The sequence below is a fragment of the Cricetulus griseus genome, chromosome 2 (assembly GCF_003668045.3).
Source record: "Cricetulus griseus strain 17A/GY chromosome 2, alternate assembly CriGri-PICRH-1.0, whole genome shotgun sequence".
Taxonomy (NCBI): domain Eukaryota; kingdom Metazoa; phylum Chordata; class Mammalia; order Rodentia; family Cricetidae; genus Cricetulus; species Cricetulus griseus.
The window spans coordinates 391,556,987-392,133,702 of record NC_048595.1 but is presented as its reverse complement, the minus strand read 5'-3'; the positions used below and the strand labels follow the sequence as shown (position 1 = coordinate 392,133,702).

At 40.1% G+C, this 576,716-nt stretch overlaps 3 protein-coding genes and 1 pseudogene across 3 annotated transcripts; 3 read left to right on the top strand and 1 right to left on the bottom strand.

The window, feature by feature from the left end:
• Positions 1-54,752: 54,752 nt before the first annotated feature.
• Dbx2 (developing brain homeobox 2) lies at positions 54,753-84,707 on the top strand. Its single transcript, XM_035439209.1, is given in 5 exon segments — positions 54,753-54,780; positions 54,783-55,265; positions 69,378-69,473; positions 76,446-76,633; positions 84,373-84,707. Coding segments are annotated over 5 exon segments (1,122 nt in total). The 3' UTR covers positions 84,700-84,707.
• A 38,886-nt stretch (positions 84,708-123,593) lies between these two features.
• Positions 123,594-128,515, bottom strand: LOC113833560. Its single transcript, XM_035439208.1, is given in 4 exon segments — positions 123,594-123,691; positions 124,043-126,997; positions 127,000-128,190; positions 128,192-128,515. Coding segments are annotated over 4 exon segments (4,551 nt in total). The 3' UTR covers positions 123,594-123,610.
• A 60,197-nt stretch (positions 128,516-188,712) lies between these two features.
• On the top strand, positions 188,713-473,944 carry Nell2 (neural EGFL like 2). The gene is made up of 20 exons (XM_035439207.1): positions 188,713-188,791; positions 189,197-189,325; positions 250,894-251,044; positions 277,488-277,661; positions 277,752-277,848; positions 280,314-280,386; positions 280,561-280,643; positions 281,576-281,704; positions 283,094-283,196; positions 319,165-319,256; positions 319,980-320,082; positions 329,215-329,343; positions 350,167-350,292; positions 400,721-400,843; positions 402,830-402,925; positions 453,763-453,903; positions 463,329-463,522; positions 464,676-464,852; positions 466,549-466,773; positions 473,894-473,944. The coding sequence occupies exons 1-20, from the start codon at positions 188,728-188,730 to the stop codon at positions 473,942-473,944; spliced, it is 2,460 nt and encodes an 819-aa protein (XP_035295098.1). The 5' UTR covers positions 188,713-188,727.
• Positions 473,945-563,195: 89,251 nt separating this feature from the next.
• On the top strand, positions 563,196-564,179 carry LOC113831029 (annotated as a pseudogene).
• Positions 564,180-576,716: the final 12,537 nt, after the last annotated feature.

Here is a 576,716-nt window from a genome sequence, read left to right as displayed (position 1 = left end):
TGGGGTGTGGTTACCTCACTTCAGATGATTTCGCTTTAGTGCCATCTATTTACCTATGAATTTCACAATTTTAGTTTTTAACAGCTGAAAAATATTCCATTTTGCAAATGAATCACATTTTCTTCATCCATTCATCCACTGATAGGCATCTAGGCTGTTTCCAATCCCTGGCTGTTATGAATAGAGCTGCAATGAATGTGAATGGAAAACTGTCTCTGTAGTAGAATCAAAAGTCCTCTGGGTATATGCCCAAGAGTGGGATAGCTTGTTCTTGAGGTAGATCTATTCCCAGCTTCCTGAGGAACTACCACACTGATTTCCATAGCAGCCATACAATCTTATAGTTCTCTCTGTGTAGGTCCATTACCCTGAAACTTGTGGAAATAATTATTTTATATATTATTTTGTTATATATAACATAGTTATAATTAAGAAGAGGTCATGAAATTGAGAGGGAGTAGGGAACATGGGAGAAATTGAAGAGGAGAGTATAGGGTGAAAATGATGTAAACAGAGTACTCATTTTTGGAATTCTCAAAAATGAATGATGAAATAAATGTTAAAGAAATCTTGGAAAAGCAAATCACCTTGTGATATTCCTTTTATAGGTGATACCATTTAAACTAATAATGGAAGATCATTTTATATAGACATCGCTTTGGGTGATGGTTAGAATGAGAAGGGTACCTACCTATAGGCTTGTTTGAAGAACTGTTGGGGAAGGATTAAGGAGGTGTGGCATTGTTGGAGGAGGTGTGTCTGGAGTGGGCCTTGAGGCTTCAAAAGCCTCCATCTCATCAGGAGTGCACTCTCTGCTTACTGCTTGTGGGTTGTGATGTGAGCTCTTGGCTGCTGCTGCTGTTGCTGGGATATGCCTACATGCTTTAATGCTCCCTGACATGTCGGGTATTCATCTAAAATGGGAAGCCCTAAATAAACCCCTCTTTCTTTAAGTTGCCCTGGTCATCATGTTTTGTAACAGCAGTGCAAAAAGGAACTGAGAAAAGTCTAATTCTGGACACTCACATGCAGATATGTGTTACACTGGGGAGATATCAGATGACAAAGATGTCATCCTAGGAAGACACCAGGACAAATGAGGCCTGAAAGAGGACTAGACCAACTGACTGTTACTTGTCAATTAAACTCCACATGGGAAGTCCACATGGTGTATGCTTTTCCCAGTCTGTTTCCAGCTCACTGTCTGTTCTTTAGCATGTTGTATTTCTTGAGTACCAGTAAAAGTGAGAGGCAAGTTGTTTTATAATATTTGCAAGAGATAAAATGTTTTAAGCAATTATCCTCCCAGGTTCTCATTTGTATAATTAATAGCAAGAGTATCATGTTAGTTATTCACCCTCCATGGGCACTCCATTTGTAATATTAAAAACTCATTTCATGTGAGCAGACAAACCCATGGGCTTTATTTTAGAGAGGTCAGATTTATGCTTCTTCATCCATCATACCTTTACCGGGCACTTTCCATGTATAATAGATTGAAGATTCAAGGATGGGTCAGGCTGAATTCCCTTTTTTTTTTATAGCCAAGGAGACAGTTAATTAGGTGGATAGTCATGCAGACATAAAACATAATATGCTCAAAGATAGAGGTTTCTGTGGGAGAATTTCTGTATTCAACCTTTTTATTTTTAAATTTCCATTTGTCTATATTCATTGTACAAAGGAGGTATTTCCTTATGACCTTTCCATACGTGCATATGGTTTTTTTTTATATATTTTTTTATTTTATTAGTTCAAATTAGGAACAAGCTTGCTTCAGATATCAATCCCTTCTCCCTCTCCCTCCCTTCCCCTCCAACATCCCACCTGCCCCTAGCCATCCACCCTCCACTCCCCAGGCAGGGTAAGGCCCTCAAAAGGGGCTCCCCTGTAGGGGAAGCTGTAGCCACGCCTACTTAGGGGCTGGCTACAGGTATGCCTGACCACGCTTGCGAGGGCGTGGTCAGGGTGAAGTAGAGCGAGACTGGAAGGGGACTGCGTTTCTCTTTCGGTTTCACTTTTGGGCTTGCGTACAGACTGCTGCCACGCCGGCTGGCAGGGTTGCTCAGTAAGTAAGGCTTTTCCCTATTAAATACCCTTATATTTCTACCTGACTCTGTATTGGTAATTTCCCACTATGCTCCCCAAAGTCTACCACATCATCCTGGGCCAGGCCTAGGCCCTTCCCGATGTGTCCAGGTCAAGAGAGCATCCCTTCACATGGGATGGGCTCTCAAAATCCCTTCTTTTTTTTAAAGATCTTATATATTTAATACAGTGCGTTACCCCTGTACAAATGGAAAAAAATTAAGTTCAACATTTCTAGACCAATATAGCTGTTAATTTTTGTACAATGCCCACACAACATGGTAAACTGGGATACTTTTTTTCCAAAGTTGACAGCACAGCTCAAGTTTCCAAAAATTCAAATTATATATGTATATATATATATTTATATTTATATAAAAAGACCAATAATGGCAGTATGTTATGCATCAATAGCAGCTATGTTTTACTCTGACTGCATTCATCCCCACTATTCATCTTTCTCATACTTCCCTTTCCCATCCTCTTCCCTAATACTCCCCTTTTTAGTTTCATCCCCATTTTTCTGCCTAGAGTCTGCAGATAAGAAAGAGCATGCATTATTTGTCTTTGTGGAGTTGACGTTTCGGTTAACATGATGATGCCCAGGTCTGTACACTTTCATGGAAATGGCAGAATTTCATTCCCTTTTATGGTTGAGTAATACTTATCTATCTATCTATCTATCTATCTATCTATCTATCTATCTATCTATCTACCTACCTATCCATCTCCCACCTCTTGTACTTTATTTGTTTATCTGTTGATCGACATTGTGGCTGGTTCTATAATCTGTTACTATGAATAGTATCACAATAAATGAGAATTCAGCTTTGTAGTAATCTCCAACACTGTGATCCAAAATATTTCCTTTATAAATCAATTATCATTATATCTTCACACTATAGATGTTTATACAATGTAGATAAAAATCATGGTCATGACATCTCTTCACAGCAATAGAAACCCTAAGACACTAGTCTTTGACTATAAGAATTCTAAATATACTCAACCATTAATTGCATTTACATAATAAGGCATAATTATAACTTTTGTAAAAACTTAGAGGAAACTTAGTTTAAAAACTATACTATATAATTTTTAGGTGTTAGTATTTCATTTAAAATATTTATTTAAAAAAGTGTGTGTGTGTGTGTGTGTGTGTGTGTGTGTGTGTGTGTGTGTGTGGTTGTGTGAATTAGCACAGGTATCTGTGGATGTCAGAAGAGGGCACTGGGTTCCCTGAAGCTGGTCTACTAGTTGTGAGATGTCCAACATGGGTGCTGGGAACACTTCTCTGGAAGAGTAATATGTGCTCTTAACCATTAAGTGATCTCTCCAATCCCCTATAATATTTCATTTTTCTCTGTCATTTTGAGTGGATGCTTTTGTAATAAAAAATCTTTATTTTTTGCAATAGTTCCAAAACACTGCAACAAACAGGATAGTGAAGAAATTATGTACTTATGGTCTTATAGAGCAGTTTTGGGCATGGAAAGGTGTCATACCAACTGAATTCCTGCTAAGCACATTACTGTGTTCTTTGCCTATTTTTCTTTGTAGTGTAGTATGAGAGTGCTGTGTGTGGAAAAGCCATTTCCATGGAGATGACTAGACATTTAATAGAGACCCGTTACTACAAACAACGGCTTTTCCGAGCTTTGCCCAGTATTTGTCTCTGAACCTAATATCTCACAGGTCCCAGTTCTTTGCTTTTATAGAGGGTGTAATCCTATTTAGTTTTTGTAGGGGACAGTAAGCCACGTCTTTTAGAGGCTGGCTACAGGTGTGCCTAACCACTCCTGTCAAGGCGTGGTCAAGGTGAGGTCAGAATGACACAGCATAGGCTCTTAAGGTACAGCAAGCACATAGAAGCCCTTCTCCTTCCCCTTCTCCTAGCCATGCTGCTCCGCTGCCCCTGGCACGCTCTGGCTTGCGTTTGGCTGGTATTTATCTGAATAAAGGTATCTTGAACCTACAAGCTCTCCCATCAAGTTTTAAATCTAAGTTCCATGCACCAAAGAGCCTCTCTCACTTGTTTCTGTTGCTGGTAGTATGTCTTCATTTATTTAGGTAGAATCATAAGCAAGGAAAGTGTGTGTGGGGGGGTTGGTTTGAATGCAGATACAGGGATTTGTATGTTCCCGCTGGTGGCAGCAATGCCTTTGCTCCATGTCCAGGACAGGAAGGCTTTGAGTAGAAAGAAAATGCTCACCACCAGTTGGCCATTCAGGGGGAGAGCTCTGAGAAAAGAAATGTCTTCGATCAATAGTGCAGACAATAACAAAGCTATCATATATGAAGAGAAGCATGTTAATTTTAAGAAAACTAAATAAAATTACAAATACAAATTGATTTGGGGGATGGTATATTTATATTACAAAAGGCTACAAAATCTTGTAGACCTTTTCTGTCAATTTTATAATTCGCTATCCTTTAAAAGCTCTAATCTAGGCATGCCACGGGACAATACCCCAATTCTGTGCAATAGATTCCTTTGCATCTTTAGTTAAGTGTTTTTTTAGATTTATTCACTTTATTTTATTTGTATCAATATTTAACTGCGTGTTTGTATGTGTACCACACACTTAGAGTTCCCAAGGAGGCCAGAAAAGGACATGGGATCCCCTGGAACTTGAGTTATAGATGGTTCTGAGCTGCCATATAGGTGCTGGGAACTGAACCCAGGTCCTCTGCAAGAGCATCCAGTGCCCTTACCACTCCAGCCCTTGCACTGATAGTTTTTGCACTTCTCCTAAGCTATGACTGTACCTCATTTCATCTTCATTTTTTACCAACTTTGTGTGAGATCCCCAGCAGAAGGTTAAAAGGCACAGTGAATGTCATTGTCACAATCCTGTCAAGAAACTCCCTTTCTCTCCTGGTGATATTTTTACAGAACTTCATCTTACAGCTTTTGCCCATTTGTTTAGTTTAATGGGGACAGGTGTCTATTGTAAGTTGTATTAAAATATTATGGCATTTAGCGCAGAGTCTAGAGGTATATACCTTTTACACTCATGGTTAATGAGCATTTCATGCCACACTCTCAGCATGATATCACCACATTTTCAAATTAACCTTTCTATTTGAAGATGTTTCAAGAAAAGCTATTATACCACATATGGTAAATTTAGGATCAATGCCAATCTTTGTAATAAGGTAATGAATATTTGATATCTCATCCTGCATTCTGGGACAATTTGATGTTGCTCTTCTCAATAGTGAAAGCTATTCACTCTTGCCAGTCTGTGTCAAACCCACTGGTTTCTTCTGAGGAAATAGTACAGGTATGTCTTTGATCAGAAGGTCTGAAGAAATACACGCAACAAGAATGCAGGGTGAATGGAAAATTTATGCTCAATGTCATCACTTTGATTTAATAAGAGCAACAGAAGGTAATTTCATTCTGCCCAGAAAAGAAGGGTAAGGTTGTGGGAGAGCCCTGGGCACTCAGGTAGTGGGCAGCCGACACAATCTGTTACACTGAGCAGCTGGGAACACTCCGGCCAACCTGCACTTTGCACAAAGCTGCTACTCCATGCTTTGCCCAGGTCAGTTGGTGCTGGAGACGTGCTGGTTGAGCATATGCTCTGCAGCTGTTTTCCCATTTACTGCCCACTGTAACCAGATAGTTATAATTACTTTTTTAATTTAAAATTTTTGATGTTTTTGAGAATTTCATACATGAATACTATATTTGCATAAATTTTAGCCCTACTCCCTTCAATATCTCGTGCATATTCTCCTATTCCCTCTCAAACTTATTACTTCTTCTTTAAGTATTGCTGACATACATATATATGTATATATATACACACACACACATATATATACATATATATATATATATATATATGTACACACACATATTCACCTCTCAAACCATTCTCTATCTCCTGTTTCCTAGATAAAGACTTTAATTTCATACTACTTAGAAAGGTTTCAATTTCATGTTAATTGCCCTCATATGATCATTGCACATTGTGGAAGTATATAAAATTACTATGTGGTGGCCCATACATTTGTATTAATAGAAATAAAAACTTAATTTTATTAAGTTTTTAAACATTAGACACAGAGCCGAAATAGCTCAATTGGGAGAGCGTTAGACTGAAGTTTGTAAACTTTAATTTTATTTAGTATCTTAAAGTTGTTAAAAGAAAGCAGCAATTAATAATTCTCACCAGTGTGTGCAGCAATCTTTATACTGCATCATAAGGGTAAGTTGTATCTTATTTTAATGTTTCGATATAGGGTCTGGTGTAACATAAGCTGACTTCTAGCTTGCTATGTGGCTAAGGCTGTCCCTGAACTTCTGATTGTCCTGTCTCCATCTCCACCTTTGCACTCCAATTATAGGTGTGCACAAACATGTCAGGTTGTTTACATTTTAGAATAAGCCCTCCCTCCCTCCCTCCCTCCCTCCCTCCCTCCCTCCCTCCCTCCCTCCTTCCCTCCCTCCCTCCTCTCTCATTCCCTCCCTCCCTCCCTCCTTTCCTTCCCCCTTTTCTTACATTCTTTTTTTAAAGATAGGGTCTTACTAGGTATCCCCAGCTTGTCTACAACCTGCTATGTAGCACAGGCTAGATTTGGAACTCACAGAGACCCATGTGCCTCTCCTTCCTGAAGGCTGAGATTAAATGTGTGCACCATGTCTGGCAAGAATATGTTCTTAAACAAAAAATATTCATCTATCTATAATACAGTCCTTTATGTAGGTAAAGGTAATTGAACCAGGATGTCTTCTAGAAGTGTAATTAGTCAAAGAGTTTTCTCATTCTTATTCCTTCTAATTCAAAAATATTTTTTATAAAGTTAGAGACAAAGTTTTCTGAATTGTTCTTCTGTCACCATTATCCTATACCTGTAACTTTATGTATTTACCAACAATGTTCATTAATCTAGAACCATTTGACTCAGAACTTTATTATTGTTATTACTGTTGTTTCTAGATAGTCAATAGTTATAAGCTTCATATGGTAGAATAAGTTTGCAAACAGGGCCTGGATTGATGGCTAAGCAGATGAGAGCACTGGCTGCTCTTCCATAGTATCTGGTTTCAATTCCCAGCACCCACATGGCAGCTCACAACTGCCTGTAACTCTTGTCCTGGAGGATCTTATGTCCTCTTCTAGCCTCCCATGTACCAGGCATGCATGTAGTTGCACAGACATAACACGTAGGAAAATACTCACCCACATAAAAAAAATAAAGGCATGAGATAATTAAGTATGCAAATGGACTGGAGAGCTGACTTAGTTGGTAGAGGTGAATACAAGACAGAAAAATGCAGAGATAATCAAAAAATTGAGTAGTGTTGACTACATAAAATCCCATCTTCCTGCCAGCAATAACATTATATTTACTTGGTATTAAGGTAAGAGTTAAGAAATAATTAAATATATGTGGCTTAGCCTCATGAGAAATACGGTTACAGGAATGCTTTATCAAAACATCTAGTGGAAGCATATTTCCTTTGCAGTAATGATTGCAAAAAATACTTTAACAGATTACGTGTGTGTGTGTGTGTGTGTGTGTGTGTGTGTGTGTGTGTTCTCGCTCATGCATGCGTGTGAGCACGTGAGTGCTCCCCTGGACCAAGGTAATTGCTTTAGTTTGCTTTTTATTACTATGATAAAACACCATGCCCAAAAGCAACTTGGTGTGAAAAGGGTTTATTTGGTTTACATATCCTGATAACAGTCCATATAGCTGCATTATTTTTCTTGGGTGCTTCCCATCTGGTATTGTTTTAATTTTCACTTTATGAACCCATGGAGACTGGGTTATACCCTCATGATGCTTAGCCTAGTAGAGACATGTGAGCAAAGGACTCATTTCAGATAGTGATCTCCATCAATAAAGTGTTGCAGACTAGTTCCAGTGTAAAAACGAAACAAACAAACAAACAAAAAAACCCAAACCAGTATATCATTAAAGGAGATCAGGGGATGAAGTTAAGGCAGAACCTAGAGGCAGAACCTGATCAGAGGCCATGGAGGAGTGTTGCTTACTGGCTTGCTCCTCATGCTTAGGTTTAGCTACCTTATATCTCTCAGGATCACCTACTTAGGGGATGAACTACCCACAGTGGGCTGGGCTCTCCCACATCAATCATTAATCAAGAAAATGCCCCATAGACTTCCTATATGCCATCTGATGGAAGAAGTTTCTCAACTGAGGTTACCTCTTTGCAGGTGACAATTCCTTGTGTCAAATAGACAAAAAACTAAGCAGCATAACTGACTCCTTGTTTGACACACTGATTTATCACTATTAAACCATAACCTTTCTTTCTTGTTTATCCCTAAGATCTCATGTTAATAGTAATATCTCAATATAAAACACGTCACAACTTTAAAAAGTGTTTTAAAAACAAGATACAATTACATCGAAAATGGCTGAAAGACGCATAAGAAAGTGCTCAACATCCTTAGCCATCAGGGAAATGCAAGTCAAAACAACTCTGAGATACCATCTTACACCTGTCAGAATGGCTAAAATAAAAAACACCAATGACAGTTTATGCTGGAGAGGATGTGGAGAAAGGGGAACACTTCTCCACTGCTGACAGGAGTGCCAGCTTGTGCAGCCACTTTGGAAATCAGTATGGCGAGTCCTCAGGAAAATGGGAGTCAGTCTACCTCAAGATCCAGCAATTCCACTCTTAGGCACATACCCACAGGATGCACATTTATACAACAAGGACATATGTTCAACCATGTTCATAGCAGCATTATTTGTAATAGCCAGAAACTGGAAGCAACCTAGATGCCCCTCAACTGAAAAATGGATGGAGAAAATGTGGTACATTTACACAATGGAATACTACTCAGCGGAAAAAAAACAATGAAATCTTGAAATTCGCAGGCAAATGGATGGAACTACAAGAAACCATCCTGAGTGAGATAACCCAGTCACAAAAAAGACAAAAATGGTATGTACTCACTCATATATAGATTTTAGATATAGAGTAAAGAATTACCAGCCTACAATCCACATCTCCAGAGAAGCTAGGAAACAAGGAGGATCCTAAGAGAGACATACATGGTCCCCCGGAGAAGGGAAAATGGACAAGATCTCCTGAGCAAATTGGGAGCATTGGGGGAGGGGAGAAGGTGTTAGAAGAAAGAGAAGGAGAGAAGAGGAGAGGAGAGGAGGACAAGAGAGAGCAGGAAGATCGAGTTAGGGGAAGAATAGAGGAGAGCAAGAAAAGAGATACCATAAGAGAGTTGGCCATTATAGGTTTAAAAAGAAATCTGGCACTAGGGAAATGTCCAAAGATCTACAAAGTTGATCCCAACTAATAATCTAAGCAATAGTTGAGAGGCTACCTTAAATGCCCTTCTCAGATAATGAGATTGATGACTACCTTATACGCCATCCTAGAGCCTTCATCCAGTAGCTGATGGAAGCAGAAGCAGACACCCACAGCTAAACACTGAGTGGGATCCTGGAACCCAGTTGCAGAGAGGGAAGAGTGATGAACAAAGGGGTCAAGACCAGGCTGGAGAAACCCACAGAAATAGCTAACCTGAACAAGGGGTTGCTCCTGGACCTCAGACTGATAGCTGGGAAACCAGGATGGGACTGTTCCAGACCCCCTGAATGAGGACGTCTGGTTAATCTACGGGACCTCTGGGTAGTGATCAGTATTTATTCCTAGTACAATGAATTGACTTTGGAAGCCCATTCCACATAGAGGGATACTCTCCCAGCCTAGAAACACCGGGGGGGGGGGCTGCAGCAAATGACTTGATGACTTGACAGACTTTGATGATCCCTCATGGAAGCCCTCACTCTCCCTGGGGAGTGGATGGGGAATGGGATAGGGAGTTGATGGAGAGCAGGAGAGGAGGAGGGTGAGGGAACTGGGATTGACATGTAAATGAAGCTTGTTTCTAATTTAAATAAAAAGGAAAAAGATATAATTATATCACCCCCTTCCGTTTCCTCTGTCCAAACCTTGCCATGTTCTCTCCCTCCAATCCCTCTTGTTCCACCCATATTCTCTTTAGAATGGATGTCCTTCTTTTTTCTTTGATTATTATCACACACACACACACACACACACACACACACACACACACACACACAGAGAGAGAGAGAGAGAGAGAGAGAGAGAGAGAGAGAGAGAGAGAGCGAGAGAGAGAGAGAGAGAGAGAGAGAGAGAAAGAGAGAGAGAGACAGAGAGATGCACACATATGTAAACAAAACCATACAATCTACTGTCCTTACATAGTTCTCATTTGTGTGACAAGAGTACTTAGCATAGACTCTTTTAGCCCTTCTTAGGAACACAATACATCATTATGCCTTATGATATACTTCTTGAATTCATTTATTATTACTGAAAAGTTGTATCTTTTGATCAACATATCCCCAACCCTTCATCAACTACCCAAGCCCCTAGTTGCCCCATCTTCTACTCTGTAGTCCTGTGGGGCTAACTTGCAGATTCCACATAGGGATCAATTCATAAAGTATTTATATTTCGGTTCCTAGCTTATTTCATTTAAAATCATGTCCTACAGGTTTATCCAAATGACAGAATGTCTTTCCTTTCATAATGAAAGGGCATTCCATGGTGTGTGTGTGCGTGTGTGTGTGTGTGTGTGTAAGAAAGAGAGGGATAGGGAGGGGAGGGAAGGAGAGAGAAAGAGGAGCAAGGTATATGCTATTCTCTTCAGTAATTCATTCACTCATGAACATTTAAAAATGGGAAAATTCTAAACGACATAAGAGACCAGTACAAAGGGAGGACAGATGGCAGGCTGAAAAAGAGCACCTGCAGCAAGAAAATTATTCATCACCTTTCAATGAAAATGACTTAAAAGTGTGGAAGAGACAAGGAATTCAGCAAAAAAATGTATATATTTGGTAATTCTTGGAAGAGTCAAAAATGAAAAGATGATGCCACTCAGTGCATGCATGCACATGCACGCAATACACTCACGCATGCACAAGCACACACACACACACACACACACACACAAAGGGAGATTATTCATGTATCACAGAGACTAAAGAAGTTTAAAGTTTATCAAATCCACCTTGGTGAAGGTGTGAAGAAAAATGTAAATCGAATGAGCACTATAGGCAATTGAGTGAATTGCTAACATATTTTTTAAAATAGTCTGCAGTGCTAAATTACACATTGACTATCTCAGAAATGCTACTTCTTAAGACAAATCGGAATAAAGTATATATGAAAATGCCACAGTGAAACCCATTACTTTATACACTAACTTTAAAAGCCAATAAAAATCTTAGCTTACATAAGTGAAAGGGCTAGTTTTTAAGGAAAAGTATGAGCAAAACCATGTACTACTGCATTACACAAAGCTTGGGCTGTAATGATGGCTCAGTGGTTAAGATCATTTGTTTATCTTGCAGAGGACCTGGGTTCAATTCTCAGCATCCACATGATGGTAAACAGCCACCCTTGACTCCAGTTCCATGGCAAACAATGCAGTCTGTAACATCTGTGAGCATTAAACATGCACTCAGTGAATAGATCATACATACATGAAGGTAAACACTCCTATACATAAAGTTTAAAAAATATAAAAACAATAATACCCAAATCTGGAAATGCCCTGCATATCTGAATACAAAGACATTTACACATGTCCATAGTCTTGACTTACAGACTTAGAAACTAATATGCTCCAAGCAGCAACTGGCTAATATATGCATAATATGATTTATCACCTATAAAAGGGCTGTATATGCTTAAAAATATAAAATTATGTGCATGTTGTACGTGTGGGCTAGAAAGACATGCCAAACTTTGTAATTGTTGAAATCAGATAGGATTAGACTGGAAAAGGAAATAATTATTTAAATATTTTTATATTGCTTGAATTCTTATGAAAAACTTTCATTACTTACTGTAATGTACTGAAGTGTATTTTCTTTGGGTCCCTGTGTTGAAGTCCTAACTCCCATTGCTTCAGACTCTGGTCTTGTTTGGAAATATGCTCACTTTCATACTTAATTAGTTATGACAAGGTCATTCTGGGGAAAGTGTCCTAATGGGGGAAATAGAGACAGGTTTGTGTAGATGAAAGATGGTGGGAGCTGGCACGGGGTGAAGGTGGAGAGAGGCCTGAAGACATACTCCCCTCAATGGTTTCTGTCTCTGAGTGGTTGTGTGGCCTCGGGAAAATTACAGAACCTTTCTCATCTGTGGCCTTCATGTGATTGATGTGTGTGATTTCCAGATAGGAACCACCATTTACTATCTAGAACAAGTTGACACAGAATTTTATTATGCTTATCACTGTTTGTGATAGCTAATCTTGACTGTAAACTTAACAACACATGGAATAAACTAAAATCCAAGCAGCTGGGAATAGTTGTAAGGGCTTTATGTTGATTGGATAATTTGAAGTGGAAAGACCTACCCTAAATTGGGCTGCACGTTTTGTTGGCATCCCACTTGGAAGGACATGGAATAAGGAAGCTTTAGCTTTTGCCTGCTTACCTTTGCTCTCATTGGCCAGCTTTTCTATCCTGCTGCCAACTTCTTTGGGATTCCAGTTAAAGTTGAAGACCCGAAAAGACATACAACTTCATGGACTGAACAACTACTGGATTCTTGGCCTTTCCTTCAGGAGATAGCCATAGTCTGATTGTTGGAATAACTGGACCATAGCATATACATATACATACACACACACACACACACACACACACACACACACACACACACACACGTTTTGTTTTGTTCCTCTAGAGAATCCTGAATAATACATTGTTGTTTCTAGCTGGTCAATAGTTCTAGAGTTAATATGGTAAAATAAATACACAAACAGAGGCTGGGACAATAACTCATCGGTCAAGAGTACTGGCTGATCTTCTAGAGTACCTGCTCTTCCAGAAGGATCCAGCTTTAACAACACTTGCTTTTGTACTTTTGTCCTTCTGGACTGTTAGTCAATGACTTTCTTTTGCTTAACTTGCCCAGCTGCAGTAACCATAGCAACAAGCACAATTACTTTTGTAAGTTTGTTCTATATAAGACAGTTATTAAGAACACACAATGTGCCAGAGACTGCATTATTTTATTCCGTCTCCCAGAAATGCTAGATGGTGAGAGTAAGTATCTGCATTCTACAGAGAACCTGTAGTTGACAGTTCAGTAAGCCTTCCGTTTGGTAACAGTTTGGGGGTAGAAGTTGGATTCCTCAACTGACTGCTGTGGGGCTTGCACTGGAGATTTCAGCGCCGAGTCTCGTAGCTAAGTGATTGGTCTTGCCTTTATTCCTTTCATCTCTGTAGATTCAGTAAGAAGTGAGCTCCTCCCTCCCTGTGTCAATGATGTTACTACAAAGTATAGAATAAGATTGTGCATAGTGGATAGCAAAGTGGAGTGATTTAGTGGACTCTCCTTTTACTACAGAGTTTTAGAGAGACAGTGAACAACAGTTATAGGCCTTTCTTGGTTGTTCTAAACATTTCATGTCTATTTTTACCTTGACATTGTCTAAAACAGAGAGCTAAAAACCAGAAAGACGTAAGAAAGAGGCATTTTAGGACTCACATTGTGACTTAATCATGGATAGGTAGTTTGAGTCTGTGACATATGTCAGAGTTTACCAATGATAAATGAAGTGTAACATAGCCAAGCCTTGATCAGATGTTATACTTTCCTTTAGTGCAGCCAGTATCTGTTTTATCTACACACCCAAACACACACACACACACACACACACACACACACACACACACACACACACACACACACTAACCCAAGGAAAAAAAATCCATGAATTTGAAAGGGAGTGAGGGGACTGGGAGGTATGGGGGGTTATAAAAGGGAAGGATGTATATGAAGTAACTATATTTTAATTAAAATAAAAAAGAACAAATAAAAACAACAAAAGAGCCATCTTTAGGGAAAAATATGAAACCTCATATTTTTATTTAGCTTTTTATAGACATTTTTGACTATATACTCAGCTTTCATTAATTATCAGACCATGACTGCATTAAAAAGTTCACTTTCCTAAAGTGTAAAGAGATTGTATGAAAACATTAAAAACGGAGAAAAAATAATATTTTGACACCATTGGCAAAGGCACAGCCCAGGCTATTTAGGGAAGAAACATTTCAATATAGCAAAGTAGTGTGTTGGTCACCATTTCAGCCTAATTGTGGATTGAGAAAAGTCTGTTGCTAGGGAAGGGCTAGTAACAACACTTTAATAGGAAAAGCCCCATATTATCTCAGTGCTGTATATAAGGACACTGTTATTTTTGACATAAGTTACAACACTTCAACTTCATTTTTGTAATGAATCTATGTGTTTCATCACTGCTACAATCTGCCACTGCCATTTTGGTAATACAATACGTTGAAACCACAGAATATCAAAAAGCAGAACTGAACTGTAATATGACTATAGACTGATTTATAAAAATGTGCCATTGCAGGTTCTCTGATTAGCCACATGGACTACTGGTGTGGAATGCTAACAGTAGCAGGCTGTGTGTGTGTGTGTGTGTGTGTGTGTATGTATGTATGTATGTAAAGGGGGCATGTAGATAGGGGCATCCTGTTCAGGTTTGCTGTGGAACTAAGGTTATTTTAGTGAATAAGTCTGTTGAAGTCATATCAAGTAGTACTGTTCTTTGCTTCTGTTGTGTTTTTAAGATTGTGGGGTGTGTGTGTGTGTGTGTGTGTGTGTGTGTGTACTGAGAGCAAAATATCCAGTTCTTGTTTCATCTTAGCTAAGATGCATCCCAATACATTTTTACTAACATTTGTGATGATTTTGGTTCCAAAAGGATCTCAGAAGAAGCAAATTACTTTTAGAATACAACCTGGCCTTTGTATGTGTAAGACAGGAAATATCAACCTGAATTCCTTTAAGAAATGCTAATTGTTGGGAAACCTTTATAAACAATTTGCCGACAGGCAGACCCAGACTTTGAGTCCAATTCCAAAATTGCAATTCCAATTCCAGACGCATTCTTGGGTGTCTCTCTACTCACCTGGGTTATATCTTCTTTCTAGGCCTGGTGTCCTTAAGGCCTCCCAACTCTCCAGAATTCCTTCACATCCCCCTTTATTTAAGTTTGTGCTTGTAGTTTTGGCTCACAAGTCTGCTTGGCTGTGTCCTGCTCTTGGCTAATAGATACTGGAGAAAGAATGGCTTTATTGATTAAAAGGGTCACATCTGCATTTTATTGGGCTTCTGTAATGATATCTTAAAGCACAGCAGTGACTGGAGACAGAAATCTATGTGTGGGTAGGAATAATCTCTTTAGGAAGGTTAGAGCTTTGTCATTCTTGAGTTATGTACCTTGAGGAAGCTCCCAGTACTTTTTTCTATAAGGTCACCAGTGTCAATAGTTAATAAGTGAAAAACCAAAACTGTTTAACAAAAATTAGTTTCCATTTCTAAATTCCTATGCATTTCCCCTAATATGGCAACAAATAAGAGTTGTTAGAAAAAAAAAAGACGAATACCTTTAATCCCAGCACTCAGGGAGGCAGAGGCAGGAGGATCTCTGAGAGTTAGAGGCCAGCCTGGTCTTCAGAGTGAGTTACAGAACAAAAAGAGCTACACAGAGAAACCCTGTCTTGAAAAATAACAAAACAAAAAGACACAATGACAGGTAACCACAGTGCTGAAGAGCTCAGGAGCATTTTGCCTTGTAATCATCCCCATTTCTTATTTCAGACATCATGTGAAACTTGTGAGGTTTCTTTGTCAAGTTAACCTGGCCTACTTTCTAAATATAAGAAAGTGATAGTCTATTTATCTCAAGCAATTAGTGGATATGGAGACCTCCTGAAAATCAAATCTATAATGTAAAATGAAGTAGAAACACCAGTTAGAAATCCATTTGATAGTTTGTTACAGCTCAGTAGTTTGGTTATACACTGTCCACATTTCCTGGACAAAACCCAGTTTCTAATTGTTTTTGACAATACAGTCATGGGTGAAAAGGGGAGTTGGTAAGTAATGCACACTACTTATCTATTAGGTCGGAGTGTATTGAGGGTGCTGTTGGTGGTGTCTTTGATGTTGGGAATATAAATAAAAACAGAAGGGGATATATAGTCTTTGATCTCAAATAGTTTGTAGCCTGTTTTTGTTAGCCCAAAGAAAATTGTTTAATATGATCAACAGAAAATAAAAACCATGATGGGCAAACTTGAGTACAAACACTTTTACCTGCCCCTGCCTCTAGGTTTCTCCAGTTTTACCTATGTGGGAAAAGAAGGTTGTCTTTAATGTTAACTTGTGAACAGATCATGGAATACAGGACTTTCTGGACCCAAGTGCATGGCTTACACCACAGCATCTGAAGTGAAGATTCACTGTGTAACAGAGCAGGGTTATTGTGATGGCCAAGAACACATGGAAAAAGATGAAAAGTCCTTTATTTACATAAGTGCTTCTGCCTTGTGACCAAAGACTCACAGTGGTTGTGTGCTATTCATTTCAAAGCAAGGGCCCTCTTTGCTATCCAAAGAGGTCTGAGTACTGCTACAAATCCCTCTGCCTCATTTCTGAGATAGCATGCATTTAAACATTAAAAACTGCATAAATGGCATGAAGGGGACAATGCATTTTCATTATATGGGGACTAGATGCTGATAGTAACTTCATAATTTATACAGGCAAGGGATTTTTCAATATCTAAAAATAATTGTAGATAGTCACAGCAGCTGCAGAACATTCTGTTCTAATTTATTATTTGCTGTTGGAAAGCAAATTCATTTATTGTAACCAAAAGATGCATGACAGGGTTATTTCATACATGGCAGACTTTCAAAGTGTTGCAATGATGACATTGATATAGTGCCACTACTCTGTTATAACCTTTGTATATTATTTAAGTGTAACAAATACTTCATTCATGGCTTGCCCTAAACTTTGCATTTGGTGACATTCTTGCTGCTGTGTTAATATCGGGTCTATTAAGCTGGACCTCATGGTCCATTACCCTTTCTTTGGATTTGACCCCACGAAGCCTGGAGGTCTTGAGCACAGTGTGAAACGGCACAGGGTCTCACTCTCACCAAGGAGCTCATTAGGACTTTATAGAAGCTCGATAAATACCCACACAGTGCCAACATTTGCACCGGGGGATGCTCAGCAGACGCACAGCCTGGTGTCAGGAGGCACCCATTGTTCCCTTTATCCAGGCCCGCACACTGCTTCAGTCTACTCACTAAAAGGGACACTCATTTATAATGAACCTTCTTTTTTTTTTTTTTTTAACCTTTGGAAGCAGGATTCATTTACTGGTATTTTAGCTTTGTGGGCTTTCCTCTAATCTTTCTGCATCTTAATCCATTTCTTAAGGTTTCTACTTAAACTTTAGACTGCATCATTTAAATCAACCTCCACAGTTTGTGAAAGAATTCCAGTGAGAGCCATGAACTGCAGGGTCTGGATAGGAGGGCTTTTATTTTTGTCATAAATGACACTGCAGTTCTTCAATACCTTTCTGCATTAAGACACACAGTTCTAATAATGGAGGTAAAATCTGTGGGGCTGCTTTGTGAGGGAACTACCTGTGGGACTTGTTTAACTTTAATTTTAAAGGCTGATGTGCGTTATCTGCCTGTTTTAATGTGCCTTCTCTTGTATTTGTGTTCCATAGTAAGGAGCTATGCCATTACAGATGTCAAGGGAGTGCTGACTATGTTTCACTGTCAAGCCACCACCAAGTTTCCCTCTTTAAAGATACTCAAGGCTGACGATGGCATCAGGAACTGCTTTTGTCCAGGGTGGTGAAGGTGGGACGAAGTGGGATTTCCATACAGAAGCAGAGGCAGCTTGTTGTCAGGAACCCTTCCACTAGGAAGGACTTTCATGAGGAGAGTCCTGAGACTCCAAGTTTACTATTCAAATTAATCAGATTTTCTTGGGCAGAATGCCTCTGGAGTCCCATACAAAGAGCCCTTTCCTCTCTCTTATGCTGCAAATTACTTAACAAAAACACTGGATTATACAAGACAAAAGAGGGTTTTTCCCTGCTGGTGTCAATCAAGATTTGATAGGTTTGGTCTTTGTTTCTAAAACAAAAAAAGGAAGGGATAACTTTGTTTTTTACAAAGTTTGGATTAATCCTCTCTATCTCCTGCATCACTTTCCAAGAAAAGTCTGCTGCAAGCTTGGGAAAAAAGGACTGGCAGCTCAATACATTCCAACTACTGACCACATGATAAAATAATTGGAGACCTAATAACTCTGTTTTTTATCAACTAGCTAATCTTCAAAAGGAAGAGCGACTTAGAATATGGAATAGCTTTCTCTTTGGTGTATAACAAGAACACTGACTTTGTGTGTGTGTGTGTGTGTGTGTGTGTGTGTGTGTGTGTGTGTGTGTTGGGAACTCTGCTATACAAATCAAAACCAAATGATCAAAAAATATGATGAGGCATAAACTGGAAGGCCTTTACTCTCAACTGCTTAGAAGGCTGTGGCAGGAGGATCCTTAGCTTGAGACCTGCCTGGGCTGTAGAATGAGCTGAGGGCTATCTCAGTCAACTTCATGAGAACTTGTCACAAAGAAATGTTAAAAGGGAATAAAGCTATAACTAATGTTACAATGTCTACACACCATGGGAGAGACACTGAAGTTAGCGCCCAGAACTAAAAATAAGGGAGGAGATCACTCTAGTAATTACTAGCCTGCTGAGATAGACTGTACTAACTGCCATCCAACACAGCAATGCATCTTGAATTCATTGAAAGGGGGGATGAGCTGAAGTGGAGCAGTGGGGAGAATCCAAGGAGGTGGGGAAAGGGGAGGACTGGGCTCTGAAGAACTTCTCCCATAGTTAGTTGAGGAAAAACATTTGGGACAGATGGCACAACACATAGAAAGACATTCATGTCTGAAGGTTCATGGTGTGTATCTGGAATAGATAGATCATGAAGTGTGCCCAAGGCGGAGACAGAGGGTCAGGAGGAGGGCTAGGGAGAGTGATCTGGGATCAGAGTGTGAAGGCTCAAAGCTGCGATGCCAAGAATGGATTTGGTATTTCTCTTGATGGCACTTATAGATTTTCAAGTTCTCTAGAAGAAACTCAAAGAAAACACCAATATAGTCAGACCAATGCTGTATGTGAGATATTGGTGAGAAGATGGAAGATAATTTAGGGTGGAGGAATTCATTCAAGGAGGATGAAAAAAAAAAAAAAAAAGACTGTCTTAGGAATCCACATAGATGATCCACAAGGGCTTAGGAAAGGGAAGTGGCAAACAGTAAAAACCATTGCTGAAGAAAAAAAAAAAAAGAAGCCTGTTTGGAGAATGCAGTATTTGCCCAGTATTCGCTTTAGAAAAGACCATGTAAGATGCAGCGGTGGGCACGAGCAAGTGAGCCAATCCAGGAACTGTGAGCAAAGGTTAAAAGGAAGGGCAGGTTGCAGTGGGACAGAGAAGGGTTGCACCAAGATCTGGGTGGTTTTGAGTCTTCGGCCCTCGGCTACAACACCACTTTCTCTTAACCTCACCCTGCTTTGCTTTCTCTCGAGTCAGGCACTGGCTGCTGAGGGAAGTGCCACAGTGTCACGGTACCGGCTTCTGTGCTCTGAGCTTTGTAAGAAGCGGTGTTTCTGAGGATTCCGGAGCTGGCTTCCTCCAGCCGCACAGGAAGGATTAGCTGATGCAAGTCTGAAGATCCTGATGACCTAAACCAGCAAAAATCACCGCTCTCTAAACATGGGAAGGGCAGGAGCTAGTTATTGTACATGTGCTCTGAGGAGGGCGGTGCTAGAGGAAGGACCCCCCCCACACACACATTCCTGAACTTGTGGCAGGGTTAAGAACTGGAAAATATGATTTATTTGGGGAATTTTTCCAGAAAGAGAATATTTTATTAGTATTTTAATCACACAGATGCAATGTGCCCTACTTATTGTTGTAACAGAAGCCTGAGCTGGTAAGATCAACAGCGGCTCTTGGCTGAGAGGAGTATGTTTGTATGCTAGATTTTGGCTTACATAACCAAGGAAAGTTTAAGCGCTTTGATGGCCACTTTTACATTTACACTTCTTTTGTGTATGTGTGTCACAAATCCATACACTTTATTTCTTGTATCAAACTATTTCTTGGCTGTCTAGTTTACTTGGCATTATTTAAAACTCAAGAGGACAAATATCTGAGAAATATTTTACCTATTCCATGGAGAAAGCAACTTTTGAAAGGTGTAACAATGGGCAGAAGTTACAAATTGGCTGGGGACATGGCTCAGTAGATAAAGTGCTTGCCCCAAAAGTATGAAGTTGAGATTGTTCAAACCCAAGTAAACTCTGGGCAGGGATGGGGGATTCCTATAAGCCCAACATTTGGGTAGTAGAGAACAGGGGTCCTAGAGGCAAGCTGGCTAGCATAGACGAGCTGGAATCAGCGAGAAACCTTGCCTCAATAAAGTGAGAGTAGTCAAGGAAAGTGTCAACATCAACTTTGGATCTTTGTATGCACATGTGCATATGTGCATTTGTACCCATGAACCTATGTGAGCTCGCACATATGTAAACTATATACACATGCCAGAAATTGTTAAGAACAACACAAATAGAATCATTAGATAAATGGATGAACACAGTGTGGTGGCTCTTTGTTGTAGAATGCTATTCACCCATAAGAAGTGGTGCTATGATACATGTCACAATATGATTTGTTAAATACATTACTAGTGAATGAGTTCAGCAAACAAAGAGCACATCTTGTGTAATATCATTTACATAAAACGTAAACTTTGGCAGTAAGGGAAAATCTACAGGGACAGAAATAAAGTTGGGGGTGACCAGGATCAGGGGAGTGGGTATTGGAGAATGAAAGCTTTAAGTGTATGGGAGTTTTGCATTAAGGAAGTGAAGTTCTGAACTAGGCAGTAATGGTGGGCACACAACATCATGGATCTACTTAACGTTCTGAACTGTACACTTTAAAATAGCTCATATAGTTAGCAGCATCTGTATTTTTTAACAGTAAGAATATGTTTAAAAATAAATCAATATTTGTTGCAGAAATCATGCCCACAGAATTCCTTGAGAGTTAATGTTGTTGAATAAAGTACTTTGAAAAATATGTTAAAAATTATGCCTGTCTGTCTGTCTGTCTGTCTGTCTGTCTGTCTCTCTCTCTCTCTCTCTCTCTCTCTCTGTGTGTGTGTGTGTGTGTGATACACTCATGTGTGTATGGAGCCAAAGGAAGGTGTCAGGTGTCCAGCTCTACCCTTTTGTACCTTGCTCCCTTCAGACAGGGTCTCCCACAGAGCCTTGTCTCTGCTCCCACAGTTCTGTACTGAGAACTGATCACTTGGCTAGTGTTTTACATGGTGGTGGGGGAACTACAACTCAAATCTTCATCTTCTCACAGCCATAACTTTCACCTGATGAACCATCTCTGTACATAAAATCTTTTACTTCTAATAAAAATTATGTCTGAACTTCAAATGTAACTGGACAATTCAATGTGCTGTCTTTCTGTCATGTGGCTACTTATGGGAAGTCGAAATGTTGTTTTCATCACAGTTTTATCCAGGTACCTTGGACAGTGAAACAATGTAGCTCTCAAGTAATACTTGTTACATGGGTATACATTTGATAAAAACACATAAAAATATAAACTGTAGAAAGAAGACATAAAACTATTTGTAGATCCACCAACCAAAGGAAATAACACCTGGAATTATCTATTTCTGTCTTGAGCCCCCCGCCCCTTTCTTGGTTGTTTTTATTACTGTAGAATATCTAAATATCTTTTTTTTCCAATGGTGACTTTAATGTGACTATTCATCATGTTATCAGACTCTCCCAATAAACACCAATTTAAAATTGGAATAATGTTGTGTTCTATGTACATATTAATTTGCTTGACTGCCAAACTAGTTGGTTTAAAATTCTCCAATGCTGTATACAGCATGAAAAAATATAGTGGTATCTCAAATACTTTTTAAATACATTGCTGTAGGATAAATTAACAACAAAGATTTACTAACTCAAAGGTAATATATTTCTTATGGTATTGCAAAATTAATTGCCAAAATATCAGGCTAGTAGACACGTTTGCTCATGACAATTTCAAATGTTTATTACACCACACTCTGGATATTAACATTTCACAATTTACAGTCTTTGTTAATGTAACATGAGAAAAATTATATCTTGATGTTTTCACTCATGACACAGAATAACGAACGAGCCTTTTTCTTCTTTCATGACTAACTTCTATTTGCCAATAGAAGCTCTTGCTTTTCTCATTAATCTCTAGACATTTATGTATCAGGTAAGTCTGACATTCTTGATAACTTTTTTTTGTCTTTTCAGTTTTGTCATGTCTTTTGTTAGAGGGTTTTATTAAAGGATAAAAATATTAGGGACTAGAGAGATGATTCAGTGGTTAAGAGTATTGGCTTCTTTTCCAGAAAATCTGGGTCCAATTCTCAGTACTCACTTGGCAGCTAACAACTGTCTGTAAGTCTAGTTCTTGGGGATCTGCTGCCTTCTCTGGCTTCCATGGGCACCAGGCATGAAAGTGGTACACACACACACACACACACACACACACACACACACACACACGGAAAAACACTCATACTCGTAAAATAAAAATTTGAAAAGGATGCAATTACTGGCTTTTGCTGCTATATCTCATGATTTCTTTTAATCTAAAGTTTTGACATAGTCAGCATCACATCAGGACCAGTCTGTGGGAAGACAGAGGGCAGATGTAGAGAAAACTCAAAGGAATGTGACCATGGCAGAGACCTGTATCTAATTTGCTTCCCTTGTTCTCTTGTTGAATTGGTCACTGTCCTAATTGTCAAGAGTCCAGCTGTGTCAGCCTGTTTGAGCTTTAAGAGTAATTTTCTGTCTTTTATGTCTTTGTCATAGTTTTCCTCCTTCCCAGAAAATCTGCAAGAACAAGAGTGGCCCTGTGGGATAATATTCAGAGCAGTCATCCAAAGAACAGCACATCCCTAGGGACAGCTGGGGACTCAGCTGGGGTGGAATTTGGATTAACACAGATTTTACTTTGTAGCCAGAATGCTGAGGCTTATCACACAAGTTACACATCCCAAAACAAGGGATTTCTGTTTACTTTTCAGCAGAAAGATGCTCCCATAATATCTGATTTGAAGGACACTGAAATGTTTCTTTCTCCAAAATAATCCCCTCAAAAGATGTACATCTCTCACTCCTGCAGGAAATTGCATCTTGCTTGCTCAGACGTCTAAGGAAGCTCCAGGAACTACCCCAGAACATCAATGGTAAACTGTCTATGTTATCTGAGAACTAAGGTGAACCCAGGGTTCTATGAGTTGGTCATACCATTGGCAAATGTGGGTTTATGATCAAATTGGCCAAATGTTGCCTGAGAAACTACTAAGGTACTGAGGGTGAGAGGTAAATATGGGTGGGAAATGAGGCCAGAAGGTTTTACCATATAATTTGGGGGTACACATGGATCCTCAGGCACAACCAGAACACACACACACACACAGACACACACACACACACACACACACACACACACACACACACACACACTGATCACATCGTAGTCTGATGTTAGAGATGCTAGAAAGGGCATGGACAATGTGAAGAAGTGTCTGAACAACACCAAAGGCTCATGCTGAATGTCTGGTTCATCAGATATTTGTATTAGTATCTACAATTACAGCATCCAGGTTCCTCAAATATTTGTTTTGTGGCCTTGACACTTTAAGAATTAAGTTGTAAGTAACCCTTTGTACCCTTTTCAGCAAGGTGACTAAGGATGGCTGCACATAGTTTATTACTGCCAACTTTGATGGAAACAGTTTTGGGCTCACACTAATCCTGCTTTTCCAGAAGTTAACAGTGTGCAACTGGTATATCTTTGGATCTCATTTGGGAATCAATAGGGGCATCTTTTTCTTATAGAGGAACTTGTCATTTATATAAAATGATGAACACTGATTACTTCAGATTAGATTCAATTTATGAAACAGGTTTTGAGCATTAGGGGCTATGCTCAAATCCATGTAAAAAGCCAGATGTAGTGTTGCATGTGTGTAATACCAGAGCTGGGGAGGTGGGCACCAAAGGATCCCTGGGTCTCACTGGACAGCCAGCTTAGCCTCCTTGACAATTCTAGGCCAATGGGAGATCCTGCCTCAAAGAAAAAAAATCTAAAAAGGTAGGTGATGCCAAGAAACAACATCTGAAGCTGTCCTCTAGCCTCCACAGATGTGAACACACATGTGCACATGCTCTATCCCCATTTATACCAGCACACACATGAGTGCACATAGGTGTATACATATACGCATACATATTCATATAGTCACACACAAAAGAACATAGAGACCCGTGATTTTTTCTGTGAAGTAGTGTGCTAGGATGTAGGAAAGTCAAGCAATTAAAATATAGTCGTTCTTTCTTATATCTAGTGAGAAAGATATTTGTGGAAATATCTACCAATGATATGAAGCAAAAAGACATGTATGAATTAGATTACAGATTAACACCATAGAAGGAGCATTGATTAGGCTTTATGGGCAGGATTTGGGCAGGTCTCTGAAAAATAAGCTTTGGACAGGGCTTCGAAGAATAAGTAGGGTCTCTGCTAATAGAGAGGGATGAAGGACATTTCTAGGCTCAGAGAGCAGTAAGTACAAGCAGACACTCAGAGGAATGGTGAATGCTTACGATCCATGTTGGAGATAGGGTGAGCAGACAGGAATTTGAAGCCAAGAATGAATAAAAAGACTAAGTGGAGTTGACACTGAAAACAGTAGCTTTGGTAGACAAGGACTGTGAGTGTCTCAGGCTCTTGCCACTACTCTTGGTTGCCCACCAGAACTTATGTTAAGACCTTGTTGCTGAAGACACCACACACTGATCACAGGACATGGGAAAATAAAGCTGATGTTGACCTTGAAGCTTCTTCCCTGTTGGCTAGCTTTCGTGATGTTGGAAGGTGTTTTGCTGGCTGTTTGCAGGGAAAACCCAACAATAGATGAATCCTACAAGCTAAAGTAGTGAGCAACCTGGTAAAGTATGCCCATTGGTGTAATGGTAGCATTTTCAATAGCTTTCTAATTGTACTTAAGGCTTGCATCACAGGAGGAACCTTATGCCTGGTACTGTAAGTCTGGCCAAGAACTCATGGCTGCAGGATCTCATAGTCATTACTATTATTTGTCTAAAGGGACATCGTATCAAGCTGCCTTCTTAAAACTTATCCTTGTACCCACAGATCAGTGCAGCTCTCAGACCTCTCCCAAGAAGCTGTTTTATTCAGTAGGTGGTGGTTAATACAGAGACTTGCAGATGTTAAAGTGTGGAGAATAAGTGATGGTGGGGTGCTCATCCCTAAATAGGACACTTAGGGACACTGTAGAGGGTAGAACAGAGAGATTTTGAGAGAGATAAGTTGGGGAAGATTTCTGTGAAATAATGTCTTTTGGATATGGCAGGGCCATTGGTCTCATGGACTCACAAACACACATGGTTGCCTATATAAGGCATGCACAAGACCAAGCCACTCAATATTCTAGATAGAGGAGGAGGACGCTCATGAGCCTCCAACCCCTGAAGAGTTGTTGGCAGTGGATTGCAGAAGGGTTAGTCAGGTTTCTTCAGTGGTGTGGCTCATGTAAGTTGTCCATTCTCCAGTGGACAGTGCCCTACACCCTTGCACACAAAGAGGAGAAAACAAGAGGGAAAAACCAAGAAGTTGGAGAGGGATTGTGGGGAAAGTCAGGGAGGAGTTAGAGAAGAAATGAGGTGGACTAGACATGTTCTAAACACACTATTCCTGTATGAAATTACTAAAGTATGAGTAAAAACTTTATTGAATAAGTAGAGAAGGCATAAGAAGAACCTAAAATATTCTAACAAGGGAAGCACATGGTGAATCCTGTAGAGATGTGAGGATGGATTAGTGAGGCAGGAGTCAGTTTAGGATGACTTTAGTGATTGCCAAATGAGGGATTTTACTCCGGATTTTAACGAAAAGCTCCATTCTTTCTTCCTCATATTCCCATGTCTCTTTCAATTGTTCCCCCTCTTCCTCCAGCTCCTTTTCCTCCTCCTCATATAACCCAGGGCAGCTTTTAACTCACTATGTAACCTAGCCTGGCCTCAGATTTGTGGCAAGCCTCCAGCCTCAGACTCCTGAGTACTGGACTCACAAGCATGTGCCATCACTCCTGGCAAATCATCTTCTGTTTAAGACACTCAGATCCTATTTTACTAATCTGAAGAGGAATAGGAGGCCCTTTGATGCCACTTGTGTTATTTTTTGAAGTCATACTTGGTCCAGACCTACCTTTCTCACTCTGTGGCTGGCAGTTGTATGGACTGCAGGTGGCAATGTTTCCCAAACATCCAAGAAGCATGCAGGGCTGGCAAGTGTTCATGTTCTTCTGCAGGCTGAAACCCTGGGCTTGTTACTCTACCCAAAGGACAGGGAAGTGGAGCCATGGGTGTTGTGGGTCTACAGGCATTTAGGGAGGCATGAATAAAATTATTTACTAAGAACTTTGTACATCGTAGATTTGTGATTCCATGTTTCCTCTAGAAAGGACAATTTCATCTTACCATTATGGGGGCAAACCCAGATCAGCGAGAATACTGTCTTTAGTTACGCTAAGATTTTGCTTTTGTTTTTGTGTTTTTCTTTTTGAGAAAGTGCCTCACTATATAGCCCAAGCTAGCCCTGAACTCTTAATCCTTCTGCCACAGCCTCTTGAATGCTGGGATTAGAGATGAGAGCCAACACATTTGGTTTAAATTGAGTTTCTTCATAGATGTTTATATGTGTAACACAGAGGAATAGAACAAATCAATATTCATACTCATCACTAATTGCTAATAAATAATGACTCTTCTAGCAACTGTTTCAATTTATATGAGTTTCCTCACTTAACTTTTCCAATGACCCTATGAAAGGATCTGAGATGTGATAAGAAAATTCATACAAATAAAAATCAAAAGATCATAACATTATTGATCATAAAAGATGTGTCAGGGACATACCCATATAGTTAAAAGATATCAGTTAAGTACTTACTAATTTGGTGTGGATCAAATGTTGGCTTCCTTCTGGTAGAATGGACATTGGTAAGACTTTCCTGGTTTTGTTTGGTCAATTTTGACACAGTCTTGGTGTTAAAGGTCAGGTTGGCCTTAAACTCATGATCTTGGTGTTTCAGTTTGCCAAGTGCTTGGATTATAGCTGTGTACCTCCACACTGGGCTCGGAAGACCTTCCTGAGGAACAGTTTTCAATACATGGAATGCTCGTTCTGCAGTGATCTAGAATGAGGGGAGAGAACTTCTCTCAAAGAAAAATCACAAATACACAGAGGTTATGGTGAAAGATTGTCCATTACAGTGTTATTATCAGGAAACACAAGAGACCCAACTATTGTGTGAGAAGAGATTTGTGGTTTTTTTTTTTAACTTGGTTAGGAGGAGGGAGGCAATGATTGTTATGTTCATTCTAATTTTCTTGGAAAAATCACATTAAAACATTTTAAAATGCTCAAAGAATTAGTGTTAGTTTACTTATTACTTTAAAAAGATTTGTGTGTGTGTGTGTGTGTGTGTGTGTGTGTGTGTGTGTGTGTGTGTGTGTAAGTGCAGGCTTACAAGGAAGCCAGATAAAGGAACTGTAGTTAAAAGTGGTTGTGAGTTGCTCAAATTTGGGTTCTGGGAATTGAACTTGGGTTCTTTGGAAGAGCAGCAAGCTTTTTTAACCACTGATCCATCTCTCCAGCCCCAGAATTAATATCTAGTACTTATTCACATTTCCTTTGTTTATTTTTATCAGTGCTCTACTATGTTATCTCCATCTGTGAAAGAATGAATATGACTTAGAAATTTAGTAGCTAATTGTTTTGTTGGCCAAATTAGCGACCAATCATCTCTAGAAACATAAATGTAAAGAGTAATTATTGTATGATGATGCTGATATTTGTATTCATGTAACAGCCCACCAGACAATTTATATTATTAATTAAATTTTATTTTTGAGTATTTTCTCATGCACTTGATTCATGCTGCACAATGCTAATTGTTTGATTTATTGCTCTTTCTTGTATGAAAATTTCTTTAAATTTTATTTGATTTTTGAGTAATAGAGAAGGGCTTAAGGATCTAGCCTACCCACCAAATGTTTCCTCCCTCCTATTCAGATGAAATAAAAAGGGGATAATTATCTTGATCTTTCAAACTGCTTTAATTTACTCCTATTAACCCTGTAGATTTTATTTCTCCTTCAACAGACAAACTTGGTTTCACTTCGTATAGTCTACTATGCACCCAGTTTGAATTTTTCTATCCACCTGGCAGTCAAAATAACTCTTGGTTTCTGCAAGGATCAAGTCAGGAAACAGTTTCTAACTACAACAAATTGAAACGTTTGCACAAGGAAGTGTTGCTTTTATAAGTGATGGGAAACTTCAAATTTGATTACAAGCAACCTTTGGCTTCCTATCTGCTCAACAATGGGCCATGTTGTTAAGGGCAATTTCCATGCACAGCATGTGGGTCCCATTTTTTCATCCTTAGACATGGTTGTTTACTGTTCAGCACTGTTTGTGCATTTCAATCAGTCCTTTTCAGTCTCCCTTAATAAATCACTACAAAGAGAACGCACCAAAACAAGGACTATTCTGCTTTATTGGTTACCCTTACTCATTATTTGCTGCCTGGAGTTTCATCCAGTACACAGATTTAAAAACAATAATGACAAGAACAAAATCTATAGCCAAGAGTATTGTATTTTGAGTTGCAGCATTTCTGGCTAAATATCCTCTTTGAACTCCACCCTCTAACAGTAGGAGCCTGACTTTGAAATTCAGTTCAAGCAAGAATGACTTAACAATTGGAACCTGCCATCAGTCCTTGGGACTGAAAGTCTTTTTGATGGGATGAAGCAGACAGCCTAGTTCCTGCTTGGCAGGCACTCTCATGAAATGAGCCTGTATTAGTGAGAGATAAATGTTTAGACATTCAGGTATCTTGCTGTCTGAGAAGAGTATTACGGTTAAGGCAATAGTTGGGGAAGAAAAGGAGTTTGGGGTTTTTATGCCTGAGTGAGAAAGGACAATGGCATGTTAGCATCGTCTGACATGCAGGCAAAGACTCAGCTTGATCTGTGACTCTTTCTCTCTTTAAAGGCAAACTTTAGTTTTCTCTTAAATGGGCTTTTAAAAAGTTCGGGTTTTTTCTCCAGGAATTTTTTGTTGTTGAATTCATTGGTCTTTGCTAGCTTTGGTTCCTAGCATAAGACACAGAATTTTACTAAGACATACTGTTCTGGATCCCAGGATAGTGGTCAGAAGGCTACAGGGGCATAAGAAAGCCAAGGGTACTGTTTAACATGGATTTCAATTCTAAAACATGACAAGGCACTTAGAATTTGAGCCCAGTGATCAATACTGGCATATGTTAGAAGTATCACTAGAAAATCAACATCTTAAATATATATTATAAAATAAAGCTTAGGGAGATAATTTAGAAAAATGGGAATTATAAGAAAATAATTTAAGTAAATGGTACCCTTTGCTTGTTACCAATATTGATTAAGGATTAAATGTCAACAGTAAGGTTCCTTTCAAAATACACTGTATAATTATTAAATATCAATTTATTAGATTTCCTGGAGTCCCATGGAAATCAGCAAAAGTTTTTGCATAGTTCCTCGAAAACCCAGTGAGCCCAAATTCCATGTGTTGAAGACACATGAGTTTCATGAAGAGGTCAGTGTGCTAGATGGTGATGCATGCCTGTGATCTCAGCTCAAGAAAGCTGGGTCAGGAGAATTGAGGAAAATCTGAGGGCAACCCGGGCTACATATTAAGACTGTGGCATAAAAGACAAAGACCAACAAGCCAAAAGACAAAAACAAACAAACAAACAAAAACCCAAAGCAAATATAAATGACAGCAAAACAAACAAACAAAAATGCAATAAAGAAGTAAACACAAGTGTTTGGTGACCTCTGAAAGAATTCATGTGAAAGTGACAGGCTTGCTTTGGGAGGTGTTCAGATTTTAATACTTAACATCCAATAGTGTAGTACAAAAATACTATGTTTCATAAAAATGAATTGAGTGTTTCATTTAAAAAGTTTTCTAAACCTTTCAAATGCACAGCCGTTCCTCCTTTACCTAATCCTTTCCCTACACTTAGATGTTTTTATTTCTCCAACTCAGGCTTTCAATCTTTGATTGTCTAGCAGATGTAACCTTTGCACAACTGACTGTCTTCTACAATTCCTAATCTGTGACTCATAAGGACAGAGACTAATAACTCCTAATATTTCCTTTGGTGAGTAAAAGCCAATTTTAGGCACATTTTATACAGGTAAAAACAAAACAAACAGTAACAATAAACCCCTCCATTTACCATCCTTGATTATAAATGGGCATGGCAGTGCTTTTATGTTCTGGCTAATAATGTGCAACCAGAAGTATTGTACAAATTTGTACAAATTCTCCAAGAAGTCATATTAAAATAAGACTTCTATCCCCAGACATCATGGATTCCTTCTAGTGAAGCAGTCTTAAACCCAAATGGTTACACTCTTTTTATTTCTATCTTTTTTTTTTATCATTTTTTTAGTTCAAATTAGGAACAAGCTTGTTTCACATGTCAATCCCTCTCTCTCCCTTCCCCCAAGCTCTCCCTCCCCCCACACCTGCCCCCTACCACATCCACCCTCCACTCCCCAGGCAGGATAGGGCCCTCGACAGGGCTCCACCACATCATCCTGGGCCGAGCCTAGGCCCTCCCCCATGTGTCCAGGCCAAGAGTGCATCCCTTCACTTGGGACGGGCTCTCAAAGTCTCTTCTTACATCAGGGAAAAATACTAATCCACTACCAGGGGCCCTCTAGAGTGCAGAGGCCTCCTCATTGACATCCATGTTCAGGGGTCTGATTCAGTCCTGTGCTGGCCTCCCAGACAGCAGTCTGGGGTCCATGTGCTCCCCCGTGTTCACACCAGCTGATTCTGTGGGTTTCACCAGCCCGGTACCAACCCCTTTGATCTTCATTCCTCCCTCTCTGCAACTAGGTTCCAGAGTTAGTTCAGTGTATAGCTGTGATGTTTGCCTCTGATTCCTTCAGCCACTGGATGAGGGCTCTAGGATGGCATAAAAAGTGGTCATCAGTCTCATTATAGGGGAAGGGAATTTAGTTTATCCTCTCCACCATTGTCTAAATTGTCAGTTCCTGTCATCCTTGTAGATCTCTGGAAATTTGCCTAGTGCCAGACCTCTCCTTGGACCTATAATGGCTCCCTCTGATATGGTATCTGTTATCCTGCTCTCCTCTATTCTTCTCCCAACTCAACATTTCTGCTCCTCCATTTCCTCCTCTCCCCTCTTCTTCTCCTCATCTCCTTCTGGCAGCTCCCTCTCCCCTACCCTCATGCTCCCAATTAGCTCATGAGATCCTACCCCTTCCCATTCTCATGGGTCCATGCATTTTTCTCTTAGAGTCCTTCTTGTTTCCTAGTTTCTTTGGTGAAGAGGATTGTAGGCTGGTAATCCTTTGCTCTACATCTAAAATTCATATATGAGTGAGTACATACCATGTTTGTCATTTTGTGACTGGGTTACCTCACTCAGGATGGTTTCTTTTAGTTCCATCCATTTTCCTGCGAATTTCAAGATTCTGTTGTTTTTTCTGCTGAGTAGTACTCCATTGTATAAATGTACCACATTTTCTCTGTCCATTCTTCAGTTTAGGGGCACCTAGGTTGCTTCCAGGTTCTGGCTATTACAAACAATGCTGCTATGAACATGGTTGAACATATGTCCTTGTTGTATGAACGTGCATTATTTGTGTATATGCCCAAGAAAGGAATTGCTGGATCTTGAGGTAGACTGATTTCCATTTTTCGGAGCAACCGCCATACTGATTTCCAAAGTGGTCTTACAAGTTTGCACTCCCACCAGCAATGGAGGAGTGTTTCTTTTTCTCCACATCCTCTCCAGCATAGATTGTCATTGGTGTTTTTGATTTTAGCCATTCTGGCTGGTTTAAGATGGTATCTCAGAGTTGTTTTGAGTTGCATTTCTCTGATGGCCAAGGATTTTGAACACTTACAAGTGTCTTTCAGCCATTTCAGATTCCTCTGTTGAGAATTCTCTATTTAGTTCTGCACCCCACTTTTTAATTTCATTGTTTGGTGTTTTGGTGGCTAGCTTCTTGAGCTCCTTGTATATTTTGGAAATCAGCCCTCTGTCAGATGTGGGGTTGGTGAAGACTTTTTCCCATTCTGTGGGCTGTCGTTTTGTCTTACTGACTGTGTTCTTTGCCTTACAGAAGCTTCTCAGTTTCAGGAGGTCCCATTTATTAATCGAAGATCTCAATGTCTGTGCTACTGGTGTAATGTTCAGGAAACGGTCTCCTGTGCCTATTGTTCAGGGTAATTCCCACTTTCTCTTCTAGAAGATTCAGTGTGGCTGGATTAATATTGAGATCTTTGATCTATTTGCACTTGCTCTTACCACTGTGCCACTATTACACTTTGTGCATCTTCTCTGATGTACATACTATGTTAGCATGTAGGTTCCATAGTTGGACAGAACTATTGGTGACAATTTCAACCCAGCAGGTTGCATGGTCTGTTCTGACACTTCAAACGTTCCCATCACAAAAAGAGGACTTACATTTTAGACCTAGCTTTTTTTTTTTTTTTTTTTTTTTTTTTTTTTTTTTTTTTTGTGCAGCTGGAGCAGACAGTTCTTTCATCAGTAGGGAGCTGCCAATTGTTTTGTATTATAATTCGAAACAGTAGCAATAGCCTGTATGGAGCCTCAGAGCCTTCCCTGGCCAACAATTTGTAGGAAAGTAGCTGTGGTGGTTTGAATGAAAATGGCCTCCATATGCTCTTAGGGAGTGGTACTATTTGAGAAGGATTAGGAGATATTGCCTTGTTGGAGTAGGTGTGGCCTTGTTTGAAGAAGAGTGTCACTGGGATGGGTTTTGAAGTTTCAAAAGCTCAACTGAAGTCCACTGGCTCATTCTCTCTTCTTGCTGTCTGCAGATCCAGATGTACAACTCCCAGCTACCTCTCCAGCACCAGGTCTGCCTGCGTGCAGCCATGCTTCCCACCATGATGATAATAGATTAAATCTCTGAGACATAAATTAAATGGTTTCCTTTTTAGAGTTGCTGTGGTCATGGTGTCTCTTCACAGCAAAAATAACCATAAATAAGACAATACCTGGACATTGGTATTTTCATGTTAATCTGGGTGTGCCTTTTTCTACCCATTCAAAGCACCTTCTGAGTTTAAACTTCCTAATTTGTCTTTACATTTACAGGCATAGGCTATCATACATAGATACATGCATACATACATAATACATACATAATACATACATACATACATATACATACATATATACAATTTTCTGGTATCATCTGTTTCTCACCCAACTGTAAAACTCCCAATAATTTCATAGCTGTGTCTTACCCAGAGCATATAGATGGCTAAGATCTCTGAAGACCCACTGCCATTTTTTTCTGAGCAAGTGTCAAATGGTTGTAGGATTTAGTGCCAGCACCTACCCAAGCCGAAATGTCCTGCACATTAGTAGGGGGATCATTTATTTGTTAAGTCACAAAGTGAGTCCCAAAATGGCAGTGCTGCTGATGACAGCTCAAGCTCAATCCAGGTTGGATTCTCACTGGGTAAACAGGATTCTTATTGGATAAAAAGAAACATAAACTCAGTATTCCTCAGAAACCTTATAATGCCCATTTCTGTTTGTCAGGAAAGCGGATATGTTCCCTCTCCATTCCTGACAGTCAACTGATGGGGGCAAAACACATCTAGTTCCCAATTAACTGTAACAGCCTGAATCGGCTCAAAGACTACACCTGCTGACTGTCTTATAAAGTCTACTTGTTTTCTGGCCAAGCTGCTGCTCTCTATTCTCATAAGACAGATCAGTAGTTTGTCCCCCAATAAACTGTTTTCTACCTATAGAGTAGTCTAGTTCAATGGTCTCACTGCACACATTTGGTGTCAAAACCAGGGAGGAATGCCTGGGCCCCTGAAATCCTCGCCCTTTTTTTAACTGAACCAAACAGCCAATTTGGCCCTCCTGTGGGGAAGGATAATTTGCTTGCTGGCTTCTGCCATCCTTCATATTCAACTTAAAATTTAGAGTCTGTCTCTTAGGGTACTTCTCTACTCACACCCAAGGATAAGACAAGGGTCTGGATCTCTGTTAGGCCCATGCAGAAGGTGTCCACCACAGACAGGGATGGGTCCTATCCAGTGGAAACAGAGGAAGTTCCCTGTGGCGACCCCGACTGGAACTATCAGGTCAATGCTGAGAATCAGTCCCTGGACAGGACTAGTGGAGACAAAATGATTCCTTGTCTCCTGGCTGGGCTCTAAAGGCCTCACATAAGGTGGTACATTTTTACAAATTGAGTGGGTGGGGGTCAACTGGAGGCCAGATGAAAATCCTGCTGCGTTCCTCACCTGATTCACAGAGGCTAATCTACACCGAACTAGATCCTAATTCTCAAGAGGGCTTGCGTATCCTCAATTCTCACTTCCTTTCCCAGTCAGTGCCTGTTACTGGGGTGGGGGGAGATAAATTTAAAAGACTTGGACCCCAAATTCCTTATAGAGATCTGTTGAATATGGCATTTAAAGTCTGAATGACAAGGAGGAGCAGGAAAGGACAAAATGTGCTTCCCATGATAGACAGAAATACCAGCTTCTTGCAGCAGCCCTCGAGTCAACTCCAAAGAGGAATGGGACACTAATGGACACCACCTGGAGTGGTTACAAATGTTGTAATGCCAGTCACTGGGCAAACAACAGTCCTTCTCTCTCACCTGCTGCCAGGACTCAGCCCAGACTGTGGACAGGCATGGCCCTGGAGGGTAGACTGGCCCTCTTTGCCTTGCCAAGGTAGGTCATTCTCCTAGGTTTCTCCTCCAAGGGAAATGTTTCTGATCTGGGCCTGATGATGCCCTGAGACCTTTGTTCCCAACAAAACCATCAGTATTACCATCAAGGAGCCCAGGATCACTGTTCAGGCACTTCTTAAGTTTCTCTCATTTTTAATAAATTCTCAGACGTCAATTGGTCCATAATTCCTGATTCCTCTGGTAGAACTTCCCCTTCTCTGTTCTCTGTGATGGGTGTCAAAAGCTAGCCTTACCACACCAGGGATACAGATCCTTTCTTCTGTTCCCACTTGGGCCACCTGATTGCTCACTCCTTTCTATGCCTAGTTGCCCAACCCTGTTACTGGGCAGGGATACCATGTCCAAATTATGCTTTTCCTTTTGTTTGCATCCAACTTTTTCTGGAATTTTTCCTCTCCTTCTAACTTCTGAAGAGCTTCCTTGTGCACTGGATGACACTAATGCTTCACCATATCCTCTACCAGGCTCCCTTGTTGACCCATACCTACTCTCCTTCAATGGCCACCATTATATGCCCCCCCATCAAGATCCTATCATGGGCCCCTACCTCCTATCCCTGTCGTTTGTGATACCAAATCTCCTTAAAACATTTCAAGACTGTATAGGGGTGGGAAGTGTAGAAGAGTGGGAGACCCCATGCCTAATATGTGAGAGTCTCTGGGTTTACTACCCAGCACCTTAACAACAAAACAAAAAGTGGCCAGAAGAACTGAAATGTACAAGACGGAAAATTGATAGCACTCTCCCCAAATGCATGAAGCCATAATTAAACTATGTACTATTATAAGAAGCACACCAAACATAAAATGAACTAGGATAATGATATACTTGAAGAACAAATATGAGGACATCATGGAGATGAAGTCACACTCTGCTCAACAACGTCAGAAAGCCCATTTGTTTTTCCATGTACAACATATTTGCAAAATTACCCATGCATTATGTATTGGGCCATAAGGAAGAAGTCAAAAACAAGGGAAAAGTCATGATTATTTCAATACATGAAGGAAAACTCAGCTTCTATGATTTAAACTCTATGATTTAAAAAATAAAACCTTTTTTGGGTAAACTGGTAATGAGTTAGGAATAAATAAAACTGGCATCTTCATAACCCTATAGCTAACACTGTGCTCAACAGTGATGTGTGTGTTGGAAATTTTCTGAAATATAAAGTGAGAATGAAATAAATTTTGGTTTTCTGATACACCACAGGGTGACGATAGAGGATGATAATCTACTAGATACCAAAAAAAAAAGCTAGCCATAGGGATTTTAAATGCTTTACCACAAGAAAATTATATGTATTTGAGTCAATGGAACATTTTATTTGAAGAGATACACACACACACACACACACACACACACACACACACACACCTAATTGTCACATAGTACCCTATAAATATGTACCAATTTTATGTGTCAATTTAAACAAATACAAAAATTTACAAAATAAGAGAGGGGTGTCTTGTGTCTTTTGTCGTTGTATCTACCCAATAATGAGCTGGAGTGAATATTAAGATATTTTAATGTGTAAATCAGAATATTTAATTGCATAATGAAAAAAAATATTTATTTCTCATGATAGAAACCTTGATAGAGCATTTAGGACTCCATTGTCTCTTATTCTTGACTTAGCAGGGAGTACTACCTGTTCCCATATATCTGTGGCTGCCTTTCTTAACAATGTGTTGGGCTCCCATGGAAGGCCTCACCCTCCCTGGGGAGCAGAAAGGGGATGGGATTGAGGGTTGGTGGAGGGCAGGGGAGGAGGGAAGGGAGAGGGAACTGGGATTGACATGCAAAACAAGCTTGTTTCTAAATAAAATTAAAACAAAACAAAACAAAACAAAACAACAACAAAAATATGTTTTGGGCTGAGTCACACACCTGGCCAACACCTGGTCCCAAGGGAAGCTAGGAAATCAGTTGTTATTTTTGGCTCTTTTGAAAGCTTTGTAAATATGAAAAAGCCTGAAGATAATAGGTGACGTAGACTGCTTGAGTAACTCAACTTAAGTCACATTTTAGTAAGTTGTAGTCGTAAAATTTGAACTCTTGCAGCCTTCGTCGAAACACTGCATTCTGAACAGATACTCTACCCTCCATCTAACCTTGAAAATAGTTCATTTAAAGTATGACTCAATTTTCTACCAGACCCATTAAATAACATTCTTATCTCCAGAGGATATGTTTTGTGAGTGAATGCTTGCAGCCACGGATCATTATCGACCCCCTAGCGTGTTTCATACCTGTGACAGAATGATAATAGAAGCAACTCTGGGAAAATTAAGTTTGATTCTGGCTTATGTTTAGAGGGGTGCAGTCCCTAAGGTCATGCAAGGCATGTGGAGTCTGTACAGTACGGCTGGATTTTTTACATTTCAACGAAACAAAAAGCAAAAAGGAAGCTCCAGCAGGAGCTGGGCCAGACTACAACCTAAGAAGGCCAAACACAGTAACTTCTAGCTAGACCCCTACCTCTCATAGGCCCTGCAACCCTCAACACCAGGCCACCAGCTGGGACCACTGCGGGGACATTTCCCATTCAAACCCTGACAGTTATATATCCTATGCTTAGCACTATGTCTTCAAGCCTATGATAAAGTTTACTTTAGAAATTCAGCCCAGTTGGGGAACAACAGTTAGTAACAATAAATAGAGCAAGATAGCAACATGCTCCAGGGAGAGCTTTTGCAAACATGTAGATGTTTACCTTTAGAGTTTTCCACTTAATATTTTGCAACTATGTTTGACCACAGGTAACTGGAGCCACAGACATAAAAACCACTGATAAGGGACACAACTGTGTCGTCTCTGGCAGTGCTGACCCCAGAATCTTTGGCACACTCTTGACAACATTCGCCGTAGCAATTACTGACAATAATCAAGAACTATTGAATAAACTAAAATCATTGCCTTACTTTTAGAAGTTTATAACATTCAAGAATTTAAAAAAAATCTGGTCTTATCATGCCTTTGAAAGAATGTGAGAGCAGCTCATTAACTTTGAGATGCAATAACAGGCATTCAAGCCAAATAAAAGGTTTATAATAGGAAGATTAAGTATCAGCAAGCAGAAAAGGGAACACAAAACACCAAGACACATTTAAAAATAAAACAGGCCCAGCTAAAAATAAAACTCATCAGCAAAGCTGAAACCATAAAATATGCTCATGCAGGGAATAAAATTTTAAGCTGTGAAATGAATGCATTTCTCCTCACCATAAACTTACACTCATGTGCACACTATTCAAAGCAAAATAAGAGTGCCTGGCACCCGTTGGAATAAAAGCTGAAATGGGTTAACCAGTTCAAGTCTCTTTAAATATTTTTAAGGTTCTTTTTAAAAAATTTCTCTTTATGTGTATGTGTATGAGTGTGTGCAGGTACTCAAGAAGACCAGGAGAGGGCACTGGATTCCACAGAGCTAGAGTTACAAGTGACAGTGAACCACTGATAGGGGTGCTGGGAACTGAACTTGTATGCTCTGCAGAAGCAGGACATGCTCTTAACCACTGTGCTACCTCTCCAGGCCCCTTAAATACTTTTAATTACTAAAAACAAAAGTTGGTTTTATGAGCATGTGTGCACACATAAAATAATTAAAATCAAGCTACCCCTGTCTTCAGATATTACTATGGAACCAGTCTTTTAGGAGCCATGCTTCATCATTGTATTTTCTATCAAATAAATGACATGTAAATGGTAGATTTTTCATCTCTAGATTAACCTGGGCAGTATTTTTATTTCTACATTTTGCACAGACACCTCCATAGTTTACAAATAAAAGTAACTATACACAGACTTCTGATTTTTTTTTCAAGAAAGGGTTTCTCTTGTAGCTTTACAGCCTGTCCTGAAACTCACTATGTAGACCAGGTTAGCCTTGAGCTCACAGAGATCTGCCTGCCTCTGCTTCCTGAGTGCTGGCATTAAAGTTGTGCACCATCACTGCCCTGCTGCCTTCTGTTTATTGCAAGGCATTGGCCAGGCAAGTTTGGGAGGGGTGAGAATAAGGTAGATGCCATAGAGTCACTTGTTTTTGGGTTGTGTATGTGTGGTCTTTACCACCATTTATGCATTGTGTGACAGGCCTCCAATGAATAGTAGAGAGTCAGATTAACTCCATTTCTATTGACCTTTGAGTAGTTATGAGCACCAGAGAAAATATAGGCCACTTCATATTTGACATTGAGGAGGTCATAATCTATTGAGGGAGCAGGTCACACAGACACAAGTGAATAGCAGATTGGGCTAGGCACTTTTTTTTTTCCTTTTGAGATGTATAGAGGCAAATTCCAATGGCATAAGAGCTTTTTAGAAGATGCAAAAATGGGTAAAGAAACCACAGTAAGGAGCAGAATCAGTTTGGGCAAAGGCAAACTGGAGACTGGGAACCAATGTATTTGGGAGGTGGGAGATTTTAAGCTGGGTAGATTGAGGACTTCAGGAAGTCAGGCTAAGATCAGATCCCTCCCTCCAGCAAATCCCTCCTGTGCCATAAATACTTCCCTATATGAATTACTGTAAGAAAACCAAGGCTTGCATGGCTTGGATTAGTACTGTCACCACACATACAATATTCTAGCCCCATGTTCAACTCCTCATTGACCCTCACCTTAGACCCTCACATTATACTCTAGAATTTAACACTGCCACCAGCAAGGTCACACACACCACCACCACCAAGGATAACAACAGCATCAATAACAATAATTAAATAAAAGGAGGTCATGAATTTGAGAGAGAAAGAGAGAGAGAGAGAGAGAGAGAGAGAGAGAGAGAGAGAGAGAGAGCACCAGCGAGCAAGAGTGCTGATGTGGGAGTGGTTGGAGAGAGTAAAGGGGAGGAAAGAGCCTTGTCTTTGCCTCAGAGTGCTGGGATTAAAGGGATTAAAGGAATGTGCCACAAAACCTGGTACTCTACCAGAAACTTTAACTTCAAATCTGGAACTAAGTCTCTCTTAAGCTTGCCTCCTAAGATCCTGGGTTTTCTATTTTTTAATATAATTTTTCATTTTTTTAGTATTTAATTTTTAAATTAAAATATTGTTATATCATTTCTTCCCCTTTCTTTCCTCTGTCCAACCATTCTCATGCCCCCACCTCTCTCTCTCTCTCTCTCTCTCTCTCTCTAGTTCATGACTTTTTTGTTTTTTGTTTTTTTGAGACAAGATTTCTCTGTGCTTTAGAGCCTGTCCTGGAACTAGCTCTTGTAGACCAGGCTGGTCGAACTCACAGAAATCCACCTGCCTCTGCCTCCCAAGTGTTGGGATTAAAGGCGTGCACCACCACTGCCTATCTGCATTTTTTCTTCAGCTATTGTGATATATATATGTGTACATATATTAAAATTATAAATGCAACCTTTACAGATGGTATAATGTTACTTGTACATGTATGATTTCAGGGGTGCTTGGTATTGGAAAACCAGTTAGGGGAAAGACTTTCTCCTTTTTTTTTTTCCCTTGTGTAGTTGCTTATAGTTTTTTCTCTTCAGTTGAGACCCCATGAGATTTCACCCTTCTATGTTAACTTGTCTACTGGTGTCATCCTTGTTCAGGTCTTGCTTAGGCAGCCATGTTGTTGAGACTTCATGGGTGTAGCTTCTGTGGTATTTCTGGGGGATGAAATATCATAGCCAGCTTTCTATTCTCCAGGCTCTTACCATCTTTCCACCTCCCTCCCCTCTGCAATGCTACTGATTGATCCCTTGGGGCTGGGCACCACATGGTGACTTATTCTCTGCATTTAGATTAGTTGGGGTTTTCTTTAATGTCCATCTGTTGCAAAGAAGTTTTTGTTTGTTTGTTTGCTTGCTTAATTTTTGTTTTTTGAGACAGGGTTTCTTTGTGTAGCCTTTTCTATCCTGGAACTCACTCTGTAGACCAGGCTGGCCTCAGACTTGCATAGATCTGTTTGCTTCTGCCTCCTGAGTGTTGGGATTAAAGGCGTGCATCACCACTCCCTGGTTTCTTTGATGAGGGGTGAGACCTACACTTATCTGTGGGGATAAGAACAAATATTTAGAATGTAGTTACGAATCATGCTGATTTAGTCAAGTGGTGATAGCAGATTCTCCTCTGAATTCCAAGACTTCTCTAGCTCCAGGTGGTTGAAGGCCCTGTTTTGTACCCTAGCTTAGCAACCTATTACTAAAGCACTTGGCATAACCCCTGCCACTCCTTCCCAGTAGCCAGGATCCCCATCTATAGTGCTGTCTCTGTCTTCACTTAGCTTTTCTAACAGTGTTTTGACACACGGAAACTTTCAATTCATTGACCCTGCCAGCTTCTCTAGGTTCTTACTGCCCTACACACTTTCACTCCTTATAATCCACTCTGTATTCCGTGGCTCAGCATGGCATCACCCCCATACTCCCTACACACTTTCACTCCTTATAATCCACTCTGTATCCCATGGCTTAGCATGGCATCACTATAGTCCATTTCACTTGAGCTTCACGGCCCTCTGTCCTGCTGCTTCAGGAGTTGGAAAAACAAACCACATCTTAGTCAAGCCCTGTCTTTACTTCTCTGTTCCATGCACAGCTGACCTCAAGGCCACAGAAAATGGTTTCATGTTAAATTCATTCATTCATTCATTTATGCCAAGTCCCAGCATGGATCCAGGGACATGGACCTGACTTGGGTGGGGTTGAAGAGGGACAGATGGGGACACACATAAAGAAAGCTGGAATTGGGTCCTGTAGGTCCTTAGATGGAGAAAACACAGCATCTCAGAAGCTCAGTTTGCTTTTGATAAGGTTATTGGATACTGCTGACAAGGAGGCAGGATTTGAGGTACAAACTAGATCCAGGAGAGGTTTATCTAATCTCCGTATGGTATGAGCAGTCTCTGTGGGGAGCAGTCATTTTCTGCACACACTGTCAACAACCACACAGGAACCACAAGGGAAGGCTTGACCATTTCCCTCTGAGCTCACCACCCCCTTCGGAGCGGGAGTCCTTCCAGTTTTCCCACAGATCTGAAGCTACTGGGTTCTTGACCTGGCTTTGCCCATGACAATATCCACTTACTCCGGACATCATCCATACAATTTTTCAATTTTTAAAGTTTTGTTTTTAAATTCTCTGGGAGCCTTCAGCAACCATGGCCAAGAAAGCAGGTAGGCTGACTGGGGAATGTCACCTCTGCTTTGCTCCTTCAAATCCAATCCTTCCCCATTTCCCCCACATCTGTAACAGACCATCTGCGGCAGCCCCTCCCACTCTGTTCCCCTCTCTACCCTATCTATCACACAGATCTTCTTCTCCAACCTTTTGCTCATTCTGTTATCCCAGCCACCAACTCCAGCAGGCTGTCCCTGGGAACCCAGAAGCCAGTAGGCCAGCCATCCAAGCAGGCAGGAGAGCTTGAGATCTTCACCCTCCCTCCTCTCCTCCAAATCTAATCCTCCAGTCTCATCCTGGGCTCTGTAGCAGATTACCTGCTGTGGCTTCTCGTTGTTCTCTGTCCCTGTTCTCAGAGGGCAAAGCATATCCTGGTGATTTCCTTCCTCCAGTGGAACCCCCTAGCCCATCCCCATTCCTAAATGTCAGTGCCCAATACGTAGGAACATGTTTTACCTGGAACCCCCATTGGCCCCAACTATCAGGATCCCAGAAGAATTTCCTTCCAGCCAAGCGCATAGCCACCACTCTCTCCTAAGAACCAGAGAGGGCAACAGAAACAAGGAACAAAACACCCACCCAACAAAGACAAGATCAGATATCAGCACAGTGTTCCCAAATCCTGATGTCTAGATGCAAGAGTAAAAACACAGCCAGGACAGTATGTCTCCACTAGAGCCCAGCAACCCTACTACAGCAGGTCCTAAGAATTTGTTAGTATTACTTAAGTCTAGCCTTAAATACTTACATTAGAAAGAAAGAAAAATGACTTAGCTAAACATTTAACATTGTAATATAGTAAAAGTACATTAGAACAATAAAAGAGAAGGAGGAAGTGTTGTTGCAGGTTACCCTATTCAGACACCCCTTGGGGGAAGGGGTGAGAAGACACAGCACCAAGGACCCAGGCACCAGGAGTCAGTGAGCAGCAGAGCATGCTCATTTATTCGGGAAGTTAGGCCTGCCTTTATACCCCCTCCCCAGGTCTCATTGACTCAGGCGCTGACTCTGCTGTATATCCTTTTTCCATTGGTGTCTCCCGGGTCAGGTCTCCCTCCAGCAGAGTTGGAGGCTTGGCTCAGGGAGGAAGTGCCTGCTGAACATGCTCATGGTCATGCTGGCTGACCTGAGCACATTGGACAGGGCAACTGTGGCTTGCGTAGGCTGGCTTCAGTTTCTCCTACAAAGTATAACTAGGAACTATACACAATTAATAATTAAAAATAATAATGAGTTCCAGCAATTAGGGAATACACATGACAAAATCACAAAAGGTAAAATTAAGATCTGGAAAATGGAGCTCAGTGGCAGAAACAAATAAACAACTACAAAACAAAACACCCAGAATTCATGGTAATAAATAAGAAATTAATTCAGTTTAAAGAAATTTAACTAGTAAGTATAGTTTTTTTTTTTAACCTTGCTCTTTTGGGGGCCCACCACCCAGCTCCCAAATATATCACACGGAGGCTTATTCTTAGTTATGAATTCCTGGCCTTAGCTTGGCTTGTTTCTAGACAGCTTTTCTTAATCTATTATACTCTATCTTTTGCCTCTGGGTTTTTACCTTTTGCCATTTCTATGTTTCTTTACTTCTTACTCAGTGGCTGGCTGGGTGGCTGGGTGGCTGGGTGGCTAGCCCCTGAAGTCCCCCTCTCCTCCTTTTCTGCTCCTTGATCTTCCTCTCCTCAGAGTTCTCCTTCTATTTATTCTCTCTGCCTGCCAGCCCCACCTATTCTTCCTCCTGCCTAGCTATTGGCCGTTCAGCTCTTTGCTAGGACCATCATGTGTTTTAGACAGGCAAAGAATCACAGCTTCACAGAGCTAAACAAATGCAACATCAAAGAATGCAACACATCTTCACACCATTAAACAAATGTTTCACAGCATAAACAAATGTAACACATCTTAAACTAATAGTCTACAATAAGTAAGTGCAAATCGCTGCCCAGGAAACAGCTGACCTATTTAGTTATACAGAAAAACGCTTACAAACATTCCTGAGGCAGCCTTTTTAACCTTCTCTAAAGACTAGCACAATTAACCATCAGAAAGACTGTCAAAAGCACAAGAGAGGAACCCAAATTATTGCTAACTTTACTCAGGAATATACATTTAAAAATCCTAGCCCAAAACGTCATAAACTAAATGCAGGACAAAGTTGTTTTTATTTCAGAAACTGGATTTGGTTTTGTCTTAACAGATCTTTTTGCTGGTCTGTTGAAGCCTGTGTACTTCTCAGAACATCATTTCTAAATAAAATAAAATAAAATCTAGATGATTCAAAAGGAAATCAGCTATATTGTAAAACAGCTACCGATACCAAAACATAAAAATGCAGTTGTGGTGCTGGGGAGATGGCTCAGCTGGTAAAGGTGCCTTTTGCAATCCTGATGACTCAGGTTCAATTCCAGAAACTCACATAATGGAAACTGAGCATTACTGATGCAAGTTGTCCTCTGGTCTCCACATGCAGCAATGTGGTATGTGTATCCCCTAACCAACCAACCATCAATAAATCCACCAATCTGTCAATAAAAAATGTAAAAATCTATTTGTGTTATAACAATACATTAAAGAAGGGATTCAATAGTGGATCTGGTAAATACCAACATCCTAAAGCAGTTATGCATGTAAATAATGCATGAGGTATTTACAATTATTTACAATTTATAAGATATTTACAGTTCTTATAAAATTGAATTTTTCCAGCATAAGGCTACACACAATTGAATACCTCAAATACCTCAAATTGCTCATTCAAACTACTGTTGCCTTGGTGTGTGTGTGTGTGTGTGTGTGTGTGTGTGTGTGTGTGTGTCTGTCTGTCTGTCTGTCTGTCTGTCTGTCTGTCTGTCTGTGTGTCTGTCCTCAACCATCACCACTCACCAAGTGGTAGCTGATCACCCTGGCAAGAATCCCATGAGAGCTGTTTAGTCATCATCTTGTGTTTCCTCTTGTTACTCTTCTTTTGTCCATTCACCTCAGCCTATCCCTGGGCTGTACTTTCCCACTTGCCTACAACCTATAGGAATCTTCTCCCTATTTCAAGGTCCAGTTGTCATCCTTATATTTACCTTGTCCATCCCGAATACTGTTTTCCTTCTCATGTTTTAATCAAGTAACCATTGACACATTTTTAACAATACATCATTGTAATTTCAGAAAAAAATGAACAGCATCGGTGTTCTGCTTAGCAAGTTCATGGCTGAAGAGTGACATGTTTAGGTTACAGGAAGAATGTACGGCTGAGGGACACTGGAGTGGGATTGGGGGAGGTTAGTGGGTGCAATTATGAAGAAAGAATGGAATCATCTCCCAGTATGAAACAAATGGGGGTTGCTTCACTGTTAGAAGGATGGGCTCTGCAGTTTAAATGTTTGCTGTAGTTTACATGGCTGTCCAACGATGCTCACTTCAGAAGTTGGTGGTATACTGTGGTTTGCACATAAATGGAATTTCCTAATAAATCAAAGCTGAGAAACTCAACAGAGTATGGGAGGCATAAAAATAAATGTCAGGGGTTCTGTATGTGTCTACAATGCCTATTATATAGTGTGACACATGCTTACCAGCAAAATCATGCCCCAAAGCAACGGTTCTCAATGTGTGGGTCAATAGGACCCTTTCATGATGTCACCTAAGACCATCGGAAAACACAGACATTTCCATTACAATTCATTAACAGTAGCAAAATTACAGTTATGAAGTAGCAATGAAAACAGTTTTATGGTTGGCTGTCACCACAACATGAAGAACTGTATTAAAGGGTTGCAGCATTAGGAAGGTTGAAAACCACTGCTCTAGAGCAACAGGAACTCAATTACATTAGGAGAGCTTCCACTTAGAACTGCTCCACATAGGGTTAACTTTTGCATATTTTATTTTATTTTTCTGCATTAAATATAAAGCAATATTCATCTGAAGGGACTATATTGATAAATCTGATGAAATTCATAATTCAACCTTTATCGCTGCTTTCTTCCAATGTAGTATTTCAGGGAAGATTAGAACATTTGGTGAGATTTCCGTTTGACTGAGAGTTGCCTGTGACTCTGAGGACAGGATGGTGAAAAGCAGTCAAAGCCTTGCAGCATCCAGCCTCACTTCCTCAAAACCCTCCAGGCACCTCCCACACTCCACTTCAGGCCAAGAGGCAGGAGTGGAAAACTGGTTAGAATTGATCAATGAGCAAGTGATGCCAAGATAACTGAATGGCCTGGAAAGAAACTGGAAGACTCCCAGTTACAGAGAAGACTCAGCAAAGAGAGCTTGAAGGACACAGCAAAATGACGCACAGAAAGGCAAACCAGGCCAGCCAGAAAGGACATGTGCAGGAAAAGGAGGACAATTGGAGTAGGAGTCCTGCCAGGTCAAATTGGGAAGCAGTTACAAACGCCTTTCAGGGCTGATACAGCTTGCTAGGATTTATTCCAGACATAAGACTATTTGGGGGTGGGGTGGGGGAATTGGAGAACATTTAGCCTAGAATTGTGTAGTTGAATGAATGACTACCGACACAGTTGAATGTACTCAGTGTGTTATTGCGCTTGTGTTTGAAGTATGTTGTCCCCTCATTGGAGGTAAAAGAACTTGAGAAGTAGGAATATCCTGTCCAAGAGTCTCAGTTGTAGATGATGGGCTGTGAAGAGAATCTACTGTTATTGGGATGTGTATATCTCCATGAGTGGGTTACTATGCATCAGCTAAATTTCCAGTGCGTTACTAGAAAGGCCGCTAAAATGTTTGTCTTAGTCCTCCTTCAGTTGAGAACAGGTTCCTCATGAGTTCATCTATGGTTTTTTTTTTTTTTTTGGTTTTTAGAGACTTTATTACATTTATTTTTTTCTTTCATTTACATTCCAACCAAAGTTCTCCCTCCCACTCCTCCTCCTGCCCCCCTCAGCTCTCCCCAGCCCACTCCCCATCTACTCCTCCCAACAGGTAAAGACACTCATGGGTGCTGGACAAAGTCTGGCACAATAAGTTGGGGGCAGGACCAAGCCCCTCCTCTTTTTGTTAAGGCTGAGCATGGCATCTTGTTGGAATGGGCTCCAACAAGCTATGAACTCATCTTTTTAAAAATCATGTCTGGTTGTTGGAGCAGGAGCTCTGAGACTGTCAGTGACAGGCCAGTAATTCAATGTTAGGGTTGTATAGCCAGATTCCGTGTGATAGAGGCTATGGGAAGGTTTTGCTCTCCTCCAAGCACAGTTTTGGGTAATTTGGGGAACATGGAAGGACTTCTTCAGACTTCGTCACTGTAATTGTCACTTTAATTGTCAACTTGACACAACCTAGAATAACTTAGGGGAAAAAGTGTCTCAAGGAGAAATAGCCTACATTGTGTTGGTTTATGGGTTTGTTGGGGGGATTGGCTTAATTATGTTAATTGATGTGGGAGGACTCATTTTATTATAGGTGGTACCATTCCCTAGGCTGTGGGGATTCTGGGCTCTGTAAGAGGATAAAGCAAACAAGAAGGCATGCTCTGGTTCTGCTCCCGGATGTGAGGTGACTAGCTGCTTTGAGTTCCTGCCTTGACTTACCTGCAATGATGGACCCAAACCTGGAATTGTAAGCTAAAATACACTCCCTCTTTCCCCATAAGTTTATTTTTGTCAGTGTATTTTATCACAATAGAAATGAAACTAGAACAATTATTGACGTCCTGACTTTAGTGAAGCAGTTATAAACAGGCTGCTATAGACAACAGAAAAGACATACCCTCCTTTTGTATTTCCATGGAAGGTCCTCTGAGAACTTGAATGCTATCCCAGGACCCCCGTGATTGTTCCCTGATCTCACAGTGGCATGTGTGAAACCACACACACACACACACACACACACACACACACACACACACACACCACCACCACCACCAACAACAACAACAACAACAATTACTATATAAAAAAGATAGACAAAATGGCCTGAGTGTGTTCAGTATTCTCAGCTATGGAGTTCTCTTCCTTAAGTGTCAGAAGCCTCTAATAAGCAAGGATGCTGCACACAGAGGCAGTCCTCAGACTTAACACCAGCCGTGAAATCAGCCCTGAAGCTGAATTCCATGCTGCATCTTGACAATTTATGTGCAAATTGTCAGAGAGACAGAATATACTGTTTATGAACTCTGTGACACCTTGACTCTCACTGGCCCAAGTCCATTCACTGTAAGAAACATTCTGTTGGGAACATGTGGCCCTGTTGCAGTTCCAGGATGATGTAAATGTCCTGAGTGAGTTTAGGAGAGATGGATCTCCCCACAGGCTGTATTAGCAATTAGGCAGCAGCCAAGGTGAGAGCACTGGTGTGCTCCCAAGGCAGATTAGACATGGGTATTTTAAAGGCAAATGCTCTTTTTTGATGGTAAGGCTGGTTCAGAATTAAGCTATGGAGCTCCATTGGCTTTTGTATAAATGTGGAATACATTTCTCTACTACTTTAACTATTCACACAGAGAAAATCACTTATAATGTCCATTGTGGTTATGGGAATCTTCTGGTGTTAATTGAAGATAATACTTCAAGTTCTGTAGTAACTTCTTGATTCTTACAGATAACCCAGCCCTAAAGTTTGTATAACCTAGAGCTAAACAATATATCCCTGCACACCAGTTCCTTAGGCTGATGGATTTCTAATTATTCAGCATGATGCAGATGCATAGTGTTCTAGAAAGCTAAAGCAAGAATGAAGGACAGCCAAAGCAGCACCACTCAGACAATAAAAATGATTGTTTTCCTTAGATATATTGTCAACTGTGGTTTGTCTTAATTATATTCTTCTCAGAATCTAGACAGACATCACTTCAAATTCTCAATCAGATATTGTCCAATGTATGCTGAAATGCTTTGCTTTGTGCAAAACCATTAGTGGCAATGATGACATTTAACTGTAAAAATCTAGAACTATTTGTACATTTGATTGGACAGAGCTATGTGTAGTGAATTTTTCCCTGGGCAGCCACAAACACTTGAAAAGGTTCCACCAGTGAATAGGTAGCCATGGCCAGAGCAGTGGGCTCAGAAGACAATTTTGGCTAGATATATTTTAAGGGTAAATGATCTTTGTTGGCAAGGTCTTCATTAGACTCTTTTATACAATTTACTGAGCAGCCATTTGTTAAAGGGTGAAAATGTATCTTCAAGACCTATCTATCCATGATTCTAACATATATTTTATTTTATTCATGAAAGGATATGTATTTTTGTAGAAAATTTTACCAACATGAAATATACTTTTAATAACTTAGTGGAATGTTAAATTTGACAGGCTAGATTTTAGGTGCCAAATATCTCTTCCAGTTAATTGCACATTTATTTCTGTAATATGAGAATGTTTGCTCATAGGCAAACAAGCATCTGTAGGATTTACTGTACTTAAGCTTGTCTTATACACAATGGTTATATATTTCTTTATATGGGATTTTACATCATGTGTGATAAGGAGATCTGGGAACACATGCAGGAAACAGCTAGTTACAGCTACTTAGGAGAAATTAGTCAGTAGCTGAAAAAGGACTTTTTCATGTTTATAGTGTAAAATTTTAAAAAATACAAAATCAGAGAGAATAATTTAGTGGATCAACAGCACACTTCAACAATCATAATATTTCCTGTTTCTTTGATCACTTCTCTAGCCCCGTGGCTTTAGTTTGAACATAATTGTGTTGGCTACACACACACACACACACACACACACACACACACACACACACACACACACACACACTGTCACTTGCCACAGACTCTTAAAAGCAATACATTATTACATCTGAAACCAAAGAGGAAGTTTTTAATAGCATCAACTATTTAATCAAGGCTCAAGTGTCCTCAATTGTCTTTTTAAGCACTAATTTGTTCTGGTGAGTATCCAAGCCCACCTGTTTCATGTAATCAAAAGATCTCAGCTCGCTCTTTAATCTATAACAGTCCTCCCTCCCTTTTTCTCAGTATTCATTAAGAAATCAGCTATTTGTTGCCTAGAAAGTCCACATTGTAGCCTCTGGAGACTGTCTCCCCAAGGAATGAATGCCTTTCTATTCTATGCATTACTTGAAGAGGTATGGTCACATACAAATATTATTTAGATTTCTCAGCAAGACTAAAGGAGAGGCTGGGATCTGTCTAGTTTAGGATGATCTCAACTGGAGCAGCTCTGTGCCATGTAGTGTCTGTATTTAAGTGCCCCATGTGTGGGTCCAAGAATGGGAGAAGAAACTCTCCAATGCCTTCTTAAGCCTAAGCTTCCTATCTACTTGGCCAAAACAAGTCATACAACTGGGTTAAAAGTTAGAGTGGAAGGGCCTGTAGATAGAAATGCCAGTTACTGGGCCTTTGTCAGGAGACATACAACTTGGCATTGTCTTACAAGATAAAGTCAACTCAGACATTCAAGTGTCATATGTCTGATTCGTCTTTCTTGCTTGTAACGACGAGACAGTTATTCGGTCATTACTTCTGCATTGTTTTCTTATATACAGGGTCTTCTGTGAAGGAGTTGTTACCCACTATCAATTACTTGATTATGCTGAGGTAAAGAATAATTTTCAAGTGTTTGTGCTACTGAATTAATACCTTAGAACTCAACACTCCAAAGGAAGTAGTAAGTTTTGACATCATTGTTTATTGCATTATTATTATTATTATTATTATTATTATTATTATTATATCATGAACTCACAGATTTTTTTAACTCTTTGGTGTGCTTCAGATCACTGTAGTCAATATTTGTTTTAACACTGAAGTCATGCCATCCTACCAGTAGGAGATCCTTCAGTTTGGTCCCTGAGTCATGTAGAGGAGATCCCAGGAAAGTCTCCTTTTCTCTTCTTTGACTAGGTTTTTCAAGCTCACTGTGTCCCAGAAGTGGACTCAGATTTCTGAGCAAGTGCCTCTATGTGTTATGGAGTCCTGAAGCTACAAGCTGAGGTTTTAAACTACAGGTGTCCTGTAGAGATGACATTATAGACTTGCATATGTGGTGGACAGTGCACACAGTTGCTGCTTATTTTAATGTAGCAACCTCTTGTTATGGAAATAAATATCACTGTATCTTTGGACACTATGGTATTTTCTCACTAATAATTTATATCTAGTCATCACAGCTGCCTCTCTAGGTCCAAGTGCAGACATATCATTGAACTACAAATGGAGAAAATTAACTTGCCAACAATATATTGAGATCGAAGCTTTGGAGCTGTCATCGACCCTGCTTTTCCTACCACATGTAAGAGCTGGCTGGGCATCCATGGTGACTCAGTTTCTCCAGGGATATTTCATCTAATGCTTTGGCCCTGGATGACTCTAACTTCCTGAAATCCTAGCCTGTCACTTACTCTCTTGACTGTATACTGGACAATCTTATTAATTTAAATTGCTTTGTCTCCGGAATCTTAACCGTTTAAAAAATTATTTTTTGAAAATTTCAAAGATGTGTTCAATGTATCTTAATTATATATAACTCACTTTCTCAATATGCATTCTTTATAGTTTCAAGACTTCTTAAGAAAAAAGAAACCCGTTGAGTCTAATCAGTGGTGTACATTTGCCCATGGCTGTGGGGTTATTCAATGGGACATTGGTAGCCTGCTATTGCCTCTCCTTAAGGAAAAGCAACTCTCCCACAGTAGCCAGCAGCTGCAACTTGGGTCAGGTCTTTGGGAACACCTTTCAGCTCCATGCTGGAACCTTTAACTGGCTTGATCATGTGCAGAGAACCACTGCATCTGTGAGTTCCAAATTCACAGGTCTCCTCCCCACCCACTAACTCTTAAGTTCTTTGTACCCCCTCTTCCAAGGTGTTCTTTGAGCCTTGGGGTGGGGGTGAAGAGTGTGTCAATACAGATGTTCCATCTATGGTGAAGCACTCACAGTGGCTTAGTATCACTATTTAGAGCAGTTATGTGTCTCTGCATTAACCTCTGTCCAGCAATACTAAGCCTCTCTGACCAAGGTTAGGAACAGTGCAAATCAATGGATAAAAACAGAAGCATTTAAAAGACAGTCGGACAATGTACCTGTCGTCAAACAACATCAGAAGGTTCCTCTACCTTGGTTGGTTGATGTGTTCGATAGCCACAGGTTTTGACAGCCTTAGCTCTTAGTGATCATAATCATTTATTTAATAATCATTTTATTATGGTGTTCTTGATACACAAAGCCTGTGTTGCAATGAGATCACCGGTCCCTGCCTCCCCAAGATGTGTTCAGTCTCCTTTTTCCCCTCCCCAGTCTACACTGTAAGATACATATCTTCAGGGACAAACTGTGTTATCTAGGTCCCTTTGAAAACACAGCTTGCTAGAAGAACTCACTATGGATAGTTTATCACTCCATCTATAACTTACAAGTCCTTTTGAACAAGATAAGACAATAATGAGTTTTGAAGAAAAAAGACAATAATGGCTCATTGGAAAAAAAAAAAACAACTCCTGCAAACTCATGTTCTCAAGCCTTAGCTAGGCTTCTCCCAGTTCTCCCAGTTCTCCCAGTTCTCCTCATAACTTACACTGACTCTACCCTCCTGCCCCATCCTCAACAAATAACCTCATTTTGAACTTCATGCTAACCATGACTGTAATTTGATCAGACTAATAGTAACATCACTACCTAAGATGTTTTAAAACAAAACACCATGCTACAGCTCTAAGACGGCTAAATGCATCATTGCCAATAAGGAAACCCATCACAAGGAAGGCAAAACCACTATCCTGAGTGTTCAGTACAATCTGAGTAACAATCCACCCCCTTACTCACTGGCTTAAAACCATAATCATTTGCTATTTTTTATGAGTTTGAGTACATTGGCTGGATCTTTTGCTCTGAGCTATGCTGACTCATGTGACTGTCATCAGTTGGAATCTTGAGATAATTCAGCTTTTCTCTCATCTCCTTCTACTAGGTTTTTGCTCACATTACCAATGTGCTAAAACCATCTACAATATTAGAAAGCAGTGTCAACTATATGAATTTGGCTATGAAAGTTGATCTTTGAGGAGGGATCTTTATAAAATATTGTATGTATTTGGTGTCAGCATAAAGTAACCAACTCACCAAAAGGTGAATTGAAACAACAACAACAAACTAGTGCAGCTGCTGCTGCTGCTGCTGCTGCTGCTGCTGCTGCTGCTGTGTGTGTGTGTGTGTGTGTGTGTGTGTGTGTGTGTGTGAGAGAGAGAGAGAGAGAGAGAGAGAGAGAGAGAGAGAGAGAGAGAGTCTGCATTCCATGACACTTGTGTGGAACTCAGAGGACCTTTGAGAGTCAGTTATTTCCTACTGTGTTGGTTCCAGAGATCAAACTTAGGTCATCATTCTTGATGACAAGTGCATTTATCCATCAAACCATCTTGAAAGCCCCCCAAAGATGAAATCTGAAAAGGAAAACTAGCTTCCCAACCTGGCAACTCAAGACAGGCTTTTAAGTAAACTGAAATCAAGCCCAGATTAGTTTTAGGGCAAGAAATGAAACCAGACATGTGACTACAAACTTTGCAGAAACTCTAATAAAGTCTTATCCTAAATAAATACATCTAAATTAGGGAAGGAGGGTAAGTGTTAATTGGAGTCACAGTTTTAACACTCCATTGACAGTTTCCAAAGTCAGAGAGGCTTTTAAAGTCTTGTAGTTAAAAGGGCTCTCTCTCTCTCTCTCTCTCTCTCTCTCTCTCTCTCTCTCTCTCTGGCATGCCTGCTCTCTCTGGCTCTCTCTCTCTCACACACTCTCACACACACATACACACACCACACACACACACACACACACACACACACACACACACACACACACACACAGGCTTTCCATCTGGTCAGTCCCCACAAACAGTTAACTAAAAAATACTGAAGTTTTCAGTCTAAAAAGCACAACATAACTCTAAATAATGTAGTATTTTTGTCTCTACCTCTCTCTTTAGAGATGCACCCCACTAGCAATGGTTATAGAATAAGATCTCTTAAAAATTTTATTTTTAGTTAAATGTCCTTTTGTGGGTATGTGCACTTGTATGTAGGTGCCTGTGGAAGCCCTAAGAAGGCATCCAATCCCCTGAAGCTGGATTTGCAAGGGCTGCTGGGAACTGAACTTGGGTCCTCTGTTACAGCAGCAAGCATTGTAACCCAGTGAGTATTCAGCCTGGAGCTCTGCATTAGATAAAAATGATGACATCATCTCATCTAGACTGAAGGTGTATCACCTCTCTCCAGAATCCTTAAAATGTATCTTAATAAAAGGTAACCTGAGATGAATCATTGGAAACAAATTTTGTAAAATATCTAAGAAAAACCACTCCCTTTCTTCTTAAAACAGAGGCACCCATAAAACCTGCAAAAGAGCTATCATTGGTATCCGTGTCGACTGCGCTTCAGTAGACCCAGTTCATGTCCCCTAGAAGTTCATGATAACCAATACCAGAGAGCCCAGGGCTCCAGCACCAGGGTCAAGGCTTGGCAGGCAGAGTGGCAGCGCCCCTTTCCCGTCCCCTCCACGCCCACCTCCTCAGCAAGAGTCCCCTCCCCTCGCTGGAGCCCGGACTCTCATTGCCCTCATTGTTGGCCTCATCTGTCACTTTGTGGGCAGGATGACATGAATGGATGGGCCGGACACACCTTCCGTCGTGATGTGAAAACCCTGTCCTGATCTGCAGACTGCTCCCGGACTCTGCCAGAGGCGCCGCCAAGGGCTGGGGACGCACCCCTCTGCCCCGATCCTGTCTGGGTCCCGGTCCCGGCGCACTCACTCCCCGCCGCTCACCAGGCAGCGGCGCGCACCATGCTGCCCAGCGCTGTGGCAGCCCAGGCCGGAGCCTACTGGGATGTGGTGGCTTCCTCGGCACTCCTCGGCCTCCCTGCTCCGGGCTTCGGCAGCCTGGGCAAGAGTTTCCTGATCGAGAACTTGCTGCGCGCAGGGGCCGGACCCACACACGCACCCCCGCCCCCGCGCCCAGCGCCGGGTCCCGAGTGTCCGCAGCTGCGGCCACTGCCTGCCAGCCCAGTGCCGCTCAAGCTGTGCCCGACCGGGCCCTATGGTGCGCGCTGGGCCTTCCAGGTGCCCGGCCGGGCTCCAGGGGACCGAGACAGTGCCTTTCAGCCCTCAACCCCAGGTGAGCTTTGGTCAAGGGGGACCTCGGTCCAAGAGAGCCTCGACCCAGGAAGCCTCAGTTCCGGGGAGCCTCAGCCCTGGGGAGCCCCAGCCCTGGGGAGCCTCGACCCAGGAGAGCCTCAGCCTCGGGGAGCTTCAGTTCAGAGGATCCTTAGCCTAGGGGAGCCTCGACCCAGGGGAACTTCAGTCCAAGGGAGCCTCTATCCAGGGGAACCCCAGCCCAAGGGAACCTCGGCCCAGGGAAGCCTTGGTTCCAGGATAGCCTCAGCTCTAAGGGAAACTCAGCCCCAGGTTAGCTCTGCAGCCAGCCCATGCGCCAAAGCAGTCTCCACCGGTGAACCTCGCGGTGAGTGCTCGCCCGGGTGACCCACTGCAGAGAGCTGATCCCGGGTGCAGATGCTACTTGGGCAGTCAGGAGGGGACACCAGTTCTGATATCTTTTCTCTCCATCCCACCCAGCCCTCGTCATTCCTAGCCTACTTCTTCAACAGGTGGCTGGGCTACCTGGACGGATTGGTTTTAGCGGGGATACTGGGAGTTTAGGGATTTCTAGTTGGCTGGCTTCTGTCCCCAAGGTCAGCACTGCATCTCCAGAAAGTTGTTGGCAGGACGGTGCGTGGGACTTAGCGGCTAGAGACCTTGCCAATGCCTTGGTGGGGGTCTGATGGTTTGAAAAGTGTTGCACAAACTTTGGACTTCCGTAAACTTTCACAGTTTGGATCTCCTGAGGTATAAAGATCAAGGCTGAAGCTTGTTTGCTTCGTTCTGAGCTAGCTGATTTTTGGATTGAAAACTAAAGTAGGAAGTTCACCTATAAACAGGAATTTAGTGAAAGAAGGGCACTTCGAGTTTATTGATATTTTTAATACTTGAGTATATTTTATTTATATTAAACATATAAATAAATATCTTTATTTTTACTGAATAAAACCTAACTAGTGGGATTGGGAGGAAAGCTGTAGGCAGTTGAGTTAAAGCTGAGGCCAGATATTAGCAAAGTCTCCAAGCGATTGGGAAAGTGATATCCAGTTGGATTATTATTATTATTATTATTATTATTATTATTATTATTATTACTGTGTCCTTAGACAGTCTTAACCTATTCTTTTAATCCCGGTGAGTTTGCCCAGAAAGACTAACGTGCCTTTCAGCGGTTTCCATTGTCCCAGCAAACTGCCAGGTCAAATTTATTGCTAATGGCTTTATAGAATTTAGTGTGTTTAGAACCTGTCCCGGCCTTTCACTTGAAATGGCTACTAACAGAATGGAACAAATGAAATTATTAACACCGGTCTCATTCACAGAGCATAGAACTTAAATGCTGGGAAAGCCCTTTGCACCCTGGGAGAGGCAAGCTCAAGTGAAGGCAAGGCCTATATGCTTTGGAAATGTTTGTGTGCCTTGGGAGATGTGAGCACAGCTTTTTTTGAAATATTGTAAATATTTGAAATATTGTATAGAAACATGTGAGATAGGTTCAGGTGACCACAAACAAGTAAATAATGTCGCACAAATAGCATTTGTTTTTCTAGACAATTTGGGGATTTGTAGGTTTAGAATTGTGCTCAGAGAAGTTAGCTTTAAAGATTTCTTAAATTGCTGGTGATTGACTTCTGGGTGTACAAAACTGCTTAGCTGTAACCTCTGTTGACTTTTCAGTGGTTAAACTAAGTGCAAATTAGCAAGGATAGCTCAGCAAGCCACAGAGTAATTTCGTAGTCATATTCATTTCACTCCAAATGCTGTAATTCATGGAGAAGGGGTTTCCAACATTATTTATTTTACAAGAACATATTCATCCTGGCATACTTACACAAGTGCCCAAGTGCAAAAAAAGTGAGGTTTTTTTTTAAAGTAATTAAGAGAGCATAATTTACTCTCTACTATTTAAGCTCTACTATAGTTTAGATGTGTGTTTTCCCAAATGACGTGTTCAGTCCCCATTGAGGATTTCATCTTTTCCTAGGTTAGTTTTCATATGAACAAGCAACCATTTGTTTCAAAATGCATTTTTGGGAAGAAAGCATCCACTTTTTCAAACTGGAAAAATATCTAAAGAGAGGAAGGTGGGAAAAACACCCTTGTAAGTCCGTGACCAAAATAATTTAGACGAGAATGCAGTCTTGTGAACACTGCCTCCATTTTAAATGACACTGCCCTGTCTCAGTAAATGCAGGCTCTCCTTCATGTAGCAGTTGTGAAGTTGTAAAGTGACAATATCTTTAAAGGTCATCTGGAGATCAGGTGAGAGGGTGTGGCTGATGTCACTCCCACAACTGGGGGCTGACCTCACAGTCTCTCATACACGCTGTGCAAACAAATGCTACACCAAGGTACATCCCCAGCCTGTGACTGCCATTCTGTAGACTTCTTAGAAGAGCTATTTCCCCCTCCCCCAAAGATAACATAGATCTCTTTGAGAAATAACCAGTGAAGTATGTATCAGTTTGTTTTGGTTTCTGTTTTGGTCAGCAGTGGAGATTGAATTGGGGGCCTTAGGAATGGTAGGCAAGCATCCTACCATTGACTCATGTCTGAAACCCTGAAGCACAAGTTCTGTGTCTTCACTTTATATATTGTCTTAGGAAAGAATTATCAAATGTGATTTAAAATAATTTTAACAAATTGACTACACTTATTTTTGTCGACCTTAATTTGCTGACTACTCTAAATGGACTGGTAAGAAATTGCCCCATGTTGCTTTATATAGATCACACTGTCGTGATCTGTTCCACTGTTTGTATTTTTGCTTCATTATTTTGGTCATATACTATTGATTGCACCATATAATTCATTCGTTCAGCAAAGCTTGAGGTCCATCATGTGTTGGGCTCTGTTCTAGGTGTTTGGCATCATCACTGAATAAGCAGCAACTTATTTCTGCCCTTGTGGAGTTACAGTCCATGCTCTTAGGTTCCAGTCATTTTCACAATGCTTAGTTTCTTTAATCCTCATAGTAGGCCCGAAGGTAGCTGTTGGCATGGCAATTGTTTTCTATAACAAAATTATTTTACTTGCTAATTTTGTTTTTGTCCTAAGTGCAACTCTCAAAAAGAGAAAAAAAAAATGCCCCCAATCTTCAGTCTGCTACCTTGGGTTCATCTTGAGTTGACTCTTAAGGAGACCTCAAAGAGTACAACCAGGGAAATAATCAGGAAAGAAGTTTGCAGCTGAGAAAGAGCTCAGGCTCCTCAGGTCAGGGGTGAGAGTAGAGCTTCTTAGCTCCCCAAAATCAGCAAGTTTGAACACCTTGGGGGAAGAGGCTCTAAGTAATAAGCTGTCAGCACCAAAAGGGCATTTCTGAAGGTTTGAGGAAGACAGCTTTTCTGACAGCAGATAATGAAGAATCACCTATACTTTTTATCTGAAAGAAAGATGTCTCTGATCCATTAGAGTTTATTAGTGGGGATCAGGAAGGTTTACAAGTGAAATTATAAATATTAAAGGCAATATTCCCAAAGTTCATTATCCTCATCATTTGGAAAATACTGTGAATATTAGAATATTCATGTTGTTTTATATTTAAAAAGGGATCTTGAAATTTATAGAAGAAAAAATATGAATTTCTTTTAGTTATGAAAATGTCCTGTGAATTTTCCTCTTGGTGGTTGGGCCATGGATTCTCTTCAAATTGAAAATAGCTTGTCATTTAGTAAACCCACTCATGTACATTTAAAAGGATCAGAAAGCAAATATTTATTCTGGACAAGTGAGTTAAACATTCTTTATGCTGTCTTAACATATATGTTGTGTTGTGTAGCCCAGAAAAATCAAAATTGGTACCATTTTTTTCTGTAACTCATCTGGGGTTTCTTTTTACTGCCAACATTTAACATGTTTTCTGACTGCTTCATCCATCTGTCATCCAGAGGATTGTTGACCTACTAATTCTTCACTCTATCTCACCTACTTGCACTTGTGCCATGCATTAAGAGTGGCATTTTATCCTCCTTTCATTGAGACACACCAGGACTGTGACTCTGTAAAACTATTTTAGGCATTTGGCAAAGGATGACTGGGATAACTTTATTCATAAACTGTATTCTAGCTTTATTTTTGACCAGTTGAAACCTTGGACCCTGGGATGTTAATGATGCTGACAAGAACCAGGGCAACAAGAGTGTGGAATTCAGAATGAGATTGATGGCCCCATTGAAGCAGTTTCTTGCTCTGCCATCTTCTGCTGGGAATAGCAGACCATAGTCTTAATGTATCTTCATATTTTTGTAACCAGATTAGCATGTCCTTGTAGTTAACATGTACAGGACTTATTCAACCCATGAAACATTCTGAGCAAATTTTGTTGCATAGTCTCCAAGTTAATCAACACCTTTAGGTTCAAGGAGCAGTCCTTAACATAAGTAGCACTAACAAACAGGTCCTTTACTTTAATGCTGATGGAGAAAACCACACTCCTTAAAGAACAACATCTGACTTGGAAACTCTCCATGTGCATTTGAGTTGCCCTCAACTTCAGCACCTACATCCCTCCCATTAGTCAACATGTACAACTGCAACTTTACTCAAACAAAATGAATCTTAATGGACACTTGTATGGATAGCCATTCCTATTTGCTAACACAGTAGGAATAAATGGAGCAGACAAGCTTAAGTTCTAATTTCCATGTAGTTCTCACTTCAGTGACTTCAGGGGTAAAGAGGTACAATGGATTGAATGCTTAGAACATAGATTTTAAGACCGTATTCAGAAGGTTTGTGGCTGCACCAGATAAGAATGTCACATGTTCGAGGCAGCTTGTGATGGCCAAGGGTGATTTTTGTCTTTTCCCTGGGGCTGGGCAAGTGCTGCATCTCCCTCCTCTTTATCTATTTGTGTTGGATTCCATTGTCTTCCTCCTCCTGTGCTGCCTCCTTTCTCTTCTTGTGCTTGTCAGAAAGCGTCTCGATTTACTACAAGATACTTGTACTTAGCCACATAGAAATGATGGCAACGTGTCAGTAAATGACAACTGTCTGTGCATAATTTATGGTTAGTAATTGTGTTCTAAATTTCTTTCTGGTTCTTTGATTGCAAAGCCTGTACACATGGGAAATTTTTCTTAAAATGTTTAAACAAATGTGTCTCTGTTTTTCAAAAGAGTATTATTTTATTTATTTGCCATCCACCTTTTAACTTAGTTAGGGTTTCTATTGCTATGAAGAGGCACCATGACCATGGCAACTCTTATAAGCAAAAAATTTAATTAGAGAGGCTTGCTTATAGTTTCAGAGGTTCAGTCCATTACCATCATGGTGGAGAGCACGGCGGCATGGTGTTGGAGAAGTACCTGAGAACCCTACATCTTGCAGGCAACAGGAAGTCAACTGTGACACGGGAGGTATCCTGAGCATGGGAAACCTCAAAGACCACCCGCACAGTGACACACTTTCTTCAACAAGGCCATACCCACTCCAAAAAAGCCACACCTCCTAATAGTGCCACTCCCTATGAGATTATGGGGGCCAATTACATTCAAACTACCACAACTACCAAATTTGCATTGTTGACATTGCCTATCACTTTAGAGTCCATCTTATTTATTTTGGTCTTTGAAACTGGATCTCACAGCATAGCCCATTCTGACTTGGCACCTTTTCTGCTTTATCTAGAACTTTTCTGTTTCATACAGATTTATATCTTTGAACTCTTATTATTTCTGCCTCAGCCTCCTAAGTGCAGAGATTGCAGTCATGAACCACCATGCCTGGAATAGGTTACTCTTCATCTTCCCCACCCCTTTAAAACTTTGATTCACCACTTTTAAAGTTTTCTCTGACTTGCACTTCCCTACACCTATGAATGAATACACACAATGAAGTCTACAGACTTTTAAGTCAGTATAAATAAATTTTCGTTCAAATGCACCTGGAATTCGCCAGGAGTAAAAAGGGAAATGGTAAACTGAAACAATATGATTTGTATCTAAGAATGCTTGTTAGAACCTTCATTTAAGGCTTTGTTAGATCATTCTTCTGTTTTATACACTCTGAGTAAGAAATTGGATTTTTGCCTTAACAAATAACATGCTTACTGGACCCTTGTATATTTTATTCCAATGTACTTTATTTCACTCTCAGTAATGTTTCCACTTTTAATGAAATCTTCACCTTTCATTCTTTTTTAGCCTCCAGTCAGTACTTAACTTGGCAATGCTGAGCGATTCATCACTTTATATAAGGTTACCATACCTCATTTCCTTTTTAATAGCATTATTCATTTTGTCAACCAGCTATTAGTTGTGCATAGATCAGGGGCATATTTTTGTGAGTTATGTGAATGGTAAACTGTAGGCACTAAAATTCTCTCTGATGTCAAAGATCAAAAAGCTGCTGTAAGTTTTTAGACCTTTGATTCAGAACTATAGGATATAGGAGAAGTAAAGGAAAAAAAATAAACCAAGAAGTTTGGCTTTTTGTGTATATTGTTAGATGTTTAATAACTTTATTGCTTATAAATATTCCTGAGCAGGCAGGATTTTTGGTTTTCTGTTTTGCATGCAGGTTTCCTGGCATCCTTAATTTTTTTTAATTCTAAGTGACAATTGTAAGTAGAATGTATGATATATTTCTATAAATCCTATTGAAGTCTCCAAATTCCTTGTTTTTTAAAATTTTAAATCTTGAATACTTTCTAAATTAAAATATGCATGGAGTAAGTTCCGTTTTGACAAAGCTATATGCCTCAGTGAGAGAAGAAAGCCATGACTGCTGGCAGGTTTCTAATAGACTATCCCAAACTGGATCTAGACACATCCAACAACTCTATAGGTACACCGAGTCTGAAGTTTGAAAAGCCCTCCATGTCTTGAAAGGGGACAGGGGTAGGTTTGCACTATGGGTTTACCTATTTTCTATAGGTGCTTTGCATTACAGATAGAAACCCAACAATTGTTATAGATGCCATGTGATTCAGAAAACCCAGAATATTTACTTTCAGGTCCATGAAAGTTTGTCAACCCTTCATCCGAAGCATAAATGGCAAGGTGAGGGATATTTTAATGTATGGAATCATTCATTATCTGAGCCCTACGAACCTGCCCATGATTTTATGGTCTAGATTGAAGGGCTTAGTGGTACTGACTATGTAGCCTAGAGTGGTTCAAGATGCCTCGTTTCAAAATGAGAGCAGAAGTTAGCATCAACATTTAATTTTCAAGCACTTGCCTCAAAAGCTCTTTGGTAACAAACAGCAAAAGAGGTGCAAGCTGTTTCCTCTAGTTTATCATATATAAAATACTATAAGAATCCATGTAGGCAATTTGTAGATTAGAAGCAAACAAACAAACAAAGAAAAAGCAGTTTGTTTTTTTCCCCACCCTTCTGAGGGCTGCCTGAGCTCAGCTGAGGGTTTCTCACTGGGAATATCCTGACGTTGTGACTGGATGTCCAAGATCTGTGGGCTACATGTCCAAGGTGCCACCCACAGGACTGGCAGTAACTGGGTGCTCAGCTGGAGTTTTTCATCAAGATTTGGATTCTTTAAAGTCTTGACCTTTTTATTGCAAGGTTTCTGGGCTCCAAATGGGAGAGTTCTGAAAATAAGCCCACATGGTTTGAGAGCGCTGGACTTTCTGGAGCCTCTAACTAAACACAGCAGGTCTTGGAAAGTTCTGAAAGGCTGCCCTGCCAACAGCATGGTTGAGAAAGTCACCAAGAGCATCTGACATTCCAGAGATGAACTAGTAGACTCCACTTCTCAGTAGTGGGGAGCTTATCACACCACTGCAGCCATTTAAAATCTGCCAAGAGTGATAGTATGATTCCTACTGGACCCAGCTTCTGAGTAGACCTGTGTAGGAGGAATCAATCACAGAGTGATAGATAGCTGGAGCTCAGGGAGACTGCACAGAGGTGATGACCTGGGAGCTATCCATGCCATTGTTTAAAGGTATTCTCCTATGTAACATCTACTTTATACTATATAGAACAATGCTCCCTCAAATTCAGCTCATTTTCTAGGAGTTGTGTAATGGACCATGGTGAGACAGCAGAGTGACCCTGGAGTCCTATGGTGGTCACAAAGATCTAGTGAGCTTGGAGGGAAGCCAGGTGATCCACTTGCTGCTCTTGGATCAAGATGTTGGTGGAGGTATCTAAATATATGCTTACTAGTACCTGTTGTCACAGTGTGGTGTCACCAGACAGGATGTTTAGGACACTTGCAATACCCAGTCACCGCTATCCAATGAGTTTCAAATATAGCTTTCTTCCTATAACCAGGCTAGTCTGGGAAATACAAATTGTCCCTTTGACTGGAGCTAGAATGAAAATGCATGCTTTGGGATTAAGGCCTTTGTCATAGCAGCAATATCTAACCATTCTTAGTTATACTTTGTACTACTGTTCATTCCTTTGACTTTGTCCTAGCAGCTGGACTGGTATCCTTAACCTGCTCTATGCTATTCCTTTGTACATGTGACCTTTCCTAACCAGAATGCCTTTTTATTCTTTTGTTGTTCTGAGTGCTTTTCAAAGGGAGGTTCAAAGATGTTTTTCATACTGAAAGACACCCTTAGCCAAGCTTCCGCCCCCCCCCCTCTCTCTCTCTCTCTATATATATATATATATATATATAAACATATATATATACATATATATGTATATGTATATGTGTGTGTCACATGTAATACAAATTAACACAGTATAAAATATTATTCATTTGCTCATTTGTACATTTCAGAGTGCAGGGATTATGGGTGTCTAGCTACTTGCTTAAATATTTCAGTGAAAGTCTGGGCTATACAGCTTCTTTTCTACATTGTCTTAGTATCACCCTACACTTACCACATGATATAGACAGGGGACAGGCTAACATCAGTTAAACACTGCTGCCTACTAGGCATTGTTTTACATTCTATTCAGTGACGTCATCCTGGCTAACATTATAATCACCTGTGGAGTTTTTTGAACCAATACTTTATGAGGGGCCTCTTACAAACCAAGTCTGATTTAACCAGGTTGGTATGGTGCCCAGGCATCACCATTTTTGTAAAGTAGTACCCCAGATAATTATAATTCATATTCATATTCATAACTGAGAACCATTGGTTAGGGAAACAGTAGGGATTCGTAACCTTTATCTTTGTGAGTGATGCATCTTGTCTGATAGAACAAAAGTAATTTGGAGTACTGGGAAATTTTTACCTCTGACCTGTAAGTTCATAAAAAAGCAAAAACAAATTCTTCAAGTAATGGGAATTATTCCTTTTGGTCATTGTAGTCCTGGCAGACAGGGCAGAATTTGGCACTTGATAGACTATAGCTCATATTTGACATGGACTTAAAGGACTGAATCTAGCAAGTAGCATTTCAGTGGAGTTAGCTTCTCATGAGCCATTCTCACACATGAAGACCTGTTATTTTCTATCTTTAAAATACTTGAGGCAAACCCCAGAATGCCCGCTTCTGTTGTTTCCTGGGTATCAGAAATGTAAGGGATGGCCTTCCTTATTTCCCTGCTGACTGAAGGCAAAGTTTGCAACTGGATCATACAAATGGGTTGCTTCAAGTGGACTGTGTGACAACACCCATGATGAAGCCTCGTTATAGTCCTTAGGCCTGACTGTCCCTTGATAGAGGTTTGCCATCCTTTAAAGCTTTGTCTTTGGGCCCACCCTTAGTCTAGACAGTCTCTTCCACTGTGCGCTATTTTTGAGTTGCAGTTTAGATTTCTTTTCATTCCAAGTGCCTGAGAACCTGGCACTTGAAGGATGTCATAAAAACGTTGGCAATTTAATTCTCCATTATGCTTTTCCTACAACTTTTTGTTTGGTTGATTTTACATGCTGGCTTAGTAAGTGATTTTTTTTTTCCATCTCTTCTCAAATGTACTATGCAGTCCACACAGATTGTGGTGGGCTCCTGGGACTTGCTTGAAAATCTCACTGTTAAACTTTTGGACTCCTTCTCTAAGATGTCCTCTTAAGTAAGTCAGTACCACATTTTGCAGGTTCTCCTTTTGCACCTTTTAGATGGACATTGTAATTATCTGCTAGTAAAGAAGAATGAAAATAGCAAAAAATAAAGCAATTAAAATGGAACATTCTAGACAATAATGCTTTTCTGTAGTGGGGCTTATGGCTGTCCTAGGCTGTGGAATACTTAATGACCAATCCATGTACTTAGTAGTGTTTTCTTTTAAAAGAATGCTTCAAAAATAAAAAGAATGCTTCATCATTAAATCAGCTGTAATTGCTTAACTGAACGTTGTAGTGGATTGATCATTGTGATGACTTTGTAATCCCACTGAGAAGGTATAATCTTGGGGCTGTGCTACCCAACCTCAGGCCATTTGCTTTTTTCTCATGGGAATCCTGGAAATATTTCCATTTTCTAGTCTCCAGCTCTTACCTAGTAACTGGTCATGTCTCTACCCTCCTAGCTAATAATAGGGTCTTATGTGAAAATCAAGATGACTTATCTTGCTCATTTCTAACATTTTTGAAAGAATTCCGTCACATTCCAGATGCCTGCCCCTTTGAAGTCCAGAGTCAGTGAATGGAGAGAGAATGAGCTAAATTCATGACCAGTCCAGGGCCAGCATAGGACAAATACTCTCCAAACACTGTTACTACATTGACCAGCCAGGGAGCCTGCTGAGACAAATGGTGGAATAACAGCATTCAGCCTTCAGGGACTGAATCTGAAATGTTTACCGAGGATTAAATTGCCCTTTTCCTGCCTTTTCCAGAGCATCTTCAAAGCAATTGCTGAGGGCTTACAGGTTCTCGAACATCTGTCAGCCTAACACTTGCTCTAGGCATCCTCAGTTTGCCTTTCACTCACTGCTTCAAAAAAAAAAAAAAAAAAGAGTATGCTATTTACAAATATTAACAGTGTAATGTGTATTTTGAACTATGGTGTTGTTTTAAATGTTGATTGCCTGTGACCGCTCAGCACTCTTGCCGTCACAGATTCAGAGGGATTGGTGCTTGACTTCTGTCAGAGGTGAAAAGAGAGCACTTAATCGGAATTTCACAGCAATTTCCACATAAACCAGCTTAAATAAGGTGTATTTATGTACAGCAATCAAGAGCTGACTAATCTCCTGCTAAGTGTGCGAGTCCAAGAGATGACTGGAGTGCTGAAAACATGCTGCACAGTAAACAAACTGCCAGGCTAGCCACGTCACAATGTGAAAGCCATTTCCTATTGCCCCAGCTAGAATTACTACTGTAGATTTTGATTATATTTCTGTCATTACAGATTTTGGTGTCATTTTGTTTACAAATTTCAAATGGAGCAACATGTGGCAGTATAGCAGACTGTTCAATTACACCGTTCCTGGTTTAACTTCAGATCAGATGCTTTCAAACCACATTTATCACACATAATTTAATTGGTGTCTTGTCTCACGTAAACAAATGGTTTTTAATCTATCATTTTTCCATTGTTAGGGCTATATCTTAAGACTGGGAAACATTTTTTTCTTAGAATAGGAAAATGTACACTTTATTTATACATGGCAGTGTTCTGTTTTATGTTCTACACTTGAAAAAAACCCAAATGGACATACACAGTTTTGATGCTTCCAGATAACATGGAAATTGTTTAACTTTATAGATCTAATTGCAACATTGTTGAATCTTCCTTTTTTTCCTACCTAGTAAAACAAAGAATAGCCTAAAAGCACAATAGCCCTGATTAATTATGTAAAGAATGCTCACTTTGGAGAGGTAGTAAGTTAAAAGAAATGTTTAGAAACTCGAAGATGCAACATTTCTACCTAGAAATACATTACCATTTTCAAAGTTCTTTATTATTCACAATAGTAATGGAAATTTTATCTACCTGCAAATGTCATAATCTTCTTTAACTGTCTTTTGAGAATTCCATTCCTGGCTATTATATTTACATCATTTCTGTCTTCAACCACACCCAAATCCTTCTCCTACCTCCCAACTGTATGACTTTTTCTTTAACTATTATTCACACACACACACACACACACACACACACACACACACACACACACTGAGTCCCTTCAGTGCTGCTCATAAGTGTGTGTCTTTAAGATTAGCCACTTGGGATTAGACAACATGTCAGTCAGCTTGTCCCTAGAGAAGACTGATTCACCCCCCCACCCCCCCCACCCCCCCCCCCGCCCTTGGAAGCTGTAAGTCACCTCATTTAGGGGTGTGGCCTTGTTCGATTTTCCCCATCCATGCTAGAATGTCAACTGATATCATTGTGCAGGCCTTGTTTAGGTAGCAACATTAAGATTTCATGGATTACTCTTCCAATACAAATTGTAAAACCCATATAAAAGTATTATTCCTGTTGTGGTTTATGGTCAACACTAGAACAAATCCATAATAGAAATGAAACTATTTTTTTAACTAACTTTGGAAAACCAAAATAATTTGTCATTTCATGTCTTTGCTTAGTTTCAAATTTTAAGACACTTCATTTTTTTAGAAATGTATTTTAAAAGTAAAAATATTAATATTGACCTCTCAATATTGTGTGATAGGAGGCATAGGTACTAGTTTCCAACTAGTTTACAATTTTAAGGCCTTCAGGATCCTACAAATACTATAAATATTTTTTCTTGGGCAATCTATTTGCTTTATTATACCCTGCTGTTCTGGTTGGTAAGAGTGCAAGACTGAAAATACTGTGTTCTTGAAAAAGCTGTGAAGGCATATCAAATCAAAATAAGAGTCCATGGTGTGATCCAGAAATGGAAAGATGTTGCCACGTAAAGACAAGAGAAAATAGTAAAAAGAAATCTTTATTTTCATGTTGAAATTTGGATTTCAAGTTCATCAATCTCAAAGGATACCATATTTGAGGGAATTCTGGGGAGAAGAATAAAGTTTCCTGTTCTTTGTTTTAAAGACCATTTATTTGATTCTTAAAAGTCTGATTATTCTGGTTGTGAGCTCAGCCTTTAATGGCTAAGCCATCCCTCCAGCCCCTGACTATTTACAATATGTCAGGTAATGCTGCTGTGTACCTCAGAGTAAAAACAGGTGCCTCACTTCAGGAAATGGTGAACCCCCTTCCCCATATTTATACTGTACTGAATACATTTTATTAAAGGATGTGGTATGTAGAAGGTGGCATTTAACCAGACTTGGCACTTAGTTCTCAATAACAATAGCTATTAGAGTCTCCAATAGTCTTCATAGCTGTTTTTCTATGGAGTCAGGAATGGTGTTCAAATTTTTTCTTAAATATTATATTCAACTAAAATGATCATTATGTCTGTGATGTTGTAGTAAAAATGTTAGAACAACATGTGATAATAATAATAATAATAAAACCTTCATGACTGTTTAGACACTCAATTAGGCCTCCTCCCCACATGTCCAGGATCCCATGGGCATCTCTTAACAGCTTTATGAATCATGTGCTTAAATCAATTGAGTAAAACAGAATTAGGGATGACACGCTACAGTGTGAACATGCTTTCAGGTAACTGGATTTATCTTGACAGACAATACAATTGTTCTTTCGTACTTTAAAACAAGTGACAGGGAAGAGAAACAGTACTTTTATTAAGGAACAACTAACTGTTCAATAAATTAGCTTTTACCATCTTGGGAACCCAGTTCTTTCATAGAACGTGGACATGAACACTGATGTGATATAATCTCTTCTAAAGACCAGGCACTTAAATTGTTTCTTGGTAAGTAGAACGTTTAGAACCATGCCATTTAATATTGTCATCCTTAGCCACAAGAACCTCTTTAAGTTTAAATTAATCTGGTCTGAAGATTTAGTACCTACCCATGCTAGCCATATTTGAGCTTAGCAATTATACTTGGCCAGAAGCTGGCATGTTGGCCAGGGCAGGTGCAGACGTGTGTGCATCATTGCAGATGTCCCTTGCCTCCTGTCACTCTAGTGTGCCTTGTAGAAAAGAACAGTCGCTATTCATTATTTGTAATTACAACCATCCTGCCTTGAGTCTTTTCCTCAGCATCTTCCAAATGCCGAGGAAAGGACTTGGCAAGAACTTTGACACTTCAAAATGACTTTAAGTTTAGTACAAGTTAGAACTGAGGTAAAATTCAGCCATGGAGTGCTTTTACTCAGGGCCTTGGGGAAAGCTTGGAGATTTTGTAAAAGAAACGGTTAATCAATGGGATCAATGCTCTCTCTGCAGTGCCTTCCAAACCCTTCCTCCTGAACGCCCAGCCATTCTACTCTGCGTGCTGCGGTGGGTCCTGCAGGCGCCCTGCCTCCCCCACAGCTTTTGCAAGTAAGTTTTAATGCTTCATCAGCAATGCCTCAGTTACTTTGTAAACCAAAGCAGCAGGATTTAATGTGCTCAGGGAAGCTAATTGGCAGTGCAGCGGCAAGGAGCTAATGCCTCACTAAAAATCACAGCGACCCCATTCAGGAGGTTTCCAGAGATTATCAAACCTCTGCACAGTGAGCGATTGTGAGAGGGTTTTCGGCCACACTAAGTCCGGAGCTGACAGGCCAAGGCAAAGGCTTGTTTTCCATTTGGTATAAAAGATCTTAGAGGGACCAGTTTGGCTCTTTCTGAAACCTGTAGCCACACTCCGTTAAAGAAAGGGGGTAGGGGCGGGGAGGAAAGCAGGCATAGAGAGTGCACTCTGTTTTTTTCATTAGGCTTCAAAAAACTCAGAAGTCACAGGTGTAGAAAATAATTAGAAACTGGAGACCATAAAGAAGAAGTAAATTATTATCTCTATCTTCCTGAAGAAAACCGGCCGGGCTTTGTAGGGAATGTTTTCAGGGAACTGGTCTCTAAACGTTCTAAAAGCAAAATTCATTTGTGTCTGGGAAAGAAGAGGAGAAACGGAACAGAGCAGTGGTCTGGGGCCCACTCTCTCTCGTGCATATAGGTATCTTGGGATGTCAGTAAAAATCTATAGGCAGAAGATGGAGGCTTGACAAGGCGCTTACGCAGGCACACAGCCACGCCAGGTGAGAGTGGAGTGAGGGTGAGTCCCAAGCCACAGCTCCATGGCCCTGTATGTGTTCATGTGTTTTATGGATGTTTCAGGAGAGTAGTTGCCCCACCAAATGACTCCCAACAAGCGAGGCAGCAAATGCTGCTGTTTAATGAGCTGCAGGCTTGTGAGCATCTCTTTAGGGGGCCGATACTTTCCCACAGAGCCCTTTACACGGCTGGGACGTGGCTACAATGGGTGACAGACCCGTGACCAATCCTCACTTTTGCTGGACTCATCCACACGCGACCTCACCACGATTTTTCACTCTGCAGATGAACTTTAGGGACCATTTCACAGTGAGAGGGCTTGGGCAAGGGTCATTTGTCCTTTTGTATGGTCATAAAGCCAGTCTCTGTGTGTCAGCCTTTTCTCCCGCTTCGCATTCCAAGTGAATTTCTGGACACCATTTAAAGCCCTTGACTGAAAAATAAAGCAGTGAATTGAACTGACTTTTATAGACTCATTCCAGCTCATCTTCCCATATAGCCCTGTCCACCTGAAAGGGGATTTAGTGCCTGAGCTGACTGTATATAGGGACTTGCTGAATACACAGGGCCCATTATCAACTGTGGGGATTGTTTATTAACCAGGACTGATACACTGCTATTTTGGCAGTGACCTATTAATTGTCGATTTAACTAGAATGTATTGAATTTGAATAGTGAGATAGAAACCATGACTAAACCTTTTACTCGCTCCTTCAAGGTGGTCCTCTATGAGGGCAATTGAAAACTTGTGCAAATTAAGGAACCATTTATCACCAGATATTAGAGTGGCAGGCAAAGATGTCTGGAGGAGATACAAACCCAGATGTAAAAACACAAAAACAAAAACAACAACAACAAAAACAACCCCCCCCAAAAAAACAAAAAGTCATCTCAGAGGCACCTGTGTTTATTAAAGGGATCTCACACTTAATTTCATTTATTTTGCATTCATTTCATCTTTTGCAAAGATGGATAGCAACTCCATCTTGCTATCTTTTACCTCAGAAGGTTACTAGTACTACCACTCAGGTGTGTGGAAATAGGCACAAAAGTTTCATGTGATAGGGATGTTCAGGTGTGTGGGTACGGTGTATTTATTTTATAGGAGTGTTTTAAAAGAGTCTCTAACCCATAAAAGTTTGGGCAAGTTTAATAAACAGGAAAAATCATTGGGTCAGTTTAATGGAGCAAGTCATTTTCTCAAGAGCTCGAATGATTATTTTGAGCAGGTCCCGTTTTCTCTCATTAGTTCTCAGTCCTTCCCACTCTGTGCTCTCGGCATAGCTGTTGGAAGTGATGCTCATGCCTCCAGGAATTAAAGCCCAGTGTTTATGTTGCAAAAAAAAATAAATAAACACATGGCTTGAAAGATAAGTGTGGTTCAGATCAAGGATAGAAAATGCTGCCCTTGACTTGTCTGTCCTCCTAATGTTGGCCTTTTAAGACCATTTAGAGATCTGACATGTGTTTTTAATAAATGGAGCTATGTCATATTATTAGTTATAACTCTGAAATGAATATCTTATTTTCCTGTTTATAATGTTCATTCACATTGGCAGCAACTAATAAGAAGGTGGGATCTTGCTTTCCATAAAGAATTCTACAAAAGCAACTATGACAACCAGGGCACAGCTAATGAGCTTTACATCTGAAGTGCTTTTTCACTAAAGGAATTTACTAGTTTTTCTTTTTTAAAATAATAAGTGTTTATGTCCAAGTTGCTAAATTATTTTCCATTGCAGAAAAAAAAGGAGAGAAAGAAAATGAACTGTTGAAGTAAACTTGTGTTAAGTTTCCGCTTGGACAGCCAAAAGTAAGGTTTACACTAAAAGTTTTAACAAGAGATGAAACTGATGGCTGCCATTGTTGCTTCACAATGTTGGCTTCACTTTTTCCCAAAACCCAGCATCGGGTCAGCACATCTGCAGCTAAGCAAGTGAAATGCCTTTTCCACTCATAATGTGATTCATTTGTTTCATGTCGATTGGGGTTTTCTTGGCTTCTCAGATTTAGACTTGACTCCTTGTTGCAATGTGGAAGCCATCGTTCACCAGTGCCCTTCTCACATGCAGTAAATAGTTTAATGGGCTGTTTCAGCACTATGCTAAAACACTGAGAACAGCAGAGAAAATGGAAAGGCACCAGTCAAAGCTGGCCCCTCCCCTAAAGCACTGCGTGGAAAAATCTTTGATATTACATTCATAAACTTATTTTCAAAAAGAACGCATTTCTCGGGTAACATGAAAAGGAAAGTTGGGGAAATGATGTAGGTAATGACTTTTTTAAAAGCTCCCTTCAAACATTTAAATCTTAATTGGGGAGGCTAGCAAATTGAGTTAATTAGATAATTACTTCATTTTGTCTTTGAGTACCCAACTTGACCTTTCCAGAATTTTGTGTCCTAGAAAACAGAACTTCGATTTGGAGCCAACTTTATGTGAGTTGTCTAAGCAGAGAAAACCTGTCGCCACGACAAACTGCTCAGCCTTTTCCTAGAAGATGCCCTTACGTTTGACAATTCCAGCTCATTATTGCCTTTTTATCCTTGTTAAAACTTAAGGCGCCGGGCAGTGGTTTGTATCCACTCCAAGTTTGAGTGTAGCCTTCTGTGGACTGCAGCAGCAAAGGGACATTTTTTCCTGGGTGAATGTAGATTGGCTCTGTGGGGCTCACTGTCAAAGATGGCTCTGATTAATAATATTGTTGCCACCTTTACTGATCTCAGCTGGAGTGATGGGTAGTCTGAGGAAACTGCCCAGAGCTGTGAAAACCTAAGAGACTGAATGCAATCCCCAACACATATATGGACACAAATGTAAAATATCTAACATACACAGAGATTTAATTTAACTATTCTCTGATCTTCAAAGGGAAACAACTTATTTTTTAAATTTAGAAAGAAGCCTGATTATACCACTTAGAAGATAATGGAGTTTGTAGATAATTTGAATCTAGATATTGGCTTTTGCAAAGTGATGGAGTGGTGTTACACAGAGAAATGACAGTTGGTCAACCAAGAAGAAGTTTGAAGGATAAGAGACTCAAAACTATAGGCTTTCCAAGTTGATGGCTCTATCCAAAGCTCTAGAGAGGCAGAGGCAGAATCAAGAGTTTCACTCCTATGGGTGTTGTTCAGCCTAGATGGTAATGTTGGGGACTTCCCAGGCCTGTGGGGAAAAGGTGTAGTGCCATTGTCTCAGTGTGTGTCTGCAGAATACAGCTGGGATTTTCGGTGTGCTTTAGCCATAGGTTGTGCAGAGGAGAGGACCAAATTCCTACTGGACTCTGAAAGGCTCGGATTGCCCGTGGCTGGTTCTGGAGACCATTTAAAAGGAACACTGAGTAGTAAAAACCAAGCTAAGAGGAAAGGAGACAGGAAAGACCTCTACTGTTACCACACCCAACTTGGTGAGGAAGGTCTAAATTGTGTAGAATCATAAGTCCAAATCCTGGATTGTATGTGGGGACTTGAGGACAGGTTTTAGATTCTACTAGGACTGGACAGACAAATCACAGAAACCATACAAACAGAGGCACACATATGCATATATCCACAGATACACATACATACCCACAGATACACACACACACACACACACACACACACACACACACACACACACACACACACACACTTGAAAATAGCAGTGAGGAATCTTTCCACTGAAGAGAATACTGATAGAAATCCATGGGAGAGGGAGATAATCAGTTAGGGACAGTGCAGCAGGAAGGCATAGGCCCACAGAGAGCACCCCACCCTCCTCAGTAGAGGAACACTAGCATCGGGCGACACAGACTTCAGGTTTAAATATTGAAATTTCAGGAAACAGTAAATGGAAGCTAGTGGTATTTTAACTAGCACATTGGAGAGGCCTGTATTGAACAAAGGGCTGTCTCCCTCATCCATGAGAAGTTACTGTGTTCATTAGAAGCATGCATTCTCTTTCTTGAAGGGCTGTTGGTGGCCTCCAGCTTGAGTCGTCCTGACAGAATCTTACATTCTTACTGTGATTCTGAAGTTGTCTAGATTCAATGCTGTTTCCTATACCGGTGCCTCTGCCTTCCTCACAAGGCTGTAGGGAGTGGGAGGGGCGTTAGCAGTCTACAGATTGGATTTTAATGTGGAAACTTAAACAGGCCTTCTTAGAAGTGGGTAGTATGACCTTGGGTAGCCCACATTGGGAACAGTTTGGAATGAAGCATGGCAGGGTTAGGGACCACAGGAATGATGCAGGAACTCTGCCCCTACACTCCCAAAGGTTGCTACAGTGGTTGCTTGTTTCTAGCTCAAAAAATGGAATACTTGTCCATACTTTTATAATGGCTTACTTAGTGCTTACATTTGCCATTCTATCCTTTCTCCTCTGTGTTTTTACCTACTTGTAAGCTGGATGCATATTGGTGGTCAGGGGGCATGGGGAGCATGTGTCCCCAGTGAAGCCTAGTTAGGGCCTCCTGTAGCAATAGGCACAAGGCAGCTGCTCAGAATGGGGTCAGGAAGACAGAGAGGCTAAACATAACATGGCTTCCTGGTGCATTGTTAATGAAAAAGGGTTGTGTTGGGTTGCCAAGGTAAAATGACATTCGGGTGAGATGGGGTATGGGGAGTGGGGTGGGTAAGGGGGCACCCACGAAGGATATAATATCTTTATGTTTGCCATAGTTTTTGCCCGTTCATTGGTTGTTACTGTTCATTTTAGTGCGCCAAAACCTTAGAAATTGGACCCAGAAGTTATTACCCCAACTTAGCTATGGGTCCAGTAGGTGTGTTCATTAGAGGGTGAGGTCTGGTTTCAGTACATGCCTCCCAAAATGTTAGAACTGCACCTGTAAATACTCTATAGGCATCTTTGTGCTTTTTTTTTCTAAAAATAACTAGTTATGAAAAATCCAGGGGTTTCTCTTGAAAGTTTTAGGGATATGTGAATGAGTCTTATTCCACATTACTAGTTGATCTCTCCTGCTCTGTGGCTGTTTGTATGTTGTCCATGGTCTCTGCTGCTCTGTGGCTGTATGTTGTCCATGGTCTCCCCTGCTCTGTGGCTGTATGTTGTTCATGGTCTCTGCTGCTCTGTGGCTGTATGTTGCCCATGGTTTCCCCTGCTCTGTGGCTGTTGTCTATAGTCTCTCCTGTTCTGTGACTGTATGTTGCCCATGGTCTCTCCTGCTCTGTGGCTGTATGTTGCCCATGGTCTCCCCTGCTCTGTGGCTGTTGTCTATGGTCTCTCCTGCTCTGTGGCTGTATGTTACCCATGGTCTCTCCTGCTCTGTGGCTGTATGTTGTTCATGGTCTCTCCTGCTCTGTGGCTGTATGTTGTCCATGGTGTCTCTCTCCTGCTCTGGCTATTGCTCTGTTGCTCTGTGCTGTCTGTGATGATCATGTGTCATCTCACTGTAAGAGAAAGCTCTTGAGCATGTACTCATCAACTATGAGCATCTTAAGGACAGGTTGGATTCATTTTCAGCCCTCTCTCAGAGCTTATGAAGCACCTCTGCTAAGTTGTTCCCTACTGGGAAACAGATCCAAGCTTAAACTGTAGATGGTGGGTTTGGATTTTATGTCCATATTTCTGCGATGACTCACAGTAGTGTTCACTTTGGTCCTTTCAATGGGTTCTCCTTGATACTTTTACCTGGTTATAAGTGCAGCCCATATCTTGCTGCCATGCTTTAAAACATCACATGTTGTCCTTTCTTTGTTGCTGTCTTTAATGGGTCCTCAAGATGTTATCCATTGGGTAGTTTATCCATCTCTTTGGGGAGTTGCCATTCTCTCCTAATATTGAATACATTTGGTTACAGTGTTAGATTGGATGCAGTCATAAACCAAGGGTGCCAAAACATGGAGGAAATAGCCAGGCTGAACTGAGTATGTCTGGGTGGCATCTGAGCTCTGTGTTCTCAGTATAGAATTGGACCTGTGTCACTCTTTACCTCGAGAGTGATTGGTGTGGCATATATAGGATCCACGTAAGGACCAAGTGAGCAACAAGGGGGAAGCAGATTTATGGGACCCTTGGTAGGGCTGGGCATTGAGCTATTTTTGTGCTATTTTGTTGACTCCTTGGAGCATTCTTGCATAACCAACATTTATCAGATCCTCAAAAAATTCCAGGACCTGGGGAGCTTAAGCAGCATAGCTCTTGCTGTAGAGAGAAAACAGCCAGCCACTGTGCTGTGTATGAGGTGCTACCATGTCGAGAGTCAGAGGGCTTCTCCTCTCTAACCCTGCTGTCCATTTGTATGTCTCCTCTCTGCCAGGAGAAGAACACGGGCTGCCTCTGCTGACTCAGGACTCGAATTCCAAAGCTCGAAGGGGGATTTTAAGGAGAGCTGTGTTCTCAGAGGACCAGAGGAAGGCTCTGGAGAAAATGTTTCAGAAGCAGAAGTACATCAGCAAAACAGACCGAAGGAAACTTGCTGTCAGCTTGGGGCTGAAGGAGTCACAGGTACCAGGGAGGAGGAAGATGTTGCCTCTTCCTAGTTTCAGCAGGGGCATGATGAAGTTTGTTCTTTTGGCAATATTGTCTTGCGCCAGGCGTGGCACTGTGCCCTGAAGTGTTCTGAAGTGTTTGTTCTGAATCTTCAGTAAGTGGAGATACATAGGCTAAGTCCTGTGTGAAGACAGATCCACATACTGAGATGTTGAGGCTGAACTAGAACATTCATTTTTCTGAAATGAAGGGAAATACAAAGGATGCATCATATGATTCTCTTCCCCCGCCCCTCTGTGTGTGTGTGTGTGTGTGTGTGTGTGTGTGTGTGTGTGTATCTGTTATCTTTATACCCAGAGAAGCAGACTAAATAATTGCCTTCAAAGGCAGTAACCAATTTTCCTGTCTTCCTTTTTGCTTTAAATCCAAAATCTGAGTGACTGTGAGGCTCCTGGGCCCCTCTGGATGGGTGTGATTATTCTGCACATTTCATATCTGGCATCTGACCTTCGCTATTCACTAATGTTCCACACAGTTGTGAATGCCAGTTTTGGGAGTAAAGAATTCTCCCAAGATGGCCAGTTAGCTCTCAGAACTCTAGCACTTTTCTATTTCATCTTCCGATAAGCATCTTCATTCACTGCAATCCTGTCCATCTTCTGGATGAGGAAATGCAGAAGACTGAATGCAGGTCCAGTGTCATGTGGCAAAGCTGTTCAGGTTCTAGGTTTCTAACCCAGGCAACGTAATGTGGTTTCCTTAACCGTGAGCCATCATCTGCAGCTGTGCAGGGCGTCTGCCGTACAAGGATGCCTTAGTTAGGGTTACCATTGCTGTGATGAGCCAGCAGCTGGGAAGGAAAGGGTTTATTTGACTTACACTTCCATATTACTCTTCACCATTGAAGGAAGTCAGGGCAGGAACCCAAATAGGGCCAGAACCTGGAAGCAGGTGCTGATGCAGAGGCCATGGAGGGATGCTGCTTACCAGCTTGCTTCACATGGCTTGCTCAGCCTGGAAGGGGTCATCCACAATGAGCTGAGCCCTCCAACATCAATTGCTGATTAAGAAAATACCCTGCAGGCTTGCCAACAGATTGATCTTATGGAGGCATAAGGAACCTCCTTAGCTGAGGTTCCTTCCTTTCAGAGGACTATAGTTTGTGTTAAAGCAACATAAAAACCAGTCAGAATAAAGGCATCTAGCTGAAGGAGATGTGATGGGGAATGTACTGTGTATGTTTATCTTATTGATTGTTGAATAAAATACTGTTTGGCCAATGAGACAGCAAATTAGACGGGACTAGGAGTCAAAGAGGATTCGGGGAAATGTAGTAAAAAAGTGATGATCCAGGCAGGAAGTGACATAGCAAGGAGACTCATTTAAGTGAAAGGAGAAACAGGAAGGGTCCTTTTCCCCCTTGCTCCTCCAGCGGCAGGATGTGATCCACCGGCAAGGAGGGACACCCAGATAAGTCTTATAAAATATATAGGTTTATGATAGTTAAGACTGAGCTAACAGATGAGAATCCTAGTCATTGGCCAAGCAGCATTGTACCTAATACAAGTTTCTGTGTATTCATTTGGGCTCTAACACAGTCGGGTGGCTGGTGTAAAGCTCACACGAGGCGGTGGGGCTCAGGCAGCTTTTGGTGGAAAGATTTATCGTAACAGGGATGGTGGTAGTTGAGGTGCAGCAGGCACTCCACTTTCCAAATAGACTCACATCCACCAGGATATTTTGAATTGGTGTGAAGGAGCTGAACGGTAAAAGACACTGTATCAAACATGTCCTAGTGTGTGAAATTCCCCTTTCCCTTCATTCCTTTCCCTGGGAAATGGTTTGTTCCACAAGCTGCCATGCCACCCCCAGTACTTTCTAGTTGTAGGAAGAAGTATGCTGTGTGGTAGAGGGCAATTAGTCCATAACCCTAACTGATTCTCTGAATTTACTGAGTCTCAGAGAAGTTTTGCATATGAGTGGATCAGCTGGTACATCTGCAGGGTCTACTTTGTTTGTAACCCTGTGCTGTGTGGGATGTCATACCCTTGGCATCCCAGGAAGTTACCCAGCAGAGGTTAGATAGCAATATTAGGGGGCTTGCCTTGACTTGTGAGACTGGAAGGAAAGATGGGCCAGGAATTTGCAAAGCCATTTATAGAGCTGCATCCTTCTAAGCCTCCCATGTCTGGAGATAGCAGCCTTGTCAAAGTTCACAACCCCAGGTGACACTTCAGGTGACAGACTTGCCCGATTTGTGAGTGGCAGGGATGTCACTGGACTCTGCTGGAGTCCCACAAGCAGAGATGAGGAAAGCCATGGTCAGAGGGGAGAAAATATGCAGATTGGGATTGTTGAGAGCCCAGGGTGGTCAGCTTGAAGCAGATGCTGAGAGATGGAGGGGGCTGCATTCCACCTTGCTATGTGCTGAGTAAGTGTGGCCTTCTCTGACTGTGTGCAGCACTCTACAGAGACACTTGATATCCAATCCCAGTTATTTATAAGCTACCGGGAAGGTTACACTCTCTACACCAAAGAAACAGATGGTTTTCTTATTTGACTCTTAAACCTAAGCATACAGTTTCACTTAGTTATATTGCTTTAAAAATTCAGGTATCTCTGAACCATTGCTTTTTATTGTGTTGAATTTGGGGGAGCATTTAATAAATAATTTGGCTTTTTATTAGCTCCCATGCTTATCAGCTATGCAATACAAGAGGGAAAGTGGTGAAGTTACAAATGAAAACCCATCTTACATCTCTCCAATCCACCTTAGTTTTTACTGCTATTTATAAATGCTTCTTCATTCAATTTACTGAAATATGAGACTCTTAAATTCATATGCAGGATGGACAAGCACAAATTGCAATAACTCTCACATTTGTATGATGCCTACCCAACATTTGATGTCTGTTAATGTTTGCAAGGATCCTATGAAGTGTCTGCTGTTCATTGCATTACCCATGCTTTACAAAATAGTTGGCACTTGGAATGTGTGTGCATGCCAGTGCAATGGGCTCCTTGTGTCCTTTTGGCTTTTCACAAATCATCTCCACAATGATGATCAAGTAGTAGAAGTGGGAAGGCCTGATAGCCCCTCCTATTCAGCCCGTGTTCTCCAAAGCCACACACCAGCCACTCCTCAGCAAGACAGAGAAATGTAGTACACTTCCTCCCCTTGTGTAAACAGATCCATTTAGTAGAGCTCTGTGTATGTGGCTTCTGCAGCATTTAATTAGGGGAGATTATTCATACCATGGCAAAGGTTTCTGCACTACTTTAGGGTATCACCGTTGCATGGTGCAACACAAGCCATGCTGCTGATGACAGTCACATGCATTCCTCCCAGCTTTGGATGTCATGAGCAGCACAGTTGGCCACATGCATGTACCATTCTGTTAACGAGATGGGTCCTTTGAGCCTGACCTGTCGACCTTTTTTGCTTTCTCTCACATGAACCTCATCATACATCATCTTATGGATACGTAAGACATTTTATACCCAAACTTTCAGTTACTTTTGACTTTTGGTATTGCATTTCTTTCTTTTTTCTCTTTCTTTCTTTCTTTCTTTCTTTCTTTCTTTCTTTCTTTCTTTCTTTCTTTCTTTTTTTTTCAAGACAGGGTTTCTCGGTGTAACAGCCCTGGCCAATCTGGAACTCATTCTGTAGATCAGGCTAGCCTCAAACTCACAGAGACCTGCCTGCCTCTGCCTCCTAAGTGCTGGGATTAAGGTGTGTGCCACTACTGCCTGGCTCGGCATTGCATTTCTTTGCATACTTAAAAAATAAGTTTTGTATCTGGGTGGTAGTGGCATACACCTTTAATCCCAGCACTCAGGAGGCAGAGGCAGGCAGATCTCTATGAGTTCAAGGCCAGCCTGGTCTACAAAGTGAGTTCCAGGATAGCCAAGGCTACACAGAGAAACCAAGTCTTGAAAAACAAACTAACTAACAAAATGTTTTGTAAGCTAGGGAAGCAGAAACAGGATTTATATGTTAAAATGTCCATGTATATATTATAAAGTGTGAGTGGTTAAAGTCTTCCCAAGAGTCTTAGTTAAATCCAGACACTGACTTATATAAAATTTCTGCTCTCATGAGCCATTTTATTGCAAACCTTTTATCCTTTATTGCTTTGAAAAGCCTTATCAACCTTATAGATAATTGTATTTATTAATTTTTTTAAGTTTGAATTTTCCTAGCTACCAGAATTTAGAGGCTTTTGATAATTTATTGGCAATGTGAAATATATGAATTGGCTGTTTATGGTTGTATATTTTTCACCAGTTATCCTTTTGTTGATGTGAAGCAATTATTTTGGGTATTAATCAAGACATTTAGAAAATTAAGGTTAGTTCTACTTTCCTGTTACAGGTATTTCAACATTTCTTTCTACATTTGTGTGTTTCTTTATTGTGGTAAAATATAGATACAAAATACGTTCTTTTAACCTTTTAAAATTCTAATTTCAGTGGCACTATGTGCATTTACATTGTTGCATGAAGGTTACTACAATAATACATCTCACAAGCTTTTTTCATCTTGTAACACTGAAACTCTGTATCAACTCCCAATACCTCCTTCCCCTACCGCAGTCCCCTGCTAACCACTCCCACACCCAAAACCTCCTCCTTCCCCCTACCCCAAGCACCTGCCAATTACCATTCTATTTTCTGTTGTAGTATAGAGACTATATTTTGTATGAGTAGAGTCATACAGCATTTTATTAATTGAATTATTTTACTTAACATAATGTCTTCAAGGTTCATCTATATTGTTACAAGTTTCAGAATTACCTTTCTTTCTAAAGCTGAATAATATTCCATTACATGGATGCACTGCATCTGCATAAGCATTCATCTATTGATGATATTCACTATTTCTAATATTTAGATATTATAGACAATACTGTTGTGAAAGTATGTGTGCAAATACCTCCCAGATTCCTACTTTTAATTCTTTGAGTAGTTGCTTTTTCATGTTTATAGTGTGTTTATGTGTACAGAAATTTCTCAGTTTTATGTAGCCAGCTCTGTCTTCGCTGCTTTATTGTCTTCAGTGTTTAATGATTTGCTTCAAAAAGAATTTGTGTCCTCAAGACCATAAATACAATATCATATATTTTCTTGTAGAACTTTTGTAGTTTTCTTTAAATATTTAGCCATTTGATCCACTTGCAGTTGTTTTTGTGACTGTTGAGAGAGGTTTGACTTCTGTGCATTTCAGTAAATGTATGTATTGTGAAGAAACTATTTCATGCTTTTGATTAAGAGATTACTGGAATCATTCTCTGTCTCTGTATTCCACTGTCTCTCTCTCTCTCTCTCTCCAGGCACACCACACACACATGCACATACACACAAACAAAGACACACACACACACACACACACACACACACACACAGCCACATGCACACACAGTCACATACACACAGAGAGATACAGACATATACACACAGACACACATTCACAGACACACATACACATACATACACACATATATACAGAAACATACAGGCACACACACAGGCATGGACACACAGACACATATGCATACACACAGACACATATGAATACACACAGACACACACACATACATATACACATACACACATGCACACAGGCATACAGATACATGCACAGACATATGTACACACACATACACACTGACACATACATATACACATACACACATGCACACACACATAGTCACACACACATATGCACACAGACATGCACACACATGTGTGCACTAAGGAAAAAAGAAAGGAAACAAGTGGGTATTGAGCAAAGCAGATACATCCGTAGGAACAGCACTCTTTCAGTGAAAAAGCACAGGAAATGGCTGCTGCTAATTATAAGTGTATTCAGAGTAGAACCGAGTGTTCTGGGTTGCACACTTTAGAGCTATTTTGTTAGCAAAAGACATACTCTCAGAATTGTAACTGACACAGTGGTCCTTGACACTTGGTTGCCTGGAGTCGATTTCCTGAGCAGTCATTTAAAAGGAAAAGTTGAAGATTGTTTTGTCAGTGTGGAAGGACCATCTCCAATTTTGTTCTCTCTCTCTCTCTCTCTCTCTCTCTCTCTCTCTCTCTCTCTCTCTCTCTCGTGCGTGTGTGTGTGTGTGTGTGTGTGTGTGTGTGTGTGTGTGTGTATGATTTGCTTAAAGTAGGGTCTAGTGTAGCTTTAGTTCAAGGATGACCTTGAACTCTAGATCTTTCTGTGTCTACTTCCTGAGTGCTGGGGTTGCAGGCGTGTGCCACTGTGTTTGTTTTGTGTGGTTCTGGGGTTTGAATTCAGACCTCCTGATATTCAGGAATCACTCTGTTAACTGAGATGCATACCCAGCCCTCTTGGTTGGCATATTTTAGTAATTATTCTCTTGAGTAAAAGTTTTTTTCTAATGGAAGTCTTTCTAAATGTTTATTGAATTTGTTTTCTGACAGTTCCATACCTGTATATACTATTTTCTGATACTTGTCACACCCATACTCTTCTAGTCTCTTTCCTTCCATTATCCCCTTTACCATATAATTTGCCTTTCAAGCATTCATTTTTCTAGGCTCACTGAGTCTAACTAGGGTTTTGTTGTTTCAAAATGAAAATGTAAATTGTTAGTGCAAGGATATAGTGTAGCAGCAATGACCGTTCCTGTTTTAAAATGTGGGGAAAGTAGTTGGAAATTCTTCTGCTCAAGGATGGCTGAGTGGCCAGTGGATAGGGTGGTTAATCACAGTCAAGTTGTGGTGTGGTGGGGGAAGTTATGATTCAGATCAAACTACCTTCTGGGTTAATTGCAATCAATTGTTATTTATTGAAACCAATGATCATAGTTTGATAAATCCTGGGAGTAATCAAAACTTGGAAGCTGTATAAAGCCCACATTTATCAAAGCATTGCAAAATGTATTGTTAATTTAATGTTAAAAGCTTGTGGTGAGGTCTGCATGTCAACACAGCCCCGTATGTGGTGAGGTCTGCATGGCTGTAGTTCTTCACTTTGCTGTGTGATCTTGAGTTGGTTTTATCTCACCAAACCTTAGTATCCTTAGATGTGAAATGAATAGCCCATCAAACCAGAAAGTCACCTACAGTTCACACATACATGCAGGCACACACACGTACTACACAGACAAACATCCTGCAATACACATGTGTGTATAATACACATATGCAAACATACCACACACACAACACATACACATATAAACACCTTGAGTATACACATATGTGCATGCATACACATATGCAAATGCATCTCTCTCTCTCTTACACACACACACACACACACACACACACACACACACACCCTCTCCCATGCCAACCAACAACCAACTAAACATAATAGCCCCCAAATCAAAACACACAGGTGCTATACTAGTCAATTTTTCTTGAGTAAATGTATTAGCATATATGAAATAATGTTTTAAAATAATTAAAACTAATTTCAAAATCCACCAAAAATACAAAAACGTGATCATTATGTCACACTTACCCTGTTTAGAAGTGTCCATGGGACGTTACGCTGATTTCTCAGGTGATTTTGAAGGAACCCACAGGAAAAGCCCCAGGGATTTTCCAGTTAGGCTCTCAGAGTAAGGAATTCTGTAGAATGTATAGTAGAAGCCATAGACAGTTGAAAATGTGGTCGCCTAGCATATACGAGGCCCGAGAAAAAGAAATAAGCAAAACATTAAAATGCTGTACCTGGAATAAGTGTTTTTTTTTTTTTCTGATTATTTTATGAATAGGTGAAGATTTGGTTTCAGAACAGAAGAATGAAATGGCGGAATTCCAAAGAAAAGGAAGTGCTCTCCAACAGGTGCCTCCAAGAAGTGAGCCTTGCAGAAGACAGGCTCTCACGGGCAGCTGTGGGCTTCCCTCCTCCGTGCCCTGCAATATGGGACGCCTCCCAGCCGCACTCAAGTCCCAGCTGGAGGGAGAACTCTCCAGAACCTGCAGAAACACTGACCCAGGAGAATTCACGGGTACTAGAAGCAAATTCCCTCCAAGGTGCTTTGTATCTGTGTCCTGAGAAGGAAGCCAGAGACAAGGATCGACTCACTAGCGCCATCTGAAGGGAGCATACTCCACGCGCAGCTAAAAGAATGTTAGCCTGTAACATTTGGAGTAATGCCAGTTAGATTGTGTCACAACACTGCCTTAAACTAACACGTTGGCATGATACCTGAGCTGATGCCTTAGAAGAGCCAGTCTGCTGTTTATTATTTAGCTCTAGACTGTGGCTCAGTGTGTAAATGGAATAGAATCTCCCAGAAGGTACTGTAGGACTGAAAGAATAAGAGCCAGCGTTGGCCAACAGCCTGTTTGGATACGTGTATATATGCGTGTTTTCTGTGTATATGTAAGTAAATGCTCATTAAATGCATTAGCAGGAACCAGTTCTCTCCACATTTTACATGGAGCAAATTCAGTTTTTTATATGAAGAAAATAAATTGAGCGAATATTAATTTTTCAAATAATGTAAAATTTGGGCTTTGGCGCTCCACAATTAATTATGATTATAAAAATTCTCAACTCCTAGCTTCTTTGGTATCCAGGTGTAAGTGAATTTTAGCAAGCTCCACACTCCTAGTCAAATAGGCCATGGTTAGAGACACACACTGAAGCTAGAGTCGTTGAACTCAACAGGAAACCACAAGTTTTGAAGGAAGTTTTCAGCATTTCTCAGTTCCAGGTCTGAGGCAGATGAGGCTATCTCAGTGAGGAAGGTCCACATTTGGGTGTGAATTGGCTTTTTGGTCTCTTCTCCATAGAGGTTATCCTAGACCAGGGTTTTCTAAATAAAAGAAATGCCTGAGTGGAAGTGTTTGTCAGATAGTGGGTCAGAATTCAGTAGCTTTTCAATTATCTGTGACAACTAGTTTGTAACCAGTGGCCAAAAAGTCAGGCCACTGTGTCGCCATTCCAAACTGTCTCTAATGGGAAAAGTCACATTTCGGGTGGGCTCTGTGGTCACTGCTGATTCCACACTACATACAATCTGAATTTTCCACTTAGTTGGGTCACACCGCATATGTTATGTGGTTTTATATATTAACAGACAGCATCCAGATGTTTTATGATTACTCTGAAACATTCTTTGTGTAAAATCATATTTCTGGTAACGATTTTCTTAGTTATTCAAGTATATTAATTCTAAGGCCATGAAAAAAATTGCTTTACTTTGCAGAAAATGGAGTCAAGCGTGGGGGCAGACACAGTGTGGTTTTGAATGAATCTTTGGGCAAGCAATGCAACGAGAAGTCCTTTATGAGTCATTTTGTTAGTGAGAAAGTGAGGAAATGACACTGGCTTACTTCTCAGCTCTAGGCTTCAAGGGTTAAGCATGCAGAAGAGAGAATATTTGGGAAGATAACAGTTGTAACCAAGGAATTGTGTTTTAGTGAATGGAGCTTGGATTGGTAGTTTAGGTGGTGCCTTTGTCACATTTATGTTCCTTAAAGGTCATGCTAAAAGGTTGTCTTGGAGCTCCCTCATGAGAAGGGGAGCCAGGGATCTCATGACTACATTTTACAACCTGTTTTCAAAGTGAAGTGCAGATACTTTCTTTAGTACTGACCTTATTGCATTTGTAGGCTTCTCTGTATTGCCAGAGGCTGTGCATTTAGGGTCTGTTGCTCATTTAGTCCTCAGGCCACCGCCCTGTGATTTAGGCAGTCTTATTGATCAGGTTCCTGTTACTCCCCCAAGGCAGCTGAGGCTCTGCTTGGGGAAGTGATCACCCATAGTCTCAGAGTTAGTAAAGTAAGGGGTCTATGCTCTGACAATCCAGTTCACTCCATAAGGTCTTACCAACCTTGTGGGGCATGCAGCACTGTGTATGCATGAGTTCACACAGCTACAGAATGACATATAAGAGAAGCAGCTGGACAACTACAGTAGGCTTTACTGAAGGATGTCCAGAATACATGGTATTTTGCGGCCCCTGGCTTGGGATCAGTGTTCTCATTGATAGTCTCCTTTCTATTGGATTTTGAAGTTTAGATAAAGAGTTGCCAATCTGTGGATTCTAGTCTCAGAGAAGTTACCTCAGGGCATGATGGGCATGACCGTGTTTTCACCATTCACTTATAAAAACCACAAAGTATTTACTTGTACACAGCCATCAAGTCCTGAGAATAACTTGGAACTTTAATGAGGGAGACTTGTCAAGGCCGTGTGATTATCCAATGGCCTTGGTTGTGGAAATGGGTGAATTACTGCTTGAACGACTTTCCCTCAGAAGCTCTGAGACTCAGTAGAGCTTCTCCACATAAGATTGGCCTGGTGCTCAAATATGCACCAGTGTTTTAATTCACTTCCACCCTGTAATATGTCCAAGCTTAGGAAAGCCACACTTTAGGAAGACAGTTTACTGGTGCACAGTGATGGTACACACACATGTGCCCTCACAAACACATAGCCATGTACACATCGTGTGCCCTTGCATACAAGCAAAGCCATGGCACACACACATGTGCTCTCACACACCATTGTCTTGGTACACACGTGTGTGCCCTCACATATAAGCATAGGCATAGTACACACATGTATGCCCTCACACATATGCATAGCCATAGTATACACATGTGTGCCCTCACATGCAAGCAAAGCCATGGTACACACATGTATGCCCTCACCACATAGTCATGGTATACACATATGTACCATTATATAAGCGTAGGCATATTACATGCATGTGTGCCTTCACACACACAAGCAGAGGCATAGTACTCATATTTGTGTACTCACAAGTATAACCATGGAACACACATGTGTGCTTTCACACAGAGCATCTCTGCAGGGCACACGTGTGCTCTCACAAGCATAGCCATGTACACATGTGTACCCTCACAAGCATGGCCATGCTCCATATATGTGTGCCCGCTCACACACAGCATAGCCACGGTACACTCACGTGTGTCCTCACACACAGCATAGCCAAGCTACATTGGCCTTTCTGCTTTTTTTCTGCATTGTCTTGTCTGGATTGGAATGAATGGCTGGGCCCTTGCTAGAGAGGACTCCCTTCTTATCCTCTGCTGCCCCCACCCCCATGCTGGCCTTGTGTAAACCTTTTCTGTTAGATAGCTGCAGATTCTTTTCTGGAAGTGATAACATATTGGTATATTTCATGTCTGCTTCCCAAAGAAATACTGTTTGTAATTAATACCAGGACCACAGAATCCTGGGGAATGAAATATTGAAAAAATAAAAACACCTCAAAAGGTATTTTCAATTGGTTTGTAAGTAAATGAATGCATTTTTTTAAATATTTAGAGGTTAGAAATATATAAACAAGGTAGAGATGATAATCGGCTTTGGAGACAATGAAGATGATTATCACGAATGTTTAAAAGACAGCTCGGTCTTTTTTTACAATAAACAAGAAAACCAATTATTTTGTCAAGTGATTCTCAGGATTACACATGACCACATTGTAACTCCAGACTCTTCTAGCATTCCCACCCTGCTCCTCTGCATCCATACTCTGACTTGACTCCCCAAAATCAGCACATATTTTTTACTTCAAATATAAAAGTATAAATATACCCTAAGCCACCCTTGTGTAATCTCCACTAGTAAACTACATTCTTCCTAGCATTCAGCAAGACCCAGCCATCCCTATGGCCAGTGATTTTGTGAAGATTTTTGTGGCCTTTGACACAGTGAAGCTTATTCCACATGTTCTAAAGTTTGCTGGGCTGTATCTCCAGCCACTTCAAATCTTCCCCCAGTGTTTCTCTTTGTTTCAGCATCTACTGGACATTATGTCTGAGACATTTTCCTACCCTCAGTGTAGACAAATATGGGGAATAAAAAAGGTTTGTGTCTTCAAAGAGCTTCTAAATTAGCTGCCTTGCCATACAGCGTTTGAAATATTCCATATTACTTCTTGAAGGTTCCAGTCATTTTAAGGAAAAATACTAACATCCTCCAAACCTTACCTGTCTTCGGAATGACAGCCTTTTTAAATGCTCTACTAATCAGAAAACACAGGACACCCACCACTCCTCCCAGACACTGTTGTCACAAGAGTTGGGAGTCAAAAAAGGCTTCCAGGAAGAATCACTAGCTTCCTTTTCCACAGTGACCCCTGTTTCATTTTTTTCCCTTTTAAGCCCATATAGGAAGATGGGGGAATGTAAGTAGGAGAAACCAGGATGATGCTTTCTTGAATAGATAAGGAAATGGCTGCAGTAGTAATTTATATTTTTTTTCAAACCATTTCTGAAATAAGCATTTACAACAATGACATAGTACTCAATCCACAATGGTTGTTAGCATCTAGCTATTACTCTGGTTACATTGTGTTATTTTTTATGTTTTGTTATAAATAAATGAACTTGAAAACAGCTAACAAAGTAAAAGTCATGAAATTCCAGTAGACTGTCCTCTTGGGAAAAAATTCCAGTTACTCTTTAAGTGTGAGTATGTAAATACATATGGCTAAACAGATTTGGATTGTAGTGTCTATTCAGTTCCCATGCTTTCTTATTCTATTTGTTCACAGACCATTGTCCCATATCATTAAAAATTACTCAAAACTATGATGGCTGCATTGTTCTATTGTAGCTCTTTTAGTTCTTGGGGTAAAGCAGGGAATGGGCCAGAAGATGCCAGGGTGTGTGAGGAATGACCACGGGACCCTGTTCTCTAGAAAAACAATCTGTTGTGTTTTTGATAAAAAATATCAGCAGATGAATGAAAGTTGAGCAAGTTTGGTCTTATACTCTCAGGCTGTTCAGTATCAAGGTGTATCAAACATGCTAAAGAGACAGTGTCTTCTAAAAAGCCACTATGAAGCCTATCAGAATGTACCCTATCCATTTTCAGTTTAACTAGACTTATATGCTTGGTCTTCAACGGAACCAGCAGCAAAGAAATAATATGAGGTGATAGTCTCTCTGCTTGTGCTTTGCAGTCAGATTGCTACACTACTCAGCTGTCTGTAATATTGAGTTAGTGTTTTGAGTCCGTATTGCTGTCTTCAAAGTGAATGGAATTCAGACCCAGAGAGCTGTGTCATCTGCCACTACTCTGAATGATATATAAGGCTGGTGTGTCCACATCATCTAGAATTACCACAATTTGTGGTTCTTTTCTCAGGGTTGTTTAAATGATAAAAACTATGGGTGTGTTGAGAAGTGCTGGAGATCAGAACATTCCAAGGTTACCAGAGAGCTAGGAAACCTTGAGTGTCAATCTAAACCAAAATGGAACCATCCAGTGTTTCATGTTTCATTGAAGCTGAAAAATCAGGCATTTCATATTTGAATAAGATATAGTGATATAATTATTTCATAAAGCAGGCACATGTGCATGTGTTCAAGTGTGTGCTCGCGCGTGTGTGCGTGCGTGCGTGCGTGCGTGCGCGTGCGCGTGGGCACACACACACACACACACACACACACACACACACACACACACACACACTGGTATGGTATTACTGTATTACTGGAAGAAGAGGACCCTGCCAGCTGCTGGTGACTAATGATTTAAATTATATGACTCCACCTGACTGTCTTAAGATGGTGTCTCCTAGATGTTCTGTTTTGTGTGTTACAGACTTTTCTCTGCCTTTCCTTTGTAAGGACACTTGCCATTGGATTCAAACCAAATCCGGATGATGTCTCAAAAATCCTTCAACTCCATTGCATCCTCAAAGGCATTCTTCTTAAGTGAAGTCAAATTCACAGGACTCAGGGGTTTAAACATGGCAGATCATTTACAGGATCAGAACATTTTATCCCAATGTATATCACAGTAAAATGTCCAGGATCAATAAAAGCAAGGGACAGCCTTCCTCTGCATTCTTCTAATGCAATTTAACTTACATTGCTTTAATAAGTTTTTATATCAACCAAGCAATTCACTACTTGTGAGAATATTTGGCCAGGATATTTTTTGTAAAACTACCTTCATTTTAGATTTTTTTAATGCACAGGAAAAATTTAAGAAAATGCAACACTAATTTTTTAAAGCCCTCACATGGATTCCAGATGTTGACGATTTAATCCAAGAAGGTGTTTCCTTATTATACAAATGTGGAACACATAAAAAATTGGCATTGTTTAATTTATGACTCACACATGAACCATTGTTTTTGTGATATAGTTATTTTAAGTAATTCATAAACTAAACAATGCCAATATTTTAGACACATACCACATTTGTGTAATGAGGAAACACCTTCTTGTATTAAATGGCCAACATCTGGGATCCATGTGGGAATTTCTTTGAAATTTTAAATAAAGACAAATTAGTATGTCATAAAACCAACATGGCAAGTCAGAGGTGCAAGGATCTGGTAATCACAGATGAAGTAAATGTGGTAACACACTGTGGCTTAGAGAATGTGGATGCGATTGACGGAGAGAGCCAATAGGGCTTTTCCAATATTGCTGTGAGGATGGGACAAAAGAGGGTGTGGAGAGAAATGCAGCACGGGCAATACCTATTCAGCGATCAAAAAATTAACTCAATACAATTCTTAGGAGAAGGAATCTTCTTTCACAAACTGTAGCAAAGAAGTGTAGGAGGGACTTCAAGTAATGCTAAACATTGTCTAAAACAGACAGTGAAAGAAAGTCAGCAGGAGTAGCTGGTGAGGTCCTCCCGGAATTATGTCAAGGGAAAGGAACTGAACCTCCTGAGCAATGCTGCTGGTGTGTGAGAGGAAGGCAGAGGAACATTCTGCGAATCTAGCAATGGGGAGGATGGTGATGACTTGGACATAAACAACCTTACCTAGAATAGCAAGGAGCAAAAACCAAACTACTACTGTGTTGAAGAGAGGATGAAACGTGAGAAAGAGGTTGGGACGAGACACACAAAACCTGTGAAGAAGTTCATCTGTGAAGGCGTGGAGAGAGGGTGGAAGGTGAGCGGGTCTGTGCAGTAAAACCAGATGGGTCCCTTTCTTTGTTTCAAGTTGGTTATCACTAGAAAATGCTGTGAGGATGAGGATGGGGTGGTTTTGTTAGGAAGGGAGACAGCAGTACAATTGGAAAGGGTGAAAAGGAGTCAGGTTTGGGGATAGTAAAAGCCAGTGGATGAAAAACCCCTTGTGCAGACCAGACCTTCCTTAGGAGGGGAGATGTGTAGAGAAGAATAGATCAGACGTAGGACCCTTTGATGTAGAGAGTGAGGGGATGGGGTCATCCAGTCTGTGACATGTGTGAAGTGTGAAGCAGACTTATCAGCTAAGAGTGAGATAAAGGCCGAAGAAGGCCCAGGGGTCTCGGGGAGGAGAGAAAGTAAAAGGGGGGGAAGTGTATTTGAGAACCTAAGTAGGGTTTCTGAGATTTATTTAGTACTCATGTCTGATCCGTGATCTGAACATAAAGTAAAACGCACACATGCATTTTCTTATACTAATAGTTATATATAATTACATACACGAGGAAGCTAGATTGACAACTTGGATTTTACTGGCAGTATAATATAGCTGCATAAGAAGTAAGAGAGACAAAGGACTTGGTTAGGAGACTGTGGGAAGTTTGCTGGACAGGGGAAGCCCTGACACAGTCAGGGGCCAATTGTTATGGAGAAAGTGCTGGGTCTGGAGAGAGTGAAGACTATGAGCTTTGTGAATACATATATTAGGATCTAGCAATTGGGAAAGTATAACACCTGAGATTAAGAGTTCTAGAAATAATTCAAGTCTGGTGTCAATGAGGTCTTTGAATAAGACCGTGGAGAAAACTGGCTAATATAATGGAGAGGAAAGTCACCCATGGCAGAGAGAGAGATGGGAGACTTCCTATCACTTCTTTTCTTTCCTGTTTTTATGTGCATATGTGATGTGCAAATGGAAGCCTACTGTTGACACTAGGAATCCTCTTTGATCACTCCTCCACTTTGTTCTTTTGAGGTAGGGTCTCTCAGTGAAATGCAGATGTCACTGGATGGCAGTTTGCTCTGTCGATCCCCTGCCTATGTCTTCCAAGGCTGAATTAAAGCAAGGCTGCTACATCTGCCTAGATTTTCCATGGTTTCTGGGAATCTGAACTCTGCCACCCTTGTTTTTACAGAAAGATCTTTAATCACAGAGTCATCCCTCTGGCTCCATCACTACTTTGAAATACAACTTTTGTAATTGAGCCTACGCAAAGATTTTTTTTTTTGAAACTGCCAGTAATGAATTCTCATTCTATCCTCACTATCCACCGTATCTCTTTACTAGAAACCATATTAAATGTATGTTCTCTTCATACTCTTCCTTTTGCCTTTAGGGCTTTGCCTGTGTTTTTTTTTTTTTCCTATTCTGCATAATGATTCAACTTCAATAAACCTTATTTCAGAGTTACACACATTTCTGAGGGAAGAACATTTCTGACAGAAGAAATAGTCACTGACAGTATCTTTACTGGTTAGTTTCATTGCCAGCTTGATGAGATCAGGGATCATCTGGGAAGAAAGGCCGAAGGAGGAACTATCTAGATCAGGTTGGTCTGTGAGAATGTCTGTGAGGAACTGTCTTAACTGTTTTTTGTTTGTTTGTTTGTTTGTTTTGTTTTTGCGAGACAGGGTCTCTCTGTGTAGCTTTGGAGCCTATCCTGGCACTCGCTCTGGAGACCAGGCTGGCCTCTGAACTCACAGAGATTGGCCTGCCTCTGCCTCCCGAGTGCTGGGATTAAAGGTGTGCGCCACCAACGTCTGGCCCTGTCTTAACAGTTAATTGATATGGGAAGGTCAACTTTGAATGCCAGCAGTGCCATCTTATGGGCTAGATTCTAAACACTGAGTTCTAATTGAGCAAGGATACAATTATTTCTCTTTGCTCTTAATGGTGAATGTGATGTGACTGGTTGAGTTCTCATCTTGGCTATCCTGAAATGATGGACTATAACTTGGAATTGTAAGCCTAAGTAATCTTTTCTTCCCTTCAGTTATTTTGGTCAGGACATTTTATCACAACTACAGAAATAAAACTAGCATTAGTATCTAAGAGAGAAAATGGAGTACATTAAAGCATGGATCAGTAGTTAGGAGTTTTATAATATGCTTGGTTCAAGAGACAGCAAAGAGGGCAGTGTGACTGAGGTGTGAACAGTATGCAGTGGGGAAAGGGAGGCCAGAGGTTAAGGGATGTATTCTAGACTAGTATGAGGTCTTTGCCTCTTACTGTAAATGGGTGAGAGAAGGAGCAGGCAAATTATGTGTGCTTTTAAGTTTTTTTGTTTGCTTTTTGTTTTTAGAGACAGGATTTCTCTGTGTAGTCGTGGCTATTCTGGAACTCACTCTGTATACAAGGTTGGTCTCCAACTCATAGAGATCTACCTGCCTCTGCCCTCCTGAGGGCTGGGATTAAAGGTGTGCAGCACTTGACAAGCTTTTTAGTTTTTAAATGGTCAATTTGTTTAAAATAGACTAAAACGAGAAGGGAGGTGGGAGGGTCAGTCAGGAGGATCATGGAACAATCTGCAGTGGAAAAATGGTCACTTGGAACCATGGCAAGAACATTGGTGGTACCAAGAAGTAGTTGCATTCTGGATAGATTCTAAAGACAGAGCCAAACATGTTACTTGGCATAATGATGGTGATATGGATCAAGGGCAAAGGATTTTTTTCCTGGGCTCATGGATGGATAGAGTCATCATTGAAGTGAGTTAGATTTCACAGGGGAGAGCATCAGTTACATTTTAGTCATCCTGGGTTTGAATGCCATAAAGCTCTTCAAGGGAGGCAGCAGAATATATAAAGTTAGACTTCAGAAGACAATCCTATGCTGGAGTTAGATGTTTTGAAGTCATTGGTGTACAGGTGGCACTCAAGTTCTGAGACTGGAAGAGGTTGTTAAAGGAATGAGTGGATAGAACAAAATGAGGAATGAAGACTAATGGCTGAGGCCTGAGGCTCTCTCCAATGCTAAGAGGTTCAAGTTGAAACCCAGAAGCAGTGAGAGACTGAGGCTGAGAAAAATGAATCTCTGTGGTGAGAGGAAGGCCAAGGGGCTTGGTGTCCTTGAATGCAACAGGAAAAGTGACTAAAGGAGGACAGATGGCCACCTGGGTCAATGCTGAATAATCACACAGTAAAACAGAAATCCAAGAACAACTCCTGGATCCAGCCATGTGTAGGAGGACTTGACAAGAACATTTTCAGTGGAGCTATGATGTCTATGAGAGTCCAAATACACACTACTTGAGAATAATAAGGAGAGATAATGGGGGGTAGTCTATAGTTTTGCCATAAAGCTTGAAAAGTCGAGGGGAGAAGAGGAGGGGACTATTTACAGGGGAAGTGCAGGTCACAGTTATGGTGATACTAATAATGCTCCCACACAGTGAGATGGGAGAAAAGAAGCCTATTGGAAGAAGAAGACGATGAAAGGATGATGTTGAAATGCTCAAGGCAGGGGCCTGCTTCCTGTAGGAGCATGGGTAGTTAGATCCAGTGCATGTGGTGCAGTGCCGGGGGCTGGCTAGGGAGTCAACATGGTGAGGGAGTCTGGGAAATGCTTTCAAAATTTGCATGATGGCAAAGATGTCATCCATGAATGAGGAGAGAATGGAGACAGTGGGAGTCTGGGTAGAAATGTTGTCATATTTTCTTGGAGAGTCAAGGGTATGGACAGGTTGATATACACACTTGTATTAGGTTGCATTCACTACTATTGCCAAATCTTTACAAACTTTTCATTTGGAGTTGGTTTGGTTCAACTACTGAGAGCTATGATAAAAACTCACAAAACTCACAGCTTACAGGTTTTATAATGTCGTTTGTGTAATTCAGTCAAACTTTACTTCACAATTTTAAGTCAATTTGTTAGGTGTTCTAGATTTCTTTCTGTTGTTGTGATTAAAAAAAGAAAACAACCGTGATGCAAAGCAGCTTAGGGGAGAGAGGGTTTATTTTGGTTTTCAATTTCAGGTTACAGTCCATCATAGCAGCAGAGTCAAGGCAGAGAGAACTTAAAGGAGCTAGTTCCATCACAGTTACAGTCAAGAGTAGAGAGAAGTGGACGAATGCTCTGTGCTCACCTAGCTCTCTTTACCCTTGTGCAGTCCAGAGAACTGTGCTGTCCTTTCCATCCTCAAGGAAGGCAATCAAGCCATCTTTTATAGACATTCTCACAGGCCAACCTGCTTTAGCCAGTCCCTCATTAAGACTATTTTCTTGGTGATTCTAGGTTGTGTCAAGTTGGCAATTAAAACTTATGATCACATTCCTTGTATTTCAGTTTGGATTTGTTGTATATTTGCAGTAAATTGAACTTCTTATCATTGCTCAGAAAAACCTCTTTACATGTGAGATGATACCTTCCTTAGCATCTACTTAATGTATGAGCTAAGTTTGGATGGTACTGTATACTTGCCACCCTTTTAACCTCCATGTTACAAGATATCTCTTGTAAGCAATACATAGCTGAGTTTTGTTTTGTCTAATCCTATATGACAATGATCATCTTATATTCATTGTAATTAATAATTATTTTGAATGATTTCTTAACTGTTTCTTCCTACTTGAACTGCCACTTAAAGCTCTCTCCTCAGTGTAGAATTTTTTTCTAACATTGCAGCATTTCCTTTATACAATAATACTAAGTAGAAATGCTAGGGCAGATGTCTAGCTTTTAGAATTCCATCTCACTAAGGATAAAATTGGAAGATGTCCCTATCTTGTCATTTACTCCTGGGGAAGCAATGTGACCTGGACTTTCCCAATCAGATTCAGCTATAGAAGATATGGGTTGATCTAGTCCCCAGAGGAGCAGGGAGAACTCATTTTACTAGTGGGTATGGGATCAAGAAATTCAGCAAGATGACACTGTAAACATGACATTGTGTAAACATGACCTTACACAATGGCTGTAATGTCTAACTATGGTATGGTGCTCTTTTTTTTTTTTTTTTTCATATGAGACCCATTCTGTTGGCCCTGCCAGGAGAATCTAACCTATTTCAAATATTTTCATAGTGATCACAGCTGCCTACCAAAACCCATGCTTTGGGGATACAACAGGGCAACACATCCTGGGAAGCCTTGGAGTCTGTGTACAGGTGACTTTGTTCTATCCAGTGCATCACTTCACAGCTTGGCCTGCATACACCGCACATGCATGCTCCTCCCTGCTCTTCCCTCCCGTGGAATACATGGAGAGCATGGAAACTCTTGGACAAGATGACAGGATCTCTACCAACTGTGTCCTTGATGACTACAAGGAAAAGGCTCCTCTTTCTCTGTCCCTGTCTTGCAAGTTGAGATATTCATGTTGATTTGTTTGCTTCCTTGGCCCAGGGTGAGGCCTGGAATTTGTTCTTTTGCAATCTTCCAGGTGGTTATGATGCTTTGCTTAAACATCCCAGCATTTAGAAGCTACAACTCTAGACAAGATCAGGAACAACAACAAAAACAACAAGAAAGCAAAACAAAACAACAAAAACAACAAGAAAGCTGAAAGTTTTACAGGCTGCATCAATATAAATAAAGATGAGAGAAACCAGTAAAGCTTCCAGTTAACATCTAAAATACAGGTGGAAAAGTATAGACTAGCAGAAAAGATCATATGACATCTGTATGAATGCAGTTGTGCATTCCCCTAAATTTTTGTTTTGTTTTGTTTTTCAAGACAGGGTTTCTTTGTGTAGCTTTGGAGCCTATCCTGGCACTCATTCTGTAGACCAGGTTGGCCTCACCGAGATCTGCCTGCCTCTTTCTCCTGAGTGCTGGACCCCTAATTTATTTTTGTTTCTCTCTTTGTGTTTCCCATAAAACACTTAGAGTGAGAAACATCTCTAGTTTGAGAAAGAGTGAACAAAAGAGGTCTATTGGACTGGGGTTAGTGTCAGGAGAAGTACCCTGTAGAGATTTTATTCTCCAAAAATTAAACGTGAAAAAAAACCAAATACTGAAGATCTTGACTGGAGAACCCCTCTTTCACCAGGGTTTCAGAGAAGGGGCTAAAGAGACAATGCAGGCTTCATACTCCTAGGATACCCACTCTCTGTACATGGGACCAAACCCAAATGGAGCAAAGAGAGAATCCATTGCAAAGGAGTCCAAGTCCTTGGTGCAACAGGGTGCAGTGGACTCCATTATCTCTGGAGTAGGTCTCTGAGGCAGTATGTTTAAAATAAATTGCCTGGGAGAATCAGGACGTGGGGAGTAGTTCCAGAGCAGAGCTCCTCCCATGAAGTTATGAAGAAGGAACTCCCACCGACAGTGAGGGATTCATACTCCACTTCAGCAGATGCACGGAGGTTAGATGAGTCCAGACATGGGTTAGGGACTTGAGAATCAAATCAAGACAGGAAAAGTGAAGTCCTTGATTTCAACCAACCTAAGAGGTTAACAAGGTTACTTATCTTTAAATGTCATCACTAAGCTTTTTGAAGCCATTTGGCACTTGGGAAATTTGAAACACATTTCCCCAAGAAATGGGCCTTTATGTATCACACATGGGATGGGGAAAACTGATGACTCTGACTGGTGTGTGAGTACCAGCCACGTGTTAGATTTTTTTTGGGGGGGAGGGAAGATGTGGGGAAATTTCAAGGAACAGATGGTCACACAGGTCTGGGTGGCCCACACTGAACCTGATGACTTTCTTGACCTGTTTTGAATTCTGATAAAAGATAATGACCTCTCTGTAAATCATTGGTGCTCTGAGGATGTTATAATCTTTAGAGGCATCTTTAATAGTCACTATTGGAACTGTGCTAGCAATATCAAAAGGCTAGGGGTCACGCTAAATATTCTACAGTACACCCACACACAACAAAGAATTATGTGGTGCAAAATTTTAGTAGTGCCAAAGTTAAGAATTCTGCTTTGAACATATTTTCAGGGATTTTAGGGACTTCCTGAGGCTTAGTTACACATAGGCCCACCTTGAGTCAACTGATCCCAGATCAAAGTGTCCCAATGTTGCTCCCTATCTAGTCTTCCTTCATGAAGCAAGTCAAGTTCCCAGAGTCTTATTTCAAATAACTGGAATTACTTTAGAAGAATAGCAGAAATATGTTTGATGGTTTTGATTTTTTGAAAGAAAGAAACATTTTTACAATTTTTTATGCATTGTCAAATCAGTGTGTGTGTTAATTTAAATATAATAAGCACATTTTTATTCAGAAACTAATAATAAATCAAAGTATTACTTTGAATAGTTCATGTGATGTAAGCAAATCCAAATAAGTCTTTTTTTTTTCTAATAAGTCCACAAAGGGTCACTTGATTTTAAAAGAAGGTTATAATTTTACACTAGGAAGCTTTCTAACACGTATTCACATCCTCTTCACATGCACAGCGTATCAGGGTTCAGTGAAATCCCATAGTCTCTTCCTTATTTTATCATGCTTCTGAATATAAATGTGTGGGAAATTACTCTCAAGCGCTGGTTAGGTGATCTTTGTTCTGTTAAACTGCCAATAAAGCAAAACATGCAACCTTGGCCTCATTATAGCAGTTAAAACAATCCTGGAAAATGGCATGAAGTTCACAGGTGAACAGTTGCATTATTAACTTTCATAAAAATCTCGCTAATTTGGAATTTACCTTTCTGCTGTGGTTTGGGGATTCATTAAAAGGCTGACGATGTCACCCAGCTTTCTATATTAAGGAGCACATTTTATCAGGCCGTAATGTGCTACGACTTCAGAAGTATTCTATTAAATCATCCTGTTTGTTATTTATTATTCCGAGATTGAAACATAATTAGGTTTAAGGAAACTGCACTCTGAGTCACAATGCCATTGAACTACTTAAGTGACATTTCTCATGCTTTTAACTTTGGTTTGTGGGCACTTGTGTGTTCCTGCATGTGTTTACAAGTGTATGTGCATGTGTCTGAGAGTGCATTGCACATATGTTGCATGTGTGTGTGTGTAAGACAGAAGTCAATATCATATATCTTCCTCAATTGATCTCCACTTAATTGGAGGGCTTCACACTGAGCCTCGAGCTTGTGGATTCAGCTAGGCTGGTTGGCCAATGAGCTTTTGGGATCCTCATGTCTTTGTCTTTAGCTTTGGGGTTACAGGCACATAGGACTACATTCAGTTATTTCATATGAATCCTAGGATCCATTGTAGGTCTTTACGCTTGCATTTGATTGACTGAGTCATCACCTCAGCCCCTGTATGTTTTGATTGAATATGGAAACATATCACGTTCACTTTTTCTTGTCTTAACATTAAGCTTGAAGTCCTAGAAATTACTACTACGATTGCTGCTAAATGTTCACTCATCACTACTCATTTAGTCTTGAGAAATAAATGGGGAGTACTGAGGCATTTGGACAGATTTGTCCACTCTGTAATTGATTCAACAAATCTTCCTCTGTTCTAGGCCATGGATTACGACTTAATGGCACAAAGAGTGAATCACATAATGGTTCTGAAAGACCCCCCGAAGAGGTACTTTCGTAGAGGGAGACCCACACCCAGGAATCAGCGAGGCCACGAACTTGGATGCAAAAACAAGAGGCTTTATTGGAGACGCGGGTACCCGGGGCGACTTAGCTTCTGTGTGGCTAAGCGCGCCGAGCCAAGGGAAAGGGGTCCTTATATAGGGAAAAAGGCACAAGCTAGGAGCAGGGATTCTATTGGATAATTCTAATGAGGCATTGTACAGAGCTATTCCCATTGGTCAATGTATATGAGGCGCTATACAGGGTTATTCAAATGAGGCAAAGTACAGAGTTATTCAAATGAGGTGAAACATAGAGTCTTTCAAATGAGGCGAAATACAGAATCATTTCCATTGGATGGTTCAAATGAGACACAGAGCCATTCCAGATCAGCATATTCTCAAGGTCTGGTGTCTGGTGTCTGGTACAGCAGACTCAATTCCCCCCCCCCTTCCTGATGGCTGACCTTGGGGGCGGAGACCTTGGGACGGAGTGTTTCTCTTCGGGCGGGGGCTCAGGGGCAGGGCTCCAGGCCGGCTCACTCGGTGTTTGTTCTCGTGCCGACCCACCTGGTGCTCGCCCTCGTGCCGGCCCACCCGGTGCTCGTTCTCGGGCTGGCCCACCTGGTGCTCATTCTCGGGCCGGCCCACCCGGTGCTCATTCTCGGGCCGGGCGTGCGGCGGGTGGCGGGGAAAGGCCGCCGCCGGGGGTGGGGATCGGGGAAGCCGCCAACAGGAGGAAGAGGAGACAAACTTGAGAAAGAAAGGGCTAAGGGACAGGGGTCTTTCAGTTCTGTCCTCAACTACTCATCTCTTTAGGATGGGAATCAAGAAGACAATACTCTAGACATCTGTTAAGCATTTGTTATGTGGCTAACATAGGCTTAGGTCCTGCATATCTGTCAGGGAAATCTAGTGAGCACGACTCCTGGCTTCTCAGACACAGCAAGTGAAGGTATTAGGAGGAACTGACAATGAAGTATTGGGAAGAAGACCATTCCTGCCAAAGAAACTTGAACCAGAAACTAGTGGCACTCCCTTGGTTTGCCCAAGACCCAGATAGACTTTTTTTCCACAGTGTCCACTGAAGAAAATATGATACTGTAAATCCCAAACAAGTAACCCAGGACTTCGAGAGACAAAAGTAATTATATTTAGGCATAATGTATTTCTACTATTGACTGAATTTGAGTAGAATTCTGTCTGTATTTAGAACAATAATCAGTGGGTAGGCAGAGATTAGTGATTATAAGTTTTCTTTCTTTCTTTCTTTTTTTTTTTCCCCGAGACAGGGTTTCTCTGTGCAGCTTTGGAGCCTATCCTGGCACTTGCTCTGGAGACCGGGCTGGCCTTAAACTCACAGAGATCCCTCTGCCTCTGTCTCCTGAGTGCTGGGATTAAAGGTGTGTGCCACTAACGCCCAGCCATTATGAGTTTTCAAGTAGAGTTTTAAGAGGATTGATGAAACAGTATTTATGGAATATGAAAAGCAAATATGGAGGCAGAAAATATCAATCCCTCAATTCTCTCTGTGTGCTCACTGGTAAGTCTCCTCAAGAGGCTTATCTGCCTATGGTGCTAAATTTGTTTGTCTTCTACATGGTAGACCTGGGTGTATTTCATTTCATACTTTGCTTTATACTATCTGTAGATATGTATTTGAGAAACTTTTCATTTACCTGGAAATCTTTAGAAAGGGTTAATGACATTATCTGTCTGAATTCCATCTCATGACAAATCTTACTGTTATTTGAGCACTGAAGACTCCATCTCTCAGGGGCAGAGAGGGGCATGCCAAGGTCTGGTTGATGATATTGTCCTAGTGCTCTGACTTTCACTGAAGAAGGGTTGTTCATGGTCATTGTCTACCAGAACTACTGAGAACACTGCTTTCTGTCTGAGAAATTGCTAAGCTATTAAAAAAGAAGCAACAGATTTGTTTAAAAAATGGTAAAGAGATATTTCCAGATTGAAACATCATACTTGATGTGATTATTTGTGGAGAAAGGGTGGGAAACTACTAAAACTAAAATTAATATGTGAATTTCACACAAAAGACTGAGTTTATAGTCACTGCACTAGTGCCAGAAGAGCTAGCTCTCCATAGGAGAAACAGTGAGAGCCATAATGAAGACATGGATCCTGTCATGCCTGAAGCTAGAAACCCAGAATTCTTGCATTTATGTAAGTTAATTAAGTCTACTTAAGCTGGCTTGAGTTGGGGTTTTACTAACTAGCAATGAAAAGAGTCCTGGCTTATAATATGACTCTGAACCCTTGTAACACAATTTTTCAAGGGAAATTTAGAATTCAGTATATCAGAATCATGATGGAGATGGGAGAAATTAGGCTTATAAGAAAAGGTTTAATTAAGGCATTTGGATCTTAAACCATAAAACTCATTTCTTTCTTTTTTTTTTTTAAGGAAGCGAAGCAGTCTCCCATGAATTTACTGTCCTGTGGAGAAGTCATAGAGTCAAATTCATGAATGCTATGAAGGCAGGTATGCAGCTGGCTAAGGACTCAGAATGGAGCCATGGATCAATAAACCACCATAACTATGGTGGAGCGACAGATGGAGACATACAGGGAGTTGAGTCCTGTTTGCATAAGATCATTGCCTTCTGCCATGAACAGTAGCACAAGCAATGCAGTTGTCAGTTTTCATCATGAACGACTTGATCTCCGTTATGCATCTGTGCCTAAAAATATGCAGAATTATTTTTCTAGGAACTGGGAGTTGAACAAATATCCCAGAGTCTTTATAGGACCAAATGATCTCTAAAAAGAGACCCAAGAGTGTTTCTATGAAGTCAGAGACCATGTTTTTCTAGTAATCAGTAGAATGTCTTTCCATTTTTTAATAGATAAAGCAGCTATGACTTACCACTTGTGATCAGTAGCTCTGTAGCTGGCAATATTTGCTTCCTATAAATTACATGTACTCCAGCTTGTTTTCATCTCATCTGTTCCATCCTCAAATCTTGTAATATGCAAATGAGGTACTATTTTTATTAACTAGTCAAGAAACTGCTATATTTTGAACCTCAGTTGGCACTAGACACTGTGCTAAAGGCTCATACATTTTCTGTTTTGCATGTCAACCCCAAAAGACTGGTATTGTCACCTTTTAAAGATTGGAGCATTCAAGGGTTAGACCTGAAGGTATCACAACACCTGACTTAAAATTATACTGCAGTGCCATAGTAACAAAGACAGCACAGTAAGGACACAAAAATAGATATATAGATCAGCAGAACAAAACAGAGGTCCAGAAACAAACCCACACAACAATGATTACATAATTTTCAAAGGAGCTATCAAAATAACTATACTGAAGAAAAGACAGCCTATTCAATAAAAGGTGCTGGCAAAATTGGACATCTAACTGAAGAAGAAAGAAAATAGCTTCACAGCTTTCATTTTGCCCCAAATCAATTAAAACTGGATCAAAGACCTTAATTTAAAACCCCAAATGCTTGAATTTCTAGAGGAAAACAGAGGATGCACTTCAAGATATAGGTATAGACAAGAAGTTTCTGAACACAGAAAATGGCCTCAATAATTAACAAGAAAGACTTGAAATTAAAAAAGAATCTTATACAGCAAAGGAAGCCATCAAGTGGAGAGAACAGACTGTCTACAGAATGGGAGAAAAGCTTTGGCAACTATGCTTCAGACAGGGTTAATATCAAGAGCTGCCAAGATTAAATACCCCACCTCCAAATCTGTCAGTCAACACATGAGCTAATAAAATGAATGGACAGATCTCAATAAAAGAAACACAAATAGCCAATAAGTACTCATAAAGTGTTTGAGACTGTTAGCCACCAGAAAAATGCATATTAAAACTACTGAGAGAGTTCTCACTTCAGCAGTGCATATTCTAAAATTGGAACAATATAAAGAAGATTAGGATGGCATGCCAATTCATGAAGTGTTCCATATTTAAAAAAAGAAACTACTCTCAAAACAACTCTGAGATACCATCTTACACCGGCCAGAATGGCTAATATAAAAAACGCCAACGACAGTCTATGCTGGAGAAAGAGGAACACTCCTCCATTGCTGATGGGACTGCAAACTTGTACAGCCACTTTGGAAATCAATATGGTGGTTTCTCAGGAAAATGGGAATCAGTCTACCTCAAGACCCAGCAGTTCCTCTCTTGGGAATATACCCAAAGAATGCACTATGGACATATGTTCAACTAAGTTTATAGCAGCAATGTTTATAATAGCCAGAACCTGGAAGCCACCTAGATGCCCCTCAACTGAAGAATGGATAGAGAAAATGTGGTACATTTCCACAATGGAGTGCTACTCAGAGGAAAAACAAACAAACAATTTAATCTTGAAATTTGCAGGCAAATGGATAGAACTAGAAGAAACCATCCTGAGTGAGGTAGCCCAGTCACAAAAACACAGACATAGTATATACTCACTCATATATGGATTTTAGACATAGAACAAAGGATTACCAGCCTACAATCCACATTGCCAGAGGAGTTAGAAAACAAGGAGGATCTCAAGAGAAGATTGCATGGTCCCTCAAAGTATAGGAGGGGGACAAGAACTCCTGAGAAAATTGGGAGGGGGGAGAGGTGGGAGGTGGGAAGGGGAGAGGGGGAGAAGGAGAGAGGGGAGGAGAACAGGACTGAGACAGGGGAGGAACAGAGGAGGGCAAGAAATGATATGCCTTGATAGTTGGAGATAGTACAGGTTTGGAGACAGGTCTGGCACAGGGCAAGTATTAGGGGATCCACAGAGATGACCCCAACTAAGAATCTAGGCAGTGGTGGAGAGGATGCCTTTGATGCCCTTCCCCTATAATAAGATTGATGACTACCTTGGTTACCATTCCTAGAGCCTTCATCCAGTAGCTGATCGAAGCAGAAACAGGCACCCACAGCTAAACACTGAGCCATATTCCTGGAATCCAGTTGTGGAGAGGGAGGAGGGATGAACAAAGGAGCCAAGATAGTGCTGGAGAAACCTGCAGAAACAGCTGACCTGACCTAGTGAAAGCACAGAAACCCTAGTCATAAAGCTGGGGAACCAGCATTGGACCAAACCAAGCCCTTGGAATGTGGGTGCCAGCTAGGAGGCTAAGACAGTCTATGGGACTACTAACAATGGAACCCCATGTTTATCCCTAGAGCACAAATGGACTTTGGGAGCCCATTCCCTATGAAGGGATACTATTGAAGCCCAGATACAGGAAGGAGGGCCTGGGCCCTCTCCAAAATGATGTGACAGACTTTGATGGTCCTCCATGGAAGGCCTCACTATACCTGGGGGTTGGGTTGGGGGGTTGGTGGGGAGCATGGGAGGATGAGAGGGTGAAGGAATGGGGGTACTGATATGTAAATAAGTCCTTCTAAATAAATAAATAAATAAATAAATAAATAATCTACTATTAGATTACATTTCACCTTATTTAGAATGCCTTACCATGAAGTAAAAAGACAACAACAAATGCTATTTAGGGTAGGGAGAAGGAGGAATGTTTACTCATGGATGATGAAAGTACAAACTTCTGCATCCACAATGGAAATCAGTATAGAGTTTTCTCAAAAAAAATTAGAACTAGAACTTCCATAGACCACCCCTGAGCATACACTCAAAGGAATCTATAATCCACAGCAGAGATAGTACACATCCCCATCATTGCTGCATTTATTGGTAATAGCAAGGACTGAATCAGTCTAGACCTCTACCAGTAGATTGATGGTCAATGAAAATGCAGTATATATACACAGTGGGATTTTATTCAGATGCAAAGAAAACTAGATCATAAAATCTTTAGGAAATGATGTTTCTGGAAAGTATCATATACAAACAAGCTACTAGATTAAGAAAGACGAAAACTGCATGTTTCTTTCACATGCAGACCCTAGCTTGTATTACTTAGATGTATATAAATGGGGTTGAGTGTGCATATAGGTTATGAAACTAGAAAGGAGACTGTGAGAAGGGAGAAAAATCTGTTGAGGAAGGGAAGAAAGTATAGGACACAGAGACAAGAAAACAGAAAGGAAGCCATGGGTATATAGAGGGGTACAAGGGAAGTCCCAAATTAAAAAATTAGAGATGAAAAAGTTGAGGTTCCTATTAGAGTCTAGTGAAATATAGAGGATCATTGGGGAATATGTTGAAAATGTATTGTGAAAAAAAAAACCCTAAAAAATCTAGAAGAAATGAATAAATTCCTAGGTGCATATGCCCTATCAAAATAAAACCAATGAAATTAAAGCAGTAGTAAGAAGCTTACCTGTAAGGGGGAATGTTGGCCATGCCCGCCTGGGGGCTGGCACAAGTGATGCCAACCACGCACACTTGGGCATGGTCAGAGTGACGTAGCAAGGCCTTAAATATGAGGGTCGCATTCACGTGGCTGTCTCTCTGTTCCCTGACCCGCCTGGTTGTACAGGACTGGCTCCGTCGCCTGAGTAGTTTCCCAATAAACCACTTGCTCATCAAACTAGCTCTAACTCCACTGTGATCAGCATTCATTTCTTTTCACCAGTAAAGACAAGTCCAGGACCAGATGAATTCACTGCAGAGCTCTACTAAAGGAACCAGCTCCCCTTTCGGCAGTCATAGCGGCTGAACATGTGCTTGCCATAACCTTGCCTTGGTCACTTAGAGGTCAGACGCCTGCCTTGTGACAAGGAACCAATCAGAAGTTAGCTGGTGGCGCTATGCTTTACGACCCTGGGTGTACTTTACAGACAAGCACACAGCAATGACGCAGAGCATAGCAACCACCCTGGGAGGGTCTATGGGCCATAACAACAAGTTGACCAATCAACACAGGGCAAGCCCTCCAAGCCTGGAGGGTACACCAATAGTGAGCCTGTGCATACCCCTAGACACTCCCCTTACGCTGCCCTATAAGATCTCGGTGTGTTCTTCTGTGGCTTCTCAGAGTCTTTTTCGAGCCATCCGCCATGGCGGGTGGGTGAAAGACCCGAGCTAACATGGGGTTAGCTCATTAAACAACAATAAAGCCTCATGCAGTTTGCAACAAGCTCTCGAATCCGCCTGGTGATTGGGGTGACCGCGGTCGTGGCCTGGGACCCCGGATACCTGAGTTTTCGGGGGTGGGGGGGTCTAACACTACCAAATGTGCAAAGAAGAGCTGTCACTCATGCTTCTCAAGCTGTTCCATAAAACACACCCTGAGCAAGGAACATCACCAAAATAAAAAAGACAGCATCTCTTCTATACAAAAGTTGGATAAGGACACAAGAAAGAAAGAACTTGACCAGTTTCCCTGGTAAACATAGACAAAACAAAACTTACAAAAGACCTTATAAACTGAATTCAATAACACATTCAGAAGATAATGCATGATATCCAAATTAGTTTCATTCTAGAGAATCAAGTTAGGTGTAATGCACAGAAATCAATAACTAATTTTTTACATAACCAGACAAGGATAGAAACCACATGGTCATCTCAAACTGATGCAAGAACAACCCTAGACAATACTGCATCAAGAAAGGGGCAAGGGAGATTGAAACCAATGAACTGAAATTTCTAGCTACACATCCATGATCTTTCACCTGACAGTGAGTTGAGTCTAATGTGGCAGGTTGGCTTACCTATAGGTGTCCATTATGAAGACTGCTTTTTTGTCAACAATGGGAACACTGAGACTTCTAAACATAAAATACTTTGTCCTGTGAGACCCCAAAACTCTGGCTTGAAGTGACAAACCGAAAGGTCGATGTGTGACTTGTAGTCAAACATCTAGCCTGATCATGCTGTATGGAGGACACACGTACTTCCAAGGCTGTTCACACAGATTTTTTTTAAAAAGGAAATTGAATGTGACCATACACATTTCATTGGTAAAACATTGTCACATGTAAACTAAAAAGTGCCCAAAGACCATTCTGTTAAGTACAAATGTGCAGGAGTAAGAGTGGAAATGTTTTATGACAAGCATTAATGATGCCGGAGAAGGAAGAAGATGGCTAAATGAAATGGGCTTTCTACCCATTTGAAGCAGTGGGACACCATTTTCTGGAATATATATTCTAAAGGGGATCTATTGGTGCTATGGTTCAGCAATCTTTTTGCTAGGTTATTTTTCTTAAAGCAGTAGTTGTATGGGGATGGTATTTACAAGATAATTGGTGACCAAGCCTTCTTGGATAATATGGAGTCCAAGCAGTCTTTGCAGAGAAACTAACTACTGTCTATTTTCTTGAAAGATGAGCTATCCATCAAATATTAAGTTCATGTTTGATACTTAGGTTTTGAAAACTCAACGCAGTGGTTACAGATAGTAGATAGTTTAAAAAGTAAATAAGTCAAGGAGTAAGTATGATTAAATAAAATTTCAAACATGTTATAATTAGCTTGACACTTTATTAACCACAACTTAGAGAATGATTAGGTCATTTTAGAGTTAAGGAGATAATAGACGTATCGCATATTTTAGATATCATTCCAAGACCATGCATGGCAATAGAGGAAAACTAGCTTTTGGATACATTTCAAGGTCACACAATAAAATGGAAATTCAGTAATTCATGAGAATTCAGGTGTAGGGAGGAAAAATAGGTGTTTCATTCTTTCCATTGTTTGAAGTTTTTAACAAATAATGATCGGAAATTATATATTCCTGTCTGAAAACCGAGTTCATCATCATGAAAAGAAACTATGATTTCAGTATCAAAGCTCCAGCCTTTCCCTTTCCCATCTGTAGCAGACCTTCCCGCTTTCATTTCTTACTGAGTGCAACAGATGTTGTCTGTATGTGTAAGCCACACTGGCATCATAAGGCTTTGCAGTAAAAAAATTCTTGGCACTGCCTCACTTCTTTCTTGCGCATGTGAGTTCTAGGAAGAAATAACACAAGTGAACTTCAACAGTGGACAATTCTTTAAGATTTTCTGCTTAATGATTTTTATACAAATTTTCCCCTCTCTCCATTCTTACAGAGATTACAACTAAAAAGTTGTTTTTAAAAGCTTCAATCCCTATATAACAGGCCACAAGAACATTATAAATTTGAGGCATTTCAAAGTGCTTCCATTAACCAGGAAGCTATTAGAATGCTTTGAACATTCACTGCTTAGTTTCCTAATTACTTTGGTTTAAAATTTAAGCAAGGTTTGCTTCTGCTTGGAAAGTTCACACAGATGTTAAGGAAGAAGTTTGGCTTGGGACTTAAGAAGGCCAGAGACTGGGATAGTTTCTACCATTCACAAGAATGTCTCAGGTAGATGACAATGTATCAAATAGGTATTTCTGTTGGTGTGTAAGTCTCTTTAGATTTAAGGGGATCCTTGCTTGTCTAAGACTGAAGGGATCAGCTCCCCTTTCGGCAGCCATAACGGCTGAACACGTGCTTGTCTGACCTTGTCCTAGACACTAGAAAGTCAGATGCCTGCCTGGTGACAAGGAACCAATCAGAAGTTAGCTGGTGGCGCTATGCTTTACGACCCTGGGTGTACTTTACAGACAAGCACACAGCAATGACGCAGAGCATAGCAACCACCTTGGGAGGGCCTATGGGGCATAACAACCAGTTGACCACTCAACACAGGGCAAGCCCTCCAAGCCTGGAGGGCACACCAATCCTGAGCCTGTGCATACCCCTAGACTCTCCCCTTAACGTTGCCCTATAAAGATCTGTACGCAGCGGGTTCGAGCTGTCTTTGCTAGCCATCCGGCGGGTGGGTGAAAGACCCGAGCTAACATGGGGTTAGCTCCTTAAATTACAATAAAGCCTCATGCAGTTTGCAGCAAGCTCTTGAATCTGCCTGGTGAATGGGGTGACCGCAGTCGTGGCCTGGGACCCCGGATACCTGAGTTTTCCGGGGGTCTAACAAGACTATATGTTATCTTAACACAATCTACATGTTTCAAAGTTGAGAGAATGAACACCTGTGAAACTTCAGCTTGGTGCATGGATTGCCACTTTACTCTTCTAACTTCAAATGTGCATATCTGCATATTTGTTTATACTGTAGAATATTACTGACCAAGACTTATGGCCCAAGAACTACAACATTTTCTGCTATGCCATTATACCTACAGTTTCAACACTAACAGAACATTAATATCTAATGCAGTCAGTATTGAAATCCTCAATGGTGTCAATAATAATCTTTACAGCTCTTTTGTTTTAAATCTAGGACCCCTATTAGAGGTTGTGTTTTTATTTATTTTCCTTAGCTCTTTAATGTGAAAGACCCCAGAAGAGGTACTTTCATAGAAAGAGACCCGTACCCAGGAATCAGCGAGACCACGAACTTGGATGCAAACAGCAAGAGGCTTTATTGGATACACGGGTACCTGGGGCGACTTAGCTTCTGTGAGGCCAAGCGCGCCGAGCCAAGGGAGAGGGGGTCCTTATCAAAAAGGACAGTACAGAAGCGAAAAGCATAGTTACAGGGATTCTATTGGACAATTTAAATGAGGTACAGAGTTATTTCAAGTCAGCATATTCTCAAGGTCTGGTAATCAGGCGAAGCTGCCTTGGCTCTATCTTATCTTGGGTACACAGTGGCTACAACAGACCCGGCAGTTCCTCCCTCCGCGTCCAGATGGCTGACCATAGATATCCTCCCGGCAGTTCCTCCCTCCGTGTCCAGATGGCTGACCATAGATGTCCTTGGGACGGAGCGTTCCCCATCGGGCGGGGGCGCGGGGGGGGGGGGCACCGGCGGCCGGGCGTATGGGTGCGCGCGCGCAGGGGCGTGTCACCGAGTGTGCGAGAGCGAGAGAGAGAGAGCGAGAGCTAAGGGACAGGGGTCTTTCAAATGTAACTACTTTCTGTAGGTCTTAGGCCATTGTTTATCTTTCATGTTTGATGGGTTAGTTTTGGAGAATGTTCTTCAGTCTGATAGGGGTTGTTGATTTCTTTGCACCAAACAAGACCTGATCATCAGGTATTGTTGTGACCCAGCATGTCTCAGCCTTAACCCATGAGGTTCGGCCTGAGTGGGGGTGTGTGGACCTGGAAACTCCTAGCAACCCATCGGCAATAAAGACCAAACACAAGCATCTTGTCATCTTTAGAGAGTTCTCAGTTCCATGTTGTAAAACTAGAGTCTTTTCTTTATTTGTCATCTTTTCTGCTGTTTCTTAACCATCCTTCCATGACCACGAGGAAACCATTTCAGGCCTTGTTCTCCTCTCTGCTAGACTGTTCCCAACCCTCTGTCCTCCTTGTTCCTTACACACCTTGCACCTCTACCCTTGTGCAGGCCTATTCAGATGCTTAGGCCCATAGAGATGCAAACTAGGTTACTGAGGCTATGACAAACAATAGTAGACTTGCTAGTATTAGCAATACAATAGTGGGCCGGAGCTTTCGGGTGCTCCTGTTTAGTGAAACAGGGTGGGGGGTGGGAGGTGGCTGGACCTCAAAACATTTCATAACGGAACTATTTTGGTCCCCCACAAGGTATATGCCCAGAAGACATGGAGTCTTTGTATTAAACTTTACCACCACTTGTGCATTGCTGACATTTCAGGCGATCTCTAGGAGAATTGGTGTAACTATTCTCTGGGCTAGAGGTAGGAGTCTTGGGATCATGCCCAGCACTCTTTGGAGCTTTCCAGAATCAGTCCAGTAGTTAGCACCATGGCAATTCAGGGAAGAAGCTGGGAGTGAATTGTTGACATGCTATGAGAAGAAGCATTAGGGTGATTAGAGGGACAGTGAGGGAGAGAGCAAGTGTTTATAGGGACCCAGAATTCATGAAGGAGCAAGGTGGAACACTCCATGGGATGGGACAGCAGATTGGAGCCTGCCTTGACTAGCTCCACCTAGTGGCTCTAGCACTGAACTCTCTAGAAAGGAGAGAGGGAGAACCAACTCATCACATTGGACTGAGTAGATAAGATCTTTCCCTTCCAAACCAAATCTGTATTCTAACATATTATTTACACTCATTTGCTATGCCTACCAATAGCTCTTCACTCCTTTATGTGCCTAATGTGAAAAGATATGCAAACCTACAAACCAATGAATTAAATTATTTGCCTGCTCCCCCTTTTTTTTTTTGTGGCTAGTTGTAAACAGAGATACAGTCAATATACATGGCTGTGGCACTTTTAGAAAATACAATTTACTTTCCTGGTATCTGCCATTACCAGCTAGATATGCTTGAGGACAGAGAAGTACCTAATCAAAAGTTTAATAGTGATGGCTTTTAAACAGTTCAATTCTTATATAGAAAATTATAAATTTAGAAAATGCAGGACAGATATGTAGCTTAGTATACATGGATGAAACTGCTGAAGGACTATGCAAACGAGAGGGCACCATGATCCAAGTCTACAGATTACTTCCACATGCTTATTCTCAACCAACTCAAATATTCTTAGTGTCCAGATATGTCCCAGTGGTACAATGAAAATGCAGTAGAATTATTTCATTTTGTTTGTTTGAATTTTGGTTGGGCCTATGTTACCTAGGTTGGCCCAAAACTCAAGTTTGTAAGTGATTATACTAAGTAGCTGTGGCTATAGTTGTGTACTAAAGTCCCCAGTTATCAATTATCAGGTACCTACATCTTGCTAGAAACTATACATATTAATACATGCAATAATATCACAACTTTACAGAGGCTGAAACAAAAGTAGATAGGAATAATTGTCCTGGGATAACATGAGGTAAATAAGAAAGCTTTGCCAGTCTGGTAGGCCTGTCTGTGTTTCTGTACATGGTCCTGCCTGTCTAATAGGCCCATGTGTGTTCTTGTACATGGATGGCCCCATGCATTTGCTATCTTTTATTGTCCATACCTTCCCACCTTGAATTTTCTAGAATTCCAAGCTAGGATGTCCAAAGTACTCTTGGTTGCAAAATTCTCAGCAGAAACTACATCTTGGGTATTCTTATTCTTCGGCTTCTGGGTTCCTTTTTTTGTGGAATTGTCACCTTGAGCTCAGAATGCCATGTTTCCATTTTTTATTTCTGGCTGCAGGTGTTTTACAATCTGCTTTGGGGTCTGATAAGTGAATTTGGGTAGCAGTTTATTTGCATGGAGGCTGAGCACCTTTGGGGACTTCTGCAGAGCTATGTGTCCTTATCCCAAGGTCAAGATGCAAGAGAAAATTCCACTGTTTTCTGAGGAGGCAAGGACTTTTAAAAGAAGAAACAGTAGTGATTTCTTGTACCACACCAAAGATAAAATTTTGGAAAGGGCCCACTACTGTCATCTGTATCCATGATGGTGACTCAGTAAATGCATTGTCATCCATTGATGTGACTCACCAACTCAGCCACTGAGTCTCTGGCTCCTGCTAACAATAATTAAAATGGTGAAGATGTTGATCTATAGTTCTAAGGTTCATGGAAACTCACTGTCATGCTTCATAAATTTGTCTGCTCTTAATAAAGCAGAGAGCTGTGAGTAGCTGTGCACCAAATGACTCATTTCAAAGTCTGTCATGGACAGATGGGAAAGTTTTCATAGAGAATTATTAGGAAATATTATTCAGTATTTTAAGAAACAGCTTAGCTATTTTCTTTAAAAAAACTTGTTTATTACTTTTACCCTCTCTTCAATTAAAAACAGAATTTTTATTTATGAGAAAATAATTTGGCACACATATAAGCAGAAGAGAGAAAATAAAATGACTCAGAATATCACTAGGCAAATGTAGTACAGTGAGTTCTTGCTGTACTATGTAATCCTTCCTGACAGTCCTATTTATATTCAATGGGATATATTTCTCTCTCTCTCTCTCTCTCTCTCTCTCTCTCTCTCTCTCTCTGTGTCTCTCTCTCCCTCCCTATCTACTATCTTTTATCTATCTACTACCCATATATCATCTATCTATTTATTATCTATCTATCTATCTATCTATCTATCTATCTATCTATCTATCTATCTATCAATCATCTATCTACCTATATACCCACCTGTTTATCTATCTAGAGAGAGAGTTTCAGTTTGTGTCACTTGACTCTTGTTTCTGGACTTGTGTTGAAGCAGTTCACCATGGTGGAGAGGGCAGATCATCTACATCATGGTGACTTGGAAAGAGGTGGGGGGAGGAGAAGGAGTGATAGAGAGTTTTACCACTCCCTTCAAGGGCAGAATCCTAATGATCTCACTTCTTTCCACTAGACCCTATTTCTTAAGATTTAGAACACAGTCAATAGCACCACTGGCTTCGGGTCAAGATTATTGAGGTATATTTCAGATATAAACTAATACAAATATATGTATATATATGCATACACATAGACACACATATATATAATATATATATATATATATATATATATGTACATGTTTGTGTGTGTTTGTGTTTGTTTTATATAACCACTTTGCTCTGTTTGTTTGGGTTTTGGTATGATCTGTGCTGCCTAGGCTGGCCCAGAGCCACTTATACTATCTAATTGTACATGACAGTTCCTAATTATTAAGTATCTACATCTTAATAGAAATTACAAATTGAATGCATTTACATTTGCATATATATTAAAAGGACAAATACAAATAAAAAGATAATAGGTTTAATTCTATTGAAAATAAACGGAAGAGTCTTCTACCCTCCTCCCCCTTTTGTTGTGTTTACCTTATCAAACTGTGCTCTTCCTCAGTCTTGGAAATGTATACAAGTCCTTCTGGGACTACATGGAGTCTGGCCAACTTTTTATTTGATTCAGCTCCATCTTTCTCAAAGAGTTGGTAGTCATCTTTTCATAGGCCTTTAGGGAAACAGCATCTCTATTCCCCTTGTGGGAGGAATGAGCCTAATTTGATGGTGCTTTACTCTAATCAGCAAAACTGCCTCCTGCCAGAAAGATATGAGAAGTTTGTTTTTCCTGTGGATGAAGCCAGTTAGTGAACACAGATGGTCAGTGTGGTCACCAGGTAAATTTAGGATGAATAAACGAAATAGAAAATTTGAAGGAAACTATATTCCCCTCAATCCATTAATATAATAAATAATATTAATATAATAAAGAAAGCACTTTTATATTTTTAAAATGTATTTGTTTATTTATTTTGTGAGTATGTGTGTGAGCACATTCACATGCAGTGGTCAGAGGGACCCGGAGGAGTGTGGCAGATACTGTTTGTTGACTTGAGAAGTGTTTTTCTTGAGGTCAAGTAAATGCTTAGTTGTGTCTACTTAGTTGTTTAAAATGGTAAGGTATCTTGTCTTTGTAATCTCTTAGCAGATTGTCTATGGTTTGCATCACATGCGTGTTTAATGATAATTAAATTATAAGGGTGGGGATGATGGCAAGATGACTTAGCTGGTGAAGGCACTTGCTGCCAAGTCTGATGATCTGAGCTCCATCCCTGGGGCTCACAAAGTAGGAGAATGGACTCCTCTAAGATGTCCCCCCAAATAAATAAACAAACACAATTTTAAAATTTATTTATTTAGCTATGTGTATGTTGTGTCTACATGAGTGTACTATGGCACATGTGTGGGGGTCATAGGACAACCTGAGGGAGTTGGTTCTCTCCTCCCACCATGTGGATTCTGGGTGCCAAAGTCAGGATTTCAGATTTAGTGGCAAACAACTTTATCTACTTAGTCATCTTTCTGGCCCCCAAATTTAGTTTTTAAGTCTGTTTCCCAATCATTATATAATGCACATTCAGGTCATGTATATTCATCAAATATAATAACAATATTACCAAATCTTGGAGAAGAGATAATCTAAACAGAAGATCTATAAACTATCACCCCTTTAATATCTCATATTAATATTTTCTAATTAAAAATAGTCAGATTATGTGACTTGTCTTTCAAAGACACATAAATGATTGTTTTCACTCCCTGACATAAAAAATAATATCAGAGGATTGGAGGGTGGCTCAGTGTGTAAAAGTGCTTGCTGGTGAAACACTGGACTGCACTCTGGAACCTAGTTGCAGAGAGGGAGGAGTGAAGAGCAACGAGGTCAGGACTAGGCTGATGAAACCCACAGAAACAGCTGACCTGAACAAGGGGAATCCCATTTACCCCAGACTGATGTCTGGGAGGCCAGCATGGGACTGATCCAGACTCTATGATCGGCACTCTATGTAGCCCCTGGCAGTGGATCAGTATTTATCTCTGGTGTAAGAAGGGACTTTGGGGGCCCATCCCACATGGAGGGATGCTATCTCAGCCTGGACACATGGGGGAGGGCCTAGGTCCTGTCCAGGATGATATGACTGACTTTGGGGAACCCCCATGGAGGGTCTTACCCTCCCTGGGGAGCAGAGGGGGGATGAGCAGGAGGACTGGTGGGGTGTTGGGGGGAGGGGAGGGAGAGGGAGAAGGGATTGCCATGTGAAGCAGCCTTGTTTCTAATTTGAACTAATAAAAAATAATCTCTTGTGGGAATATAATAATGATAAATAAATCTCAGAAAGAAAAAAAAGTGCTTGCTCGTTAATCATGACATCTGAGTTTGATCTAGAACCAATAGAAAAAATAAAGGCGAGAAAAAAAACTCAGATGTGGTAGCAGACATCATAGCTGGGAATATAGGACTATAGCAGTCCTACCAAGGATGAGAGGTAGACAGGAGAAACTTCCAGAAAGAGGTTTCAGGTCCAGTTAGCTTGGTATGCCATATAGAAAGATCCTGACTCAACAAGATGAAAGCTGAGAACCAGCCTTGACTGCTGACCTTGACCTAGACATTCATGCTGTAGTACTTCTCCCCCTTTGTCTGTAATAATATTTCCTGTTGTGTAAAATGAGTCCCTGTCAATTGATCTGACGATGTTTCTGAGAACTGGAAGATAATCTAAACTAGCTTCAATTTCAATTAATTACCCCATATAAAATTAACAAAAGGAAGACATTTGTTTTACTAGATTAAAAAGTTAAAATGTGAATCTTTGTATGTGCATACTGTATTGCATAAATACACCAAGAGTTTAAATTGCTTACGGGAAAGCAAATACATGAACAATTACTGATGAAAGCTGTAGAAAATGTGTAACTGAATGTAAGTGTTCACAGCATTTATAGTAGTAACTTTGTTTCTTCATGCTGCCTTCCAGGTCATTGTCATGTTGGCTATGTTCTTGGCTCAATATTTTTTTTTAATTATAAACTGTTTGACCAATAGCTCAGCCTTCTTATTGGATAGCTCTCTCTCTCTCTCTCTCTTTCTCTCTCTCTCTCTCTCTCTCTCTCTCCCTCTCCCTCCCCCCCTCTCTCTCAATAACCATTTCTATTCATCTATGTATCTCCATGTAGTCTTGGCTTACGTGAGAATACCTGGACCTGTTACTTCTTTGGTGGCTACACGGTGTCTCTAGTGGCTCCTCTCTGCCTTCCTCCTCTGCAGAATTCACCTCTTCTGGTAGCCCCACCTATACATCCTGCCTAGCTACTGGCCAATCAGTGTTTTATTCATCAACCAATAAAAGAAATATACATACAGAAGGACATTCCCCATCAAAAGATATATAAAAAAGTTTACATTAATCATCAGGGACTTACATATTAAAATCACACTAGATATCACTTCACACCTGTTATGATGGTTTGGAAACAAGTAAAATAATGTGATTGAGGATATGGTATAATGGGGGCCCTTGTAAACTGTTGAAAGGATTGCAAATTGTCAATCCAATCAAAACAATTTGTGGTACAATTTCAGATAGCACTGTACAAATCAGTACAGGGTATGGCAAAAAGTTCCCTGCAAACTGAAAATAGAACTGCCCCATGGCCCGGCAATACTGTCTGTCTGTCTGTCTGTCTGTCTGTCTGTCTGTCTGTCTGTCTGTCTCTCCCTCCCTCCTTCCCTCCCTCCCTCCCTTCCCCCCCCTCTCTCTCTCTCTGTATGTGTGTGTGTGTGTGTGTGTGTGTGTGTGTGTGTGTGTGTGTAATCTACAGTCTATAAGCAGCTTGTCTTTTCTGGGAAATTAATTTATGTCATACTGATTGTGATTTACTCCACTAAAACATTTTACTGTATTATCTTGGCTTTTGGGTATAGTGTTAAAACAACACAGGAGAGCAAATGATAACTACTAAGACATGGCTTTACTTAGGCTAGAGAGGTGTTCACTAGTTAATTGTTTTTGAGCAAACATGAAGACTGGAGTTTTGAATCCCCAGAACCCAAACAAATCTAGACAGTGTAGTGCATCTGTAATTTCTTGGCTCAAGATTAACATTACTTACTTTTTAGTGGCATTGTCACATTTACATTTTTTGTAACTAGGATGAAAAGTGACCAATATCAATGACTTCTGTCTGTTTGTTTGCATTAAAACAGGACATATAATTCATATTCTGACCCTAGTGCTAGCACCCATTATGGGTCTTGCCTCTGTAGATCTTGGGGTGGGGTTAACTGACCCCACCTGTGTTTCACTTAGAAACTCATAACCTTCTCAGGAAACTGTGGGGGACCAAAATCTTTCCACTATGGAATATTTTGAGATCCAGCCTTTAGTTTCACTAAACATGGAGCACCGGAAAGTTCTGGCCCACTATTATATTGTTAATGCCAGTAAGGCTACTACTACTGTTTACCATAGCCTCAGGGTAATATTCCTCTTATTTGCATCTGTATGTGCCTAAGCATCTGAATAGGCCTTCACCTGGGCAGAGGAGCTAGAGCTGTGTGAATAAATTGTGAGGACAGAAAGTTAGGAGTTAAGAGGCGAGCGGCCAGAGCAGTGAGGGAACAAAGAGAGAAATGGTTGCCTTGTGGTATTAGTAGGATGGTTAAGAAACACCAGAAAAGATGGCTAATAAAGAAATGACTCTAGTTCCACAACATGGAACTGAGAGCTCTCTGAAGATGACAAGATGCCTGTGTTTGGTCTTTATCGCCGTTGGGTTGCTCGGAGCTTCCAGGTCCATGCACCCCACTCAGGTAGAACCTCATGGACTAAGGCTGAGACATGCTGGGTCACCACAGGAAACAAAGTGTGACTTCAGAGTCCTGACATGGGTCACTGTCAATCTTCATAGAACAATCTTAAAGCTATGGTCTCCCAAGGCCAAGAAATTCATCTCTATGACCAAGTACCCAGTGATTTACTTATTCTCATCTTGGTCTGGTAGATATATGACAGGAGGCTAAAAAGGCGGTACCTGAATCTGGAATTCCATTCACCAGGAAGCAATTGTTACTCAGCTGTGTCTCACTATGTGATATGGCATAATCAATCCCCGCTTGACCTTTCTAGGCTGCAGCAAGACCTAACTTGTCAGGAGTGTCACAGTGCCTGAGTTTTACTGCTCTTCGTGTTACACTTGAGTTGTTTGTTAGTAGAAGAGAGCTGAAAATGGGGTACTTAGTTTTAGTTTTCTATCTCCCCAAATCAATCCCAACCAGTAGGTTGATGTCATGCAAATATCATCATTGAGATGTTTTTATTGCACACAAGAATATTTGCAACACTCTTTACTGGAGTGGGGCCTTAGACAAATAATTCTGACCATTTGAGGCTTAGTTTACGTTTTAAGAAGTTTTGAGGATTGAATACATCTTTGTTCTCTTTCCATCATTTCCCATATGTGTATACATTTACCTTAAGGACTCCAATAATCTAAGTAGTAATCAAGATTTGGGACCAGTGAAAATTTTAGGGCCATCTTTGGGAAACAATGTGTCACAGTGCTTGAGAGTGGCTGACTTTATCTCTAATCCATTTATTTCTTCCCATCCCATGACTCGGACTCTCATTTTTAATCATTGTGATGATCACTGAGCAAATATGCTTTCACCTTTTCCTATGTTGCTCAACATCTATTCCTCATAGGAGACAGATAGTTGTAAATTGTATGTGTGTGTGTGTGTGTGTGTGTGTGTGTGTGTGTGTGTGATAGTGATGACTGAGGGAATGAGATGCATTGAAATGATTTTTTCAGATGGAGATGAGTTGTGTGTTTACAGAAATCAAAGGAGCAAATAGAGTTGGACTTATGAATAAAAAAGTCCCCCTTTCTGTATCCCATTCTGTAATTTACTCACAGCCATTTACTTAACTTTAGCATTTCTCTTTTTTATTCCCATTTGTATAATTTAAAAATATGCTAACTGTGTAGTTTGATGAATGTTGACAAATGTGTGCTCCAGGGGCACCAACACAATGAAAACATAGTACACACCCATCTCTAAAATACTCCCTTGTTCTTCCTAGTTAATACACACTGACACTCCCCAAGTGGTCACCAATCTGCTCTCCTTTAGAGTAGATTGCTGTTGTGTGGTATTTCATGCTGCCTGCCGTCTTCTGTGTCTGACTTCCTTTATTGGACTGTGTGATTTCAAGAGTCCTCCAATTGAGTCATTGCTTTCCATTGCCAAGCAGCACGACCTTGTGTGGACAGACTATGAATATGTGTATTCATTTGTTAATGCACGTTTAGGTATTTTCTACCTGGGGCTATTATTGGTGAAGATGCTATGAAACAAAACTTTTCCTAGGCAAATATTTTAATTATTCTTGGACAAATAATTCCTTGGGCCTGGGATTGCTAGGTGTGTTAGCTTTCTTGTTGCTGTGATTGCTGTGACCAAATATTTAACACAGACAAGGAAGGAAGGATTCATTTGGGTCCCTGGTTTCAGTCCTTCATGCTAAGGGGAGGAGGAGAGGGAGTGAGAGAGGCTGTTTGTGATGTGGCATTTCAATATGACTCCTGTTTGTCCTGGTTGGGTCTCCACACCATAGCATGTGACTGTAACATTTAGGATGGTTCTTCCCTTTCATCTCTGGAAATGCCCTTTCCGCTGACTTGCGGCTTCCTTTATCTGTTATCAAAGCCAGCAAAGAAGCAAACAACAATAGCAGCAACAAAACCCAACAAACCCCCTTTTAAAAAACACAGTCATTCTCTGTTTTTCTAATAACTTCTAGAAAGTTTCTCTTCATTTTAAGACCACACAGTGATTAGAACAAACTGTTGCATAATTAGCTGATCTCCCCACCACAGGGATGTCCTTAACCTTAATCATCTCTGCAAGATTCATTTGCTTTGCAAGTGCATGGTCACAGGATCTAGGGGCTGAGAGCACCATGGTTGTGAAAGACCCCCGAAGGGAGACCCTCGCTCAAATCTCGGGAATAGTGCGCACCCAGTGAGGCACCGAGACCGGACTTGCTGCAATCACACGAGGAAGTTTATTGAAAAAGGAATTGAATGCGATCTCAAGCCAGCATGCTGGGGTCGAGGCTCAGAGGAGTTCGACCCTGACCCAAACTTGTGACAAGCTTATAAAGGCAAAAACCATAAAGGAGGATGGGAGGACCAGGGAGGAAATAGGGGAAGCCCAAAGTTACACATTTACTCATTGGTTAAACTATGTGGACACACCTGGGGCGTTTGAACTTTTCACAGAGGTCGTTGAGACATCCTGTGGTTATTCTAGGAGCTTTTTTTTTTTTATGAGAGTTCCAGGAGCGGCCACCTGCAGGGGAGGGAGCCCCCAAGGTGACAAGCCCATGTTCTTATAGACAGGTAGTAATTTTTACTCTTCATTCCCCACTTCTTCTTGTAAATAGCTCTAATCTTAGAGGGATCCCTCAGTTTCTTGTAGTATCTGGTACTGCTGTCTTAAGACCATTACCTGGACAGCACTTATTCTTTCCTTTATAAAAGTCATCAGCCTATTGAGAATACACAGCCCGAAGGCTAGGATCTGCATCAAAATGATTAAAGGCCCAGCCAAGGCGGAGACCAGAGTAGAGTACCAAGGTGACCGATTAAACCAGTTTTCATACCATCCTTGGTATGCTTCTCTTTCTTTTTTCCTGTTTTCTAGCCTTTCTCTAAGCTTTGCCATGGAGTCCCTGATGACACCCGAATGATCTACATAAAAGCAACATTCTTCTTTTAAGGCAGCACAGAGCCCCCCTTCTTTAAGAAAAAGCAGGTCTAATCCCCTTCTGTTTTGCAGCACTACCTCTGACAGTGAAGTTAACTACTCTTCTAGTTTAGTGATGGACTGCTCCAACGCTCCCAGGTCTGCATCCATAGCCGCTCTAAGTTCATTATAGTAGGACGGTTGTTGGACAAGGGCAGCTACCCCAGTTCCAACCCCTGCCGCTACTCCTAGTCCTAACAAGACAGCTAAGGTCAGGGTAACAGGTTCCCTCTTGTAACGAGTACGGTGATCAAATTCATCTATAAATGAACTATCATCATGATAAATGACCCTAGGCACCAGCTGGACCAAAATACAAAAGTCCCTAGTACTGTTAAAAAGTGAAGTATGCAAGCAGGGGGTCAGGCCGGTGCCACAGACCCACCAAGTATCTGGGAGGGGGTACTAGATATTGATTTTGGCCATCTGTCAGGGTGTCAATAGTTACATTACAGAGGGGCTGGTGTCTGGTAGGCACTTTGCCTATGCATAGTCCAGTGCCTGATACCGCTGAAAGGGTCAGCTTCCGTTGGCTCCCCCAGGGGCAATGTGAATGGTCAGAAGTAACGTTATAGCTCCGCATTTGAGCTATTCCTTCATAATAGGGGGGATTAGAAGCAAAGCACAGCCAGCAAGATTGGGTAGCAGTGGGGTTTGTGCGCTTTAAAACGACGAATGCACTATCGAGCAGATTTAACAGGCGATCGTCGGTTCTCATAGGGGGGAGGAGGGACGTAATTGGATTAGGGCTGGAAGGGGCCTTTGGTGATGGGGTGAGACTAGGAAGTCCCTCAGGCCTGGGTGGGGGGTTACCAAGCGCTGGATTAGGTCCTACGGGTCGTGCAGGCGGACTTTCTATCTTTATCCTGATAGTGAAAACGAACCCAGGGTCTCCCATTCCAGTGTAGACTCTCCACCCCCAGCGGTTGCCTTTTACCCATTGGCGATCTTGTTTTCCCCGTGCTGTGAAACTAATATTCAGAGGGTTACAATAGCTGCCTTTGCATGGCCCCTGAGGGCCACCCAAGGCTCCAGGAGCACACCCAGTCTTATAAGCCGGGTATCTAGATGTGTCTCTCTCTCCTTTTTCTGGCTCTTCCGGCTTACGACCCTTTTTTACTATAATCAGATCCCAGGAGGAGGAGGGATTCCAGTAGGCTTCTCCTGTGGTCTCACATCCCCATTTACCACAGAAATAACCTGATGCCCCCCCCACATTGTCTCTTCATTTCTCTGTTATGTCCCTGCCCGGGGCAGACGTAGAAGTCTGCTGCCTGGAGGTTGGCTCGAAAAAATTGTCCAGAACATCCCAATGTGCTCCCTATACCATGAGGGACACATTGTTCCTCCGGGGGTGGTTTATCTAAATTGTCATAATTAGAAAGATCCCAGGCCAGGGAACCGGCAGCTAACTTACAGATATCAGGTGCAAGATCAGGCCACCAAGTCCAAGGGGGGGGTGCACTGCAGTTTTTGACCACACGATGTTGCCTTCTTCATTAAGCACTTCCCATGTCAATTTTTGGGGAACATGCGGGTTGTTCCCCAAGGCTACGGCGGTGAAGGCGCAACTTAAGAGGATTATCACTGGCAGCCACTGTCCAATTATTTTCGCGGTTGTTTTCATTTTGACTTGGTGCCCTTTTTATGTGGGAAGCGTGGATCCAGGCAGCAATCCCGTCTACCTTTACTGCCGTGGGCGTGGTCAGCAGCACTAGGTAGGGTCCTTTCCACCGAGGCTCGAGTGTGCCAGCGCGATTTCATCTGACCAAGACTGAGTCTCCGACCTGGAATCAGTGGGGCACCTCGGTGGTCCCTGGAGTGTAGGCTTCTTTGATCTGATCCCAGATCTGTGTTTTGACAACTTCTAAGGCCTTCAAGTGCGTAAACAGAGCAGAGGAGGAGGGAGAGTGAGTGCAAGGATCCAATATCCCGCCTGACTCAGTCAAGGGGGGCGGTCCCCCATGTAGGATTTCGTAAGGGGTAAGGCCGAAACGTCCAGGTGTGTTTCGGACCCTAAGGAGCGCAAAGGGGAGGAGGGTCACCCAGTCTTTGCCGCCGGTCTCAATAGCCAATTTAGTAAGGGTCTCTTTTAGGGTTCTATTCATTCTTTCTACCTGTCCTGAGCTCTGGGGTCTGTAAGCGCAATGTAATTTCCAATTAGTCCCCAGTTGGGTGGCCAACTCCTGGGCAACAAAAGCCGGTCCGTTGTCTGAACCAATTACCTTGGGGATCCCAAACCGGGGCAGGATTTCTTCCAGTATCTTCTTGGTTACCATTTGAGCAGTTTCGGACTTCATGGGAAAGGCTTCCACCCATCCTGAAAAAGTGTCTATAAAAACTAGAAGGTACTTATTACCATATTTTCCTGGCTTAATTTCAGTGAAGTCTACCTCCCGGCCGATCTCCCTCATTCTTTTTCTGGGTTCTTTGAACGGTCGGGCAGCATTGGTCAAGGTGCAGGCTTGACATGACTCTGTTACCTCTTTTATTATTGTATTTAATCCTAGAACATAATATTTAGAACCTTTGATTAATTGCTTAAGTTTTTCGTTTCCAAGATGAGTCAGCTGGTGTATTCGTCTCACATAGTCTCGTCCTTCTTTAGAGAGTAGAATGATTCTTCCATCTTTGGTTTTTGCCAGTCCACCGAAACTGAACATCCGAGCTTTTTCTGCACCGGTCATATCTTTGATTAAATCATAATCTTTATAGGGATAGACGAAGCTGGGATGGATGACGCTGGCTTGTGGGGGTTCTGGCGGGGTTCCAGTTTCTTCCGCCAGCACTACCGCTCCCTGGGCAGCTTGCTTTGCTGTTAGATCAGCCATCTGGTTCCCCTTTGTGAGAGGGTCAGCCCCCTTCTGGTGTCCCAGGCAGTGGACGATGGCTAATTTTTGTGGAAGATGTATGGCTTCTAGGAGGGCCAGGATTTCTTCTTTGTTTTTAACGTCTCTTCCTGCTGAGGTGAGTAAGCCCCTCTGTCTGTAAATGGCTCCATGAATGTGAGCCATGGCAAAGGCATAGCGGCTGTCGGTGTAAATGTTGATAGCCTTACCTTCTGGCAGACGCAGAGCTTGAGTCAATGCCAGGAGCTCAGCTTTTTGAGCTGAGGTTCCTTCTGGGAGACTGCTAGCCCAAATTACCTGCTTTCCATCCACCACCGACGCTCCCACCCTTCTTTTACCTTCTACCACAAAGCTGCTGCCGTCTGTATACCAGTTTGTCACACCCGGCCAAGGTTGGTCGGTCAGGTCCTTCCTGGTCCCGGTCTCTTCAGCCAGGACGTCAGTGCACCGGTGCACTGGGGTAGAGTCCTTCGCTTTGGGGAGCAGGGTGGCTGGGTTAAGAATAGCAGGAGGAGCGAAGGTTATCCGATCATTTAACAACAAGCTCTGGTAATGTGTCATCTGGGCGTTTGTCATCCATCGGTCAGGCAGCTGCCGCACAATACTTTCTAAAGCATGTGGTGCGATTACAGTCATATGCTGACCCAGGGTAAGCTTATCAGCGTCTTTTACAAGTAAGGCTACTGCAGCAATGGCTTTCAAGCAAGAGGGCCACCCTCTGGCAACGGGGTCTAGCTTTTTAGATAGGTAGGCCACCGGCCGCTTCCAGGGCCCCAGGGCCTGAGTCAGAACTCCACGGGCTACTCCAGCCCATTCGTCAACATATAGAGTGAAAGGCTTAGTCAGGTCTGGCAGGGTCAACGCGGGAGCTGTGAGCAGGGCAGTCTTTATTTTATCGAAGGCCCTTTGGTGCTCCTCCGTCCAGGTGAATGGGACTTTTTCTTTAGTGAGTGGGTACAGAGGGGCCGCCAGCATGGCGAACCCCAGTATCCAGAGTCTACAGAAACCCGCAGTTCCCAAAAACTCACGTACTTGTCTCGGAGTGGTGGGGGTCGGGATCTGCATCACAGTGTTTTTCCGAGCTTCAGTGAGCCACCGCTTCCCTTCTCGGAGAGTGTATCCTAGGTAGGTCACTCCCGAGCGGCATAACTGGGCTTTCTTGGCGGACAGCCGGTACCCCAACTCACCCAATTCCTTTAGGAGCTTTCTGGTCCCATCGAGGCACAGTTCCTGGGTCGAGGCTGTGAGCAGTAAATCGTCTATGTACTGCAAGAGAGAAATCTGGGGGTTCTGTGCCCTGAAAGGTGCAAGGTCACGGTGGAGCGCTTCATCGAAAAGAGTCGGTGAATTTTTGAACCCCTGTGGCAACCTAGTCCAGGTCAGTTGACCCGTATGTCCTCCTTCGGGATCTCGCCATTCGAAAGCGAATAGGGGTTGGCTATTCGGATGTAACCTGAGACAGAAAAAGGCATCTTTCAAATCCAGAATGGTGTACCAGGATCGTTCAGGTGGTAAGGAACTCAGCAAGTTGTAAGGGTTGGGCACAGTTTGGTGAATGTCCTGTACTCATTTATTGACTTCTCTCAAGTCCTGGACAGGTCGATAATCATTGGTTCCAGGCTTCCGTACCGGCAGGAGGGGGGTATTCCAAGGGGACCGGCAGGGAATCAGTATACCTTGTTGTAACAGTCTCTGGATATGTGGTCGAATGCCTTCTTTAGCCCCTTGAATCATGGGGTACTGTCTGAATGATACGGGGGTGGCAGCTGCTTTTAGCTCCACTATAACCGGTGGTATTTGCTTAGCCAGCCCCATTCCAGTCCGCTCTGCCCAAACCTCTGGAAAAGCTGTCAGCCATTCTTTAGGGGGCAAAACCCCAGTTTTGGGTTCATGGAGGCGATATTCTTCTTCTAGACTTAGAACTAAGCATGTTGTAGGGGCTTCCCCCCAGGTGACTTCTGGTCCCTTCGGGGTGAACTGGACCTGAGCCTTTAATTTGGTCAACAAGTCCCTTCCCAGAAGGGGCACAGGGCACTCAGGAATCACAAGGAAAGAGTGAGTTACATGGCTTTTTCCAATTTCTAAACTTCTTTCGGTTGTCCAAGGGTAAAGTTTGCTCCCAGTCGCCCCCATGACCAGGGTTTTTTTCGATCCTAACGGCCCTAACGGTTTAGTCAAAACTGAGTGTTCCGCCCCCGTATCTACTAAGAAATTAACGGGGTTCCCCCCCACAGAGAGAGTTACCCTAGGCTCGGGGAGGGGGACCGAGCCCCAACTCCCCTAATCTTCCTCGAGGGCCAACATCTTGGGGCCCTTTTGTTTCTTTCGGGGGGGCACTCCCTGGCCCAGGGTCCTTTTTCTTTACAGTATGCACATTGGTCTTTTTCAAGTTGCAGTCTCTGTCCTCCCGGGGGTCTTCTTGCCCTGTTGCCCAGGTAACCTGACTGTCCTCTTTCTGACCATTCTCCGCCTACTACTGCGGCCAAAATCTTAGTTAAATTCCTCTCCTGGCGTGATCCTGCCGATTCTCCCTCTCTTCTGCCTCCTTTTTTTTTTCTTTCTTGTTTTTCTTCCTCGGTCTCTCTCTTGTGGTACACTTTCTCTGCCTCTTTTACTAAATCCTGCAATGTATAATCCTGGAGCCCCTCTAATCTTTGCAACTTTTTCTTGATATCCGAGGCCGACTGTCCTATAAAAGCCATGGCTACAGCCTCCTGCTGTCCCTCCGAGGAGGGATTAAATGGAGTATATCTCCTATATGCCTCTATCAGTCATTCTAAGAAGACAGAGGGTGGCTCTACTGGACCCTGTAAAATTTCTCTTACCTTTGCCAAATTGGTGGGTCGCCTCGAGGCCCCCTTGAGACCTGCCACTAGAGCCGGGCGGTAGACCGTGAGACGCCCCCTACCTTCTGCAGAGTTGTAATCCCAGTCAGGGCGGACCAAGGGAAAAGCGGCATCTATGAGATTAGGGAGATTGGTGGGGGTCCCATCTGGTCCTGGAACATTCTTTCTGGCCTCTAGAAGGATCCTCTCTCTTTCTTCAGTAGTAAAGAGGACCTGCAAGAGCTGTTGACAGTCGTCCCAAGTGGGCTGATGAGAATACATCAGGGACTCGAGGAGTCCCGTCAAGCCTGAGGGGTTCTCTGAAAAGGAGGGGTGGTTAGTTTTCCAGTTGTACATATCTGCTGTCGAAAACGGCCAATACTGCAGGGGGACTAATTCCCCTGGAGCTGGGGCGGGTCCATAAGCTCATAATGGTAGCGCAACGGTGGAATCAGGTCCCGCGCCAGATCCCTCTGGGCTGCAGCCCCGGCGGCTTCGAGTCCCGGCTGCGGGCCCTATTTTGGAGGCCGGCTGGGAGTCCGTTGGGACCTGTGGGGCTGCATGAGAAACGGGTTGAGGATATGGGGGAGGAGGGTGGTCAAGGAGGAAGACATCATCAATTTCAGGATAGATCCGCGGAGGAGCTGTTGGAGCGGGCACCAGCGAATCTGAAGGAGGCACTTTCCGTGCCGCCACAGCAACTGTCGTAGTCCCTATTCCCGATGTCCAAGGCGGGTTTTGGACTAGGTGGGTTTTGGACTAGGTCCTGCCACACGATAATGTATGGAACCTGATCAGGGTGTCCCCCTGTGGCCTGAAAAATAATTCACTTGACAGCGGAAATAACAGATAGATTAAAAGTTCCCCCCGAAGGCCATCCTACACCAAAACTTGGCCATTCGGAAGAACAAAAAGTCCGCCAAGGTCCTTTTCTGACCTTGACAGAAAGATTATGAGCCCGAGTCTTAACGTCTGTCCAATGGTCCAGGGTCAGTGTTAGTGGGGTCGTCACAGTCTGTCCCATGTCTACCTCTATTACATACACGATAAAAACAATCACCACGACAGAAAGACAAGAAAGCAAAGTGAGCTGTCGACCTCGAGTCAACCAGTAATTCTGAAAGGAATCAGGCGGCCGGGAAATGGCCCTATGATACAGATCGTCAAGGAGAAAACTTATCTCCCGACCTTCTCCGTGGAGGTCCACCAGGCGTCCCTGGTCCTCCTCCTGTCCTCCCGGGATGTCTCCCAGGGCGAACAAACAGTGGACACCTGGACACGTCTATCCCCGTCCACTCCGCTCCTCCCCCTGGAGAGCTGCCTCTAAAGAGCATTTGTGAAAACGTAACTGCGATTGCACCAGATTTTTGAACAGGCCACAAACAAAGAGTCACAACAGAACAAAAATTCTTACCTCCAAGTGGGTCTAGGACCCCTGGGTGGTCGCGGAAATCCCGGACGAGCCCCCAAATGAAAGACCCCCGAAGGGAGACCCTCGCTCAAATCTCGGGAATAGTGTGCACCCAGTGAGGCACCAAGACCGGACTTGCTGCAATCACACGAGGAAGTTTATTGAAAAAGGAATTGAATGAGATCTCAAGCCAGCATGCTGGGGTCGAGGCTCAGAGGAGTTCGACCCCGACCCAAACTTGTGACAAGCTTATAAAGGCAAAAACCATAAAGGAGGATGGGAGGACCAGGGAGGAAATAGGGGAAGCCCAAAGTTACACATTTACTCATCGGTTAAACTATGTGGACACACCTGGGGCGTTTGAACTTTTCACAGAGGTCGTTGAGACATCCTGTGGTTATTCCAGGAGCTTTTTTTTTTTTTTTTTTTTTCAATGAGAGTTCCAGGAGCGGCCACCTGCAGGGGAGGGAGCCCCCAAGGTGACAAGCCCATGTTCTTATAGACAGGTAGTAATTTTTACTCTTCAGTTGCTCTGGTCTGAATGTTGATGTCTTCCTAAATTCAGATATTGAAACTCTAAGGTGATAGTATTAGGGTCAGGTGTGGTCAGGTTGGGGATATGAGGCTGGGGAGATTGAGGTCTTTATTAAGGAGGCTTGAAGCGGGGGCTGTTAGTTCTTTCTGCTGTGTTAAAGCACAGAAGTGAGCAGTGAGCTCTCACCAGACACAGAGCCTAATGGAGACCGGACTGAGAACTTTGCAGACTCTGTAACTATAAACATCACATTTATGTTGTTAATAAGTTATGCAGCCTCTTGTAGGGGGATTTTTTCTTTTGGGGCCTGCAGCTCACAAATGACATGGAGACTTCTTATTAATTATGAAAGCCCAGCCTTAGGTTAGGCTTGTCCCACTAGCTCTTTTAATTTAACCTGCTTTTATTAATCTACATTTGACCATGTGGCTTTTTACCTTTCTTTTATTCTGTATGTCTGACTCCCTCGATGTCTCATTGGTGTCTCCTCTGCTCGATTGCCTGGAAGTTCTGCCTATACCTCCTGACTAGCTATTGGCTGTTCAGTTTTTTCTACAACAATCAGAGCAACACATCTTCACACAGTGTACAAATATCCCACAATGGACTCTAGGGATTTTTATTGTAGTAACTCAAGTGGACTAAATGGGCTATCTTTGGAGGCCATTTTTGTCCTTTTTATGACAATGACATCTTTCAAATAAGGTATCTGCTAAAAATAAATTAGAATTTATGAAAATTTTATGACTCTCAGGAGATGATAGGAGAAAATGTAAGACTTAAAGTTATCCAGGAAACAGTAAGAAAGACACATCTAAATTGTAATACTGAGATATTGATAGTAGCCAATATTCACTGAATGCTTGCAGTGTGCTCCCTGTACCCACTGAATTCTTCAACATTTATACTTATTTCTGATGGCTGTACTATGCCACACTTGAGTAAACAGGCTCAGGAATGTAAGTTACTGGCTCAAGGTCACACACTAACAAGAGGTGAGCAGAGACATCACAGTCTTAAGTTCTCTTTAAAGACTCAACACTTAGCCCTTGAAACTTTTACCTACATTTTGGAAGAGGAATTAGAACCATGGACATGGACTTTTGAAAATATTTCTTGTTTTTTAAAATATCCTTTAGAACTGGTTTCTGAAGGAGTGGTGGCTCAAGTTACTTTCTCTTTTTTCATAACATTTGAGAATTTCACATCATGAACCCCAAGCAAACTCACTTCCCAGTCATCCCAGGTCTATTACACACCCTTGTGAACCTTGACCCTCTAAAAAGAAGGAGGAAGGGAAAGAGGAGGAGGAGGAGGAGGAGGAGGAGGAGGAGGAGGAGGAGGAGGAGACCACCACCACCAGCACCACCACCACCACCACCAATAAGTCTAATTTGTGTTGTCCATATACTCACTGGAGTATGGTCAAACTCCCTGTGGCCAATCCTTTAAAGAAAACTGAGTCCTTCCCCATATGCACCCCTGTCAGAAGCTATCAATTGTAGAGAGATATACTTCAGCATCCTTATTGCAAATTTTAAGAGTTCTCTTGATGGTTTTCTGTCTAGGCTGTTACTTTTTTGGGGTGGAGGTGGGATGGAGGTAGGGGTTGCCACAGAAACCTTCTAGGTCTCTTTCTTAACTGTGAGTCTGCAGTCATCAATGTCATGGCAAAAGTAGCTTCCTGGCTATTTACAGTCAACTGGGACATGGATCATGGACTTATACATGGTTTCTGGCCACAGCACAGACCACAGACATCCACATGGTCTCTGGTGGCAGCACAGAAAATGGACATCAGTAGGATCCTCACTGCACAGGTCACTGACACTATCACAGCCCTCAGCAGTAGCACAGGCCAAGGACATCCACATGGCCTTAGGTGGCAGCACAGATCATTCACATCAATATGGCCCCTAGAGGCAGCACTTAAGTTATTCAATACAGCCTTCCCTCAGGGTCATTGTGAGGCCACATTCTCAGCCTAGCTATTTAAAAACAGGGATAGTACTTCAACTGGGATGTAGCAATTCCACTTTCTTAATTTGGAAAACACAAATGTTTAAAGGATTACTCTATTGTCTCTCAGAAAATGTGTGCATTCAGAGAGTGTACAAAATAATTTTTCAAGGACTACAGTGTGGGAAATAAACTAATGGCACAAGTTGGTGTATTCAAAGTCCAAGGGCAATTTTGTTAGTTATGTCCTAAGATAAAAACCCAATGCACATTTATTTTTCTGCAAAGAAATCTTTTAAAATTAAGACCATTAACATAGAAAATTGAGACATTTAATCATTAGATACTTGACCTTTCAGAGAGAAGATATGCAAGTACACAACTCTATTTGGAACAGTCTCTAGTCCCCTACATGTTTATCTGACCCCATCTTTCTACCCTGATGGTGCCATTATGATTTAATGACCTGTATTTCTCCTTGAGTCTTTAAGATAACTCCTGGCTCTCTCCCACAACTTCCATCATCTATTCTGCTCACAGTAGCCAGGATGCCTCTTTAAAGTTAAGTTGATCATGACACTCCTTTTCTCCAGGCCCCGAAGTGGTCTTGAATTCATGTCCTGTGAATGCCTAAAGTCTAGATTTGAGGCTCCCTCTGAGCTCTTACTAGAAACCTCTACTTTAAACTTTCCCAGCTCCAGCCCTTCAGCTTCCTAGATGTGCTAAATCTATTTAATTCTATTTCCTGCTGTTTACTTTATACATAAAATAATATCGGGCACACAGGAGGTACTCAAGCAATATTTAATTAATAAAATATTTTTTATGGAGATGAATTTTTTAAACAAGTAAAAGCCCAGTGCTAGGAATGGGTCACCACTTTTGGAGTTGATGGTCAGGGAGATCCTATTAATTCCCAAATATTACAAGTTATTGCCAACCCCTTTGGTTATCCAGAACTTGACAGTAAGACCCAAATGCTGAAGATATCACATATTTGAGTCAAAGAACATGGAGATATGAAACTGGTACTAACTTTGGGCTTCTTCCCTACTGGTGAGCTTTTATAGTTCTGGAAGGTGCGAGCTATGCACATTGCCAGAAGTGAAAAGTAATCACCAGTCTTCCCTGGATGTGAAACCTGAGAACCACAATAAGGACTGGTCTGACAAGACATGCTCACTGGTGCAACAGTGGCACAAATGACATGGGAGTAACCAACCACTTTCTTCTTGAACAAAAGTCCAACTCTACATCGTGGCATTCTTTACTGGGGCCAAGAACCTATGGCTAAGTAGGGTGTAGGTCCTAAGGGAGACCCTACTATTACTATTATGTTAAATGGGCGTGGTGGTACAATGACTCCTGACTTATCATTTTATATATATAAATGTCCAGAATGTCTTAAAAACAGAATTATGTTAATGTGTATGAAATATATGTGTGTGTGTGTGTGTGTGTGTGTGTGTGTGTGTGTGTGTATGTGTGTGTGTAAATAAAATTTTTGGAAGTTATCAAAATGAAAAAAATATTTCATAGAATGGGGAAAAAGAATAATACAAATAGTATTATCCAAAATATAGCCATTGTTAGTAATTATTTGGATTTCTTCAGATCTCTATAACAGTATATTTTATTTTTAGTAAAATTAGGATTATTCTTAATGTAAAATTTAAAGACAGATTTAAAATAGGATATTATTTTGGGAGCATTTTTACATGATGCATAGTTTTTGTTTTGATACTTCCTTTGTTAAATTATAAAATTTGTGGCTCTGCTTCTTGCTTTCCCATCATTTACCCATATAGAATAAATTATCATTTTGTATGGCTTACTAAATAATAATAGTGTGTTAATTTATATCTAAAGAGCATGGGGTGACTGACACCACTTAAAGAATCTGACATTGCAATAGAAATTTAATTCATTGAGTATTAAATACATTAAGTGCTGTTGATAAAAATGTCTGTAGTTGCTGACATAATTTCCTGAAGGACTGATTTTCTGAGCCAAGCTTACTGTGTTGGCATGTCAATATTTCAGGAGCTGGGCCTATTGAGTTTGTAGTTGGACACTTTAAAATTGTTTCATATTCAGTTCAGGCATTACTGAAATAGCAACATGCTTTTGGTTACCTAGAAAAATGTATGTCATTAAAATACTCTTTATATGCAACCCTGGGAACATATCCCACGCATAATGTATTCATAAAAAGTTCATTTTATTTACAGCTTGTCACATAATGTGTCATAAGGAAGCTCAGTTCTGATACACTTCAGTTGAATTATGTTTTTCTTTTTGACAGAATGGGGAAATGTATTTGCAAAAATGAATAAACACACCTTGAACTGTCTAATTTTTTTGAGAAGGAGGCAGAGAGAAACACATTAACATTATTCTGTTATTAAGACATCTACAGCAGGAGACATTCTGGACATTTAGTGGCTATTTGTTTTCTAAATTGGGTGCCTGAAGTATTTTATGTCAAAACTTGATGACAGTGACTTTAGGAATCAGTAAACTCACAGAAGAATAGTTTTCTTAGTTGCAACTTTATGCCGTGGATCTGGGAAGAACTGTCAGCTTTTCTAGCATCTAGCATTTTGATGTTTAATTCAAAGAAACTGAGCCATTAATTTTCATAATTGATTGCTATGGCAAATTTTCTGTTGTCACAGTTTAGATAGAGACAGTGCTTATTTTGTGGGATAGAACCTGTCAGTACAACATTTGAAAATTTGTTGCAAGCAATATTGGCAAGAATCTAGTCAAATTAATCAATTTTCCTCCTCATCCAGTTTTATTAATTTGCAAATCAACAATGGTAGAATAATAGAAAGATAGGAGAAGAAAGGAACCCTACACTCACTGTGCCTTGAAGATGAGTGCCAGTGTCCAGCTATTACAATACATCTCCGATGAGGTCTGAATTCCAGTTAACATCTGTGTGACCCACTTAGTATTTTCTGCAGTTTGGGGATCTGCACCACGTCTTCCATCTTGCCATCTGGAACTGGGTGCTAGAGTTTCAGAAGAGAAAACAAAAGACCACTTCAAATCCTTTGCAATTACAGGAACAAACAAACAAAATACCAAGCTAAATGCAAAACTCTATGAATTTGTTTTAAGTCAGTATTCCATGACAGTATTGAGTGTGATTAGAATCCTCAAGCAAGGAGTAGATGTGGTTGATGTTGGAATGCTTAGAAGACAAAACATAGATGTGGTTGATGTCGGAAGACCAAACCGATGGACCACAGATCAAGAAGTTACCAGTTCTTGGAAAGCAACTCACAGGCATTAGTTGGGTAGTTTCAGTCCTCCAACTGCATCTGCTGCCTCCTGTGCTGACTAGGGCAACTGCATATGAGGATGAGGCTCTTTGGGGGAACCGAAGTTACCAGACACACACATTGGCATTCCAATTCAACATAATGGCTACACTTGTCAGAAAAGTAGATAGAGAAGAAAGAGTAATGTTCATAATAACAATTTAAAAATCCACATGGGAAGGGCCTGGAGAGATGGCCCAGTGGCTAAGATCACTAGTTGTTCTTACAAAAGACGTGGGTTCAATTCCCAGCACCCACATGACAACTCATAACTGTCTGTAGCTCTAGTCCCAGGGAATCTGACAGCCTCACACAGACATTTGTGTTGGCAAATCACCAATGCACATTAAAAAATCCAAATGGGCTCTTGTCTTTTCCACTTCACTGGGAGACCGTGTATATCTCTCTTACAGTACTCTGTTTCCTTGCTTCTCTGGAGGTTGGATTGTAGGCTGGTAATACTTTACTCTACGTTTAATATCCATATATGAGTGAGTGCATACCAAGTTTCTCTTTCCATGACTGAGTTACCTCACTTAGGACAGTTTCTTCTAGTTCCATTCATTTGCCTGTAAATCTCAAGATTCCATTGTTTTTTCCCACTGAGTAGTAGTCCATTGTGTAAATGTAACACATTTCTGTATCCATTCTTTGTTTGAGGGCCATCTAGGTTGCTTCCAGGTTCTGGCTATTACAAATAATGCTGCTATGAACATAGTTGAACAGATGTCCTTGTTGTATGACTGTACATCCTTTGGGTAAATGCCTAATTGTGGAATTGCTGGATCTTGAGGTAGACTGGTTCCCATTTTCTGGAGAAACTCCCATACTGATTTCCAAAGTACAAGTACAAGTTTGCACTCACACCAGCAGTGGAGAAGTGTTCCTCTTTCTCCACATCCTCTGCAGCATAAACTGTCATTGGTATTTTTGATTTTAGCCATTCTAACAGGTGTAAGATGGTTAGAGATCTCAGATTTGTTTTGATTACATTTCCCAGATGGCTAAGGATGTTGAGCAATTTCTTAGGGGGAGGGTGGAGGGAGGTAGGAGAAAGAGGAGAGAAGTGGAGGGGGGAGGAGAACTTGAAGGATCAGGAAGATTGAGTGGGGAGAGGAATAGAGGAGAACAAGAAAAGGGACACATCAATAGAGGGAGCCACTATAGGTTTAAAGAGAAATCTACCACTAGGGAATTGTACTGAGATCCACAAGGATGACCCCAACTAGGAACCTAAGCAATAGTGGAGAGGCTAAATGCCCTTCCCCTATAATGAGAATGATGACTACCTTAAATGCCATCATAAAGGCTTCATCCAATAGCTGATGGAAGCAGAAGCAGAGATCCACAGCTAAGCACTGAGCCAAACTCCTGTAATCCAGTTTCAGAAAGAGAGGAATGACCAACAAAGGAGTCAAGATCACACTGGGAAAATCCACAGAAACAGCTGACCTCAGAAAATGGGAACTCATGTACCCTAGTCTGATAGCTGGGGAACCAACACAGGACCAAACCAGGCCCTCTGAATGTGGCTATCAGTTGGGAAGTCTATGGGGCCTCTGGCAGGGCAACCAGGATGTATCCCTAGTGCATGAATGGACTTCCAGGGCCCATTTCCCGTGGTGGGATACTCTCTTAGCCTAGATACACAGGGAAGGGCCTAGGCCCTGCCCCAAATGACTTGACAGATTTTGATGATCCCTCATGGAAGGCCTCACCCTTCCTGGGGAGCGGATGGGGGATAGGATGGGTGAGGGAACTGGGATTGATATGTAAAATAAGATTGTTTCTAATTTAAATAAAATTTATAAAAAAAATCCACATAGGAAGAGTGCCAGGGGCTCCAAAACCCTCTTCTGGCCTTGAGAGCACTGCACACACATAATACACAAACACACATGAAGGCAAAACAATCACACATGTAGAATAATAAAACATTTTTTAAAAAATCTATGTAGGAAGTTCAAAACATAGCAGGTCCAGGAGAGCAGACATTGGCGCACATCTGTTTCACCACTCTGGCTCCCATTGGTCTGGAGTTGGGGTAGAACTTGACAGACACCAGATTCTTTTTTTTTTCTTTCAGATTTTTTATTTGAATTAGAAACAAGATTGTTTTACATGACAATCCCATTACCCTTCTCCCTCCCGTCCTCCCCTACCCCTCCCCAACTAAAACCCCACCTATCACATACCCTTTCTGCTCCCCCTGGAAGGTGAGGCCTTCCATAGGGTGTCATCAGAGTCTATCATGTCCTTTGGGATAGGGCCTAGGCCCACCCCCCCACCCCCACCCCCCGTGCAGACACCAGATTCAAATAACAAAAGCTGGAAACAGCAGTGAAGGGCACCACCCCAAGACTCAGAATCCTATAGTAAAAAGTTCAGAAATGAAGTATGACTCCTTTTTATCTATTTCATTCTAATTTTGAGGCACCTTCTGGTATTAAATATTTCACTTCCTAACAAGGAGATGCTTAAGCCTTAAAGGTGTTAAATATGGCTTGTTTTCTGCAATCTGCCAATTCTCTACCAACATTGCAGCATTTCTCTTTTGTTTTCATTATTTTATTCTTCTCTCATAAATTACATTCCCACTTTAGTTTCCCCCTCTATCCATGCCTCAAGTCCTTCCTCCTCTCACCCCAACTCCTTCATTTCCCTTCAGAAAAGAGTAGTCCTCCCAGGGATAGCAACCAAATAGGTCATGACAAAGTTACAATAAGACTAGGCACAAACCCTATCAAGGCTGAACAAGGTGATCCAGTAGGATATAAAGGGTTCTAAGAGCAGGCAAAAGAGTCAGAGACACTGTCCACTCCCATTCTTAGGCATCCCACCAGAACACCAAGCTACATAGTCATACATGTATGCAGAGGACCTAGGTCAAACCCGTACAAGAGGTGTGACAGCCACTTCCCTATGAACCACTAGGAGCCTTGCTTAGTTGATTCTGTGGGCCATGTTCTCATGGTGGTCTCAAACCCTCTGGCTCCTACAATCCTTCCTCTCACTTTTTCTTGGTGTCTTAGGGTTTCTACTGCTGTGAAGAGACGCTATGACCAAGGCAACTCTTAAACAAAGGGAAACATTTAATTGGGTGGCTTACAGTTCATTATCATCAGGGTAGCCCATGGTGATATGCAGGCAGACATGGTACTGGAGAAGGAGATGCGAATTTTACATCTTTGATCCGAAGGCAACAGGAAGTGAATGGAGACACTTGGTGTGGCTTGAGCAGCTTGAGCATATAGGAATCCTCAAAGCCTACCTCCACATTAACACGCTTCCTCCAACAAAGCCACACCTACTCCACAAAGCCACACCTCCTAATAGTGCCACTCCCTATAGACTCAGGGAGCATCAAACTTTCACTCTTGGGTTCCCAACTGTGTCTAAAGTTGGGTTGTGGGTCTCCAGTGCAGCATCTCTTATATGACAGTTCACATTGTATTTTGGAATATGCACACAGACTATGCAAATACCCTTGCCATTTTATTTTATACAAGGACTTGAGCATCTACCACAACTGTCCTGGAATTGATTCCTCGTGGATTCCTAGGTCCCAAGCGTTCTTTTGTTTTCTTGCTCTGAAGTAGTTTTCCTTCTCTCGTGTATCACACCTCTTGTGGATATTCGGAATGCCAGGAACCCAGTCAGAAAGGGCATTCTCCACTGAGTATGCCAGGTATCCATGGGACCAAAGGCATTTCCATCTGCTTCTAATTCGGGATGTCACCCCCTACATAAGGCATCTCTTAGTCACATTTTTTTTTTACAAGAAATATATAGCTATTTATTCATATTAGACTACTTATTTCGAAAAAGAACTCAATAGTCAACTTTCCTTATTAAATCCGGAAAGTTAAAAATTGTCTTAGCCACATTTTTAGTTGGTGGTGAGACTTATACCCAGACCATCTCCTTCCATCGCCTGCAGAGCAGCTTGAGACCCTAGTGGGTCCCTAAGAGGCTCCGCCCTCCGCCGGCGGAACTTCCTCAAAGCCCGATGCATGTTGCCTAGGGAAGCAAGGTGTTGTGACACCACCCAGAGTCACCCTTGTAGCTTCCCTTTAAGTTTCCCGTTGAGCATACCCATTAGTACTGCCCTTGCTCAAGATGACTTCTCAAACCTGTCTAGTGTAGACTCTGGGCTGCTCCAGGGTAGAGTCTGTCACCGAGTTTCAGAAAAACAACAAAATCAAATACACGTATCCAGATGATGTGGCAGCAAATCCAAAATTTATTTTTGTGTGGTCCTCCAAATGCCCAAAGTGGCTTATCAAACTCGACTCCCGGAAAGAGCTCCGGATATTTTATATTTCCTCAAGGTAAATATTTAAATCGCTGGTAATAATCTTGGGTTACACAGGTAGTATACTTCCGATTTTCTAGGATGTTTACCGTTTATAAGGCACATTTAAATAACATTGGCAAAATGTAATCTAACGGAAGTATGCTCAGTTTTTTTTGTTTAATGTAAATATAATAGCTTTCTTGTTATTAATAGAACAATTCTAGACTATCTTTATTATTTTAATATAAATGACTATGCATTTAAATATATTTAGCATATATTTAGTTATTAAGTGTAGTTATGAATTATATAGATATTAACTGCAGCTACCAGGCCTTTCTATTTTATTATTGTGTTTAAAATACACCAATATATTTAGGAAAAAGTAGCTGATACCTTTAAGAACTTGCACCGGCCATTTGGCAAGCTGGCTTAGTGGGTAAGTTAGCTTGCCTTCAAGACTGGCACCTGAGTTTGATTGCCAGTTCTATGTGGAAGAAGGTGAGAGCCACCTCCTGGAAATTATCCTCTGACTTACACATTTCTGCCCCTCCCCCATCCACACAAAGTAAAAAAAAATGTAAAACTTTAAGAATTGTACTGGATAAGATTTTGTCCTTAAATTTTCTTTTAAAAATACCAGTTTTAATAAAATAGTAAATAACATTTTAATTAGACACGTTGTGTTTCAAACCACCCAGTTATCCACTTAGCTCTACTGAACACACGAAGGTAAATTTGTTTTTTGAAAACTATTCCTGAGGTCATTCAGTATGGTGTTAAGTGCTGTGAGGATGCAAGTGGGAATGTGATGGGGCTCCTAAGGTCAAAGTTCAGCAGAGAAGCAAAGGCTTGTAGGGTAGAGGAGCAGTAGATGAGAGCACTTCTTGGAGAGACATCCCTTCTTGGAGGGTGATGTGGAAGGGTCAGTCTGTTCCTGAGTGCTAAAGTTCTTTGGTGGGGTGTGTTTTCAGGCATTCATAAATTGTCTTGATCACAGAGAGTTAGTTTTGCCATCATACTAGACTTAATAAGACAAGAAATAGTTTTCTGCACAGAAGAAATCATTTTCCCCAAATGCCATACAAATCTTGGGAAATAATCACCAACCCAAACCAACCAACCAACCAACCAACCAACCAACCAACCAACCAACCAACATTAGCAAAAAGTTCTTTTGAGATGGGCGATCACAATGACAATAGTTGTGCCTATGACAGAACAGTTTTGAAAAGTTAAAGATCATAGCATCCACATCATCCTAGGTCTGAGATGGAACTGGGATCATCTTTTACCCCTTTATCCAGAAAATATCCCTGGCTCACAGAGACCCAGGGTGTGGGACATCAAGCATGCTCTTGGTAATCTTGGCAGAGTTGGGATTCTTGTTTGGTTTGTGACCATATGACTGTACTTATCCCTCAATGCTGAAGTCATCTACTAATGTCTGTGTCAACTGTCTCCTTTTGCTGAAGATTTTAATGCCTTTCTTTCTGTACATTCCTTGGTTCCTGTGAGTAATCTAGCATCCTATTCTTTTCAGTTCCCTGACCTTTTCTATAGCAATATTTTTGTCCCCCTTCATAGCCACAGCTGCTAATTTTCATGGTTTTTTATGCACCAGTGTGCCACCCTTAAAACGTCAATTTCTAACATGCAGTCAGTAGCAGTATTTTCAGCCCACTGCTTCCAAGACAGTTTTCAACCATTTGGGCAGTTGCATTCTAGTGACCTATATTATTTTTAATATCTGTGCCACCTCCAAGCCCGAGCTCCTGCATTCACCTCTTTTGTCAAGCTCAGGGGACATTGTCCACTTATTTGTAAACACGTCTGGCTTCCTTGTCCTAGTCTCTCCTTGATTATTTTCAGTGATTTGCATTCATGTCCTATGATTGGTGATTAAGGGTGTGTGCTCTGGACCTGCCTTCGTGAAGTCCAATGTCTACCAGGTATTCAGTGTTGGAGAAGCTTCTTAGCTGTTGCGTGCCTCACTTTTCTCATACCTCAGGGGAATATTGTGAGCTTAAAGCACTTACTTATAAAATCAAAAGGTTAAACCAGCGTTTGACACACAATAAACACTCAATAAGTGTTTTCTGAGCTTGCAGCTGGTGATCACAGAATGAACCCAATAGACAGATCGCTTAATTTTCATGACAGTCTTTCTCAGGGGGATCTTTAAGAGTTCTGGGAAATTAAGTTGACAGAGCTCTTGTTTCCTTATTGACTTATGTTTACTTTCTCACAGACATTCTGAAGTGATACCCTGTTTCCTGTCCTCAGGTTTTCAATTCCTTTCTGTCCCTCATTTTCTGTTAATTTCACTTTTCTTCTTACCTAGGAGAGACAGCCCTGTCAGAAGATCCTCCCTTACCAAGGCGCTCCTTTCCTGTGTCTCTTCCCTCAGTGGGGCGTCTTCCTGCAGTGGGGCATCTCTGTCCCCACTTTAGAACTATCTCCTTACTGTGCACTGGATTCTGCTTCTTCATTTCCTCAAGAACTCTGACATACTCTCCTTTTCTGTTTGCATCGTCATTTGATCACACTTCCTCTATACTATAATGGGCTATAATATTGATCAACCCAGGAGAGAAACTTCTGTTGCCTCTCCCGAAATAGCTACCCTGTTGTTTGGCATCCATCCAAGCAAATGCCAGTGTCTTTACAGTCTCAGTTCTCTTCCACTTAGACTTGGATTGGATTCTTCTTTGTACCTGTAACTGATGATTTGGAACTATTAGAACTCAGTTCTTAGCCATTTTGGCCTTGGTGACATGATTGCAGAGGCCGAAACTAGAAGTTATTTTCGAAGGCTCCACAAGGGGTCTTTAGAGATGTGCTGTGAAGGAAAATAAGCAGAGTTTGTTGTAATAAGAAAAGTGGTTTTATGATCATTTTCTACTGAATTCTATTTAATATGAACTCTTTAGTGGAAGCAGTTCTACTTCTGAAAAATTCAGGTCCCTGAATGTTTTCTGGGCACTAGCAATGGAGATGGGGAGAGATTTTAAAGATGACTTGGAGGGCACATGGTGACTTGTTCTCAAAATTAGGCTATTATCCTATTTTAATTAATGACAGACCAAGAACTGCATCAGTGGTAGAAGCAGAACCAGAATTCTTGGTCATTCCAGGTTTTTAATTAAGGTAATTGCCTCTCATATTGAAATACAATAAAGAATGAAGAGTAGCTGGATGCAAGTTTAAAGGGTATTCAAGTGAGAAATTGATAGAAAGCTGATAAAATAAACCACAGAACATAGCTTAATTACCGCAGAGCTACAGAAGAGCCTGCTACTGTCCTGTGTAGTGTGGCTGTCTCAGGCCTTTGTAGATAGCCACACTAGAATCCTTGTATTAGTATAATTAGATTTTCCTTTTGGAAACTGAATTTTGTTGAAGAGTAAACTAGAATGTAAATGGATAATTGTGATTTATTACCAAAACTCCAAAGCTGACAGTTTAAACAAATACCCGATTTAAAAATACCATCATAATAAAATTATTTTTATCCACTTTAGCAGTTTCTGTTATATGACACTAAGATTTATACGTAACTTGTCTATTTAAATTTGGGCTTGAGGAATTCTCTGAAAGTTGGAAGACTAGATATTCAGTTTACAAAAAACACTCCAAAAATGGTGAGCTATTTAGCAATCACTCATAACTGCTAATTATATCTTTTAGATATTTTATCTATTTAAATGACTTGATGAGATGGTTTTATTCTCTTTCACAGGTAGAGACTAAATTTCAGGAATGATTGTTAGTTTTTCTGTGGAAATTAGATGCTTATTCACAATGCTTTTATGTCTAAGGGGACCCAGTAAAGCACTGCTTATCATATGTGACTCTCTTGAGCCACTACCTTCTTTAATCACAGCAGTAGTTAAGATGTAGATTGCAGCATGAACTTCATGCCTTTTGTTGCATGGATACGAGTCTGAGTGGCATTTTCAATTAGAGAGCTTTGCAGTGTGTTGTGAAATGACTTTCTGCTTTCAGCAATGTGTTTTGTGTGTGATGCTTACATCCTTGACCTCCCGAGAGCTGAAAGCATGAAGATGTACACTCTTAGGTCTGTTTATGTCTCCTTCGCAAGTCAATTTATAAAATTGTTGGTTTTCACCTAAGAAAGCTGAGCTTCTGGGGCGTAGATGTTTGATCTGTGTATGTAACTGGCGACCTTCTCATTGCCACCATCTGAGCCTCAGCAGATGTTGCCCATCTTGAGCTTTCAGCTTTCCTTTAGAAATCATTACATTCATTTGTTGGGTAGAAGTTGGTAAATGGTATTTGTTTCTTTGTGTGGTCTAGCATGCTGATGTGGACATGAGCCCCTAAATACAGCCAAAAAATCTCCCACAAAACCCCAAAGTACAGGCCTGGGGCAGAAAACTCAGCCATTAAAGTGCTTGTGGTGCAAGCTAAGATCTGAGTTTGATTCCCAACACCCATGTAAGAAGCCAGGGATGACATAAGCACTTGTAATTCCCATGCAGGGGGGATGGAGACAGGCAAATCCTTGGTGCTTCAAGCCAGTCAAAGACCCTATGTCCAAACAAGCAACAAGCAGCCAACCAAAACTCAAAAACCAAGGTAAATGGCTCCTGAGGACTGACACAAAAGGTTCAACTCTGGGTTCCACATGCACACACGCTTACATATTGCATTGTAGGGTCTTTCTTTGGATCCCCAGCTATTGAATAATGACATGGAGACTTATTACTAATTATGAAAGCTTGGCCTTTAGCACAGGCTTGTTCCCAACTAGTTCTTATAACTTAGATTAACCCATTTATATTTATCTACGTTCTGCCACATGGCTCCTTACCTCTCTTCGGTACCATATGTCCCACTTCCTCTGTGTCTGGCTGGAGAATCCCCTGCCTCTCAGATTCCTCCCCCAAGTTCCTCTCTCTCCCAGGAAGTCCTGCTCAGCTATTGGCCATTCGGTTCTTCATTAAACCAATCAGAAGATGTCTTAGGCAGGTGAGGAAGGGTAGACAACATGTTCACACAATGTGATCAAATATTGTACACCCACTCACACATTGTACACCCACTCACACGTTGCACACACTCTCACACATTGCACACACACTCATACATTGCACACACACTCATACATTGCACACACACTCACACATACCTCACCTCCTTCTTCCTGTGTGTCTCATAGAATTTCCTCCCATGGCTGCTGCTTGAATCTGCTGCAACCAGATATTTATGCTTCAGCAAGGGTATGCAGAGGATCTAGGAGCTGAGAAGACCACATTGAGATTCAGGGCATCTTCCTGGAAATTATTGTTTTCTAGTTTTATTTTAGCAAGAGAGGGGTTGGGGTTCCCATAATAGAAGCAAGCTGTTTCTTTAGTTTTCTTTGCTTAAAAAGGGGGAGGCGCAAGTTTATTTTTTTGGGGGGGGATCACAGACAATCTTTACCCCTACCGAATTGTAGATAGACAAAATATGATAAAATATAAACAACTTTTATATGGTTGGTCAAGGCATGGAATTATAAGGGCAGATTCAGAACCAAAAGCTCCCAGACAGAAGCCTGAAAAAAGGTAGTCATGAAAAAACAAACCAGCAGAGCAATTGCTTGGTGCTGGTGTGGGTAACTTAAAGAGAACTTAATAGTTTTTTTCTCACATGTTTACCAATTACTACAAATGCAAATAGCTATTAATAATGATTCAGAAGGCATTTATTTTAGAAGGCTTAATGTTGATGGTCCAATGGATCAGAGTAAGGAATTTCCAGGGCTTTAGCGAAGATCTAGCCCCAACTAAAAAGGGGATGAGGAGGAACCCCTTTTCTCTGTTTCCTGATCTATGGTGTCTTATAGCACTGCCACCCCACATTTCCTGCCATGGTGGACTGTACCCCTAAACCATGAGCCAGAACAAACCCCCTTTCCCTTATATTAATTTTTCAGGCATTTGCTCACAGCAGTGAGGACAGTAACTAATATGAACCGCACATTAGGATGTGAACGGGTGCCAGGAGAGTGAAGCAGGAGAGGGTGTTTAATTTTACAGATGGGCGGGTGCTGTGTGCACTCTCATTCCCCAGGGTCTTATGGGATACACGGTAGTCAGGAAAGCACATTGAAAGATATGTTGGAGGGTAAGGTTGGCCCAGGATTGCACATTTGTGTCAGTCCACTGACTTGAGGAAATGAATGGGCAATATTCCTTTCTTTCTACTTCCATTGAAAAGTCTGTGAAATAACCTATGAGCTCTCAGTACTGTGAGCTCTCATACGTGCCTGGGGCTCACCTGGCTCTTCTGAGCTTTCTTTTGCCTTGATGTAGTTTCTAACTGTCCCAAGGAACGGATAGATGATGTATTTAGGGTATATATAAAAAAGTCTTTTGGTTTTTCTCCAGGGCTACCAAGTAGCTCACAGTGATGTTTCAGTAATTGGTCAAATCAATTGGGTGAGAGAAATAAATGTAGGCCCCTCCTGATCTTGTGTCTCTTCACACATTGCTGGCTTATTCCTTTCTTTCTGATGGCGGATATCAAAGGATATATTTTCATAGTAAGTTTCTAGAATCTCTGCCTAAGCCATATTCCATATTTCCTTTCTGTTTAGAAAGAGGAATGGAAAAGATGAGACCTCCTCATTTGTTCTTATCCCAGCCTTAATCCTCCTTTCTGATTGGTTTTCTGTTTCCTGGGAAACCTCTAATACAGACACCTTGTATATTTCCTGACTCTGTAATGTAGACAATTCGCCTGGCTTCTAGATTACAGAGGATAATGGAGACCTTTGCTTCTTGACACGTGTTCCATGCTACATCTTTTTGAAATAATCAATCATTAAATGAAACAGGAATTGACCATGAAATTCAATCCAATTTCTTTTCTAATGAGAGCAAAGCATTTTTGCTTGGTACTTTTTTCCACAAGATGGCACTGCAGTCCTTCTGATTATTTGGATTGTACTAGCCCAAGGTGGTATTGTACTTAAAGAGTCCCCCTTCCATCTTTCATACATATAAAAAGTGCCATATAAGAAAAGAACACAAGGCTGCTATTTCATAATATACCACATTCATCACATAATTTTGGAGATACCCAGAATTATAACACTAGACCAGCCAATAACACGAACCAGTACACAACAGATTCTAAGCAGAAATTAGGTAACAGGTTTTAGCTCGGTGTTTTTACTTGAATAATTGTTTATAGAGAAAAATAAAAGTAGCTAAACATAGTATCTGGTTGGAAATAGTTTTAAAGAGAGTCATGAATAGTGCAATGATAGTTATGAAAGTTTTTAGTCTCACTTGTAGTTCTGATAGTGCGAGTCACTGGGAATGTTTAGAAGCCTAAAATAATAATGACAATGGTAGATAATTTCTGCAACAGTTTCTATGGATGTCAGAGTATTTCTTTTTTCTTAAAAAAATTCACCATGTAGATGAGGCTGGCCAGAAACTCACAGATCTCCACTGCCCCTGCCTCCCAGGTGCTGGGATTAAACGTGTGCTGTGTATTGCCCTTCCCTCCATCTCTGTCTGATTGCTCATCAAGGCTAGTATTAGCTAGGTCTTTCTAAACTAACAGCATTGTCTTAAGAATGGTTACACTCCATCCCCCATAGAATCTTTCCTGCAGATTCCAAATGAATTTCCATTTGAATTAGCGTCCTCAGGACTTTCATGATAGTTCTACCCAAGAGAACAAAATTTCCCTATTTCATTATAATTCGCCAAACCTCAAAAGACAAACAAACAAAAAATGGCTTGGAAATGTGTTCAGAAGACACAGAAATAAAGTATTTGTGAGTAAATATTTTTTTAGGTTTTCTTTGACTGTGATGGATCCATTTAGTGTAATTTATAAATTGACCGCAAATACTGAAGATCTGATTAATATTAGAATAGAATCTCCTTATTAGTCATTTATTAAACAAAAGTCCAAGTACCAGCTCAAAATAAATCAAATGACATGTGGCTTCTTAATTATGACTATTAGTATGAGTTTGTAATGCATTTACATTCATAAACTCACCCAAGTTGTCAGTGTCTGAAACAACAGTTTGTGTGTATGGATTGCACATTTGTAAGAGTGATGTACTCAGGGTGCTAATTAGAAAAGTCTTGCAAAAGACAGGATGAGTTGTGGTTCATTTTTCTCCCTTTTACTGTGTGGATCTGAGAGTGGTCAGTGGGCAAGAACACAGTCTGAGTACACAGTAGTTAGTAAGTCCAAACTCTTATTTATACTTGAAATAGTACATTAATTTACACACACATTATGACTATTACTACTTTTGTATATGAAGGCATACTGTGTAACTGGTTCATCAGGTATTTGTTTTATTAACTGACACAATAGCTATGGAGTAGCTAATGTTATTTGACTTCCACAAATGATGATCCTGAGATTTCAAGAAATGCAGATAACTTACTGAAAGTCAGGCAGCTGGTGAGTGGGGGCTGGGATCTTGATACCGATGCCAGTGGCATTACATCAGAGCCCTATACTGCATAGGTAACTACTATGCCAGGTATTGTTTTGTGAACCATAGTGACTTAGGATGGATTATCATATAATGTGAAAGCAAGAGCTTGGCTTCCTTGACTGCTTAGGGCACAGCAAGGATATTTGCAAAGGGGATTTGTCAAGTTACCATGATTTAGGCAGCAAGCCAAAGCATTTCACAGAGGTTCCAGAATTTTTATAGGAAGAGACAAGGGCTCTGGAAGTGGGAGAGCCATTTTGTTTTTTCTTTCTCTTTTTTATCCTTTAATTTTTACTTAAACAATTTTAAAATACTTAAATCCTACCAAATTTATTATCTTATCACAGACTCAGTCAGTGTTGAAGTGTTTCTGTTCTAAAATTCTATTATAGGCAAATTTAAAGAATGAGTATATATATATATATATATATATATATATATATATATATGCCTCAATAGGCTAAAATTTAAATGGAAGAACTTTTTATGTTAGCTGGGAAGATTTTTCCATATACTCTGTTATAAGCGCCTAAAATTATTGAGGCTCCCATAGCTGAGAGTAGCTTTAAAGAGCAGATAGGCTGTTCTATTGAGAAGAGTCTCAGATCAAGTCAATTACTCATGAAGAATAAAAATTTTAAGGTTTATTCCAACAATGAATGTAACCCCAATATTAGAACTCTTTAACTCACAATAAGGTCACAGAGGTCAACCAGGGCTGTGACAGAACTGTGCAAAGCATGACAGACATACAAAGTGGAGTAGTGCACACCTGATGACAGAAGTCTTCATGGACCGAATGGAGAGGCAGAATCATTCTTGCAGTCAGTTGGTTATGAATCTGTCTAAGCTCCATTTGACAGTTACATAGTGGTGGAGGCACACAATTCAGTATTGATTCATGACTCTCTTACAGACAGCATGTAAGGCATTGAAAAACTTAGCCTGTACACAAAATTCAATAACCAATGTGTTTGCTCCAGCATGTAATTATCTATCATGACACCACTGATTCTGCCCTTTTGGGCTGTAGTCTTTTTTTTTTTTTTTTTCATCAGTTTGTTTTGGTGGATGATGATCTGTCAGTTGATTGGGCTACTCGGATGACTGAATTGTTCTACTTGTTTGGTGTAAAGGAGTTGGTGTTTGGTTTTGATGTAATCATATATTCAGGGAAAAAAGTGGTATGGCACACCATACAAATGTCTAGGAAGTGGTAACTTTCATAATTCTAGAGCAGGCAGAATATATTAGGTTCTTGGTGGGAAGCAAACTTCATAAGTCAGTGCTTTAAAAATATTGATTTTCTAGACACAGAGCAAACATAAGAATTATCTTGGGAAAATCACTAATGTCTCTGCTTTTAAGTTTCCTTCTGTGTAAGGCAATTTGTAGATGATGGCTCCTAAAGTCAAGAGTAATAGCAAAGTTCTATAATTTAAGGATTTGGGCATCTACTGGTCATAAATAACAAGAAGACATTAAAATTATTTAAGCAAATAAAAATATGTGGAATATAAATGTCAGATGTATTCCATCTAATGCCTGCTCATTAAGTACAGAAAATTTTCTGGGCACTAATATACAATTACAATGAATGAAGAACATTAGTTCATACTGTTCACAAGCATTGTGGGGAAAATAAAAATTAATCTTATGAGAATCACAATAATAAATGCAGGTAGCAGTGAGTGCCTTGCAGGGTCATAGGACAGTGTGTATAGACAAGATGCTTAGATGGTGAAAATTAAGGGATTGGAAAAAAATGAAAGCAAAGATCTAGATGTTGCACATTGGTCATCATTTCCAAGCGACCCAGTGACCAATGGCTAGAGAGTGAAGAAATAGTTCAAGGTGAAGCAGCAACTGCTAAATGCTGGTGGAAGGATTTTGAGTCTTCTAGTTTGTATTTTAAAAATATTGATTTATTTTATTTTATGTGCACAGGTGTTTTGCACTGTGTGTGCAGTGCCTTCAGCAGCCAAGAGAGGGCATCCAATCCCCTGGAACAAGAGTTACAGATGGTTTTGGGCCACCACGTGGGTGCTGGGACCCAAACCCTGCTCCTCTGAAAGAACAGCTAGTGCTCTTAGCCACTGAGCCCCCATTTTTAGATTCTATTTGCAATAAGAACTGAGAAAATTCTTTAACCATACATGTGATTGTCTTGTTACATAAATATGTATCATCAGATCATGGATCTTGAGGCACAGTTTAGCCAAAAAGTCCCCTTTCTTCTCTTGTGTGCACAGTGGTATTATATTACCTTCTCTCTGAGATTAATTTCTGAAAATCATTCATTAAATTGGATATGCCTGTTATTGTTCACAAATTAAAGACAGCTAGTTCCCCAAAGTGCATTTTGAGAAGCCAGAAGCAAATATGGTAAATATCAAGAGAAAATAAAATATATGTATAACATATTTTTAGAAAACTCTTTTTTTATCCAGTGAGTTTTCTAGAACAGTTGGAGCCAAATCTTTATTTTGTGATAAAGAATTATGAATTTGTGCTTTCCCCTCAAGGAATGTGATATTATTAGCCAAGGAAAGTGCAGATAGACTCATCAGAGAAATAGTTTGCATTTCTATAAGATAAACAGATATCATAAATACAACCTCATATATTAACAAAGGGAAAGAGTTCTAGATTGTGATGCATGGATTGAAGACCTACAAGGAAGACATCAGTAGGGCTGCTCTCCCTCCGGAATCTGCAGGAGGAGACAGCTTCTTTGCCATCTACCTTTTGATGTTTGCTAAGCTCCTTTGAAAGATATTTGAACAGTTTCATGTCTCCTATTAATGTGAACTAACTTATAGTGATACAGTTTGTGTTATACCGATAAACAATTTCTAACATGATACAACATTCGCTCTTGAGCATAAAATGACGAATCATTACATTTCAATGGTGCATAGGGCTTGAACTAAAGAAAATTGCAGCAGTTATATAATTAACTATGTTAGAATGTGTTGGGAAGGAGAATGGTTTTGAATTTCTGTCTCCTCATCTTTGCCAAAAATAAAAAATAAAAATTAAACCTAGTGACATCTTAAAACATCAGAAATCCCCAGATTTCTATACTTTTATGTGATTGACATAATTCTAAGTCTATAAGTGATAATGAAAATACATGAGTAGTTACATTATGATTTATCATCAATGTTGAATCTGGAATGATAGATGATAACACAATTAAAGTATTTTAGGAATCAAGACTCTGAAGATTGGTTATAAATATTTTGTGCATAATAATAAAGGAGCTTAAAATCTGTTATCCTTCCTCTGAATTAAGTAGATTTTTCAATTTCATAAACAGTCTCTAATATCAGATGTTTCAGAAGTAGTTTCTGGAAAGAAAATAGTGCTGTTGCTTCCTGCATGTGCTTTCACACTCTGTGACCTGGCATTAACTCTGTGAATTACTCATGCTATTAAGTCATTGCTGTTTCTTGGCTATCTTTAAGTCTCAACCATCTCAATTACCCAAACACACAGCAGAAAATGAAAGGGAAATTCACAGGTGAAAATGCAATGGGATTTTTATCTTGTGACAGTACCTTTCCTTGTGCTTATTTTTGTATATATGAAGAAATCTTTGATGCTTAAGGCAAATTAATTTCTTCTGTGAGGAGTGTTCGTCCAGAACTTGAAGTTGACACATGTGAAGAAAACTTGCTAAATGATTCAACTATTGTAAGTTTACCATTAACAGACACATGTGAAACCACTTAAAAATATTTAATCCTCATTAGATTTAGATTCTCCAAAGATTCAGAAGGTACATTTTAATATGTATTTGGATAAACAAGCAACAGGGAGGAGAGGAGAAAGTCAAGAAAATAAAACTAGAGATCATGCAGAAAGACAAGTTAAGGATGCATCATGACATACAGTTCAAGTTCTTTTCTTGACCTTATTTCTTGTCTTCCTTGGTCTATGCTGTAGACTTTAGTCACTGCCTATAGAACTGTGGTTTCTTAAATGCAGGTCCTAGCCTCTACCAAGACTGTCATTTTCCTCTGACCTGCCTTCTCAGCACCAGGAAGTAGTGTTTTGTTGGCACCTCAACTCAACATGGTATACATGAACTCTTAACCTTTCTCCCACTTGGTTATCTTCTAATTCCTCAGGGAGAAAAGGGAAACTTAACACCATGTGGTAGTTTGAATATAAATTGCCCCCATAAGCACATAGGGAGTGGCAATATTAGTAGATGTGGCTTTGTTGGAGTAGGTATGGCCTTGATGAAAGAAGTGTGTCATTGTGGAGGCAGGCTTTAAGGTCTCATGTATGCTCAAGCCACACTCATTATTTCAGTTCACTTCCTGTTGTCTGTGGATCAAGATATAGAACTCTCAGCTCCCTCTCCAGCACGATATCCGCCTGCACACCACCATGTTGCACCATGATAATAATGGACTAAACCTCTGAACTGTAAGCTGCCCCAATGAAATGTTTTACATTTATAAGAGTTGCCAAGGTCATGGCATCTCTTCACAGCAATGAAAACCCTAAGAAACACCTTGAACCAGAAGTCTTGTCCCCATTCCTCCATGTCTATCTTTAAGGAAACTTTTATTACTCCCTATGGATCAGTTAACTCTTATTCATTACTCTACTGAGTCATCACTTACCATTTTGATCTTTCAGTAAAGGTCATATCTCTTTAATAAATGCTCTTTATTCTGGATAACTTCCCTTTTAGTCATTCATCCATTCATGCAACAAGTGTGGTCGCAAAGTTTATCTCTCATGCATTCTTCTAAAAGCTGGGCCCAGAGCAAGAAGAGACAAAATGAATGGGATAATTTGAAATAGCAATAATATTATGAAGAAACAAACTGTTGTGCTAGAGGGTGATTTTAGAGGGTTACTTGGGGTAGGGTGTTGGTTGTTGCAGTTGAGTAGATAGTGGATTCTTTGTTTGGCAGCACTTGACTTCTCTATAGAGAATAGTTCCCAAGAACTTCATTGTGCTTGCTCACAAAATTTCTCCCCACTTGGTCAATGCTCAGCAAATGGCAGATTCAATAAGCATTGCTGGGTGAATGACTCCAGCTACTGGATTAGTTTCTAGAAGCTAATGCAAAAAAGTACAATGCATCCCTTGGATTAAAACAATGAAAATGTATTCTATCATAGATTTGGAGACTAGAAACCAGAAAGGAAGGTGTCAGCAGGGCTACAAGTGTAGAATCCAACCTATCTCTTGAGAGAAACAATTAAAATTCAACCTATTAAATCTGCTTTTTTTCATTAAGGGGAAATTTAAAAAGTTATAGTAAAAATGTTTATGTTTGTATAGTTTTTTAAATAAATATTTTAAAGTAATCTTTCTAAAGTACAAAAGATTTTAAAAGGCACCAATTGTCTTTTTTTCCTTGTATAAATATGGCAAATTATTTTGATTAGCTTTAGAATATTTTGATGCCTTAATTATACCATTATTCACGACAATCTATAAAATCAGGACTCTGGCATGAACTAGATTCATGTCATGCTTTCTATTCCCTTGGCAGACAAGGGCTTACTTCTTTATATATTAAAAATAAATGAATGTGGAAGGATATTCATGACATTCACATCATAAAAACTCACCCTGACATTTGTTAAAGGCTCTGTGTGGGATGCTGATGTGTTTTTGTTATAAAATGACAGTTTTAGAGCAAGTTGTTCTTCTGACCAAGGAGAATGAGCAACCAGAAGGAAATGAATAAGTCACGGTACTATCCAGTGGGAAGTGAACCCGTCAAGCAAGAGAAGGACAAAAGTACTCTGAAAAGGTAGAGAGGTCCTTTTGTATCTGGTTTGTGAGGGTGGAAGGCCACTATGTACTGTCTACTTTAGAGACATCATCCTTCATTTTCCATTCAATCTTATTGTGTGCCCTTCCAATTCCATGTGCCTTTTAAAAACTTTTCTCCAACAATCCAAGTTTTTTCTAGGCTTATTGTGTGAGTTCTCGGCGTTTGTCCAGTCCATTTTTTCAGAGCCACCCAATGCTCCTAGGTCTGTGACCAAGTCACAGAGAAGTTGGAAATGTTATAAGTTGGAGTCACAGTTCATGCCAATTGGTCTGAGTTTGTGCTCTTATTCATTGCTGTTGGTTGGATATAAAGTATTTCTCCCAATGGCTCATGTGGCTTTGAGGAATTTAGAGCTTCCAGGCTCATGGGTTGATGGATTGTCAACATTTGATGGCATTATTGGGAAGTGGCGAAAACTAGGAGAAGGGGCTTAGTTTGAGGAAGTAGTCACTGGAGGGGTGTGTCTCAAAGGGTATGTCTTGTTCCTGGCTCCCCCTTTCTCACCCTGCTTCCTGGTCACCATGAAATTGAAAACTTATCCCCCTGCTTTGACAACATCCTACCTTGCCACAGGTCCATATTTACAAGGCAAGTACATTGTGATCTGAATAAAGCCACGGGCCAAAATACACCCTTATTTTTAAAATTTGTTCTTTTAGACAATGTCATAAGGATGATGTGACTAACATACCTACCATACTGAACTACAGGATTAACCAAATGAGGTTTAAACTGCTTTTCTAACTTGGCCTCTGTGTCTTTCTTATGTTTGTATCTCCCATAAAATCCAGCCCACTTTTTATTGCATAATCTGTCAGTAAATATGTCTAAAAAAATGTATTGATTGTGGTTTTCATAGTCAATGTAGTGTTTAGATTTCTGATTTCTCTGTCACGGTTTGAGTGAGAATATACTTATTTATAAAAAGTGAATGCTGAATTGGTACTGATAACAGAAGGGAACTGAGGACAGCTGTTGTTAATGTTCCCAGTCTCCACTATGAACACTCATTTCCTTTCCTGTTCCCCAAGCTCTTACTTGGTAGCTTTACGAAATTTCACTTAGCTGGTGTATGCCTTTATCCCAGCACTTGGGAGTCTGATGCAGGCAGATCTCTCTGAATTTGAGGCCAACCTGGTCTACAAAGTGAGTTCCAGGACAGCCAGGGCCTTTTGACAGAGAAACCCTGTCTTGACTCCTTCTCCCCTTGCCTCCCCCCCAAAAAATCACACTTAGCTAACTTAGGGGTTAAGACATTTGCTGCTTTTCCAGAGAACCCGGGTTCTGTTCTCAGCACCTACATCTTGTGGCTCATAACTGTCTGCTACTCTAGTTCCAGGAGATGTGGTGCCCTCTTTGGACCTCCAGAGACCCTGAATGCACATTTTGTGCACATAAACTCACACAGGTACACACACATACATAAGAAAAAAAACAAATAAATCTTTAAAAGTTGCACTTATGCTAGGCTCTCTGATGCTTCCTCAAGAGCAGAGTGAAGCACAGCTCCCTTTAAGAGCACATTTGTTCTCACAGGGAATCATGATGGTCATTAGTCAACACAGGATGAAAGTATTTGCCTGAGGTGGAGCAGATCCTGAGTGGCAGGAAGTGTGTTGTTTGATAGTCTTATTGGCAACTTTTCACTTGTCTGCCCTTTCTCTGTATACAAATATAAGATCAATTAAAAGCAAATAATCTTAATCCTCAATTTAAAACCCAGTATCTTTTTTTTATTAGTTCAAATTAGAAGCAAACATGTCAATCCCTTCTCCCTCTTCTTCCCCTCACCCCTCCCACCCTACCCCGACCTACCCCCCACCCCATCCACCCATCACTCCCCAGGCAGGGTAGGGCCCTCAACAGGGCCTCCACAAAGTCCACCACATCATTCTGGGCTGGGCCTAGGCCCTTCCTCATGTGTCCAGCGCAAGAGTGCATCCCTTCACGTGGGATGGGCTCTCAAAGTCCCTTCTTACACCAGGGAAAAATACTAATCCACTAATCTAGGCCTCGTAGAGTGCAGAGGCCTCCTCATTGACATCCATGTTCAGCGGTCTGGATCAGTCCTGTACTGGCCTCCCAGATAGCATCTGGGGTCGATGTGTTTCCCTTTGTTCAGGCCAGCTGTTTCTGTGGGTTTCTCCAACCTGGTACTGACCCCTTCGATCTTCATTTCTCCCACTCTGCAACTAAGTTCCAGAGTTCAGTTCAGTGTGTATCTGTGGATGTCTGACTCTGCTTCCATCAGCCACTGGATGAGGGCTCTAGGATGGCATAAAAAGTAGTCATCAATCTCATTTTAGGGGAAGGGAGTTTAGGTTATCCTCTCCACCATTGCCTGGGTTGTTAGTTGGTGTCATCCTTGTAGATCTCTGGAAGTCTCCCTAGTGCCAGATCTCTCCTCGGACCTGTAATGGCTCCCTCTAATATGGTATCTCTCATCCTGCTGTCCTCTATTCTTCCCCCAACTCAATATTTCTGCTCCTCCATTTCCTCCTCTCCTCTCCTATTCTCCTGCTCTCATTCTGGCATCTCCCCCTCCCTTCCCCTCATGCTCCCAATTATCTCAGGAGTTCCTGCCCCTTCCCATTCCTGGGGTCCATGTATTTATCTCTTAGAGTACTTCATGTTTCCTGATTTCTTTGGTGAAGAGGATTGTAGGCAGGTAATCCTTTGCTCTATGTCTAAAATTCATATATGAATGAGTACATACCATGTTTGTCTTCTTGTGACTGGGTTACCTCACTCAGGATGGTTCCTTCTAGGTTCCATTCATTTGCCTGAGAATTTCAAGATTCCATTGCTTTTTTCTGCTGAGTAGTACTCCATTGTATAAATGTACCACATTTTCTCTATCCATTCTTCAGTTGAGGGGCATCTAGGTTGCTTCCAGGTTCTGGCTATTACAAAAAATGGTGCTATGAACATGGTTGAACATATGTCCTTATTGTGTGAACGTGCATTATTTGGGTATATACCCAATAGAGGAATTGCTGGATCTTGTGGTAGACTGATTCCCATTTTTCTGAGCAATCACCATACTGAATTCCAAAGTAGTCTTACAAGTTCACACTCCCACCAGCTATGGAGGAGTGTTTCTTTTTTTCCACATCCTCTCCAACATAGATTGTCATTGGTATTTTTGATTTTAGCCATTCTGACAGGTGTGAGTTGGTATCTCAGAGTTGTTTTGAGTTGCATTTCTCTGATGGCCAAGGATTTTGAGCACTTTCTTAAGTGTCTTTCAGCCATTTCGGATTCCTCTGTTGAGAATTCTCTATTTAGTTCTACACCCCACTTTTTAATTTCATTGTTTGGTGTTTTGGTGGCTAGCTTCTTGAGTTCGTTGTATATTTTGGAAATCAGCCCTCTGTCAGATGTGGGGTTGGTGAAGATCTTTTCCCATTCTGTAAAACCCAGAATCTTGAAGTATAATAGGTATGATGGTGTCCATCTGCTTGTAGAAATTTCTGCTACATAATAACCCAAGTTTAATTTTATCTTTTTATTATGTGATAAGTACTTCAGAAGCCTGTGGGCAATAGATGAGCTTTAATAAAACTGAAAATAAATAAAATGGGAATGTTAATAAGACTTGTAGCTCATTAAACATTTGGAGTCACTCAGAATAGGTTTATTAATTTTAGAAGAAACCTTTGTTACTTGAAAGTTGTAACTAAATGAATAATATGGTCAAACTCAACGCAAAACATCTTTCATATTTTCTAATGACAGCTCATCACTAAGAAATTTCAAGGAATGGAAAGTCTAAAACATAATCGTTAGGTACGCAAATATAATAATTTACAGTAGTCTTAAAGAGATACATCAAAATAATACATCAAATCAATAGGTCAAAATAAATAGATTCCCTTCTCATATATTATTATAGCTGTAATCTAGTAACATTTGCAACTTTACAATTTTATTAAGAAAGTACATTTGTCTCTAAACTCTTATTATCCTGCCTTATTTCTATGTCTGAAAATTCCATTATGTTTTGTCTCTTCCTTCTATTAAAATACACTATATAATTTCCTAGCTGCCCCTCTTCCTTTATTTGACCATTCCTGCTTCCCTTTGAGATGTTCCTAAGTTCCTAACCCTAAGAAGCAATAGGGAAGCCTTTGAGAATCCTGCATCTTGTGCTTCTATTAACTATCTATGAAGTAACAAGGGCAGACAAGAGTAGAGAAGTGTCAGTCTCTGACACTTCTTGATCCCAGACCTGAGACCTATTGTTGGCAGATAGGTTTTTAAGGGCTGTGTCAAAGAGTGTGTTCCATGGGTCTTGTCTCACAGATATGTCATCCTATCCCTGCTTTCATGCTCACATGGCATATTCACTATGCTTGTGTCTCCCCTTTTTATAACATTTTGCCCTATTTTGAACTAGGGTTCACCCTAATGAATTTGTCTTAATTTTATTATCTTCCAAGACTTCATTTCCATTTACATCAGGGATTAACACTTGTGTGTGTTGGGGGGGGGGGCTCTGTTCCATTTACAACAATAAAATTTTATTCAACATAAAAGTACTGGGTGCTGGGTTTTGGTGGTGCACGCCTTTAATTCCAGCACTTGAGAGGCAGAGGCAGGCGGATCTCTGTGAGGTCGAGGCCAGCTTGGTCTCCAGAGCGAGTACCATGATAAGCTCCAAAGCTACACAGAGAAACCCTGTCTCGAAAAACCAAAAAATAAATAAATAAATAAAAAATTACTGGGCACCTCCATGGCTTTTCATGATATAATATTACATTAACAGGAAGACTAACAGTTTCCTGTTGTTACATATTTACTATAAACTGAACATTGTTTGTGTCCTCTATGCCATCAAATTCCAACAGCATCCTTATGTAAAGGGTACCATCAGTTTTTCCTTGTTGTTGTAGAAAATCACCAGATATTTGGCAGTTCGCATAATTAGTAGAGAGAGGCATGTGCATCATTGAAGATGCTTGTGGGAAGTAATTGCCTAGTGGGTTAGTTTTCTAGCCTGAAAGCCAAATTATCACAGATTTAGTGACTTAAAATAACATGGTTAATTATCCACATGATTATCACTAAGTTTCTGACACACAGCTTAGCAGGGCCTTGACTTAGGACCTTTCAGGTTGCATCTGAAGCATCAGCTACAACATATTTCCCGGCAGAGGTCCATCTGAGACAGAATGCAATCAGGTCACTCGCATCATTGGCTTGGTTTCTCATTTTGAAACCACAGGGTAAAGACTGCCTCTGATCCTTGAATCAACCTGTAATTTACAGAGTCTATTCACAGTCCAGCAACTTGTCTGAGGTGACTTATGTAGGCAGTGGTTGTGTCCCTCTCTCTAAATTCAAATCTAGGACTCTTTCTCTGTTACAGTGTTGCTCTGTTCTTTGGTGTGATGAACCAGGAAGGCAACAGACTAATGAATGACAGTTGTAGGGAAATTGGTCCTCACAAAGTATTCTGTAGCAGCAATCTTGCCATGGTGTTAATTGAAGCTAGTCTAATGAGATGGTTCTTAACCCCCAACTGCACATTAGAATCACTCTGGGGACTTTTAAAATATGCTAATCCTCAGGGATTATCTATGAGATAAGCAAAATGACTCTCTGTGGGGTAAGGCTAGTCACTTCAGTGATTTCATTCTCTTATCAATAAATATCCTGGGCCAATGTTTAGTCTGAATGATGCAAGAATAGAATAAGTGCCAAGTCAGAAAAATGCTTGACGGTGGTGAAATGGTCCATTGTGGAAAACTGCAGGCTCTCTACCAGTCAGTATGGGTTGTTAGACACAAACTTCCAAAGTAAATGCTTGGTTGAGCTACAGAGCCTTGAAAACACTCTTGATCTTTACTCTATGATTCTTTAGTGCTAGTGTCCAATAACTGTTAAATTTGGCTCAAGCTTTGTTATTGTTTACTTTTAAAAACCATTATAGCCTAGGTTAGATTCAAACTGGTTATGTAGCCAAGGCTGACCTTGAACTTCCAATACTTCTCCTTCCCTGTGATTGTAAAGCATGTGTTACAAGCAGTCTACCAGTTGAATTACAAACAAATCTTTTCCAGACAATTGTGCTATTGAGGTGAGGACGGTGGGGTCTGTGGTTGTTCATCCTTGATATGGGGACATGATGAAAGCTAGGAGATGCGATGTGGTAAAGAGAGCTGGGGCTGTTTTATCTCAAAAGGAGATCAGGGGAAGATTACTGCGATGGACGGCCTAATTAATATTAGTTTTCCTATATTCCAGGACCTCTCTGGCTTCCTCTCCCCCACCTTAGTTATCCTAGTTTGCAGTTTCTAAAGTATGGTTCTGCCATGCTATTTAATACCAATTTAATTCTAGCTTGGTCCGACACCAAACACTTCCGTGTGCCTGAGTTTCTATTTCACAAACTCTTGAGGCTGCTTTTATGTTGGCAACTTTCCTGTCTTTGTACTTTTTCCTTCTCATTTCATTTCTGCCCATTTCCTTTAAGAATGTTAAATTATTGCTTAGCTTCTTACTCTTCATAGTGCCAAGCCTGCAGTTATTTGCAGTTTTTATACGGTTAAAGTAGGCCCGTTGACTGCCTGTCATCTGCTGAGTCAGCACCCTCTAAAACATGTTGCTTGTTAAATTATGTAGGCTTCCCCATTGCTTTCTGATGTAAACTTACTTGAAACATATAATACAGGTTTTAGGAATTTAAATATGACAGGCCATGAAATAGTACATCTCGGAAAGCGGTAGCTGAAAACTTGCGTTAAAGGTGTTTGAAAAGCTTTTTTCAATTACTCTGAAGCCGGGCATCTCATAGCCTAACCGTATTTTCATCATGGTGAAACAAATTGTAGGGACTGATGAGTGATGGCATTGAAGAAGTATGAATGTGCCCACAACTTCACACACATAATTAACACAGATTCCTGAGCATAGTGCTGCTGATTTTATAATATGCCCCCACTTTTCACATCTATTCCCACAAAAGCAGACACCAGAGACTTTGAGGGGACCTTTATGCATTCTAATGGCTGATTCTCAGTAAAATGTTGTCTGACCTTGGGCTCTGCATTTATTTATTTATTTTTAAGATGCTGCAGAGTAAGTTTCAAATTATTGGGGAGAGAATAGTAATCTCCATTTATTTCCAAGTATATTGCTTTCAATTCCCCAGTGTCCCGCCAGTCACCAGAGTCATTAAATGGTCACAGAAGATGAGGAATGGTGGTGGGAATTCTTTAGAAAGAGCACATGACATGTTCCCATTAGTGTTCTCAGGCTGTTTCAGATAAGAGGGGATGCAAAGGCTGAGAAGGCCTGTGTCCTTCATTTGCTGAGACGATGGGATAACCTTGAACATGAAACAACCCAAAATACAATTAGAAGTAATTCCATTCCCTCAGACTCCTGAAGTTAGTTATGTAGTGTATATTCTCTTTATGCCTCCTTTGTTGTAGGCTTTGCTAATTAAAAGTTTGCTAAAACTGCATGATCTTATCACCATGCCTATCCAAAAATGCACATCTATTTTTGCGATTATAATTTTCTGACAAATATTTAAAGAGCGAGTCCTCCGGAAAACATCCCAGTTAAAGGGCCATGCTCTTTAGTTTTGTTGCTACCTTCACTGATAGCCAATAGAAGTATATCTTTAGCCCAGGCCACTTTCCAAATCCTGCAGTGTATAGCCAACAGTCTACAAATGTCTGTATTCTCATTCAGTATACACAACATATTTATAGAGTGACTACAGTATATTAAGCACTGGCCTATCTATGCTCTGAGACTGAATGAGAATAAAAGGGAAAAATTTTGCTCTCAAGAAAATTTTGTTTGGCTGAGAAGGTATTTGGCTAGAAAAGAACATATATGGATGTAAGTGATAGGTAGAAAAATACTGGGAAGGACACCAAAAATATATCAGTGGGGCAGTGTGGAATTTTAAAAGAAGTATTCAGTGCAAAGCTTATGGATAAGATGATATTTATATGAAAGTGAAGTAATGTGCTGTCTGGATACCTGTGGAGAGAACACTGGAGGCAGAAGGGATGGCGAGTGCCCTGATGCTTGTTTCATAGACATAGTGAGGAGGCCAGGAAAGCCTACATGGCCATGGAGGACCCTGCTTACCCTTGGGTTGGATGGTGACCAACTGAGGGCTGAAAGCACAAAGTTAGGTTTGCAAGGGATCAGGCCGTTGTATTCTGTTTTGAGTTGGTCCAAGGAAAGAAAGTCAAGGCAACCAATTAGCTGTGACTGTCATGGCTCTGATCAAGGTGGTAAGTGCCCAGAGCCCATTGAGAGTAGCAGTAAGAACATAGCAGATGACTGAATGTGGGACATTGGAGAAATGGCTCCTGGTGTTTGGCACGAACCGTCAGAAGGACCAATACTTTCTGAAATGAGGATATGCTTTTATTTGATTTAGAAAGAGAAAATCTTCTTGAACATATTACTACAAAATGTTAGTTAGAAGATTTATTTTTAGTCTTCAAAAGGTGAGCCCTTTGACTTGTTTTGACCATTTTAATTTTAATTAGCATGAACATAATTTGTAACAATTCTGTAAAGAAGTTACAGTTTCTTGAATTTTCAAACAACTATATATTTAAATCAAATCATGTCATTTTTATTTAAAGTTATCAGTACTCATAATTTTTGTGGTATAAGATGTTTGAAATTTCTTTGATAAATTCACGACAGTTGTGAATTTGAGACAACGTTGAAAGCTCCCTTGGACTATGTGGTGGTTTGAGTTTCATATATAGGCTTATATATGAATATTTGGTCCCTTGTTGGTTGGACTTTTAGGGAAGTTTTAGGAGGTGTGGTTCTATTGGAGGAAGTGTGGCCTTATTGGAGAGGGTGTGTCAGTAGGGCTAGGCTTTGAGATTTCAAAAGCCCATGCTATTCCCAGTCTCTGCCTGTCTGTCTGCCTGTCTGTCTCTGCTTTGTGGTTGGGTCTCAAGATGTGAGCTCTCAGCTACTGGTCCAGCACCATGCCTGCCTGCTGCCATGCTCCCCACCGTGGTGGTCATGGACTCTGACTCTCTGAGAACTGTAAGTTGCAATAAACTCTTTCTTCTATAATTTGCCCCAATCATGGGGCCTTATCACAGCAATAGAAAAAGTAACTAAGACAGTCTCCACTCACTCCAGACTACCATTTCTATGTAAAAAGAGAAAAAATAATTTTAAGTAATATTTTCCAAAACATAAAAGTGAGGCTTACTGCCTAATTTGGATGTCTGCACCCTCAAAAACTCATCTTGAGCTTTAGTTGTCATTGCACCACATAGGAGAGATGGCCACATAGGAAAGACACAGACCATCTTGAGAGTGCTGTCAAGGGGGATTCCTGTGAGAACTCAGAATAACACAGAGCAGGAAAAGTATAACTCTTTAGATAGAATGCAAGTGGCTGTGATAAGGGTGTTGGTTAAAATATGCACAGTAAGGAACAATCTACAGAAGTCTTACCAAGTTACTAGGAAATGGAAGAGGGTTGGTAGGATGACTCAGTGGTTAAAGGTGCTTACTGTGCTAGCCTGGCTATGGGAGTTTGATCCCTAGGTAAAAGGATCGAGCTGAGTTCACAAAGTTGTTCATGGACCTCCACATGTACACAGTAGCACCCATGCCCCCACCACAGGTGCACACACATATAATAGTAAATGAATTTAAAGAGAAAATGAAATAATAATGGTGTGAGTTATTTGATGAAATTGTAACTATATCCTAGGGATTTGTGCAAGATGGATTTTAAGAGTGCTGAGCTATAATTTTTGGCAAAAGAAATATTTGGTTGGTTGTTGGTGGCGCACGCCTTTAATCCCAGCACTTGGGAGGCAGAGGCAGGTAGATCTCTGTGAGTTGAGGCCAGCCTGGTCTCCAGAACGAGTGCCAGGATAGGCTCCAAAGCTACAAAGAGAAACCCTGTCTTGAAAAACCAAAAAAAAAAAAAAAAAAAGAAAAAAAAGAAAAAAGAAAAAAAAGAAATATTTGAGTAGCAAAGTATTTCGCTGGGTGGCCACTTTGAACTGTTTTTACTGTCCAAAACTGTTTACTGATGAGAAAGAGGGGGTAGCATATGACTTAATTGTGGGTTTATAGCTAAAATAGAAACAGAGCAGAAAATTAAAAGATAAAACAACTTGGTCTGGCCATGTGGGGTGAAAGTCCTGTTAGGACCGAACACTAAGGATACCCCATGCAAGTGTTCAGTGGAGATAGTATAGATGGGGGGGGCAGCTTCTAGTCAAGACAGTGGGGGAAAGACTCCAGGAGGCATTTCAGAGCTGTTTGGCTCATCCCAGATCCAGAGGGTAGGATGGCAGAATAGTATCAGGGGCTGGGCTGGGTGCCTTCTGTAAGCTCATCCACCCTGCCTCCATATTGTGACTCTGCACAGAGCCCTGACTAGATGCTGTTGCCAGGCAATTGGACTTGCAGACCCCCATAACAGTGAAAAGTGAATTTATTCTCTTCTAAATTACCCAGTCTGCAATATTCTGTTATACCAGCAGAAAATAAATCAAGAAGATACTTTCCGTGTGAAATTTGAAATGGGGAAGTAAAAAGCGGAAACTAGAAGTCAACTCTAGTTCTTCATTCTACTCTACATTATTTTAAATCCTGAATGTTTTCAATCAAGTGATGCAGAAAATAAGGCCAGGATAGTGTAGTTTACTGCTGATGGTGATGTTTGTTTGAGTAATACCAAGTTAAGTGAAAAGCCAATGTGGCCTTGTTTTATTTCGTTTCCTCCAGTGTGTGGACAGATTGCTGACTTATTAATGACACTTCCTAGGTAGGTGTTTATAAACTTTTTTTTTTTTTTGTGGGAGGAAGAAAGAAAACAGCTCAATCACAATGTCTCAAGATTCTGTTGCCTTCTTTCCCTTAAGTCACTTCTCTGTAGCATTTTGTCTTTCAGTATTAGGATTGAACCTAGGGCCTCACACATAATGTGTGATGCTTTCCCACTGAGCTGTATTTCCAGCTCTTTTTATTTTGTGATAGGGTCTCACTAAGCTGCCCAGACTGACCTGGATCTCAACCTGTAACCCAGGATGGCCTTGAACTTGTGATGCCAAGAATATGGAGCAGCTTCCCTGCCTCCCCTTAGTGCACTAAAACCTTGACTACAGCCTAGTGGGTTAGAATATATATGTGTGACTTAGTTGTAAGTATGTGCATGGTCAGGAGAGTTTTTGGTAGTCAGCATGTACTAACTAAAATAACCCACAGCCCTAAATCTCAGCATATGCTTCTACCCATGTTATAATCTAAAAGGTCACAAGGAGGTAAGTGGAAAGCCCATCCCTCACACAAACCTTTCATCATGTGGCTTTTGTTTTATATTGTTTTTTCAAGGTCTTCAGAATACTCAACTGAGTGTTTTGCTATCAATTCTTTAAATTTGCTTTTTTTTTTAAAATTTATTTATTAGTTCTAGTTAGGGAACAAGCTTGTTTCACATGTAAATCCCTTCTCCCTCTCCCTCCCCTCACCCTCATCCCTCCTCCCCACCCCAACATACCCCCCCATCCACCCACCACTCCCCAGGCAGGGTAGGGCCCTCAACAGGGGCTCTGCAAAGTCCACCAAATCTTCCTGTGCTGGTCCTGGGCCCTTCCCCATGTGTCCAGGGCCAGAGTGTAACCCTTCATGTGGGATGGGCTCTCAAAGTCCCTTCTTGCACCAGGGAAAAATACTAATCCACCACCAGAGGCTCCCTGGAGTGCAGAGGCCTCCTTATTGACATCCATGTTCAGTGGTCTGGGTCAGTCTTGTACTGGCCTCCCCGACAGCATCTGGGGTCGATGTGCTCTCCCTTGTTCAGGCCAACTGTTCCTGTGGGTTTCTCCAACCTGGTACAGATTCCTTCGCTCTTCATTCCTCCCTCTCTTCAATTTAAATTCCCGATTTCAGCTCAGTGTGTATCTGTGGATGTCTGTCTCTGCTTCCATCAGCCACTGGATGAGGGCTCTAGGATGGCATAAATAGAAGTCATCAATCTCATTTTAGGGGAAGGGCTTTTAGGTTATCCTCTCCACCATTGCCTGGATTGTCAGATCGTGTCATCTGGAGATCTCCCTGGTTCCAGATCTCTTCTCGGACCTATAGTGGCTCCCTCTGATATGGTATCTCTCATCCTGCTCTCTCTCCTCTATTCTTCCCCCAACTCAATATTTCTGCCCCTCCATTTCCTCTCCTCTACTCCTCTTCTCTTGCTCTTATTAAATTTGCTTTCTTTATAATTATAAGTACACTTCAGGGTATTTATTAGATTTTTCTGAGTGGTCCTGGTCATACACACTCATTTGTTTATACTTTGAAGATGGTAAATTTGAATGCAAGAAAATACCATTCTTCCTGTCTCATTTTTTAAGAGCAAACATGAAAAATCTAAAGGAAAGAATCTGCTCTGTTTACAGTGACCTGGGAATCCTGCTCCATATTCTACAACCTCAGGAGGAGATTGCTGCTCAAGGCCTCTAGTTAAACCTGCAAGGAGTCAGAACTTTAGTCTTCTGGTTTCATGAACATTGCATAATGGGTGCCTCATTTTCTGAGGCAGGGATCACCCTACATAGCCCAGGCTTGCTTGAACTGGAGGATCTTCCTGCCTCTGCCTCCAGAGTGCTGGGATTACAGGTGTGTCACCATGCTCAGCTTAGATGGGCTTTTAAAAATAAAAGCCTTTTCAATAACACTGATATTTTAACTTGCATAAAAGAGCAAAAGACAAAAGTTCCTTTTTTAAATGATTCACTTCTGTTCTTAAAAACCTTCATCATCCTATTCTTTTTAAAAAGAGGGACAAAATTATTTAAAGTAGATGAAAGATGTCAGACAACACACTGCATGGTCTGGTAGGATTTCCAGGGACTATGCCAGGGGAAGTTAGATGGTAGCTGTCAGAAAAACTGGGTACAGCCCCGATCTCTAGTTTCAATAGAAAATTAAAATGGGAAACTTCATAGAGCACAACAGAGGAAAGTCCAAAGTCCAAAGTCCAGAGTATCAACACCATTGAGAGTCTGACATTGTTTGTGGAGTTCCCCCTAGTCCCCGTGAAGAAACTCAAGATATGGGTTAAGAGAGATGGCTTCTGAAGATATACACTGGACTTTTAGTAATCGCCGTCAATCAATTAATTAATCTTATGTGTGTGAGTGGTTTTACCTGCATGTATGTATAGACAACACACTTGGTACCCATGAAGGTCAGAAGAGGAGGCTGGATCTCCTAGAACTGGAGTTATGCGTAGATGTAAACCACCATGTAGCTGCTGGGAATTGAACCTGGGTACTCTGCAAGAGTAGCAAGCATTTTTAACCTCTGAGCCGTCTATTCAAAAGTCAGTAATGGACATTTAAAGGAGTGCAAAGGAGGGAGGAGGAAGACACGACTTGTAGGCAACTGCAGCAGGAGGAGGAGTGGAGCCAGAAAACGTCTGTCTTCTCAGCAGTTAACTGCAGCAGTGTGGTGCTATTTTTATGAAGCCCCCCACTGGAGTGGTAGCTTGATTGACACAGACCCTCTGTGAACCAACTCTTGGAAAACACAGTGTAGCACAGGACTGTATTTTGAAAGCTGGTTAGCAGAATGCCTCTAGACTGTGTGAAAGAAACTTTGCATTAGAACTGCACTCTGCAGCGAGGTAGACATCTGATTGGAGCCAGTCTACAGAGGATGTAGGCACAGGTTCCAAGAAGGCACACTGCACATAAGGAAGGTCTCCCACGGATGAGACTAGCATCTGTTACCTGCTTTGCCACTGGGAGAGAGACTGGCACTCTGGATCCTAGAAAGGAATGCATAGTATCCAGGCTGGAGGCAGCAAACAAGAAAGAGGTTGACAGTTCCCACTCAGTGCTCTCCCCTACTCAATACTCAGTGTCAGCTCTGCACTGATCTTCTCATCCTCTCTTCTGTCCTTCATTTCTTCTCTTCTTTCCTCTCCTCTTTTATTTCTACCTCTTCATTTGATGGATGTTTTCAAACTCCGTGGGCTATGGATTTGGGCACTGTCTGTCCCCGTGCTCTAGGAGCTGCAGTTAGTTATGCAGTTGTACCTCTTACCTCTGTGTTTATGGTCTCATTAACCCAGAATGGCTTCATCTCTCTGACCATTGTCCCTATTGTCCCCTTGTATGTACTTTGCTCTCCACTATCCTTTCCTTTTCAACCAAATATTAGTCACTAGCTTTACTCTGCTTTGTTCTTTTTCTATTAGAATAGAAACTAAAATGTCAATGCACATGGTGCTAACAGTGTTCTTTTATTTCCTAAGTGACTGGTTGTAAAGGAGTGACTATTTCTGCTTTTTATGGTGGGAATACTTCTTTATCTTTAGTCAAAATGAACACTTATTGCCAAATAGGAAAATATAGTTATGAAAGCAGAATTGTATTTTAAATGAAAAAAATGTCGTTATACAAACGTGGTCACATTTTTGTCAATTTTCCATGTTCTTTCTCCTCCTGGAAGTCAGTGGATGCTCATTATGAACTGATAGACAAAGTTTGAAAAGCATCATTTGAAAGTAGAGAACTGAGTTCTTTAGTAAGAGCAGTTGTGTTGTGTCTGAGCAAGGTGACTGGAGTCTTTTCTAATCTCATTAGGTTTCCATCCTGTGAGCTTTGTCCTTTTATTTTAAATACTTCTCATTCATCAAATGGCCATGCACAACATGACTGACCAGGTGCTATTTATGCTAACTTTTCTGTGTATGTTTATAAAGACATAAACACTGCAACCCTAACATGAAGCTAGTACAGGCAGGTAGAACTGCTTTTTGAAAGATATGAATGAGAACCTATCTAAGCATGACCTTCTGATAGACTCTCTCTCTCTCTCTCTCTCTCTCTCTCTCTCTCTCTCTCTCTCTCTCTCCTCTCACTGTAGTACTGGAGACTGAATATGTCCTCCAAAATATGGACTGAGGGCCTAACTCAGAAGTTACCAGAGAAAAATGATACTTTATCATGACCTTGAATATCACAAATAGTTTCACTGAAGTGAAATAGTTTACAAAGATGGGAAAGAAAAAGAAAAAAAAAACTAGCTAGTGTTCTACTTTGAAGTGTACAATATCTAAAGCAGACTCACAAGAGACATAAAAATCATAGCAACAATACTCTTCCGAAAATGCTAATCCCACCATGATCCCTCCAATGAGAGAGAATAAGATTAAATCTTTAAAAATTCCTAAGAAAGAGAAGTTTACTCTAAGAACTAATAAAAGGCATGAATCAACTCTTGAATAAATTCCAACAAAACAAAAGCAGACAGCAGAATGAGGTAAGGATGTCAGTATAGTATAGTATGTGAAAGAAGAGTTCAATAAAGAGAACTACTGAAAAAGTCAATCTGAAATACTAGGAATGAAAAATTATTAAATCAAATAAAAAAGTTCCATGGGAAGCCTCAGCATTAGAATGATTGAAGGATGACAGTATCAGGGCTTGATGGCAAGCTAGAATGAATTGGAAGATTCAAATAATGTTTTATATATTAATAAGAAACTATGAACAGAACGTGGGAGATACATGGGGAACTATAAAAATACCAACTAAACAAATCATGGACAAAGAAAAAGAATTTTATGTTAAATGTATATAAAATATTATCAATAAAATTGCTGAAGAACCTACTCTCTGCATTTCTATTCCAATGTTGTACTTGAAGTCTTAGCTAGATCATTAAGACAGGTGAAGGACATTCCTTAGTGCCTGATTTCTCTTTAAACCTATGTCTCCCTCTATTATGTTATCTCTTATCTTGCTCTCCTTTATTCTTCCCCCAACTCAACTTTCCTGCTCCCTCATGTCCTCCTCACCCCTCCTCTTCTCCCTTTCTCATTCTCCTAGCTTCCTCTCCCCTCTCCCCATGCTCCCCATTTGCTCAGAAGATCTTGTCCCTTTCCCCTTCTCCGGGGGACCATGTATGTCTCTCTTAGAGTCCTCCTTGTTTTATAGCTTCTCTGGTGGTGTGGATTGTAGGCTGGTAATCCTTTGCTCTATGTATAAAATCCATATATGAGTGAGTACATACCATGTTTGTCATTTTGTGACTGGGTTACCTCACTCAGAATGGTTTCTTCTAGTTCCATCCATTTTTCTGTGAATTTCAAGATTCCATTTGTTTTCCCCACTGAGTAGTACTCCATTGTGTAAATGTACCACATTTTCTCTATCCATTCTTCAGTTGAGGGGTATCTATGTTGCTTCCAGGTTCTGGCTATCACAAATAATGCTGCTATGAACATGGTTGAACAGATGTCCTTGTTGTAAGAATGTACATCTTAGGAGGAGTGATGAGCAAAGGGGTCAAGACCAGGTTGGAGAAAACCACCTTTCATAATAGCATCAAAAATTAAAATATCTTGGGGTACCTCTAACCTAGCAAGTGAAAGACTTGTATAGTAAACACGTTGAAATATTGGAGAAAGAAAACTCCCGGTTGATATTGAAGAAGTTATCAGATGACGAAAATGTCTTTCATGCTTATGGATATGTAAGGTTAATATAGTAAAAAAAAAAAAGGAGATCCTATTAAAAGCAATCTACAAATTCAATGGAATTGCCATAAAAATTCCATTAGTTTTTCCTACATCTTGAAAAGACAATTTTCAACTTCATAAGGAAAAAACAAAAACGACCCTGGATAGCTAAAACAATACTGCATAATAAAAGGACTTCTGGAAGTGACACCATCCCCAATCTCAAAATGTACTGCAGAGATATAGTAATAAAAACTACATGGTATTGGCACCAAAACAGATATATTGATCAATGGAATCAAACTGAAGACGCAGACATAAGTCCATAGTTCCATAGACACCTGACTTTTGATAAAGAAGCCAAAAATACACATTAGAAAAAATACAGAATCTTGAAGAAATGATGCTGGTCAAACTGAATGGCTGCATGTAGAAGAATGCCCATAGATCCATATCTATCACTTGGCACAAAACTAAACTCTAAATGGATCGAAAACCTCCATACACGTCCAGCTACAGTGAATCTCATAGAAGACAAAGTGGAGAATATTTTTGAATTTATCGGCACAGGAAAAGACTTTCTGAATAGAACACTGATAGCACAAGCACCAAGAACAATGAGACCTCATGGAAATGACAAGTTTCTGTATAGCAAAGGGCATCATCATTTGGACAAAATAGCAGGCTACAGAATGTGGAGAGATTTTTATCAACTATACATATGATAAAAGTCTGATATCTAAAATATATAAAGAATTAAAAAATGAGGAATATATGCAAAAGAAAATTCTCAAAAGAGGAAACTCAAATGGCTGAGAAATAAAAAGAATGTTCAGCATCCTTAATAATCAGGAAAATGTGATTCAAAATTACTTTGACATTTCACCACACAGTAGTCAGAATGGCTAAAATCAATAGGAGATGTGACAGCTCATGCTGGTGAGGATGTGGAGTAAGAGGAACACTCACCCATTGCTTACTGGGCTACAAATGTGTACAGTCACTATGGAAATCATTGTATCGGTTCTTCAGGAAGCTCATGATATCTCTATCTCAAGCTCCAGCTAAATCATTCTTAAGCATGTAGCTCAAGAACTCTACATCCTTCTACAGAGACATTTGGTCAACTATGTTCATTATTTCTCCATTCATTATAATAGCCAGAAATCGGGAATAGAATAGGGAATCATTCATCAATGGATGAATGCATGACAAAAATGTGATATATTTATACAATGGAATATCACTCAGCTGTTAAATAATGATATAGCGACATTCACAGATAAATGGACAAAAAAATAATCATCATGAGTGAGGTAACCCAGACCCAGAAAGACAAATATGGCATGTAATCACTTATATGTAGATGTTAGCTGTTAAGTCTTCAAAAAGTAGGCTACAATCCATAGAACCTCAGAGATTAGGTATAAAGCCAGGAACCACTGGGGATGCATGGATCTCCCTAGAATGAAAAATAGAATAGGTCGTTGCAGATGGAGTCAGATGGAGGTGTAATGGGAGGATCAAAGTGGGAAAATGTGGGAATACAGAGAAGGACACCTAAAACTAAGGCCACTTGAGGGGCTATATGGAAACATATACAGTAGAAGCTTTCTAAAATATTTACATATTTGAAGGAGATCTAAATGGAATTGCCAAATAATGGGGGAGATAGAGCCCCAAATGTTGTCTCCATATCTGGGAATGAGTTACATTTAATTAAGTTGTTGGCCAAAGGGTCCTCAATGGAAACTCAAATAACCAAAGATTTTGTCAGGGTTACTGTTTGCTCCCCAACTACTGATGATAAGTTCTTTTTTTTTTTTTTTGCAGATTTGTTTATTTGAATTAGAAACAAGATTGTTTTACATGACAATCCCAGTTCCTTTCTGATAAGTTCTTATTGTAGAAGAAAATACCTACACAACTTATTGAACATGGAGAAGTTGAGCTGGTGTCTACCTAGAGTCTTCACCTTGCTGACTAGTGTTCATGGGGTCCCAGTTCTGACAGAGAGTGGATAGAAGCCCCTGTCCCTAAATCCAGAAGCTATCTCCAATTGATAACTATATGCAATGCGAAAAGTAGATTTGTTCACCAAAGTGGAAGAAACAAACCTCTTTCCCTGAGAAAACAAGGCACTTACTTTTAAGTTGAGATTGCATACCCAGCAGTAGACGGCCAACACATAACGAACTCAGTGGCATTTATGGAGGTTCTTTGACTCATGATGCTTTGTCAGGGCATTAAAAGCAAATTAAAAAATTTAACCTTATAGGTCTTATCCATATATATTATGGTTTCTCTTTTTGTGTTTTTATGGGATTTCTATGTGTTTGTCTCTATCTATGTCTACCTGTGTACTTCATACTTGGCTCTTCTGCTTGCTTGTTTTGTCCTATTTCAGTTTGTTTGTTTTTATTTTATCTCATTTTATTATTTCCTTTGGGATGCCTGTTTTTTATTGAAGGGGATCAGGGTGTGGATTCCGATTGGAGGGTAGATGAGAAGGATCTGGGAGAAGTTGGGGGAGGGAACTTACAATCAGAATATATTGTATGAAAAAAATCTATTCTCAATAGAAGAATAAAAGGAAAAAATGTAAAAAAAATCATAGAAGAAAACTTCTGAAGTCTAGGGAAAGTGATACCTACCTAGGTTTGGGAATGATGTTCAGAAGTTCACACACAACCAGAAAAGAGCATTCTATTGTCCTGTTATAGTTACGATACTACGTATGTACAACAAATAAAATATATTGAAACTTCCAGGGAGACGCCCTAAGTCACATGGAAAAGCCAGCTCATCAAAATAGCATATTTCTCAAGAGAAAATTTGAAAACAAAGGCAGCTTGGATTGATGTATTTATAGCACTAAAAACAATAATTGTCAACCTAGACTATTATACCCAACAAAACTGTCTGTCATAAGTGAAGGACAGAGAAAAACTTCTCACAATAAAAAACTGAGAACTCATAACCACTAAATCATCTCTACAGAAACTACTGCTTATAAGGAATTCTTTGGGTTAAAGTGAAAGACACACATGTATGAGTGACTGTAAGAAACAATAAATGATGTTAAAACAACCATTAAGTAAACAAGAAAAAAGAAAATACCAACAACTACCTATACCCCTTTCAACAATAACTTTGATTATTAATGATTTCAATTTCCCAATCAAAAGACAAAAAGTAGCATATTGAAATGATAAAGGAAGGTATTCAGAGCAAATGGAAGTTGAAAACAAACATGTGTCATTGTTCTAATATCTGATAAAACATACTTACTTTACACCAACAATAGAATAAAGAAGACCATTCATTTATACTTTTTAATGGAACAATTCTAAATATATACACACTGAACACAAGTGTGCCCAATTTCATAACTGAGTTCTAACAGATGGAAAGCCATAGGTCAACCTCAACATAGTAAGGGAACTTCAATACCCTACTATCATCAGTAGACAGGATATCATGACTAAAAATACAGAGAGAAACTCGGTTAAATGACATTTTAAATCTAAATATTTAGCACAAATGTACAGAATATTCCATCCAATGCCTGAAGTATACTCTTTATTTTCAGCAGCTCATGGACATCTCTCTAAAGTAGACTATAAAATAGGACACCTAACAGGTTTGAACAAATGTAGGAAATCTTGCCATGATGAAATCAAAATAATAGTCAATATTAAGAGAAAATACAACACATACACGAACTCATGTAAATAAAAGAATACATGGTTGAATGATGAGTGGATCCTTGAGGAAACTGAGAAGGAAACAAAAATATTCCTAGTTCAAATGAAAATGAAATTACAAATTACTAAAACCTATGGAATACAGTGAAGACAGTCTTAACTTGGAAGTTTATAGTTACAAATGCCAACATCAAACCATCTTTAGGATGTCAAATAAAGAACTGGTGATACATCTAAAGGCCTCAGAAAGGAGAGAACAAGTCAAAGCTAACATTAGTAAGCACAGAGAAATAACTTGAAGGTAGAAATGCAGAAAATGGAAATAAAAAGCAATGCAAAGAGTTAATAAAATATAGTGAGATATTTTGGGAGGATAACAATATCTATAAGTTATAGACAAATTAACCAAAAGAAACAGATAAAAGACTCATACTAATTAAGTTCTAGATAAAAGGAGACATCATAGTTAATAATGAAATCCAAAGAATCATTACCACACACCTTAAAAACCATTTCATTAAATTGGAAAGTCTAGAAGAAGTAGATTGATTCCTACATGCAAATAATAACCTACCCACATTAAACTAAGATGGTGTATAATTTTACACTAGTCTGTAACAAGATGGAGGCAGTAAATTTCCAAACTATAATAATTCTAGTATCATATGGATTCACTACTGAATTCAACAAGGTCTTTCTAGGACTGGCACCAATTTCTTCTCAAACTGTCCTGTAAAAGAGGAGGGAAAAACTGTCTATGAAGCAAATTTGACCCAGGTGCTCAACCAAATAAAGAGATGACAAAAATTCTAAGCCAATATCCCTGGTGAAATTAGATGAAACAGTAGTCAGGAAAATATTTGCAACTTTAATTCAATTCAAAAAGATCATTGAGCTTGGCCAAGTTGGCTCTATTCAACTATGCATGGTTTTTTTGAACATATGGAAATTAATGTGTAATTCAGTATACCAATGGATCAAAAGGACAGAAACATGATGGAGTTCTCACCATACATAGATTTCAAATTAGACTAGTGTCATAGCGTGGTACTGTCACATGGATCCAACAGTAATCAACAGAACAGATTAGAGAAACTTATTTATGCAAACCCATATAATCTCAGACAAAGATGCCCATAATACACATTGGAGAAAAACATGATCTCCTCAATGAACAGTGCTGGGAAAACTGGATATCCTCATGGAACATCAATCTAGATCCCATTTTTATTTATTGCCTTAAAAAGTCAATTTCAAGTGATACAAAGGCCTTAAATGCAAGACCTGAAGCTTGGAAACTGTCAAAAGGTAAAGTGAGAAAAACTCTCTAAGATACAGGTATAAGCAAGGACTTCCTGAATAAGATTCCAGTTGCTTGAGAAATAATGCCAACAACTGACAAGTGGGGTGTCACGAAACCAGAAAGCCTTTTCTCAGTGAAGGAAATAGTTGAGTGAAGAGTCAACCTGCATCCTCTAGTGGAGGACTGGTGTCTAAAATCTACAAAGAATTAAGTAACAACAGAAACAAGAAAATCAAACAATCCAGCCAACAAATGGAGCTGGACTACACTTTAATTCTTTAATAGGGAGGGATGTTTGCATCTGGTGTCCGGCAATCTGGGATGGTTTTGTTTTTAACTTTGGAGCCTAGTTCAGTCTATGTTACTTACTCCCTCTTCTGAGAATCTCCCCGTTCCCATCAGTCCTCTGGTCTTTCTTAGCACATCACATTTTAGTCATCTATCGCTTCGTCCAGCTTGTCTCTCATGTAAACAGATGCACTCTGACTTCCCCAAACTTTCCTTCAGGGTGTCAGCCTTTGGGAAGATTAGTAGATTTTGATTAAATTTTTACAAATTACGTTAACTTCTATTATTTATTAACATTTATTAAGGTCACTTAACTACGCATTGGGGGATGTTAGAAATCTCCTATCAATTCAAGGGAGTCCATAAAGCCAACCTTGACTTGAACTATAATATATGCATATATATAAGCTTTTCTGTATATTTAGTTTATGCTTGCATAAGCACATGTATTTTTAACAGCCATTAAGAAGTTTTGTGAACTGGTACAACTTTTAGCCTTTAATAAATGAGATCTATTTGTTTGCTTATCTAGCCAAACAAATACGTGTCCTGTGGCTTCTATTTCCACCTTACTGAGTGGTTGTCATTTTAACTACTTTGAAAGAAAATTAAACCTGGAGCTTTGCATGTTTTCTTCTTTCAGAATGCACTAAATGTCTTACTTTCCTTAGCTCAAGCCACCAGACTAGAGAACCCTATAAGTAATCAAAGAAAAAACTCAAAATATGAGTGTTTATCAACATAGACACATTAGATGCTAATGTGACTCAGTGACCTCCATCCCTATTTGTACTGATAATATAACAACACTAAACAAAGACAATGATTCCTCAAGGTGGTGAATCCCATGCATCTGTCATTACTTTCTTCACTCTTTGGACTTCTTTTTTACTAGTTAGCCTTGTTTCCAGTCATCATCCCACATAGTCCCCCTTTTAAAACCATTTTCTCTCCCCTGTCCACTTTCCTCCTATCCTTTTCATGGTCAGGAAGATAGAGATAAACTCTGCTCATTTAACATTCTAGCAAACATACTGAAATCTATACCCACTGCTGTGCCTGAAAAGTGTGTGTCCTCCTCCTTATGAATGCATTGATATCTAATATCCAACATGATAATTGTAACTTGTTGAATCTCTAAAATGTGATTAAACCCTGAGAGCAGCAAAGCCCTTGTGAATGAGATTAGTTTTATCATAAAAGACACCGAGGGACACAGCACTCCCTTTCATTATGTAACAAAACCTTGGAGGCACCTTTTATAAAGCAGAGAGCAAGTCCCCATCTGATATCCAATCTCTTGGTCTTTGATCTCAGACTTTCAATTTTCCAAAACTGTAAGCAATACATTTTGCTGTTTTTGTAATTACAGTATTACAGTAGTAGTAACAAGGATAATGAATTCATGCTTTGTGGAGGATACAATCTAAGTAGAGGGAAAATAGATGATGAAACAGCTTGGTAGTACTGTTTCACAACGGAGGTGGGTACCCAATACTGTGGGCTTGAAGAATTCCTTCGGTAGAAACAATCAGCACATGATGCTGTTAGAGAGGGGAGGAGGGAGAGGAGAGGGAGAGGAAGAGGAGGCAAAACCCTTGTGAGCTAGGTGCAAGTTCATCAGGTCCGAATGGGTTGAGAGGAAGCCTGCAATGAAAAATGGAAGATCACTGTAGACCGAGCAAATGTCCAGTGTAGCAAGCCTCACTTTTGCACTGTGGGTTTAACTTGATCTCCTTCATGTTTTTCACCCCATCTTTTCCCACTTCCCCTTCCCTTTATTCTTCTTCCCCATAAAATCACAGGATGTAAAGAGTTGCTTAAAATGAGCCAGGCTGTATGATCAAAGGGAGGAGTCATTTTCCACCTTTCCCATTCAACTAGCCTGAAAACATTATTTTATATTTTTTTTAGTAAAGATGCAAGCCTTTTTATGGCTGATTGCAACCAAAGAAAAGTCCAGTGAATAATGATGCCTTTAATGTTTGTTTCATTGGTAATTTGATGATAAACAAAGAGGGACATGGTCTGTACCCTTAGAATATACTCAAGAAGAGAACACAGATATCCAAAACATGCCTGTAAGAAGGACACATGTAAGTATGTGAGGTGGAGGGCATAAGGAGGGAGAGAGCAGGGTTTATATGTGACAGAAGAGAGAAGTGAGGGGAAGTAGTATCAGGTGAGATGAACAAAAGGTGACTTATGTATGTTCTTGTAGACAAGGGCTACCCAACATGACACTAATTTACAAACTGCTTATAATGAATTAAAGAGTAGATACATAGAAATTCCTACTGCTTGTATATGCTGCTATAATTCTAAACATTTAGTCACTTGCTGCTACTAGTTTTCAGCTTGACTTTTGTAGGAATGTCCTCTAATGGTATACCTGCAAGCTCAGGGAAACGCTGTGGAATGACATTTGTCAGAGTGTGATGTAAATGAACTACTTCCATGGGGGAGTTCTTGTTTGGAGAAAGAAGTGAGTTAAGGTTATGCTTAATAGCATAGTAAAAAGTGTAAGTTATTTACAAGTTTATGTGTTGCATTCTACACTGTTGTCTTCATTATGTGAAACTATGAAGAATATGAAAGCTGGGTTATGATTATAGAAAAATGTTCTATTTATAATATTTGAAGCAGAGATGTTGTTAGTCCATTTTCATTAAAACAGAATACCTAAGACTGGATAATGTGCGAAGAAACATGCTCTGTTTAGCTCACAGGCATGAAGGCTGAAAGTCAGAGATTTGGTGGCCTCATTTGCTTGGTCTGGGGTGAAGGCTTGTAGTAGACGTCATCATGGCTGGTGCACATGCAAGAGGGATAGCAAGATAAGACAAGAGTGAGAAGAGATTCTGAGTTCAGGTTTGGGTTTTTTTTCTGATAACTGAGTTCTGTGAGAACTATATGGGAGACCTGGAGAGAATGATCAAGTATTACCCATACTTTCAGCACTGTCACCTCAGGGACAACCTTCCAACACAAGAATCATTGGGAGCACAAACCATTACTAAGCCAAAGTGGAGCCTTGGTCTTTCTGCCAGATAAATCAGTGTTAACTCAGAATTTGAAAAGCTATGAATTGGGCAGTATAGAGTTACACACACACATGCTCACATACACACGTGGGGGAACACACACACACACACACACACATCTCTGATGCATTCAATGATCTAGATACATACATTCAAGGAAGAAAGGTACAGTGTGTTTTGGTAATAGGCAAAATTGAGAGTTGGAAGCTTGGAAATCAATTTCTGTAGATGATTGTATGATAACATAGCAAAATTATTGATGAGATGCTTGATGATCTTGACCTTATGCATCTATGAGACAGTCACTGAGTCCCTGACAGGCTTGAAGGAGTCTGCAATTTTTCTTTTCATTCAAAGATGCACACATAAGAAAACGGAGGATCCCACAACAGATTCAACACTTGAAAGATAATATAAATTTTAGATAGCGTGTTACACTAGACATTATTGTAGTTATTGACTGATAAAGGATTAAAGAATAATTTTGAAAATACAGCATCACTTACCATTATGTTAGATGAAAATTGAATTACTGAGAGAGACTTGTTTCTGTATTATATGTTAATCAAGCAATCGTTGATATATGTTACCCCCCCATTAGTAGCATCATCAATAATACCACCTAGACAGGGTAACAACTAAAGAGCAAGCTTAACAGCTGCCATGTGGGATACTCCTTGAAGTGTGTTTAAGATAATCTTAACTGCAGATAGGTATTTCTTAGTGCTTTGCTTTTGTCATAGTGAATGAGGAAAGTTGTGAGCATACTCAACAAGTCTCCATTTTATTCTCTTAAGTTCACAGTTTTGAGGAGCTAGCTATATATTTTCTGTTTTTTCCCTTTTATTTTGATTACATTTATTGAAATGCAGTTTTAGATATATTGAGATTGCATGTCTTTTTTCATCTGTTTTCCTAGATATTCACTTTATTGTACTTTTAAAATATAAATTTTAAATTCTGTAATCTGTTGCTATACAATGTATATAAGTTTTAAAAAAGTAGTTTGGGGCTGGAGAGATGTGTAGTTACTCTTGCCCAGGAACTTGGTTTGATTCCCAGAATCCACAAGGCAGTTCACAACTAGCCTTGTAGCTCCAGTTTCTGGGGATCTAGTGCCCTCTTCTGGTCTTCACAGATTCTCCCACATATGTGGTAAACATAAAGTCATACAAACACCCATACCTGGAAATCAATAGATAAATTAATAAAATACATTTTAGGATTAGTTGGTTGCCATAGTTGGAGAAACACTTCTACAGACCAGGATTATAAGGTTAGACATTTCCTCCTCAGTGACAGCTGCCATTCTCATTATTAGGCTGCAGTATGGTCACTCATAATTAGCAAGCCCAGAGGACTCAGCCATCATGCTCATTTAGGCTCTTGTAATGAAGACTGCTAATTAACCAGTCCTGCACCCAGCTTTCTTTGGGCCAGGTTGATGTGTGCTCTGCAGTGAGAAAGCCAGACTCTTTCCTTTCCTTCTTGGAGCAGTAAAGAGGCAGTAACCAGCAACAGAAGTACTTGGCTTCACTGTGCTAAAATAATCCTGGCATTCAGGTTAGGGTTGGCTTTTTGTTCTAAGTAATTATTAGCAAACTTGTGACTAGCTTATTGCAGTACTAGATACGGTTATGTGTCATTTGGAATAATAACATTTTGGAACTGAAACAGCCTTAACTTCAGAAGTTGTGAATATGGAAATTATTAATGTTTCCATCCCATAAAGGAGGATGTAAGGCCTAGGATGTGGAAAGTTCCAGAAAGATCTATTCCCACACCTCCATATACCATTTCTGGGGTTAGTCCAGGCCTCTCTGCTTGATGTGAGCCTGTTTGACATTACTACTTTGATATTTGGTAGTCCTTCTAAGGTCAGAAAGCTGTGACCACAATGGCAGGACAGAAGGAAAAAAGGTGTCTTCTGAGGAAGGAACACATCATTAGGGGCAGATGACTAGAGTGGAGGGGGAAATTGAGACACATGATATTCTAGCAGCCTTAAAGGAGACAGCTGCAGCCAGGGTGTTTAGAAGGTGGCTAGAGAAGCTGTTTAGAGACAGAACTTTGTACTCATACTGGTTTTGATCTCAGATCTTCCACCACCTGTTAACAGTATGTTGTTGGTAAAGACTTTCACCTCTATGCACCCCAGTTTCTTCATCTGTCCTGAATATGTACCATATAGAATGATTCTGAGACTTAAAGGGTTAATGCTCTCACAACAATGTCTAACAAATGAAACTCAACAGACAAGCCTTTATCCTTCTATCAGAAAAAAATAGTGCCTTAAGTTGAATATGAGGTATAGAAAATAAAGCTATATTTTTTACACAGCTGAGCTTGTCAATTAAAATAGCATGCCTTCCACAGAAGGAATCAGGATATTTGTAATCAAACCAAAGAAAAAGAACGTTTGATATTTAGACAAAGGAAGAAGAAAGGCAAAAAGTCAACAAATAGATCTGCAATGTTGGCAAAATAGTTGTCAATCACCCTGATAGGTTTATCTGTGGGAGAGGGAGGAAATGAAAGGAAATGAATGTATGTTGAAGATATTTGAGGCACATTTTAGTGTACAATCCATAAGAGCCAGAAATACTGCAATACCTAGTAAGAATAACTTGCTATTTGCTTTTCATTGTTAAATGAAGTTATAGTACAGAAATGGTCAAATTTTACACAGGACATATCCCCCCAAACTTAGATGTCCATCAAAAGTATCAATAACTTGCATGCTTTCAGACTCATGAATTCTAAGTAGTAAAAGGTGCCTTTTGAATGCCTACTGTATGCCAGACATATTAGGTGTATTTGTACACATTATACCGTACGTATAATGCCAGACACTGCTGCAAATACAAAGAATAAAGCAGGGAGCAGGATCTGTGGAGAACAGAGCTCATAGCCTGGAGTAAGGGATGCAGGCAAGAAACAAACTAATGCAAAGCAAAATGTGACTACATACGCGCAGCAAGGAAAGCAGATAGGGACACAGGGTATGTGTAAGGGCTGCAGTTTTATATGGGGTCATTTGGGAAAGCCTCACTAAGAATATGACATTTGGAAATGATGGAGGAACTAGCCAGGGGCTGTGTGGAAGAGCTTCCTAGATAGAGGGACTGAAATGTGCAAATCTCCATGCCAGGAGTGTGTTGATTGGCCAGAGAACAGTCAGGAAGTGCTGGAATGGTGGAGAAGGAAACCCTGTGAGAGGACAGACCTGGGTAGGGCTGTCAGTCTTCATGCTGGTACTGCAGGAGTCCATGGAACAAGGATGGAGGCACTACATGGCTTCCATGACGAGGAAGACACAGAAGTTACAGCTACTGCTCATTGTGTGACCCTTCAGAAGGGTTCTTTGACCAAAGCCTGACTTTGACCTTGGTATGAAATTCTGCGACCTGAGGATGGTGCCTATCACATAACTATACCTCCATGAACACAAATAAATAAATAAATACATTAGGAGGAGGAGACCGAAAAGGTGACTCTGATTTAGGCAGTTGTGTGTTTCCATAGCAAATCGTTAGGCTTATTGGTGACTTGCTTTGAAACCTAAGAACCTTCCACATATTTCTACCATAGGCTTGTAAAAAATGGGTGATGTCTCCTAAGAATCTCTTGAGCCTTTTGCTGTGATCCTGAGCCAGGAAAGATGAGGCTGACCAGAGCACCATGCTCCCTCTGCTTTGCCCTTCTGTTGTCATTCCCACTGGTAGCCTTTGGCCAAGAGTGTAAAGCTCAAGACTGAGAGAGAGACTCCTCTGGCATGGTGACAGTCCTCTTGAGCCATTTCTTCCTTCTGGAGGATTAGATGTCATGTGTGAATAGGCACAGCTTGAGCTAATGCTGAATCTGGGTCCTCTGCGCAGGCCCTTTGCGATGCTAACATACCTTATTCTGTTCCCAAGCCATGCATCTGTGAAGCCTGCCCAAGCTTTTCATCTAGCAATCATGTGTTTATCAAAAGGAAGATTCTAAGGATAGCAGCTAAGCCCTGGCAGCAAGAATTATGTGATGATTCAGGAAGGAATTTGAATCATTGTGGCTTGAGGCCAGCACTTAGTAAATTTTCTTTAAGATAATGGCGATGTATAGTCTCAGAAAAATTAGTCTTGGTGACAACAGAGGGAGGCTCCCATAAAAAATGTTTAAAAATGGCAGTATTAATGATTCTATTCTCAGTATATCTGGAACTAAGTCTATAGGATGAAGGGAGGGAGTGCTGATGAGGCAACGGTGATTTCAGAATATCTCTAAGAATATACTGGCCTTTAGCTCTCCAGGGGAGAGAGATGCTCTTCTATTGCTAAGCTGAGACTTATCCCTTAATAGCAGCCTTAAACAAGGCCAGGAGCCAGCAGAGCAGCTGGCTCTGTGAGGAAGCTTCGTTCTAGTCCGGTGAACATTAAGTACTGAAATGTGCTGGCAAAAGCAGCCAGTGCTCACCATGCCTGACTGTTGGCAGTTAAAAATAAGGCCTGTGTGGTAGGATGAGCATTTGAGCCAATGCCTCACAGTGCTCGGAGATGGATGCAATTGATAAGTCCACAATTCAGACTGTGCTCAGAAGCTATGTGTGTGTTTTAACCTTATCCACATTCCCAGCTCTTGTTTTTTTTCCTGTATATATTCCTGATGTTTGATTCTAATTATCATGGTTTTCTAGTTGTTTCTACTGACAGCTGATTCCAAAATTCAATGACAGGAACAGACAAACCCTGAAGTGGCATAGTTGCTTATGACAGAAACAGGTGGGGATGGCATTCTTATACTATGAGCCAAGGTGACTTTTCCCTCAGCAGCTCTGAGGTGGACAGGCAGGAATTATTATGGGACACTGTTAACAGGTGTGTGGGAGGCTGTGTTTGTCCCTGGAATGAAGGGGCAGCCACTTGGCCCAAGTTCTAAGCCTGCTTCTTTTTGCCATGCTCCTCTACCTTTAGACTTGAAGATCTGCTTTTATTTCTGAATTTTAGTTGAGTTCTGTGGATAATTCAAAGTAAGTGGAGGACACAGAGAATGTGGACTGATATCTGCACCATCCCTCATGTCCTCCAGGCAAGTGTTGGCCTCATGCTCCACTATTCGGATACAAAGAAGCCTGTGCTTCAGGGAAAGGCACTGGGGTTTCTCCCCCGAATGCAATATGCTGTCCCCTTCTTCTGTTTTTTCCTCTCAGTTTTCCTTCTTTTCATCTTACTTTTTATCAGCATCTCTTTTTATCAGCTTATGCTCTTCCTAGTCCAACTCTGCTTCCAGGCTCATTCTGCTATTTTATGTCTTATGTTTTGACAAAACTTCACAGTCTTAAGTATAATTTCCTTTCAAACCTCGTGTGGAGTAAGGGATGCTTCAGACAGTGGGTTGAAGACAAATGAGCCACTCTTGCGTGTGAATTTAAGCAGAAGTAGACACTCTCTTATTGTTAATGTGCAGTGAGAAGAAGAGAACATAGTGAGGGACCAGTGGGATGGATCAATGGATAAAATACACTTTCCCCTGCTGCATAAGCCTGATGATGACTTGAGTTCTATCCCCAGAACCTGCATAAAGGTGGAAGGAGAGAACTAACTCTGTGGGATTGTATTCTGAACTCCACAATAAAGTATTCTTTATTTAAGCAGAAATAAAGAGAAGCAAGAGTCCTCGTAATGTGTTTTTTAATGGGTGTGATGGAAGCATTATGTTTTGTATATCAGTTCTGGACTTGGCATTGCTGGGCAGTATTCCATAGAGTGACTGCACTACAGTTCATACTCGTCTGCTTTGTTACCAGTACTTGGTTAAAATGAATAAAATGGTTATACACATTCTGAAGTGTTGATGATATATATTTTTCTTTCTTAAGGGTAAATGGTAGTGAAGTCTCTACTTTGTGAGAAGCTTCCAGAAGGTGTCTGAGTGGCCCCTACCTTCTGACTACAGGCAGGGAATTTGACGTTGGGTCACATTGCATCACATTAAGTAAGCACTGGGACTTGTCAGGCTCTTAAAATTTATTTTTTTTTGCAATTCTTATACTAACTTATTTACTGGATTTTTGTATTTTTATAATGACTACTGATGTTGGAACATTATCTACATATGTTTTCCCCCTTCTGCATGTCTGTTTTTGCTAAATTGTCTGTTTAAATATCATGTTTTTAAATGAACTTTCTTTGGCTTTATTGAAGCTTTTTACTTTGAAATCAAGTTTTTTTTGTTAGATATGTTTTTGCAAATATTTTCTCTTATTGCATAGCTTCTAAACATCTTAATGGTACATTTCAAAACGCTAGAAGTCTCCAATTTTAATGGAGTACAATGTATCATTCAAAAATACACATTAATTTTATGTCCTGATTAAAAACTGCAGTAACCCAAATCATGGACATTTTCTCCTAAAAGTGTTGCAGTTTATTGTCAACACTCAGGTTTAAGTTTCAGTTCAGGTCACTATTGCAGACAGTACCAGGCTCAAGATTCCTTTTTCCTCCCCGTTCCCACTCCCTACAGAGGATGTCCGGTTGTTCAAAAGATTGTCCCTATTCGTTGTCTGATTCTTATATTTTGGAAGTTAAATAAATTTGCATATCCCCATGTGTGCTGCTATGCCCCTTGCTCTGTTTTCCATGAATGTCTAACCTCAGACCTCATAGCCTGGATGTGTACAGCGTTATTGTGTATTATGGGTCACATGCTTTCCATCCTCCAATTTTATTCTTTTCAAAAATGTTCTTGGCTCTTGTATTTTCTATATTTGGTAATCAGCTCACTGGTTTCTGTAAAGAGCCTCCTGGTTAGGATTGCATAGACTCTTTAGCTCGGCATGCAGTTAATGAGTATCCCATTAACAGAAAATCCCTCCCAGAGGCAATGTTCTACAGTTATCAATAGAAAATCTTCTCTATTTGTTTTAGATTTTAAAATAAGTATTTTAATGCCTTATGAATATTTTAAAGTTAGTTGTACTTTAAATCATTCCCTGGTAGTGTGTGGGCATAAGATCAATTGGTGCATGTTTTATGTTCTGTATGTTTTTCATACATGATTTTTCATAGGTGCATTGAAATTTTCACATGAGCTAACCATGTTACTGAGGGAAAACAGTTTCTTTTCTTATAAGACAAATGACTTTGATTTCCCTTTTTTACTCTTGTTCATTGACTGAGACTCGCCACACCATCTTCCCTTGTTATGTCAGGTGTAGAATCTTTTCCATGTCTCTATTAGGTTGATGGCATCTTTCTAAGTCTACTTCTGAGAATATCACTTGCTATTTTATAACTAGCTGTCTTTGTACCAGTTAAGACGATCACACGATTTTCTTCTATATATGACGAATTCAGCAGCTTGCTTCAACTGATAAGAGTTTATTCAGCCTTATATTATTAGAATGAAACCATCATGTTTGCAGTGTTGTTTTTACATATTGCCAGTTGGATTTTGTTGAAGATTTTGTGTGCATGTTCAAAAGGTATATTTTATTTTTGTGTTCTGGTTTTTGCTTTTCTGTTACTTTTTTGTATAGTTTAGTATAAAACAGTGATTGTTTCATAAAAAAGTGAGGAATGTTTCTTGCTCTTTTATTTTTTTGGAGGAACTATAATTACTTGATGTTATTCCTTCTTTGGATACTTGGTGCAATTGGTGTTGAGTATAGATGGGACCAAAGACATTTACTGATTATGAGAGAATACAGAAATTTCTCAATATAACCGTGGATTTGTATGTTTCTTATATTAGTTCTGTCACAGTTTCTTTGGGGAAAATGTCTCATGTATTTTGATGCTTCACTGCCAGGTGTATACATTTGCATTGGGGTTGCCTGGTGTTCCTTGCAAGCTGACCATTTACAATGTATGTGGTATACCTTTGTTGTCTTGCTAATTTGTTTTGCTGTAATGTTTTTCAATAATTTTATAGCCACTTCAACTTTTTGATGCATTTCTGTATAAGATACCTTAAGAAAACCCTCAACTTTCAACTTACCTTATATTTGAAGTGTTTCATTTTTATTCACATGTTTTTGGTTAGTTTATATTTCCCAATCTATTGAAAACACCTTATTCTTTTATTATGCTTTAGACCACTTACATTCATTGTAATTATTAATGCTTGGATTATACTCCACTATTTTATTATTTATTTTATTTCCTCATATTTTCTGTTCTACTAACCTTTTTTACTTTCTTTCAAGTTAATTTAATATTTTGTACTCCATTTTTCTATTGTGTTTTTAGATTATTGTGTTTTATATCTTTGTGTAGCATTTTAAATGATGGTACAGCATATATAAACATGTTCCACCGTCTATACATATACCCTACATTACAATTTAAGTGAGGGTGAACAAACATTACAATCATATAGGTCCTGTTATCATCTCTGTATTGTGATTATCTTACATATGGAATCTATACATATTTAGACAATTTCAAGTATTTTAACCATTAGAAGAATGTTCACCCAAAGATGTCTGTATCCTAACCTCTAGAATCTGAATGTGCTACTTTATGTGGTCAACAGGTTTTGCACTTGTCATTACGGCGAAGATGGAGCAATTATCCTGGGTTACACAATGGTTCTCATATTATTGTATAAACCCCCTAAGATCAAAGGAGATTTCTAAATTGTATTTGGAGAAATGGAGAGTGTGTAACAGGACTTTCCTTATTGTGGGTGGCTCTGAGGATAGAAGGGGATAGTGAACCAATGACTGCACACATTCTTTCTGTTTAAAAAGGCAATGTATGAGCCTATCATATCAAGCTTGCAGAATAAATATAGTCTTGTCAACACTTTGATTTAGCATGCAGGGTCTTCAGCACCAGCTTGAGTTACAATGAAAGGAATTGTAAGATCATAAATATTGTTGTTTTAGGCAATACATTTGTGATAATTTGTTATAGTAGTGATACAAAACCAGTACAACTATCAAACATTTTTACAGAACTCATGAGAAGTCTCTTGTGATTACCCAAGTATTTACCATTTCTGCTTTTTCTTACCTCTTTCTAATCATGCTAAGGTCCCTCTACTTGTCAGACAGAGCAGGAATATTGAACCCTTTCTGGCTTTGGCTATAGTTCATTTCTTAGTATGTATGATCAAATATACATTGTTCCTATGGAGTCTGAAACCCCGTGTCCCACTTCCTCCCAATGACTGCACTTCCCACTCCTTTAGTCCTAAGTATGGATGGTTATCTACCTAGGTATCTACTTACCTACCCACCAATAAATCATCCATCTATCATCTATCCATCCACTCTCCTTCCTTCCTTCCTTCCTTCCTTCCTTCCTTCCTTCCTTCCTTCCTTCCTTCCTTCCTTCCTTCCTTCCTTCCTTCCTTCCTTCCCTTTGTCCATTCATCCATCCATCCATCCACCCATCCTTCCTTCACGCTATATATCCCCCCCCCTGCCCCCAGGAACCATCATCCATCCTCTATCCTCCATTCATCATCTTATCTGTAACATCTATTTATTCTAACAAGTATCCATACTTCTCTCAGTGGGTAGAATCCCATCTCTACCCTTTGAGGCAGGATACTAGACTTGGAGTTTGTCAGGGGCTCCCAGAGATCCCGGAGCTGTCCAGCAGCCTCTGGCTCCTGGCTAAGTTCTGTGTGTAGTGTGTGCCTGGAGGCTCTCCAGCGCCCCGCCCTGGGCAGAGAGCCTCTCAGGCAGGGCTGGCCAAGCTTCCCCGCTCACCACCCGTCTCCGCCTGTCTCTTTCCTCTGTCCACCTTCACCTAGGAGTCCTGCGTGCTTTGGCGGGGTTCCTTGCCCTGTCCAGGAGGGGATTCCCTGTTCCTGGGGCTGCTGTGCAGCGAGTGTCTGAGTGCGGGCTTCCCTCTTTTGCCCGAGGCGGCAGGTCGCCTTGCCTTTCTTTACAGCCTCGCCTCCTGCGGCTGGGTGGTCCTTTCTCTCCGCCCGGCTTTGGAGACACGCGCCCGATTTCAAAGGGGTGAGAGAAAACGCCGCCCATCAACTCGGCACCTGGCGTTGGGATCCTAGGTTCCTACCAAAGGCTGTGGTTGCGGGCATGCGGGCGAGGGTGGCATAGGGCGACTGAGGGCCAGCCTGGCTGGACCCGGCTCCGCTCTCGGGTAGAGAGAGGCCGCCCCGCCCGCGCCCCGGCTTGCGCCCCGCCCTCCCGGAGCGGTCTCCGCGGCTCCAGGCTCTCGCCATTGTCTCCGCCTTTCCAACAGGTTCTGGCGCGGGAGCGCGGGCGGGTGCGGGGCGGCCCGGCCCGGCTTTCCCGGGGCCGCCTCCCTTCCTCCGCGTGCGCGCTCGGGCCGCGTGGTTCGGCGGGGCGCCGCTCGGTGCAGGTCTCCGCAGATCCCCCTGAGCCCGACCTGGCTGCGGCCCGCCGCGTGCGGGAGCGATGCGTGCAGAGGCGGCTCCAAGTTCGGCGCGCACCCAGGGGGGCCGCCCCGCTCGGGCTCGGTCTTAGGCGTCTGAGCCGGGGTAGCGAGACAGTCACAGGAGGGGCCGGTGCTGCTTTCCCGCTTCACTCCCAGCACCTCTTGCTTTTTATCTTTATTTTTAAAGAGGGAGACCATGGACTGAGCCGATGCACGCCATGGAGTCCCGGGTGTTACTGAGAACGTTCTGCGTGATCCTCGGGCTCGGAGCCGGTGAGTGGCCGCCAAGCTGGGCCGGGATGCTCCCCGCCTAGGGTTGCCGCCCCAAGACCCTCTGGATTGGGGAGCTCTGGAGGGCGCGGGTTTGTATTTGGGTCCCTTCTGTGCTTGTCCTGGGGATTGCGAGGCAGGTCACGCCCTTAGGGTCTGTGGCTGAGGGGGAACTTTGCACAGAGAGGGGCTTAAAGTAGGTCACAGAGATGGGACCAGGCGCTCTGCTATTTTAAGCTTGGCAGCGCGTCCAGGTAAGGCTCTCCGGGTGAAGGAAGGAATCTCCTGTTGTCAGCACTTCCCAATATTGTCTCCAAGATGCGTTCTTTGAGCCATGGAGGCTTGCGTTTTAATGGCCCCCTTTCTTTCTTTCTTTCTTTCTTTCCTACCCCTCCCCACTCCCACCAGTTTGGGGACTTGGTGTGGACCCGTCCCTACAGATTGACGTCTTAACAGAGTTAGAACTTGGGGAGTCCACGGCCGGAGTGCGCCAGGTCCCGGGACTGCATAATGGGACGAAAGCCTTCCTCTTCCAAGGTATGGCCCAGTGCAAAGCCCCCTGTGCGGTGGGAGGAGCTGGCCCAGAGGTTCTTGCTAACTTGCCTGCTGCACCCCGGCGGGATAGAGAGTGCCAGCTGGGGGCTAGAGTTCCCTGTGAGCCTAGGAACCGGATCTTTTAAACTGGGGTGCCTTTTCTCATTTCCCGCGCCCTCCTCCTCACTTGCTACACTTGGCGGTTCTAATGGATAGTGCCTTAATTACAGACTAGAAACTCCAGAGGCAGATGGGTGATTTGGGCATCTGGGGAACAATAAATTGTAACACAAACGCCTCATTTGGGCGGAATGGATTTGGTAAGGAAACAGGACAGCTCAATCTTGGTTAAGACACTGACCTCCCAAAGTTTCGGCGCTGTGGTACCCGCCGAGAGCAATTTCTTTACGCTATTTTTTATTGCTTATCACTGTACTTGAAGCAAGACTACCATGGAAAGCTCCTCATTACGCCTTCCGTACCAGTGGCGAGGGGAAAGGAATGATACTGTTAAGATTATTTTAAAAGCATTTCAATGGTATATTCACCCAGAAGCACATCCCACCCCCCATCACCATAATTGTATGGGTAGGATTTTAAAACTTTTTCTTTTGGAGTCTGTGGACATTGGCTATTTTTAAATGTTCATATTTCAAATCATATTTAAATATACTGTGCAGTCAAAACACAATTTCAGTAAAAAACAACCTGCAAATTGATCGAACGAAGCTTTTGAAGACTGGCTTGTGGGAACGTGTTTAGCTTGAGGAACATGTTAGCTTGAGGGTCTAAAAGGTGGCTCAACTGTTCATGGAGATGGTGAAGCACAGATGAAGGCTAGAGAGACAGGGTTTGGTTTCCTGTATCCGGAGGAACAAGACGTCCTCCCCCACTACACATGGGGTTTTCTTTTGCTATTGGAAGCAATGGCTTTAAAAGAAGTGGTGCAACTTATAATTACCGAAGCGTTGGCTATGCAAAATGCAACCAACCCAGCACAGCTGCCTTCAAGAAACAGACATAGGATGCAAGTTGGATGGTTCTGTGGTGGCGCTGTTGCTGCACATAAGCCAGCGTGTGTCACCATGGACAGCAGCTCCTAAGCTCTGTAGGGAAAGGGAGAAACTGACATGTGTTGCATTTATTTAAGACGATTTGTTTTTTTTTTTTTATAAGAAATCAAGATGTAAGCTCTTTTTTTTAAAAAAAAAGAGGATCAGTTGAAGTTCTTAATTAGTGTTTTATTGTGACAAATGTTTATGATATTTTCTTTACTTTCAGATGCTTTGTGGAGGGTGGGGCTGGGATACTGAAAACAATGACCATATGTGATCATGGAAATAGAGCTCAATTGTCAGCAAAAATTCAGAGTTGAATTGAAATGCAATTAAGTGTAGGCTTTTCGCTTATACTATGTATTATTTCTGTCCTTGATTTTTAGTCTCTGGGGACTAAGCTATTTCAGGAACTGATGGGTTGAGTAACTAGGAAAAAACCAAGTTTCTAATAATCAAAACCTATTGAATTGTTCCGATAATCTCAAAGCTTCTATTATGTCTTCTTAGGGTCACTATCTTCCTATATAGAGTGTCCGTCTGTCACAAGCAACAAACTCCAGGAATGCACATTTTATGTGAGACAATTGGCCAATTAGACAATTTGACAGTTTCTAGGCAAAAGTCTCAGAGTATCAGTTTTTTTTTCTGGTTAGTTTAAAACAATATTTTATATAAGTAGTCAGCTTCTTCAAGGTATACATCATATTAAAAAAAACCTACAAGATTAATGTCCAATGGTATCTTTGAATTGTCCTCAGTTGGGGGAATGCCAGTGTTTACTGGTGGGTTTCTTTTGTTTCCTATCTAATAGCAAGATCAGTGCTAGAAAGAATAAATGCTTCACAAATATAGTTTTCATTCAAAGATGTAAAATTACATTTGCTGCCACAATACAAACATCACTTTGTGTATTAGTCTCTATTTACTGCTTGCTGTGTAAGGTATATGATATGTAATGATATGCTACTTATTGAGCTTTAGTAACTTACCTTACCGTAAGATTTTAATTCTGAAACCCACAACAACTAGACCTGTGACTGAGGGGTGGTTCTGTATGGTTCTGGAAATGTCTTTCCTCAGTTGCTAGGGGAGCAGCAGGTTTGTTAAGAAACCAGCCCTGCGTCATGGTGTTTCACTGGATTCCATGAGGTCTAGAGAGACAAAGGCATTCAGACTGTGAGGCATTTTGAAGTTCCATTTATAGTGAATTGAGAATGCTGCCAGTATTTTATATAGCATATAAAATGTCATAGCAGGAATAGAAACAAATTACAAAGCCTATGAGATGCTCCCAGATTTCATACAAACTTCATGTACAAGTTTTCTGTGCTAACAGATATGTGCCAAATAAGTGATTTCTGAACCATCAATTGCTTATGCAACACATAACAAAACTACTTTCCTGTCTCTTCATTTTAGAATAAGAAATCTCAAACTATGTTTACCACATGGCTTTTACTTAATTAACATTTTCATTTTTTTTGCTACTTCATATTCTCTTTCTGATTTCTGAGATATATGCACTTCAGTATTTTTGCAACCATGGATGGTTTTTGTAAATTACTGTGAAATATGAATCTATTACCCAACATTTTGTTTTACATTCATAGTAAAAGCTATACTTCCAAATCATAACTTTTTATGGTGACATCAACCATAATATCACAACACTGTCTTATTGTTGCTAAAGTTTGATTTATAGTTGCTTTGAAAATTTAGTGAGATTTTAAATCTAACCATTCCTTAATGCATGTGGGTTTTGGGTTATACCTGTTATAATAATTAATGTGTCTAGGTATTAGTTTGGAGTTCTAGTCATTTATGGCTGCAATCTGACACATAGCCAAAATCACACTTACTATGCTTTTAAAAATATAGGGATATATTCAGATAATGAAAAGACTTGCAGCAGGGTATAAGGTGTTCCCATTCTAAGGACTATTGCAACTGTGAAAAGAGTTCTCTCTTCCTTGCTTTGGAGTCTAGCTAGTATTTTGCCAGATAATGATCATAACAATTTTCTTTTTTCTGTGTACATGAAAGATCACAGGGAATGAAGCATACACACAAAGTTAGCATAGGTTTTAGATCTCTGATCATAACAGTTTTTCCAGGCTCCTAAAATAGATAATCTCATCTGTTGTTTTACGCCATGCTTCCTGAAGTGTTTGTAGATTGTATAGTCTCATTAACCCCGAAGGGCAGAAAAAAAAATCAAAACATTTTTTTCCTTAGTGGATAATTTAAAAGTAACCTTGGCAATTCTTCTTAAAGAACTTTTACATTTAGAAAGAAGAAGTGTTCATAGGTATTTGGTGGTAGGCTAATGATGCTGGTAGGCAACTGCATTAACACAGACATGGGGCGATGAGGGCTTGTCTTCAATGTGGTGATATGGAAGCCTGTGACAAGACACTTGAAAAAGCAATTCAAAGGAATGGTTAATTTTGACTCACAGTCTGAGGGGAGAAGACATGGCAATGAGAATGGCTGTATGGAGCATGAGAGGTATGGGATTAGGCATCTTGTTCATAGGAAGCGGAGAGAGAGGGAGAGATGAAAGCTGATGCTCAGTTCACTTTATCCTGTTTTCCTTTTTATTCAGTCCATGGGCCACCCACATCTGGGGTGTGTCCTTCTTAGTTGAACCTCAAAAGAAACATCTTCAGAACACAAATAGAAGTATGTCTCTATGTATAGTAATCCTAAATCCAGTCTGGTTGACAGTGCAGCTTAGCCGTCATAGTGGGCATTGGCTGCAGATGCTCTCTGAGAGAGCAAAACAGCACAGTGATAAGAGGTGGTTTTAGAAACTGGGTAGACCCAAGTAGAACCTCCCAAGTTATGCTACAGGGTTTAGTGTGCTTCTCTAATAAACGGTGGTTCATTTATTTACTTATTTTTAGTTTATTCTTTGGTTTTTTGAGACAGGGTTTCTCTGTGTAGCTTTGGAGCCTATCCTGGCACTCCCTCTGTAGACCAGGCTGGTCTCTAATTCACAGAGATCTGATGAATGCTGTTTCCATGGTAGAGCATACTAACATAGTGTAATTGAAATGGTAACAGTGTACAAAGATGTTTTGTGTAGGTATAATAAGGGTGTCCTAGGTCTTACATCTCAGCGATGTATTGTGAAAAGACACATATATTCAAACTATAGAATATACCACTGTTGCTGGGAAAGATTTAATATGATATGATATTTGATATGACTTCTGGATTTCTGACTCTGTCATACATGCCTGATCTCCCAGGCCCAGCTTGAAATCTCCACTGAAGCTTCGTTATTCTGCAACATTTAACTCTGCATGCTGGAAATGCAAGTGTCACAGGGACACAGAGGTCTGTTGCTAACTGGAGTAGTAGCAAGCCTGACTCAGTCAACAGCTGCAGTGGACCATGATTGCCTTGATGGCTGAAACAGTTTCCTTAGGTGACCTTGTGCAAGGAGGGAACCTTGGACCTCTCTTTTCAAACAAAGTCTTTCAAATACGTTTGCTTTTTTTCATTGAGACTGTGATGGATGGACTTTTGTTTATTCATAAATGCCTGTAAGCCATCTTTCCTAATGTCTTGGTAAAAGGTAGTTGGCTCTCTCTCTCTCTCTCTCTCTCTCTCTCTCTCTCTCTCTGTGTGTGTGTGTGTGTGTGTGTGTGTGTGTGTGCACGCGCGCGCGCGTGTGTCCCTGTCTCAGTCTGTATCTCTCTGTCCCCCCTTCTCTGTGTACATGCATACATATGTGTGAACATGCTTGTGGAGGTCAAAGGTCAAATTTAGTTACAATCCTTGGAAACCACCCACCTTGCTTTTTTGAGATGGTCTGTGAGTGGCTTGAGGCTTTCCCAATGTGATAGTCTTGCTGGCAGTGAGTACAAAGAATCTGCCCAGTTCTGCTTCTTCAGGGCCGATATTGCAAGTATTTGCCACATGCCAACCTTTAGTTATTTATTTGTTATTGTTATTTATTATTATCATTATTATTTATTATTATTTTAAGACAGGGTTTCTCTGTGTAGCACTGGCTGTCCTGGAATTCTCTCTGTAGAACAGGCTGACCTCAAACTCACAGAGATTACCAGCCTCTGCTTCTCAAGTGCTATGGTTAAAGGGGTGTACTACGACGGTTTGTCTCCCAGCTTTTTTTTTCTTTTGTAATATGGAGTTAAAAGGTTGCACTCATGCTTGTAAAGCAGGTACTTTACCGAGTCTTTTGAAGCCCCCAGACTTTTGAGGACAGAACTCCCGTCTTCAGCAAACTCCCCCTCCTTTGCTCTAGCTCTCTCTGTCCTTTTCTGACTAAACGTCACAGTTTGCACATCTTTCTGCTCTGTATTTTTTGCTCCTAATTTTCACTATAAATCTGGCTAAAGCAGCCAATGATATTCCTGAAACTTCTTTAAGATTATGTTGCCTTGAAATGTCTTCCTTCAGATGAATTGGTCCTTCACACTTTCAGCTCAGCCTTCTACAAGGTCTCAGGGTATGGACAAAATGTAAACAACTTCTTGCCAGAGTGTAACCTAAATGCCTTCCCATCCAATTTCCTTCTGAACTCGTGTGGACACAGTCTTCACTCTGCCTCCCATCAGCTTTCTACTATATGAGCTACAGTGTCACTGGTTAAGCTCCACATCCTATAATCTAAATGTTTTCCTATTTGATTTTTCACACTTTTCCAAATTTCTCTCATAAACTATTTTATTTTTTCCTTTTTAAAATTTAAATTAGAAACAAGCTTGTTTTACATGCCAGTCCCAGTTCCATAAACTGTTTTAAAGCCTTCTGAAAAAAATATGGTTAATTATTGTAACAGGAAGGATTCACTTGTCTTCTGTATTAATTTCTTTGTTTTGTGACAAAATACCTGAAATAAAGAGGAAAAAACATGTTTTGCCCCATCTTCCCACCTTTTTTTTTCTGTTAATGAAGGGCTAGTTCAGTTGTTTTGGGCCTGGAGTTAGTCAAAACATCCTAGCAGTGGAAGCCTGTGGTAGAGGAAGCTGGTCACCTCACAGTACCCTGGAAGCTGGGACAAGATGTAACTTTCAAAAGCACACCCACACTGACCTATTCCTCTGCATATTATCTCTGAAGAATCCATTCAGTTTTAACTTCACCATTGGTTTAATCCATCTATGAAATTAGCACCCCTGTGATCCAGTCATGTGTCAGACCACCCACCAACCAGACTTCAGGCCAAACTTCAACATGTGGGTATCTGGGTGGACACTTCATTGGCAAATCCCAACATTGTCTTGATTTTTGATTGCTTGTATTTTTTTTATAAGACTTTTGGGGATCACATCTGGTTGGAGAATTTGAGCTTCCACCTGTATTTTTGCATACTTTCCCTTTCTCCCGATAAGCTGTCTTCTTTTTTCTCTTTCCTTAAGCCCTTGCAACCCTAACATTTATTTTCATGATCTCTTATGTATTTCTCCCAAGACTACATACTGTTACAGAATACATCTTTGAGTGACTGTATTTGATATTTTGTTCCACTGTGTTGCTTATTTTCCACTATAATTTTCAGTGTGTGTGTATGTGTGTGTGTGTGTGTGTGTGTGCATTTCAAAGCATGCTTGTAGAAGATAGGGAGTTGATACCCTCCTATTACATGGGTTCCAGAGCTTGGACTTAGGTTGTAGGGTAGGCCTTTGGACCCTTTTATCTGCTGGCCCATCTTTCCAGCTCTGTCTTTTGGCATTTCTTGAAGTGTGATGAGTTTCTTCAGGACAATTGTACTGGATAGCTTTTTTTCAATTTAACCCAACCCAGAAGATTAACCTGGGAAGGAAAGAGCTCAGGTGAGGACTTGCCTCTGCCTCTGTCAGATTGGCCTATAGGCATAACTGTAGGACACTTTCTTGATTAATGAATGATGTGAGATGGACCATACCACTGTGGGAGGTGACACCCCTGGGCAAGTGGTCCTCCACTGCGTAAGAAAGTTAGATGAGCAAGCTTTAGAGAGCAAGCCAGTAAGCAGGATTTCTCTCTTATGGCCTCTGATTCAGTTCCTGCCTTGATGTTCATGTCTTGAGTCGCTGCTTTGGCTTCCCTTGATGATAGGTACAACCTGGAAGCCAAACGTAACCTTTCCTCCCCACAACTCATTTTTTTGGTCAGTGCTTATCAGAGTAACAGAAACAAACTAGGACAACATTTGTTTTTGAAAGTTTTCACAAGGCAATTCATAGTTTTCAATTTCTTTTAGTTCCAGAACTGGGAGTGTATTCTTATTGTGAAAATAAGAATACTATTACTCTTTCCTTGGTTTTCCATCTTTCTTGTTTCTGTCTGTGCATTTGAAGAAGTGTGGACTTATTCTCATCTTTGTAGAGTTGCTTTATATGAGGGAACTCTACATCAGTCAGAAAGTTCAGAGATTCTGGGCAGGCCATTTGGTATTCTGTGTGTGGTGTTCATGCTAGAGTCCTTGGTAATTCTGTCCTACAATGTAGGTAGTCAGAACTGTTTCCTAGACCCACTAGTAAGAATCCAAATTGATTGTTTATATAGGCTGTGTCAGTATTCTGTCCTGACAGAAGTGGCCTTGAACTTCAGTCCACAGAGAATATTGGGTGTTGATTTGGGCTTGTTGTGTCCTTATGGGGAGACTAGGCCTGAGAGTACCACTCATAAACTAAGGTTGTATGTTGGGTTATTGCTTCATATTGGGGCAGATCTGATGTTCAAGGCAATGATGTTCAGTACTTTTAGGGGCCTGGGACCTATAGCACCCATGGATGCCTGGGCCTACAGTCTGAGTTTGTGAGTGCCTACTTAGATTACTTTGGAATCTGGGTTTATTATGAAGATAGGTAGGCTTAAAGACCAAGGTTGTCTGACCAGTCTGAGCCTGGAGTTGTGTGCTCTGGTCTGATAAGAGGATAGTCTTAGATGATTTGTAAATATTAAACTAAGTTCTGGGGCTATGGAAGCCAGCCCAGTGATTTCACCAGGATAGGCCTGTTTGGGGTGTGTGTTGCAGGGATGGTTCTCATTTTCCTTTCTTCTAAGTGAAGACAGACTCTCCAGGTTATGGTGGCCAAGGTTGGGGTATGTGATGGGGACATAAAACCATCCCCTTCCCTCTTCAGTATGTCTTTTAAGATTTTTATACTGTATCTGGTAAACTATCAATGATCATGTATGATCATTGTCAAAATTGGCATTCTTTCTCAATACCAGGAATGGCACTTTTGAGTCTTGGCTCACCACTGGGCTGGTGTGTTGTTTCTAGGACTTTTGAACTGATTGAATTTATAGGGTAGGCTGGTTAAGAACATTGACTACTCTGCCAGATGACCTGTGTTCTATTTCCAGCCTCCATAAAGCCCATAAACATCTATAACTCCAGTTTCAGATGATATGATGCTATCTTCTGGCTTCACGCTATACTGCAAGCACATAGTGCACAGACATACATGCAGGCAAAACACTCAATACACATAAAACACAAATAAATATCAAACAAAATAATTAAAGTTAGATGATATTTTTATGATTTATTTGGTGCCCTAGTGGAATAAGATTTTCGGTATTTGGTATGGGTGTGAATATGTCTTCTTTTCATTTTGATGAAAATGGGAGTTGGGAGACTGGTAGGTTGAATGATAATTCCCCCAACTGTCCATACACTAACTCTCAGCACCTGTGGATATTATGTTATATAGTAAAGGGGATTTAAGTTTGAAGATGGAATTAAGGTTATTTAGGTAACCAACCAGCTTTAAAATAAGGGGGTTATTCTTACATTAACATTGTATGGCCACTCTGGGTAATCAAAAATTTTATCCTGGTAGAGGGAGATATTTGAGTCTCTGTCATTGTGATACACCATGGGACTTGCTGGTCCTTGCTGACGTTGAGTGTGGGAGCAGACATGAACCAAGGAATTATATAATCTGTAACAAGTAAGGAAAGTAATGGTTTCCTGACTGCCAGAGGAGCACATGCCACTGAGACCCTTGGCTTCGCTTCCTCAAATCCAGTTTCAACTACTGATGCCAGGATTGTGAGAAGTACGTTTGTCTGCTCTATCCTCTATGCTTGTGGTGATTTGTCACAGCAGGAATAGAGAAGTAGCATCAATTTGGGAACTGAGAATTCATGTAAAATTGAATTAAACTTTCTTTTGCGCCTTCAACCAACTCCCACAAGTAGGTCTGTATGGTGGCAAGAAACCTGGTCTTGAACTTGACAGTTAAAATTATGTTAATCATTCTTCAGCATAAACACTGTTATGGATTCGCTCCAGGATTTAACCATGTGCTAATTCTGAGAACAAACATTAAAACTGAGTGTCACTTAGAGAACTATACCATTCTTTCTCCTAAAGTTAATTCAGGAGGCACAGTCAGAAGGGGAAAAGAAAGCATGGATATTTTGGTGACAGGCTGGGCTGTTAGCATGTTCCCAGGCACTCAGTGAGGATGATAGTCTTGATAAGAACAACTACAAGGTCATGGAGTTCTTACAGTTACTGCATTGGTTTGACTCAGAGCAGCTGTAGCCATTTGGGAGGGCAGTGGATAGAACATGTCATGATCAAAGTGTCACTTGCCTAATCGCTGAGATGATGAGTTACTCTCTTTCTTTGGCTTCATTTTACTCACCCATTTCTCTCCATGCTGGCTAAAGACCACATTCTTGTAGGCAGTTGTCCTTTCTTACAGTCTTGCTATTATCTGTCTGGGATTCAGTACTGGCTAAGGTGCTAAATGATGGCTCAGGTAGCAGACATTAAACCCATATGGGTGTGACACACCTCCTGTTGATTTACTTCCACTTAGCAGATATTTCTTGTTGATTCTAATTTAAGGGACTGTAGAGGAAGAAGGGAGCAGAACACAGCTGATATCTATCTCTTCTGGCCCACTGAAGGGAGCTGGAATCTTGGGCATGCATACTCTAAGCTGTTTTTTACGGTACCTCTGCTAACAGTTCATGGAAGAGAAGTGCCTTTTTCTACAAAGGCAAGATTTGGGATGATGGCTGAAAGTCTTGACAAAGGAAAGAAATGATAAGAGTTAATTTCAAGGCAGTGTTCATATGCAGCAGCATCCAGGACCAAGGCTCTAGAACTGGGTGTTTTGGGATCCAGTCTTAGTTCTTTATCAACTAGTTATATGAACTTGATCATATTAGGAGACCTAGGCAGGAGGTTCACAAGTTTGAGGCTAGTCGAGGCAGCCAAATGAGACCCTGTGTCAAGATAAAGCCTTGCAAGAGCATGATGGTTGTGTGTGTGCAGATGCATGGGGGGTGCATCTATCTCTCTTTTTAAAAAATATTTATTTTTATTTTATGAGTATTGGTGCTTTGCCTGCATGTATGTCTATGTGAGGGTGTCAGATCTTTGAGTTACAGACAGTTGTTAGCTGCCATGTGCATGCTGGGAATTGAACCCTGGTCTTCTGGAATAGTAGCCAGTCCTCTTAATCACTGAGCCATCTCTCCAGCTCTCCATCTATCTCTTTAGTGAAGCATTTCATTAGCACACAGGGGAACCAAGGTCTGATGCTCAACACCACACGAAGGACTATGTAAATTAGAGCCAGAAGGAATGACAAATCCCAAAGAACAAAGGATGGAAACAATTCACGTGAGAGTTATTGCAGGATAAACTAGACATACTCACATGTTAGTAATGACCAATTATTAGGACAGAAAACAGAAGAAGGTTCCAGTGATTTCCCCCAAAGAAGCTTCTTTCAACCCAGAATAATGAATGAAAGCTTATAATGGGCAAGGGAGGCTGTATTATATAGGTTTCTCTATTTCTGTGATAAGGAGCCTGGCCAAAAGCAACCTGGGGAAGAAAGGGTTTGTTTGCCTTACACATCCCCATCACAGTCCATCATTGAGGGAAGTCAGGGAAGGAACTCCACCAGGAACCCGGAGGGTGGAATTGAAGCAGAGGCCACAGAAGGAAGCTACTTATTGGCTTGTTTCCATTGCCTTCTCAGCTTGCTGTCTTATACAAACCAGGACCCCATCCATCCACAGTGGATTTGACCCTTCCCACATCAATAATTAATGAAGAGTTCCCCTGATCCCGGACCTGCCTATAAGCCAATCTGATGGAGACATTTTCTCAGTTGAGGTTCCTGTTCCACAGACATGTGGATATGGGTAGAAGGGATCATGGCAGGTTGGGATAGAGAGGAGTGTATTATGTCCTGACACATGCCTGTTCTAGAAGTAAGGCAGCACAGAGAAAGGCTCTGTAGCTCTTCTCTGTAGTCACCTTAACTTCTCAAGCATAGTCACATTGATCTTAGGCTTTCCAGTCCTGTATTGTTAAGAGAGGATTGTGAAGCATTCAGAAAACAAGTGAAAACCCCCTTCTCCTGGTTGGGCAGGGCTGTCCTCTGGAGTTGCTGTGGATTTGCTGTGTTTGGTTTGCTATGGATTTGGGTATATCAGAGAGTGTCCACTAAAGAAGCACAACTGACAATGAAATGGAGTTATTAATTGGCTTCCATGACATTATCAGGGTAGTTCAACAATGGCTGTCTGACACTGGAGATGCTGAGAATCTGGTGGTTGTTCATCTACTCCAGTCTACCCTCGTGTACTCTATCAGTCCCAGTCTGGTGCTAGAGGCCTTCAGGATTCCTGGAGAGCTTCTGGAGAGCTTCAATCTACATTGGAATCCCAAAGAAGATTGGTTCTTTTGTCAGCAAAGAAATGAAGTAGCAACCAGACAGTTGAACTTGATATTTAGCGTGAGCAGGCAAAAAGCAGGTTCCTTCTTCCTTGTCCTTCTATCTGGGCTGCCACCAGAAGGTGCTGCCCATGTTTAGGGTGGGTCTTCCTGCTTCAGATAATCCTATCATGAAAAGTTCTTCACAGTAGTACACAGTGGCATGACTTGCATTTTAGTTGATTTCAGATGCAGTCAAGTTGACAGCCAAGATTAGCTGTCACATGACATGGTCTTGGGCAGGTAAGATTTTAGGGAACCTTTAGTGGTAGTTTAAAAGCTAGTACAATTTTTACACAGCAATTGAGGTGGTGGTCTTGACCCTTTGCTATGTTTTGTTTTGGTCATCCCCTCTTGAACACACCCTTCCCTCCTAACCCACCCCCATCTCTCCTTCTGTGTGAGTTCTGTAGGAGTATGTGTACACAGGTGCACTTGCTGCTGTGGTGGCCAGAGGTGGACTCTGGGTATCTTTCTCTCCAGCTCTCCCCCACAACTTTTGAGACATGGTCTCCCATGAAACTTAGAGCTGGCCATTTCAGCTGGATGGTAGGCTAACAATCTTTCAGTGTCTTCCTGTCTCAGCCTCTACCACTACGACCACAGGCATGTACCTCCTTGACCAGCTTTGATATGGGTGATACGGGAACGAACAGAGAACCTCATGCTTATGCAGCAATCTCTACATACTGAGCTGCCCTTTCCTCTTTGCTACCTTTTGATCCTATCCCACTGCCATCTCTCCTTTAGTTGGTGGCTGCCACCTCCTAACTGCTTTTCTTGCTTACTCCTTTGTTTCCCTGAGGCCTGTTCTCAACGTGGTTGGTGAACTGATTCTTTTGAGTGCTCAAAAGGCTCTACTGTCCTTAATTTTGCATTCTAGCAGGGAGAAAGGCAATGCATATACATACCACACACCTTGCCACAGTTTGTTCCTCTATCCCTTGTTCAGTTTGTGTCAGATTTCCTTGCTGTTTCACAAATAGTTCCTGCTCAAGAGACTACATTGGCTATTTATTTTCCTGTTATTTATTGCCTTTTCCTTTTGCCCATTTTACATGCTTCCTCTAGGAAAGACTGGTTAAGAGACATAATCTGACCATCCAGTGAAAAATATAAGTCTTCTGTTTTACAAGTATTCTTGACTCTGATGTCTAACACATATCATCTGACATACATTGCTATAACTCACTTCTCATTTTAATTGTTTGTTGTCGGTCAGCTCTACCAGATAGCTCCAAAATGATGAGATTTTTGAGTGTTTTAATCATGATTATGTATTTAAGAGCCTAGCATTTAGTGAGAACCATATACATACCTACTAAAGGAATATGCTGACTCAAATTTTGATATCTTGGGGTTTGGGTGTATGTCCTGCTTCTTCTTCTAACCTCCTAGCCTATAGAATATACACAATGTACTCATTCAGTGTAAACATTTAGTGACCAAACACTGTGACACTGAGTCCATTGTAAACCTGGCATTTGAGTACGTCCTAATGTTTGTATTTGTGTAACATCAAAAGATGCTGAAGAACCCTTCTGTCACATCAGGGTTCCATTCATTCTATACTTACAAGGGAAGCTGAGAGTTGAGAGGCCTGGAGGAAAGGCTGTCTCACTTCACACAGTGCTCTACATTACTCTGCGAGGCCTCTTTAGGCCATGTTGTAGTGGGCAACATGCTGAGGATCTGAGGCTTACCAAATGCTTCTTGAAAATAGGAGTTTAAAATTTCAGTCTGAAGAACTATGACCTAAAGAGTTAGCAGAGACGGTCTTATAATATAAATGTACCAAGAAACGTAAGTAATCATTGGGATTGTTTATATGGTGATTGTTTTCCATTGCTGTAGATAAGCCAAATATACCGTACTGTGTCTAGAGAACAGTTGCCAGGCTTGGGAACATCTCCAGGTGGTGCATGTTTGAAAATGGTTGGATATATTTGTTCAGAGAATAAACACAGCACTGCAGGAATTCCTTTTGGATACTGGGAACTCTTGCATAGGAGGATTTAGATTGCCATTGGGTTGCTTTAGAGCACTGACTGCCACATGTTAGTTTGTAATCTGTCTTTTCCCTATTGTCTTGTAAAAAGACTCTTTGTGTCTCTGAGAGTGAATCCCGGAAATCTGCATTTTGAAATAGTTTCTTGTGTTGTGGATGTTCAGTCATATTAATGAATTGTTGTCTCAGATTGAGGTGTCTAATATGGTCACTAACATGAGTGAACATGGAGTACTGGAATGCACATTCTGCAAATGGCAATGGACTCCAAGTATAAAGGCAGATTCTCACAGTAGTATAAACATTCAAAACTTCATTACAATTTTATGGTCATTTTATGTTGAATAATATTTTGGATATAGTGGCTCAGATAAAAGCATTATTAAAATTAAAACAGTTTCGTTTTACATTTTTAATGTGATGGCTACTAGAAATTTAATTACTTAAGTGACTTACAATTCTCATACTTCTGCTGGTGTAGAGGGCAAATCTAAGACTCACAAAGAAGTCACGATGAGTCAAACTTTGTGTCAACTTCAGAAAAATACTTCCAACAGTTTTCTCAATAAGTAATTAGCTTATTTTAAGGACTATTCATTCATTTACCCATTCACCAAACATGTTTCTAATGTATCCATGGGGTGGTGGACCTTAAAGCTGGATTCTGCCTACCAGTTTGGGGGGAGAGGTGACATTCATGAATGTGTTCTTCCCACATTACAAACAACTGCTAAGTATATTATAAATCCAGATTTATTTAAAGTGTGATTATTCCAGAGAGGCAGCCTATTTGTGATGCTTCATTTATAAGTTGTTCCTCCTTCTGAGACAGATTTCCAAAAGTTCTGTTAGACAGTAAGTATTAGCATTTTTGCTTTTGTTACTACTCTCTATTCCCTGATGTTCAGAGTAAATTATGATACAGTGTAAATCAAAAAACTTAAAAAAAAAACAAGTCTCTTTAGTCTGTTTTTGGAGTTCAAGTAAAAGTGAAGGAATCCTTCACTGTGGGAGAAGAAATATCATACTCCAAATGTTAAATGTATTAAAATGTCTCAAAGAGGATTGATTCATTGTTAGTTCAAATTTGAATCCAGAGACTTTGGACTTAGGCATTCCTGGGAGTTTAAAATATTTGATATTTGGTTATTATTCTGAAACTAACTTCGTACAAACGATTGTATCACACAGGGGAGGGCCTAGGTTCTGCTCCAAAAGATGTCACAGACTTTGATGATCCCCCATGGGAAGCCTCACCCTCCACGAGGAGTGGATGGGGCGTGGGATGGGGAGACGGTAGGGGAATGGGAGAATGGGAGCAATCGAGAACTGGGATTGGTATGTAAAATAAGATGGTTTATAATTTAAATAAAATTATTTAAAAAACCAAATGATTGTATCAAACTCCTTCACCTTGAAATTCAATGACATAAATTTTAACTAATTTTAATGTGACTTTTAACATTTGTAATTCAGGTTGGGGTTGTCCTCAATAAAGTCTTCCTGCAATTCATCTTTAACCCCTACAGTAAAAAAGGAACCCCTAACCTATAGGACAGTGCTATAAGTTGTACACCATGTAAGAGTCAAGATGCAGCCTTATTGGAAGTGGCTGTGAGAACTTGGAGTTTGAAGTGGGAGTCTGGGAACTGACAGGAGGCCAGGCCTATGAGGGAAGAAGAACATGCATATTGACTGTCACTCACCTTGAAGACACTGAGATTCAGACATACATCTATCTTTTTATAAAGTGGGAAGAAATTAGAAATATTTTTGTTTGGGTTAAAATAAAGAAGAAGTTATAGGTCAGATAAAACTAAAAATGTCCATAAATATTTCACTACCCATCTTGTAGATGCCTCTTTAGAGCGTGGTATCTCATTGCATTTCCATCCCTTTACTACTGTGGTGGTCCATTTTTAATATTTGGGTTACATTTGCAGTGAAAAGAAAAGAATTTGTCTTGTTCCTTGGTAACATGTTTTCAAATCATGACATTTTCAGGGACTAGTAGAAAAATGAATATTCACTCTGAGTCACTGACTGGGCAGGGAGCCTCTGAATAGAAAGAACTCACTATTTAATGGATGATTACTCTTCATTTTGCTCAGCAAATTAGGAAATCTGGGGAGCACAGTTAGGAAAGGGCCAGTTAGGATGTGAAAACTCGTATTGCTGGCTAGCTGATCTCTACCCCTTTCTGGAACATTAATTACATAGGCATCAGGCAAGCAGAAGAAGGGTTGTACATAAGCACTCTCATAGCTACTCATGAAAGAGCTAGGAGGAGAAGTTACCTCCCCACAGCACACACACTCAAGCTGTTCTCATATGGGAAAGACTGGCATGAAGATGCAGGGTTCTCTTGCTCTACAGTTCTGAAGGCATATCATCCGAACCATGCTACCAGAAAATTCCTTTTTCTTTTCTACCCTGTCGTAACAGAAGGTGTAAATAAGCTATACTTGTTTTTAAACAAATTAAGTTAAATTTAGTTTTTTTAAAATGTGTGTTGAAATGTGAACCCTTGGGAAGAAATTCTTCCAGTTATTAAACAGGTGTAAAATTCAGACCCAAATCTCTCCATGTAAAGAAAGAATAAATAAAATTCTCTGTCCATATTCACAGTGACATTTTAGTGGATTAAATATACAAGATACAGCCAAAATAAATGAGTGAGATCATGGGGAGTGTGGAATAAATGCTCTTTCTGCAGCAAGACTTGTCTTTAATTAGAGAAGACAGAACAGAATTTGCTGCAAAACAAAGGATCAGATGTTTCTGAAGGACAGAATCTGTCCCTGTGGCATTCATTGTAGGTATTGAGGAAGGGCAGGCTGTGGCAAAGGACGCCACACACCAGATTCAGTGTTCTCTATGCAGGGTGCAGAGAGCTGCAGCCGACTCTCGTAGGGGGAAGGTCTTTGCCAACAGGCCTTTGCATGTGGTATAATGAGCAATGGTAAGAATGAGCCAGCCCTTCTGCCTTAGTCCCCTCTAGAGCAACATTTTTCTTGTTAGGTATTTCAGAATTCTCCTGTGTTTGGAGCTATTATTTAGCTCCACCCAATAGCTCCACCCACAGCTCCACCCACCTTATATCAACAGATGATTGATAAGTGAAAACTATAGCTGTATGTGAGCCCATCTTCCCGCATACACGTTGTACACACACACAGGAAGAGAAAGGAAAGTGGTAGCTATGGGAAAAAAACAGCATGCTGAGATGATCCTGTAACTGTCCATCATCTATCACCTACCCTATCTATCTGTCTGTCTGTCTGTCTGTCTGTCTGTCTGTCTGTCTGTCTGTCTGTCTATCTATCTATCTATCTATCAATCATCTGTCTGACTATATCTTCTGTTAATCTGTTTTTGCCATGCAGTGGGACAAGGCCTGGAACTCAACACATTAAGCAAGCTAGTCCTTAATTGTATTCCCAGAACTCCAGTTATGCATTTACATTTGCATATCTTGCTGTTTACATGTAGTCATAAAGCTTAGCTTCCCCCAGGTTTTAGTATGTTGCTGTCTAATCATTATTCTGAAAGAAAACGCCTTCACCAAAATTCTTACTAAGATTCATCTGATGTTTAACTGTCAATCTTTCCTTACGGTCTGAATTTATTTCTCTTTGTGACTTATGATATAAAAGATGGGTGAGCCTGGAAGACTGAGCCAATCAGCTATTTCAGACTATCCACAGAAGGCTAGTGATGAGCTCATCAGGAGAATTTGGGTATTTATACTACAAACAATAGCTGTGTGGGTGATTTTGTTGATTCCTTGAATAAAATAGAAATTTTGTATTACTTGGGAGATAGTATGTATAGCTTTCTAATTTAACTTTATTCATTATTATGCAAATAGATTCATAGAAATGGAAATATTTTAAGCATAGTATATATAATGTCAGTTTTGACTTCTACATCCTTGTGATTGGCCCTGAGAGCTAAATCATATTCAGCCATCTTTTCTAATTCCTTCATCAGGATTCTGTTTTCCCTGTGCCTTGTATGCAATGCTAGGTTAAGAAGACTTTGTTTGTTTTATTTAATACTGATATCTACATTTTTGTCTACAGTAGTTCTAGACTCCTTGTGGGAATAAGTGCATTTAATGGCACTGCAGGGCTTTAAGGGCATTGTTGCCATTTTAAATTATTTGTTCATTTTATTGCTGTTTGCCTTGTTTTCAATTTGGCAGACTTTGTAGTGACTCAGGGGAGTTGTTTATAACTCTCCTCAACTAGACCTATTTAGTTGATTTAGTATGATACTGATATTAATTATTTGTGGAATAAACTATTACTATTTGGAGCAATCTCTTCTTTTATATGTATGGATGTATGAGTGTTTGTGTTTATATGCAAGTGTGTGTTTGGGGGTGTGTGCACATGTTTGTGGAGGTCTGAGGTTAATGTTAGGTGTTTTCCTCAACTGCTCTTCACCTTACTTTCTTGAGACAGATATTTCTCTCTGAACCTGGAGCTTGCAGATTGGCTAGTCTGCCTGGCTAGCAACCCCAAGCATCCTCCTGTCAAAGCCTCCTGAGCACAGAGATAACAGCTGCCCCACCAACCCTGTGTTTTACATTGGTGCTGGGGATCCAAACTGAGGTCCTTATGCTGACACAGCAACTTTACCTACTGAGCCACATCTCAAACCCAAATATCTCTTTCTTGATACACTATGGTTCAAGCTTAATTGAATCTTATCTTCAAAAATTAAATTATAGAAATAATTATAAATAACAAGTCATTAAGCAAGCCATTGTTATATTATGGCTTTAGAGAAAAACAAAACATTTTTTGAAATGGCCCTTTTTATTCATTTTTTAAGTACCAATAAACCCGAAAAAGACATCCTCAGTCTCCTCTCTAACTTTACTCCATTTGCAGATTTCCATTTCTGCTTGACTCATTTTATGTTTTTGTAATTATTTGTAAATGTGTATTATTTTATCATTAATAATAATTATAGCTCTGCTAAATTAGTAGTTTGGGCTCTTAAAATTATCACTGTCCTTATAAAGCTATTTTAATTTTTTATCTATTTTCATCATAGTGTAATTAACATGCAATTAAATGCATAAACCTTTCAAACTTAGTTTGATGCATTTTGATGATAATACACCTAATATCCTCTTATTTGGGTCATTAGTTTCTAAATTCCTAGGTGAATGTTTATTTAATGTTTAAAGGAACCTTCATGCAGTTAGTCACAGAGATTGCCTATTTTGTACCAGTCTGTGCCACACTCGCATATGTGAACATTGCACACACTCAACACCTCCTGAAGGTTTGTGTTCTAGTCCTTGATTGTATGCACTTTTGTAGGTGTGAAAGGCATCTCATTATGGGTTTTATTTACATGTTTTGATGTCTTTATACTGTACCCAACCTATTGTTACACGTTTTCATTTTTTTTTTGTGAAATAATCATTCAGTGGTTATGAAAAGGGATTTTTTCATCACTTTATTGTTGGTATTTAGTATTTCTTCACATATTGGAGATAAAAGTCATTTGACAGGTTTTGAGGGCATTGTCTCCTAGTCTATAGCTTGTCTATTCATTTTCTTAATAGAGCCCTTTGATGAGCAGATCTGTTTGATGGAGTTCACTTTGTCATTTCTCACCCCCAAAATTTATATCTACTTAATCTTTTTAAAAAGCCTCCAATTCCTTGACTTGTGAATTCCTTTTTTCCTTTATGTGGAAATGAAATAGGAAGAAACAGACTCAAATAGTAATAAGTTTGTGGAATGTCATGGCTTACATAGTGCAGGCAAATGACTGACATGATTTCTTGGCATTGGACTGAATTAAAAGGAACAGAGAGGTAGGAAGCTATGGGGAGATAGGTTTGCCTAAGGGCTGTTTAGATTCACATTGACCTGTGTGGAAACAGATGAGTCAGTGGGGTGCTAGCATCTTGTCATGTTGTCTTACAGAGTTATTGAAGTCTGTTCACACAAATCAATTTTTGTCCAATGCCCGCTGTTTAAAGTATTAGTTCTGATTTGGAAAGCAGTAATCAGTACACTGAAGAAAATAAAACAATTTCTCAGATAGTCTCCACTTCCTATGTATTTTTCCCCTAAGATTATGAGTCATGAAGACAGGGTTATAGCTTTGGCGACCATATACTTGAGGAATAACTTGAGACTTTTGGAGGGCTGTACTGTTTCTGTGGGTCCAGGAGAGGAGGAAGTGCCAATGTCCTTCGTCTGCCTCTGCTGCTCTCTGGGGGTTGTTGCTATGTGTTCTGTTTACACATTTAGATCAAGTCTGTGATGTCCCATGTACACTGGCCTTCTGCTATACTGACCAGAGTCTGGCAGTGTCTCTTGTCCATCTGTCTTATCCTAACTCCCGCCAATATTCCAAAGCTTTCTGTTGCTGGTTGCAATTTGTGTTGGAGCCTAGCTGGAGTAGCTGGCTCTGCTTCACCATTCTTCCTGAATCTCCCTCTCAGGAAAGGCTCCCAACCAGACCTTAGGGCATTTCTTCTCCGCAGCATGCTGGATTTGGCTCTCCTCATTTTATTCTGTGCTGCCGTCAAAGTCATTGTCTCCTTAAGTTCAAGCTGGGAATGGACATTAGTCTTCCTCTGCCTCTTTGCCCTCATTTATCTGTGCAACTTTGTTGCTATAGTCTCCAGATCAAGACCCCCAGAAAAGCAAAAGGAAAATATCCATGTAAAGGGCACCTATCTATCTATCTATCTATCTATCTATCTATCTATCTATCTATCTATCTATCTATCTACTGAGAAACTTATAACAGTGTCCTGGAGCACCTGTGCATATAAGAGGACAAAATCTGTTGTCTTTTTCTTCCATGTGGACTCTGCATATAAAATTCAGGTTGTCAGCCTTGGTGGCGAACATATTTACCCTCTGAGCCATCATTGCAGCCCCAAACCTCTACCTCCCTTCTTTGCTACTCTTTTTTTCTTCTCTTCTTTTTTTAAACCACAACACTCCAATAAATGAGATTTTAAAAACTAGTAGCATTTTATGTTCTTATTTCTGTCCCACTCTCTCATCATAGAAAAGGTATTTCATACACTGCTAAGGGACTTGCTGAGCCACATGTAACAAGCCTAGCCATGCCTCCTGTAAGAGAAAAGACTGAGCAATTTATGAATCCTCTCTAGAAGTAGCAGCAGTTTCAAAAGGCTATGATATCTCAGCAAAAAACCTATTTTTTGAATTCTAGAAATTGAATATAATTATCTTGGCTTATTTATTCATATCCCTCTGCACCAAGGAAGTCTTCCACTCAGGTAGGAGGATGCTTAGGCAAGCCAAGTTGGATGCAATAAGGAAGGAACATTTATAATTTATATAATATTATCTCTATTGTTACAATAAATGAGTAGAAATAATCCACCATGTTAAATTGACCATATTAGTCTCAGTGGAGATAAACTGTAAATTATAATAGGATATATGATCCTAATACTTCTTATACCTTAGTTTGGAAGGTAGGATTTAATAGGTGTAAAACACATGTAAGAAAATACTGCAATAATCTTATTTCATTATGAGTTTCAATTACTCTACTTTTAACCCTCTTTGCACCCCATCTGTATTGGTGACCTTGGCACAGAACAGGTCACGACAATGCCTCTGGCAACACGGATGGCAGTGACTTGCAGTCTGAGTCCTCAGTTCTTTACTGTGATCCTTTAAGAAAATACGACTTATCTCCATTTGAGTTCTGTGAAATTGTTACCACTTTTCTCTTTTACATCAAAGATGTAATATTCTGAATATTAAAAATACTGGATAATTATATTTGAACGTGTATCATCATGCATATACTTTAAAATATATTAAGGACAACCTGTAATCCCTACAGTTGAGAAATTAGGGAAGGAGAAGCTGGAATTCTAGGCTAGTCTGAGTTATGTAGCAAGATTGCCTCCAAAAAATTATTAATAAAGATGTACCAATGTAGTTCAGTGCCCTGTACTTGCCAACATGCAAGGCCCTGGGGTTCATTTTCTGTCCTGACCCATTTAACCCTGAAGCTGTTGGACGCATAGAATATTGTATGATATCCTGAGTTCTCGTGTCAGGGTGAAAAACCATCTCAGGCAATCAATGATCACTTGCTCTCAACAAGAACCCAACAGCCCAACAGCATATTCACGGATTTAAAAGGCATTAAAAATAACCTCACCACTCTCAAAAGACCCATGCCTGATGGTGGGTTCATAACATTATTCATAAGGTGTGGTATGTGGATTGATGGTTTTGCATCTAAAAGGTGATATAACTTTTAAAAAATCATGGAAAACATATGTGTATTATATAGAAAAGGCCCAGATATAAATTGAAAGACCATTTGGAAAATTAAAAATGTTCAAGTACAAATAAACATTTGCATGATGAATCACAGATGCTACTGGCCTGTGAGAAAAGTTTAAAAAGAGAATTTAGTTTGCATTGATCATCTCAAATGGATTCCATTGCTTAGAATAAATTAGTGCAATACTTTAGCCGATCGGATTGATGCAGAAATGTGTAATAAAAATTAGAATCTGTTCATTTGGTACCCAGACTGCTCCATCACTGCAGCAACTTAAAATGCAAAGGGTTGCAACAGCAGTAATATACCAACATGACAGATGACCACAGTTCCAGAGGAGCCATGCTGATCAGTATTTGTAGTGAGCTGTAAACTGAAGATTATCTTAGCACATTTCAGTACGATTAGACTAAAGATGTTTCCATCAGCAGAGTCAAGAATCTCAGATGAGTGAGTGAATGAATAAACAAACAATTGGAGAATGTCCATTTTGATGCTGATGCTATGCTCCCCTGGCAACGCTGAGATTTTTCTTTAATGTAAAAGCATTGCTAACTAGAGTGGCTCAAATGACTCTTGTTGTCTTTGGAGGTAAGTAACCTGTAACTACATACTGGCGTAATGGTCCACAGATGATGTATGAGTACTGTTTACAGACCTTTGGCCTGTAAATTGACCCTTGAACATGAGCATACATCAAGGGATCTACTCCAAACATTAGCCCATATGGTGACTGGTGTTCCTCCACAAATGTCCCACAAACTTCTCAATCTTAAATTGTCCTTATTTGCTATGCTTCAGACTATAGGCTTATGCTCATTTAAACAACATGTTTTAGCTTTCTCATAGGAAAACCTTCTGTCACCAGTGCTTTTTCTACACTAGAGTTGGCCAATAGAATGATATGGTGGACATGTTCAGTCAGGCCTATTAGCTACTAGCCCCATGTAGCTGCTTTTGAAATGTGGCTAAGCAGATGAGGAGCTGAAGTTTAATTTTATATTTAATATTTAATAATTATGTTACTAACGGCACCAACCTAGATACCAACTACCACAATATCTATTATATTGTCCTGTCTGCCATTATGTCCCCTGCCATGTACTTGGTGATCTTTAAGTTGGGATTCATGTGACTAGAAAAGGTTATGCTCAATTAGTGGTCCCTTCCATATTACATACACTCATTTGTGGTAGGGAAAAGGCACAGACAAAGATATATTAGGGAAGCTGATACTTTAACATACTATCTGGAGTCTGTATTATTTAATCACGATTATTTATTTATTAGTTTGTTTATTACTTTATATACCATAAAATATTTTTATTAGCTTTTTGAGGATTTCATACAATGTATTTTGGAATATATTTATGGCCCTGACAGCTCCCAGATCCACTCCCCTGTCCTAACCACTCAACTTCATGTCCTCTTGACTGAACACCCGCCAAGTCCAGTTTGTGCTGCCCATATATTCCTGGATTCTGTTAATAGCATTCTTTGAAAGTTGTGAAGTAGTCAAAGTCTGAATTCTAGTTTGTAGGGAATGTGGTTTAGTCTAGATTTAGGAAACTTTACTGAGACAGAAAATGAGGACGGCACATATTCAATAAGGGATGATCTAGAAATGTGTGGCAATTTGTGGCTCACCAGACTGAGAAAACAGAATAATTGGCAATTATAATGCTAAAATTTCTCCCTTTCTGGACTTGAGATATGGCTCAGAGTGAAGACCACTGGCTACTATTGCAGAGGACCTGGTTTAGTGCTCAGCACCCATATAGTAGCTCACAGATGTCAGTAATTCCATTTCTAAAGGATCCAATACTCTTTTCTGGCCTCCGCAGGCAATGGGCACGCAGATGTGCACAGAAACACATTAGGGAAAACACCTACACACATAAAATAAATTGTTTTTTAAAAATTAAAAAATAAATTCCTCTTCTCTCAGATGTACACAATGATAAGCACTTTTGTGGCACTATTGGTCACAAACAGAAACAAAAACAAAGGAGGCTTGCTGTTATCCAAACTTTACAAGTGATTTTTCCTACTAATTCAGTGATTTAAGATGTAATTGTCTTTCAATTAAAAACATTATGATGTAAATTAAAAGGTTTTGAAACAGTAGAATAGACTTGTATTTGTACTTGGAAAATATTCTACACATTGTGGCATGTGTGCAGTGCAATGTGGGTAGCAAGAATACCTGTGAGTACTTTGTGGCATCTCTCCAGGGACTCATTAAAACATCCTCCATCCTCTCCCAGGCCTCTTCTACCCCATCCCCCATCTTTGAGGAAGGTCGTTTTTGTAGCAATTGCTTAGATTTGCTCATTGTACATTTTTACAAATGGAGTCATGTGTCCAGATCCCCTTGTTCCATTTAATGTTATTATGATTGAGTTTTTCTGACACAGGTTGCTATGAACATTATAAAACAACTCTTTCTAGGGCATTTACTTTCATTTCCATTTTTAATTCTTATTACAAATATACTTCTTAATTTTTGAGAATTTCATGCATGCATACAATGAAATTTCACATCTATCCATCCATTTTCTCCCTCCAATTCTACCCATGCCCCTTCCAACACCCCACCAACTTTATCTTCTTAATGATGTTCAGGTCTCTTGGGGAGGAAGAATCATTCCTAATTGAGAATTTGGCCACTGGTAGGTTTCCCATGGAAGGGCATGTGGCCCCAGAGTCATGTACATATGGACAGCACAAATTTGGCTTAGTGGGTTATCAAAACAGTTTTTATATTATTTGAAATTTCATACATGTATACATGTATCTTGGTAATATCTATTCTTGATCCCCTCCTTCCAACCTGTATGACACCCACTAACACATTTCCCTCTCAACTTCAAACTTTCTCTATTTTTTAAAATAACCCACTCAGTTCAAATATTGCTGCCCATAGGCACATGGGTTTGAGGTCATTCAATGGGGCAAGGGCAAGCTACAGCTTGATGTCTCTCAAAAGAAGTTAATCATTTTTCCTAGGCAGCTATCAGTTGCCAACAGCTCCTGAGCTATGAGTGGGGCATCAGGAGCCTCTTCCCACCTAATGAGAGAAATTTTAACTAGATTGATTTTGTGCAGATACATATAGCTGCCTCGAGTTCATGTGTGCTTCAGCCATGTCATGTCCAACAGAGAGCATTACACAACCCTTGTCTCCATTCTTCAACTCTTACATTCTTGCCATTCCCTTGTCCACAGTATTTCCAGGGCTGCACGACTAGGTATGGTGGGTGGGGTGATGAGGGTGCTTGGTCTCTCACCAAGGTTGAGAATAACACAGATCTATGGATATAAACATAAATATTTAGAAAGCAGTATAACAACATGACCATTTAGCAAAAACAATATCAGTACGTTTTCCTTTAGGGCTATGATTTCCCTAGTCATGGTTTCTGATCATATTAGCAGTTACAGGTATGAATTTGAGACCTGTCAAGTGAGTGGTTGGTTACTCTCACAAGCAGTCTTGCCACTATTACATAGGAACTATTGTACCAAGTGGCAATCTTAGTATATAGGGTCCAGCACAGGATAAGACCACTGATAAAATTTATTCTTCAGATGCCTGTATACCATGTTAGAGCACAATAGAAGCAAGTCAGCATGGATAGAGCTTCTTGGTCAGTTCAGGACTATTCCTGTGTCCTGTAACCAAAGAGTGTGCTGTCCTCAGGATCAAAACTATCTAGGTAAGGTGAACAACCAAGAACCATGGCATTAGCTTGTATTGATCTGGGTATTTCAGGGGCCTGATCAATAATACACAGAAGCATACATGTGACTAGAGCTGAGATTTTCATGTAAAAGCTCATGTTTCTGGGAGCATATTGCACATGCATGTGGGATGCTGCAGTTCAAACTCCACTTTTAAATTTAATATATTTTAGCTAACTTACAAACCAGAGAGGTTTCATAAGACTTCTTCACACATAGTTCTGGTTACCCTACCTGCTATTCCCCTTTTCCCTCAAATGTGGGATGTATCTATTTTATTTATTTAAAAAAATTTAAATGTTCATCTGTGTGTGTGGATGTTTTGACTGCAAGTATGTCATGTATGTCTGTGCACTGATTGTGTTCCTTGTGCCAACAGAGGGCAGAGGACAGAATCAGATCATCTAGAATTGGAGTTAAAGATGGTTGTAAGCTGGAGTGTGGATGCTACAAACTGAATCCAGATTCTCTGGAAGAGCAGCCATTCCTCTTAACCACTGAACCATTTCTCCAATCCCTATTTTATGTATACTTTGAGGCCACTCTACATGGGATTATTTCCCTGATTTCTTATGTTGTTTGTCATTGCTACACAGGAAGGTTACTAATTTTCATGTGTTAATTTTGCATCCTAATACTTTGCTGAATGTGTTTATTAGCTTTAGGAGAATTCTAGTTGAGCTGTGTGTGTGTGTGTGTGTGTGTGTGTGTGTACCATCTACAAAGAAGGGTATTTTGACTTAATCCTTTGCTACATGAATCCTCTTTATCCATCGCCTCTTGTTTTATTGCTCTAAGACTTTAGTCACCATGTTGACAAGAGTGGATAGATGGGCATCCTTTCTTGTTCCTGAACTTAGTGGAAATGCTTTGACAGTATTTTTCTGTTTAGCAAGATTCTGGCTGTGAGTTTGTTGTATATTCCTTTAATAGGTGATTTATATTATCCGAAGAGTAAACAAAGTGTGTGTGTGTGTGTGTGTGTGTGTGTGTGTGTGTGTGTGTGTGTGTGTGTGTGTGTGTGTGGTCTTTATTATGTTGAGAAATGTCTCCTCATGCATGGATGTTGGGTTCTGTACAAGGCCTCATCTTCATCTAATGAGATGATCATGCTATTTCAGTCCTTGAATCCATTTATGTGGTAGGTTGCATGTATTGACTAACATTAAACCATTTCCTTCATCCCTGGAATTAAGTTGCTTTGATCATGGTGGATGATCAGTTTTCAATGTACTTTTAAATTCAGTTTACAGGTATTTTATTGAGAAAATTTACAGTTGTGTCCGTTAGTGAGATTAACCTACTATTCTCTTTTTGATGTTGGGTCTTTGTCTGGGGTTTGGTATTGGGATAATACAGGCTTCAAAATAGTATGCAGAAAGATCCTTTCTCTTTCTATGTTATGGAATAGTTTGAGGCACATTGGGGCTAGTCCTTCTCTGAAGGTAGATTTCTCTATGATTCCATCTGGCTCTGGGCTTCATTTATTTGGGAGATTTTTTAAATCACTGCTCCTATCTCACTGGATGTTATAGGTTTATTTTAATTGCTTTCTCCATTTTGATTTAACTTTGGTATGCCACATATATCTTGAAATGCCTCCATTTTTTCTTAAATTTCAGAGTGGTTCTTTTTTATTTTATTGTTTTTTTGAGACAGGGTTTCTCTGTGTGGCTTTGGAGCCTATCCTAGCACTTGCTCTGGAGACCAGGCTGGCCTCGAACTCACAAAGATCCACCTGTCTCTGCCTCCTGAGCGCTGGGATTAAAGGAGTGCACCACCAATGCCCGGCTTTAATTTTTTATTTAAATTAGAAACAAGATTGTTTTACATGTCAATCCCTGTTTCCTCTCCCTCACCTCCTCCCCTCCCCCCCCACCAACACCCTACCTATTCAGTACCATTTCTGCTCCTCAGGGAGAGTGAGGACTTCTATGGGGGGCTTCAGAGTCTGTCATATCTTGTGGGATAGGGCCTAGGCTCTCCTTCATGTGTAGGCTGAGAGAGTATCCCTCTATTGTGAAATGGGCTCCCAAAGTCTATTCCTACACTAGGGATAAGTTCTGATCTACTACAAGAGGCCCCATATATTTCTGAGGCCTCCTTACTGACACCCACATTCATGGGGTCTGGATCAGTCCCATACTGGTTTCCCAGTGATCAGTCTGGGGGCTAAGAGCTCTCCCTTTTTCAGGTCAGCTGTTTCTGTGGGTTTCACCAGTGTGGTCTTGACCCCTTTGCTCATCACTCCTCCTTCACTGCAACTGGATTCTAGTTCAGTTCAGTTTTTAGCTGTGGGTATCTGCTTCTACTTCCATCAGTTGCTGGATGAAGGTTCTGGGATGGTATATAAGTTAGTCGTCAATCTTGTTATCAGGGAAGGGCATTTAAGGTAGCCTCTCCACTATTATATGGTTAGTTGGTGTTATCCATGTGAATCTCTGGACATTTCCCAAGTGCCTGATTTCACTTTAAACCTATAATGGCTCCCTCTTTGATGGTATCTCTTATTTTGCTCTCCTCTATTCTTCCCCCTACACAACTTTCCTGCTCCTTATGTCCTCCCCACCCCTCCTCTTCTCCCCTTTTCATTCTCCTAGCTCCCTCTCCCCTCCCCCATGCTCCCAATTTGCTCAGGAGATCTTGTCCCTTTCCCCTTCTCCAGGGGAACATATATGTCTCTTTTAGAGTCCTCCTTTTTGGCTAGCTTCTCCAGAGTGGTTCTTATGATTCTCTGAAGTTCCTCAGTGCCTGTTTCATTTTCTGTCTCTAATTTTATTAATTTGGATCTTCTCTCTCTTTTTCTTTTGGTTAATTTGGCTAAGGGTCTATCAATCTTTTCAAAGAACAAGGTCTTTCATTTTGATTCTTTGTGTTGATTTATTTTCATTTCTATTTCATTAGTTTCAGCCCTGATTTTTATTATTTATTCTCATCTACTGTCTTGATATGTTGGCTTTTCTTGTTTAGCCAAGGAATTTGGGTACATTATTGCTTTGTTAATGTAAGGTCTCTAAATTTTTTTTTTGATCTAGGCACTTAATGCTTTAAAATTTCCAATTAATGTTCCATAGGTTTTGGTATGTTGTGATTCTATTTTTATTGAATTCTAGAAATTTTTAATTTCCCCGTTTATTTTCTTTTCTTGACTCTATTATTATCATTCAGTACTGATTGTTTAGTTTTGACAGTTTGTGTATTTTGTATAGTTTCTACTGTTGTTGATATACAACTTTATTCTACTGTGGTCAGATAGAATGCAGGATATTATTTTAGTTTTCCTATATTTGAAAGATTTGCTTTGTGTTTTAATCTGTAGTCCATTTTGGAGACAGTTCCATGAGCTCCTGAGAATTTTGTCTTCTTTAGTGTTTGCATAGACTGTCCTATAAACACCTGTAAGGTCCATTTAATCTATGATTTAATTTAACTCTAGTGTTTATTTGTTAAGTTTTTGTCCAGATGATATGTTTAATGGTGAGGGTGAGGTATTTAAGACATTTGTTACCAATGTGTTGGTTTTGACCTGTGGTTTTAGATCTAGTGGTATTTCTTTTATGAATCGTGTATCCCTATGTTTGGTTTGTATGTTTAGGATTGTAATACCCTCTTGCAGGATTTTTTTTCTCTAATGAATATAAAGTGAACCTCAATCTCTTATGAATGATTTTGTTTTAAGTCTGTTTTGTCAGACATTGAAATAGTGATGACTGCTTGTTTCTTGGCTCAATTTGCTTAGAATACCTTTTCCCATTCTTTTTCTCTAAGATGCTGTCTATATTTGCCAGTGAAATGTGTTATGTGGAGGCAGGAAAAAGATTGATCTTGTTTTCTAATCCAGTCTGATACTATGTTTCTTTATCAGGGGATTGTGACCATTAATGTAGAGTTCTTATTGAATGTGTCTTAATTCCTGTTTTTGCTTATTGGTGTCCTTATATCACTTTTAATGTTTCTGGAGTTTATTCCCTGTGACCTCTTGAGTGTGTTTATCCCTATTGTTAGATCTAAATATTCCCCCTACTATCCTTTATAGAACTGACTTAGTGGTCATAAGTTCCTTTACTCTGCTTTTATTTAGGAATGTTTCTATTCCTCTTTGAATGCTAACCAATAGTTTTGCTGCATATAATATTCTGGGTTGATAATTGTTTTTCAGAAATTGAAATATATTTTTTCAGCCTCCTTTGGCTTTAAGTTTCTTTGAATAATCAAACATTATTCAAATGGGCCTGCCTTTGTAAGCAACTCAACCTTTCTCTGTTGTAACATTTAATATTTATTTATTATGTTTTATTTATTCCCTGCTTTAATGTTTTAAATATTAATATGCCACAGGGAGTGTCTTTTTCTGGAGCAGTCTATCTGGAGTCCTGTAGGTGTCTTTTCCTGAATGTACATCTCTTTTTCCAGGTTTTCTTTTTTGATTTTCTTGAAAATATTCTTCATGCCCTCACACAGTGTTCTCCTTTTAGCTCTACACCCAAAGGTTAGGTACTTCTATGGTGTTGCAGCCCTCTCTCACTTCTATTAATAAATATTTTTAAATTTGTCACTGAAATTTACCAAGTGATCAATTTCTATGCCTTGTCTTCCATCCAGGGTCTGTTTCTCACATGATCCAATTTGTTGATTAGGCCTTCTATTGAGATTTTTGTATGGCTTATTTGATGTTGTCATTTCCAACATCATTTCAGTTTGGCTCTCCTTAAGCAACTCTGTCTCTATTTCCACTTATTGTATTGGGTTCCTCATTTCACTCCTCCATTTGTTTCTCTTGGACTATATTCATATCTTCTTTGAGTTGTTTAAACCTACTTACAAACATTCTTTTACATTTTCTGCTTGATACTTTCTCCAAGTCATTCTCATTAGGCACCATCATTATGGATTAGTAATTTGTGAAGGAGACACTCTTTTTACACTCTTTTTAGGATTTTCATGTTTCTCTTTCTGTGCTGGGTCTTTTGCAACTGCAGGTAATTTGTTGCTTGAGTTTTTTTTCACTTTTTGTGTTTTTACTTTAAAATTTTGTTTATTTTCCCCTTTCTTTTGTTGGTGTATTTTGCAGTGTTTTAGTTCCAGAAGATTCCCCTTGTAAGTTGGTCTTATTTCCCATGCTACCAGAGTCCTATACAGAAAGTCCTTACCTGTGCCTATCATTGAAGTGTGCTCCCCAATTTTCCTCCATTATGTTTGTGTGTATATGGGCATGCATGTGTGTATAGAGTCATAGGACAACTTGTGGGAATCCATTCTCTCCTTCCATCCTTTGGGTCCTGGAGATTGAACTCATAGCCTCAAGTTGGTCTAGCAAGGATATGCATCCTTGGAGGCATCTTTCATGCCCTGTTAAATTTTTTTAACTTGCTTTTTGTTTATTTTTTGTTGTTGTATTTTAGGAGCCCTTTACATATTGCCCCTATAATTTCCCTAAAATTTCCTCTCATATTTAACTTTCTCATTTATCTTCTTTTTAAAAATAATTGTATGTGTGATGCATGCATGCATGTATGTATGTATGTATGTATGTATGTATGTATGTATGTATGTTAGCATAAGCCTGTAGGGGTCAGAAGTCAACCTCATGTATGGATCCTCACCTACCACCTTGCCTGAGAAAAGGGCCTTTCTTATGTTGTTTGCTGATGCTTATGCCAGACTTCCAGACTCAAGAGATTATGGGGATTTTCTTATTTCTGCATCCCATCTCCCTGTGGGAATGCTGGGGTCACCGATGCATGTTCTGACTGTGACATTTGCATGGGTGCTGCAGAGTCAGACTTGGGGCCTCACACTTACATAGCATGACCTTTTATCCACTGAGCCATTTCTCTAGCCTCCATTCATCTTCTTAATGAAATTTTTTTGACAAACAGGAGTTAATTAAGTTAGCTTTTTTGGCCACTATGGCAAATTATCTTATGCTTAGTCACTGAAAGCAACAGAATGACTCTTGCTGTTCCAAGAGACAGATGTCTGAAGTCAAGGTATTTACAAAGATCACTCCGAACAAGTCTTTCAGACCTTTTCCTAGCTTCTGGTGGCTCCTGGCAATATTTGACATTCTTTGGTTTTTGCTGCATTATCCAATTCTGCCTCTATTTTCTCTTGATGAATAGGTGGTTTTCATTTTAATGAAATCCAATTTGTCTGTTTTTATATTACAGCTGGTACTTTCTGTGCTCTACCAAATAAATAGTTGCTTATCCCAAGTTCTCAAATGTATTCTCTAGAAAATTCAAGGTTCTTATCTTTTATAGTGAAGCTTGTAATGCAATTTTACTTATTTTCTTTCGAAATGAAATCTAAGGTAATTTTTGTTCAGTACAGTTATCTGATTTTTGAGCATGAATTATTTTTAAACATTTTTGCATAATGACTTTGTCAGGTGCTTCCATCAAAATCTTTTGAATGTCTAAAAAAGATGATTTTGTTTCTAGCTCACTGAGCTATCCCAATACTGCCCTGGTGAATAAATAAACCTTAAAACCAGGTCTCATACATCCTTTGATTAACCAACTCCCTTCCTCCTCCTTCCCTCCCACTCCCCACCTCAAGGTTGCTCTAGGTATTGTAGGCCCTTTGCATTCTATTAGGTTTTGCTACCTTGGCTTAAAGAGCTCTGAGCATTTTTTTCCCCCTAGGCAGTAACTTCCCTGAGAGATTGTCATTTTTCTGCTCAGTCTTGGTTTTAGAGTTACTGAGGGTGTCTGATGACAAGGTCTTCCTGGGATTTTGTGATGTGGATTATGGTTATATTATCAATGGTTATAATCTTAAATCTCTCAGAACTGTGTGTCTTCTGGAATCTTCCTGTTCAACTAACAACCCCTAGAGCAGTGGTTCTCAACCTGCACGTCACATCCCCTTTGTGGGGTCACATGACCCTTTCACAGGAGTCAACCAAAACCATTAGAAAACACAGATATTTACATTACAATTTATAGATATTGTGAGCCACCATTTGGTTGCTGTGGGAATTGAACTCTGGGCCTCCAAAGGAACAACTAGTGCTCTTAACCTCTTAGCCATATCCCCAGCATTACATTACAACTTCTAACAGAGGCAAAATTACAATTATGAAGTAGTAATGAAATAATTTTATGGTTGGGGTCACCACAACATGAGGTATTAAAGGGTTGCATATCAGGAAGTTTGAGAGCCATTGTCCTAGAGTCTGCTCAGTGCCAGTTAAATAGCTTTGCCCTGTCCACACACACAGTTTGGTAATTAACTGAGCTCAGGAAATTCGTGAAGTTCCTGTGGAACTCTGCACAGATTTCTGAATTTCTGCTTCTCACATCTATCTCCTGTATGAGTTCAGCAAAGACTTCTCTGTCTGCAACTAACTCAGTGCACTTCCTTGTACTGAGGCAGAAAGCCTGAGTTCTTTTAAAATTCACAAGCATGTGCTATCTAAAAAAAAGGCTTTCTATGTTTTGCATAGCAGTATATTTTTACAGAGTGGAGAAGTCTGATGGACATCGCTGCATTACATCTGAGACAGGAAGTCTGGACTGTCCTGCTGGAAAGGAAAATGTATAGAATGTGGCATTTACTATTTGATCATAGAAGCTGGAGCGGGAATATATGATACAGAAGTCAGGAGTGTGACAAAGACCACAGGGGGCACTCAGACAAGTTCAGTTATGTCCGGTAATTAAGGAAGTGCAGCGATTTTGAAATGACATACTACGAAGCCTGCCAATTTCTGTCCATTCCCTGATATTGTGCTTACAGCACATAGATTTCTGAGGCATTGCCCAGTGCCCAAGTGTGCATTGGTTTATTGAGCCTTTAAACTGTTGAATTTTAATAAAATTTTCAAGATGTTCCCCCTGTTGGCCATTATGCTACATTATTTTCAGAACTTAAAAAAATTATCCAGACTAGGGGTCTGCTTGGTGTACTGATTTGTGAGACTACATTTTAGTTCTTTAAATTTGGGCAATGTAAATCCACAACTTCAGGATCTTAAAACAGAATCTTTTCTGTGCACTTGACCTGTTCCTATGTTGGAAAAGCAGCAAAGAAAACAAGTTGCTACATACCTCGTGTTATTTTGACTTAATCATATTGTATTTTGCTTTAGTTAGATTTTTGTTAAAAAATACTTGAAATTCTGTAGAAAATTTCTCTGATTCATTGTTTATTTAGATTTATTCGGTATTTTATTATGCCATTTACAAAAGAAAAAACAAAAGCCTTGGACAAGAAAGTATAAGACAGCTTAAGAGCAATAGGTATTCATGTTGTAGGTACTCTGGGCCTCTTTGGAGTTTTGCTTCCCAATTATGGACAAATGTTCACTACATTTTTTTTTTTTTTTGGTTTTTCAAGTCAAATGTTCACTACTTTTAAAAGGGCCAATACAAAAAATGTTTGTTTGCATATATATATGCATATACATACATACATACATACATACATACATACATACATACATTGTACAGACTCTAACATTTTTTTTTTGAGATGGTATCTCCCTAGGTGGCCCAGGCTGACCTCAAACTCACAAGCCTCTTTTTTTAACTTCCTGCATATGGGAATTATAAATACGTCTGAGAAAAATTTTTGCTGACTTGACTATATGCCTAAATTATTCATATTATATTGTTTGTTAAATTTACTTAAACACATTGTAATTTTTCTGGAATAATAATACACTACACTGCATTTATTTATTTATTTTTTATTTAGGTTTTTCGAGACAGGGTTTCTCTGTGTGGCTTTGGAGCCTATCCTAGCACTCGCTCTCGGGACCAGGCTGGCCTCGAACACACAGAGATCTGCTTGCCTCTGCCTCCCAAATGCTGGGATTAAAGGCATGTGCCAGCAACGCCGGGCTCTTACATCGCTTTTAAGTGGAAGTAGGTTTATAGTTGAAATTCAAATCTGTCAATAAAAATTAAAAACATTAGTTTTGCATGATAGCTACTATTTGTTGAAAACTCCTCTTCTGCTTTATTATTTAATTGTAGTATCTATCATGTATCCTCTTCCAAACCCAATTCTTTTGCTGTCAGACAACTTGGTTCTAACTCCACTTTGATGTAAATACAGTAAAGTGTTCTCACTGTATTCATGCTATAATGTGCTGTCTCTGGATCAAGCTGTTGTTATGTGTTGTTTACAAGGATGCTTTTGCATGGTCTGTGACAGTTACATAGTGGGCGAAGTTACTGACAGGAATGTAAAGGCAGATGGGAAATTCTATGACAGTCCTCTGTAAGAAGGCAGTTTCTGAATGTTCTAGAGTTCTTTAATACTAATGGTTTTTAAATTGCTATCACAGCAAATCATAGGACAATACTGCTCCTGTAGGTAGGCTGCAAGCTTCAGACTCTTGTGAATACATTAATGCGTGAGGTGTGAATGAATTCAAAGCCAGGGATTCCAGGAGACCATTGCAGCAGCCAGAGGCAGGATAGCTAGGATTGAAACCACAGTAGAAATGAGAGAGAGAGAGAGAGAGAGAGAGAGAGAGAAAGAGAGACAAGAGAGATTGATTGATTGATTGTGGGTGATGACTAATCATATATTTTGTTCATCAGCTCTTTCTTAATTTTGTATATTTATCATTGGGAGGTGGCCTATGGTGACTAAAAATGTAGTTTTGGATATTTGTCAATGCGTTGTGGAATTGTTGGAGATAAAACATCATCATCATCAACAATAACAAATAACGTTGCTACCAAATTAGTAAAAGAGGCTATTCTGCTATTCCTAAACAACCACATTTATTGACTCTCACGATATGTCAGTTAGAGGATAAATTAGGTAAATAGGACCTGAGTACTCTTTTAGGAACTTGCATTGCAGTGAAGGAAGCCACGAACATGATAGGTCACCGGCAATGCAATGAGGTCTCGAAGGATATTGAGTTCCACACCTATCAGTGTATTCTCAAGCACAGAGGTTCATGATGGTGGAGAAGCAATCTCAACTCAGCCAACTCTTCAAAAGTCTTTGGTGCAGCTGGAACTTGGGAAGATTTTAGGTGCTGGTTTGTTAAGCCAATGACATAAGGAAGAACATTCAAGGCAAATGAGTAGTATTACAAAGAGATATAGAGTTCCAAAGTTTGGCGTATTTGGAAGCTTACATGTGACTTGGTGATGGTCAGGGAGAGTGATCTGGAATGAAGCATATGCCCTTTAAATGTGTGCCACTAGTCATGAAAATGCCTGGAAAATTCTAGATTAAACAGTGTCCCAAAGACCATCTGACACGAGAGCTGTGTTCCCAGATGGAGCCAAATACTTATTAGTGTGTATGTTAATGAGAGTTTCTATCATTGTACTAAAACACCATGACCAAAGCAACTTGGGAAGGAAAGGGATAATTTGGCTTACACTTTTAATAGCACTGTTCATCATCAAAGGAAGTCAGAACAGGAACTCTAACAGGGCAGGAACCTGGAGGCAGGAGCTTTTGCAGAAGCCAGGAAGGGGTGCTGCTTACTGGCTTATTCTCCAAGGCTTGCTCAGTCCTCTTTCTTATAGAACCTAGGACTGCCATTCCAGAGATGGCACCACCACAATGGGATGGGTTCTCACCAACCAATCACTAAGAAAATGCACTATAGGCATGGCAATAGCGCGATCCCATTGAGGCATTTTCTCAGTAGAGGCTCCCTTTTCTCTGATGACTCTAATTAGTGTCAAGCTGACATAAAACAAGTCAGGACAGTGTGACAAGAAAATTTAATTTCCTTTTCAGTAGTGCCATCGTGTAACCCTTTTAGAGCCATGTGGATAAGCTAGTGGGAATGCTGGTAGTCTCTGATAAACTATCCTGACAAAAGCAGCTTAAGTGATAAAGGGCTTATTCTGGCTCACAGTTCTAGGCTCAGTCCATCATGACAGGTAAGTTGAGGCAGCAGGGGCTGAAGGCAGCTGATCACATCACATCACTGGGAACAAGCAGAGGGCGATGAATGCATACCCGTGCTCAGCTTGCTTGCCTTGTTTTATGCCATCCAGGATACCATGCTCTGGGAAATAGTCCCACCCACACAGTTAGCACAGTCAGGATAACCCCTCATAGGTGTGCCCAGGGACCCACCTTGACAGATTTTGTCAAGTGGAAGATTGACATTAAACTTCATCTTTGTATAAGAATTATTTTTGTTGGTCCTTCTGTCATTGATATGTAAAAGCATACAGAGAGGCTAATTTCTCCTATAGAGAACCCAATGCTTTAATTTTCCTTAAAATATTCATTTGGGGTTACTAAGGTTACTAAAGACAAATATAAACAGTCTGCAAAAGCATAATTAAACAATGGTGGAGAATAGTCCTTCACAGATGGTTTAATGAATGAAACATTTTTACAAAGACCATAATGAGAACAGGAAGTGGTGTAATACAGATTCACTCATGCGGTGTATGGGGAGGTGTGGGAGAGCACAGAATTAAACCCTCATCACACTAGGACTTGCTATCTTGCAGCTTTCAGGTCCTCCTCCATCTCAGATGGTGAAGCTCTGCCCTAAACTGGCAAAAGAAAACTCCACAGTGTGACAGGTTCCCACTCAGTTGATGAACTGGATACAGTGGTGGCTGTTTCACTCTGATAATGGCAGGCTGAAGTGACTTTCCCTACACTCTCTGTCATTTTTCTGTCGGTTACTAAATGCTGTAAAAACTAAGTCAGGTCTGCTGAAAGTGCCATACACATATCTTATTACCTGATTCCAGGACTTGGCTATTTATTCGCATCCTCACTGCGTTGGTATACCAACTTGAATACAGATCATCAGAGTGTGCATATGATGTTCTGGCATGTAGATATGTATAATGTATCAGCTGAGTACTCCCAGTGCTCCAAACATTGCTTGAAGGGTTTTTATGTACATAGAGCCATGGCAGAGGGCCTATGTTCTATCATTATTTCCGGTTTACAACTGGGAATGAAAGCAACCAAGTTTCAGAGATATTCAGTTATGAAAGTGACAAAACTGACATGGAAATTCAGGTTGCACCAACCCTCATGCTTACACATGCCATTCACAGTAGGGTATCTATAGGAAGTTATAACGCATTGTATATCCATTTTACAGAACCACAAGAGAGGGTTCTGAATGCTTTCCCAAAAAGAAATGCTCATTTTTAGTAGGCAGATACGTTTTTCCCAATTTGAACACTATAAAAAATTAAACATTTAAATGTTACTCCAAAATATAGGCTATTTTCAAGTATCAGCTAAAATAAAATGATAAGTAATCACTCACAGCACAGTTGAATTTAGATTATAAAGGGTTGATTCTTACATATGTAACCCAAGAAATTCATATTTATGTTACTTACAAAAATCACTTAGAATTTTAAATTACACCAATCTGTGTGTACAGGTATGGGTGCCAGAGAACAGCTTGTAAGAGTTGGTTCTCTCCTTCCACCATGTGGGTTTGGTGATCAAAGTCATGTCAGACATGGTGGCAGTTGCCTTCATCTCTGAGCCATCTCTCAGTTTCATAAAAAACCCCATTTTTGTACAGTTTTTAATACATGAGAAGTAACTAGTTTTTCTTAATACAGTCAACAATGTAAACAACCTCACTGACCTGTCAAGCATGTTGCCTCTGATATAATTTCAGGCATCCTTGTGATACTTCGGGGAACACCATCATAAAAATTCTGTACCATGTTTCCTAGGGTGTTATCACCCTTGAAGTGATGGTTCAGTGCTTCATCATCTAAATACTGAAAGGTACCAGAATTTGAAATGAAACCTGGTGGTTAAGAGAGGCTGTGCTAGTGGCAGAGGCCTGTAATCCCGTTTATTCAGGAGGCTAAAGCAGGAGACTCCCACATTCAGGGCTAGCCTGGGCAACCTAATGATATACCCTGTCTCAAAATAAAAGAGTAAACAAGGCTGGGATTATAGCTCAGTGGCACGGTTGCTACACATGCACCAGGCTCAGGCTCTCACTGCAATACCACACAAGACAGAGTGACTGGGGTGGATTCTGTGGATTGTCGTTTGACTTAATCACATTGTCAGCACAGAGGACAGGCTCCCCAGCAAGGCATGGAGAAGTGCCCCGTGCAGGTTTTGCGGAGGACATCTTGCTCTTTCTTTCTTTCTTTCTTTCTTTCTTTCTTTCTTTCTTTCTTTTTTTCAGACGAAAAAAATAGTTTACTGGCAGTGATAGTGCACATCTTTGTCCCAGCCCTAGGGAGATAGAGGCAAGTGGATCTCTGAGTTCGAGGCCAGCCTGCTCTACAGAGCACATTCCAGGACAGCCAGGGCTATGTAGAGAAACCTTGCCTCAAAAAAAAAATAAAATATTGGGGCAGTGGTAGCACACACATTTAATCTCAGCACTAGAAAGGCAAAGGCAGGCAGATCTCTGTGAGTTCAAGGCCAGCCTGGTCTGTAGAGCAAGTTCCAGGACTACACAGAGAGAAACCTTATCTCAAAAAACAAAAAATCTAGATTTATTCCTTTTATGTAAATGAGTGTTTGGACATCTTGCTCTTTAACATCCTATTTCTAGGATATTCTTCTTCAATGACTTCTGTCTCTACTTTAAGAAAATGTGGGGATATTATCGTACTTGTACACAAAAACCAGAACTGACTTGGTACACTTTTTTCTTGTTGTCTGTAAGTAACATTAATTACTAATACCAAAAATGGAACAGAGATATAGGACCTTAGCAAGCAGTAAGCTAAGGTATCGTTCTGAGCACTGTAAAACTATTTGGAAATATAGTTGATAGACTTCAACCAACTTTTTTTTTTTTTAAAGTTCCTCCTACAGATTTTGATCTCAGAGTAGGCCATCCCCATGCTCAGCTGTACTGACACTAGATAAGATGAAGCCACAAGTTCTCCACATGCTACCTGGCTCACAGTCAGCCTATGTGGAATCTTGGCTGTCACATGCACATTTGGCAGCTGTAAGGTCAAGACTTAAGTACAGAGTCTGGAGTGGACCATCAAGGTTGGTACCATGGCAAGCTCAGGCAGAACCTCTCAGCAGGCTGCAGTTGTGTCTCCAAGGAACACTGGACAATTTCTGGAGAGATTTGCAATTGTCACCATTAGAGATTTGGTCCTATCCATGGCCAAGTTTACCAATAACATCCACAATAGGAACTTAGCCTCCCACACCAAAGGACTACCTGGTCCAAAATGTCAGTAGACCTGAAGTTTTGGACTTTTGACATAGAGCCAAAATTGTACAGCTCTCCATAAAACAAAGATGTTAGCAATACTTACTCATCTGCCACAAAGAGAACTAGAAAACCATTCCCATTCCCAGGGCAGTGGTGACCCTTGCTATTCACACAGCGATGGCATGCAGAACCCTTGATCTTTTTAAAAATGCTCATTCCATACCTGGCAGAACACTGTCAGATCAAGAGATGAGGAAGCAAGACCACTTTGAGGGATGCTGATGGTGATGTGTGCTGTTGTCCCTGCGGGGCAGAGGTCACCATTGCCACAAATCCTGTCACGTTTTTGTCCTCACTGGACCCATGACATCTAGGAAGTTGGACATACAGTAAGGGTTCTTCTTGTGCTCCACTGCAATGAATACACTAGTTTTTCCTCATCAGTTCCAGGACTTCTGGAGTCTTCTGTACTCCTTCCTGTACTGCCTAGTTTTGTGTGTCAATGTGACACAAGCTGGAGTCATCAGAGAGGAAGGAGCCTCAGCTGAGGAAATGCCTCTATAAGATCCAGCTGTAAGGCTTTTTCTCAATGAGTAATCAGTGAGGAATGGCCCAGTCCATGGTGGATAGTATCATCCCTGGGATGGTGGTCCTAGGTTCTGTAAGAAAGCAGGATGAGTAAGCCAGGGGAAACAAGCCAGTAAACAGCACTCCTCCATGGCCTCTGCATCAGCTCCTGTCTCCAGGTTCCTGCCCTGTTTGAGTTCCTGTCTTGTCTTCCTTAGGCAATGGACAACACTGTGGAGGTGTAAGCCAAAGAAACCTTTCTGTCCCAACTTGCTTTTTAGTCATGGTGTTTCACTGAAGCAATTGAGACCCTAAGTAACACACCCTTTATTCCTACAAATGCATCAGAGAATGTTAGGCTGTGGCTCTTGCTCTTAAAAGCAAATGAGACTTGGGGCAGAAGTGTCTCCTTTGCCAAGGGTGCTTTTAAAGAGAAGGCATTCTGTGGTCTTAAGTTGTCAGTCTGATAGTGTTTCACCTGCAGGCTGCGTTGCATCTGGACGGACTATGTCAGCAGTTACTTTGGTACTGCCTCCTATGCCAACCATTCCCAGTCCTTGAGTCACTTCTGACCAGGACAGGGAACACAGAGGATCAGGTCCCTAGTAACAGAACTGATTGTAATTCACTGTGTTACTGATGTCTGGTTTCCTAAGAAAAGCCCTGTGGTGCCACATGCCGGCTGAGTCATAGCTACTCCTTATGTTCTGTTCCATTTGCCCAGTTCATATGACTGACTTTCTGTTTTAATTTCCTTTTAGCCCTGCAGCTCCCTATGTAACACGGCGTCTCTGCAAAGGCTGCTCTCAGAACTGTGATCTATTCCTAACCACCTGTCTAGACTCCTTCCACTCCCCCACTCCATCCTTCCCACATAGCGTATGCTCATGCAATCTGAAGAGCTGTAGGTCCGTGAACATGCTGTGTGTCTTTGTATTTCCGTGCTTTGCACACACTGCTTCTTCTGCCCCGGCTTCTCAACTGCAATCAGCCTCAATTCGCCTTCACTTTCCTGGTTATTAGATACTGAACTGCTCCTTTAATACCTATCTGACAGCTCACTCAGGAACCCACCTTTCTAAATGTCTCTCCTACCCACCAAGGTGCCAAGCACTTCAGAGTTCAGACTAGGAGACTCATTAAACCAGAACAGACAGGATTCAGATCAGCTGCAGCATGCTATCGTGGGTTGAATCTTCCGAGGGCTGCAACTAATGTTGTAGTAACAATGCAGGCCAAGGTTCTAAAACCCCATCTTCTAATGGTGTCTTCAAATACAGTCACATTTATAAATTGCAGTTTGAGCACAGCCTAAGTTTTGTTCATAAGAACATGAATGAATAGTCCCCTGGGTTACACATTCAGTCAGAATGAAAGCAAGGTTAAAGTCTGTGTCTAGCCAAAGAGTGAAGGTGACATCATATAGATAACAGAGGGATGCCATAGAAGTAAGGTAAGGGCACATGTGACTAAATCATTGGGTATTAATGAGAGTATTGATATTTGGGGCCCAAGTTCCTGAATTAAGAAATGGAGATTAAATTGTTCATAATATCTGTGCAATGCAGAACTATATCTGTAATTAGCAGTGAAGCAGTACTGTCCATTTAATCTTCCAAATACTGGAAGGGAAGTGACTCTGAATAAGTAGAACATGGACCAAAGAGGAAGAAGTTTATGACTTGGTATAGGGTTCAGATCCAAAACACTAGGGTGGCAGAAAGCAGTATGCTTTAAACTCAACTCAGATACTAATGTTTCAAAAGAATTTTAAATCCTAACAACTTTCCTGGCCTGAACTAATGAGATTGTCGAGCTTAGTAATTAGTGTGGGTTATGCCTCCCAGGACTGCTCCATAAACCTTTGTGCAGGATAAATTATGCTTGCCTTAGAGATTATGGGTATTGCCTGGAGATGTGCAATGCATCCATAGCTGTTAACCTTGCTTCAGTCAGAATTAGGAGAGAGGGTAGTGACTTATTCTCACGTATTGAAGGTAGGTATAATGTCTTGTCAACTAAACCTTGGAAAGAAAAACCTGAATCTATTCATCAAGTATGTTGGGTCTTATCTTCTGTCCTGGGTTGTAAGCACTGGTATTTATCCTAGTAGGAGAGATGTGGAGTATATAGTTCTCACCTCAAGAAGATTAAAGTCAGTTTTCCTGAGGATATAAAATTGGCATATTTTGGACATGAAATAGAAAGAATGTCAGAGCACAGAACTGCACTGAGAAATGGTGACAGTGCACAGTAAACTGTCATTCCTGTGGCCCATACAGAAAGAAGAAAGCTGTCGAGAATATGGGATATCAGCAGTTAAATACCAATTGCAGTATAACATCAGGATTATTGTAATGCCCAGTCCTTTTCTATTTTTTAGTGCATAAAGTGTAGTAAAGATATTTTTTTACAGATTATCCTGTAGAACCTTGAGCAATTTGCTTAAGTTTTCAAACTCAAATCTTTTAAAATAATTTTTATTTTAGAAACAATCTTATTTTACATATCAATCCTCCCATTGCCTCTCCCTCCTATCCTCCCATGCTTCCCACTGACCTCCCCAAGACCTCCTCAACCCACCCCCACCCACTCCCCAAGGATAGAGAGGCCCTCTACAGGGGGCCATTGAAGTTCCTCACATCATTTTGGGGAGGGCCTAGACCCTCCTTGCTGTATCTGGGATGCAATAGTATCCTTCCATAGGGAATGGGCTCCCAAAGTCCATTTGTGTACCAGGGATAAAGACTGGTTCCACTGTTAGAGGTCCCATAGACTGCCCAGGCCTCCCAGCTGGCACCCACATTCAGAAGGCTTGGTTTGGTCCAATGCTGGTTCCCCAGCTTTACGACTAGGGTCTCCGTGGTCTCACTAGGTCAGGTCAGCTGTTTCTTCGGGTTTCTCCAGCACCATCTTAGCTCCTTTGCTCATCCCTCCTCCCTCTCCACAACTGGATTCCAGGAGTATGGCTCAGTGTTTAGCTGTGGGTGCCTGTTTCTACTTCGATCAGCCACTGGATGCATGGTAACCAAGGTAGTCATCAATCTCATTATAGGGGAAGGGCATCAAAGGCAGCCTCTCCACCACTGCCTAAATTCTTAGTTGGGGTCATCCCTCTGGATCCCTGAACATATCTCCAGTACCACACCTCTCTCCAAACCTATACTGTCTCCATCTATCAAGGCATCTCCTTTCTTGCTCTCCTCTAGTCCTCCCCTGTCTCAGTCCTCCTGATCCCTCCTGTTCTCTACCCTCTCCCTTTCTCATCTCTTCCCCCTTCCCACCTCCTTCCTTTCCCCCATATGCTCCCTATTTGCTCAGGGGTTCTTGTCCCCTTCCCCTTTATGGGGCTGCTGTTTTGTCTTGCTGACTGTGTCCTTTGTCTTACAGAAGCTTCTCAGTTTCAGGAGGTCCCATTTATTAATTGTGGATCTCAGTGTCTGTGTTACTAGTGTTATGTTCAGGAAGTGGTCTCCTGTACCAATTCTTTCGAGGGTACCTTCCACTTTCTCTTCTAAGAGGTTCAGTGTGGCTGGATTTATGTTGAGGTTTTTGATCCAGCATCAGTAGCAGCAACAGGGTAAATAAACTCACTGGGGATAGTTGAGGACCAAGGTAAAAGAAAGGGAAGATTTCCTTCTTCCAAGTCCCTTTATCTGGGCCACCATCAGAAAGTGCTGCCCACGGTGAGGATCTGTTTCCCACATCAATGAAGGCAGTCCTCTATTGGGATGATTAGCTTTGGCATCTTGACACAAGTTAGGGACACCAGAGAAGAGAATTGCCTCCATCAGATTGGCTCTTGAGTATGTCTCTGGGAGAATTTTCTTGATGAATGTCTCATTATGGGTAGTGAGCTCCCTGGACTGGCGGTCCTGAGTTGTGTGAGAAAGCAGGCTGAGTAAGTCATGGAAAGCAGGTCAGTAAGCAGCATCCTCTGTGGTTCTTGCCACAGCTTCTGCTTGAGACCCCCAGGGATAGATTGTGAGCTGGATGTGTAAGTCAAATAAGCCCTTTCCTTCCCAATTTGGGTTTTGTCAGTATTTTATCACAGTGAAGATAAGCAAACCAGGCACCACAGATGTGCCCACCAACCCCATGTAGACAGTCACTCGCTGTAGCCCTCTTCCCAGGTGATTCAGAGTTGTGTCAAATTGAAAGCTAACCATAACACTCCACCCTTTGCCAACCTGGTACATGAAAACATCAACTGAAAATCATAACCTTCCAATCTTTGTTCCTAGAGTATCATGTTTGTTTAATAATGCAAAGACTTTGAAAGTTCAAACTATCTTAATTTTGAGCTATTATGGTGAGCCCCAATGCCTTATAGCAGAGATAGCAGTCTTCTTCCAAAAGGGAAGGACTGTTTCCAGACAAAAAGTCTTTCAAACCAAAAGCAAACTTGAGCAGGGAAAATAACAGATCTCACCACTCCAATGGTCAGCATTTGCAGCTTGGAATGTAACCTTCCAGACTCAGTGGGTTTTGGGTGTCAAAGTCCCTTGTTACATTGTAACAATGTAATAATTCTTATGGAAGCTGATATTAATAAGAATAAAATTATGGTCATTACCTGGGAAAATTAGCCATTCCCTTGAGGAAAAAAGTCTTTTTTGTTTGTTGGTTTTTGGTTTTTGAGACAGGGTTTCTCTGTGGCTTTGGAGGCTTTCCTGGAAGTAGCTCTTGTAGACCAGGCTGGTCTGGAACTCACAGAGATCTGCCTGCCTCTGCCTCCTGAGTGATGGGATTAAGGCGTGCGCCACCACCGCCTGGCTTAGTAACAAAGTCTTTTAATGTTTTATAACTTAAATATGATAATGTATCTTTCCAACACTTACCCATTGATATTGTTCCAATTGATGTTACATCATATAATAAAGAAATATAAGAAAGGAAACATAAGTAACTGCAAACTGTGTGCACAAATACATTCCTAAGAAAATAGTACACAAGCATTAATGTCAATTACAATTCTTGTTGCTGTACATGACATAAACTGATATTTGTAATTATATTTCTCTAGTCCCTATTCTGTATTTCCTCCACCCTCAGCAAGCACTTCAGTGGGTCTTGGCCCTTTACCTGAAGGGGTGATCCATACCTTCATTTTTGAAGGGCTGGCCATTTATCCTGACTGTTTTGGGTTGTTGTAGTTTCCCTCTGACCATAATGACGGGACATAGTAATACCAAGTGTAGCAAGTCTTCCTGTGTTCTGCCAGCTCTCAAATAACAACACAGAGACTTATTATTAATTATGAAAGCTTGGCCTTAGCTTAGGCTTGTCTCACTAGCTCTTAACTTAACCCATTTATTTTAATCTGTGTTCTGTCACATGGCTTGTTTATCTCATCTCTCCATACTGTTCATGCTGCTTCTCCATTGTCTGACTGGGGACCCCACCTTTCTTCTTTCCAGAATCCCCTCTGTCTCCAGAAATCCCACCTAACCTTTTCATGCCTAGCTATTAGCCATTTAACTCTTTATTAAACCAATGTCAGTGACGCATCTTCAAACAGTGTAAAGGAATATTCCACAACAGCCAAAAGACACTGTAAAGGATCTCCTGCCCCTGACCGGAAAAGCAGTTTTTTCCTCTGGATTAATCACATATCCTAGCACTGTCACTTCTTAGCCTGTTGACTGAAAGGCACCAGGAGCCCAAAATCGCCAGAAGGAAGTCTTAGATCCCTATTGGATGGGGTGTTTGTTGTGCCTTCTGGAAGGAGTGTTCCTCCCTATGAAACCAAAAGTTGTAGGTCATCAGAGTACAAGGTCATGGGAACAGGAAGGAACAAATTTCCTTGTGGATCACTAGGGTTAATGGTGAACAGTATTAGTCCCATCTTCAGCTTTTCACTCCTGGATCCATGAATCCTGGATATAGAAGAAACAATGTCATACCCTGGGTGCTGGTTAAAAGTGTACACAGCCTTGTGGAAAATACTTTTCCTCTACTGAAGTAACTTTTGATGAGCATTTACAGGGGGTACAAGTATCATTATATCTTTTTTGTATATTTAAGTGTATTATATATTAATTTGCCTTTTAGGAGAGGTCTATCCACATGCCTTTCCCCAAATATATTTATTGCTGATTTTCTAATCATGCTCCCTTTTAGGGTCCAACAATCCAGCAAAACCAATAGATACATGGTGATGCGAAGTGTCTTGAAGGCACTGCTTGACAAAGATCACAGTGCTCAGACTTGGACTGACCTTTCACTGCTTTTGCTGGAAGCAGCTGCACAGCTCTTGCCTATGTCTTTGACATGTGTAATGTTTGAACTCCATGCTGTTAAGGGCCTCTCACAGAAGACTAGAACTGGGACAATGTAACAATTCTTATGGAAGCTGATGTAAATAAGAAAAAAATTATGGTGATTCCCTGGGAGAATTAGCTGTAGAAGAAATGGAATCTTCTATGGAACTTACTCCTTAAGTGGTATTAGTAAGTATAAAACATAGTATCTGGAATAAAAATCATTAAAGAAGAAAATCTTATGGAAATTTTAGAAGCTGACAAATTATAACGGAATCACCAGGTCTTTGTGTTCTGCCCCAGAAACATGGAACTAGTATGCACAAGAAAAGATACTTGATTGTAAAATTAATGACAAGTCTTGGTACCCTTCTGAAGGCAATGTAAGCAGTTTTAAGAATCTTGGTGTTCTTTTACCCTTTGCAGGATTGCAATAAGGATAGAGACTGTATTGAAAGAGGAGTTTATGACAGAGACAGAAAGAAAAACATGTTGGCTCAGAGAACTGCCTGGCTTCCTGAGCAGACTTGTTAGATCAGGCCTTCTCTGATTGTAGAAAAATAAATAGAAGAGCATGACATTTCAGAAGTAAAGAGAAATAATGATAGTCTTATGTTAGATATAAAAAAGAATTTGAACAGTGAGCTGAGGAATTAGATTTCATAGAAAGATCAGATATTCATTATAGTAGATCAATAGAACGACACAGGAGAAGCTTGATATCACAAGTAGTAGGAAATAATTTGTGATCTATTAACTTATTCAAACTTAAATAGATACATCCTGTCTAGTTACGCTGTAACTGCAAGGCTTTATGACACCAATTTGAATAACTCACCAATAGTGAGTTAAAAGAATTGATTATATCCTAATGTTCTCGTGAAATTTTCTGTTTGCTCATATTGTTTCTTTTACTTTGAATATGCTTACCTAATCACAGGCGAGTCCAGAAACTTTAGAAAAAGTATGCATCATGAAAATCAATGATTTTTTGTAATCAATGATTAAAATCTATGGGGAAATGATTTTTGTGTAAATAAAGCCTGTGAGAGAGGTTGTCAGAGTAGGAAAAGCCATACTGAGATGCGCTTCCTCTCTGTCCATCTCTAGTAAAGCAAAATTCAGAAGTGTCCTGTGTCTGATTTCTCTGTCACTGCTATTGCATCCACCCGTTCTCAAACCCTGTTCTCATCCAGAGCTGAACTCTGGCAGACATAGCTTGTGTATCACATAAAATCACGTATTAGTTCGTTTCTCCTTTCAAGAAAACTGTGCAACTGTGTATTCCCCAAAGATCTAGCCACTGTAAAGGTTTCTCTCTACCAGTGTCCTTCATGGTTGTCCTATAAAAGGTCCTGATGCTGCAGATGTCCCCTTCTGGTGCCTGTGTGATGAGCAGCACCATCAACACACCACAGTTTGACTCCTAGAGGCCCAGTAAACCAAATACCAAACTGTGCCTCCCTTTTAGCCCCTGCTCCTTTTCTTTCTGACTCCACTCCATGCTTCTACCTTCATGCATCTGTTCCATGGTCCTGGAATCTCCAACTTTCTGAGGTCTCTATTGCAACTTAAGCTTCACCTTTACAGCTTCCAGAAGTGGCCTCTCAGGACCTCCTCGAAGAATTCAACACATTGCTGTCCTAATTGGTCTTCTTCAGCCTTGGCTCAAGATTCCACAATCCCCTCAGCCTTGCAAATTCATACCTGGAAAACGAGTACCATGTGAATGATGATGTCAAGTTCTGCTACCAGCTTGCCGTGTAGCCTCCCCCCCTCCCATCACAGCCCCTTGTGTGTTTCTTCAAGGCTGACTCTGGGAAAATACTTCCCAGGGCAGCCATTTTGAAGCAAGGAGAGCCTTAGCTGGAATTCTCAGTTTATGCTTCCTCTTATCAAATAAATTAGCATTTTCATAAGTTATAGCCCGATAGGTATGGTCTTGCCCTCAAATTGTCTTTTGTATCATCTCCTGCAGAGAGGAAAGCTTCTCTTTAGTGGCTTCTCTTTAATTCTCCATAATTTCTTCAATAATCACACCTGCTTTTGAACTGTCATGTCAGTTCCAAATAATTAAATAATCTCTTTCATAATCACAGCTGCTTTTGAACTGCCTTGTCAGTAACTTTAAACTTACACTCTTTTCCTCACTAAATTGTACATTTTTCATATCTGTCTGTTCCTTTTTTTGCTTTCTCTCACTGTAGATACGGATGAGGTCAGGAGCAGTAACTGTTACAGTACTGAAATGAGATCCTGTCTTGAGATTTCTTTCACTGAACAAATTAGTCTTTTGTTGTGGAATTCAGCCATACTAAAATACTCAGGGCCACAGACAGATCTTTTACTGAATATTTCATGAATAGTCTCCCATCAATTTCTTGATAGACTCTTCTTTTTTGTTCCCCTCTAAAACCTTATGAGCCAGGTCTTTATTGTCCACATTTCCCTTGGCATTCTGGTCTTCTGAAACTTCATCAGGCTAACACACTGATCTCAGCTTACAGCAGTCTGGAGATTTTCTAGGCCAAAGTTCTAAACTCCTTCAAACTGGTTTCGTAGGAGTAAGAACCACGTGCTGTGTTCAGATTCGTCAATCAGTAGACTCTTCTTCGTATCAATTTTCTGTCTTGGTAATTTCTCTCTCTCTTCTGGGATCATAAAGGCAACTTAAGGGAGAGAGAGTTCACTTTGGCTCCAGTCAAGAGGACACAGTCCACAGGAAGTAGAGGAGTAAATTGCCAAAGTTCTGCTTACTTACCCTTTTTGTAGTGCCACACCCATGGGGATGACTCCTCCCATCTCAGGTAATCCAGTTTATCAGCTCCTCACAGACATGCTTAGGGAATCTGTCTCCTGGATGATTCTGTTCTTGTCAAGCTGAAAATTAGTTTTAACTGTCACACATGCCTATCAAGATCAATGATAGAAACCCATCACTGGGCAGGATCACTCCATATCTTTCCTGTTTCTTCATCTAGCAATCCTCGAATGAAGCCTCCTTCCAATCCAGTATTTCTTCCTAAACAAACATAAGCAACTAAAAATATAAAATATTTAATCTTATAAATGGGAAATTACACTTACTGTTGCCAAGGGTCAATCAATGATGGGATCTAACATTACTTTTGGGGGCCTATTTTTGTAAACAATAATTTGAACGGTTATGCAGCAAATATCTTTATGGTCTGCAATATCTAAAAATATTTACTATTTGGCCTTATAGAGAAAATTTTATTAAAGAATGATACTCCAGTGGAATGCCTGAGTGAATCAGACATTTGAGAAGATATATTATGTAGGGAATAGTCCAAACTCTTCTACAAAATTCATTGTTTATACAAGGACAAAATTTAGTTATCTCTCATGTAGCAATCCAGATCATCAGGTAGCCCAGGAATGATGGCAATTCTTCAACCCAAAATTGTCCTAAGTCCAAGGTTTTGGTCAATATTCTACTTACAAATGCCCATCTTTATTGAAGTTGACACATTTTCACCATATCATGAATGGAAAGCAAGAAGAGTGTGGTCGGTCTCCTTTTAGATCATGAAAGAGGATTGTAGCTTCCATTCCTGTTACACACAATCCATTGGCCAGAATTACACCTGGACACTTAGGCTGCAAAGGATTATAGGGAATAATGCAGTTTTTAAGTAGTAGACACATGTCTACATTTGTTTTACTCCTGGAGAGAAGAGAACTATTTTTATTGGAGGGTAATTAGAAGTCAGCCACAGTGACACAGGCAGCCATGGTGGTGAAATACTACTGATCTTCATTTGCAGAATTCTCAACAAGGAACTATGTAGCATGTATTTTGCACATGCTAATTGTTGATTAAAGTGAAGTCTAGGAATGATTTCTTGGGGGGGAAAATCAGGCCCAAATGGGACTAGTCCAGGCTTGGTGGGTGTTACTTTCGAAATATAAAACATTATCCCACAGGCTCATCTATTTAGACACTTGAATCAATACTATTCAGGGTGCTTGTAAAGCCTTTCAAAAGTTGGAAGGGTATGGCTAGCAGTAGTTCTCAATCTGTTGGTCGTAACCCCTTTGGGAGTCAAATGACCCTTTCAAAGGGGTCACATATCAGATATCCTGCAAAACAGATGTTTACAAGTCATAACAGTAACAAAATTAGAGTTATGAAGTTGCAACCAAAATAATTTTAGTGTTGGGGGTCAACACAACATGAAGAACTGTATTAAAGGGTCACAGCATCACAAAGGTTGAGATTGACAGAGAGGAAGAGTATCATTTGTTCTTCCTGTCCTGTCCCTGCTTCCTGTTCTGGGTAGTTGTAGGTGGTGAAGAGTCTCAACCACATTCTCACTGTCATGCACTGCCTGCTGCTATCATGGAGTATAGCACATAGAGTCATGCATCAAAACAAACCCTCCCATCCATTGTGTCCATTACTCTCAGACATGAGAAGTAGAGATTTCTCGGAGTAGATCAGCCAGCAGTAAAGATTAGAGAGCTTCTAACAAGGTGCATGAAGCATTAAGTTTAGATAGTAGGTATATTTTGTACTTTATACAGGGACAGTTCCAACACTTAAATAATGATTTAATTTAGAAAAAGCCTTACTGGTCAAATGCTTTAAGAAGCTAATATGGCCTTTCCACCGACCCAGGAATGAGGTGAGTGAGCCTCTGCCCTTACCCAACCTCATCCCAAACCATCATTCACCCTGACACCACCCCCCTCCCCCCGCCCTGTGCCTGACTGCTTGGGGTAGACACGGCCAAGCAAGGAGGAGCTCCCTGCTCCCTGAATCTGGTAGCACTCCACTCTTCCATCCCTGTCTGTCGACTGACCCAGGAACGAGGTAAGTGAGCCTCTGCCCTTACCCAACCCCCATCCAAACCATCATTCACCCTGACCTCCCCCAGCCTGTGCCTGCCTGCTTGGGGTAGACACGCACAGACAAGGAGGAGCTCCCTGAATCTGGAAACACCCCACTCTTCCATCTCTTTCCCCAACCCGATCCACAAAGAGTGAGGAGTCTACCAGGAGAGGCAAGACCATCCAGAGTTGCGGACATTGAATTCCTGGCCCCCACACACCACTGGTTCACAAGAGGAGATAGAGAGACCCCACCTGCACCCACTAGAAAAAGATATGGGAAGAAGACAGAATAAGATTTTACTCAACAACAGAAAGACCAATATGACACCACCAGAATCTAGGGACTCCACTCCAGCAAGATCTGAAAAGCCCAACACAGAGCATGAAGATGAGATGGACCTCAAAAATTATCTCGGCAAGATGATAGAGACCTTTAAAGAGGAAACAAGAAAATCCCTTAAAGAAATAGAAGAAAAAGCAAACAAAAAATTACATGAAATGGAGGAAAAGACAAACCAAAAAATTCAAGAAATAAACAAATCTCTTAAAGAATCTAAAGAAACCCGAGAAAAAACATCCAAACAAGTGAAGGAAGTTCTTGAAACAGTTAAAAGCTGAAATAGACACAATAAAGAAAACACAGAATGAGGCGATGCTGGAAATGGAAAGGCTGGATAAACGATCAGGAATTAAAGGTGTGAGTATAACCAATAGAATTCAAGAGATGGAAGAGAGAATCTCAGCTATTGAAGACTTGCTAGAGGATATACATTCATCAACCAAAGAAAACCTCAAGTCCAACAAATCCCTAACACAAAATATCCAGGAAATATGGGACACCGTAAAAAGACCAAACCTAAGAATAATAGGTGTAGAAGAAGGTGAAGAAACACTGCTCAAAGGTACAGAAAACATATTCAACAAAATCATAGAAGAAAACTTCCCCAACCTACGGAAGGATATGCCTATGAAAGTACAAGAAGCTTACAGGACACCAAACAGACTGGACCACAAAAAGAAGTCCCCCGACACATAATAATCAAAACACCAAATCTACAGAATAAAGAGAAAATATTAAGAGCAGCAAAGGAAAAAGGCCAAGTAACATATAAAGGCAAACCAATCAGAATCACACCCGACTTCTCAATGGAAACTCTGAAAGCCAGAAGGTCTTTGTATAGATACAAAGTGCTTGTATAGATACCCTACAAGCACTAAGGGAGCATGGATGTCAACCCAGACTACTGTACCCAGCAAAACTTTCAACCACTATAGATGGAGAAAACAAGATATTCCATGACAAAAACAGATTTAAACAATACATATCCACAAATCCAGCACTACAGAAGGTTCTGGAAGGAAAACTCCAATCCAACGAACATAACTACACTCACAAAAACACAGGCAATAGATATTCTAATTTACCAAACACAAAAAGAAACAAGAGGGCGAAATCAACACACAATGACACCACCAACAATAAATCCAAAACAAACAAGAACCAATGAACAATGGACATTAATATCCCTAAATGTCAATGGTCTTAACTTACCCATAAAAAGATATAGGCTAACAGAATGGATACGAAGACAGAATCCATCCTTCTGCTGTTTACAAGAAACACACCTCAACTTCAAAGACAGGCAATACCTCAGAGTAAAAGGATGGGAAAAGATTTTCCAATCAAATGGGCTCAAGAAACAAGCTGGTGTAGCAATCCTAATATCTAACAAATTAGACTTTAAACTAAAATCAATCAAAAGAGATGAAGAAGGGCATTTCATACTCATCACAGGAAAAGTCCATCAAGATGAAGTCTCAATCCTGAACATCTATGCTCCAAATACGAAGGCACCCACATTTGTAAAAGAAACATTACCAAAGCTCAAACCACACACACTTATAGTAGGAGACTTCAACACCCCCCTTACACCACTAGACAGGACCACCAGACAGAAACTTAACAAAGAAACAAAGGATCTGACAGAAGTTATGACCCAACTGGGTTTAACAGATATCTATAGAACATTCCATCCAAACACAAAAGAATATACCTTCTTCTCAGTGCCACATGGAACCTTCTCAAAAATTGACCACATAGTTGGCAGCAAAGCAAACCTCCACAGTTACAAAAGAATTGAAATAACCCCCTGTATCTTATCAGATCACCATGCATTAAAGCTAGAATTCAACAGCAATACGAATTGCAGAAAACCTACATATGCATGGAAAATGAATAACACCCAATTGCACCATTCCTGGGTTGAGGAAGAAATAAAAAAAGAAATTAAAGACTTCCTAGAATTTAATGAGAATGTAGACACAACATACCCAAACTTATGGGACACTCTGAAAGCAGTGCTAAGAGGAAAGTTCATAGCACTAAGTGCCCACATGAAGAAACTGGAGGAAAGTCACATTAGAGAATTGACAGAACAACTGAAAGCTTTAGAGCAAAAAGAAGCAAACACACCAAGGAGGAGTAGATGCCAGGAAATAATCAACCTGAGAGCCAAAATCAACAAAGTAGAAACTAGGAAAACAGTACAAAGAATCAATGAAACAAAGAGTTGGTTCTTTGAGAAGATCAATAAGATAGACAAACCTCTAGCCAAACTAACCAAAAGGCAGAGAGAGAGCATGCTAATTAACAAAATCAGAAATGAAAAGGGGGATATAACAACGGACACTGAGGAAATCCAGAGAATCTTCAGGTCATACTTTGAAAACCTGTACTCCACAAAATTGGAAAATCTAAAGGAAATGGACAGCTTTCTGGATAAATATCACTTACCAAAATTAAATCAAGATCAGATAAACAGTTTAATTAGACCTATAACCCATAATGAAATAGAAGCAGTCATCAAAAGCCTCCCAACCAAAAAAGCCCAGGGCCAGATGGCTTCACTGCAGGATTCTACCAGAAATTCAAATAAGAGCTAATTCCAGTACTCCTCAAACTGTTCCGCACAATAGAAGCAGATGGGATATTGCCAAACTCTTTCTACGAGGCTACAATCACTTTGATACCCAAGCCACACAAAGATAAGACTAAGAAAGAGAACTACAGACTGATATCCCTCATGAACATCGATGTTAAAATACTCAATAAAATATTGGCGAACCGAATCCAAGAACATATCAGAAAAATCATCCACCATGATCAAGTAGGCTTCATCCCAGGGATGCAAGGATGGTTCAACATATGAAAATCCATCAATGTAATCTACTTATAAACAAACTGAAAAAGAAAAACCACATGATCATCTCACTAGACGCTGAAAAAGCCTTTGACAAAATCCAACACCCCTTCATGATAAAGATCTTGGAGAGAACAGGAATTAACAGGAACATATCTAAACATGATAAATGCAATATACACCAAACCAATAGCCAACATCAAACTAAATGGAGAGAAACTCAAAGCGTTTCCTCTAAAATCAGGAACAAGACAAGGCTGTCTACTCTCTCTATATCTCTTCAATATTGTACTTGAAGTTCTGGCTAGAGCAATAAGACAAGAAAAGGGGATCAAAGGGATACAAATTGGAAAGAATGAAGTCAAACTTTCACTATTTGCAGACGACATGATAGTCTACATTAGTGACACAAAATACTCTACCAGGGAACTCCTACGGCTGATAAACACCTTCAGCAAGGTAGCAGGATACAAAATTAACTCAAAAAAATCAGTAGCCCTACTATATACAGATGATAAATCCAATGAGAAAGAAATCAGGGAAACATCACCTTTCACAATATCCACAAGCAACATAAAATATCTTGGGGGAACAGTAACCAAAAAAGTGAAAGACCTGTACAATAAGAACTTTGAGAGTTAAAGAAATTAAAGAAGATACCAGAAAATGGAAAGATCTCCCATGCTCTTGGATAGGTAGAATTAACATAGTGAAAATGGCAATCCTGCCAGAAGCAATCTGCAGATTCAATGCAATCCCCATCAAAATCCTAACACAGTTTTTCACAGACATTGAAAGAACAATACTCAACTTTATATGGAAAAATAAAAAACCCAGGATAGCCAAAACAACTCTTTACAATAAAGCATCTTCTGGAGGCATCACCATCCCTGACTTCAAGCTCTACTATAGATCCATAGTTCTGAAAACAGCTTGGTATTGGCACAAAAATAGACAGATAGACCATTGGATTTGAATTGAAAACCCTGATATTAACCCATGCACCTACAAATACCTTATTTTTGACAAAGGTGCTAAATCTGTACAATGGAAAAAAGATAGCATCTTCAACAAATGGTGCTGGTACAAATGGATTTGGACATGCAGAAAATTGCAGATAGAACCATACCTGTCACCATGCACAAAACTTATGTGCAAATGGATCAAAGATCTCAGCATAAATCCAGCCACACTGAATCTTCTAGAAGAGAAAGTGGGAATTACCCTTGAACAAATTGGCACAGGAGACCACTTCCTGAACATTACACCAGTAGCACAGACACTGAGGTCTGCAATTAATAAATGGGACCTCCTGAAACTGAGAAGCTTCTGCAAGGCAAAGGAAACAGTCAGTAGGACAAAATGACCACCCACAGAATGGGAAAAGATCTTCACCGATCCCACATCTGACAGAGGGCTGATTTCCAAAATATATAAGGAGCTCAAGAAGCTAGCCACCGAAACACCAAACAATGAAAGAGAGGGAGAGGGAAAGTACATGTGAAAATATTAATAATTTAATAAAAAAAGTGGGGTGCAGAACTAAATAGAGAATTCTCAACAGAGGTATCTGAAATGCTGAAAGACACTTAAGAAAGTGCTCAAAATCATTGGCCATCAGAGAAATGCAACTCAAAACAACTCTGAGATACCACCTCATCATACCTGTCAGAATGGTTAAAATCAAAAATACCAATGACAATCTATGCTGGAGAGGGTGTGGAGAAAAAGGAACACTCCTCCATTGCTGGTGGGAGTGCGAACTTGTAAGACCACTCTGGAAATCAGTATGGCGGTTGCTCAGAAAAATGGGAATCAGTCTACCTCAAGATCCAGCCATTCCTCTCTTGGGTATATACCCAAATAGTGCATGTTCATACAACAAGGACATATGTTCAACCATGTTCATAGCAGCATTGTTTGTAATAGCCAGAATCTGGAAGCAACCTAGATGCCCCTCAACTGAAGAATGGATCGAGAAAATGTGGTACATTTATACAATGGAGTACTACTCAGCAGAAAAAAGCAATGGAATCTTGAAATTAACAGGCAAATGGATGGAACTAGAAGAAACCATCCTGAGTGAGAGCCCTCATCCAGTGGCTGATGGAAGCAGAGACAGATATCCACAGACATACACTGATCTGAAATCAGGAATTTAGTTGAAGAGAGGGAGGAATGAAGAGCGAAGGGGTTTGTACCAGGTTGGAGAAACCCACAGGAACAGTTGACCTGAACAAGGGAGAGCACATCAACCCCAGATGCTGTCGGGGAGGCCAGTACAAGACTGATTCAGACCCCTGAACATGGATGTCAATAAGGAGGCCTCTGCACTCCAGGGAGCCTCTGGTGGTGGATTAGTACTTTTCCCTGATTCAAGAAGGGACTTTGAGAGCCCATCCCATGTGAAGAGTTACACTCTGGCCCTGGACACATGGGGAAGGGCCCAGACCAGCACAGGAAGATTTGGTGGACTTTGCAGAGCCCCTGTTGAGGGCCCTACCCTGCCTGGGGAGTGGTGGGTGGATGGGGTGGGGGTAGGTTGGGGGTGGGGGAGGAGGGATGGGGGTGAGGGGAGGGAGAGGGAAAAGGGACTTACATGTGAAACAAGCTTGTTCCCTAACTGGAACTAATAAATAAATTAAAAAAAGAAGTTAATATGATGGGTTGGAGCTAAGATGAGAGTAACAGTGGGAGTTGGGGTGATGGCGGTGTTGAACAGTTCATTAGTCCCCATGTCTCAGAGTCCAGCCATCCTCCTTTTACAGATCTAGCATTCTGAGACCTTAGCAGGATCCACCCATGCCAAATGGACAATGAGGCAAAATATCTGGCATGAACCTGACAGAGCATTAACGTCTCCACCAAGTGGTTGGTGTGTAGGGCAGAGGGCTTGGCTTGAGACTGAAACCAGAGCTCAGCTCCAGAGGCTGTGCCAACACAGTGGGTTTAGGGTGATTTATTTCAGAGGATGGACAAATGTTCAGAGTTCTTACTGAATTTCTGAGAGGACACAGTTCATTCCAAATCTATTCCTGTTTTATTTTTAGCACTATGATTCCTCTGACTGAGAAGCCCAGAGGAGACAGAAAGGGGGGAGGGGAATCGAGGGCAGAAATTGACCGATTTTCTGTTTCTGCAAGTCTGGACTGTGAAGCTGATTATAACAAGTTTCTAGTCATTTGGTAATGCCATTTGGTACTTTATAATGCTGTTTGCTTTCGTAAAGTGAAAATAATCATGACAGAAGAATGAAGTTTAATTTGGATTGGGTGGCTAATAATGATAAGTGAGACTTTGGTGTCTTGTTACTCTGAAATAATTTGATTATTATAATTAAGGAAGAAATATAGAAGAATAAACTCTCCAAATTGATGTCTTAGGTCAAATTGGCCTATTAAGAGGAAGATGAAACTAAGCCTTTCAGCATTTCACCTCTGCATAATTGGCAGGGCACTCTGTACTCTCTCTTTGGCTACTCAGCAAAGATTTGCTAGAATCTGCTTGTGTAATCCACTTTCACAATTCATAACCTTCACATTGTATGTGTGTGAGACTATGTTGTAGCTCCCTTTCCATTATTCCTATTTATTAAGAAATATTAGTAAGATCTAAATGATCTAATATAGAAATCCTACTTTGATCTTGTAAATATTGTATATATGTTATTAAAACAATCTTTCTACTAGTGCCAATAAAATTGTATGTGTATAGATAGAGATAGATGACATAATTCAAAGCAACACAATTTGAGAATTTATTAAATTTAATGGTAAATCAAATCATGGTTGTTAGCATCCATTCAAATCAAAAGAGATACAATAAAATGGGCCTGTGAGATGGCACAGAAGATAAAGGTGCTTGCCATAACAGTCTGGGGTCCTGGGTTCAATTCTTGGAACTCTCACAAAGGTAGAAAGAGAGAACCTATTCTATAAAGTCGCCCTGTGACTGCCACATGCATGCTGTGTCATGCACATAATTGTACACGCATGCACACCACACACACACACACACACACACACACACACACACACACACACACGCACGCACGCACGCACGTGCGCGCACATAAGTCACTCCATAAAGGCACACAATCTAATAATAATTAAAAGCAAAAAGTAAAACAATGGGTTGAAATGATATTTATAGCATATGAAATTCTAATACTTTAGGTCTGAATTCTAGAGGCATTTTACTGTGGGCCCCTCATATTCTGACTACATTCTGTTTTACTCTATGAATGAAAATCTCAGTTTGTGAGTCAAGTCACTTCATCGTGAAATTGGGTCTATCTATCACTTAATTGATCTATCACCCAAATTAGGTGTGTTGGTCCCCATACGTGGCCAGGATTGTTTCTGATAGTTCCAAATACAGTAAATTCACAGCCATGAATGGATTTGATAACTATGATATAATCCCCGGTCATTTTGGGTTTTCTTTTCTAATCTGCAGTTTATAATGAAACAGAGCTGAGACTCCCACACACTGCAGAGTGCTCTGAGGGTTAAATAGGATTATTTGTGTTTAAAGGCTTTGCAAACCACATACAGTGTTGATCAGCTTGTTAAATTTGACTTTTAAAATCATCACCGCTATTTTGCCTTTACAGTTTACATGATGAGAATGTTGAAAGGAGAGTATAAGGGATTGGCACTGTGATTACAGTCCCAACCTAGTGTTCTTCTAATATGAATTTAAGCGACAATTGGGTACAGCTAAACTCTGAAAAACAGTAAACTGGTGAGTTTTGAAGCATCAGTCAGCTGTTCTGTATCTGGGAGTAGATGGTATTTATAATTGAATTCACACATGGTATTTTTGTTGTCAGGTTATGGGGGAAATTGATTTAAGTCTTTACACATTGCAGTAAGTGGAGACTCATTAGATTCACGGTGGCAATAGCTGTGATACATTTTTAATTGGAAAAAATAATGCTTACCCATTCTTTGCTATTGTAAAGCAGACAGATCCCTTCCTTGACTTTATTGTTGACATGCTGAAAATACTGAGTGTCCATATTCTGGCAATAAGCTATCTGAAAAAGAAATTGAGACAACACTATGACCCAATAGCTGCAAGAAAGTATTGAGAATAAATCTAACTGGAGAAATGAAAGGTCTGCACGCTGAAAACTAAAGAATAGTGTGAGGATTGAGAACAACACAAATAAATGGAAAGATGTATTTGATCATTTGAATAATGAGTGTTTTTAAAATGCCCCATCACTCCAAAAAACCAAAGGATTTGGTGCAATCCTAACAAATTTCCAATGACTTTTCAAAGAAATACTAAAACTTCCTAAAAATATGTGTATATGCTAACACTTTTTATGGATTCAATTAATGTGCTATCTATTTCCCATATATGTTTAACAGAGTGAGATTTCTAAAGTAAACTATAATTGTTCTCTGTTACGTAGTGACAAGGACATGTGGTTACCAAAAGCTGGGGGGGGTAATATTGTGATGATATAGTTGTCATTTTTTGACATAGTGAGGATTAAGATCCACTCTCAATAAGTGTGAAATTGGGTGTTAATAACCATACTCTTCACTATAGTGCACATCAGAGCTTCTGGATGCTTTAATCTTATAAAGATGAGATATTTGAAGCTTTAGCCAGTATCTCCTCATTTTCTGTATTCTCTCGGCAATGACAGCCAGCAGTCCACTGTCAACTTCTCTGAACTCAGTGTTGAGCAGATCCCACATGAGTCAGTGGTGAGATTACTTCAATAGGCCTCACGTCTTCCAGGTTTGTCACTGATGTTTCAAAATGACTGTGGGTTGGTGACACAGGACATATACTCCTCTCCAAATACCATTCGAGAACTGCTTTCCTTAGTTTATTTTCACACGGAAAAGATGGGAATTGTTTGAACACAACACAGACTGCATTTCTGACGTCCATCAGCCCTATGTACACAATATAAAGATACCTTCATGCCTATAGTGAAAGAGAGGGTTTTTCTGGCCACCCAGCCCACTGCTTCCTCTCTCCTGCTTCTCCCACATCTCATCAATTCTGAGTTTGGAGTTCATGACTAAACCCTATGAAAGTTCAGAATAAAATTTCTCTTTTCCTAGGCAAACTTGCTGGGCTGGGCTTTCTCTAAGCCCATAGAGGAGGGGGTGGAATTAAGTCTTATGTATTTCTTTCAACAAATATGGTGAGAAAAAATTGATCTTCCTGTTTCCACCATTGCACAGAAGGCTGAGAGTGACTAATTTCACTGATCTTTTCAAGAATCTATTTATATCGAGCCTTCTGGCTCAAGATTCCACTCCAGAGAGAGGCACACAGATTTAAATCCAGTTTTCTCCCAGGAGGTGTCAGAAAGGCAACCTGGCTCTAGAGTGGTTGGTTGTTTGGGTCTCACAGGACACACATCTGTTTGCCATTGTTCCTGATAGAGCTATGGTAATAGGCCAGAGAAACTGTAAAGAGTCAGGAATGTTCATTTTCTCGGAGTGTTCTTTGATTTTTTCCCCCTCAAAGATGACATGTTTTGAAAACAGATTCCTGAAACATATGAATTAATTCATGTGATTTTTGTGGTGCCCTGTGTTGTATATAGGAAGATTTGGTACTTAGCAGTTATTCTTTGATGAAGGTTTTAGAAAGGTGTTGTTTGTAAGTCATCTTTATGAAACAAACTCTAGTGTATTCTTAATGTGAATTTATTATTTATTTGTTTTTAGATTCCCCCAGAAGCATAAAAGCATCCACTACTACAGCTGAGAGGTTTCTCCAGAAGCTGAGAAATAAGCACGAGTTCACAATTTTAGTGACCCTGAAGCAGATCCACTTGAATTCGGGAGTTATTCTCTCCATCCACCACCTGGATCACAGGTAGGTGGGACTTGTGAAGTTTCTGACATTTTCTTTGTGTGATTGTATTACTCTGCAGAAGAGCTATAAGCACAAGCCTACTATGAGAGATGGTCTTTAGAGCACAGAGTTGTGTATTTCATTCAGAACTACAGGCAGAGTTCTGTCCAAAAGCAGAGGAAACCACTGCATTGAAGCATGCTGGGAGCACCACACAAAGATCCACATCTAAGACACATTTGTCAATTCCTAAATTCCACAGGGGCTATTTTCCTCAGTGCCAAACATACTTCTTAATTTCTTCTCATTACCCACAAACGTACTGCATTATCCATCCCACCTTTGGGAAAGTGGCTGTGCTTAGAATTTAGTCGTCTTCTAATTTTAATCATAAACAGGGAACTTGCCCTATAATCCACAGCACTCACAGCTGTGTTTGGGAGTGTGGATTGGCCATGCCTGGAATTTTTACATAGGTGCTGGGGAATCCATACTCAGATTCTCACGTTGCACGTCAAGCATTTTTACCTACCAAGCCATCTCCCAGCCCCCATTTTTTAAATTCTCATCTGTATGTTTAGCCTCATCATTTCATGGACATGTAAGGGGGTTTGTGGGTGTGTCCATGGGAACACACAAAACAATGTGAACATAAAGCAAAGGAAGAAACTCAGCTAAATGGTCAAGAGGATAACACCATTCTTACTGTTCAGACATTTTTCTGATGACTTTTAATAGGTATCTATAGTGACAGTTCCAGAAAATAAAGTTGGGAGTTCATGCCATGTGGTGGCATCTTGCCACAGTAGAATCCAGAAAATCAAATCACACATTGCCATCAACATATGTCAGAGGGTCTTTGAAACAGTTTGGAACCCCAGGGTGCTTGTAATGTGTGGGACAGTTATGTGCAACTGAGATTTTGTATTGAATAAGCTAGGGGATTCTGTTTTGTGACATGTTGGGTTTCCATATTAATTACTTTTCTTCCTGTAACTATGTCACTTCTAAATGGCAATGACTGGTGTAAGTCCAACTCTCCCTTTCTGGTTTATTATAGTAAGGGGTCTTCTGTCATCTGTAAGAGGTCCATAGTGCTGATTGTGGGCTGTGTGAGTTCGGGGACACTTCTTCTGAGCACATCTTTTGCATACCAGTTAGAAACTAAAGGACAAGAATTTGTGGGTTTAGGTGATGTGACTTAGAGGATAGTGTCTGTAAGGAAGCTAGATCAACAGTATTATCAGTAGAGATGCTTTGAGGATGCCTTTGTCCTGACACTGGTCCCCATCCTCTGGGCTAATTGTATTGAGGCGTGGCTATCAGTCATGGGGAAGTAAGGAGAAGGCAGGAAGTGATGGAAACTATGGAGACACTGGCTCAGCTCTGGGACATGCAGGCTGAAGCAGAGCTATTCAGTAGCAGAGTATCTGTCAGCACAGATGCTGGATCGCTCTTCAGATGCATAGCCTCCTTCCTCTCTACCTGCTCAAGTCTACTCAAGCCTCCACAAGCTATATCTGTCCTTTCTAGTGCCCACCTATTTTTGCTGGGTTGCAACTGCTCCCTTGGGTGAGGGGGTGAGAAGGCCTGACACCAGTGGCATAGACACCAGGAGTCAGGTAAAATCAAACAGCAGACTTATTTATTCAGCAATGGGGAGAGCCTTATATATCCTCATTCCAGCCCCCCAGGTTGCATTCCAATCTGGTGACATTGTGTAGTCGTCCCTTGTTGGCTAGGCACAATCAGGACCTCTGACAGTACCTGTTGCTAGGCCCTCAGGCAGACTCCAGGTTGGCTCATCTCTGGTGTCTTAGGCCTTATCTTCCTACATCTCATCTCTTCTCACATTGGCTTCCGGGGCAGAGTTAGTCTCCCTATTTTTGGTTTTCTCATGTAAAACACTTCTGCTGATTGTTTGCATAGTTCATGTGTATACACTTGTGTTCATTCTACACAAGACATTGAATGGCCTTCCTAAGACTTCAACATTTTTAATACAGTTCCTCATGTTGTGGTGACCCCCAACCATAAAATACTGCATTGTTGTTTTGTAACTGTAATTTTGCTATTGTAATGAATAGTAATGTAAATATTTGGTATGCAGGGAATCTGATATGTGACTCTCTAAAGGGTTACAACCTGCAGATTGAGAACCACTGATGTAAAAGAAACAAGTTATCACCACTCCTGTTCCCAGTCAGCCAGGGAAACCAGGTTTTTTTAATTGAAGACTTTACATTTTGTATTTATTTATTTATTCATTTATTTATTTATTTATTTAATACCATAATGTGTGGGTGTTCACATGTCACAGTACCAGTGGAGGTCAGAGGACAACTTACAGGAATTATTTTCTACTCCCACCATGTAGGTAGGTTCTGAGGACCAAGCTTGGGTTGTCAAGCTTGGTAGCAAACACCTTTGACCATCTCACTGGCCCCATGGAAGGCATTTTACAAACAAGAGTGCAATACAAGTAGACCTCATCTCAGCAGTGTGTTGGTGCTGGCACACACAATGCCCAGTAACCATTGGAATGTCATGAGCTGGTAGGTTATGGTGTGGAAATTAGTGAAATATAGAAATCAGCAAGTGTGACAAAGCACAGCTTTTAAAATATGTATTTTTGATAAAATTTTGATAGCTTTTGATATTTCTTATGTGATGACATCTGTGCAAAAATAGACACTAGAAAGATGACTGTGAAATGAGAAGAGCGTGGGGGAGTGGTTGACAGTGTTGTGGAGGGTCACAGAAGACATGTGACATGACAGTGGAAAGGTGACTAATGGGGAGAGAAGGAGGAAGGTAGGATGGGGTGAGATGGGATGGCGGAGGTGGGAAAAGAGCAACAAGATCTAAACTTGCATGGGACTCCCATAATGAAACCTGTCACTGGATATGCTATATACAAACTAACACAGCAGCCACCAAAACAACAATCTCTACACAGATAATTGAAACAATACCTTTGAGTTATTCTCTGGAGTGCAGAGAATCAGTGCCAAACATTCTGTAGCACAGTGCTTCCTGCCACCCTGGCACCTGGTGAAAACTGCCACGTGACTGCCTAATCCTTTTCTTCAATTTGTTTGTGTGAAATTTTACATGACTGGCAACGAATTTCTGCTAAATAGTTAGGTCATTACTGTCAAGGGTTATATGTTTTTATATATTCAACTTGAAAACCCCATTCTGCATATCATGTTGTCACATGGTTAGATGCTTAAAATTTAATAAATACTTGACAAATGCAGGGACAAGTAAAAGAAAGTAGGAATATGTCTGTGACCTGGGATCAGAAAATTCATCACTGCTTCCATCCCCACGGACAGTGGAACTGGGAAAATGCTCAGGTGTCTATGGATACATCAGTGCCCGGTCAATTCTGAAATATCATTTGCTCTAGCATGAGTGATCCAATCCACTGACAGGCAACCGCTGTACCAAAACAGCTGTAAGACAAGTTCTCCAAGAACAACAGTTCCTGTAATGAGCCATTCCACAACTGGAAATCTAATCATTCCACAACTTAATTGGTTTGGACATGGATTGATGGGCCTTGCCCTGAATTCTGGAGGACCCAAAGGCAGCTAAGAGCAAGAAAGAAGAGAAGACCATCATGAACATCTCAGAACTGGAAGCAGATGCTAGTCAACCACGTTGTGCAAACAGCACCTTACAACAGTTTAACTCTGAAACTACGAGTTCCTCACTGGCAGTGCACCAGGGAGCTACAAGGAAAGCTCATTTGCCTGCCCATCTGAGATACTGGCTTCAGATGGTGTTGTCCAAAGAAGGCTGCTATTAAAAATTAAAGCACAAGTTTACGTGAGCATCATGTAAGAAGACTTATAGGCTCATGTTTTCCTGAGTATGCATAACTATCTCCATCTCCTACAAACATCTGACAGATGTGTGCGCCTCTCTGAAAGAATGAAGAAACTCGGGATGGTCAATGCAGTCTGCTCTGTACTTCACATTTCTGAGGATTGCTTTTCAAAGAGAAAGAAGAGAAAAATGGGTCAATAATTTTAGGATACTGCTAACAATTTCCTCAGTAACTGGAGAAGAAAAATATATACAAAAGTAAAAGCTTGCTAAGAAAGCAAAAATAGATTTGTCAGTAAAAAAATGAGAACTTTCTCTGTAATTTCCAAAGGCCTGTTTCCTTCCTTTGTGTTTTTCAAAACTGTAGTTTCTTTCAGATAAACACAGTCTGCATTACAGTTGTGGTATGATTACCTGGCCCATCTTCTCTATAGTTGATGAGATTTCTCTCCTTTTATGAAGTGGTCTTTGGATTTACCTAAACTGGTTCTCATTAAGTTGCTATTAGAATTTTCCTTCAATCCAAGTGTTATTTATGCTTCTAGTTTTGAATGCTCTACAAATAGGATTCACGGAGATAATTTCTGCCAATAGCGTTGCAGATAAATATAAAAATGTCTTGTAGCTTGCCATCATTTTCTGTATTAATCAACGTGAGATAAAAAAATGGCTTTTGCCACTCCTTTAATATTAATTACTATACATTCTGGGAGACGGAGAATACATTCACACTTCAGGTTGATAGGATATACTTGTGAGTGCTTGTCATGCAGTAAGCTATTTTCTTTTGTGACATAAGTATGTAAAAATTAGACTTGATGACAATATTTGCTTGACTTAAGGTTTTGAAGTAAAAGATAGCCTTGTTTATTGTGGGTAAAATTAAAAGGCTGACATCAAAGCAGCTGCACCCTTCATTCTTTGGCTATGTGCTAATAACATTAAAGGTAATAGGATTTATAAATTAAAACTTCAAACTCCAAGTTCTACATGATTTAAAACCCCTTACTCAAGTCTTGTTCTCCCTATAATAGTGTTTCTATATAATTATTTATCTTCAACAAAATTGTATTTCTAATGTGCATTTTATACCTCCTATATTTCGAGGTTCAGTGATGTTTGTCTTCATGCCTGTTACTAAGAGGCATGGGGGTGGTCATCAGAGAAAGAAAACTAATTGTGAGACTCTGTAGACAACTAGCATTTGTCTACTTTCCATCAGTACCATGTTTTCTCTGAGGTCAACTGATGGAGCAAAATTCATGTTTTAGTGTGTTGAGATAATCTCCTGGGGCACAAATTTTTCCCCTGTGCTGAGGAAGTGAGAGAAAGGATGACATGGTTACTACTATTGTGACTATTTACTATGTAATCCCAGCTGCTCCATCACACATCATGCTATGCCTCCCTATTTAGGGATGGTTCCAGGCCTCTATCCTGCTCTGACCATGAACAGTCATGAGACTCCCAATACCCCAGACTGTGATGAGCTCCTCCTCCTCTTCTCTGTTGCTGCAACAAACTGCAGATCATGGGGCACCTTTGCTGTGACTGTTGACTTGGCAATTTGCCTAGGAACAAGGCTTCTAGGCAGTCTTGATTTGAGGTTATTTAGTCTACCTGGCTCAGGGCTACTACAATACCCTGTATATTACTCATTTATGTTTGTCTATTTTAAGTAATCTTTCTTACCGTGAATCAGTTTCCCTATTACATCACACAAATATTGGTAAGAAATGAAGATATAGATTTTTCCCCCAGAGTGATAACTAATTTTCCCAGTGTCAGTCATTCAAATTCCTCTTTTTTTTATCAGAAATGAACCCTTAGGTTAATGTTACAAGTTAATCCTATTTTCTCTTCTGTGTTATTAATTAGGCAAATATACCAGCAATATACCATATGCAGCCTTTTTCCTATTATAAATGTAGATTTTAGTGTGCACATTTTAAAAGTGCATTCTACACTTCATGTCTTCGTATTCCTCTTAAGGATCTGCCTTTGTTGTCTGGAATATCTTCTTGGTATGAAGCCTAGGATCAGTTATTAATTTATTTTAGAAACATGAATAGGCCTTGTGTTGGAACCATATTGCATTTATAGATTAAAATGTGTTATTCTTTATTTCATTCTCTTAATACTAGCTTTCTTATCCAGGGGTATGCCTTATCTTTCTATTTTTCACAATTTATGTTCTTTTCTTATAAAGGCATACTTTATTAGATGTATTTCCAGGATTATTTATAGGATGATGTTAGTGAATTAGGATCTTATTTTTGTGTGATATTTTCTAATTTGAAAGAGTTATCAATTGCCATATTACTAGAAAGTCTTGTTTGTATCAAAGGTGACTTCATTCATGTTATTTAAGGCAAAATACTGTTGGAGTTTTTGATATGCTTTAGAGTATGCCAACACTTTGAATGGATTCTCAAAAGCATTTGTACTTTCCTTAATCTGAGATGTGTGCATGGGCATTTCAAGACTCTTCCAAGATGACCCTTTAGAGTCATTGTGATGTACTTTAATTTTTTGTTGAAGTCTTACAACACCAAGACTAAACTACTGACATAATCTTTATATCCCTGATCAGATTTTTAAAATGATTTTACAAACCACCATTAACATTTGTAGAGATCTTTCTACCACTTATTCATCAAGGAAATATAATTCAGTTCATTTACAACAGTGGTTCTCAAACTGTGGATTGTGACCCCTCTGGAGTTTGTACAGCTCTTTCACAGGGGTTGCTTAAGACCATCAAGAAACACAGATATTTATATTACAATTCATAGCAGTAACAAAATTACAGTTTTGAAGTAGCAAATAAAATAATTACATGTTTGGAGGCCACTACAACATGAGGAACTGTATTAAATGGTCACAGCATTAACAAGATTGAGAACTGCTGATTTAGAATGTTTTATTTATCCCTGTCATTTATTGTGTTCATTTTTTAAATAGCCAGGTGTAATGTTATTTTTCTGTTTCTATTGACAATGAGGTTAATGATTTCTGCTTGTTTAAGAAATAGTATCTTCCTTGATGTTGTGGGCACTTGAATTCTATTGATTTTTTTTATTGAAAGTCTTATATTTTCTATTGTGGTTGAAGCCATGTATTGATTTGTTTTATCACAGCTGAAGTGGAATTAAAGTCATTCATAGTTTGCTCTTTTTTGCCATTGACTTTTATCCATTGATCAGTTTGAAAGATGATGAATCATTTGACACCATATTTCCTTTATTCTGTACCCTTTAGTTGTTTAAACTGTATGCATTGTAAAATTACCAGTGGTGGGGGTGGTCCATGCTGAGGATGGTGAGTGGTCCACAGGACACATGAATTGCTGAGTGTTTCACTGGCAGTTCATTCTATCTAGCTAGTAAAAAGCCCTGGTCAGCACCAGAACAGAGGTGAGAAGCATATTTTGAGCAAATTATAATGATTCTTTTGCAATTGTTTTAAGCTTAAGTGACACATTACACACTAAGACTTCAAGCTGTGCATTTACAAGGTATACAGTTTTATGCAATTAGTATTATATCTAAAATATATTTCCAATATGGCATCTTGAAAATGACTATAATTTGTAAAATTACAGCTCCACGAGTACTTATGAATTTGAAGTTTTATATGTTTGTTTATATCTTGTTGCTCTTTCATATGTGATCATGTAAATATTCTTTTCATTGTTTTCCTTTTTTGTAAGAATTTGTATGTTAATGATACAAACTTATTGTCAGTCATCTATGTATATATACACATATATTTGTACACACACATAAATATATACTCACATACACACATGTATTCAAACAGTGATAAATTCCTCAGGTTAATGTTTGCTTTTATTTAAAATATTGAAATAGTTGCACACCTACCTACAATATAAAACAAGATAAAATGTCCTCACATCTTACCAGATTTCTTGGTAACATTTTTACCTCATTTGTTCCCCTACCCTTAATCTTTTATTCCAATAGCATCAGAGACATTTTCTTATATACATACAGCATACAACCTCAATCATGTCACCAACATTATTGAGCTTGCAACATGGCTAAGCAGGTAAACCCACTTGCTGTGCAAGCCTGATGACTTTAATCCCTGGAGTCCACAGAAAGGTAGAAGGAGAGAATTTTTCCTCTACATGGAAGCCACATCATGAATGCCTACACACGCATTCTTGTCAGGATGCTCCTGGCATAGAGGCTGACTCTTCTCAGTTGAGCATCCCTCTACTGGGACACAGCATGTGGTTCTATCTTCCTGTGGGTGGTGTTGACCTTCCTCCCCTGAGTATGCTCATGAACCCACAGGATTTGCTGTGTTTTTTCCTCTTTTATTAGTATTCTCTCTCTCTCTCTCTCTCTCTCTCTCTCTCTCTCTCTCTCTCTCTCTCTCTCTCTCTCTCTCTCTGGTTTTGTAGTTTTGTTGCATAAATTTGTTCCTCATCAAACCACTTACTTTCCTTAAACGTCCTTTGACTCTTACAACTGTAACAAATACTATTGTTTCTTACAGACATGAATAACATTCAAGTATTAAAGTTAATACTTGTAGTCAAACTTGAAAATATATTTACACAAAATTCTAAAACACATACCTCAAGCTGTTTTTACATTTCATTTTAAAATGGATATTTATATACCTTGAATAAAACATTTTAAAGTAACTATTATATCTTTTCTTATTGAAATTTATTCATGAATGAAGTTTGTTCTTGGTTTTTTATTTCTAATACTTCAAGTGCATGTTTTTTCTCATTTTAAAAATAAAGCTGGTTGTTCATTTTCCATTAGCCAGTAATTTAAAAAGAAATACTACAAAATCTTCTAAACCTCCAGATTGGTGGATTTCAGTCTGTACTGAAGGAGCCTGATTAAGGAAAATGTGCTTATTTTCAGCACTTCATTTCTAAGAGGTTCCAGTATGTAGAGTAACATGAACACCTACCTAAGTATGGAAACACCATAGACATGCCTGATGATGAAATAAAGATGTGGCAGAAGCCAGGTTTAGAACAGAATGGACACTTCTTTGAGGGCCTGCCCGCAGCCTTCCGTCTTCTTTCTTTTGGCCTGATACAGTGATTGTCATTTTGGTGGACAATCCGAATTTGGTAGATGAATGGCTGAGAAGTACAGAGCATCTGCAGATATCAGGCCTCTGGTGGCTCCTCGTTTCTTAAGTGCATCAGAGATATCTCTGCATGGTAAGGTTTAACTCTTATTAAGCTTCTCCTGTGTTGGACAATTCTGTAAATACTTTAACATGAATCAATCTCATTTGATGTTCATCATGATTTAGCAGTGAGTATAATTTCTATCCTTGTTTCATAAATAAGGAAGTGGGTTCTTGAGAGGTGGTGTTTTAGTTGTGAAGTTACCATAAGTTCTAGAATCAGCGTCAGACCTGTGGCTGCTCTTGGCTACCACTAAGTCCCAGTATTGGGTGAAAGCCTGGAGATTTGGATGAACCACAAGACTCCTGGTCCTTTTGTGAGAGAATGTCTCTCACCTTTATTGTGGAGCAGCCTTATATACAAACTTACAAAAACCCCAGGTGAAAGGGGTTCACAATAGGATATTGATGCTAGTGGGGGTGAAGTCAGGAAAACAGGAGGAACCTGTGATTATGCTGGAGAACAAGTCTTAGAGACCCCTTGGGGGATGGGTCCCAACACAGACCCAGGTTGCTCCAGCCTCTCCTAGTTACTGTCTGAACAGCTGTCCTTATTGCCTGTTTTAGAAGAGGACACTGACCTCTCCACTACCTTCAAAAGTCAGGCTGAGCATACTATATGCTTTATTGCTTCTGAAGACGTTAGGAATGTGTTTTTTTCTCCCATAGCATCACATGACCTATTGAATCAGATGCAGTATTAATATGCTCTACATGATAGGGAAGATTTTTTATTTAATATTTCTTATTGCTTATCCACACAGATGTAAATGATCAAACCTTGAAAATGATGTTCTCCTTTTGGTATTTCTGTGCCATACAGAATTTAGGGCCAGGTTGCTTTTCTTTTCTATAGCTAAGGATGCCCTGTGCCTATTTCATTTGCTAGGAACTCTGGGTAATATCATGGCTAGCTTCAAGAAACGACTCAGTGAGCAGTCCAGGAAATCTTCTCTGACTCTTTCAGTCTAAGCAGTAGGGGATGATGGTCACATCAGAAGGTAGTGTTGTATTGTTGACAGTGTCTTCTCCCCAGTGTGATTCCTTTCCATGGTCCCATGAGAGGTTCAGAATGTGTTTCCTGCAAAGCTGGCAAGGACTCCATACAACCTGCATTCAATTATCTAACAGATTTCTGTCAACTCTTAGGACCTTAAGAAACTTAAGAGGGAGGTTTGAAACCAGAGAGTATGGCACATGGATTCTTAATGCCTCCAGCATCCCTGTCACTTGAGACAGATCTCTTCTAAGCATTCGAGACTCAGTTGTTTAGGTGAAGGTAAATATGGAAAGTTCTCACCGGGGGAAACCTCATTTTTCTCTTTACCATATTTTGTGAGAGTGGAATTGTAAATATACATTTATGTTTGTAAAACCACTTAAGCATCTGAAAATTAAGAATATTAGTGCATTCTCTTCAACATCACACTCTCTCTCTCTCTCTCTCTCTCTCTCTCTCTCTCTCTCTCTCTCTCTCTCTCTCAATTCATCCCAAACTATGTATTTCATGTATTTGTAGAATTGCTTTTAAGGGATTACCAGGTTCTTTAATTTAACTCAAGACCAACTTAAACTCCTTAATAAGTAAATGTACACCTAGAAAAATATTTCATTCTATTGTTTCCTCAGGATTAAAAACTTGACTTGAGTATCTAAGTTCAGAACAAAAGAACATAAAACAAACAAACACACAAACAAACAACCCAAAGTAGCCTCTTAGTGGACTGGGAAGATCGCTTAGTGAGTAAGTGATTGTGACAAAGCATATGAACCTAAATCAATTCACAATACTTGTGAAAAAGCTGGGTATGTTGGCACACACCTATAATTGCATTTGTAGTAGCAGATACTAGTTAATTCTGGGAGCTTGCTGATCAAGGATTGATTGAATTTCAGTGGGAGATCCTGTCTCCAAATGTATGGTGGAGAGCTGCAGAGAAATGTACCCAGAGTTGATATCTGGCCTCAATATAGACATGCCCAGATATTACATACCTTCTCCATACATAGAGCATTCTTACACACACACACACACACACACACACACACACACACACACACACACATACACACACCATTTTAGAGTAACAAGTACAAAATATATTATACACAACTAAAGAATTAGTTTAGTGATTAATCAATGAGCAAGTCAGTTCCTTTTAGGCCTTGAATCTGCCTATAAATCTGTTTTAGATCCTTTCATAGTGAAGTGGGTAGGTTCCTAGGATTTGGCATATTAATAAATTACTTTTTAATCTAATTGGAGCAGATGTACATATTATAGTACTCCACTTCTCTGCAGAATCGTATTCATTAGAAAAAGAGATGTCCAATTTCATGTCAGTATTCAAAAAATGAATGTTTGAATAGGATTTTTGTTTCTCAAGTAAAATAAAATGATATTTATCAATCCATTTATTGCAATCCTAAGTATTTCATGACTATATCACAATATATAAATATATAGATGCATCCTTGAAATTTCAGAAAATTGTGACAGCAGTGTTTATACGTGGATAATTAAACTAGTCACCAGTTTCTTCGTGTAATATGTCAATCTAAAGTTCATGAAAAAATTATGACTATTTCTGAACTAAGAATGATATTGATTGCAAATGGATAGTAAGATATAAGAATTTGGGAAGAAGATAGAAATGGTGTCTTCTCAATCTGGCACACCTCAGGAGATGCTTGTTGTCTTAGCCACCATTACTGTTGATGCTGTGATAAAACACCTCAAGTAACCAGCTTCTTGAAGGAATTCCTTACTTTGGCTCATAGGTCAAGGCTGTCATAGTGGGGAAGTCACAGCAGCAAGAACTCCTGGGTGCTGATCCTGGTAAATACTTCCCTAGGCAGGTGCCTTCCAGAAGTTGAAAGGCTTCAAATTCAACTTCACTTAGATTCTCAGGAACAGAAGCTGCATGGAAGCAGATTTTCTCCAAGAAAACAGCACAAACGGTCCTTATCCCAAGTGTTGATAGAGTCCTTATTCCCCTCTGAAGTTCATGAATGGGCTTCCACTGTCTACACTTCTCTCAGCACTTTTTATCTTCCCAGGTCCCATCCCAGTAAGCTTTGCTGGCAGCCTTCAACTGCCTTTAAAAGCCCAGTTTCCAAATTCTCCCACATTTCCCCCACAAACTATTTATGAAAGCAAAATAACTTCAAGATCAAGTTTATCACAGAAAAGATTGTTTCTAAAAGCAACATTGTTTCTTTCTTCTAATTAGGTTATTTATATTCACATATTTCTAAAATCATTATACAGTTTAATTACTATGTTTTTAAAAGTCATGCATTATGAGTCATTGTCACATAATTTTAATTGTTATAGTTTTATAATTTATAATTTTGATGTGACAATCCTATAGTTTGTTTTTTTTCAGATTTTTATTATTTCAATTTTTTCACATTTACTGAGATTTTAGAATCAGCTTGGATTTTTATTGAGATCTTATTAAATATATACATAGATTGGGGTGAACATTGTTTATCTGTAGAGAGATTTCTTTCAGCAGCATTTTTTTACCTTTTTAAAATAGAGTTATTATACATTTAGGTTACATTTATTCTTGGAAATTATGCTTTGATGTTATCTTAATTTGCATCATTTAGGATTTCATTTTGTTTTTACCTATTACAACTGAGTTTTGCGCATTGATACTTAGTCCAACAAACTTGTTAACTAATTCTAGCAGTTTATTTGTAGAATTTTATTTTCCTAGTTAATAGTCATATTTACTACCAATAAGTTATGATATTTCTTCATTTACAATTATTTTATCTTTTTAAAAATATTCTTTTCATATAATTCATCCCTACCACAGCTTCCCCTCCCTCTCTCCAGTCCTCCCCAAACTCCTTACCTTCCCTCTTCCCAAGATCCATTCCCCCTGTCTCCCAGCAAGAAAAGAGCAAGACCTTCCAGAGACATAAAAGACATAGTACAACAAGCTATAATAAAATCAGGCATTAAACCCTCACATGGAGGCTGGGAGAGACACCTCAGTAGGAAGAAAAGGGTTCCAAGAGCAGACAAAAGAGTCAGAGACACCTAGTACTTTTACTAAGACCTCTAATTTAGCATGTACTGGAAATAATCTGACTAACATCATTTTTCCAAATCTCATGGGAATAGCTTTTGACATTCCAACACTGAGTTTATATTCCAGTTATTGACATATTTTTGTTTTTATGTATTTCATCTCATATAAAAGAACTTTAAGCTTACTCCTCAACATTAAAAGATATTAATGGCTTTAAAATTTTAATGTATTTCTGCTAATTAAAATGATTTTTTTTCTCATTTTGTCAGTGTTTGACGAATTACACTGAATGGCTTTGAAATGTAAAAGTACCCTCAATTTTCTAAGCCCATTTGGCTGTTTTCTTTTGCAGGAATACATTGTATCTACTAATATTGCTTAGGCTTAGTACATCTTTTTATGAAAATAATTAGTTTTTATTTTTCTCTCTTTTAATGCCTTTGCCAAGTTTTTGACTTATAACATGTGACAATGGTTTTCCTAAAATAAGGTATTCATGGGAAGAATATTAATATAAATGTGTATAGACAATAATGATTTGTTTAAAGGAAACAAAAGAGAACCAAGAGTTGGTTCCTTGGAAAATCCAATTCAATAACTAAGTTGATTAAGACAAGAAAGTATGAGATATTACAATCTAAACACAGAGATACAAGAAATATGAAAAAGCATACTGTAACTATATCTCAATATCATGATTTCTAGTAGCAGATTTCAAAGATACCAGAGTGTATGAAATCCTGAGGAAGAACTCCAAAGAGTTTTTGTTTTTGTGTTTTCTAAGACTATTGATCCCTGGCAGATCCAGAGCAAGCTATGTAAACCAGACTGGCCTAGAACTCACAGCCATCTGCCTGCCTCTGCCTCACTGAATGCTGGATTAAAGGTGTACATCACTTCACCCAACTAAAAGAATGATTTTTAAAAATTCTCAGGGAGTTCCAAAGAAATTCAGCCAGTTAAATGAAATTAACAAGACAATGGATGTTATGAATGAGAATTCTGTAAAGAGAAAACTTCATGGTTTTGCTATTGTTTGCCAGTACTAGGGATGGATCCTAAGGCCTCATGAGTGCTGATCAAGGACTCTACCTCCAAGCTATATCCCCACCATAGGAGATAGAAATTGTAGAAATGATGAGCTCAGAAAGATGTGTTAAAAATTTATTTGAGAGCTTCAAGGAAAGTTTATATTAAAGAAGAGAAAGAATATAAGGGCCCAGAGACAGATTTTTAGAGATACACTTTCATAAAGACATAAAGAAAAGGCAGTGATAAGAACATTGAAGACCTTCAGGCTGCCACGGAAAATGTCTTCATCATCAGCATATCCAAAGGGAATAAATAAACTATGAGGTGGCAGAAAACTTGTTAAATGAAATCATAGCAGAAAACATCCTCCATCTTGGGAAAGGTTTGGGCATTCCGGTGCAGGAGCCTACAGAAGTTCAAATGGACAGGGTAGGAAGGAATCCTCACCTTCTTACACTATAGTCAAACTGTTGACAGCATGAGGCAAAGACACATTTTAAAATCTTCAAGAGAAAACCGCTGTCACACTTAAGTCCAGTCCTCCTAAACTAAAAACAGATTTCTCTAGCAGGTACCCCTCAAGGCCAGGAATGATGGATCTCACATCTTGAAAGAAAATCACCACCAGCTCAGGTTTCTATTTTCAGCAAGGCTAGCCTTCAAAATTAAAGAAGTAATGACTTTCCAAGGAAAGAAAAAACTAAGGGAATTTATGATCAGCATTCCAGCCATACAAAGGATGCTTGAGGGAGTCCTACGGCAGGAAGTAGAAGAAACTAAAGTAACATTATGATAACATATGAATATATAAATTTCACTAGAGGAGAGAAACAATCCAATATCATCAATATAGTAAGCCATCACACACAAAGATGATAGGAGCAAAAGAAACAAAAATGTAGGTGAGAATCAAAATGACATATGTAAGGGTATACTTTTTGAATTATAACTAAACTGAGGTGGTTTACCTCTCCAATTAAAAAGTACAAATTGTATATATGAATCAAAAGGGAATAATACACTGCCTACAAGAAAGCTACATCACCAAAATAGATAAAACACCAGTTGAAGGGTGAAGTGATATTCTAATCCAATAGAATTTAAAAGGAGCAAATGCAGATGCATTAGTATCAGATAAAATAGATTTTTTTCAGTAATTTAATCAGTTTATTTACAACCATATTCCTAGTGCCTAGAGTAACTTGTGGTACATAAGAAATATTTTCAAATGAAGTAATTGTTTCTTGAGTTGAATTTTCAAAGAAGATACATTCCCAATGTGCCAGTAAACATCACATTATTAACATTCAAGTTATTTTTCTATTTTCTGCTGGTATTTTATTTATTTTAATTTCATTTTACATTCCAGTCACAGTTCTAACCCCATCCTTGCCTTCTACCCAGCCTCGCCTCCGCCTCCACCCTAGCCCACCACCCATCCATTCTTCCCAAAGGATAAGACCTCCCATGGGGAGTCAACAGAGCCTGAAACAGTGAGGCAGGACCAAGCCTCTCCTCACTACATTAAGGCTGAGCATGACATCCCACCATAGGTAATGGACTCTCACAAGCTAGCTCATGCACCAGAGACCCGAGTTAACACTCTGTCGAACTCTAGATAGAGTTCCAATTCCTAAATATTGTACATTTGTCTCTCTAAGAGGCCATTTCTGAGGCCAAGACTTTTGAGTAATAATAGTTACATCTGCCCCAGTGTCCACTAAGCCAGAAATAACTTTATTATTAATTTTCACTTTCAACTGAGGCCTTTTATCATTAATAGAAGCTTGTCAAAATATGTGTTTCTCATTTTGTCCATTCACACTTGATTCTTCATCATTATTCAAACTACCATCTAGAGCAGAATCATTTTTCACAATAGGCAAAGAACTATCTATTGTTCCTGTGAGAGATTGTCTCCCACTGCTACTGGGAATGACCCGACCTTTCTCGATGTGGGGGACTTCTTGAGTCCCCCCTCAGGGTTTCCTGACCTTAATGGGTTTCCTTGTATGTCCCTGGTCGATCTACATTCATTGGTCCAGTGTCTGCCCTTACCACATCTTCTACACAATCCAGAAGGCAGTGGCCTTCCGAATGAGGCATTGTTAGAATTTGTTTGTCTACAATTTCTCTTAGTATGTCCCATTTTACCACAGTTGAAACATCTAGGTTCCTGGAGCCTTCGTGGTCTCCAGGGGAAGGCTCTTCCTACCCAAGGTTCTGGTTTATAGTAGTAGTAACCTCTAGCCTCTTGTTACCTATGTTGACCTCTGTAAGGTGCTTCTCCTTGCCAAGCCCTTACATCCTCACCTCTAGAACTTTTAATTTCCTGTTGCCTTTTTAAACCTTTGGAGATGGCTTCTCCTACCCAAGCTCCAGTATCTTGCACATTATAGTCAATGTTGGCTGCATACAAAACCCATTCTTCTAGTGGAGCTGATCTGATCTTTAAAGGCAAAAGTATTCTTTTGCATATTGGGTTTGTATTCTCATAAGCTATTGTATATATAATTGATTGTCTTGTTTCTGGATCTGTTACCTGTAATTCTACTGCCCTAGTTAACCTTTGTAAGAAGTCCTGGAACTGTTCTGTAGGTCCCTGTTCTATTCTGGTATAAGCTTCTAGGCATTCTCCTGGCTCATTAACCTTATCCCAGGCATTTAATGTTGCTTTCCTGTATAGAGACAGTATATCGTCATCATATTCAGCCTGAACCTGTGGGTCAGCATAAATACCCTGACCAAGAAGCTTATCTAGAGGGGCTTCAAAACCTTTCTTTATGCCCTGACGCTCAAGGAGCTTTGCCTCTTCCCTTACTAATGCCTTCCACTGGATTTGGCATGAATTCTCAAGTACAGCTGCTACCAATCGTTCCCAATCTGTGGGTGTCACCCTGTTAAAGGTTGCCCATGAATGTAATAGCTATGGAGACCATATGAGACAACTGATTCTTTAATATTCTTAAGATCGTTCAGCTGTATAGGTTGCAATTCATAAGCCATCAGTCCATGAGGGTGTTTCTTAGAAGCTGGCTTTTCTACCATGGTAGCTGGGTACATTAATGGTGTATGAGTAACAACCTTAGAAGAATAGTCACGATACCTGGGTGGAGTAGGTGCCTGGGATTGGAGTGATTCTGCTTCTGAGGCATCCCAATGATCTTTAAGCCTAGCAATGATATCCTTTTGAAAAGTTTCAATCTCCTTAATCATAAAAGATTCCAAGCATGTTAGTGAATCTGTAAATTGCTCTAACTGCTCATCTACATGTTTTTCTAGGTCTTTAATACGATCATCCTTAGGCAGCATCTGGATGGCATGGAAACTGCCTTCTAGGTATTGGAGTCTAGATTCGAGGTCATGATTTGCTGATTTTGAGTCCTCAGCAATCGATCGTATGGACCTATGTAATCTGTCAGCCCTGTACTGTAAACTATCTTCCAAACATTCAAATCTAGACTCAAATTTCTGATCTGTTACCTTGGATGCTTCAATAACTGATTGAATGGCATTGTCCAATTCTTCAACCCTATGCTGGGTATTTTGCACCGTTGTATCTAGTTGATGAGTAACATTGCCTATCTGAGTTTCTAGCTGGGTACAGATATTCTTTAGCTGGTCATGGTCTTCTGACAGCCTAGCCTCTAAGGCCTCAGACATGGAGGATCTCTCTGTGTTTATCTTATCATAAACATGCTGCATCTCATCAGACAGCTCTGTCTTTAGTGTATTGGACACAGAGCCAAGCTTATCATCCAATTTCTGTTCCACTTGCTGCACAATTGTGGTCTGACCTAATCTGTTCTCCAAAACCTCATTGCGTAAAGCTGTTATTTCCTGTAAGTAGGTGGTGAGGTTATCCTTATCCCTATTCCTGAGTCCTCTGGCTAGTAATACTATTTGTACCAGCAAATGGCAGTCCATTATGGCATATAGGCCAGTAATTGGCACATTAACATCCTCCTCAAACAGTGAATTCATGTAATAAGCAAAAATATTACCAATTTTAGCAAATGATAAATATTCCACCATAATTTTACCTGATTTCTACTCTAGATGCAGTAAATATCTTTGACCAGTGGGTGGCACAGGTGTTCAGTTAGTCCGCGGCATTTGGCAGCAGTTGGTCAGCAGTGGAGAGAGGTCACAAAAGCGGCTGCACTTATCTTAGAGAGTGTACGGCTTTGTGGCCGCAACCATTGAAACAGATGCAGCTTTCCCGCAGCAGAGGCCAGGGGAAGCCTCTGCTGAAAGCCGAGGCCTACCTCCTCTCTAGGCAGCTAGAAACTGTCTCCGAGCTGGGTGGTTCTGAGCATCTCAGCTGCAGTGGGTCGGCTGCTAGCCAGGAACTCCTTAGAGAGGGCGCTTTCTGGGCCGCAGGCCCTGTGGAACCCACAGCCTGTCCCAAATGGGGTGTAGGTTTCCAATATCCCGCTTCTGACACCAGATATAGTGGGAAATTACCAATACGGAGTCAGGTAGAAATATAAGGGTATTTAATAGGGAAAAGCCTTACTTACAGAGCGACCTAGCCAGCTGGTGTGGCAGCAGTCTGTACAGCAAGTCCCCAAAAAAGAGAAACCGAAAGCGAAAACGCAGTCACCCTACATCCCCTGACCATGCCCTTGCAAGCTTTTGAGAGAGAGCGTGGTCAGGCACACCTGTAGCCAGCCCCTAAGTAGGTGTGGCTACAGCTTCCCCTACACCCCTCAGATAGACCAAACTATACAACTGTCTCCCATGTGCAGAGGGCCTAGTTCAGTCTCATGGAGGCTTCACAACTGTAGGTCTAGAGTTCAGGAGTTCCCAGGAGCTTGGTTCAGCTGTCTGTGTGGATTTCCCCTTCATGATCTTGATGTCCCTTACTCATATATCCCCTCCTTCCTCTCTTCTACTGGATTCCTAGAGCTCACCCTGGTGCCTGGTTGTGGATCTCTTCATCTGGTTCCATCAGTTACTGGATGAAGGCTCTATGGTGACAGTTGGGGTATTCACCAATCTGATAACAGTGGAAGGCCAGTTCAGTCAGCCTCTCCTCTACTGCTAGGAGTCTTATCTGTGGTCATCCTTGTGGATTCCTTGGAATTTCTCTAACACAGGTTTCTCCTAACCCCATATTGGCTCTCCCTATCAAGATAGCTCTTTTGATTGCTGTCCCATTCCATCCCTCCCCCAACTCCACCATCCCATTCCATCATGTTCTCATCCCCATCCCCTTTATTGCTCTCCTCTCCCCCAGTTTATCCAGGAGATCTCATCTAATTCCTCTTCCCAGGGTGATCCATACATCGCTCTTAGGACCTTCCTTGTTCCCTAGCTTCTCTGGAGCTGTGGATTGTAGTCTGGTTATCTTTTGCTTTACATCTAGTATCCACATATGAGTGAATACACACCATGTTTGTCTTTCTAAGTCTGGGTTACCTCACTCCAAATGATTTTTTTCTAGTTCCATCCATTTGCCTGCAAATTTCATGATGACATTTTTTTCCTTTTTTACAGCTGAATAATACTCCATTGTATAAATAAACCATTTTTTTTTGTTCATTCTTTGGGTGAAGGACATCTAGGTTGCTTTCAGCATTATGAATAATGTTGGCATGAACATTGTTGATGAGCAAGTGTCCTTGTGGAATGATTGAGCATCCTTTGGGTATATTCCCAAGAGTGGTATCACTTGGTCTTGAGGTAGATTGATTCCCAATTTTCTGGTAAACCACCATTGTGATTTCCAAAGTAGCTGTACAAGTTTATACCACCACCTGCAGTGGAGGAGTGTTCTCCTTACTCCACATGCTTTCCAACATAAACTGTCCTCAATAATTTTGATCTTAGCCATTTTGATCGGTGTAAGATGGTATCTGAGTTGTTTTGGTTTATATTTCCTTGATGATTAAGGATGTTGATGACTTCCTTAAATGTCTTTTGGCCATTTGAGATTATTTTGTTGAGAATTCTATGTTTATCTCTGTATCTCATTTTTTTTTTTTTGAGACAGGGTGGCTTTTGAGAATGTCCTGGAACTAGACCAGGGTAGTCTCGAACTCACAGAGATTCGCATGCATCTGTCTCCCAAGTGCTGGGATTAAAGGCATGTGCCACCAATGCCCGGCTTTGTATCTCATTTTTAAAATTGGATTATTTAGTATTTTGAAGGCTAGTTTACTGAGTTCTTTATATATTTTGGACATCAGCCCTCTGTCATATGTGGTGCTGGTGAAGATCTCTTCCCATTCTGTAGGCTGTCATTTTGTCTTATTGACAGTGTCCTTTGTCTTACAGAAGTTTTTCAGTTTCAGTAGGTCCCATTTATTGATTATTGTTTTCAGTGTCTATGCTACTGTTGTTATATTTAGGAAGTGGTCTCCTGTGCCAATGCATTTAAGTATACTTCCCACTTTCTCTTCTATAAAGTTCAGTGTAACTGGGTTTATGTTAAGGTCTTGAGTTTTGTGCATAGTGATAGATATGGATCTATTTGCAATCTTCTCATCCAGCTATGCCAGCACCATTTGTTAAAGATGCTTTCCTTTTTTATTGTACCATTTTAGCTTCTTCGTCATAAATAGGAATTCAGAGAAAGGTCCAGGGACCTATTACTTCTTTGGTGTTCCACATCTCGACTGTCCAGCATCTCTGCAGAGAAGAGAGAGAAGAGAAGAGAAGTTAAAATAATAAAATGAGACACAGAAAGTAACTGTATGATGTCAAGGGATCAATTCATCAAGAAATCATAGCATTATAAATTTTTTACCTAATGTAGGAGCTACCAATTGTACAGGACACCATTAGACATAAAGGGAAAAATAGGTTCCAATCCAATAATAGTGGGGATTTTGATTTTGCATGCTCACTATTGGACAGACCATCCAGACAAAAACATCAACAGACATGATGGTTAATCTACCATTTATAGACCAAACAACTTCAGTTATCTGTAGAACATTCCATCCAAAGGCTGCAAAACACACATTCTTTTAACCAGTGCGTGGAATTTTCTCTAGAAAGGAGTGTACTATGACACAAAACAATCCTTAATGAACTGAAAAAAGATGGAAGTTATATCCCCACTTTTTTATTACAATGGAATGAAACAGCAAGGTTTAAACAGTTTATAAATATATGGAAACTGAACTTTTAAATAAGCAGTGAGTCTCTTTCAAATTTGAAAGGAAATTTTTAAATATTCCTAAAAATGAAAATGGAAGAATAGAATACCAGAACATTTGGGATAACAGGAAAAAATACTAAGAGATATTTGAGCAATGAATGCCCACATAAAAACATAGACAGCTTTCAAATACATAACCTATTAATACAAGAACATACCATAACTAAAATCAAAGAGGGAAATAAATAACAAAGATCAAAGCAAAATTAATGAAGTCATGTCTAAAATCACAACACAAAGGAGTAGTGAAGGAGATGGCTCTTTGGACAAACACATGGAAGAAACTGACATGACAGGAACTTGAAGAAATTTGAAGAGATCGTGGATAAACATAATGGAAAATCTCAAAGAGGACCTACCAAAATTGAGTTAAGGAGACAGAAAAACAAAATAAAGCCATTAATAACAAGTGCATCATGAGAGACTCTCTGGAGAAACAGAACAGACAGAGTGTATATATTATAAAAGTATTCATTAGGCTGGCTCATTCTGCAGTAGCGGCCACCTGCCTGATACAGTTGCTGGGACCTCCCAGCTGCTTATTTTTCAAAGTTGGACTCCACCAATAAAACCAAGTAGCAGCAAATCTAAACAATGCTGAGTAAAACATGTAAATAATACTGATGCATAACTATGCTATTACTTTAGAAAATGTGGATGTAATAAATGATTTTCTATGATGACATAATTAGAATGCCAACTAGCAGATAATGCAGAAGATTAGGAGAAATGATGGGAATAGGAAAACTGTCACCAAACTTCATATTTTACACCTGAAGTCATCAGACTCTGACTTTACTGTCTTTTCAGTGTGAGGTTTTTAAGATCTTTAAGGCATAAACATTTGTGAAATTTGTTTCATGGTGTGGAAAAATGACAGCATCTCATTGTTCTTTTGAAGGCAGTCTCTATCCCAATTCCCAAATGTGAGCACATGTACATGCATGTGTGCACATCACATACATACATGTACACATTCAGTCATAAGACAGTGCCCAGTATGAATAGTGATACTAACATATTTACTAAAATGCTCTAAGGTGAATTCCAGAGGTGTATTAGAAAATAGAATATTGAAGCATGGTTTCTTATGAACAAGAATATGAATGTTCATATTCCAATATTTGTGATTTTTTAACACTGCCCATCAATGCACCTATAATAATCATCAGTAAAACTGTGTTGTGAGTAAGCCAAATGAATTAGTGAAATGATTGGATCTAGTAATTTGTGTGAAAAGCAGTGAGAGCCGTTGAGAATTACATGTGTGGGCAGCTTTAGTAGACGAGTCAGTAATCAAGTTAGTAGTGGAACTCCCTGCATTTGCTTGGGACCTCAAATCCACTTAACCCATCCACACATACTCAAAAACTTAGCCGTGAATTTAGAACTTGCTCTGCGATCTCCAAGCTATAGACCCATCTTTCTGCCTCAGTTGTACTCTTGTGGCTTTCCCCTACTGAGTGATTGCAATGCAGCATTTGACCGTTTGCAAACACATCCTTACCATTTCACACTTTAGTCCCTTTGCTCTCTCAGCCCAGACAAATGCTTCACATCTTCACCTCCATGCTACTAACCCATATGTCCGTACTTAGAGGATGAATTGAGTCCTAAAAGAAATCAAAAGAGAGTTTCCAAAGCCACTCACATTGCTGACTGTTGCCATGTGTATCTCCCCTTCTCCCCAGAGCTTTTATTTGCGTTCACTATCAATGACCCTAACAAAGGCTGGTATTGTAGCCATGTTGTAGATCCTGTCCTGTTTTAAGGACATTGCTGCAGGACTATATATCGTTCCTAGTGCTTTAATTTTGTCTCTTCTCTGTTGTAGTTTTTCAGTGTATAAATATTTTCAAAGCAATAAACTCAACCTCCCTGCCGATGTCACATTTGTCTCTTTCAGCTGCCCCAGTGTGCCTTCTCTTGCTTTATACTGGGTTCACTCCACTACTTCACTAAAAGTCATCATGATGTCCCTGTTCTCAATTTTGAGTCTCCATCCTATTGATCATTGAGCAGCACTTCATTAGGCTGAAGATTTCCTCTACCCCGGCTTCACTGCTCACACTTCTGGCTGTGTCCTTTCCTTAGGGGAACTCATCCTGCCAATTGGATGATGTTTTTGTAATGAATGCCCACATAAGAACGTAGAATGCTTTCAAATATATAACTTAATAAAAATAATGACATATCATAACCAAAATTAACAGAAGGAAATAACAAAATCAGAGAAAAATTAATGAAATCAAGTCTAAAATCACAACCTGAAGGGACAGTGAAAGAGATGACTCTTTGGACAAACAGATTGAAGAAACTGACATGACAGGAACTTGAAGAAACTTGAAGAGTTGGGTTTAGAAGAATGTGGATAATCCAGATGTAGATCTACCAGAATTGAGATGATTGAGATGATGATGAAATAATGTTGCACTTACATACATATCCTGTGAGGTCTTCGTCTTCCCTTGGATCTTTGAGTTACCTGCACAGCTAACTCAAAGATAGCTGTGCAGGTCAGGACCCAGGATCATCACTTTGGACAAACTCACTCAAAACTTTTCCATTTCTGAAAGGCAGCCATTTGCTTTTCAGTGCTCAGATTAAAAATCATGATAGTTCTCCTCACTTACCTTTCTTTCTCTTACATATTAATTCTGAAAAAATCTTAATTGTACCTTTCTAAAATTTGCAGAGATTGCTCATTCTTCCTGTCTTTCCTGGCATAAGAAACCCCTAGAATTAACTTCAGGCTCCATTCCTTGTAGCCTCTTACCATCTCTATGATGTACCAACAATACAGCCAGCTGCTCCCAAAGACTTGAGACTTTGTACTGTCATCAGTATTAGACTGTTCACTAAATGGCCTGCCTCCCCACTGTCCTGTACTTTTTTGCCTGATCTCTTACTGTTCTGTCCCCTGACTCCTGTAGCAACACAGAATTATTTATTATTCCTTGAGCACATGAAGCTTCTTACTCCCCCAAGGTCAATGCCCTCCAGGATTTTCCCAGATGTGACTTTCTTTGCATGACTTCGCCTGGGTTTCTTGTGTTAAGAATTTCTGCTTGCTTCTACCTGTTTTCCTCCTGTATCACGCTTTCTTGAGATTTTGAAAAAAACAAACACCATGTAACCTATTTACTTCATAAATTGTCCTTATTTATTTTAATATACTGTGATAGGTCCAGACAGCTGCGGAACCTGCATGGGACTGAAATAGGCTCTTTGAATGTGGGTGACAGTTACGTGACTTCATCTGTTGGGAGGTGGCCCTGGTAGTGGGACCAGGGCTTATCCAGAGTTCATGAACTGGATTTTTGTATCTTATTCCCTAAGGTGAGATACCTTGATACAAGAGGGAGAGGCTTGGTCCTGTTTCAACTTGATATGCCAAACTTTGTTGACTCCCCAAGGAAGGCCTTACCTACTTTGAGGAGTGGATAGAGGATAGGAAGGGGAGGGGTAGGGGGACTGGAGAAGTGGGGGCGGGGGAATTTGAGTTGGTATGTAATATGAAAAAAACTTATATAAAAGCAATTTAAAAAGAATAACTTTTAATACTCTACAGTGCAGTATGATTGTTAATACTTTATTTTGTGTTTAAAAACCACTAGAAGACGTGACCACAAAAGAAGTTATCACCACAAAGAAATGATAAATGTTTTATGTAGTGGGTATGCTCATTATTCAAATTACCTTTTTATAGTCATTAAAATAGACATTATACCACAAATTCATACATTTATTATAATAGCAATTAAAACTAAATGTAAAAAGTAGCCTTCGGTTTGTGGTTTGTGGATGGCCAGTCTGATATTTTCTCTTCTTCTTCCTTCTTCTCATGTTTTTGTGATCATATTCACACACCTCTCACTCTGAATCATCCTGTTTGACTTTCCATTATATCTCCTTCCTCCTTTTCTATTCATTTCTTTATTTTTAATCCACTGAGTCCAGTGAGTGCTGACATTGGTCCATAGGTGTGAGGTCATTGACTGGAGCATGAGAAACCTACAGTGGCCACAATTCTAAAGAAAAGAGACTCTATCTTTCATAGAAGCCATCAATTCCCAGTAATGCCTCAGTCAGGCATAAGCCCTTGGAGCATCCCTTTCATGCTAGAATTTTTAGATTTTAAGATGTAATTTTAATAACTTTTCCCTTTTCCTTTCCTCTCTCTAGCTAGCCTTTCCTTTACTCCCCTCCTCCCTATCAAATTGATGTCTTCCTTTCCTTTGATTATTGTTGCTATATGTATGTATGTGTATGTATGTAGATCTATGCATAGACATATGTGTATAACCTGTGTCTATTTTTGTTGCATGTGTTTATATGATTTCAGGGCATACTAACCACTTTGTATTGGATAACCAATTAGGGGCTCATGCTTGGAAGAGGCTCTCGGCAGTCATTAGTGCCTATAGTTCTTTGTCTAGACGAGCATGCCATGAGATTTCATCCTCCTAAGTTATAATATGAAATTTTTACCAGCTTGATCTTGCACAGATCTTGTGTAAGGTCATAACAAGTACTGTGAGCAACAGTCATGTCACAGCCAGAAAACAGAATTTCACACAATCCTTCCCATTCAGAATTTCTTACATTCTTGCTGTCTCTCTTCTCTGGTTCTCTCTGAGCCTTAGGGATGGTGGTGATAGTGGTGTGGTATAGTTGTCTTCCTAGGGCTGAGCACTCATAGTCACTATTTTCAGTACTTTGCACAGTCCATGTCTCTACATTAGCCACTACCTACTGCCACTTAGAAGCTTCTCTGGCCAAGACTGAGAACAACATGAGTCTGTGGATGCAAACATAAATATTTAGAAGGCATGATCATTTAGTAAAACTACATCATTTTCCTCTATGGTCTATGAATTTTACAGCCATGACTTTTGACCATGTTAATATCATCAGACATGAATTACATTTTCTTTCCTCCTTCCCCCAGCCCCATTTTCCCATTCCCACTTCAATCTTTAGCTCCCAGTGTTCAACCTGCCCTCTCGTATCACATATGTTCTACTATCTCCTGATGTTTGTTACATGTCTTACTTGGAATGTCTGGTTGTATTTTCTAGGAAGAGTAGAACCTGTGTGTCTACTCAATCTCTCTGAAGACAGCAGCTAAGGTAGACATTGTTGAACTTTACCTTTGATGTGTCCCTTGTGGCTCTTTTCTATGAAGGTATCTGGAACTGGAAAGCAGTGGCCATCGGAATGAGATCAGACTGCATTACCGCTCCGGCACTCACCGTCCTCACACAGAAGTCTTTCCTTATATTTTGGCTGATGCCAAGTGGCACAAGCTCTCCTTAGCCATCAGTGCCTCCCATTTAATTTTACACATCGACTGCAATAAGTAAGTGAGTCACTGTCATTTTAAGAATTGGAAGACTCTAAAAGAGATTCCTGTGTGCTCATGGCCTTTCTCTGATACTCTGTCTTCCAGAATCTATGAACGAGTGGTGGAAATGCCTTCTACAGACTTGCCTCTGGGCACTACGTTTTGGTTGGGACAGCGAAATAATGCACATGGATATTTTAAGGTATTTTTGGCTCAAGTCTAAGCATGAGTTAGAAATGGAAATACTCTCTAATGAGATGGCAAAAGTACCTCTCACTTTTTATGGCATGAAACAAAAATTCTGTTTGTGTGCTTATATTTGTATGTATTTCTATTTCTGTTTCTTAGAGCATTTTTTTTTTAAATTTTGGTTTGGTTTCAAGACAGGGTTTCTCTGTGTAGCTCTGGCTGTCTTTGAACTCACTCTGTAGACCAAGCTGGACTTGAATTCACAGAAATCTGCCTGCCTCTGCCTCACAAGTCCTGGGATTATAGACATGAGCCACCACTGTCTGGCTTTCTTAGGGCAATTTAGTGATTATTTTTATTTATGTCTGCAAGAGAGTGTTTGATCGCTTGCAGTTATAGATGGTTACGAGATGCCATGTGGGTGCTAGGAATTGAACCTGGGTCCCCTGAAAGAGCATACAGTGCTCTTAACCACTGGACCATCTCTCTCGGCCCATCTTAGAACATTTTTAAGCTGGCAAAAATCACTCCCCATTTGCATTTAATCATTATATATTACAGAGATGACAATCAGGCCACAATTAACAGTATGTCATTCTTGAAATTAAGAATTCAAAATAGTAAAAAAAGAAAAATTTGACACAGAAATAAACATTCTACCATGGATATGTCACCCCTGATCATGCTTTTAAACGGACATCAGTAACCTGGGGTTGGAAACATTAGTCACAGTTCCCTCATGCACCAATCCCTTAAAACTGAAAGCGGTTAAATTTTATCTCTAGTGAAAGCATAGAAGCAGTCAGAATTTCCTCACTGGAGAGGATCAAATTGTGTCCCAACCAAATTCCTGGAAGTCTTGAGGCTGAATAAATAAAGGCCTGAGAAATGCTTACCTGCTGCTTCTTGTGTGAACATTTTCCCATTGCTGTGACCACGGTTACATCAGAGAATGAGAGGGATGTCCAGCCTGTGTACTTAGTGAGCAAGGAGGCACCTGTCAATTTAAAATTCTAAGCCCAGTATATAATGTTAGAGTTTGAAAGCTTAAAATCACCTGTTCTCTGGAAACTGGACGGTTTGACTATACTATTTCCTTTAATCCCTCACTTTGAAAATGTTGATGAGGGTCTTTCCCCCCTTCTTATAAATATACATCAACCTACCCAGAGAGCTGAAGTAACCTGGCCAAAGCCAGGCAGCTAATAGATGGCAGATGTGGGTTATTGATTCCTCTCTTTAAAACTCTAAAAATCAATGTCGCTTCTCATGCCATGGATAGTAGCTGCATGCTGTGAGGTCCACATCTCTCTCTATTTAATTATGGCCGTCTTGGAACCCAGATGTGGCCTCACAGTCTCCACACATCAATCATTCGTATGTGACTTGCCGTCTTTACTGTGGTCTGATAACAGTGCCCTAAGAAGTGTGCATCGCCGTAGCTGCACACTGTTCACACCAGCCTGACTTTCCTCCTGCTCCCGTCACAGCATGGCTTCACCCAAGCTTCTTCTGTGTAATCCCAAATCAAGAACAGATCTAGTACTTGTCACACTGTACTCCAAAAAATGTCGCTCACATTGACACACGTTGCTAATCACAGTAAATATGTAGAAGAAACACAGATTACTATTTGGGTCGTAAATCTCAGGCTGTTATGCTCCTCATAGCATATTGTCACAGTCACCCATCATGAGACTTTCCGCTTTACAGTTTTCAAGAGGATAAAGTTAAATGCAATGAAAGTACACAAAGTTGTTAAGAGACGGGACGGTGGGGAAGAGGGAAGGCTGGAGTATATTAGATGAGGTTGTTTCTATGACCACTGGCCTTGCTTTGAGTCCATCAAGCTAGCAGCCTAATGGCTAAGGGGGCATGTAAATGTGAAGCCATCTGTGTAAAGTGGGTCATTTGCAGCTGGCATTTAAATAGCTTCATGCTAAACTCTATGCATTCCTAAGTTAAAACAAGCCTTGCTTTACCCACTTACTAAATCCATCATCCTTTCGGAATCAGGAGATCAACTTAAAAATACAAAAAGCTCAGTGAAAAAACTGAGGAATGTTCAAGTGGGTGCAGCTTTTCCTGACTTGGTTTGTCCACCCCTTTCTTTTTCATCATTGTTAATATGAAACTGGTCTCAGGTCTGTAGTGATAAAGCCGAAAGTGATTTATATGTTGATTCTTAAAGGTCACTTTAAAGCCCTGCTTCTGTGGTGAACTAAAAATAACTTCTCAAAACAATAAGACTATGGCCACATCCTGGATCTTGACATTTAATCTTTAAAAACATCGTCAAGGAGAAACTACCTAGGTAATTCTGTTTTGCCTGATGAATCTTCTTTCCTGGCATGGGCTGGTTAGGAATATACCTAGGAAGGTACTAGAACCAGGGGTTTGGATAAATCTGTTCTTTACTATTTTCCCTCATAATTTAGATAAATCAAAATTATGCTTCTTTCTTTTTTTCATATGTAGGGAATAATGCAAGATGTGCAATTACTTGTTATGCCCCAGGGGTTCATCGCTCAGTGCCCGGATCTTAACCGAAGTAAGTCCATTAGTCCCGCACTGTATGTTGTGATGGAAAGTGTGCCTCCTGCTTTGTTTTATCCAGAATGCCAGTTTGAGATTGGAGTGCACACATACTGGATGTCAGTGCAGACTTAATCAGATCGAACCCCCTATAAATAAAACTTGGTCAATGTCCTGTTTATAATTGCAGCCTGTCCAACATGCAATGACTTCCATGGACTTGTACAGAAAATCATGGAGCTGCAGGATATTTTATCCAAGACATCTGCCAAGGTAAAAAAATGACTCAGAAATATACTGAGAATGCTCCACAATCATGTGATTCCCAATAGCTCCTTTTATCACCATAGATTTTCATCTTTGAGACATTACTTATACAATTTACCGGAACTAAATTGTAATTTTTGCTCAAGGAAAAGGGTTATAATGTTTATTAAGGTTTATAAATATTTAAATTCTAGCCATCTGTATAACAAATGACTCAGTAAATCAGGAATGGAACAGAATACCTGTTTTATACTCTGCTTTACTGCTGCAAGATCTAGCATTGCCTAGTTTTTATTTATTTCTTATTATATAATAATATTATTTTTAATTCTTTTGCATTACTCATTTATTATTATTATTATTCATTATAAGTAAGGATGTGGAAAGACAGTGTAAAGAATATGAATATCATACTTGAGCCAAGAACAGTATTTAGCTGTTATGCTGGATTTACAGGCTCATTCAGTAAAGGCATAAGCACATACATACCAAGTCAAATGACATGCTCACCAGATTTTTAAACTTTGCATAGTACAGAAGGATTTTCTGAAGGCTTTGTGTGTGTTGTTATTTATATGATGAAAATTCTATTTTTTAACTTGAGTAAACATTAATGGAGTTAAACAATTTTAAAAAAATGAAAACCTCTTCCTTGCATTATGGATGGTGTTATTCTGAATTAGCCTCAATTTACGTCTTGCAAATTGCAACTTTTGTTTAAAAGTAAACTTTTTGTATGTAAAGAGTTGGGAAATGCTCCTATAAAATTTTACAGACTTTCCTTACTTGTAATATTTGTGATGGCTTAATCTATTTATATTAATCAGTGATGGGCACAGCCCATTGTTACTGCTGTTCACCTAACACTATTAAATGCCTGCTAGAGTACTCCATGTTTCCAAGTAGCTGTAACAGCCAGCCCTGTCTTTGTGCTGTAGTTGTCTAGAGCTGAGCAACGAATGAACAGGCTGGACCAGTGCTATTGTGAGCGGACATGCACCATGAAGGGAAACACCTACCGAGAGTTTGAGTCCTGGACAGATGGCTGTAAGAACTGCACATGCCTGGTATGTCTTCCATTCACAGTCACAGGGGACTCAGATGACCCCACTGTTGAAATATTTATTAAGACAATGTAGTCATGAAAATTTCAAGACCTATTTTCTCTAAATGCAACACTAAAATGCCAGCAAACCTGGTCACTTCTGAAGAACTGTGTGTTACATTATTAAAGACTCTCTAGCTGTAACAGTGGTTTGATTATGGTCTGAGGATGCTATGAAGCTTATCTGGCATACACAAAGTTAGCAATTCAAATTAGGTTAGCAAGGCTATTCTCAAGGGAGCCTATCCTATAACCCTTAGCATTTCTGGGGAATTCTCCCCTGTGTTTTTATTAATGAATTATAAAGAAACCAAATTATATAGAGTATTAAATACTGTGTCTAGACTGAATAATATAAATAATGGATTTTAAATCATCTTTAATACTTGGCTAATGTAGAATACACACTACACAGTTTAAATAAATGTGACTTTATTTAATTCTCACTAATAAATTATTTTTAGGGTATTATTATTTCAAAACCATATTCATGTTTCAAAGAAAGCTTCTCAGCAAGTTTGGTTTTAAACTTTCAAACTCCACATGAACTCATCTGGTACAAAGCTAGATTTCTGGGAAGGAGCAATAGGTCTATTTGAGTCAGCTTTTTGAAATGTGTCCTCATAATCACCAATTGATTAAAAAAAAAGAATACCATGTACATAGAGAAGATGCAAAGTGATCTGTATGTGAATTCATCTGTGTGTTTGGGGGGGGGGAGAATGTCATTGGTGTGGATGTGTGTATATGTGTGTACCATTGTGTATATGCACATGTGTGTTTGCATCTGTCTGTGTATGCGTGCAAGCACACGTGTGAGCATCTTTGTGTGTGTGAACATACATGAGTGCATCTGGGTGGGAGTTTGTCTGTGTTCAGTGGGCATGCATATAAAAATAATGTGATTTTTATTCAAGATTACAATATAATAATTCTATAACACTGTTCAATTATAGTGAAACATTACAAAACAGGAGCAGAAATCTAAGTCAAATTATAGGGTTGAGTCAGAGCAGCTAGATGGGAGGTTGGTGTGTGAGTAATCCAGCGGTAGTAATGTGTTTCAGGCTAACCCCCAACTTGCTGGTTCTTTGTGGGCTTGTGTCCTTCTCCGCTACCCTATGGAAGGTGTAGATTTGCTTAGTAAAGATCAGTTCCTGAGAAAAAGCGGGAACCAACTCAAAGGTTAAAATGCAGCCAACATTACTGCAGGTCACCACATTATGGGTATTGATAAAGAAAAGGGTGACATTTTCTATGAAGAGCTTGAACTCTAGGAAGTGCATTTAAAAGCCTCTGAGGAGTATTAAATTCCTACATGGAATTTCTTTAAACATTGCTTGCTTTTCAGAATGGGACCATCCAGTGTGAGACCCTGGTCTGCCCTGCTCCTGACTGCCCTCCTAAATCGGCTCCAGCATACGTGGATGGCAAGTGCTGCAAGGAATGCAAATGTAAGTATAACTTTGCTGATCGATACTTTCTTTGGAAAAATACAGCTCTGTATGAAAAATGTTGTATTGATCTCTTTAATCTGGACAAGTTAAATTCATTCAGAAATGATATATTTTCTATTTTGGTGATCATTTTACCTGCTTCTACTCTAGAAGGACATTTTAATTTTTCTTGGAAGACTTGCACATAGCAATAGAAGTAGGAGAGATACACGAGACACTCTGTGGTGGGCATCTGCCGTTACATTGCTTAAAACAAATTCTTACCAAGTAGATAAAGAGGTGTGTATGCTCACTTTTCCTTGTATCAAGGAAGTCTGTGACTCAAGTTACTTTGGGCAGCAGGTGACATATGGCTGCTCTATTATTCAAGTCAGTGGAACCCACTTACATAGTATCACTCAGTGTGTGTGTATGTGGGGTGCTGTTGGGGTTATCTTGACCTTAATCAAAAATAAAAGTACAACAACAATGAGAGTACTTGCACAGCTATGTGAGGAGGTTTTGCTGCCTTTTATCACACTGTATATGAAGTTCATTTCTGAAGTTTAAAAACATTTTTAGAATCCTTTGTATCCTTAGATGTGCTCTAGATCACTCACTCAGTCACAGAAATCCATCCATGTGACTTATTTCTGAAAAGACTTCTTAAAAAGAGCACTTTGTTGTTGTTGTTTTATTTGCTTGCTTGTTTTTTGTTTTTGTACAAAGAGTCACATATGAACACTGACTTGTTAACTGATGTGTGTAGCACACATAAGGGGAGAATGGGGGTAGGAGACAGAGAGACAGAAGGAATGTAGGGGACAAGGCATGCGGGAAGATGCAACCACTGTTTTAGTGTGGGATTTGTGGGTGCAGATCTTCCTTGCCCTTGTACAACTGACACGAGTCTACACCATGTGCATATACTCCATACATCATCATGGAGACATCAGTAAGTTGCCCATATACCACTGCTTTAATTTTCTCTTGAGCTCATTTCACATGCTCACACTGGCCCAGCTAAGTAGTTTGAGAGGAGCCAGGAAGATACGGGCACAACATTTTAAGCATCTTAATAAAAACAGTGCATGTATAATATTCAACATAGACAATAAAACAGGAAAAGTACATCTTAATCACCCTCACTCCCTTAGAGTTTAGTTCTTGTGTGCTTTGCCAAGTGACTTTTCTCATGCCTGCTCACGTATGACTGTGTGGGCTTTCTCTATGCTGAGAATGGTGTCATTCATTTCCTTGACTCTCTGTATTAATGAGGGATGCTGAGCACATTCCCATATCGGTTAGACATTGCTGCATATTATTACACCATAAAGCTTGCTGTTACTCTGTTTCTTCCTCTCAAAGGCTATGTAGTACTTTCTTTTTCCCCCTTATGAGCAGCAATATGATGTCATCCATACAGAAACTTGATGCACTTTTTATGGCTTTGGCATAGTGCACACTGTTAAGGGTGATGTTGTTGCATCAAAGCTGGTATAGTACTTTATAATTTATATGGCCAGCTCTTTCCAGTTCACTCCACAAAATATGGACCTGCTTGTTTCTTCCTTTAGTGAGGGAGCATTACTACCAGGCAGTCCTGGAGAAGCCTGGGCACAACACTTTTCTGTTCCACTGGGTTGTTAAAGGGCACTGTTAGGGGTGTTGCACCCCCATGACTCCTAGGAACTTTACAAGATAATGCTGATTCACGGGACATCTTTTAATAAGAGGGGACCCACGAAGCCCAAGCATGTTTTCTTTATCTGGTAGGATTATTGTTTTAATGAATTGCAGTTCCTCATATTCAGTACATTCTGTTGATGGCGTGTGAATATCCTCGATTCATGCTTTTTGAAATAAGAGTAGTTTTGCAGAAGACAGCACAGGGTGCTGCCCTTTGATCCAGGGCACTATGCTGCACCTGCTCAATCATGGTCTATTCTAAAATAATGGAGAGCACTGAGCTCCCGGCTCTTCAGTCTGAATTGCAATTTCTCTTCATTATTAAAATCCTTGAATAAATGTATTTTGTGGGTTTTATTATTTTTCACACCCCATTACATTTTCTCAAAAGACTTTCTCTGTCCATGTAATGACATTGCTTAAATGGGCTAGAACTCTTCAGAAGAGAGCTTTATGTAAATGTCTATAATAATAATTAAATCAAACTGTCTAGTGTAGTACTAAAGGAAAAATGGGATTATTTTTTTTAGGTGATCAGAAAGCTAGTCTTCTCAGTAGTATGATACTTTGAAACAAGTGAGAGGATTTCCCATTTGTCCCAAGCCAGAGAGCAATAATCTAGACATCATTCATACCAGATGCAATTTAAGATGGAAGAAAAACACTTAAGCAGAAAATGCAGTTTCTTATCTTGAGAGTTGTTAGGTAATTGTTTTAAAAATGAGCTTATTTTATTCTCAATAGAGATTTACAAAATTCCATTTTGAAACAGAATAGGGAAAATACAACATATGCAATTTTAAGCATCTTGGATAATCATGTGCAAAGTAGTGAGTTAGGATGGCATAAGTTCGGATGGCATAATAAAGGTAAATGGACACCAGAGGGCCCGCTGGAGACTGAACCTGCACACCTCCATCCTTGGAACAAGTGCCAGGCAATCAGGTGTACAGGACTCTCCATGGATGTCTGATACACATTCGATGCTCTGGTTTTCTGTACATATTTACAAAGTGTAAAGTATTTACAGATCAAGAATTAAAGGAGTCTGGCCTAAGGGAAGGGCAGAAAGGAATTCTCTTTTTCCATTTAGAAATGGTTCCTAAGCAGTGAAGTTTAAGAGCATCTTTGTTTATGCAAAAGCTGGCTTCAAGTTTAAAAAAAATCACAGTAAAATACAAACAAAAAATTTTTAAAAAGTGTTGCTGGACATGACGTTGGTAAGAATGGAGCAGCATCCAAATTGGGAGCCTATAGTTAAGGCTACCTTATGGACCAGAATGGCAGATGCAGCAGCATCCCAAGCCCTGTTGGGTCCCCACCCATACAAGTGTACACATTATATAAGGCTTTGTTTCTGAAAGGCAACACCATTCCCTATTACTGGTCTACTGTGTTTATTAGAAACCAGGAAATAGGGTCTCTGGACAAAGGCATAGAGCAAATACAGGGTTTTAAGGTCTGAGGTTCAGACCTTGGGAGGTGAGGTTGTTTTGTAGATTAATCCTATAGATTAAGTAACTTTTACAATTCACACTAGCCCTGATTTATAAGTATCCTTTAAGTGTGGAAACTGGTGTCTTTCAGAAACTGCAATAAGCTCAGTAATTCAGGAAAGATAATTTTAAGCTCATGGATGATGACAGATCCTATACAGCTAAATACTTAAAACTGTTTTTTTCTTTTTATTCATTCCATGCATCTTTGTCTTTTATATCATGTATCTTTATCCCATTCATTTCCCCATCCCTTTGCATCTGCCCTCTGCCCTTGCACCCCTCCCAATAAAATAAAATGTTAAAAAAAATGAAAAACAGAAAAAAGGGAAAAATTTAAAATCTTGTCATGGAAGCTGCAGTGTGACACAGTGAGTCACGAAGTAAACCTCTTTGTCCACGTAGCTTTACATGCAAGTGTTCCCCATTGGTCTGGTTTGAGGCCTCTGGTTTCTACTACACTATCAATGCTGGGCCCCCACTAGGACTCTTCTTGGATATCTTACTGTTGTCCTGTGTTGTGGAGATCATGCAGCTTTGGGTCTTTGGGTGAGGTCCCTAACTGTGCTCCAGCAGATCATAGATGGGTGGGTATTGGGGTGGGCCAAGTTGAAAAGCTGCTTTTGGGCCTAGGCAGCTGCAGGGTTGGCCTGCCAGCCAGTTCTTTCCTGTCCTCACCACCAGGGTGAGCTCTCCAGCATTCCCTGGCTAATTCACCTCTTTCAGCAACTGTAGGCGGGTAACATCAATGGTTCACAACATGGGTAATTTTGCAGAGACCTAAGTTTTTGCCAGAGAACTTGTAAGGTCTGGACACAGGACCCACCAATGACCTCAAATTTTAATCAGACTGTGAACAAGTTTGGGATCTCATTAATAAAATTAAAATTCTGATTCAGTGTGGGATGAGACCTGGGCATGCCCATGGCCAACAAACTCTCAGCTGATTCCAACATTGCTTTGATTAGCAAAGAGTTAGCTAGTGGGTGTTTCATATTCCACACTTAGCATATCTCATGTGCTGAAACAATGTCCTAGATTTTCTGATTGTCTGTTATCCCACTGCATGCCCCCCACTTTAAGTCTCAAATGTGTATTAAGCTATCCAAATATATGTTTTAGCGTTTATGTTTTAAGCTGACATATGAAAAACGGTTCTGAGTATGAGAACTTACTATGAATCATCCATTGCCGTTCATAATGGTGCCCCGTTGCTAGAGATCAGAATGCAAGCTCACTTGCTCACCCAAGTGAAACAGCATCTTCATCAATTGTCCATATATTTATTTGTTTGTTTTCTTATAATCACTGCTCTGAGGCATGAAATCTTTCACTAGTGAAATACAAAGTCAGTGTAGATGGAGAGCTGAGTTTGTGGTTCTTTGGGTATGGAAAGGGTCCTATGATAATCTTTATATCTTCCATGCTCAAAACACATGTAGGAGTTTAATCTCCAGTGTCAAGTAGTAAGAGCACTGACTATGGTGTTTACAGGTAGGGCCTTGGGGAAGTGATGAGGATTACACAAGTTCATTAGGTAAACCTCCATGACCAAACACTTATGGTTTTTTTTAGATGCAGGGCTTGAAGCCGCACACATGTGGTTCTCAACTCTTGTCATGGATGGTGCCCTATAGCACCTCAAGACTTCTCCACAAAGAGGACTTTTCTGTTCAGCTCTTGATCTTGGTTCTGTGTACTATGAGCTACAAAAGAATCTCTTTTCTTTACAATGTACCCAGTACCCAGTCTGTGTCACTGTTCTATTAGCCACATTAACTGGAAAAGTGGAGGGCAGGGGCACAGCATCAGAACTGACATACTTGAAAGGTTGATAATGCTTGGAGGAGTCCAGAAGATCCCAGAATGGTCTGATGAGGACACAGAAGACAGGAAGACAAGGGCACAAGTCACATATGGGAGTGAGGACACATATCACATTGGCACTTTCTTTCCAGAAATTGACCTGAATAGCTTCAGGGCCTTTGCTAGCAAGAAGGTCATCACCAATTTGACTCCTTGACTATGTAGGTCTGAGTCAAAGTCAACCCTTTTTTTTTTCATTAAAACTTAACTAGTTTGTGGTATTGTGTGACAATGGATAATATAAATGATTATTCATGAAATATAACCTTTCTAAGAGTTACATCCATAAAATATACATATATGTAGTAAAATACTAATATCCATATGAAGTAAAAAAGGACAGAATTATTCATCCACTGTTTATTATTAAGAAAAAGGATATATTTATTACAGAAAGTATAAATTTGACTGCTTTGTAGTTCCTTGTTTTATATAGAACAATTTCAGTTTATGATAGCTCAGAAAAGTACATTTTAGAATCTAATATTTGGTTAGATTTTCATTTGTTTTGATAAAGAATAAGGAAAACTGCTTAGTTTTTTAACTTAAAAGTTTTTCTTAACTTTTAAGAGTGGAAACCCTTTATTTGGCTGATTCTGGACACAGGTTGAGAGGCATGCTCACATATAGCTCTTACTCTGCTTCAAGTTTCCCGTGTGTGTGTGTGTGTGTGTGTGTGTGTGTGTGTGTGTGTGTGTGTGTGTGTGTGTTTAAAAATGTGTTTATTCACATTCTATGTGTGTGGATTTTTTGCCTGCCTGTATATGTGTACCACATGCATGCTTGGTGCTCCAGGAGGTCAAAAGGGGGTGTCAGTTTCCCTAGAACTGGACTCATAGGCAGTTGTGAGACAGCACGTAGGTGCTGGGAACTGTCCCTCAGGAGCACTCGATACTCTTAACTGCTGACCCCTGGCTGTAGCCCCATTCCTAGGTCTTGAACGATAATTTCTTACATTTTTATTACACAGGATTTCTTTCTAAACTCTTATGGAATGACCTCCATCTCTTCTATTTCTCAGATCTTTTGTGCTTTGTTACTCTTGTGCAGAATATATAATAATAGTTTACTCTAGGTGGGTCTGCTGAGATGAAGTGTACAGGTTTGTGGTTAAATCAAACTGTTCTCATACTGATTCTAACAGCCAGTGCCCACAGACACTGACATCTGTTTTCTTTATTGCATGCTTTATAATAACTAAAGTAAAAAGTACAAGAAAACTTAAGGATAAGCTTAAATTCCTTTTCTCCTCTCCAAAAATTCACTAATCCATACTTATAAAATTGTGTTCCTTGTTTTTTATGTTTTTATTTCAAAGATTTTTGATTGTGGAGAAATTGGGTTACACAGAGAAATATATTGTACCCAGTGTGACAGAAGGCCTCGAATAGTTTTTCTTTTTTCTTAGTCTATTCAAGCCTACTGAGCTGGCTTCTGGGCTTTCATAGTTATTGTATAATCGTTTGTGAGAAAACATAAGCCATGAGCCTTTTGGGGGTCTGAATTGTCATTGTTAGATTTGGAGGCTAATTACTATGCTTGGGAGAAGAGAAATGCAATGGATAACACATTCTTTTCACACGACCTCGTGGATAAACATGCTTTTGAACTGATAAAAGAGTGAACGTTCCTGATAAAAAATTAGAACATTTCACAGCCACAGCAGCATTACGAATTTCCCATTTATGCCTGTGCCTGCAGTCCACCTTCAGCCTTTCTCAGGCCCTGGATCTCAACAAAGGTCACTTTGATTTGTTAGTTGGAAAGGAGAGAGGTTGCCGACTCTCACAGAACAAGATGGACTTTGTGCTTGTGCACTGATTTATTTAGTGTGTCGACGCCTTCGGACCACAGCTCCTAAACACTGAAGGGGATGGTGTGGGGAAACCATTCACAGGATGTGAAGTATGGTGGAGGAATTACTTTAATTGTCTTGAGTAAGTTTACAGTTTGGGGGCTTCCAAATTTAGAATCATCCTAGAAATAGCAATATGGGATAAAAAAGAAACACTGAGAATCTTATCATTTAGTCGCATATAAATTTCCATTCTTTTTAGAAATATTTTAAATTAGGTACTTCTTATGAATTTGACTTTTGTAGGCACTGGGACTGCCGTGGTGAGCAAGGTCAGATTTCTTTGTCCTCCCAGACCTGATAACCATAGGAGGTTTGGGGGAAAAAGGTGCAACGCAATACTGCAAGATTATGGTATTGCTAAAGCACCCAGAGCAGATGAAATTCCACTATACAAAGATTAAATTATCCCCCAAGAAAATGATGTTCAAGTTGAGATCAGATGGACAAGTGGCATTTAACTAATGAAAGGAGAAAGGTAACAATTTTCAGACCAACAAAGTTAAAAAACCTAGACTTTGTTAAGAAATGTGGCTTCACTTGAGGCTGGGGTGTTTGGGTCAGGGTCTTGGGAGAAGGTACCACTGGAATGAAAAGGCCAAATTCTGAGGTTTGTTTGTTGTTATCCAGGAGGCGCTGATGATAGCATAATTCGGTAGAAGTATTGGGAAGTGCCTATGGAGACCAGAAAGGAGTATGGTTGTGAGCCACTATGTGGGTACGGGGAACTGAATTTGTATCCTCTGGAAGAGCAGTCAATGCTCTCACCTGCTGAGCCATCTCTCCTTTTGTGTATACATGCACATATATGTTTATAGGTGTGTGATAACGATGTAGTTTTTGTGAAGAGTAGAATTTTCTTGGCCAAGATGGGTATGACCCAGGGTCTTTATGTGCTAAAGACTCAAAGATCACCCAAACTCAACCTGAGATGGTTGCTCTTGAATTTCTTGTCTCATCAAAGTGAAAATTAAGGACACATAAATGGGTTCAGGGAAAGTGGAATCAGTACTTTATTAAGATAAATGCAGGAAAGTAAGACAAACTTTTGAGAGTGAGAGGGCTTTCAAAGAGATGAAAACCATTGATCTGATTATCTGGTGTCTTTTAATAGGATTGACAGCAGAAAACAGACAAAGACTGAGGTAATTTTATGAGATTGGTTGGTTCTCTGCTGTTATGGGCTGAGCCAATAGAGGGTCCACACATTTCATACATGTTCCCCCTGGCCCAACAATAGAGCTGGTCATGAGCTGCTTACATACCACTCACTCTGGTATGGGTGGTTCCAGCTTTGTCTGATAGCTAACCTCAGCCAATATTGCTGCAGTCATCATTTCAGGCTGCCCGAGATATTAAACTGTGGTTTCTTCATTCTCACAGCTACATGTGTTGTAATTTAAGAATAGCAGTGCATGAGAGAAAGATGCCATGTGACAGGGTTCAAGCAGAAGGGATTTTTTTTGGCGAGGAAGGGATCATAAAAAGGAGATAGGGGAGGGAGGAAACCAGTCTCTGGGGACAGGAGCAGTGGGAGAGAAGAAAGAGAGGCAGAGAGAAATAGAGATAGAGATAGAGACAGAGAGCAAAAGAAAGAAAGAGAGAATGGAAGGGAGATGGGCAGGGCCTTTTGAAAAGGGAACATAGTGAATGTGCACAGGTGTGCTCTTAGTGGCTGCAGCTGAGGACGTATCCTGTCAGAACTCCAAGGACAGGCCAGTACAGATGTTTAGATACCAGCAATATGACCAGCTTGCAGTTTTAGCATAGTGGGGAGAGTCAACTTTACAACTTCTAGGGCAGAGATGCATTTTGTCTGGAATACCTCATGCTTATCTCCTGTATGGAACTGTCTGGAGTGTTCTCCCTGGGGGAGAGGGTGGGGCAGAAGCATCTTGCTAGGAGCCATCCTTGCTTGCCTTCTAGTCTGTTACAGTGAGCTACATCAGAGGTAAAAGGACGTAAGGTGTCATTAAAGTGCAGACTCCAGGAACAGCTTTCTTGAGGCAAGCTCCAATATAGGTTGGAGCAGAAGCTTGCAGATACCAAGTTTCCCAGACTACCAGGGATACATGAACTAATAACCACAGATAGTCATGGATGTAAGAGCTGGCTGTCACCAATTTTAGATAGGCCATGTTTTGATTTTCTCTCTGAGAACAAAGACTAGGATTTTTCCTTTCTCAAATAAGCATGGGATGTGGGAAATACATAATCTAAATGAGATGGCTTTGGAAAAAGGCCCATCATCTTCATAAAAAAATCCAAGTTGATTCTTTTTTTCTTTCTATAATTGTTGTACCAGGGACTGAACCAGGAGCCCGTTAATGTGAGGCTAGTGCTCTGCCACTGAGTTCCATACAAAGCATCTCTTCACTAGTTTTGAGACAAGGTCTTACTAATTTGTTTCTTTTGGCCATGAACTCACTCTGTGGCTCAGGCGAGAGTTGAATTTGTGATCCTCCTGCTTCAGCCTTCTGTGTATCATCAGGCATGTCAAAAGTCCAAGTTTCAATCCATAAGTAGAGGGTACACTTTCTGAATCACTAAATCCTGGATTTGTTCTGGGAGAGTGCATGAGACAGAGGTTGTGAACTCTGTTTTCTTCTTGGCTTCCATGCTCAGCATCCAATGGATAACCTCAACAACACTTCTGCAGGATGGAGCACCAACTCCATTCCTCTTTGATTTTTATCTTTTTTTGCCCATGTCTGGTTTGTTCAATGCAATTTGCTTGAGTATATGTAGTTAGTGGGTAGCCAGTTTAACTGGTTAGATAATCATGAATTGATTTTTTTCAGGCAAAGGGAGAAGATACAAATTAATAAAATTAGATATTAAGAAGGGGAAGGTTATAAACTCCAGTGAAATATGATGACTCACTAGGGAGGATTTGGACACTTGCATTCTAAAAACTTACTCATTTATAACTATCCAGCCATTCCTCTCATGTTTGTTCCTTCTTGTGCTTTGAGTAGCGGGATTCCTTCTTGTTTACTGTGTAGTACTCCTTTAAATCTTTTCTACAATGCTGGCTTGGTTCTCGTGTCTCTGGAAATGTCATTTCTTAATTTTAAAAGTGAACTTTGCTGGAAATAGCATTTTTGGATTACAGTTATTCACTTTCAGAGTTTAACTGTATCAGTCCATGCTTTTCTGGCTTTGACAATACTAATGAGACATCTCATGTCTTCTAGATTTTAGTGTCATTTCTTTGACCAGAGTCTTCTCTGGTTAAGACTATTTGGCGCCTTCTTATTGCCACTGTGTTTGAATATCTATTTGTGTGTGTAGACTTGGGAACTCCTCTGCCCTAATTTCACTAAATACACATTATCCATGTCTCTAGTGTTCATATCATCTCCTTCTCTCCCATGGCTTATAAATTTTGTTTTCTAATCATATGCTATTGTTCTTGTACATAATGGCTATGCTTTCTTACTGTTTCTCTTATTGGTATTCAAATAGAGTATTTCCTCTATCTTGCTTTCCATCACTCATATTCCTTTTTTCTACTTTGTCAAGTCTTTGGGGGATGCTTTCCATTGTTTTGTTGTTGTTGTTTACATTGAGTTTTTCATTTTCTATATTTCTAGATTTTTTCAGAGTCTCGATTTTCTTACTGAATTTATCTTCTGCGTTGTTGACTTTTAATCCATATTTCTGATTTCTCATTCTTTTTGCTGACAGTTTCCTTTATGATTCCTGCTTTCCTCTCTAGAGTCATGATGGAATTCTTCTGTTTGTATCCCTTTTTCAGCTTATTCATCATTTTTACTGGAAAGCTTTTCAAAGCTTCACCTAACATTTTCCGTTTGAATGTCTTTGAGCTAGCTAGTTGGAGAATTAGGATCTTTTGACACTCTTCCCGTTTCAGTATCTTTGAGCTCATTAGCTAGGGAATTGGGATCTTTTGACATTTTTCCTGTTTCTATAGCTTTGAGCTTATTAGCTGGGGAATAGAAATCTTCTGGAAAATTCCATGTGAATTCACTGTTTCCTGTTTCAATATTTTTGAGCTCATTATTTGGGGAATTGGGGTCTTCTTGGACAGCCATGAATATTTACTTATTCTGTTTTCGATATTGCCCTCTATACATCTGTTGGTTTGAATATCACTTCTGCAATTGACAAGGGTATCTTATTGAGAAGCCAAGTTTTGAATGTCAATCTCACAGTAACACTTACAGAAAGGAAAACCAGCTGTTATGGAAGCAACGACATCAAACCATACAAGATATACATATATACTTAAAACCAATTACAGCCACTACTGACTATGTAAACTGTGGATTGTGCTATGAAGCCAAATGTTATTTAGGGTAAACATGGAAGTAGTAAGTGAGGGAGAGAAAGGAAGCAGACAAGAAAGGATGAGAATCAAGGGAAATGAAAGGAGAAAGAGTGGAGAAGAATATGCTGGAGATATGTCTTAGTCAAGATTACTGTTGCTGCAATTAAACACCATGACCAAAAGCAAGTTGGGGAGGAAAGGGCTTATTCTGCTTACTCTTGCATATCATTGCTCATCATTGATGAAGTCAGGACAGGAACTCAAACACAACAGGATCCTGGAGGCAGGAGCTGATGCCGAGGCCATGGAGGGGTGCTTCTTACTGTCTGCTCAGACTGCTTTTTTATAGATGTCAGGACCACCAGCCCAGGGATGACACCATCCACCATAGGCTGGGCCCTCGTCCATCAGTCACTAGTTAAGAAAATGCCCTATAAGCTTGCCTACAGCCCTATCTTATAGAGGCAGTTTCTTAATTGGAATTCCCTTATCACTCTAGCCTGTGTCACATTGACATAAAACTATCTAGCACCAGGTGAAAAAATGTTTAGAAAAATGAAAACAAATTTTCTCTACAGTGGAAAAGTTTGAAGACAAAGCTGAATAAATGCAGTAAAGAGAATAAAAAAAATTAAAATGTATTCCTTAGATGCTAAATGTTCTTTATAGCATTGAGGCTTCCTGAGCTTCTCCCCTTTGACATTAACATTTCTATTGATATCATCCCTGTTCAGGTTTAGGCAGCCATATTGGTGAGACGATATGGGTGTAAGCTTCTCTGATACTTCATAGAGAAACAGTCTCACAGCAAACTTCTTGTTCCTCTGGGTCTTACAATCTTTCTGTTCCTTCCTCTGCAATGATGTCAGAGGTGCAGGAGCTTTAGGTGCAGGAGTTGTGTTGTAGATGCATCATTTGGGATTAGGTGCCACAACTCCACATTTTAATCAGTGTGGTTTCTCCAGTGGTCTCCATTTGCAGCAAGGATAACTTTTCTTTAGTTACTTTTCTACTCTTGTAACAAAACCCTGTGATCAAGGAAATTTATAAAAAGCAAGCATTTAATTGGGGGGTGGCTTACAGTTTCAGAGGGTGAGTCCATGATCAACATGTCAGGAGCATGTCAGTAGGCAGGCAAGAATGGTGATGGAGAAGTAGCTGAGAATTTATCTGTTGAGACAACAGTCCACCCCAGTGACACATGTCCTCCAACAAGGCCACACCTCCTAATCCTTCTCAAACAGTTACACCAACTGGGGGCCAAATAGTCAAATAGATGAGCCTATGGGGGCTGTTCTCATTCAAACAACCACAAGACTGAATTCTGAGAACAGGATGAATAGTCTTCCCAAGGGAAGAGCACACCAATTTGTTATCCAATACCAGATGGTCGGTCAGCCCTAAAAACATTCATACAAGTAATGTTATACAAACTGAGCATGTTGTTTTTATGTATTTAGACACACACACACACACACACACACACACACACACACACACACACACACACGTAACAATAGTTAATGAAAAAAGGGGTCATGGATTTGAAATAGAACAAGAAGAAATATATGGGAAGATTTAGAAGGTAGAAAAGGAAGGGAGAAAAGATGTAATTATAATTTCAAAAATGGTTTAAATGGTTCTCAAAGCAGAATATATTTTAAAAAGCCATTAAGTTAAAGTCAAAATACAGCTAAATTAAAGAGAGGAGGGGAGAAAATGGAAACAGAGAACTCTGGGGTGAGGTGGGTGGAAGGGAAGAAAAAAGAAGCATGGAAAACTGTAAAAATACTGACACAAATGGGAAAAATGCATAAACAAAATTAGATGAATATACAGAGGGGAATAACAAGTACAAACATAAAATTAAAAAATACAATGCTGTGAACATCTTGCTAGATATGGGAAAATTTGCAGTTACATAGGAGACAAAGGAGCTGTTGAGCAAGATCTTCACCAGCTGGTGACTGCTAGCTAGCACAGGGAATGTGGGGGATTGAACTGTGGACTCCCATCTTTCCTCAGTTGCTGAGTCCACCAGTGCTATCTTGACAGGGACTGTCTTCCTTCTTTGTGTATCTGGGGTCTCAGCAGCTACAGAGGTTTGGATTCTCCAGGTGGGGCAAATTCACTCATGCTCTGTTTTAGCCAAGATGGTTTGAGCATCATGAACAACCACCTCACTGTGATCTGCACAGGCTTGGGACTGTCCTTCCTACTCTCAAGGCTTCTGGAGTTTTAATAACCCTGCTGGAGAGTTGATACTATGAGTACATTATCGACTTCATTAGAACTTCAGAGTTCCCAGGCTCTGTAGCAGTGAAGGACAGAGTGATGGCTCCAGAACTTGATTTTCTCACTGGCCTCAGCCTCAGAGCTATTGAACTCTAGGATGGATCATCCTCCGTTGATGAAATAGCTTCTTGGCCAATGTGTGCTGGTCTGTCTTTTCTTTATATTCTTCTCAGCCTGGACTAGCTTGCTACCACCTGCATTCTTCAGCCTGTCAGAGTCTCGACCTTCTGCTTGTCACACTTGCCTTTCTCGGTATTTCCTTACTCAGGGCATGCAACAAGCCAACCTTGAGCTCTTGGACCTGGGGATGTACTGTAATCTTAGGCCACTAGGTTGCTTAGGTTTTAGCAATAAAGTCACTCTCCAGTGGCACCCACCACTGCCCTGTTGTCACATAGATGTCAGAATGAAATTCCTGCTGCAGGAATCACCATCTCACCAAATGCAGGGTATGTATGAAGCAATCAGGGCTGTGGGCACCATAGAGGTAGGGTGGCCTGACTTTCATCTGACTGATCTTTTAGAAGCCACTTTTGTGTCTCTTCCTCCTACATGGAGCTACATGGATGACACAGGCTGTGTGTAGAGATGGGGCATATTCAGAGTTGCTGGGGTGTAAGATTTAGCTTGCCCCAGTGTCTTTGTTTCTGCTTTTATTTTCAAGTTTTTTCATCTTTTGTGGATTCCTGAAGCTTTCCAATTTTTTCTTTCTTTGGGATAAAATGTGCTTTATCCTATTCTATTTCTAGTTTACTGTCTTTCCTGAAAGTGGGGAATTTTGATGCATGGAATGGAAATCGGTAATATTGAAATCGTAACACACGTATCTAGCAGTATTGAAGTGTGTGAAAGAGGCGGAGAGGAAGGGAAGCATTAACTGATGGGTAGAAATGGTGCACAGAGAATGGGGTTCCTAGCATAATTGAGAGTTTTACCTTTGACCGGAGAGGCACCTCCTAGTCAAGCACATTGAAGGGAGCAGTGGGCAGACATGTGTGAAAGCTAAGTGTGTAGATCTGATGGAAAGGATGTTGAAGTGTTTAAACCTATGCGACAGCATGTGTTTTCTGGGAAGTCTGAGGAATTTCAGCATATGGGAAGCACAGGCAGAGGTTAGTAGAGACTGGCTGAAGGCAACTTAGGAAATAAACTGTCAGAATCTTGAAGACACATGGAGGATTGCTAGTCCCGAGCTGCATTGTCCAGGCAGAAGTCCAAATTCAGGATTGGAAGTAGGTCATGAAAGGGAGAGAAATCTTGAAGTATCTGATTTGAGTTTTCTGTCTGCAAGGAGGAGAAAAAATGAACACTAAATAAATCATATTGATTCAAAGTTTCAGGTACAATGAAGAGAACAATAAGGATAAGGTTATGGAGGTGGGATTTGAACTGAAATGTGAACTAATTGGAGGAGCCTCTTTGGGGGGACAGTAAGTGCAAAGACATAAGCGTTTGACTTGAGGTCAGAACGTTGGCAGTCTGAAGGGCTCAATGAGAGGTGGTACGGCAAAGTTCCGATGAGGGCCAGGGGCCTGACTGTCAGACGTTTAAAGCAGTTTGGGAGACAATCATGGAGACACAAGCCCAGGTAGTGGCATTGTGTTGGGTGTTACTGTGACCATATACAACTGTATAGACCTTGGAGGAGGAGGGGTATTGTTGGCATTTTCAATGCAGTCAGTGTGAGAAGCTGCTTCTGTGAAGAGTGGGAGAGATGGTTTTTCAGAAAAAGTAGGTGTGTTGGTTTGAAAGAAAATGGCCCTCAAATGGAGTAGCACTATGAGGAGGTATGGCCTTGTTGCAGGAAGTGTGTCTCTGTGGGGGCGGGATTTGAGGTTTCTTTTGCTCAAGTTTCCCTCAGTGTGACAGTCAGTCAACTTAATGTTGACTGCAAAATGTAGCACTCCCAGCTTCAGCACTACATCTGCCTGCATGCTGCCATGCTCCCCGTCATGATGATAATGGAGTGAACTTCTGAAACTGTAAATGAGCCATCCCAGCTAAATGTTTTCTTTATAAGAGTTGGCATGGTCATAGTATCCTTCACAGCAATAGAAAACTCTAAGACAGTGGGAAAATGGAGAATTCATTTAAGGAACAGAGTACAAGAGGGATGAAAAGAGAGGACTTTCACAATTGCAGTCACTGTTTTTTTTTTAATTACTTTTTATTTAAATTAAAAACAATCAAATTTTACATACCAATCCCAGTTCTCTCTCCCTCTCATCCTCCCATTCCACCCACCAATCACCCATCCCACCCCCCATCCACTCCTCAGGTAGGGTGAGGCCTCCCATGGAGGATCATCAAAGTCTGCCACATCATTTGGGGCAGGGCCTAGGCCCTTCCCTGTGTATCTAGGCTGAGAGAGTATCCCTCCATGGGGAATGGCCTCACTAAGCCCATTTGTGCGCTAGGGAAAAATACTGGTTCCACTGCCAGAGGCCCCATGGACTGCCCAGGCCCCTCAACTGACACCCGTGTTCAGGGGGCTGGTCCAGTTTTATACTGGTTCCCTAGCTATCAGACTGGGGTCCATGAGCTCCCACTTGCTCAGGTCAGCTGTTTCTGTGGGTTTCTCTAGCATTGTCTTAACCCCTTTGCTTATCATTCCTTCCTCTCTACAGCTAGATTCCAGGAGTGTGGCTCGGTGGTTAGCTCTAAATCTCTGCTTCTGCTTCTATCAGTTACTGGATGAAGGCTCTAGGATGGTATTTAAGGTAGTTATCAATCTCATAGGGTAAGGACATTTAAGGTAGCTTCTATATTGTTGCTTAGATTCTTAGTTGGGGTCATCCTTGTGGATTCCTGGAAATTTCCCTTGTGCCAGATTTCTCATTAAGCCCATATTGGCTCCCTCTATTGAGGTTTCTCTTTCCTTGCTCTCCTCTGTTCTTTCCTCAACTCGACATTCCTGATCTCTCATGTTCTCCTTCCCCCTCCGTATCTCCTCTCCTCTCCTCTCCTCTCCTCTCCTCTCCTCTCCTCTCCTCTCCTCTCCTCTCCTCTCCTCTCCTCTCTCCTCTCTTCTCCTCTTTCTCCTACTTCCCACCACCCTCCCTGTGCTCCCAATTTACTCAGGAAATCTTGTCCCTTTCCCCTTCTCTGGGGGTCCCTGTATGTCTCTGTTAGTGTCTTCCTTGTTTCCTAGCTTCTCTGGGGTTGTGTATCATAGGCTGATAATCCTTTGCTCTGTGTCTAATATCCATTTATGAGTGAGTACATACCATGTATTTCTTTCTGTGTCTGTGTTAGCTCACTCAGGATGGTTTCTTCTAGTTCCATCCATTTGCCTATGAACTTTAAGATGTCATTGCTTTTTATCACTGAGTAGCACTCCATTGTGTAAATGTATTACATTTTCTTTATCCATTCTTTGGTTAAGGGGCATCTAGGTTGCTTCCAGGTTCTGGCTATTATAAAAATGTTGCTATGAACATAGTTGAACAGATGTTCTTGTGGTTTGAATGTGCATCTTTTGGGTATATGCCTAAGAGTAGAACTGTTGGATGTTGAGGTAGACTAATTTCCATTTTCTTGAGGAACTGCCATACTGATTTCCAAAGTGGCTGTACAGTTTGCACTCCTACCATCAATGGAGGAGTGTTCCTCTTTCTCCACATCCTCTCCAGCATAAACTGTCATTGTTTTTTTTTTTTTGCCATTCTGACAGGTCTGAAATAGTATCTGAGAGTTGTTTTGATTTGATTTGCCTGATGGCTAAGGATGTTGAGCAACTTCTTAAGTGCTTTAGACCATTTGAAATTCCTCTGTTGAGAATTCTCTATTTAGATCTATACCCCATTTTTTTTATTGGATTATTTGGTGTTTTGGTGACTAAATTCTTGAGTTCTTTGTATATTTTGGAGGTCCACCCTCTGTCAGATATGTGGTTGGTCAAATGGGTTGCTGTTTTATCTTGTTGACTGTGTCAGCATCTCTGGTTTCTTAAGGATATCATTGCATCTATCTATTATGTAAAGTGGAAGCTGTGATCAGGTCTATGTTTGGAGGCAATCTGATACCTCTGAGCACTGTGATCCTGGGTCAATCATTTCTGCTTCTCTTATTCTCATTATGTATTTGCTTGTTGGTAACTTAAATTAGATGTTGTAGGTCCAAAGTGCTAGTATAAAACAGCCCTTATTAAATGACATTGATATGGTGATTATTAAATATTAATTTGCTTACTATGAATAGCATATGCAAGAATTTTATGTAGATGAAAAGAACAAGATGTTGGCCTGTAGCTCTGTCTACCATCATCCTATTTTCTATTTCTAGTGACCCCATGGCTGCTGTACAGTTTAAGACAATTGTAAGTGGTCCCTGTCTCCCAGAAATGCCTGCAAATCAGGATGGTCATAAAATCTCTCTGCAGAGGGCCTGGAGACATGGCTCAGAGGCTAAGAACACTGACTGTTCTTCGAGAGGTCCTGAGTTCAATTCCCAGCAGCCAGATGGTGGCTCACAACCATCTATAGTGAGATCTGGTACCGTCTTCTGGTGCAGGCATACATGCAGGTAGAACAGTGTACATAGTAAATAAATAAAAATCTAAAAAAAATTCTCTCTGCAGAAAAGGTCAAGTTGAAGTCTTAGGCAGATTATCAAAGCTCAGAAAAAATTATTTTTGCAATTATGACAATTAAAAGTGCACTTCAAATTTTGGTGAACTTTATTTCCGACTTTGAATTATGGAAGATTTGCTTAAATGGTGAAGTAATAATGCTTTTTTAGTACACCGAGTTTTCAAATTGCATATTGAAAAGCAAGCAGACAACATGAAATGAACTCATGCCCTTCCACACATGTATATATTGAATCTTATTACCAATTCTGCTTTTGTGTTTTATGGATGTGGCTCTGAAAATGGAGTTGAAATGAAATATATCCACAATTTGTTAAGCTAAAGACCTGACTTTGGTGATTATTTTAAGGAAGGAGATGAAGTATGCCTCATATTTCCAATGAAATATGGAGAAAATGTAGTTAGTCTAGAGGCTCAGAGACTTGCAGCACCTGCGCCTCTCCCTTGAGGCCACCAGGATCTTAATCTAAAATATGGAGAATAAAATATAATTGAGTAGAAGAAATTTAAATTGGTCTATAGATGCCTTTAAAGAAGAAATGATTTGTCCAAAACCCTAAACAATGTCTCTTAATGTCTACCACTTCTTCCTTCACTCTTTCATTGACTCCGTAATTGTATTTTAGCTCCTATTACCCGATCCTACCCCTATATGACCCCAATCTTCTGACAGGCCCCATCTGACCCACCCAGAAGCCTGCTTAAGCACTCACTGAATTCTTTATGAAATTCTGTTGTAATTTAATCTTCTCTGTGAGGCTCGTCTGCGAGCTTTGTTCTGCTCCCTGGCGTTCTGACTAGAAGGCTGTTGGCAAATGTGGAGTCTCATTTTTCACCTCTGTCAGTAGGATCTCATGGAGAACTCTAATATTCTTCCAAATATTGGCTACCCATTGTGATTGTCATACTAACCCTGTGATATTAGATCTCTTTTAGAAATGTGTGCTTCCAATTAGTGATTTGACAACTGTGTTTCTTACCACTCCACTGCATCCTTGCATTTAAAATGCTGTCATGCCTCCTCTCAAGGCTTCTCCCGTGGATTGTGTGTGCTGTGCTCAAGACTTGAAGTTGGCTTGCCAATGGCATTGGTCAACTCTGCTGTCTTTAGCTATTATGTTACTCAGGAGGGAGCCATCTGAGAAATGAATATACATTCTTTATCAGGAAGCAGTGCTCACCCTAATCTTGTTAGTTTTCTAGTAGTGCAAGTTTCTGATTGCTCTATCTTCTGTTAGTAGTTCATTCTACTACTGCTATTACTATTATTGTTTTCTGTTAGTAGTGAAGCCTGGTAACCCATTCTGTTTCATAGAATCAACTGGTTTTCCTTTCTGCTCTGTCTTGCCTGCGTTATGGCAGTACATTCACATGAAAGCACGCACAATTATGACATCCACGGCATCTCTTGTCTCCTATTTGCAAACCTTCAGTATTAATGTATCAGGACCCACTAAAATAGCTCCTGTCTTACAACCATTCATCCTAACATGTAATTTTTAAAAATTACCCTTCCTACCTATCAATTCTGCTAGATAATTGCGGGCTTCCCTGAACATCACCTGCTGTGGAGTATGTAAATAAATATCAGTCCCTTCTTACTTTATCTTTAGTTTGAACATGTTAACTGTATTTTATTTTTGGAGGATTGTAAAGAGGAAATGCCGCCCACTGGCTATCTTCTTTTTATTAAAAGAATGACACCAGTCTCTTGTGCAGGACAGGATTTTCCTTGTGCTGCCCACTGCAGAGTGTGTGGATATGTGTTGACATATATCACTTGACTCCCCTTCCAGCTGCCTAACATTCATGGCCAGTCAGAACTTTTCATCTTTGTTGTGATAATCATATTGCTTCAAAATAGTTCCCAATGGATTTTGCATCATTTATGTGCACTGGTTTTATGGTGTGGTAAGCAGGTAAGCACTGGCTATTATCACTCTGGGCCTTTGCCCTTCTGCATGACTCATTGGGAATAATGGTATCACCTCTCCTCTCATGGCTTCATTGGCCTCAGTAGTCCCCTTCCATTTACTGTTCTGATGGTGACTTTGTCTCATTATTTTCACTGTTTAAGTACAGTGTTGTTATCTTGGCAATACTGCCCAGATCACTTACAGTCTTTCTTACTCTCCCTTCCAAAGATGCCATAAAATAGTTCCTTCCAGAAGAGATGGAATCTTAAATGACACATTTGAGTGACACCTCCTCAGCATTGCAGTGATTTCTGGTACGTGCTACTTATGTCCAGGCTAAGAGAGGCCAGAGGAAATAAAAATGGCAAAAATATTTGAAAATTGACTCAGGAAAAAAATAAGAGGGTGATGACAACATTTACATTCACTCTTCTGTGTGCAAGCACACTTCTGAAAAGGAGTAGCGGTGGAGGGAGCTGGAAGGAACACTGAAGAACTTGGAATGTGTCTAATGAAGAACTTTTGAAGGCGCTGACAATGCATTATTTATCTTCAAACCTGTGTGGAAGTTCCTGGAGTACAGAATTCCCCAGGGAAATTTCTTTTGCAGCTTGCTTTTAGCCAAACCTGTTGAAAGACTGAACTGGAGGGACAGGCAGCTTCAGGAGGGTCATTACCTGCCAGTCCTTGATTCAAATCCTTGTCCCTGGTCATGAAATGTGGGGCAATCCTTTTGGAGTCATCTTTTTGTTGAAGGGACTGATTTAATCATGCAAGGGCAATGTGGATGAGCAATATTAACTTAATGCTAGGATCTCTGTCTCTAGGGACCAATCTGCCTTTTATCGTCTCTGAATTATTGATGACTGTGTGCACACTTTCCATAATACAGTTCCCATGACAATGGAGCAATCCTAATTTTACTAGTTTGGTCTCTTCCTCTCTCTTTGCTTGTCTTTAATATTCTCTCTTTGGCATTTGTCTTTATAGTTTGAATACTTAATTTGGAAAGCTGACCTTATTTCTTAGTGTGTTCTTTTGGCAAACAGATAGATATTTTTGGGGCTTTACTATTATCTACCTTTGAAGAATTTGGGTATTTGTGAACCAAAGCTGCCTGACTGTTTCCAGTCCCATTCAGCAAGCAAATTGTGTGCTTTTTAATGATGGTCCCACAGAAGCTAAGCATTGCTCAGCACCCAGCCCTTTATGTGATCCTCTTTAAGACACACTATAGGCCTATTAGTGATAAAAACAGAAACAAACAGCTCTAACACTGATTTACTTATGTTTAATCCCTTTGCATATACAGTATTTACTACTTTAAAGAAATGATAATAAATTTTTCAAATGCAGTGAACAGTGTCTTGACCTTTTTATAATCTTATCCCAACAAATTCTAAGCCATAACTAATCATTACCTATAGCCACTTCTCTACCATAGATCTCCAAGGCTTACTCATGTGTACTTGCAAGTTTGGAGACTTGACAACATTCCCTTACTTCTCACCTGTCTCCCAACAAGAGCCCCAGGCAACCAGGGATCTCCTTTCTGTTTCTGAATTTGACTTTTGAATATCTTGTGTGTTGGTTTGAATGGAAATGGCTCCATAGTCTCATATGTTTGAATACTTGGTCCCTAATCAGCATGGAACTGTTTGGGAAGGATTAGCAGGCCTGGCCTTGTTGGAGGAGTGGTGTCACAAGGAGTGGTCTTTGAGGTCTCAAAAGCCAAGAGCTGTGCCCATTGGTTTCTTGGCTTTCTGCTTGTGTTTAAGATGTGAGCTCTCAGCTATTTCTGCTATCATGCCTCTGCTCTGCTGACATGGGCTGTAACCATTTGGAACTATGCACCCAATTAAATGCTTTCTTTTATAAGTTGCCTTGGTCATGGTGTTTCACCATCACAAAAAAAGTAACATTTAACATGACTTTGTGACAGTGAGCTCTGTTTGAATTGACTTGCCTGCACATGTCTATAGTCAGAAAGGTTTAGTTTCTTTCCTAATTCGGTGTATATATGTAACTGTGCCTGTGTGAGAGTAGGATTGTACAGTAGTGCTCCTTCTAGATATAGCTTATTTCATGCTGACTAATGTTCTGTAGATTTATCCGTAGTGACTCAAATGGGGTTTCCATCCTTTTGAAAGTTGGATAACTCCCACTGTGTACCTATGTATTTATGTGCTTCAGGGAATGATCACATTTCCTCTATCCATTTATCTGTTGATGGACTGGTCATTTCCATATACTGGCCATTAGGAATAGTACTGCAGTAAACATGGAAACACAAATTCTCCTTGAGATAATATGATGAAATCTCTGTGGTATATGGCTATAGGGTCACTGATCACATGTTGTGACCCTTGAAGTTTCACACTTGATTGTATCTCTTGTAGTAGTATATGGCCGCAGTGTCACTGAGCCACAAGAAACTCCTTGTGTTTATTGAGCAAATCTTTATGTTCCAGATGCTTGTACAGATGTTTGGGATGGCAGCACTAATGTAGTTTCTATTTTCAATAAATTTACAGTTAGTGAGAGACAAAGTTACAATACAAGGTCCTGGGTACCACTTTCCAGAGATGTCTTGATACAGAGATCATTATAGGGTCAGGTAGAAACCTGGTGCAAGGGAAACTCCCACTAATCTATAAGGATGACCCATGCTAAGACTCCTATCAATAATGGATAGGTAGACCTAACTGTCTATCCCCTGTAATCAGATTGGTAACTGCCATAATTGTCATCGGAGAGTATTTGTCCAGTAACTGATAGAAACAGATGCAGAGATCCATAGCCGAGCTCTGGGCTGAGGCTGGGAAATCCTGTTGAGGAAGGAAGGATTGTAGGAGTCAAGGATTCAGGGTCATCACAAAGGAACCCACAGAGGTAACTGGCATGCCCATGGGAGCTCACAGACTATAGCCCAGTAGCTAGTTAGCCTGTATGGGACATGGCTAGCCCCTCTGCATGTGCGTGATGGTTGTGTGTCTTGATCTACCTATGGGATTCCTGGAAGTAGAAGCAGGGCCTGTCCCTAACACTTTGACTAGCTTTTGGGAACCTGTTTCTGTTTCTGGGTTGTCTTGTCTAGTCTTAATACAAAGAGAGAAACTTAGTTCTACCTCAATTTGATAGGCCATGTTTTGTTGGTACCCATGGGAGGCCTGCCACTTTCTGAACAGAGATGGAAGAGGAGTAGTGTGGGGGAAGAGGGTCAAAGGGGAGGTGGGGGAGAGAATGAGAGGAGGGGGGACAGCTGAAGTCAGGATATAAAATAAATGAAAAAGTTAAATTAATAAAAAGAATGAATCAGCACAGGTGTCCACTGACAAGTGGGTAGATAAAGAAAATGTGGTATATATACACAGTGGAGTATTTGATTGCCACAAAATACAATGAAATACTGTCATTTTGACAAAATGGATCTAGAAGATAAAATATTAGATAAAATAAGCTAGACAAGGCAAATCCCACATGCTTTCTCTCCTATGTGGATGCTAAAAAGCTTATTTCAAAGTACAGGGGAGGGTATGATGGTAATTACTAGATGCAAAGTAGAAAATAGGAGGGATGTGCAGGGAATTTGGGAAACGTTCTCCAAACACAGCAAGAGCAGAACTGTCCCACCGCACACAGTGGTATATACTGTTCACAGCAGCCTGTATATTGTGTGAATAATGAGATAACTATGCTAATTACCCTGATGGGTTCAGCACACTGGATCCATATATTGAAATATCATGATATGTACTATTCTGTAAGAAGAATAAAAATTTAAAACACAAAAAATATTCTGTACCAAAACATTATAGATATAATTGTGTTTAAAATTAAAACTGTGATGCCTGTATAGCTGTCTGTTATTTCTCAGTTTAACTGTTTTTTAAGCAATAGACACAAACTCCTATCAGCTCATGTAGGGTACTATGGTCCCACTGAGTATCTATGTGGCTAGCACTGTTTAACTGTTAATATCTTTCTCTCTTCTCAATCTTGTTTCCTCTGGTTAATAAAGAACAGTTTTCCAGCATAGCTGTGCAGCTTGAAAATCCCAAGTCCCACCCTCTGCCATCCTTTTTCATCTGTCAAGCATGTTTCATGTAAATGGAGATTTTTAAATGCTCTTCATACTTAAATATGCATTTGTGGTGGGCTCTTTTGTAGTATGCACCTTCCATCTGGCATGGGTTTCCTGGTTGGATGTTTTTTAAGATACAGATATACAGCATGCTATGATCCTCTGTCTTCTCATCTTTGTATCAGGAATGCTCCCTCCCTGGTGTACCCGGCACTAATATTTTCCTCTGCTTGTGCTCTTTTCAAATGCTCATCCTCTGTGAAGCACCCGAAGGACTCTGTCCAGGCTCTGAGTTGTATGTAGTTACTCCCAGATGTGCGTGCCCAATCTTTCCTAACTTTTCTGAGGCTGCTGGACAACAGGGAAGGTGACTTCATACTTGGCAGGAGGTTCTCTATGATTGTTCCTCTTCCCAGGCTTGGCCACCATTGCTCATATCTTTAGGAACTTCTTTGCTTTTCCTGTGTCTTCTTTTGTTGCTTTCTGATTTTCTTTGAACTTGGACATCACAAGTTTGCTTTATAATTCTTTGTGCTCAGTTCCCTTCTCTGCATGGCCCTCCCGCTGAGCCCAATTCTTGTTGCCCACATCCAGGTAAGTGTGGTGCTGTCCACTGGAGCAAAAGTAAACTGGAGAAAATTGATATCCTCTACTTCCAGGTAGCTTTCAGCTGCCTGTAAGCTTTCAGCCAGGAGTGGAGCCTTGTGAGCTCCCTCCTGCTCCTCCATGCTGGAATTTTGAATGTGTTGATCTTGTGAAGGTAATCATGGCTGTTGTGAGTTCACGAGTACAACCGCCTGTCATGTCCAGAAGACACTTCAATAGCAGTTCTTCAAATCCCTTGGTTCTTACAATCTTCTGCCTCTCCATCCTGTAATGTCCCCTAAGCCATGAGGGGAGGAAGTGCCCCATGCATTTTGATCATTTGTGTTTGTCTTTTAAAACCTCTGTCCACTGCAAAAAGAATCTTCTCTGGTGATGGGTGAGAGCTGGCTTAAACTATAGGTATAAGGATTAGTATTTAGAAGGCAGCTGGAAACTATTAGCATAGCAAAATGATAGTACTAAGTTCTTGTCTAGGGTCTAAGAACTCCGTATCTACAGGTTCTTGGCCAGGTTTATGTACCAGTTATGAGTTCCCTCCTGTTGACTGGACCTTAAATCTAGTCCAACAGCTGTCCGTTACCCCTCAACATATTCATGCTGCTATTGTACCATTATGCACCTCTCAGTAAACCACACCTTAAAACTATCTTTCTTATAGAGATGTCTTGTAGCACTGCCCCCATTCATGTTTTTGCCTGCTCGGGGTCTTTACATGTTGCTTCCTGAAGTACTGATGTGTGCAGCTTATACTAAAGAGGATCATGCTTTACAATTTACAAAGTGTTTGTGTCCAGTTTCCTCACTGTAATATCAGAACAACACATAGCTAAAAGCTGTCACTGGTGGTGGGAAAACGTTTCACAAAATTAACCCAAAGAGTGAATGTTGACATTTGACTGAATCTGCAGGATGCTCAGTACTAATGACACATACACAGAAGTCAAATGGCTTCCAATCCTGACTTTGAAATATTTAACTATGTGCAAACTTTCCATTTTTATATTATGTGTTCTACTTTCCTTGCCAATGGAATGTGTCTCCTCATGGTTATTTATGCTTGGTTACTCTAATGGAAGTAAGTGTTGATACAAATACTCTAATGGAAGTAGGTATTGATACAAATACTCCAATGGAAGTAAGTATTGACACAGAAGTAGATTTTGACACAAATACTCTAATGGAAGTAGATATTGAAAGATACCATATTTCCTTCAATTCCTCACCACCATTCATTATAATCTATTTTCTTATTCTCTGGGTACTCAAGAAATTCTTACATTATTGTTTATTTCAAAATTCTGTTCTATAGAATGTGAACCAGGGTCAAGAATCAGAACAGGGGGATGAAGGGATGGCTCGGTGGTTCATAGCATGGACTGTTCTTGCAGAGGACCAGGGTTTGGTTCCCAGGATCCACATGGCAGCTCATGACTGTCTGTACCTCCAGTTCCAGAAGATTCAACACCCTCTTTGTCTCAGTGGGCACTAGGCACTGAAGTAGCACACAGATGTACACATAGGCAAAATACTCACACACATTTTTTAAAAAGGAGTATATTTTAGGTTGAAACTCAGGGAATTTTGACATTAATTGATTAACGAAAACTCAATTAATGAATGCTTTGGTATGCATGTGTATACGATGTATACATGCTTACCAAAGGTGACAGCATATATGTGCTGTCAGAGGACAACTGTGGGTGTCAGTTTTTCCTTTTGTTTTAGGTTCTGGAGATTTAACTTAAGTCATTAGCCTTGGTGGCCAGCACTTTTTCTACCTCCACCATCTACCCAGCCCATTAGTTGTCTTCTTGTTGGAAAAAATTAAGTTAGAATCACAAATGTAGAGTCCCTCTTGCCTGCAGCAGACTTTACCCTTTTGCTGGTGTCCTTTAAATATTCAGTCTTTGTTTTCCAGGTGTATAGATTTCATAACCCAAAGACTGATCTGGATACAGAATTTTGAACTTTTCCCCTTGTTCTATTCTGAAAGTTATTTTTAATTCTCCTCTCCCTCCTAGATTCCCACTGGTGCTGGATTTATGGTATTTCAGGATCTGTTCTCTTTTTGGAAGAATAGGCTGCTGACTTGGCTTGAACACCCCCAGGAGAGCATCCCATAGTCCTTTAGAAACTCAGGGATGTGATGTGCCTGGATGGGAAAGAGAGTTGAACATCTCCACTCAGGATCTCTTTCCCTAAACTCTGCTATTAGTTTTGCAAGCAACTAAATTTCCAAACAATTAATGAGATTTAGTTAAAGGAAGCAATTGTGCATAATTGATGAGTGTGTGAATTATTTAAATGCCCTGGAACTCTGTACCTTTCAAATAGCATTGGCTCATAAAGTTGTGTTATGGAGGGAGAAGGGAGGAAACATTTTCTCATAAAATTGTCTAAGTAGAGACATAATTTGAGCATGTTTCTTTTTATCACCCATGTCAATAACTTACTACCATTATAAGGATAAACAAACATTCCCTGTCACATATTCTTTGATCATTTTATAGGAATGGTCTGTGAGACCCAATCTGTAGAACTTTCATAATTAAGATTCAAAATTCAAAAATGAGACTGAAGGTAAAATTTGAGAAGGTTCAGGAAGACTTAGTTTATTTATTTTCATCAAACAGGAAGCTGGGACAGCATTTGCTTAAAGAAAGAACTAACCTTGAGATTTTTTATTATGCAGGGTAGTGCTGGGCACTCAAGCAATTTAATGATAAATGCAACACTGTCCCTCTTCTCAGGTAGAAATGCATTTTTAAAAGTGTGCAACCAAATAGAGAGAAGGGCTGTGTGTTTGGTGCTAGAGTCGAGATTTAAGCATTATAAAGGGCCCAGAGAGATTAGTTCTTGTCAGCTAGTGGATCAGTCTTTGACTACAACTATGTCATGAACTGACTGCAAATAAGTTCTGATTACAAAATAGTTGGGACTGTGCAGAGCATGCACTGCTGAGCTGTTTTTCCAGATGACTGAAGCATTTGCGGATGTGTCTGTTGAATCTGCCTGCCCCCTACAAGAATTTATCATACACTCCTTTCTTTTTAAAATTGTAATAAAGCTCAAATATGTATAATAGTGGTTAGTGGGATATTTTGTCCTCCAATCCACTCCATTTGTGTATCACTAACAAATAACTGCCATTGTCTCACCATGAGAAGGCTCCTCAGAGAAACATAGATTTCAAAACCTTTGTATGAAATGATGCCACTGATAGACAATTCAATCAATCTTTTGACTCTTGGTACTTTCCAAAGGAATTTTAAGAAACAGTAAGTATCACATCCCCCCCTAAGTCAATTTTACCAGTTTGCTTCTTTGTGCCCCTTAGCTTTTCTTTTTGGTGTCGCTGTTTTTCTTTTTAATTATGATTTCTTTTATTTTTATTTTATATATTTACATTTATATTTACTTTATATAAGCACACCATTTCCTCCTTCTCTTTCTTCCAACATACTCCTCCCTGGTTTCTTTTAAATTCATGGCCTCTCCTTTCATGTTGCACAAATGAATGGATATATAGATATATGTTTATATACACACATATACACATATATACATATATTTCTAAATATAACCAGCTCAGTCTATATAATGATACTCTTAGTATATTTTCTGGGCTGACCATTTGGTATTGATAACTAACTGGTGCGCCATTCCCTGGGGAAGACTAGTTCTCCAACTCTCAGCATTCCTTTGTTGCCTGTAATTCTTTGTGTAGGCTTGAGACCGTGTGAGCTTTCCCCCCATCCACTTTGGCATGTCTCTTGTTGTTGTCCTTGTTCAGCTCATGTTTAGGCAGTCATACTGTTGAGACTCTATAGGTGCTGCTTCTGATATTAGTAGGCAACAGAGACACAATCTCACAGCCACCTTCCTGGTGCTCTCACTCTCACCATCATTCCTCCTCCTCTTCTGCAATGCCCTCTAGGCCTTAGGTGTAGGAGGGCATTGTAGATGTCTCCACAACTCTGCGTGTTGGTTGGTTGGGATTTTCTTTAATGGTCTTGGTCTGTTAGAAAGAGAAGATTCCTTGATGAGATGTGAGGACTATTCTGACCTGTGGGTATAAGTCCAAATGTTTAGAATGTGTTAGAGATTATGCTCTTTTAGTAGAGGGGTGGTTTTAGGTTCTTCTCTAAAACCCATGACCTAACAAGCCTTGGTAGTTGACTAGGCTTCTAGTACCGGCAAGACTTCTTTCTTGTTGAGTAAGTCTAGTGTCCAATTATAGAGCTGTTGGCTAACTTTTAATTGTACTGGGCCACTCCAAAGGTCTTGAGAAATTGAACAGGATATGTATATATTTTAATCCACTGGTTGAAAAAGAGAAACTAAATACATAGTCAGTGAGCAGACTTTAGAAGTGAAATATGGCTTACCCTTTTGATTATATATTCTAAAATATTTCAGTTGGATTTGAGTTTTTTCTATGCCAGATTGTAGAAGTTAATTTAAAATTCATTGGAGGAAATTATAGTTCGCAGCTCTGCTTTAAAGACCAGTAAATCAAGATTTTATTGTGCAATTTAGAATTTTCACAGTTTTACTGGCTTCTTTCACTTATCTGTTTCTCAGTCTGTGGCTATAAATCATTTTCCACTTTTTAACAACTGATGACTGTCAGTTTTGCATCATTTCTGTCTCCAGTCTTCCTTGTTGCTGTTTGCATTGTGATAATGGGTGGGTATAACAGTAATTAACATGAATTACTTTTGTAGATTCCTTCATAATTATGGTACTGGTAACTATGTAATGTATGATGTTTATCATAGCTTTGGTAAAATGTATATGCCTATTGTTATATCATCTATTAAATTGCTCCAAGTTGCTGTGGATGTTGCTAGTTAATTCTGAACAGGCTGTGCATGTGAAATGCTGGGTGACATAACCACATAATTCATGATTCTAATGGTACTCCTCAAGATCACACAAACAACCTGTCAATAAAAACATGCAATTGACATAGCCATTGTACTGTGGCCTCTTCTGACTTCAGAAAGGACTAATTGCTTCATGCACAGAGTGAAATGCCTGAATGAATAAATATATCGTCTTAGATGATTTGTATATTAAAATATGTGGAGTTTCACTTTTTCATATAATAGGCTATGTGAAATACAATGGTTCAACATGGATTCTTGAAAACATGTCCTAATTGCTACTCACAAGGAATTTAATGTTGTATATGCACACAGGCACATTGACAGATATACACTGAAATTAGAAAAGAAATGAAGCCTTTCTGATTATAGACACATGCATGCAATTCAGTTAAAACAGGGCTCACCACCACAAAGCCATAGTTATTTGCTGCTTTGTTGGAGAAGTGAACATGCATACAGGTAGTCCACTGAGAAATGGCGGATGCTCTCTGTTACTGGAAATCCGGAGCTGGTCTTCCACTGCAGTGTCCACAGGGATCACTTCCATCCCTGAGACTGAGATTTCCAGGGCCTAGTTAAAAACAGGACATAAACTAATCCACTTGCCCTGCCCTACTAGGTATTTGATTTTCCGAGGTCTCAGTTTCCACATTTTACCCTCTGGCTAACCATCAAATTTGTCACTTATGGTAGCTCTACATTTAAAAAAGTAAAAGTCAGTGTTCTCTCTTCATAACTTGTTTGTCAAGCATTTCCCTCTCTCCTGGTCTTCCACAGGCCTCTGCTTGTGAGACCTCTTAAAAGTCCACAGTAAGCAATCTTCTTAAGATCCTTACCTCCAGTTCCATGGTCACCCCTACTCTGAATTCTGGGGGCCTGCTTGGCTTTTGCAGCTGGCTTTGTGTGGCTATTCACACAAATGAATAGCCACACAAAAAATGGCAAAAAAGGGGAGGCCAGAGAGAAAGAACTGGCCATATTTTCTTACTGCCTCTTCTCTGCAGTGGCTGATCCTAGGTCACAATTAGCTCCTAGACAGCCTTTGAGTCTAACTCAGATCCACTCCAGTGATACCTTCTCATCCTCCCCTCAATTAGAACAGTCTGAAGATGACCTGTGGTGATCTAGAGTCTAGGTCCTTGGCCAGCCCTTCATTGTTTTCCTCTTCAACCTCTCTCTGTCTGTCACTTAGCCCATTGGTTTAGTATGAATTAATTCTTCAATTAGAAAATACCAGTTCCACTGCTATTGAAATGAGTTGTGTGTGAGCCTATCTGCCTACTAAATAGTGATGGCAGGGATGGTGTCTCATTCACATTAGGGTTAGGGTTAGGGTCCTGCTACCTAGGGAGCACCAGGCTTGTGGAAGGCACTCAGGACACATTTCTCAAGTGTGCTGTGGATGGTTGTTTCCACTTCCTAATTTCTCTTTGAGGAATCCCAGTCCCTCTAACATGCTTGGATTAGTCCTCCCAGTGTTTTCAGGAATCCTTACAGCTTTTCAGAGTTTCTTCATGTTTTTCTTTCTTTTTTTGTAAAATTTCTTTATTATGTATAGTGTTCTGTCTTGCATGTATCCCTGCAGGCCAGAAGAGGGCATCAGATCTCATTACAGATGGTTGTGAGCCACCCAGTGGTTGCTGGGAATTGAACTCAGGACCTCTGGAAGACCAGCTAACGTTCTTAACCAGGGAGCCATCTCTCCAGCCCCACATTTTTCTTGTATAAAACACAAGAAACACATATCATATATATCCTACATAAACCATAGCATATTGGAGATCACAATAACTGAACAAAATCCAAATGAGAAAAACAAAACAAAACAAAAATTACTTTTGGGTTCTCCCTAAGTCAAGTTCAACATCCCTGCTCTTTCCTGAGAGGGAGTGGAGAGAGCATGGTCAGTTGCTTTGTGCTGCCATCTCTGCACAGCCCCATTGGGTGCCCTATCATCCCATCCCATAAGTTGCCTGGTTCATGTCTTTTGAATTGAGTTTTGGACAGAAGGCCCATCTGCTCTGCACCACGACTGTTATCATAAGAATTTGCATGAGGAGAATTTACCCTTGCATTTTCACCCTGTTTCCTTGCCCTTCTGTGCAAGAAAGGCCCACAGCACCACTTTTTTTCTTTTGCCCACCCCTGAACTTGAAGAGGCTGCAGTTACCGAGTAATGTAGTCAGCTTTGAAACCTTTGAATTCAGGTGCTGAGTACAAGTTAGAAAGGTTCATTTTTCATTCTCTTATAAAGTCCAGGACATGTCATTCTCTTATAAAGTCCAGGACATGTGAGTAAATATACAGTTGATCAGATTCTGCTGTGTTAGATTTATAGGATTTACTAAGATAAAAGCACACTGTATATTACACACTGAAGACTCATTTAGCAATCAATGGGGTTTATTATGTAAACACATAATGTTGTTTCAGTTCATATTGTGGCAGGTAGTATATAGTTGACAGATCAGTAGTTTCGTTTTAAATATCCATGACTGATCAACTTTCAGACAGTCTCTAAGTAATATAATTTATATAATTAAGTTGCATGATTTTCCATTCTAGCTCCCCAAAATTTGTAACCAATTCTCTAGTAGTTGTGTTTACATTGTTAGGTTTCTTAATACAAGCTGAGTAAAGGGGTTAGCTGAAGAATGGCTTTTAATAATGTGCATGGATGTCATTGTTTCTTACCACTGAGTAGTACTCCATTGTGTAAATGTACCACATTTTCTTTATCCATTCTTCAGTTGAGGGACATCTAGGCTGTTTCCAATATCTGGCTATTATGAATAGTGTTGCTATGAACATAGTTGAGCAAATGTCCTTGTGGTGTGAATGTGCCTCCTTTGGGTATATGCCCCAAAGTGGTATTTCAGGGTTTTGAGGTAGGCTGATCCCTAATTTTCCGAGAAATCACTATACTGATTTCTACAGAGGCTGTACAAGTTTGCACTCCCACCAGCAATGGAGGAGTGTTATCCTTTCTCGACATCCTCTCCAGCATAGCTGTCACTGGTGTTTTTGATCTTAGCCATTCTGATCAGTGTAAAATGGAATCTCAGAGTGGTTTTGATTTGCATTTCCCTGATGACTAAGGATGTTGAGCATTTCCTTAAGTGTCTTTCTACCATCTGAGATTGTTCTGTTGAGAATTCTGTTTAGATCTGTACCCCATTTTTAAATTAGATTCTTTGGTAGTTTCTTGAGTTCTTTGTATATTTTGGATATCAGCCCTCTGTCAGAAATTTTCCCATTCCATAGGGAGCTGTTTTATCTTGTTGACCATGTTCTTTGCTTTACAGAAGCTTCTCTAGACTCCCTTTTATAAGTAACAATGGTGTGACTGGGACAGTATATGAGGCCACTGGCAGTGGGTTCAAGATCTAACTCAAATGCACAAACTGACTTAGTGGAGCTCCTTCTATGGGGAAAGATATCTTGCTCAGACTAGACATGGGAGTGTGGGGGGTGAAGAAGTGCTTTGGTCCTGCCTCAAGGAGATGATGGGACTGACTTAGTAGACTTCCTAGGGGAGGCCTTATCCTCAGAGAGGATAAGGGGCAGAGTGTGTCGGGGGGGGGGGAAGGAGGAGAGGAGAGAGGGGGACTGGAATTGGAATTTAAAGGTAAATTAATAAAAAGTGCCAAAACCAAAAGAAAACAAACAATACAATTTAAAAAAATTAAAAATGTGCATGGATTCTAGTATTTTAATGTGCAGCTATTTTTTTTAAAAGCTAGGTTACAAGCTTTGGCACTTAATATCTGTACAATAATATTATTGTTAATGTCTGATTTCAACATTACAAATGCTACTTACAAGTTATGTTTTTAAATATGAGAGGAAATATAAATTCCAAAGAGTAAAAGAATTTTTTGATTCATATAGACAGAACCAAAATGATATGTCGACAATACAAGTTGTATGTGGTTAAAATAAAAGGTGGGACTTATTAAATATGAGGATGTCTGTTTGCATCAGACTGTTGTCTTCCGTTAGTCCCCAAACCAGTTTTCTTGGGGTATTTGTATGTTATGTGGAATTTAAAAATCTATAGGAGGTCCTTTCAAAGAAAACAATGTAAAAATGAAAAGCAAAAGTCAGTTTAGGCAGTGGTTCTCAACCTATCAGTCATGACCCTTTTGAGGGGAGTCATATATATATATATATATATATATATATATATATATATATATCCTGCACTCATATATTTGTATTATAATTCATAAAAGTAGCAAAATTACAGTTAAGAAGTAGCATTGGAAATATTTTTATGGTTGGGGGTCACCACAACATGAAGAACTGTGTTAGAGGGCCAAGGGAGGCTGAGAACCACTGGTTTAGAGTTTAAAACCTGAAGCCAGATAATGACCCTAACATTAGGCTTCTGTAGTGTGAGGGGAACCTAGTTAAGAGTCAACCTCAGCAGTGTGAAATGATCATTTCAAATTAAGAGTTACTTCTGTTAGTTCAGTTGCAAATATTTTCATGTTTCATAGAGAACTGATTGGAGATCTATGTACCTTATCTGATTACAACTTGCTTCCATGTCCCTGAGTTATGTTTAAAAATGTTCTGTCATTGCGATGGAAGCAAGGTAGGTCCATATTAATTCATCTGATGTTTCAAATGAGGTGTCCCAACTCATGAATATTCATGTAAGGTAATATAAACTAAAAAGCATAAAGCTTACATGTGCATGTTGTAATTAAAAGAGTTTCCTAATTTGTCTTAAAATTCTAAAGCATATTAAAATGCATCAGGCCTTTGTTGCCACCCAAGTGCCCACTGAGGGGGTCTTAAGGAGAATATCATCCATCAGGCAGTTAAACAGCTACAACCTTATTGCTTTCTCTGCCCCCCGCCCTTTTTCTCATCTAATACATTCTCCAGCTCCCTCTCCCTCCACTCCTCCCAGTTCCTATCCACCTCCCCTCACCTCCAGATCTATCCCCTTTCTGTCTCTTGTTAGAAAACTAACAAGGAGTTAATTCTAAGGCTTCTAAGGAGTAATAATAAAAATAATATAATAAGATTTAACAAAAAGTAACACATTCAAATAGAACAAAACAAACAGAAGGAAAAGAGTCCAAGAAAAGTTACAAGAAACAGATATATATGCAGAAACTCACTCTTTCACATGCTCAGGAATCCTGTGTAAACACAAACTGGAAGCTATAGTATATGCACGAAGCACCTGTAGGGTAAAGAGAGAGGAAAAATATATAAATATTAAAAATAAGATAAAATTTTTAAAGAGGTCTGACACTTTATGAGACAAGGAACATCCAAATATGCTGTTGAATTAATTTTCTGTTGGCCATCTACTAGTGGACAGGATGTCTACCCTTAAGAATAGTTTGTTTCCCTAGGGACATCCCTTGGAAAAAAGAAAGTGTTTATTTGAAAGTGGTTATCAATGGAGACAGCTTCCTGGTTAGGGGTATGGGGGTGTATTCTCTTCTTTCCGTTCTAGGATCCCATCTGCTTTAGACCCTCTGTAGGCCCTCTGCCTGCTGCTCAGTCTCTGTGAGGTCATAGGGGTGTAGATCCTGTTGATTTAGAGAACCTTGCTTCCTTGGCTCTTACAACCTTTGTGCCCCCTCTTCCTCAAGGTTCCCAGTGCCATGAGGGGAGGAATTTGATGGAGACACCTGTTTTATGACTGAGTGTTCTAGCCAGGCAGTGGTGGTGTATACCTTTAATCCCAGAACTGGGAAAGCAGAGGCAGGTAGATCTCTGTGAGTTCGAGACCATTCTGGTCTACAAGAGCTAGTTCCAGGACAGCCTCCAAAGCCAGAGAGAAACCCTGTCTCGAAAAACCAAAAAAAAAAAAAAAGAAAAAGAAAAAAAATGACTGAGTGTTCTGAGGTCTCTCACTCTCTGCACATTGTCTGGCTGTGGGTCTCTGTTCCCATCTGCTGCAGGAAGACACTTCTCTGATCATGGCTGAGCAAAGCACTGATCAGCTTCCCTGGCCAGCATCTGTTTCCTTTCTTTTTTCATCCCTCCCTCCCTTCCTCCTCCCCTCTCTCTTTCATTTGTATATATTCATTGTCCATGTACTGGCTTGCATGAAGACTTTTTCATATAAATACATAATGTGTTTTAAGCATGTGAGACTTAAAGTCCAAAAGTCCTTTCCAGAGTCTTATTTTAGCAACTCAGAATACCTCATTATCCTTTTGTGCCCATTTCACTCTCTCAGCTTAATTTGCATGCTGCTAATTAAGGTTTATATGTACCTTACAATAGACTGAATATACATACAGTTTTAGTCATTCAAATTACTTTTAATAAAAGAATAGGAATAGGTAAAATAGTAAGAAAAATGGTCTGCACGTTTCTTGTGAACTGTTTCCTAACAAAGCTTCAGTGTATGTCTCTTTTATTCTAAAGCAACTTGCCAGTTCCAAGGACGGAGCTACTTTGAGGGAGAACGGAACACAGTCTACTCATCCTCTGGAATGTGTGTCCTGTATGAATGCAAGGTAAGCTGGCTCTCAGGGGCCTTCCAGAATCACAGTATATAAAAACTGAAAATCTTGAAAATCTAACCCCCAACAACACTCTTTTCGAATCCTAACTCAAAGAGAAGGTTTGAATAGCACTCTCCATTCAAATAGGAAAGAATTTCCATTATCCTTTTAAGTAGGCTAGCTAGTTGTTATAAAACAATATTGCAACACATGAAAAAGTTACTTGTCAAATCAGTTTTATGACTGAAAACTTTCTAATTCACATCAACTCCTTGTTTGCTGTTGTGGGGAAACATAAGAGACAATAGATACAGCTGTTTATAACAGAACTTTGAAACAACCTCATACAAAATCCAGCTGAATTTACTGGTTTGTTGTGTGTTCAATGAATTCAGTGTGTGCTGTGATTCTAATCCAAGCTCTATCTTTGCTGTGCTTGTCAATGTATTTACAAATCTGGTGGAAAACTAACACACATTTCCAGGATCATCTAGGTGTTTGGATGTTGCAGGCATGGCTCATGGTGTGTTGGGCTCTGACTCTCTGGGCTGCTGGCTGCTGTGTGGGCTCTCCAGATGGGGCTGAGTGCCATGCAGGGATAATCCATGGCCTGGGGAGAGGTTATCAAGAAAACCAATTCACTGGTGTCTTAGAACCTTGTCAGATTCTGACTATCACTACCCAATCAAGTCTTCATTGTGGAATTGCAGGCATCTCTTTTCTGTTGTCTCACAGGATCAGACCATGAAGCTTGTAGAGAATATGGGCTGCCCAGCTTTGGATTGCCCTGAATCTCATCAGATAGTCTTGTCTCACAGCTGCTGCAAAGTGTGTAAAGGTAAGACTTTAGTAAAGTAATATCACTCCATGCAAGAACATAGACCGGAGTGGGGGAAGTGACACAGATCAGAGACAGAAAGACACATACCACATACTTAAGCTTCCCCGTGGAAGTTAAAAAGTAAATATCATCAAAGAAGTAGAAAATAGCACAGTGGTTACCGGAGCCTAGAGATGCATAGAGGAAATGATGGAGAGAGACAGCTGCCAGCCTCAGGGGTGCACTTGGATGTGAGGAATGACTTCTAATGTTCTATAGTGCAGGAAGATATGTGTGGTTGACAATTAATTGGGTATTTCAGAATTGCTAATGGAAAGGGTTTTAAGTATTCCTAACACAAAGAAATGGAATGTGTCCGAGGTGATAGATATGCCAATTACCCGACTCAAATCATTACATATTGCATGCATCTATTGAAATGTCACAAGGCATCCCATAATATGCACAATTACTAGATGCCAATTAAAAACAAAAACATATTAAAAGATTTATGTGCAAGAGCTATTGTAGGAGGCTAGTATAACTGATACACATGAGCAAATTTGATAAATTATTTCCAAAGATTAATAACATTTAACTGAGTTTGCTACACAGTGAGACGCCCCGAGCCATTTGCTGAATTATAGCTGAGACACTCACAGGCATTTTTCCATATGTCTGTACCTGTCTCCAGTTATGACCTTTAAACTGAGTCCTGGTTCTGAGTCAGTTCACCCATTGCTGGAGAAAGTTGCATGGCTGTGTTGAGTTAGCTAGCCTTCTGATAGGTTTGCTCTTATTTCTCCTCGGTTTGTTTCTTCAACTGACCTAAATGCAGAAACAGACTGTATTAGGTCTGCTCTTCATCTTGCATTGGTGTCTAGTCTACCAAGAAGACAGAATTTGGAGACGGTCATCATTTCTTTTGTGTTGTCTCTGAGATGATAAGCCTAGAACCAGTAAGCACCTGGGTCCTAACATGTTAGTTCTTTGTGAGGAAACAGCAACACTATTCACAATGTGATGGGCTACCTGGGAAGGCAGTGAGTTCAGTTCATTAAAGGTTCTTAACTTCATTGGTTAAAGCATAAAAATGAAGTAATAATTACATAGACTCTTTAAGATCCTGGTTGCTTATGAGAGTATCAGCCCTGTCCCTTGTTAACCTGAAGCTATAGATGAGTGTGTCCACTTACTGCAGTAGATTGTGCACTGCAGGGAAGGCCAGAGTCATTGTATTCATCGCTGCACCTAAACCCTGGCATGATGTCTGGAGTGTAGCTAATAGTCACAGTGATGTACTTAGAATTGAGTAACCAGTCCAGTTAAAATGTGAGTACTTGTTGAGACAGCATTCTTCATGCCGATATTCAGGATAGCTTACAAAGGAAAAAGTAAATATGCATTTTGAAAACCTGACACCATTTTGCTTCTTTTTAGTTACTTCATTAAAACATAGATGTAAAATTACCTCCACTCCTGTTTGGAGCAGTGTTAGGCATTTTGTTTTCATTTTGATTTCATTTCATTTTGTTTACACTCATTCCCATTTGTTCAATGAAGGGCTTGAACTTTTTGGTTTATTGTGTACGTGTGCACATGTACACATGTGTATACTTGTACATGCACATGCCACAGTGCAGTAGGAGTGAAGGTCAAAGAACACTTGCAGGAATTGGTCGGCTCCTTCCACCATAGGTGTTGCAGGGATTGAATTCATGTCAACAGGCTTGGCAGTAATCTCCTTTACCCTATAAACAATCTTGGAAGCCCAAAATAAACTTCAAAATTCTCTGTTCTGAATGAGGCTATTTCAAAACTACATGATGGTTAAAGACCTGGTCTTCCCTGAAAAGAACCTCCAAGATGTCTTTTTGAAACTGGAAAGCACTTCTAAAAGGAACTGCCCTCAACCAGACAAACAATGTGGACCATTGGAACTTTCATTCTCACGATCTGTAGTCAGTGCCTGGGTAGAGTAGGTCTACAATTCAATAAGGCTCAAGATGCTCATTTCAGCCATTGCATTTGGGACTTTCAGTTTGCAGCTTATCAGAGCAGTTTTGGCAGCCAGTTGTATTTAATATGTACTAATGTTTCTTATACTTACACGTGGACACAGTTAGCTAATGCTCTTACAAAATGTGTTTTGGGTGACTTAGAAGCTATTGTAAGCCAGTCCACACTTTATGGAGTGGTAAACCATTTCTGCAGAACAAACTTTCCCCAAACTCAGTACTTTAAGATAATATCATCATTGTAGATTTCAATGTTTGGGTCAGACAGTTGGGTAAGCTTGCTAGGTGGTTCTACTTCTTCAAATGTCTGCTGAGGTTGCTATGTGCTGTTAGTTGGAAGTTCAGTGTGTCTGACTGTTTCAGGATGGCCTTACTCTTGGTTTAAGATCTTGGTAGAGATGGCCAAAAAAACAATCATAGTCACAGTGACTCCTCTCCACAAAGTCTCAGAACATTTCTTCATGTTCTGTCATTCAAGATACTAGTCCTAATTGTTAAATGATAGCTTGAGAGTTTTATGGAAGTCTGGTATTGCCACAGCATCACTTCTATATTCCATTACTCAAATCAGTCAAAAGTCATCCAAAATCCAAGGGACTAGACTCCACCACAGACAAGAAGAAAGCACAGAAAACTGTGACGTCACTGACTTTAACTGTCTGTTAACTTGACACAGCTTAGAGTCACCTGAGAAAAGAGTCTTAATTGAGAAATTGCTGAGGCTGATTTGGCCTGTTGGGGAAGTGTCTTGATTTTTAAATGATGCAAGAGGTCTCAGTCCACTGTGAGTGCTGCCATCCCCTAGGTAGGGAGTCTTGGTGTATTAGGAAGCTAGCTAAACACGAGCCGGAGTGATCAAGCAACATTCCTCCATAATCCCTTGGCTGTGAGTTAAAGGTCCTGCTGCATGGAATAGCAAGGGCTGCCTCTGAGTTCCTGCCTTTAGTTCCTCTTATGACTTCCTTCAGAGATGGACTGTGGCCTGGGACTGGAATTAATTCTTCCCTCTCTTGAGTTGGTTTTGGTCAGAGAGTTTTTGTCATTGGAGCAGAAACCATGATGACTATCTTCAATAGAAGGCCCAAGGGCTGTGCAGAGATTAAGTGACTACACAGTAGTTAATCAGAGTGGAATGGGGCGGGATTGAATAAGAAGCTAAGCTGAGGCCTCCGGGTGTTGAGAGTCATTCTGGTCACATCCATTTCTGAACATTAATATGTTTTAAAAAGAAAGTGAAGAAATGGAAAATGAACCACAAGACATTGTTCCATTTTTAAATTGTTCACATTAAAATGTTTACACAGAATTACAGAACATCCCATGATTCCTCACCTCAGATATTGACATAGTTGATATAAAGTGGGGCCCATGACCCCATGACACATCTCTCTCTTTTTCTCTCTCTCTCTCTCCCTCTCTCTCTCTCTCTCTCTCTCTCTCTCTCTCACTCACTCACTTTCTCTGTCTCAACATTCATGGTAAGTTAAGTGGCCTAGAGTGTGAAGGTCTGGATTAGATAATACTTGAATTTAAACTAAAATTACCAAGTTGCCCCTGACTCTCCTTGTTAGCAATGGGGCTTTTAAATTGCTCAATCTGGCCTTCACTTAGTAATCCTCCTGCTTCAGCCTCCCAAGCAGCTGGGATTGCAGGAATGCATCCACACTCCAGCCTCTATGGCTAACTAGTGTGGCTGCTGGGATTAAAGGTGTGTACCATTGCCTTGACTCTATGGCTGTGGCTAGCTTTGTGCTCTGGCTTCAGGCAAGCTTTATTTATTAGATCATAAACACAATGTCACCATAGGCCCTTAAGGATTTCAGGCTTTTCTGACTTTATATATGCAAGCAATTAAAGGAATTCTCATGGCTACAGTCTTAAATTTGAATCAATTCTTTCAGTTCATTTGTGAGAGAATTGACCTCCTGTTTTCAGCCCCCTGCCTAGGGTAAAGAGGAAGTGTTCACATCTAAATGAAAATTCAGATCAGCAGTGGTTAATTAGGTGAGCACCAGTATGAGACTCAAGTGTTGACCTTTCCCCCTGGAAATTTGGGTAGGGGTTGCTTAGCCTTTCTGTTTTGGCCAACTCTGACCGAAACAGGCAGGGGGACCTGAGCAGGGAGCACCTCTCTACAGTTTGGACCTTTGAAGGAAGTGGGTAACGCATGGAAGCCAGAGCTTCCATGATGGAGGAGTGATCCCTAGACACACACAGTGTATGTGGATTTATGTCTAGTTTCCTTTCTGTTGCCCTCTTCTCCCTTGGCACTCCCACCCTCTGTCTGCAAGACAATTTCTTGCTCACACCTCTTTATTATAAGTGGGAGAGCATCGTGGAAGAAGTGTGGCTCATTCTCTTTCACTTGCACATAATTCCCACTGTTCACGAGATTCAATAGTTACTCTTGTGGCTTTTTTATCTGTGTATTAGTAATAATGTTGTTATAGTGATTGTCAACTTCAGTTTCATTGCTAGGCAATGGTATTTACACATTGTCCCTATTTGCCTCAGAAGAAGGCCATTGGCATTAGAATTCTTTTTGCTTGTTGTAGACTGATGTTTCTGTCCAGACTGCTCCTGCCTCCCTTCAGTCCCAAATAAACAAACAGAGGCTTACATTAATTATAAACTATTTGGCTGATGGCTCAGGCTTCTTATTGGTTAGCTCTCTCTTAATTATTAACCCACTTCTATTAATCTATGTATCTCCATGTGGACTTGGCTTACCAGTGATGCCCAAGACTCTTGCTTTCTCAGTAGCTACATGGTGTCTTTTTCTGGTGACTGCTCCCTCCTTTCCTCTTCCCTGAATTCTCCTAGTCGGGTATCCCCACCTATACTTCCTGCCTGGCTACTAGCCAATCAGCATTTATTCATCAACCAATAAGAGAAATGTATTCACAGCATATAGAAGGACACCCCCCCCATCAGCTTATTCTGCACTTTGATCTACACTTTAGGAGACACTAGGAAAGTCTTATCAGCTTTCAGACTACACCTAACCACATTAGCATTTGTTAACAGGCATGTGATAGACACCGAATTATATTGGCTCAGCTAGAAAGTGGACCCTGTGGGCCCCCAAAGCAGGTGGGAAACCAACTTCAGTGCTGCTTGACCCATTTCAGACCCAGCTCACTGACTGGAGTACCTCTGTCTCCTCTGAGGTGACTGTTTTAGGGCTGGAAGTATTCTCAGGTGACTGGCATGCCAATGTTCATATTCAAATTGTGATGAAACATAGATATGTAGAAGAAATGGCTTAATAGCCTCATAAGTAAAAATCCCAGACCTGAGCTTTGATGACCTTCATGAGATAGCATTGAAGAAATTTTGTTTAGACCAGTACTGTGCATTGTTTGATATGGCTCTGTCCTATACAGGATAAAGTTCATTTTCCTGAATGCACCTGGGTCAAAAGTCAGGGTGAGTGGTTCCTCCAGAGTGTAACTAGGCCTCTTACCACCACAAATATGAGAAGCCCGCTTCTAATGTCAAACCAGTTAATATTCACCATGAAGTTATTGCTGCTTTCTCCCCTGACACACCACCAGCACATAAACCTCATTCTTGTGACCTCTCGTGTCTTCTTTTTATTTCCCTCTCAGTTATTGGACAAATGCATTTCTATGTTCCATAGCAAAGTCTATTCTTAGTAGGAATGCACAGAGCCCCGTGTACATTTGCAAAGATGGAGTTGGAGTTACATAGGCGATGAAGCTCAAATATGGTGGAAGGAAACAAAAGGGCTGGATTGTGTTAGATGTGATCTCTTCACCAAGCTGTAGCAAATGCTGAAATGGATTCGATGACACAGATGTTAGCTTGTCTGGTGTTAGAGCCATACTACCAGTCTAGTGGCGTTTGTCATCTATGCACAGGCCATAGTGTCATTGCATGGGCAATCTCATTTGAATCCTACATTTTATAAGATGGGAAATATCCTAACTTTACAAGTGACAGTATCCAGTGTCTGAGAAAGCTGGGTTAACTTCCACAGCCTGTGTTTATGCAGCCCATTGTAACCGAGATTGGGTTGTCTGTAAAGCTGGGTCTGCAGTTTCAAAAGCCATGCACACACAGTGGATAGGGAGCAGTGAGGACATAGACAGTGCTGGCATCATGCAGACTGCGTGTCTGCAGGTTAGAAATAACCTACTTAAATTGAATCCAAATCCCCTACACATTAGTGGATGACATTTTGACCCTGAGATTTTATTATATAGGTCAGTGGTTCTCAACCTGTGGGTTGCATCCTCTTTGGCAAACATCTGTCTCCAAAAGTGTTTACATTATAGTCATGGAATAGCAACGAAAATAATTTTATGGTTGTGGAGGTCACCACAACATAAGGAACTATTAAAGGGTCACAGCATTAGGAAGGCTGAGAGCCACTGATCTAGGCAGTCAAACACTCAGAGGAGCCAATGAGCATTTTTGTGTATGGAAAGGACACTTTTAAATACCTATTGGATTTATATTTATTATATATACATTACATATATATGTATATAATAAATGGAGTTTGACTCACTGGAAATTTTAGTTTTTTCATCATTGGGTTAATACATTACCCAAATAAGTTGTAATCAAGTCTTAACTTTTATCTAAAAATGGCGAAAATAGGAGGAGCACACTCCTTTCTTCCACTTGGAAGATTCTTGAGAGGATTCAGCACTTCTTGTGTGTGTTCATGGTGTTTGATGGTTCAACGAAGGGTCTCACTGTTACTGGGGAGGGAATGGAAATGGAATGGAGCGTACTAACAGTAGGTACATAAAAGGTTTGCTGAACATCCTAGATAATACGGAGGATTATTAAAACTGGGAGAAAAGTTAACAACATGAAAGGTGATGATTTTTAAATCTGTAAACTCAAGAAAGCAAAACACCAGAAACAACTCCCACAGTCATAGCCTCTAAAACATATGTGAGACACGGTGGGGAAAATCAGAGATTTGGCGCTCTTGCTAGTGCTCAATTGCTTATGCCCCTCTAAGACTGAACCATTTTAATATTACCTTTCCTTTCATTCAGGTTAAAGGTAAAAGATTTTTTCCCTTGTCTTCCTCTTCCTTTTTTTCCCCCTTGCTTTTAAATTTTAGTTTGATGATGTGCTGGGCTATTGGGATGGATAGTAATGATTTTATATGAAATTGTTTCCCCCCTTGGGCATTGTAAAAAGACAGTGAAAGGCATTTTAAGAAATCTGATCTTAGTTTACTTACTTAAAAAAGAAAGAAAGAAAATGACCCTCAGAGAAAAGTTTAAATTTTTAAATTTAAATTTTGTAAATTTTTCTCTTGAGAATTTTGCTTTCAAATATTTGGTCTTAATCCTGAGCAGTTATATTGTCAAGAGAAGTTAAATTTCCAAGTAAGTTAATGGGTATTATTAACTGTATTTCTTTTGTCTTTATATACTTAATGATTTTTAAAATTATTTTAGAGCATTCACTTATCCATTTGATGTTTTCTAGCCTGTTTTAAGATTTACTATTTCAGATGCATTGGACTTCTTAAGACTAAGTTGCAGTAATGTTTCTTTATATGTTGTAATTCAATGTAATCATGTAGTGGTATTGAAAATAGTCCAGGCAAACGAGTGATCAGAGTGGGCACCACTTGGTGAAGGTGGAGACCAGCTTCATTACAAATAAGAAGGGCCCATTTAGATTTTCTCAAATGCAAGTCTTTCCTGGCTATATAGAGACAATTTCTTCTAAGTCCTTCTTGTCCTTTTATATGTGGGATAAATTGCAAATCACCAGCCAGTGTGAAGCCCTTTCGATAAAGTATGCATTAGGCAATTTAAAAATTTGTTGAATGACACCCAATCATGTAATCTCCATTTAAGGTGGATCTTGCCACTCAGGCTTTTCATTTCAGCATTTAGATATTGTTGAACAAGGGGTTCCAACACAAGAAAAAATCCTTAGAAACTGTACGATTGGTGTCACTGTTTATAAAAGTTCCATTTTTCTTTTGCATTCAAAAGGCTCTGTGATCTGTGGAAATCCTCTTAATCCTAAAAGTTTCTTCTTTGGAGTGGTTATAGTTTTCCACACACATCTTCAGAGAAAACTAGATTAAAATGATGGAATTTTCATTTTGAGCACCCTTTAAACCAATCTAAATTGCTAAGCTATTGTTTCGTCCCTTAAATATTTTTGGGCACATCTCCCTCTGGCTTCCTGAGTGTTAAAGGTACTGATAATGTCTGTTGCCATCTTACTGTGTTAACACCTTTACTGTAACACTCATTTTAAACTCAAAGAATATTTGTTGCAAATATGTAGAGAGCTATAATAAGACAATTTAAAGACTTGTAGCATTTATAAAATCAAAACAAAAAACCAAAAAAGAAAGGAACTCATTTGAAGTAGAAACTAACTGGGTCAAGCAAACATAAAGAACCTGTTTTGCAATCAGAGTATTACAGCATTTGTGGATGCCTGCACTGGGTCTGTACAGTACCATCATGCCCATGCGTGTCAACAGTCAGGCATGGATGGAAGAGGATCTCAGGGGCAATAGTCAGGCATGGACAGAAGAGGGTCTGACGGGCCTTTCCCTCATGGTTGCACTGTTTGCTCCTAATTGATTCAGGGAAAGGGGGAGGCATTGTCTTCAGTTGTGTGGCTATGGTGACCACTCACACAGATGATCCTGGTCGAATTAAATGCTCACAAAACCAAACCAAAAGTCATGAATCTGAGAAAGGGACTGGCGGTGGGGATGGTAGAGATAAAAGAGGGTAGACGATAAATAGGTAGGGCAATAAGAATATGTAATACATATGTACGTATGAAACTGTCAAATCATAAACCTAGTAATTTAGAGAACATAGCTTCAAAATGACTTTCTTTCTGTCTTTCTTCCTTTTTAAAGTTCTGGGTTGTTTGCTTTTTTTTTTTTTGCCTGTTGTTTAATTTCTAAAGGGGGAGAGAAGGAAGGCATGGAGCTGGATGGATGGAAAGGTGGGAATATCTGGGAGGATGGGGGAACCATGATCAGAATACTTTGTATGAAAAAACACTATTTTCAATAAAAAAGAAAAAATATTAAAGGAAACTCCAGAGCAGTTTGTCTTGTCCTAGTTTCATTTATGGGAACGTGTTTCTCTTCTAGGTTATGACTTTTGTTCAGAGAAGCATACCTGTATGGAGAACTCTGTCTGCAGGAACCTGAATGACAGGGCTGTGTGCAGCTGCAGGGATGGGTTCAGGGCTCTTCGGGAGGACAATGCCTACTGTGAAGGTAATCCTTATAATGATGTGTGGCTTGGCTGGATAAATTTACTGGGATTACTGCATGTAAAATTTATTAATTTCCCAGGTTGTCAAGTTGATGGGCCCATTAAAAGCAGTGAGTTTAATTTGAAGCATATTAATCAGCTAAAAATAATTATCTTTCAAATTAAAAATTTTCAGCTATCTGCTAATAAGCTAATATGGCTGTTTCTTGAATTAGAACAATGTCTCCACTGTGAAATTGCCTTCTCCTTTTCATAATTAGATATTCAGGTAGCTCACATATTGACATGATTACTGTGGCTTGCAGTTAGAATTATAGTTAGACTTTTCCAGACTCTGTTGTGTAACAAAGGCAGTCAATTAACAGGAAGATAAAGTGTCTACTGCTATTCTTGTTTGCTGCTCTATGTAACCTCAGTGGTTATCTGCATGCACTATGTATGGTACTTAGTAAATAGATCCAATAGAGAAAATTATGTCTTGCTTATTTGAAAAAAAAATTGACTAACATCCAAGGTAGTTTGTTATCTCATAGACACAATACAAATACAGAGAGTGGGGCATATAGTTTATTTGGCTCCAGCTGTGTTCCTGTAAACTCCAAAGTCCCCGAGACACTGGAATTTACACTTCCCTGGGGCACACATTTAAATTGTTCTCATTAACTATATGATGGAATGAGAGCACTGATTCAGTGGCACTGGGTAATTGGAGGACTTAGAGGGTTCCAGTCTTATCTCTGCAGCTATCAGTCTCACACCACAGGTCACTGAAGGCAGAAAGTGTGTGATATTAACTACCTCTGTTTATTCCTATGAGAACTGGTTAGCCCTGGGGAAACCACCTTGTACTGGTTCCCTTAGAATTGGGCAGGTTTTCGCTGTGTGAGCATTAGCGTTCATTTTAAAGCTGCCTTAGGATAAAGGTTTTTCTTTCAGTGCTTCTTATTCAGCCCTAAAGGGATTCTTCCATTTCTGCAGAATGGAGAATTCATGGCTCTCCTCCCACATTTATAATGCAAATTTATTTGAAGTTCCTCATTTTGTCAGGTCTTAGATAAGAGATGGATTTTTTACTTAGTGGTTCTTATTCTTACTCAATATAGAGTTGAATTTTCTTAGCAAAAGTGTGTATTTTCATCACAATAGCTAAGTACCCTCATGTGTAATGAGCTCTCCTTGTATTACTTACTAATGTGCTTATGAACCCATGATGCAAATGCATGTCTTCTCGAATCTTGATCATCTGGACTTTTTTTTTTTAAAGCTGATTCTTTTGTTAACTGTGTTGATTTATATGACACCTATTGGATGAGCATTCAGTATGTAGCAAGCACTTTTCCATGTTCTGGGCCTATAAATGGGCCAGTGAGCAAAATGAGCAAATTTTCATGCTCAGGAACTGTGCATGCTAGTAGGAGAACAGAGTAAGTTGGTAACCATGGAGAAGATAATTGCAAGTGGTAGAAAATAATGGGAAGGAGATGAAACAGATGATGGGCTGAAAAATGACAGGAGATTCATGTCAGTGGGATGCTCGGCTTTTGAGGGGGCTTCAGGTCTCACACTGATAAGACCTGGGATAGTGCTTTCCAACTAGGAGGAAGAGCATGTGGGAAGGTCCTAAGTAGAAACAAACTTGAGATGCTCCAGAAACAAAATGGATGATGTAATGGTAAAAGCAACGTGGGAGATTCTGTTGGAGAATTAGCTAGGGCCAGCACATGTGGGGTATTTCAAGAACTTTAGGCTATGGTTTCAAGTAGATATGCTTGTATACATATGGGACAGGTGACAAACTGGGGGCAGTGTGAAGGATCAACTGTTTGTTAACAGAGAAAACAGCAAAGGGTATGGTAGCAATCTGGGTAAAGATGGGGGTGGCCTAATTAAGAAAAGGGACAGAGATGGCGATGGGGGGAGCACACGGTGTGTTTGTTCACCTGCCAGTTTGTATACACATATATAGATGTTTCCATCTTAAATATATCATGGTGAAAATGCTTTCTAACCTTGTGTTCTTGATCATTTGAAGATTATATCTTCAAAACTTAAAATGATGGAAAGGTGTGGTAGAGATGTAGAAATTTTTATACATGAGGGCTCCTAATCCTTTTATACTTCTGGCTAGTCATACAATGTTGGTCTAGTTAGTGAAATATTTTTTTTGTTGTTGTTGTTATTCTGAGACATGGTCTCATATATTCCCAGTCTGGCCTTGAACTCCCTATATAGCTGAGGATGACTTTGAACTCCAGGTACTCAATGCTGCTACCAAACAAAACTCAGTTTACAGGTATAGTCTTGTGGTAAAACATTTGGTTTATGGAGTACTGGGAATCAAAGCCAGGATCTCCTTCACTGTAAGCAAACATGGTGCCGATGGAGATAATATTTGTGTGTGTGTGTGTGTGTGTGTGTGTGTGTGTGTGTGTGTGTGTGTGTTGCTTATATGCACATACATTCCAGTGCACGTATGGAGGTTAAAGGGCAACTTGCAGGAGTTGGCTCTCTCCTTCTACTGTGTGGGCCATACAAATAAGGGCCTTTACTGCCTAAGCCATCTTGCCAGCCCTCATTGGCAATATTCTTATCAAATCTGTTTTCTCTTTTTATTCTGGCAGTGTTGCTTATTTTGACTTTTGAGAGCCAATACATATTTTAAATTTTGATGCAGTGTTACATAATACTTATCTGCTCCTGTTTTTCTAGAGTTTTGACCCTGTAAAGAAGATAGATTTTACATTAAAAGTAAGTGAAGGATAGTTTGTAAGTGACATGCATTTTACTTCCTAAATCTGTGTGGCTGTTTTAATGCTACAGCTGTAAGTGCGGTTATTGATTTTGATTACAGTGTGCCTTTTCAGCACTCCTGAAGCATCAGTAAATGTTGGCACTAATTTATGCACCTCACACACATTTATCGAATGCCTCTGTTGTCCAAGGTTAGTGCTGAGTGTGAGGCCGTATGTGGAGGCACACATGGCTAATACTCTCTCAGGCAAGGAAGATAATACATCTATTACTAAATAACATTTTACCAAAATGTGGCAAGCACCTTGAAAGAGAAATATATCACCAAGAGCCTGGTCTACATACATGTTGAAATTAGGAAAATTTTGTTTTCAGAGTTTAATTCTGAAGTTTGAAGGGTGAGTGAGGCCAGCTAGCCTTAAAAGGAATGAAGGGAAATAAGGGGTCTCTTTGGTGGAAGAGCCAGGCTTCTTGGTGGAAAGAAGCGCTTTAGGAGATGAAGGGCAGCCCCAGGGAGAGGTAGAGAGGAGGTAGAGTATTGGGGGTCAAAGGTTGCCATATTCATCTACTTAGGACAGTGATGCCTGACAATAGCAATTTAAAGCTCTGGTGGGGGTTCACAGCCCTCTAGCCCACCATGGAGAGCAGGAAGGATGAGTGACAGGAAAAGTTCAGTGTTGGCCAGCATGAGTGTGGGACAGCAGCCACATGGTGTAGGCAGCCAAGTAGCAGAGACAGGACAAGAATCAGGCCACGATAGGACCTTCAGCTTCTCTCCTATAGGTGACCTGCTTCCTGCATCTAGATTCCCCATCCCAAAGGTTCTACAACCTCCCCAGTGACAGTTGCCAAAGACAGTGTCCCAACATTTGGACATATGAGAGACAGTTAATATTCAAACATTAACAGTGTTTCATTGAGGCACAAAGGTCATGACCACCTGTGTTTTTTTTAGGTAACTCACTTCAGCTGTGAGGCATATCTGGGTAAGAAAGCATGCTGGGAAACAAACACCAATAAAATGGTGGTGAACAGGTAGATACTGTAAGAACATCCATGAAGTAAAACTACCTGGTTCTGATGATTACCTGGTGATAGAAGATGATGAAGGGTGGCATGGAAGTTGATTGTCCAGTTTCTAGCCAAGAAATAGATGAATTTCCATGTAGCTCACTTAAGAGACAGGTTGGGAAAATTATATTGGGTTTGTTCTGTTTATGGTTGTTTAAATGTGTGTGTATGTGGCATTCAGTTAAGGCTGGATATAAAATTAGATTCTCAAGTACATAAATGACTCGATCCCATAGAAGGAATCACTTAGAAAATTTTGGGGAATATTGGAACACTTTCTTGAAAAATAAAATGAAAGGATCGTCATGGATAAAATGAAGGAGGAAAAAGAAGAGCAGACCTTGCAATAGAACCCAAAGGAAAAGTGGACTCCAAACAAATGCTGGGTGCTTCTTGGTATATTTTCTGTGGCTACAGCAGAATTTACTTTACAAACAACAAAGGTGTATTTGCATTGTACTTCTGAGACCTGTGAAGTACCTAGAGCAATGATACCTGCTCACATCCAGTGAAGGTCTTCCTCCTGCATCATGATATGGCCAAGGGTGTACTTGGTGAGACAGAGCAAACATGCTCACTCCATTCCAATCTTTATACAGTCACTACTAAAAGTCCTGGTGACACCTCTAGGTCCCACCACCTAGCACCATTAACATGTGAGTTTAGAGCATGGATTTTCAACATGTGAAATTCTGGCAGATACTATCAAGGTGCATCAGCTCCCAAGATATCAAGACAAGTCCAGAAAGACTGAAAGGCATTGAAACTGACAGGTGAGCCTGGAGACACGAGCATCCCTGATTTTGTGACATAGTTGATGGTAGAGCCAGTTTGTAGCTCTTAGGAGCATGCTACAGAAGACATGGGTATCAAGAAGAAAGACGGGAAAGGAAGAGACCTAAAGGAGGTTGCATCCAATCCTTTGCTCTTGTTCTTTTAAATTACTTCCCTCCTTGTTTTTCTTTGAGTTTTACAGTAAATTAGTTGGGGTTCTACTGCTATAATAAAACACTATGACAAAAACCAACTTGAAAAGACAAGGATTTATTTGGCTTTCATGTCCCAGGTTGCAGTCCATTGACAGAGGCCAAGGCAGCAACTGAAACAGAAACAGAATTGAAACAGGAACAGAACTGAAACAGGAACTGAAACAGAAAACAGAGACCAGGGAGGAACTCTACTTACATCTTGCCCTCCATGGCTTGCTCAGCTTTCCTTACTCAACTCAGAGCTACCAGCCCAGGGGTGGTATCACCTTGGTGGGCTGATCCTGCCCACATTAATCACTTGCCTATAGATCAATACGATGGAGGTATTTTCTCAACTGAGATTCCTTTACCCAGAAACTTGTATTGGCTGTCAAGTTGAAAAACAACCAAACCACATCAGGACGTAACACTAATGGGATAAAATTAGGATTTTTATGACCTCACAGCTTGTCCAGCTTTTATATATAAAAGAACTAAAATACTTGAAAATATGTTGGTATTTTAGTCTCTTTTGAACTCTTTCTTCACGTTTTCCCCATTTTGAAATTATATGTTTATCTTTACCCAGTCGCTATTGCTTGTTCCCTGTGAGTTCTTACTATGCTTTTAAGTCCTCTTCCTTTCATTTCATCTCTTATCAGTTCATACATGATCTCTAAAAGTTACCCAAAATTCAGCTGAGGGTTGTACTTTTAGAATGGTTCTCTGCTACGTCAGTTTTCATTCTCAATTGGAAATTGTTGAACCTCCTGATGCTTTGACCAGCTCTTCATTTTCACCTGTGATAGCTATGTTGGAGTTCTGGCTCAGTGTCTCAAGAACTCATCCAGTAAGTTTCTTTTCAGTGTTGTAGGTCCTGGAAATTGCAGCCATATCTGTCCATCTGGGTTATAATTAAGAAGCTGTTTTTTGGATGTGTTGAGTTCAGTCTTTAACATCCTAATGTCTGTTTTGTTTGTTTTTGTTTATGTGTATGTGTGAAGGGGGCATCTGTTATTGTAAATAATAATTGTAATTAATAATAATGACAATAACAAAATACTTATTTTAAACAATCAAGTCCAATTTGTGCTGCCCATGTCTTCTCAGATGTGTGTCCTCCCACTGGATCATTGTGGTCTACTAATAAAGGGCCAGACTCTTAAAGATAATTGGCTTTCTCCCTCTCCCAGCAGCTATCAACTGCCAATAAATAACTCCTCAGCTGGGATGGAATTTTGTGCTCACTTCCCCTGTCCATGCTTGGATTTTCTAGCTTGATCTTTTACAGATCTTGTGCATGTAGTCACAACCACCATGAGATCATGTAAGCAGCTGCCCTTTTATGTCCAGAGACACTGTTTCTTTGTTACCACTTCTGGCTTTTGGTCTTCCCACCCCATCTTCTGAAGTGATCTCTACACCTTATTGTTACAGTCTGTTCTATAGTCGAGAAAACTGAAGAGCCTGGGACTTGCCCCAAATGACTTGCTCCGAATCCTTTACCCAGATAGCAATCAGTTAATTCAAGGTCCAGATTCATGCCCCCTGCACTGTCCTCGATCTCTCCTGGTTTTTCTCTTTTACCACTTTTAATTTACTTATTAGGTACCTTACCTAATTCAGTTTTTCAGAAAGAAGAATCATGTATTTTTCTTTGTAAAGATACTATAATGTAGTTAGGTTAATTTTTTAAATTTAAAAGTAGTAATAAGTTTGCAGTTTTGCAGTAAAACAGCTCCTTGGAATTAGAGCTATAAGTTTGGTCCATGTGACGTCCCTTTCTTCTCTTCTATCTTTTCTTTCTCTCAATTCATTCCTTCCCTCCTTTCTCTGTTCCTTCTTCCTCCTTTCCTCTCTCTTTCTTCCTCCCTCTCCCTTGCTTCCTCCCCTTCCCTTGTCTCTTCCTCTCCTGTTCTTCTTCCCCCTCTCTTTCTTCCTCCCCTTCCTTCCTCCCTCCTCTCTTCCTTCCCCATCCCTTCCTTCCTCCTTCCTTTATCTCCTGTTTCTCAGCTCCTTGTCATCTCACAGCTAACTCTCTTAGGTATGAATTCCTGACTCAGGCAATACCAGCATATAATTAACTATAGAATGTAGGGGCAACTGAGTTGATTCCTTTAAGAATACACAGAGTGAGGGCCCTGAGGAGTTTCCTATAGGAAGGAAAAATACAGAATGAGCAGAATTCTTTGATGGCAAAGGAAGCCCAAGAGTCCTTGCTGGAACTAATGAGAGGCCTGCTAATACAGCTGGGATGAATGACCCAGAGAACTTAAGCCCTATGGGATTAATTAGGGACTCCTAACAGATATGGCAGCTTTCAAAGCTATAGCTAGTGATGCACTCTCTATGGTTTGTTAGAATAATGTTTCTTTTAAAAACAAAAGTTCAAGGATGCTGTGCAGTCTAGATTTTACATATACACGGAAGCAGCGTGATTTCTTCTGAGGGATTAACTGGTGAAGCTGTGGAAGTGGACAAGTCCCAAGGTCTACAGCTGGTAAACTACCAGCCTAGGGGAGCTACCAATACTGCAGATGTAATCTGAGTTCAAAGCCAGAGATTCCAAAGAGCTTGTCTTAGAACTATCTCCCCAAGGACAGGAGACAGACAGGGGAAGCATCCCTTTGCTCAGCCTTCATCGGCTTGGAAGAGGTCTGCGCATATCAGGGAGGGAAAGGAGAGGGCTTCTAAGTTAATACATTTCAAGAGTCTTTATCTTATGGTCAAAAGGATGTTAGGTCAAACATAGAAGTGGGCAACGAGTAGCTGTTAAAGGGAATACACTAGCCCATGTGGTCCTTGATCTGCAGTATTCCAACTATGTGAGAGTCCCATAATCAACCTTGTAGAACCTTTAACATAGGCTTATCTTTTCCCTGGGAACTTGAGTTCATTGTGGAAGTTATGAAAATAACTAAACTTGAACTTCTCAGCACCTTTTCTTGACTTGTTCCTCATCTACTTCCCGTCACATGCAGTTTTCTCTGCCTCAAAAGCCATCTCCATTCATTCATAAACTCAACCTGTATTAACAAATTAATATCTGAAGAAAATGAGGTTTTTTTTTGTTTGTAACTTTAAAGCACATTTCTCTCCTCTAAAAGAAATGAAAACATATTTTAAACTCAAACTTGTTAAAGATAAAGATTTTTCTGAATTTCTCCTTATGCGTGGTTTCTTTAAGCCAGTAGAAGAAACATGAAGCAAATATACCCTTTGAACCAGTGTGTCATAGCATGTGACTCTCCAGCTAGGCAATATCTACCCCTAGGCATGCACTGCTCACTAAATATGCAGATTTGATCTCACTGGAGCTCATGATTGCTCCAGATGCTACATAGAGAAAATTGAGGACTTTGGTTATCAATAGTGATTAGCTGTTACACAGAGCACTTTGTTCTCACTGTGGCAGGTCTACAAGCTTGTAGAATTTGTTTTATGGTTGGCTTATCTCATTGGGCTTAAGATGGAGAAGCTTTGTTTAGCATCCATTTATTCTAAGTAATTCTTAAGAGCATATTATATGCTAGGCATTAGATTATTAAATGGCAGGGCTAGAGTGATGGGAGGGAGAATGAAGAAAAGGCCTGGTGTGACCTTAGGCTGGACCACATTTTTTCATGGCCAGGGAGCTTCTTTCTCACCCATATGTGAGGACTGCCAAAATGCCTACAGAGGCAAATGGGATGCAGCTGCTAATAAGGGTGGAAATGACTTCTGTAGTCCACAAGGGAAGCTAGGAAATGTAGTCTTTCATTGGGAAACTATCACTAGGCATAGAGTACCTATTAGTCATACAGTCATGAGCTTCTGTTTCATGGAGGCAATTTTCTAGGAGAGGTAACGTTTATGACATATACCCATTTTACATCTGCTGTTGAAAATGAGAATTGTAAGAGTTGATTCAGTGCCACATTAAAAAGTACTCCTGTTTTTATGTTCCTGGCAGTTTTGTTTAAAAAACAAACTTTGGTACTAGGTAGTCAATACAGGGTCCAAGGACTAGGGATGTAAGGCATCGTCTGGGGTGCTCATTAGAAACCTGGGATGCTGTACTTTCTCTCTGACTCCTGGATAAAAATCTGCATAGTAACAAGATCTCCAGGTGATTTCCCTTAAGCACACAAAAATTGAAAAACATGTCTTTAAAGCATTGGATACATTGATTTATCACCTTAACAAATAGGTAGCTCTCCAGCTCTTTCCATCCATCTGCTAAACCAAAGAGGACTGTTAGCATCCACACTGTTTATTCTCATCAGCATCACTATACAGTTTGGTTTCTAACCTTGTTTGCTAAGAGTGGGGCTCAACCTGTGTGGGAATCACTGATTACCCTGTCAACAGAGGCACATACATTCCTGAACACAGCCTTTATTCTCCTTAAAGGGGTTAGCCCTGAGGCTTAGCATTTTCTCAGGTTTCCCAAATGATCCTAATGCATATGAAAGATTGAAACCAGCTATTCTGGGTGAGTTATATATCTATATCCTTCTAAGGATGGATGTTGAAAACAAAATCATCATTTCTGAGTCTTCAGTTGATTTGCTCTGCCTAGGAAGATGAATTACTCAACTTTTATAGCAGAATGGTTTCACTTCAAACCAGGTGTTTCACTTGAACTATTGACATTTTGGTCTGGAAAATTCTTTGTGGTAGGTAGGTTTGCTCTGTGACTGTTGGGTGTTTAGCAGCCAATCTGGTCTCTAGCCCTGGAAATCAGTAGCACCTCTGGTGGCATGCAATCCCCTCTGTGATATGCAGAAATGTGTCCAGACTTCACACATTTTCCCTGAGGGGCTAAATTTCCATCAGTCGAGAGTCATTGGTTTAAGTTGTACACAGAAAATGAATGTGGCTTTATTTTATTCTGATTCCTACTCCCAGTGTCTGTTTCCATCATTTGATTTTCTTGGGGGACTTCAGTTCTATGCAAAGGTGAAGGAAGGCTTCTGTATTAGCACATGAGGGCTGCAGGGGCTCCTGGGGCTACATTGAATGCTCTGTGATGGGAATCACAATATAATGATGAGGAAAATGAAAAACACACAGAAGAGAAGATCCAGACTAGAATACAAATGTGAGAGAGAACATGTGGTATTTGTCTTTCTGGTTCTGAGTTACCTCCCTCTCCATGATTTTTTTTTCCAACTCAAACCATTTATCTTTGAATTTCATGATTTCAATTTTCCTTATAGCTGAGGAATATATCAGAAGAAATTTGAGTATTTAGTAGCTAAATGCACACCACAAGTTTATGCAGAAAATTAACATCTTGCCATCTTTGACAAATGGATTCTGTTCTAATGCTGCTGTTCAAGACTTGTTCTTACTCCTGCTAGTTAGGAGCTTGTGTGGGGCACTTGGTATGTCTCATCCTGTTTGTGGATTAGACAAAGGAGAATTTGCTCATGAGGTTGTTAGAGAAGAAAGTTAACCATAACTAATTTTAGAAAAATGTCTTCCAGGAAAATAAGTTCTTGGTTAAAGCTTGTCATTGAACTTATGTATTCATGTGTTCTTATTAATTCTAATGCCACTGAAATAGTGCAACATCTTATTTTTGGAACTGAGATGCTATATCACTAATGGGAAGTTGAGAAGATATTCTTCTTAGAGTTTAGATAATATTATCTCATATTTGAAGCCAATATTACTAAGATCATTACCTTTTCAGTAACTTACTACAGATTGTTTCTATAGCCACGTTACTGTGTCAAACTTCCTTTTGGTCTAAATAATATTCTAATTATTAGTTAGGGAGAATATATAATTTGTTCGTTTTTGTGAATTCTATGACAAATCTTTAACTGTAACCTCAGGGATTCATTTTTGCATATGTGTGTGCATGTGTAAATTAGTAGAAGTTAAAATACTTGGTAATTACCTATGCATATTTTTGTTTACTAAAATCAGAGAGAACAAGTCTGGCTAGAATTTTACAATTCATTTTTAAGAAATCAGTTGCAGGTGTATTATATAAAGAGTCATTCATTGTTTCTTTTCATTATAGAAATGCAAATTACTAGAGAGAAAAAAACCTTTTCCCAGAATAGAATCCATTTGAAGTGACATGTAAGGCACATATGACTAATAATTTTAAAAATTAACTTATAGGAAAAGACTTTTTGCAGTGCTATTAAGTTGAAGATTCGGTCTGCAGAGATATTAAATTATAAATGCCAGTTTTATCTTCCTTTCAAAGAATCCCAAGTCACATGTGCTACAAACGGTTTTTTTTTTTTCAACGTGCTTAAGGGTAATTAACAGTTGGTTGCTGGAAATGTAATATCCCCTTTACAATTCTATTCCTCACTTTATTCGTCTGTTTTCAAAAAAGAAATTTAACATATAGTATGGTCATTACATTCCTCAGGACATCTGTTAATAAAAAGGGGTTAAGGATGAGGGTCGGTTGGCTGGGGCATGGCCAATGACAGGAAAATAATGAAGCTCAAAGTGACTACAGGTTGCACAAATAAACTGATCCTGAGGCTATAGTGGGATTTGTTGTGAGGTGACAAAAGACAAGATGGTTGATGTGTCATATTAGAGTCAGTGTCAAGTTTCAGTGTTTATGTCACAAATAGAACTAGGAACAAGTTTTGAGTGACACGAACTGGATCCAGGGTAGCAGATATAAATGAAATGAATGCTGCAGAGAAGAGCAAGAGATTTGAGTTGTGTGACAGAGAGGGCACAAGCTTGATTAGGCCAATAACTACTCCACAGCAAAGGAGTTCTCTGTGTTTTGGTAGAGGGACAGTTGGGAGACTGGAGTGGCCTTTAATGAGGCAGACAAGGGCATGATGAGTCTAAATTCTATCTCTTATTCATTGGTGCGATATAAAAATAGACCACTAGCATTTTAATAATACATAAGAATATATTCATTCTTCCACTAAACGCAAAACCACCTTAATTCTATATTACTGCACTCCAAATAATTGCCCTTTCTTATGGAGGATGAAAGTACATGTTCATACCTCAGACAGAAATGTGGTAAAATGGGAACACAGCTCAATTGCTATCTATGCATACTGATTTGGTGGGCAGCCTTAACTCCCAAATGTTATACAAATTTGATTAAAATTGCCAAATTTAGCAATGCTGTTGAGTCAATGATTTATATCTAAATGAGCCAGTGGGAATTAGAATGTTTCCATATTGTTAAAGAAAAGTACTAATCTAATGTTTTCATTAATTTAATAACTCCAAATATATAGTAATTTTGATGTTGTTAGGGCTGAAATCCTTGTTTTATGACAAACAAATATATGTTTGTTAAACCAGTTTTTAGTATTTAAAAAATAAATACATGTCTTCTTGGAAAGAGTGTTCCTACACTTGATGAATTTTCAAATTCAACATAATAAGGCAATGATTCAAACGAACCCTTCTGTCTCTTAATTTCAAGCAAGTTGGATTCAGTCAAGGCAGTGATTAAGCGCTCACAAATAAACACATACAAAAAGTGCAGGAGTCGAGACAGATGGAATCCCCATGGCAAAAAGGTCAGGGACATGACTATGGGGGAACATGGACTTCCTGTCAGCCTGACAATGAGAATCAAATTTAAACTGACGGAGAATAGCTAAAGGAACAAAGGGGTGTGATTTTGGAGTTCTCTGCAACAGGGGGCTCTGTCCAGGAGTTAGTGGACTGAACTTAAAGAGAGGACCAGACTATGGAGTAACCATGGATAGTCATGGGAGATTCCAGTCCAGATTTACTGTCACTAACTTGTAAATGACATTTGAGTACCTTCTTCCCCCCCCCATCCCCCACCCCACCCTGAGACAGAGTTTCCCTGTGTAGCTTTGGAGTCTATTCTGGTGCTTGCTCTGTAGATCAGACTGGCCTCGAACTCACAGAGATCCACCTGCCTCTGCCTCCCGAGTGCTGGGATTAAAGGCGTGTGCCACCACCACCCAGCCATTTGAGGAAATTCTTAACATAACCTGGATTCCTTGGCAGGGAAAGCAGACCTTTCTGTTGCCTCTAGGTTGCAAGGATGCTATGAGGGTTAGCATTTAATGAATACAGCATTCACTAGCAGCAGCAACAACAACAACAACAACAACACAAATCTCAGTTGTGGTTCACACACTTTGATATTCACCCTGGCTAGTTCTGCCCTAAGGTTGGTAATGGTATTGTATATCCTGTCTCAGTTTACTTCCTTTCCCACAAAGATTATTTCAAAGCTTCACCATCCCCCAGGGACAGACCATTCTCTCACTCTCAGTGGATAGCTTCTCTATCAATGAGACAGAAATAGATAATAACTCTCTCAGGCTCCTGCTTCTATCCCAATCATCCACATACTTGATCCCCACCCTTTCTTCCTTCTTCCTAGTATAAGCTGAATGGATACCCCTTTGGACCCATCTAAGAACAACACCTCATCCCCTTCTGTCTTCAGAGGAGACTTGATACAATCACTGCCCCCTCAATCTCAGCATCCAGCTTCTCGGTGTCCTTCTCACCAGCATTTCAGTGTGTTTGGTTCTCTCTTTACCGCACAGCCATTCCAGCTTTTACATCATCATTTTTCTTTGCACTTCCTGGCTACATGTTCTTAAATCTGTGAATTATTCCTACTGTCTTTATTTCTTTATGCTAGACATTTTTCTTTATCTACTTCAGTCTAGACTTTTTTTTATCCTATAACCCCCACAAACTAGTCTTACTAGGGCCCCCACTAGCTTCTGTATTGTTAGACCAGATACCTGTTATTCCATATCTTGCTTGGACTCTAGGTAGTATTTAATTTTCTTGGCCATTCCTTCCATCACACATTTATTGATTTTTGCCTTGATGATACCACTATCTATGGATCTGGGTTCTTTGCTGCAAAAATATAATCCATAATTTAAGTAGGAAAGGAATATGTTTTAGAATATTAGGTAGCTTCTAATATGTGAGATGGTGGTCTTAAATGATGTTCAGGCAAGATATCATGCATCTTGTTTGGGTACCAGCCCCGGTGCCTTTCCTTTATGTACCACATAGATATTATCCCATGTTCCACAGGGACATACACTGAGGCTGATGCTACCCACTGATATGTTGACTGCCTTCTCCATCATCCTTGCTGGATGAGTTTACAGTCTTCCTTAGTATAGTGGGAAATTACCAATACAGAGTCAGGTAGAAATATAAGGGTATTTAATAGGGAAAAGCCTTACTTACAGAGCGACCTAGCCAGCCAGCGTGGCAGCAGTCTGTACAGCAAGAAGCAAAGTGAAACCGAAAGCGCAAACACAGTCACACTATGTCACTCTGACCACACCCTCACAGCGTGGTCAGGCACACCTGTAGCCAGCCCCTAAGTAGGCATGGCTACAGCTTCCCCTACACCTTAGATGTGCAGTTATCTTTTGAATTAAAATTTTATACATGTAACTCTGGCTAGTAGCTCAAGGTCATAGGCCTTGTGCTTTTTAGGTTTGTGTAAACATGACAAAAGCTAGTGAGCATTGTCTAGGAAGAGAGAACCCGGGTTGAGAAAATACCTCCATCAAAGTGGTCTCTAGGTAAGTCTGGGGGGTTTTCTTGATTAGTGATTGATGTGGGAGGGCCCAACCCACTATGGGAACCACACTCCTGAGAAGGTGGTCCTGGCAGGTATAAGAATAGTAGCTGAATGTGATCCTAGAACAAGTATAGAAACACTCCATGGCCTTTGCTTCAGTTTCTGCCTCCTGGTTCCTGCCTTGACTTCTTGCCTTGCATTCCCTTCATAATGGACTATGAGCTATAAGCTGCAATAAGCCCATTCTATCTCGAGTTGCTTTTGGTCATGTGTTTATCACAGCAATAAAAAGCCTGGCTGAGACAGGCCTATTCACTGTTACCTAAGGACACTGAAAATTTGTGTTGTGACTTTCACTTTGGGAGAAAGGTCTTTATAGATATAGAAAGTGTGTTTAGAAGGAGATGGTGCTAGACACCGCTGGGGCTCAACTTGCTTCAGCAATTTTTCTGTTGACTCTGCCTGATCCTCATCTGTCTCTACTTTGTCTTTAATAGGTTGGGTTCCTCAGCGTTCCCTCAGAGCTTTTCCTCCTCATTCATGCCTTCAAATACCGCTGAGTAGCTTGTGACTCCCAAAGTTTGAGCTCCAGCCCAGTTCTCCTTCCTGGGTGAGATGTGCACCCACCTTCTCATTGGACATTTCTGCATGGATGTGTTATAAGCAGCTCAAATACAGCAGTCTAAAGCTGTGTTCTCAGTAATGTATTTCTCCACTTCTTTCCCATTCTAGATGCCCTTAGTTATGAGCTGAGGAAGGAAGGGTTCATCCCAGAGAGTTTCTCTGCCTCATTTCCAGGCAGCCAGTCAGTTCCTGAGTGCAGTCAATTTTACATCCAATGTTTTTTTTTTTTTTTTTTTGTCTGCCAAGTTCCCTCCACATTATGGGCAGTGAAGCCAGAAACTGAACCCACTAAGTGGACTTCCTCTTAACTTCAAGTTTTAGCATGCATGAACACATGCATGCACACAGCAGGGGCTTAAATAGGCACTGGCAATACCTAAAAGGCTGTACAAGAAATTGATAACAGGAGTTGTGTTATGGCTTAGAAATGGGAAAAGTGAGTGTCTGAGAGTCATATTAACCTTCATCTGCCTTGCATTAGACCTTTTATATTTCATAGCATGTGTACATGATATGTTCTTGTCATTAGTGAATTTCCTAGATAATCCCCAATAAAGGATAGCACTGGACTTTCATAGGCCTTACAGGATCTTCATGCAACAGCACTTGCCTACTGCATGGGCCACAGTGAATACCCATCAGCTTCGCCCAGTGCCCAGTGATGCACAGAGTTCCCCTACTGCAAAGGCTCCCTTCTTTCCCCTTTCTCCTGGGTAATTGCACTTCTCTGTTAGTCCTATTCTTATGTGTTACACTCTTCTTGTCTGCAAGACTATCATTATCTACCAGCATTGTGATTTATTGTTCTATGTGTCTTTTATCAGAAAAACCCAGTCAGAACCTTCAAGTACTGATCCTTCATCTGTCTTACTCAAAGCTTTTTGCTGATGGTACCCAAGTTAGTACTTTGTATGTAGAGGGAAGTCGTGAAATCTCAATGGGTGAAATACTCCTGACAGTGAGCCCCAACTTTTGAATATTCTCTCTCTTAACTTCCTCCATAAGTATTCTTTTATAATTCTTCCTTATTCTTCCCTTAAATCTTTCTGCTCTCTCTCATCTCAAGCCCAAGAATAATATGTTCAATTAAAAGTAACATGAAAGCTAACACAATGCCAGAATTCTCATTCTTGTGGAATGTACCATGAAATTTGTACTTAGTAGATGGTTGTAAAAAATGAATAAAGCCAATTTGTGAGCACAGTTTTGAGATGACAAATGAAATCTTGTATGGTGCAGAAAAACGTTTTAATCTGCACTCAGGTGGATATAGTTGTTAATATATAAGAATTACCTTGGTAAATAGCCTCATTGATGCTACTGACTTTGCCATATAGGATGCTGGCAGATCCCTTCAAGCCAGCCTATTTGTGAATGACACTTTGTTCTGTGCTGATTTCCTACTGAAAAACCTACTTAGACTTGCAAATTTTATATTTGTAAAAACACTCTTATCTCTCCAAATGTTGCTCTCAAGTCTCATCCAGACCCTGGTTTCTCAGAACTTCGTCTGTTTCCAGTTTGTGAATTATGTTGATGATCTTGCTCCAGATCTGTCAAGTTAGTATTTCATAGCAGCCAAGCTCTGACCTAGCAATAACCTGTGCTAGTCAGTGGAGTCTCAGAACTCAGCTGCAGGACCCTGAGATTGTACTGGTTGAGTGAGAAGCCCTTGGTGCTCCCCAAAATGTCCATATGATGCTTTTGTAAGACGAAGTTGAGATAAATGTGTTCCCTTTAGGAATGCAACCTAGTTTAGAGAAAGAACAGAGTTCCAAACATTCAAGGGACAAGGCAGGGTGGCAGGGAACACAGACATGGTTCTATGACCCTGTCCTCTCAACCCTTTCTATTTAACATAAAATAGAGGTGAATTCTTCCATGTGGCCCACAGCCCTTGAGATCTGAGCGTTGGCTCCTCTTTGTCTCTGGCTTCCCTTGCCTGTCTCTTTGATCATTAATTACTCCAGTTAAGTTATATAATTTATGAAGTTCATTTCAGCTAGACAAGTCCATGTTTCTGAATAATTACAGATTTAATATCAGCTTTAAGATGGAAAGGGGGAATTTATAAATTTCTCATTTCTAAAATAGACCAGCTTAAGGTTCCCAGGTCCAAGAGAAAGTCTCCAAATAATAAGAAACAGGATTTACCTCTGCATTTTAGTTTGGTGGAATATGCTTCTATCTTACAAAACTGCAGAGAAGCAGAAACCACTTCAACCATACTGGTCACCTTCTCTGTGTTAGATCTGAAAGCCCGAAAAAGGGGCACCAACTGAAAATCATCCTGTGTTGGTGGAATTAAGGCCCTGAGAGATGAGCTGGCTGTTGTGTTGGCAATGAATGCCATTCCACACTCCCCACTCAACTGAGAGTCAATACTCATGTAAGACTGACATGAGGGTGTTTTATGCTCAGTGAATAAAAATCAATATTAAAAATAAACAGCTATCATAGAGGTTGGAATTTGCTCATGTGTACTGTGAAGGGGAAGTAGAATGTCGGTAAAATAGACCTGAGAACTACTGGAACATGGCATTCTCTGTTGCCAAGGAACCATGGACTTTGTTCAGAGACAATACTCTCTAGAATTCTGCTTGTGAAGTGCTAGTGTCAAGAGATAACTAATGGAATGAGATGGCATGATACTGTTTTCTTGGTTTGTAAACCCATATATGGTAGAGTTTGTGTGTGTGTGTGTGTGTGTGTGTGTGTGTGTGTGTGTGTGTGTGTGTGTGTGCTTATTGGGTGCATATCATGCGTATGCACATACATGTGGAGGTCCCAAATTAACCCAGAATGTCACTCCTCAGAAGCTATCTTCTTTATTTGCTCAATTGTTTGACACTGGCTCTCTCACTGATCTGGGACTCAGCTGTTTATGCTAGGTTGGCTGGCCAGTGAACTCCAGGGATCCACCTGTCTCTACCTCACTGGTTCCGGGATTACAGGCTTTTTTTCCATCATACCTGGGTTGTTTGTTTGAGTTTTGCTGGGCCTCTGGGAACTGATACCTCATGCTTACAGGGTAAATACTTTAGCTGCTGGACTGTCTTCCCAGCCCCCAGAATTTGTGTTTTAACTTTCTTGGTATTGACTTTTCGAAAGGCAGTAAGATCTAAATTGTTGAGCAATGAATGTACTCTTTTTTTTAGGCTCACACACATCTAGCTACTGCTTGAATATTTCTAATTGGCATCCTATTCTGACTATGATTCTTTCTGCTTAGCAGAAGTCATGGTAGTAGTTCTACACATAAGATCATCAAAACATAACCAAAAATCCAATAAAGATTTTTAACACAAAATTTTAATAATAAAAGTGCATCTGAGAATTTAGATCATTTAAATTTTGGGTTGGTTCTTAAAGCTAAAATACACTGTGGACCAAGTTGGCACTTGATTTCTGACAGATTACATTTCAGATGCTATTGTGTGTCTGCAAGAATCTGTACACATCATTGAGAATGACTTTCTGGCCATTTCCAATATTAGTACATAAACCCAGCTTTGTGTGGCTTCCTCTAAAGGCAGGATGTAAGGGATGAAGCAAGATACATCCTGTTCACAGGGTTTCTGGGAGGTTGGTATTTTGCCCCTTCTCCCAGGACTCTAGCTCAAGCTCTAAGCCTGCCTCTTGATAGCTTTTGAACACAGACCCAACATTTCTGTGAGCTCTAAATTGAGGTTCCTAAATAGCTGGGATTAAAAAACTGCCCAGTTTTGCTTTATGATCCTGCTTTAACACACTGGGTTTTATTTAGCTCTATAATAGCTTCAAAGGGATGAATCCACAAAGGGAAATGGGGCAGGTCAGTGTCTTGCATTTCTCAGGGCTGTAGATCCCAGAAGCAACAGCAGTGATGGAAAATAGGTCAGTTAACCCTTGCACAAATTACTCCAATTTATGCTGATAACTGACATTCTTCACTATGTGAGACTTTACTAGGATCATCTTAACAAAAGTAATCTTTTTTTGGGGGGGGGTGGTTGAGGCAGTGTTTCTCTGTAGCTTGGAGCCTGTCCTAAAACTCACTCTGTGGATCAGGCTGGCCTCCAACTCACAGAGATCTGCCTGCCTCTGCCTCCCTAGTGCTGGGATTAAAGGCTTGTTGCCACCAAAACTCATCTTAATTCACAGTCTGTTTTGCACACTTAGGGTTTTGGTTCAGAGTTCATGATGAGTGTTTTTCTGATGCCTCACAGGTGCTTCTAAGTGTGATTTGTCAGGGTTTGTAGCAAGTTCTTTGGGAATGGACTTTTTCTGTAGGAGGCTATCTTCGGAGAGAGCTGTAGAACCATATTCAAGTCAAGACCTGTACAGTCTTGATCTGGTCACTGCAGATGCTGCTCTGTCTCTTCCAAGAGCTACACTTGTTTGTGGAGATGCCAGATATTCGCCATGTAGTTCATCCACAAACTTAAGCTTGAGGACTCTAGCAATGTTTGCATATTTTTGTTTAGTTTTGGTTTTATTAGTAACTTTTACTTTTTAGTGCCTCTCACAGAAGCTGAGTTAGTCATCCACTGATTAAGCTAAGTACTCTAATAATTCCATATGATTCTCTTAATGATCTCAAGACCCTCACAAATGGGTTCACATCACATTTTCTCAGACTATTTAGTAGGTAATTTAGACTATAATACTTACAGTTCCAACCAGTGAAAAGATTCAGAAGTAGCATAGAATAAGGAATAGTACTCTAGAATACATATTCATATATATGACTTTATATATAGCACATATATTATTCTTTCTCTCTCTCTCTCTCTCTCTCTCTCTCTCTATATATATATATATATATATATATATATATATATATATATATATGCTAGTACTCTGGCTTTTACACAGTGCTGGGACTAGAACTTTGCTCCTCTTGTTTGTGCATCAGGTATTTTCTTGAGTAACGCATCTCCTCAGTTCAAAATAAAGGTTCTCAATAACAAGTATTCAGCAAGTGCTTTAGGTTCCAGGTAGAGAGGTACAATTAAATAAAGAGGCTTTATTGTTAAAATTCACATTCTAATTACCACCCTGCTTTCTTTTTTGTTTTGTTTTGTGTTTTTGTTTTTGAGACAGGATTTCTCTGTGTAGCTTTGGAGCCTCTCCTATCCTGGCACTAGCTCTGTAGACCAGGCTGGCCTTGAACTCACAGAGAACTGCCTGCCTCTGCCTCCCGAATGCTGGGATCAAAGATGTGTGCTACCACCACCTGGCACCCCTGCTTAATATGTCTTAACAACTGTAAGCATTTATATTAGAGGTTAGAATTAACGTGTATGATCTTCCATATTATATTTTACTACTTCATAATTTCTCATCTGATTTTGGTGTCCATATTATAATTCTGTCTGTATTCAGAAACTTCTCAGGGTAGTTATTGCTCTACTTGATCTCTAATAAACTGCTATTCTTGGATTCTGGCTTTCAAGTGAAGTCCTTCAAGTTCCGTGTACAGTGAATACTTTACTTACCTCTTTCAAGGCCTCCCTGAGGTGTACAGAATAGCCAGTGAAATCAAAGATAATGGTTGGTTTCAAGATGCTCAGGCAGCCTGATTTGTTCTTTCTGCCTCATTTTATCAAACACAAGTAGACGAATGCACTGAGGATTTCAAAAGCTATTCAAAACGATGCAGGTCAAAATTGAGAGACCTACTTGAAACTGTAGCAAGAGCTTCTGATAAAAACTCACATGCTTTCTGCCTTGTGAGCATCAAACATTCTTATTAAAGGAGATATTTTTGAATGCTCTTTTAAAATGCAGTTCAATTAGTAGCTATTCCTCTTTTCCTGACGAAGAAAATCATAGGAAAATTCTACAGTATTAGCCACTGTTGACCTCTGCTTATTTTTCCTTTGCAGACATTGATGAGTGTGCGGAAGGGCGCCACTACTGCCGCGAGAACACCATGTGTGTGAACACACCTGGTTCTTTCATGTGCATCTGCAAAACTGGCTACATCCGGATCGATGACTACTCATGTACAGGTAAATGGTGCCTATTTGAAATAGAATATTTCCTGTCTTTGTTTTACTTTTCTTTTGCTTAGATTTCTAAGAAGTGTGTCATAAATGTTTCTTCACAACAAAAAAATAAAGTGGAGATCATTGCATCTTGATTTAGCATTCAATTGTGAATCTTCCCTCAAGAAAAGAGTTCTTGGTATTGCATGAACTTTACTTGGGGAGACATGGAGAAATGTTTACTCAGCTTCATAGGGATTAATGACAGACTGAGGTTACTGTGATACCCTAGTCTTGCTTAGGGAACCTGTGATTTTATTTGGCCTATAGAGCATAATTGAGAGATTATTCACCTGAGTGTGAGTGATCCTAAAGCATCTATATATCGCTGATGAATTTCACTGCAGCATCATGTTCCTCATGGCTGTATACATAGAACCCTCTCAGGTATAATTTCACACTCATACACTCTGGCACCCCCTAAAGGCAGCTGTATGTAATTCTGCATCTGGAACAGAAGTATATACCACTAGAATGGAGGTACAGGAAAGAGTGGTTTGTGTCCCTCCTTTGGAAGTTTGAATTGTACCTTCTAGTACCATGTAAGGTATTACTTAGAAAGGAGACACTCATCTTAGTTTTATCTCAGGATCCTATAGGCTCTGTGTCTGAAACACATGGTATTTTCACCAATAGGGACTTACCTTCCACCTCTGGTGTCTGCCAAGGGCAGTAGCAATAACCTGTATGTTATGGGAGCCTCTTGGACAAGCCTCACCAACAACTCAAAAGACACTCTTCTCCTGTCTGGTGTTGGGGTTTTTGTTAGGTGGTCTTCGGCACTTGGAGGGGGCATTGGTAATGACTTTTTTCAGAGTGCCATCATCTCTGAAGTTCCAGTGCCATCCATTCCAAGAAAGAAATAGTTGGCCTCAGGAATCACCAAACATATCATTTTAGCCTCCCACAATATGCTGTCTCTATGTGCTGACTTAGAGGCCATTGCAAATGATGGCATAATACAAAAAAATAAATGACCCAGAGACAGATATTAGTGTTCAAGTTGAAGATCAGGGAAGCAAAGCAGTCAGCCACTAGCTCTCACCTCTAGCTCAGGATGAAAGGACTAATCCATGCACAGCTCTTCACGAAATCTCAAACTGCTGCCTCTCAGTTTGGCTGGAGAATGAATGCCTCATACTGACTACTGAAGATCCTGTTTCAATCTTTTATACCCATCTAGTGCTGGGATTAAATATGTGTGATCTGTTACTCCTTTAGACTGATTCAATCTCATGTATTCCTGGGTGGCCTTGAACTCAGAGAGATCTATCTCTCTTAATCCTGAGTCCTAGGATTAAATGTGTGTACTACCACCTGTTAGATTCTGGCTGCTAGGATTAAAGGTATCACCACTGCCTGATCTCTATAGTTTGAGACTGACTTTGCTTTTCTGAATCCTCAGTCAACCTTTAATAAATCATAAATAATATATCACTACAAGATAGCATTTTTGTATACTTTTTATCAAAATTCCTTATTTTGGAAAATTCTTTCTGGACGGATAGCCCACACTCAATTGCATAACTTAACATCCCAAGTAGGGGCATCCTAAGAATGATTTCTGCCACTCCCTTACAGTCCTGATTCTTTGGTTCATCTTGGATTCTCAGGATGTCCTCTCATGCCTTTGGCAGGTTACATTCATTAAGGATGCACATTGCCTGGATAAGATAAAGAAAAAAGATGGCCCCATAGAGATTCTTTCCACAGAATGTTTATGCTAGATAGACAACTCATCCTTAGTAACATGTCTTATCAGAGACACATTCTATACTATATGGAGAAGGACATCATGGGTATTGTCCCACAGACATTCTAGCCTCAGATAGCTGAGCTTCATCCCCCACAGCTGGGACAACACAACTCTTCCTTCCAATTTCATCTTAGGCTCTGCTGCATTCCTGTGTCACACTAGACTTTTACTGTTCCATGCACACAAATGTCTACTTACCCAGGGGAACATAAGCAATAGAACAAAGCAACAGTTACATCTGAATCTAGCTTCAGTTCCCCAGGCTTACTGCACACAGATGAGGCATTACTTATATAAGTACGGGTGGTCTCCCCACAGCTGTGTCAGTGAAAATTCTCACCCCAGCATGAATGATGACCTCTCCTTGTCTACATAGATAGAGTCTCTCTTTAGTTGATTATTCATACTTTTCATACTTTTTTTTTTGAAGCAGGGTTTCTCTATGGCTTTGGAACTAGCTCTTGTAGACCAGGCTGGTCTCGAACTCACAGAGATCCACCTGCCTCTGCCTTTCGAGTGCTGGGATTAAAGGTGTGAGCTACCACCGCCCAGCAACCATTCATACTTTATACACTCTTGATGGGGGATGTCTTTCTGTATGCTGTGAATATATGTTTCTCTTACTGGTTGATGAATAAAGCTAGTTCTGCCAATGGACAGGCAGTATTTGGCCAGGCCATAAATCCAAATATGGATAAAGAAAGTTAATAGGTGGAGTCAGGGAAGCACCATGTAGCTTCTGAGAAAGAAGAGGCCAGGATATCACCTATAAGCTAAACCCATGTGGAGATACACATGGTATTTAATACCATGACCACCCGTACTTATATAAGTAATGCCTCATCTGTGTGCAGTAAGCCTGGGGAACTGAAGCTAGATTCAAATGTAACTGTTTAATTTAATAGATTAAATTTAATAGATTAATAGAAATGGGTTAATAATTAAGAGAGAGCTAGCCAACAAGAAGCCTGAGCTATCCACCAGGTTATAATTAATATAAGCCTCTGTGTGTTTATTTGGGACTAAAGGGCTGTGGGACTGGGTGTGACAGAAACTTTGATCTACACACTCTGGTACTTCCTGAGAGCTATTAGGGGCAGATGGAAGGAAGTGGCTTAAGCTCGGGTGAGAGTCTAATGACCCTCCATATCCCTTCTGATGGGGGAGCCTCAGTAGACCCAACCTTGAAGATATTCTTTGGATATCACAGCTGCTCTAATTAAGATAGTCATGACTGTAATGCTCAGGAGATATAGTCTACAGCACATGGTTGCTCAGGTAGACTTTCATGCTCCTTGCTATCAAGGGAAAAGCTGAAGAATCAAGTCAAGATGATGCTAAGTATACACTTGAGTGTTTTTCTTTCTCAAATCTTGTGTGAATTACTAAGGCCACTTGAAGAAACAGCCTCTAAATGAAGCTTTATGTAGTAGAAGAACAATTACATAAACATTTTGATATTTTTCAGAAAAGGTTCTTCAGTCTCTAAGAGGCAGGAGAGCTAAAGTCACCGACAGTCTCCATATCTTAGTGAGACTGAGACACAGTTGAACATACATTGAACTGTCCCTTATGTTCATTTTCTGAAATCAGTACTATGCCAAGTCCTGCTCAGGGATGTCATGAGTGTGTTCAGAACATCTGGAGTTAGTCCATGGATTACTGTACATCCATAGGAAAACAAATGGTGCAAGAAGATTAGCTTTACCATCATAGGACTGGAAAAAAGGTGAAAATGAAAGAAGAGATTCCTTTGGAGTCTACCTTGTAATCGGATGATTCATAAAAATAACAAAAATAGCTAAAATCATAAAGTTGGACAGCACCTAAAACCCTTTTTGGTCATTTTCTGTTCTCTAACCCAATTTTATATTATTCATTCAGATAAAATGATCTTATACATAATCCATAGATTTTCCAGGGAAGGTGAGTCTACCATACTCCCTGGCAAACATGTGAACCTAATACTTCTGGCTAAGGTGCCATTCCACTTGTTTATGTATGTAATTGTCCACACAGAGTTGTTACTATGATGACCCTACAGTGTGTAAAATGCTGTGTTACACACCAGAGCAGAGGGAGCTCATCCTTGAAATCAGAGCGTTTACCTAAAATGACATGGATGAAAAGTGACTTCTCTTTCTTTGGGACATAACTAAATGCACCTGGCAGGCACAAAGGTATTTAAGAGATGACAAGGGGTTTACAAATTCATACTCTATGGTCACTCCAAACTAAACACTTATAAATTATGGAGACAATTCCCTTTTTCCTTAGTCAAACTTTTAAGCAGAGTGAGTGGTTGAATGCCTTGAAAGAAAGCAATAGAGAAGATGGTTCTTTTAACATAAAAATATATAACAGATGTCCTTGTGGTATGGATGTGTATCCTTTGGATATATGTCCAAGAGTGGAATTGCTAGATCTTGAGGTAGACTGATTCCCATTTTCCTGAGGAACCACCATACTGATTAACAAAGGGGCTGTATGAGTTTGCACTCCCACCAGCAATGGAGGAGTGTTCCCCTCTCCCTATATCCTCTCCATCATAAACTGTCATTGGGGTTTTTGATTTTAGCCATTCTGACAGGAGTAAAATGGTATCTCAGAGTTGTTTTTATTTGCATTTCCCTGATGGGAAAGGATGTTGAGCAATTTCTTAAGTGCCTTTAGGCCATTTGAGATTCCTCTATTGAGAATTCTCTATTTAGATATGTACCTGTTTTGGGATTTCTGCCTGGGTCTCATTGCTGCTTTAGCCCCCAAAATAACACACAGAGACTCTATTAGTTACAATACTGTTGGCCAATGTCCATAACTACTAATATATATATTTTTCAAGGTCTTATCTTACCAAGAATGCTAGACTCATACATCCTCTCCTCCCAGGATTACATCTCGATTCTACTACTACATTTCCAGAATCTCTCCTAGTCCTGCCTATCTTGCTTCCCTATTGGCCAACAGGTTATCATTAACCAATAAGAGAGACACATACACAGAAGCACTTCCCCCATCATGTATCCCATTTTTAAATTGGATTATTTGGTGTTTAGGTGACTAGCCTCTTGAGTTCTTTGCATATTTTGGAGATCAGCCCTCTGTCAGATGTGGGGTTGGTAAAAATCTTTTCCCATTCTGTAGGCTTCCTTTTGTCATGTAGACTGTGTCCTTTGCCTTACAGAAGCTTCTCAGTTTCAGGAGGTCACATTTATTAATTGTTGATTTCAATGTCTTTGCTACTGATGTTATTTCAGGATTTGTTCTCCTGTGCCAATGCATTCAAGGGTACTTCCCACTTTCTCTTTTAAGAGGTTCAGTGTGGCTGAACTTATGTTGATGTCTTTGAGCCATTTGGACTTAAGTTTTGTGCATGACAAAAGATGCAGATTGATCTGCAATCTTCTACATATCAGCATCCAGTTATGCCAGCTCCATTTGTTAAAGATGCTTTCTTTTTTCCATTGTACAATTTTAGCTTTTTAGCAAAAAATCAGGTGTTCATAGGTATGTGTTCATAGCAGAATTATTTATAATAGCCAGAACCTGGAAGTAACCTAGATTCCCCTCAACTGAAGAATGGATAAAGATAACGTGATACATTTACACAATGGAGTACTACTCGGGGGCAAAAAATAATGACATCTTGAAATGCACAGGTAAATGGATGAAACTAGAAGAAACCATCCTGAGTGAGGAACCCAGACACAGAAAGACAAACATTGTATGTACTTTCTCACTCACTCACTCAAAGTGGATGGATATTAGACATAGAGCAAAGGATAACCAGCATAAAATCCATAACCCCAGAGAAGCTAGGAAACAAGGAAAACCCTAAGAGTGATTTACATGGACCCCCAGAGAAGGGGAAAGGGACAAGATCTCCTGAGTAAATTGGGAGCATGAGGGAGGGACGAAGAGAGGAGAAAAAGGAGGGGTGAAGGGGGGAGAACATGAAGGATCAGGAAGGTCAATTGTGGGGGTGGGGGAAGAACAGAGTAGGAGAGCAAGGAAAGAGATACCTTTCTAGAGGGAGCCTTTATGGGCTTAATGAGAAACCTAGCACTAGGGAAATTTCCAGGAATCCACAAGGATGACCCCAACTAAGAATCTAAGCACTAGTGGAGAAGCTACCTTAAATGCCCTTCCCCTTATAATGAGATTTATGACTACCTTAAATGTCAACATAGAGTCTTCATCCAGTAGCTGATAGAAGCAGAAACAGATATCCATAGGTAAGCACTGAGCCAAACTCCTGGAATCCAGTTGTAGAGAGAGAGGAGTGATGAGCAAAGGTGTCAAGACTATGCTGGGGAAACCCACAGAAACAGCTGACCTGAGCAAGTGGGAGCTCCCAGACCCCAAGTCTGACATCTGGGGAACCAGCATAGACCCAAACCAGGCCCCATGAAAGTGGGTGTCATTTAGAGGGCTCTTGGGCAGTCTATGGAGCCTCTGACAGTGGAACCAATATGTATCCCTAGTGCATAAATGGGCTTTGTGAGCCCATTCCCTGTGGAGCCGTACTCTATCAGCCTAGATACATGGGGGAAGGCCTAGGTCCTGCCCCAAATGATGCGACAGACTTTGATGATCCTCAATGGGAGGCCTCACCTTCCCTGAGGAGTGGATGGGTGTTGGATGGGGTGATGATGGGGGGAATGAGAGGACAGGAGAGAGAGGGAACTGGGATTGGTATGTAAAATAATATTGTTTTTAAAAAACATATATGTAACGTAAGTCCCTGTAAATAATGGAGAATGGAGCCCACAACTTACTATATTAATGGTAATATCAGTAAATATGAGTTCGTGTTAATGGTTACCAGAAAACTAAGATCAACCTGATGAATCTAAGAAAGTGACAGCTGAAGATGCACTTCTTAAAATCAAGAGTTCTAGTGGTTTCTGGCACGTCTGATGATGTGCCCTCAGACACTTAGGAGAGCTTTATGGCTGTTTATCCTTCGTAGTGAGTCTCTGCTTTTCTTGGAGTCATATAAGCATGTTCCAGGGTTTGAGTAGGAGGCCTGCGGTGATGTTTCCCTAGGGCAGCTGCTTCCAGAGCTTCATCTCTGCTCTGAGCCTGTGTGTCAGTTGCAAGTCCAGCTGCAATGAATCCACTGTCAGCCTTTTACCCCATTTATGGCACATTTCCTGAGTTGCCTTTCCATCTCTCATGGCATGCTCCTTCCAAATGATACCTCACCAAGTGCTGTGTGTTTCTGATCACTTAGGGAAATTTCCCCTTACAGTTCCAGAGCATCTCAGGATATGGACCAAGCGCCTCTTCAGTGGGATGCAGAGGAGAGCTGAGATCATTTTCGGGAAAAAGCTGCTTCAGCTAAGACTTTTGTACTAATTAGAGAAGAGCCAAGGCTTTAAAAGTCTGGCAGAGGACAGGAACATATTTCCTTAATGAGGCACTGGCTTTTCCAACTAACCCATTTCCTCTGCTTCCTTTACAGAGGAGAAACTGTTCTGGCCCTTCAATTCCCATCCACTGTAACTGGATCTAAGAGCTTGTAGCTGTACCTTAAAAATGGGTTTCTGGGGGGGGATTGCATAAGTGGCTTATATGTTTATTTAGAGTCAGGTGAGTACCTTGAAAGCATTTTTAGGCCAGCCCCTTACAGCATTCCTCTGTGCCAAAGGGTCAATGATGAACCTCCTCTGTGGGATTGCCTTGTGTCTAAATTCATCTAGCATATTCCTCTGTAAGAGACACTATAAGATCTGAATAGGACTCAGATCAATATTGAATTTTAATGTCTCTGAGTCAGGTGATTAGCACTGCAGAGCCATCTCCCCTCCCCCCTTTGTTGCTGTATCCCCAAGTTTTCTCTCCTTAACTTTTCATGACCATTTTTGTAAATATGTTTTATACTTGTGGCCTCCTCTTTCTTCCTGTTGAAGAGTCCTCGGTCTAACATTGTTGGTACTTTTAACTATGCCCCCAAAGACTCTTAGAGCTGCCTGTCTCAACTTAAAATCCATTACAGATATTTCAAGAAAACTTCAAGAGCAATACATACGACTTTAACCATCCAGGTCTAATCAATACAGGAAGCTTTTCTGCTTTTAAAACCTTACTCTGCTTGTGTGGAAGTTTGTGTGCTAGAATTGTGCATTTTTAAAATTCAAGCACTATGAGCTAGGTTTTCTCTAGGCTGCTAAGGTTGAAGGAACAGAAGAATTCTTGAAGATGATCTGTGCCAAGCTCCCAACTTTCTCAAATGAGGAAGCAGAAGGTTGCTGACTTCTGCTACCTACCTGTTGCTTCATAATGAGATGCAATGTGAAGCAAGAGAAAAGCGTAGGCATCCTTAGGTTTGATGGGTTATCATTTGTCTAATTTTCTATTGTTTGAAAAAAGTAAAGGGATAAGATTCATACTTTATGTAGACATACAATATTCAATGTGTACTGTCCAATAATTAAACTTTTTTTCTTTTTTGGTTTTTTGAGACAGGGTTTCTCTGTGGCTTTGAAGGCTGTCCTGGAACTGGCTGGTCCTGAACTCACAGAGATCTGCTTGCCTCTGCCTCCTAAGTGTTGGGATTAAAGGCTTGCACTGCCACCACCCGGCCATAATTAAACTTTCTTGTAGATTCTTTTGGTTCATTAACTTCAAGTGCAAGAGAAATCCTCTATCACACACACACAATCATAACCCTAAGTCATTAGTGGAACTGTTCTCTTGGCCTCCACCATGGTCACACAGCTACTATGATAACTCAGTTGACCATTTTTACAAATTCTGCAGCAGCTAAAACTTCTATGAGCTCACTAATTTATTTCCAAGAAGACCCTATCATATTCCTAATAATGATTTGTAATTTCTTTACTTTCCACATCATTTTTAGAAGAAAAAACAGTTATACCTACAAGGAGAAGGGGTGAAGAGGAGGGCAGGGAGACACAAGGGATATGTAGGAGGAAGAGATAAAAGGAAGAAGAAGAGAAAAAGAAAAAGAAAGGAGAGAACTGTGCAGGGGGAGGGGGAGGAAAAAAGAGACAGGCTTTGCATTATGTGACTCAAAACATTTAAAGCCTGTTCTTTAGGGTCTTTGCAAGAATGACTATTTTATGCATTGATTTTTTTAATCTTGGTTACCCTTCTGGACAAATATCTTTCTTTGTCACTTACAAGGGCATGAACCAAATTAGGTAAATCTGGAATCCTGCTGGGAGTGTCTGCTTAGTGCAGGTTGTATGTAATAGACCAAAAGCAAACCATCTAAAGAATAAAGATAAAATCAAGAACTTTGTATTATCAAGGTTGACACCTGAGTGGAGAGGCCTGTGCCTCCAAGGTTCTTTATGTATCTGTTATTGATTGTTACAATGAGAAAGGGTTTATTTTGTAGTTGTTGGCCTGGAACCTTCTAACTCCATGCATTTTCCTGGAGTGGGTGGGAATAGCGGTGGAAGGAAGAGGACAACAGGCTGAGAAGAGGTATGGGAGAGTCTTACCTAGCTCAGGGAGTAAGTTGCTACCATAGGACAGTGACTGCCATACAGGGAAAGATGCCTACCCACTTGCCAGACTTACCTGACAATGTGAAGGGATGCTATGGGTACCATGAGATAGGGATATGGGACACTACTTAATTTACAGCCTAGTTGTCCTCATGAGGAAATGATTTATTCCCCATGGACTCCTTTGACTGAATGCTTTCTATGTTTACTTTTCAAATGGACCATTAATTCCCTTGTTGAGTCCCTAGAACTCAGAGTTATATGGCACCGAAGGTTAGGATAGTGGCCAAGTTGAGAAATTCTGCATTAATATCCATGATCAGAGTTATAAGGTACACTTATTTTTAACTTTCCCAACTCACGTCATGTTCTCTTTAGGTTCTGGGCAATGAGTAATGCTCCCTAACTCCTTTAGTTACCCAGTGCCCTTCTGTTACCCTTTGCTGACAGAAGGGGACCCTTCTACTCACTAATCCCATCTCACACTAGTTTCTTTTCTTTTCTTTCAGCAATTAAATACCCTTTTTTGTTTACATGCATACCTATGTACCATATGTGTCCTTGATGCCTTCAGAGCTCAGAAGAGGTATTGTATCCCCTGGGACTATAGTTATAGAGAGGCCACAGGAATTCCTTGGTGAGAACAATTATGGGATGTGGAAATAGGTGTATCAACTTTCACCAAATATCCTAAATAATACTATTTTCGATATAAAAAACCCAGCTCAGCAGAAATATTTAAAAGGAATTAGCTGCCTTATTGTTGGAGCTGTTGTTGTTAGACAAGCTCTCTTCTTGAAGAAATGTTTTATTTCTCTGGGACGCTTCTATCTCAGTGCTTTTCAGTGGTTACTTTTAAATTGAGTCATTAATTTTGTAAAGTAGACAGCTTCCTTGGAAAGTTGGCCTCGGCTGTTGTTATTTATTCAGCTGTGCTTTCTTGGTCTCTGTGAATAGGGACCTAAAAAGACAATGAAATTCTGGTGTAAATGAAGAGCATTTTCTCAGGGAGTGACGAATCCATTGCACTTCCTAAGCTAGGGAGGTCCCATTGTTGTGGAGACTGATTGCTGGGCCAAGGCTAGATGGAGGCATCTGAGACCATTCTGGAATACACACCTGCCTAGAGTGGAAAAGACCACCAAAGAGTCAGTGGACTTGATTGGGTCTCCAGAGAGAGCTTTGATGAGTCTAAGTTCTTTCTTTTTTTAAAATAAATTTTTTATTTAAATTAAAAACAATCTTATTTTACATACCAATCCCAGTTTTCTCTCCCTCCTATCCTCCTGTGCCCCCCACCAACCTCCCATCCCACCCCTCATCCACTCCCAAAGAGGGTGAGGCCTCCCATGGGGGATCATCAACGTCTGTCACATCATTTGGGGCAGGGCCTAGGCCCTCCTTCATGTAGAGTCTGCGTTCTTTCATGTGAGTTTATTTCCTAAAGAATCCCAATAAACCTACTGTCAGACAGTCTTATCACATGGCTTTGATTTGCCATGACCATTGGAAAACATTTTGTGACTAATTACTCCATGGCTTGTTTTCTTGGAATTGAAAACTAAAATAAAATTACAGTGTATATCAACGTTTACATAAGACATGAAGTTGAAGTTTGGAAATTTAAATCAGACAAATCTAAGTTTGAAAATGCACAAATATATCGCCTGAAGCAAAAAGACGTCTCACTTGCTTCCTGTAGCTCACCATATACTATTATACTTTGTAGCTACGATTGAATAACTTAAAATGCAAACACAAAGGTTATGAAAGCAAATTAAATGACTGTGCCCCAGGATTATAAGAATTAATGATGACAAGTTATTTCTAAAAACCATCACCCAAGGCTAGAGATCTGGATCAGTGGGTCTAAAAACCATCACCCAAGGCTAGAGATCTGGATCAGTGGGCAGGAATGAATACTGTGCAAGCATGAGCACCTTAGTTTGAGCACCTTAGTGCCCACATTAAAATCTTGGCATGGATGTGATATCTGTAATCCATCTTGGGGTATAGACACAAGTGGACTCTGGAGCCCACTGGCTTGACAGGCTAGGTGAAAAGTTGGGTTTCTGGTTCAGTGAGAGGAACTTTCTCAAGGCAGTAGGTAAGACAGCAAGTGATAGATGAAGATACCATATGTCTTCCTCTGGCTTCTACATACCTGACCACTTACGTGCACATACAACATGTATATGTATCACACAACATATCTCATACATACACATGCACACATACCTACATACACACAAGCACATGTACACATATATGCATACAACACATCACACACACATGCATGCATGTGCACACAAACATATATAACATCTCATATGCACAAATGTACCCACACAACACACACATGTGCACTCACACACACAAACAAAATGTGTGCATGCACACACACATATATACAACACATCACACACAGAGATGCACAACACATCATGCACATGCAAATGAGCACACATATACTTAATACATCAACACACACACACTATAAAGTAAAAACGATTATCCATGAAGCATTTCAAAGGAGTGTGTACCATAGTTAGCAGCAAGGCTTGATGCTTAGGGAACTGCAGACAGTGGTAAGAAAACTTACAGAAATGAAATGCGTCTGCACGCAAGAGGCCAACTACATGCTTATCTTCTCTCTGAAACACATATGTGCATGCATACAATTAGCCCTCTGCTCAGAAGGGAATAGGCTCAAAGGCTCAGGCAGTAGAATTGCCTTTTAGAAGATGAAAAGCTTGGAAGGAATCTGTTCTGAATCTGTCAATGAGTGGAGGAAGCTACACCACTCAGACAGCGGTTTCTAGGCTTGTTAGACAGAGCCTCTCTGCTCATCACTGGCCTACACAGCTCTCACCTCCAGCTTAGCTGGCTACAGCTTGATCTTCAGAGTTCCAGAGCTATGCAGCCAAGCTAGCCTGCCTTTCTGAGAGCCCACCTGTGTGTGCACTGATCACATAGATGACAAGAGTGGCCTATTAGCAAGCCTCAACCACTTTGACTTGGTTACTCAGGAAACCCTAATTTGCTCCTCTTCCAGATGGATGTATTGTTTGAATTATCTTTCAAGGTGTGTGTGTGTGTGTGTGTGTGTGTGTGTGTGTGTGTGTGTGTGTGTGTGTGGTGTGTGAAGCATGGAGTTGAAAATTCACATAGGGGTATGCAAAGATAACCCATGCCAGCAGTGCAACAATAGCGGTGCCTTGGCAACACATGCCTGTGGGTGACAGGATTGCTAAAGCTCTGTAGATGCCTTCCTTCCCTTTTTGATTGCTGACAGATGGCACTCGGTCCTTCTTTCTCCCTCATACCTTTGATCACTCCATTGAAGAGTGCTGGTCTAATCTGGTGGAGGGTGACAGTGCCTGAGCTTTCTGTCTTCTCTCTTTCCCCAGCCCAGGGCACCTCAATAGTGTCACAGCTATGACTCACCATAGATTGGGGGTGTGGAGACAAGTTTTTCCTCATGTCAAAATCTTGTTTTGTCTGTTTCTGCTGGACTGAGGCACATCCCCACAGTCTGGATGAAGAACAGGGAGATGAAGAACAGGTTCTATGAGCTTGCTTTTGTCTCTTACTTTAGTGATTAATTCCTGCCTTAGATAATTTCTGCTCCTCTTTAAGAGGTTTCCTTTCTTCTTGTAGAAGATGCAAAAGTGTGTTTTGCAGTTTCTCGAGCACTGGGCGATCTCTGCAGTCCCAACGAAGGCATGTCTTGAACTGCTGATGCTTTGTTTTGTCCTGTGCTATTGTTTGTCTTTCTGGATGAAAACTTGCTTATTTAATTGACTATACTTCCCCCAACCAGTGTTGGCATCTTTTAAAGGCCAGAGGGCTTTCACTTTCGAAAAGACAGAATACTTATTCTCAGAGCTCCATGAAAACTTATTTTCAGTGTGGATTCATAAAAGCTCATTTTCCAAATTTTCAAAAGAGATGTATTCATTTAACTAATTGAGGCATGTTTTAAAAGCATATTTGTATATGTATCTCCATCCATCCATCCATCCACCCACCCATTCATCCATCCAAATATGAAGACAACACAGCAGCAGAGTGTAGGCAGAGCATGACTACAAGGTCCATAGCCTCTTGCTAATTTAGCCTAATCAGATGACATGCTCTCCCTGGCCCACTTTTCCCCATGAGCATTTTGTGACATTTTAGTGATGGCTGACATCTTAGTTAAACCACTTAGATTTGAGTTCTTGTTTGACTATCAACTGGATATGATCTTGGGAAATTTATCTCCATCTCTCCACCATTAAAATGGAATATTACACTTATTGTATGTTGTTGTTAAGTACATGAGCGGAATCACACTAAGTGATTAGTATGAAAGACCAACACAAAGACAGTAGCAAGTGGTGACACCTGGCTCTGCCCACACCCTCGTCTGCTGTCCCTTTGAATCTGTGACCTTCCATGGCAGAGAGAACCTTTCAGATATGAGTAAGGAAAGGAGTTTGAAACAGAGAATCTTCCTGGATTGACTAGGTGGGTCCACCATCATCGTGAGTCAGTAAGGGAAAAGGATTTTTCCCAGCTGTTGTCAGGGTGAGCTGCAAATTCAGAGACTCCCAGGGAGATGTAGCACAACCAAATGTGAAGGTGAAGAGGGCTGTGAGAAGGAGGAGAGGTGGCCTCAGATGCAGGAGAAAGTCAGAAATGGCCTTTGCTGCCATTTCTGCCTCAGAACCACAGTCCTGCAGTGCAGTGACTTCAGTCAAGCCAACCTGTGTGGACTCCTAACCTACAGAACTGTTATTTTAAGCTGTTGATATTTAAAATTTCTGTAATGGGAATAAGATGAAAATGGGAATAGAGACTGGCACATTGTTCTTAGAGCTAACACTGTTGAATTGTCTGCAACTGTGTTTGATAGGTTTGCCCCATTCCCCTTTCTTTCTGATTCTTGAGGAGAACTGGTGATTCTGGACAAGTGTGGTTCCTGCAGGGAGAGTTGGAGGCACAATCTATCAAGGGGAGGGGCTTATGCTCAGACTCCTTACATTCATGATTAGGTGGCTTTTGTCTTATTTGCTTTTCTGTAAAAGTTAAGGAGCTCGTCATTCCAAAGACAGTTCTATTTAGCATCTAGAGATACAAATATACAACAATCAACTAGGAATAGATCAGTAGATTACCTCGACCACAGGAAATTAAAGGAGAGTGAGAGACATTTCTTATCAGCCCCTCTTTAAAAGGATTCTCAATAATGGGAAGGACCTAGACAGATAGCAGAGTAGCACTATGTCTGTAGATACATGGTGTTACAGGGATTGCATGCAGTCTTCAGAACACAGGGATTGAGGGTAAACTTTTAATTCAGGAAGGATCCATGCCAGCAAGCATCTGAACCACAAACTAGGGACCTGTGGGCCACATTTGGCTCTTAGTGGAGATTTATTTGGCTTTGGGGGCATTTTAATGATTCAACACTCAGATAGTCAGAAGGTTTCATTTGAAACATGAAATTCCAGCCAGATTTTCAGATTGTTCTCCATGAGCTTTGCAGCAGAGCAGACACAGTGACAGCATGCCCAGAGTCCTTCCCCTCACAGCTAGTTCCTGAGACTGCATACTTCCACAGGAAAAGCTGATGCTCATAGAATTCCAGAGGTCCTATAATCAGGGACTTAACCTGTCTAACACATGTCACAGGAGTAGGAGAGGTTCTACTTCATGACTTGTGATTCGTGGATGATTAGGGACATGCCCACCTAAATGCATGGAGCTCTAACTATAGAGGCAGTGTCAAAGGCATGGCTTTTAACTAAGTTGTGTTTCTGCCAAATCCAAAAGTAACACTGAAATAAACATAAGAACTAATAGAAATTAATGACTTTTGAGTCCATCTAGTTTCATTTTCTCTTAAAATTTGCATTATGGGATTGGAGAGACAGATCAGTCAGTAAAATGTTTAGTATGGAAAACTGAGGATGAGTTCAACCCCCAGCACTCCGTAAAAAGCAGTGTACAGTGGGAGTGCATGTCTGGAATTCCAGTACCAAAGAAGCAGAGATGGAAAGATGCATGTGTGACGAGGTCTTGCAGACTAACCAGACTAGCTGCTTGGTCAGATCCAGGCTAACCCAAGAGCCTGTCTCAAAAGAAAGGGCTTGACTCCTAAGGACCAATATCCGTAGTTGACTTCTGGCCTCATATATACCTTCACACATGTGCATACCCTCAAACATGTGCACATATACCTGTGCACACAAATGTCCCTCCTTTGGGACATGCACATAAACCTGGACATAAACCTATGAACATACAAACACCCACAGATGAAAAATTATAATAACTTTAAATGATAAATTTTCAAATAGGTTGCATAAGCTATTGCATATCAATGGACCAGTTTTAAAAGCTCCTGGATAATTAATTAATTATGTTGCCAAGCTTGTAGCAACATAAATTGTTTAGACCAAGAAAGACAGCAGAAGCAATCATTGACTAGTGAATGTCTAGGTTTTAAATGAAATTGTCTGTTTGGGCTGCCGTAACAAGATACCAATGGCTGACATTTATTTTTAATTTCCTGGAGGTTAGAAGCCCAGGATCAGTTTTTTACCTGATTTATTTTCTTATTCATTTACTCAGTTATAAATATACCTTTACTGTTTTTATGTCTTCATACATTGAAGCCTGTATGTGAATGTGTGTGCAACTGTGTGTTTCTGATGTGTGTGTATGAATATGTGAGTGTGTGTACATATGTGAGCATGCTTCTTTGGTGTGTGTGTGTGTGTGTGTGTGATTTTGTGTGAGTGCATGCATGCAGGTGAGTGGGGAGAGTTGGCCTAGTGTCTGTAAAGGATATTAAAGCCCAACCTAAAATCCTCACTTTGCCATTACCTCAAATGTCCTATTTCCAGAGACAGTCATATTGGGGCTAGGGTGTCAACATACACATTTTGGGTAGACACACACTCACTCTACAAAGGGAAATATGTCCTTTGACAGATATAATACCTTTAAAATGTTAGTAACAACAGATTATAAAAACCGGACAAGACAAGCAATGAATGTAACTATCCTAGGGATGCTTCAGCTTTCAAAATTCCCCTGTGAGTTAACTTGTGAGAAAGGGTGTGTTGTGTTTAATTTTGTAGGCAGCTTTGACCTTGGGGGTCACAAGCTTTAATTTGGCTAGCATTCATGATGCTTTAATTTTATTCAGCTTCTCGTTGCACACATTAAAATGGGTGATATGTGTCACCCATTAGGGGTAAATATTTCCACATGTCTATGCAGCATTTAATGAGTCCCAAGGCTGAAGGATCAAAGATCAAAGTGGATGAGGTGTCTCTCTAGCTTTTACAGTGTCCAGAACACATAGACGCCCCTTGGACATTTCTGCTCTTAGTCAGAAGCCTACAGTACCTTCAATTCCAGAGACAGCAGGCCTCACAGACAGATTTCCCATGATGAGCTCACCCTGGAGTGCAAGTCATCATCTCCTGGGAGCCAGGTGCTAGAGAGGGGATTTGTCCTTCAGAGCTTTCTCACAGAAGTCAAACTGAGATAATGGTTAACCATCCAGTCTGGCCAGAACTGCTCATGCCTGCATACTGCATCATAGTCCCTTTTCCCGCCTCGTCAACTGAAAAGTTTACATGTTTATATAAATACCTTCAAGATGGACTGATACCGAATTTCTGCCATTCCCCAAATGGCCACCTTACAAAAAACCTTTTTAACATTTTTTTTGGGGGGGAGGAAGTTGTGTGACTTGATGTGTTAGCATCCCCGGGATTGACCTCTTATATAAATGTAAGCTTTGCTCTTCTCATGGACATGTTGCAGTCAAGCTTTTATTGTTATTATCCTGTGGTGTCCTAGTCACTGTTCTATTACAGAGACAACACATAATGAAGGTAACTCTTATAAAAGAAAACATTTATAAAGGCTGGTTTACAATCTCAGAGGTTAGTCCATTATCATTCTGGCAGTGAGTATGGGGCCATGCAGCAAGCAGATGCTGGAGTTATAGATGAAAGCTACATCCTGATCTACATGTGGAGAGAGAGAGAGAGAGAGAGAGAGAGAGAGAGAGAGAGAGAGAGAGAGAGAGAGAGAGAGAGAGAGAGAGAGAGAGAGAGAGCAGGCAGGCAGGCAGACAGACAGAGGAGAGATTCTAGGCTTGCATGGGCTTTTGAAACCTGAAAACCCATCCCCAGTGACACAAATCCTCCAATAAGTCTACACCTCCTAATCCTTTTAATCCTTTCAAATAGTACCACTCCCTGGTGACTAAGCAGGAAAATAAATGAGCCCATAGGGGCCACTCTCATTCAAACCATCATACACAGACAAGTTCTGCTATCTCATTGCCTGTAACTTTTTGCCTCTTCTATTTTATTTTGTCAACAATGTTGTGTTCCTATGCTGTGGATTCAGTACCTTCTGTAGGAACTTCAGTGACTCTCCATTGCCCATCCAGTGATAGGCAACTTCACATAGCAGCCAAGATTTCAGCTTCTTGTCTGTAGCTTCTGGGTTCTACAAATCACAGCCTTCTATCTTGCTGTTTGCATCTCTGCTTTTTCCTTATTACATTGTAACTCTGCTTCATAGATGGGAAATCTGCCCCAGATAATGAATAATTGCTTACATTCTTGGATTATCTATAGCGAGGACCTTTATCAAAGGAAGATAGTGAACATTGGCTCTTCTTTTAGCCTCCCCCTGGAAGGGAAACCATGGCTATAGTGGATGTGACTTGAACCCTGACAGACTGGGTGTCTCACCATCCTCAGGTTCATATGTGTTAGGTTATAAATTATGGTCCCTCCCAGCTGAATTTTCATCTCGGGCCCCTCTCAACAGTGCTTCACATTTCCCCCAGCCCTCTGTCTTTCTGTTGGCTTCTGATTCCTTCTAGATGATTTAGGCAGACCATAAGCTATTATATTTTCATGTACTAGGCATGGTGTGCTTTTACCTGAAGCACCATGCTAACTAATAGGAAGGGCTAACAGTGTTAAACCCTGTATTTGTTCTTTCACACATAATCCTGTGTGAAAGAACATAATCCATCTTCTACATCAGCACTGGTGATATTCCCGGTTTACACTTGAAAGAAGGAAAGTCACAGAAGTGTCTCTAACATCTCAAATTAGGAACTTATCACCTGGTTTGGAATTCTGTCCTGTGCTAGAATTACTAACAGCATGATCCTCAGATACTTGCTGAACTCAGTTTCCTCTTCCAGAGAACAGAAATTAAAATAATAACTATCCTTCCATACTCGGTTCATAGTCTAGATAAGTCAATGTATATGTAAGAACTTTATGGTAGTGGGGCATACTCCTTTTAAAGCATTTATTAAATGCTTTTCAAAGACATGCTCAATACAAATATATCTATTGACTCTTGGAGACTTAAATTCCACAAAGGGAGCTAGGAATGTGTTCATTTATCAGCCACCTAATGTGGTGTCCTTCTGTTTATACAGCCAATCTGTCCCTATCACAGCAGCAAAAGCAATAATTTCAAAAGAAGACCTGGCCCATGATATGCCCCTGCTTATTATTATAAAAGAGATAGTGAAATAATTGTCAAACAGAATTGTAAGCAACATGCTTCAGTCATTTGTTTGTGTAAAATTATAAAGGGGTAATGTAGAGAGCATGAGGGAGAAAGACTGATGTATTAACAAACCTGGTTGGAGTTGGGAAATGCATGGATAGCCCTAGCATTTGCCAGCTAGGGAGCTTAGCCATGGAAAGCCCTATCATGTGCTAGCTAGTGACCTCAGCCATGGATAGCCCTATCACTTGCCAGCTGGGAAGCTTAGCCATGGAAACCCCTATCATTTGCCAGCTAGTAACCTTAGCTATGGATAGCCCTATTGCTTTCCAGCTAGGGAACTTAGTCATTGATAGTCCTATCACTTGCCACCTGGGAAGCTTAGTCAACTGCTCCTTTGATAAAATGGAGAAATCACACCTATCTTCACAGGATCAAAAGCATTAGGTGTTTAAAATGCCTCTACAGTAGCTCTAAGATAATGGTGGTTATCTGGGTAACCATGTAGTTCCACTGGACTACAGAGTGGATTGATGTATCCATGGAGCAGGCTAGAATTAAGAATAAGAACCATTTCTCTCCAAGTCTTATCCATGTTTGCTTCATCTTCCACACATGTACTGTAGCTGTGGACTTAGAGACCAACTGTTAGCCCCCACTCATTCCTCACACACAGGTCATATAGCTTCCCTGAAAATCCTATCTCTGTCTCCCTCTGATTGTACAAGGCTAAGTCATCATTGTGTTCTTCCTGCTCTACTGGCTGTCATGTTTCTTCTCACCATGGCCAACCTGTTCTACACAGAAGTTACAGCAAAATGTCAAAAGTCATCCTGATTCATAGTATGCTCTGTTTATCACCATTTGGTGGCTCTCCACCATACTCCTGCAAGTCTCTCCCCTGCATTTCCTATACTCTCCTGCCACTTGGTATTTCATAGATATATTCCCTAGCTCCATCTTCTGTGGTCTCAGGAATTCTCTATATTCTGCTGCTTTTTCCTATAACACATTTCTCTCCTGCATACTTGACTCCCATCCTTTGGGTTTTAACTTCAGTGTTGCCCTCTCTGTATACTCTATCCATTCACTGTGGTTCTGAGTTGTGACCTGGCTGTTTCTTTTGAAAGAAAGTACACATCCAGCCTTCCTCCTGGTTCTCCTACTTCTTGACCATCTTTCTCTAGCTGCTATATGTGCTACAAGGGCAGGGACCATGGTTGTGCACTATTTCTGCTGTAATAATTACCAATTGCTAGAATGCCAGGGTTGTTGCTGAGAGCTATTAAATAAATGTGTATTATCAGGCATTCAGGTCCATTAATCAAGAAATACCATGCCACTGAAAGCCTGTGATTTTAGAATTTAACAGAAAGAAAGAAAGGAATGTATGAAGGATGATGCATTTTTTCTCTTTCTCTACTACTCTCTTTCTCTTTATGACTCTCTCTGTCTCTATATTGCTCTACACACACACACATGCACACTTGCACATCTGCTTTAGTATATGGCTAATATACTAGTGTTAGTTAATATGTCTTTCTCACATGGTTGGGACTATATTAAATGTTTCCTCTCTTATTGCACCCAGTTCCAGTACTTGCCTTATTCTATGTGAGGAGATGGGATTTCCCAACACCGATACATTGACTTTTTCATTTTAGTGATGTTGCCTAGATTTTTTTTGTGTGTGTGTGTGTGTGTGTGTGTGTGTGTGTGTGTGTGTGTGTGTGTTGTTATTTTGTTGTTGTTGTTTTGTTTTTGAGGTTCTTTTTTTATTAATCCTTTGCTTGGGCATTTTTACTTTCAGTTTTTTAAATTACTTTTTATTTCCATTAAAGACAATCTTCGTTTGCATACCAATCACAGTTCCCTCTCCCTGCCTTCCTCCTATTCCCCCATTAGCTCCCCATCTCAACTCCTATCCTCTCTTCAGGGAAAGTGACACCTCCCATAGAGGATCATCAAAGTCTGTCACATCATTTGTGGCAGGACCTAGGCTCTCCCTCCATGTATCTAGGCTGAAATAGTATCCTTCCAAAGGGAATGGGCTCCCAAAACCCATAAATACTGATTCCACTGCCAGTGTCTCCATAGACCGCCCAAGGCCCCCAAATGAAACCCATGTTCAGGGGGCCTGGTTTGGTCTTATATGCTGGTTCCCCAGCTTTCAATCTGGAGTCAGTGAGCTCCCACTTGCTTAGGTCAGTTGTTTCTGTGGGTTTCCCTAGCATGGTCTTGACCCCTTTGCTCATCACTCCTCCCTCTCTACAACTGGATTCCAGGAGTTTGGTTCAATGCTTAGCTGTGAATCTCTGCTTCTGCTTCCACCAGCTACCGGATGAAGATTCTATGATGACATTTAAGGTAGTCATCAATCTCATTATAGGGGAAAGGCATTTAAGATACCCTCTTCACTATTGCTTAGATTCTTTGTTGGTGTCATCCTTGTACATTCCTGGAAATTTCCCTAGTGCCAGCTTTCTTGTTAAGCCCATAATGGCACCCTCAATTAAGGTATCTCTTTCCTTGCTCTCCTTCTCTGTTCTTCCCCCAACTTGACCTTCCTAATCCCTCATGTTTTCCTCCTCCCTTCCCTTCTCCCCTCCCTTTTCTCCTCCCCCTCCATCCCCCATGCTCCCAATTTACTCAGGAGATCCTGTCCCTTTCCCCTTCTCGGGGGTTCATGTATGTCTCTCTTAGGGTCCTCCTTGTTTCCTAGTTTCTCTGGGATTGTGGATTGTAGGCTGGTTATCCTTTGCTCTATGTGTAATATCCATTTATGAGTGAGTACATACCATGTTTTTTTCTTTCTGTGTCTGAGTTACCTCACTCAGGATTATTTCTTCCAGTTCCATCCATTTAACTGGGAATTTTAAGATTACATTGTTTTTTTTTTGTTTGTTTTGTTTTATTGTTGAGTAGTACTCCAGTGTGTAAATATGCCACATTTTCTTTATCCATTATTCAGTTGAGGGGCATCTAGGTTGCTTTCAGGTTCTGGCTATTACAAATAATGCTGCTATGATCATAGCTGAACAGATGTCCTTGTGGTTGCATAGATTTTATCTCAAACATATTATGCAAAATTAAACCCAGCTGCATGTCACAGTGAGCTCCTCTCTGTCAGTCTTTACAGTCTGCTCACTCAAGTTTTTTGTACTTTGTAAAACCTAGCCAATTTTATCTGCATCTTTTTCCTTTTACTGCAACATAGTGACATGAATACATTCTAGCAAGTCATCTCAGCACAAGACTGGGATGAGGCTGCCTCTCTCTCCCTGGGTTCTGCCTTCAGAGTCACTGATGGTCGGCTCTCCTTTTTTAGCAGCAGCAAATGTGAGTGCTTGACCCTTCCCACATGTATGCCTTCCTGTGCCATTCCATTCTAGCTCCTTTCAGACATCACCTGGTTAGATTAGAATTTCCCTAGTGAATTCATTTCTACTGCTTCTATTAGAAACCCTCACCTATCTTTCTAATTGTAATGTACATTAAGTTGTTTTATAAAGTACAGGAGGTTCATTTTTATTTCATAGAATCTGTATATTGTGAATATAATAGAGTTGTGTAAGAAGAAAGGATTGGGATGATATTTACCAACGTAAACCCCACTGAAACATGAGAAATAGCAAACGCATAAAACTTAAAAGCCCACCTGTGGTAATTTAGAAATACTACTTTAATATGAAGCTTTATATTTGGTTTTTCATATTTTCTTAATACACACACTTCTTTCTGATATAGATGTAATAGATTCATGTAGTATAATAAATACAGAAAATCCCAAAGAGAGAAACTGAAGCCTCCACATCTGTTCTACTAGAGATAGCTCTACTAATTTTTGAAAAGGAAAGCTTTAATTGTTACCTGTGCAGCCAGGGATGCCTGTGGATTTCCATGTTAGATTGGAAATTTACTGTTGTACCATGTTTAGTCTTATCAGGTAAACAATTTTTCATGAAATCTCATTATTTCAATGCTATTTCATAAGATGCATTTCCATGTAACCCAGTCATATATATTGCAAATTAGAGTCCTTTTGAAAATTTCACTCTTATATGTCACATAGGATACTGTAGTTGTTGTAATCTTAAGAATTCTCCGTCATACATCACTTCTGCAAGAATCATGAGGCCTATATTCCACATAACTTAATTCATCTCGTACAAAAATTTATAATAGCCAGGCGTTCGTGGCACACGCCTTTAATCCCAGCACTTGGGAGGCAGAGGCAGGCGGATCTCTGTGAGTTCGAGGCCAGCCTGGTCTCCAGAGCGAGTGCCAGTGTATGCTCCAAAGCTACACAGAGAAACCCTGTCTTGAAAAACCAAAAAAAATTCATAACAATTTGTATTCCCATCAGAAGTGTATAAGAGGGCTAGTCCCCTGGATTCTTGTATGCATTAAAAGTATTTTTACTTTCCACCTGTCAGTTTAAGAGAGGTAGATGGTAGATAGACAGACAAATAGATTAGTAGTAGATCCCCTTTAGTTCTATCAATGTCTTCTATTAATTATGGAAAGAATACAATTTGAGGTTTACCCTAAGATTTTAAGTGTACAGTGAAACACATCCTATTAATTTGTTGACACTGAGTAGTGCAGTAGACTTTAGAACTTATTTTTGTATCAGTGAGACTTCTATTCATTGAATAGTAATTCCTCTCTTCTAACCCCTGCAAGCTCTGTTGGTTTCCACCATTTTAACTGTTTCATGGAATTGTTTAAGTGGATGGTGTGGGCATTTCTTGTCATATATTCTTCGGTCTTTTATCCTTTGGGCAATTGGTTATTAAATCTTTCACGCTTTTGTTTGTTTGGGCTCTTGGTAGTTTTTATATTGCAAACTAGTCAATCAAATGTGTTTTTAAAACCTTCACCATGTAGGATAAAATAATTGTCAAGGTAAGAATCATGTTGGAGGACTTTTTCCAGAGAATAGGACCCACCGGAGGCCTCCATAGAGACTCATGCTGTATATGGTGGGGAAGTACAATGATTTCCTTTTGTGAGATGTTGACTAGCTCACAAAATTCTGGGAATTAGGGAAGGGAGGTATCATATCCATTTTACAGGGGAAAATAGAGTGACTGCCAAATGAAGAGACTGGTTCATGGCCTGACAATTTAAATGGTCAAGATCATGAAGAGGTTTGCAGACACCAATCCTTGGTGCCTTTGTCCTGTCAACATATCACGACTTACACCACATCACTCCCCCTTTTCTCCATTACACCTTATATTGCTTCATGGTTTTTGTTTTTAAGAAAGCATCTGAACTCATGGGGGGGTGCGTTTTGACCCTATATTTATGCTTCCACTATCATCAAGTAAGATTGACTTGGGTCAAATGCCAGGCAGCACCATAGAAAAGATGATTCATCCAGTCATTTTGATAATTTTGTTATGAGCCAAATGGAATTGAGTTTCCCTGTTAATTTTATTATTTACTCCTTGAAATAAAATCATTTCTGCCGTAAAATTTTGGTGTGCAGGACAGGCTAGCCTGGGACTCACAAAGCTCTGCCTAGGTTTCTAAGTATGGAAATTGCAGGTATGTGTCTACACCTGGCAAACTATGACAATTTAATGAATAAGCTTCAGAAAGATATGTATGACTCAGTGAATTATTATGTGAGTTCTGCCTTGTGTGTTATGGTTTATACTTTGAGCATCTCCTGTAATAGGATGCCACTGATTCATTTTCATATCGAATGATACTAAAAGCTACTATTTTTAGTTATGTACTATTATTTAAATTGCATTTACTTAGAGAGAGAGAGAGAGAGAGAGAGAGAGAGAGAGAGAGAGAGAGAGAGGCCAAACTTGCAGAGATTGGTATTCCATGTCTATCATGTGAGCAACACAGATAAACGTCAGATCTTTAGGCTTGGTGCCAAGCTCCTTTACCCACTGAGCCATCTCACTGGCCCTTATCTTATTTTTAAAGTAGTGGTGATGCCTCTTGATACTGTGCTTTTCCTCTGCCACATATGGTTCCCAGAGGGGCAGTCTGAGCATCTGGATACACTCTGGTATCTGTGGAAGATTTTCCTATCACAAGAATAAGAATGGCTCTTCTTAGACCCACTGCTTTTAACTAGGTTTTTACTTTAAAGTTTCAACATCCTGAGTTTCATGTTGATGATCCCAACCATGTTAGATTCCAAGAACTCCTGATAACTTTAGAGATATTTGGAGTCGTCAGTTGCCTGTGATTCCTGTCTAGTGAAAATGTTCCCCTTCCATGCTAGTATGTCCATTGATATTGCCATTGGTCTGGCCTTGCTTACGCAGCTCTTTCTAGGAAAGACTGTCTAACAGCAGTCTCCTTGGTGTTCTGACTTTAAGAATCTCCCCACCCCTGCTTCTGTGATGTTCCCTGAGCTGTAAATGCAGGAGCTGGGCTGTAGATGTGGTTGTTGTTGCTAGATACCCATGACCGGTTGATCTCTGCATTGTACTCAGTTGTGGTTTGCTGGGATGGTCTCCATTTGCTGTGAAGAGGGGCTTTTTTGATGAAGGGAGGTAGCTACAAGTATCTTTGGGTATAAGGATAGATTTAGATAGCCGTGAGGGGTTATGCTATCAAAATGGTGACAGTGGATTCTTTTGGAAGATCTATGACCTCACTAGCCCCGAGAAGCCAGCAAGGTTTTTAGTTCCAGTTTCCTTCCAGTTGAGTGGCTCTTAAGTCCCATTTGATAGCTGTTGGTTGCCCACAACATATAAGTGATGCTTATTATGCCTTGCAAGATAGTATGCCATGATGGTCGCTGTTGTGGTTCATAGGGGTTGCAGCTAGTAGGACTATTAATTACTTCCCTCTTTTGGAAGACTACATAGTATTTTCTGGTCCATGGAAGCTACACCAAAGAAAGGAGACTTTCAGATCAGACTGTGCTCAAATACTCAGACTCCTGTGTACTAAGTGTGTGATGTGTGGCATCTTCGGCAATAGGGCTTACCTTTGATCTCCGGGAGACAACCAATGGCTATAGCAATATATAGTTTTGGGGAGTCACTTTGACTACTGGACACTCTATTTGAAAGAACATTTCTTGTATCTGGCAGTGTTTTTTGTTTTGTTTGTTGTTGTTGTTAGTTTGTGGTTCTTATGAGGAACATTGTCAGCTCAAGTGATACAACTCCTTTAATTTTATATCTATCTATAACTACCTATCATCTATCTATCTGTCATCTATCTATCATGTATCTAATTCTTAGTAAACATAAAATAATATTTTTCCTTAAGGCTTTATAAGACAACCTTGACTTTATTTGTCCCTTGTCTCTCCTTTTTCTTCTAATAACTTCTGAGAGAAGGAGAATTAGCCCCTCCCAGGGATGAACTTCCTGATTGGCTATACAATATAAAGTGGTCACCCTGAAACCATATACAAACAATCAACAAAAAACAGACTCAGCAGTTTGTACCTAAATCTGTTGTAATTTCAAATGCATTTTTAAAAAGAAGTATTTAGAAATGACAGTGTCCCTGAGGAGAAAATGTCCATGTCAATGTTCCATGCTGGGGAAGAATTGCTGCCTTATGATGTAATATAACGAAATTTGCCACCTCAGCTTTTTCTAGTTGAACAATATATGACACGTTTTTTTTAAAAGAACAATGTAGAAGACCCTTTCTTTTAATGATGCATGTTGCTATGTTACCATATTCCCAAAATAGAAACTGAAGCGAGACAATGTCAGCATGGCTGAACAGTGTGGAACATAGAAGCTAATCACCTGTGTACTGATTTTTACCATTTGCAGTTGTTTGGGAGGTTGGTTATCAAAGCTAGGGAAAAAATTAAGCACTTAAACCTTTGGGTGTTTCAGAGTGACTATAACTCTGTTATTTAATTGTGGAACAACAAAAGACCAGGTATTTACTTCTTGGCTTTAGTTTCATCTTCATTACCAGAGGTGGGAAAAGACAACTACCTTGTTGGGTAGTAAGCAATCAGAGACCTAGTGAAGGACTTCACACAATTCCAGATGAATAATGTCTCATATATTTACTTGTTCAGGTAAAAACAAGTTGCCATTTGAAAAGTCTTAAAACCCATTTGGTAAACCTTTAAGGCACTGGGTCATGACAGGATGTGTCCTCAACCACCAGTGACTATAGTTGGTAACAGAAGTGAATTCCATGAGCAGGAGAATTCTAATCCTTAACTCAATGTGGGTGACGTCTTATGGCATTGCCACCCTCTTTTTCCTATTTTTTGATCCAGTCTTTTCTTCTTGAGTTTTGTCTGATAAATATCTGGCTATGTATTTTCTGTAATTATTCCTGCATACAATGATATGTTTTTCATATAATTAGCCAGGTTGTGTCAAAGAGCTAATTGCCAAAGAAAATGTTTAGACATTAAATCTTTCTACATAGACTTTTATTCCTCTTTAAATTCCCAAAGGGTCATTTAGCCTTGAGTGACACCTGTAATGTGATAACATTTGTGAGTGGGTAATGTTTGTGATGGCATTACAGAAAGATTTAAGTGAATAAACATTGAGCACATCTGGCAAAAAGGGAATGACCTGAGCAATTATCCCAGTTTTATTGGTTTGGTTAGGGAAGAATTTCATATGGTGTGTGTGTGTGTGTGTGTGTGTGTGTGTGTGTGTAGTGATCTCAGGAGGTTTTACATGATAGAGTATATGAATTAAGTGTATATGAGGGGAAACATGTCTCATAAATTTATAGAGGAAAATTGTTTGGGAGAGGATGAAGGAGTCACCATAGAGGGAACAAGATGGGTGGAGTGAGTATAGAGGATTAGAGAATTTATCAAAGGCCTTTTGAGTAAGTAAAGGTCTTTGCAATCCCAATTCACACTGTAACCAGAAGTTCACTGTGAGAGCTGCTGGAGTGAGGGTGGAGAGGTACTGTTGGGGGAGTTTTGAAAATGAACTAGACAGGACTTATATAGACAAGGGTGGGTCTCATGAAAGTATGTCTAATGTTTCCATGTTTTTCTCTTGAAGTTATATTTCCTTTATATTTGTTTGTTTGTTTTTCGAGACAGGGTTTCTCTGTGTAGCTTTGGTGCCTGTCCTGGAGCTTACTCTGTAGATCAGGCTGGCCTCGAATTCACCAAGATTTGCCTGCCTCTGCTTCCCAAGTGCTGGGATTAAATATGTTCATCACCAACTCCCAGCTGGTTACATTTCATTGTTATAATAATTGTTTATGAACTCTAAGGCTTATCAAAACTTAAGTTTTATGCATTTAGTACCTCTTTGTATCACTGAGACATTTTGCTTTCTTCATTTCTCAGATACTTGTAGCTTTCTTGCAACCAGATTTTGTCAGCTACTTTTCTCTTGGCCATGACCAAATATCTTGATAGGAAGTAACTTAAGGGAATAGGTGGACTGCTTCTACAACTTCAAGTTTGGAGAAAAATGAGGATGTGAATAACATACACAGCTAAAGAAAAATCTTTAAAATAGATGGAAGTCCACTGTTCTCCTTTTTAGAAAAAGTAAATCCCAGAATCACTTGTCAAACATTGTCTTATTTGAAATAGTTCAGACTGTTACATAACAGAAGCAATTAGATCTGTGTCAGTTATGTATAGGAGATGTGCTCAATTAAAGGCCTATTTTAGGATATTTTTGGCTGGCAATCTTTGCAATTTTGGAATATCTTCTCCTCAGGGTAACAATTTGTAAATGAGTGGTTATGAGTGTAGGAAAAATGCAAATTTTCCAGGGCAGTAAAAACTAAACCAATGCAACACTCCCAGCAGATATGCTGATACTGTGCAAATAATTGTTTACATAGAACATTACACACACTGCCTGTAAAAACTGGATTTGGTCAAGTCACTCAAATGTGTTATTACATTAGATATAAGGAAACTATAACATGGGGGGAAATCTACTGTTGTTTGTCTGGATTTCTCTGCAAACCTTTGACTTCTTATTCTATTTTAAATAAATTAGAACAGAAACCTCTGCCTATTGGGCTGCTGATGTAAATGCTAAATGCGTGACTTTTAACTCAGAGCCATGACCTGCCATCTGGGCCCAGGGAGTAGTGCCCACCCATACATGTTAGATGAGTAACATCTTCTTTTATTGCATTAGCCTGCACCCCCCAAATTTGCAGCCCATCCCAAGTGACCTGTTATTCAAGCAGCACCCAGTACATTTCCAAACAACTTTCCACTGACATTTTGGAGGCACTGTTACTGCTGATTTATTACTATGGAGACAGTGCAACTTTGTCCCCTGTTCCTAAAGATAGTCTTTATTTAATTTTAAACCTCCCAAATCAATCTGTTTTGTAATAATTCTGTAGAGCAGATAATCACATCAATAAAAAGCATGTTCACAATAAATTTAAGATTTTAAAATTCTCCCGAGACAATTTTCTAATGCCCTTTTAAATCATTAAACTCTGCTAACCTGATATTTTTTCCCTTTATAGTGGACTCTGTTAAAATGCTGAAGCCAAAATTACACCCTTTATGCTTCAGTTTGAAAGTGACTACTTAGGCCATTTATATTGAAAGAGTTCTCACTCATGGTTAAAATTAATATAGTAGAATGAAATTATATTATTGGATTCCTTTGTATCCAAATTTAGGCACACTTTATATAATATCATGTCTCTTGAAATGTAATTACATTTAAATAAAAGCCTGATATTATAATTCCTCTATGCTGAACAGAAAAGCTATTATTCTTTTCCCTCAAGTGCACCTTCACTAGTCTCCAGACCTATAGAATTTCAAACTCAGAGTGATGAAGCATGTAAAAGAGACATGCATGGAGGGAAGCCTTCTAGTCGGCAGGATGCATTCATCTAATTCATATTTATTGGGAATGAGACACAGGGCTACTCAGGCACTCAGGATGTTGACCTCATCCACGGGAGTAGAGGGAAGGCAGGTGGCAGATTAGGAAACACACAGGTGTGTGAACACTGCCCTGTGCCAAATGGGTGCTATGAATAAAGCAAGAGCCTCGCTCTGTGTTTAGGGAAGGGAGTTTTGGAACCCTAAGATGTGAGCCATGGCAGTGTGGAGATAAGCATACACAGCACTACTGCAGTGCTAACCTCTAACAGATAGCAGATCTCAAGGCCAGGATAGGTCTGCAGAAGCCGGTGGGGTTGGGATTCTCCGACTAGATTTAATGACCTCAGTGAGAACTCCAGAGGACACATCTTGATGTAGTGTTGCAGGTGGGTGGTTTGGCTAAGTGTTGTACTGTCCTCTACCGCAGACTGGGAATGCTGTGGCTCTGCAGTAACCAGGGAATAACAACCAGGTCTAAGAGTCTGCAGAGGCTGTGTGGACTTATGTTTGCTTGTGCTTTTCAAAGTGATACAAAACTTGGTTGTAAAATAGTATCAATTATAATTTGTGCTTCAAGACTCCTTGCTATTTGTGGCATACTTCCATCTTGGTATTTGAGATGTCCTGATTCTCTTTAATTTTGTTAACACGAACATTACATTTGAAATTAAAAGTCAAGGTGGGTTCAGTTCTTCCACATGAGGACCTCAGCATCCAGTCACGGCATGCTTGGTTAAGCATTAGCCCTCTTTCCCCTTCTGCAGTGATTGCAACAACATGTCCTTGACTGCTGACCTCTCCACCCACTCATTCATTGTTTTTTGCTGCTAGTGCCAAACTGTGTAAGAGCATGTGTGCTCAATAAAGACCCGATTAGTTCCATTTAATAATAATCAGCCTTCTGGTATGGTTTCCAGGAATTTATTGCACCGTGAAAGCAAGAGTCTTACCTGCAAAGGCTAAATCAACCAGTTACTAATACATTTCTGTTTCTATGGTGGTTGTACACAGATGAGAAAGGTGTGTGGTGGAGTGTGCATCTGAAGATCTCATTCTACTCCTTCACCAATGAGCTGTTTCTTCATACTGTGTTTAAGCTGTTTAGTCTGCTAACCCTGGTCTGGAATGGCAATTGCCAATTGTACTCTTTTTTGAAGACTAGGGAAAGAAATTATAGCTGCAAGGAAGTGTCTCTGTACTTAAAATTTTTTTTTATTAAGACAATCTACTTATGACTCTTGGGGATTTTGGCTGGTAGCCAACCTCAGAGCAATCAGATATTACCGTTGTTTATATCTAGGTTCTCAAGTATTGTAGTTTAAATCAAATAAGTAGCAAGTCTGATGTGTAGTGGCTCCCTGTAGACCTCAGACCTTAGTGAAGGTTTTGTTTACTCAGGTCTCTTGGCTTTGTGTGTGCACTTGCCTTGCTCTGAGTTTTCCTCAGAATCTTCAGTAGAGAGAACTGACTCTGGATTGAAAGCAAAGCTTTGCTTGAAAAGGTTTCCACTCCTATGCAGGAAATCAGTTTCAAGCAGCCCGCGTGCATAGGGCGTGAGTTTGACTAAGTCACGGACACTCATTTTGATTTGGGTTCTGGTTTTAAACATTTATTCAGCAAAGTACTGCCCAAAATATGTGCACAGTGATTTTGATTGGATTGACAAGAAAAGCAGTTTTGAATTTCATAAAGCATTCTCCAGGGAGACTACATTGTCAACAGCAGTAATTACACCAGGTAATTGTGTCATTTACCCTGTTATAGACCACTGAATGTGATGGGCATGGGACAGACAAGCTGTCACGTCCTGTTAGCTTTCACATTTGGGGATTTGCAAAATCACACTGGGGCTTGCTCTCCATGAGTGGAAGGAAAACAAAAATATACCAAGATTAAAATCCATTATAGAATTAAAACAAGATTTGTCTAGAAAACAAAAAGGTCAATTTCTGTAAAGTTGATTCCAGTGTGGCTATCCCTTGGCTTCACTGTTTTCTTTATAATCAAAAGCTGTTATGGAATCTGCAAGACTTTAAGTTCCGGTTTTACTACTTACTAACTGTGACCTTGAATTCTTGGATACATCACTTGACACTGGTGTCAATCTCTTCATGTAGTCAAAAAATGGTAAAAGATGCAACTTTTAGGGTCCAGCTTGTTTTCTTGAATTCCCACTCTTTTTGCTCTGGATACCTTCTTCCAGGTACTACAAAAATCCCAAAGAATAAATCAGAGTTTCTACCTTAGTGGAGTTTTTATTCTAATGTGGGAGACAGATGAAAATATACAACCAAATATATTTATGTGGTATGAATTGATATAAAAAGTGCTCTGACAACAAAATCCAGGTGAGGAGGAACCAAGAATCCCTTCTTCATGGACATACCCTGTGAGCAGAGCCCTAAACCCAGTGCACAACTGAGCTCTGAAAACATGTGGATTAAATCATCCAAAAGGACCAGATGGCAAAATGCCCATTTCAAAGAACACAGAAAAGCAGTGTAAGTGGAGGAAGAAGGTGGGTGATGGAGGCATAGGGAGCTTACTTAGTCAAGGTAAAGACTTTGGAAGGAAGACAGCAGGAAGGTGTCATGAGGTGCCTTTTGTTTTGATCATTCTGCCAGTTCTATGAGATAAGGACATGTGTGGGTACATTTGCATATTCATAAAATATATTCAAATATATTGGTATACATAATCACACTTCTGGGGATGTTAGAGAACACTCATGATTACAGCTGAGATTCTTCTAATGCCTTTTGGGTTTTTCTAGTTAAGTTATGGATTTATTTAATCTTAGGTAAGATAAAATTTGTATTGTAGAATGGGCAAGAATCAACATGAAGGAAATAAGAGTACCAAATTTATTTGGTTAACAAGTAAGATTGTTCTTATCCAATTCGGGGAGGTTTTTGAGAACATGTTATATGATTCTTCTGCTTGACTAACCACACACACACACACAATAATGAATACTGTAATATTCTTTTCTAAGGTGGATGTGAATGGAGGCAGAGATAAGAGAGTCTAGGTGTAAATAAAACTAGACACAAGGAAAAACCTTCTTCTACAGGTGTTTAGTGCTCAGACCAGAGGATTTTCCACCCTAGGTTTATGCTAACATCAGAGTATCATACCAAACTGATTCATTGTTTTACATCAGTGAAGGTACTCACTTAATAAACATGGATGGAGCACTGAACCTCAGGTAGACACTATACAAAGCACTCAGGATTCCCCAAGGCACCTCTGGAATAGCATTTTTAATACATGGATCTAGGTATCCACCTTGAAACTGCATTTACTTAGATGTATTGGTGTCACTGCAGAATCAGCTGACACTCACTTGGCATGGCTATCTTTACCTTAACCATTCCTTATCATCTGCATTGTAATCAGAGAGCTCATAACTGCTAAACAAACATGGTAGGTAAGTAACAACTATAACCCAGGGTGTTCTATGCTGGGATAGAGAGAAAGCATTCTGACTAAGGATACAGTTAGGCAGAGAGTCCCAGTTATGAATGGTGAGGTGTGATGGCAAAGAGCACGGGAAGTTAAAGGAGGACTTTCTGATCTGAACAGAAATCTTGGATGACAACGATTCATTTCCTAGCATCAGTTATTCTAAATGACTTGTAGCTGAGTGAGTTTATCTTTTGCAGGGAATCCTGTTTGGTATCTTGATTTCATTGGATTTGGAGATTTTAGAATAGATGTGTTTTTAGTTTCAGAATAATCTTTTTTATTTAACTCATGGTTTTGTCTTGGGATTGAGAATGGGGCCTGAAAATCTAGAGACAGATAAGTCAAGGATGCAGGACATGAACGTGTCATGGTGAAACTGGTCTAGATGAGCCCAGATATCTACTCAAATGGCAGGTCTTTGGCAAGAACACTTTTTTGTTGTTGTTGTTTTGGTTTTGTTTTTTGCTTTCCTGCCTCCCCTTTCACCCCTCTTTTCCATAAGAAGATACTGAATAAATGATTGGAGTTTATCATTTTGGGAAAGAAATGTGAACCATGTTTAAACAGCATCAAAAGTGAACAGAATCAAAAGAGAGCTACAAAGAACAAAACTTTGCTGATTGTGGTGAAAATATTCACTTCTGCTTCGGGAACAGACCTCGTTTACAACTTTTCCAATTTTTATTCATGATATGGTTGAGTAATGAAAGAATGACTAGAAGAAGGTGTAAGGTAACCTTGCAGTTGTGAAATCATCGGGAGAAGCAGAAGTGTAAACTTGAGGAAACATTGTCTTCTTCTTCTGTGGTTACCTCAGGCTACACCTCTTCTGAGGTTTCTATTAATATCTAAGCAACCATCTGACTGTGTTTCCTGAGGCTAGGGGCTCAAGGAAGAAGGATGGGCATAAGGAGAAATGGAAACTGAGCTCATTGCAGTGTGGCACATGCTACTTGGGGTAAATGAATGAGGTGTTGATGACTTAAAGCACTCCTCAGGCTCCTCTGAAAACTTCCAGTGGTTCTTGAGGACAGGGATCCCCTCTGTGAAGAAAAGTGAGGAGAGAATCACTGCATTGGAAGGAACCTCATTAACTAACTGTGAGTGGTTCTGAAAGAGGTTTAGAATAAAAGGCATTTCAAATTGCAAAAAGAGAAACAAAGAGGCACTTCGTCCATGTTATATTATCAAAAAAGAAAATACTTCCTGAATCTTAAAGAGGTGACTTTCAAGACAACAGAAACAGTATCATATTCCTAGGTTCATTCTTAAAACTCAACAACAGAACAAAGCACTGGAGTAAATCAGCTACCAGCATCACTTTCTCTGTCTATCGTTAGTACTGGTAAATTACACATACTTACAAATAATACATGTATATGCACATATGTACATATATATTTTATGTGTGTATAACACACATGTATATATACATATATACATAACACATAATATAAACACAAATAATTTATGCATGTGTATGTAATATGTACCTATATATACAAGTATATCATGTGTATATGTACACATATAAAAGTTTATACTTGTGTGTGTACTTGTGTGGTTATACGTGTGTATACTTGTATCTGAAGCAGTAAGATCTACAAATATCATGAACACAGGGATTTTCCTTATTCTTCTTGTAACCACTATACTTGTTACCAAAGCATGAGAAACCCTACCATGAAACACTAACACCAATGATATCACAGCACCAACACAAATCCAATTAGAAATCGTGGTGGATATTAAGATATTAGTATAAAAAATCAGAAAAAATTAAACCCTATAACTCACAGTGTGCACAGAAGTGTGAAATGAAAGTCCACGAACAATACTTTTCTCTCCGAGTTTGTACAAGTGTATCAAAAAACAATATCCACAATCTTTTGGAATGGAAAGTGGTATTATGTTTTGAATTGCTTTGGCGGAGGCTCAGGCAAACTGCTAGAGGAGACAGGAGTGGTGCAGTGGCGCTCACATTAAAACTAAATCCCCAGTGAAGAAAATGGTAGGTGTTTGTTGGTTTGTTTGGCTCACAGTAAGGTCCCTTTAAAAATGTGAAAAATTATTCTATTTTCATTGGGAGATTAACAGTCAGAATATGGTTTTTGATATAAATATGGCAATATTCTGAGAGTTCAGGTCAAAGTGTTGCACTTTTTATATCTCAGAAGTTCCCTCTTACACTGAATTTTGTTCTGACATACTTTTTGGCATCGTTTGTTGATCATATCCTCTAATCCTGCTTATAGATGTTACAACAGAAAGGGTATCTATCATATTCCTAAAGCAGGGCAGCAGGCTACTCTCGTTCTTGTGAGGTCAGATGCCAGTGATCTTCCTCTTTGTAGATAGACATCTTGCTAGCTTATCAGAGGCTCTTCTCTTTCAAATGGCAGCAAGTAGGATCAATTGGACCAAGAAGTTTGGTCAAGGCTTCTGAAGAAGGCATTGCTGATCTGAGCAGAGATCAGCCATAGAGCATGGATGGAGGCTTCTAAGAGACCACTGTATGTGTATGAACATCAAAGTACCTGTAAACACAGACAGTTCAACTTTCATGCCTTTAGCAGAACCTCAGCTAGGGATTTACTAGTAGGATAATGCTGTGTGTGTGTGTGTGTGTGTGTGTGTGTGTGTGTGTGTGTGTGTGTGTGTGAACTACTTAGAAGAAAGGCCACAGTGAAAGTCTTAGTAGGTTGGCAGTGCCCTGGTGATTTTAACAAAGAACAGTGTGTTGCTAAAGACTGAATTGAAAGAGAATAGGAGAATGAAATGAAAGGTAGTGAGGATAGGAGGGAGAGCAGGTGTTATGAAACGTCATCTGGCAATGTGTGAAAGTATACCTGCTTGGAGACAGTGTAGATTGTTCACAAGACTGTTGCACTCACCCAGGCGAGAGCCGCTTAATGCCAACATTTGATAGATGCTAAGTAGTGCAAATGGAGATGAGGAGCAGCGACTATAACTGTCAAAGTTGATGTTGAACTGAAGTGCCATAGTCGCATCATGGATGTGGCTGTTGAGAAGGGAGAGAGCAGTTCATTGCGACTCCTAGAATGCTGAGGATATTTTCATCTGATGGCTTGGAGGTTTCCCTGTGAAGTTCATTGTAATAACTCTTTCCACCAGCCGCCTGAGTTCCACCACCACGTTAGGGCCCCAAAATAACACACAGAGTCCTATATTAGTTACAATTCTGCTGGGCAATGATTAGGATTTCTTATTTGCTAGCTCTGTCCTAAGTATCAACTATAACCATTAATCTTCATATTTTATAAAGACTTACTTATTGAAGACACCAGCAGCATTAATCCTCTCTTCCCCGGGATCACCTGGTGATCCCCCTCTTTACTACATTTCCCAGAATCCTCCTGCATTCCTAGCCCCACCTATCTTGCTTCCCTATTGGCCAACAGTGCTTTATTTATCAACCAATAAAATAAACATATACACAGAAGGACCTCCCCCATGAGTTCATGGTGCTGAATGTGAAGGGAGGGAAGTGAAGCAAGAGGGTGAAGAGAAAGCAGGAGGGAGTTCAGGATTGCCACTGTTGAATACCTAGATGGTTTGCATCAACAGCACTGAATGACTGATGCATTCTTGGCAGGCATTCGTTGGGGGTCAATCTTGTGCCAGTCATTGTGTTACATGTGCAGGCATTTGATAAATTAAGCTCAGGGTTTTACTACTATCTAGAACAGTGGTTCTCAACATTCCTAATGCCACCACCCTTTAATATAGTTCTTCATGTTGTGGTGACACCCCACACCATAAATTGATTTTGTTGTTACTTCATAACTGTAATTTTGCTACTGTTATGAATTGTAATGTAAATATCTTATATGCAGAATATTTAATATGTGACCCCTGTGAAAAGGTCATTCTACTCCAAAGGAGTCTAGATCCACAGGTTGAGAACCACTGGTCTAGAGTGTTTTTTGTGAGATTTTGTCTTTGTTCTTGAGGTTAGGGTATTTATTCTACTTACTATCTCTGTTGCTAGGACTGGGCACTTGGTCTTTTATTTTTCTGGACTTGAATTTATAATCTTCCTGTCTCACTCTGCCGAGTGATGGAATTATAAGCATGGGCCACCACTCCAGACTAAAATTTTGAGGCTAATTAGTGAAATATTTTCATTTTTTTAAAAAAAAACAGAGCTCAATACCCCACTATGGCTTTAAATTTCCTATCCTCCTGGCCCAGTCTCTGGAGTGTTGAGAGTATAGGTGGGTGCCGCCACACCCATTAAAACACTTAATTTTATGCTTCTCTTTTTTAAGTAACCATCAAAAGAACACACACACACACACACACACACACACACACACACACACACACACACACACACACAGTGCCTTAAAAAGAAGACACAGAGAGAGCATTGTGTCTTCATTAGGGTTTCTATTACTGTGAAGAGACACCATGACCATTGCAATTCTTATAAAGGAAGAGAATTTAATTGGGGTGGTTTATATTTTCACAGGTTTAGTCCTTTATCATCACGGTTTGACATGGTGGTGTGCAGGTAGATATCGTGCTGGAGAAGTAGCCGAGAGTCGAGAGTCGTACATATTCACTAAAAGGCAACCGGAATCAGTCAGAGACACTGGGCAGTATCTTCAACATACATATGACCTCAAAGCCCTCCTCCGCAGTGACACACTTCCTCCAACAATGCCATACCTACTCCAACAAAGCCTTTCCTCCTAATAGTTCTGCTCCCTTTGGGGGCCATTTTCTTTCAAATCACCACACATGGCTCTGTTTTGTGGTTTTTTTTTGTGGGATTCCTGTGTGTATGAATGTATACATCTCTGGATCTGTATATGTTTCTTGTGCTTTTTCTTTGGCCCTTTTTCTTCTGTTTGTTTATATTGTCCTATTTGGGCTTGTGTTTGTTTTGTTTTTATCTTAGTTATTATTATTATTATTATTATTATTATTATTATTATTATTATTATCATTATTTAGATGCCTGTTTTCTCATGAGAGATGGAAAGGTTGTGGATTCAGGTGGGGATCTTGGAGGTATTGGGGAAGACAAAACTATATCCAGAATATAACTTAAGGGGAAAATATATTTCCAGTAAATGAAAAATAGAATAAAAATGGAAAAAGGAGAAAGAAAGGATTAAAAAGATATCAATAGAAAGTATCCCTAAAGGTAAGAAGCTCCCTTGTTTCAGTTCACAATAGAAACTGAAAATGTGTTCAGATTACAGCCGCAAATTATTTGGCTGACAGTTATAAGAGATCTGTTGCCCTATACTGGGTCAGACTGATTTCATGGACTAGAATGAAACAAAATATTGTCATCAAACTAGTTGAATTTCTTTGTGGAATCAGTCCAGGGTGAGAAGGACAACAGAGGTGCTTTCCTTGGAACTCTTGGTCAAATAAGGATTAGTTTAGAAGGTAGGCATACCTGTAAAAATCCCGAATGCAGCAGACTAAGTGTTCCAGAGGAGGTATTTTGAATGATCTCCTGGTTGCCAGTTACACTGAAGAATAGCCAGAAGTCACTATTGGTCAGTGAGCAGGAAATTCAATCCTGAACAAAAATGTGAGTGGGTACCAAGAAAGCTTCAGAGGACAATTTCTTGCTATGCTAACTGCATTAAAAATAGACTTCTGTTAAAATGATGTGATTCCTATTTTTCCATAATATAGAGCAAATGAAACAAACAAACTTAAGAAACAAAATGAGCAATTTTTTCATCACTCTGACATTCAGTATTTTTCCCTTGCCACCACTGAAAGTAGAAACATTCTGGAAAATACACAAAATGTATTTGAGTTCTGAGAAGTCTATAAAGAGATCAAATTTTACAATGTATTTAGGTTTTCTCCCAATGAGACTGAAATAGAAAAGACAGGATACAATCTAATGAAGGCAAAATAGATAGATAGATAAATATATATATATATAGATAGATGGATGGATGGATGGATGGAAGGATAGATCCCACTGAAGCAGGTAGCAAACAGAAAATAAGTATTTACTGAGTATCATGTGCTAGAGTCTACACATTTCTTGTGTTTGTTTTATAACAGGTTGTAACTCCTCCATTTTCATCTAGAAAAGTTGTCTGCAGCCAAGCCTGTTTGAGAATTAGAACATGCACTACTGCACACATTGTTTCCCTGCTATTGCTCATTAAAATAGCTTGTAATTTTTTCATTTTCCTTTCTGCCCTTCATCTTTTGTTAGGGTCACAATGCAGCACAGTTTATTGCCAGTGTTTGAGATCACCTAACGTATTATAGTGATGTTTCACAAGTGTCAGAGGTATTGGGACACTGATGTTTCAGTCCTGGGGAGTCTATGCTTTGCTGGTGGCAGGCAGCACAATCATTGTGCAGAAACAAGAAGGAAGGCAGACAAGAGAATGAATGAATCCTAGTTTTTTTGTCTTTATCCGGAGATACCCTGAGTCATATAGAGATCATTATGTTATAACACAGAATGTTATTCAAACTCAGATTCTTCTTGGAAAGATCAATAGTGGGAAGATAACCTCACACCGATACAAAGAAGCTGTGTGCAAGTTCAAAGATCTGAGTTGATAGAACAGATTTGGTACATTTCCTCGGGCTCCTTGATAGTGGTCAGTCATTTTCAACAAAACATGGTCTTGGTACTAGAGTTTTATGGTTCTGTTGTTTTCGAGGCTTGTCATCAGTTATCAAAAACCAAAACAAAACAAAAAACACAAATGTGCTTGTTTTGGTGGGGGTGTGTGGAACAGTACTGGGGGGCAGCATGGGGGCAGGGAAGCTTCTGCAAAATCTATTGTTTTTGTAACACATGCAACATGGTATGAAGAAGCAAAAGAGGAAATCCACTAGGCAGACATCGATAGTTGAGGTAAACCAACTATCTTGAAGCTATTATCATAAACTTCTCAAGACTACTGTACACTTTTCCATGGACTTCCATGAGCTGACTATATTGCATTGAAGGCAGTTGAGCTTGGCCATTTTATGTGTCTTACTTTTCTTTTAAAAATACCTTTCAGTCTGATAAAAGCAAAGACGTCACTATGCAAGGAATGTTACTCAGGTCTTAGGAAGCTCTGTAATTCTCATAAGGCTTTACAACACAGGGTTAAAATTATGTTGGAAAATGAATAATAAAATGATAGCTTCTCATTGTAAAGCAGTACAAGACTACACACACACACACACACACACACACACACACACACACACACACACACACACACACACGCCTAGAAAGACATTAAACTTTATGTGTAATGTAATCTTTATGTATAAGCATGTAAAACCCATGAATGTAGGTAATGGACAGGAGTCATAAAAGAGAATATAAAGTAGTTGTTTTTCTAATTCTAAATCTGCCATGGATTTTTCAGGGTTTTTTGGTGGTAGATAGATGCATAGAACATCATTTGATAATGAAAATATAAAATCTAATGTAAAACTTCATATCCTGAAAATGGCTAGTCTAACTGTATAGAAGTTTGATGACATATGTGGGCTTTGAGTCTAGTTAATTGCATTGTGTGACATTTTTAATTTTCATGTTCTTTATAATGTTTTAATAAAATTACATAAAATAAAAAATCACAGAAAACTATAAAGGACACTATAAGAAAGATTTGAACACATATGCTCACAGAGTTCATGAGATAATTCTATTGCTTTGCAAGCATTTTTTTGGATTTATGACTCATTTATTTTGTTTCACAATTCTTTTTTAATTTTTTATTAGTTCAAATTAGGAACAAACTTGCTTCACATGTCACTCCCTTCTCCCTTTCCCTCTCCCTCTCCCTCTCCCTCTCCCTCCCCTCCCCCCAAACCCCCACACCAATCCCCACCTGCTCTCCACCTCATTCCCCCTCTACTCCCCAGGCAGAGTAGGGGCCTCGATGGGGCTCCCCAAAGTCCACCACCTCATCCTGGACCCAGCCTAGATGCTCCCCCAAGGCTGAGAGAGTATGCATTCCCATGGGATGGGCTCTCAAAGTCCCTTCTTACACCAGGGAAAAGTACTGATCCACTACCAGCGGCCCCATAGAGTGCAGAGGCCTCCTCATTGACATTCATAATCAGGGGTCTGGATCAGTCACATGCTGGTCTCCCAGACAGCAGTCTGGGGTCAATGTGCTCCCCCTTGTTCAGGCCAGCTGTTTCTGTGGGTTTCACCAGCCTGGTCCCAACCCCTTTGATCTTCATTTCTCCCTCTCTACAACTGGGTTCCTGAGTTAAGTTCAGTGTATATCTGTGGGTGTCTGCCTCTGCTTCCATCAGCCTCTGGATGAGGGCTCTAGGATGGTATATAAAGTAGTCATCAGCCTCATTATAGGGGAAGGGCATTTAGGGTATCCCCTCCACCATTGCCTAGATTGTCAGCTCGTGTTATCCTTGTAGATCTCTGGAAATCTCCGTGGAACCAGATCTCTCCTCGGACCTATAATAGCTCCCTCTGTTATGGTATCTCTCATTCTGCTTTCCTCTATTCTTCCCCCAACTCAACATTTCTGCTCCTTCATTTTCCCCTCTCCCCTCCTCTTCACCTCCTCTAATTCTGGCAGCTCCATCTCCCCTAACCTCATGCTCCCAGTTAGGTCAGGAAATCCTGGCCCTTCCCATTCTCTGGGGTCCATGCATTTTTCTCTTAGTCCTTCTTGTTTCCTAGTTTCTTTGGTAATTGTAGACTGGTAATCCATTGCTCTACATCTAAAATTCATATATGAGTGAGTACATACCATGTTTGTCTTTTTTGTGACTGGGTTACCTCATTCAGGATTCCATTTACCTCATTCTAGTTCCATTTGTTTGCCTGCGAATTTCAAGATTCCATTGCTTTTTTCTGATGAGTAGAACATCATTGTATACATGTACCACATTTTCTCCATCCATTCTTCAGTTGAGGGGCATCTAGGTTGCTTCCAGGTTCTGGCTATTACAAACAATGCTGCTATGGACATAGTTGAAAATATGTCCTTGTTGTATGAATGTGCATTATTTCCTGCCCAAGAGAGGAATTGCTGGATCTTGAGGTAGACTGACTCCCATTTTTCTCAGCAACCATCATACTGATTTCCAAAGTGGTCCTACAAGTTTGCACTCCCACCAGCAATGGAGGAGTGTTCCTTTTTCTCCACATCCTCTCCAGCATAGATTATCATTGGTGTTTTTGATTTTAGCCATTCTGGCTGGTGTAAGATTGTATCTCAGAGTTGTTTTGAGTTGCATTTCTCTGATGGCCAAGGATTTTGAGCACTTTCTTAAGTGTCTTTCAGCCATTTCAGCTGAGAATTCTTTATTTAGTTAGGCACCCCACTTTTTAATTTCACTGTTTGGTGTTTTGGTGGCTGGTTTCTTGAGTTCATTGTATATTTTGGAAATCAGCTGTCTGTCAATTGTGGGATTGGTGAAGATCTTTTCCCATTCTGTGGGATGCTGTTTTGTCTTACTGACTGTGTCCTTTGCCTTACAGAGCTTCTCAGTTTCAGGAGGTCCCATTTATTATTAATTGTAGATCTCACTGTCTGTACTACTGGAGTACTGTTCAGGAAGCGGTCCCCTGTACCAATTCGTTCAAGGGTATCTCCAACTTTCTCTTTGAGGAGATTCAGTGTGGCTGGATTTATGTTGAGATCTTTGATCCATTTGGACTTAAGTTTTGTGCAGGGTGACAGATATGGATCTATCTGCAATCGTGTGCATGTCCGAATCCAATTGTACCAGCACCATTTGTTGAAGATGCTTTCTTTTTCCCCTTGTTATAGATTTAGCTTCTGTGTCAAAAATCATGTGTTCATACATGTGTGGGTTAATATCAGGGTTTTCAATTCAATTCCATTGGTCTATCTGTCAGTTTTTGTGTGAATACCAAGATGTTTTCAGAACTATGGCTCTATAATAGAGCTTGAAGTCAGGGGTGGTGATGCCTCCAGAAGTTCCTCTATTGTACAGGGTTGTTTTGGCTATCCTGGGTCTTTTGTTTCTCCATATAAAGTTGAGTATTATTCTTTCAAGGTCTGTGAAGAACTGTGTTGGGATTTTGATGGGGATTGTGTTGAATCTGTAGATTGCTTTTGGCAAGATTGCCCTTTTTACTATGTTGATTCTACCTATCCAAGAGCATGGGAGATCTTTCCATTTTCTGGTATCTTCTTTAACTTCTTCCTTTAAAGACTCAAAGTATTTACTGTACAGGTCTTTCCCTTTTTTGGTTAGCATTACCCCAAGATATTTAATGTTGCTTGTGGAGATTGTGAAGGGTGATGTTTCTCTGATTTCTTTCTCATTGGATTTATCATCTGTATATTGTAGGGCTACTGATTTTTTTGAGTTAATTTTGTATCCTGCTACTTTGTTGAAGGTGTTTATCAGCTGTAGGAGTTCCCTGGTGGAGTTTTTCCATTCATTCATGTAGACTAACATATCATTTGCAAATAATGAAAGTTTGAGTTCTTCCTTTCCAATTTGTATCCCTTTGATCTCCTTTTCTTGTCTTATAGTTCTAGCTAGAACTTCAAGTACAATATTGAAGAGATATGGAGAAAGTGGACAGCCTCGTCTTGTTCCTGAATCACTTTGAGTTTCTCTCCATTTAGTTTGATATTGGCTGATGGTTTGGTATATATTGCTTTTATCATGTTTAGATATGTTCCTGTTATTCCTGTTCTCTCAAAGATCTTTATCATGAAGGGATGCTGGATTTTGTCAGGCTTTTTCAGCATCTAGTGAGATGATCATGTGGTTTGTCTTTTTTCAGTTTGTTTATATGGTGGATTACATTGATGGATTTTCATATGTTGAACCATCCTTGCATCCCTGGGAAGAAGCCTACTTGATCATAGTGGATGATTTTTTCTGATGGGTTCTTGGATTCGATTCGCCAATATTTTGTTGAGTACTTTTGCATCGATGTTCATGAGGGATATTGGACTGTAGTTCTTTCTAGTTGTATCTCTGTATGGCTTGAGTATCAAAGTGACTATAGACTCATAAAAGAGTTTGGCAATGTCCCTTCTGCTTCTATTGTGCAGAACAATTTGAGGAGTACTGGTATTAGCTCTTGTTTGAATTTCTGGTAGAATTCTCAATGAAGCCACCTGGCCCTGGGCTTTTTTTGGTTGAGAGGCTTTTGATAATTGCTTCTATTTCATCAGGGGTTATAGGTAGATTTAAACTGCTTACCTGTTCTTGGTTTAATTTTGGTAAGTGATAGCTATCCAGAAAATAGTCCATTTCCTTTAGATTTTTGAATTTTGTGGAGTGCAAGTTTTCAGAGTATGACCTGATTATTCTCTGGATTTCTTCAGTGGCTGTTGTTATATCCCCCTTTTCGTTTCTGATTTTGTTAATTAGTGTGCTCTCTCTCTCTCTCTGCCTTTTGTTTAGTTTGGATAGAAGTTTGTCTATCTTGTTTATCTTCTTAAAGAACCAACTCTTTGTTTCATTGATTCTTAGTAATGTTTTCCTAGTTTCTACTTTGTTGATTTCAGCCCTCAGTTTGATTATTTCCCGGCGTCTACCCCTCCATGGTAAGTTTGCTTCTTTTTGCTCTAAAATTTTCAGTTGTTCTGTCAGTTCTCTAGTGTGACTGTTCTCCAGTTTCTTCATGTGGGCACTTAGTGCTATGAACTTTCCTCTTATAACTGCTTTCAGAGTGTCCCATAAGTTTGGGTATGTTGTGTCTACATTCTCATTAAATTCTAGGAAGTCTTTAATTTTTTTATTTTTTCCTCAACACAGGAATGGTGCAATTGCGTGTTATTCATTTTCCATGAGTTTGTAGGTTTCTGCAATTTGTATTGCTGTTGAATTTTAACTTTAAAGCATGGTGATCTTATAAGATACAGGGGGTTATTTCAATTTTTTGTATCTGTGGAGGTTTGCTTTGTTGCCAACTATGTGGTCAGATTTAGAGAAGGTTCCATGTGGCGCTGAGAAGAAGGTATATTCTTTTGTGTTTGGATGGAATGTACTATAGATATCTGTTAAACACAGTTGGGTCATAACTTCTGTCAGATCCTTTGTTTCTTTGTTAAGATTTTGTCTGGTGGTCCTGCCTAGTGGTGAAAGAGGGGTGTTGAAGTCTCTTAGTATAAGTGTGCGGGGTCTCATGTGTGGTTTGAGCTTTAGTAATGTTTCTTTTACAAATGTGTGTGCCTTCATATTTGGAGCATAGACGTTCAGGATTGAGACTTCATCTTGATGGACTTTTCCTGTGATAAGTATGAAATGCCCTTCTTCATCTCTTTTGATTGATTTTAGTTTGAACTCTAATTTCTTAGATATTAGGATTGCTACACCAGCTTGTTTCTTGGGCCCATTTGATTGGAAAATCTTTTCCCATCCTTTTACTCTGAGGTAACGGCTGTCTTTGAAGTTGAGGTGTGTTTCTTGTATACAGCAGAAGGATTAATTCTGTTTCTGTATCCATTCTGTTAACCTGTATCTTTTTATAGGCAGATTAAGACCATTGACATTGAGGGATATTAATGTCCATTGATTGTTGGTTCTTATTTGTTCTGGATTTATTGTTGGTGGTGTCATTGTGTATGGATTTCGCCCTCCTGTTTCTTTTTCTGTTTGGTAAAATTGGATTATCTATTGCCTATGTTTTTGTCAGTGTAGTTATCTTTGTTGGGTTGGAGTTTTCTTTCCAGAACTTTCTGTAGTGCTTGATTTTTGGATATGTATTGTTTAAGTCTGGTTTTGTCATGGAATATCTTGTTTTCTCCATCTATAGTGATTGATAGTTTTGTTGGGTACAGTACTCTGGGTTGGCATCTATGCTCCCTTAGTGTTTGTAGGATATATATCCAGGACCTACTGGCTTTCAAAGTTTCCATTGAGAAGTCTGGTGTGATTCTGATAGGTCTGCCTTTATATGTTACTTGGCCTTTTTCCTTTGCTGCTCTTAATAGTTTCTCTTTATTCTGTAGGTTTGGTGTTTTGATTATTATGTGTTGAGGGGACTTCTTTTTTGTAGTACAATCTGTTTGGTGTTCTGTAAGCTTCTTGTACTTTCATGGGCATATCCTTCTGTAGGTTGGGGAAGTTTTCTTCTATGATTTTGGTGAATATGTTTTCTGTACCTTTGAGCTCTATTTCTTTACCTTCTATACCTATTATTCTTAGCTTTAGCCTTTTCACGGAAATATCCATATTTCCTGGATATTTTGTGTTAGGGATTTGTTGGACTTGAGATTTTCTTTGGTCGATGACTTTATATCCTCTAGCGAGTCTTCACCAACTGAGATTCTCTCTTCCATCTCTTGTATTCTATTGGTTATACTCACATCGTTAGTTCCTGATTTTTTAATCCAGCCTTTCTATTTCCAGAATCCCCTCATTCTGTGTTTTCTTTGTTTCTATTTCAGCTTTCATGCCTTGAACTGTTTCAAGTGCTTCCTTTACTTGTTTGGTTGTTTTCCTTGACTTTCTTATATTCTTTAAGAGATTTGTTTATTTCTTGAATTTTTTGGTTTGTCTTTTCCTCCATTTCATGTAATTTTTTGCTTGTTTTTTCTTCTGTTTCATTAAGGGATTTCCTTGTTTCCTCTTTAAAGGTCTTTATCATCTTCCTAAGATAATTTTTGAGGTCCATCTCTTCTTCAGATCTTGCTGGTGGTGTCATATTGGCCTTTCTGTTGTTTCTTATTCTGTCTTCTTCTCATCTCTTCTTCCAGTGGGTGCAGGTGGGGTCTCTCTATCTCCTCTTGTCACCTGGTGGTGTGTGTGGGCCAAGACTTCAATGTCTGTAGCTCTGGATGGTCTTGCCTCTCCTGGTAGTCTCCTCACTCAGTGGAGGTCGGGCCGGCAGAGAGGGAAGGAAGAGTGAGGTGTTTCCAGACTCAGAGTGCTCCTCCCTGTCTGGACAGGCCCACTCTGTGCAGGCGCAGTCCCAGAGAGTTCCGGGGGTGATGGGGACTTTGGGCAGGAGTAGGACAGGAGCAGAGGGTACACTCAACTCAGTAGGGGTTCTGGCCGGCGGCCTTGTTTCAGAATTCTAACAGCTGCTAAACCTGTAATCTTGGGTACATTTCTTAACCTCTACAGAGCAAATTTAACCTTTTATAAAATAATTGTACATAATTTCCAACTAATGTGAGAACTAAATTACTTACAAACTATGTGGTTTTTCATAAGCATTGACTCACACTGTAGTTATCAAAATCATTGTGTTTCATTCAAATCTGTAAGGGAATCAGTGTTCCAAAAACAAGAGAATCAATGTATGTAGATGCCACTGTAATTTAGAATCTGTGATTCCACACCCAGATATATGTAAAGAAATGTTCATGACAAATATCCTGTTCTCCATGAATTGGACCTCTGCCTGGCCAAGGAGAGTGGCTCCCCCTTCCTTGATCTCATGACCAATCTATAAGTGTCTTTACATTTTTGCTCTGGTGCATATCATGATGGCAGCCATGGGCATGTTTTCTGCCTTACCAACCAACTAAGCTGTAAGCTGTTTGAAAGTGGCTTCAATTTATAATAATCCATTTATCCTGAGAAAGATCCTAACATGTAATATGTCAACCTGCCAAAGTTAAGAGTTAATTAAGAATAAAAATATATTATTGTTTTATGTAACATCTGTATTTGAAGGAATTCCACTCTCTCTCCTCTCTCTCTCTCTCTCTCTCTCTCTCTCTCTCTCCATATATATATATATATATATATATCATATATATGTATGTGTGTATATGTGTGTGTATGTGTGTGTACATGTATAATCTACTTGTATATCTCAACAAACAGTCTATCTACTGTATAGCTCAAGAAACATTCTCTATTGTGAAATGAAATCCAAAGGAAAAGCATCATTGTCTAAATACTTACAATGCAAGAGTAAGGTTGAAATTAGAAGAGTGGAGAGAAAGGACTGTGTATGGTACTACAGAGCAGCAGAAACTGGTATGTGGTTCTCAGACCAACAGGAACCCAGACTTTGCAGGCAGAAGACATGAAAGTCTTTTCACAAAAGGCCTGGAACTTGAGTGTGATCTCTAAGGATGGGTAGTGTTTTCCAGGAGAACCTGGGGAAAAGGGTACTTCAGGTACTACCAGCCATGATTATAAAGGCATGTTAAGAAACCAGAAACACTGGCTCTGCCTTTGAATTGCCCAGGAGCACACACCCTGCTCTCAGGAACCACAAGAAAGTGAGAAGAGGGCAATCCAGGTCATTTCATTTGGTGACTATTTAATATTTGTAGAACATTACATTCTGGGTTCTAAACAAACCCAGTTATGCCCATTCTCTACACAGTGAGCTTCAGATAACAAAGAAGACAAGATGGGCAGGAGTGACAATAGTGTTTAACCTATCAGTGGCTTCTTTAAAGGGTATGTGATTATCACCATATGGATTTGTAGATTAATTACTGAGAAGAAAAATGACAGCAGGCACAAACTTCAGAGCACAGATTTCTGTTGTTGTTTCAGCTAGAAGAATCCAAATGAAGGCATCCTGCTCCTTCTGGCCCCTTGGACATTTTTTCAATGCCTAATACAAGTCATCTGTGGAAGGAACCATGCACTTTTCCTACACTACTACTGATGAGCACAGAGTCATACAGCTATAAGATGTTCTGATATTAGAGAAGAATGGGGAATTAGAACTTAGTATTTGAGTAATTTTGCTAGGAACTTAAAAATAATGCATCCATTGCTGCAGTTCTTAAGCATTAATATTGATGATCTTGTGTTCCTCTAATGGATTTATTGGGAATAGTTTCCAAAAGTTTTATTGCATGGTTAGAGTTAAAATGATCATAACTGGGCTCCTTTGTAAGACCAGACATGGGACCACAGTGGAATGTTAATGCATATTTTTTTTTAAAAAAATAAAACATGGGGCAGTCCATTCAGAGTTGCCTTAAATCACACAGTATACTCTCAACCATATATATCAAATGCAGAATTATTGAAGTTACAGCTATCTTAATGTTGAAATGCCCTGGGTACAGAGCTCTAAAATGAAAAGCAAACAGTGATGTGAAAGAAACCCAAAGAATAAAATAGTTTAGGGACCTAAACTAATCTGTGTACATGTCCTTACATATTTTGTTTCCTGCACACATTGTTTTTCATATTAGATCTCTTCTCCCATACAAATTTTATTATATTTATTATTAACTTCTATATTTTTGCTGAAATCACCTAATACTCCTAGAACTCAGGCAAGATGTGTTATTATTTAAGTCACAATTGCCTTATCCTTGGTATTGTGATCTGGTCTGCCTCTCTCACAGGAGTGCTAAAAGGCATCAAATGATTGAGGGCTTTGAAAAGTAACAAGCTATTCCCAGCTGAAGGGGACATCAGATTGTCTATGTATCTCATGTGGGCTTGCACACGTGAGATACATGTATTATTAGGAAAACAAATCTCTCTTATCAAGTAGACAGAGGATGCTTCCTTTGTGGAGAGAGGACATTGAAGGCAACATCTCCCTACAACATGTTATGAAGGTTCATAAAAACCTTCAGGATGGCAAGAACATCTGCAAATGTGAACTGGTGGCATCCAGCTCCTAGAATTTCAGCCCTGTGATCCTGCAGGACAAGAATTTTAGAGTGTTTTTGTTAGGATTTCCACTGCTGTGAAGAGACACCATGATCATGGCTTAATTGAAGTGGCTTGCTTACAGTTTCAGAGGTTTGGTCCATTATCATCATGGCAGGGAGCATGGTGGTGTGCAGACAGATATGGTGCTGGCTACATCTTGGCTTGCAGGGAACAGAAAGTCAGCTGAGACACTAAGCAGTAACCTGAGCATAGGAAACCTCAAAGCCTACCCCCACAGTGACACACTTCCTCCAAAAGACCAACCCACTCCAACAAAGCCACACCTCCTTCATAGTGCCACTCCCTGTGAGATTATGGGGGCCATTTGTATTCAAACTACCATAAGAGTAAAACAATTATTCATCCTTCCCTGTTAGAATCACATGTTACAAGGAACAGTTAGTCAGACTTACTTTTACAAGGATAACTCCCTAAGTCCAATCACAGAGGTTATATACCCGACTTAGGCATTTGCCTCTGAGAACATCCATTCTATCCTGTCACTGGTCATCCTGTTTTTCAGATACTTTTGGACTGACTAGTTAAAAATATGAATGATATGTGTAGTTCTATAATAGCACATAATACTTCAAAACTTGAAATGATTTGAGGTTGTTTTTAGTTTATAATTTGCCTATATCTATGGTGGGAAGAACTGCTATCTAATGAACACATTTAAAGTGTGGTAGCTTTGAAAATTATCTTTGGGTAACAAAACTGTATTCTTCATTTCAGAACATGATGAGTGTGTCACAAATCAACACAACTGTGACGAAAATGCTTTATGCTTTAACACTGTTGGAGGACACAACTGCGTCTGCAAGCCGGGCTACACTGGGAACGGAACAATATGCAAAGGTGGAACACTTTTGTGGCTACTCCACTGCACCAGACACAGAGCCTCCCATCTCCTGTCTTTTCTCCCTTTGCGTCCCTCTTCTGTACCTTATGGATATGAAGCTTGAGTATTCCTGAGTGTTGTTACCATTGCCTTCCTCTCAGCTCCTGTCACCCTCCTTGGATACTCCCACAGTTATGTAGCCAAGCAGCTTGGCTTTTTTTCTCTAATCTTTTGTGACTTCAGCTACAGCAATTTACATAACTGTTTTTCTCTAAAAACAACACCCACAGCCACATCCTGGGGTTTTTAAACCATATAACAAATGGTTCCATCTTTGAAACTCTGTCTCATCATTTATTTTTCCTCATTCCAATTTTCCTCCTCTTCTAATGTGCTCGCTCTGCTTCCTTAAACCTTTTTCTTTGTCTTTGAATGTTTGCTGCCCTTTGGTTTACCAGTCTTCCAGCCTCAGGTGTTTTGTTGTCGGGCTCAAACATGAATGTATCATGATAGCGACTTTCCTGGAAGCATGACCTACTCACATCTAACACTGTTAATCTGCCTTGAAATACCACCCCATTTCTTACACTTTCTTTCTTGAGTTTCTGTCATGGTGGGATTAATGTTAACTATGCATACCAGGTCTCTGTATGTTGTAGTTTCTTGTTTTAGCAATTTTTTTAGTGCCAGTTGACAGTCCCTAAATGTCCACCTCAGATTTTAGTTTACATCAGTGGACATTGCAGCTGTAGTTCATTGCCATTCACTAACTCACATTCCTCCAATCCTTCTTCCCCAGATGAGCTTATACCCTTCACATGGGAAATGAAGAGCTATTTTTAAAACAACCAAATCCTATAAGATAGACTTCATATTCCTTAGTGTCCATTGATTTATAAAATTGATTCATAAAAGCCTCCATAGCTGCCCACCTCTACCTTGACATTCAGGGGAGTAGATTTACTGTGGTAGAAGGTCTGTAAGAAGAAAAGACCAAGTCAGTGCAGTGGTTCAGGAATGGGCCAGAAGGCCTGGTGTGCAGTTCACTGTGAATTTCATTGGAAGGAGCTGGTCAGAAGGCCTGGTGTGTAGTGCACCATGGGATGCATTGGTAGGAATAGGTCGGGAGGCATTGTCTGCAATGCACTGTGGGATGCATTGGTATTTAAAACTTCATACCTCCTCATGTAGATCATCATAAAGAAGTTCTGCTCATTTTGTAGTCAAAATTGCAAGCAAAGCATTTGCTTGGAAAACAGACAAATAATATTGCTAAACCCTTACAATTTCCTTTAAAACACCTGGTTTGGAGTTGTTGGGCCCCAGTGCTTCCTTCTCTATTTCTGCTTGATTCTGATTCCTATCTGATGTGAAGTTGGTCAAAAAAGTATAAGTAACCCAGGAAGTAGGTGTAGATGCTAACAGATAGCATTCTCCTTAGCATGTGAATACCATTCTCCCAGAAGGCCACCGGGGCTAGTGGTTCTTACAGTTGAGTGTGTCTATGTCAGCAGACCCAGCTTAGAATTTAGGACAGGCCAAGACCCTTCCCTGATGTTTTAGCACTCTAGCCCTCATGTAGGTAGCCCAAAGCCTCCAGAATCCATCATTTCTCATTTCTTCCTCCCATTCTCCAATTATCCACCTCATCTACAATGGCTACTACTTTTTAGTGTTTGTTTTCAACTGTGGTTTTTACAACTGAATACAACACAAACTGTGATGCGCTTCACACTGTGTAAGGTGACTGTTTTGTTATGTTTCAGGCAAACTATTTCCTCACTGTTAGAAATTGCTTCCAAACTCATACTGAGTTTCTCTCAGGTGTAGAAAATAGTATATCATGATGAAATTATGGTATCTTTTATCAGTTGATGTCACATCTGCAAGGGAATAAAGAAAAGCAGGGTGTAGAGATTATGGAGTGGCTTACTTACACCACAGTGACAGCCATCTATCTGATACTGTTTGTCTGATTTATTCATGTGTCTGGATTCTTGTAGCTTTCTGTAAAGATGGCTGTAGAAATGGAGGTGCCTGCATCGCTGCCAACGTGTGTGCATGCCCACAAGGCTTCACTGGACCCAGCTGTGAGACAGGTAGGACTATCATTTCATCTACAAAATACATTTTTACCCTGATGCATGAAGTAACTCATGAGGAAAATAATGCTTCTGGTTTCAAGTAGGTTTTCAATATATGGCTCTATGAATAATGAGGTTCTGGCAGGGGGAGTGGAGAAGCATCAGTGATGCAAAGTGAATGGGTGATTCCCCAAAGTCACTCTACAGATTTGCAGCTATTATAATGAGGTACATATTGGGCTTTTTCAGAAAGATGAATGGGATAGCCCAGGATTCCACAACTCGGTAATTCTTATTACTCATTCTTAGCACATTTTTACTGGAAACTATGACTAAAGCATAGAGTTCAAAGTTATGGCTTCCCTGATCCTAGAATCCACTACTGTCTGCATTTACATTGGAGACATTAAAAAATGGCTCAGCTTCATTCATTATTATTTATTAGAAAATGTTTGAAACATTTATTCCTAAATTATTCCATTAAATGTGGCCCGGATTTATTGTCGCTAATAGAAACTAATTCTGGAAACCTCAAAAATTGTTTTAAAGATTTTGTGGTGTGAGCACAGCTGATGACAATAAAATAACAGGCCTGTCAGATGTAAAAGCACACAGTGTCAGTAAAACAGAAGTGTCCCCAGGCGAAATCATGAATGGTTATTTGGTTGCTATTAGTTAAGTAGTCTAATAACAGATGACCTCAGAAAATGCCTTTTCTCTCAAGAGAAATATGTCATTGGTGATTGCAGTTGCATGTCACATTGTTTCTCATAAGTCTTCATGCAGGAGTGGTCCTGTGTGCTGTGCCTCTCTTGCACTTACAGACTCATACAGTTTAGTAAAGATACTGCCCAATCAGCGTGTGAGACAGAAAAGGACCTGCTTTACTTGGGAAGTGCACACTTTATACGGAATATTCTTGCTGGGGTATCCAGGCTATTCTCACCAAGGTCTTGCCTGCTTAGTTCACCTGCTTCAGACAAACCTATAAGGAATTCTTTTCAATGTTCAGTAGATAATTAATTCAGATCCTTGATATGTAATACCGACATTTTTACATGGGAAAGTCTTAAAAGAGGTCATTTTCTATAACAGAATCCCCCAAATGTATTTTGTATATGACTAAAACTGGTTAACTTGCTAAATAGACAGATGTTAAGCAGTACATTATCATGGAATTTACTGGATCAAAATCAGATACCATTGATGCAGCAGCTCTCCAAAATTTCTATATTTCTCCACCACTATTTCCAGACCTACAAATGTTCCTTATGAAACTTTGTTCTTCAACATTTTGGTGACTAGGTTTCCAGGGAATAACACTTTTTGCTGGTTCAGGTTAGAAGTCCGTTTACTGGCTTTTTAGACCTCTTCCATGATGTGAATACAATGGTCTATAACTTTGGTGAATAGTGGCCACACCCAGTCCTACATACCATCCATCTATTTATAAGTCACATAAGGAGATTGTAAAAATCTGTAATGGCATTGTATTAATTCAGCAATGATATATTAATTGCTGAAGTAAAAATATCCACCAGAATATCTAGCTCTCTTCAATTATCCCTGATCTTTGAGTCTATATGCAGACAGTCCCTGAGTGACTCTTAAGTAGGTTTGTGTAGCAGCCAAGGACTTTGAGAACAGAGTCTGGAAGCTAGTCCAGTTTAGCTCTGGCTTTAACTTCTTAATATTTGTGCCCTTTATGCCTAACTTCAATCTTCAAAGGTTCTTCTCAAGTAGCTATTATCTACATTAGAGTTTTTAAAAGTAGTTGTCTTAGGGTTTTTATTGCTGTGAAGAGATACCATGACCACAGAAACTCTTATAAAGGAAAAACATTTAACTGGGTTGGCTCACACTTTCAGAAATTTAGTCTATTATCATGGTGCAACAGGGTGGCACGCAGGCAGACATGGTGCTGGAGAAATAGCTGAGAACCCTACATCTTGACTCACAGGCAACAGGAAGTGGTCTGAGACACTGGGCATGGCTTGAGCATATATGAGACCTCAAACCCTGCCTCCACAGTGACATATTTCCTCCAACCTGGCCACACCTTCTAACAGTACCACTCCATTTGGGGGCCATTTTCTATCAAACCAATACAGTAGGCATCAAAGTGATTTAATTCTGTATCCCTAAAATCATAGTTGTTGGCTGGAACAAAAGATGCATCTAGTCCCAAATTTTTGCTTTCTATACAGTGCCTCACAGTATCTTGGGAAACCTTAACTTCAAGGACCCCAAACTAAACATATTACTCCTCAGGAAACCAGGGTTTATTCCTTCCCCTCTTGGCTGGTGCTGTAGTAGGTGAGGGTTCTCCTCCAACTGTTCCCACTGAACATCAGAACACAAACATGATCGTATCACACGTATATTATATTTTCTACTCTTGCTGTGGTATTTTATTATACCTTTATGACAAAGGGTATAGTTTCTTATTTTATACTAAATAAAGATCCTTCAAGGTATTGATTCACTGTCTTTTTCCTCACCTTATTTTAATTTGTAGATATCAATCCCCCACAGGTATATCTTGTTCACTTTCATATCCTTAAGTTTATGGTCTGCATCTTGGTATACATTCCACAAATAAAGTTGTAAGTGAATTATTAGTTAAGTGATGTAGGAAAATGGTATACTAAATTCCTTGATGGACTATTTTGTATATTAGTTTAAAGGGGCCTTCAGGATCACCTGTTAAGTCCTGTACTAATGTATGACAGGCGAGAAGTTAAGATACAGAATTGTGTCTCACTGTAGAACCCTGTTACAATCTAGAACTCATTCCTAGGCTGTTGTTCACCTCATCCCTCCTTCTTTTTGCTCTTGCACCATGTTGCCTGTTTCAGAATTTAGCCTCCCACAATCTTTCATCAGATCTCTGCTTTTGCTATGCTCATACCTCCAACTGCATGCTAATCATATTAGCTTTAACAATGAGGATTGTGGGGATTTCCTCTCCCAGGGAGGAAAAGCATCCAGAAGGTGGTGCTTTCCCAGTGCAGAAGTGGTTGAGCTTTAATCTGATGGAACTGGATACATTTAAACCCTAGGACTGTGATTGACTTTGGGTCTAGTGGCTATGTACTGAGTCTCACAATGGATGGAGTAAAGAATTTCCAACTTTGCTGAAAAGCAATCTTAGTAAGCAGAACATTTACCAATTCTTGTTATTTTAGTTGAGGTTTCCATAACTTTCTTCCCCCATTTATTTAGTTTGTCTCTGCATTGTGGCTTAGTAGAAATAGCAGAAGCCATTTTCTAACTCCAAAAAGAAGTCACATGTGTGCTCTTTACTGAGCTAAATTAATTTTTCAGGGACTTTTTAATCACTGAACAAAATCACCCACATGAAAAGCATAACTTTGTTTTTAATTAAGCATCCAAATATTCTGAGATGTTTGACTTGGATTTAGTAGGGTGATTATTTCTTGCATAACTCAATACAAAATGTTAGAAATGTATGCACCAAGATTTAACAGCTCCATCGATGCCATTCTGTATTTATTGCCCATGGCTAAACCTCAGCAAACATGTGTCTAGTGATATGATTAATATGAAAAGCTGTCTTACATGAAAAGTAAATCTTTCATAATGATTTAGCATGTAACACTAAAAAATCTGACAGTCTCCTATAAGCAATTGCTTTCTTAGATGAAATTAAAATGTTTACAACTAGAAAAGAGTTGAAATCAAATGGCAAATTTGAAAAAAAATGCATGCTGAAATATCGAAGAGGAGATCATATGTTTTAGTGATGACTGGGTTCCTTATTCCTATGTGTAACATGGTAAATTTCTTAGCTGCATATCAAAACATGAAATGAAATTTTAGTTATTTTTAGTGAATTGTTTAGTAAACATAAATTTAAGTTGCATTAGCTTTAATATACATAGCTTAAAAATGAAGAAATGAAGCAAGAGGCATATGAGTGCCAATTTACTTCAAAACTAACTTCAAATTGATTACAGTAGATTGACTTTAAATTATATATTTTTATATTAACATGTGCTAGCAAGTATAGACTAGTACTAGGTAGATTGTAAAAATCTTTTTTAGTAAATAATATTACTCTGGTAGTATGTATAGCAAGCTTTGTTAATGCAAGCCAATCAGTGAAAAGGTTGAATTTCCACATTTTCAGCACAAATACCATACATTTAACTTTATAATCTCATACCTTTATAAGGCATATTTTGCAGAAGCTTTCATCAATTTGTATTATTTTACATAGTCATTTTACATAAGAAGACTAAACAATGTTTTAAAGCAAAATATTTCTAATATAGCACCCTTTTCCTCACCAAAATGATACATGGTGTCATAACTTCCATAAGAATATTAAAATACAGCGCAGTGTGGTGCACTGGTCAACTGATTGCCTTACCCATATGAAGCCCTGGGTTTTGTCTTCCCTTCCCCAGAGCAGGAATAGCAAAAAACAAAAATCAAATTATCAAAAGCCCCCAAACTACAACATTTACATGAGCTGACTATTTTTATGTAGGGATCCTTGAATTCTTTTAAGTTAGGCTCTAAGTGCTTGCTGTGTAGAACTGTGGCTCCTTGCAGTGTTTAACCCAGGGTTTAAGAACTTGATAGTTGGAGGCAAACAGACACCAGCCAAAAAGTCTCAGCTCTGTTGTTCACAAGCTATGTGACTTTTTTTCATGCTACTTCATTTTCCATGCCTTGGATGGTGCTCAATATCTTCCACCTTATTCTACAGATTAAATGAGCAAGGCAGCATAAGATTCAGGATTTGACAAGTACTAGTTGGATGATATCTTATATAATTATATCAGAAATTTTAGTGTAAAAACCATATATAAGCCCATTCCTTAGGATGGGATGCCATACTCAGTGACAGTAGGACCATGATATAATCCTGGTGCATGAGCTAGCTTGATGGAGCCCATTCCACATGGTGGGATGCCATGTTCAGTCTTAATGCATGGGAGAGGAGCCTGGCCCTGCCCCTACCTATTGTGCCAGACTATGTGGACTCCTCATGGAAGCCTTCACCTGTGAGGAAGAGTGGACTGGGGGTGGGCTAAGGGGGAGATGAGGAAGAATGGGAGAAGGTGAGGTGGAGCAGGAGGAGGGGTGGGAAGGAGAATGTGGTTGGAATGTAAAATGAAATAAAAAAGGAAAAACAAACAAACAAACAAAAACCTTGAATTACCTGGATGCCCTGGAATGTTGTCAAAGAAAGGTAACAATGAATCTTGAGTCTTTTTTTCTTTATTCCTTCATAAATGCACTTTGATATAGTTTTACCACTACTTAATAGTTTAAAATAGCTAATTCAGGAATTCACAGCCTTTAAAAACTTTAAATACTGATCTAATTTAGTTCGAATAGAAACCTTTAAAACTTAATCTTTATGAAAATGTAAGTACTACTCTGTTTCTTTAAAGCAGTTAGATTAACATAGTGTTGCATGTCTATAATCACAGTACTTCAGAGGCTGATGCAGAGGGTTGGCATGAGTGAGGCCACCCTGAGCTACTTAACAGGTACCAATCGACCCAGGGCTACATAACAAAATTGTCCCAAAATAACCCCCAAAAGTAGTTATCAGTGTCCAAGGTCAAAGTTGTTCTTCCAAGTCCTTCAGGTTAATTGGAAGAATCCTGCTCACTCTCCCCCATTATCAGTCATGTATAATAGATAACGAGTATGATGGGGACATTTTTCATACTCTTACTGTAAGGCCTGCCTAATTAGCATTAGAAATGAGAATACACCATGAAGTTAATGCAAGGAAAAAAAAACATTTTCTAGCTCTTTGAGAGAAGGTTTCCAAGAAAATAGGCCAAGTGGAGCTCTTTGAGAACTTCAAAAAGATTTTCACTTTTACTTATAAAATGTTGATTTTAAAAAGGTTTTTATTTATTCCTTGAGAATTTCACACAATATATTTGATCATGTTTTTCCTACCCCCAACTCTTTTCAGATCCTCCCCTACCTCCAGATCCACACCATTCCCTGTTCTTTCTCTTAACAACACCCCCCCCCCAAAAGGAATCTGATTTGCATTGGTCAACCACTCTTGGAAATGGGGCCTGCCCTGGAGCATGGTTGATTAGTCCAGTAAGGCTCTTTACTACCCTGCCTGGTCCCCAGCTATGATTGCAAATAGATTCTTGGCTAGAGGTGGTGCTTTGTGCCTACCTCCCCTTCTCATTGTTGGGCTTCAGTTTGGACAGCAGGCCCTGTGCATGCTCTCACTGTCCCTGTGAATTAATAGGTGCATCTGCCCTGGTTTGTCTAGAAAATACTGTATCCTTAGAGTTGGCCTCCAGCTGGGGGCAAGAGTTTCTACATGGCTATTGGCAGGTGAGAAACGGTATGGGGATGAAAGTTCTAGAAAAAACAAAGGCGCAGTTGCATAGACCCTTGATGTTTGCTTATTGGGTGAAAAAAATAAGAAAATGAAAATGTGATGTGTGGAAGGTATCCTTAAATATGTGAAGAGCTAAAATAGTTTGTGGCTCTCAGAGTCCACTGTCCTATGTATCTCCTGCGATCAAAATGAATTTGTAACAGGAAGGAAAGATCCGGTTCCAAATGAAAAATGGCCTAATTATAAAAACCTTATATGAAAATGCCTGGACCAGCTAGATTGGTCCAGCAGAGCCTAAATGACTAGATGCTGTGGACACTTAGGATCTCCACGTGGAGATCTAATGGAACTCATACTGGGAGTTCCTAGGATTCTTAATGTTACATTCTTTCACAGTAGTTACTATCTCAAAGTTTACTTCTGAGCACACCACCCAGAAGCCTCAGAGGGTGGGTGGCTGTCATGTTTATGTTCAGTCCCTTCCACAACGAACTGTAGATTGTGACAAGTCACTTAACTATGTGTGTCTTGGTTTCCTTTTTTAAAAAAGAACAGTAATAATAATCTTTTTAATTGAGAAGTTAAGGACTTAATGCATGTAACAGTTATAGTAATGGTTCAGTAAGTATTTGCTGTGATTATGATCTTACTCTAACCCCTACAGTGACTAACTCTCTAAAGCAGTTATTATTCACAGATGGGGAAGCAGAGTTTCAAACAGACTAGTACTTTGCTTTGGTCTCGGTACCAGAAAGTAGGGAAATAGGAATTGTGTCCAAGGTGCTCCTGCTGTACCATAAGATGGCAAAATACCTTCACAATAGCAACTGACGGTGTGGAGTATATGCTCTGATTTCTCTATAGTTAACAGTCATTAAGCTGCTGAACATACACAGCATGACTGGAAGTTTGTAAAGACACAGGAAGTAAATACAGTTTCTTTCTTTGAAGCTTTGTACTCCGACTGTCTGACTGCACAGGGGAGCGTTTTACCCAAACGACAGGGAGAGAATAGGTGGCTCCAAAATAATACTAATACTTTTAAAGTGACTGCTAACTGCAAATTTTGTCCAGCATGGTAACTCCAGAGGAAATGGCTCTTGAAGAATTCAGGAGCTGTAATCTCAGCAGACACCATTCCCAGGGAACTTCAGGATGCCCTCCTGCTGCTGGGGCCTGGGAGGCAAGCCTGTAGCTGATTAAGTAGAGAGTAAGCTCCCAAGTGGTTTTCCATGGCCAGTTTTCTCAGTATCTATGTCTGAACATAAGGCTGAGTAAGAATGAAGTTTGGCTTGTAGTTCAATCAAAATGGGAACAAAGTGAAGGACCCCTGGGTCCTGGTCTTCTCAGACTCTTGTGTGTCCCTGGGTAAGAAAGCTCTCTTTGCTTGGTAGCCTTCATGTGAAATACTCTCACTCAAGGAAGTTTTTTTTCTTCAGATTTTATAAGGTTCAACTCCAGCCTTTAAAATAATTAGATATCCTCCTTTTCATGATCAGCCACTTACATTTTTACAGCTTGTTACTTTTAAAAATATTTAAGTCAATGAAAGTAAAATGATTGTTTATAAGTGGGATTTTTGGCTTGAAGATCAATTAATGGACCTTGTAAAAATAACTATGTTTACTTATTTATTATATTATTATTATTTATAGTTGTGACCATTAGTAGTAAAACTAGGTAAGTTAAAAGCCAGGTGCCTATGACCAATCCTTAGTGGGCAAAAATCAAGAGTACTAAGAGTGCCATGTGTATTATAAAATGCTAAAGCCTTCACCCAGTGAATGAAGAGAGGGACTCTTTCCATAAAGCCTGAAACATAATTATAACTAATTGGAAGCAGAACTGTTACACACAAAGCTGTTCACACTACACAGAGAGAGCTAACACAACATCCTAACTAACAGAATAAATCAGCTAATGTATCAGCCAATGTTAGCTTCTATAGGATTATAATGAGGAAGATTGTTAGATTTTGTATGTAATGAATATTCATGGAATATAATCAGATCTTCAGGAGGGAGAGATGGCCCTCCGTGTCCTGCACTTGCTTTAGTCATTTGTTTTAGACTACCCATTCCTTCGAATGACTCTCTTATGAATCGTGTATGACTTCTTAATAAATGTTACTGAAGGGTTCATATTTCTTGGTCATTTTTACAGCATTTTCTGTTATTAAGCAACTATCTTATGTAGTAGGACTTTCTATGCATTCTTGCTTTTAGAAAAAAAAAGCTAAAAGTCAGTGAATTGCTCAATAGCCCTTAAACTGAAGAGCCAGAAATTCAGTGCAGGTCTGCATAAACCAAAGTCTGTGTTTCCTTACCATGAAGGAGCAGGCACAGGAGCGTTCATGTTTTGCATATTCATAGTGTACAGTGGGATAATTTGACACAAGCACACAATCTGCAATGCTCACATCAGGGCTGTAATCACCTATCAGTGATTTAGAACACTAGAATTAAGTCATCCCATCTAGCCACATTTTTGGCACATGTTATCTGACTCCTCTATCTTTTCCAGCCTCTGGCATCCACTCTACCTCCATGAAATCAACCTGTTGAGCATTCACATGTGACAGGAACATGTGGCATTTGTCTTCTCTGCCTGGCTTATTTGTACAAGTGTCCTCTTCCTGCTGTGGTCTGTCTGATTGCCTTTTGTCTTCCTCTCATATCATAAATCACTTTATTATCCCATTTATTTCCAAACTCTATTGGCTTTATGGAACAGAACTACTGTCAAGTCTTGAAAATGGCACCACCGTGTGACATGGTTTCTCTGAAGCTCATCTTCTATGCCCCAGGGCTTTCATGTCCTGGCTACTTCCTCAGCTGGCTCTGCACCATGCTCTCTGACTGTCTCTTTTCTTTCTGTTTTTGTTCATGGTGATGGAACTTTTGTTTTGGGGGGAGGCTCCTTTTTGTTGTTGTTGTTTTTATACAGATATAACTGTGTAGCCCAGGCTAGAAGGGTAAATAAGTCATTCTCTGTCTCCATCTCCCAGAAGCTTAGGCATGTGCTACCAAACCAGGCTTAGAATGCTTTCATCTCTTTACATGACATTGTCTAATCCCGAAAGATCACCCATCTCCCTTTATTCCCCTTCACTTGCCTTAAAGCAACACTAATGCACAGAGTTGCAGTAGAATTTTTATCCAGAATGTTGAGGATAATGGGAGAAGTTTAAAGAAGACCAAAGTGGAGGGGGGGAGGGATGATAGAAAAGCCAGGCTTTCTAAACATATTTTTGTGGTTTCTTGTCACAGAGTGAGAAGCACATTTTCCATCAAGCTCTAATACTGAAGCCAACCTTTCATTTGTTGCCTGACCTGGCATCTTGCCCTGGCAGCTTGCTCATCAGGTCATACAGTGTCCTAAAATTTGCATCACAGTATGTTTTCTTATTAACTTTTTCCTGAGCTTCAAAATATATTTGCTTCTGCCCCAAAGACCTGTCCTTGAACAGTATCAATTCCTTGTAGGCGGCACATCTACCATCTTGCAACCATTCTTTCTTTCTAGATTGTTCCTTTTATTTCTGAAATCTTAGGCTTTTTGTGTCTCTTACTTTAAACACTTCGATTTTCTATCCCTTTTTATCTATCTTTGTGTCATCTGTCTGTCATTTATTGTCTATCAGTCAGTCAGCCACCTTACTAAAAGCTACTCGCCCAATTGTCTCTTTACTTTCCACTATCTGTAGTGCAGAAGGATGATCACCTTCCAAACTCCACTTGCCTAAACCAAGATCTTCCCTATGTCATGACACCCATCAGTCTCCCTTTTGTGTGGTTTTTATTTTGAAGAATACTTAAAAGTTTCCTGATACATCACTTTGTCATTAATGAAAACTTGGCATATTCCAAAGATGGTTTAATTAGTTTACATTCATTAACTAATTTTAATCACATCAACTACCTTCTTAAATATGTCTGATTATTTTCAGAATCATTAATAATAATAGTAAAAAACAGTGCTTAGTACTGGTATTAAGTAGCAAGCCAAGGTCACACAGCAGGCATGTGATAGACCTTTATATTTGTAATTGGCCTTGGGTATGACCTTTCATCTCTACTCTTGTGTGCAGATCTCACATCGTCTTCTGTGAACCTCTTCTTGATCTGTGCATGCAGTATTCTTACTGCCTTCTCAGTACACGCATCCCACCAATTCTGCCCCAGTTATGTTATATTGTATATTTCTTAATCATAGAGTAGAATGACATTGTCTTAAACCTATGGAATCTGATACAGTGCTTCAAGAGAATCAGTCTATCATTTATACAATAATTTCATGGCTAAAAATAAAAAAATAGGCATCTATTTTGGCAGTAAGTGTCATGAATATCGCAAGTAGGCTGTTTTAAGACTTTCCTTTGGAAAGGGTGACTGACTACTTATTACCTTCAGCAGGACACAGCCTGTGTGCCTTCCATCTTAGGAGACAAACCTGCACCACATTAGAAAACATAAGTGTGGCACCCAGGAGGACCTCAAAGTTCAGCCTGACTTCCCTTCCAGTGATGCTGGCTCTAACAAGAAGAAACACTGAGGGGAAGAAGTGGGTTTTCCAAGATGGCAGGAGAGGGGGAAGCCACTATACATGAAATTAATGACTCACAAAAATAGCTATCATTGTGATCTGAGTTATTTGCCTCCATGTATGTGCAAAAAAAAAGAAAGAGAGAGAGAGAGAAACCCATACTTATGACTTGTATTGCAGAGAGTAGATTATAGTCTCTCATCTAGGAGCCAGGCAGACATTGATTTGACTTAAAGAAGGGAGTGTAAATATGGGAGTGAGGGGTGTTTTCTTAGATAGGAGGAGTGTACTGGTAAAGTGAGACTAAAACCAGAATTGATCATTTCAGTAACAGGCGTAAGTAAAACGATGGTAGGAAGAGGTGTGCTGCTCAGTAGGTGAAAGCAACTGGGTCTTTTCCAGGATTGAACAGTTATTGCAGATTCTCTATTAGGGAAATTTAAATGAGGTATTCTAGAAAGGAAACTTTGCTTTCCTTTGTTGGTCCAACTAAAATCAAGCATACTCTGTAAAAGTAACCTCCAAGGATACACTTCTAGCATACATCGTTTCATGCCCTTTTCTGTTTAAAGAGATTGAAAGGACAAACCTACCTCCTTCTGTATGGATTTAGATGTCATAAGGATTTTTTTGTACCCAGAAGTTTTATCTGTTTTAAAACTCAGTTCACTAAGAGGCTTGAAAATAAACTTGAATATCAGGTTGGTGCTCACAGTTTCAGAAATATAGTCAGAAAAACTCTTACCAAGTGGGAGCCAGGATGGTCCTGTTGTCTCTCAGCTCCTCTAACCCTAGGTCACGTGATCCTGGGCGAGTGGCTCCACATCCTTTATCTCTGCTTCCTCCTCTGTGCAAAGGTGAATTCAGAAAAATTATTTTAAGTATCTTAACAGAAATTGGAAAATTTAAAAATTAGGTGTGTGGTTAAATATTGTTATTCTGAACACAGTCTAGGAATGTAGCAATTCACTTCAAACCCAGCACTTTAGAAACCCTCGCTTTAAAAATGCTTCTGTAAGTATGACATATTTGATAAGTACATGTGACATATGTGACGTGTGTGGCAGTCATATGTACACTCACTCTTCAAAGGTCACTGCTTCTGCCTACACTTAGTAGCAATGCCTGCAAAGGTTCCCATTGGTCACATGACTAACGTGTGTCAGAACGGCTGCATATAAAGTATGTTGCTAATTATACTACAGTACCTCAACCACAGCAGGGATTCTTGGACTTCATTTTTCAGAAAACAGAAATGTGTGCTGCTGAGCATTTGATATGTAAACCTACAGGCTTTTTTTCAGTGAACTTAGGCCCATGCAATATGCACACTCATAGACTGTACAGATGGGACATTGCACTCATCATTTTGTAAATTGCAGACTTAATATAAGCAAGCATTCATACAGTCTATAGACTAAACATTCATTTGGGGTTTTGTTTGTTTGTTTGTTTTTGGGTTTTCAAGACAGAGTTTCTCTGTGGCTTTGGAGGCTGTCCTTGAACTAGCTCTTGTAGACCAGGCTGGTCTTGAACTCACAGAGATCCGCTTGCCTCTGCCTCCCAAGTGCTGGGATTAAAGGTGTGTGTCACCACCACCTGGCCATGAATTTGGTTTTATCTTGGTCCTGAAAGCTGTGTCATATTCTCTCCATGTATGTATGGATAATATTTTATGGTGCTCTTCTTGTATGACTACAAATTTACATTGTGCTCAGACTTTTACTATTTCAAACTGGTGTGATGAATTCCATAATACATATGAAGTCACAAATGTGAAAACATCCCTGTGGGCCTCTTTTCTCAAAATGAACTGTACAGTCAATGTGTGTAAACCTGGGCACTGCCATGTCCCCCAAAAAGGATTCACCAAAATATATTTTTACCAACTGGAAGTAAGAATGGCAGAAATGTTCTCAACTTTGTAAATGTTTTTTAATGAGGAGAATTTAATGAAAACAACTAAAACTATACTTGATCTCAGGACTATGGACAGACAAAGCCAGTAAGCCCTCCAATGGGATCAAATATTACAGTTGTGGCTAGTAGAAGGCCCAGTGTGCTCCCATTACCAAGAGTACTGATTGGTGGACAGGCTTAGAGACTGCACACACTGATGGGACACTTACCAGAGAACTACTTTATTCTAGCTGCCTCATTAATATGAACCCACTGTATCATATTCCCTGGCCCAGAAGCCTGGTAACTAAAGCAACAGCAATTGTCCATGAGATTTATAGTCCTTTGCTCTCAGAAAAGCAAAATAAAATAGAAAGTTGCCCCTGGAGAGCATTAGAGGAGGACTCACAAATAGATTAATTCTAAGAAGGAAATCTACTTGCTTTAAAGGGAACTAGAAAACATGAATCAAATGTATTATTCCTCCTTTTTTTTTCCCAGAGAAACAACTGTATAAGCAGGGGGCAGCTATGTCAGTCCACTTCACCTATGAAGCCAAAAGAGCTGGCACTAAGTCACAGTGGAGGTGGTGGTGGTGGTGGTAAAAGTGCTCGTAGTAAAATGGATCAGAGTCATGGTTGTTTTGTGAACAGTTCTTAGGAAACCATCACCTTTTTCTTATGACACTTTTCTTTTCACATCTTTCTGTCATGGAGCATTTGTCCTGCAGAAGGTTAAGTATGACAAGCTATATGCGTAGGTGCTAGATTTACAGTGTTGGGAAAGGCAGAGTTTTTTCTTCTCTCACGGAGCACAAGATGTCAGAAGAGAGATGAGAGACACGTTTTCAAGTCTAATTGTTTAGCTGCCTCTGCAATCAGAGCTGAAAGTGCTACTGAAGTGTATCACAGGGAACATGACCTCTATAGTCTGTTGGGAAAGGCATCCTAAAAGAGGTGGCATTTGAGCCAAGGTGGCTGAAATGAGTCCCTTTTATCTCTGAACACATGAAGCACTTTCAATCACACTTTAGAGCTTACCATTCAGGAAACAGCATTCTGAATCTTGGGTATCTTCATTACATTTGGTAAATGCCTAGTAAGTAGTTCAGTTTACTTACATATTTAAATACCAATTCATTAGTGGCTAAAATGAGTCTGTCAGTTATTCTAAATCCCCAGGCCTTGTAACGATCCATATGAGAAACTTTCCTAATCTCATGTCTTGTGGGCTTGTCTAAGCAATGTGCACAAAAATAATACAAAACATTAAGTATTATTATAAATACTAAAAAGCCTAATGTGCTATAGTCAAACATTGTTAATTAGGAAATTTTTTCTGAATTAAAAAGGTTTATATTTTGCATTTTATCCCAACATGCTATAACCACCTCCCCCCATATTCTTTTATACTCCATTCTGTCATTGTGAATTTCTTCATCTGGCCAACTCTATTCTTCCACCATTTTTTCCTTGACACGTTCAGTGTGTCTGTGGACAACCAAACTCACATGCTGATGGTTCAGTTCTTTGGCCTCACCTCCTTCATTCCACCTCAGAACACAGTTTTATGATTATAAACCTTACCTTGTCTTCAGTTATGAATATGTCATTCTCATGAACTCACCTTTACTTTCTACTCTTTCCTTACCACTTCCATCTTGTCTACTCTGGTGTCTTCACTGCATTAGTTGTTTGCCTTTATTGAGAATATTAATTCTTTTACTTAAAGAATAGGGAATCATTTAATCTTTTGGAATTCCATAACTCGACTCCATGGTTCATAATAATCCCACCTTGGTGGGTTCATCAATATAATCATCCCTTTGTGACTATGCTGTACTTTCTCTCTCTCTCTCTCTCTCTCTCTCTCTCTCTCTCCATCCATTGTATTCTCCCCAAAAGCCATAGCCATTGTCAGATGTAGTTCTTGGTCTTCTCCTTTCTACTCCTAAACAGCTGACTATGAACACACATTTCTGCCTGGCTACATGGGCCTCAAAAAGCAATGGAGAACTGTCATTCCCAATGTTCCCTATAACCACTTCACACACATTTCCATCTCCTCAAACTTCAAACAGTTGCCTGTATCTCTATCTAATCCAGTTACTATCTTTATCTTGTGCCTTTTTGGGACCTAGTTAAAGATGGGAGGTTAGCCTGGAAAACAATTGAGGAGGAAAAATAAGAATCTGGTTGCTTTCTAATTTTTTCTGCAACCTACTGAAAACAGCCTGCTGGGCTATTGTGTTTGACACAAGTTCAAACTGTTGTTAAATTAAATACAAAAACTTCTGATTGTCATGAGGTGTGCTTTCCAGGCCCTGATCTCCTTCCCTCACATCCCCCTTGTCCCTACATAAGACTGCCCAGTTTGTCTCCAGGATCACCACATTCAGATTAAGCTCACACTTCCTTTTTTGGTAAATTTATATTATTTGTTAGTGGTTAGAGCATAATAAAACCACTCCAAATTAAAATTATAAAGTAAGAAATTAGGAAGAGGAAATATTTGGAAAGAGACTACTGACCAAATATCAAAATGAATAGTCTTACTCAGAGTAAAACAGAGTTTCGATAGCAGCTAAAAACCAACAAAGATGTCATTGTAGGATTCAGGACACAAGCAAAGATGATGACATACTTCATATAAACTGGAGTAACAAACAAGTCATATATCCTATAATATATGAAAAAAGGATTGCAATAAAGATCAGTACATGGAGTTTGAGAGTAATGTGAATATATAATACCATAGAGTCATTGGGTAACTTTTTAACATTTGTTTTAGATATGAGCTCAAGTTCATACTCTCAATCACTTTATTGTCTACTAAGTGAAAAATGGGTTTAAAGCATTTGAATGTCCTAACTCTTACTTGAAAAAGAACCCGAATCTTTATGGGTACATATTCCAACCAGTGTTTGCAAGAGAAGTAGTTAAAATGAACATAGTGGCTCCTGCACATGAAAGTTAAAGTGCTGAGTTGTGCTGCAGTGAGTCACTTCCTCATTTGTGGGTGCTGATTATCTGTGTGCAAACATCAGTAGAGGCACAGTGTCCACATTTTCATTCATGTTTTTATTTATTTTGTCTCTTGAGAGTTAGAACAAATTTCTGATCATGCTGCCACAGCGCCTTAGTGCTTGGACCACAGGCCTGCACTACCACTTCTAGCTTAGATAACTGTAAGAATGTATTGCAATAAGATCCTTAGCAGATGTGATACCTCTGAATACAGCTTATTATAAACCTTCATCCATCTAATCTGCCTCCAGTTACAAAATAGGCAGTGCAGAATGGAAACCCAAATTGCCTTTTTGTTTTAAATTCAGTTTCTAACAGATGAAGAGTACTGATTTTTTCTCTGTAATTATGCACATGCAAGTAGCTGCCCATTAGTGAAGCAGTGGTAAGTATAAACTGATGGCTTAAATATAGATTTCAGTCTACAACTATAAAAAAATTGTATTTGTTTACAGAGAAATCTGTAGTTAACTACATGCAGAAATTACCTGAAATAGAAATATGAGTTGCTTACATAATTGTCTAAAGCATTAGGAAGTTGAAATGTAATTGCTCTCTGCAAATATTTATACTTTAAAAATATTTGCTTCAAAATAATGTTACAATGTAATTGTCTTGCTACAGTAATCATTTTGCAGTCATATCCTCTTCTATACTGACCTTAAAATTACCACAATAATTTAAAGTTCAAACTGAAGCTCTGTCTACTTTTCATGGCATTTGAGAAATACACATTTTTTTACACAAAGGGAAACACATCACATAACACATTAGCAGGAAGGCACACAGGCTCTTCCTTATAGTGATTTCTAGGATTTAAAGCCCATTTCCCAAACAGAGTAAGCCAAAGCCTTCTGGATTTGTTTCCTAAATTAATGTATGAATAGGTCCAGGTAAGAATTTATATTTTATAAATGTGTAACAATTTTTGAACAATAAAGCCAGCTTATGGAGATAAAGTGCTCTTGTTTCAAAATAAATTGTTTTGAAAGAACATGAAGTTGGATATGGGTAGGGAGGATCTGGGAGGAGTGTGTTGAGGGGAAAATATGATCAAAATATATTATATGAGAAATTATTACAAATATAAATGACTTTTCATATGGTCTATGGACAAATGAGAAGAATTTGTCCATGCATTGGGATTACTATGACACGAGTAACTTGACACTAGATTTTAAAACTCATTCACAGATTTTAATAATATAGTACTCATATCTTATTGCCACATATCTAAATCCCAGTGTGGGTGATTTTGTGAATGTTGGCAATCTGTGGGTTGTTGGCTGTACCAATGGGGACCTAAGTTTCATCAATGGCATCTGTCCCAATTCTCTACCTTTATAATGCTTTGATTCTTCTTCATGGTGTTTGTGCTAGACTTTGCAGATCTACAAGGCAAGGTAATAAGGCTCACTGGCTGTCCCTTTCACCCAATGTCATCTAAACAGGCATCTCTTCCCTATTAAATCACTGTGCAATTCCACAAAAGTATGACCTGCCCTGATGAACCCAAAATATCAAGATGGTATTATGTAGTTCACAAGCTATATCAGAGCAAGGCTTTGAACTAAGACTGACTTAATATAAAGAGAGGACCAACCATTCAATCTGAATTGTGGGCAAGCTTCCCCTCACAACACAGACCATCATAGCACATTTTTACCATCAGTTCTTCCATTGTAAGGACCTCCCTGAGAACTTAGTTTTGGGTCCCAAATGCCTTCTGACAGTCTTAAATATGTCAATAACCCCATAAATTGGCATTGCTATCAACATTGAATATAGGTTAAAAATTCATAGAGCAACTGGGCACTTTGATAACATTTGACTCTCTTAGGAAGTCCCTAAGGTATGTTCAACAGATTTGCCCACTTTGGATCAAGGCAAGTGAGACTGAAGGAGCTAAAGGTTTATTTATTGTTTTGTGGTCTTACACAACCAGAAACTCACAGCATCAGGAAGTAAATCCCACCTTCTATAACAAATACTTCTCGAAAACAACTGACCCTGATGATCTAATAGAGGGAGAAAGAGCAGTTTGATTGTGTTATACTAGATGGTGCTCAAACTAAACTTGAATTTGGCAGGTATACTTCACCTTTAAAGGGACAGCAGTGAATATTTCTACTGTGCTGTAAAACAGGAAAAAGAAAGAAAGACAAGGAAAAGAAATGAGAATACACATGAAAATTTCAGGAGCAATTTAAACTTCTTGGGTTTTTTTAGTTTAGTTCTGTTTGTTTTGTTTTTCTTTCTGAAACTTGGTGACTAGGCTGCCCATGTGCTTGAATCTAAGATGATGTATTCTTAATAAAAAAATTGGGACTAAACACAAAATTCAAAGTTAAAATGACTCTCTGATCTAGCAGTTGTCAAAAGATGGTTCGAATGTCCTGATGTTTTGGAGAGTAACAATCAAAAATATTTATCAAAATTTGTCATTGTCACCATAGGCTCCGCTGGGTTCCACACTTGTGTGGATATGATGATAACAAACAAAAGAACAGCTCAAAGAAATGCCTCTGAGAAAAACCAAGTTGTGACTAGTCAAGGAGGCTTTTGAAGACTGCATGTCTCTGCAAAACCATGAGAAGAGATTGACCACTGCCATGAGACTTTCCTCTTATAAAATGTTCAAGAATACAAACCAGGAGAAAGGTGTTCGCTTTAGGAAAACCTACAGACACCATTTTGTTGGGTGTTAAACCTTTCCACATTTCCTTTTGACTTTGCTGCTAGGAAGCAATGTATTTTCCCAACCCCTAGCACAAATTGCTCTTTGCTATGGTTTATTCATCTTAGAAACTTAGGATGGAGCTCATGGCAAACTCATAGCATAGAGTTTGCCAACTATGAATGAGGCTCTGCGTTTACCCCAGCACTGCTAAAAATAATTCTTTTCAAATATGTGTTGCTGAGCTAAGGCTGTAGCTCAGAGGTAGAACACACACCTGACATGCAGGAGGCCTTAACTTCAATCCGTGTGTGTGTGTGTGTGTGTGTGTGTGTGTGTGTGTGTGTGTGTGTGTGTGTGAAGAAAGGGGGAATGGCTGTGGCATGGTCTTTCAATAGAATTCTCATTTCACTGAGGCTCTACTGTCATTACTAATTTATTATTTTGAATCATTTGTTCATTAAGCAAGTAGTTTCCTCTATTGTGTGCACAATATTGTACTATGCACCAAGAATGCATTAGTGAGAAAAAAAGAGGGTGACTCCATACAAGAGTTGATGTTTGGGAAAAAGAGGCAGACCATGAGCCAGATATATAAGTAAAATATATGTAGTGTGTTAGGTAGAACATATGGAAGCAAGCAAGATCTATCTTTTAATTTTTACTGAATTTATTCTACATGATCTTCCAGATAATGTAGTAAAGTTGTCAAGAAGCCAGCAAGCAAAGATCTGCATGTGGTGTCAATTCTGTAACAAACTTCTTAGGAAATTATTTATAGTATTTTCCTTAATGAGGAAAACACACATGAAAAAATGTACAGATGAAACATTTTACACATTTGGTAACCACACTTTTAAATATCCAAGGATTCAGAGTCCAGAGTGCTAAATGGGAGGACTGCTTTTTCCTGAAGAGAACGAAGGAGGAGTAGGTGGGGGTGGGGAAAAGGGGGAGGTTGGGGGGAGGTTCTGGGAGGAGAGGAGGGAGGGGAAACTGTGATCAGACTGTGTAAAATTAATTAATTAATTAATTAATTAATTAAAGAATCCAAGGATTCAGTGACACCATCTGCATATGTAAAGGTGATATAGATGGATATAGATATAGATACAGATGTATATTCAGAGCAAGTGTGTTCTCACCAAAAGGAACAAAAAAGAAATATCCTTAAAGCACTGCCACCTCTAGATTCAAATGCATTTTCCTTCATGCCAACTTGTAAATGCAGATAATAAAATTTGTAATACATTTATATGAAATATCATCTTACATTGACACAAGGTAAGACTGAATGACTTCTTTGCTGTATTACCTCAAATTCTACTAAAAGTAGCATGCACATGTTTAGTGGTTGGGGCTGGGGAGGTGGCTCAGTAACTAAGAGAACTTCTTGCTTTTTCAGAGGAGCAGGGTTCAATGACCACCACCCACGTGGCAGCTCACAACTCTGTGGAACTCTGGTTCTAGGGGATCTAAAGCCCCCGTCTCACCTCCACGGGCACTGCACACACTCGGTGCATTGATGTGTGCACAGAGAAAAACACCCATGCACATAAAATAAATCATAACCATAATAAATTATAGAGCTATTTAGTGATACTCTCATCCGATAAACAACATTTTAAAAGCTTCCTCTGTGCTGGAAAATGTTATAAAAACATGTAATTTCAAAATAAGGCAAACCTTATAAAGTCCCTGATGAGGTAGATGAGCATTCATTCATTCACCCACTTATGGAGTTCCTTTTTGTTTTACACATTCATAAAGTTTATGAAATTTAAATTCTTTTTTTGTGCCCAGAATGTTTTTCATATTCAAAGGAACAAAAGAACTTGCTGTGAAAGCAAACACCTGGGAAGACTTGTGGATTGTGTAGTCCAGTAAAATACTCTGGTGGGGGAGACCTGGACTTCAGGAACCACTTGTGCAGAGGTCTGTTGTAGGTCTCTGTGAGCAGAGGTCTGTTGTGAAAGGAATTCGTAGGCAGGGCTAGGGTCTTCCTGGGGACGATTAAAGTGTTTTGTCCTGGCATATGAGTACTTTTATGCATGCTTCCTCTTGGGTTTATTAAGGTCTGATTCAGGGACCCCAACTGTCTGTAGTGGAATTATGTTTCAGTCTTCCATGTGGGTTACCTGAACCTTAATGACGTAAGTTTCTTTTCCTGGCAACTATGTGTTCTGTGACTCCCACAAGCCTGGCCTTTTAAGTTGGGAGCTTTATTTGGCGGCCGTACCCTCTTCTTCTCTGTCTCACCTTTGCCTTACTGAAGTTGTTTTGTTCTCAATATCACTTCCACGGACCTACAATTGCTCTTTCTATTTCTGTTACTCTCTGTTATCTTCAATCAACTCTTGTTCCCTCAGAATATTCTGAGTCCCTCCTGAGATGTCTACTCTGGTGTGGCACTGCCCTTTCCTGTGGGAGATGTGGTCCATCCTTCTGTGTTATGGTTGTGATTATCGTTCGTGAATTCACACCTGAACTCCATTCCTTACATGTATTACACCCAGGAAGTTTGAGTCAGATTTTCATTTTAAGTTTACTTTTGTTTTTCCGTTTCAGACTGTTTCTTGGTTCTTATGCAGTTTTGTTTTGAACATGTTCCAGTTCATAATTTTCCCTTGCTTGAGTACTTGCTGGCTTAGCTGAGAGGCCAGCTGAGGGAGTGGCTTGTGGTTGTGTCTCTGTACACTCAGTTCTGGTATTTCTCCAAATGCCCCCTGTGAGAGAGCAAACCAGGCATGAGAACAGACCCCTGCCACTCACGCTCTGAACCTTGGGTGCGACCATGTCTGTGTGCATATCACTGGAGGACCAGCCTCAGATGCGTCTTCCTCTGTCTGCTTTTGCCTCTCCTAGTCAGCAAGGGCTAACTGTCCATTTTCTCTTGGCAGATTTTGGACTATGACAGGGAAATATGCCCTATTCTCTGCATGGTGCATTAGAAATGGAGTAGAGAGAGGAAACAGCAATGTCACATGCACCGCCAACTGCAAAAGCTTTAAGTCTTGCCTGTTAGTGGTTGGTGGTGATGTCTGTTGCTCTTACTAGGATCTACACTGTTATCATTTCTGTCTTTCTTTATTGCTTTTTTTTTTTTTTTGGTTTTTCAAGACAGGGTTTCTCTGTGTAGCTTTGGAGCCTATCCTGGCACTCGCTCTGGAGACCAGGGTGGCCTCAAACTCACAGAGATTCACCTGCCTCTGCCACTGTTATCATTTCTAATATCTAAACTTTAAGGCTCTTATTGTCTCTGTTTAATCTATCTTCTTCAATTACATGTATACAATTGGACTAAAGAGTAAAGTTGAAGTACTGTTCTCCAGAATATATCTTATATTTCCTGATATGAACCCCAGTGACTTTCTACCAAGCTTTGTGTTCTCTCCCCCCTCCCTGTGGTGTGTGTGTGTGTATTGTATGTGTGTGTTGTGTATTGTGTATTGTGACAGTAGCCCCGGCTGGCTTGAATTTGTTATGTAGACCAGCCTGGCCTTGAACTCACAGAGGTCTACCTGCCTCAGTCTTTAAATGCTAAGTTTAAAGGCAGACACCACCATGCCTATACCCGTCATATTTCCTAAATTGAAAATGTAGATTGTAAATATAACTCAGTGATGGAGATTGCCTACCTAGCATGTACAAGGCCCTGGTGGGTTCAGTTCTCACAATTGCAAAATGATCTTTAGAAATTCAAAATTATTTTGATCGTAAATGAACATTTGAATCATTGGCTCATAATATATTGTACTGAAATGAAATAAAATCATAGTTTATGAAATAACAGAATTTCTTTGTATAAAAGAAGAAAATAAGAAATGTCTTTCATAACCCATTGGAGAACTATTTCCTTCCTGAGTTTGTGCTGTTTTACCGATAATGGAAAGAGTAGTGTCACCTTATGTTCTCACCGTCATCTGCATTTGCTTTATTTGTACACTGAACTCACTGGAACCTATGCAATTCCCCTATATGACATTCTTGTCATATATGACTAATATTGAGCAATCTGTTCTAATGAATATGCAGTTGAAAATCTAGAAGCTGCAATAGATAGGTGTTGAAAGAAGCATCTTTTGTTGTAGTTTGCCATACAACTGTGGTCTCTATCAATGACCTTCCTGACATTGAGGGTGCATATTTCTCATCGTGAATATATGATGTTGAAACACTTCGGATCTCCCTTTGGTGTTTCAATAAAACAGGAGTAGATGTAATAACATTGTACACAGTTAGACTATTTCCTCATCTAGCGAATACTTACTGTTGTCTCCCAAAGACATCAGTGACAAAATGACTGATGTCTCCCTATGACAAAATCACTTCCATTACTGATTTTTTTTTATTTAGATTGAAGGAAATTGACAGTAAATGTGTGACAAAATAAGTAGTTACCTGACTGGATTCAACAATATTCTCTATTGTAACCATGTACCACTCAGTATGTTCATTGCTGATGTGAGGTTGACAATCCCAATTAATTGCTCTCTTGCACCTACATTGCATGCCCTGAGTGGCAGACCCATGCACACTCTGCTAAACCCTGAAGGCTATGCAGAAAAATATATAAAAGGGAAAAACAAATATATAAAACTCTCAAGACTACCCCATTGACTACTCCCATGCAAGCAGGATGAGCCAGGGCTATTTAAAGGCAGACCTCTCCTGTGGATTCCCCTCTTGCTTTTCAAACGGCTTTTGTTCACACACAGCTGCCTCAGAGCTCCTCTTTACAAGATTGTACCTGGATTCTTTTCCTTCATATAAAAGTGCTGCTGTACTCTGAGCCTCATAATATAGCATAATAGGATTGCTCTGGCCCTGATTCCTTATAGAAGAGCCCCAGCAGGACCATCAGCACAGCTTCCACGGGTCACTTGCAGAATTAACTATCTTTCCAAGACAAGGAAGCATTACCCCTCACTTTGCTAAATTTGGTTTCAACATAAGACATTTCAGTCCATTTATTCAGACCACATGTCTTATCATTCCCTAATTGACACAATATTAATGTTAATAATTTGCTCAAGTCTGAGATATGGAAAATGAAGCAATTTAAATTTCAAGGACTTACTGGCTGAGAGATGAAATTGGCCATTTTATTTTTTAAAAAGACAATCCTCATGGAAAGCAGGAAATTAGAACATAACTTCTTGAGCTAACATTGAAGATTATAATTGTATTTAACAATTAGTGAAATTTTTTAGTTTAAATTTTAATGGGTATTGACATATTTCAAGGCAATAATACCAATGAGAAAATGTATTGCATACAGGCTAAAAAAATAAAAAAATGGAAGCATACATCCAATTCATCATGCCTAATTAAGTGTACTGAATTGTCAGCTTCTATTGTTACAAGTGTCATCTCCCTTGATGGTCTTGACCACATAATAGAACACTGTCAAGATCTCAGTCATCTGTAGGTCTTCGAGAGATCAGTTTTTGAAAACAAAAAGATGTTAACATGCTTCATGGGGAAGCAGGCACAGGGAAACATCCCTTTCACAACATCTCACCCCATTGTGGCACACTGCTGTCACCACACACAATACAGCAACAGGATTAAATTTCCCTTTGTTCATATTTAGTGGGACCTCTGGGGGTGTGCAGAAATCAGTGGGGGACCAGTAGCCTGGAAAATTACGTACTTGAAGAATTAATGAACTATAATTCCATAATACATTCTCACCCACATCTCACATCCTTTTCATTAATGGAACTAAATTGGTTTTCCATAGACAGGGTACTTTTTAAAAATGCAATCATGCTTTTTCTCAGTTAAAAAAAAGTTACTTGCTTTTTAGACTATGCTTGTTCTGTCATGAAACATGTCAGAAGGGAATTTATAAAGAAGCCCTGTGCCGTGTTACCTCAGCCTTCTAAGGAGCCTTTAGATCAGCAGTTACATCTCAGGCAAGAGAACTGTGACTACTTCCACAGTCCTTGTTTATAAGAAGAAAAACATTCGTGAATCAGATAGTGCTCTACAATACGGTGATAATCAGATCTTCTCTGAGTAGGATGAATATCTTCACCTAAAAATTTTCACAGATGACAACTCGGTTAAGATTCAGAATACTTTAAATATAATATCTCCATAGTCTTTTCAGTTGCCTCACACTATTTTTTTTTCAGCGGGGAGGGGGGCAAACCCTAAAAACGCCCTAGGTAGTGCTCATGTTTTAATAACTTGAAAGATGAACATTAAAATCTCCCAAGAGATCTAAAACAATTATTCACAAATTCAAATTCGGGTGATTTTTCATTGATTTGGCAGTGATTAGATTAACCAAAGAAACTAGTTCACCATCCTAGGCATCCTGCAGTTACCATCCTCTAGTCACTGGGTTAGCTGTTGCAGGAGGCTGAGTAAGTGTGTAAAAAACATGCATGGATATATGTACAAGTGGCTATCGTGCATTGTATTTCAGAAACATGAGCCCATGCAGCTTTATAAAAATGAAATCTGTCAGAAATTTTTCATTAACTTCCGGTGGTGTTATCATGCACACCTCCCACAAATTCTTGACCTGAACATTCAGTTTACTTACCTTTCTCAGTTATTGTCTTTGAAACATTGTAGTAAGGAGAGGCTAAGTTGCAGAAGTAGAGAATGTAACACCTTACTGTAGATTAATCAGACCCAAAGGCATTTACACATCTGTGCTTTATTTCTGTGATAGTAAATCTTAAATCAGGGTTCAGTCTGAATAGAACTAAAGTGTCTCAAATATGAAAATAACACTATTACATATAAACCAACACACAGGCTTTGTTAGTAAGTAAACCAGGTAGCATTTGTTTTCTTTCTTGAAATCATAATCACCTGCCCACTTCACACATACTGAGCTACAATTCCTTCCACCAGCCTCCAGCATGGTATTTTGCAATCTTATATCAAATTAAGTTATTTCCTTTTCCATCAGACTTCCATCACTAAAGATTTTTTGTGATTCATTCCAGGTTTGCCTGTCTAAGCAACCACACCCAATATATTTTCCTTTTTATTTCTGTAATCATTTATTCTTCAGATTTCCACTTAATTAACCTGATACATCCATGAATAAATAACTAATATGATCTGCGGGTTATATCTATGAATGTTATTTGTATACATGCATGTTGTGCTTTAAAACTTTAAAATGCCTGAATGTTGATGTTTTGCTAATAATCCCAACTATGTGCTATGGCAAAGTTCTCATCTGCACTGTACCTCAAGTGAAGGTACCTCATAGACGTTGCAGGCTCACTCTGAACCCAAGAATGCATGGCTTTGCCACGCCTATTTACCTGGACATAGAGACCTTCAAATATCTGTATCCAAGATGATGAGGTACAGGAGGACAGTAAACTTTTTCATTTTGTTTTAGAGCAGAAATCAAGAAAAGAAAAACCTAACAATAAATTCAGTTTGCATACTGTCATATAATAATGGAGCTGCAGGCCCCACTCTCCTGTGTTCAAGTTCACACCTGTCATCTTCTTGTTTGCTTTGCTCTTTTTTCCTCACTGTGTCCTGTCTTACTTTCTCATAACCTCAAGTCTCCTAAACGAATTCTGAGTTGATGATAGTTCCCATTCTTATTTTAAGAACAGTTGTTTTATTTTGCATTTTAAGCATCAAAATTCCGCCCAAGGGGCTATTGAGTTCTGCAGTGGTTAAGGGCAGTTGCTGCTTTGGTCCTGGTATTTCATCAAAGCAATAGTAACCCTGATTAGGACTGTCATATTCTTCACCCTAAGTAGATTTTTAGAACTACTGACAATCAGATTTAGAGAGTTTCACACAGCAATAATCCAACAGCATTGCAAGATTGCACAGTGAGAAAGTGTGGCAACCTGAATTCAGTCACGAGGGTGTACATGGTGGATGGAGAGCACCATATATCACACATACATGCACACACACACACACACACACACACACACACACACACATATTCACAAGCAAACAAATGTTAGATAGACAGACAGACAGACAGACAGACAGATAGATGATACAATGCCAATAATCCTAGCATTTTAGAGACTAGCAAATTGGCATTTCTCTTCATTTTATAATATTTGTGACACTAACTTTCCTTAATTTTACCTTGTCAACTTATTTATCAAGTCAAAAGTGGCAAAGACCTTCTCTGCTAAAGGGTCTCAGTAAGGGGGAAATTCTGCATTCTCAATGAGAATTCATATTTATAATGTTGGCCTCAGTACACTATAAAATTCTTCCAAAACAGTAAGGAAGATTGAGTTATGTTCAACACAGTTTTAATAGCTAATAGATTTTCTTATCTTATAGTTACTTGGCCTCATGTCTTTGAATGGTATTTATAATGGTTTACTTAATTAGGCTCCCCTTTCAGCTTATGGGGGCCATCCTTTCCCAGAACAGTATAGATGAATGATAACCTATAGGGATTAGTATTAGTAATTTATATGCGTTTTTAAAAAATAAATCACAGTTAAAGCAGTGAAATCTATTTTGAATATAGGACTTAGAATTCTGCTGAGAGTAGAGGCAGGATAAGAAAAAATTTCTACCCATGATTTTCTTCTCCTTTCCAAGGCCTCATTTTTTACCTTCTCTCTTGAACTTGAAAGAACAAAAAAAATTGTTTTAGCCTATTTTTCATGCAGCCAGAAATAGTGAAATGGTATTAAAGTTTAATCAATTATCCATCTTGTGTTTTACACCATCCATCTTTCTCTTTTTACCAGTCCCATTTCTTTAGCATATAAATAACCTAAAGTTTTCTTACTTAAAATTCCTGGAATTCTTGCTTTGCTTTTAAAAAAAATACCAATGTGCCCTTCTACTTTTGTTATGATAAAATTTATTTTTATAGCATAGACTAATTAGTAACAACAATGGGTTTTATTATGATGTATTATTCATGTATATAGTGTATTTTGCTCATCCTCCCCCCATGGTAATCTCTTGTCCCACTATCAATCCTACTGATCCCTTTCTTCATCCCAACACAACTTCCTATATTCATGGGACTGTTACAATCTTTGCAAAACTTATTTTTACTGGTTTGTTGATGTATATACCATCTAAATTAGCTTCTGGCACGTTGGATCTCAGTTGAGTTAATGCCTTTAACAGAGCCTATAGAGGAAGACCTAGGTTGTGTTAAAAGTGCTGATATCTGTGTCTTTAGGTAGAAAGAGTCCCCCAGGTTGAATATAACTTCTTCAGTTTTGTACCTTACATCCTGTAGGGAGCAACCTCTATGAACCTGTTGCCATGCCCAAATGGGTGGGTTGTCAATGACACAGGGGCATAGAGGTCTTTCCCTACAATATCCGGTTTCATGCTCTGTCCCTACCCACTTTGGGCGGATGACTTTCTAAGATTCTCTTCTGTGCATATCATTCAGGATTTGTCTCATCCATATGTTGCTCTCAGATCTTGATTTCACCTGCCAATGGCAAACTCTGCCTGTCCCACTTCAGTGTCAAGATTTCTTGCCAGCTCCTCTGGGTAAGCCCCTCCCTTCCTGAGATGAAATGTCTTCCACACCCATGATGGTTCCAGTTTGTTGCTTGTAATTTATCAGACTCTACTAATATTTCAACTGAATGGACAATTCCTGAAGGAAGCGAGTCTTTCAACAATGCAGATTGGTATTTGGTGACTGCTGTGCTCCACTGAGTGTATCTCTGGCAGCAGGTACCCTAAAGATGTTGACCTGAACCCTGAACCCTGAACCCTTAACAACTTATCCCCCAAACCTTCAGTGTCTGGTGCTTAGACACACTTTCTTTAATCAGTTCCACACTGATAAAATGAGGGAATCAGGTGCTGAGTTTCCAGGCAGATCAGCTGGTGGATTTATCTCCAACTCAGATACTGTGTCAAACTCAGTCCTACTGAACAGTGCTTCTCAGCCTTCCTAATGCTGTGACCCTTTAATGCAGTTCCTCATGTTGTGGTAACCCCCCAACCATAAAATCATCTCATTGTTACTTCATAACTGTAATTTTGCTATTGTTATGAATCATAATGTGAATACCTCACAGGCAGGATCTCTAATATGCAACCCCTGAGAGGTTGGGACCCATGGGTTGAGAACCATTAATGTAGAATCACACCACACAGCAGGCAAGGCCAGTGAGCCTTCAGAATGGGGATTAGGTTGCCATTCCTGGGCCTCCTGTCACACTGGCCCATTCAACATTTAATAAAGTGAATCTGAGATATAGTGTCACTTCACAGTTACTGCTATTTAATCTTGGTTTCTGATGTCCACTCTTCACTGGGAGGGGACTGGATGATGATTCTGTCTGTAGTACAGTCTTTGAAACATATGACCCTGACAGCTGCAGGACACAGGTAATGAACATTAAGAAAGTCCACTGACACTAAGATTGTTTATTCCCTCAATTTTTGTTACCAACAATATGAAAGATCAGTTTCATAAGAAATTTCCTCCATTTGAGAAACCTGATCTAGAAGAAAGAGTTGGTAGACACATACCAAATTGTCTCTAAAGCAAGTTAGTAACCAGTAAAGGAGATAATGAAAACAGACCCACCTTGTACCAGTCCTCATTAGACTCTGCACTAATCCATCCACAACTAAGGTTTGTTGATTTCCAGAGTTTAAAAAGTCTGCGTCCCACCATCCTCAGCCACTGGCTGTCACAGACCCGCATGAGATTATCTTTACTTTTAGCAGCTTCTGGTAGGTTCTATTCTAAGACTGTCTTGTGAATTCAGTCCTCATAAGGGGCTATAGCTCCCTCCCTCCAGCATGGAGGTTCCTCATCCATGACCTGTGCTTCTGAGCTTGTGGTCTTCCAAAATGTATTTTTGATTTTTTATTGTTTTCTTTTTCAAAAAAAAAAGGTTTCTCTGTGTAACTTTGGAGCCTGTTTTGGAACTTGCTCTGTAGACCAGGCTGGCCACAAACTCACAGAGATCTGCCTGCTTCTGCCTCCCGAGTGCTGGGATTAAAGGCATGTGTCACCACTGCCAAGCTCCAAAATGTATCTTTCTTAATGTGTGGCTACTATTTTGTGCCCCTAGAAAATAACTCCACACTGTAATACTCAAGTTCCTAAATTCACAGGGTCTGGCCTCATGGATTTTTCCCTTTGTTTCCCTGTTTTTATAACCGAGGGCTAATTTTGTCTTGTATTTGAAGGGTTTTTTGTTAGCTATAGTACCTGCATATTGTTTGGTTACTAGCATCATGTACCAGTAGAATAATTAGGAAACAACAACTGACTGAAATACATGCCTCAAACTGAGACTACATACTGCTTTTTATTGACTATGTTTAAAAGCTCCCCTGATTTAAGATTGACATTCAGTAAACTAGAAATAAAGTATAAAATTAGAAAGTTTTCATATGTTGTATGTGTAAAACCATCATTAAATTAAAGTTCTTTACTCTTCCTCCAGCATTCTTCGTCACTCCCCTAGTGGGCTACTCATTTGTTTTCTAATGAAGTGTGTTAGTTAATTTTCTCAGTGCTGTGGCAACATGACTCACAAGAAACATGTAAGAGAGGAAGGTTTTATCAAGGGGACATGATCCATCATGGCTCACAAAACATGGCAGCATGAACAACAGGTGACTGGTCACATGGCATCCACATTAGAGAAGCAGAAAGTGACGAATGCTGGTACCCAGCTTGCTCTCCCATTCTTATTCAGTCTTGGATGCCAGCACACAGAATGGTGACAGTCACATTTAGGGTGGGTCTTCTCACTTCCTGTAGCCCAACCTAGAAAATCCCTCACAGACATGCCCAGAGATTTGTCTTACTGGGGCTCTTCTCTCTCTCTCTTCAACTGCCTAGTTGACAGTTGATATTAATTATCAACTGTAATGTATGTAATGCATGTAATGTATGTTACATGCATTCCTTAGAATTTTATCTAAAGATATATGCGTGTATTCATGCATACATATACATATACACAATATGTACTTTATTGTTTCTTATTTTATTTTATCTATTCTGACTAGGGTCTTTATTACTAGGATGTTTAGAAAAGGTGAGCAGAAAGGTGTCTGAACACAATGGCATTTGCTGTCTAAAGTTTGCCATCTGTTAGTTCTTCTTCGTGTGTGTGTGTGTGTGTGTGTGTGTGTGTGTGTGTGTGTGTGTGTGTGTGTATGCTATATGTTTTCATAATTGCAGGTGCACATATAGATGCGTGCCTGTGCATGGGTATTTGGGAGTCTGACATCAGATGATTTTCCTCAACCACTCCCCATCTCCTTTGAGACAATGTCTCTCACTGAGCCTAGTGCTTATTGATTTGGCTAGATTGGCTAGCCCATGGAGAGTCACTTGCTGCCACTGTCCCAACCACAGTGCTAGGGTTACAGGAGTGCATCACCATGGCCAGCTTTTTCTGTGGGCACTGGAGACCCAAACTCAGGTCTTGGTGTTTGTCCTTGTTCTTCACATACTGAGCTATCTGACTCCTTTGTTCATATTCTTTCTGTGTGGCTAGTTAAGCCAGGCTGGCATCACATGTGGATGGGACTTACATGTATAATTATAATTAGTGAAAATGCCAGCTAATGGATTTCAGAAGGAAATGTGTGTGTGCATGTACATACAAGCATATATGCATGAACTTATAGAATAGTATACTTAAGAAGTCAGCCCTCTCTTCTGTTTGAAGCTCGAAGGTCTCCAGTTTCACACTGTCCCCCTTCATTCCCTCCATGGTCTTACTTCATCATTTATTTTACAAAATGTGTGGCTTATTATAAGCATTCATTTTCTGTAGAGATTTTAATCATTACATTTTACTTATTTGAAGAAACTGTTGTCAAAGCAGTTCTTTGTGAGCTTTTTATTTTAAGGAAGAGATGAATTTTAAATAATTGATGAGGTAGGAGTTTGGGGTTTATATTTAACAGGGGTTCTTGGCTGTGGTTATGAAGTCAGACAGAAGCAAAAAAACTAGTAGTTATTCTCTAGGAAACTTGACTGCTTGGGGTCAAAGGTTATATTAGGTCATGAATCAACCTGGGAGATTGAGGTGAAGAAACTCATTTATAGGAAATGTTCACCTTTAAGCAATTCTCCCTGGCCCAATTGAAGCAGGGAGATAAATAGAGTAGATAATAGAAGCTGATCAAATAAAATCTCAGAAATGAGAATCCCAAATTATAGGTCACATTTTATGACCCAGTAGGGATTTTTGACCTATGGCAAAATAAAACTTGAAAGTCACAGCAATAACTTTAAGTCTTGAGAGAAAGAGATCAAGGGCACTATTACCCATGTGGGGGTTGGAGGAGGTTCCTTCAGAATGTAAGCACATGCTCTTGTTCATTTCCATATATTCAGATAGTCTTATAGCATGTGAAAAATCACCTGTCAATCGCTTTCTTTGTGGGTAACTATATATAATAAAAGGAGGTCTGGCATCACAGCAATAACTACTAGTATAATTTGTTCTCCCTAAAACCAGAAAATGTAACATTCACTTGTAACACTTTGGAATAATAATCTTCATTGCAAAGGGACTTGCTATTGAAATATTCTATGAAATTCTGAAAATGTTGTTAATTTGAGTACAGAGAATGCTCAGGGCAACCATTCAGGAAAAAAGTAAGAGGTGGAAAGAAGTACATGGAAGCTTTGAGTCTCTTTGAAGGCTTGGGAACCTATCTAGAAGATGATTACGTGATATAAAAATTAGGACTCTCTATAAATGGTTTGTAAGTGAGATGAATGGTGTATCACACATCTGCTTAAAGAATTAAAACACATGGAAAATCTGAAGTAAACGACTTAAGTTTTTCTGGATTTTTTTTTTTGTGTGTGTGTGTGATGCTCTGGTTTTCTGTAGCTCAGAACAGTTTTGGTCTTGCTCCGTAACCCAGGCAGACCTCATACACACAACTTTCATTCTTGCAGGTGTTGAGTTTACACATGTGTGTCAGCATACCCAATTAGCTTCTTGATAATATCAACCTTTGGGGAGATTCATATTTTATAACTGCAAATGTCAAGTTATATGGAATAAGAAAACTGCCTGAATTGAGTAGTAACAAAATGATGTAAAGATAATCTGTAAGAGCATTACCACGCTGCTCAACCCAGATGCTGGAAGCAGCACGTTACAGCAGCTGCACAATGAGTCCCAGTTCCCAGCAAGCAGAGCAGTGTTTCCTAGAGAAGTCTCTTGCAGTACACTTAAGGATGCTTACCTGTGCACTTGACCTTTCTCTGGGCCCTTCCATTCTGTACATTGGGATAAAGCCTTTCTCCCTGAGGGCCGCCTGTCCGAACTGCTCTAATAGGGTGTGTAATCTAATGAGCATCGAGAGCTTTTGTTTTATTTCCTTCTCAGTTTTTACCTTGTGACTAAAAAGCAGCTTCTGTGGGTTTTTCCAGTCCTATTGGGCACAGGTCCATCAGCCATTGCTACCTTTCGACAATCTTCTGGATGTTCTGCAGACTCATCCTCCTCTCGTCAAACTACTTCACACACATATTAGTTCCTATATCTACTTAGGATTATTTCTTCACATTTTCCAGCCTCTGATGCTGTTTTGATAGAGGGTAACTCTGTTTTCTTTGTGTGAGCTGGAAGTCATACTAACAAAAAGAGGGGAAACACTTGGGAGAGGAGAAAGGCACAGAGAAAAAGAATAAAAACTAAACAGGAACATTTATGTTGAAGCATCTGATTACATCCCTAATATTAAGGTCTGTCCCCTTACTAAGCTCCAAGCCTCTCAGAGTCAGGATCCACAGTCTCTTTACTCACGTCCCCAAGGTATAATAAATAGCAACGTCTTGGTGAAGTTTTTTGCATGAATTTGTTGATTAATGTGGATATGAACATATAGGAATTGTATATGTTGATTAGTCTTCTAAGCATAGCATCCATGTTGGGGGGATCTGAAAGCAGAGCACACAACAAACAGGATCTGGGTTTTCAATTCACTGTACACAGGAAAAAGTAAAGTAATTTTATGTAGGGATATAGTACTGAATGAGTCAGGGGAATATCTTAACCACTTTGGTGAGGTAAGACTGACATGTAGAAAGCTGCGTGTGTTTAGCCTATATACCTTGATGGGTTTGTGGGAAAGTCTAAAGAAAGTCTCTACTTGTGAAACAATGACCATCGTCAAGGTCCAAGTCATAAAATGAGCTTTTCCAAATTTTCTTTATTAGTTAATTTCACTTATTTGGGAGGAGGTGACTGGAGCACATAAGTTACTGTGTTAAAACACACGAGATAAATCAAGTTTTAAAAGGGGGGAATTAAGGATGTTGAGCACTTTCTTAAGTGTCTTTCAGCCATTTTAGATTCCTCTGTTGAGAATTCTCTATTTAGTTCTGTACCCCATTTTTAATTGGATTATTTGATGTTTTGGAAACTAGCTTCTTGAGTTCTTTGTAAATTTTGGAGATCAGCCCTTGGTCAAATGTAGGGTTGGTGAATATCTTTTCCCATTCTGTGGGCTGGCATTTTGTCTTGATGACTGTGTCCTTTGCCTTACAGAAGCTTTTCTGTTTCAGGAGGTCCCATTTATTAGTTGATCTCAGTGTCTGTGCTACTGGTGTAATGTTCAGGAATTGGTCTCCTGTACCAATTAATTCAAGGACATTTCACACTTTCCCTTCTAATAGGTTCAGTGTGGTTGGATTTATGTTGAGGTCTTTGATACATTTGGACTTAAGTTTTGTGCATGTTGATAGACATGGATCTATCTGTAGTCTTCTACATACCAGCATCCAGTTACGTCAGCACCATATGTTGAAGATGCTTTCTTTATTCCATTGTATAACTTTAGCTTCTTTGTCAAAAATCAGATGATCTAAGGTGTGTGGGTTAATATCAGGGTTTTCAACTGGATTCCATTGGTCTACCTGTCTATTTTTGTGCCAATACCAAGCTGTTTTCAGGACTATAGCCCTATAACAGAGCTTGAAGTCAGGGATGGTGATGCCTCCGGAAGTTCCTTTATTGTACAGGGTTGTTTTGGCTATCCTGGGTCTTTTGTTTTTCCATATGAAGTTGAGAATTGTTCTTTCAAGGTCTGTGAAGAATTGTGCTGGGATTTTGATGGGGATTGCATTGAATCTGTAGACTGCTTTTGGCAAGATTGCCATTTTTACTAGGTTGATCCTATCTATCCAAGAACATGGGAGATCTTTCCATTTTCTGGTACTGATCTGAACAAGGGGGAGCTCTTGGTCCCCAGACTGATAGCTGGGAAACCAGCATGGGACTGATCCAGACCCCATGAACATGGGTGTCAGTGAGGAGGCCTCAGAAATCTATGGGGCCTCTTGTGGTAGATTAGTAGTTATCCCTAGTTTAGGAATGGACTTTGGGAGCCCATTCCACATAGAGGGATACTCCCTCAGCCTAGACACACGGGGGAGGAACTTGGTCCTATCCCAAATAATATGACAGACTCTGAAGAACCGCTATGGAAGGCCTCAACCTCCCTGGGGAGCAGAAAGGGTATGGTATAGGTAGGGTGTTATTGGGGGGTAGGGGAGGAAGGGAGGGAGAGGGAACTAAGATTGACATGTAAAACAATCTTGTTTCTAATTTAAATTTAAAAATGGAGAGAAAAGGAAGACAAATAAATGAAAAGGGGGAGTTAATACAGGCCTCAGTGCATGGTTAGCCCAGACACATGAGGACTTACGTGCAACAGAACATCATGAAGTTGTTTCTGAATGGTAGAGGATGCTCACCTCATGGTGGCCATAAAGCAAAGAAATAGAGAGGAAAGGCCTTGGATCCCACTATACTCTTCTGTGGTATCTTTCCTTCAATAACTCCATTGGTCTGATGACCACACATTTAGCCTCTAGGGAACATTTTAGATCTAACTTGCAGCACTGTAATCTATCCTTATAACAGGAGCCCTGGATGTACACCATAAAGCATCACTGGGCAAGCCACTGTGTAGTGGAGTTCCAGAATGAACCTATCTTACAGAATTGAGGCTTCTCTCTTGTCACCATCACCTTTCCCCTCAACTCTTGCCAAACTTTACTCTGCTCCTATGAATTTGACTTCTGTAGATTCCATAGGTGAAATTATACAGTATTCTCTCCCTGGATTTGATGAATTCACTTTCCACATCGCCCTCCTACTCTGCCAATGTTATTACAGATAGCAGGATTTCCTTTTCTCTCTTTTTTAAAAAAGCTTTATTTGTATATTTATTTTATATAGATCTTTGTATGCCTGAGTGTATGTATATGCACCATGTGTGCACAGTGTCCACAGAGGCCACCAAGTGTCAGATCCCCTAGCACTGCAGTTACAGGTGGTGGTGAGACAACCAATATGTGTGAACAGGAACTGGATCTTTTGCAAGTGCTCTCGACTGCACAGCCACCTCTCCAGTGCTCATCTCCCTCCCTTTTGAAATTAATGTAAAATGAAGCAGAGTCCAGACCTCTCTTAAATATACTAACCTCAGTTCCATTGAAGATATATCCAGAAATGACACAGCTTGATCATAAATATTTCTACTTTAAAAAATTTAAGACTTTATGTATATTTTTATGTGTCTTTGTGTGTTATATGCATGTGAATATTGATTCCCATGGGAGGCAGAAGAGGCATATATTCCCTGAGTTTGGGCTTAGGATTGCTTGTGAAACTGAACTCAGAGACTCTGCAGGAAGAGCAATCCATCTTAACTTCTGAGCAATCTCTCCAGCCCCTAATTGTGTACACACACACACACACACACACACACACACACACACACACACACACACACACGAGCGTGCATGTACACACTCTCCATACTATATCCTGTGATAGTTATACCAATCTACTTTGTTATCTACAAAACCAAAGGCCTATATTCTAATTTTGCCAACATTTGCCATTTTTGAAATTTTATGTTATACTTATATATGGATTTGAACATGTGTGCATGCATGTGGAGGTCAGAGGACAACATGGGAAAGCAAGTTATCTCTTCCCACCATATCCTGGGATGAACTGAAGCTTGGCCATGAGCACCCTTAACCACTGAGCTACATCTAAAGCCCTGGTTTGGTTTTTCTTTAAATAAAAGCCATCCTGACAAATAACCTTGATATTTTGAAGTTTTATTTGCATTGCCCAGATCATTACTGATGTCTTCTATCTCTCTCCTTCCCCCCATTTCTGGTTTTTTACTTTGTTGTTTTTTTTGGAGGGGGGATTATGGCCTTGCTCTTTAGCCCAAGCTGGCCTCCAACTTGTTATCCTACTCCCCCAGCTTCCCTGGTGCTGGGATTACAGGTGTGCAGTGCTGCACTTGGCCTTTAGCTCCATTTTCTAACTGGCTGATAATCGTGACATTAGCACATTCATGGAAACAGACCCCTCCTGATCTAACCACCTCATGGTGGCCCCACCTCCTGGGCTGCTGCTTTGAGGAACAGGTTTCTAACACGTGGGCTTTGGAAAACACACTAAATCATAATGATAGTATTTGCAACAACCACAGAGTTGAAATACATTGTAACTTAGGTATTATGGATGCTTCCTTATCACACAGCTGTCCGAAGTAAGTGTTAGTATCTAGGCATCTGCACTGGCCTGCTGTTGGGATTCTGATAGGATACACCCTCAGCTGCAGCAACTAAGAGCACCACCTGTGCACATTTACTACATTCCCTTTAAAAGAGCCCTGCACACTTTCCATGTTTCTCTCCCCCCCTTGTCTGTTCTCTCCCTCTCCTTCTCTGTCTGCCGTTTTCTCTCCCCCATCTCTCTGCCTGTCTAATCTCTTCTGCTGCTCCTGTCCCCAGAGCCTAGTCTCTCTTCTCCCCCTCCTTTCCCATTCACATTCCCCCAATAAAAAACCCTCCACCCAAGCTCTGTCACATGGCATTTTTCTCTCTCAAGACGCTTTTTAGATTCCAACAGTAAGTACTTCTCTTTGGAACAAAGCTTAGCTATTTATACCTGCAATGTTCTCTGATGCCTCACACCCAGGCTCCTTATGATTTATGTATCCAGCTAGCAGAATGGGAAAAGAAGGGGTTTAGACAGCAAACCTGCTTCATAAAACCCTGGGTCACTCATATCCACTGACTGAGGGACTTTAGGTGTATCCCAGTGGGGAAAGATTTCTGGGAACTATTAGCAATCAATGTCTGCCATAGTTGGTTGTGGTATAATTTCATCACAGAATATAGGACTGCCAATGGGCACTAGGACTCTGCTTTCTCCAGGGTACAAGAGATTAACTATGAGAGTAAAAACTTGGTAGGCACCATTGATTCTCCACCTGCAGTAGAGTTCACTGTTATACTAGTGAGATCCTTTCATTCCCAGAGACAGGGATGGAAGGACTGACAGAGGCCACCACCACAGAGTAAAGAGAGCATAGCATTGGTCATAAGCAGTGGTGATTTAACCAAATGCTTTTCGGTTTGTGTTCATCTTCCATGGGAAATTAGAAGCACAGAGGTTTGCCTTACAGCCCAACATGTCCTTTATGCTTTGTGTCTGAAACCATTTCAGTCACACCAGAGGGCAAATCTAACAATTTCAAGTACTATAATTAAATTTAAAATCAGTTATTGTTAACACAGTTCTGAAACAGGGTGCTGGTTAAGTAAAAATAACTTGATAGGGATCAATGTACATTGTATTCAGCAGCTTAATTTTTCAAGCATGCCTCTCTGGAATTTTCTCTTGTATGTTTAAAATCCAAAAGTCCTTCTTATTTTATGCTTGTCACTGCCTGCCCACGTTTAAAAGTTGAACACTGCTATAATATTTTTAAATCCATGCAGAGTCACTTAAGAAGAAGAAGAAAGACAGTTGCTTAAATTAATGCCTTTTGTTAAGGCCTCTCATTTGCAATGGAGTTTCCATACAGGCCTCTTGCTGGTGGCGACCCATCTCTGAGTGTTGAGGGAGAGTTCATCAGAGTGCAAACTACATAGAAGCTGCTTGGCACAAGTTTATATTCCTAAAGCAGAGAAACTCAGAGCCAAGTGGCACAGGATTTAAACCTTCTACAGCTTCACGTGCAGCTGCTGTGGGACCAGCAGACAGCAGCACACTGGTATCTCCATGGAGCACAGCAGAGATGGAGCCCAGAGAGCCTGAGATGGCATACTGGATGGGGATACCTGAGAAGAGCCTTGAGATGCATTGGGGAGAAGGAATTGCATGGTCCCTAAAGAGGGAGCGTCATGTGCAGGGAGGGCCTTCAGCTCTCAGCTCAAGCTCTATGGTGCCTGCAAGGAGGCAGCCATGCTGTCTGTTTGAAAATTGTGCAAGGCTACACAGAATCTGTTCTTTCAATCACTCCAACTTTATTCATGAATTCTAACACTCTTTGCAATTTTTTTTCAATTATAAAAGCAGTATGTATTTAATTTTAGAAAAGTATAAGACGAAGAAAGTTACAAAATAAGATATAATTAAATGTAATGGAAATGATTGGACAAATTGTTTATTCATGAGTAAAATACTTATTTGCATACTAGAATAATATTCTAGTCATCATTTTGATCCTACTCTTTTCTATTTTTTTTTTTTGGTTTTTCAAGACAAGGTTTCTCTGTGTAGCTTTGGAGCCTATCCTGGCACTCACTCTGGAGACCAGGCTGGCCTCGAACTCACAGAGATCCGCCTGCCTCTGCCTCCCGAGTGCTGGGATTAAAGGTGTTCACCATCAACACCTGGCTTTTGATCCTACTCTTTTGCAAGATAATTTTAAGAATGTTTTCGTGTCATTTTGAATTTTCAAAATGGCCAGTTTAAGGACATATATAGCATTCTTCCTTATACGTGTGTCATAGTTTTACATTTTGGTCATTTCCTATGGGTTAGTAGCCTAATACAGAGCCAGGAAGATAGTCTGAATAAAATCAAACTTCCAAATGCTTCATCCTACTTACCAATGCCAGAAGTAGGGCAGTTTCTCCCTTGCCTCTTTGCAGTGTTAGCACCTACCTCTGAGCCAGACAGAGTCCACAGAAACAACTTCTGCCATGTAAAACTGTGACAATGTGTTTATATGGAGGCTGTATGATTTTGGGTCCTTCTATATATTATCTCCTCCTACCAGAGTATAAAATTGAAAATAAATAGGATGTATGTATAAATGTAAATATTTAATATGTATTATATTATAATTATATAATATAAAATATATAAATAAAATATGTATAAATGATATCTGTAAATTAGATGCAAAAGGCAGATAAAAATCCCCAGAAGTTTTCAGCTACCTTCCCTCTTCTTTTTATTGTATCAAATAACCACAAAAATGTAAACTAAAGTATTTCATATTTTTTAAAGCTTCATTAGCCAAATACAGAATTAAGCTGGGTCTGTGAGTTCAAACACTAAGGGCTAGAAGCCCTTTGATCTAGCATTTGGTTTATCTTAGCAATGAAACTGGGTTACACCACTATCCAATAGATCTGAAGACATAGGATGTTAAAGTGAACACAGAATGTAATTAGTCATTTGATTAAGTGACCCTACACAGAGGTGTTCAGATAGTCCCAGTCACTCTGTCTGGTTAAGAGCTCTGAGAGTAGTATTAGAGAGTAACATTGCCTTTAAGAAACCTAGACACTTGCCCGTAATTGTAACTGTTAAGGAGTTAGGGTTTTACACAGTAGCTTTCTCTTCAATGTTTTCCCTTCTGTTGTCTGTGTGGAAGAGATGAAATGTTTTGTTTGCTGTTGAAAACCCTGTATCAAGTTAATGGTGTTTCAGCATAGCTAGAAGTGGTTATTATAATAAAGTGGTCTAGAAATAGACAGTCTGTCAGGTAGATGACATTTCTCAAAGCCAACAGAAGCCATTTATCAGTGCGTTTCATGACTAGGACCTACTCTGAAACTCTGCCGGACATCTTATTCAGATGTATGGAGACTGCAGCATTGCATTTTCTTGCTATGAGCATGTAACACTCAGGCAGCATTTCTTATGATATAGATTTGTCAGTTATAAATAAATACAGAATAGTGATTTGGGCTGTCATCATGCCATTCCTAGCAGTCAATGCTCATTTCCCTGAGTGAATACATTAAATGCATAATGCCTTTTGCACTGCTATATTAATAATTAGAAATCTTGTGGGGTATTATTGCACATAATACACTGGCCCTCTTGTTACTGTTGATGGTTAGAGAAAATGAGCTTACTTCCTTTCCTGGAAGGAATTTTGAAGTAGATCAACGACTTCACTGAATCTTTGATATTAGAATGTGATTCTGGAAAGCACAGGAATGACGGCTTTCTGTTCCTCCTCTGGGTTAAGAGGAGTCTTCTTACCATTGTAGACTAGCAAATGTTGTGTATACATCTTCTTTTGAGAGCCTTGATTGTCTCATATACCCTGCACACATAGCCTATAAATAATTTTATAAAATTATTTAGCATGCCTGAACTTTGACTATGACCATCTGAGCTGTAGGGAAAAAAATGACAATGATATCCATGCCCAACACAAGGCTACTCCAGTGTTCAGTTAGTAAAAGCAAATGAAATATGCCTGGCAGCACAGTGAAACAAGCAAGGAACCTTTTCAATAATGAGATTGCTAACAGGTCACAGTTCGTGAGATACTCTTTAAACAGCCATGGGTATTGGTCAGTCAAGGGTGTTTGGTATCTATGCTTACTGTAGAATTTTCCTGCAAGGCATACAACCCTGTGGGTGACAAACTTGGTAAGACCAATTCTTACCATTTTTTTTTACATGTAGTCTATTCTTTTTTTTCTTGCAGATAATAGATTTAGATTTTATTCTGATTGTTGTGAAATGTACCATCTGTGAGCTTAGATCAGTGTCAGGTTCTTTTGTGAGGAAGCATCCTGTTGTGGCAGATGTGTATCCAAATAGATCAGTTCAAATTTTGGCTTTGCCTCCCAATAGCCTTGGAAGAATTACTTACACTCCCCTGTCTAAATTCCTTCTTCAGAATAGCGGAGTGAGAGCACTTCCTCCTTCCTAGAACACAGTCTACACTGAGTAGCCATGGACAAATTGTAGAAAATGGTGTCTGTCATACAGTTAGCTCTCAGGCGACCATCAGATACAGATTACAGCTTTTCGTGTGAATCTGTGTGTAATCAGATGCTGGCCCTGTATGATCTTTGCTTTTTCTCTCTTGTATTTTTTCATCTTTTTCCTATATACGTCTAGTGTATCTCTCAGGCCTTGGATTGCATTTAAAAATTTTGTTACTATTATTTAATTTCTAAGAAATAATCTGTATTCTCAGAAATATGCCTATATTCCTAGCACTTTATCCTTACCCTGGAGACGATAATGTAGAGATAATGATGGTGGCTGGTGCCTTGTGATCCATTTCTTTCTTTCCCTACCAGATTTCTGACAGTTTTGACTGCTCCTTTATACTTTACAGGATTTCTCAAATGTTGGTTGCTCCTTGATCTCATACAGATGTGTAAGAGTAGATAGACAGAATTGCTAATTTACGGTACGGACAGGAGAGTCAGCTTTATAAAGATGAAGGGGAATAACTCTCTACATTATACCCCCCTTGAACACTGCAGTGCAACCATGATCTTTGTCCCAAATGACAATGATCTCTATGCAAGCCGCTATAGTGTTGCTTTCCGGGATATATTTATTTTCTTTACAAGAAACTATCCATTCTGTCTTTGAGAGTAATTGCTTTCTTTTAGCACTTTGCCCAAGGCAGCATGAGGTGAGTAGGTTGATTATTCAATAGTAGATGTCCTTTTTTATTTCTCTTTAAGACCAGGACTCCCTTTGTATCCCAGGCTGACCTCAAACTTATGTTAGCCTCTAAAGTGCTATAGGCAGGTGCCACCACCCTCAGCTAATCAGTTTTCTTTGATTTTACCAAGATGCACTTAGCTGCATGTCCTATCTCGGGTCTCCGTGCTAACCCAGCCTCCTGGGAGCTCCTCAGAGCAGGTTGTTAGAGCCATCATTTGTAACACCCTGCTATTACACATCATTCCAGCCTCTTGCATCTTCTGTTCTGCTCTACCATTTCATCTGTGTTTTGTTTTCAACAACAACAAAGCGTTTCTTTCTCTATTGTGTTCCCTTTTATCTTTGGGTTTGCATTTTTTATATTTCCCCCTTTAACACAGCTTTTATAAGGATAAGAAGAAAGAACAAGAGATTTAAAATTTTTTCAACTTTTCATTTTTATTATTTTAAGTTCTGATGAACTTTTAAAATGTATTCCCCAACTATCTTGAGTGAGAACTTGGTTAACCTGACACTCACACTGATAGTGTTGGCAGAGTTTATACACTCACTGGAGATACTCATTTGAGAAGTGGGCTTCTGTCACCCTGTTGCCACTGTTTCCCCTAATTAAAATGCTCATGTTCTTAGATAATGGAAACAATCAAAGGAGGTGATATTGCATCTGATCTTAGGGGAGGGGTATTATATCAAATACCTACAATGAACATCTAGAACTTGTGTGAGGTCCTACATGGTAACAGCTAGCTGTGATGGGAAGAAAGTATTATCCAGAACCCAGTGACTCAGAGTTCATAGTTACAGAGCTCATAAGTTAAAGAACCAGAATACAGTCACAGCACATGTTCTTCAGACTCAGGGCCCAGAGTCCCTTGAGCTTCAGCCTCTTCCCTGAGAACTAATTTTCATGGTACCAGAAGGTGCTGTGCAAGTTTCCAAAGGGGGGAAGTATACAAACATCCTACCCATCCTATGACACCTGTGAACCACAACAATGACCAGAATGGCATGATAAAGCAAGAGTGCAATAGTGGCATGCATGCCTTGGTAGTAACCAGCCACTCTCTAATTGTACTAAAGACCTGCTCAACAAGAGGGAACTGCTAGTGAAGTCATGGATCTTAGAGGAGACCTTCAACTACCATTTTGCTAAACCAGCATAATCTTTAATACATTCTAGGTATTTATCTTCATATCCACAGGTGAGTATAGTCCTCAGGCCTCATTAAGGAAACTTCTCTTTGAAACAGATGGAGTCCATTATAGAAAACCATAAACAGTCAATATACAGAGTTGTGGAGCCCAGTCCCAGTGGATATATCTATATAAAACACTACCTCTCCTGAGGCTCAGGGAACATTACAGAAGAGGATGAGGAAAAAGTGTTAAGATCTGAACAAGGACAACAATAGACATGCTATGGTGGCATGTGACAGGGGCAGGGCAGGAGGCATCAACCTTACACTAAGAACACAAGAAATAGTCTTCCCTGGGGTGGAACATGCCAACTAGTTCTCCAATACCAAATGGTCAGCCCTGGAGACATACGTATAAGTAACATTATACAGATTGAATAGGGTTTTTAAAAATATATATTTAAAAATATATATTTGATATATATATATCAAAAATTAATGAAAAATAGGCCATGAATATGAATTTGAAAAAAGAGAAAGGAGGGGTATTATGAGGGAGGGTTTGGAGGGAAGAAAGGGAAGTGGGAATGATGTATTTCTATTATAATTTTTAAAAAAGAAAGAAATTAAAAGAAAAGATATTCCAGTTTGTAGGCTTTTCTTCTTGACCAGTATCTTAAGGATTAGAATTCTGTGAGGGCCCAAGGGGCTGTGGTCTATGGAATACTTGCTTCCGTTACTCTTTTGTTTGCGACACAAGTACAAAGAATACTTCACTTGAGTGTGGTTATGAGGAATAAATAATGTGATGAAGAAATTATATCTGGCATTTTAATACCACTCATTAATAATTATGAACCACAACATAATGAAAACAATTGTCTATAAATCTGCAATGCTCGCCAACTTATACAGAGTGTTGTATGGTGTCTAAAATCTATTTTTGTATTTTCATTAAAAAGATATAATAAACAGTCTTCAAATTTTAGACACTATTTTATGCACTCTCACCTAAATGTTGAAAACAGACTCCCAGAAACTCAGCAAAAGACAGAGAGAAATGACCTTGGGGTTTTAAAAACAGCAGATCATCAAGAAAGAAAACCGCCCCATGTGAGTAATCAGGACTTGATTAATTGTTTTTGAGGATCCTTAATTGCCTGCTGTTTATCAATATAATTTAATTGCCCAGGCACAAGATTGTGATATAAATAGAACAAGTACTATTTTATGAGGAATGATGTCATATTTTTCTTCCAAAGAAGTGACATGAAAGACAATGCTATTGTTATTTGGCTTTGACACTGACACTAAAATAGTAGCAAATACAGCTGAATTTCATTTCTTGTTCTTGTGTGTAAAATACAAGAGTATCAGCTCATCATTCTTCTCTTAGTTTAAAAGGAGGAGTGTTGGCGATTTGTGGGCAGCCCATATACTAAGATAAGAAAATACAGAATGTGTGGCCCTGCATATGGATGATGTGTTGATTTGTGAGGCATACATATTTTAGGAGTTGGAGTGGGGAGAGGATGGAGTGGAAATTATGTAAGTACAGTACTCATGTATGCAATTCTCAAAAAAATGCTTTACAAGAGGAGGGAAAGAGGAGTAAAATCTATACTGGGGTCCATTTAGGTACAGACACATCTAAATATTTCCACAATTTTACTCAGTTTGGTGTTATAGCAGCTTATCTGCTGTTATATATAACAAAAAGAATATATATCACCCAAAGGCCTAATTTTATAATAACCTTGAATTTTGTAGTGAACACATTTGTCACTTTCTGAAAGACCTCCATGAGTGGCAGTAATATAACTCATTTTCAGTTGGAAGCCACTGGAGCCACTGGTTAGAGGCATTGAAGAAAGTTAATTCTTGACTGGAAACCTGAAGGAGAAAGAACAAGTTGTGGACATAGGATGCTTGTAAATGTTTCTCTTGTTTCCTTCTTAATGACTATTTTAATGTGTCTGTACTTTTCTGAGAATATATATTCAGCAGCACCTTCCATTTTTATTATCTAAGCTGATTTCAACTCTTGGGGTGTGAATGTTACTCATGACTCTTGTCAGATGGCTAAATATTTTTGGATTTTTAGATTCTGTATGTTTGAGGGTAGCCTGCTAATACCATCACTAGCCAATGTTCTAATTTAACTGCCCCCAATGAATCAGAAGCTAGTTCCTTAGACAGAATACAAGTTATCAATTTTTATAAGATTCATGCTTAATGTTTTATATACTCAATTAAAATTGCTAATACTAAATCATGTGAGTTTATACAACTTACTAACATTCTGAATAATTCAGTTTTTAGTTTGTTTGAAATTGTTATCTATTTAAATGAGATATGGTCTCTTACCCAGGCTGGCCTTAAACTCACTGTGTAGATGAGGATGACCCTGAACTTTTTGATGCCCCTGCTACTAAACTCTTGAGTGCTCCAGTCACAAATGTACGCCACCATTCCTGGTTTTTGCAGGTCTAGACTTCAAGGGCTTCGTGTATTCAGGCAAACACTCTTCCAACTCAGCTACCACCCCAGAAAAATTGGTAGTTGTTAAAATAACATTTTTTGTCTTCTAAGATTTGCTGTTTGCTATATATTTCAGTCAACTGGATAATATGATGTAAAGTTAAGTTTTAAGTTACTTAAAGATAGCAACCACAAAGTGAATTATTTAAAATTTTTAACATTTCCTTTCAGTAGGCAATATATAAAACACAGTATATTATATATATTCTAAGTGCACAATGGATGACTTTGTGTTGTAACGTACACAAATGACTTCCTTTGTTTGTAAACAACATACTAAATTCAGAAATTGTGAATCAAATTTCAGGTTCTTTTACTAAAATATTATTGAGCACCCTGTGAAGTGCATGCTTTGTAAATGCAAGCACACTTTCATTTCCCACTGATTGTAGTCCACAAATAAAAATTAGAGAAGTCACATGAGGTAGCAGAATAGGACAGTCTCATGATTATCTTCTGCTGTGCAGAAACACATCAATCTAAACAGTTATTGATGTGCAAAATACCTTCAGAAGATCTACAAAAAAAAAAAAAAAAACACAATGACAGCCACTGTACGTGGTACTTGCATGAGAAATACCACACTAAAGAAAGGACTATTGTACATTACCCACAGTACAAATAGAAGGCACCCTGTCTATTTGGGGAAAATGGGGACGTGATCATAGAACTTGGCTTTGGTGGCTCACACCAAGTCCACTACAGCAAAAAACAGGACTAGGGATATTCCCATGATCCCCAAATCCAGGTGAAAACCAACAGGCTGCTCTGTTACCAGGCAGGAGCCCATAGCCCATAGTTGTGTCTCTGGCCTTCATTGCCAGCAACTGATTGCAGTAGTTCTGAGTTCTGCAACAGTCTCGGTAGCAGCCAGGCATCATCAGCTTAGGGCTTCATGTGTAATTAGCATTGCATAAGCTTTAGTGACTTCAGACTCCTCCTGGCACTGAACCAACCATGGTGCCCAAGATGGGAAGTGGATATCAAGATGACACTAAGATAGTCTCTCACTCCTGCTTGGATGGCTGGAGTCAGAGACAAAAGAAGTAGTATGCTCATGAGCGTATGGAAGAAAGAGCTCTTCTATGTCATTGATAGGATCATACTATTGCCACTGTGCAAAATAGGATGTCGGGTCCTCAGAAAGTTCAAAAAGGGTCCACATGACCCATCAATTGAACTTGTTGGTATAGTTGTAGAAAATGAAACCCATATATAGAAAAGGCTCCTAGAATCCCCCTGTTTGCTGCATATAGTATCAAAAGTAATAATGTAAAAATTCATCTAACAATGGATAAAATGCATGTACACATATTTGCACAATGGAAAACCATTCATTCATAAAAAGGGTGAATGTTTATCATTGTGCCTTGACATTGCAGTGGGGTACTCAAATTACTGATATTTTGTAATCCTGAAAATACTGAGCAAGTAACAAAATGACAAGTATGGAAGCATTTGGCATATATGGCATTTGATAACTATATACATTTCACTATTTCCTAATGAGTAACTATTTCAATATACTGTATATAACAAGTCCCTATTATTTTGTAGGCAGTGTAGTGAAAATATAAAATGAAGTTATATGCACTGTATAGCTAGTTTTCATTCCTTATTTTGAATGGAGGCAAGCATGTAATAGTGAGCCACGGCATATAAAGTTATAAATTGAGTCACATTTTAGTTGAAGCAGGTACTTCATTACATAAGAAATTATTGTGCAAATCCTCCTTGAAATGTGAGAGAGTGCTTTTTGCTCAGTATTGATGATTTCAACCTTCCTAATTTTTCATGTTCCTATAACATATATATCAGCATTTACCTGAGGCTGCTTCTTTAATTTCTCTTATTTTTTACTTAAATTCTATTTCACCTCTGTTATTTTATGATTACCCTTTGCTGTAAATGCAAATAATTGAGAAAATAAGTGCACAGCCATTAAAATGAAGTATTTGTGTACAGCTACCTATAAACCACATCGATAGTGACAGATATATCACATTCTGGGAAACTGCTCTATGTGGCTATAAATTCAGATTTTCATAATTTGATTTTCTAAAATGTAATTTTCATAGATGATAGCTCAGTGAGGGCAGAAGTCACACACATCTTGTATATCCAATTTTTTTTCCTCCAGCACATAGTTGTTGGCATATGACAGGTGTTAATTAAGTAATTAATATTAAATTAAATTAATGAAAGGGTTATATGTTTACATATAATTCTCTAAAGAGCTACATAATAATGGTTTAACAAGAAAATGCTCAAACTGTATGTGACAATATGCCATAGCAGCCTAAGTTTGTACCTCCAGTCTTGAGAGTGGGAAGAAATGTAATCAATAGCATTTCTATTAAATGTCAAAGACCCAAGGGGTGTGTTTGGAGATGAAGGGGATGTGCCATGGGTGCTGAGATGTAAATAAAGGGGAGTGGGAGGCTGCATGTAGGAGTGCACTTGGCGACTAGAAAAGGAATGATGAGAGGAGAGACATCTGTAAATAAATACCCACCTCATGGGGCAAGCAGTCCTTACAGCCATGGTAAGTCAGGACTGAAGGAGGAATGAAGGACGGCATAGGCAGTTGGGAGCATGCTGTGGTCACAGATGCTCCATTGTATCCATAGTTTTGGACAATGACTCTTTCTAAGAGCTCAGTTTTCCCTGAGTGACTCTCAACCTCTCCCCCCACCCCCACCCCCACCTTCTTCAAATGAACAACACTTCTGAAACTTAATTATCAACCTGTTTTCTTCCTCTGTACTCTTAAGAACTGGCATAATTTTCCACGCCAGTTCTATTACAAGAAAAGGCCAGTTAATGCTGAAGTAAATGCAACACATGGTCTCCTTTGTAACTGAAAGTTCCTCTTGGCTGGGGAAGCCCTGAATCGCAAAGATGTTTTTTTCTAAAACCTGCAGGCGTAGGTGGATGCATGGCAGGAAGGTAATAGTTAGCTGATTTGGCCATCAACCCTTATTTTGCTGGTAGAAATTACTGGCGGCAAACTGATTCCTGGGTAAAGGAACTGCTGAGGTAAACATGCTCTATTCCCAAAACAATGGTAAAATATTACAATGGTATGAAACGTCTACTGCTGGCCTATTAACTCATCAATCTGAGAGGATGTCTTACATTTAGTTTCACTGAAGGATTCTTATGCAGTAGCAAATGAGTCAGGGCTTAATTCTCTGGTTGTATTCCCAACTTTATCCCTTTCAAACTTGAGCAGCAGAACTAGGCCTGGTGCTGTCCTGTTGGCTCCCGGCACTCAGCAGGCAGAGACAGGAAGATCACAAGTTTAAGGCTAGCCTGGACTATGTCACTTAGCTCTAGCCAGTCTGGGCTATCAGGCCAAAGCCAAACAAATAAATAAACTTTAAATGAGCACAAGAAAAGGGGAATACGTGAAAAGATGAGAGTGCTGCCTGGGGATAGAGCAGGATGCCTAGGATGCTAAAGGCCCTGGGTTTGAGTCTCACCATCAAAACCCAAAGTAACAAAACTAGCATGTGCATCTGTGAGTTTGGCATTACTGAGACTGAGTGAGATAGATGTACATTTTGCCAACCAGAGTAGACGGGGAGGAAGGACTCAGAAGGTCACTTAGCCTTCCTTCCACAGGATGCACCCTCCTGCACCATCACACGATGCAACAACCCTGTGCCAGGAGCCTAGGAAACACATGGGGAGCCTGCCTGCCTCAGCAGGTGGAGTATTCCAGTATGGCATGAGGCTATCAAGCTGCAAGTAGTAGTTCTGTGTGGACATTTTCAGCAGCCACAGTGACATAGTGCTATTAGATCTCAGTCAGGCCAATGGAAAGTCAGGAGGGAGGAAGGAAATAAAAGTATGTTTTAAAGAAATCCCAAGGATCACTTTTCACCCCCTATAAACAAAAGAGGAGACCAGAGTATTGTGGGATTTTATCATTCATCAGCCTTAACAGAAAAGGGCTCACAACATTGGGAAAGACAATATACTTCTAATAGAAATCTGAGACTCAAGCTACATTTTCTGCCTAAGTCCCCTGGTCTGAAGGAACACACATATGAATGCCAGGCAATTGTGAACTGCCTGACCTTTGTTAAATCCTGTAACTTACATTGCCTTCAGTATTTTTGTGTGTTCAACATACTATTCACACAGCATGATTGTGTGTGTGTGTGTATGTGTGTGTGTGTGTGTAGTTTGAACTGCACAAGTGCCACAAATTCTTGAAAACATGCGAGACTGCTGTGGTCATATCTATTGAAGATGAGTTGTGTGTTTAGTCAGGATAGCGTATACTGATAATGATGATGATGATGATGATGATGATGGTGATGATGATGATGATGGTGATGATACCCTGAAGTCCCAATGGCTTAAAGCAACAAAAACATCATTTTCTTGCTCATATTATCTGCTCATCCCAGCCATTATGGAATGCACCCCAGCCTCTTCCTTCACAGACTCAGGTTGGTCTTGGAAGCCACTGGAAATTGCTAGTTGTTGTGATGTGGATTACATGTGAGTCACACACAGCACCCTAAAGCCTATGCCTGGAACTGCTACATATCAACACCCTACCCTGGGTGACCAAAGGAAATCACATGCCCATGCTTAACCTAAAGGAACTGGAAATCTGCCATCCTAGAGTGTGTCAATCTGAGCTGGGAAAATTTGGTGAAAAAAAAAATCATGGACTACCACCACTATAATTGGTTTTCACTTCACAGTGGAATAATTTGTAATCAAGAAGTCTTCTAGATGTTTCTCTGGTAACTAATAAATACGACTGCATTCTTTATTCACAGGTTTTGACTACCAAATGACAAAATTGATTTTATATTTTCTCAGTTTTGAGGTCTTCTGGCACTAAGAGTTATAGTAGCCTTATAGCTGAATGTTCTAGATTCTTTAAAAGGATAAACTGTATAAAATTCTACTTTTCTTTCATTGGTCAAACAGACATCGATGAGTGCTCTGATGGCTTTGTTCAGTGTGACAGCCGTGCCAACTGCATTAACCTGCCTGGATGGTACCACTGTGAGTGCAGAGATGGTTACCATGACAATGGGATGTTTGCACCAGGTGGAGAATCTTGTGAAGGTCAGTAAAAGAAGACATAGATGCTAAAACTTCTTCAAGTTGGAGAACCCAAAGTAAGATGTAAACAGTAGTGTAGGGGGAAATGCTGACCATGCCCTCTTGGGAGCTGACACAGGTGCTGATGTAGCAAGGCTTTAAATATTAGGGAAGCACGCATGCGGCCCTCTTTTCCCTCTCCTCCTGGCTGAACGGACTATTGTGTGAGTACTTTCATAATAAACTATCTGTGATCAATCTAGTTCTGACTCCATTGTGATCCACTTTAACTACTGTCAGGTGTAGGACTGATTCAGAACCCACAGGTGGGTCATGACCTTTGGTGGGATTTATTCCCTTGCGGTTTTGGCGCCCTGGAAACCTTTCACCTTTCCCTTCCAACCCCCTTGCTGAGTGGCACTAATCGCCACAGAGCCTCTCCAGCACCTTTTGTGCTGGGATGAGCCTGCCGCAGCTGCAGCCACCTGGGGGTTTCATTCCTCCCAGGTCAGTCCCCCTGCCCAAGAGCAGTTTCTGCCCCACACCTCCAAGCCCATTCCAGCCGGGCAGTGGTGCCGCATGCCGCCGTGATCTTTGGAGACCATACTGGTCTACAAGAACTAGTTCCAGGACAGCCTCCAAAGCCACAGAGATACCCTGCCTCTGCCTCCTGAGTGCTGGGACTAAAGGCGTGTGCCACCACCAAGTGGGCATGGTCAGCATTTCCCCCTACACAGTAGACTTAGTGTTAATCCCCAAATCTCTGACATTTTTGCTATTTGTCAAAGGTGATTAGAAGTGTGTTAATAACCAATTTTGCCTCATAATTATGTTAATGTATTATTTATCAGATGTGTGACCCCAAATATCCTTTTAAAATACTACCCAGGGTTGAAAGATGTTTTAAAATGAAAAACCCATTTTACTGCATAAACTTTTAAAAATGGAAGCATTTAAAATCCTGACTTCCAAACAGGTGGAAAAATTAGATGAGGCAAACAAGAAAGTGGCGAACTAGGGCTTGATAAAACATGAGAACGAGGCAGCCATCGGGGCTATGCCATGTGTGCTGGGCTGGGCTGTTTCAGCAGCAGGATTGCCTGGCAGAGAAAGGCTGAATGTTGAGTGATGGATACCAGAGATATGGGTCTTGTTCTAAGAACTATGTGAGCTTATAGGACTGGAAAATTCAATCTGATTACATTCAGCAATTAGCCTTGAGTTTTGTTTTTGTTTTTGTTTTTGTTTTTCTGATGGACTGACAAAGAGCTCTACTATATTCCCTCTACTGACATGTGACTTTATGAACCAGGCAGAGCAAGTAGAGTGCCAGGGAAATGAGGACACTGAGTTTGCCCCCAGAATTCATGACACAGGAAGAAAACCCAAAGCTGTTTCTTCACTTGTTAAAATCTTCATAGGGCAATCACATGCAAGACAAAGGGTCTAGGATTCCCAGGGTAATCCTTCAAGAACCTAGCAGAGGTACTAGATGCCTAGGTATTAAAATATCTGCCATCCTTTGTACCCAGAAGGTTCTTGCAAGAAAAGTAAGACAGACTCATGTGGTGGGCTCAGGCTTCCAGAACACTGCAAGCAGCAACAGAAGGATCTCTAGACTGAAGCAGAAAACACATCCAGATTTCACATGGGAGCAGAGAACACATCCAGTGTCTTATCTTACTGGAGTAAGGGTCTGGACTTCTTACTCCTTTGAGGCCTACATCTCGACTGATCAGTGTCTGCACAAAAGAGAAAAGAGAGTGATTTCCTGCTTGTCCATGCTTATATTCTGATTCTGCCCAGCTATGTCACTTCCTGCCTGTCTGTACAGACCTCCAGACCTCTATGGTTAACTAGTGGCAGTTTCTGCTCAGTTATGTCACTTCCTGGAATCACATGACAACCCTTCTCTGCCTATACTTCCCAGTATCCTCCTTGTCTCTTAGTCCTACCTATCATCCTACCTGCCAAATCAGCATTTTATTCATCAACCAATAAGACAAGCATATACACCGAAGAACATTCCCCATCAAGGGACGGAAACCTAGTGTTAGCTAATAATCACTTAACATAGTACCAGTGCTTGACTTTGCAGCTGGGATTGCCCTACCATTGGGATTTCTAGCCTGTGCCAAATAAAGATGGGCTACTGTCTGTAGACAGATTAAGCTGAGATTTTCTTCACCTCCCCCAAAATACTTTGTTTATTCCGTGATTCTGTGTTAAAATTGGCTTTTTTAAAGGTTATGCAAAAAAAGGAGAAAGATGGCACTTTCTGCATTTGCAAAACACCCATGTCTGGCAGCTCATAACCGCCTATAACTTCACTGCTGGAGGACTGAATGCCTGTCCTCCATTGGCACATGCACTCACCCACTCACTACCCCAAAACACATAGCTGTAGTTAAAAAAATCAGACTAGGTCTTTAAAATATGCATAAAAACATGATTATAAACTGACTAAAAATAATGCAAGCATACAGCAACATAAGAGAGAGCACAGTAAAACCACCGACTAGACAATTTTATGCATAGAAAGAAAGGTTTAGTGGGGATCAAACAGCCAAGCCTGTCTCTGGAGGTGGAAAGGGCAGAGAGGACAGGAAAAAGGTGGGGAAAGCCTTGTCAGTTTTATGGGGTGGACGTTGAAGTGGGAGGGAGTGTATAAGTCAGAATAGCCAGGGGTACAAGGTGGGGGTGTGGGAGCTGGGACAGCCTGGGAACTAGCCATGGGGACCTTGATCTGTTGTAGGTTTGAGTTTGTAGAGATCAAGATGCACACTGTTGCGAGCAGCTGACTCTATGGGGTGGATAAGGGAAGTAATAGCTTTTCCTGACAAACAGAAAATCATGAGGTTTCTGAGGAATGCTGAGTTTAGTTAGCAATCTTTCTGTTTACCCCGTGAGGGTCCAGCCTGCAGTGAGCCCAGACTGTCATTTACAATGTTGTGAAAAGCACTGGCATTTTCGTGGCCCATTTTGGACTTAACAAGCAGGATGAAGATTCACACTAAATATACACCTCACTGTAATTCCTCTTCCCATTGTTTCTACTGATTCTTACGGATAATCTGTGTTTCACTTTAGCTGCTATCATTGCATACTTTTGTTCATTTGAACAGGAAGAAACAATGTCCCTCTACTATCTCACAAATATGTGACCACAAGTTTAATGTGGGATGTTGACTTAGTTACTTTTCTATTGCTTTGAAGACACCATAACCACATGCATGTTCCTTGTTCCTTACTGGGACCTCTTCCCTAGTCTCAGATACATAGATCCCATGGCCTTTGAAGCACCTCAGTTGGGATTTCTCATGGCATCTCAGATCCAGTGGACACCATCTGGACTCTTTGTTTTCTCCAAGCTTTATAGATCCCTTAGCAAGGTATCCAAACCATTATCTTAATGTCATCTTTTCTTTCTTTCCTTCACATCTGAAATACAGCAGATGAACTCATTTCTAAGTTCACTGTATCAGATTTCTAAATGCATTCATTCAAAATAAATCAAATCTGATGCCCCATCAGCTCTGCAGTTACCAAAATGGTCTAAGGGCTTTCTTATCTGGGCTGTTACTGCAGTTTTCAGACTAGCCTCCCTACTTCTACTACTGTCACCCTGAGATTTATTCCCTTCTGTTTATACTTCTGGAATCTCTCATCTCTCAGAGTAAAATGCAGACCCTGCCCATAGTTGATAAGGGCCTGGTTGGCATATGTGCTTGTTATCTTGCCATTTTTAAAAACATACCAGATGGATTCCTTTGCATGAGCTCTTCTCTTTGCATGGAATGCCCCCTCCCTACTTCACCACACAGGCTTTTACTTCATCCAGATACCTTTCAGCACTTTTTACTTGCCCTGCTCCACTTTCCTTCAGAGAAATAATAAATTCTCCCAGAGCCCTATTACATGCTCTTTTGTTTGTTTGCTGACTATATGCATTAGAATGTGAGCTTATAAGTTTGTTTGCTTGTCAGCTGCTAGATCTCTAGACATGTAACAATGCTGGGGACATGATAGGTGATATAATGATTTGTCTAGTGAAAATAATTGAGATGGAAAGTAGGTACGTAGGTAGAGTGATTGTAGTGTTATCAACTTGATATAATTTAGAATACCATGGGCCTCTGAATGTGTGTGGAGGGCTATCTTGATTATATTAACTGAGGTGGAAAGAGGTATGTGCTGTGGGTAGTGCCAGTTCCAGGGTTGGGATCCTGGAGTTCATGAAAAAGAGAAAGTGAGCTACACACAACATTCATTGCTCTCTGCTTCCTGACTGTGGATGCAGTGCGTCCAACTCCTTCAAGCTCCTGTGACTGCCACCATGGACCATCATACACCCAAATAAAGCCTTTCACCCTCGAGTCACTTTTGTCAGGGTATTTTTATCACTGAAGCAAAAAAGAAACAGCTATCCAAGTGAGAGACCTTTAAATTTTAAGTTATCAGGCATCATCCACATTAGAATTAAATGTATGAGCTATAGTATAGGTAAATATTTGATATATTAAAGAGACATAGTGTTCAAACAAAAATAACTAGTGCCCTCTTGATTTCAGAAAGTAAAAAGATGATTACACATTAAAAATAGAGCATGAAAAACCTAAGACACATACACAGACATGCTTTTCAAGGCAATCCCACTAACACAAAGTTTTCTTTTAAAAATGGGAAGCTTGTTCTACTATTATCTACCAATAAAATTTGAGACATTTATTAGAAAACCATACTATTCTCTCAGAAGGCAGCCCTCTCTGGGGGACTGCTTTAAAAGAACTGCTGTGGTTTAAGAAATAAACCAGAAGTGTATACAGATGCCCATTTCCTGCAATTGGAGTGATTTGCCAAATTGTAATATTAGTATTTAGAAAGACTCTGTTGTAAGAGTATGGTAATATTAGTGAAGAAACCATTTTTCTGTTGCTTAAAAATAAAGGCATTTCAAATTGGGGAAGCCAAAGCAGTGTGTTTGCAGTTACTCTGAAGTGCAGGATTCACACTTGAAGACATGGATAATAGCTGTCCTATTTCACTACTGTTTAGGCTATGCTTATGTCCATCATGTGTGCTTTTGTATACTGCATCCATACAAATCTTTTGCAATTCTTCCCCTTCCTCTTTCTCAGCAGTTTAGACTTCCTTCCCAATGATGTGCTGGAGTGCCACTTTCCTGCTCTATGCCGTGATTTCTCCTATGCCCAGGATTTGGAAAATTGGTGCACAACCCAGACTTTTCCCTATAATTGTCTATTTATAGTCATGTTCCCATATTTTTTCTTTCTTTAATTTTGAATGATCTTCAAATTTGGTGAAGTTTGAAATATTATGTTCAAGCCAAATATTGCTCATCTTTTATTTAAGTCAAGAAGGAGGTGCAATTAAATTCATCTAGTTCAACCCAACAAGCAAATATTAAACATATGGACAATCCCATTGGGCACAGCAATAGGTGTCTCAGGAGAGAGGGTACTGTGAGTTCTTAGCAGATGAATAGGTCATGAGACAAGGTGGGAAACACTGAGAAAACTCTTAAATCTAAGAGCACAAGTAAGAGGTATGCTATGTGGGGTTGGAGGTGTTTCTTCCCATTCTGCATTAAAGAAACCTTCTTGGAGTGTTTTTTTTTTTTTTTTTTTTTTTTTTACTTTGTTCCAGGACTTTGTTAAGCACGAGGAAATTATTGATGTGAAGTGGATGTGTGGTGATACATTATTTATGATTTATTAAAGCTTGCCTGAGGGTCCAGGAAACTATACTAGCCACAAGCCATAGAGGTCAGGCAATGAAAACATACACCTTTAATCCCCAAAACCATACTAGTTGGCCTCAGGTGATGGTGGCACACACCTTTAATCCCAGGACTCAAGAGACAAGCAGATGTATCTCTGTTAGTTCAAGGCCACACTGAGCTACATGAAATTGATCCAGTACTAAAGAGAAACAGCTCACATAAAGGTGATCACAGCACCTGGGATCACAAGCCTTTAATCCCAGCACTAAGGAGGTGGAGACAGAAGTGATATGGCTGGGCAGAGAGAACTATAAGGAAGAAGCAAAGCCTTAAAGATTTAGTCTACAGCCATATCAAGGAGAGGCAGCAGTCTAGAATTGCAGTCTGAGGATTCTTGGAGCTGGCCAGATCACTCTTTCGGTCTGAAGTAGAGGTAAGAGTTAGTGGCTGGCTTCTTTGCTTTTCTGATCTTCAGCTCGAGCTTGAACCCCATTATCAGTCTCTGGGTTTTTATTTTTCTTGTTACAAGGGTGTGATCAAGGAAGTAACTTTCAGTGTCTGATATGAAATTGGAACGTGAGTCTGATGGACTGTTTTTGAAAGGGTAAATAGTTGGAGCATGTCTGAACCAAGTCCACATCTTGGTCCAGACCTGTTTGATGAATGCCAGACCTATGTATCCAACACTAAACAGCTGCACACTGAAGCCCAGAGGAAATCTAACAACATGCCCTGAGCAGAGCTCATGCCTGCTGTCCTCCCTGGTCCTTCTTCCATTCCTTATGAGGCTGTACTCCCCTTTCTGTATAGCAGCAACCAAATTTTCTAAGACCGAAACAGTCTTGATTTGCTTTCCCCATGTTTAAGCCAGAAAGTTCATGGTGCTGGTCCTTTGGTACCTCCTGCTGTATGTTCCCAGGTGCAGCCTTGTGCTGAAGGACTCAAACCTGGATCCTGAGTGCCTGGTTTCCATCTGGGCATTTGCACCTTCTTGACCAGCACCTCAGGGAGATTTTGCAACATTTCAGGCCAGTCTCCTGATTTGTAAACTTAGGTCTTCCTCATAGCTTTAGCCAGTGGTGTAAGGACCAAATGTGCTGCCCATGGGTTGTACTCAAGAGCTCACACAGAGGGACTGCCCCACAAAGCAGCTTAGACTATGTTCACTCCTTGCCTGGATTCCTGAACCAGCCAATTCACTGACCTCTTAGCTTTAAACTCTAATCCACTCAAAGCCATTTTCCAAAATGAAGCCAAAGAAACCTTTCTAAAATGAAAATCTGTATTTATTCAAAATAACATGTTTGCCTTAGTAATGAAGTTTAGATTTCTTACCTTCTCTTTTCCCAGGGCTGAGTGTGGCTCTTCACCTGTATGGCTGCCTCTTCTGCACTCACACTGGACACTCCATCTGCACCAACACACCTGTTCATCCATAGCTCTATACTGCACACCTTCAAACATATTATTGCTTTAAAGCACCTTAGCTCCTTTTAGCATGGCTGAATATTATTTACAATGTACTTGTTAAGCATAAAGAACATACAAGATAGGGATTGAGATCACTCATACAAGAGTGAGCTGCGCCAAATACTGATGCTGCTAGTGTCCGGTGAGGAACATATGGGACCAATGGACTCAGAACATCATTTCTTTAATAGCCACTTACTAAGAGTTGCTAATATTTGTAGTACTTCAATTCCTATGAGCACCAGTTCTCTCACATGTAAGAGTTTCAAGTTCATTTCCTCAAACAAATTGGTAATTAGGAAATCTAGTTTAGATAACATGTAGAAAAGGCAACCAGTTCAAACTTATTTGAGTCCACTTGAAGAGGGAAGTTATAAGTAATCTATCAAGTGCACTGCCCCCCTTCTTATATGGATGAAGAAACTACATGTAGACCGTGGTGGTGGGGGAGTTTGAACTCTGTGTCTTTATGAGAAATGTGTTTTTCATAGAATACATACTCTTCACATTCCTAGACATCTCACAGTCTTTCTGGAAATGGACAGACTCGTTCCATCCTGAGGGGAATGTGGTACCTAGCAGCCAGGCTTTCACCTAAACATCCAGTGGGATGGGAGAGAAAGAGCACCACAAATGTCCAGCCTTTTGTGGATAACGGCTTTACAGTGCATGTCAACATGGTGCATATAGTTAGAGATGTCTGTAGGGTTCCTCGTCAAAGGAATGAAATTGCTATGGTTAATGATTTGCTGCATACTGTAATTCACAATTCTAAGAATATTAGACACAGAGAGCAACACAACAAATATGCCCTAATATTATTAGGAAAAGACCAAATATAGAGCTAATTTATAAAATTTCATTTTCTTCTCAAAGACAAAATTTTACCTAATCTAAAATATGTGTGAGCACATTATTAATTAATGATTGAAGTATATCTCAATGCTGATTTCTCTCCTAATTGTAGCACATACCACAAAGCTCTGCCCTTTATAAATTGAGCTGGAGTAAAACTCACTAGGGTCATAACACTTGCAGCCACTATCCCAATCTAGTACTTTTGTAGAGATGCAATTAATACAAAATAAAGGAAAACAGAGAAAAAAGACACCATGTGGATTATTTTCAGAATTTTAAAATTTAAATGTAGCCAAGACAGAATCTTGAGCAACCCATGTTCAATTAGAATTGAAATAAAGACACAGAAAAAAAAAAGATATTCACTCAATTTTCTCTTGAGAATTTTCGAGAAAAATCAGAACACAGTTTCCCTACTTGCAAACTGCTAGTTTCTAACCCTCTCCTCTCTAACCCACTCCTCCCTAACCCGCTCCTCCCTAACCAACTCCTCTTTCTTGACCTTTACTTAGAGGAAGCAGATGAAAAGGGAAATAACCGCTTACTGCCACTCATGTAATCTCTCTGAAATGTATTTTGGCTTGTGACCTTTAAATTATGGGATAAATAGAATGAATCACATCTCTTGTTATAGACCTGATCTCTGGGTCATGATATGTTTGCTTTTCATCTGTATGAAAATGCTTTAGACTGCTAGTGGTCACCGAATAGGTGAAGTTGGGTGAAGAACGGGCAGTTGCCAATGAGTCAGACCAGGCCTGAAAGGATCATATGAAAGGGAAGTTGAGAAGCAATGGTATCCTTGAGAGAGATGGTAATTGCAGGTTGTCTTGTTCCTCTGTGCTATGTAGAAGGGTTCAAGGACACTGCCAGCAAACCTAGACCTTGAGGGAAGAGCCCCTGCACCCAGGCAATATGCTGGAATTGCATTGTGTAGAGGTGGCTGGGAAAATAGGGTTTGAAATGGAACAAAATGTCTCAGGTCCCCCTGACATTTCTCCCACTAGAAAGGGATGTTCTGCAAATACCAGTGTGACACTAGGGATGATATCCCAGGAAAACACCAGAACACTTTTAGAATTTTCATTACCAAGCTGTTTTATTTAATAACTTGAGCCATGTTCTAACTTCCAGAGATATCAGTGTTTCTCAAATTCTAATGTTATTTACACAGATATAAAAGTTAATAATCTTGACAAGCTTATTTTTTCTTAAAATCAAAATTTTACAATGTTTTCCTGCGAACTCCCCAGATTACTCAGTGCCTTAGTCAGCATGCGAAGGGAAACATGTCTAGGTAAATGCAGGAACTCCCTGATCGCAACTGTTCAAAACAATAAAATGCTGGGTCATACTGTGCCACTTCTGTTGCCTGTAGATATTGACGAATGTGGAACTGGAAGACACAGCTGTGCCAATGACACCATTTGCTTCAACTTGGATGGTGGCTATGACTGCCGTTGTCCCCACGGGAAGAACTGCACAGGGGATTGTGTGCATGATGGAAAGGTCAAACACAACGGCCAGATCTGGGTGCTGGAAAATGACCGGTGCTCTGTGTGCTCCTGCCAGGTTGGTATGAATGAAAGGATTTGCTTGGGTTGTAATTTTCACACATTTGAAGTGTTTGGATTGACAAGTGTTGACAAATGTGTGCAACCATTTAACCAAAATGACAGTTACTATAACAGAGCATTTCCATTAATGCAAATGTTGACCAGGTCTTTTCTAGCTAACCTTTTCCCTCCCACTCTGCCTGGAATCAGGCCAACACAGCTTCCAATTAAATAATGATTATAATTAAATTCATATTTTCCAGAGCCTCACATATTGGAATCAGACAGAATATGTTCTTTGTGCCTGGCTTCTTTCAGTCTCAATGTTATATTTTCCATCTTTATTATATATATATATATTATATATATATTTACATGTATCTTTTTCTTTTTGTTGCTGAACAATATCCCATTGCACAATTTATCACAATGTATTTATCTACATTAATAACACTTTATGACTATGTTAATTTTTCCTGAATCATAAAATTATATTTGAATGAAAGAATAAATTATGTCAGAGTAGATAAGCTTTCACCCAGGAGTGGAAATGTCTGTCTTGATAAATGTTATATTTAGACGTGTTCTCTAGTGTTTACTCAGTTAATGGTAGGGACTTAAATTATAGCTAAATGAATAGTCTTATGTGTAAGATAATCAACTATTATGAAAGAAATTGATATTTGTACAAAAAATAATGCCTAACTATTCCAGAAATTTGGCAAATTGTGAGGCTGATTAACAACTACAAAGCTCTGTAATAACACATCTTACTTTCATACAAAAATAATAACCAAATTGCTGTATAAGATTCAAATATATGATTATTCATACACACATTACAAACACATGCACACACCACACACACACACACACACACACACACACACACACACACACACACATACACATATATATATATATGAACTATGAACTACATGGTGACCATAACTTTTACACTAGTAAGTTTCTGAACATTTTCTTCCTAGCCAAGTCATTAAGGAGTAGTATGAGGAGGAAATTAGAAGTCTTCCAGCTTTGGGCTCATTTCTGGAATTTAAAGGCAAGTTTTAGTTTAGTAGATGTTGTAGGTCATCCTGTGCTCTGTAAACCATGATATTCTGAGAAATGTAGAGACGTGATAACACTCTGTTCATCTTCTAACACAGACTGGATTTGTTATGTGTCGACGAATGGTCTGTGACTGTGAGAACCCCACAGTTGACCTTTCCTGTTGTCCTGAGTGTGACCCAAGGTTGAGCAGTCAGTGCCTGCATCAAAACGGGGAAACCATGTACAACAGTGGTGACACCTGGGTCCAGGATTGCCGGCAGTGCCGCTGCTTGGTAAGTTAAACAGGAGAACATCCCTTCTAGAGTGTTGACAGTCACAAACACAAAACCTGGACAAAAAGATGGAAAGATGAAGCCAAAAACGTCATCTGGAGTGATGGAGTGGCCTGCACTGCGTACACTTTCTCTGAGATATCTACTTCTTGGGGTACTCCTAGCTTAAACTAAGAAATGCCTCTTATGGCTCCCTCCCATGCATCTTAGACTTGAAGATAATTATGAACAATGAATTCATGAAAAAGAAATCATTCTTTTCAAGTAAAATCATTAACCACTCTCTGTCAGTTCCTCACATGTAAAAAGCAAAACAAAGGTAACATTTTAGAGCTGGGAAGATGGTTCAGTGGTTAAAACACTTGCCTTAAATGGTGAGGAACAGAGTTCAAATCCCCAAAACCCAAGGAAATGCCACATGGGTATGGTGGCTTCCAGTAATCCAGCCACAGCAGGCAGGAGCAGATGGTCCCAAGCAAGCTTGCCAGCAAGATTAGTCATATTGATGAGCTGTGGGTCAGACTGAGGGACCCTGACTCAGTGAATATGGTGGAAGATCAAATAAGAATTCTTCATGCCATTAGTCTTAGGCATCTCTATCTGAATGGTCATCCCCATGCAATAAATTCACACACATGCAAAGTGCATGCATTTATACATGCATGTGCACATGCATTTCCTGGAAAATGGGAAAAAAGACAAGGAAATGTTTTGTTTTTTTTTCCTAAAGATTGTTCCTGTCATAGTGTGTGGTTACTTTGTTCCACACACTATGACTGTGTGATAGTGACATATTAGGAAAGCTGTATGTATTTGTGAAACTTTTCTTTTAAATAACGGGCAAAGAGAAAAAGATTATATAGAGAGAAAACACCAACTCTTTCCAACTGACTCCATTTCTTGTGTGTCCCTGAAAGTGTAAATTAAAGGGAAAGCTACTGCATGTGTCTTTGCAGTAGAAGTGTCACAGGAAAGACGCCTTTGAAGTCATGACCAGTTTCCTTCCTGTTTGTGTGGAGATATTTTTAGGGTCACGCTTCTGTGTTGTCTGTCTTTTTGTCCTTTCAACCCAAATATCAATTGCAAGAACAAGGTCGGTTTTTGCACCCAAAAGCTGCTTTCATCTCTGAAACACTGAGGTTTAAAACCAAGAGGAAAATAGCAAATAGGTGGGACCTGCTTAAGGTCCAATTCACAGTTTCCTACGTGAAATAAGAGAGGGAAATCAAATTTTGTTTTGTCTCATTTTGTGCTGCTTTGTTGGGGGTGGCACATTCAAATTCCTTACACTGAAAAATGTGTAATTTAGCAAAGACATTGTCAAATTCTGTTTATATCTCATTTTTTGGTCAATGGATAAAGTTTTTCAAAGATTAATAAATAAGTTAGAAGGAAAAATTAAGACTATCTGAGGATCAGAGACTATAGAAATTTCTTCCACTATCCCTTGTCCTAAAGCCGTTCACATCTGTTTTGGAGAAATGGATGTTGCTTTTGTTTTAATGTCGTTCTTGTTTAGTCCTCAAATACTGTTTAAACATCCATTACAAAAGAGATGCCAGCATCCAGTGGGGCTTCTATAGGTTCTCTGAAGATATGTGGGCTTTGAAGACCTAAGTATAAAAATCACTCTCCTGTCTTTCCTTTTTTGCCTCTCTTCTCTCTGGTACATTCCCTTTGCCTCTCTCCCTCACAGCAAGGAGAAGTTGACTGCTGGCCCCTGCCTTGCCCAGAGGTAGAGTGTGAATTTAGTATCCTTCCAGAGAACGAGTGCTGCCCACGTTGTGTCACGGATCCTTGCCAGGCCGACACCATCCGCAACGACATCACCAAAACTTGCCTGGATGAGATGAATGTGGTTCGCTTCACTGGGTCTTCCTGGATCAAGCATGGCACAGAGTGTACTCTCTGCCAGTGCAAGGTAAGGCCACTGGGTGCAGGAGTGGGTGTTCTGCCAGCTGTACCCAGGGCTTGCAGATGACGGTGTGCTTCTCCTGGGTGATGGAGAGCTGGTCTCAACCTGTGCGTTGTTCAAGCAGAAGTCGAAGCTCAGTTTCATTAGTGCCACACCGACTGCCTTGTGCATTGAGATAGGTTTTCAGGGTAAAGGAGCTTGTGTATGTTGCCGCCAGCATTAGCAGTAGCAACAACTCAGTGTCCTAATGTAGCCAACCACATAGATTTCATTGCTCCTTTTATAGGGGAAGACAATATTATTTCATTGATTTTTATCTGGTTCTTTTATGAGTTCCATAAAATATATTGACAAAGTAGATACATTACATTTTCTAAAGTGAAAATCAATCTGGCAAGAATGGGTGTGTCTCTTGGCTATTGTGGTCAGCTATACTCAATTGAAGAAGTTAGAGTCTGATGCTTATTATATTTTATTCCTACAGTTGGTAAAAATCATTATAAAGATTTTTTTCACTTTATTCTCATAGGAAAACAACATTATGCCACTTACTTCAGCAACCACATGTAATAATACAATGTAGGCAGCACTGTGACTAGGTTCAAGAAAGCAACTTGATTAATATCCATATAAAAATTAAACTTAGTGAGGTCACTTTGTACCTCATAGTCATAATTTGGAGATTAACACTAAAACATAACCAATAATATTAAGGGCTTAACAACAATAACAGATAAAGATGTCAAACTACTTAGCACTGCTTATCTGTGTCTGCTCTAACTTTTAGTGAGCCTTTCCTTTTTATAATCAATAGAACTCCTTCATTCATATTCACTTAGTGCGATTTCTCACTAGAAGGGCTCAATGCAACAGGACAAAGAAACCTAAAACACTTGAAACTTTGAGACGTCTGTTATATCTTCTTCAAAGCCTCACTTCTTGTTCTTTCAATAAATGCAATTTGTCAATCTAGATTTTGAGTGCACATTTGCTACCGTTTTCTGAAAGTGCACCAGCAAATTTGAAGGAAGACTCTTAATATGTTACTCCCGATGTATATGCAGAATGGTTTTGTGTTTGATATGAGTATATTTAACCACGTACATATCTAAATTACAGCACTGGTGTCCAGCAGGTGTTTTTCTTTTGACATCTAACTACCAAGTCAACATGAGTCTTCTTACTCCTTTGAATTGTTACATCGGCTGTTCTTGCACATTGACAACAAACATATATAACAGGTGGTAGGATAAAGGTTACATCAAGTAAAGCCCAGACAGGATTCTGCAGGAAACAACCATGCTTTTAAGGGTTATTGCCTGTCACTCATTGCCTTCTAAATGATAATGCACTCTTTTGATGCTTGGTAAGAACGTCTTCCAGAAATTATATTCTGTTGCTGAATCCCTGTTTTTGTTGGTAAGTACTGATTATGTGGCTTATAAGATTATGTTCACTTTTTGCCAAATTTATTCAAAATATCCATTTGTACTATTTAATTCTGTGTTATTTTTAAAATGAAGGTCAAGAAAATAAGCTTTAGACAGAGCATCAGAAGCAAGCACTCTCTACAGTTGGTTGTTTTTGAGCACCAGTTCTGTCCATTCTCCTCTTGTTCCCCCTGTTTAAAGTTGTTTATTCTAGTCAATAAATACCAACGAAATTGAAAGTATGCCATTTAGTTTAGTTTCTGTAACATTATTTGTACTTACTGTATACCACTGGAATTAACATAAAAATCCACTCAATAATCTAAATGCTTAAAAATGGCATGGGCCTTGTGCTTATTCCAGAGGTGATGACATGTAGACACAGTCAGTCATTCCTGAAAGTATGTGTGTAGTAGCTTATTGTCTGTATTGAGCTGTGTTTTGAGGCCTTTAATGTGAACTAAATAGTTTACAATTCAGATTCTCATCACACTACCCAAATTTTCATTTTCCAATAGCCTGCTCTGACTGCTGACTGTCATATTAAATGACATATGTGGACAACAATATTTTTCCTTGGATATAGGATCTCTCACATCTCAAGCTGTTATCAATCTTGTTTTGTAGCAGAGACAATGACCTTGAACTTCTGGTTCTTTTGTCTCTCCCTCACACTGACTGCATGACTATCACACATTACCACTCCTGGTCTATGTATTGTTGGGCACAGATACCAGCTTTATGCATGCTAGACAAGCACTCTGCTAACTCAGTTACATGCTCAGCACAGGCAGAAAACATTTTTATCACTACACAATATTATCTGGAACAAAGCTGCCAGAGATAAAAAACTCAGCCTGAGAAATCAGACTCCCGAGAAGGAAAGACTCCATCAACTGTGTTGATTGTGTGACAGCAGGGGACCTGACTTAGTTTCTTTGTGGCTCAGCTCACCTAAAAATGAACATAATAACTACTTGAACCATACCATAGAGAGGGTTGCTGTAAGGATTAAGCGAGATAATTCACACAGAAAAATTCATGGATTGCTCAGGATTTTAAGAGTAAGTAACCAATAAATGTTGGCTGTTACGGTGTAAAGTAGATAAGCCTTAATACTATCATGCCAGAAATAAAGACATTACTGTAACTATGATGGAGACAGGAAAACCATGTGAAGGCAAGAGGCTGCGCAACTTGCAAAGTGTTATATACTGAGGAATCAGTATTTCCTTTGTAAGATAGATCTAGACAATAGAAATTACTTGAATGAAGCAGTACTATATTCCCTTTTCCCTTTTTAAAAATATTGTGTATGTGTTACAGGCATGTGTGTGTGCAAGTGTACATGCCCATGTATTCACAGAAGCTAAAGGAGGACACTGAGTGTTCTGGTGTACCACTCACTACCGTATTCTCTGGATACAGGGTCTTGCACTGAATCTCGAGCTAGGCTGGTGGACAGCAAGCCCCCACGATCCTCCTGCCACACTCAGCAATCCTGAGTTATAAGTGTGTATGGCCAAGCCCACCATCTTATGCGGTGATGGGGACTTGAACTTAGGTCCTTGTGTTTGTAAAGCAATTACTCTTACCCACCGAGCTGTCTCCCCTCTCCTCACCTTTTATCTTTCTGGATTTATGGTCAAATATAATTTTTTAAAGAACCAAGTTGTATCCACCATTTAGAAGTTAAACTCTGGAATTAGGAGTGAATTACCTTTTCCTAAATAGACAAACAGCTTTATGATTGGTCAGAGAGTCTAGAGCTTTAAGCAATGGAATGAACTGACTCACTGAAGGCTCTTTGCTTGAGCAAATCTTCACTGGGCAGAGACCTTTGGGATTGGGAATTAGGGGTCTTTAACTAGCTACTTACGAAGGCCAAATGACTGGGGTCTGGTTTCAGAGTGAAGCTGCTGAACTTCTAAATATCACCATCATCAAAAAGAAACTTAAAAGATGAAGGAGTGACAGTGACCTCTATGCTAGCTAGTATCTCATAGACAGAAAGAAAATCCCACAGACAAGTAGCATTGTAACAAACTGCATCAAGAGACCTTGGGAAATAGGTGTGGAGGAAAAACAGATTACATAAAAAAACTATCCTCATTTGCTCTCTATTGCCATGATAAACACCATTGTTAAAAGCAGATTGGGTTGGAAAGGGTTTATTTGAGCTTATACTTCCAAGTCAAGGTCTATCTTTGACTGAAGTCAGGCAGGAACTGGGGTAGAGACCGTGGAGGAATACTGCTTTTTAGCTGGCTCTGGCTAATGTTCAGTCAGCTCTCTTATAAAACTGAGGACAACCTGCCCAGGAGTGGTACTGACCACAGTGGCCTGCCTCTCTCAAATCAACCAGTATTCCAATTTCTCACACACATAACGGTAGGCCAGTCTGTTCTGGGCAACCCCAGTTAAGACTTCCTCAGATAAGGCTGCACTGTGTTAACAACTGAAGCTAACTAGAACACCAGAATTTCTAGATGACAATTTGAGGGAAATAACTTCAAATATAACAGTATATTCCACTGAAAAAGAATTATAAAAGTAATTCAAAACAATGACAATATAATTAAATATTTATCAATTTTCTAGACAAGAGATTCATTTTTAACCTACAAGTAATAAAATATAACTCAAAGGAGAAAAATTGAGTTTATACAGAAAAACAAAATAACAAAATGAAAGGTCACAACTGGGAAAATACTTTAAGCATTTTTGAACTTTTTGTTAGATTTGAAATATACAAAAACTAATGAGAAAACTCTCATTGCCCCACAAATAAATCAGAATAAACAAATAGTTCTCTAAAAATCACATAAGAGAAATCATTCAATGTTTAAATAGCATAAATGTAAACCCTCATAAGTCATTACTTTTATAATAATTTCCAAGGCTGACAGAAATGCCAAGCTTTTAGTCTCATGAGCTGTTGATGTCTGTGAACAAACCATGTCAGCTACCCATAACCCCATCCACTCCATCCCAGTCTGAGGATCTAACCTAAAGACACAGTCTAAAGTATGAACCAGCTCTGTGCATAGTAGAGTTGATCTCAACATTGAGTTTAGCATGAAAGGGACAGTGGTAACTACTCAGCAGTAACCACAGCTGAGAAGTAGCAGTGTCTCAAGTCACTTTACTGGTGTAGCGATTCCTCAAGTTATATACAGTTACTATTCCTGGGAGACTGTCCTCTGACTTCTCCAAACCTTCTGTTTGAGGTATAGTCATGTGTAGCTGCCAGACTAGGGAATACCTTAGCATCAGTCCCAAGTAAAAGGGAATCACACAGTAGATTCCCATTCCTTTAAGGCTGAACCCCCACTAGTGCCTGCCTGCCACTCTTCATGGCTCCCAGTTATCTTTATGTTTTGTCCAGACTAGTAATCATGGATGTTAATTCATAGAATAAATTCTGCCATTGCTGAATCTGGAATACCAGGGGATGTTTCCTTGGGCATTAAAGCATGAACTAATAATACTTTCCCAGTTGAGAAGCTCCGATGATACAGATTGTAGTGCATTTTTCCCTACAGCAGGGAACTTGCAGACAGGGACTAAGAAAACATGTCAAAAGGGTGTTGGAAATATGTCTTTTCCAGAAGCATGCATGGGAACAATGGTGATGACTTCCCCTCACAGCATCCTGATGCCAGTTGCACACAGTGAGAGATGCTGCCACAAATTCTCCACCATTCTGTTTCAAAACCACACAGTTTGAGAAGCTGATGGGTAACCTAGCAACAAGGTCATGGATAGAAAACCTCCACCTCTGAGCATGATGTCACAGTTGTCAGTGCTACCACGAGGCTGAAAGAGGGTCCAGAACAAGAACTCTGACAAATATCTGAGCAAAGATAAGGATTGGCTTTAACACGTGCCACTCTGCTTCGTTATAGACTAGATTGCTTCCGCATTTGAATGTTTTGCAAAGGCTGGAATAGTAAAATACATTTCTGTAAAATTATCTATAACACTTGATTTTATCACATAAATGTATAATAACCTTTTCACTGCCTAAAGTCATTGTCTGAGAGAAAAATCCAGTAGAGAGATGAGAATTAGACACAGATTTAACCTGCTTTACCCCAGCTCTCTCATTTACTAAGCTGTGTAATTTTGGACAGGACTTTAGCCTTTCTGTTCTGTTTCTGAACTGAAAAGTGTGGTTGTCAATGGTGATTCCACTGCAGCAGTGAAATTAGGAAATGTATTTAGGACACATGGCAAAATGTCTGGCAAAGTGCGCCATCCTGATGTGTAAGGATTTTTCCTCCCTGTATTACCATGGCAATCACACCAATTGTCATTAGTTAGCTAGAAAGAGAGACAGTTGGAAGAAACAAAAGAGGGAGGGGTTTTGCTTCTTTGCAGCTATACTATTCTAATACCCTAGTGTAATAAGTAGTTTTTCACATCTGTCTCTGTCCTGCTTCTCCCACAAACACACACACACACACACACACACACACACACACACACACACACATTTCAACTTCACACTGTTTCATAAGTTTCACCAATTTAAATGTCCCATTTGGACCACTTTTTAGTTCTTTCTTACTTAATGCAGATGTTCAAGATTTGGTGAGTGTATATATCACTGCAAAGTCCTTGTGCCTCGTGCCCGGCGTCTACTTTTCCTGCCACTGTCTGCTGCTCTTGGCTTAACTGTCACATCTTCAGGAGGTCTGCCCTGGGCACCAGCCTCAGGAGAGAGAGGACTTTCATTGTCTCATCATTGTCTAACATATTTTCTTTTATCTCTTGAAGCTGAAAGGGAACACCTTCAGCTGGACACCATAGATAACAGAAATGTATTCCTTGTAGCTCTGAGGACTGAAAAAAAAGGTCATTTTCAAAATCCCAGATCAAGGTGTTAGCAGAACTAGAGTCTGACAATCCATTCTTCCAGCTCTTCTGTGTGCTCTTCTTATTGTAGCCTCACATGATAGCAAGTGAGGAAGGAGGGAGGGAGGGAGGGAAGGAGGGGAGGGAGGGAAGAGAGAGAGAGAGGGAGAGAGAGAGAGAGAGAGAGAGAGAGAGAGAGAGAGAGAGAGAGAGAGAGATGTTTCCATTTTCTTCCAGTATCTCATATAGCCTAGGCTGGCCTTCATCTTGCTATGTACCATGTACCTGGGGTTGACCATGAACTCATGATCCTCCTGTGTCTAGCTCCTGAGTACTCGGATTGTGGCAGAGAAGGCATCACCCTTATACCCTAATTAACTTCACAATGCTTCATCTCCTCATATTATTGCACCAAAGATTAAAATGAGAATGTTGGTTTTGAGGAGACACACACTTTTTCTCCAAACACTTTTCTGGCACTTTCCATTATTGTTTATTACATGTTTTTGATATTTACAGTTTTCCTTCCAATAAACTGCAAGTCCTATCCTGTAGTCAATGAATAAGTCTGCATTACTTATCTAAGTTTACTCAGCACATGTTGTGAATAAACGGACAAATGTAAAACAAGAGAATGCCCATGGGTTATAAAAGAGAATGTTGGTCGATCAGCACAAGGATGGGGTCTGTAGGAATGCTCTTAGGAACAATTTAATTATTCGGTTTTCAGAACTTCAGAAATAACACCAACCTGTATACACTTGTTGGTATGTGCTAATCAAAAGTGTGAGAGTTCATGAATGTGTTGAAAACTCACTGTCTGTTTCCCTTTCTAGAATGGCCATGTCTGCTGCTCAGTGGATCCGCAGTGCCTTCAGGAGCTGTGAAGTGAACTGCCTCTGGGGAGATATCTGTTTAAAGAATGTTCTTTCATTTAAAAAGACCAAAAAAAAAAGTGATTTGTGGCCAGCCCAATACAGCTTTGTTAATGGCTGGGTAGATGGATGTCAATGACGAGATTTGTGGAGCTTGAGGAACATCTCTGAGGAAACTAGATGACAATTCTGCCTTTACTGTACCTGGTATCATCTTGTAGAAGAATGGGTGTGGAACACAACCCCTGGATAAGATGCCTGAGCCTGTCAGGTCTGTGAAAGCTGCCAGCTAGATCCACAGGTGCAGGACATGGTCTTCTAGCTCAGAATCATCCTGAATTGGCAAGGTTCCTCACTGAAAGAGGCAGAGGTGAGGCAAGTGAGCTATAATCCAGAAGCTAAGAAGCTGATGCATCTGTACAGTGCACTCTGAAATCTGAAACAAGCTATTGTAATGATAAAAATAACGCGCAGGCATGGTTGCGTAACATTTTCTAACAGGAAGTCACCCCCAGTTCCTTGTTTGACTGCACTCAATATTATTTGGTTGAATTTGTTCAGTATAAGCTTGTTCCTGTGCAAAATAAAATAACTATTTCTCTTACCTTACTCCAGGTGAGTCAGTGTCTCCTTGAGTGTGCCCTGCATTCTATAGCCAGTTTTAAATGTGAATCGCTTTCTAGTTCTGCTGGTGACAAACACTCACTGTGTTATTTCCATGGTGAATGGTGATTTTCATTCAACTCTATGCCTAAGTTGGTGATGAGGAAGATGGATGCCTCAGTCTATCTTGGACCTTCAGATTCACTTCTGTGGTCCTACTCTCTAGCCTAGAGATTATTGTGGAGGGTACAGAAGGTACTAATGGCTTCTCTTTGCTCTGCATTCTCCTTTAGATTCAATCACATTACAGTTGGGGACACTAAGAGCATTTGAGGAGAGGGCAAAAGATGGGCATTTATTCTACTGGGGCCCTTCCTCCCAGATGGTCATTATGATGGACTCTGTCATTTTACTAAAGGTTACCTACATCTTTAAATAGGTGGTCCTCTCTCTCCTCAGCCACACTCTTTAGGTTCTGAAAACCTGCCTGCCCCTTCCATCTGAGAGCTGGTAACACCAGCTGCTCCATCCTTAAGAGATAACTGCTTCATTTCTTATTGCTGTCCCCATTTTGACTCACATTTTTGTGAATGGTCCCTTTGAACTCTTTAAGTAGCCACATTACATGCCATCTGTTTCCTACGAGAATGCTGACATGAAGAGAGGAGTGTGTGAAGGTTGTGAATGCCTTCAAGAAGTGGTCCTTCAATTTTTGATATATAACTGCCTCTCAGGATCAGAAGGGATCGTCATATCCCACACTAATCTAATTCACCCGAATCTCAAGAAGATGAGAATCATAGGCAAGCTGATATCCACTAGCAAGTCAATGTCATATGGCTTTCTTCTTGTGAGTTCAACTGGTGTGAAAAGGAAGCACAGGTGTTGTCAAATTCATTCTTCATTGCACAGAGTTATTTTTCATTAATGAAAGATACAGAGGTGGACAGGCAATGAGCACTTCAAGCCACAGAGCAGGGATGGTGGAGGAACTATCGGCTACTGCCTCACCATTGCTGTGGAGCAACCAACATGAACTGAGCAGGGGAAATGTACAAATATCTAAGTACGGTGTCATGGGAAATATTTATTGCATGTGTACATTTAAACATTTAAGTATCTTTGCATTTTCTGGACTCATCACAATGCGCCTCTGCCCCTCATTAAGCTTATATTTAATTTAAAATATTTGCACATAAGGTTTCTCTCTTTTGGTCAGCCATGCTACTCTGATAGACAGCAGTTTAGTTCCCAAGAGAATAGATGTTAAGCAGAAGGTTTTACATAATTTTCATTACATATAATCTGCATTCTGTTTTGAAATCTCCTGAAACTATTTTTCTTGCTTTTATGAGAATAATATTAAGAGAGTGTGTGTGTGTGTGTGTGTGTGTGTGTGTGTGTGTGTGTGTGTGCATGAGTGTGTGAATGCTCATGCATACACTATGGCTATATCCAGTTATTTATTTATGCATGTCTTTCTAGGAGGAGCAAGGCTGGAATCCCATATCCTAAGTCATTTTTAAGTCTCCTTCTGGCTATAAGAATATTGGTGGTTGGCAATAGCCCAGCCTTCCATAGGTCACCAAATGAGAGAAAACTCAAAATTTAGAGAAGGACGAGAGGACACGAGGGTCCTGTTAGTTCTCTTAATTCAATGAGTCCATTCATAGGGATTAACCTTTTTTTGAGACTTATAAATAGCAGGCCCCAGGGAGATTATTATTTCATCTGCAGAACCCTAAAGCAATAATTAACTATTCCCTAAGAACATATTCCCTTTTAAAAGAGATTGTTAATGCTTTGTTTCTCACTCTGTGATAATTGGAGACAATGTCATGGTTGAGCTATGCTAGCATTATGGGAATGTGAGAGCCACATGGCATGCATTGAAGCTGAAGGCACCTGGCTCTTTTAGTAGGAAGCCGTGGGAGTGGTAGACCTTACTATCAATACCGTTCCTTTAGTTCACTTTCCCTGAGATTAAAAATAGCACAAATCATTCAAATATGGTTACCTAGTGAGTAACATATATTGAATTGTATCATTTCCTTCTTCCCATTTTTTTAAATTTTTATTTTATTTTATTAGTTCAAATTAGGAACAAGCTTGCTTCAGATGTCAATCCCTTCTCCCTCTCCCTCCCCTACCCCCAACATCCCACCTGCCCCTAGCCATCCCCCCTCTACTCACCAGGCAGGGTAAGACCCTCAAAAGGGGCTACCACATCATCCTGGGCCAGGCCTAGGCCCTTCCCCATGTGTCCAGGTCAAGAGAGCATCCCCCTTCCTCCCATTTTTAATGACTGCCATATTTCCCTTTTGCTTTGCTTTTCACATTGGCAAAGAGTCATCAGTTTGTTGGATTTTACCCTAGCAGCACCCCTTTTTGTGTTTTCAGTAACTTGGCTGTCTGTCCCCAAGTTGAGAAACTGTAATTGCCTTTCAAAATGAACAGGGCCTCAACACTCTAAAACAGTGGTCGATACTCTAGATTGTTGGAGAACCGAAATTATTCAGTTGAACAAAGTTTAAGTTACACATGCTGAATAAAAGATGAGCTTCAACTCACTAAGCATTATCTCCTCTATCCAAGCTCCCTGCTACTGATCAGTTGAGAGGGTCTCCAAAGGGCGGCAAATCCCAGATGTGTGTGTGGTCCCAGCTCTGTTGATCTAGTGCATAAGCATTTTCTTTCCAGAGCAAGACTTTTGTTTTGTTTTTTACAAGCGAAGAGCATTCATTGCACAACAGTAAACTCCTGTCCAAGAGGATAGAGCTCAGAAAAACCTTGAAAGTGTTAGGAGACTGAATTGGCTCTGTGCACATTCTGCCCCTTGTGTGAGGACTCCCCTCTCCAGGGAAGCAGGTACCTTGTTCCATATCGACCTTTCAGTACTGGTGTGCTGGGTTCCACCTTGGAATTCAGTGTCTTCCAAAAAGGAATTAACACCTCTTTGCAGAGTAATCACACATCAGCAACAGGCCTGCCAGCAAGGGACTAGGCTGTGATGACTCTGAAGCCTTTGGTAGAGAAGAATCTAAATGGGCATCGCTTGTTTTTCTTCAGCTTGCCAGGGGGCCTTGCCAACTCTTCCAAACCTCTGTCTTTGTGCTGAGTTGAGTCATTTTTCATAGATTGTTTGCATGACAGATCGTGAAATTCATCTTTGTTCTGAATGACAAATGGCAAAATATGTGAGTCTCATCTGTAAAATTTTTAATTTAAAACATAATTCTTACCTAAATAGAGTACTTACATGATTAGGTGCTTTGAAAAAACAGTATGAAATAAGAGTATAACCTTGTACAGATTAGAAATGATAGTTTATTTTTAAATAATTTTCTATATCTTTAACAAAATCCCAGAAATACATATACAGAAATATGAAAAATAACAAAAATTTTATTTATTTTCAAAATAAGGACTCATGGCATACATGTAACATGTGATGATATATATGACCCTATGGAGAAAAATATAAACCCAGATTCATTGTCTCTTTTTTTGTAATTTTTTTATTAGTTCAAATTAGGAACGAGCTTGTTTCACATGTCAATCCCTTCTCCCTCCCCTCCCCCCACCTCTCCCCCTTACCCCAACCTACCCCCACTCCACCCAACCTCCACTCCCCAGGCAAGGTGGGGCCCTTGACGGGGGCTCCCCAAAGTACACCACATCATCCTGGGCCGAACTAGGCTCTCCCCCATGTGTCCAGGCTGAGAGAGCATCCCTTCACCTGGGATGGGCTCTCAAAGTCCCTTCTTACACCAGGGAAAAATACTAATGCACTACCAGGGGCCCCCTAGAGTGTGGAGGCCTCCTAATTGACATCCATGTTCAGGGGTCTGGATCAGTCCTGCACTGGCCTCCCAGACAGCAGTCTGGGGTCCATGTGCTCCCCCTTGTTCAGGCCAGCTGTTTGTGTGGGTTTCACTAGCCTGGTATCTACCCCTTTGATCTTCATTCCTCCCTCTCTGCTACTAAGTTCCAGAGTTAGGTACAGTGTATAGATGTGGGTGTCTGCTTCTGCTTCCATCAGCCACTGGATGAGGGCTCTAGAATGGCATATAAAGTAGTCATCAGTCTCATTATAGGGGAAGGGCATTTAGGTTATCCTCTCTACCATTGCCTAGATTGTCAGTTTGTGTCATCCTTGTAGGTCTCTGGAAATCTCCCTAGTGCCAGATCTCTCCTCGGACCTATAATGGCTCCCTCTGATATATCTCTCATCCTGCTCTCCTCAATTCTTCTCCCAACCGAATATTTCTGCTCCCTCATTTCCTTCTCTCCCCTCCTCTTCTCCTCTTCTCATTCTGGCAGCTCCCTCTCTCCTACCCTCATACTCCCAATTAGCTCAGGAGTTCCTGCCCCTTCCCATTCCTGGGGTCCATGCATTTTTCCCTTAGAGTCCTTCTTGTTTCCTAGTTTCTTTGGTGAAGAGAATTGTAGGCTGGTAGTCCTTTGCTCTATGTCTAAAATTCATATATGAGTGAGTACATACCATGTTTGTCTTTTTGTGACTGGGTTACCTCACTCAGGATGGTTTCTTCTAGTTCCATCCATTTGCCTGTGAATTTCAAGATTCCATTGCTTTTTTTCTGCTGAGTAGTACTCCACTGTATAAATGTACCACATTTTCTCTATCCATTCTTCAGTTGAGGGGCATCTAGGTTGCTTCCAGGTTCTGGCTATGACTAACAATGCTGCTATGAACATGGTTGAACATATGTCTTTATTGTATGGATGTGCATTATTTGGTATATGCCCGAGAGAGGAATTGCTGGATCTTAAGGTAGACTGATTCCCATTTTCATGAGCAACCGCCATACTGATTTCCAAAGTGGTCTTAAAAGTTTGCACTCCCACCAGCAATGGAGGAGTGTTCCTTTTTCTCCATATCCTCTCCAGAATAGGATGTAATTGGTGTTTTTGATTTTAGCCATTCTGACAGGTGTGATGTGGTATCTCAGAGTTGTTTTGAGTTGCATTTCTCTGATGGCCAAGGATTTTGAGCACTTTCTTAAGTGTCTTTCAGCCATTTTCAGATTCCTCTGTTGAGAATTCTCTACTTAGTTCTGCACCCCAGTTTTTAATTTCATTGTTTGGTGTTTTGGTGGCTAGCTTCTTGAGTTCATTGTATATTTTAGAAATCATCTCTCTGTCAGATGTGGCCTTGGTGAAGATCTTTTCCCATTCTGTGGGTTGTCATTTTGTCTTATTGACTGTGTCCTTTGCCTTACAGAAGCTTCTCAGTTTCAGGAGGTCCCATTTATTAATTGCAGATCTCAGTGTCTGTGCTACTGATGTAATGTTCAGGAAGCAGTCTCCTGTGCCAATTCGTTCAAGGGTATCTCCCACTTTCTCTTCTAGAAGATTCAGTGTGGCTGGATTTATGTTGAGATCTTTGATCCATTTGGACTTAAGTTTTGTGCATGGTGACAGATATGGATCTATCTGCAATCTTCTGCATGTCCGAATCCAATTGTACCAGCACCATTTGTTGAAGATGCTATCTTTCTCCCATTGTATAGATTTAGCATCTTTGTCAAAAATCAGGTGTTCATAGGTATGTGGGTTAATATCAGGGTTTTCAACTCTATTCCTTTGGTCTATCTGTCAATTTTTGTGCCAATACCATGCTGTTTTCAGAACTATGGCTCAATAATAGAGCTTGAAGTCAGGGATGGTGATGCCTCCAGAAGTTCCTTTATTGTACCTGGTTGTTTTGGCTATCCTGGGTCTTTTGTTTCTCCATATAAAGTTGAGTATTGTTCTTTCAATGTCTGTGAAGAACTGTGTTGGGATTTTGATGGGGATTGTGTTGAATCTGTAGATTACTTTTGGCAAGATTGCCATTTTTACTATGTTGATTCTACCTATCCAATAGCATAGGATATCTTTCCATTTTCTGGTATCATCTTTAATTTCTTTCTTTAAAGACTCAAAGTTCTTACTGTACAGGTCTTTCACTTTTTTGGTTAGTGTTACCCCAAGATATTTTATGTTGCTTGTAGATATTGTGAAGTGTGATGTTTCTCTGATTTCTTTCTCATTGGATTTATCATCTGTATATCGTAGGGATACTGATTTTTTTGAGTTAATTTTGTATCCTGCTACTTTGCTGAAGGTGTTTATCAGCTGTAGGAGTACCCTGGTAGAGTTTTTTGGGGTCACTTATGTAGACTATCATATTATCTGCAAAAAGTGGAAGTTTGACTTCTTCCTTTCCAATTTGTATCCCTTTGATCTCTTTTTCTTGCCTTATTGCTCTAGCTAGAACTTCAAGTACAATATTGAAGAGATATGGAGAGAGTGTTCCTGATTTTAGAGGAATCACTTTGAGTTTCTCTCTATTTAGTTTGATGTTGGCTGTTGGTTTGGTGTATATTGCTTTTATCATGTTTAGATATGTTCCTGTTATTCCTGTTCTTTCCAAGATCTTTATCATGAAAGCTCAGCCTCTGGTGGCAGCTGGATGGCAGAGGATGGTGGCTGGACAAGGGTGGGGTTTGTCCGGACTCAGGGTGGGCCTTCCCTGTCTGGGCAGGTCCACTCTTGTTGGGGGCGGGGTTTCAGGGAGAATCCAGCAGGGGTTGATGTGGGAGGTGGTGGGGGCAGAGCATCACCCAGACTCACCTGAGACTAGGGCGCCCACCGTAGGATTGAGGGCGGAGTGTGGACGGGGGTGAAGTGTGTCCAGACTCCTTCATTGTCTCTTTTAGTGACTTTCTGCATGTGTGCCAGATACTGGTCTAGGCACTGTGTAAAGGATGACTAGTGTGTCCTCTACACTGGGGCAGCATGAAAAAGAAAGAGCATCCAGGCACACAGTGAGCATGTGACCCTGGACCACAGCAATCACTTACTGTCTGCTCATCCAACACATGCCCTTAAGGGAAGAAGAAAAAAAAATAGGCATGATATCACATGGTAAATAACACTATGAAGAAGAATTTAAGTGAATTGAGACAGATTATAAACCAGAGTGACAGTATAAAAGATCAGAGACTTCTCCAGAAGTAAAGTGACAGTGGAGGAGAGATACGGGAATGAGGTCAGCGGTTGAGGTAGCTGCATACTTTGAGGTGAGAAATGACATGCATAGAGATGTGTGTACCGGACTGATGCTGGACCGCAGCTTGTACATGCCACATGGAACAAGCAAGCTGATTGCATATAGAGAATGTTGTCAGAGCAGTGACCATGGTTATTCCAGGTTCCCCCAGTCTATTTTAGGGGTGTGTAAGTTTTTCTTGTTGATATGGGAGACATTGGAGAGCTTTGACCATAATGGTGCCACATTCTGACAGGCCATCATAGCTGCTGTGTGGAGAACAGACAGGGGAAGGAGGAGTGTGGGAAGCAGGATGCAGGAGCACATTCATGCAACTGGATTTCTGACAAGATGTTAGTGGTTTGGACTATAATGATAAGAGAAAGAGAAACAAAAGGACTTAGCATTCCAGTAGATCCAATTAAATGAAGAAAAAGGAAAGAAGACCAAATATCACAAAATGCCACTTCTCATAGCAGTTACAAGGACAATAAAAAGACAGTTCCTTCAAAGGTTACTATTAAAGAAAAATAAATGACCAGGAGTCACCAAGACTGATTTGAAAAAGAATTATATTTAGGAACAGTGAAGAATTACTCTATTTTAACCCACATTGTTGAAATTAAATGTCACAGGATTTACATGTGTTACATAGAAACTCACATATGTATATAAAATAAACAAATGGCCTATCAGGCACCAGGCACGTAACCAAAGAACATACAAAATGACAGATACATAGAAAATGTTCATTTGTGTGCATGTACAAATGTATGTAGTTATTCACAGCCGGAGGCCATGGATACATCAATATCTCACCTGTGTTGCACAAGGCAGGCTGTGATGAATGGTTACAGAAAAACCAAACTATAAAATGTATCCTCATTTCACACAAACCAAGTCCATGGATGTGAAAATCTTTGTTAGTTTGTCTGAAATGTGCCCCTTGACTTCATATGTTAGAACACCTGGTTCCAAATGGTGGTGCTGTTTTTGGAGTTATGAAGCCTTTAGGAGGTGGCTAGCAGATGTAGCTTCGAGAGGCAGACCTTTCAGGGTTGTAGCCATCCCTGTTTCTGGTCCTGTGCTCTGCATCTGGTCCAGCAGCAGTATGATCTGGATGTTTCACGTCACACTGCCAGCATCTTGGTAGTTGCTGCTCCAGCAGTCATGCCTCCCTGCCATGATGACCTGCACCCCTGATGCAAAGAGCAGAAACAAACTCCACCCTTAAGTTTTATCTATCAGGCATTTTATCCCACTCACAAGTAAGGCAGGTAATACAAAACTTGATGGACAACAAATCATTGAATGTAGTCACATAAGTTGGTGCTAGGATCAGTCTACATTTTTATTTATTTTTTAATTTCTACTAAAATAAGAGCTATAAATCATCCCATAGAGAGATGAGCAAAAGACATGTATAGATACTGAAAAAATGTCCAAATTTCCTATCGAACAAAAGAAAGCTTGTTTGGTCTAGTCAGCAACACAAATGCACTGAAATGCAATTTATCTCCTCCAAACATCTTTCCCTGTTAGAGATGCAACTACAACTCATGTCTACTCATTTCCTTAGACAATGTTATCAAAAGTAGACAATGATGGACACTATGAACAGCTTGCTCCCAATGATATGACTTAACTTGCTTTATCCCTTGCTCAAAGAGTTTGAGTGTGAACAATGCCTCTAGATACAGATGGGGTCAGTTCTAAACTGAATATTGTCAACTTCATTTCAGTCCTTTGTGGTGTTTCTTTTACAGCCACAAAATGATGTGTTTCCATTTTAATGTGAACTTACAAAGTTACTGTGGGGTGAAGATTTCTGTCATCTGTGAATTGTCCATTTCTGTAGACACTGTGTCTACTTGTATGATAGGTTCATACGTGTAAGGTGTGTTTTTTTTTGTAAATCAGACAAATACCTCTGCTCAATTGTTGGAAATTCTTTGACACATCATGACAATGCTGTCCTCAAGATATTGTTATAGATTATTATATTTTTAATTTTATTTCTTAGTGTGTGTGTGTGTGTGTGTGTGTGTGTGTGTGTGTGTGTGTGTGTGTAATGTGATAAGCACGTGAGAAAGATCACATGTAGGCAAGGTACAGGTGTAGGTGTCAAGGTAACTCCTTTGTCATGGGTTCTGGAACTTGAACTTAGATCACCTGGCTTACACAGTGAGCACACTGAGCCATTATACTGGACCTGCTATAAACAATTTTTGTTTGTGTCATTCATTCATATCGCAACCTAATAGTTCTTTAAAATTTGTATTATTGCCTCATCAATTTGTTGCTTATGCAGAAACCCACAATACATCTTTTGAATCCTTTATACCAGTTATTCTGGACACTCACCTGAAATCTGTTTTCCTTAAAGTTCACCTTTATTTATGAAATTTTAGCACTACTTCTCCTACCTGGGCCAAAGTGACAAATTCCTTTTCAAATATCCTTCCTGAACTTTCTTCAAGTATTAACTTTTTCCAGTTAGTTTAGTCCTCACAAAAGAACTTGCCTGTGCTTTTCTAGATATCCTGTAGCTTACCACATGCTATATTACATCACAATCCGAATCAAACTCCACATTCTAGGAGAAGGTCTTTAGTCAAATACATATCTGCTTTAGAGCTCCATACTGGAATTCAGGACTCACCCACTGGACACTTCCATCCTCACAGAGAAGAAAAGTACACTTTTCCCAATCCACCAAGCAATCTCTTCTGACAGATTTAAAATTCATAAAGACTGTAAAATGCTAAATAAGAATACATTTATATTCAAATTATATCCTCCCAAGTGTGTTTATGAAATCATCCTTCTAGGAGCTTATTCAGCTCTGTGTAAAATCACATTCTATTTAGTGACATGTTACTATTCCATAAAGAATCCAATAGCATGTATTTTCTACTTCAAATTGAATTCTTTTAGTAATTTGGGGTTTCATTTGTAGTAAACATATTTCTAAGCACAGGTCTTTGTACATCATTTCATCAATTCTTGCAGAAATTCCAAAGGAAGATATCTTTACTATGCTATGAATAAAACATTTTAACTGCAAAGCCTGGTCCATAGAAATGCAAGTGTAGCTTTTAAGTTCTCATGCAACAACAAGGACACATGGAAGAGTTCACCAAAAAGTGATTAACAAGGCAACAGGGCTGTTGCTATTGATTTAATTTATCATTTTGGGCTTTTTAAAGTGCCATGCACAGGGTCAGGGGTCATCCCATCATCCTTAATCTTGAAGAATAGCCATCCTGCCCTCTTACCAGGGAGAACAAAATTTGAGCAGTTCTGCACCAAGCCTTAGAGAAACTCTTTGAGAACTGTACTGATGCAAGGACAAAATTCGTAGTGACATGCTCGAATGAGAAAGTACTAAGGGTGGTGGAGAGCGGGAGCCCCTTAGGCAGCTTCTCACTTACCCCTTTCTCAAATGATGATGTGTTCCAGCTCACTTGGGTCTCATGAAGTTCCCTGGGGAAGCTACAATGGCAACACTTATGGTCTATTGGAGATTCCATATATATATATATATATATATATATATATATATATATATATATATAAGAAATGAAGAAAATGAAGAAAAATGTGTTTCCAAACATTGTATCCAAATATGAAGTTCAAAAGCTATTCTTGACTATTCCTAACTCCCAAAGCTATAATAAGCCCTGACTGATGATAGGGAGAAAGTGTGAGGACAAACTGTGGCGCAATCAACTGGCAAAATAGGCTTTCTCCCTAGGTTCTGGTCTCATAAATGATGACAAGGTACTACTAAAGGGAGAGGGTACCAGCTGCCTTTTGACATTCCTTTGCAATCTTCTGGGGCCTATAGCCAGTCTATTATGTCCCTGGTGGCTGACTAGCCTATCTTGGGCAGCACTAGTCTTGAGGGAGTTCTAAGAGCTACTGTGGGAGTTTCTGCTCAGTCCCCTGAGAGCTGGAGTCCAGTGATCCTTGCTCTGTATTTGGAGCTAAATTCAGTGGGTGCCATCCTAAATTTTAGTGTTTCTCTACCTTTTCCATCCTACTTTATTCTTTTAAATACATATATGCATATATTTTATATCATACAAATAAGTTTATGAATGTATATACATATTTAAAGAGTTATATCTGTGTGTCTGCATGTGTGTCTGTGTGGGGTTATAGGCAAGCACATGCCTGGGGTTATATACAGTTGTGAGCAGTGGGTACAGAGAGCTGAACTCTGGTCCTCTGTACGATTGATATGCATGATAAGCCACTGACCAATCTCTCCAACCCCCACACTTTAAATGTATTCTTAAACCTTGGGTTTGGAACCTGAAATTGCTCTTTCAAACTATTTCCCAAAGAGCAGAGTGTGAGTCTGCGAAGAAAGCTGCCTATGAATATCAAATTGGATGATAACACAGACAAGAAACTTGTTGGACATTGTTTTCTGCTCATTTCTGATTGCATGGTAATGGACTCCCTCACTCATCTCTTTCTTGGAATGCCCTACTAAATGCAGATGGCACTAATTGGCCTGTACTCCTCATTTTGTTTTGCAACCTTTTCCCAGAGAGCTAACAGCCAATAAACATATAGCTTGCCTCCCAAATTATTGCTGGCACAGCATTATCAGAAGTCCCTTTCTCACTGCAGGGAACTTGCTTTTTATTTTCCTTGAGTAAAGGTCTCACTTAAACCAGACTGGTTTCAAACTTGCTACGGAGCTGAGGTTGATCTTGACCTTCGGATCCCCTTGTCTCTGCCTCCCAAACGTGATTGGCATTCTATAGCTATTAACATCACACCCAACTTATGTGGTTCTGGGTATAAAACCCAGGGCTTTGTTCATGCTAGACAAACACTACCAAATGAGCTACTTCTCCTGCCCCAGCAAAATGTGCCCTCTTCTGCAGGTCTCAAAACATAGCCTGAGGGCTCTCTAAGGGATGGCATCTCTCAGATGGAAATGTGCAGAAGAGATTACATGGAAAGAGGGGAAGAAAGGGACCTAAGAAGAGCCAAGCTTGGTACTGATTATAGCTGTGTGTGTGTGTGTGTGTGTGTGTGTGTGTGCAACTGGAGGTCAGAGGACAACTTCAGGTATCATTCCTCTGGAGTCGGTCACTTTCCTTTTCATTCTTCTTTTTAGACAAGGTCCATCACTAGCCTGGAGCTCATTAAGTAATCTAGGTTGGCTGACCAGAGAGCCCCAGGAATCCTGTCTCCACTCCCCGGCATTGGATTCCAGGTGCATGCCATTACACCTGGCTTTTATTTTCTCTTTGCCCACTTGAATTCCTGGGTTAAAATCAGGTCTTTCTGCTAGTCAGGCAAGCACTTCATGGACCACTCTATCTTCTCAGTCCCTGGTGCTTTTTGAAATATGGAAATTGCATATAAAATACAACTACAAGGACGGCCTGAAGAAACTGTAACTACAGAGTATTGACATAATCTTTAGTGAGGTGGTGTGCTGCACAGTGGTGTAGCCTCAAGGAAGTCATAGAACACTCCAGATGCAGCAAGGAGGGTAAGAGATAAGAAAGAAAGAGCCTCTCGGGGGAGAGAGTAGTGAGGTGGTGGGGACTTATGAAAAAGTCTTCCCTAAAACAGCTCTTGAAGAAGGGCACCAAGAATGTCCCCCAGCCCTCAAAGATTATCCTAATGAGTAACAACTGTGTTTCTTTATACCCTTTCTTAATATGACCATTTTATAGTAGTTGTCAGGAGTAGATATGAAATTTGTACGTCTCAGAGCCATGAGGAGCTATGACTGATTGTCCCAAAACCCAACACTCTGGGATGAATTTTAAGACTAAATGTGATCTGAGTGTGAAGAGGGGAGAAGGAGAAATGAAAATCCGGTCTGGTCACCAGAAAGAGCATACTATTATTTAAAAAACAAAACAAAACAAAAACAAAACACTGGTGTTTATGCCCCTCCTCTTTTTGAAACAGAGTTTCTTTGTAGCTTTGAAGCCTGTCCTGGAACTCTCTCTGTAGACCAGGCTGGCCTGGATCTCACAGACATCCACCATGTGCCACCACCACCTGACCCTTCATGTTCCTCTTCCAGGACACAACACACCTGCATTTCCTGGCCTCCCTTGCAGTGCTGTAAGATGGGTTCATTATATTCTAGTTTAAGGAATGTGAGTGGTGGTGAAGCATAGGAATTCTAGGTCCAGCCCACAGGCATCCATCAATGGAGAATTCAAAACCTCTAAAAGAATTAGATCACTACAGCTCACATCCGACTCACAGCCTATCTTTGTACAGCCCACAAACTAAAATGCTTTTATATTTTTAATGTTCTAAAAATAGGAATACTATATGCAATTTGAATTTGAATATCATAAAGTTTTACTGGAAAACATCCATGCTAATGCTTATTTATGCATTGACTATAGCTCCTTCTGTGGCAAGCTGGGTGGCTGACACAGGGAATGTAGGTGGTGGGCCCTGCTGATGGTGCTTTTCACTTTATAATGATGGAATAATAACTTGGTGAAATTTGAGTCATGCACATCATTTATCATGACATTTCACTTTATGCTTTTCTTGCTGCTTCCTAATAAAAAGGTAAAAACAAGAAATAGAAAAGTAAGCTTCAACAGGGAAGTGTGGTTTACTTCAGTATCAGATTAGATGGCAAAAACCCATGTTTCATGCAATGACGTTATATGTATGATAGATGTCTTAGTCTGGGTTACTATGGCTGTGAAGAGACACCATAACCATGGCAATGCTTATAAAGGAAAACATTTAACTGGGTGGCTTACAGTTCAGAGGTTTGGTCCATTATCACCATGGTGGGACATGGCGGCATGCTGGCAGACATGGTGCTAGAGAAGGAGTTGAGAGTTCTACATCTTGATCTGAAGTTAGCAGGAGACTGTCACACTGGGTGTGGCTTGAGTATATATGAGACCTCAAAGCCTGCCTCCACAGTGGCACACTTCCTCCAACAAGGTCACACCCACTCCAAAAGCCCACACCTCCTAATAGTGCCATTTCCTATCACCAAGCACTCAAACACATGAGTCTGTGGGGGCTATTGCTATTCACCTCACCATAATAGGCGAAGTAAGAGTTATGTTTACACCATGATCTCAGGAATCTGTGAATTTGTCACCCTACAGAGTGAAAGGTATCTATAGGAGCTGATATGTAGCTCAGGTGCTAGAGTAGTAGTGGTTTGATATTCTCAGTGCCGCATGAAACCGGATACAGTGGCTCACACATGTAATTTCTACTCTAGGGAGGTAAAGGCAGAAGGCTCAAGAGCTCAAGATTATCCTTGCCTTCCTAGTAAATTCAAGGCCAGCCTGGGCCTCATGAGATTCTACCTACAAAGGGAGTAGGTGGAAGGATTTGCATATGTGACTAAAGATAAGTGATTTTGAAATGGAGAAATTGAGCTGATATCTCAGTGTCATAGAAATAGACTTTAAAGCAGGAGGCTAAGGAGTGAGGGGCAGAGGAAGGAATGGCTGACTTACTGAGATCAGAGGTCAGAGTAAGGTCCCCATTGGGAATCTTGGGCCAAGAAATTCAGGAATTTCTGAAATCCAGGAAAAAACAAAGCAGTGGATTATCAAGTAGATCTTCAGGAGGAAGACAGCTCAACCAGCTTCTTGGCTTTAAGAAGCAAGGAACAAATTTGTTTGTTGTTTAAAATTGGTACAGATACATTACATCAACAATAGAAAACTAATACAATGTACTATATAAATGTTCCAAACCAGCTGCTCATGACAGTATTCCCCCAAACCTGGAAAAGCCTGTGCAGACAGAAGTGTAAAACACACTCTCTCATCACATTAGGATTTCTTCACAAAATATAAGGAAGTGGGGAGAGGGAAAATGAAAGTGAGAATATATCCTCTAGAAGTTTCTAATTAGTTGATCTATCAGCCAGGCAGAAGTAACTACTAATTAAACAGTGTTTGATTACAACAGCCAAAGAAGTGTATCAAATATGTATTTTTAATTTTTAATTTTTATATATATATATATATATATATATATATATATATATGTATAATATAAGTGCCTGAGCAACAAGGTTCTTGCATGGAGGCCAGAAGACACTTTGTGGAAATCAGTTCTCTGTGAAACTGAGGTCACCAGCTTAGTGGAGAGTGTCTTTTACCTGCTGAGATGTCTTGTTGGCCCCAAGAAAACAGAATAACAAAATTGAAACCATTAAGTTGCCACAAGTTAAGGATATTGGGAGCTACAACAATCAATAAGCAGATGTGACACCTTTGAGTGGTTTGTCTCAGGTCTCCACCTGGGTGGAGATTAATTCCTCTTGTTGCTTATCAAACTCCTACTTTGACACTACTAAATCACCTATGTGGAAGACAGATTTTCAAAGATGTAGAGAAAATACGAGTTCAGTGCAATCTGAAATAGAATCTTCTAAGATGTGTTAAAAGGGATGACAGTAAAAATATCTCTAGAGCAGAAAGAAATAAAAAGTGTAGTTAGACAAATCCACCGACATAGTGAAAAAGCAGACATTCCAACTGTCTTAGCTGAGGTCCCTTTGCAGAAGGCATTTGAACTGTTGTAAGGGATAGAGTCTCCCTCTATGTCCCGCGCTATGTTCTCGCCGGCAAGAATCACACAGGACACTCGGATCCTTCTGCAGGAAAGCTTTAATGCATCTTGAGAGAGGAGAGCATAAACTTACCAGAGCGGAGACCCCGAGCCAAGAATCCCATCCCCTAATAAAGGCTGGCAGCGGCCGCCTGGGATGTGTCACCCTATGAATGGCTTCAGCTCCTCAGGCCAAATGAGCCACGGGATAGGCAGAGATCAAAGGAATGGAAATTACCAAGCGCCTGCGAAATAATTTACATTCGGTGCCTGCAGGCACCATCATTGTAATGGAGAATGCAGGGACGGCTCCCTACAGATCCCCCTTTTTTTATTAATTAATGATAAGGCTTTATATTATTACAAGCAAATAGGTCACCCATATGTTGAGGGATAGAGGCAGAGGTTGTACCTTCCCAATCAAACCTTAAGACTGTGTACAAGAGTCGCCATCAGGCTGTTAGCTTGACCCGAAGCGCTCTCGACCTGTCCTCTGCCGTTTTTCTGGGAAAGGGAGGCTCGGGCAGGCAACCCTTATGCAGGACAACATGCCTCCCAGAGAAGCCTGCATACTGGGCAACTCTCTGTGCGATGCCTTGCTCAACATCCCTCATGGGCTGCTCAAACCAGACACTCTACCCTGTGCAATGAGCCTAGGCTCCGGGTGTGCAAGAGCTGTCTGGCCGGCGGCCTATTGCTTAAGCATAGTTAGCCAAATATCAGTGGAAGCCCCTTGTTTTAAAATTATAAGCGCTTGGGCGATAACCATCTTGTCTCTCTTTAGTTTGAGCCCTGAGCTTACAGACCAGCCAGAGAAGTAACACCAATCCGCAGCAAACGGCTGCATCAAACAATCCCACCCCCACCCCTTAAGCGATGACAATCTCTCCGTCAAGGACAGGAGTTAATCTGGATAATAATAGCGGCTCTCAACTCCCGGGGAGAGGGTGGAGTTTCGACTTTTGAAGGTCCGAAGGGGCTCTTCGGGTGAGTCTTTCTGGGATCCACAGGGGATTCTCTTCATCCTGTGGAAAAACACAAATAGCTCCCCTGGATCTTATGAGAATAGGATCCAGGCCTCTCCAAAGACCAGTTAAGATATCTTTCCATTTTACCATTTCCTTTGGCCTTTTAGGTTCTGAGGTTTGGCGCTTGGCCTCAGTATGGCCCTGAGCGTCAATGTTTATGAGGCTTTCCCCAGGCATTCCAGGCCTTCAAGAAGTGTTGAATAACATGCATGGCCTTTTCCCCTATCAAAGACTGGGAAAGCCATCTGTAATTTCCTCCGCTCCTCTAATGGTAAGAAGGAGTTGGTACCAAATAATGGGGGTGTTGATGGAAGTACACCCGCTGGATTAATAGGCGATGGCCTCATATTTGCTTTCACTTTTGGCAGCCGATATCTATCGGGGTGGTATCTGTCCTCTTTATATCGTGCTGCCTCCTCCTCTAGCTCTGCTTCCTTGCTAGAGTCTAAAATCTCAGAGTCTGAGCTGCTCAGCTCCAAGGCCTCTAGTTTCATTGTAGGGCAGAGGCTAGCTTTTGAGTCTTTATTTCTCTTAAATTTACCGGGGTGTGACCGGTTATTCCCTATTTTCTCTCCCTCCTTTTTTGTTTCTTTTTCACCTAGCTGAGCTGTTTCCTCTAAAACTTTATCTCTTGAGCTTTTAGAGTCATCAGAGCTATCAAGATTTAAAGCTTTAAACCTATTTACAGAATCATCTAACAAATTATTCACTCCCTTGTCATTAGACATCCCAGGAGGTCCTTTTTCCTTATTCGTTGTTGTTTCTCTTAACAAATTACTCACTCCCTTGTCACTAGACATCCCAGGAGGTCCTTTTTTCTTATATTTTATTGTTGGTCGCGCCCCATCTCTCACTACATTCGGTTTCTGACATGTAATTCTGGACTTCTTTAAGATTGCTACAACAGTGAGAAAAATGGCTCCTAGTAAAAGCACAGAAGCCTCTACACTAACCTCCCAAAATAGCAACATTCCCAAGCCAAAGTCCAGAAAAGACATACCTCTCCGAATTTACCTCCCTGCAGTTATGAATCCGCCTTGTAGCCAAGGGGTCTCCGCGGTGCCGGTGATGTTAACAAGTTCCCGGGTTTCGGCACCAGATGTCCCGAGCTATGTTCTCGCCAGCAAGAATCACACAGGACACTCGGATCCTTCTGCAGGAAAGCTTTAATGCATCTTGAGAGAGGAGAGCATAAGCTTACCAGAGCGGAGACCCCGAGCCAAGAATCCCATCCCCTAATAAAGGCTGGCAGCGGCTGCCTGGGACGTGTCACCCTATGAATGGCTTCAGCTCCTCAGGCCAAATGAGCCACGGGATAGGCAGAGATCAAAGGAATGGAAATTACCAAGCGCCTGCGAAATAATTTACATTCGGTGCCTGCAGGCACCATCATTGTAATGGAGAATGCAGGGACGGCTCCCTACACCTCTAGGTGGGAAAATGCTCTTATCTCCTCCCTCAAGCATTAATCCAATGGGGTGGGTCTGGGATTGGCTAGGGGACCACCCCCAGAAGGCAGGTTCATCTTAAGAAAATGTGCTGTCACTGGCCAGAATTCCATTCCACTAATGGAGTCCCTACAAGCCAAGCCAACAAGTGGTTCAGCTACATTTTTAAGTCCAGATTTGTACAGTTGTTAACTATTTTTATCTTCCCTATGCTGGAAAATCCCTAAATCACACTTTAGTCTTTCCCAGTCATTTTCTTAAGGTCCCAACAAGCTGTGTGGCTGACCTCCATACTACCTTAACCCCAAGCAGTGTGGCTCTTGCTCCTTCTTGTCTAATTTGCCCCCTCCCTTCCAGACAGCTGGGGAGTTTACAATTTGCCTTAAGTGAAGTTTCTGTTTGTGTCTCTTCTTTGGCCCCATGCCCCAGCTTCTGTTGGTATCTGGTCTTAAATGCTTTTTAATGAGACCAAGAATCCCAAGAGGGGATCCTGATTTCCCAGGCAACATGTGATGGCTCTGCTGGAATTCCCCAAGATTTCTGATAATGCCTATTTCCTGCCTTTTACTTCTTAACTGTCACAGAAAACAAACCTTTTCCTGAATCCCTAGATGGCATCACAATCACAGCGTTAATGACAGCAACTCAACAGCAATGAAGCTGCCCATTACCAAGTCTATTATATTTTTGTCTGAAATATAAGATTGGTTTTTTGGTGGTCCCATTTAAACCTTTTATTTTATGTTTATGGTTCATCCTCATTTTGTTGTTTGGTTTTTGTTTGTTTGTTTCCTGCATGTATATCTGTGCATCACATGCTTGCAGTGCCAGCTAAGGCCAGAGAGGGCATTGGTTGCCCTGACAAATAGAAATGATTCTGTGGAAACAGAATCAATCCTGGGGCCTGTTGCAAAAGAAACCAGTGCTCTTAACCATCTCTCCAATCCAGAAGCTAGATTTTTTGATTTACCCTAACATATCAATCAATCAACCATTTAGGGTTGTTGAGGATTTTCTTTTTGTTAATTTTTTTTTCAGCTTGGAAATCAAATTCAATTTTTTCTGAGTAAATAAAATTGTCCTCAACCCCTATTAACAAATAGTAATGAACTGTTTTTCGAAATTAACATTTCCTACATTTATTTTTTTAATGAATGCAAACTAAAATTTCAAGGCAAAGCAAAACTAATATGCAAACCTTGTTAGACAATTTCTGTGGGAACTAAAGTTTACTGAGTGGCAAGCAATGTGAAATATGTGAGGTCTGTTTTGTAAACTTGAAACAAGACACAGCATCATCATTCTCGGACAAAATGACTGCCATTCTCTTTCTACATTAAACACTGACTCCAGCAGTGTTTCGAAACCCCAAACACAGGGCTTGAGTATTTCCTACACTTCAAAACTGTTGCATTGAGAAGATTTCTCCTGATCTGTGATTGGAAAGGACTTGTGTGAATGTAAGGAGTTATGGGGAAACAAGAGAACAGAACAGAATATACAGATGCCTCTCAAGAGAGGCGTATGGTTGATTTAGACTGCGTGTCTACAGACTGACATCAGCATTTACCAGATTTTATGACTGAGAAAGACACTTTTTAAAAGATAGAAAATATCAGACTAGAAAGATAACCTATTTTAAAAAGAACTGACATGATGCAGATAACTACATAGATGAAAAGAACGAGATAATAACAAAGTAACAGGAAAGTCACTTTGTTTCAATGGTCTTGGAAATTAAATCCAGGACCTCAGGCATGCTAAACAAGCACTCTGCAACTGAGATACATTCCAGTTAGTTCTGTAAATTATTTTAAAATAAAGCTCCCCCTACAGTTCTAGAGTAACAGGTCAGAAGTAGAAAAGTAAAGAGACCATTTCTACCTTTCAAGTTGTTGGATTTCTACATAAGAAACAGGGTAATAGACCATGAAATAATGGTTGAAAAGGATATCAATGTTCACAACCATACTCAAGACCAGAAATAGCCAAAACCAAGTAAAAATATGGTTTCTATCCTGCTTTGTCTTCCAAATTTTCAGCAGGTGCATCTAACGATCTCTAACTTCCAGAAAGTCTCAGAAGGCAGAGTAGAGACCCAATAGGTCACTCAGCTCACCGTGTGCACAAGCTGTGGTGGTTTGAAAGTAAATGGCCTCCACAGGGAGTAGCACTATTAGGAAGTGTGGCCATGTTGCAGGAAGTGTGTCACTGTGGAGGCTGGCTTTGAGGTTTCATATATGTTCAAGTCATGCCCACCGAGGCAGTCACTTCCTGTTGCCTATGATTCAAGATGTAAGAACTCTCAGTTCCTACTCCAGCAACATGTCTGCCTGCATGCTGTCTTGCTTCCCTCCATGACAAGTTCCAATAGCCGCGTACAGTTTTCAATGAGCTCCCACTGCTTCCTGTTTGTCATTGAGATGTGAGTTCTCAGCTGCTGCTCCAGAGGCCCACCTTGGCTCTGCCATTTACTGACTTTAACCCTCTGGAACTGGAAGCTCCAACTATACATTTCTTCTATAAGTTGCTCTAGCCACAGTGTTTTATCACAGCAATAGAAAAGTATTAAGGCAGTTCTCTGTGCTGTTGCACTTTGCATTGGATAATGCCTAGACATTATATAACATACATATATTATGTGTGTTATATGCTATACATATAATATGTATATTATGGATAAAGCCTAAGTAACAGGATTTCCTGCAGTGCTTGTGGTATGCAGGGCCTCTTCAAGTGTGAAAGACAATTACAGAATAAGGAAATTTACAACTGGTAGTATAATGCAGAGATAGAACATGTGTTTATCAGATGTTAGTCCCTGGTTTCAATCCCACAATGCCTCCAAAAGAAAAGCAAGGAAGAAATAAAAAAAATACAAAAGAAAAAAGGCATCTTATTCATGATAACACTGGATTCTATTACAATACAATAAAGCCACAAATTTCACAACTATGGTTATCCTCTCACTCTGTCCTGATCCAATAGGATGGTCAAGAATCAGCCTTCCTCAATGTGATTGGGAATACATTCTCTCTTATTGTAATGGATCCATGATCTTCTACAGTCAAAATTAAAAGACATTTTTATAAATGTCCTATAAATTAAATATTTCAGACCTGAAATTCGGGAGACAAAATCAAAGATATCATCTCCTGTTACATAACAAGAAAAGAACAAACTTTAGCAAGTACTAGCATTATTATCAGTTTGTATGCATGACATGTATGTCCATGAGTATGTGCACTCATGGGGATACATATATGTGTGCATATGCCCTTTACCTTATTTTTTTCTAGGGCAAGAATCTCTAAATAATATTTCATCCAATTACATGATTTACATGTTTTGACAACAGTCCCTTCACTTCTGTTATCTCTTCCAATATCCACTATTTAAAATTCTGATCCAGTAATAACAACATTAACCTCATCAATATTCACTAGGCATATCTAGAAATTATCAATGCCTTAAAGAAGGTAATATTAAAAACAACATATATTATAAAAATACAGATATTATATATGAACACCAACAGCCTTAATATTATCTCACAGTCCTACAGAGGTCTGATTAATTTTACCTGTCTCTAGTACAGATTCTCACTTTCTTCGATTGTTGCATATTTCCAAAGGATAAAGGGCCTATTGAATCCCAGATTCAGATTTATTGATAAGTTTTCCAATCTTCTTTCTTAGTCAAAGTGTCTTTTATTCTGTAGTCTATGATAATTATTCTCCTGCAGCTCACTAAAGGTTTCTAAATAACTAAATTTCACCCACTTAGCTCACATAAACACAAATATTCTGATGATTCATTTTGAAAACTGAAATTTCACGTGATATTTGTGCAAAGGCCACTGATTTATTGTAGGCTACATATACTGGACCCTTTTGACAAACACTGTAAAAGATTCTAGACATGCAAAGAACACTAACTGCTTTCCCTTCAAACATCTGCCCCTGGTTGGTCTCCATGGTGTCAAGTAGAAGATAGCAAGCTGTGGGGAGCCATAGAGCTTGGCATGAACCTTTAGGCCAAACTTGGCAAGCCACGGGGTTATAGAACTGTCTTTTGATTATAAATGGCTTCAAGAAGCATGAGTACCCAGAAGGAACAATATGACCCAGACATCAATCCTTTGTTCCAACCACAGGCCCACTTACCTAGGCAACCCTCCCTCACCCCACCATTTACCTAGGTAACCCTCCCTCTCCCCACCCCCATGAACTTTTTACCCTGCCAATATCCTCCTTCTGTAGTTTTTCTAGCATCCTGCTTGAACTAACACCTGGCTCTTGGCCTCTTCTCCCCCTGTCCTTTACTCCATACTACTGACTATATAAGCTAGCCTGGAAAAAATAAAATTTGCCACTTGATCAGAATCCTGTCTTGTGGTCATTTTCTGATGTCTCTTGTCTCCATTCCCCTCCCTGGACTTCTTGCTCTAGGTTGCTGTCCAACTCCAGACATCAACAACTGGCGCCGGCAACTTGGGGTTCGTCTGTTCTAGGAGAGGAGAATTTCAGTGTTCATTAGAGGGACGGGCTGTGCATGCATTGAGGTGCCCGCAACATGGTCGATTGTGGGCCTTGAGGGGAAGACACCCAGCAGCCTTACCCAGTGCTTGGGATCTTCGAGTTCATGAATACCACCTGAGGCAGCGGTGGTTAATGGGACAAGCATTTAGCAAGGAATATTTGGATCTTTTTGGGATCAAAGAATCCCTCAAGACTCGAGAGACCCAGGTTAAAAGGAAACAATTAAGGAAATTTTTCATCTTTGTTGGAGACCTCTGTCCTTGGTTTCCACAGGAAGGGACGATTAATGAAAACAAATGGGCTAGAGCAGGTAATTGCCTACAAAATTACTATGAAGTCTTTGAACCAGAAAAGGTTCCTGTGTCTGTCTTCAGACAAGACTCGAGGAACTAGGGTTAAGGAAAAAAAAAAGATTTAATAAATATTTAGATTACATAGGGAATCTCTGTACTAGGTTCCCCCAAGAGGGAGCCCATTGATATAAATAGATAAAAGAGAGTTGGTAAAGAAAATTTCCTGCCTCCCATCCAGAGAGGCTTCCCCTCCAACTTGTCCTTCTAACTATGTACCCACTGCCCCATCAACCCTTACCCTCCTGGAGAGTTATAGTGACAAATGGTTACTCCCTAAAGACCAGCACCTGCTAGACCCTGCTTCCCTCTCAGGAGGAGATTTTGTCTTATGCAAAATTGAGTTCATGGAGAATTGCAGGGACTTTGCTCACAGCAATCAAAAGAAAGCTTCTCCTAAAACCTGTCCGTTTGTTAAACATTTGGCTTTTAATCAACAACCAAAAACTTGTTTTAATTGCAAACAAACTGGTTACTTCTTTAGAGAATGCCCTGCTCCCTGAACTGCAATTACAGCTTCTGGTCGGCTGCCTCCCCCTACTGTATGCCCGCTTTGCTATAAAGGCAAACACTGGGCTGCACAATGCAGATCTAAAAGTAACCCTACCCCCAGGACAGCAGGGAAACTTCCAATGGAGCCAGCTCTGGGCCCTAAGACCTTAAAGACTGCTTTTTCACCATTTCCTACATCCTGAGGATAAGCCTCACTTTGCCTTTACTGTTCCCCAGGTTAATTTCCAGGTCCTTAAGCCTCAATACCAGTGGAAGGTTTTGCCTTCAGGGCATGGCCAACAGCCCCACCTTATGCTAAAAAATTGTTGCTGTTAATCCTATTAGAAAAAAGTGGCCTTCTGTTTACATTCTTTGGCTGCTGCCCAGCAGAAGCAGCTTTCCCTGTGCTTGTAAGATTTAACTTCCAGGCCGGGCATTGGTGGCACACACCTTTAATCCCAGCACTCAGGAGGCAGAGGCAGGTGGATCTCGGTGAGTTTGAGACCAGCCTGGTCTACAAGAGCTAGTTCCAGGACAGCCTCCAAAGCCACAGAGAAACCCTGTCTCGAAAAAAAAAAAAAAAAAAAAAAAAAAAAAAAAAAAAAAGATTTAACTTCCAGCCTAACTCAAAGAGGGCTCCAAATAATACCTGGTAAAATTCAAACTGCTAAACCATATATGTATCTGGGGTACGAACTACACCATCAACAGATGCTAACCCCACAGAATTAAACTATGCATCTCCCTCATTTATACTTGGAAATACAGAGAGGCAATGAGCTAGTGGTGGAGTTCAGCAAGGGCCAGGAGATGTTAAGGATTTAGCCAAATTACTCTCATAAAAGATAAGAAATTTACAGCCACAGCAGGCAGCCACAGATCATTTACAACAGGTCAGCCCAAGCCCAGAGGTCAAAAGGCAAGAGAGGCCAGTGCCAAAACTAAAACACTTGCAGCCTTTGGGAGCTACTCCCTCCTCTGTCTCACTGATGACCAATCAAATATATAGAAATTACTATTACTACAGCCAGTCAGAAAACTGTTTTAAGACCTTATGGAAAAAGAAAGACACCATAGAAAAATTTAGATCTGTTTAAATTTTGGATGCTCATAATTCAAGAATTGGCTATAACTGCTATGTTACAAGACATTTCAATTAGGGACTTTCATTTCAACAGACTGGTCATAACCTGGGCAAAAGGAGAGACAAAAAATATGTGTTTGCTCTGTGTGTCAGGTGTGGCCACACCTGAATGAATGTAAATGCATGAATGCTAACAAAAAAAACAAACAAAAAAAAAACAAAAACAAAAAACTGCTTAAATTGCCTGGGATGTGATATCTATCTATCTAGATCTAGATCTAGATCTAGATATATATTTATATTTAAATTACTTTAGATATAGTTAAAAAGCTACCTAAATTGCCTTAAATATAATTCAAAAGAACATCCAATCAGCGCCGTTGACTTAGGGGCAAAGGGGGATCTATGTGGACAATTCTATGAAATTTGGCAGATGAGAGGATACAAAAATCCTCCTAAATTTTTAATGTCAGCTAGTAAAAAGTTTAACAAGATGGACTAGAAAAGGCTGCTCAAAAATCTTTAAGTAAAATTTCAAAAATTGTTTGGGACATATACTAAGTTCTAAAGAATTTAAGGCTTAAAGATAAAAAAATTATGTTACTTATGTCAAGCAACTAGTTGATTGGTTATTTCTAAATAATGATTCATTGGACAATTGTTTCTGCTAAATTTTCAGAGAACATTGATAATCAATTACAGCTCATAAGCTGTTAAAGTTTATACTAATACATTTTTCCCCAAAAATAGTAAGAAACAATCTCATAAAATACTATGTAAATTTTTCAAACAATCCAAATTTATACTCTGGAACAAAGAGAATATCTTCAACAAATGGTGCTGGCATAACTGGATGCAGACATGTAGAACACTACAGACAGACCCAAGCCTTTCGCCCTGCACAAAACTTAAGTCAAAATGGATCCAAGACCTCAACATAAACCCAGCCACATTGAACCTCTTAGAAGATAAAGGGAAATATCCTTGAATTAATTGGTACAGGAGACCACTTCCTGAAGATAACACCAGTAGCACAAACACTGAGATCAACAATTGATAAATGGGACCTCCTGAAACTGAGAAACTTCTGTAAGGCAAAGAACACAGTCAGCAAGACAAAAAGGCAGCCCACAGACTGGGAAAAGATATTCACCAACCCCACGTCTGACAGAGGGCTGATCTCTAAAATATACAAAGAACTCAAGAAGCTAGTCTCCAAAACACCAAACAATCCAACTAAAAAGTGTGGTACAGAACTAAATAGACAATTCTCAATAGAGGAATCTAAATAAGAGGAAAGAAAGGAGATGCCAGGGCCCAGCCAGATAGACACAGAGAAAGAAGGAGAATAGGAGATACAGAATGAAAGAAAATAAAAAGCCCTGAGGCAAGATATAGATGATCAGGAACAGGATAAATTAAGTTAAAAGAGCTAGTGGGATCTGACAGAGGGATGATCTCCAAAATATACAAAGAACTCAAGAAGCTAGTCTCCAAAACACCAAACAATCCAATTAAAAAGTGGGGTACAGAACTAAATAGACAATTCTCAATAGAGGAATCTAAAATGGCTGAAAGACACATAAGAAAATGTTCAACATCCTTAGCCATCAGGGAAATGCAAATCAAAACAACTCTGAGATACCATCTTACTCCTGTCAGAATGGCTAAAATAAAAAACACCAATGACAGTTTATGCTAAAGAGGATGTGGAGAAAGGGGAACACTTCTCCACTGCTGGTGGGAGTGCAAACTTGTACAGCCACTTTCGAAATCAGTATGGTGACTCCTCAAGAAAATGGGAATCAGTCTACCACAAGATCCAGCAATTCCACTCTTAGGCATATACCCAAAAGAAGCACATTCATACAACAAGGACATCTGTTCAATGATGTTCATAGCAGCACTATTTGTAATAGCCAGAAACTGGAAGCAGCCTAGATGCCCCTCAACCAAGAATGGATAGAGAAAATGTGGTACATTTACACAATGGAGTACTACTCAGCAGAAAAAAAACAATGGAATCTTGAAATTTGCAGGAAAATGGATGGAACTAGAAGAAACCATTCTGAACGAGGTAAACCAATCACAAAAAGACAAACATGGTATGTACTCACTCACATATGAATTTTAGATATAGAGCAATGGATGGGTTACCAGCCTAGAATTCACACTGCCAGAGAAACTAATAAATAAGGAGGACCCTAAAAGAGACAAACATTGTCCCCTGGAGAAGGGGAAAGGTTCAGGATCCCCTGAGAGCATGGGAAGAGGGGGGAGGGAGCTATGAGAATGGAAGGGAAGTAGAGGAAGGATGCAGAGTTATGAGGGAGCAGAAAGGTTGATTCAGGTGAAGAATAGAAGAAAGGGTATGTGATGGTAGGGTTTTAGTTTGGGGGTGGTGGTAGGGGAGGATGAGAGGGAGAAGGGAACTGGGATTGTCATGTAAATCAACCTTGTTTCTAATTCAAATAAAAATGATAAAAATACTGTGTCAATTTTTACTGACGGTTCTTCTAATATAAGGACAACTTATATTATAAATGGTAAAAAATATACAGAACAGACTGCTCCAACCACAGCTCAGCTCATCAAGTTACAAGCTGCTACAATGGTCTTTCAGCATCTAATAAAGTGATTCATTTAATTTGTATACTAATAATCATGTTTTTAAGGCTCTTTAAGTAATAGAGACAATTCTATACATAAAACTATAATTATCAGGTTAAATTTTATTTAAACAAGTTCAAAATACTATTCACCTACAAAAATTGCCATATTTCGTGGGTCACATTAGGGAGCTCATTCAGGCCATTCCCTATCTACTGGCTAAAGGGAACTTATCAACAGATCGATTAATAAAATTGGATGTTTTGTCTTAGATAGAGAGAACTCTACAGTCTCATAAGTTTCATCATTAAATAACAAAAGCTCTAAGAAAACAATTTAGTTTAACTAGAGACTACTTGTCAAAATTGCCAAACAATGGTGTACCCACAATGTTTATCTGTAACTAATTTAGGAATAAATCCTAGAGGTCCACTTCCTAATCATCCATGGCAAATGGATGTTACTCATATTACAAAATTTGGCAAATTAAAATATATACACATGACAATTGATAGATATTTAATTTTCTAAACATATGACAACTAACTATTCAATGATGTTTTCCTTACATGGGAGCTCCCAAAGTGATAAAAAACAACCTATACACTAAACAGTAAAAACGACACAATTTGGGGTGGAGGAAATGTTTGTGTTTTCTTGCAGGGAAACAATAAAACAAGATGGAACTGGGCCATTTGGAAATATGCATGGAGAAAAGGGAAACTGGCATGCTGAGATAAAATAGCCATCCCTCTCCTCCTTCTCAGAACCCCACCTCCAAACTCTTAGCCAGATCATGGGTTCTAGGCTCTGTGTGGCACCCCCACTTTCAATTCCCTTAACCCATTCTTATATCTGCAACCTTACCCTGTCCCCTGCTGATTCTACCTAACAATGCCTGGTGGGCCTGCCTTGATGGCCTCACTCCCTGCCTTTCCACCTATATCTTTGAGGAGGTGGCATTCTGTGTTCTTGTGCAGGTTGTTCTCATCTTGCTTATTACCAGCCTGACAAATTCTTTTACTTCTGTGAACAATCCCAAGGGACCGCTGCCCTTTCCCATCCTCACAGACTCAAGGAACATATATCAGCAGTTACAATTGCAGTCCTCCTCGGCTTGGGAGCTGTAGGAGCAGGTACTGGGATCTCTTCCCTCATCATTGGCCCATCCAGCTATACTGAGCTCAGTGTCACTAAAGACCGAGATGTTAAGGAACTTCAAAACTAGATAGCCTACTTAGAAGAATCCCTACAATCTCTAGCTGAGGTAGTGCTACAAAACAGAAGATGCCTAGATCTACTCCTCCTCCTCTAAGGGGGGCTCTGTTCTGCCCTCAGAGAGGAATGTTGTTTTTATCTTAACTGTTCAGGAGTCATTAAAGATAGCATGGCTAGAGTCAGAGAGGGCTTAGAAAACACACCAAAAGAAAAGAGAACAACAGGAAGCCTGGTACCAAAACTGATTCTCCACTTCCCAAGGCTTAACACTCTTCTACCTTCCCTCCTGGGACCCCTTGTAGGACTTCTGCTATTGGTATCCTTTGGCCCTTGGGCCTTCAACCAACTAGTGGCCTTTATCAAACAGCAGGTAGAGTCTGCCACTAGGACTATTCAGGTTCATTATCATAAACTCTCCTCCAAGGAGGATGACTTTGACTACCCCAACACCATTCGCCTTGGGCTGTTCCCCCCAAATGGAACAAGCCTCAAGACACCCATGGCCAGCTTCAGAGGTGCAGACCCAGATGGTACTACAGACAGGTCAAGATCACATCTTTTTTTCAAGGAAAATGCCTGCGTGCAACGGGGTCGATGTTCCATCTCTCTGCCCCCACAAAAGAACATCTGGCTATAAAACTCCCAGGATGGATCTGTAAGACCCCCAGAAGCTCAGGCCTCCAGGATCTCAGCCCAGGACCACCAGCTAACTTCTGATTTGGTTCCTTGCCACGAGGCAGGCATCTGACCTCTTAGTGACTAAGACAAGGTCAGATAAGAATGTGTTCAGCTGTTATGGCTGCCAAAATGGGGAGCTGGTCCCTTCAGATCCAAGTACATGTGTTGAGGGGCACAGAGTCTACCCTGCCCAATCTGCTAGGGGGCCAGGCCTCTATCCCCCTCTGCTGCAAAACTTGGCCCTTTCCTTTAGTAGAAGGAAGGGGGAATATGTTGGGAGCCATACAGCTTGGAATGAATCTTTAGGCCAAACTTGGCAAGCCACGGGGTTATAGAACTGTCTTTTGATTATAAATGACTTCTAGAAGCATGAGCACATAAAAGGAACAACATGACCCAGACATCAATCCTTTGTTCCAACCACAGGCCCACTTACCTAGGCAACCCTCCCTCACCCCACCATTTACCTAGGTAACCCTCCCTCTCCCTACCACCCATGAACTTTTTACCCTGCCAATATCCTCCTCCTATAGTTTTCTAGCATCCTGTTTGAACTAACACCTGGCTCTTGGCCTCTTCTCCCCTTGTTCTTTACTCCATACTACTGACTATATAAGCTAGCCTGGAAAAAATAAAATTTGCCACTTGATCAGAATCCTGTCTTGTGGTCATTCTCTGATGTCTCTTGTCTCCATTCCCCTCCCTGGACTTCTTGCTCTAGTTTGCTGTCCTGAGGGTCAGGACAACTACAGCAAGCCAAAATAAGACTTGAGCCAACTGCCACACTGAATTAGAGACCAGATTAGCTGGGTATTGAGAAAACAGTAAGTTGGGATTCATTGGACTTAACAGTAGAGGCATTTTATATTAATTTCAGTAGGTCTAGACTGTATCAACTCCACTGGATGATAACTCCTCTCTAAATCAGATTAGATTGATTCTGGTGATGTCCACCTAGTTGCCACAAAAGCCATAGTTTTATACTAGATTTAATCATATTTTTAAGTTTTTCAATTTACTTGGGCATAGGAGCATGGCTCAGTCAGTAAAGTACCCATTGCTCAAGGATGAAAACTTGAGTTTAATCCCCCATGTTGGTATGTGCTTGTAATTCCAGTCCTAGAGAAGGCAGAGGCAAGCAGATCCATGGTGATTCACTGACTAACTAGCCTGATTGGTGAGCTCCAGATCCCAGTGAGAGACCCTGTCTCTTGAGGCGGATACTATTGAGGAATGACCACATGTATACACATGTTTACATAAACATTCATGAACTCTGCATATACACACATGCACATGTGCACACACACACACACACACACACACACACACACACACACACACACACACATATGCACATATACACAAAATCTTTAATTTACTGACTTTGAAATTACATGTATATTTTTCCTTTCAACCAGGAATAACTCATTTGAGTTTAATCTTGAGTATTGCTTTAATATTTAAAATGATTAAATCAGAGTCAAAGTAATCTTAAATGGTGACATCTGCTTTAAATTTTTAAAAACTCATTTGATTTCAAAATTGTAACCTATAAAAAAACAAATATAATCATGTTATGTGCCTGAGAGTTCAAGTTTAAATGAGTATAGATTCTACTGAATTTATCCTTCATAGAATTCAAAGCAATAAGACTTGTTTAAAGTATTGCAAATTATATTAGTTTTTATTAAGTATTTTTTAGATGTAGTTTACTATTTTTCTTATTTTCTGCAATAGCCATATGCAGCTTCATTAAAATGAGACCCTGTTTTCAAAAACTTCCTAATTTGTAGTCTGCATATTTCCACTGAGTAGCTCCAGCTCTAAAACCCTTTCAGCTGTATTTGACAAGGCAGCCAAGGGTCTATTGCAGCAGCTGTGTAGATTCTCACAGCTGTTCCCCCGTTCTTGAAGCCTGCATATTTTGTCATTATTTGTACAGTGCCACTGGGAGAGGATTCCTGGGATCACTGAACCCAGCCAGATCCCTCTTTGTTCTGACAAGACTCAGAAAGAAACCTACTGTGCCCAGACCATATGTTTTCCTATTTTATGGCAAAAAGCGATAATAAAAACCAGTCTGCCAGGTTGCCATTTTAGGGCCATTCTCTTCTAACACAGCTGCCTCCTTAATTATCTATAAAATGATAAAAGGTCACTTTTGCAATAAAAGTCACAAGTAAGAGATCCTTTGCTATGCTTCAGATATTTAAGTACATCTGCAATAAGTCCAGGTGTGGAATGCCAGTTTAATTTAGGACATCTAAGACAATCTCCCTTCAGTCAGCGTTCAGCTTGAGAAATAAGCCAGGTAGTAGGTCCTTCCAAGTCAACACAGGCTGTAGTGTGGTAGAGCCCTTCATCAAAGTGTACTCACAGAAATTTTTTTATCTTCAGAACATGGACCTTGTTCCCAGGAATGTTAGTTGGGGAGTCGTAGAAAGGATTTTTTCTTTTAAGTAAAGAACATGATTGCATATTTAAGTAAACTCTCAATAGAAAGTAAGAAGAAAATTCCATGAACAAATACAAGTTTCATACTGATACTTTCATGTCTTCTAAACTTGCTTCTGCTAGGATATCCTAAGATGGAGGAATCCTTTTAAAATTCTTTTTCTCTCACCCTGAATCCCACTCCAAGTAGAAACTTGATACAAGTTTAAAAAATAAATACAGCTCTGGAGTCTGGTTCTCTCTTCCACCCCACTGACACGGGTTGAGGGTCAATTTCTTCAATAATTGCTTACTTTTAAGCCTCCATCTTTCTTTTCTGTCTCATCTTAGGGAAAGCTTGAAAAAGCCTGCATGTTTTCCTATTTGGAAACAATGAGTGGTTCAACCTACCTGTGGGTTCTCAGCTTGGCCTCATTCCCTGGCCAGCACTGGGGCTTACCTGTCCTTCCCATACATCACTGCATGAATAATAAGCATTCTTATGTCCCCTGGGTCAACAGAAGTCTCCAAAGTCTCTAAGTTTGCACCAAATTTGTGAGGGAGAGAGAACATCTCCCTTGTGTGAAGTAGCCACATGACAGACTATCATGGCTAAACTGCCATCACACCCACAAAAGGACCCCAAGATCCTTCTGTGCCTTTGATCTCTTGGATTGAACTCTAGTAACTATTGTCTATTATTTACAAGGAAACAAAGGTGGAAAATTTAAATGTAAATTAGATCCATCACTCTTTTAAAGTCCTTCCTTCATTCAGAATAGGAGCCAAAGCCACACGTAAATTACAAAGTTTTCTAAGTTTCCCCTTACTGCTTCACCCAGGGTCATGTGTGTCTGAGTGTCTGTCTGTGTGTCCATCTATGTGTATGTGTATGTATGAGTGTGGGGTGTGTCTGTATGTATATGGTGTGTGTGTGTGTGTCTGTATGACTGTGTGTGTACATCTGTATGTATGCATCTGTGTGTGTGTATGTGTGTGGTGTGTGTGTCTATGTGTGTGGTATGTCTGTGTGTATGTGGTGTGTGTGTCTGTATGTCTCTGTGAGTACGTCTGTGTGTATACATCTCTGTGTGTGTGTGTGTGTGTCTGTCTATATAAGTGGTGTGTGTGTCTATCTGTATGTCTGTCTGTGTGCATCTGTGTGTGTGTGTGTGTTTGTGTGTGTGTGTGTGTGTGTGTGTGTGTGTGTGAATTCACAGGCATGTGTGCATGCCTGTGGATGCGCATGTGGAGGTCAGGGACAATGTCAAGTAGCCTCTCCTGTTGCTTCCATCTTATTTTTAGAGTATCTCACTGACCATGGACTTTACTGGAAGTCAGAAAAGCTTTTCGGAAAGCCTTCTGGTTAAGCCCGTCTCTAGCCTTCCTGCAATACCAGGGCTACAGATGTGTACTCAGGTTTTATGGAGGTGCTGAGGATCTGATTTCAGGTCCTTCCTCCTCCCAGAATGCAAAGCAGAGTCTCCCTCATTTTCATTTGTGCCTTCTTTCTCATTTATTTCTCCAGATGTCTTAATGTTACTTTTCTGATTTTTTTTCAGGTTTCTGCTCAAACTTTGCCTTACAAGTTGTGCCTTCTCTAATAGCCTACATAAAAATAGTCATTTCTTTATTCTCTAACATCCCCAATCTCGATTCCCCTGCTTTAATCTTCATTTACAGCATTGGCTATCGCTGAACATAATTATTTTATTGCTTATTGCCTGATATCAACTAGAAGTTAACTTCCCCGATTATTCCTTCATTATGAATGAAGGAACATTATTCCTTCATTGATGCATGCCAAGACATTCCACCAGAATGATTTAAATTAACATTTGTCAAATAATACACACATGCATACATGTGCACATGCAATAAAACACACTGAGAGACAAATGTACACACACATAAGAACCCCAAATACAAACATGCATATGCACATACAAGCACATCTGAACACACAAGAATGCATGCACACACTTGTATATTCATTTACATGAGCACACATAAAAATGGGCATGCACAAAGAAGGTCAATGCATTGGGCATACAGTCAATGTATCACGGGTAAATGTGAGCAGGACACAAACCTAGAGAACTCGTACAATGATGCAAGCAGTGACAAACAAAAGTACACATAAACACATATACACACATATGTTGCACATACGTATGAATGCACGTGCTAACACATGCACACATGCTGACATGTATATTTACCATGCATATGCATAGTGCACACGCATACAAATGCACACAATGCCCATATATTCATGTGTGCACAAATATGCATAAATGAACATGCATAAGAACACATAAGTGTATATGAGAACACACTCATATGCAATGCATCACACGCCCACACACAGGTCTTCACATGCACATCCATGTACATACACGGGCACACATGCACACAGATGCACACATGCATACACCACATCTGGACACATGTGTGCACACAGGCAAGTTTGAGTACGCACACATGTATGAATACACACATCCACATGTATGCACACACAATGCACACATGTGCATGCATGTGTACACATACACATGCAAGTGTACACACACACACACACACACATGTACATTCACAACAATTCATACTTTAAAAGCCAAGCTGCCTTGTTAACTAAACTGGGTTACTGATGCCTTCTCCTCTGGGAAAACACAGGACAGGTGACAAAAATGGTACTGGGCTTTTCTGGTTTCTGTTCCCCATCTCTATTCCTCCAGGGCAAGCAGGTAGGAATTTCAAATGAACTGAAGAGTAACACTGAACAGAACTTTGTTTTGCTTCCTTGACGTTGTTCTGGACAAAACTTTAGAGAGCCAAGAATTCAATGCAACATAGTCTTGCTTACACCTGGTGCTGTATACATGCTCTGTCTACAGCGGGATGGAGAAGAGGGAATGCAGGAGTCAGTGGGCCTGACTACATTAGCCTGGATCATCATTTCACACCGGGATCATTAAAGAGAGTAATTCTGCTTCACACCTTTCTGAGCTCCTATGCTTTTCCTTTGGTTTCTGCCTTGTCATTTTCAGGAGAGGCTTGCAGGACACTGTTTAGAATGCTGGAACTTGTTTTAACTTTTTATCCCACTGGGTTGAATCAGCATGACAAGTTTGGGAAGACAGCCAGAACTCTGTGTTTGCATTTGCTTCAAAAAAGACATCCACTTACTGAAGCTCAGTAGAGACTGTGAACATCATATCCTACACCGAGCAAGCTAGCTTCTACAGAACCTGCAGGAAATAGTGTTCTCCCAGAGACCTCCGTGTTTCTCACATTCTAATCTTCCATGTCTTTTTATTGTTAAATCATGACTTCAAGTCAACTTAAACTATTCTTACATCCAGGGTGGAACTATGTGTGGTGCTATGACTAGCCAAACCCAAAGAGGTATGCTATTATTGTTCTGTGGCAATTTTAGTTCTAAACATGAGGTAAATATCTTCAGGTTTTTCTCACCTTGCATTTAAATTAGTGGCTTTGAATTCTTTATGAAAAATATGCTGTAGTTATTTTTAACTCTCTTTGCTATATTTTGCATTTTCTGTCTTACAATTTTTTCTATTTGCCATTCCTTTTTTTCTTGTACTTAAGTTGATCTCCTACTCATTTATAAGTAGCTCTTTCCCACTGTGTAAGTTTATAGAAGGGATAGATGCTTCTCTCTCTCTCTCTCTCTCTCTCTCTCTCTCTCTCTCTCTCTCTCTGTGTGTGTGTGTGTGTGTGTGTGTGTGTGTGTGTGTGCGCGTGTGCGTGCAAGCCTCATAACTTTCAGTCATATCCTTCACAAGGAAGCAGATGGCCCATTTACAATGCACACGCTAATGCAAGGCAGCACATGGGGTTTGAAGCCTGGATGCCAACTTGCTATGCAGTGACAAACAAAGGCTTAAAAAAGATCTAAGCAACAACCATATTTGCCCAGATGCCAAAGTCAGCTCATGTTAAAGTAGCAGTGAGGAGCATGGGCCTATAGAAGGAGCATGGCCTTACCCCACGGGTGGCTCTGCTTCCAGCAGCTGTCCTTGGTCAGTGTGTATTTCCACCTGTACCATCAGAGTCTGTAACTTCAGCCTGTTGGAACTCCTCCTCTGGGCGCCATGCTCCCTTACTTACAGCCTTGCCCAATGACAGCTGCATTTAGATCATTTTCCTACTTTGGCTTGTCAATCTAATATCATGTGTTTACTGCTCTGGGTAAGTTGACTTTCCAAGCAATAATAAAAATGATTATTTTCATATGACCCTAGCAATGAACTTTTAAATCCTACTTTTGTGAAAGATATCATCCAACGGTTCTCTGGCTTCTGTCATTTCTTGGCTGTATTAACTCAGCCACATGTCTTTTAATGGCCTCAGATATGTCTCTTGTCTTTAGTTGTAATTTTACAATGAATGCCTGTTAAGGTTTTACTGTTGTTCTGGTTAGGTTCATGGTAATTCCTAAATAATGAATTGGAGGTCTTTCATCAGTTCTGGAAAATTATAGTTTACCATTCACTCAAATTTAGCAGTGACTTCCACTCTGTTCCTCCTTCTTTATTGAAGACCCCAATGGTAAAATTCCACTCTTTCTGCTTTTGGTACTGCTTTATGAGGCCTCTGCCCAGCATTTCTTTGCCTATCATTGTCTTTGTATGAAAGGATATTATTATTTTACCCCACACATGTTACTTGTAGCAATACAATTATGTGGTGGTGTTGTTTTGTTTTTGACACAATCTGTCTTTAAATCTTTCACTTATATCAAGTATATTAACCACCTATGATTGACTATATATTATTCTTTTTTGTTTGATTGGTAATTTTACCTCACGTGCCTCGGGAGAGTTTGGCCACTGGTCTCAGGAAGACAGCTGTGTTAGTAACCTTTCCTTTTTTCACTGAAATTAGATTTTCATATGATATATTCTGGTTATGGTTTCCTTCATTCAACTCCTCCAAGATCCTCCTCCCCACTCCCCACGCAAGCCCCCATTCCTAAACAGGAAGCTGTCTCCAATTGACAACCACTTACAAATAAAAAAAAATAGCTTTTATCCAATGGAGTCTCACTGGGAATGCAAACTGTTCTGAAGGGCAGACCACAAGCCCAGCGGTAGTCGACTGACACAAAATGAACTCAGGAGTAGTTTTGGAGGTTTTGTTCTGTTTGTTTTGTTGGTTTTAATCTCACAATGATTTCTCTGAGCCATTTTATTTGTTTGTTTGGTTTTAGTTTTTAATCTTACAGATCTTTTTCTTATATATCATGGTTTCCTGTTTTGTTTTTATGGGTTTTCTATGTGCAAATGTGTGTGTCTCGGTATCTGTGGTTACTTTTCTTGTTGCAGTGATCAAACAGCTGACAAAATTATCTTAAAGAATGAAGCTTTGTTCCGAATCACAGTTTGAGGGGACAGTCCGTTGGGGACAGTCCATTGTGGAGGGAAGACATGGCATCAAGAGCACAAGTAGACTGAGCATCCACAGTCAGCAGGCAGGAAACAGTGATACCTGCTGGTGCTCAGTCCACTTTCTCCTTCTTATGCAGCCAGAGATCTGGGCCCTGTCTAACTTTGCCCATATTTAGTTGAGAAAATCTAGATTTATTTTTGGAGACACACCCAGAAGCTTGTCTCTTCCATTAATCCGGATCCTGTCATGTTGACAATATTAGCCATCAAGCCAGGTTCTAGAATTCTTTCTCACATGTCTCTCATATGACATCCATTTAATCCCCCTATACAACATTTTCAAAGAATCTACCCAGTTCCCAAAATCTCTGTAATGAAGGATAACCCATGTAATCCCAATACCATATAGTTGCACTCAGCTGCCTTTGGGACTAAATTGAAGCCCTGTTTTTTCCTGAGTAGAGCAAAGCCTATTGTCTCTTCTAGAAATGTCTCCACTCTACCAGATGCTAAACTAGACCATCCAGGTCCTTCCATGGAATCTCTCTATAACCTAGGGCTCCCCCCAAAAAAACAGCACCTCAAGGCATATGACAACAACTACAATAATGTTTGTGACTGATAATTTATGGCTTGCCTTGTACCACTAAACACCGAAAAAAATATTGTCAGTTTTCCTAGTTAGAAGCCACTCCAGTAATCTCATTAGCAGAACAGAATACCCTAGCTTCAGAGGGTTTAAGAAGGGTGCCCAAGTTCATTCAGTTCTTTAGTGAGATAGCCTGAGCACAGGCCAGCATGTCACCATCTTCTTTCATCAGGTTGAAAGGCAGATGTCCAAGCTGAACTCAGAGGTGCCCTGGGCCTGTCTTTGGAGCCTCCATGGTGTGTGTGTGTGTGTGTGTGTGTGTGTGTGTGTGTGTGTGTGTGTGTGTACAAGTGTGTAAGTGCTGTTGCTGTTGTTGTTATATGTCAGTCAGCTTTCGGTGACAAAACAGCTGAGGTAAAAACTGAAAAGGAGGGAGACTAATTTTGACTGATGAATGCAGAGGCTTTTATACATGGTTACCTGTTGCCATTGCCTTGGGACTATCAAAGTATAGACACTTGGTGAACAAAGCTGCTCAACTCATGACAACTTTGATAAGTAAAACAAAGGGAAGAGCCAGGGGTCCCCATATGCCCCTACAATTCATTCCTGAAGACTTAAATTTATTACAGTGGGTCCAAACTCTTGCCAGTTTTACCATCTCCAAATAGTATGGCAGGCTGACACCCAAGTTCTTCATATATGGAGTTTTGGGGAACATTCAATACCCAAACCACAGCAGAAGAATTGAAGTGGAGGCAGTTCCAGAGTCAATCATGTTCCAAGGTGTCTGTGCCACAGAAGATGAAGCATTTGGCACAGTGGTGGAAGATAGCTTGCTCACTACCTCTATCCTGGGCAAGGTCTGCTCTTCTAGTATTCTGCATCCCTGTGCTGTGGCAGGTAGTATGACACCAATGTCCCAGTTTTCCCAATTGCCTGATTCCTATTCTGAGCATTATTCTTAAGTTCAACTGATTCTGAAAACAATTATGTGGTTACCAGTAGAAGCTGTTGGGCTTTATAGAGTTAAGATGAACAAGCCTTCAAATATGACAGGAAGTGAGGCAATAATTGATACCTCAGGAGGTTTGGGGGTTCCTGACCCTTAGGTCATGCTTATTCTTGGAGACAAATGTACTGGCTAGTATAGTTTAACAAATAACCTTACTCAAGGACAGTCAAAGAAAATACTGAAATTGGTAATGACTTACAAACAACTCATAAGTTAGGCCCCTCACTTTCCTCACCCTATGAACTTGGACTACCTTGAGTCTTAAGGAAATAAAGGTCATAATATAACAATCCTCCCCTGCAGTCAGTAAAACAAAGTTGAGTCTGTGAACGTCACATGAGGTGTTATCATGCTGGCTAGTGGATGTCCGTTTATATAAGCTATGATTTTAATCCTTATTCACTTTCATGTATAAGTACATTAAAATTAAGTAGAATGTTTCCTGGAGTTACAGTGTGTGTGGTGTGTGTGTGTGTGTGTGTGTGTGTGTGTGTGTGTGTGTGTGTGTGTGTGTGCATGTGTGTGCAAGGTACTTGTGCATGTGTGCATGTGTGAGCTCATATGGAAGCATGTTCATGCTCTGAGCTTGTTAGCAATGACATGAAAGCAAAGCCACTGCTCTGAACTAAGGTCCGAACACTGCCATGGTGGCTATTGGTGTGCAATCACTATTCACAGACTAGCTTTCCTTCCTCTAACTTCTTGTAGTAATCAGAAATGTCTTCTGTAATCAGTAAATGTTTCCTGCATGCATTTCAGCTGCAATTTTTAGGTGAAAAACAAAGAATCAACTTAAGCAAAATATGTTTGTATATAGACATACACATATACACATTATATAATGTACACACACTATATATACATATACAAACTATATATATATATATATATATATATATATATATATATATATATATTGAGGGATTGATATACATATATGAGGATTTTTGGAAATCATAGACTCTTCAACAGGATAGGGAACTAGGCTTAGGAAGCAAGCCAGGTGGAGAGTTCTTGGTCACCAGCCACACACCCTTCTGCATCCTGCTACAGGCAGACCAATTTAAAGCCTTTACATGGTCATTGTCACAAATGGACATCCCACACATTTAGACTGACAACCTTGATTTAGAGACTGGATGGCCTTAGTTTATTCAGGTTGCTGTAAGAAAGATACCATCCACAGACTGATAATATATAAACTTTAGATAATTATATTTTTTTTACACTTTTAAATGCTCCAAAGCCCGTAATCAAAGTTCCAGTAGGTTCAATACCTACTAGGGCTTGCTCTGTGTCCACACATGGCGGAATGGAAAGTTGTCTCTCTAAGCCTCCTCTATAAGAGCTAACCCCACTCATGAGGGTAGAGCCCTGAGAGTAATCCTTCAAAGACCACACTGCCTGATCCTACTTTGCAAGTTAGGTTCTTACACATGAATTTTGGGAAATGTCACCATACAATAACAATTGTCTCTATCTTTTTGTCCAGTTCCTTCAAAATTAATGTTCATGGTGAGGACCCCTGATTGTTCTAGCACTTGTCTGCCCACTGCTGGTGGATGATGAAGCTGGGGTTTCTGCTTCCTTCCATTTCTGTGGGCAGGGTCCACACATTCTTACTCTAATTCATTAGAGAATTACTCTATTCAAATTTGGCATTTCTCATATGAATCTGGTCAGTTCATCTATACTCCTAAGTTAACTGTGTAAATGATCTTTCTCTGACTTGTCTGCATTCTAGCCAAAGTTTGAAGGATGATTTTATAATGGAAATGGTCTCCATGAGCAGGGTACTGCATTTGCAGGCGGTTATAGCCCTAGGAGGCTATGAGATATCGAGGGAAATAGTGTTTATACCTCCAGCATTGACTATTATGCCTGTTACACAACACCACCCACTAAGTGGTTTTTGAGTGAATACTAGGAAGAAACACTTTTTAATCTGGCATATAGCTATATTCTAGGGACTATGAAATGCTTTGCATGAATTATCTAATGTCCTTTTCACCATTATACTTATTTTATGAATGAAGCAAGCAACAAATGTGATAAGGTTAGGTAACCTGCTTCATGACGTATAGCCAATAAGAAGTGACCAAAACGCTTGGCTGTGTACAGTGAGCCCAAAGATAGGATCTTTGCTCACATAGGTACTCTAGTCTGCCCTTGGGAAAGGACTGGTGCCCTTATCTGTAATCATCAAATGCATAATAAATGATAAATGAAGCAGTTGCCCTTTCACCTCTACTACTATTTACTGCTTACGTTTGTCCTGACTTTTATCTTTTGGTGAGCTTAGGGAGGATTTTCAGGGAGGCTAATGGTATCACCTGCCAGAAGAACAAGGATTTTGGAGTATGGTTAAAAGCTACAGTTTCAGAAAGCAGGAAAAATAGGAAGACTTTTCACTTGTACTTCTATCTATAATAGGGTTCTCATATACAGAAGCCAATTCCTAGGCATACATTTCATGTAGACGAGAAGCAATCCTTGAGAGCTTTAAAAAAAAAAAGCGACAGTTGCTAATTGGTTAATTAGCACTTAACTGAAATGCCTCTAAATTTGAACACTCCCGGCTGAACAGTAGGCAGGAAACAAACTCAATGCCTTGAAGTGGGATGCAGGAGGCTGTTAGGGAGCAGCTGGTGCCTGCCTGCCTTCCCATCCTCCCTGACAGGGTTTTGTGCTTTCCCAAGGAAACCTGTGAAAATGCACACAGCAAAGGGGAACACAACAGTTTTCTCTGCAACACTACCTCATTCTCTGTTAGCAAAGGGAGCATCTGAGGTTACTCCCGTTATCATCAGATGCAATGCTCCATGTATTCATCCCCAAGGCTTCCCAAACCTCTAATCTGTGTATTAAGTTAACTGCCTAGAAACAAGCCAACTAAATAGATGTGGCCTTTCTTCTTGTTGAACAAGTGGTTTTCCTGTTAGTCTGACCTCCTGCAACCATGACCAAACACTTGATAGATAGAACTTAAGGATTCACTGACTGACTTGTGGTCTCAGGTGCAGCTCCTCATGGGAGAAAGCTTGACTAAGATGACTGGTCACATTACATCCACAGGCATGAAGCAGAGAGGAGAATGCATGGTTCCTGCAGGCTTCTCCTTTTTCTTACTTTATTCTGTCCAGGATCCTAGTCCATGGAATGGAGTAACCAACATACAGGGTATGTCTTCCCTCACTGGTTAAACCTCCCTGGAAATAACCTTTTAGGCCTAGAGATATGTTTCCTAGGTGGTACTAAGTCCAGTAAAGTTGGTGGTCAGGATTGACTATCACAATAGTTAACATTTACTGAACAATTGCCTAGCAAACAACATCATACGTGAATTCTTAAAGGAATTATATTCTTACTTCATAGCATCCATGATGCTGCCACAGCCAGGATTGGAGTGGGTGGGGTTTGACATTCACATGATTCGTATTTATTTCATTTTGAACAGAAGACTTCACATCGGGATTTCAAACTCAGTTTCCAGACCAGAGTGTTGACTGTCCCTTGGGACAAGTTATTGAGACGCTTGGACATTGTTTCCAAGAGTTAAGAGGTTCAGCTTGACCAAAGTGTGTGCCCCTCTGCAGATGTGTGGTATTCCAATTCAAACTTGTGACAGGGTGATGTAAAATCATTGTCCTCTGTACTCCAGGGAATACATCCAGAAAGAGAACTTCTCTCAATGACACTTAGACAGGAACAGAAGTAAATGGCTCTGCCCCCACTTTTTCTGTTATTTAACAAGTATCCCTCCTACCTTGTGAGAGAAAGTTTCCAGAGTGAAGCCCTAGTCCTTTTGGATGACCCAGAATTCGCCCTAATGAGGAAGCACATTATTTAGATGAGGGCAAAACAAGAGGAGAGCTCTGACTTCTCTTACTTCACCTTCAGCAGACTTTTGAGAAAGCAAACAGCAATTTGAATGAGATCTGTTAGTCTTCCCACAATAGATAGAACACTAGCCTCCAGGAAATCCTTGGTGTGTGTGTGTGTGTGTGTGTGTGTGTGTGTGTGTGTGTGTGTGAGAGAGAGAGAGAGAGAGAGAGAGAGAGAGAGAGAGAGAGAGATCAGTTTAAAAAGTCTTTAAAGTAACTCTTGAAAGTTTTTCTTTCTCCAAAAAGAGAAAAATAAAATATTTCATGCCTCACCAGAAAAATGGTGAGAACTCATATTTGTTTGTAAATGCTAATCAAACGATAGGCTTGGGTGCCTGCAAAATGCTGTTTCTCTCTAATTTAAAAGCGTTGGAGTGATTGACTGGGATCAGAGTGACTCTGAGAGCTCAAATTTACTGTGTAACCTGGTGCTGTGCTTCCCTCTGCATTAATTCAGAAGGAGGTAGGAGCTTAGGACTAGCCCAAGAGACAGTATCTATAATGATTTATTTAAATTCTGACCACGCTTTCTAATTATGTAAATATTCAATCATCTGCCTTGCTGACTTGACTCCTGAAATGAGAAGAACATTTCCCCTACATAATATTTGGTGAGGTGTCCAGGCTTCTGTGCTATGTGTGAGTATATGTGTAAGGAAAGAATAGTCAGTGCTGTTCAATAATTCATTTTCTTTCAGAGTGAAAAATCCAGCCCTTACTTTAAGATGCACCTAGCAACACTGGAGCTGTGTTCCTTCACTGAAAGAACTTGATGTATCGATGGCTACTCCATGTCTCCGGGTGTGCTAATGATCTATTGCTAACACTTAAGGTAGTGGCACAAATCCATGGCTGTTCCAAAACAGGAAATGGACCTTGGCTGAATTTATATCAATCAGCTGTGGACAGACAAACCTTTCCTATGCAAATCCAGCTCTGATTGGAAATCTGGAAGCTCTGATTATCTTTTACTGCTATACCTCATTATTTCCTACATCTCCCAAACTACTTGATATCATCTGTGTAAAGGCCCCTTTAAACAGTGCATGGCAGCTTAGTGGCATCCTTCTTGCACCCTGCATTGTGATGTTCAGGTCTTGCTGGTGTGGAGTCCCTAGACTCTGGTGGCATCATATTGGTTTTTCTGTTACTGAATATGTTCTTATACTGTCACCTTCCCATCTCTTCTTCCAGTGGGTGCAGGTGGGGTCTCTCCCTCTCCTGGTGGTTGGGTACAAGGCTCTCTCCCGGTTGGTGCAGACTCTGATGTATGGCTGCAATCGGTGGATGGTTTGGTCTGGCCCCAGGTCTCTCTCCCGGTGGGTGGAGGCGAGTCTAAGATTCTCCAGGTGGGTGCAGGCAGGGCTAAGACTCTCTGGATTTCAAATGACAAGGATTATACATAATAATCATTGTTTCTTTTTCTTTTTGATTTTTTCTTTTTTATTTAAATTAGAAACAAGCTTCATTATTATAAAAACTAAATCTTCCCTGACCAGCCCCCTTAAATCCTGTATCCCCTCAGCTTCCTTCTGCCCTGGGCAACCATTTGTCATCCTGCCCTGCCTAGTCTTTTTCTTTTTCTTTTTCTTCACTGGAATATATTTGTCTATCTTCCTCTACATATTTCCCTTGTGGCAGGAGTGGAGGGTAGAAAGGGAGGTTCAGAGACCTTATATGGAGGCTGTAAAATTAACATATACATATGAGAATAATTAACATACACATAGGAGAAAACCTTGTTGGCAAAGGAAACTGGAAACCTCCAGGCTGAGGCCAACTGAAGGCTAGAAATGACTAGAGCCACTGGCTCAGATCCAGAGGCACCTTATACTCTCTCTAGCTGTCCAATGGCTCACTGTAAGCTACATATAAAATACACACACACACACACACACACACACAGAGAGAGAGAGAGAGAGAAGAAGAGAGAGAGAGAGAGAGAGAGAGAGAGAGAGAGAATGGCTTACAAATCTGCCTCCCCTCCCATGTGTGCAAACCATCCTATGTGACCTAAAAGCACCGACTTCTGCACAGCATTACAACTGATCTTCTACAATGTTCCCTGTCCTGGCCCCCTTCCCCCTTCCCCCTCCTTTGAACTGTAGTGTATCTTAACATATGGCCTCTGTTTGGGTTATAACTGTGTGTCCCTGCTCAATTATTCATTCTGGGACAGAAACACCTGGAAATCCCTACAGGTGTCCACTGAACCCCAGACCTACCAATATCACTACATCTTGCTTCCTCTAAGATAATTATCTCAATATGACATTTATGTGTTGACTTTGAGTATTGATTACTCTCTCCTATATCCGTTGGCTCATACTTTGAGAATGAAGTTTTCACCTCATACAATAAGCACTTGTTAATTAAATGAATGATTGAATCACAATTGATAAGATTCTCTGCAGATTAACTAGGTATGAAATGTCTCATTACTGAAAACAAAAACAAAACAACTCATTAACTTTTTCAGGATAACATCAAACGTGGCTTACATTCAGGCTCCAAACTTCTAATGTAATCTTGAGTTCTGCTTCAATCAGCCCTCCCTCAGGATGAGCCATGAGTCTTTAGTTACAGGGCCTCATGTAGATATCAAGCACTGTAGATGTCCAAACCCCTTTTATGAAATGGCATAGTATTTTCATATAACTGGGCATATCCTCCTGTATATGTTAAGTCATTCTTAGATTACTGATAATATTTGCTATAATGTTAATACTACACAAATGCTTATTATAGTCTGTTGAAGCATTGTATAGTTCAAATTGGCTTGCTGGCATGTCTGTGGGTACTACCTGGATTACTAATTAATGCATGAGAATCAGCCATTTCCTGAACAGGTGGTCCTGGGGTATGTAGGAAAGGTAGCCTTCCTCCAGGGTTTTTGTGTAAGGTTCCTGTCTTGAGTTCCTGGCCTGACTTCCCTCAGTGGTGACTGTGACCTGGAAATAAAAGCTAAATAAGTCCCTTTGTATTGTGGTGGATTAAATAAGAGTGGCCTCCATAGGCTCATATACTTGAATTAGTTGTCTGGAAATGGCACTACTTGAGAAGGATTAGGAGGTGTGGACTTGTTGAAATGGGTGTGGCCTCATTGAAGTAGGTATGGTCTTATTGTAGGAAAGGTATCACTAGTTAGATGTTTAGGTTTCAAAAACCCAAGCCGGGACCAGTGTCACTCTCTCTACCTGATACCTGCAGATACACATGTAGAACTCTCAGCTACTTCTCCTGTACCATGTTTGCCCGCAAGCAACTCTATTCCCTACCATAATAATGAACTAAATTTCTGAAATCGTAAGCCAACACCAATTAAAACCTTTCTCTGATGCCTTGTGTCTCTTCACAGCAATAAGTTAGTGACTAAGACACCTCCCCAGTCTGTTGTGGGCAGAGTGCTTTAGAACAGCAACAGAACGAATGTAGGATGGAGTGGACCAGCCAACTGCTCCTAATATTCATTCACTGTTTCCATGCCAGGTCCGTGTTAAAGCTGGACTGTGTATCATTTACCTAAAGAAATCTTTTCCCCCTATATGATCCTGTTAAAGGTGCTTTTCCCTGGGACATGGGTACCCTGTTATGAGTCTGCCTGAGAGACCTTGGCAGGTTAGATCAAAATCATGGAGGGTGAAAGACAAACAAGCCATTCAGATAGAGCTTATGTGGGGAGTTTTATTGGGGGAAGGGAAGGGACTTGGGGGAGGGAAGGGAGAGGGGGAAAAGAGAAAGGGAGCACAGAGTGGTCTTGTTGAGAAAGAGAGAGGCAGAGAGCCAGAGGGGGGAGAGATGGACAATGGAGAGAAGAGGAAGAGGAAGAAGAGGAGGGGGTAGGCAGAATTCTGCCTTTTAAAGGGGTGGGAGTTCAGCACATGTGGACACAGACCACACAGCAGGCCAGGGTACTGCCTGCCATGGACGCAGGGTAAGGCACTCTGCCAGGTCCCCAAGGAGAGGGGGCAGGTGTGCCTGGATGCTAACATGCCCATTTGCAGAGGCTTAGTCTTGTAGATTAAAAATAGATTCTAACTAGGGACAGAAGGACAGTTAAAAATATGGCAACATCAGAAGGAAAAAAATTGTCTCACCCCAGCGTCTGATTGATGCTTCTCATTAGCTGAGAAGGAATTAAGATAACAATGTAGCAGGATTAGAGCCTGAATGCATGTGACCTTGGTTAAGTACTCATTTCATTTCTAGGACAGTCTCTGGGACGCTCAAGTAAGACTTTTACAGTGAGGATACCCTGCTTTCTGCATCCCCATGATCTAGACTTCACCGTGGTTCCTGTAATTCCATCAGGTGCCCCCCAGGAACACCCTTGCAAAATCATTTGGGCTACTTGATCATCAATGGAATATCATAGTTTCAAACCATCAAAAGCCTATAAATGATCATTTTGAAGACAATGAAGTTGGGCAGTCTCTTAGAGACCCCCACAACTATGCTCTCTCCCCTGGAGTCTCTGTCTTTCTTACCCCTTGTGCTTGCCATCTGCACTTATGTATATTTCATAAATCCTAAGTCCACTTCACACTGGCTCATTCTGAATCTTAGATGCATCAAATCTGAGAATCCATTTTCACCTGAGTGAAAGTCTCTAGACTAATAAGGGAACTCCTTCTGGTGCTGCCAGGAGCAATAGGAACTGAGTCTCCATTACAGCTGGCAACAGGTAAGCTAACAAGAGAAAAGTAGCAGTTTAATGACACATATTTCATACATACATGAGAGACATTATAAGAGAGTGAGCAGTTCAACTAGATATTGTTTTGAATTCCAGATCACCCTAAAATGTCAATAAGCAATAGTAAATATGTAGAAAGGTTGTCAGTGACACCAGCTGTTAATTGCTTACAGGACATTGGGACTGGAAACACCACTCATGGTCAGTGTTCCCACCTCCCATTTCCCCAGCAGCATGCTTTTAAAGCAAAAACCAACCAAACAAACAAAACCAACAGGGGAAAATATTACAATTGCCTTCCTCCAAATTTGAAATACAGTGTGAAAGGAGGGAGAACATCACAACTGCTTTTCACAAAGAATTAAAATACCAAGGAGGAAGGTTGAGGTATTAAGCTTTTTTGAGGCCCAATGAGGTAAAGCAACTACTTCTATAATTCTTATAAATCCATTGTTAAGCACACTTTGTTTTTTGGTCAATGGAATAGAACCTGAGTTCTATCTTTGAAACTGGCAGAGACATGACATTTGATACTGCCTAGAAGGACGTAACATCACAAAAGCATTTCATTTCCCTTAAGAGCTAATCTAAATGGAACTGTCAATCACCTGGCCAGAAGACCGAACCATCAAAAACTGATACAACTGAAGACATCTAAGCAGGTGAAACAAATAATTATCCCCTCAATGAGGTGATGTATACATGCCCCAAAGCCTCTCCCTGGATTTGGCTGGTTCAGGATCTTCTGTGCTAGGCCTGTCCAAAAAGCATAGCTCTGCCCCCTTTCCCCTTCTATCCCTTCTTCAGACACAAGGCAAAGTCCTAAGTGTGTTTGCACTTGACACTCTGGGCATCTTCACTGATCCTCTGCTACTCCCTTCCCAACACAGCTACCTGAAGACTTGTCTCTAGCTCAAAATGCATGACTTTTCCTCCCATCCATCTGCCTCCTCCTGGCCACTGCTGAGTTTCATAGCTCGTCTGCACTGCTTTCTCTCAAACTTGTCCTTGAGCTTCCTTCTGAGGTCATTTTTAAATTCTTTTACCCATGAAACCCAGAACTTACAAAAGGGGACACAATTCCACAGTAATAAAAATGACAAGATGAGAAGAAAGGGACATTGGGTCTCTAGTGGCAGCAACATGTAGAAAGATGAATTAAGTAGAAGCTAGAGGCTGGTGGGTGACAACTGTTAATGTCCATTCCTGGGAAGCGGCCTCTAGTAGCTGGCCTTGATCTTCCTGGAGGAAACAAGGACACCTCTCATGCCCACACATCAGCCAGGCTTTAAAAAGTGGAGGCAGGACCTACACTGTACAGATCCTGTACCTGCATTTTTTGAGTTTAAGAGGAGGGGCGGGGAGGGGAGAGAAGAAGAGAGGACAGGAGAGGAGAGGAGAGGACAGGAGAGGAGAGGACAGGAGAGGAGAGGGAGTGTGATGCCAACCTAAGCTGTGCACCAGAATAGTGTCTCAAAACAAAAATAGAAAAAGATGAATGTCTTCACAGACCAGTTGCTTGCTTTTAGCCAGGAATAATGACTGAGCATTTGGCACACCATGGAAGTCATGGATTTCACGAATGAGTAGCTGTAGTTTGTGGGCAGCTTGAGAGACTAAGTCAGGTGTGAGAAATGGCAAGTCACTGAGATCACCTGGAATGCAGGTGCATGAGGATTAAGTGTGAGGGTAGCTGGCAGTCATAGCACAAATGTGTTGAGTCATAATGAATGTGGGCCTTGATATTGTATTCATCCTTGTTCTCTCTAAAACCCTAAGGTTGAAATCAGCTGCCATTAAAGGGAACAACTGATGTAGAACCCTCAACTCCTTCTTCAGGACCATGTCTGCCTGCCTGCGGCCCTGTCCCACCATGACAAATATGGACTAAACCTTGAACTGTAAGTCACCCTAATTAAATATTTTCCTTTATAAGAATTGCTATGGTCATGGTGTCTCTTCACAGCAATAGAAATACTAAGACACCAAGTAACACAGCTTCACAGAGGAGACAAAGTACTGAGTTGCTGGTACATAAGCCATTGGGTGAGCTAGAAGCCACCGGTGGCCCAGCTGAGCCTGTTCTAGGTCCTTCAGTAAACTCACCTCCTTCCATGCTACCTTTGTCCTTTTGTTTTCTTAGGTCTTATCACCAGCCTGGACCCTAGAGTTAGAAGCCATAGAAACATGCTTTCCTTGCTGTGGGACCCAAAACCCTAACCTGAAGTTTTAGTTCACATTGCGCTGGACTTGGTCCAGTTTCTGTTTTCAAATTGTACATTCAACTCAATCTGTTGTAAGCCAGATATCATCTTATGGTAGAGATAGGGATTCTGAGCATTTTAAGCCAAGGAGTCAAGCCTTTTTGGAAGATGACTAAATGTTTATTACATCATTTGTTCCCCCAAGTCATTGCCTCGTAGATGGCCTTGTGTGTTCAGTTCTCCTTGACTGGTTTGGCCTTCTTTGTTCAGTAGTATTTGCCACTATGGCAGGAGCCACAGGATCATTTTACATTTCATACTCATCTCCCCTCCCTCCCTCCCTCCCTCCCTCCCTCCCTCCCTCCCTCCCTCCCTCCCTCCCTCTCTCCCTCTCTCCTTTCTTCCTTTCTTCCTTTCTTCCTTTCTCTCTTTTTTAGTGAAAAGCAGAAACAGATTTACTTAATGTGGTCATGTTGGAAAGAGGAACAAAGAGGTCCTGTTAACCTCAAGTCTCTCTTGGGATCTTAAAATGAGGTTAATAAAGGGTCAGAGATTCAGAACTAAGCAGATCCAGTCAAAGTCAAAGTCCTATCATGGCCTCAATGCAAGTTGTCCCAATTGTGTGAAATTCCTTCCAGGGGAACATTTTCCTCCCTGACTGGATCCAGTCACTTCTTTCTTCCACCATGAGCATCTTGAGAAAAGTTGAATTTTTCTGGAGACCATTGTTTCAATGAATGCCTGTCATGCACACTTGGAGGTTTAATGGTGATAGGAACTATGCTTACATAGTTTCTTTAGCTACTTCACCCTAACATGAAACAATAAGAGTGAAAAGATGCATGTATATTTTTCCATGACTGCACCATACATTTTGTGAAAGAAGAGTCCATGACCTATGTGTATTTATATTTCTGAATGTAGCTAGAAAAACACTAGTAACTGTATTGTAATCAAATGAGTTCTCAAGTCTGTTTTAGTGACTTTGAAATCTGGTAAACCCCAAGTGGGTTCCTAGGTTCCTGGCTTTCCTGCTCTCCTAGTGTAGGCTTTGTTTTGCAATTGGTTGTATGCAGCACTTGGGCAGAACAAATGCTGAGAAATTATCTTTGGAATAGAATAATGCAGTATCTGTCTAGTAGTACCTTGCTCATGTCTGCAAGTACCTGGGGATATTGGTGATCAGGGATTATTTTAATCCATCTTTAGACTGGGGGATTCTGGGTTAATAGGATAATTTGAAGCTTGCCAACTTTATTTATTCCTGGAGTATAGATTTTTGGGGATCTGAATCCAAAATGCCAGGGGTTTATGGAATTTGATATTCTGCCCTTGCCCTTCTAATGTGGTGAAAATTCTGAGATGTTCCCAGCAGCCTCAGGACTGGCACATGTTCTCATGGCAAACTCCCCCAACCCCCAGCAGCCTCAGGACCTGCACATGTACTCATGGCAAAACCATGCCCATTAGAGTTCACAGCCTTTTCTCTTTCCAGTCATGGACAGATGTTTCCCATCATTTCACCATCTCTCTGATACCTTAAGGGGGTGAATTGTGTCTCATGCTTGCCTTCTCTAGCTGTCCTTAGTAGTGGAGCTACTTCTGATGCCCTAGGCTACCATTACTAGATGCCAAAGTCTTGAAAACCACAATGCCAAACTGACATAATACATATTTTCTGACTTTTAAAGAATGACCATTGGCTTTGGTAGATTTTAAGCTAGGTATAGGAGGAAGCTTGAATAGTTGCCTGAACATTGGGTAACACTTTGAAAACTTCTGGGAACTGTTAATGAAGTATCAGATCATAAGCCTTCAGAGTTCAGCCAAGTACAATTTCAGACTGATACAGAATACATTTAGACTTTCATGAAAGTCAGTCTTGAATCTCTTGGTATATGCTTTTATCTTGGTAACAATTAACAATAGAAATTAACATCATAGTAATGTAAATTGTTCCCATAGAACCTACTTATCAAAACAGCAGGAATTATGAAAAAGACAAAAGAAAGAAATTGAATAAAGCAGCCTGGTATTCCAGACCCTAAGTAATGCTTTCTCTTAATTATTATTAAATTTTATTTATGTGCATGTGTGCATGTATATGTGTGTGTTCGAGCATGTGCCTGTGTATGTGCGTGTATCTTTTCACCATATTGGTCCTAGAGCTTGAACTTGGGTTCCCGGGCTTCACAGAGCAAGTGCTTTATCCATGGATCTATCTGGCCAATTCATGGTTTCATTTCATAGTAATTTTAGCATTACTTATCTGTTATTATGTATCCAAACATTTTCTCTTTTCTTTTCTTTTTTCTCTTCTCCTCTCTTCTCTTCTCTTCTCTTCTCTTCTCTTCTCTTCTCTTCTCTTCTCTTCTCTTCTCTTCTCTTCTCTTCTTTTCTTTTCTTTTTTAAGACTGGGCTTCTCTTTGCAGCCCTGGTTGTCCTCACACTCAGAGATCTACTTGCCTGTGTCACCCCAGTGCAGGGATTAAAGGCGTGTGTCACCATTGGCCGGTTTATCTGTTATTATGCATCGAAACTTTTCTTAGAACCCCAATGTAAGGCAGGCATGGTGATGGATCCTGAAGGTAGGGAATAAAGTTGAAATGGAAGCCTTAGTTTCTGTTCTCCACAAAGCTTACATTCTACACAACTGCTTTATAATGCCATCTCTGTTAAAATGACCGACAGCCGATCCAGGTGAGTGTTTTGTTTGTTTTACTGCCCACATTCATTTGAAGTAAGCCAAACAATGACAGTCTTGTGGCACGGCAAGAAACAGCAAGTGTGTTTTGTGAGCCCAGTGAAGTGGGGAAGAGACCTAAGGAGCTGGTAGATAAGCACCACTGGTTCAGCTTTTTTGGTAACATGGGAGTGGACTCCAAAACAGATGTGGCTGGATGGCCACTCCAATTGCCAGCTTCCCCATCTGCACCGTCTCACTGAGTGTGAGCAGGCATCCCTTTCTCCTGCCTCATCTGCCCTCTATGACTTGGCAAACATCCCAGTGAGAGTTTGCTCAGAGAAGTCAATGGCTCCTCTGGAGAGGATGTTGCTCTGCTCTCGTCACTGTTATCCACGAGAAGCTTTATTTAAAAGTTTCGAAAGAGCCACACATTTTCACACTTGGTAATCTCACTTGCTCCCTAGGTCCTCGCCAGGAACTCCAAGCACTCCTCCAGAAAGTACCAGCTAAGCCTGGCACATCTTCAAAGCAGCACAGAGAATTAGAAAGCTAAATAGACTAGCAAAATGCTACAGAGATCTATCAAGTTTTCTTAAGTTTTTGTTTTTTTTTTTGTGTGTGTGTGTGTCTTAAAGGCACAGCAACTTAGAAACATATAATTCCATCCCTTCCTCTCTGCCTTGTCACTCATTCCTGCACTGCAGTATGTAAATGCCTATGAGCAAGCTGGCTGGACAAGCCCCTCTTGGAGCTTGGATATGGGAGCTGAAGACAAATACACTCATGTTACAATTGACAGTTAAGGCTAGTGAGGCCAAGGGCTCCAACTGTAAAATATTTGAGAAATAAAGGGCCAAAACTGGAAAAGAAATGCAACTATACTGATATCACAGTAACTCATATTTCCTGGGAAACGAATCTGGCATTTCAGTCTTAATCAAGAAATTGTCCTTTTTCATTATCGTGTTTCTATTATATTAGTTAATTAATTAAGTAATTGAAGCTGAACTTGTTTATTCAACAAAATTTTAATTAATACAATAATTGGAACTAGTCAAACAAAGCCCTTTGAGACCGCTTAATGAACTGATCAAAATGATTTCTACTTGGGTGTCAATTATTTATATGTAAATGATATTGCTAAAGGGCCTGGGGGCAGTTTGGAAACTTTATACTCAAGTGGGTTAAACTTCCTTCAGACCTACAACCTTTACTTATTAATTATTGTTTTATTAATTGTTATTAATTTCCTTAGCATGCCACATTCACAGAGTAACAAGGCTAGAAGACAGCCTTCTCTGTGATTGTCTTAATGAGTTACAATTCTGTGGCAAGTGAATAGTTATTTTTTTTTATCTTTTATTTGGTTTAGTCCTAAATGAAGCCCATTTGCCCAGAACCAGATCACAAGCATCAGGCTGCTGCCCACCACCCGACTCATTCTATTGGTTTTTTGGTTTTTAAAAGAAGTCCTCATTCTATAACCCAGGCTAGCCTGGAACTCACTGTGTAGACCAGGCTAGCTTAGAACTTGCAATTCTCCTGCTTCTGCTTCCTGAGTTCTGGAATTGCAGGTGTGCTCTGGTGCACCTAGCGTTTCTGATTTCTTTTAGAGAAAATATGCCGTGACCTAAGTAGCTAGTTTATTTCCTTCCCATCTTTCCTCTTTCCCTTGTCTTTTCATTCTTTACTTCTTTGTCCCTGGACTTTTATGTTTGTGTGTGGAGATGACCAGATGCTCCACATATGTACAGAGCTCATATGGATATGCTCTGCTTTGATCTTCCCAGGTAATTCTGTAAAAATGTTGAGAAGCAGCTATTGTCCTTCATCTCAGAGCAGGGAAACCCAGACTCAGAAAGGGGAATAGCAGACAAGATCAATAATGACTGAAAAATAGAGCGAATTAGTACTTGCTGGTATTGAACCAATAGCGGTTTACTTCTCTGGTTGGCTGGTTTTGTTTTGTTTTATTTTATTTTACTTTATTTTATTTTTTGAGACAGGGTCTTTCTATGTATCCCTGGTTTTCCTGGAACATCTGTATACACCGGGTGGCTCCTAATTCACATTGACTCTCATTCCCTGTGCTGGGTTTAAAAGTACACCAGCACACTTAGCTTATTAGCTAACATGTTATGTCATAAAATTACAAGGTAAAATACCTATGAAACATTTCATGATTAGGCCACATGGAACTGTGGTGTGAACTGACCTGCTGTAGACACTCCATCTCCCTCTCTCCACTCATCATGATTTCCTGATTTCCTTCTGAGGCTCAGAGGACACTAACCACTCTCCATACTAGATACTCCTAGACTTCACCAATTGTGCTTTGCAAATATAGCACCCTGACATAATATCAAAAACTTAAAATATGTTAAATGGGCCTTTTACTCTAATTTTAGATGTGTATGATCATTTCTGTCCCTAGGTCAAGGCTGCGTTTTAATTTCACCTATCAGATGAGACCTGGAGGTCTTTAGCTAATGTATTTTCCCATGGAGCTAGTGGAAAGGGTCATACATTTAGGATGGATCTCTGACTTGTGATTTTGGTTAATGTAACTATGTTCAGCCAATGTCACCTTGCCTATTATAATTTTATATATTTTTCTTGTATAAATGTCCAGAACCAAGCTTTTTGTTGTTGTTTTTTTTAAATGTCTAAGACAATTTTAAACGTCTAAGGCAATTTTCTTGTACAAGCATCTGACCTCCATCTCTCCCACAACCTTCCTGAGAATTCTAAAAGCCCAACTAGACAGATTTGTGGACTTAAGAAAAAATGATTCACAAGACTTGTTCCCATTGACCCAGGACAAAAATGGACCATCTATCAAAAACAAAACAAAAGCAAGTCCAAGCCCCCAACCCAGCAGCATCCTCCAGCAGAAATACCTTGCAAAGTCAGATATGGTTACCATCAAAAAACAATACTGAAAATAAGACCCCAGACATTTATTATAATATACATGCATATACAGAGCAAAAATAAGCTTGGACATGCACATGTAACCTAAAAGTATATGATTTTGTACATATGTCTATGTGTCTTTATTTATACACATATAGGACTTGTACATAACAGAAACACTAAAGTTACCTCCCTTCTCCTTTGATAAGTGTATTTGGTAGGGTTCTCTAAATAACAGAGTTGATAGAAGGAACACACATACACGCAGGAATGCACACACACACACACACACACACACACACACACACACACTGGATTTATTAGGATGTGGTCTGAGTATTCCAACAATGGTTGTCTCCTGATAGAAACACCAAACATCCTGTAGTTGTTCAGTCCAGAAGACTGGATACCTCAGTATCCCCAACCTGGTGCTGGAGTCCCAGGAATTCCTAGAGAGCTGCTCGTCTTCAACCTAATATCAGCAAAGAATGCCTCAGCAACAGGATGGATGAACTTGCCCATGAGAGTGAGAGCAGTCAGGCTAAAAGCAGAAGCTTCCTTCTTCCCTGTCCTTTTATGTGGGCTGCCACCAGAAGGTGAGGTCCAGATTTAGGGTGGGTCTTCTCACCTCAAATGATCCAGTCAAGAAAATCCCTCACAGATGTGCCCAGTTGCTTCAATTTTAATTGATTCCAGATGCAGCCAAGTTGACAATCAAGATTAGCCATCACAATAAGCAATAAAAAATGAATGTGTCAACTGATTTACTTCATCATAGATGATCAAAGATTGAGCACTATGAGTGAGACACCTTTTTATTGTTTTACCATTATATACATTTTGTTTTCACTTCTGTAACTAAATAAGTTTTAGCTGGTGGAAGTGGTGACACAATTCTCTCTTCCAGTCTCAGTGGTGTCAGAGTGTTCATTCCAGAGAAATCCCTGCAGCAATGGAAGTAGGAACAGAAACCAGATAATTTCGCAGACATGGGAGTCACATTGACAATGGCTATAGACATCTATGTATTATTAAATTTATATTGACCATATTATAATTAAATAGATCACGTGTACCAGTACGTGGTGACATTTGGCTTACTTACTCTCTTGTCCTCATTCCACCATTCAGTGATTTCCCAGCACTCAAGTCACAACAGACACTAACACAGCATTAAATTGAATCCAAGTATCCAAGACACATCTAAGCTGAGAGCAGAAATAAGGTTATTTATTCATTAATCATAAGTTAATCATTTATACTTTATAATAATAGATTATTAAAGTATAATACTTTATAATAATAGATTTCACTATGCCTACAACCCACTTGCACATTGCTTGTTAGATGTTTGCCAGCCATCGTAAGAGACCCCAGGAGTAACTGTTGTCATTGACAACTATACCTATTATGTCCTATTGCTTTATTAGCTTTCAAAGTTTTGGGCTCTGCCACCGATCCCTCACATATCATTGCCAAATTCTGAAAGTCCCAGAGTAGATCAATGGCAAGAGGACCTGAGGATAGAATGCCTCTCTTCTTGTGTTGTGAGACCTCAGAAGGGTCTTCAAGCAACTCTTGCTTGCACACCAACATTTTCAGTGTTTCGGTATGGAAGTGCTCTTTCTTTTTTTTTATCATTATGTTTTTCTCTCTTTCCATACTGCTATCTGGGCTGGAGATGTCCTTGAATGACAGCCACTAGATAGTAGTACTCAAATTTCTTATTCTCTTTCAGTGTCAAAGGCTTTGTTATAAATGTGTCATACCTAGTTGCTTCTTTTCTGATTATTTCCCCTCCAAGGAGTTTTTCAGATCTATGATAATAGATTAGAGTTAGGGGCATACCAAACTGTCCTAGGCATATCAAAATGTCAGACATAGATTGTGTAAAACATGTGATTTTTGCTACAGAAATATGCTCAAATTTATGGATTGGTTGATCTGAATATCAGTTGATACTTTGATGTTTCATTCAAAGTCAAAAAATAGTGACAATCTGAGAGGACAAAAAGTTGTTGGTTAATAATTACTTTTATTTGTAAAGAGAAACCTAGTGCACACTGTAATAATGAGTCATTTGGGTGCTCTAAAAATGACCCCACAAAATTAAGAAAGTAATTTTGGAGATTATGTAGTGGTCTCAATATGTATTTCTTATGAAGTCTCTTAGATATTTAATTTTACATTGAGAAAATGAAGAATTTAGGTTCTGTGATATTCCTCTTTTGATATGAAACCAAGTACATTTTTGTTTGTTTGCTTTCATATTTTATTTTTAAAATTAATCCTTTAAGAATTCATACATTGGATTTCAACCCCAGTCACCTACACTACTCTCCCGTCCCTCCTAGATTTACATTACCTCTCCAACCCACCCCCTACTACCTATTGTAGTAGGTTTCAATACAACCCCTCAAACGGTGCTTAGTTTTTGCCGTACCTTCCCATATTCCCTCCCTTACCCCCTTTTCTTACCTACTCTGTTTAATCTTCCCATTTTAGTCTCCCTGCAATCCATAACAAAACATTCTATTTCTCTTGTTTCAAGATACCCCCAATCCCTTACTCTATACCTGACCTATGTGGTTATACAGATTGTAGTCTGCTTATAGAAGCCTTACTAGCTAACATCCATATGTAAACAAACACATACTATATTTGTCTTTCGTGTCTGCCATGCTTCACACAGGATGATTTTTTTTTCTAACTCCATCCATTTAGGTGTAAATTTTGTGATTTCACTTTTTGTAACAGCTAAGTATTAGTCCATTGTGTAAATATACCACATTTTCTTTATCCTTTCATTGACAGACATCTAGATTGTTTCCAATTTCTGGCTATTATGAATAGAGCATCAATTAACATGAATGAGCAAGTGTCTCTGTAGGAGAAAGAAGCATCCTTTGGCTATATGTCCAACACTGATGTAGCTGGGGCTTGAGGTAGATTTATTCACAGCTTCCTAAGGAACCAGAACAGTGATTTCCACAGGGTTATACAAGTTTGCACTCCTACCAGCAATGGATAAGTGTTCCTTCCCACAGCCCACATCCTCTCCAGCATGGACTGTCATTTGAATTATTGCTTTGGACATTCTGTCTGGTGGAAGATGAAATATCAAAGTGGTTTTCAATTGTGTTTCTTTGATGATTAATGGTGTTATTAATTTCTTTAAGTGTCTCTTAGCCATTTGTTTCAATCTTTTAAGAAATACCTGTTTAGATCTGTGCCCCATTTTGAATTGGAGTTATTTGTTTTCTTGATGTCCTGCTTTTTAAATTCTTTGTATATTTTAGATGTTAATTTCTATCAGTTGTATACTTGGGGAAAAAAACTTTTCCTATTCTGTAGCCTGCCACATTGCCTAAATGATGTCCTTTGCTATACAGAAGCTTTTTAATTTCTTTCTTTCCTTTTTTATTTAAATTAGAAACAAGCTTCATTTACATGTCAATCCCAGTTCCCTCTCCCTCCCCTCCTCCCCTGACCTCTACCAACCCCTATCCCATCTCCTTTCTGCTCCCTAGGGAGGGTAAGGCCTTCTATGGGAGAATCTTCAAAGTCTGTCATATCATTTGAAGCAGGAACTAGACCCTCCATTGGATGTCTAGGCTGAGAGAGTATCCCTCTATGTGGAATGGGTTCCCAAAGTCCATTCATGGACTAGGGATAAATACTGATCCACTACCAGAGGCCCTATAGATTGTCCAGACCTCCAAACTTATATCCTCATTCAGGGGGTCTAGAACAGTCCTATGCTGATTTTCCAGCTATCAGTCTGGGGTCCATGAGCAAACCCTTATTCAGGTCAGCTGTTTCTGTCAGTTTCTCCAGCCTGGTACTTGTCACTCCTCCCTCTCTGCAACTGGGTTCCAAGGTTCAGCTCAGTGTTTAGCTGTGGGTGTCTATTTCTGCTTCCATCTGCTACTGGATGAACACTCTAGGATGGTATATAAGGTAGCCATCGATCTCATTATCAGAGAAGGGCTTTTAAGGTAGCCTCTTGACTATTGCTTAGATTGTTAGTTGGGGTCAAAATTGTGATCTTTGGACATTTCCCTAGTGCCTGATTTCTCTTTAAACCTATAATGGCTCCCTCTATTATGGTATCTCTTTTCTTGCTCTCCTTTATTATTCCCCTGACTCAATCTTCCTGTTTCTTCTAACTCCCTCTCTCCTCCCACCATGATCCCAATTAGCTCAGGAGATCTTGTCCCTTTCCCCTTCTCCGGGGGACACGTATGTCTCTCTTAGGGTCCTCCTTGTTTACTAGTTTCCCTGACAGTGTGGATTGTAGGCTGGTATTCCTTTGCTCTATGTCTAAAATCCATACATGAGTGAGTACATACCATGTTTGTCTTTTTGTGACTGGGTTACCTCGCTCAGGATGGTTTCTTCTTGTTCTATCCATTTGCATACAAATTTCAAGATTCCATTGTTTTTTTTTTTTTTCCCCACTGAGTAGTATTTCATTGTGTAAATGTAGCACATTTTCTCCATCCATTCTTCAGTTGAGGAGCATCTAGGTTGCTTTCAGGTTCTGGCTATTACAAATAATGCTGCTATGAACATAGTTGAACACATGAGTTTGTTGTATAAATGTGGATCTTTTGGGTATATGCCTAAGAATGGAATTGCTGGATCTTGAGGTAGACTGGTTCCCATTTTCCTGAGGAATCACCATACTGATTTCCAAGGTGGCTGCATAAGTTTGCACTCCCACAAGCAGTGGAGGAGTATTCCCCTTTCTCCACATCCTCTCCAGCATAAACTGTCATTGGTATTTTTGATTTTAGCCATTCTGACAGGAGTAAGATGGTATCTCAGAGTTGTTTTGATTTGCATTTCTCTGATGGCTAAGGATGTTGAGTACTTTCTTAAGTGTCTATTAGCCATTTTAGACTCCTCTATTGAGAATTGTCTATTTAGTTCTGTACCCCACTTTTTAATTGGATTAGTTAGTGTTTTGGTGACTACCTTCTTGAGTTCTTTGTATATTTTGGAAATCAGCCCTCTGTCAGATGTGGGGTTGGTGAATATCTTTTCCCATTCTGTGGGCTGCCATTTTGTCTTCTTGACTGTGTCCTTTGACTTACAAAAGGGGTAAGTTTGCAAATAAGGGTTTGCTCATGAATTTTGTGAAAGGCTTTTTCAGCATCTAGTGAGATGATCATGTGATTTTTCTTTCTCAGTTTGTTTATTCGGTGGATTATATTGATGGATTTTCGTATGTTGAACCATCCCTGCATCCCTTGGATGAAGCCTAGTTGATCCTGGTGGATGATTTTTCTGATGTGTTCTTGGATTCGATTTGCCAGTATTTTATTGAGTATATTTGCATCAATGTTCATGAGAGATATCTGTCTGTAGTTCTCTTTCTAATTGTGTCTTTGTGTGGCTTGGGTACCAAGGTTATTGAAGCCGTATAAAAAGGGTTGGCAATGACCCTTCTGCTTCTATTGTCTGGAATACTTTGAGGAGAATTGGTATTAGCTGTTCTTTGAATTTCTGAACTGAAGCCATCTGGCCCTGGGCTTGTTTTGGTTGGGAGACTTTTGATGACTGCTTCTATTTCTTCACTTTCAAGACTATGAATACAAGGCAATCTTATGTTCCCTTTATTGTGTGTTGTACCTGCTCAACCATGGTGGACTGTACATCCATGCTTCAAATGAGTATAAACTCTTCCTTGGGTAAGTTGCTTTGTAAGGCATTTTGTCACTGCAGTAAGGAAAGTACCCGATTCCCCCAGAAACACTGGGGTCAAGTAGGCAAGGTCTAACCTCTGAAACTGTAAACCATGAGCCAAAATTTTTCTCCATACTAAATGATTTTCTCTGGTATTTTGTCTTGATAATAAAAAGATGACAGTAAATAAAGGCAGAATTCAAACCCTGCATTTTGAAACCAGAATTGACTCTTTACCTACTTTACTGCCATATCCTCAGTTATAACTATTAAGATCAAAGAGGTTAAGGTAATATTAATAGGTTGAACAAATTTCCTAGTGCAAGTAATGGTATCAGGACAAAGCACTTACAAAAATACTTTTTTTTTTTGTACTACAAGTATACAGTTAAGTCACAATGGCTGAAAATTTTGAGGTCTTTCTAACACAACAAGGACCTTTTAAGACACATCCCAGGAGCTGGCCTAGAGAGAAACTAGTCTTCGTTGTGAATTGTCTCCTGGAGCTTGAACTGGAAGTTGTTTGATCCATTTCAGGTTGATCTATTAAAACCAACATGAGTTAATAACATGTACCTGTTTGGACAAACTGACAACAGAATTGTGGTTATAAATATTGTGACCTGAGAAATCAAAAGCAAACAGTACTTATGTCTTCAGTACATTTCAATATTTTTATTCCCCACCCCCCAGGTATAGCTGCTATTAGAGGCATTGAGATATCTCAATCTTAACAGATTATTTTAAAATATTTTATTAATTAAATTTATTCAATTATTTTACATCCTGACTGCAGTTTCCCTTCCCTCCTCTCCTACAATTCCCTTCCCCCACCTCCCCTCTGCTCCCTCCCCTCACATCTATTCCTCCTCTGTTTCTTTTCAAAAAGGGGTAGGTCTCCCATGGGTGTCAACAAAGCATGGTATATCAAGTTGAGGTAGGACTAAGATCCTCCCCTTTTACTGAGGCTATGCAAGGCAACTCAATATGAGGAATAGGTTTTCAGCCAAGGCATTAGGGGCAAGCCCTGCTCCCACTGCTAGAAGTCCCATAACTGGACCAAGCTACACAAGTGTCTCACATATGCAGAGGGCATAGGCCTGTCCCATGCAGGCACACTGACTGTTGGTTCAGACTCTGAGCTCCTATGAGCCCAAGTTAGCTGTTTCTGTGGGTTCCTTTGTGATGCCCTTGATCCTTCTGGCTCATACAATCCTTCCTCCCTCTCTTCAGCAGGATTCTACAAGCTCAGCCTACTGTTTAGTTGTGGGTCTCTGCATCTGTTTCCATCAGTTACAGGATGAAGGCTTTCTGATAACAAGTGGAGTAATCACCAAAATAGATTACAGTTAGGCATTGTGACATTGACATTTTTATTTCCAAATCGTGTTTCATTCTATCCTAGGTCTCTGGGCCATTCAGCTTCTGGGTCCTGGCACTCCAAGCAGTATCAGGGGTGTGTTCACTCTCCTGGGATGGGTCTGAAGGCAGATTAGTCATTGGTTGCATGAGATTTAGTTTCCTGATTTGAATATGTGGAGAGATAATGACTAGATTTTTATTGGGACATTTTTAGACACTATTATTTTTCCTATTTATTCCTCATTTTTGTTTTTCTTGCATTGTTTCTCCCTGATGAGTACTCCATTCTTGTCTGTAAAATGACCCAGCCAACTTTGGTGTTTTTTTTTTTTTTTCTGGAAGAATATGCTTTAAAAGGTATTATCCAGCTGGGCATTGGTGGTGCAGGCCTTTAATCCCATCATTCAGGAGGCAGAGGCAGGCAGATCTCTGTGACTTTGAGGCCAACCAGGTCTACATAGCCAGTACCAGGATAGGCTCCAAAGCTACACAGAGAAACCCTGTCTCGAAAAACCTAAAATAAAATAAAAGGTATTATCCATAGACAGAATGACCTGAGTTTTAGAACAGAAACCCTTAAATGTTTCATATAATGGGAATTTTCTTTGTGTTCCTTGGTGCTGTCTAATTAGTTCAACACGTCGTCAAAACTTTCCCAACATTTCATTTTTATAGCATAATAACCTTGACCTACTTCACGCCATGAATGCACCTCTGCTAGTTTTCCTCAGCAGATAGTACAGCGTGAGGAAAATCAATAGCTCATTTTTAATATCAGTGAGAGGGATAAGTCTAGAAGGCTCTGCCAAGCTTTACATTCTCCTGACAGGGAAATGCATCTCCTCTCTCTCTCTCTCTCTCTCTCTCTCTCTCTCTCTCTTTAAAAAATATTTCAATCCACAGAGTTTACAAGCAACAACAGACAGGAATTGCAGAACTTCTTGAGGTTAGATCTACCACAGTGGTCCTTAGATTCTTACTGAGTGTGTTAGGAGTGTATCTAGAGCTATCCTTTCCTCTACCCCTGACTGCATACAGTAGATGCTGAGGCTGGCTTAGTGACAGGAAGAAAGCTGTTCATCACTCCTTGAGCCAGATGGTGATTGACCTCTGAGACACAGGAAGGCTTCCTGGAAGGGAAAGGTGTAAGGTTAGTGTGATGCTGTTTTTCACTTTAAATGCCTGTCAAGGGGACAATGAACTGTAACCTCCTTCATTTTACTGATGGTTAAAGAAAGGAATAAGGTATATTTATTTAATCTGAGGTGGAACACAAGTTTTGTTCATCCAAGCATAGTTAATTCCAATATGGCTATTGCTGTTTTTCAGAACATACCTATGGAAAATTACCTGGAAATAAACCATGTTTATTTATAATGTATAGCTTGGTATGCTATACATTTAAATTTTTATTTAAAATTATGACTCCTACATATTAATTATCAAAGTGGACATGATCTTGAATGCCATTGAAAAAAAATATTTCCGGGGAGGGGGTAACCAAACACAGCCACCCATTCATTCTTTATTTCACTTCCCACCTTTAACTTTCTAAGAAAATGTCATACAGATTCCCTTTTCTCAGCTAATATTTCTACAGCTGATTCATTTGTATGGAGCCCTCTGTTTCCAGTAAACCTCGTGTATCTGTATGTGGAGCATACCCTTCTATTAACAACCATTTAAACGTTTGTTTGTATCTTACAAAAAACATCATTCATACTTCTTTTTTATTTTAAAAAATATTTTTCATTTTACATAGCAGCCCCACTTCCCCCTCCTTTTCTCTCCACCTCCACCGTTTCCACCCCCATCCACTCCTCTGAGGAGGTAAGGCCTTCCTTGGGAAGTCAACAAAGTCTGGCATACCAAGTTGAGGCAGGACCAAGCCCCTCCCCTCTCTATCAAGGGTGAGCAAGGTATCCCACCACAGGGCGTAGGCTCTGAAAAGCCAGTTCATGCCCCTGGGATAGGTCCTGGTGTCACTCATTCATGCTACATAACACACCCCTATAAAGGGATCTGCTTTTACTCGAGAGGCACAAGTTGTAGAACAGAGGCTCAAAACCACTGGGTGCCCCACTCCACCACCCTACGATAGTGAGCAGTGACCGGGAGAAGCAAAGAATGTAACGTGCTCTCAGTCGCTGCACAGGTAGGTCTTGCAGCTGGATTACTTGAACATGTATTTGCTGCAGACTTCTTACCTGTGGGCTCCATCTCAGAAAGATTAAAGCAAAATGTTTTATAAGAATGCCCAGAAACCTCAATTTAAACCACACACAGAATCCAAATGGGTTCTTGGTCTGAGTATGTTGGTATCATCCTAAGCTATGGTTGGAAAAGGTGTAGGATTCAATTCGCGGTCCTCTAGAATTCTAAGTGGCTTTTATGTGATTGAACCCATTTCATCCTCAGAACAACGACTTCTGTTGCCCAGAACAGATATCTGTTTCTCAGCCACTTCTTCCTCCCAAGAGCCTCTGTAGATACAGAGATATAAACACAATGAGAGCGAAGGAGGATTGGCCAAAGTAGAAGAACAGTTAACCCCGATCTGAAACCACTTTGTAATTTAATTGAAAAGCATCGATGCCCGAAATCATATCAGTAAATCCGTCCTTTAAAATGCAGCATTTGTGTTAGAAGTGTTCTGGGAACAAATACTTACGTTTCAGCGCATTCCTCCGGTGTGCAAATGCAATGCAAAGAGGATGTAGCTCTTTCTCACAAAGAGCAGTGAGGAAATCTTGACAGGAAATGCAATAGTGCCCTTTGAGAGCCAGTTTCTACTCTAAGTTACAATTGACTGCGTTATTTGTTTAGGTCTCCAAAGGTCTAATTAGAGGCAACAGAGGTAATAAATTCAAAACGCCTGTGATAGGTTGAGGTGAATGCACTTGTTGGTGGCAAACGCTACATTGAATGATGTTCCCAGGGATAGGGGGAGCAGAGTCTGACTAAAGGTCTCCTCTGATTGGGGTGTCGCTTTTCAGAATTTTTGGGTTTCAGTCACTGTGGTTTAAGTTACCTAGGTTTGCATTTCTGATTTCCTGCAATAAAACGTTCCATGGAATGACATGGCAAATTGCCATTGAGAAAGGTGAGTTGAGAATAAAAGAATAAAAATAGCATGGAAGTTTTCTCTTTTAATTCGATCATGTGAGGAGCTGATTAATCATTCCTTCATCACTCCCTCTGCCCCGATTCCCTAAGGTTATAGTGAACTCCTGCTGTGTTCTGCATCTCATTTGAGACTGGGAAGTTCTGCAGGGTTTTCTCAGCTCCAGGGCTTCCGATTGTACCAAATCCACATTTAGCTGCAACTGTATTGAGGTTTTACGTCTTCTCTCATTCCTCATAGGGATAACTTTAAATTCTGAACTCCAACATACTTACTATATGCAGATCTCAGAGTCTGATTCCAGGGTGGGTAGCCTTATAGCTGGTTTTTGAGATCTGGGCAATAATAGCCTCAGAGCAATCACCTATAATAAGAGGAGCTGAGATACACCTGACGATTATATGTCAAGGGAGAAGAAGTAGCCTGTGGCCAAAGCTTCAGCCAGCATGCTACCTTGTGTAAGATAAGCAGTGAACAATGACTTAGAGACCTGTGAAGATGAATCTTCTCCTTCCTTCCTGGGAATTTCCCGTGCTCTAGACTCCAAGGAAGGAGACCATAGAAGAGCTTTCTTTGAGGCTAGAAGGGTTGTCCACACAGACAATTTATTTCTCAGTTAGAAATGATAAGACCCATAGAATCATGAGTCCTGGGGCCTCCCAGGAGCCCAGCAGAACACTGTAAGAGACTTCTTAGGGGAACTGGATAAAGATCATAATAAGTGGGAGTTAGATGTCAGTGTGGTGCTCACATTACCTTTGGAGAGGCCTGAAGGGAAGCACACATCTCAGACAACCTTACCAGCAGAAAGGAAGGGGAGGGCATTATGAGGAACGAGGTAAGATACATAGTATCATACACACCCAGCGAATGTCATAGAAGAACCTAGAGGCATCTTGATAGGCCCCTCCTTGAAAACAGGCCGTGAACATCTAAGGAGGGAGAGGGCATAACCATTGCTGATTCTCTGTTCTGCGTCCAGATCTTGTGAGGGCTTTTCCCTGGATGTTAAGTCTGTCTGGGCTATGCCTTTCCTTTTGTATACTTCCTTTTCCTTTCAATTGTCTTTAATCTCCTCCCCAAACAACTTTCTTCAAGCCCTTTCAATTTCTCCATAATTGCTTAATAAAAGCAGTTCAGCTGACTGGGTTCTCACTGATGCCTAGTAAGTTACTTGGAAACCCTAATGGTTCCCCAACTTTCTAGATTCAGGTTCCCTTGATAGCAATTGCAAAGGTAATCAGCAAAATTTGTTTCTTACTTTTTATCATTTTACTCATTAAAAATTATTGGTTGGTATTCTGAAGAAGAAAATGTTATGAGCAGAGACTGGCACCAAAATGAACAATGCCAGCTGACATACCGAAGTGGACGGGGGAAATTGTAGAAGATCCTAACCCTTGAGGAAGAGCTAAAGGAAATTAATGGTTGCCAAGAAAGGGCAAATCAGTGTTCTTCATGGATAAGCCCCTGATAAGCTATGCCATCCCAAGCAGTCAGCCTTAAGCACATAAACACAGGAGCAACACTGAATGGGCACAGCAGATTTTAGACGACATATGTTAGACTATGTGCATTTGTGCATGTGTAAACATTATCACTAAAGAAGAAGAGATCATGAATTTGAAAGGGAGTGAGAAATGTGGGAACAGCTAGAGGGGGAAATATGATCATGGAAATGTTGTAAATAGTACTAGTGTATAAACTTCTCAAAATATGCAGATAAGTGTTTTAAAAAGCTAAAGGAACTGGTGGTGCTTGTCTTTAATCCCAGCACTCAGGAGGCAGAGGCAGGCAGATCGCTGTGAGTTTGAGGCCAGCCTGGTCTCCAGAGTGAGTGCCAGGATAGGCTCCAAAGCTACACAGAGAAACTCTGTCTTGAAAAACCAAAAAACCAAAAATAAAATAAAATAAAATAAAAAACAATAAAAGCTAAAGGAACCCAGGATTATCATTTACCCAAGATAATTTGATTACCAAAATTTGTTTGAAGTGAATTTCCCGGCAGCAGAGAGAAGAAAGAAGACAAGAGTGTTATGACACATTGGCTGTCTGGCATAAGGAAGCATTAACACTTGCCAGAGACTTTTTCATAGCTTAAATTGAAGCAAAAATTTGTTACATGAGTAAGAGATTTTCAAAGGACACAGGTAGGACATCAGAGTGGGCAGCTGTTGGGTGGACACTTTGTAAAGCTGAGGACATAATGTCTCATTCATTTCTGGGGCAGGTCTATACAACATTGGAAAACACACAAACAGGCATCAACATCAAATGACCTGGCTTAGATCCCTGGTTCTTCAACTTTGGGAGGATTTTGCAGACACTTTTTGAGTTCCTGGGGGAAGGTGTTTCTTTAGAGGTCTTCTCATAGGTTGCCTTTTGTGTGGAAACAGAGCAGTATACATGAAAGTGCCCGTGTCTGCTTGGCTTGAGATAGATGACTATTAAATGTTTCTTGAATTTTAATATGAGAAAGAAAGACAGAAAAAATATTTTTCCATTAGATACAAATATTTACATACAGCCTTTCGATTTGTTTTCACATAATATACATAAAGTTCTTAACTGAATCTTGTTCTCACCTTACAGAGAAAGCAATGATTTCAGATTGTTCTTCTAATGAAGTCCTGAGTCAATGTGTATTATTGCCATGAACACTGCCATGTCAAGGACCCCAATGTCTCAGACCTATGGGAATAGCAAGGCCTTCTACTCAGGCTTGGGAATGGCAAAGTCTTCTCTTGTCTGTATCAACTGCAACATCCTCCTCCCAGACGACTGTAACCTACAGTGATCTTCGACTAATACTAATTAACTAACCCTCTCCATACTTCAACTTGTTCGTTGGTGCTGTAGATAATCAACAGGCTGATTTTCCAGGCTTCAGAGTGAACAGCCCACCAATCCCCAGCTATTTTCTATGTGTGTCTGTTGTTTCTCAATTCCTGGTCATACCAGTCATTTCAATATCATGAGATGCAGGTTGTAGCACCATTGATGCCCCCAAGCAAACTATGGAACAAGGCAGCATCTGCCATTCTACTAGACTATTCTTTTGAGTACCCTCAACATCCTTGCTTTCTGAGCCATTAGGAGGGAGATTTGTAGTGGCCTCCTCATTTTATGCCCTGAAGTGGGGAGACAATTAGATTGTACAGCTTGATAGACAAATAAGAGTGTATGCAGGATCCTCAATAAAGAACCTGATGACTTTCCAATTTACCCCACAAGAACAACAAAAACTCATCCTTGCCAACATACCAGAGGTGGTGAGTACTTGCTATTTGTGTGTACTAGCAGTTCAGTTTTAGCCTATGGTGGTTTGAATGAGATTGGTACCCATATGTTTGAATACTTGGTCCCTAGATGGTGAGCTATTTGGGAAAGATTAGGAGGTGTGGCCTTGCTGAAAGAGGTAGCTCTCCTCGAAGTAGACTTTGAGTTTTCAAAAGCCCAAGCTAGACCCAATCTTTCTCTCTCTCCATCCCTCCCTCCTTCCCTCCCTCCCCCCTCTCTCTTTCTGCCTGCTGCCTACAGATAGGATATAAAGCTCTCGGCTACTCCGCCAGCACCAAACCTTCCTGCCTGCCACTATGCTCCCTGCCACGATGATCATGGACTAACCCTCTAAAACTGTAATTGAATACTTTATCTTATAAGAGTTGTCTAACTAAGACAGAAGTTGGCACGAGGGACTGGAGTATTACTGTGACAGGCCTGACCATACTGTTGTTGGAAAAATATGGAACACTTTGGGACTTTGGACTAGAAAAGCAGTTGAACACTTTAAACAGGACTTGATAGGGCATTCTAGAGAAGCATGGACAATAGGAATGATGAGAGCAATGTGGATTATGACAGTTTGGCTCAAGAGGTTTCAGAGGAGAATATTAGCAGCTAGTGTGTAGAGACCATTCTCATGATACTTTGGCAAAGAATGTGGCTGCTTTTTGCTTCTGTCCTGAGAATCTGCCTGAGGCTAAATTGAAGAGCTTTGGATTAATGTCTTTGACAGAGGAAACTTGAAGACAGCCTAGTATTCACTGTGTGACATGGTTATTAGAGATCATAATCTCTCCTTCTCAGATCTACAATGGAAAGGAGCAAATGGGGTGAAGAGAAATCCAAAATGTACAGTTTGAGAAGAAAAGAAGCACAAGGAAGTGTAATGAAGCTAAGTTCAGTGCTCAAGGAGATATAAGGTTTAAAAAAAGCTTAATGCTAAATGGAATGAAGGGAGTGGCCACCTCAGGGCAAGACCCTATCCAACTTATTTTTACAACCTGTGAAAGGAAAGTCCAGAGAGATTCCCTAGGCTTAAAAAGCAATGGAAAACTTATACAAATACAAGTCAAGAGGAGGTCAGGTTGCAACTTCAGGGAACAGAACAATTTGGCAGCTTTGGACATGTGGAAATCTGCTGAAGCCAGGCAGATGACAGAAGAATTCTTGCACAGAGGCCCAGAGAGGCCCTTGTGTGAAGTTGTGAAGGTGAAGCCTGGACTGCCTTGGAGACCCCAAAATCTTGGAGCTGCCAGAGTCATAGGATATTTGCAAAGGAAAGTTGCTAACAGGGAATGGAACTAGCCCAAGAGAAAGAAGGGTGTTGAAGTCAACAAATTAAAAAATGTTGGGTATCTGAGGAAAATTATGACATCACACAGGGAGATGCAGAATTTGGAGTTTCCCCAGATGGTTCTTATTCTTGCTTTGATCCAGTATTTCCTTACTGTGCTCCCTTCCATATATTTCAGAATGGTAAAGCATGCCTTGTGCTATTGTATGTTAGAAGTGTGCAATCTTTCTGATTTTGATTTTACAGGTGATTATAGTTAAGTGATTGCCATGAGTTCCCAAAGAGACTTTGGACTTTTAAACATTGTTGAGATTGTGATAGACTATGGTGACTTTTGAAGTTGGATTAAATGCATTTTCCATATGATATGACTACAATCTATGGGGACCAGAAAGTCAATGTGGTGATTAGAATCCAAATGACTCCCATAGGCTCTTATGTTTGAATGGTTGGTCCGTAGTTGGTAAAACTATTTGGGAAAGATTAAGTGTGGCTTTTTATTCTTTGTAGGAGGTATGTCACCAGGAGAGGATTCTGAGGTTTCAAAAGTCCACAAAAGGCCCAGTCTAACTAAAGCTCACCAACTGAGACACAGCCCCAGTGTAGATACTGTCTATATGTAGATAACAAAAGGAATCACTTTCTAAGGCAGCAATTCTTAACATGTGGGTCAAGACCTTTTTAGCATTACATATCAGATATTTTGAATACCATATATTTATACTACAATTTATAACAGTGAAAAATTACAGTTATGAAGTAACAACAAAATAATATTTTGGCTGGAAGTGACCACAACATGAGAAACTGCACTAAAGGGTCCACTCATTAGGAAGTTTGAGAACCACCATTCTAAAGGAAACTAGATGTCTTTTGGGACATTACATTTATGGATTCTCAAAGGCTTGACTTTTCAATTTAAATTATTAAGTAGTCACTAGTGAGATATAAAATCAAAGTCTAAAAGACTAAATCAAAGAAAATTTCAAAATATAGCACAAAGAAATCCATCAGAGAACACAAAAAGACTTGGAAATCACATATAGTACAATTAACTTAAAAATATTTGGCATTCCAAGGAATAAATAAATATAAGGAAGAGACTCCATATTTTCAAAGATAGGAGGGGGATTGAAATTTTACCTCAGTTAAACAGTGACTAGGTGTTCGATTAGAAGGGCTTTCTTGCTGCCAAAGAATTGATAGAAAAAGAAGAAACTACAGAAGAAATGGCATCTGTATACAGGCATCCAGGTAAGAATTTTGAACTCCAAGAACCATAAAAACATTTGAAATTTGCCAATAAGAATGAAAATTCCAAGCAAGATGACTCAATGGGTAAAACATTTGTCAGCCAATGATGCAAGTTTCACATCTGAGTTTTATCCTTGGAACTCACTGAAAGGAAGAGTGTAGACTCTGAAAAGTTGTCCTCAGCAAGACAATATGAAAATATAAGTAGTCTTTAGATAGGAAAAACACTGTCATTTTGTCTTAGACATAATCATAGAAGAAAATTGCACCATTTACACAATATCCCACTGAAGGCAAGAATCAGGAGAGCATGCTGCACTGAAATCTTTGGGTGTTAAGGACCTCAAAAGAATACTTGTTGCCCTGAACTTGTTAGAGAAGAAAGTAGAGAATGCGCTTGGGTTTACTGGTATGGAAATAGGCCTTCTAAACAGGACACTAGTATAAACAGAAGTTTCTGTCCCACCTATTCCCACAGCCATTTAGTCCCAAATAAACACACAGAGGCTTATGTTAATTATAAACTGTTTGGCAGATGGCCCATGTTTCTTACTGGTTAGCTCTCTCTTAATTATTAACCCATTTCTATTAGTCTGTGTATTTCCATGTGGTCTTGGCTTACAGGTGATTCTCGGGCCTTTTTCTTCCTCAGCAGCTACATGGCATCTCTTTGATGATTCACTTTCTGCATTCCTCTTCCTAGAATTCTCCTAGTCTGGTAGCTCTGCCTATATGTTCTGCCTGGATACATCCTGCCCGTCCATTGGCCGAAACAGCTTTATTCATCAATCAATAAGAGAAACATATATTCCCAGCATACAGAAGGACATCCCCCATCGTGCTAGTAGTGGAAACAATAAGACCAACAGTTAAATGGAACATCATTAAAAAGTTAACCCTCTTAAAGAAGTGAAAAAACAAAATGGTTAGGACTCACGGCTGCAAACCTGCTCAGCAGTCAGAACACTGGCTGCTCTTAAAGAGGACCAGTGTTTGAGTTACAGCACCTATGTGGTGGCTAACAGTGGTCTGTAAGTCCAGTCCCAGGTAAATCAATGCCATTTCTGGCTTCTTCTTGCACTGCACGAATGTGGGTTCAAACAAAATGTTCATCCATTTAAAATGAACAGGTTTTTAAAAGAATGGTAAGTTTCTAGGAAGAACTTTGAAAATTCATTTACAATATTAAGAGACTTCTTAATGTGAGCTATTTTTGCATTCATGAATAAGCCATACTTATTTGTACCAAGTGGTTTTAGAGACATGTTCTTCGTATTTTTCCTACTTCTCCATAGAAATTGATTGTTTATATTTCTAATACTGTTTGAAGGGTTAATTCTGGTAATCTATATTTTATCTAAACAATTTTCTATAATTGTGTTTGAATGTTATGTAGAATGTTATCTATTTAGAAACTCCATGTTTATCATTAATATTGGTCTTCGCGATTATACTTTATTTACATTTACTGCTTCAACTTTTACTACTCTTCTGTGTCTGTTTATGGTCAAGCATTAATATCTGCAAACTCCCTCCATTTAACGCTCTTTGAATGCTCTCTTCATCTTTACACTGAAGCAAGGTTTCTTCCCATAACATTTCAGACAAGAGGATAACACCCTTATTGTTCTTTCCTGCTGTTTCCAGATCACTCCCCTCCTCTTCTGTACTTTTCTAGAATTGCTTTTTTGGAGTTCTCTGTGCCCAGTTCTCCCTCTTAAATTTTTATATATTTAATTTTTTTGAAAATTTTAATGTCTGGCTCACTGTACTGCCACCAATGGTCCCTTTACAATTAATCTAGTGACTGTCTTATTTTACCCAAACATGACAGGCAATTTCAAGCAAGTATTCCTATTTGTCTGGAGCTGTGATGTTTTCTCAAACACCTGACTTTCCTTGCTAAAATCAGGGAATTCTCAAGGAAACTGGGAAGAGTTTCTTGTAACTCATCTTAAGCCAAGTGATTTAGCATCATTTAGAATTTTCCTCTGAGGTCTTAGCCTTTAAGCTCTGTAACCTCTACATCTTGATTTGCAGGCAACAGGAAGTGGTCTGAAACTCTGGGCATAGCATGGACATATATGAGACCTCAAAGCCCACCCCCACAGTGACACACTTCTTCCAACAAGGCCACACTTACTAAAACAAAGACATACCTCCTAATAGTGTCACTCCCTATGAATTTATGAGGGCCAATTACATTTAAACTACCAAGTTCCACTCCCTGGCCCCCATAAGCTTATAACAATATCATAATACAAAATGCATTTAATCAAATTTCAAAGTCCACATGATCTATCAGAGTCTCAAAACTGTTTTAAAGTTCAAAGTTCAAAGTCTCTTCTGACATTCATGTACTCTCTTAACCGTAATCCCCTATAAAATCAAAATTAAAAATAATCACATACTTCCAACATATAATAGCATAGGATATACATTACCATTCCACAACGTAGGGAAGGAAGCACAATGAGAAATTACTGGACCAAAGAAAGACCAAAAACTTGATGGGCACACTTGAAACTCTGCATCTCCATGTCTGATATCAAAGTGCTCTTCAGATCTCCAATTTATTTCAGCTTTGTTAACTGAAATACACTTCTCTCTCTTAAGCTTGTTCTACTTCCTCTAAGCAGATTTCTTTGGCAGGTATCTCATTATTAATGCATCTCTAACATATTGGGTTTTCCAAAGAAACCCAGGCTTCACCTTCACAGCTTCACACAATGGTCACTCTGAACCTCCATTCAGGGACACCCCTGACACACGGCTGGCCTCAGTGGCTTTCCTTAGTCACAGAGGAGTATTATATAATCCCTTTCTTCTGCTCTTGAATCTAAAGCCAGAACCACATAGCCAAAGTTTTCAAGGTCTGCAGCTTACTGGGGCTGGAACATACTCCCCTTGTTCAATTAAATCTTTACCAGCTTTCTTGTTTCCATGGTTTTCTTCACTGCCTAAGCTTGGCTGTCCTGAAACTTGATCTGTAGACCAGGCTGGCGTCAAACTCAGAAATCCACCAGCCTCTTACTTTCCAGGTGATTCAGTTAAAGATGTGTGCTACCACACCTGGCTCTCAGCTTTTCTTTAATTCCTTTTCATAAGTTGAAATTTTAGCTGGTTAGGATCTTGCCCTGGTGTCACCACTCCCTTTGTTCCATCTCTTAATCTTTTTTATCTCCTTGTGTAAATGGAGTTCTTAATTGGTCTAGAGAATAAAAACCTGGAATCATATATAGAGGAAAATGCTGAGAGATCAGAGAGAAGAAGGAGCCACACCTTACCTCCTTAGCAGACAAGAGAGTGAGTTCCTATTTCTCCTGCTTATATCCTGTTTCTGTACAGCTATCTCACTTCCTGTCTGTCTGTACAGACCTCCACACCTCTATGGTTAGCTAGTGGCAAGCTCCATTCTCTGACCTTCAGGCTTTATTTGTACAAGAAAGATATCACCACATCTTTGAACACAGGACTTATCTCCACTCCACTTTCTGGTTCTCCTTTTCTCCTCAAATTGTACATTTTGTATTTTTCCTGTCTCAGCTTGCTCCTTTTCACAATAATTTTTCATTAGCGTTAACATTAATAACTACATGACAGAGTGTATACTAGGTGGTTTGAGATTTCCTCTATCAGTGGAATTAATCTCAAACTCTTCACTTCAGCTTCAGGCAGAATCTTTGGATAAAGTCAAAACAAAGCCACATTCTTCACCAAACTATCACAACAATGATCTCTATGTCACATATTAATATTTTTCTCCTTGTAACATGATAAATAAAAGACCCAGAAACTGATATTCATGTTCAAGCTTCAAGCTGAAGATCTGAAAAGCAAAGTAGCTGGCCAATAACTCTTACCTCTACCTCAGACAGAAAGGTGATCCTGGCTTTACCAAACCTCAGACTGCAATCCCAGATTTCTATTCTCTCATCAACATGGCTGGAGAATCCTGAAACTGACTGCCTTCCTATCCTCAATGTGGCTGGAGAATGAATGCCAGTTCTGACAAACTGTTCCCATCTTAAATATCTCTCAGGAGTCCTGGGATTAAAATGCTGAGATCATCTTTGTGTGAGCTATTTCTCTTTAGGACAGGATCAATTTCATGTAGCTCAGTGTGGCCTTGAACTAACAAAGATCTGTCTACCTGAGTCCTGGGATTAAAGGTGTGTACCTGGCTTCTATGGCTTGTGGCTGACTTTGCTTTCAGAATCCTCAGGCAAGCTTTAATAAATCTTAAATAACATAGCACCATATCTCATCTGAAATCTCTTGAGCTAGGCCCCCACAGTTCATCTAATCACACCCAGCACCATTGTCTTCCATGTTCCTACTTATATAGTCCATTAAGTATCATTTAAAGCAATTTCTTTTCTAATCCACAGTCCCAAGGTCCATATTCTTTCAAACAAAAGCATGGTCAGGCCTATCACAGAAATACACCAGTCCCTGGTACCAACTTCTATCTTAGGGTTTCGGTTGCTGTGAAGAGACATAATGACCATAACAACTCTGGTCAAAGAAAACATTTAATTGGGTGGCTTACAATTCAGAGGTTTAGTCCATTATCATCATGGCAGGACATGATGGTGTACAGACAGACATGGTACTAGAAAAGCAACCGAGAGCTACATCTTGATCTGCAGGCAACAGAAAGTGATCTGAGACATGGCTTGAGCATATATGAGACCTCAAAGCCTACCCCACACTGACACACTTCTTTCAACAAGGCCACATCTACTCCAACAAGACCACACCTCCTATTAGCACCACTCCCCATGAGCTTATGAGGCCAATTACATTCAAACTACCATATATGGTAAATTGAATTGCATTATCATGTCTTCATATATTCTTCACATGATAAAACAGTTTCTTCATAGTTGCTCTTTTCATTTCTTAAAATTATACTTTAAAGAACAGAGGTTTAAATTAATTTCTCCTCATTAGTACTTTTTACCACTTAAGAAGTCTTTGAATTCTCCAATGTCAAGACTTATCTCTGGTTTAAGAACTTGCTCAGGGATAACTAGGTGACTGTCAAACTTGTGGCTGTGAGAGCTATAGAAGCATGGACTGGATGCAGCTAATGCTTAGCACAGTTGTTCAATTGAAGATCAGGTACACAAGTTGTTAGCTCAAGGCATATGACCCCATCAAAATAGGATTTTATCTTCCATGATATTCCTATTAACTTGTTTCAGTGATAATTCTTTCCTTTTTTCTTTCCTTTTCTTTCTTTTCTTTGTTTGGTTTGGTTTGGTATTTCAAGACAGGGTTTCTCTGTATGTCTCTGGCTGTCCTGGAACTTGCTCTATAGACCAGGTTGGCCTTTAACTCACAGAGATTCATCTGCCTCTGCCATCCTGAGTGGTTCCTACAAGTGCCTGAGAAACATGGATTCATTGTCATTCACAGATTACAAGCAAGGGAAACCAGATGAGTTTGAAGCAGTAAATGGATTTACAGACATATATTGGGTAGCACACAAGATTGAAGAAAATCTGCAGATAAGAATTAAAGATTGCCTGAAGCTGCACGGCAGGAGGATGCCAGCATGCCTCTTCCTCTGGCAGTGCTTAGTGGTCCCTCTGAGAATTTTTATTTTGAAGATATTTTGGAATGAAGTATCATCTTTGTTCAACTTATCTTTACTGTCTTATTGGAAAAATTCCAAATGGTTGCAGATATATTAATATATTAATGGACGTAGGTAAAGTACCTATGTTTTCAAAGCATAAAGTAGTGTTGGAAAGAAAACTAAATAATCATAAATGCCAGAAGTTAAGTGAAGTGCATAGAGTGTTCTTGAAGTAGAACGTGTGTCTCCCATTTTATCTTTTATGATATCAAATGGAAATTTCATCCAAGGAAATATTATAACACCAGCATCATCTAGCTTAAAGCATAGAGCAATGTTTCCTATTGTTCCATAATTACCAAATAATGTATTATTGGCCACTTTGTTCCAGGTACTACATAGGCCAGTTTATAGTATCTCATCTACTTTATCTTTTTGACATTCTTATAATCCTAAATTACTATTACTCCACATTATTATTATTGCTGTTGAGGAAAGGTGGCTAAGATTAAGGAAGAGGGTCTATACACACATGCTTTCATTCTGAGTCGTGTGTTTCTTTTCTGAGACCATCACTCAGTTCATTGACAGGTTTAGTGTCTGGAATCATGAATGGTGGACGTTTACTAATGTCTTCTGTTCTCATCACCTGACTCCATCCTTCATCACATGATTCCATCCTCACCCTATATTATAATAAATTCCACAAACGTTCCAAATCCCAGAATTGACCTTAGTGCTTTTTCCTTTGGCTTTTGCCAGTGTTCAAACAAAATAAGACAAAATGACAACAGCAACAACAAAATCAACTGGTTCTTGCCACAGCCTGCCGATGGTTCCACACTCTTCTGGATAATAAAGAAGCAATTACTACATCTTGTTCTGACTGATGAAGTGTTGCTGATCCATATCAAGTCAGATCATAAAATACATAAAACTTCATAAAAATCCTCTGTGTGTATACGAGTGCCTCCAGTGACCTCAAAAGCACCTGAAGGGGCTGATCTGGGGTTTCAAAGAAGGGCTGGTACTGTTGCTTGCTTGCTTCCACTCGGTGTTTACACTTGGCTTCTATTTGGCAGTGAGCTCAAGGTTACACCACTGGCGCAGAATCATTAGCTTTACAATTTTTCAGAAAGTGTTTGCCTTAGCAAACGTTCCTCCTGCCCAGCGAATGTGTTTATGTCTGGGTGTAAATCCTGCAGCTGGAAGAGTGGCTTGCTGATTATACTGGCTCCTCTTCATGGGCGGCAGAAATTCATCAGGAGCCTTCTCTTCCTGAACGACATTAGCGGGAGATTTTAGCAGAGTTAGTTTGGGCAGTTGTGCTTTGGTAAGCAGTTTTCCCTTTAATTAATCTACGGCAAGGTCTAAGGAAGTGTGCCCTTTTCACCTCCGGATCATCAGGGAGCCAGAAAAAGTGACAAATGTCTACTTATTTTTGGTAAAAGTGGTGTCACTTAAGCATCAGAAAATGTTCTGCCTAATGGATATTTCCTGCTCTTCTGTGTTTCTGAAATTCCTTATAGGGGAATGGTGTTATGTTTGGGCTACGGGTGGAGGGCTTGAGAGAGCAATTAAATATGGAAGACACTTTGATCAGTGCTTGTGCTACAAGAACACATACTTAAAGCAACAAACAGAAAAAAATAGCAAAACCCCCCTTCTAGGGGGAAAAAGGCAAGTAAAGAAATAGAAGAAATAGTTCAAGACTACATGATAATTAGAGTAGGAAATTGACATTTTCTCCCAGACAGGAAAAGACACAGAGGCCAAAGAAATGGCTTAAATTAAAAGTAATCTTATTTCACATACCAATCCCTGTTCCTTCTCCCTCCTGTCCTCCTATTCCCCCCACCAATCCCCCATCCACTCCTCAGGGAGGGTGAAGCCTCACATGGGGATCATCAAAGTCTGCCATGTCATTTGGGGCAGGACCTAGGCCCTCCCCCATGTATCTAGGCTAAGCGAGTATCCCTCCATAGGGAATGGCTCTCAAAGCCCATTTCTGCACTAGGGATAAATACTGGTTTCACTGCCAGAGGCCCCATAGATTGCCCAAGCCCCCCGACTGACACCCAGGTTCAGGGGGACTGGTTAAGTCTTATGCAGGTTCCCCCCCACTGTCAGACAGGGGTCCGTGAGCTCCCACTTGCTCAGGTCAGCTGTTTCTGTAGCTTTTTGATTGATAAGGCTTCAAATGGAAGGCATGACTCTGGTTGATGGCTACATTGGCTGTTTTTCTTGTTATTGTGAAGAAGTTCAGGAAAAGAAGCAACTTCAGGAGAGAAGAATATTTTGATTCACAGGTCATGGTTTAGAGTCCACCATGACAGGGAAGAAGCCATGCTTAGAGCTGTGGCTGGTTACATTGTATCCACAGCCACAATATAGAGACAGATGAATGCTTGGAGCCCACTGGCTTCTCTCTTTCTCCCAGGGGTTGGAAAGGTGCCACCTGTATTCAGAGTGGTTATTTCAGGTTGGTTAAACCCCCTGGAGAGACTGTCACAGACAAGTCCACAGCTGTACCTCATGAATTCCCTGTGTTGATGATCAGAATTAACAGATGTTGTAGATGAGACATCAAGAGATTCCATTTAAAATCAGATTTTAATGCTGATTAATTTAGGAAGATTGGCTCAGGTGATAAGCTAATGGCAGGTGGCAAGCTCATGATCTCCACTAAGCAATCCAGAGATTGGAGAAGCTGGTTGTGATGGTCCAGTCTGAGATGCAACTCAAAGTCAGTCAGAGAGGAGTGAGCGAGTGAGCCTCCTTCTATTTTCACCATAGTTATCAGCCTTTAATTCCACTTGGCCCTTCAACACATTTCATGAGGCACCCACCAACATTGGAATGGGCAATTTGCTTTACTTAGACCATCGATGTAAACATTAATCCTGCTGAAGACACCTTTAGAGAAACACTTAGAAATAATTGTTGACTAAATGTTTGGCTTAATAAACTGACATAAAATTAACCATCACAATATCAAACCTGCTAGGAAAATTAAAGTGGAAATTGACAGTGAAATACTCACCAGGGGGACTCACATAGCCCTTCATCATCTGATGCAGGCTGAGAGTAAGTGGGAATTCAGTTCTATATTTGGCAGCTCACTGTTTCTTTATAGTTAAGGCCTGTCACATAACACTGTGTTTGGCCTGGGGATACAATGGAGAGCTGAACAGTTCCTGTCTCATGGCCATTATCCCTGCTGTAGAGACACTGTAATCAATGGCTTCCAAACATGCACTCTGACAAACTGTACACAGTGACAGTGACAGAAAAATACAAAGGAACGCAGCCCTTGTTTGGGAGTGGAGCAGGGGTTACAGAAGGTCTCCTTGACTGAGTGGAGCATCAGCTGAGGCTTCATGGAGGAGGGGACAAGATACACGAGGAAAGAAGGAAGAGAGCTGGCATTTGCTCAATAGACATGCAGCACTCATGAGCAAGACATGATTTTTGGCAGTTGCACTAATTCTCTGAGGTGACCAGACAAAAATCGAACCTCATGGAGCTTACAGCCCACTAAGGGGCAGTGGTGAGGTGGAGGCAATACACAGTAAGATGCGGTATGCTGGAAGGCGACTGGGAAAGATGAACAGAGTGAGCTCTCTCGGGAACATGGGGAGAGAGGATCGTGTTGCTATAAAAATTTAGCCTCATCAAGAAGGTGTCATTTGCCGGGCGTTGGTGGCGCACGCCTTTAATCCCAGCACTCGGGAGGCAGAGGCAGACAGATCTCTGTGAGTTCGAGGCCAGCCTGGTCTCCAGAGCGAGTGCTAGGATAGGCTCCAAAGCTACACAGAGAAACCCTGTCTCGAAAAAAAAAAAAAAAAAAAAAGATGTCATTTAAAAAGGGCTTAGAGAAAATAAGAGGCTTGACCACATGGGCATTTGGAGGATGTCGTTCAGGAAACAGTCATACACCTGAATGGACTATGTCATGTTAGTACATGGAGTGGAGAACAGGAGTGTGTGTGTGTGTGTGTGTGTGTGTGTGTGTGTGCGCGCGCGCGCGCGCGCGCGTGCGCCAAGTTTGGACAAAAGCATGGCAGAGGCAGCTTGACAATGCACCAGAGGACTAAATGCACTGTAGACAAGCTTGTATAATCACCACAACCACTCTGTGAGGCCATGTGACTCCTGCCATTTTGACTATCTCAAAGGCTGCTCAGAGTAATTATCACAACGATCACCACTGGAGCCTGAACGGAGGCTCTGTTAACAATAAGCTGTGTGGTACTAAGCAGTTATTTAACTTTTCTGTGCTTCAGTTTCCATGGGTGTGAAAAACAATGTTTATAGTACTAGATTGCATTGTTTACAGGACAACCGATTTAATTAATTCTTGTGGAGTGTTTATGACTAGATATAATAGCTTGAGTCTTTATTCCCAGAACATCTATGGGGACATGAGATGCTTAGACAGGAGGAATCCCCCAGGGCTCATGGTACAGCTCTGAATTATGCTGCAGGGAGTAGCAAATATCCTATCTCAGAACTAGGCAGAAGGGGATGCCTTCTACATGCAAGGGTAGCATGGACAATCCTGCATTCCCTTACATAAATGCACACACACACACACACACACACACACACACACACACACACACACACACACACACAATCACCCTCTCCCTCCCCCTTCTCCCTCTGCCTCTTCTCTCTCTCACTGTCGTACAACTGTTTCCCCCAAGATTGAACACTCCATACTTCTGGGAAGCACCTTAGAAGGAAGGTAAACAACTCAACAGAGCTTCAGGAAGTTCCCAAAACTGACCAGATTCTCTAAGTGCCTCCCTGCCAGAGTAAACAAGAAAAGCTAAGAGCCACCTTCTGTGGAGTGAAGCTGAAGGAGAGTCTGACATCAGACCAGCTACCTGGAAGAAGCAACACCAGTGGAATTGCCTGGAAGAGGTTTTAACCAACTGAGGCACCTGGATAGGACACTCTCCAACATGCTGGACTGCCTGTAGGCTGTCCACTGTGCTCCAGATTCCCAGGTTTTGTGAGAAGTTGCCCGTGCTGGTGTTGGTATTGATGATGCACTTGTCTTTGAGTCATTTCTGCTCCTGTAAGTAACCCCAATAATAACTCATTAGTTCATCAAATTGAACTTTGGTGGCATCTGTACTTTGATCTGTCATGGGTTCCCTATCTGGGGTAAGTAGACATATGTATTGCATTTCCTCAGGAAGTTTTGTTACACAATACACATGCTCATGCACACATACACACACACACACACACACACACACACACACACACACACACATAGTGTACACACATACACTCACACACAATGAATACACATTATACACGCATCCTCATAATACATATATACATTCCTGTACAATGGACACTCACATATAATGAACATACACTCACACACAAAAATGAATGAAAGTACATTTCCATGAGGTTAGATCTAACCATGGTTGAAGGTTTAAAACTGATAGAAATAGTGTTTCAACCTGAGCTCATTAATAATGCAAGCTTTTGAAAACTTTGAGGCTTGGATCCCATTAGACTTGTGGTTGTTAACTATTGTGCCATGTGGTGAGTGTTAGAAGGCACATGAAATGAGATGGAGGGACATTTAAGAAGCATTTTAAGAAATCAAGGAAGAACTCTGAGGTAGGCCACAGGTAAGGACATAGCTGAGGCAATGTGCCTGAATTGATGTAAGATTGTGATTTGCAAATTGTCCAGGCTAATGCCTATGCCTAACTTCTGACAGAGAACCAGAGGACCAACCTGTTATGATAAGTCTTTCTGCCAAAGCCACCTGAGCCCTGCTGCCACGTGGGCACTTTTCTCCAGGCCACCTGAGTTCTGCCTGCTGCCACGTTAAGGTCCCAAGTTACACATAGAGACTTATATTAGGTACAAATGCTGCTTGGCCAATGACTAGGATTTCTTACTTACTAGCTCAGTCTTAAGTATCAGCCATAAAGACTTATCTAACACCAGCTGCAGGCGTCTTCTCTTGCCCGGATGACATGGTGATTCCAGAGCAGAGAGCAGGAGAAAGAGCAAGAGAAAAAGGACGACTTCCTGTTTGTCCCTGCTTATATAAGAGTCTGCCTGCTATGTCACTTCCTGCCTGTATCACAAGACTTCTTTTTACTCCTAGTCCCACTTATCTTGATTTCCTATTGGCCAACAGTACTTTATTCAACAATCAATAAGATAAACATATACACAGAAGGACATTCCCCATCACCAACCAGCAGGCAAGAAGCCGATGTGGACTGTTCTAGAGCTAACGCCTGATGATTTCATCAGGGAGAAAGCCTGTGAGGGGTGGAAGGTCCAGTCTACACTTCCTTCTTACAACCTTGCTTCCTGAGAGGATATTGCTTGAACACAAGTAATATGTCAAACTCTACCCAGTGCCCAGACCTGATGGGCAGGAAACTGTGAGAACAAGGTCACATTCTGCAGCAGGCATCTGATAAATATCTGGCAGGGTCAAAGGAAGGGCTTCCGAGTGTGGGTGAGGAGCAGCCATCCTTGCTGGGTTGGGTGAGCTGTGCTCTGGGGATTGGTGGGAACCTCTGGCTCTGCTTGGAGGCCTGACAGGCTTTCTAAACTCTTATTGCATGTTTGTGCAGGGACCATTATGCCCATATAACATTCCTGGACAGTGACTTCCTTTAGCAATTGCAAAAAAAGGTCTCAATATCCTTTAAAATAACCAATAATGTGGGAGTCTTAGATTTTTTTTATAAAAATGCATATATTTACAGCCATTATTGGAGTATTGATTTCTGGCAGGACATTTCAAACATTTCTTATCTCTCCCTGCTTCTTCCTAGGACACAAATTAGAATAAGCCTTGCAACTATTTAAGTACCCTTGAACCAGTTGCTCTTGGATCCAAGTGACCAAACACATGAATGAACAACTTCCAGGAAGAGTTTATTTTGGCTCATAGCTTCAAGGCTCTCTGCCCACAGTCTGTAGTCTTAATGATTCTGGGCACATTGTGAGGCAATCAGGGTGGTGGGAGCATGGAGACAGGCTATTTATCTTATATTAGCCAAGCAGGAAGCAGCAATAGAAACAGGAAAAGCCCTCTGACAAGATATAACAACCACCTACTCACTCCAGATAGACCCCCACCTATTAATGTTTCCTGGATCTCCCAAAATAAGACCAGCAAGCATCTAATGCATGAGCCTGTGGGTGATATTTCATATTCAAGCTATAGTGTTTCATCCATCTACCCCATATTGTCAAAAAAAGTATTTTTAAGTTAAAACAACAGTATAATAGAACTGACTGAAGGAGCTAGACAAATAGAAAATGTCTGTGGGTGTCCGAGTATGTATGCTGACTACACATTTAATTCTAAATCTCAAGGGGCAGGGTTTGGAGCTGTTGTCATTTCCAGCATTTCCAGGTTTTCATGGCCATGCATGTGGCCATCAGTGTTCAGGCGAAATGCCTAGACATCCAGGGCCTTATGTAATCTGTGAAGCATGGCCACGTAATCTATGGGCATTTTTGGTGTGGCTAAGAAAGCCCCATTACTCATTCTCTAAGTGACATTTTAAAGTGGATGCCCTCCCCTTGCCACGTTTCTTCCAGACAGGCCTGCACACACACACACCCTCTTCCCTTTCTTCACTCTTTACTAATAAAACTTAAAGTGGGTTTTGTTGTATGTCTTGTGATCTATTCTCAAGCATGGTAAAGGAGCTGTAAAATCAGTTCTCTTCAATACAAAAAGCATTAAGGAACAAATGAAGTGCTTGCACATAGTCAAGAGTCCACAGATTGCTGCATTTCTCCTTGAGAGTAATAATGTAATGCTGGCCACATTAATTGCCTGTACTATTTAATCCTCTCTGTAGCCTGGTGTAGTTAAAAACCTTTCTCTAAGGTTGCAAGAGCAAACTGAGGCATGATTCTGCCCAAATTCACTCTAGAGAACCAATGAGGTTTGGGGGCTTCCTTACAGAACATAGGGTAGTGTGGCCGAGGGTGTGGGTCCAACTTTCTCAACAGACCACACCTGGAAAGCCTTTATCCAGCAGGAATGAGGGCCTCCCCTAAGAAGAATAGATGGGGACCCCCACTGCCATGCAAGCTTCCTCTAGTCTTCCCTGACCTATCCCATGGGCCATGTGTGTGCAAGGCATAATTGTATACAACACATGGTAGGGAAAAGCTGGTTATTCAAATGAGGTTCTCTTGACCCTCCCCATTCCTTCATGCTTGCTGTAAAACCCTAACAAACCCAGATGGGACAATTGCTTTTGCTTCATGGGCCAGTGTAGCAGAACTCCACAAGGTGGTTGCTTGCCTGGAAGAAGGGTCAGGCAGGACCTCATGGTCAGTTGGTTTCTATTATTATTCTACTTGCATAGAAGGAAGCAGCCAAGGCACGGAGAGGTTAATTGACTAATCCAGGATCACAGGCAAGCAACACAGTGCCTTTATCTTCAGCAAAATACTAGGAAAGATCCTGGTGGGGGCTGCATTTAATAGCTGAGCGAAAGGCAGGCTTTTTCTCTTACTGCTTTAGCTTTGAAATGGAAGACTGGGGTTTCTTTCCAAATAGAGGCTGCTGGCATGTTATTCTTATAATACCCAACTCCGTCTTAAAAGTTTAATGTAGCATCTTAATTAAACAATGTTTTTGGGAAATGGTGTTTTGGGGAAAATTTAATACAGATAATTTTTTACAAGGCAAAGAAAAGAAATGCTATTGTAAATATTCAGGTTTGAGGGTAATACAATTTATTTTTCCTTCAAATTCTCTTTTAAACTGACTCAAACATTATGTATTCACCATAAACGTATTTCAGAGGAGGCTGACATCTGAGTGCATGTCTAGGGGAGGGAACCCTGTAACCACAGTGTGGGACCTGTGGGCTCCTTCTTTGTTCCAAGGCCCTGGGAGGAACAGTGCTTGCATGGCTCTGCCCAAGCAGCAGAGAAAATCCTCTTGAATTGCATCTCTCTGGAGAGGTGTGTGTCTTTTCTCAGCCACTCAAGGTCTTGAACTGGATTTGGGGATCTCCAGAGGCCACTAGGTGGAGAGGAATTGCTCACACTGGAGGCAGAGCACTGAATTATTCCCCCACACAGGTGCTTTCTCTGGAAACTGGAATGGTCTGTTGCCTGGTGCATGTCCTCCTTAAAGCGATTCCATCACCAAGCTGGGTGGGCTGGTTTCCTTCTTCCACAGTAGCTGTACTTTGTCCTCCTTTCCATGTGGTCTTCTTAGGAAATAACTATGTAACATTCCACCTTAAAAAATGGGGAGTTGTTCTGCTCCTTCTTTTGTATGGATATTTTTGCATAAAAATATTTGTTCTGCATGGGATATTTGCTCCCTCCATTTGTTATTATTCAGTCATTTATGTTCACATGGACTCAAAATTTATATTTTGAATTATAATTCAATATGACCATTATGTTGTGGCCCAAACTGTTCTGCTCCTTGCCACTGATAGTTCTTTCAGTGGGCCCCTCTGTAGGAAGCCAAAGAAGACCTGAGTGAATGAAATCCTGAGTGAATGTGTATTGTGGATATGAGCACTGCCATGTTGAGAATTCAAAGGCCTCCAATCTATGGGTCATTGGCAAAGCTATTTCCCCATCTGGGCCAGGCCCAAGAAGGGTGACAAACCTCTCTGCAGGAGTCTGAATCTGAGTGTTGTGAATGATTATCAGTGTGTGCAAAGGCATGCAACTTCAGCTTCCTCCTTTTGGATCTTCAAAGCCTGACACTGTGCACATACAGAGAACTCCTAAGGAGTCTAGCTAACCCCTCCCTCTGTGCTTTATTTAATAACCATTCTGAGGTAACCAGTTGTGGTGACAGTAGACCCCACCTGATCCCAGCTTTCCTGCATGTGTGTCTGTATGTCTGACCTTTCTTCATTCCCTCACCACTCCTAGCCCAAGTTCCAGGACCCAAGCCATGTGGATCATGACACTCCTGTGTCCTTTCGACATACCTTTTTTCTTTTTTAATTTTTCACTTTTTTATTTTCTAACTACAAGATGCTCTGAGTTGATCCTGTATAGACTTTACCAGAATCATGGAATTAATCATTTCTCTAAGGAGACTAGATTGAAGAATGTATTTTTAAAAATAAGAACTGTTATTAAATGTGTTCATTGTAACTAGGCTGCTCCCCCCTCTGCTTTTAGGGCCTTTCAGTTGAGAGAGCAAAGAAAGGTATATATGCGTCTTCACTTGTGTGTTTGCATGAATTTATAATCATATACAAACCTGTTGGCAAGCCATCCCAGTCTCCTTTTGCTAACTGTAAATTCCCATCCCAGTGGTAAAACTGATGAATAGTTTTATCCCCCAGGAACATGCATTGAGCCTCCCAGCACTGTGAAAGAGATGATGTTTCCAGGTTGGTGTAAACTTGATTTTTTTCAGGTTCTCTACTCAAGTGTATTGTTCCTTCAACAAAAAGGTCTTAGCATCAAGTTCTGGAGAGTAAACAAGAGCAGTATCCAATAATAACTTATTCATAGCTCAGGGTTTTTGTTTGGGTGGCCTAATGTTTCTAAGAGAGGCAGTTCTCTCCCTCCATTATAGGGCAACTCTATTATGAAACTTGTGTGTTATTTTGTTGTTTTATTTTGTTTTTTTTTTTTTGTCAACAAGTCAAACTAGAGTCACCTGGCAGGAGGGAACTTCAACTGAGAAAACCCCCTCATCAGATTGGCCTACTTGGCCTATGAGCAAATTCTCTGGAACATTTTCTTGGTGAATGATGTGGAAGGAGCCACCCCACTGTGGGTAGTATCCCCTCTGGGCAAGAGGTTCTGGGTTGGATCAAAACACAGACTGACCAAACCAGGAGGCAAACACCAGTAAATTCTATTCATCCCTAGTTTCTGCTTTAATTCCTGCCCCGACTTTTCTCTATGATGGACTGTATGTAACCTGTATGACAAATAAACCCCTTATTCCACAAGTTGCTTTTGGTCATGGAATTTATCATAGCAATAGAAGAAAAACTAAAACAGGCTTCTGTACAGCAAAAGACACCATGATTGGAGTAAAGGGGAACAGAAGGGGAACAATATCTTCAGCAGCTATAGATCTGACTGAGGGCTAGTGTCCAGACTATACAAAGACACAAAAAAATGACACACCAAGAAACCAAACAGCCTAATTAAAACTTGGAGAATGCAACTAAGAAGACGTTCTCAAAAGAAGAAATACAAATGGCTGAGAAATAGTCTAAATGTTCAATATCCTTAGCCATCAAGGAAATGTAAATTAAAACCATGTTGAGATTTCATCTTATCTCAGTCAGAATGCCTAATATTAAAACACAAATACACAAACTGGGCCCCAATGCATCTAATCCTAGCATTTGGGAGGTAGGCCCATCTCCCTTAGTTCAAGGTCAGCCTGGTTCACATAGTGAGTTACAGGCCAGGAAAGTCTACATAGTCAAATGCTGTCTCAAAAAGCCAAAACAACAACAAAACAAAGACAGAATAAATGACAGGAACAAGTGTTGGCATGAATTTGGGAAAAGGGGAACATTTATTCTGGCACAGCCACTGTGGAAATCAGTGTTGAGGTTTCTTAACAAGCTAAACATAGGGTTTTGTTTTGTTTTTTAGATCTACAATATGAGTCAGCTGCCACTCTTGCACATATACTCAAAGGGGTTTATATCCTACTACACATTTACTTGCTCATCTGTGCTGAATGCTGCTCTATTCACCATCAGTGGGAAACGACACAACCTAGATGTCCATCAGCCGATGGATGGATAATGAAAATATGCTATATTTACATAATGGAATATTGTCCAGATAGATATTATGAAAAATGAAATTTAAATGGATGGAACTGAAAATAATCATTCTTAGTGAGACAGCCCAAATCCCTTGAGACAAATATTGTATGTTTTTCTCTTGCATGGGTGTTTGCTTTGAATCTTTAGGTGTGTGTGTGTGTGTGTGTGTGTGTGTGTCTGTCTGTCTGTCTGTCTGTCTGTCTGTCTGTCTGTCTGTCTGTTTAAATTGAGATTCATTTAGAAGTGAGGAAACTAGTAGAGCCCATGATACGGTTTGGGACTCTCATGAGAAGGGAGATAGACAGGAGGATGCTGGTAGTAGAGGTCACCAGTGGTCACTGGCTGGTATGGGGAGCTGAGGCCCTGCAGGAGCTGCCCGAGCACCTGATAGTTGGGTGCCCCCCCCCCCCCCCCCCGCGCAGTGGATCCCCCATCGTCTCTGCCAGAACTAGTTGGCCTAGCTGGCCTCCTCTTGGCAGAGATAGGTGCCATGACCCTAGTTATCATCCCACGGCTGGATTCCTGAAACCATGGTTTGGCGCTGGTATTGTTCAAACAACAACAAGAGCAGTTTCTGGGAGGGAGCAGAGCACTTTGGCAGCTGAGGCCCATGCGACCCTGTGACAGGGGTTCCTAGAGACGATTGTAGGGGGAGCTGCCAAGAAGCAGAAGCTGGAACAGGATTCAGGGGCTGATGAAGGCCAAGAAGCCAGTGGAAACGAAGCTACCCAAGGGGGTCAGAACAGTGATGATGGCCAGGCTTCTGTGGAACAGGAGGAAGCAGACTCTTCCTCTTCCCAACCAACGCCTTCTAACCGGATGACCCCTTTGTCCAGATCAGCCCTGCTCATCCAGCTGGCCACTGCCAGGCCTTGGCCCTTAAAGGCTAAGCCCCTGGACTGGCATGTGCAGTTCAAAGATGGGCCACATGCTGACGGTCCCGTGCATGAGAACTCTACAACGTCTACTGAGACTCTTGTGAGAGAGGTTCTTCCTCCACACAGCTGGAAAGTTTGTTGGTGACTTCCTGTTCTGTCCTGGTGATTGGCTGCATTCTCATGCTCACTGCATCGTTCAGTGCTAGGCTGCTGAGGAACTCATCCCTCTTCAGGACTCAATCTCAACTGGCTGCCTAGGAACTAGTATCAGAAACAAGATGTTTCTCTCTCCTCTCCAGCGCCAGATGGGAAGGTGGTCTACACCTCCCTGCAGTGGGCTAGCCTGCAGCAAGTGCTGGAGACCCAGGAGGATGTGCCTATAGTGACCCTAGATGGTCACCTCAGCTCCACATAGAGGCTGGTGCTCTCTTGCCCTGTCTATTTTTTTCTATGTTTTATAGTTCTGTTTCCAAACTGTGAGCTTGTTGACAGAAGAGACTGTTTTTGTTTGGCTTTCTGTTTTCTATAGGGCTTAAGTCCCAGAGGTTCTGAATAAATTTATTAATGAAATATGGCCATATACTTACACATACACATAATACACACCACATACATACATACATACATACATACGTTTCATTTTTGCCACGATTATATCCTCTTGTCATAGGCTGCTCTTTCTCCTAAGATTCAACTTCCTAAATTATTTTCAGTTTCTTTTCATTGATTTTCGATGTGCAGCCCCAGCTAGCCTTGAGACTGTGAACCTTCTAACTCACTCTCCTGAATGTAGGGATTACCTGATTTACTGCTTGAGCTGTGAGGCTGGGGTTTCAACAAGCAACTGCCAGTGTCTACCATTAAGCACCACGGAGTAAGGGATTAATTGTTCAGGAGGCAGAATTGTTTTGCTGCCCCCAGACACTCACCTGTGGCTTCCTGTTTGTCCCTCCTCCCTCACTGCAAGCTGTGGCCATGAATGATTTTTTCTTTCTATCATATTTATCATTTTATCTTTTCCAGTTTGTAATTGAAGCAGCAGCACATATCTTTTTCAGAATGACTGTCTTTACAATATTTAAGGACATGTTATTTGCTTCTAGGTGTTGATAATTATTAATAAAAGCACTAGAAATATTCATTTCCAGGTTTGTGTTTAGCTTTCCAAAGAAACAGGGTAATATTAATGGATCACATAGCAAGACAGTATTCAGCTTCATAAGGAACAGCCACTGTGTCCTCTCCAGGGCCACACAACTCAGCATCTTTAGCAGAGAAGACACAGACATCCTGATGCACCTTTTCTTACCAGCTGAGCAATGGCGGCATGTGCCTTTAGTCCCAGCTTTCAGGAGGCAGAGGCAAGTGGATCTCCATGTCTGGGGCCAGCCTGGTTTACAGAGTAAGTTCGAGGACAGCCACGGCTACATAGAAAAACTCTGTCTCAAAAACAAAACAGGCAAACAGCAAGGAAAAAGCAGAAAGAAAGAAAGAAAGAAAGAAAGAAAGAAAGAAAGAAAGAAAGAAAGAAAGAAAGAAACAAAAAAAGAAAGAAAGAAGTTTCATAAAACTGAATGAGTAAGCATCTGCTCTATGCTCATTTGCAGTTTGTGGGTCTTCTTTGATTAGATGTGGGTTCAGATGTTTTGTTTATTATTTCATTGTTGTTTAATTTGTTATTGTTCAATGAGGAAGTATTTAATGGTTTATATGTTATCACACAAGTTCTTCACCAGGCTTGAATTGTTTTCCATTTTTTAATTTGAATTAGAAACAAGATTGTTTTACATGTCAATCCCAGTTCCCTCTGCCTCCCCTCCTCACCTGCACCCCCCCCCCCCCCCCGCAACTAAAACAGCTTCTGGATGAAGGCTATAGGATGCCATGTAAGTCAGCCATCAATCTCATTATCAGGGGAGGGCATTTAAGGTAGCCTCTCCTCTGTTGCTTAGATTGTTAGTTGGTGTCATCTGTGTAGATCTCCAGATATTTCCCTAGTGCCTGATTTCTCTGTAAACCTATAATGTCTCCTATTTTGGTATCTCTTAAGTTGCTCTCCTCTATTCTTCCCATGACTCAACCTTCCTGCTCCCTCATGTCCTCCTCACTCCTCTTCTTCTCCCCTACTCATTCTCCTAGCTTCCTCTCCCTCCTCCCATGCTCCCAATTTGCTCAGGAGACCTTGTCCCTTTCCCCTTCTCCGGGTGATCATGTATGTCTCTCTTAGAGACCTACTTGTTTCCTAGTTTCTCTGGCAGTGTGGATTGTAGGCTAGTAATCCTTTGCTCTATGTCTAAAATCCATATATGAGTGAGTACATACCATATTTGTCTTTTTGTGACTGGGTTACCTGGCTTAGGATGGTTTCTTCTTGTTCCATCCATTTGCCTACAAATTTCAAGATTCCATTGTTTTTTTCCTCTGAATAGTACTCAATTGTGTAAATGTACCACATTTTCTCTGTCCATTCTTCGGTTGAGGGGCATCTAGGTTGCTTCCAGGTTCTGGCTATTACAAATAGTGCTGCTATGAACATGGTTGAACAGATGTCCTTGTTGAATGAATGTGCTTCTTTTGGGTATATGCCTAAGAGTGGAATTGTTGGATCTTGTGGTAGACTGATTCCCATTTTCCTGAGGAATCGCCATACAGATTTCCAAAGTGGCTGTACAAGTTGGCACTCCCACCAGCAGTGGAGGAGTGTTCCCCTTTCTCCACATCCTCTCCAGCATGAACTGTCATTGGTGTTTTTGATTTTAGCCATTCTGACAGGAGTAAGATGGTATCTCAGAGTTGTTTTGATTTGCATTTCCCTGATGGCTAAGGATGTTGAGCACTTTCTTATGTGTCTTTCGGCCATTTTAGATTCCTCTATTTAGAATTGTCTATTTAGTTCTGCACCCCACTTTTTAACTAGATTGTTTGGTGTTTTGGAGACTAGCTTCTTGAGTTCTTTGTAAATTTTGGAGATCTGCCCTCTGTTGCATGTGGGGTTGGTAAATATCTTTTCCCAGTCTGTGGGCTGCCATTTGTCTTACTGACTGTGTCCTTTGCCTTTCAGAAGTTTTTCAGTTTCAGGAGGTCCCATTTATTAATTGTCAATCTCAATGTCTGTGCTACTGGTGTTATGTTCAATTTTTTGTACCAATTAATTCAAGGGTATTTCCCACTTTGTCTTCTAATAGATTCAATGTGGCTGGATTTATGTTGAGGTCTTTGATCCATTTGGACTTAAGTTTTGTGCATGGTGATAGACAAGCAGTCTTCTACATAACAGCATCCAGTTATGTCAGCACCATTTGTTGAATATCCTTTCTTTATTCTATTGTATAACTTTAGCTTCTTTGTCAAAAATCAGGTGTGTGGGTTAATATCAGGGTTTTCAACCTGATATTTCAATTGGTCTACATGTCTAATTGTGTGACAATACCATGCTGTTTTTAGGACTATAGCTCTATAATAGAACTTGAAGTCAGGGATGGTGATGCCTCTGGAAGTTCCTTTATTGTACAGGGTTGTTTTTGGCTATCTTGGGTCTTTTGTTTTTCCATATAAAGTTGAGAATTGTTCTTTTAAAGTCTGTGAAGAATTGTGCTGGGATTTTGCTGGGGATTGCAATGAATCTGATTGCTTTTGGCAAGATTGCCGTTTTTTTACTATGTTGATCCTACCTATCCACAAACATAGGGTATCCTTTCAATTTTTCCTGTATCTTCTTTAATTTCTTTCTTTAAAGACTCAAAATTCTTATGGTACAGGTCTTTCACTTTTTTGGTTAGCGTTACCCCAAGGTATTTTATGTTGTTTGTAGCAATTGTAAAGGGTGATGTTTCTCTGATTTCTTTCTCTGTGCATTCATCATCTGTATGTAGTAGGGCTACTGATTTTTTTTTTTTTTTTAGTTAAACTTGTATCCTGACCAGGCTGGTATTTTATGAATATTTTTCTTTCTGGCTATGGCTCTCTCTCTCTCTCTCTCTCTCTCTCTCTCTCTCTCTCTCTCTCTCTCTCTCTTTCTTTCTCTCTCTCCCTCCCTCTCTAACTCCCCCTTCCTTTCCTCTCTCTTTTTCATATTTATGTAAGTATTGGTGTTTTGCCTGTATGTAGGATGTATACCCCAATATTCAGTGACCCAGAGATCAGAGGAGGGCATCAAATTTACTGCAACTAGAAATGAGGATAGCTTTGAGCCTCCATGTGGATGCTAAGATCCAAACCTGGGTTCTCTACAGGAGCAACCAGTGCTTTTAATTACTAAGCCATCTTTTCAGTGACTTTTCATTTTCTAATACTGTATTTTGTAGAAGAAAAAAAGTCTTCTACTTTTTAGAAGTGTATAGAACAGTCTAAAATATCCTTTATGATAGTTTTATGCATATGGATATGGTATTTTGTTAATATCATTTTGTTGATATATTTCCTGTACCATTTCTTTATACTTGCCATTTCTTCTATCCTTCATTTATCCCTTCCTCCCTCCCTTCCTTCCCCCCTTCCTCCCTTTTTCCTTCCCTCCCTCCAGGTTTCTGTCCACGCCAACATTTATGCTTTCTGTACTTCCTTCTTTCCCTTCCTTCCTTCCTTTCTTCCTTGGTCTACTTCTTTCTATCATCTGGAATCCATACACAAGACAAAACTTGGTCCTTTCTGGGTCTGCATATTGCGCTCAATGTATCCCTGCATGCAAAATGATTTCAGTCTTCTTAATGACAGGCTAATACTCTGTTGTAGACATGACACATTTTCCTTAGCCTTTCAGTCATTCTACTATATAGATACATAAATATTTGAAAATATTGTCAAAAGCATTAGTACACAGATATTTTCAGTATATATAACTTTGATTTTTTTGAAATGCAAAGATGGCGTTGTTGGACCATATGGTAATTCTGTGGTTAGACTGATATCCCTAGTGACTTGTTCTGTGTCATTTCCTGGGCAGATATAAATAAACTGCTATTTATTCCATATAGAGATGGTATCAACAGACCAAGGAGAAGATCCCAAGTATGCCTTGATGAATCAACCACTTTATTGGGGTTACTTACAGGGAGATGAATAATCTATAGGCAGTTTGTGATGGCTGCTCTTGGTGTCAACTTGACTGCAACTGAAATTAACTAAAACTCAAGCAGCTGGGTACCTGAGAGGGATTTCTTTCCTAATTAAATTTAATTAAATCATATGAAGTAATAAGAGCCTCTTTTAATCCATATCTTTTGAAGTGGGAAGACCCACCTTTGATATGGGCCACAGTTTCTGCTGGCACCCTATATAAAGGACATGGAAGAAGGAAGCTTGCTCTCTTTGCCTGCTTGCTGTCACTCTCAGTAGTAAGTCCATTCCTTCACTGGCATTAGAGTCTACTTCCTCGGGATTCCAGCATATACGGAAGACCAGCTCAGGCAACCAGACTCCTGGACTGAACAAATACTGGATTCTTGAACTTCCTGTTGGTATACAGTTCTTTTGAACTAGTTGGTACCATTCTAACTAGTGAAATCATACACACACACACACACACACACACACACACACACACACACACACTATACACACATATAGTTAGATAGATAGAAAGAAAAATAGATAGACAGACAGACTTAGGGTTTTTATTGCTTTGAAGAGATCCCATGACAAAGGCACCTCTTATAAAGGAAAATATTGTCATGTAAATCAATCTTGTTTCTAATTCAAATAAAAGATGATAAAAAAATAAAGGAAAATATTTAATTGGGGTAGCTTATATTTTCAGAGATTTATTCCATTATTATCATCATGGGAGAACATGGTGGTATTCAGGCAGACATGGTGCTGGATAAGGAGCTGAGAGTTCAAAATCTTGATCTGCAGGCAACAGTAATTGAACTTTGTCACTGGGTGTAGCTTGAGCATAGGAGATCTCAAAGCTCACTCCCACAGTGATACACTTCCTCCAACAAGGCCATACCTACTCTAACAAAGCCATTTCTCCTAACAGTGTCATTTCCTATGGGAGCTATTTTCTTTCAAATCACTATATCTTCATTCTATTGGTTCTGTTTCTGTAGAGAACCCTAACTAATACACCACTGCATTCCTGGAAAGTTCTTTGGGAAGTGTACTTGCAGCCACAACACTTAAGAATGCTATCCTAATTTTCTCAGGAGATCCTGTCCCTTTCCCCTTCTCCGGTGACCATTTATGTCTCTCTTGGTGTCCTCCTTGTTTTCTAGTTTCTCAGGCAGTGTGGATTGTAGGCTGGTAATCCTTTACTCTATGTCTAAAATCCATATATGAGTGAGTACATACCATGTTTGTCTTTTTGTGACTAGGTTACCTCTCTCAGAATGGTTTCTTCTAGTTCCATCCATTTGCCTGCAAATTTCAAGATTCCATTGTTTTTTTCCTGCTGAGTAGTACTCCATTGTGTAAATGTACCACATTTTCTCTATCCATTTTTCAGTTGAGGGGCATCTAGGTTGCTCTCAGGTTCTGGCTATTACAAATAATGCTGATATGAACATAGTTGAATAGATGTCTTTGTTGTATGAATGTGTTTCTTTGGGGTATATGCCCAAGATTGGGATTGCTAGATCTTGTGGTAGACTGATTCCCATTTTCCCGAAGAATCGCCATACTGATTTCCAAAGTGACTGTACAAGTTTGCACTCCCACCAGCAGTGGAGGAGTGCAAACCTTTCTCTACATCCTCTCCAGCATAAGTATCATTGGTGTTTTTTATTTTAGCTATTCTGACTGAAGTAAGATGGTATCTCAGAGTTGTTTTGATTTGCATTTCCCTGTCAAATAGGGAGCATGGGGGGAGTGGAGACAGAGCTAGAAGAATGAGAAGGGGAGAAGAGGAGGAATGAGGAGAACATAAAATGTCAGGAAGGTTGTGTAGAGGGAAGAATAGAGGAGAAAAAATAAGAGATACCATCAGAGAGGGAGTCAGTATAGGTTTAAAGAGAAATCAGGCACTAGGGAAATGTCCAGAGATCTACAAGGATGACACCAACTAACCATCTAAGCAACAGTGGAGAGGCTGCCTTAAATGCCCTCCCCTGATAATGAGATTGATGGCTAACTTATATGCCATACTAGAGCCTTCATCCAGCAGCTGATGGAAGTAGAAGCAGATACCAACAGCTAAACACTGAACTGAACTGGAATCCAGTTGCAGAGAAGGAGAAGTAATGAGCAAAGTAGACAAGACCAGGCTGGTGAAACTCACAGAAACAGCTGACTTGAACAATTGGGAGCTCTTGGCCCCCGACTCATTACTGGGAAACCAGTATGGAACTGATCCAGACCCCATGAATGTGGGTGTCAATGAGGCCTCTTGTAGTGGATCAGTACTTATCCCTAGCATAGGAATGGAATTTGGGAGCCCATTTCACATAGAGGGATACTCTCTGAGCCTAGACACATGAGATGGGCCTAGGCCCTTTCCCAAAGGATATGACAGACTCTGAAACCCCCCATGGAAGACCTCACTCTCCCTGGGGAGCAGAAATAGTATGGGATAGATAGCATGTTAGTGGGGGCCAGGGGAGGAGGGCAAGGAGAAGGAACTGGGCTTGACATGTAAAACAATCTTGTTTCTAATTTAAATAAAAAATGGAGTTGAAAAAAAAGAATGCTATCCTAGTTTTCTGTTTACCTTTTACATAACTTCTGGGATGAAAGGTGTCTCATAAGGATCTCATGAAGGCTTGTGAGGCTCAGGAGCTTTCTTGTTTCTTCCATGAGGAAAGATTTAGTAGGGAGTGTCACAGGAGAGTCTGACATTTAATCACAGAAGCTCTGATACAGGATGATAATACCTTGTCCAACTCAGAAGAGATGTCTGAGCTTAGATTCCCAGCAATACCACACAGGGTTTCATTTTCCCCACTCCCTGGTTAATATTTGTTGATTGGCTTTCCTGGTTATAGTCTTTCTGCCTGGGGTGAGGTAGAATCTCAATATAATTCCATTGGCATCTATCTGCCTGATAGCTAAAAATGTTGAACAGGGTTTTTTTTTTTAATGGATTTATTGGTCATTTGTATTTCTTCATTGAATATGTTTATTCAGTAGCTTTTCATACTCATTGACTACATTGTCAGATTTTTTAGTGCTAGGATTTTAAAGTTCTTTATATACTCTAGGTATTTATCCTCATTTTGATGCATATCTAATTATTATTTAATATATATATATATATATTTAGTTTTACATTTATTTATTTATTTAGTGTGAGTGAAGAGGGTACATTCATGCCACTATATGTGGAGGTCAGAGGAGAAGAAACTCAGGTTGTGAGTCTGGTGGAAGGGCCCCTACTCCCTGAGCCATTTTGTACAACCTTAATAAATTGACATAAGATTTGAGGATTCAAATTCCTGCATGCATTTGGGAAATCAAGTCATATCCAAATATTCATCATATCTGAATATTTCCTCCTGTCAAAAATAAGAGGGAAACTTTTTTCTCATCCTTCCCCCTCCCCCAAGTCCTCCCACATCCTCCAATTTCCCCTTTCAAGAATTCATGACCTCTTCTTCTATATTTATTTTTCAAGACTATATATATGCATATACACATATATTAATTAAACTATATACACATACATGCATATGTACACACATCCATACATAGTTTAGTGTTGCCCTTATTTAAGTGTGTTTAGGGATGACTGCTTAGGATTGGGGTCTCATTCTTGACACAAAATAGCTCAGCCGTTAAAGGCTAGGCTCACAACCAAAAATATTTAATATATTTTTAATTCATGTATTAATTTATCAAAGTGATGATACTTTCATAAATTTTTTTTCTGTACAGAAGCTTAGTTTATCTTAATCTTGTTAGTTCTTCTTCTAACCTGAGTTCCTTGAGTCACTGCTTATACATAACTATGTTGAGTGTTTTTGTTTCCATTTTTCTCCAGTAGTCAGTAGTTTCAGGTTTTCATGTCTTGCCTTAATTAAGGTCTTTACTCTATTTTGCTTTCTGTATAGGGTGATTGGCAGGGATTGCATTTCTGTCCTCCATTTGTGGATATCCAGTTTTCCCAGCACTGCTTGTTAATGAAGTTGTCTTTTTCCAGTGTCCATTATTGATTCATTTTTGAAAAGATTCCACACCTGCATAAGTTTATTTATGCTACATGATTATTCAATTTAATTGTCAACATGATTACATTAAGAAACACCTAGGCACATCTGAGGGCTTTGCCAGAGAGGATAACGGGAGGGAAAACACTCTCCCTACATGTGGGCAACTGCACTATCACCCTGAGTCCTGAACTGAATACCAAGGGAGAGGAGAAAACTATCTACAGGCCTACATTCCTCTCTGTTAGTGGTCTCCAGCATGTGAGAAACAGCTTTGTGTTCCTGTTACCACAGCCATAAGCTGCCTCTGCCTTCCCATCAAACCTTCACCATCAAACCCTGGTGCAAAATCACTCCTCTCTTAAAGTGATTCTACTTGGGTATTTAGCAATAGTAATGAGAAGAGGAACTGAAAATTCTGCATCTTTCATTTGGTTCCATTTTAATAGTTTTCATGAATAGTTTTCATGAATGGTCACATGTGTTTGTGTGTGTCTACTAACTCATCACCACATATATCTCCCCTTCTCACCTTGTCATTCCTCCACATTCTGCCTGAAGGCATTACTGCTCAAGGTAGACTAAGGAAGCACTGTCTGAGGACACAGCACAGAGAAGCTGTATATAAGCTAGGAAGCACTCCTGATGGAAACTGAGCCTTTAAGAACCTTGATCTTGGACTTTAAGTCCCCCAAATTGTGAGAAAGCTAATTGCAGATATTTAAGCTGGCTAATTGTTGCTATTTTGTGCAGTGCTATCATTCTCATAATACCTACCATCTTGTTGCCATTTTCGACTTGTTATTTTAGAAAATCTCACCCTCTTTTTGTTTTCTTTCCCTGGTTTAATAGAACATTTGATAGGATCCCATTTTCCTCTTTTGTTTATTAACTATACTTATTTTTGAACTTTTGAAGAGTTTTTCCTTAGTCTGTTCTTTCATGGACACTAGCCCCTTCTTTTGAGAGATCAGAATTCTGACCTATACAATTTTTCTTCTCTCTGCTGTACTTCTAACCTTTCTCCCACTAGCTGTACTGCCAATGAATACCTTCATATTCTCTTTGAGAGAGTCTTTATTTTCTTTATTTTTTCATTTAAAAAATGCCGGGATATAAAATCCCAGGTTATTGAGTTGTACTGAAGTGCTTTAAAAGTTTTGTTCTGGTTTCTTGCTGCCTGCCTGGCTTCTGGCAAGCAGTCTGTACAATCTTCATCCTTATTCCACATAGGTCTATCTCCTAAGACATCTCCCTTGGCTTCTTCACTTTGTTTCCATTTTCTATTAGTTTAATTAGTTTGAGTATGGGATGACTACATTGATTAATGTCTAAGAGTTTATAAGTGGGTATTTATCCCATTTAATAAACTCCCAAGTGTTTCTTTTTTCCTGGATTTTAAGGTTAGAGACTAGGTCCCGGTAGCTGTAAGAAGCTAGGCTTGGCCACCCCTCTCAGTGAGTCAAAGTGAAAAGCAGAGAAAAAGGAAATGTATTCAATGTGGCTTCAGTGGGAAGAGGAACAGAGTCCAGTGGCCCCACCCAATCCTCCAACATGGCTTGTTTTGGAGTTCCTAAAATGAGGTTTAGGTTTTAAAAAGAGGGCAAGAAGTATGCATATGTTAGCAGTCTTGGTCACAATGTTGTCCCACCCATTGCTCACACATCATTGTCTGAGCTCCCAGCTCCAGATCTGCTCTCCAAGTTGGCATCACTGTGAAATCTTTTTCCAGGAGGTATGTTTCCCCTTTTGCTGGCACTAGAATTTCAATATTTCCCTTCAACCTACTGGAAATTCCTGGGGGAAGTCTACTTCCTTTAGACCTATTCTCTCTGCAGTCTGATAGCCAAAGTAAGGGGTGAGGTGTATCGTTTTAGATGTCTTTGCTGCCAAGAGGAATGGTGTGTGTAATCAATTTTGAAAACCTCTTAAGTTATCAATCTCAATGTTCCTTATTTCCTGCTATTCTTTCCTTTTTATAACCACCAATACATAAACACTTCAACTTTTAAAATCATCCACTGTTATTTTTGAATGACATATTAATTTTAATTTATACTCACTCTGTCTTCTTCATATTTCAGGTTTTACCCCACTTTCCAGGCCATTAATGCTTTTGTTAAGTCCAGCAAAGATATTTTCATTTGTTTATTTATTTTTAACATTGACTTATTTGTTGTTGTTATTGGCGGTGGTGGTGTAAGTGTGTGTACACATGCTACATGTACACAAGGGGAGGTCACAGGACAACTTGCAGGGTCAATTCTATACTTTCAGCACCTGGGTCCCAGGGATTGAACTCTGGCTATCAGGCTTGGTAGAAAGCACTTCACACATTGTGTTGGCCTGGTAACCTTCATTTCTGCTGTGATGTCTTCAATTCCATTTGTTGCTTGCTTTTTATTAGAGTGTCTCTCTTCCTTGCTTACAGAGCAAACTGACAAAAGTTTGTATCAAGCTGGAGTTCCTAGAGAAAAATTGAATAGAAATCGACATGCTGGATACCTGGTTAGCATTTGGAAGGCTTTAAAACCTCAGAGAAATAGTTCACAGAAGGTAAGTCTTAACTCAGGGGTTGGCAGGCATCACTCCTAGAGTATTTAGGTATATATTTTTCCCTACCAAAAAGAAAGTATACTGAGGGTGGACATTGTTTATCCACCCAGGGATCTTTTTAACAACTGGGTAGAGCCAATGGAAAAGGAAATTGAAGCAGGCATGATGGACTAGAACACAGTGCTTAGTAGTGAGCCAGGCAGAGCAGCACTAGCCTGAGTGAGATCATCATCAAGCATGGAAGACACACAGTGGCCTGTAGCAGTGGCAGTCCCCTAAGAATAAAAGAGGCTGGGTAGCTCATGGAAAATGCCTGTGGTTTATGGAAGGTTCCATGGTGTCTTCCACCCATGCTTCAGTACCTAACTCTTTTTGACTAAATAGTGCTTTTAATACTATATTGGATCTTGTTGATATTTGTTCAGTATCCTCTTGTCCATTCAAAAACCCACTGGCACTTTTTTTGGAATGGAAGGAGGTGGAGCTTCAGAGATTTGACCACCTCTGCAGAAACATTTCCTTATTATTTCTAACTGCTGAGTGCCTTCCATATTTGTAAAAACATTAGGAAAATCAGTAAAGGCAGAACCTAAGGAGTTTTGATGTAGGCACCCTGTGTGAGCAAGAAAAGACAAAAGGCATTCCCACAGACTCTAAGATTGTTAAATGAAAATTTTGGTGCTATGTGTGAGATAATTTTCTACATTTTACCCAGGAAGGTCCCTGGAACCCCAGATACCAAAAAGGTTATCACTGCTATTGCTTGCATGCCAGAACTAGTTAAGTCCTATTGCACCATGTATTTTGGCTGCAGGATATGGGGAAATCAAGCTGGGATAGAATTGGAAGCTTCCTCCTTGCTAGACAGCTTCCATCATGCTAGAAGGTGTCATGCAGACTGCTGGAGGATAATTGTCATAGGGGTTTTTTATAATATAGATCATGCATGCTACATCACCCATTTGCCTGGGTGGGCCCATTGGTGAAATAGTGCTGTAACTATTATGGATAAAACCATCTGATTTCCAATTGGATTTAAGGCCCATACCATATGATTGAATTCATATCTGCTGCTGTAAACTAGAACAAAAGCCAGTGGCTTGGGAAGCTAAATGGAGGTGATGTGACTAAAATTATTTGTGTTTATGTCCATAGATCACTGTTGCTGTCAATCCTAATTGGTCATGGAGGGAAACTTACATTTTGACTAGCTGTTGTACTGGAAAGACTCATAATCCATCAACTTTTAAAAACAAGTGACTATTGATGTAATGAAAAAATAAAACAACCAGATATCTATATTACCTCCCTCTAAG

Excerpts from the sequence above, each read along its gene's own strand:
- Nell2 (XM_035439207.1), top strand. The coding sequence starts at position 188,728 with ATGCACGCCATGGAGTCCCGGGTGTTACTGAGAACGTTCTGCGTGATC. Across the intron at positions 283,197-319,164 it reads GTGCTGCAAGGAATGCAAAT|CAACTTGCCAGTTCCAAGGA; the intron begins GTAAGTATAACT and ends TTTATTCTAAAG. Across the intron at positions 320,083-329,214 it reads CTGCTGCAAAGTGTGTAAAG|GTTATGACTTTTGTTCAGAG; the intron begins GTAAGACTTTAG and ends TTTCTCTTCTAG.